The following is a 487,587-nucleotide window of genomic DNA, read 5'->3' as shown; positions in this document are numbered from 1 at the left end:
GTAGAGATGGGTTTCATCACATTGGCCAGGCTGGTCTCAAACTCCTGACCTCAGGTGATCCACCTACCTCAGCCTCCCAAAGTGCTGGGATTATAGGCATGAGCCACCATGCCCAGCCAATTTTTGCATTTTTAGTAGAGACGGGACTTCACCATGTTGGCCAGGCTGGTCTTGAACTCCTGACCTCAGGGGATCCACCCGCCTCGGCCTCCCAAAGTGCTGGGATTACAGGTGTGAGCCACTGCGCCTGGCCTATAGCTTTTATTTATCCTAATAGAGACACAAGCTTGCTAGTTTCTCTATTTTTTTAAAGAAAAATAAAACTTTTTTGTTTTTGTTTTTTTAGACAGAGTCTCCGTCTGTCGCCCAGGCTGGAGTGCAGTGGTGCAATCTCGGTTCACTGCAACCTCTGCCTCCCAGGTTCAAGGGATTCTCCTGCCTCAGCCTCCTGAGTAGTTGGGATTACAGGCGTGTGCCACCATGCCCAGCTAATTTTTGTATTTTTAGTAGAGATGGGGTTTCACCATGTTGGTCAGGCTGGTCTCAAATTCCTGACCTCATGATCTGCCTGCCTCAGCCTCCCAAAGTGCTGGGATTACAGGCATGAGCCACCATGCCTGGCCTTTTGTTTTGTTTTGTTTTTGTTTTTTAAGATAGGGTCTTGCTCTGTCACTCAGGCTGAGTGCGGTGGCACAATCATAGCTCACTGCAGTCTCAAACTCCTGAGCTCGAGTGATCCTACTACCTCTGCGTCTGGAGTAGCTGGGACTACAGGCAGGTGCCTGTATGTACCACACCTAGCTAATCAAAAAAAAAAAAAAATTGAGGGCCGGGCGCTGTGGCTCATGCCTGTAATCTCAGGACTTCGGGAGGCTGAGGCAGGCAGATCGCTTGAGGTCAGGAGTTCGAGACCAGCCTGGCCAACATGGTGAAACCTGTCTCTACTAAAAATACAAAAATTAGCTGGGTGTGGTGGCACATGCTTGTAATCCCAGCTACTAGGGAGGCTGAGGCATGAGAATCGCTTGAACCCGGGAGGCGGAGGTTGCAGCGAGTGGAGATCACGTCACTGTAGTCCAGCCTCGGTGACAGAGTGAAACTCTGTCTCAAAAAAAAAAATTTTTTTTTTGTAGAGACAGAGTCTTGCTATGTTGCCCAGGCTAAGACATAAACTTAATGCATTCCTTTTCTGCACCCATCTTGAGTCACTCCTTGCCGAAGAGGGGTCTGAGGATCAGTGCTCACTGAGGGTATGCCATCCACATGCATCAGTGGTTTAGAGCAAGAAGTGACCCAGCCTTTCCTTCATTTTACTAGGAGGAAACTGAGGCCCAGAGGAGTTGAGAGACTCCCCTTAGGTCCAGGGGCTCAGGAGAGAGTGGGGACAGAATCCCAGCTGCAGACCCCCAGCCAGTGCTCCCTTCCTCTGTGCCCCCCCAACCCATCTGGACTTTCCATGGTAACTAAGCCTCCTCCAGTGTGGGAAGCAGTTACCTAGCAACTTCCCATAACCAGGTTAGAGCCGAGGGAGTGAGATACCACATGCTGCCTGCCCTGGGGAATTTAGATGTGTAGAAATGGGATCGCCCACGTCATAGTGTGGCCACAAATGACCCTGCATAGAGCTATGCCTGGAAGCCCCTGTCGGGGAGAGTCTCACATCAGGATCAGTGAGTCTCAGGGATGACGGCACAGCCCTGGGCTGGCTGAGGCATCCACCCCTGCAGTGGATGCAGGGCCCCACTGTGTACAGTACTGGTTTCTCTGAACAGCATGGAACATGTCCCCATTGACCTGCTGGCTCAGTGTGGATGGGGGATCCACAGAGGAAGGCTGATGGAAAGGCTGTGTCTGTGTCCTTGCAGGTGTCTCACTGTGGCGGGGGGAATGGCAGGGAAGCCGTGCTCCTTCATGCTGCCTCTTGTTCCCTAATTATGTCAAGAAATGTTTATGAAATGACATGATTGTAAAGTAAGTGACTCTTCCTGTAATGTTCCCTGTATATTGGGTTTTGACAGCCATCCGCCACCCCCACACGTTCACCTGCTTCTTCCTGTGGGCAGAGCCCTGCCTAGGTTCCCAGGTTCTGCCTCCTGAAGGGTCCTACCAATTGGCCTAAGCCAGTTATGGTGGCCTCATTCTCTTGGAAATGGCTGGTGTAAGAACAGCATGGGATCCAGTCTTGCCAGTGGGATCTGTGTGAATGGCCGCTGAAGGACCTCCAGGAAGGAAAGGGTTTCTCATTGAGTAGAATTGGGAGAGAATGTGCCCCTTCTCCATTAGACATTGTCACGTCTGCATGTGATGTCTGGAGCTGTAAGCCACTGAGAAGAGACACCACTGATGCTCAGAGACATCACTGATGCATTGTTGGGCCATTGTGTTAAGCCAGCCAATAGCTGTCTTGTCTCTGGACTTCTTGTGATGGGAAATCATGAGCCTCTTGTTGCTCTAGAGCCTTTTGGTCAGGCCTCTGTTTTTTTCGTCTCCAGCTCACTCACTTTGCACTTGTCTGAGTGGGCCACTTAATAGAGATGCCTTGACAAGTCTTGGTATTAAAGGTAAAGCACCCAAAGAAAACAAATGTCCCATATCTTTGATTTACTGACTAAATCAAAGATGGGACTCCCTGATCCTTTATCTCCTCAGTTGGAATTGAAATCCGACTAGCAGCTGCATGCCCAGCTCTTGCAGGTCTGAATAGACTTCTCCCTAAAGAGCCTGATGGCGTCCCTGGTATTCCCAGCATCTGGCACATTTCATTCATTCATTCATTCACTCATTCACTCACTCACTCATGCGGTGGTGTGCTGGGGCTGGCTCCTATCTGCCCATGAAAAACAATTGTGTACATCTCTTCCCAACTCTGGATTCAGTGATGTCATGTTGGTAGCCTGAAATCTGCCATGGTGGGAGTTGTTCTTTTTTAAGTAGACTTTTTTTTTTTTTCAGCAGTTTTAGGATCACAGCAAAATGGAACAGAAGACACAGGGAGTTCCCAAATACCCCCTGTCCCCACACACGCACAGCCTCCCTCACTGTCAACATCCTCCAGCAGAGTGATATATTTGTTACAATTGTTGAGCCTACATTGACACACCATAATCACCCGAAATGCGTAGTTTACATTAGGGTTCACTCTTCCTGTTGTGCATCCTATGGGTTTTGAAAAATGTGTCATGCCATGTGTCTATTGTTGTGGCATCACACAGAGGAGTTTCACTGCCCTAAAAATCCTCTGGGCTCTGCGTATTCATGCCTCCCACCCTCAACCCTTCCAACCACTGATCTTTTTACTGCCTCTCTAGTTTTTCCTTTTCCAGCATGCCATGTAGTTGAAATGGTACAGTGTGTAGCCTTTTCATATTGGCTTATTTCACATAGTAATATGCATTTAAGGGTTGGGTGCAGCGTCGCATGCCTGTAATACCATCACTTTGGGAGGCTGAGGTGGGCAGATCACCTTAGGTCAGGAGTTCAAAACCAGTCTGGCCAACATGGTGAAACCCCGTCTCTACTAAAAAAAAAAAAAAAATTCAGCCAAGCGTGGTGATGGGCGCCTGTAATCCCAGCTACTTGGGAGGCAGAGGCAGGAGAATTGCTTGAACCAGGGAGGTGGAGGTTGCAGTGAGCTGAGATTACACCACTGCACTCCAGCCTGGGTGACAGAGTGAAACTCCATCTTAATAATAATAATAATAATAATAATAATATGCATTTAAGGGTTTTCGTCTTTTCATAGCTTGGTAGCTTATTTCTTTCTGAATACTATTCTATTGTCTGGAGGTACCACAGTTTATTTATTCATTGACCTATTGTAGGACATTTTGGCTTCTTCTAAGTTTTGGCAATTATGAATAAAGCCACTATAAATATCCATGTCCAGGTCTTTGTGTGGATGTTTTCAGCACCTTTCAGTAAATACCAAGGAGTGTGAATGCTGGATCCTATGACCAGCCTAAGTTTAGTTTTGCAAGAAACCATCGAACTCTCTTCCAAAGTGGCTGTACCATTTTGCCTTCCCACCATCAATGAATGAGAGTTCCTGTTGTTTCACATCATCACCAGCATATGGTGTTGTCAGTATTATAGATATGGGGCATTCTTATAGGTGTGTGGTGATATTTCATTGTTTTAATTTGTATTTTCCTAATGACATATGTTATTGAGCATCTTTTTATCTCCTCACTTGCCATCTATATCTTCTTCCATGAGCTGTCCATGTCTTTTGCCCATTTTTAAATTGGGTTGTTCATTTTCTAATTGTGGAGTTTTTTTGTTGTTGTTGGTTTTTTTTGTTTCTTTTCTTTTCTTTTTTTTTTGAGATGGAGTCTTGCTCTGTTGCCCAGGCTAGAGCGAAGTGGCAGGAACTTGGCTCACTGCAACCTCCACCTCCCGGGTTCAAACAATTTTCCTGCGTCAGCCTCCCAAGTAGCTGGGATTACAGGTGCCCGCCATCAAACCCGGCTAATTTTTGTATTTTTAGTAGAGACGGGATTTCACCATCTTGGCCAGGCTGGTCTCAAACTCCTGACCTCATGATCCACCTGCCTCGGCCTCCCAAAGTGCTGGGATTACAGGCGTGAGCCACTGTGCCCTGCCTATTGTTGAGTTTTAAGAGTTCTTTGTGTATCATAGTCCTTTATCAGATATGTCTTCTGTACATATTTTCTCCTGGTCTGTGACTTGTCTTCTCATTCTCTTGGCATATGGTGGGAGTGTTTACACCATAGAATTGGCAAATACTACAAGTTAGGGCTTCTTCTTAGAGAGAGCCAATTATTAAATCTTTACCAGCACGTCACTGCATCTAGGCATCAACCATTTATTGACTGCACTGCTTATCTTTGACCTAAAAAAGATTTGGTCTAGCAGAGGAGGCAGATCAGTGAATCACTGACAATGGTGTTCTGAGTATTGGGATAGAGGGAGAACAAGGTTACTACAGGAACATAAGTGGGGGTTGGGGGACAGGGGCACTTACATCAACCATAATATTGGGATGGTTTCCCAGTGGAGACCTTGAGCCCTGAGCTAATGATTTCAAAGTAAGTAACAGTTGTCTGGACCCACGCTGCCCAATAAGGCAGCTCTTTGCCACATGTGGCAATTTCAGTCATTTATACCAGGTATATTTCAAGTATTCAATAGCCACATGTGGCTAGTGGCTACCACATTGGATGGAGCAGATACAGAGCTTTTCCCTCATCACAGAAAGTCCTAATAGACAGCCCTTGTCTAGACAAAACAGTGGGAGAAAGCATTCCAGGCAAAAAGAACAGAATGTAGGAGACCAGAGGTCTTAGAAAACATGCCTCATTCTGGGAACCACAGATAGTTCTAAGGGACTGAAGTAAAGGGTGTTTGGGACTGGAGAGGTAGAAGATATGGCTGAACGAACAAGGCAGCAGGCAGATCACAAAAGGCCTTTAGTGCGAAGCTAAGGAGGTTAAACTCCAGCCTGAAGACTATGGAGAACCCAAAGATTTGAGCAGGAGCTTGGTATCATCAGCCTGTCTGCGAATAAGATCTCCCTGACTGCGTTGGAGGCTGTATTACAGGGTGCCAGCCAGGAAGGCAGGGAGACGAGTGCTGAGACTATTGCAGTCATCAGGGAAAGAAGTGAGAGAGGTTTGAAGTAAGGCAGTGGCTGTGGAATGGGTGCAGAGAAGGGACAGAGTTGAGAGAATGTGAAGGACCCGATGGCTGATTGTGTCTGACCCTGAAGAGGTGCTTTGTAAATATTTGTTGACTTAATGAATGAATTACAGCAAAACTTAAAACAATAGAAGTGAGTGCACAGCTACTAGGCTTCTAGGTAGTATCTACTGCACAAACGGTGTGGTGCAGAGGACACCCTTGCCTTGGTATGGACAGGCTGAAGTGTTGACTTTAGACTAAGAAAACAGCAAATATTTTGACCATGCTAATCAGTCCCCAGTGTGGGCTGTTGTGTTTCAGGTTAGCTGGGAGCTAACGATGGCATGTAGGTACATTCCCCTTCTTTTGAGCTCAAGGAGAAAGAGGCAACAGGGAAGAGTGAGAAGAGAGAGACGGAGGGAAGGGTTGGTATCCCTTGTTCTGTCTGATGGAGGGAGGGCTCGGCTGAGAAGAGAGCCAGCTGTGCTCATGGAAGATGCTGAGGGAGCCAGAGTCCAAGCAGTGCCTCAGAATTGGGCACAGGCTGGCCATTCTCCCCTCTACCTCTTCCCCAATCTCCTTGTCATGTGGACTGCAGGGCAGATTTGGTGTCCTGAAGGATTGGGTCAATTCACCAGCAGATAAATGTGGTGCATAGTGGATCCGCAGCATCTGGGAAGGCATTGTCAGCAGAGGATGCGTGGGGCAACAGAACACTGGAAGCAGAGTAGGAAGCATGAGTATACTGGTGCCTAAACACGTGAGAGATAACAGCCTCCCTCTCTTGGCCTCTCAGAAGTTAACTGGAGGAGAATCCGAAGACAGTGGCTAAAGCTACTGGAACCTGGACATCACTGTAAATATGACCTTGTTTGCATCTACATGTCTGTTAGGCCCAAGACAGTTGAGTTACAAAATGAGTAAACAAATGAGATGAAGCAGGTCCAATAATTCCTTCATTAGAAAAATATTTACTGAGCCTCTGTGTGCCTTGCATAGTGCTAGATGCTGGGTGTACAATGGTTTACAAAACAGAGGTGACCCCTGCTCCGTGGAGCTTACAGCTCCAAGTTCACTTGAACTTGGGAGGCAGAGGCTGCAGTGAGCTGTAATAGCCATGCAGCTCAGTCTGGCACCATCACCTGTGTACGTGCTATTCAGGAAAAGCACAGGACTCATAAGACCATCTTAGGGGAAGGATTATTTTAGATTAGAGGGCAGAGGAGGACTGTTTGGAAGTGACATTTAAACCCAGACCTGGGCCAGGCATGGTGGCTCACACCTGTATTCCCATCACTTTGGGAAGCCAGGGTGAGTGGATCACCTGAGGTCAGGAGTTCAAGACCACCCTGGCCAACATGGTGAAACCCTGTCTCTACCAAAAATGCAAAAATTAGCCAGGCGTGGTGACATGACCCTGTAATCCCAGCTACTCGGGAGGCTGAGGTGGGAGAATCACTTGAACTTGGGAGGCAGAGGCTGCAGTGAGCTGAGACTGTGCCACTGCACTCCAGCCTGGGCAATAGAGCCAGACCCCATCTCAAAACAAAAACAAAAACAAAAACAAAAAACAAAAAACAGAAAACAAAAAACCAACCCAGAACTGGAGATGAACAACAGTTAGCAGGGTTAGCAGGGGATGTGCCTCCAGGTAGCAAGAATGGCAAGTGTGAAAGGTTTGGGGACAAATCCTTGGCCATTTGGAGGCTGAAAGGCCAGTGGGGCAGGAGCATAAAAGCAAGGGGCAGGGGAGGCAGAAGAGGAGGCTGAGGAGGGAGGCAGGGGCCAGACTTCACAGGGCCACATTAGGACTTTGGACTTAAGCCTAAATCCAGTGGGAAGGGGAGTGATGTGATCAGATTTATTTTTACAAAGATCACTTTGGCATCTGTGTGGAGGACCAGATTACGGGAGAGAATGCAGGGAGAAAGGTATGAAAGCTGACAGTTGCCAAAGGAAGAGATGATGGTGGCATGGCCAAGGTGATGGAGTAAAGTGGAGGAACTGAGGAGGCATTTTTTAAAAAGAATTGAGACAATCAAGGTTTTTCTCACACCCTTGCCTTGGTATAGACGGGCTGGAATGTTGGCTTAGACAAGGCAAACAGTAAATATTTTGGCCATGCTAATCTGTCCCGAGTGTGGGCTGTTGTGTTTTAGGTTAGCTGGGAGCACAGTCCCCTGCCTCAACCAGGGCCACATCTGACCAGAGTCAATTTTATGACTAAAGATTTCCTGACAAAGCTTTTACAACTTCTGCAATCTCTGCTGATGTTTAAAATAATTACTATTAGGAAATAGTAATTATTATAGGAAATTCCTGTTTGCATTTCATCTGCATTCCTCTCACATTACATTTTTTTAATTCTAGAGATAAGGATGCTAAAATAATAAGTCACCTGGGTAGCCAAATATGAATGACGTCATAATGACCGTTCTGAATTGCATCTGTCCCAAAGCCAAAGTGACCTATTCGTTAGCAGCGAAGAAAAAATGGCCAAATATCCTCAGAAGAAGAGCCCAATTAGAGTTGTGCTCACTGCTAAGTTCTTTGCCTTTGCTCCTTAACATGTGGACCTAGCAACAGCACCCAGTAGCTTGTTAGAAATTCAGGACCAAGTTGGAAGCTGCATTTCAACACGGTCCCCAGGCAATTCGTAGGCACTTTAAATTTTGAGAAGCACCATGGTTAGATCACCCTAGGGCCATCTAAAAGTGGGTGGGCAGTGGCAGGTGCCAGATATTTGAAATGCGGTGAGGCACAGCAAGTGGTTAGGAAAACCCAACAACTGGTCCAACAGGAACTGGCTTTTCTCTGGAAGCTTCAAGTTCCCAAGTCACATAGAGTGTTGCAGCCAAACTCGGGGACAATGTGTTTGTTGGCTGCTGGTTCTGTGGCTGGTGAGAGGAGCTGGCTCGACCCTCCTCTGGTGCTGAAATGCTGTCAGGTAGAAACTAGGGCCCGTGGGGACACATGCAGAGGGGCTCCCCCTGGCAGCACCAGAGGCTGAGGGGGGTTGAGCTCTCTTTCCCCCTCCCCTCGATAATGTGGACAGTTTGGTTCTTGTCCTCTTTACCTGGCCGCTAAGAGCCCTCATTCCTTGTAGGTGGTTTGGGTGACTTTCCCGCTTCCTTCTGAATGGAGGCTGATGAGCAAGGGAAAGATGCTTTGGCATCTCAGTACAAAATACTCTTCAGTAGCTTTTGCTACAACAGAACACCGAGCTCCAGGGGTTCTGAAAGCTCTGCTCATACCGCCTGCCTACGGGGTCAGCTCCTGCAGGCCGATGACCCCTGTCACCCCTTGGTCTCGTTCTCACTCTCTACCTGAGGGGTATGCAACGCAGACACCAGACACGGCCTGGCCAAACAAAGACACTTTGTTTTATTACTGCTTTCTTGAGAAGTCTTTCAAGGCACAAAATCTCCACCAGAATCGAATCACATACCTCCGTCTAACTAGAGCTGGTCCTCCCACATCATCAGACAACTGGATGAAGTTTGTGGGCTGTTTAAAGCATATGGTTTGTAAATACTGTAAAATCAAACATTACTTATGGCTTTTATTTACTGCAGCATTTCACATTACCTAGCACCAAAATAGCTGAGGAGGTCTTCTCTGCCTTTGTTCTTTCTCCTGTTCTTTTTCTTATGCTTCTTTGCTCCCTGCCTTCCGCAGCAGCAGTTTCTCTGCTCTGATTCTTCCTCTCCCCACTGCCCGGCCCTCCTCCTGCACCATCTGCCCACCAACTCCACACCGCTCTCTTCCCTGGCCCCACTCACCCTCTCCCTTTCCTCCCCCTGTGCCTCTCACGCTGCCCCTTGATCCTCCTGGATGTCTTAGCTACCTTTCCCTCTCCCTGCTTTCACTTCCAAAAGCTGCAGGTGCTCCTTACTCACACTCGACTCCCTCCTGCCTCCACCAGGCTATTTTCTTTTCCCTCCCAATACCCACCACAGAGTTCCTTTTTTCCTCTTTCCTCTAAAGGAAACATGGGGATCAGAGAACTGTAGAATCACAGTCACAAGGGACACTGCTTGTGCTACACTGGCAGTTACTTCTGAGTCAGAAAATCTTTCTTCTCCGATCACCTTCAATAATGGCTGCCCCCAACCCCATCCCTCCTTAGAGCAAGAGAGGTTGGGGAAGAGAAAACTTCCAGGCTCCCTCACCAACACTTTCACCCCCTTTCCTGTCTCAGCACACACACAGACACACAGATGCATGCACGCACATGTCCACACATGCAGGAATGCACACATATGCATACACAAGCACACATGTATACACACAGGAGTGCACAAATATGTGCGTGCAAGCACACATGTGCACACCTGCAGGGTTACACACCCACACCCACAAACTCCGAGTGCACTTGGTGCAGAACGGGTTTGCACCCGGCCTCCCCTAAGGCCCTGAGCTTCCTCTCTACTGTCTCCTTCGCCCCTGGCCAGGCTGACCTGTGCTGTGCACCTCCAGGGTGAGCACTTGGACACATGATTCTAGCGTGAGGGGATGGAGAGCGACAGCCATGGTGGGGTTCCTTGCTCCAGGTGCAACTCTTGGGCAGCAGGAGGACAGCAGTGGTCAGACTGAACAGGAAGCTGGTGTCAAAGCCAGCTTCCACCTGGGGTCATGTTTAGTCAATCAATTCATAGTCAGGCTCCTATCATCAAGTGGGCTTCTTTCCATGCCACTGGGCAAGGCATCTTCAAAAGAGAAAATCAAGAGGGAAAATGAACAGAGCCCTGAAGACACACCCTTGTAACCATAAAACAATGACTGTAAAATTCAGCATTCTCAGCTAGAGCTTTTCAAGCACTTTACAGAATGTAGGATGCTATTTCCTTCATAGCTGGGGAAACAGAGGTTCCACTGAGTAAGCTGCTTGGGGATTGTGGAAAATCCCTCGATTTCCCAGTACTTGGCTCCTCACATTGGAACATTCATTTGAAAGACCCAAGGAATATTAATTTGAACAGAGATGAATGTCTCAGCTAGGTGTTGACTAGGAGGCCAGCCTTGCACAGGCAGGGTCTCTCCAACCCTGTCCTGCCTTCACATCCCCGCTCAGACTCGCTTGGCTGCCCGCAGCACTGGGCTGCACCTTAATTCCTAATGCAACAGTGCCCACCCCTTGGAGAACAGGAGGAGAGCTGCTCTGCAAGCCCTCCAGGTGAGCGGGGCTTGCAGGTCAGCTAGAACGTGCCCCACCAAGTTCAACCCCACCCTGTTGTTCTGTGTCCAGTGCCGAGGTGTGGTCTCTGCTTAGTTGTTCTCCGTGAAAATTCCCAAGACAAGGAGGAAGCAGTGACAGCTGAAGGCCAGGACAAAACTCCATTTCATTTCCCTGCCCCCCTCCCAACTCCCCCACTGCCTTCCACACACCCCTGAGGGGGGCAGAAAAGCAAGTGTCAATATTATTCTCCACCTGAGTTCCCTTTTGCATCAACTAATTACCAGCCCAATTGCCAATAAATTACTAGTATAAAAAGTTGTGTGTGTACACAGGCAGATGTAGATAGATGTATGTATGTATAGTCATGGAGTCCAGCCTTTTTTCCTTGCCCTCTTTCTTGTGGGCAGCTCCAGACAAAAAGCTTCTGTCCCCTGAAGAGTTCATCGGGTCATGGGTGCCACGTAGTTGGCAGGGAAGAGGCCCAACTTGTTGTGCAGGCGGCCGGTCCACCAGGATGGGTTGGAGCTATCCAGGACCTCCACCACCTCCCCGCTGTGGAACCCCAGCTCGTCATCCTCCAGGGCCTCAAAGTCATACAGCGCCCGGGCCCACCGCACTCGCTGTTGGGGGAAGCACAGAAGAGGCTCTGCTGAGCTGTGGGCTGGGCAGGCAGGGGAGGGTCTGCTGGCTCCTCCTACCACATCCAAGTCTTTGAGAGCAACATTCCCTGAAGGCTGACCCCTCTGCAGCTTAAAAAAAATTTTTTTTTGTAGAGATGGGGTCTTGCTATGTTGCTCAGGCTGGTTTTGAACCCTTGGCCTCAAGCAGTCCTCCTGCCTTGGCCTCCCAAGTAGCTGGAACTACAGGTGTGAGCCACCATGCCCGGCTACCCTGCTGCAGTTTAAATCAGATACCTATGCACAGGCCTGAGCAAGAAGTTCCCAGAACGCACCAGCGTCACTCTGGAGACCCAGGACTTTTATCAACAGATGTTATTGTCCAAAGCCCCAATAGACTCCCTGAGAACCACTCTCTCCACATCAATAGGTGGTATTTTTATCTTGAGTGACAAACAGAAGGGCAACATGCCCCAAACAACAGCCCTTGGTGTTAGGGCAATCAAGTCACAAGTCAGGATGGATCACAGGCCAGGCACGGTGGCTCATGCCTGTAATCCCAGCACTGTGGGAGGCTGAGGTAGGAGGATTGCTTGAGCCCAGGAGTTCCAGACCAGCCTGGGCAATATAGCAAGAGCTTATCGCTACAAATAATATACCTAGCTACTTGGGAAGCAGAGGCAGGAGGATCGCTTGAGCCTAGGAGTTTGAATCTGCAGTGAGCCATGATTGTGCCACTGCACTTGAGCCTGGGAGACAGAGTGAGACCCTGTCTCAAAAAACAACAAAAAAAGATGCAATGATAAAGGCAATGGTAAAGGGCTATGATAAAGATGATAAAGAACTAGAACTGAGAACTATGAGAACAGGGAAGGCCTGGCACCAGACTGAGATCAACAGACTGGACGGTGCTGGCTCAGCCCCAGGCCTCCCCAAACATTCCATCACCTCTCGTTGATCTGTGTGTGCATTTTTGTTTTGTTTTGTTTTGTTTTTTGAGACGGAGTTTCGCTCTTGTTGCCCAGGATGGAGTAAAATGGCGCAATCTCGGCTCACTGCAACCTCTGCCTCCTGCGTTCAAGCAATTCTCCTGCCTCAGCCTCCCAAGTAGCTGGGATTACTGGCATCTGCCACCATGCCTGGCTAATTTTTGTATTTTTAGTAGACGTGAGGTTTCACCATGTTGGCCAGGCTGGTCTCGAACTCCTGACCTCAGGTGATCCACCTGCCTTGGCCTCCCAAAGTGTTGGGATTACAGGTGTGAGCCACCGTGCCCAGCCAGATCTGTGTGGTTTGAGTCTCTCCTGCCTCATCTCCTCCATTGACCTCTGTCCCAAGGCCTTTCCCCAGGGATCCCAGAGAAGGACAGTTCCCATACCCCTGCCGCCTGGAGCTGCACTGGGTCTGTGTGTCTCCGATGCATGAGGGCCGCATTCATTTCACTGCCCAAGCCGGTGCCACAATGCCCATCATTTATGTCAAGGCTGCCTCCTCGGCGTTCCTAGAAACATACAACAGAAGACCGGTCACCCCACTGCCAGGACATCTCCCACCGGTTCCCCCAGTGCCTTGCTCAGATGCCATCCACAGAGCCGGTATATTCCAGGAATACTTACTGATAATGACAATAAACCCTCCACGCTGAGGAGGACCTAAGCTCTAAAGGCACCTTAGATTCTGAAGGCCAAGAAGGCAAAGGCGGGTTTTATTTTTTCAGTCAAGAAATATTTATCAGGCACCTACCATGTTTCCAGTAGCAGACACAAGGGAAATATAGCTGGAAAGAGAAGGTCTCTGGCTTCATGGAGCTTCCATTTCGAGGGGGAACCATGCACATTTAAGTGGTAAGTGAGCAGAGAGAAGAAATGTCTGTATCTGCCCGGGAAATCAAGGAAGGCTTCACAGAGGAGGTCATGCTTGAACTCCAGCTTAGAGGGGTAGGACTGCCCAGGGAGGGGCTCATCAGGCAGAGAGATCAGCATATAAAACGCCACAAAGGCATGAGAGGAAACGCAATGGACCATTCGGGTAACTAAGGCAGCGTGGGGGGTTGCTGGAATGTGTGTTTGCATGGGGAGTTGGCAGGGAGGCAGCAGGGACGAGGCTGGGGAAATAGATTCTGGCAGCTCACAAAGGACTTTGTGTGCCCTGCTAAGGAATTCAGGAATGATGTTATCTGGTCGTATTGTCCATCTCAGTAAGCCGCCTGAAATCCCATCGGGAACAAGGGTGGAGGGAGATAAATAAGTAATAAACAAGGCTCTGTTGTGGGTATTAAGCCTTTTTCTCTTGTGGATCTGACAGCCAGATGGGCTAAGGGGCATGAATAGATTTGGAATTGTGCTGATAGGAAAATGAAGCAATTGTTTACTGAGTCCTCAGGGGAAGTGTGTGTGTGTGTGAGTGTAAGTGTGTGTGTGAGAGTGTGTGAGTGTAAGTGTGTGTGTGTGAGTGAGAGTGTGTGAGAGTGTGTGTGTGTGTGTGTGTGTGTTCAGGTGGGAGCCATTTAATTCACAGAGATGTCTTTGCCAAGAACAGTTTCCCTATTTCTGCCATTTGGGGGGGTCCAGGGTCTTCATCATGAACTCTCTGAGAACTCAAGAGGCTGGGCCAGGCCTGCAGGGGAGGCAGGTTCTCCTTTCCACCGTACTGTGCCCACTGCCTTCTTTCCAGATACCTGGTGGAAATGGTGGTGCTGCAGATATCGCTGCTGTGGGGGCTGCTGCAGCTGCTGGGGCGCTGGGGCATATTGCGGAGGCTGTGGCTGGTGCTGGTGCTGCTGCAGGGGAAGGGTGGGGGGGTGATCCGACAGCTTCCGGTTCATCGAAGGCCGGATTTCTTCTCCCACAGCCCCACTGAGGTGTGGGCCTCCCTGGGACCTCCGGTCCAGGCTGTTGCCCCGGTGACCCTGGGAGAGAGAACAGAGATGCTGCAGATGCATCCTCCTCTCTGATCGTCTGGCCCTGCCCTACCCTTGGGCAGTTGTTCCCAGACCCTGCTCATCTGGCTCCAAGAAATAGCTGGTGGGGTGGGGGCAGCTAAAAGATAATTGATGCTTTAGACCTTCACATTTTCCAAAGTGGCCTCTGCATTCTCAGATCCTCCCAGTTTTAGGAGTGCAGGTCTCTGGTTCACAGACTAACACTTTTTGCCTGGTAGCCATTTAGTCCATTTCTAGGGCGCTCGTTTTTTCTCTGTGTAATCAAGCTGAAATATTCCATTTTACTGATACAATGCCACCCCTTCTTATCACATGTTGCCACACCACTGGACAATCTACCCTCCAGATAAGCTCCACTGTTGACTTTGCATGATTTTGAACTGTCATTTACAGCCTGGTGATAGAGACCCAAACAGCAACATTCTTGCAACACCATGGGAACCAGGCCTGCCGCCGGGCTGGGCGTGGGGGAAGAAGTAAGGCCTTTTTCCCTAATGTTACAACAACCTTACAAATCAGAAATACCGTATTGTTAGTTTCATTTAACAAACAATTATGTAGGACCCTGAGGGCAGCATATACCAGGCACTGTTCTAAGCGCTTTACAAATATCAACTCATTTAATCCCATTTAATGCAATTTTATATTGCTTCTCTGAATGCCCATCCTAGTGAGTTAATACCTCTGTCCGTTTCCTGGTTAGAGTGATTCACAAGGTCTTGGCTAGCCTTTGTTTTCCTTTCTGAACTTCTGTGTGCATTTGGTGGTAACTTCTTTTCTCCTTTGGCAGTAACTTCTCAGGCTTAAAAGCAACTAGGGACTCGAAAAAGGAGGATTTTCTTGACTTCCCCAAAGCACACATTGCTTTCACAGTCTCAGTATCTTTTCAAATAACCTGTCCCTAGGATTTCAGCTATTCTAGTGAATGCCTCTTCCTATGATACCTGTCTCTTATAACCATGTTATTTCCTTTGAAAAATAGTTCATAAATTGGTGTGTGTGTGTGTGTGAGTGTGTGCATGTGTGAATTTACTTATGGGAGGCAAGTTAACATGTTCTTAGTGCTTAATATGGACCAGACTCTGGTAGTGCTTAGCTGTATTAAGTCATTTAATCCTCACAACAGCCCAGTGAGGGAGGTTTTATTGTTCTCTCCATTCTACAGATGAGAAAACTGATACTCAGATGGTTTCTTAACTTGGCTAGGTAATACAGGTAGCTAAGCGATTAAAGCAGGATTTCATACCAGGTCTGTCTGACGCATTTCCTTTTAAAGCAATAGTCTGTATTCCAAACAGTTGCAACAGCAATAATTCCAAGTGCAGTTTTCTCCTCCCATGTCCTCCCTACCCCCAATCCCATCATAAAACTCCACATGCTGATTTAACTCCTGAACTCTAGGCTGTTCCCTAATGTCCCTGTCTGTAGCACCCCCAACTCCTTCATCCTTGGGCAACTCTTGAGCTAGGTTGAAAACTTTGGTGTAGCAATGTCTATGAATAACAAGAAAACAGCACCTGTGGTAAGAGCTGATGCTTGCTGAGCGCAGTGTGATGAGGAATGACATGAGGCGTGGGATACATTATCTTCTCCAACCTTCACAGCCATTCTGGGAGGTAGATATTACCATTGTCCCTACTTTATGGATGAGGAAACTGAGGCGCAGAGAACTTTCCAAAGTCACACGACTAGGAAGTGTTAAGTTGAGATCTGACCTCAGAGCTCTGAGCTCTGTCTTTCAGTATACTCAGAGGATCTACCCATCCTATGCATTTTTCCTGGTGGTTCATGTGAGAACTCGGGCTGCCTAAAATCTCTAGATTGGGGTCGATCAGATCTGGAGCATACCTGGTCTTCTCGGGTTTTGTCTCTAAGGAAGATCTGCTTCTGTCTGGAGATGGAATTTGTCCTGTAGTAGTCCACCAGCTTATTTAGGGATGGAAACTTCTCAGTCCACAGAAAGTAATTACCCTTGTTGTCTCGCATGACCTTGAAGTGTTGAACGTCATCCTCATGCCTGGAGATCAAGGCAAAACAAAATTGTATGTTACACGGTGATAATGTCACCACCTCCAGGCTGCTCACATCTGGGATGGTGGAGTTCTCTTTGAGCAGGAGATGTAGATATGGATGACTCACTCATCACTGGGCAGGTGGGCCAGCCCAGTCAGGCTTCGGCAGGAACTTTGTAGGATGGACCACTTAGGATACAGGCTATGCTAGACGGGATTTACATCAGCAGAAGGTAATCGGATGAGCTAAAATTTGTTTTGGACACTGGAACTAACCTTTTACAAGAAAAGCATGTTCCAAGTGACTTAACGACAAAGAGATCAAAGACCTTTTCACAATGTTTATTCGCAAGATGTCAACAGGGGTATTTCAAGCTCCTATTATCTTTCTGTTACCAGAAATTCTTTGAACCATCTCCTTTAAGCCCATAAGCTAGCACTGGCAGGTAAGAAGCTACTCTCTTTCCTAAGAAATATGTCACATTTTTTCTCTATGTAATAAGGATCTCTTGATCTTGGTTTATGTTTTGCATAAATAAGGTTACAAAATGTTTTCAGCTTTTGGTGAAATAGCTTTGTATGAAATACAGAGTTTTTGTTTGTTTGTTTGTTTTGTTTTTTTGAGATGGAGTCTCACTCTGTCGCCCAGGCTGGAGTGCAGTGGTGTGATCTCTGCTCACTGCAACCTCCGCCTCCCAGGTTCAAGCGATTCTCCTGTCTCAGCCTCCTGAGGAGCTGGGATTACAGGCACCCACGACCAAGTCTTTAGTAAAGACAGGGTTTCACCATGTTGGTCAGGCTGGTCTTGAAGTCCAGACCTCCGGTGATCCACCTGCCTTGGCCTCCCAAAGTGCTGGGATTACAGGTGTGAGGCACTGCACCCTGTGAAATGATAGAGTTTTAATTGGCAAGGATGTTGGAGATTGTTTAGCCTTACTTCTCCATTTTACAGATGAGGACACTGAGGCTCACAGAGGTGCAGGGGCTTGGTCAAGGTCACTGCTGAGTAAGGGCTGAGGCCAGAACCCTGAGTCTCTGACTCCAGTCTAGTGAGCTTGGCCTGTCACGCCACCTAAACATGATAACTTCTTTTTTCTTTTTTTTTTTCTTTCAAATGAGTTGGTTTAATTTCAGGTGATACAAAGTTTAGGGTAGAACAATGACCAAAGAGCAGATTCTGGCAAGATTCTGAGCTGGTTTTACTTTAAATTCACAGTTATGGTAGGAATGACTTAGTGAAAACAACTAAAGAGATGATGAGCCACTGGAAGATTTTTTTTTTTTTTTTTTTACAAAAGTTTATTCTTAAATGTACAACAGCTCCAAGACAACACTTAATTCCAGCTATAGGTGGCAAACGATGTTATAGGAGGGAATAGAGAGGTTTAAATACGGATGAAATAAAGGGTCACCATCTCCTTAGGCACAAGGAACAGCTTACTTTTTGCCAGATTTCTTAATTCCACCTGTGGCCAGGGGCCCCTTCCCCACGACCTTCGCTTTTAGCACCTCGAGTTTCTTCTGCTCCTCTTTTTGTTTCTGCTTGAAAGCCTTCTCTTCCTCGTCCATCTCCTTGGCCTGCTTCTTGGGCTGTTTCAGTGCCTTCTTCTTGCCACCTTCGTGGCCGGACATGGCGCCTGCCACCCCTTCCCCAGACCCTGCCACCGGACGATAACTTCTTTTAGATCAGCACCTTTTGTTGCCAGTCTGGACTCACAAGTGATGGGACACATTCGAACCAGGGCTAGAGAAAATGGATTTTATCCATCTAGGAAGTGTGGGCTGAGCCTTTACCATTAGATCCAGTTTTACTTCATTGCCAAGTCATTCTCTTTTGGATGTAAAGTTTATTTTTCAAACAGACATACATTTATATCTAAAAATAAACTGGCACTAGTGATGCCAATTGCCTGATGTAAAAGGTCAAGAATTTTAAAGGGTCTCGGAGAGTAAAGATACCTCTGAGAGTAAGTGGAGGTTTCTTTTTGAGTCAGAGTCTCGCTCTGTCGCCCAGGCTGGAGTGCAGTGGCGCGATCTCTGCTCACGGCAAGCTCCACCTCCCAGGTTCACGCCATTCTCCTGCCTCAGTCTCCCAAGTAGCTGGGACTACAGGCGCCCGCCACCACGCCCAGCTAATTTTTGTATTTTTAGTAGAGACGGGGTTTCATCGTGTTAGACAGGATGGTCTCGATCTCCTGACCTCATGATCCGCCCACCTCAGCCTCCCAAAGTGCTGGGATTACAGGCGTGAGCCACTGCGCCTGACCATGGAGGTTTCTTAGGGATGGATTTAGGGACCTGTGTTAAGAAGGAGATGGAAATTCTGACCCTCAATCTCATCTTATGTGCTGGGATTTGCTCATAGCTGGGTGAAGCCACAGGTTGTACAAGTGGCCTCTTGCTTGACTGATTTCGGGTGGTAATCAACATATTGCAATCACTTTGTGGTCTTCCCCTTGGTTTTGGCCACCAACAGATACTTTCTTCATTCTAAGACAACATGGATCAACTCAAATTCATTATCCTTCACATCCGGGTGAGGAGGAGAAAATATTCTTGTGATATTATAATTTTTCATCCACCACCTCAAAGAACTCAGTGTGAAACATTGACCCTTTTACTCTCATAAGCTGTAAGGATGGGTGTGAGGGTTGCAGCTAGTTATCTGGGTCTACAAGGAGAAGATGGCCTGACCATTGTCTCAAGCCTGAAGAGGAACAAAGGAAAGGATGTGACTCAGGGCGCTGGACTCCAAAATCTGGTGTTTTAGGCCCTTAACAAATGCTGAGTGATAGAACTACAATTAGCTCTTAATTATCTGTGCCCATGACAGATGTAAAAATAATTAATAATTATTTTGCTTTGGAAAATATTATACTACATTTCTGCAAAGACGTGATAATGATTACGGTAATTGTCACCATAACTAGAAGCTTCATCGCCTGAATATCAGGGGAAGACTTCGGTAGAAGTCAAGGCCTACTGTTTTGTAGAACTCACTTTAATTAAGGAAATATAAACCATAGTTCTGGGTCCGGGCACAGTGGGTAACGCCTGTAATCCTAGCACTTTGGGAGGCTGAGGCGGGTGGATCACATGAGGCCAGGAGTTCAAGACCAGCCTGGCCAACATGACGAAACCCCGTCTCTACTGAAAAAAACCACACACACACAAATTAGCCAGGCGTGGTGGTGCGAACCTATGGTCCCAGCTACTCAGGAGGCCAAGGCACAAGAATTTCTTTGAACCTGGGAGGCGGAGGTTGCAGGGAGCCGAGATTGCGCCACTGCACTCCAGCCTGGGCGACAGAGCGACAGTCTGTCTCAAAAAACCAACAAAACCACAAAAACCATAGTTTCTAGCTGAAAAAGCCAGAGTCATCTTCATGCAAACCAAAGGCCCAAGAGATACCCCTCAGTCTAACAAATTACTTGGTCAAGTTTATGATGGGGTAAAGAGGGGAGGCTTAAGAAATAGATTTGACTTGTAATATATATACATGCATGTTAAATATATGTATAATTGTTTTTTCTAATAATATATGTATATAATATATGTAAATAATTTTTTTCTCTTGAGACAGGGTCTTGCTCTGTCACCCAGGCTAGAGTGCAGTGGCGCGATCGATCTTGGCTCACTGCAACCTCAACCGCCCAGGCTCCAACAATCCTTTCACTTCAGCCTCCCAAGTAGTTGGGACCACAGGCATGCGCCACTGCACTGGGTTAATTTTTTATTTTTAGTAGAGATGAGGTCTCGCTAGTTGCCCCGGCTGGTCTCCAACTCCTTGGCTTAAAGCATTCCTCCCCACTCAGCCTCCCAAAGTGCTGGGATTAGAGGCATGAGCCACCGCGCCCGAACCTGACTTGTAATATATGTTAATGGAGCGAAATTTCATTAATTAAGACCTAACAAGATTAGAATTTGTGATACATCAATATTGGCCTGAACTAAAGTTAACCATTCTCCAAGCTATGAAAATAAAGTTTTTATTGAAGAAAATTAAGAGTTTAAGCAAGATTGCAAGGGCAATGCTAAAGAGACCACTTTAAAGGTATGTATGCATACAAATTGTTGACCTGTTATTTTTAAGTCCTTCCTACCTATCCTTTCAAATATCCATTCTTTCTAAACAGCAAAGTGGCCACAGTTTATTACTTGAGATTGGATTTCTGTCCTTAAAACAAAGCTTTATGCCTTTCAAAATATATTGAATAAACCAGATCGGTATTTCCTGCCAATAACTTGACAGTAAGGTTTTGCTGTACTTCTCCTGATCTGCTAACAGCATTATATTCTTGCAGTTTCACATGTGGTGAAGTCTGATACGTGACTTGCGATCCCCAACATGCTGACCACACACAGTGTGTTCCGAACTGGGCTTCTGAGTTTGGGGCTGTGTAATGTCTACGCGTGGACTGAGTCACTTCCTATGGGGTGCTGCACCTTAGTGAGATTTCGCTGTTACAGTCCTCCCCCACTCCTGGCCCTCTGTTCTGTGGTTTTCGGTCTTGCTGTACTGTACTGTGTTGAAGTAGCCTTTCTTTTTGTTCAGCTGCCAACAACTATACATGTATTTGTTGGGGCTCAGAAAACGACACCCCTTGGCATGCTGAGTGCTTTGAACCAAAGGAGATGGGAAGGTTTCAGAAGCAGCCTTGGAATCAAAGTCTTCCTTTGGCCTTCTCCTGCCCTCCTGTCTCCCGCTCCTCTTTCTCCCCCTGAGTGAGTCATAGAAATTAGAATTCCTCTTCCCCACAGTGGGTCAGAGAGACTAGAAGGGTCACTATGGGGGAGGCCAAGGCAGGAGGATTACTCGAGGCCAGGAGTTTGAGATCAGCCCAGGCAACACAGTAAGACCTAGTCTCTACAAAGAAATAAGTTAAAAAAATATTAGCCAGGTGTGGTGGTGTGCACCTGTATCCCCAGTTACTTGAGAGGCTGAGGTGGGAAGATGGCTTGAGCCTGGGACACAGAGGCTGTCGTGAGCGATGATTGCGTCACTGCACTCCAGCCTGGGCAACAGCTGTCTCCAAAAAAAAAAAAAAGAAGAAGACTTGGGACAGGCCTTGTTCAGTTTCCCACCTCAGTCTGTTACCTTAGATCAAACCCCCTTTGTCCAATCCCATTTCTACAGGGCTGTCTGTCCTTTGACAAACCTAAGCATAAAAATAGACAGCTTTCCCTGGGTCTTGGGTCTTCATTTCTGAAGGCTTCTGTGTCACACAAGTCTTTGATTAAATAAATGTGTCCACTCTCCTCTTGTTAACCTGTCTTGTAGGAGTGTCAGCTGTGACTCCTCTGATGGGCGAAGAAAGGTGCCACAACTTTTCCGCCCCTGTATATCCTACAGCAGTGACTTGAGATTTCTATTTTTCTCTGACTCTTCTTCAGATATGCATCAATCATAAAAGAAAAGGTTAAGATTTAAACCCCCAGATGGATCTGGACAAGTGGGAGTTCTCCTCCTCCTACCCCTCCTTCCTTCCACAAATACTCACTGAGTGTCTCTCTTTTATGCAAGACACTGTTAAAGGCATAAAGATGAAGTAGAGGAAAATCCTGCCCTTCCAGAAGCACCTGGGCTAGAAGGGGAGGCAGATGGGCGTAGAAATAATTTCAAACACACACCAGTGTTCTAAAGAGTGGTGTGTGCGTGTTTTGGGAAGGCACTGGGAGCAGCAGGTTGTGAAGCTGCTGCCATGCTTGGCCCCTAGGCCACCATGTTTCTGACCATTGGGTCATATTCCAGAGGTCCCTTCATGGCTTCAGCATTCTGTGAGGTTAACAGGCCGAGAAGGGCCAAGGCAGTGTCAGGAATAGTCAGTACCTGACAGAGATGGAGAAGTCCCCTGGGGAGCTCTGGCTGGCCCGGATGATGAAGAAGCCAACCTCCTTGCCCATGAGTAAGTTCTCTGCCTGGTGTCGAGAGAGGCCTTCGTGAAACCATCTGTGGGGGCGAGATCAAACAAGAGGATCAGGATGAGACAGAGGAGTGACAAGAGGGAGACGTGGAGAAGAGGTGACCCAGAGGGAAAGAGGCTGGGGACTCTGTACAGTAGGGAGCAGAGAGAGACCAGATGCTGTTTGAAATCAAACCAGTGCTCCAGGCAGCTTTCAGGAAAGGCGAGGGAGCATTCCCCTTGATTCACCCTCTTTGTTCCTTCTCTCCAGGAGAAGTCTCTCTCCAGCCTGGGAAACGAATCATGGAAATGTGTTGCTGCACCAAAATGGGGCAGTGTGGGAGTGACTCACTGCAGGAAGCAGCCGCCTGCCGGCAGCTGCGGAAGAGATAGACCAGAGCTGCGGGGACAGAGGATGCACTGGGGAGGGAAGGGAAGGCTTCAGGCACTGGAGCCAACCAGGTGCAGCCGGCTGAGCAGGGCCTGGGGTGCTCATGCCTGCACTGAGGTCTCAGTGGCCTAGAGGTTCCTCCCTGGGCATTAAAGGAGAGTTACAGCCCAGGGCGTCACGTTACCTAGGCTGGCATGGAGCACAAGGGGGCTTTGCTCAGTGTGCCTAGCAGAGGCTGCAGTGTTCCTAGGGAGTCCACTGTACATGCTTGGAAATCAGCGAGGCTGGCAGCCGCCAGAGAGCGGCGTCTATACAACCAGATCCTGGGCCTGCCCCAAAAATCCAGGCTGGGAAATAATCTTTACTGTGGAAAAGAAGAAACAGGAGAAATTACTCTTTCAGCAGAATGGTCAGGGTGGCAGCCCCTGGAGGTACAGCTGCACACAGCGTGGCATGTATGAAATAGGTCAAACACTTACACAGGGCCAGGGAAGCTGTGGCTGCAGCCTCAAGGCAGGAGGCCAGAGACCTCTCTCCACCACAGACAAGCAAAATGAGTGTCTGCAATCACTCAGCGGCCAAAGGTGGGACTGTGTCACATTGCTTCAAGGTGGCTGCTCTAATTGCTGTCACCAGAAGGCTCATACGCATGTTCCTTTAAGATAAAAGCCCGTCAGGCCTTGGCTTTGGATTCCTTTGTGAGCAATTCTCTGTGCTTTCTAGAATTTGGGAACCTGAGACATAGGTAGCAGGAAGGATGTACTTATTGGAGACTGAGTCCCCCACTGGGACTGAGGGGGAAGTTTGGCTGTGCTCTGAGAGGGCTGAAAGCAGCAGTTTCTGGTGGCCTGGAGATTCTGCCTGAGTATTTGCCACACAATTCTACAGGGCTAAACAAGAGGCCACCACACACACCACTGCCACGTGTGGGAAATGTAATGGGGATGGGAAGAGGAATGGAGTATGCACCACAGCAGCCATATCGCAAAGGAAACATTTCAGAAGTGAAGGGGATTTAGGAAATACACATTTGTCCTCTGACTGCAATCTGATAGGGGGCTTCTTTCAAGATTTGTAAAAATCACCACACATTGCATATTAGACATGAGTGGTCATGGTTTCAATAATACATATTCGTTCGTTCATTCATTCATTCATTCATTCAACAGCTTTACTGAACATCTAGTACTGTGCTGGGCCCCTCCTGGGCACTGGGGACACAGTAGTGGGCAGAACAGACACACACCCCTGCCCTCAGGGAACTTACATTCTAGTCGAGGGGGACACACACAAAAGAACAAAATAATTAAGATCTGCAGCGTGCCAGATGATGGTAAGTGCTGTGGAGAACATGAAAACTGAGAGGAGAGATGGGGCGCTGTGGGTGGGAGATTAATGTAAGGTATGGTGATGAGAAAGACCTCACTGAAAAGGAGACATTCTAAACCTATAGGGGACTGGGGAGTGGGAGGAACCAACACAAGAGACTGAGGAGGAGAAGCCAGGGCAGTGTGAGGACAACCGGAGGAAGGACGTCCTGGAGCCAAAATGAAAGAGGTGTTCCAGTGGGAGGGGGGATCCCCAGGGCAGGTCATGCTGAGATGACCCCTGGGAGCTACAGCCCATGGGGAGCCTGGTGGGAAGGGTCGGGAGATGAGGAGTTGGAAGTAGCAAATACACACACTCCTTTTGAAGAGATGGAGTGGCAAGTGGAAGGGGATTTGGGATTAAGAATTTTCTTGATTTATTTATTTATTTAAAATTTTTTTTTCTTTGAAACAGAGTCTCTCTCTGCTGCCCAGGCTGGAGTGCAGTGATATAATCACGGTCCACCACAGCCTTGAACTCCCAGGCTCAAGCGATCCTCCTGCCTCAGCCTCCCAAGCAGCTGGGACTATAGGCGCATGCCACCACGACCAGCTAATTTTTAAAAATTTTTTGTAGAGATGGGGCTCGCTATGTTGCCCAGGCTGGTCTCAAACTCCTAGCCACAAGTGATCCTCCTACCTCAGCCTCTCAAAGGACTGGGATTACAGGCATCAGCCACCACAAAACCCACCTGGCCTCTGGGTTTGGTTTTGTTTGTTTGTGTTTTGGTAAGTTGGGAGAAATTGCAGCGTGTGTGTTTGCTGACAGGAATGATCCAGCAGAGAGGGAAAGGAGGTTGACGTGGGAGAGAGAGAGGAGAATTTCTGCTAGAAGCAGTGACAGTTCCTTCCAGCCAGCTGCAGGAAAGGCCGACTGTTTGAGCACACTTGCAGGAGGCAGGTGGATGCGGTGGGGGAGGGGGGTCTGGGAGCTTCACTTCTGGTGGCTTTCATTGTTAAAGAGAACCTGGAATCAAGGTCACGGGCTAAGAGTGATGCACGGAGGGGCTGAAGGTTTGAGGAGCAGGTGGGGTATGCAGAGGTCACCTAGCAGATTCCTGGGCAGCATCAAGGGTTCCGTCAAGGTCAGTGGTCATTCTCTTGGTTTGGTGGTCAGTTCAGGTTTACCAAGACTGGTGCTCTTGCACCTTGCTGGAGTCACCAATACTACTGTGGTTTTCTAACAAACTTTTGCTCTTTGAGCTAGACCCTGGTTCTGAGGCAAGATTAGATTTCTATCTAACCCTTGTGGTCAATTCTTGAGACAAACGAAGCCCAATCTCAATTTTTCATTTCCTCTTTAGGAAGAGAATTTCCCCTTCCCCCCGCTGACTTCTCTCACTGGGGTGAGCATGCTTTACTGAAGGCAGGGAGTGTCTGTCCGCCCACCGAGTGAAGGGTGAGAGCCTGGTGAGGATGGTTAGGATTAGGAGGTCACAGAGAAGCGCTTAGGAGAGCAGCTCCCGAAGTGGGGTGGCCAATAGCATCCCCTTTGGAATTCTGGGGAACGCCATGATTGAAATCACTATAGATAATTTGAGTTTACAAACTCATTTTATAAAAACTTAAAATAGGCCAGGTGCAGTGGCTCACACCTGTAATCCCAGCACTTTGGGAGGCCGAGGCGGGTGGATCACCTGAGGTCAAGAGTTTGAGACCAGCCTGTCCATCATGGTGAAACCCCATCTCTACTAAAAATACAAAAGTTAGCTGGGTGTGGTGGCATGCACCTGTAATCCCAGCTACTAGGGAGGCTGAGGCAGGAGAATTGCAATGAGCCGAGATCATGCCACTGCACTCCAGCCTGGGCAACAGAGCAAGACTCTGTCTCAAAACAAATAAACAAATGAATAAAAAAACCCAAAAAAACCCAAAACTTAAAATAGGCCAGGCATGGTGGCTCACGCCTGTAATCCCAGCACTTTGGGAGGCTGAGGCGGCAGATCACTTGAGGTCAGGAGTTTGGGACCAGCCTGGCCAACATGGTAAAACCCTGTCTCTACTAAAAATACAAAAACTAGCCTGGCGTGGTGGCATGTGCCTGTAATCCCAGCTACTTGGGAGGCTGAGGTGAGAGGATGGCTTGAGCCAGGAGTTTTAGGCTGCAGTGAGTGGTGATGGAGTCACCGCACTCCAGCCTGGGTGACAGAGGGAGACCCCAACTCCCAAAAAAAAAAAAAAAAAGTTAAGAACAACGTAAAATAGCAATACATGCACATGGTGTAAACATCAAAAGGGAATGAAATGAAATGCAAAGTCTCCCTCCTGCCCTGGCCTTCAGCTGCATGCTCTGGAGGCTCTCCGGAGAGAGCTCCAGAGGCAGCCATTTTTGACAATGTCTTGGGTTCCCATGGGTAACTGTAGTGACTGCTGGAAACGTAAGAGGAGGGTGTGTGGGTAGGCCCATCTCAGCAGGCTGCAGATACTTACTCGGGAAACTGGATGTCTATGAAATTCTTGGGCACATATCCTTCCTGGCTCCCAAGCTCCGCCTTAAACCACTCCTCTTGGTTACTTAAAATCTACATGGAAGAAAAGGAAAGACAAAGACATTGGAGGGAGGACACCAAAAAAACAAGAGAAAGGGGCTGCCAGGCAAAGAAGGCCCTTTTGGACTTAGAGGAAAATATGTTAATAAGTTGAAAGAACTCAACAGCTGTTCTAGGATTTACCCCAGGCCTGTGGAGGAGCCGTGGGTTTACCTTTGGAGTCAGCTTCTCCTGACCCCAAGTTATTTCTGTCCACTTGTGCCGTCCACTCATGTCACCCCACTGTGGCTTGGCCTCCCAAATTCAGCACTCAAGGACTTCCCTGAATCCCTTTTTCTATTTTGGAAATTCATTTGTCCCAGGTAGCACCTTAAGTTCCTCATCTCAGCAGATGGTGGGAAGGAAGAATGGTTACTCCATGGTGTATTTTTTTTTTTTCTCTTCCAGGTAACCAGGAAACTTTTCTCTTTTTTTGGTTGTTGTTTTTCGTTTTTTTGAGACAGAGTCTTGCTCTGTCGCCAGGCTGGAGTGCAGTGGCGGGATCTCAGCTCACTGCAACCTCCACCTCCTGGGTTCAAGCGATCCCCCTGCCTCAGCCTCCTGAGTAGCTGGGATTACAGGCATGCGCCACTACACCTGGCTAATTTTTCATATTTTTAGGAGAGACGGGGTTTTACCATATTGGCCGGGACTGTCTTGATCCTTTGACCTAGTGATCCACCTGCCTTGGCCTCCCAAAGTGCTGGGATTACAGGCGTGAGCCATCAGGCCCAGGAAACTTTTCAAAAATTCAATTTGTTATTGTTTTTTAAACAGGCAGATTAAAACTTAAACATCCCAGTGGGGCCAGCTTTGGAAACAGTAACTCTTTGTGTTCACATGCTGTGTATTTCACAGATATTTGGCTGGAACCCAAGATACTTGGGATGCCTTTTCTAAACTTGCTTTTAAAGCCAGATCCCAAGCAAAACCAAAAGTTCTGTCTTGTTACTCTGTGGCCTGACTTTGACTGTGACCCCAAATGTTATTGTCTACCTCAGTTACTCATATTACTCACCAGACTTGACTGTATGTGGCTTCTGGTTTCTCAAAAAATGAGATTCACCATTAAAAGACAAAATATTTGACACCGCCACTGAGAATGTTTTGAAAGTCTGAGGCCAGGTGTGGTGGCTCGCGCCTGTAATCCCAGCACTTTGAGAGGCCGAGGCACATAGATCACTTGAGGCCAGGAGTTCGAGACCAGCCTGTCCATCATGGTGAAATGCCATCTCTACTAAAAATACAAAAAGTAGCCAGGCCTGGTGGCACATGCCTGTAATCCCAGCTACTCGGGAGGCTGAGGCAGGAGAATTGCTTGAACCCAGGAGGCGAGGTTGCAGTGAACCGTGATCTTGCCACTGCACTCCAGCCTGGGCAACAGAGCAAGCCTCTCTCAAAAAAAAATTTTTTTTAAGTCTTTGATATAGACTAGAACAATAATTCTAAATAAGGATAGCAGAGCAAAAGATGGAAAGAACTCTGATAATGTCACTGAACCGCTGAATTAGATGATACCCAGGAGCCTTCCTACTTCTGGACTTTGAGAAATTACAAGTCTTTGTTATTGTTTAAGCCATTTTTAGTTTATGTTTCTTGCTCCTGAAAATATCTTAACTGATAGAAGTGTGATGATAAAGAAGAAAGCAGAAATAGATAGAAAAGGCATCCATATGTAGAGGAGAGACCACTTGCCTTGGAAACGAAAGGAGTTACTGAGGCCAAGTCAGATGGCAATGGACTTCCTCCTTCAGCTCTGAGGAGGTGTGGTGTGTTCTGGGAATGAAATGCCTCCAGGTGGCTGGAACGTAGACTGTGAATATCTTGAAATGTAGGGGGAGCCCTTAAAGGATTTTGAGCAGGGAAGTAACAGTAAGAATTAGAGTTCAGACAGATCTCTGGCTGGGTGCGATGGCTCATGCCTGTAATCCCAGCACTTTGGGAGGCCCAAGTGGACGATCGCTTGAGCCCAGGAGTTTGAGACCAGCCTGGGCAACAAAGCGAGACCTTGTCTCTACGAAAATAAAAATAAAACTTAGCAAGGCATGGTGGAAGTGCACCTGTAGTCCCAGCTACTCAGGAGGCTGAAGCGGGAGGAGGGTGTGAGCCCAGGAGTTAAAGGCTGTAGTGAGCTCTGATTGTACCACTGTACTACAGCCTGGACAACAGAGAGAGACTCTGTCTCTAATTAAGAGAGAGCGAGAGAGCGACAGAGCTCTGTATCAGAGATCAGAATGTGAAGATAGATTGCAAGGCTAAAGTCGGCAGAAAAACTGCAGGAAGATGAGCGCAGGCCTCCAGTCAAGAGATGATAGGGCCTAGGCTAAGAAGAGGTGAGGATATATTTTAGAGAAATTCAGGAAGCAATCAGGCAGGATTTCTTGACCAATCTTGGAAGCTAAGGGAGAGGAGGACTCTGGGATGCCACTGGATTTCTGGCTTGGGAGACTGAGTAGGTGGTGACGGCTTTACAGAAATAGAAGATACATGAGAGGAGGCAGGGCTGAGAAAGGGCTCATGGGCTTCAGATTGCATGCGGGTGACTGTGAGTTGAATTCTTCAACTAAGAAGAAAAGCTCAGGGAGCAGCTGGATATGTCAGTCTGGACCCAGGAGAGAGGCTAAGGTTGGGGCTTGGGGTTTCAGAGTCATCAGAAAGTGGGTGGAGTTGAAGTCACAGGGCCCTTGGGCTTCTTTCTCCCAGAAAAGAAGATGGGAAGATAATGGAAAGAACTAAGTGCTTGAGTGGAGATGATGACCTATTTCTAACATCACTCCAAGGTGGAAGGAAGGGGACAGTGTTGTGAGTTGGGAACGAGAAGACCTGGTTTCTATCTTGGCTCCATCACTAGATATGTGATCTTGGCCAAGTCAATCAGCCATTTGAAAAATGGAGATAATAATAGCCACCTAGCACCTCACAGAGCTGATGTGAGGATCAAATGAGCCCTGGTACCTGAAAGTCCTTCAGAAAGTGTAGACTCTTTTCAAAAAATACAATTCCATCAAATGTGGTATTCTTATGAGGGAGGCCTCCAGCTCTGAATAGGACATGGAAGGGTTTATACGTTCTTTAAAGCATTATGTGTGTATGTTTTGAATTTAGTCATTTATTCTGAAGAAATAAAAGTGTGTCCCATATTTGAGTTTGAGATTGCTGAGAACAGAAAACTTTATAGTTTCTAACATCAAATGTGACTGCTGGTGTCACTAAGGACATGTGGGTATGTGTGTGCTGAGGGGGCAAGGGAGGAAGCAGAAAATCTAGGTCAAAAGAACTAGGAAACCCAGCAGCAGTGCCTCGTAGCCACGTAAAAACACAAGAGCACAGTGCACTCCATCCATCGCTTCTGAATTCATGGCATTGGAATTCCTTTCTCCCGTCACATGGGAATGTGGTGTTTGGCCAGGGTAGCAAATGTCACACAGAAAGGGGTAAAAGAGGCCATTTGGAAACTACCTTGTCACCGTAAGAACCACACGTTGAGGCCGGGTGCCATGGCTCACGCCTATAGTCCCAGCACTTTGGGAGGCTGAGGCGGGTGGATCACCTGAGGTCAGGAGTTTGAGACCAGCCTGGCCAACATGGCGAAACCTGATCTCTACCATAAAGACAAAAATTAGCCAGGCATGGTGGTGCATGCCTGTAATCTCAGCTACTTGGGAGGCTGAGCCACGAGAATTGCTTGAACCCAGGAGGCGGAGGTTGCAGTGAGCCGAGATTGTGCCATTGCACTCCAGCCTGGGCAACAGAGCAAGACTCTGTCTCAAAAAAAAAAAAAAAAAAAAAAAAGAACCACACACTTTGTACTTCGTCTTCTGACCTGAAAGCAGCTCTGTAATTTTAGTTATCATGCCTCAGACCTCCTCTAGAAACTGAAAGATTATCTCACAATGCCAGCCATTTCTCTCCGCCACCTGGTGCTTGGTCTGCCTAACACTGTGTTTCTAGAGAGGTGAATTTGCAGGCTCTTTACCATGTATAGAAGGTGAGGTTTTTTTAAAAAAAAAAATTCTCATTTTCTGCAAAGAAAAGTATTTGAGGGGAGGGGAGATGGTTTCCTCCTGCCGTTGTGGGCCCAGGGCCCCGCACATCCTGTTCTTCTCATCTCTCCATCTGTTCGGTTCCCCCTATCTCGTGTACCCATCGTGTAAACCTGAGCAAGGCGTTCAGCCTGAACACTTGAAGTTTTACTCTTGACTGTTTCTTAATTCTTATAATGTTCCCTAAGAGATGATTTTTTGGGTTACATGGCCTGAGAATAAGTTAGACGTGGGAAGAGAAGGGCCAAATTACGGCTGGAAGAATTTTTAAATTGGATGAAATTGTAGCTTTTAGAAACATAGCAGAAATCTGAAGTATTGAAGAAATGAATTATGTAGAATTAACTCTTAGTGCTTTTAGGTTGCTATTTTAGCAGGAAGAAATGAGGTCGCATTAGCTGCATTACAGAAGGAGACAGAAATGGACTGGGTCAAGAGATATTTTTCAAAACTACTGGCAAATTTAATGGCAAATTCAAATGTGAGGCTGGTGCTGTGTGTAGCTGCAGGTATGGTAGTTTGTGGCATGAATAGGAAAAAAATCTGATTCCTGAGTTTTCAAATGTTTCCGTCATGGGAGAAGCAGGATCACGTCATTTGGCAGCGTTTTCCTGTCCACCATCTTGATCTACATGCCGTGTAGATCACCATCTAGTGAGCACCTGCTGATTGCACTTAGGTGCATGAAATATGGAGATAAATAAGCTGGGGCCTCTGGCCCAGGAAACTGATGGTCTGTTGAGGGGGGGTGGCTGCTTAGACTTTTTTGTACCTTTCTAATGAAAACCTCTGTTTAGTCTTTAGCACAAAAGGCCAAACAAGTCAGAGAATCCCAGAAGCGAATTGCTGGGGTAGTCAGGAGCTGGCTTTGAAAGTATTTGTGAGGATCCTGGGTGTGTTACCCATTGAGGAAGGTGGGGGGCAGACATTGCAATCACATGTGGGGAGTCCCAGCCATGGGAACCAATCACCATCCTGTAGACATTCTGTGGGGCTCAGTCAACAAGCCCTCCCCATTTTGCTCTTTACCTGCAATGGACAGAATTTGAAAAGAGGGAGGGGGTTGGCTTTCTGATGGAATTCTAAATGAACAGGAAGAAATGCAATTTAGCAATTCAAGAAATATGTACTGGGCATCTATTTTGGGCCATGACTTGTGTTAGATGCTGTGAAGACACAAAGACGAACCTGGCATTGTGTGCACACGTGCATGACATTGCTCTCAGGGAATGGAGAGGAATTGAAAGTTCATTCATTCGTCAAGTATCAGGGAGTTCTAGGCACAGCTCTTCTAGACATTGAGGCAGACACAGTCCCTGCCCTTGCACAGCTTTGGCTAGTGGAGTAGACAACACATAAACGAACAATTAGGATCCCATGGGGCAAAGGCAGCAATGAGAGGTAGAAATAGAGGGTGCGTGAGACCACAGGGTCATGGCCTGCCTATAAATAGCTGCCATGTGAGGCAAAGTCATAAGTGCCTGGAAATGAGTGAAGTTTATGTGAAATGTTGGGGAGGAGCTGAAGAGGAAGTGATTTGTTTCCCTGGGATGGTAGGGAGTGGAGAGGACCAGCGAGGTTTCCATTGTAGAGGAGGTCAAGTATGTGTGTGTAGGAGAGGGGAAATCAGAGTATATAGGAGAGAGGCTGAGAAAGGGCGGTGTATACATTGCAGTGCAACCTGGGGGCGCTACATCCACAAAGATGTCTCTGTATGGGTGTGTGCACACATGTGTACATGTGCATAATGACACTGGACAGTGGTTTGGGGCCAGATGTTTTCGGTCTCAATCAATTGGTAACTGGAAACCCCTGAATGCTTTTGAGCAAGGAAATGATATGATCTGATTTGTCTGGAAAGATCACTCTGGGACTAGTAAGAAGAATGAGTGAAGGAGGAAAAAGACAAGAGGTAATGAGGTCAGTCAAGGAGCTGTGGCAATGATCTGAGCAGTCAGAAGCAGCGGGGATGGATGATCCCGATAATGCGGGCCACCATTTATTGGGCGTCTACGTTGGGCCAGGGTCATCACCTCGAATCCTCTCCACAACCCGGCAAGATGGATACTACCTCCACTTGCTGAGGAAGACACTAAAGCTCAAAGGGGGCAGATGACTGGGCCCCAGTCTCCATGGTTAGTAAGCTGAGATTCAAACTCAGATCCATCTGACTCAAAGTCTATGCTCCTTTTTACTGCCTCACACTCCTTTCTGGTGAAGAAGAGACTTGCTTGAGAGATATGAGGAAAAAAATACATTCAGAGCAGAGTTTAGTGCTTAGGAGTCAGACAGAGTTCTGTCCAGGTCCTGGATTGGTCACATGCTAGCTGTGTGACTGTGGACATGTGATTTAATCCCTAGCCTCAGTTTCTCATCTGTGAAATGGAGGGGAAATGAATGCCTACCTCATAGGTTTGCTGAGATGATGAAATCATGCCTGCAAACCACTTAGCTAGATCCTGGCCCTGAACAGGAGCTCAGGGGATGTTGGTTACTGGTCATCAGGATTTGGTAAAGGAGGCATTGATGATAACTGGGGCTTCTAGCTTGTGACTGACCTAGGATAATAATTAGAACATGGAAAGAAGAGTGGCTTGGGTGGAAATGGGGGTGAGATGGGCATGGGGGTTTGAGTGATTCTGGGCATCCTGAGTTAGGGGCTGGAGTTCATGTGGGGACATCCAGCAGACAATTGGAAGTCTGGGTCTGGAGTTCAAGAGCAAGGCCAGAGCTAGAACACGAGCCACAGACTTGAGGGTTTTTGGCACAGAGGTGATAGTTGCAGCTGAAGAAGTGGATGAGGTGGCTCAGAGTGAGAAGAAAAATCAGAAAGCCAAAGGCAGCACCTTCAGGGAAGTGTATATTTCAGGATCAAGAGAGGAAAAAGAATGCTTGGAAATGAGACCTGTAGGAGTGGTCAGGAAGGGAGGAGAAGAACCCGGAGAGGGTGGTGCTGCCAAAGCCAGGGAGAAAGGGGCTTCCAGGAGAGGACCAGTTAGCAGCGTCAATCCCACAGACATTTCCATAGGGTCATTATACTACACATTAAGGAGATCACTGGTGAACTTCAAGAGAATGTTGCAGGGAGGGTAAAAGGCAGATTCCAGAGAGTTGTGGAATGAGTGGGAAGTGAGGAAGTGAAGCACGCCCAGCGTAGAGAATTCTTCCCAGTATTAGCAACAAAGGGGAGGAAAGAAATCAGGAGCTGGATTGGGAAGCAGAGTTGAGCAAAGTTTTTTTTTTTTTTTCTTTCCTTTTTCCTTTTCTGAGGAATAGAGAAAACTTAAGATACCAGGTTCTCTTTGTAATGGAAGATGAGGGTGGAAGTTGGTACAAGGATGGTCTCCAGTGGATGACAGTCACATGATCACAGTGCCCCACAGAGAAGGCAGGAACTTCTCACTGCATGGCAAGTCCCTCCAGGAGCTTCGTAAGACCCCAAAGCAGTGACAGACAGGTTTTCCTGGGTCAGGAGGCCCAACTCATATTTTAAGTTTGTGAAGGCCTACGCTTTGCCACTATGTTACTAGATCTTGAAAGTTGAGAGCAGTTAGAAGGCTACCTAATGGGCATGTTCATATTCCAAAAGAAGCCATTCTGTGGTGTTTTGTGCTCCTCAGACACTTTCAATGTCACCCTCTCACATGCTGACAAGGTTCTTTGTATAACAAACATAATTCTCGGTGGTGAGACACTAATGGCCTCAGTGTTGTTGGGCGTCCGAGAAGGCTCATCGGGACTGCTGAGGACCAGGGATCAGGCTATCTGAGGACCAGGGATCAGGCTATCTGAGGACCAGGGATCAGGCTATCTGAGGGTGCTCTGAGGTCAGGCAGAGGGGGTCTGGCTCCACACACTCCCAAATGCCCTTTTGAAGGGCTTATGCTCTTTTGCAAACAAACAAAACAAAACAAAAACCCAAGGGCTAAGATGCAGAGTCTGAAAGTATGGTGCATGAATGTGGGAGAAGTCCAAGGCCACTTCAGCTCAGCAAGTGGCCACTACAACTCAAGTGCAGGATGAGGACAAGCTTTAAAAAGCCCCTGAGTGGCCAGGTGTGCATGGCCTTTGTTGAGCCATGTCCTCTGTGGCTGACTTTCCCAAGCTGTCTCCACCCACAACCTCTCCTCCTGAGTTGCAGCTCTGCTGAGCCTGGCGCTGCTCCCTGCATTCAGCATGGGCTTGCACATCTCTGAGCTTTAGCTAAAAGCCCAAGTCACCTTCAGTGCATTCCTGACGTTCACATTGCACACACTCCTACAACCCCCATCTTTCAAGATGGAATCACTTGTTCCCTCACCTGTGCTCCCTGAGAACTTAGCCAAGAACATCTGTAACAGCCCTTTGGGTGGATGTGTTCCCCTCTCCAGACTACGAACCTCCCAGGACAAGGATGGTGGCTTATGCCGACTGTATTTCCATCACCCGGCCTGGTTGGTGTCTGGTATAAGGGTGCACAAAGGGAATCAAGGTGAACTTCTCTTTTTAAAAGGAACCACATGCAGTTCTTAAGAGACAAAGGCAGGGACTGTCAGATTACTGAGTAACTGAAACTCCCTACTGCTCCCCTGGGGCCCCACGTCACCTACCTTCAAAACATCTCCAGTGTGAAAGCTCAGTTCATCCTCACCTGAAGCAGTGAAATCAAACTTGGCGACAGCTTCCATGCTGTAACGTGAAGCTGGAAGAGAAATAATGTGGTCATTGTGCCTCTCTGCCAGGGGGAGGGCAGCAGAGCCGATGGTGCTTCCTGGTAATCAGCAGTTCCTAGGAGAGTGGGCAGATGGATGTCTCCAGGCCGGAGAGCAAGGCTCAGGCACACAACAAGGGCTTGTGTTTGCAGGAAGAGCTGCCGGAATCTATAGGATCTGGGTCCTGGGATCATTCTCGGAATCCCCAGATGCCAGGAGCAGGAAATGAAGGCCATCCGCAGCCTTTCCCTTCTCCTTTCATCATCCTGGCCTGACACCACTTTTGGGGGCATCTCTGTTTGCAGCTGATAAGGAGGGAAGGCTTGCTATCATCTGTAACTTGAGGCCTGAGGGGCTGGAAAGACTATTCTGTAAACACTGTCCCAAGGCTGTCCCTTGGCAGCTATATTTAACCAGACAGTGTTAATTAGACAGATGCCATTTCCTCTTTTACATCTGAATCATTTAAGAGAATTAGACAGCATTGGCCAGTGGGGAACTCAGCTTCCTTCTGCATGGTTTGGGAGTAGAAAGAAGTTTTTGGTCTTTGAGTTGGGAGGCTCAATTGGTCAGATTACTTATTTTATGATATATTATAAACCAAGTACATTTTGGAAATTTTGATTTCAACATTTTTGAATTGAGTTAAAATAGTGGCCCCCTTCTTGTAATGCACGAGACCCATGTAAAGATAAATGAGTCGGCCTATGTAATACATATAGTATGAACTAGAGCTGTGCTTTAGGAGGCAGCGGGGATGTAATGGTAAGACAGCTGGCTCCAATCCCAGTTTTGTTGGTAGATAGCTGTAGACTCTTGGGCAAGTAATTAAACCCTTGGGAGTCTCCATTTCCTCATCTATAAAATGGTGATCATAATATTCAATTAATAAAGTTGTAAGGTTAAATCAAATTATAGATGCAGGCCGGGCGCTGTGGCTCATGCCTGTAATCCCAGCCCTTTGGGAGGTCGAGGCAGGCAGATCACCTGAGGTCAGGAGTTCAAGACCATCCTGGCCAACATGGCAAAACCCTGTCTCTACTAAAAATACAAAAATTAGCTGGGTGCTGTGGCACGTGCCTGTAATCCCGCTACTTGGGAGGCTGAGGCAGGATAATTGCTTGAACCTGGCAGGCAGAGGTTGCAGTGAGCCAAAATCATGCCACTGTACTCCAGCCTGGGTGACAGAGCAAGACTCTGTCTCAAAAACAAAACAAAACAAAACAAAAAAATTATAGATGCAAAGTATTACACCAGATAAAGCTAAATAGTATTTACGTTTTAAAATAATTTTATGGAATGAATTTTTCCCCAGCAAAGGTAGCCTGACCAAAATCAGCACAAGTTTTCTTTCCTCACTCCATCTCCTATGAACTTTTCTCATTGAAATTTGAGAACTAATCTCCATGACTATCAAATCCTGTGATTCTCTGCTAAGACAGCTTAACTGTCAGGACAATCTTGAAAGCTGTTATTTTCTTGTTGATCAAAATTTCCCTAAGTTTCAAACCCTTTAGGGTAGAAAATAAATACTCTCCAACCTAATAGACTTTCAGCGACCAGTCAACTGGGACCACATTTGTCCTCTCAGTGGGAATTCCTACCCAAGTTAACAAGATTTGGGTAAATAAGGAAGGTGGCTGCCAGTGAGAGGGTGAAACGCCAGGAGATCAGAGGATTAAAGCCGACTGCAACAGGGTGATAGCAAGGGGCTCATTTCTCTGATTCTCCACAATTGTTCAATCTTTCGAAGGTAATTTATAGAGATGACTATTACCCATTCAAAGGTAGATGTTAAGCAAAAAATAGACCAGGAGCCAAAGTAAAATGTCACAGTTAACTCTCTGAGTCAAAACGTACTTCCAAACAACACCATCACAAATATACTTTTTGTACACTTTCTTCAAGATCCATCTATCGAAGGCAAATTAAAATTGTTGTGACCTAGGACGACCCACTCAACAGGAAGGAGTATTCTGCCCTCCTAAGTTAATGCTAAATGCCTTTGCTGATTTGATTCACCCCATCATTTTAACACACAAGGCTTCTTCTAATTAAGGCCTTGCCTCTAGTTTGCAGAGAGACATGACTTCTGTGGGTCATCCTCATGGTATCAACAGTAGACAGTGGTCGCCTCGTGGGATCAAGTGTCAGGTGAATGGTCCTGAAGACCAAGGTCCCATTTCTATGCAAATTCACCTTAATAAGCAGGATGGAGACAAGGGAAGGGCAAATGCTAAACATATTAGAAAGTTACATAAATTAGAAATGAAAAAATATCCCAGGCAAGCTCTAGATACGACCTTGATTTGGGGAAGATCTTTCCAACATGACATGTAACTCAGCTCAGGCTTGGGCACTGGGTCCAGGCTGGCTGTAAATCACTTCAGTGAGAAGTGAGAAGGCCGAGGCAGAAGTAAAATTGCTTCTGAATAGCAGCACTTTCCTCTGCCTTCCCCCAGGAGGTAGGCGGTATGGCAAAGCCAACGACACAGCCATGTCACAGAGCTCCCCAGCTACATTGTAATATTAATCCTGGCTCAAAAAACCCAACTAAACAGGCCCACTCTTTATAAAATCGCTTTGAAAAAATTTGTTTGCTCCCATTTCCATTTGTGAGATGAAATCTGCCCAGCTGCTGTTTGTTCAGGGTGGGGTGGGGTATGTTCTCTTTTTGTTTAAACCACAGGGCTTCAAAAACTCTTCCCTTGAAGCACCCCTAGTAGTAGAGAATAGTAAATATGTCACGCTCAGGGGTCGGTTTTCTGTTTGGTCATAAAAATGCATGGAAATGTATATCCCATTCCTCTATATCCATTAGCATTAATTTTGAAAAGTTTAAAAATTACCACCAGGGAAAAAGAAATCTGATTATCCATTTGTTTTATGATCTGTACCTGCCACCACTACATACTGCATTGGAGAAACAACAACAAAAAATATGATGGAGATATAAACTGGGTAGCAACAATTTAGACAGAGTTGTGGGGGGCGGAGTGCAACAGCCTGAATTCAAGAATGCAATGAAGGCTTCTCGCTGCTGTTTTCAATTTCAGCACTTCTGACTTCTGAAAAGAGAGACCCCTCGGCCAGGCACAGTGGCTCACGCCTGTAATCCCAGGAGGCGGGCGGATCATGAGGTCAAGAGATGGAGACCATCCTGGCCAACATGGTGAAAACCCCATCTCTACTAAAAATACAGAAATTAGCTGGGCATGGTGGTGTGTGCCTGTAGTCCCAGCTACTCGGGAGGCTGAGGCAGGAGAATCACTTGAACCCAGGAGGTGGAGGTTGCAGTGAGCCGAGATTGCACCACTGCACTCCAGTCTAGCGACAGAGTGAGACTCCATCTAAAAAAAAAAAAAAAAGAAAGAAAGAAAAGAGAGACCCCTTTTTAGAGAACCTCACAGACGGATTAAATGTGCTTTCCCTGCCAGTGATGGGCTTTAGAAATGGCTGAAATGCTACCTGCCCATACAGTGTGAGAAGCTGCAGCCTCTAGGGGCAGCCAAACCACCTCCAGCAACAGCCCCCAACCCCCACCCCGCCAACCTGATTGATGATGATGCCATTTGTAGGGCCTCAGTGCTAGCTCTGCTTCTCACCAGCCCTCTGCACCTCTCTCGCTTACCCCTTTAAGAGCTGTCACGCAATAGCCATTAGCAGCATGCAGCGTGGATCTGCTTCACCAGAGGGTAATGCCACACAGGACTGCCCTGAACATGATTTTTTCTGCCCTTGCCTTTCCATGTGAGCTTCTTTTACTACCAAAAAAATCTTAAAAAATATTCAGGCTATATACCAGGAATGCTTGTCTACTTCTAAAATATAGCCACCACAGAGGATGAAAACAAAAGCCATGCTACAGCTCTTTAAAATAACCTCCATTGGAAACCCAGATTATAAGTGGATTTGTTCAGAAACACGTAGTTACCATCAAAATGGCACCCGGCAAGAAACTTCTTGATCAAATTCAGCTCCTCCTAAGTTGGCTATGAATAGCTAAGGTTTCCATTTTATGTATCTCTTACAAAGGGCAATTGCATAACACCACAAAGCTATGTGAAGATTCAGGCTCAGGACCCAGTGAGAGAAGGAGACAGGTCCTAAATTGCTATCACTTCCTATTTTGCTGGGGAGAGCTCTAATCTGAATACTTGCCCCAGTTTATGTTGTAATTCAGATAAGATAATGTCTTGAAATTTTTTAAAAAGAGAGGGAAACATTGCTTTTTACAAGTATTGCTTGTCACATATTTGTCAGGACATCAGCAACAAAATTAATTAATTAGTTCATTAATTTAGAGACAAAGTTTTCCTCTGTTGACCAGGCTGATGTGCAGTGGTGTGATCATAGCTCACTGCCGCTTTGAACTCTTTAGCTCACAGGATTCTCCCACTTCAGCCTCCTGAGTAGCTGGGACCACAGATGTGTGTCATCACATCCGGCTAATTTTTTTTTTTTTTTGGTAGAGATCGGGGTCTCACTATGTTGCCCAGGCTGGTCTCGAACTCCCGGGCTCAAGTGATCCACCTGCCTCAGCTTCCTGGAGTTGTGGGATTACAGGCATGAGCCACCGTGGTCCAGCCAACAAATAATTTTTATTAGCATATCTTGTATACGAAATGAAGAGAATAGTGAGAGTAGTTTACACTTTAGGACTTTGGCTGCAGCTACTGAGAGGAGCTTAGTGAAAATGTAAAATTATACCAGCTACTCAACATCACACAATGCAGAGACAGAATCCACAGCCTTGTTGTTCGACAAATAAAGCCCCTCTCGGAGACAGTAGAGGAGAGTGCCTCCTCCCCCATTCGAATTGACAAGGTCAGCTTAATCACTTTTCAGAAGTAGGAAACCTTATACTGCCAGGAAAAATGATTATAGTTAAGCTTCACTGTACACAATAGGTATATTCTTGAAAAGTTATAATGAATAGAGTATTTGTAAATGGAATCATATTAGCATGTATTATGGAGGCTCACTCTATAAAGGAACCCTGTGGTGAATCGCTTTATAAAATGAAAGGAAAATTTGTTATGCAAATAACTACCTTTTAATTTATCTGTTTTAAAGTCAGGGTTTTCATGCATTGAGTCTTAGAACAGAGCACACCTGCCTATCCCCTCCAGCTCTGCACACTGTGGGCCAAATAAACATTTGTTTCCCCTCCTCTGAACTCCTCAAGCACTTAACAAAACAAACAGACAAAAAAAAAAAAAAAAAAAAAAACACCTCTCCTGTTGATATAGAACATTTCACCTTGGAGTATAGATGTGGAATTGTCAGACCTTTTCTGTGCAGAGCCAGAGAGTAAATATTTTGGCTTTGTGGGCCATCTAGTCTCTGTCACAATGACTTGCCGTGTTTTTGTAGCCAGGAAGGTGGCCTTAGATGATGGTAAATGAATGGGCATAGCAGGGTTCCCATAAAACTTTATTTGTGGACCCTGAGATTTGAATTTCATAGCATTTTTACATGACAGGAAGTATTATTATTCTTTTGATATTTTTTTCAACCATGTAAAAATGTAAATTAGCTCAAGGTCAAAAACACATGATGGGCTGAATTTGGCCCACTGGCTGTAGTTTGTCAAACCCTGATATATACATTTATATCTATATCCTATCTCCCCCTAATAGTTTATAAACTTCTTAAGGGGAAGGGTTGTAGTTTAGTGGACAGAATATAGGCCTAGTAGTAGACGAACCTGGATTTCAATCCAAAATGTGCCACTTCCTGAGTGTCCTATTTCCACATCCGTGGGATGGGAGTCACCAGAGTTACTCCGTGGGGTTGTTCTGTATTAATGCGTAGACTCTGACACACAGTAGGTGTCCAACGAATGGCAGTTGTTATTTTTTCTTAGATTCTCTACAATGCCTAGCCCGGGCTTAGCAGGCAGCCAGGAAATGTTTGTTGGATGAATGAAGACATGCAAATGACCTGCCCTCAGCATTACTCTGGTTGATTTCCTCAGGGAAGGAGCAGGAGACAGAAGGAGCCATTTAAAAGGATCAATTAACTTCCCACTCAGAGGTGCCCTGACTTCTCAGCAAACTCAGCCAGAGATAGTGCAACATACCTACACTAAGAGGTCTGATTTATTTAAAATCCAATAGAGGGCAATGGTGCACCCCAAACCATCATTTCCATCTCGTAACTTTTCTTTGCATCTTGAGTCCCGGTAACCTTTAACTAGACAGGTTCGGTGATTGTCTTCATTGTCTCTCATGAGTTTCAAGGCGCATAAATTTTAACATTTCAAAGACTCAAACCTTTAAAATACAGAATTGCTTAGATGCCAAAGAATTCGTGGTCATCTTCTCCTACACACTGTCTGATGCTTAAATTCCTCCTGAGCAGCCTGGAGAGGTGGTTCCCATTCCTCCCAAGTGGACTTCCCTCACTCCTGCTTGGATTCTGGGTTAATGATCCTGTATTGAAACCCCTACTGTGTGTTATTCTTTGCTCTGCATCTTACATCTGTGTTTGGGGCCTTTCTGCCTTAGTTTATTACCTCTTATTGGGCATTGGACATAGGAACAGGAAACTGAGAAAGGTTACAAATGGCCCTTCTTGAAAATTTGTAAGCATAGAACGGACAACTACCTTATGGCTCGCCTGTAAGCCACTGCTTAAATATTCTTCTAGAGACCCAAATCAATCTATTCTGAAAATAAAGTGGGAAAGTGAAAAAAAAAAAGGCTGGGCCTCACCAAGAGACCAAGGAGTAGCCTTTCCCCATTTTGGGCTCTCAGATGACAATATTTTTGCTTTATTCTAAACCAGCAGACACCCTGCTTAGAGAATACCTCTTAATCAGCTGGTCATGTTGGAAATGTTACCCTTCTTACTGAATGTCTACCAAGGCTTACATATTCCTTTACTGTGCCTGCTCTTGAATCACTTCTAACTCATCTTCCGGAGCCTTTAAAATAGACTCTCACATTCTTTTTTGGTAGGGTCTTGCTTCTGGTTTTCTCTGGAGATGCGGCTCTGTGGCTAGATGCAGAGGGTGGCGTGGGAGTTGGAATCATGGCAGCTACAACCAACTCATGCAGGGCTTCCTGGGCCCCCCACCAGTGCTTCACCACATAAAGTGTGCAGGTAGCTATGAACTTGGGGGTGGCCATCAGGGTCTTCTGCTTTACTTATTTACTTTGAGATGGAGTCACCCTGTCACCCAGGCTGGAGGGCAGTGGCGCAATCTCAGCTCACTGCAACCTCCACCTCCCAGGCTCAAGCAATTCTCATGCCTCAGCTTCCCGAGTAGCTGAGATTACAGGTACAGCCCACCACAGTCCGCTAATTTTTATATTTTTAGTAGAGATGGGGTTTCGCCATGCTGGCCAGGCTGGTCTTGAACTCCTGACCTCAGATGATCACCTGCCTCGGCCTCCCAAAGGATCCTCTGCTTTAGAAGATTTACAGCCAACAGTTCCTCTGCTTAATTGGACCTCCCAAGTCAGAGATGCAGGACCATTTCTTTTTTTTTTTTTTTTTTTTTTTTGAGACGGAGTCTCACTCTGTCCCCCAGGCTGGAGTGCAGTGGCAAGATCTCCACTCACTGCAAGCTCCAGCTCCCGGGTTCACGCTATTCTCCTGCCTCAGCCTCCTGAGTAGCTGGGACTACAGGCGCCTGCCACCACGCCCAGCTAATTTTTTGTATTTTTAGTAGAGATGGGGTTTCACCGTGTTGGCCAGGATGGTCTCGATCTCCTGACCTTGTGATCTGCCTGCCTCGGCCTCCCAAAGTGCTGGGATTATAGGCGCGAGCCACCGCGCCAGGCCAGGACCATTTCTTCTCAGGTTCCAGATCCCAGGAGAACAAACAGCCTTCTCAAGAGGACCTGTCCTGTTTGCACAGGTGATCCCTCCAAGAGATATAAACATTTCTGGCTTTACTGCATCCAAAGATAGCAAAGACACATAAAATATACCCCCAGCAAAACCCTTTCTGGCTAGTTGGCTGGGATTTGAGTGTCCTCTAAAAGCCTCCATTTTAGGTGATTTTGCACATACAGGGCATTTTTGTTTTTCTCTTGTCCCCAGTGACTCATTATTTTCTCCTCCCAGCCCCAGGAAGCATAAATCCCCCAGTATGAGCGGCAGGGGTGAACACATGGAACTAGAGGGGCCTCTGCAGCTTGTCTGAGAATTATAATTCATCAGCGGCTGAGCTGCTGATGCAAGTCTTGGAGACCATGAGGATGGCGTTTGAACAGCAGCCCCAGGGCGCTCCCCACTCCCATCCATTCCTGTCCTGTGTGCAGGTGTGTTCCCCGAATAACGATTCATCCTCTGGCTGCTTCACTTTTTCTGAAAGCCGCCAACAGAGCTGTCTCCGATGACAGGTGACTAACGGGCAGCTGGTTCTTGAGTGAGATACCGAGGCGTGGGCAGGAGAGGTGTGCTGTTCTCTCTTCCCCGTCTGGGAAGGGCCTCAGGCTCAGCCCACAGTCACCTTCTGTGAGGGTGGCTTTACCTGCCCTTGCATTCTCATGCTTCTCTCTGCCAGGGCCCCTCCTGCAGACCCTTGGCCGGCTTCTTGGGGTTTCCACCCAACATGGGATCCCCAGCCCTGCCAGAACCCCATGGCCTTGCCTTGTGATTTCTTCCTAGTTTCCAAATGGGAACAATCTCCCCCGTCAGAAGGTTTTCAGGTTTGGGAGCCAAATAAATACGGTATTTTTCAGACGTATGGACACACTTTACACAACTGGAGAGTCCTTCTAAATCCCTTATATCCTTATTTAATCAAATTGCTGTTCTGCAGGTCCCTGTCTGTCACTGTGGATTATGGAGATTTCATTGGTCTCAAGGATGTTTTTCTCTTTTTAAATTAGCTCCCTTTTTTCCTGCTTAAGGTTTTTTGGGTTTTGGAGGGAAGGGTAGTGAAGGGAGGGAAGTAGAGAAGGAAGAAGGCAAGTCAGGAGACTGTCCCCATGTAGGGCCTATCCCCTCCCCTGCCTGTAACTTGGATGATGCCCAAGGCAGAGCCAGCCACTTCTTTCTTCTTATGCGTATTTATTACCTTGCTCTTCTTTAATCAACGCCAGTCTGGCTTATATAATCTAACTTTTTTTTTAGTGCAAGACGCATCACATGAAGTCTCATTTGTCCTCAAACTTTCCGTAAGAAAAGTATCTTTCTCTTTAAGTATAATGTATATGTTCTGTTAAACTCAAGCACATTTGATTCTTTTTTCCCTAATTTGCCACTGTCTGCAAGGCGAGGCTTGCCTACCTCAGTGGGAGGTTTACTACGGGACTTAGGTGTCAAACCTGGCTTCAAACTCTAGGCTCTGCTGCTTACTTCGTAGCCGGAGAACCATAGTTTATCTTCTCTGTGCCTCAGTTTCTTCACCGGAAATGCAGATAATAATCCTTAGTCCCCAGTGTTGCAGGGAAGAGGACGTAGAATACTTGGTTCCACTGCTCAATGTTTCTTTCTTCAAAGCATTTTTGCATTCTGGTTATCTACAATCCTTTCTTGTAGAGACAAATTCAAAACTGTTTCTACAGTGTAAGGCCACCAAGCGTATACTACTTTTCAGCCTCTCAAGCACCTATTTTTCCTCACTTTCCCTGGGCAGGCGCTAGCTTCTCCCTACTGCCTGTGGAGTCCTAGCTGCAGTGTTATCAGAAAGTATGACACTAATCAAGACAATTCAGTGAGGAAAGAGAGAAGACAGCACTAACCAAGGGGAAGTGGGGAGAAACGGTGGATGGAGAAACAGAAAACTGACCAGGCTTCTACACTTTGCCATCTACGCAGAGCTCAGTCACTGTGATGCTACCTTTGAGGGGACACACACCACCCAGACTGTGCCAATGCCTAGAAACGTGAACCAGCTAAGAATAAGTTACCATGGATTGATATGGTCCATCAGGTGCCAAGAACTTTATAAACGGTCACCCGTTGCAACATTTATTATTGTTATTATCATCCTTTGCATTTTATAGGTGGGAAATGGAGGCAAGAGATTTCAGGACATGTCTGTTGGCACCTAAGGCTGTGTGTTCTCTTCACTTTGCTGCTCTGCCTCTCCTGCTACGAGCAACATAACCAAATCCCTCCTACTTGGTCAGGATGACTGCTCACTAGCTTAGGCCCTCTCAACCTTCCTGGGTGGCTGTCCTTTAGCCAAAAAATTCAAGAGCAATTTTCACATACCCAGGAAATTCAAGCCCATTACTTATTGGTCAAAGAGGTAAAGACTGCAATCGACCTGGCAGACCTCAGACCAAGCAATCATGCGCTTTAGGGCAATTGCAGAAATGGAAACAATCTCAGCTAATAGACTTACAAACTGTCGCTCTTTTCCTTTTCTTCTGCCGGTCCCCTCCACCACCCCGTCTCTCTCTCTTCCTCTTTCTTTCTCTCTCCTTCTGTCTGTGTCTCATTTGTCACAGTTCTCTTACCGTTCCCTTCATCAACTTTCCCCACAATATATTCTGCTTTTTCCAAGTTCTTTTCTTTCTCCTTGAAACATTAATAACTTACCATGAATCCAGTTAGAGAAAGTGTATCTCGCATACTTCCACTTTTAATTCTCTGACACTTTTCTTATTAAAATGACACCATGAAAACATCAATCCAAAACAACAAAAATAAGGCAAAAAGAGACCACCAACCTCGCTGGAAATGCTACTTCAAGCCTCACTCTGCTGCTAGACTGATGTATCACTTGATGTTTCCTCATTTTATTCTTATTGTTTCCTAAAGCAATAACAATTGTCTACAGAAACACCTCGGATCCTGCTGGCAAAACCCAAACATAAGTGAAGCATTAAAAATACCACCCCCCACCCCCGAATCAGAAATCATTTAATGAACCCCATCAGAAGGGTGGAGGGTGGGGTGGGGGTGGCAGGGGTAGATGGGAATGACAGTCGAGAGAGACAGACAGACAGACAGACATTTTACAAATCTCCAGGCTTCATTTTCTTTTACTTCTCATTTTCTATTCACATCATGATTTCCCCTGGAATATATCACCAGGATTTTATGGTGGCCTCATGTTCTCTTTTTTTCCCTCTTCCCTTCTGTTCACTTAATGTTTGTTTTTATTGATTTGGGCTCTGAAAGCATGGCTTATTTATCATGGATTTGAAAGCCTCCATCTTCTTGCTCTGTTTTCGCCAGGGCTGTGACATTGTTCACAAATGCTGCAAATATGCTCAGCGCCCCCTCTCCTTTTCCTCACTGCCTGTGCCCTGGGCTACCTTAATTCTCATCTGGGCAAAGCACAAAAGTGTCAGCAGAGGACGGCATGACCACAATTACTTTAATCTTGCTGTCACTTTTACTTACCCTCCCAAGCCCTCATTTGTTGTTGGAATGCTGGTCATTTTTTTAGCTCACTGATCTCAAAGCTTGCAAAAGTGATCATCTATCCATAGAGAAGCTCCCCTTGCTTCATTCGATAAGTCTATCCCAGAAAAGTGGGAGGGCCTGACATTTTTACAAGTAAAGGTACTAAAAAAATGCCAGTAAAAGGGATAATATGGCAAATTCCTTTCATCAAATGAATTATAATATTCTTATTTTTGGGAAATTTTGTTCTTTCTAATTTGAGTTTGGTTCAACACCTCTTGTATTTGTCTTGTTTAAATTAGTTCTCTTTCTTTTTACTTGCCAGTTTTGATTAAATAGTGCCCCTATCCTAGATTCTCAAAGTTAGAAGTGGCCCGGAAAGTCAGTCTTTCCCTAATTCATTGAGATGATAGACAATGGGCATCGGGGACGGCTGGGACTGGAAAGAGTGAGCTGACAGCTTGGTGAATTGTTTACGTTGAACCAAAAGCTCTTTCATCTGAATTCTGTGCTAAGAACCACAACAAGAAAGAAAAAGAAAGAATGAAAGAAAGAATGAACGAACAAAAGAAACAGAAAATGAGAATCCCAAATCCCAAATTCCCATTTCTAAGCTGAAATAACCCCAGAGTCCTTGACCACCCTTCATGTGACAAGGTTCCAACTCCTTGATCTCCTGGTCATTTTCCTCAGGTCTCCTCTCAGTTATTCAATGTTTTTCTCAAAATACAAAATACATTATCTAGACTTGAACCCAGTATTCAAGATATGGTCTGAGCTGGGCTGAGTGGAATAGGATGATTTAATCACTTCATTGGTACATGAAGATTTTGTAATTGTGTTACACTGTTGGCTGGTTTTTTGTTTTCTTTTGTTTTTTTTTTTAGATAGGGTCTTGTTCTGTTGCCCAGGCTGGAGTGCAGTGGCGTGATCACGAGTCACTGTAGCCTTGACCTCCGGGGCTTTAGGCATCCTCCTGCCTCAGCTTCCCGAGTAGCTGGGGCTACAATCGTGTGCCCCCACACCCCGCTGCTGTTTGGGAATTAAGCAACAACAACTACAACAAAAGTCCGGGTGCCTCCCAACATGAAGACGGTCAAGCTGGACCTCTCCACCTCTGCAACGGGTTTCTTGAAGCCAAAAGGCACGGCGTCACATTTAACCTTTCTGACTGTCACCGTGTTTTTGTTCTCCCCCTTTGGCCAATTTCTCAGCCTATCACAATTCATTCGGGCATGGATTTGTACTCCTAACCCTCTGGTTATATCTTTCAACTCTTCTTTCATAAGTGAACTTCGTGCCTTTTTGGTTTTTGTTTTATAATAAATGGAAAATGGACTTTTGAATCAGGTAGGGCTGGGTTCAAATCCTGGCTCCTTCATTCATGCAAGTTGGTTATCTTTGAACTCAGTTTCTTTACCTAAAGACCTCCTCCAGGTTGTCATTGACCACCCTTTAATCAACACTCTGAGTATCAACTTGAAACCTACCCAATTAAGTAGTTATCCTTCAGCCTATCTGTCCTCATTCTGTTCTGTAGGGTGTCACGCAAAGCCTGGCTGAAATCAAGCTGTGCCGTGCCTGTGGCCCTTTCCTTATATGTCACTCTAATAACCCCACAGGAAAAAGAAAGAAACCGTAACAGGGTCAACTCTTCCTTCAGGGCCATATTTGGGGAGATGCCAAGTGGAAGAAACTCATCTTTTCACTTACTGTCCCTCTTCGGCATTTGCTTTTCCGCTTTCCTCGACCTCTTTTGCAAGCCATAGACTTTCCTTTTGTGAGGCAGCTGTCACCTTAGCTACTGTGTTCCTGTTCCTCCTCCACCCTATTCTCCTTGCTTAACAGAGCAAAGGCCCCTGTGTGCTGAAGCTTTTGACACACAACTTTCTTTCTTTTCTTTTTTTTTTTTTTGAGACAGGGTCTCGCTCTGTTGCTCAGGTTGGAGTGCAGTGGCGCAATCTCGGCTCACTGAAACCTTCGCCTCCCAGGCTCAAGAGATTCTCCTGCCTCAGCCTCCTGAGGAGCTGGGATTACAGGCGCCCGCCACCACGCCTGGCTAATTTTTGTATTTTTACTAGAGATGGAGTTTCACCATGTTCGCCAGGCTCGTCTTGAATTCCGGACCTCTAATGATCCACCTGCCTTGGCCTCCCAAAGTGCTGGAATTACAGACGTGAGCCACCATACCCGGCCTTGACACACAACTTTCTGAGGGTCATTTTTTCCATTTAGAATTTGTTAATGTCATGTTTGTCACATGACCTCCCAGATCCACTCAAGTCTCTCTTGTCATTTCAGGCCTTCAACAATCTTTCCCCATCCTGTCTGTCAAAATTAACTTTAGAAAATCACCTGCACCATGCAAACATGCTTTAGTAAATAGCTTCCCTTTGTTCTCTAAGCACCCCATTGACATCCTTGTCTCTGCACTGGTCTTCCTTCTCCCATCAAACTCACACTGCTATGTATGGTTGTGCAGGTTGCTCACTGCATAAAGGCCTCAGGCTGAGGTTGCAGTAAGGGCTGAAATGCATCCAGTGTGCTTCTCTTCAAGCTGTGAGTCCCAGTATGGGGCTGCATCTGTTTAGAACTAGCACATTTTTCTTACTTAAACAAAGGCACCGGGTCTAATTTCAACTGCTCCTTTAAAGCTTTACTCAGGGCCTGCCCCCCTCATACCCCATGGTCTCACTTTCTCTTATTCTTCCAGGGTACTTGAAGTTATCTACCCCTTGCTCAGTGCTGCCGCCATCTGGGTAAGGTAGGCAAGCACATGAGCCTTGGAGTCAGGATGCCAGCATTCAAACCCTTCTCTACTACTAGTTTTCTGGGTGACCCTTAGCAAGTTATTTAACATCTCTGAGCCTCAGTTTCCTCATTTTAAAAACAGGGATGATAATAGTGCCTGCCTCATAATGTTCTTGGGAAGAATATGTGGAATATCCATCTAATCCACTTAGCATGGTGCCTGGCACATAGTAGGCACTCAATAATTCAATAGTTGTTAGCTATTGCTACTTTTTTTTTTTGAGACAGGTATCATTCTGTGGCCCAGGCTGGAGTGCAGTGAGGCAATCATGGCTCACTGCAGCCTCCAACTCCCAGGTTCAAGTGATTCTCCTGTCTCAGCCTCCCAAATAGCTGGGACCACAGGTGCATGCCACCACATCCAGCTTTTTTTTTTTTTGTAGAGACAGGGGTCTCCCTATGTTGCTCAGGCTGATCTTGAACTCCTGGCCTCAAGTGATCCTCCTGCCTCAGCCTCCCAAAGTGCTGGGATTAAAGGCATGAGCCACTGTGCCCAGCCAGCTATTGTCACTTTTATGCATAGTCCTTAATAGCTAACAACTATTAAGACATGTTGAGGCTCGCAGGAAGTATGAATAAGAAAATGTACACCTCACCAAGTAGGGTTGTCAGATAAAATACAGAACGCCCAGCTAAAGTTAATTTTCAGATAAGCAACCAATAGTTGTTTTAGTATATGTATATCCCAAATCTTTACTTTCTCCACAGAAATCTCAAAGTGGTGGACTGAAGCATCGTTAAGAAGAATAGCAAGGACTCGTTTGATCTTTTCACCCTTTCATCTCGAATTTCCCTGCTGCCCCTCACCTCATGCAATGCCTGTCCCACAAGATTTCTTACATGAAAACCGGGGAGTGGGCTAGCCTTTGGGATAAGCAGTATGAAGGTTCTAGAATGAAGCCTTTAGATGTTCTAGTGAAAGTTGTGGTTTGGAATAGAAGTATATAATCTCACTCATATATCCTGTGGCCACAACATGTTGTACCTTCTGTTTTCTCTACCTTTCTTGTGTTATTTGCTGCTTTTAATATTGTGTGGGTCAAAAGGCATGCTTTTACCATTATATATTATGGAATACTGTGTGTTTTGATAAATAAGTTTTATATATTGGAATTTCTGTTCTTATAAGGGAATTTTTCTTGAAGTCCGTATTTGTGGTAAAGCAGAAATCTTCTAAACTCTCTTACATATTCAGACATTTCTCTTGTGATTACTCTGGCATTTTACATTGTTACTCTCAAATTCGCCATCTACTTTCTCATGCCTATAACTCATCAAATTTTTCCATGCTTGGCATCTGCACCACAGCAAAAAAATTCCTGGGCACCAGCCGCAGTGAATTATTACTAGTCCCATCGTGTAGCACCAGCCGCAGTGAATTATTACTAGTCCCATCGTGTAGCACCAGCCGCAGTGAATTATTACTAGTCCCATCGTGTAGGCATCAGGTTGACATTTACTTGTACCACCCATGTATCTAGTCCTGATGACAAATAATCCTTGAATTGGCTTATAATACCCCATCCTTTCTTTATACGATTTGCACCATCCTAGAACCTTGTCTCTTCCTGGAACCATTTCAGAGGAAGTTACAAAACCACCAACAGTACCAAATGTGGTTCTGTTGTTTGAATGATCTTCTCTCTTTAATAGCCTTTCATTTCAAGTCCTCCATTACTGACTCCTTGCACAGATTCTTCTCTCTCCTTCCTCTCTCTGTACTTCCAGGAATTGGTGATTTCTATCCAGGTTCGTTTTCAGATTTTCTGCTGCTTAACTTCACAAGGCTGTCCTGCCCACCTTCTCTCTCTCAGGAGTATCCATATGCTTTGTGTATTCGTTCAACAAACATTTCCTGTGCCCCACTCTGTGTCAAGCCCTGTGTAGAGCATGAAGATCCAGTGTGGACTAGACAGCCCATCTTAAGACCTCAGACAGTTCAGTCTTGTAGGAAAAACAAGTCAGCCAAACCAGTGAGATCAGCATGATAAAGGAACCACACCTCAAGTGGTTCAGGAACCCAAAGGGCAGGCTCCTAATCTAGCCTAGGACGGAGACAGGTGCAGGAGGGATTAGTGGAAGCTTCCCAAATGAGGTGACAATTGAACTGAGTCTGGCAGACAAGTAGCTAGGCAGAGTAGAGAGCTCATATATGACACACAGAGAGAATGGTGTGTGCAAATAGGAGTTGGGGACCCAACTGGTTCAATCATGGACTGGCAGGAGATGGGATCAGTGATTGGACTGGGGGCAGATCATGGAGGACATTGAAAGCATGCCAGGGACTTTGGATTTCATACCAAGGATGATGGGAAGTCATTGGACATTTGATAACATTTGCATTCAGGAATGTTTAATCAGATGGCAGTATGAAGGAATGGAGGGCAGGGTGAACTGAAGATGGAGAAAGCATCGCAGTAGTCTTGGCTAGTAATGATGAGGGCCTGAACTACAACAGTGACAGATCATGCTCTTTCTTTTGACACTGGGTCTTTCCACATGTTTTTATCTCCATAGTAAGTACTTTACACATTATCTCATTTAAAGCATGCAAGAATCTCAAAATAAGAACTGCTATTGTAACCAGCTGACAGATGAGGAAAGTGAAGCTCAAAGGGGTTAAATAATCACCCAAGTTCATATGTATCAAAAAATGGTGGAGCCAGGATTCAAACTCAGCCTGTGCACTTAACCAGTATTCTCCCTTGTCTTAACTCAAGGGAATCACTGTGAATTATGACCAGTTGGAAGGGGGCTAAAAGACAGAAAAGAGTCTAGAATGGTGTTATCCAATAGAAATAGAATGCAAGTCACAAATGCCAGCCACTATGCCATTTTAAATATTTTGGTGGCACTTTAAAAAGTAAAAGAAAATTATTTTTAATAACTTATTTAACCCAATATGTCCAAAATATTATCATTTCAATTTGAAATCAATATAAAATATTATTGAGATACTTTGCATTATTTTTTCCAAACTAAGTCTTTGAAATCTGGTGTGTATTTTACACTTACAGCACATTTCAATTTAGACAAGCCACATTGAAGTACTTGGGACAGCATAGGTCTAGAACGACTCTTGGGTTCCTGCTGGGGGCATTAGGGTAGATGTTGGTAGCATTTTCTGAGATAAGGGAATACAGAAAGAGGAGATAATTAAAGGGGTGTTTGAAATGCTTGTGAATGATCTATGTAGAGACTCCCAGTCAAGGGTTGGCTATGCAGGTATAGAACTCAATAAAAAAGTCTGGGTAGAGCTATTAATTTGGGTGCTATTCCAATATAGATGATTGTGAAAACCCTGAATAAGAAGGAATTCACCTAGAGACATTATGTAGCAGGACTGAACCTTTGGAGACAGCAGGGAGGGATGGGACATCTTGGTCATGTGGAGGAGTTCATTTGTTCAGCAGGAGACGCATCTCCCCTTTGAATGGGAAAGAAGGAGGACAAGGATGCAGAAGGTAAGTTTGTATAGGTAAGGAGGGTGAGGAGAGGCAGGAAGTAGGTGGCTTTCTAATATAATGTTGGCAGGGGTTCTCAGCTCATTCTATTGTCTTTCTTCTCTTCCATAGAAAAGGGAATGCTAGCTTTTAACCATGACTATTCACAAAATCTATACAAAGAGGCAAACAAAATGTAAATATTTGTCCAGCCAGGGACATAAGCCAAGATGAACACTCCTTTTTCATGTCACTCCACTCATTCCCTCCTCTCTCTCTCTCTTTCTCTCTTTCCCTCTGTCTCTCAGGAAATTGCAAAAATAGTACAGAGGTCCCCTGTACTCTTCACCCCACTTCCCCTAATGGGGACATCTTACATCACCATAGTACAGTATCAAAGCTGGGAAACTGATATTGCTACAATACCATTAAAAAGACTTCCATCTTCTCTTTTACAACTTCCTAGCAGGAAGTATCCTTAGTAAAAAACATAAACATCTGTGAGATGTAATGTTCAACCAGGCCAAGAGCTTTATGTGTGTTCAGGAGGTTTTATCTCTGTAACTAAATGACATGCATCAAATACCACACCAAATGCCACCTAAATGCTCAGGTAAAAATTATCTTCTTATGACCATATATAATTTGCACCAACGTTATGTGGTTAGACCAGGCTCTTCACTGTCTGTTTGGCTTTATCTCATTATGGAGAAGAGCAAAGATGAACAGACAGCTCTGTTGTTCCCATCAGCATCTATAATGAGGAATGTGTGACTCAAAAGAGAGCAGCAACGTGCCCAAGCCTGCACTACTGTACAAACCAGGTCTTGCTAACTTTAGAACTCAAGTTCGGTTTATGACATCGCACTATCTCTTGGTAAATGGCTACTTCATACCCCTGTCTACATAGCAGGAAAACCAATGGATTAGGAGGGAGTTAGTATTCAGATGGGTGACTCCAATTCAACTTTCAAGTGGGGAGGAACCCATAGCACCCAACACAGTAGGCTCCTCCATAAATGCCAGGGATTTAATCAATTCAGCTTACTAAACAAACAGACTCAAATAAGTTGGGCACATTCCTTAAAAGCAGAATCAAGCAAAGAAAGCTCTGAGAAATCTCTGTGCTTCAAGGAAACAAAAGCCAACGAGAGAATATTAAGCCAACTTGAAGGGAACAGTGGCTATCCATCTGCCTCTGCCATGGTTCAACCAAGGTGAATAACCCATTTATTAGCAAAGAATGAGAGAAGTCCCAGTATTTTCATGTAAGTAGTAATTTGTTAATGGGTAAACATGGAATGAATTTCTTTCTCCCTTGGAGATAAATGAGCTCTGGTTCTCAAAAAACAATATTTCTGGCAAGAGACAGAAGACAAAAAAAAAAAAGAGGTGTTTCATCCATTAAGATTTGGAAAGCAAAGGAAATAAGTGTATTTCTGGAATCTGGGTGAAAGGAGTTTGGCCTCGACAATTTCTGAGCAGCCGAAGGAGGAAAATGGTAGCAGGAAGAGGCAGGAACATGGGTGGTCAGATGCCTTTAGGGACAGTGATCTCTCTAATGACACTTCTCCCATCTGGGCTCCCTATTTATTTGTGGACCTGCACCTTCCTACTTACATCTCCACTTGTGGTATCCATAGCACCAGTAAGAAAATAGTTTTTGTCAAATCCAGGAAGGCAGGCCTGAGAGCAATTTGCAGCTGTGAAGGCAAACTATAGGATGAAGGAGACAGAAGGACAGGGTCCCCTTACCCTGTTGTAGCCACTGGGAAGGGGCCTCAGCCCTCAAGTGGTGAGACAGGGCAGCACACGGGGGATGGTGGAAAAGAGCCGAAATGAACTTGGCCCCGGAAATGGCCATTATCAAGTAGTCATGGGTGAGAGGAAAAAAAAAAGTCATGCCTTAGATCGATTGGGCCTGGATGGACCAAGGTTGAAATCCAGCCATGAGATCAGTTTTGTTTACCTCTCCCGATGCGATTAGGCCATTCATATCCGATCCTGACCATTTGTTTGAGGAAGAAAAGATGCAGCCTGCATTTTGAAATCTGGGCAGATGCTTAAAAAGACCTTGCTCTCCATTCAGACAACAGGAATGCCACCAGATGTGACTTAAACATGTCTGCTTTTCAGCTGTTTAAATGTGAGCAATTCCTCCCGTCACTAGCCCACTGCAAGGGACTGTTTTTTCAGGGTCTTTCAATCCCAGGGCTGATTCACATCACAGGTATTCCCAAAAAGCTCCACAAATCAACAATGAAATAAACCCAATGCCGGACCGACTTGCACATGCCGGCGGGCCGAGAGGATGGGAGGTCCAGTCAGGGCACTGTGCCTCACCATCACTTTCCACTACAGAGAAGGTAAGTGGGGATAGCATGGCCGGGGGGGGGGGGGCAGAATTAAAACGTGATCAACGTGGCATCTGCTTTTTCTTCTCTTTTCAGCTCTCACAGAAGTGAGCATGAAAAAAAGAGAAGAAGAGGGGAGGAAAAATGAGAAGAGACAAGTTTCTCTCTGGGAGAAGCAATTCTAGTCCTGAATTCTCAACTGTGCATTCCACCTCAGAAAGCCAGTGACCGCCTCTGCTGAGCACAGGGTGACAAACTGGGCTGGATCCAGGCTGGAGCCAGGCAGTGGGTGGCAGCTTCTGCCTCAATCTTTCTGCAGCCTCCCTTCCCCATTCCAATCATGATAAATATATTTATACTTACTTGATTATGTCAGCCAGACAATACTCCCCTAATTGGCAGTGATCAGGGTTCCAGAATTGTTTGGGCGAACCTGCTGTCTCTCTATCAGGCAAAGCGATAAGGGGCCGCTAATGCAGTCCCCATTAACAATTTCCAGTGGAAAAAAAACCAATCCCCCGACTCATGCATGGCAATGAATTTTCCAAACAGCTCCTGAGAGCCAGCGATTGAGGAACTCAGACTTAACACGAACCGGTCCAGCATAGAATGCTTTTATGACTTTTCCCCACCCCCACAGCTAGAGCACGTAGAAAAAACCATAGCCACTTCCTTATGCTCAAGGTTCTTTTGTTCTTTTGCTTTTTTGCTCTTTTCCTTTTTTTTTTTTTTTCTTTTGTTGGGCTTACGGAGCTAACTGTCATTTTTGGTTCTTGGTTCCTTGTAAATTTCAGGGACATCTGGCACACAGTTTATTTCATTTGCTAGCTCTGGTATTTGTAGATACGCACACTCTCTGCTGCGTGTGCATGTTAACACTTCACATGTATAATTTATGCATGCATAATTTGGAGCTTGAGAGGATAGGCTCATTTTGATGTTTAAGTGTAACTACACAGCGCCAATTCAATTATAAGTAATTACTCAATAAATATTTACCAAATGAATGAATATACCAAAAAGACAAATATGCAACTGTCATTCATTTATCAGACATTTCAATACCTAGTGTGTACCAGGCACTGTGCTAGATGCTGAGTATTCAATGATGCATACCCACAGTTCCTTTCCTCAGGGAGCTCACAGTTGAAGGATAGGAGGCAGACATATAAATAGACAATTGCAAGACATCATGGAGGCAAAGTGACTGAGCCCTATGCAGGGTAGCATGGAGCTCCAAGGAGGAAGCTTGGTCCACCTAAGGGAGGGGCTGAGGCCATGGAGAGTCTCCTGGAGGTGATGAGGCCTAAGAGGGGAGGTAAAGGCTTCAGATAATGAGGACAGCACAACCAATGGCAGGATGCAAGAACTGATAGGGTGTTGTGGAAAAGAAGCAAGGCAGAGATGAAGTCGGGGACTCAGGGAGGTACAGGATCTGGGGGGCTTGGTGTAGAGTAAGGGAGAGGAGCTTCAACTATCTCAATTAGGGCAAGAAAACACAAACAACTCCTTCATTCGTCCAAAATGCTTCTGGATTGCACCACAATTGGCACACGCACACCTCAAAGCAGAATTTGGACTGGCCTCAGAAGCACTGCTGGAGCACAGGAAGATCTGAGGCCACATGCTGAATCCGTCATTAGGGAGATGAGCAAGAGTTAGCTTATTTCTTGGTAAGTTGAGGAGGTGGACTTGGAGGGCTCCAAGCTTTTACATCTATGCTGCCTGGATTCTTTGAGGTTTGTGTATAGGCTGCACTTGGGCCCACTCCAAGTCCAAACTGGGGTGCTAAAGGAATGAGGCTGGTTCCAAGCAGCACACAGGATCACAATATCACTGTCTTACAGTGCAGAGACAGTAGGCACATTGAGGCAGAATTTCATATGAATCCATAAGAAGTATTCACAGGAATGTAATGTATGATGGAGACATCCCATTGTCCCCAGCCTGGGTCAGGGTCTCATGATCTCAAGTCTGAAACATGTCCAATTAATTTGGAACACTGATCCCTGCTAGATTTAGTTTCTCAAAAGCACTGTTCAGCTCACATCATTTCTACTCAAAATCTCTTAATAATTCCACCTTGCTTGTAGAGTCAAGTCCAAAGTCCTTAGAGTGGCATGGCATTCAAAGTCATCCTCAGTCTATCCCCACCCTGCCTGCCATAACCCCCACCTGAGCTTTGATTCACAAAGTGTTGGGATTACAGGCATAAGCCACCGCGCCCGACCATGCATTGTCCCTTCTGTGAGCCTACTGCGTAAAACTCATGGAAAGTACGACCGTGGTGATTATTGTCACAGTGCTACTGCCTGAAGTTCTTTTTCCCTCTTCTAGGAAAAAAAGCGAATCTTGGAGAGAGAGGCTTGGTATGATTACTTGGGAGTAATGAGAATGTGAAACATTTCTCCCGCGATTTATAAACAGTATTTTACATGCATTTCTTGGGAGCTTAAAGTTCATCCAGAATGAGTATTTCATAGATCAAAGGAGCATATGTGCAATCCACCAGGAGGAATAATCACTCTGCTAAATTTAAAGGGAGAATGATTGAACACTCCAGCCTGAAAGTAGAGATGGTTTAACGTCACATGGCTGGAGAAGAACATGAGTGACTTACTTAATTTCTGGCCCCCTACGTTCAGTTTTTATGGTACATATGCCAGTGCGCAGCACGTGGGATTTTTCATAAAAGAGGAACTGGCATTAAATCAATAAGGAAAATCACCATTTCCCTACTGATCCAATGGCATTTAAGGAAGCTGAGCCCTGCCAATATGTACAACTGTGCAGAATTTATAACCGGGCAGTGAAAACCACCATCTAAGCTGGCAGCTGTGACTTTCCCAGAAGTAGAGCTGCAGGGAGAAAAATAGCTTTTAAACTTCAGTTCCATTTTTGCAAATTGGATCTTTTTGTAAAAACTGTTTTAAGTCCAGGTTTGTTTGTTGTTTTCCTTTTCTTTCCTCATTAGTAAAGGAAATGACTGTTTCTTTTTACTCAGATGGAAATTCAATCATTTACTCGATAATTGGGAGTCAAACTTAGTTTTAAGGGCTAGGAATGGAGATGAGGACAAAAGAGACAAAATCCCTGGCTTCAGAAAGCTTACCTTCTAGTGGGGAGGCGGGGGAGACAATTAATAATCTTGAACCGTAGATATATACTATGCTAGGCATAGATAACTGAAATAATGCTAGCATCTCATATTTGAAAACACAATTGCCAGAAAATGAAAAATGAAACCTCCTGCATGAATACTATCTTAGCTCATGTATGTCCCATATATTAAGAAGTATTTTAAAAAGAATGGCTAGTAAGAAATACACACATATTGCTCTTTGCACATGAAGTTGGCCTTCCCTACTGACCTTCAGCAGAACAGATGTCTCAGAGGTGCATTTCTGAGAGATGGATTTGTGCCAATCTATATATTTCATTCTGGCACTATCTGGCACCATTGCCCTCACAGTTATCCAGGCCAGAAATCTGGAAATTTCTTCTGGACTCCTCCGTGTCTTTTCCTCCCCTTTCTCAAATCTGGTATCTTCCACTAATGGGTCTCTAAACACTATATTTTAAATATACCTGAATTTTTTTTTTTTTTTTTTTTTTTTTTTTTTTTTTTTTTTTTTTTTTTACTGAATCTCACTCTGTCGCCCAGGCTGGAGTACAGTGGAGCAATCTCGGCTCACTGCAACCTCCGCCTCCTAGGTTCAAGCAATTCTCCTGCCTCAGCCTCCCGAATAGCTGGGACTACAGGCGCATGCCGCCATGCCCAGCTAATTTTTTGTATTTTAGTAGAACGGGGTTTCACCATGTTGCCCAGGCTGGTTGTGAACTCCTGAGCTCAGGCAATCCACCTGCCTCGGCGTCCCAAAATGTGGGGATTACAGGCGCGAGCCACCGCACCTGGCCTAAATATACCTGAAATTGATTTCCATCTTTCCATCAGCCCTCCTTTGTGTGGGCTTTATCGTCTTTCCCCACAACTCTGGCATCCTACTTCTCCTTCCTGACTCTAGGCTCAAATACCTCCATTCTCCCCTCCTCATTGCTTCCAGAGTGATTTGTGCAAAACAGATCAGACTGTGCCATGTCTCTTCTTGCACTCTCCTCTGGCTCTGCACACCTGCAGGATAAAGCTCAGGCCTCCTAGCCTGGCCTTGGCTGACCTGGGTAGCTTTATGACTCTGCTCCCTTCCTTGACCCTGTGCCTCAGTCACAGCAGCCCCATGTAAGGCATGTAAGGTTACCTAAATTTACAATGTGCAAATCATCCCTGGGTGTTTCTTCTTGGACTATTCTCCTTTTTGTACTCCTCAATTCTTGCCATCCTTTAATATGGTGCAAATGTTACCTTCTCTGTAAAGCTGTTCCCTGAGCTTAATCCTCCCTCCCTTCTGCCCCAAGGGTACCCTGGCCTCATCTTCTCATTTCAAGTATGGCACCCAATGGAAAGACATTTGTAATGATTTGTTTGCTTGTGTGTCTTCTCTCTCAAGCTGTAAGCTCTCCCAACTGAGAAGTATCTTCTTTGTGACCTTACAGCATAGCCCAGCCTCTGGCATACAGCAGTCACTTAGTAAATGTTGAATGAATAATGAATGAATGACCTATGGTCTCTTCTGGTTTGGCTTGTGCTAAACTATGCATCTGAGAATTAGGTGGTTTTGGCAATATGATGGAGTGAAACCAACTGACAATATGATGGAACTCAGCTTTGCTCTTAAGAATAAGAAGTTTTGGGGAGGCTTAGGCTGGAGGATTGCTTGAGCCCAGGAGTTCGAGCCTGCAATGAACTATAATTGTGCCACTGCACTCTAGCCTGGGCAAAAGAGTGAGACCCTGTCTTGCAAAAATAACTAACTAAATAAATAATAAAAATAAAAACAATGGGTTTTAAACATTTGAGCTAATGGACCACAGATGATAAGGAATTTCAGTAACACATTTTCCTAGACAATGTCTCTGTGTGTACTACATCTGGAGATGGTTCAAATAAATGATTAAAACATGTAAAACAGAACCATTAAGTAATCTAGATCATTTACTGCAGAAGAGAAACTTGAAGAGACTTAATAATGGTTTTTAATAAAAGATTGTACTCCAAGGATGGCTAAACATCCTCCTTCTCCACAAACACAAAATAAGAAGAAATGAGATGAAAGCGCTTCAAAGATTAAAGTCAAAAACAAAAAGGAATTTAATGGTTTCCTGCCAGGCAGTGTAAACCCATTTCAAGTCACTATTACAGATAACTCACATTCGGAATCAGGCACAGCTCTAAATGCTTGCTATGTATTATGTCATCAATCAATCTAATTTTCATAATGAACCCATGCAAGTTTGTTTTAATTTTATTATTCCCATTGTACAGGTGAGGAAATAGAGGTTCAAGGTGGTTAAGCAGCTAACCCAGGTCACACAGCTGAGAAACCATAGAGCTGAAATTCAAATCCAGGCTGGCTGGCTTGTGAGGTTTTGGTCCGACTTCTAAGCTTCCTGCCTTGCTAGAGGCTGACATAGATGTCAGACCTCTGTCTGGGGATGGAGGCCTGAAGCTAAGCTCAAGAAAGCTCGAGAAGTTCAAGTGGCTAGCTTAAATTTAAACAAGAAAATCCTTGAATATACAAACGATTCTTCATTGCCAGGGCAACCAGCTCTCTTGAGGTCGTTACATCAGATTGTGTGTGCGTGTGCGTGCGTGCGTGTGTGTGTGTGTGTGTGTGTGTGTGTGTGTGTGTAGAGAAGTTAAATACCCATTTTTTGTATTCTTTATTCTGGTGAGCTGGCCTATCAGGTCTTGTCCTGCTAATGAGACAGTAAGTCGTTTTGACTTTTTTTTTTGGCTATCAGGGCATGCACGGTTTCAGCATCCAAGTGTGTGTGTGTGTATTTATAAGACCTGACATGAATCGAGCCATATTTAGATATTATGACTTTACCTCCAGAGTGACGGAACTTACTCTGGGGGTTGGAGAGTCAGCATCTTCTTCCCTGTTATTTTTTCCAAGGCAAGCTTGTTTAGCCTGCCTCTGGGGCACATGAAGTGGGGTCACAGTCAGCACAGAATGGGGGTAGCATGTTCTGCAATTCAAATGCAACTCAAATGCCTGTGCCAAAGAAAGTCAACACTCATCTGATGGGCAGCAGAGAGAGGGCTCGAACACTGAGCTGCACCCCGGCTGCAGGAGGCCTGGAGGCTGGTTCAGGAGAACCAGGCAGCCCAGCAGGAGCCCCGTGAGAAGGGTGGGAATGAGTCACCAGACTTTTCAGGTTGATTGAGGTGATGTCTGTTGATTTTCTTTGAATTTAGATGTGTTATCAGTTCACACATTGGGCATAACGGGAAGAAGATGAGTGAACATTTTCTTGATAGTGCCTGACCTTCAGCAGGGTTGTGATAAGATGTGGGGTAAGATATGACTCAGCAAGAATATGCTGGACAGTGTGTGTCCCCTAGCGTGTACCAAAGGAGCGGAGGCAGATGGACCCTCTTGGGAGAAAACAGTGTGACAGGCCCACTCTTTGTTCTCTGACAGACACAGGTTGGCCTCGGTGGATATTTACTATCTTAGGGCAAGGGGAAGAACTGCTAATTTGTCACACATTGTGTTCATGGTCTGGGAAAAGCACTTGCTTTTTTGACATTGGGTCCTCCACTATAACCAGATAGATTCTGAATGCTGTGGTTAAGAGTTAGGGTTTTAGGAGTTCATATAATCTCTCTGGCCTCAGTTTCCTCGTCTTTAAGATGGAAATAACAATGGCACTTATCCCCTTAGATAAGAATAAATAGACTAATACATATCAGGTACTTAAAACAATATATATCCAGCATTAAACTTGTATTTACATGAATGCATGCATCCTTATTTACACAACTTCATATTTATGGGAGGAGTTACTCCAATGCTTGCTCAAGATAGATGCTTGGTAAATATTTGTCAAGTATTGAAGGAGATAGAAGAATGGATTTAGTGGGGTACTTCTATGGCTATCTGTTCTGACTTCTCAGTAACCTGTAATTCAAGGATAGACAGGTAAAACTGGGTGTTAGATTTAATCTCTATTGAGCAATATTTCAAAAAAGGAGAGTTTTCTGCAATCATACATCTCTGAAGAATAGATGGAAATGGAGATGATGAGTTTGCATGAAGATTGTGAAGGAAATGGCATGAAGCATTGACTTGTCACATGTGAAGGACAGGCAGCAAGGACAATGACTCTAAATAAAATAAAAAACAGGGTCTAATATAATTAGAAACCTTAAAACTGCAAAACATATGTTATTTGTGAATCTACAAAAATAAAAACATACAAAAAACAGGAGTCAAATCTCTGACCTGTATTTACCTTCTCTTGGTTGTTGTAATAATGATAGCTTAGAAATAGAAGTAAAATGAAAAGTATTAATGTTTAGGAGCTGGTACAGTATGACAAGAATACCTTAATATTAGATTAAATTATATAAAATTACCACTTTTGGGGTAAAAAATAGGGCCAGCTATTGTCGATATCTTCTATTTATTTTTATTTTTATTTCTTTAGAGACAGGGTCACACCGTGGCCCAGGCTGGAGTGCAGTGGTAAACCCTGGCTCACTGTAGCCTTGAACTCCTGGCCTCAAGTGATTATCCTGGGCCCCTAAAGTGCTGGGATTACAGGCATGAGTCACGGCAGCCAGCCCCCAGATATTGTCAATTTCATATGATTTGATGTAGTATATTTCAGCTAATTGTAGCTAAATCAAAATACTTACAGTGTCTTGCCTTTATTGCCTTTTAACTATGGCCATAAAAATAAATTGGACAATTTTATTTGTCTTAACCTCTTTTACGTCTCAGACTTTGTGCATAGTAGGTACTAAACAAACCTTTTGTTAATTGAGTGGTGTTTTTGGTTATCTTCTCTCAAAAGGCAGGACAAAAATTTGCCACACTATCTAATGCTGAGACTGCCCTTAAAATATAATTACCAAAGTGTTCGCTTCACTTCAGTTTTCATGATTTAGATAAATCCTTTTTGTTCCTTGTTTGGGCAGCACTGGGAAGCTAATTAATACATTATTAATATATTGTAGAGGCAAACAAGACTCTGCTTGCTCACACAGCTATAACAATAATAAATTCAGGTCAGAAATATTTTTTCAATTAAGGGAAAATGTTATTATAATGAGAAGTTATTTTTAAACAACAAGACACAACTCAGTGTCGAAACATGGCAGAGACTTACAAATGAGGTGAATGGCAGAGTCAGGCAAGCCCTCTCCTGATGGTTCCAATCATTTAGGGCCCAATATGGACATCTAAAGTGCCCTGCAATGAACTCGAAATGATAACCTTTTGGGATCCCAGCAATGAAGAACTTCGTTATTATTCGTCTGCGATTTCATAACAGTTGGGATTGGTGCCAAACTTAGGAGCCAGTACTGAAATAGCTGAGCAGGAGGCATGAAATGGTTTTCAATTCAGAAAATAAAGAGCTCCCTCCCCAGTAGAAGAGATGCGGGAATGTTCAGGGAGGAGCGTGAAAAACCCGTGAGTTATAGTACCTCTTTGGGCCTCAGTTTTTCCATACTTTGTTAACTACCTCTTACAGAATATTCATTCTCTGTAACATCTGTTGTTGCAAGGATAAATCAGATAATGCCTAAAAATGCTATGCATTTCTTGAGGCGGGAAAAAGCTAGAGCCAGAAAATGTATTATTTTGGTTTTGGTTGACCCAGAGATGTGACAGCAGCCACATTACATAACAAGAGTTCTAAGAAAGCAGAGTTGCCTTCATTTTTTAAACAGAAGAACCACAATCTCCTCTCTGTTTGGATCCTCATACAAATCAAATATGTGAGCAAGAAAGGGCCTAAGAAATCACCAATTTTAACTTTCCCCCTAATGCCATTAATTTTTCTTAGAGATATTTTGAGCATGGAGCATGCACAATTCTGCTCAATTTTTGCCATCTAATGAGATCCCAGCCCCAGGTGCTGTGCTTCTACAATAATGTCTCAATGCTAATTACATTTTAGAACAGTTAGGGCAAGAATAGTTCCAAACATACTTGAAGTAATAACTAGTCATATATCCAGAAGGTCAACAGTTCAATCAAAGAGAGAAAAAAATTAGCATATCTTAAGAAAGAATACAAGTGGTTTTGTACAAGAGCTCTCATTTAAGTCTACAAGTGCACTTAAAATACTGATACAGCTAGGTAATTCTATATTTGCCTTTTTAACTCAGTGAAAGCTCCCAATTTCAGGGTGCAGTGTCTGAGAACGAGAAGCATCTGGCAGGTGAAGGGGAGAGGCGTGTTGTTAGGGAAATTGGCTGGAGTTTCAGGTTAGGGGTTTGTGCCAGGACTGTGCTGCATGGAGTTGTAGAGAGCGGGGCTTTGGGATGCTGATGAAGGAAAAGAAACGATGTTAGAGAGCTTTGCACTGGGCCAGGGCTCTGCGCCAATCCTCTGTTACAGTAACAACACAGCGCTAATCCATGAGCACAGTAAATCCCTCAAATAATTGTGTATCAAATCACTACCAACAAAATTACACTGCTGTCATCAATGCAGTTTCCATAAAAATGTCTGATCTTTCCCCCAACTTCTCAGTTTCAAAAATGATTTCTAATGAATACCAAAGAGAAGCAATTGGAAGCTCCACCCATTGCTTTCTATTCTACATGACTGAAATTACCTTTAGTTTAGAAGTGCATCACATTTTAATTAAAAGATAATAATAATTATTGAGTACTTATTATGTACTTGGCAATAGTTACATGGCTAATAGTGTTAAAGATGATTCCTAAAAAAAAGTCACCTGCCAAAACCATCAAATAAATCATTTCTGCTCCACCAAAGGTAAAGTATTAAAATAATAAAACAGCTCAAGGATTTGTTTTTAATGTGCTAAAAAAGTGGTACTTTTCTTTCTCCAAGAGCCCCGCACTCTGCACAAGAAGTTCCTTTCAGTAAGGGTGCAATGTGACCTGGCATTGTGTGAAACACAGTCTAAGAACTCGTGATTTCATGGGGGAACTAAGCTGGGAATCTAAGAATGATTTTTATAATTTGAACTATAGGAAAACCTTTAGGAAGAAAATCAAGTTATAATGAAACTTATTCAACTCACTAACTTTTAAATAGGATGGGATCTTTTTACATTCAATTTAAAATATAAAACACTTTAAATGTACAGAAAAGTAAAGAGAATAATAATAACCAACTCATCACTGAGGGTTTTTACGAGTCTAATAGACCCTGTTCCATTTCAGAGGGGTCCTACAGTTGCTCAGGTAGGAATTTTTCCAAATTGAAGACCAACCTCTGGGGACAAAGCCTTTTTACAGGATGCTTTGGGTCCGTGGAATTCTCTCCTTGATCCTCTGCCATCCTAATTGAGCTGTTCCTTCCATTCACTTCCGTTCACGGAGGTGATGAAGTGCTGTTGGGGGAGGGGGCTGTGGCAGATGCCAGGACCACTGCTGCCTTCAGCAGGTCACAGTCAATCCGGGAAGATCAATGCCCACATAAATAATTCTAACATAAGACTGAGTGCTGGAGAGAAAGAGATTCACTTAATCTGGGGCAGAGCTGGGAAGGGAGGGTGGATTGGGGGTTAGCCCTTGGGGTCAGCTAGGATTTGGGAAGGTGGCGATGAGAGGGATGGGGGAGCTTAAGCAAGAGGGAAGGCCTTAGGTCCAGAATGGTGAGCAGGCAGTCCTCAGAAGAGAGTGTATGCTCTCAGCTAAATGGGTGTGCTTTGGCTGGAAAAAATGTTGAGAGGCCCCTAGCTTGTTGATGGAAGCGTCCGTGCCCCTCCCCATTTTCTAATTTTCTTTTCCAATGATGCTACTGAGCCTTGAATTTTTACATATCATCCAGCTGCTTTTTAAACCCTAAAGTCATATAATACAGTAATAATTTACTTTTGAAGAGCATGTTACAGTTTACAAATTGCTTTTTGATACACATTATTACATGTGACCCATGTAACAGCCCTGTGACACCCCAGGCTCATCTCCACAAGTTCTTTCCTTTGAAAGTAACTTCTGCTTATAGAAACTGCCAGCTATAGAAGTCAGAAAAACATTTCCAATAGCAGTCTTATTGTGTTAGAAGCAGAAGCTGGAATAAAGTCAGCAATTTGGGAGAGACAAAGGAGAGGGCACCAGCATAGACAGAGACTGAGAGTCCCGAGAGGATGACACGATTGTGGCTTTGGAAATGCAGAGTGATGCAGAAGAAAAAGAAGAAAGAGTGTGCTGCAGAAAGCAGAAGGTGGAGCAAGGAACAGGGTGGTGGCTGGCTCCAGGGCGGTGTGCTGGCAGGGAGCCAGTGTGGGGTCAATGCCTGCTCAACCACAAGTGGGGCTGGGTGTTTACCTTGAGCAGTGCCCCGTGAAACACAACTCAAAAATAAAAAAGGGTGGCTTTCAGAACATGGGGATAGAATAAAATGATTTTATTTCTTTCTTTCTTTCTTTTTTTTTTTTTTGAGATGGAGTCTCACTCTGTCGCCCAGGCTGGAGTGTAGTGGCGTGATCTTGGCTCACTGCAGCCTCTGCCTCCCGGGTTCAAGTGATTCTCCCACCTTGGCCTCCTGAGTAGCTGGGATTACAGGCACCCACCACCACATCCAGCTAATTTTTGTATTTTTAGTAGAGATGGGGTTTCACCATGTTGGCCAGGCTGGTCTTCAACTCCAGACTTCGAGTGATCCACCTGCCTCAGCCTCCCAGAGTGCTGGGATTACAGGTGTGAGCCACCGTGCCTGGCCTAAAATGAATATTTTTTTATAAGGTTGGGGGGCAAAAGACCGTTTCAAGATCTGGGAAGGCAGAAATGCTCATTTCATTTGACGTACGTACGTTCTGTCGCATCCCACAATACCTCATCTGTTGTAACTTTGATAAACTGTTTTTCAGATCGAGTACGAAAGTGGTGCACTTTTGCGACTACTTTATAGAAGCAAAAACAACCAGGACACCATTTTCTGGTTGCAATCTAGTTGGAATAAATCTCACTGATGCTGGATGCATCAACATATCCACTTAGCCTGCTGTAAATCAGTTTACTTTTCTACTTAGAGACATGATGTGAAATGAGATTAATCCAGCTACAGCAAAGTGAGTGAATTCAGTTGAGTAAACCCTTTCCATGGAAAAGAACTTTGTTTTGCAGCTCATTCGAAATGAAATCCACAGGACAGTACGATGCCTTCTCTAGAACTGAACAAATGCATTTATCCTAGTTTTATTTAGAGCTAAATTCACATTAGAGCTATCCCATTTGATGGTGTACTCTATTGTCCTTAGGTGAGGGTCACAGTGAAAGCGTTTGCTGAACAACCAAAATGTTTTGGTGGAATTTAGCCTAAGGACTAGTGCTCCAACTAGACTATAAGTGCAGAGAAGATTGACAACTCCTTGGAGAGAGAGGAGAGAGACTAATAAAAACCAACAAAACTGTGTATATTCTTTTATATTCCTCCTTCTTTGTGTTCCATGGCAAAAGGGTAGTCTGCACACAGCTTTTATTTAACAAATACATATTTGGTGGTAACTATTTCAAGCAGGCAAGGCTTGGAGCAGGTCCAGAGGATAATGAGGGGATTAAAAGGTCGGGGAGAGACTCTCAGGGCAACACACTAATGGAATTGAGATGCTTTAGCCTGGAAAAGGGGTGGCTGTGCTTGACAGTTGCAGAGGGCAGTTTGTGTTCTTTATCATTACTGAATGTCAGAAATCACATTGTGTGCAGGGTGGGATGAAAGACACTTGCTTTACATCCCAGGAAGAGGTGTTTAGGGTTAGAAATGGGGAAGAAGTTTTGACTTCGATGGATTATAAGGCACCCACTGGTCTTTAAGAAATCTTTCTCTGAAAATGTTAAAGTTGAAGCGTAGATAATCTTTCTGAAATGATTTAGGTGCACCTTGCAGTAGGGGAATGACCCAGAGGACCTCTCGAGTTCTATTCCATTTCTTATCCCGTGATTTTTCAGTGGCCACTGTCACTGGCCTACTTCTGGCTTACTTCTGGTCTACCTTTCTCCATAGCTGGGAGCCCTTGACCCCTTCTTGCAAGTCAACCGTGCTGTAGACTCAGTACTAAGCCCCTTCTCAGTTGGGAGGGATTTAAGAAGCTCACTCTAGCTGAACACTTGGCTGACTCGGCATCGGTCATGCCTGCTGCTGGCCTGGCTCTGAGGCACCCTAGTTCTAGCAAGCAGGATTCTGCCTTGTTCCTGAGTCTTCATCTTACTGGATTTACCTGAAATCTGCCTGTGTACTCCTATGCTAATACTTGAAATCCTTTCTTGTTTTCCATGTCTAACACTATTTTGAGATCATACCTGGTATCCACTCTAGAACTGAAGCCTTCTCTCTCTCTATTTCTCCCACACCTCCTTCCACCCCTCCTGGAGCTCATACCTGGTGTCCAGTCCCTGAACATCAGCCCTGTCCTCTTTTTTTTTTTTGAGATGGAGTCTTGCTCTGTCACCCAGGCTGTAGTGCAGTGGTGCAATCTCTGCTCACTGCAACCTCCAGCTCCTAGGTATAAGCGATTTTCCCACCTCAGCCACCTGAGTAGCTGGGATTACAGGCGCCCGCCACCATGCCTAGCTAATTTTTGTATTTTTAGTAGAGACGGGGTTTCACCATGTTGGCCAGGCTGTTTTCAAACTCCTGACCTCAGATGATCTACCCGCCTCAGACACCCAAAGTGCTGGGATTACAGGTGTGAGCCACCATGCCCAGCCTTTTAGCCCTGTCCTCTAAAGCTGACTGCCTTTGTGCACGGAGTACCAGTTAGCATTGGTCCTAGATGTCTCCTTTCATCTGTGGCTGGATTTTCCATTCCCTGCCACTCACAACCCCACCACCATCACTCCGGCCACTGCTGGTCTATTTGTTCTTTGCCTGGTCATATAGTGACATGCCACATGACTCTATTTTCCTATGGCATTCTATGGTTTATGGTCGCACATCTGAGTCTTTATAAATCATATACTGGTGTTTTCCAACCTTGTCACTATTGACATTTGGGGCCAGTTAAGTCCTTGTTGTGGGGGCCCATCCTGTGCATTGTAGGATTCTTAGCAGCATCCCTGGCTTCTACCCACCAGTAGGACCTCTCCCTGCAAACTGTGACAAAAAATGTTTCCTGGCATTGCCAAATGTCCTTGGTGGGAGTGGGGGAGAACCCCTGCTCCACAAGAACCCAGAAAAGCAAGAGCACTTTTTTTTTAGAGACAAGGTCTCACTATGTCACCCAGGCTGGATGGAGTACAGTATCTCAGTCATATCTCATTACAACTTCAAACTCCTGGGCTCAAGGGATCCTCCTGCCTCAGCCTCCTGTAGCTAGGACTACAGGCATGCATCACAATACCTGGCTAATTTTTAATTTTTTTGTAGAGATGTGATCTCGCTATGTTGCCCAGGCTGGCCTCAAACTCCTGAGCTCAAGCAATCCTCCCACCCTGGCCTCCCAAAGGGTTGGGATTACAGGTGTGAGCCACCATGCCTGGTCGACAAGAGTACTTTAAAGCCAGTTACATACACTGAGAAATAGCTGAATATATAAACAGAACATTTGAATCTGGTAACATTTTAACTAAGGACTCTAACCTTTTAATAAACACCAAATGGAAGTTTGCAAGTTTTGTATTACAACATAAGGTCTACAGCGGGTAAAATGGGAGTGAAAATCCCTTCACTCTAGATCTGTTCTTCTCAGATTTTACTGTGCATAAGAATCACCAGGGGAATTTTTTCACAGTTTAGATTCTGATTCAATAGGTTTGAGGCAGGGCCTGAGATCCTCACTTCTAACAGGCTCCCCGGCGGTGCCGTTGCTGCTGGTCCTAGGATCACACTCTGCTACGAGTGCCCAGGCCCTGGATTAAAAATCACGTGAAAGGTTGGGGAGGGGCTACTGGAAAATTAATAATTATAGGGTCACAAGAGCAACATCACAATGTGCATTAGAATGGCAGACTAGAAAAATATGGATGTTCCCTGCACCTGTCTATAAGGAACAAAAAAACTGCTCTCAGGGATGTGTTTTGAAATATGACATTTCTATTAGCTTGAAATGATAAATATTACACAAGTTACCTGTGAGCTCTCTGCGCTGGCCAGGGATGAAAATCTATGAACTTCTAAGCTAGCTTGGTAAGTCTTTTAAAGGTTTCCAAAAGTCTGACGGAAACCTAAACTATAAGATCTTTGTAGTCCCGTATTACAAACAGAAGAGGGTAGAGTTGAGGATGGGGCTGGGGGAGGGGATGGAGGGAAGAGAGTCATTTTAAATGAGTCTTGCAGATATACTTTATGGCACTTGCTCACATTACAAATAATGTGTAAAATGATACTGACCATCACGTGATGTTACTACAACCAAAAATCAGATAACCCAGTTATATTTTTAAAATAACTGCAAAAATGAAGTCATTAACTTTCACACGTAGCGATCAGGATAATCAAGTCTTCTGAAAGCTGCTGAGAGCCTGAAATAAACTTTTTCTCCCCTCATCTAATGCTGCCTCTGAGTGACATTTCCTTAGGGTTTTGCAGACATCGAACTCATTGTTGCATATCCTCACCGCAAGGAGGAAATGGCCATTCACACTTATTCCTATCTTACTTAGGAAGACTGAGGCCCACTAGTTTGTCTAAGGATGCAGATTCATCCAGGGTTGCAGAGAATTTATGGATAGGAAAGAGACAATGAAGTTGTGGCCCTTTAGAGGCCAGAGATCCATCATGAGATTAGCTGCACCAGCAGGTAAGTACTCACCTGCAGGGAGGGGAAGCTAATACCCTAGCTCTGAAAGATTTGGACAAGTTGTTATCAAAATGATCGAGTGGAATAGAAATAAATGTCTTTACATTTAAACCTCTGTCCTAGGGTTTTTTTTTTTTTTTCTTTAAATCAACAGTGTAAGTACAGAATAAGAAAGATCTGGCTGGGCACGGTGGCTCATGCCTGTAATCCCAGCACTTTGCGAGGCCGAGGCAGGCGGATCACAATGTCAGGAGTTCGAGACCAGCCTGACCAACATGGTGAAATCCTGTCTCTACTAAAAATACAAAAATTAGCCGGGCGTGGTGGCGGGCACCTGTAATCCCAGCTACTTGGGAGGCTGAGGCAGGAGAATCACTTGAACCCACGAGGCAGAGGTTGCAGTGAGCCGAGATTGCGCCACTGCACTCCAGCCTGGGTGACAGAGCGAGACTCGGTCTCAAAGAAAAAGAAAAAAAGAAAAGAAAAAGAAAGAAAGATCTGGCTTAGTAGTAGTGCATGGGAACTCATGGGTTTTAGTTGACCACAATTTCGGTATGAGTCAGCAGTATGACATGGGTGCCAAAAGGGCTCATGCAATCATGGGCCATATTAATAGAAGTATAGGCTACAGATCAAGGGAGGCAACTACCCCATGGTGTTCTGCATCCTCAGATCACTCCTGGAGAGCATTGCTCCATTCTGAGTCCCGTGACTTAGGAGAGGCCCTAAGCTAGAGTCCAATCAGAGGCGGGTGCTTAAAATAATGGCAGCACGCAAAACTGCCTCATAGGAGGAGTGGTTACAAGAACTAAGGATATTTATGCTTGAAAAAGAAGACTTTGAGGGACATGATTGGAAGCAGGGGAAGAGCAGGCTATCTGGGAAAAGATCTTGAGGTAATTTCCAGTGGCAGAAGTTTAGTTTCTGGATTCCCCATGGAAACTTCACATGGCTCTTCTGACTCTTTGTTGTTTGCAAAATAAACAGATCTTCAGCAAAGAAGACCCTGTTTCTCCTATGATTTCCTTGAAGTGTAAAGCTTTGTGGATGCATTGATGCCTGCTTGCTAAACCATCTCTCTCAGCCTACAGATGCACCTCCTTCAAGAAGTTCTTTCTAAAAATCTCCATCTTGAGCTGTTTTTTAATCTCCTCATCAGTTTTGCATTGTGGTAGCATTTTTTTGTTTGTTTGTTTTTCCTAGTTTCCCAAATACACTGTTCATTCCTTAGGGGAAAGGACCCAATTTTTTTTTGCTTTTATTTCCCTAAGTGTTCTCAGTACGTCTGCATACCTGTGAGCTAGGGACTGAGTGAATTTCTGCAGACAGTAGCCAAAAGATGAATTAAAGTAATCAGACAGGTAATTTTTACAGCATCTACAAGATGAAGCACTACAGCATGCTTTCTTGATGATAATAACACCTAATTGACGCTTCACTTTGTGAAATAATATGAGCTGACAAAGTAGGCTGTATCATAAATCTCCCTTACATCTTACATTTAAAAATGGAAGTTGTGGATCTTCACTGGAGGAAAACAAAGTCTGCTCTCTAAAAGCTCCATCTTTTTTGTTCCAGGTATTGGGAATTTCTTTTCAGCTAGGGGATTCCTTGACTTCACACTTTCTCCTTCTTTGATTATTTGGATACTTACAGGGTACCAAGTGTCAACGCATAAAATCTTACAGTATCCGGTTTATAAAATGAATTAGTAGTCTATTTAAAAATATTGATCTAGGAAATAAAAATTCCACAAAATGAGTTTGTTTACATAAGAAAGCACCATGTTCTGCATTGTACAAATGAGATATTGTTGGGGGTAGCAACATATAAATCTTCAAAAGTCTCTTGTATAGTGGGTTAAAGAATGGCATAATTTCACTCGAGGACAGAGGAGTCGATGAGGCACAGTGAGTCATCTGTGAGGCTGAGCATAGAACACAGAATACGGGAGCCAAGCTCCTGCTCTGTCACTCTCATCGCTGGTCAGTATAACCTCCCACAGTCCAGTGACCTGACACGGTACTGAGCAGATGATACTCTCTGTAACAAGTTGATCTAACTCCACTTGCCAGCCTGAAGTTCCCTTAGAAAATTTGAAGCACAAAAAGACTGAGACACAGGGGCCCAATTTCCTATCAACACCTGTTAATCACAAATATTAGCACTTAGCTTGGATGACTCCAAAGGCCAAGGGAGAGTGGTGATGTCCTCCCCTAGTCTCAGGACTTCTGCATTCACAGCTGCAGGCCCTTTTGTGAGTCTCCAACTTCCAAGAACAATTCTGGGACATTAAAGGATATAACTGTTCGTAATAAAAAATCAAGGAGAAGGTTTTGTGCCCTTTGAAAGGCATAACCTCTTTAGAAGGATAAGAATCTATCAGCCCAAAATAAGCCCATCAGCATTATTTACTTCCATATGACTCCCTGAACTACCCAAGAGGGGTAATAAAATCTCATGGGATGTCTGCCCATTGCAGAGCACAGGGTTGGAGTATAATTGATATGGACAGTCAGCCCTGCAGCAAGTGAGGCAGCCAGCGGCATGACACCCAAGCAGCCCACAAAGGCACTATTGAGATGTTTGTAGTTTCTAATGGGATTTGGACATTGCAAGGGAATCCGTTAAGAATTGGATGCCAGCTCTTATGCCCTACAGGGAAGGGTGAAGGGTCTTGCCATTTATGGCAGAAAAGGTCATTTCCCTCTGTTCCCAGATCCAGTAGGATTAGGTAGTTTTCTGCAGAAAATCAAAGGGCTTCAGAGAACACACAGTCTAACCTCTCACTTGACTAAGGAAGAAACTGAAGCTCAGGGAAGTTAGGTGACTTGTTTAAGATCACGTGGGTAGCTCTGGTAGAGCCAGAATTCAGCTTTCCGGAAGCCCATCGAGGGCTCCTGCATCTCCAGAATCCTGTGTTTGGACCAGTGTTGTGGAAGGGGTACAGCCTACAGTGTGACAGGCTTGGTGCTACGTCCCGGCAGACATTAGCAAATTACCTTGAGCAAGTCCCGGAAACTCTCCAAGCCTTGCTTTTCCCACTCTGCAGAATGAGAGGTAAAATCTGTGGTCTGTCTACCTCAAAGATCATAGCCAGATCAAACAAGATAATGACAACTCTTTTTATTTACTTATTTATTTTTTGAGACAGGATCTCACTCTGTTGCCCAGGCTGGAGTGTAGCGGTGTGAACACGGCTTACTGCAGCCTTGATCTCTTGGGCTCAAGGGATCCTCCTGCCTCAGCCTCTGGAGTAGCTTGGACTACAGGTGCGGGCCACTGGGCCTGGCTAATTTTTTAAAAGAATATCTTGTAGAGATGGGGCCTCACCATGTTGCCCAGGCTGGTCTCAATCTCCTGCGCTCAAGCAATCCTCCCACCTTGTCCTCCCAAAGTCAATGAGCCTGCACGACAACTCTTTTTAAAGCTCCATCAGGATCAGTGTACAATAACTCTAGAGAAAGACAATTTTTCCTATTCAGGATATATGGGTGGACACCAGGTGATTTATGATGGATGGACACCAGAATTTCCCACGGAAATTCTGTACAAAGTTGTGTAGGATAAGTGCTAGGCAACGCTGGTTTTTTTTCCCCATTGGGGAGAGTTTTCATAGCTTTCGTTGACATCTTGAATGTGTCTGTGACACTCCCCTTCCCCCACCCACCCTACCACTGCCAGTAAGAACCTATGTGCTATGGATATCAGTGTATTTATGGTCAACTTAAAGTACTGATATAAGGTATTAGATTTAGACAATTTTCTTAGTTGTCTCAATGTTTGGTTGAGATTCTCCTATTATTCTTACCGATTTAATGATCTATATTTTCAAACAAATCTATTTAGTGGAGGAGAGCCTTTTCAGCTATCAGACTTTACATTTTGTTTTATAAAGGGTTAAACTCTGTGACCTATAAAATGATGAAGAGAAATTTCAAATTACAAGTCAGCCAGGCTTTCCACCCCACTTTGTACTTCCCTTGTAATATTTCCTAGTTATTTAGAAAGAGTTTCTTTAAAATCATATTTAACAAGAGAACTATCTACTTATTATTTACTGAGTTCCTACTGAGTTCTCAGCAGTTTGTTTCTAATATTTTCCCATAAAGCACTAGACAAAAAACACAAATCATGAACCATTTGTAGGCCGACACATTAAGCCCGTGGTTCTAGAAGGCTGGGGGGTGTGGAGAAAAACAAACGAAAAAGTATTATTCATGACCAATTGATCAATTAGGCTGCTTTTCATTAAAAAACATAAAAAGGCAGAACCAATTTGGCAATGACTGTGTTAGAAATGCAAAAAGAACCATTATTAATGCTGGATTTTTTTTTTCTTATTTATTTTTAGTTCTCTTTAGAAAATTACACTTGAGAGCTTTCTGTAATGGCCACTGAAGGAGTGGATAAGATTCAACTCAGCAGTCGAACCCTTTTGTAATGCTAATGAAGGAGCATGGACCAATACCTAGTTTATACAGCTTTTTCTCAATACAGTTTCAGAAGCCACAGGCTGACTTATGGAATATCTGAGTGTATGAGATAACCAACCAGGGAAGTTACCTACTAACAACAGTCATCCATCGTCTCTTAAGGAAATCCACCATGGCCTTTTATAAATCTGACAATGGCTTATACTCTTGTGTTTTATGGTAAAATCTTATATAGTACAGAAATGTGAAAAATGAGAGGAAATTTCTCCCTCCTGATTATATCAAAATATCATCTTCCACCCCGAGGCTCTGAGGTCCCAGGTCTCATAACTCTCTGCTTGTATCGTTCCTTTCAGGGATTTTTTTTCCCCCCATTACTTCATAGTTCTCCTACTCTTTTCTGTTCCAAGTATTTTATGTTCAAGGTTTCTTGTACAGAGCCTTAAGCTATGTAAATGTAATAAGAGTACTTATCTGTGCTTAGTGGAATGCTGTTCTTATTCAGATGAATGAAACCTTAAATGTGTTTGGGTGGCAACCTCCCGGATTTTCAATAACTTCAAGTCTGAGTGTGTGCGAGGGCTACTTCCACTCAGTTCCACTTGTATCACTCCTCGTTGCATGTGCCCATCATCAGAGAGAGTGCTCAGGAACCAGATAGCCTGGGTTCAAATCCTGGCTCCACCAGGTACTAGTTAAGTGACCTTGTGCAACGTACTAGACCTCTCTGTACCTCAGTTTCCTCATTGTGAAAAAAGGGTAATATTAGCACTTTCTTCATTGCACCATTAGGAGAAGTAGACGAGTTAGTACCTACAAAGTATTAGAACAATGCTTGGCAAATAACAATAATAACAGGCACTGTTTTAGGAAACTTAAATGTATAAATCATTTACTCTTCAGAACAATCCCACGAGATAGGCACCATTATTTATCCCATTTTATAGCTTAAGAAACTGAAGCACAAAAAGAATAACTTGTCCCAGTTCATTCGCTTAGTAAGTGAAAGACTGGGCTCACACCGAGGCTGTCTTGGCTCCACAGCAAGCACTCAATAAACATTACCTACCATTATTATTATTACCTGAACTTAGGCACCCAATAAATATTTCCAGCCACTATTGCTGCTGATAATGATGAATTTGCATGTCGAGTCCATCTTCAAAGCATATTAAAAATATATATGAACTCCAATGAAATAATCAATTTAGGCAAAGATTATTACCTAAAGTCACCGGGTGAGAGTTTGTTGGGAAATAGGATATTGCCACCGTGCCAAAGTGTTTATGAGATACACTTTGAGATACCCCCTGAGAGTACTTGCTAATTGCAAAGGGTGAAAAAGTGCCTGTACAACAAGAGATCCTCTGAGCAAGATCACTACCTCAAGCCCTGATCAAACTTGGCATCATGCACAGTGGAACAACCTGGCATTCTGTACCTCCTGATAAGACGCAATATGGAGCACCCAGTGGCACCTTGCAAAAAACGTTCAATCAAAATCAAATCATGCTTTTAGTCCTAACTTGGAGCTTATGAGAAATAAAGTGGTTAGAGGAACAAATTAACCATGAGGCAACAACGAATTCAGAAAGTGGGACCTGGTACAAGAGAACTGGCTTAATCTTTAAAAACATCCAGTGTTGAAGAAAGAAGCATGAGACCCAACAGCAAAATATGTTCTTATTTTTAAAAATTAGATTCCTTTTTTAAAAAACGGTATAGAAGACATTTGGGGGACAAATGGGGAAGGTTAAATCTGCACTAGCTATCAGATGATATTAAGGACTTACTGTTTATCCTCTTAGGCCTAATGATGGAATTGTGGTTAGATAGAGGAATGCCTTTATTCTTAGATGAGTACTGAATTATTTAGGAGTGAAGTATTATTTTATCTGCAACTTACAAGTAATTCAGAAAGAAATAGGTATAGATGGAGCAAATACGGCAAAGAGTTAGCAATTGTTGAACCTAGGTAGTGAGTACTAATATTTCAACTTTTCTATATGTTTTATGTTCAGTTATTTTCTCACTATCTTTTCTTTTCTTTTTTCCTTTTTTTGAGACAGGATCTTGCTCTGTCGACCAGGCTGGAGTGCAGTGGCATGATCTCAGCTCGCTGAAACATCTGCCTCCCGGGTTAAAGCAATTCTCGTGCCTCAGTCTCCCAAGTAGCTGGGATTACAGGCGCCTGCCATCATGCCCGGCTAATTTTTGTATTTTGGTAGAGACAGGGTTTCAACATGTTGGCCAGGCTTGTCTCCAACTCCTGACCTCAGATGATCTGCCTGCTTTGGCCTCCCAAGTGCTGGGATTACAGGTGTGAGCCACTGTGCCCGGCTGTTCTTCACTATCTTCTTAAGGTATGTCTTAACATTTTCTTTGGAGAGTATATAAGACTTTTATCATCATACACTTCGTGATAGTTTCTTTTAATTCTCTAAAATTTTTGTTTATAAATACATATTTAAAAAGAAAACAATCTTTAAAAATTATTTACTGAATTCCTATTGACTCAAGTTTATTGAAACTTAATGTTAACACTGTTGAAGAGAACTTGGTGCCTAGTGCCAGGCCTGGCATATAGTAATTGATCGATAAATGTTTGTAAAATTCTTATTTGTTAAACAGGACCATGCTTTCTTAAGAATTTTTAAGAGGAAAAGAAAGGGCAGGCCAGGTGTAGTGGTTCACACCTGTAATCCCAACACTTTGGGAGGCTGAGGCAGGTGAATCGCTTGAGTTCAGGAGTTCAAGACCAGCCTGGGAAACATGGCAAAACCCTGTCTCTACTAAAAATACAATATTAGCCAGGTGTGGTGGTGTGTACCTGTAGTCTCAGCTACTTGAGAGGCTGAGGTGGGAGGATCACTAAACCCAGGGTAGTTGAGGCTGCAGTGAGCTGTGATTGTGCCACTGTACTCCAGCCTGAGTGACAGAGTGAGACCCTGTCTCAAAAAAAAAAACAAAAAAAAGACTCATGAGGCTGTGTTATTATCATTATTATTATTTATTTTTGGAGATCTGCCCACCTCGGCCTCCCAAAGTGCTAGGATTATAAGCATGAGCCACCGCGCCCAGCCAAGGCTGTACTATTTCTTTACAGACCAAGGTATGCTGGGCAAATACCTCAAATGGACAAAATGGGGACCTAGCGACCCTATTGTTTGATTCAAACAACTTATAAAGATTCTTTAACAAGTTTTGAGTTTGTTTGATAGGGGCACAAAAATGAATCATCTGCCCCCAGGATTATCCAGCAGCAACTGTTACTTATTTAAGAAATCCTGATGGAATCACACTTACTGACACATTTTCGAACAATTGCAGACTTTTCTTGACCCAGGAAAAAAGGGCAAGTTCTACTCAAGTTTAGGCATGAACCCTGTCAGTCATCAACACCAGTGGGTGTTATTATCCGGGAATCAATAAATATGTTGGAACTAGGATCATTTTCAGCTCTTCTAGGAAGCAATAGTTCTAAAAGAGATGGCTTCAGGAAATAAGTGAGAGACATTTTGTATAAGAAGTGGGAAGAAAATGATCAAGAGTCAAAGAAACAACTAATCATGATATCACCTTGCATTTTTATAGCGCCTTTTTCCTAAGGCACTTCATATCTATGTTAACTCATTTATTCTTACAACATCCCTATGAGGTAGACAGAACAATTGAAAGGGATTTTCACCAGGGCCTAAGACGTGGGAAATATTCAAAAGGATATTGTATTAGCAACAGAAATATTTCTTCATATTGAATAGATTGATCATCTCCTCCTCTGCTTCAGTAAAGTCATTTTTAAAAAGATAAAATCTATTACAATTTGGGGAGAATAAGATTTCAGTTTACCACATGGGAGACACTCCAAGTTCAATCTAAAAAAGCAGTTTTATTCAATAATATAGGGCCACCTCTCTTTTACAAAAAAACAAAAAAGGGCATGAGTCAGATTTTTTTCGTATTTGAAAATTAAATATACTTAGGTGGTCCTCTATTTACACAGTGTTCCTTATGTAATAGCAGATGGTTTTGTAAAGAGAATCACTATAAAATTATTTTATAAAGTTTTACATAAAATACTGGATTGTTAAAGGAGAGTAACTTCTGCTAAATACTCTTTCCGAAACCAAAAATAAGAAACAAAAAGGAGCCACTAAAGAACTAAACCGTTTATGACAAACATTGCTGCATAGAACAAAAGATTCTTCGACCTGAAGTTTCCCATCCTCAGATAACATAATGAGAACACACGAAATTTTTCCCATTGGATGTTTAGATCTAAAACATTTCCCACTCCTAGTTTATCTAGGGATGTATATGTTCAATAGTGTGCAAATTATGCTGCATACACTTTATTAAGAAGGCCTAATTCCAGGTAGATAAATACGGTAAATTTTTTTTGACAGTATACCTGTCAGGGCAATACAGTACATTTTAAATTAGTGAAACCTTTGGTTGGTATGTTCAATCCTCACGTTCAGGAAGAGTTGGGACAAAGAACACAAAGCAGCTATCTTCAGACTGGACGCCTAAACCAGAGACAGTCATAGGGATGGAGCCTAACGGCTAGTACGAAGAGAGACAATACCCTTCCAAAATACACTTCAACATAAAGTTTTCTTTTTGTAAAGAATGAAAACTGGTGTCCTTTGTACAGGTAACAAAAATGCGAACAGAACTAGAAATTCAAGCAAAGAGAGAAATCCTGACCTCAGAGTGCTAGTGTTCATTCATCACTGCTCAGCCCTCTACCACCCCCTCCAACCCCTTCCAATTTGGATTAAATTCTGACCATGGTGAAGTGGAATTTTACCTCCATGATCCCAAGGTTGAAAATCTTTCCCTGAGATGCTTCTGAAGCCAGTTTGTGGAGATTTTTGTGTTATGCACTGGGTAAGGAACAAGTGTTCTCCCAGTTCATTTGATAGAAGTCAAATCCCATCACCACAAACATTGTCACAGCAAAAGGTTTAGAGACCTTAGCTGATGGGACTTAATAGCAATATTTAGAGAACCAGTGAGATTCATTTTAATTAACTCATACAGAACATTCTGCAAATTATAAAACTGTTCAAAGTTTCTAGAGTATATGTACAGATGTTGTATAATGACATACCTTTTGGAAGAGAAGGGGTTGAGTTTATGTCTTGGCTTTGACACCGAGTTATTAGAATCCTTTCTGGCAAGAAGGGAGACAAATTCAAGCATCAGAGTTACTGCATTTCAGAGTATGGATCCACTTTGTGCTGTCTTCCATGTACCACTCTGAAAGAGGGTGCAAGTTTACAGATCCATTAACTGTGCCTCCTCCTCCCCACCTCTTACTCCCTCCTCCAAACTAACCCTAGTCAGCCCTGCAGTCTGTAGGCAAACCACACAGGAACTAGCACATATGGGGCTTCGGAGAGTTGGGCGTGAGCCTTAGATTATGTGGTTTTGTTTTCTTGCTGCCAGAGTTGAACTAAAATGCAGGAGGTTCACTGAAACACTTTTGCTTCTTTATGCTTGGTTTCAGTTTTAACAATATCCCCCCTGAACACTTGTGTTCACATAAGAAAATTTATAGTTCTTGATATGGTCCATCAGCAAGCTGATCTTAAGGAAAATTCTTATTCTTTTAGTATAGTCATGCATCCAGAGGAACATTAGGGCTTCTTGGGGGAACTTATTTAAGAGCACCCTCGATCACTCACAATGTTAAAATCCCAGGAAAGATGCTTTGTTCATACACTCAGCCTCTAATATTACTCTTGACAAAAAAAGAAGAAACATTCTGAGCTGGGATGCATTCTCACCCCAGGTTTGCCACAGTCCAGCATGAGTTGGAACCAGTTCCTTCAATTTCTGGGACTTCAATTTCTGTTGAGTCTTAGGCTGAAGGCTTTCTGGGATTTAAGACTTTCCATTGACCTTGAGTTTTGTTACCTTCAACTTCCTTAGTTCTTACCTTTAAATGTACCACTCACCCTTCCCCCTATATCAACTGCAACTTGTGAAGGCCTCTTCCTTTCTCTTTGCTCTTGCTAGAAAATGGATTGCCAACGTTGCATCTTTTACAGAAAATTAGAGACATTGCTACTTGCTAAGTGGCACCATTCAGAGTTTGGGGACTGGATCCAAGATGAGGAGGGAAATGTTGGCTCACTGGGATGTTCCTAGCATTAATCCCTGGAATACCAAGAGGAGAGTGTCAAGGAGAGATTCAATTTGGGGTTCTAAAATTTAAACTTTTTCTGCAATGTGAAATGGCATCCTTTTCCATCTCTTTGCTTCTTTATATCTAAACCTTGCTTAAAATTTACTTTCTTAAAACCTTTTCCTTGGTTATAATTGCCCAACATTTTTATTGAAATAGAAAAGAAGAATCAGCAAAGTGTCAAGGTGACAGAAAATGCTCAGTAAATATTTGTCAAATGAGTTAAAGGAAGTAATTTGCTATCCATAACTCCTTTTTTTTTTTTTTTTTTGAGACGGAGTTTCGCTCTTCTTGCCCAGGCTGGAGTGCAATGGCATGATCTTGGCTCACTGCAACCTCCGTCTCCCAAGTACAAGTGATTCTCTTGCTTCAGCCTCCCAAGTAGCTGGGATTACAGGTACCTGCCACCATGCCTGGCTAATTTTTTTGTATTTTTAGTAGAGATGGGGTTTCACCATGTCGGCCAGGCTGGTCTTGAACTCCTGAACTCAGATGATCCACCCGCCTCAACCTCCCAAAGTGCTGGGATTACAGGCATGAGCCACCGCACCCGGCCCTGTAGCTCCTTAATAACAGGCTTTCTTTTTATTAATGCAAGTTTGTCAAATTTTCTTAAATCCTGGTTATATCTGAAAAGGATCTCTGCTATTTCCACATGTTATAAAGATAAAATTTAAAAATAACAACATCTTGCTACTTTAAAAATAATAACGTCTCAATCTTGACCTCAGAATTATTCAGCCTCCTAAGGACCTTCTTGGATCATTATATTGAACAGCTCTATTGCCAAGTTTTTAAATGCTGAAATCCTCTGGCTACAGTCCTTATTCTTTGATAGCTCCCAAGTCGATGGTTTTGAAATGGTTAAAGGAGTCCCTAAAATTCTATGGTTGGGGAGTGGGAGCGAAGGGAAAATGTTGAATGGTGTTACATGGAAAGTATCATGGTGTTTTCAGCTTGTACCCTAATGAGGAAGCTAATTTTGCACCAGGCACTACTCCCCAGGGAGCAGAATATAATCCTTCCCCTTACAAGCATGGGACAGATTGCAGAACAGAAAAATCTCAAAGGCAAGTTATTTTGGTAGTAAGTACTGATTGACAGACATGTTATGTAGAGCATAGTGGGAGGGAAGCAAGGCCACTTGAGTGGTTTATTTCATAACAGCTCTGTAACTGAACGAGTGCAAAGGCAGATCCTAAGAATAAAGACCCTAATGTGAGAATGCCAGCATTTCAGTACTCACTATCATGAGATACTCAGAAAAATAGCAGCAAGATGAGGAGGATACAGTAACATGTGAAATCTGGACTTAGCCAAAGTGGAGAAGTTTCTTTTTTAAACCATACTTTAAAATTTTTTTAATCAATTCCTTTTGAGGGGTCATTTGTTTATATCTGAACTTCTGTTTTGTTTTGTTTTTTGTTTTATTTTGTTTTTTGGAGACTGAGTCTCGCTCGGTTGCCCAGGCTAGAGTACAGTGACGCAATCTTGGCTCACTGCAACCTCCACCTCCTAAGTTCAAATGATTCTCCTGCCTCAGCCTCCCGAGTAGCTGGGATTGCAGGCACCTGCCACCACACCCAGCTAATTTGTATATTTTTAGTACAGCTGAGGTTTCGCCATGTTGGTCAGGCTGGTCTCGAACTCCTGACCTCAAGTGATCTGCCCACCTTGGCCCCCCAAAGTGCTGGGATTACAGGCATGAGCCACTGCGCCTGGCCAATATCTGAACTTCTTGCTATAATTATGCTCAATTTAACTTTATGGTAAAATATGTACTTCTTATTTAATAGTGTGAATTCAGACATTCTCGTTTCATTTATTCAATAAATAAAGTTTGAACACCTACTCTGTGTTAGGCCTGTTCTAGGTGCTGGAAAACTATCAGTGAACAAAACATAATCTCTGCCCTCCTGGATCTTACATTCTGGTAAAGGGAGAAACAGGAGGTACATCAGATGGTCCTACTGTTAGGGAGAAAAATAAAATGATGCAAGAGCCACAGGGAGTGTGGCTGAGATGGGGGTTGTGATTTTACGTTGGGAAATCCAAGGACATTTGAGCAAAGTCTAGAACAAAGTGAAGAAGCCAGTACTTCCTGGATGGACATCTGGGGAAATAGCTTTTGCAGGTATAGGGACTAGCAAGTGCAAAGACTTCAGGTGGAGACATGTTTAACATTGTGAGTGAGGTGGAGAGGAGTTGGGATGGAGATCAGAGAGAGAGCAGAACATGTAGGGCCTTGTTGCCATGGCGAGGCCTTTGGATTTTACTCTGAGTGAGATGGAAGCCAATGGAAGATTTTGAACTGGGGAGTAGTATGATCTGACTTGGGTTTTAAGTTTTAAAAGGGTAGCTCTGGCTGTTGTGCTGAAATTAGATAGCAAGGGAGCAAGAACAGAAGAAGAGAGACCAGTTAGGAGCCTACTGTTGGCCAGGCATGGTTGGCTCATGCCTGTAATCCCAGCACTTTGGGAGGCTGAGGCAGATGGATCACCTGAGGTCGGGAGTTTGAGAACATCCTGACCAACATGGAGAAACCCAATTTCTACTAAAAATACAAAATTAGCCAGGCATGGTGGTGCATGCCTGTAATCCCAGCTACTCGGGAGGCTGAGGCAGAAGAATCACTTGAACCCAGGAGGCGGAGGTTGCAGTGAGCCGAGATTGCGCCATTGCACTCCAGCCTGGGCAATAAGAGCAAAACTCCATCTCAAAAAAAAAAACAAAAAAACAAGAGGCTACTTTCATAGTCCAGACCAGAGATGGTTGTGGCTTAAAACAGGATGATGTAAGTGGTGGGAAGTGGTTGGATTTTGAATATACAGGGTGATCGTAAAGTCTAGAAACATAGATAATGTTATTGTATCTTGTATTAGAATGTAGCATCAATAAATCATTTATTATCTAGACTGGGTAGCCACCTTGTATTTCAAAGCTAAGCTCATGGATATCATGAGAGCTATAAGAGACAAACACAGGAGTTAAGGTGACTCCCAGGTTCATGGCCTGAGAACCTAGAAGCAAGGATGTGTCATTTACTGAGACAGGAGAGACCGTGGGAGAGCAGGTTTGGAAGGCAAGACCAGGAGTAGAGGTCAAGGTAGTTAGATACACGAGTTTGGAGGTCAGGAGAAGCTGAAGAGAAAACCTTGAGAGTTGTCAGAATCGAAGAGTATTTACCGCTTTGCAAGTGGATAACACTACCTGTGGAGTGAATATAGATAGAGAAGACAAGAGGTTAGAGAATGGGCTCCTTCAAAGTTGAGAGGTCATAGAATTGAGAACGGATGAGTCAAGGAGATGAGAAGGAGAAATGGTGTCCTGGAAGTCAGGCGAAGCAAACTGTGTTCACTTTTATAGAACCTCAAGTTCAAAAAATTAAAGGAGAAAACCAACCAAGCTACCATAGAGCAATATTTGTATTTAGTGGATGTTACGGTATTGCAACTAAATTGTGCCCCCAAATGGAGGAAAGCAGATAAGAAGGACCCCTTACATATTGTCACTTGAACAGGGTTAATTCCACTAAGCGGGTAACACTTGACACTTTTGCCAAGCCTAACCAACTCCCTCACTGTTTATTGGGACTTCAGTCTTTAATCTTACCCTGTCTCCTACTTCCCATCTGCCTCCTCAATCACCTTCTATATGCTGACTACTCTGAAGTCTATGAACCTAGCCCCAAACCCTCTTCTTTCAGTTATCTCTATTCAACTGTCCCCTGAACATCTCCCACCTGTTGCTCAGATTCAAAATGTCCGAAGCAGAATTCCCCATCTTTCCTGCCAAACTGACCCCTCGGATCATGTTCATCTTGGTGAACACCAACAGTCATTTACTTGGTCACCCCAAAAAGAAACTTAGTCCCTGTAGACTCCTCCTTCTCTCTCATTGCCACATATATTCAGAGCCCGATCCCATAACCTCTACACTTTAACATTACATGTAAAAGTATATGTGTAAGAGGAGAGTGAACAGAGTGGAGATTCACACTATGCCCATGACCTCTGCCTTAGTTATGGCCTTCATCACTTATTGCCTGAACTATCAGAACATTCTGTTCTTCTTCCAGTTCCTCTGCTTCCAATCTACTCTTTGAACACACACAGAGATTTTAAAAGGAGAAAATGAATGAATTTAAAAATAAAAAATTGGAATCTCTGACCTTCTCCAAACATAACAAGTCCACTTGTGACTGAGTTGCTGATAGAGCTTAAAATCAAGGACCAAAGATTGGTCCTTGGAGTAGGGGAAAGAGCTAGACACAGGAGATTTGGGTTCAAGTTTCAGGTAAACTGCTTCCTAGTTAAATATCTCTGGGCAATTACTGTAATCTATTTGTTTCTCCAAACTCAGTTTAAGCTCACCTCCTCCAGGAAGCCTTCCCTGACTATGCAAATATAGACAAGTCCCCCTTTCACTCCCGTAACATTGTTTGCCTTTATTATGGCAACTACTTACAATTGCTGATTTATTCCTGTTTCCTCTATTAGAGTATTAAACTACAACTTCCTTCTAGTCTCATAGCTCAGCATAGTGCTTGGCAAATAGCAGGTGCTCAATAATGTAGAATGTATGCATATTCCACAAACTCAGCTTTCTCACCTGTACAATGGGATAATAACGCCTACTTCTCAGCATTCCTTTGAGATTTACATAAGCTATACATATAAAAAAACTTCATAAACTATACCTCAATGTATAAAATACTTGTAGTTTGTCCCCCACTATTTTATAAAGTCAAAATACCTCAACATAGCATTCAAGGCCCTGAACAATGTTTTCCAGGTCACCTTTTCGATCTCCCTCTGGCTCCCACCCCATTACTCTATATTATAGCCAGTCAAATAATATTCCAAACTCACCAACTTCTTTCATACCTCCTATCATTTTATATTGGATTCACCTATCTACATGTCAGTATCAATAATGTGGGCTATTATTATTATAATTATGACTGAAGTAGTAGGAGATAGAAACAAATGTTGCTTTTGTCTACTAAGTGTTTTGTTATCCTCTGTCTTTTCCCCTCATCCTAGTCAATATTCCATTAAAACACAGGTTCAATTACATTTTTCAATGCCTACTGGATAAAATCACCTTGTAGTATGGATAAGGTTCTTCATGATCCAACTTCCCTCTGTTATTTAACCTTCCTCTCCTGCTCCACTAATAGCCTTTGTGACAGTTGTAGTAACTACAGTACATGTAGTTTTTCCAAGATAATAGGCTGGCTCAGCTTTCATGCCTTTACACATGATGTGTCCTTTGCCTCTTACGTCCTCCTCTACTTTGTCTATCCAGTGAACTCCCTGTCATCCTTTAAGATTCAATTCAGATGTAAACTCTTCTGTGAAACCTGCCCTTAAATACTCAGTGGCAGAATTAGATGATCTCTTCTCTCTTACTATGCCATACATATCTTGTTACAATCTTCTCTGACGGTGCCTGTCACCTCCACTAGCCTGTAAACGTATCCAGCAGAGGGCTGCTTTTTATCTCCGAGTCCTTACTGTCTGGCACAAAGCGGGTGCTCACGGAAAATCAGTTGAATACATCAACAATTACCCGTCAGTGGCACCTGAAGCCATCAGTCACTGGAGCTACCCCATCATTGTCCATCACACACACTGCTCTTCATAGACTACTATTACATTCTCAGTCCTTTGAGGTGGCAATCACGTGCTGGTGGTATTTCTAGTCAGTTGAAATGACAGTAGTAACACACTTTTAAAAATGTATTCATGTGCCATGCTGGTGCGCTGCACCCACTAACTCGTCATCTAGCATTAGGTATATCTCCCAATGCTATCCCTCCCCCCTCCCCCCACCCCACAACAGTCCCCAGAGTGTGATGTTCCCCTTCCTGTGTCCATGTGTTCTCATTGTTCAATTCCCACCTATGAGTGAGAATATGCGGTGTTTGGTTTTTTGTTCTTGCGACAGTTTACTGAGAATGATGATTTCCAATTTCATCCATGTCCTTAAAACTTAAATAATAATAAATAAAAAAAGAGATATTATGCTAGAAATCTGAGTATTTTACTGATTTTCCATTTTAAGAATAAATTATCATGGCAAATTTTAAGTTACATACATTATTTTATTGTCTACTTTTTAAAAACATTATCAGCTTACCTTGGCATTTTTTTTTTCTTTTTTTAATGTCCGTTTTTACGTTGTGAACTTTTAGTAAATTAATTTATACTCATTTTTATTTAATTAAGAAAGCAGCTAAGAATAAATGCTAGTGTCTGATTAAACTATTTCCCAGATCTCAAAAAAAAAAAAAATTTATTCTTTGAAAGGAGGATTAGGGCAGTGTCACAGCCCGGCAGCCTGTGAAACGAAGACACTTACCTTCATTCCCCTTGGTACCCTCCAGCTCAGGTATCGGCAACCATCTTGCTTGACGCCCTGACAGGAACTGCACCAGGCCAGGAAGTGAGGAAGCGGAAGTGGGGACCGGCCTGGGCCCTTGAGCCTGGCTGGAGTAGGTGGAATATCCTAGGGAGAGGAGGTTTGGTCGTTGGGCAGCGGCCGACTTTCCTCTCAGGTAACAGCCTCTGCTTGGGAGTGGTGGTGGGGCTCAGGGCGGGTCTGGAAACATCGGTTGCCTTCCCTCCTCCCGTTTCTTGCCGGCACCGTCGGAGTCCAGGTGGGGGCGGGAGGGCGGCGAGGCCATTACCATCCGCAGGAGGTGAAATCCCTGTGGCGTGACGTGACGCCATCACGTCCCTCTCTCCTTCTAGAGGCTTTCCTGAGGTCCAGCCTTCCCCTCCACTGCCGGTTCTCCTAGGGTAATCGCTGGTCTGATTCTCTGTGTGGCCGAACGCCCAGCACCTGGCTCATCTGGTACACAGTCGTCATCTGAAATGGGGGTTGTATGAATGAAGACGAGGATGCCGAGGAAAGGCCCTGCCCACAGAAAGTTGATTCTTGCTCAGCCTCCACCCGCCATTTTCAAAATTCTTTCCAAAGCATCTCGTTTCTTCCTCCCCCACGGCCCTGTCTGGCGATTATTCTTTGTGTTGCGGATGAGGGAACTGAGACTTAGAGAAGTTGTTAAGTCTTAGTTAGGAAATGGCAAAGCAGGACCTCAAATCATGACTTTGAATCCTAATTAAAGGAGAGAGATGAGGCATGTGAAGGCCCAGGTGTGAGCACATTGTGAGCGTTCAATGAAGAGTAGCTGTTTACTCCAGGGTGTGAGGACTGTGTCTTGTGCACCTGTTTCTCCATTTCCTAGAATGGAGCCTGCCACATGGTAAGCTCTGGAAGATTATTAGTTGAATAAATTAATGAACACACACTTAGGGCTGGAAAAGATTAGATTCTCTGCCTCTGACAGTATTCTTTTCATCAAAACAGTAACACCTCCTAATGGCATGGTAGTCTCTATAACCATTTTTCCGTAGCATTCTTGGCCAGAGCTCATTTCCTTACGAGTCAAACTCATGTCTATAGGCAGAACCTGTACAAACACAAGAGCTGTTCTTTTCTCATAGTTCCACCTTAAATGCATCTTTTCAGAGATAGCTCTGGACACTCAGCCTCTTAGATGCTATTGTCATTATTGTCCCAAGTCTTTGGATAAAGTCAGTTCAGCTCCTCTGTTCCTTATTCTCAATCCTGAAATCCAAAAACTTTTGGAAATCAACTTTTCCTCCAACTCATTTGGTGGTAAAACTTGGCCTGAGGCCATTTGTAGTCTTTATTCCAAATATTTACATGTTTTTATTGCAGACATGTTAATGTGTTTAATTGTTCAGAGCAGCCCCACACCTTACTGTGGGTATCATGTAATATATGGTATAGACATGGCACTACTCTTGAAAATTCCACCCCTACCACCGCACCCAAAAGAGAATTTCCACAAATCATCTGGCCTCAAAGGATTGGGATAAAAGATCGTGGACCAATAGTTTAATGCCAGCTGATAAATCATTTCCTGTTAGAATTCAGATGAAATGGGGGGAAGGAAACAGCATTGTGAAAGTGGGCAGATCTAAAAATAACACTAAAAGACCTTTTCTACGTAATCATTTGTTTTGCTGGGAATTATTTAGGAGAGAAAGCTCCTTAACTGAATGGTACGTTTTAATGTGAGGTTCATGTTTTATATTTCTCCACAAAGCTATACAAATGGTAGGTACTCAAGAAATATCTGTTGATGATTTGAAAATATTTGCTCAAAACTATAGAATTTTACTTGACAATTATGAGAGCTAGATTTTATTTATTTATTTTTTTAATGTCATGCTTTATAGGAGTTTGTGACCATCTGGGCAACCAATAAGAACTCGTGTCTAAAAAAAAATTTTTTTTGAGGCCAAGCACGGTGGCTCACACCTGTAATCCCAGCACTCTGGGAGGCCGAGGCAGGCGGATCACTTGAGGTCAGGAGTTCAAGACCACCCTGGTCAATATGGTGAAACCCCGTCTCTACTAAAAATACAAAAAATTAGCTGGGCTTGGTGGCTCATGGCTGCAGTCCCAGCTACTTGGGAGGCTGAGGCTGGAGAATTGCTTGAACCTGGGAGGTGGAGGTTGCAATGAGCCGAGATCGTGCCACTTCACTCCAGCCTGGGTGACAGAGCAAGACCCTATCTAAGAAAAAAAAAAAAAAAATTTTTTTTTAATTAGTTAGGCTTGGTGGTATGCACCTGTAGTCCCAGCTACTTGGGAGGCTGAGGCAGGAGGATTGCTTGAGCCCAGGAGTTTGCAAGCAGCCTGGGCTACATAGTGAGGCTTTATCTCAAAAAAAAAAAAGTGATTATAATTATAAAGCTATAGAATCAGTGCAGGTTTATCCCAAGGCAGAATCATTCAATCATTGTGTTATTTGCACAACACATGTTTCTTGAGTATCTACTGTTGCTAATTAGCTGTTAGGGATAGGATTACAGTGGTAAATAAGACAGTCAAGGTCCCTGCCCCCAAGGAGCTTCCAGTTTGGTGGTGAAGAAAGGCACTGAGCAAATGACAAATAGGTAAGTACAGATTGTTACAAGTGCAATGAAGGAAATTAACCAGGTTCTGGGGAGACCTAAGTAGTTAGTGAGGTCGGTGAAGACCTCTCAGATTTGTGACATGAAATACCTAACTTCTTCCCTCTATTTCTAAATATTATAGTGAGTTGGGTAGCCAGACAACCAAGATTCAGATGTGGAAATTTACCCTCTTGGGCACTAATTTTGTCTCATGTCAATTTTTGTCACATCACTGTAGTTACAATCTCACAGTTATTTGATGCTGTGTGTAAACAGCATTTTCATGTAGTCAGGTGTCTAAAACACATAATAAACCAACATATAATTTACAACTAACACCAATTAATTGAGCTCCTTGTCAATTTGAAAAGACAGCAGTAGTAGAATGGTGTTTTACATATTCTACGTTCATATCACAAGGTAAAGTTCAAGTCATTGTACATTAGTAAGTGATAAGAATTCACTTCTCTAGACTTTTTTCCTTGTGATTTTTCTAATGGTTGGGGTTGTATTTAATTCTGATATGGTGTCATGTAAATTCATTTTAAACTACTCTATTGGATTAGAAGGCTATTATTTTGATATTTTTCTGGGTTAGAAAATTCATTTAAGAAAACAGTTTTTAAAAGTTTAAAATATAGGTTAGAGAATGTAGAAAAACCTAAAAATTACGATTGTTCTTCCAAAATATAGATAGCTATCCAAAAAAGAAAAAAAAATTAACATTTGTTGTTCAATTCCAGCAAGTTATGATTCTAACAGGGCTTTAAAAGAAAATAGACTCGTGAAGAAACAGATCAATATTTGTTGCTCTAAGCCAATGTCATAGTGCATCTCTGCATTGAGTGAGTTTGGTAGAAGGAAAAAAAGGACAATAGAAAAAAAAACCCTCCTGCTTGACAATTTTAATAGCTTTGCTGAAATATTATAAATCAGTTTTTCACTGCAGGAAGGTGCCAAATAAAAATGACTGTGTTTGAAGTACGAAAAAGAGAAAATCAGAAAGTTGTAGAAACACAACTTCTCTTTTTCTTCCTAGGGTTAATGATAGTGTCTTTCTGAGAAATCTTAATTAAACAGATATTTAATACGTTTTCTTATTTATTTATTTATTTATTTATTTATTTTTGAGACAGAGTCTCACTCTATCTCCCAGGCTATAGTGCAGTGGCCTAATCTCGGCTCAGTGCAACCTCTGCCTCCCAGGTTCTAGTGATTCTTATGCCTCAGTCTCCCAAGTAGCTGGGATTACAGGTGTGTGCCACCAAGCCTGGCTAATTTTTTGTGTTTTTAGTAGAGATAGGGTTTCACCATGTTGTCCAGGCTGGTGTTGAACTCCTGAGCTCAGGTGATCTGCCCACGGCAGCCTCCCAAAGTGCTAGGATTACAGGTGTGAGCCACCACGCCCAACCACTTATACAGGTACATTTTCTGTCTTGCTTAGTTAAGAGTGTGTTGTATTTTTACCAAAAAGAGGTTATCTCATTTTTTTTTAAAAAAAGAAGTGATAGTTTATTTAGGATGCTTCTAAAAATTTATGTCTTCCTTTAATACACATACAGAAATTAATCAAGACTGAGCTAGTTATCTGAGAAGGTCAAGAAAGGGAAGCAAAACTAAAAGCAGTGAACACATTTGTTATGGATTTTAACATTTTTTCTTTTGTATGTATGCAGTTTCTCTAGTAAAATCTGATTATAGATCTTCTAGGTTTCGTTGGGTCTGGATGTTCGTCAGGGCTTGAAATCAATTTGGTACACTGTCTTGGCAGCCAGCAGTGGTGAATCACTAGAGAAATTGCAAACTGACTGACCCTCCTTAATACAAAATAATGAAAAAGAGAAAGGGAATGGTTTCCTATACACTGAATTGATCATTCACAAGCATTATGTAAAGTTTGGGGGCTGCATTTCCCTTTTAAGTTTTAGTATATGGGCCTCTCTGTGTGTCCTTGTTTTGAGATCTGATAGACACAGGCTGATCACTGCAGGATTTAGAGAAATCCTTGCATTATTTGAGTCTTACTGTTGACACTGTTTAATCCTAAACTCATTCTTCTTTTTCCAAAGGTGAACAAATAAAGTAATTTAACCTTTTCCTCTAATTTACCAGGCTTATCTGGACTAAAATAGAGGTTTTAGGGTACCATGAATTAGCTGTGGAGTCCACTGATATACAGCTGTTTGTCTTCATAGTTGATCCTCCTTTCTTTTAGGTTTAGCAAGAAAGCAGACTATATTTAGATCTGATTCTCGGGACTTGTAGTTCTAAAAAGAATACAGTCATAGGGTCAGTGGGTGATTCTAAGACTCAATTTTACCCCCATTTTAATTACTCTCAGAATATAATATTTTTATATGTGACAATATAAAGAGATGCCTGAAATCCTAGCACTTCAGGAGGCTGAAGTGGGAGGATCACTTGAGGCCAGGAATTTTTGAACAGCCTGTGCAACATATTGAGACCCCCATCTCTACAAAATATTTAAAAATCAGCCAGGCAGGCCGGAAGCGGTGGCTCACGGCTATAATCCCAGCACTTTGGGAGGCTGAGGTGGAAGGATCACAAGGTCAGGAGTTTGAGACCAGCCTCGCCAACATGGTGAAACCCCGTCTCTACTAAAAATACAAAAATTAGCCAGGTGTGGTGGCGTGCATCTGTAATCCCAGCTACTCAGGAGGCTGAGGCAGGAGAATCGCTTGAACCCGGGTGGCAGAGGTTGCAGTGAGCCAAGATCGCACCACTGCACTCCAGCCTGGGCAACAGAGGGAGACTCCATCTCCAAAAAAAAAAAAATAGCCAGGCATGGTGGCGCACACCTGTAGTTCCAGCTGCTTGGGAGGCGGAGGCAGGAGAATTGCATGAACCTAGGAGTTCAAGGCTGCAGTGAGCTATGATTGCACCACTGTACTTCAGCCTGGGAAGCAGGGCAATACCCTGTCTTTGGAAAAAAAAAAAAAAGAAAGAAAGAAAGAAAGAAAGAGATGTCAGAGTGCAAGTTCTGTTTTTTAAAATGTTGCTTGTCTGCTGTCCATGTAATGCTTTATAGCCATTATATTTCTGGCCAAAGAGGTTGAATGATATTTTCTCCAGGAACTTTTATGACTAGAAAGACAACCTATATTTCTTTAAATAATATAGGCCAATTTCTCATGAGGGATTTTCCCATGCCTATCCTAGGAACAGTTATATGGTACCCTCAATTCTGGCTGCTGTAAGTGAGGGGCTGATTTAGAAACAAAACCTAGACTTTCAGATTGATTTGGTCTTCTATAGACTTAAAAAAATGTTTAACGTAAATTTTTTTGTGCTTTCCTTGCAGGAAATTGATACTTTATCAACATAGAGATTAATTATTTGTATTTGGGAGCAGCAGAACTGGGGACCAATTACCTGTCAAGAGTTTTATAAACCAGTGACATAAACAGTTATTCCATTGCTTTCATCCTCCATCTCACCTTGGAACTTGTATTACTTATGGCATTCAGGAGACAAGTGAAAAACTTTGTGAAAAATTACTCAGATGCTGAAATAAAAGTCAGGGAAGCAACTTCTAACGACCCTTGGGGTCCCTCTAGTTCTCTGATGTTAGATATCAGTGACTTGACTTTCAACACAATTTCTCTCTCAGAGATTATGAATATGCTATGGCACAGACTCAATGACCATGGGAAGAACTGGCGCCACGTGTATAAATCCCTTACCCTAATGGATTATCTCATCAAGAATGGATCAAAGAAAGTTATTCAGCATTGCAGAGAAGGGTTCTGTAACCTTCAAACACTAAAAGATTTTCAGCACATAGATGAAGCTGGAAAAGACCAAGGTAATGGTTAAAGAAGTTTATATAAGCTGGGTGTGGTGGTGTGCACCTGTAATCCTGGTGCGTGGGAGGCTGAGGTGGGAGGATTGCATGAGCCCAGGCATTTGATGCTGTAGTGAGGAAAGATTGCACCTGTGAATAGCCACTGTACTCCGGCCTGGGCAACATAGCGAGACCCCGATCTCTAAAGTTTTTTTAAAAAGTTTATAGCATGTGCCAATAAAGATTAAGAGTTTTGGGGGATCATTTTATACCAGGAGGTGGGGAAGAGTTGTATTTAAATGTACTAGCTGTCTTTCCTCTGGGACAGTTATAGTTTCCAATTTAATCCTCTGTATTGAGTCTTCAGTGCCTTAGAGAACAATACTTTTTTTCAAAAGGAAAAAAAAGGCGAACACACTTAGGTTTCTGATAAAATGATACCTCATAGAAAATGAATAAAGTGAATAAAATAGGAGGCATGGCAATTTGGTGTAATAATGTCACTGTAATTTATAATTATAATTAAACAGGAATTTAGTCATAAATTAAGGAAATATTTCCACAGGCTGGAATCTTCAAAGACTATCTAGATGGAAGCAGTTATATGAATACAAAAATTTAGATCATAAAATAATTCTTTTGGAGGCGGAAGAGGAGGTGCAGTAGGGAAAGGATAGGATCCTGAGATGATTCAGTAGTGCCTGATATTCTACAGTGGCAAAAGGCTCAGTGCTTCCTCTCCAGCTACTGTAAAATTATAATTTGTGTTTAAAATGAATAGTCTTATGAATCATGAAAAGAGGATAAAATTCAGAGCATTCTCTCTGGGAAGCATGCATTTTAAAAATAGACCTTTTTTAAGGGCAGTTTTAGGTTTACAGAAAAATTATGCAGAAAGTTACGCAGAGTTCCCATATACCCTTCCCCACTCAGACACAATTTCTCTTAATAACATCTTGCATTAGTGTGGTCCATTTGTTACAGTTTATAAACAAATACTGATACATTATTGTTAATGAAAGTTCATATCTTACATTAGGATTCACTCTTTGTGTTCAACAGTTCTGTGGGTTTTGAAAAACGCATGGTGTCATGTGTCCACCATTCCACTATCATACAGAGTAGATATGTCCTGTGTTCCACCTATTCATCCTTTTCCTCTCCTCTTGAATCCCTGGCAACCACTGGTCTTTTTATCATCTCCATAGTTTTGTCTTTTCAGATGTCATATAGTTGGAATCTTAAAGTATGTAGCTTTTTCAGACTGGTTTCTTTCACTTGGCAATATGTACTTAAGACTCCTCCATGTTCTTTCATAGCTTGAGAGTTTATTTTTTTCAAAAAAAAACTTTATTGAGATATAATTCACATACCACACAATTCACCCACTTAAGGTGTACAGTTATATGGATTTTGGTGTATTACAGTATAATTTTTTAAAATTGTAACTATAACATAAAATTTGCCTTTGTAAGTGTACAATTCAGTTGCATTAATTACATTCACAGTGTTGTGCGGCCATCACCAATATTTGTAAAACTCTTTCATCACCCCAAACAGAAACCCCATAAGCATTAAGCAATAGCTCCCCATTCCCATTCCACCAAGGCCCTATCTGTCTCTAAATTTTCCTGTTCTAGGTATCTCATATAAGTGGAATCATACAGTATTTGTTCTTTTGTGTCGCTTATTTCACTTACCATAATGTCCTCAGCGTTGTCATGTTGTAGGATGTATCAGAACTTTATTCCTTTTATGTCTGAATAATATTCTATTGTATGTACATTACACATTTTAAAAAATTTACTCATCTGTTGATGGACTCTTGGGTTGTTTCTTTTAGCTATTGCATTGAACATGGGAGTATAAGTATCAAGTTCTGGCTTTCGGTTTATTTGGATGTATACTTAGGAGTGGAATTGTTGGATCATATGATAAGTCAGTGTTTAGCTTTTTGAGGAGCTGCTAAATTTTTCCATAGTGGCTGTACCATTTTACATCTCCACTGGCAGTTTAAAAATGTCCCAGTTTTTCTGTATTCCTGCCAACACTTGTTATTATCCTTTTTTGTTGTTGTTGATTATAGCTATCCTACTGGTTGTGAATTGGTATCTCATTGTGGTTTTGATTTACATTTCCCTAAAGACTAATGATGTTGAACATCTTTTCATGTAGTTGTTGGCAATTTGTATGTCTTCTTTGGTGTAACATCTATTCAAATCCTTTGCCCATTATTAACTTTTTAAAACAACTGTTTGAGTATTAAAAGTTCTTTACATATTCTGGATACAAGACCCTTATCAGAAAGGTGATATGCAAGTATCTTCTCCGATTCTGTAGATTCCTTTTTGTTGGAGGTGTCTTTTGATGCACAAAATTTTGAAGTGCAATGTATCTATTTTTTCCCTTGGTTACTTGTGCTTTAGGTGTCATATATAAGAAACTATGGGCTCCATTGTCCAATCCAAGAACATGAAGATTTATACCTATCTTTTCTAAGACATTTATAGTTTTAGCTTGTAGATTCAGATCCTGGGTCCTTTTTGAATTAATTTGTGTATGTGCTGTGAAGTTTAACTTCATTCTTTTTCATGAAGATGCCCTGCTATCATTTATCGAAAAGACCATTTTTTCTCTGTTGAGTTATATTGGCATCCTTGCAAAAATCAATCAACCAAATAAGATGTATGGGCTTATTTCTGTACTCCTAGTTGTTTCATTGATCTGTATGTCAGGCCTTATGCCAGTACTGTACTGTTTTGATTACAGTAGCTTTGTAGTAAGTTTTAAAATTAAGGAGTGTGAGTCTCCAACATTGTTCTTTTATAAGCTTTTTTTTTTTCTATTCTGAGTCTCTTGCATTTTCATTTGAAGTTTAGTACCAGCTTATGAATTTTGTTAAAAAGATGGCTAGGGCCAGGCGCAGTGACTCACACCTATAATCCCAGCACTTTGGGAGGTGGAGGCAGGCAGATCACTTGAGGCCAGGAGGTCAAGACCAGCCTGGCCAACATGGTGAAACCCCATCTTTACTAAAAATGCCAAAAATTAGCCAGGTATGGTGGCGTGCACTTGTAATCCCAGCTACCCGGGAGGCGGAGGCAGGAGAATTGCTTGAACCTAGGAGGTGAAGGTTGCAGTGAGCCAAGATCACACCACTGTACTCCAGCCTGGGCAACAGAGTGAGACTCTGTCTCAGAAAAACAAAAAAGAAGATGGCTAGAATTTGGCTAGAATTTTGATGGGCTTACATTGAATCTGTAGATCAATTTGGGGTATATTGTCATTTTAACAATACTAATTTCTCCAATCTTTGTACACAGGATGTCTTTCTTTTTATTTAGATCTTTTTTTCATTTCTTTCAACAGTGCTGTGTAGTTTTCAGGGTACAAGTCTTTCATGTCTTAAGTTTTTTTCATTTTAAAGATTATTTTCCAGTCTATCATTGTTGGACATTTGGGTTGGTTCCAAGTCTTTGCTATTGTGAATAATGCCGCAATAAACATACGTGTGCATGTGTCTTTATAGCAGCATGATTTGTATACATATGTAACTAACCTGCACAATGTGCACATGTACCCTAAAACTTAAAGTATAATTAAAAAAAAAAAAAAAAAAAAAAAAAAAAAGATTATTTTCCAATTAATTTCAGAAGTTCTTGCATTTCTGAAAGTTATTTCTAAGCATTTTATTCTTTTTGAAGCTCTAGTAAATGGAATTGTCTTATTTTTTATTTTTTTTTTGTGGGACAGAGCCTTGCTCTGTCATCCAGGCTGGAGTGCAGTGGCACGATCTCAGCCACTGCAAGCTCCGCCTCCCAGGTTCACGCCATTCTCCTGCCTCAGCCTCCCGAGTAGCTGGGACTACAGGCTGGAATTGTCTTCTTAATTTCATTTTCAGATTGTTCATGGCTGGTGTATAGAAATACACCTGATTAACTGATTTTTGTATATTGATCTATATACTAGATCCTGTCATATACAAATAGTTTCACTTCTTCCTCTCCAATCTAGATTCCTTGGCTAGAAAGAAGCGTTGAGAGCAGACATCCTGTCTTGTTCCTGCTCTTTGGAGGAAAGCTTCCTGTCATCAAGTATGATGTTAGCTATGGGTTTTTTCATAGATGTCCTTTATCAGGGTGGGGAAGTTCTCTTCTATTCCTAGTTGTGGAGTGTTTTTATCATGAAAGAAGTTGTCTTTTTATGCATTTGTACCTTTTATATGTATAAGATAAGGTATACATGAATATGTTTAAATTGACTATCATAAAGATCTTTCAGATTCCCTAACAGTTGATCTTAGCACCAAAAAAGTAAGTACAAGTACACTATGCTAGACTTTATGAATACTCTTGATGATTTATTACCACCAAGAGAGCAAGAAAAATACAAGTTGGAACTGAAATGTCAACAGAAGCATAGTGCATTCATTTGTTGATTATGGAAGGTACATTAGCAATTGATTGATAACATTGTACACATTATTCACTAATAAAAATTAATGAAAAAGATTCCATTGGGGAAAATATTATATTTTACATATTTCTCTTTGTGTATTTTCTTTTCTTTTTTTTTTTTTTTTTTTTTTTTTGAGATGAAGTCTTACTCTGTCACCCAGGCTGGAGTGCAGTGGCGCTATCTAGGCTCACTGCAACCTCTGCCCCACCAGGTTCAAGTGATTCTCCTGCCTCAGCCTCCCAAGCAGCTGGGACTACAGGCACCTGCCACCGCGCCCTGCTAATTTTCGTATTTTTAGTACAGACAGGGTTTCACCATCTTGGGCAGGCTGATCTTGAACTCCTGACCTAGTGATTCACCCACCTCAGCCTCCCAAAGTGCTGGGATTACAGGTGTGAGCCACCGTGCCCAGCCCTCTTTGTGTATTTTCTAATGAATGTGATATACTAGAAGAGTAGCTCTTGGCATAATTTCACTCATACTTAAATAAATGTGCATTTATTGAGGATATATGCATGCACAACAATTTGTTACTGCTGAGGTGTACAGTCAAAATAGTTTGCAAACCACTGGCTCTCAGGATAAAGTCAGGCCCCTTAACATGTTTCCAATCTACTTTTCTGCTCTTATTTCCCTAGTCTTCAATGTAGCACATTGCATTAACAATCATTCCTAATATATTGTATGCTTACACATTTCTGTGCTTATACTTAAGATTTGTCTTTCCCCTTGGAATATTCTTTTATCACTGTCCATGCTTTGAACTCCTACTTAGTCTCCAAATCCTAGCTCAGAATCCTTTTTCCCTCTATCCCCAACTACTCTTTCCCTCAATGGGCAGAATTAATTGCTGTAGTACTTTATTCATAATATCAAAGCAGTGCTTTTTATGGTATATTTTATTGATTTTATATGTCTCATTTTAACTAGATTGTGAGGGCATGTACCATATGTTAATCATCCTTTCACCATCAGGCCTGCACAGAGTAGACAGTAAATTTTTATCAAATGGAAGTCATAGAAAAAAACAAGAAAGAAAAACTGCTAGATAAAAATGATTTTGTTGTCTCAGAGAAGAAAGAAGGCAGTGTCAAGTCTGTACTGAGAAATGAATGAAAGAGAAATTATTTGGTCCAAGTAATCTATATCTGGAGTCTGCCCTAGTTACAGGTTATCAAGAGAGATGAAGACAAAAGAAGATACTATAGAAAAAAAGGCTTTCTTGGCTCTCTTATTTGGTCTTTACACTTGCGTTGCCTTTGCCTGGAATGCTGTTTTCCAGAAACCTGCATGGCTCTTCCACCTCCTTTGGATCTCTTCTCAGAAAGTCTTATTAGAGGCCTTCTAGGTCTACCCTAGTTATAAAAAAGCAGCCTGGCCTCCTTGTTGTACTGATATGCCCTGGCCACCTTCTGTTTCGTTTTTCCCCATAGCGCTTCTCATCTGACATAGTGTATATTCTATTTTAGGATGTGTTTATTGTCTATCCCTACTAAAGTGTAAATTTCACGACAGCAGCGACATTTTGCCTTTTATATCCGCTTTGTCTATGCCCCATCTCCAGTATCTTCAGCAGTGCCTGTCACATGGCACATGCTCAGTAATTAATAATAGTTATACTAGTAGGAAAAACATTGGGAAAACAAATCAGAAAAATTGGGAAACATCGGAGAATAATAAGTTACTTTTTCAAATAATTTCTCAACATATTTTTCCTTAATCTCTAGACAGCTTTTCAGGTGATATATCTCTGAGTTTAAGCAGTGAGTCTAATTGTTAATCTGAAAAAATAAATTCATGATTTTCCCTGTGTTTCCAGACTTCGGTGATATTCTATATTGTACTTATTGTAGTTTTAAAAGAGTCACCAGTTGGATACATTGCTTTAAAGTTAGAGGTACTTCACAGGAAACAGTGTCTAGGCTATAGAAGGACATATTGAGCATATTGTTTGAAAATGTAACTAACGTAGCGTTTAAAAATAAATTTGTTCTATATTTGCTAACTTTTGGGCTCTTTTATTAGCAAGCATGTTTACTGCACTTTGTAACAAGTGGTATTCTCAACACTTGGCATGTATGAATTCATTTAATCTTCACAATAACCCTTTGAGATGGGAAATGTTGTTGGCTCCTTTTTGCTGATGGGGAAACCAAGGTGCAAAGAGGTTGAATAACTTTCCACACAGCTAGTTAGCAGAGTCAAGATTGCAGTCTAAGCATTTTGGCTCCAGAATACATGTTCTCAACAACTACAGTATATTGTTGAATGAAGGAATTAAGGATGTGATCCTCATCCTGATCATTCTGTTCACTCCTTTACTCCATCCTGTCAGCATGTGTCATGTTTCCAGCTTTGACCAAACATTTAACCAGTTACATATAGCAGGATGGAAAGGACTGAGACTGAACTAATTCTGATCACTATCCTGGGACAAGAATTCAGAAATGTATCCTTTTTATTAAAAAGTTTTTTAAAAATAAACTTCGTTTTTTAGAGCAGTTTCAGATTCACAGCAAAACTGAGAGGAAAATACTGAGTGTTCCCAAATACCCTCTTCCCCTGTACATGCGTAGCCTCCCCCATTATAAACATCCCCAACCAAAGTGGTACATTTGTTACAATCGATGAACGTATAGTTACATATCATTTTTACCCAAAGTCCATAGCTTACTTTAAGGTGCACTCTTGGTGTTGTACATTTTATAGGTTTGGACAAATGTACAATGACATGTATTCATCATTATAATATCACACAGAGTAGTTTCACTGCCCTAAAATTTTTCTGTGCTGTGCCTATTTTTTCCTCCCTCCTTCAGCCCCTGCAAACATTGATGTTTTCACTGTCTCCATAAGTTTTCCTTTTCCAAAATGTCATTTAGTTGGAATCATTTAACATGTACCCTTTTTAAGTAGGCTTCTGTCACTGGGCTGGAGTGCAGTGGCATTATCAGAGGTCACTGAAGCCCTGAACTCCTCGACTTAAGCGACCCTCTCAGAGGAGAATCAGCTTCCAGAGTAGCTGGGACTGTAGGTGCACACCACCATGCCCAGCTCATTTTAAATTTTTTTGTGGAGACAGAGTCTCACTACATTGCCCAGGCTGGTCTTGAATTTGTGGCCTCAAGCAATCCTCCTGCCTTGGCTTCCCAAAGTGTTGGAATTATAGGCATGAGCCATTGCGCCCAGCCTCATTTCCTTTTAGCACTTAATAGTAGCCCATTGTTGGGATGAATCACAGTAAATTTATCCATTCACCTACTGAACGTTACCTTGATTGCTTCCAAGTTTTGGCAATTACAAATAAACAACTGTATGAAGTTTTTTATGTGGACAATAATTTTCAACTCCTTGGAGTAAATACCAAGGAGCATGATGTACTCAATTGTATGGCAAGAGTGTTTAGTTTTATAAGAAACTGCCAAACTGTCTTTTAAAGTGGCAGCCCCATTTTGCATTCCCACCAGCAATAATGAGAGTTCCTGATGCTCTGCATCTTTACCAGCATTTGGTGTTGTCAGTGTTCTGGATTTTGGTCATCCTAATAGGTATGTATGTAGCATCTCTTATTGTTATTTTAGTGTGCATGTCTCTGATGACGTATGATGTGGAGGATCTTTCATATGCTTACTTGCCATCTGTATATCTTTTTTTTTTTTTTTTTTTTTGAGACACAGTCTCACTCTGTCACCCAGGCTGGAGTGCAGTGGTGCAATCTTGGCTCACTGCAAACTCCGCCTCCTGGGTTCCCACCATTCTCCTGCCTCAGCCTCTCAAGTAGCTGGGACTACAGGGAGCTAATTTTTTTTATTTTTTAGTAGAGATGGGGTTTCACCATGTTAGCCAGGATGGTCTCAATCTCCTGACCTCGTGATCCGCCCGCCTCAGCCTCCCAAAGTGCTGGGATTACAGAAGTGAGCCACCGTGCCCGGCCTGTATATCTTCTTTAATGAGGTGTCTGTTAAGGTTTTAGGCCCTTTCTTAAGTCAGGTTGTTTGTTTTTACTGTTGAGTTTTAAGAATTCTGTGTATATTTCAGATAACACTCCTTCGTCTCATTTTTTTTTGCAAATATTTGCTCCCAGTCTGTGGCTCATATTTTCATTTTCTTGACCGTGTCTTTTGCAGATCAGAAATTTTAATTTTAATGAATAACACTATATTGCCTCATGGGTAGTGCTAGTACCTTATAATAATAAAATAATTCTGATTTCTTCTTCCTGTCCCTTGTATCATTGCTGTTACTTATTTTGCTTATACATAAGCATATGTGTAAGCATGTATAATCAAATACATTGTTGCTATTATTTTATTAATAAATAATAAGAAAGTTTTTATTTTCACTTATTCCTTTTCTGATGCAGTTCATTTCTTTATGCAGATCTGAGTTTCTGAACTTTATCATTTTCCGTTTCTCTAAAGAATTTCTTTGAATATTTTTTGCAAGGTAGGTTACTGGCCACAGATTCCCTCAATTTTTGTTTGGCTAAAAAGTCTTTATTTCTCCTTCACTTTCTTAGTTTTGGTTTCTGAGAAGTTGAATGTAATTCTTATCTTTGTTCCTCTATACGTAAGGTGTTTTTTGCCTCTGGTTTCTTTCAGGAGTATTTTTTTTTTTGAAAAAAAATATTTCCATTTATCCTGCTTAATATTCTCTGAGCTTCCTTGATGTGTGGTTAGTGTATAACACTAATTTGGGGAAATTATCAGTGACTGTTTCACATATTTCTCCTGTTCCTGTGTCTCTCTTCTTTGTTAATTTCCATTACACATATGTTACACCTTTTATAGTTGTCCCATAGTTCTTGGATATTCTGTTCTTGTTATTGTTGTTGTCATTCAGTTTTTCTCTTTGCTTTTCAGTTTTAGTGGTTTCTATTGAGATGTCCTCCAGCTCAAAGATTCTTTCCTCAGCTGTGGCCAGTCTCCCAGAAAGCCTGCCAAAGGCATTCTTCATTTCTGTTACAATATTTTTGATCGCTAGCATTTCTTTTTGATTCCTTCTTAGAATTTCTGTCTCATGCTTACATTGCCCATCTATGCTGCATGCTGTCCACATTATCTGTTAGAGCCCTTACATATTAATCATAGTTATTTTAAATTCCTAGTCTAATAATTCTAATATCTCGGCCCTATCTGCACCGGTTTTTGTTATTTGTTCTGTCTCCTCAAACTGCAATTTTTTCCTTTTAGTATGTCTTGTGATTTTTTCTTGATAGCTGGGCATGAGATACAGTAAGAGGATCTCAGGTAAATAAGACTTTAGTGATGTGGCAGTAAGTTAGGCTTACTGATCTTCCAGATCAGTTAGGCTCTGTTAATACCCCATCAGGTTAGGCTTTGGTTAACTAGCTTCTCCTAAGGGCAGAACTTGTTAAGAACAGAGTGCTCTGGAAAATTCTGAATGGTTCCTTTTTTTCCTTCCCCTGCTAGAAGCACCAGGGGATTTTTCTCCAGTATTTACTGCGAGAACTTGGTCGAGCTCCTTGAGGTAAAACAAAAGTGGGGGAGGCCCTGAAGACTTCCCCTGGAGTTTTTATCTCTCAGTTATAGTTCAGGCTTCCCGACCTCAGCACTTGTTTCCTTGGAGGTTTCTGCTCCAGCAAGCCATGATTCTCTGTACTGTATTTGCCTGTCAGTCTCAATGTGGGGCTCAGTGGTTTGCCCTGTGACTACACCTCTCTGATGGATCCAAGAAGAGTTGATTTTTCTGTATGTTCAGCTTTTTACTTGTTAGGATGAAGTGGCGACTCCAACTTTTTACATTTTGCATCAGAAGTCAGGTTTATCCTTTTTTTTTTTATCCGTTTCTAAGTTGTTTAGGTCAAGGATGGCAAGAAGCATGCACCATGTGCTCTTTATTGTGGCCCTTGAGGCTTTAAAAATCCTTCACTAATTTGAAGGTCTTGGGTGGACAGCTAGAAACAGTTGGCAAGGCTGGGTCAGTCTCTTTTATCTTAGGTTAAGACCCATTACAATTTAGGCTCAACCTCACAAGAGTGGGCACCATAGTTACCACAGGTGATTCAAGGTTCCCAAGTGATCGTCCTGAATCTCGTTAACATCCGCAGGTAGTCTGACATTCTCTCTTTTATGCCTACAATGTCTGTATTCCTCTGTCACAGTCCATTTATGTACACATCTTTATCCCTTGCAAAACTCTGAATTTTTCAAGGGCAAGAACAGTGTTCCTAGCACTTAGTACCTTGCCTTGGGGTAGGATCACTCAATACATATTTGATGAATGAATGATTAATACCTTGATATTTTTATACCTTTAGCAAATTTAAAGCAATTGACTTTTTTTAGAAAGATAAAAAATAGAAATGTCAGAGTTGACTAATACAAAAATTTCCCTTTCACTACAAATTACTTTTTAAAATAGTTTTATGCTAACTACTTTATTGAAATATAATTTACATATTATGACATACTTAAATCTTAAGTGTACAGTTGGATGAATTTGGATGAGTGGAACTATCACCCATAGCACAATAAAGAACATTTTAATCACCTCATCCAGTTCCTTCATCCCTGCTTTCCCTCCTCTCCAGAGGCAACTACTTTTTGAATTTCTTTCTTTTTTTTTTTTTTAGATGACCCGTTAATTTTACTTCATCCCAACAATGACCTTGCAGAATCTGTGTCCCTGATGCAAAGCAGGAAGCAAATATTTGGGCAAGAAAATAAAGTCAGTTACAGATTTCACAAGTATCTTGTACACCAGTCTGTAATTTTTAATTAGAATTAGCTAAAAGACATTGTACCCTTCGCGTGTATGACTGAGCATAACAATGCTTAACAGTGGCTTTATTAAGTGAATGCCTGAAAGTATTCAACATTAAATTCAATTTATTTCACATTAATGTTTGCAAATACATCATCAATTCTTACATATTTCAAATCAACTTCAAGTACAGAAGGCTTCCTCTCAAATAAGTCTCCTGAGGTGACCTAAAGACTGAAAGAAGCCTATGACTTGAGTCCAAGTCTCTAACCAACAATCACCATATCGTCACTGGTGAACTCATACGTGGGGACTTCAAGGTTGAGAGGAGCAGGACCCAGTCTGATCCTGCCAGATGCATCATAGTGTGACCCATGGCAAGGGCAGTAATAACCACCAAAATCTCCTGCATTTGCAATGGGTACACAACCAAGATGAGTGCAAACACCTATCAGGATAACCCATTCAGGTTTCTTTACTCGATCTAGATCATGCTGTGGGTCCCTCAACTGTGATAATTCAACTGCAGCTTCCTGCTCAATTTCCTTCTGGGTTTTATGACGCACAAACAGGGGTTTGCCTCTCCATTTGAAAGCCATGTTCTTGCCTTCTGGAATATCGGATAACTTGATTTCGATTTTCGCCAGGGCCAACACATCAGCAGAAGCACTCATGCTGGAAACGAACTGGGTGACGGCATTCTTGGCAGCATATGCGACACCCACAGTAGTTACTCCAGTTACCAAATAGGAGAAACCTTTCCTAGCCTCGCTGCTTTCATCTTGAAGACTTCGTACTATCTAAAACTTCAAGGCGGCGGTATTCAGAGAAGTCAGGCACCTTGACGTCTGTGTGGGAATAACAAACAGAAGCAGGGACATTGAGGCCCACGGAGGCGACCAAAGGCCGGCGCACGGCCTGGCCGCTCAGTGACTCCCGGCTGAGGAAGGGCCGCTTCAGGTCCAACACAGGCTGCTCCGGGGTGGCGGGCACCGTGGCCTGCACCAAGGGCCGCAGCGCGCCCGCCACCCCGCGGGACGTGGCCGACAGGACGGGCGCGAACGGGCCCGAGCGGGCTGCGACCGACCGAATTTCTTTAACTGTATAGATTTGTTGCATTTGTTCTTAAAATTTATATAAATGGAAGCATACCGTATGTGTTCTTCAGTTTCTGGCTTCTCTCAACATAATGTTTCTGAGAGTCATCCATATTGTTATGTATATCAGAATATCATTTGTTTTTATTGCTGAGTTGTATTCAATTGTATGTGCATACCACAGTTTATCCATCTTTTGCTGATGGATAATATTTGGGATGCTTATAGCTTTGAGTTATTGTGAATAAAACTCTTATGAACATTCCTGTGCGATATGCATTCGGTTCTCTTTGGTATATCCTGAAGAGTGAAATTTCTGGGTTGTAGAAACCATTAAATATGACTAGAAACTAAAGTTTTCTTAAGTGATTTCACTACTAATATATGAGAATTTGTTGTTCACATCCTTATCAACACTTAGGAATGTTATTATTTTCAATTTAGCCATTTTGATGGGAGTATAATGTTGTTTCAATTTGGTTTTAATTTGCATTTCCCTGAAAAGTTGTTAAGTGCCTTTTCATATGATTTTTGCCCACAAGGACATCTTTTGCCTGTTCAAGTATTGCCTGCTCAAATATTTTGCCTATTTTTAACATTTTATCTTTTATTGTTGATTTCTAGGAATTTTTACATATTTTGGATATGAGTTCTTTGTCAGATAGACATATTATAGATATTTTCTGCCATCCTACAAGCTACAAAAATTCTGTAGCTTGTCTTTTCCATTTCTAATGTTGTCTTATGATGAGTAGAAGTTTGTCATTTTGGATGTGAGGGCAATCTGGCTGGCTAGGCAGGAGTCCTTTTCCTTCCTCACCGCTGTATGTGTCTCTCCTAAAGTTGGATTCTTGGTCAAAGAGGATGACCTTTGCTGATAGAAGAGGATTTTTCTTTGGTCAAGGGTATAGGAGTAGCTGCACTCCCTTTTTAGGACCTCCAAACAAGCTCTCAAGATCTATTTGTAGGAGAACATGGGGTAAAAATAGTTTTAAGTTGGTAATTTTCATGAAGTTCAATCTGTTTTTCTTTTATGGTGATATAGTTTAGCTGTGTCCCCACCCATATCTCATCGTGAATTCCATGTCTTGTGGGAGGGACTCTGTGGGAGGAATTGAATCATGGGGGCAGGTCTTTTGTGTGCTGTTCTCATGATAGTGAATAAGTCTCATAAGATATGGTGGTTTTATAAGGGGGAGTTTCCCTGCACAAGCTCTCTTTCTTTGCCTGCCACCATCCACATAAGATGTGACTTGCTCTTCCTTGCCTTCTGCCATGATTGTGAGGCCTCCCTAGCCATGTGGAACTGTAAGTCCATTAAACCTCTTTCTTTTGTAAATTGCCGAGTCTTTGGTATGTCTTTATCAGCAGTGTGAAAGTGGACTAATACATATGGTTAATGCCTTTTTTACCTTGTCAGAGAAACTTGCCTATCCCAAGGAATATGTTCTATGTTTTCTTCCAGATATTTATAGTTTTAACTAGGTCTGTGATCCATGTAGAATTAGCTTTTGTGTATATTGTGAGATAGAGATAGAGTTCATTCTTATCTGTATGGTATCCAATTGCTTGAGAATTATTAGATTTTAATAATAGAGTATTTCCATATGCATGATCTTGTTTGATCTCCTTAAAGCATCTTATGAAAAATGAAGAGCAGGTATTTTCTCTCTTACAGAGACTTGGAGGCAAAGCTCAGAGATATTAAGTTATTTAGGTAAGGTTACATATCCAATTTATGGCTGAACACAATTAGAACTCATCTAAATAATATATCCTGATATTTAGTCATATGCTATTAGTATACTAAACAGCCTCTCCTAGTTGAGTCTTAAAAATATCCAAATGGGGTTTCACTGAAATACTAGTGTGAACTTAATTAAAATTATCTGAAAAATATCTAATCAAATATGAAAGTTTTAAAATATCATCAAATTATTTACACAAATTACAGTATTCTTTTAAAACCAATTCAGATTCTAGGAATTGTATGGATTATAGATTTGTGTGTTTTTTTAATTCTCAATTAGCTAAGTCATGAAACTGCAATTAATTTTATTTAAATAAACTATTTCATATACACATACACACATACATTTCAATTAAAGGTATAGTTTTAAAAAGAGGGCCACATTTTAAAGAGACAGATTTCAATGTTGTTATTAAAAGTTATGTTAGGCTGAGTGTGGTGGCTCACTCCTGTAATCCCAGCACTGTGGGAGGATTTCCTGAGGTCAGGAGTTCAAGACCAGCCTGGGCAACATAGTGAGACCCTGTCTCTACATTAAAAAAAAAAAGAAAAAGAAAGAAAAGAAAATTAGCTAGGCATGGCTAATAGGGGGGCTGAGGTGGAAAGACAGCTTGAGCCCAAGAGTTTGAGGTTGCAGTGAGCTATGATTGTGCCACTGCACTCTACGCTGTCTCTAAAAAAAAAAAAAAAAGTGATTTTACTAGAAGTAGCATTCATTGGTGATATTCCTGCCATTGTAGCTTTTCATTTTCATTTTCAGTCACCTAATTTAGGAATGAGGTGCTTCACATTTATACTAATGACTGATTTCTGTATTAGTATAATACTCCCCATTGTATCCTCTCCCATTGTATCCTCCAACACTCAGGGATGTGCTCATACCAGTTGCCTACCTATTTGCTCACCAGATTTTGAATATCTTAGACTAAGAACTAAGCCTTTAAGCTATAGATGAGATATAAATTAAAATATGAAAGGCAAATACTCTGGAAGACATAATACATTTATTTATATTTACACTAGGTTTTGTTGGGCAGTGGGGGGAGGTTGTTTTTTGAGTTTAGATTCTCATAGAAAGAGAGAAAACATCAAGTATTTGGCCCTTGAAAAAGGTTTAGACAAAGCGGGAACCCTAGGAATAGAAGGAAAAAGCAATGTCTGAGGTCTTCCTTTTCAAGGCAATTATAATGAATTGAATAAAGCCAAGATATCTGGAAAAAATACATTCAAGAAAAATAAAATAGAAAATATTTTTTAAATTGCTCTAGATGTTGATTAGCCATGTCAAGGCTATAAAGCCAAATAACTAAAATTTGGGGGCATTAATACACTTACAGAAGGGATGGATTTGGGGTATATGAGGCAGTTCCTAGTAGTATGATACAGGGGCCAAGCATTATAGGAAACAATCTAGCTTAAAAGTGGATCAGATTTAATTTTCAGACTAGTGTCAGACATCGAGAGTCAGAATTCTCTAATCGGTGAACCCACCTAATATATGATGGTGGATTAGATTAATAAATTAGTGCAATTTCAATGCACTCATTGTTGGTGGGTTAATTAACACAGGCTTCTGAGTTCATTTATAGCTTAAGTGAGCAAATGTAATTTCGTGTAACAAATATTTTTGATGAACAAATAGTTTCCTTTAACAAACATATGTTACAGGCTTTAGGTCATCATAAGCCTTGTTGTTAGAAGTTGTATCATTGTGAATTTAAACCAAAAACTTTTATTTAAAATAGTTGAATATTTAGCCTTGTGTTCCTTTTCAACAAATGTAATCCTGTTGGTAATCATGATAGCAAGAAGCAAAGCATGAATTCTTTTAAGCTTAAATGTGACTTTTACCCAGCTGGCTAGTCTTCCCACGGAGCTCTTTATTTATTGTACTCAGATGGACGACAAAGCACAGTAAACAAAAAAGGGAAAGCAACCAGTTTAGTCCTTTCAGTGCTGTGTCAACAGAACTATTCTCTCTCAAGGTTCTCATCAAATGAAATCACTGGTAAGTATATGCTAAGGTCAGTCAAAGAAATTAAAGCCAACCTCCACTTTCTAGTTTATTAGCTTTATGACTTCAGGAAAGTTACTTCATCACCCTAAACCTTACTTTTCTCTTTGGTAAAATGGACTTAACTCTGAGGATGGTTGTGAGGATTAGAGATATGTCTGAGAGTTAGTCACATAGTAAGTTACCCGTCGATATTAGTTACTACTATCAGCTCTTGATAGATTTTAACTTTTATTATTTTCATTTCCTAGAACAGATATTCATGTTCAAATAAAGCTCCATTCAGATACTCACTAGGAAGGTCCGTATTTATTTATTTATTTATTTATTTATTTATTTATTTATTTTAGAAGATGGGCTCTCACTCCATTGCCCCGGTTGGAGTGTAATGGTGTGATCACAGCTCACTGCAGCTTCCAACTCCGGGTCTCAAGTTGTCTCCTGAGTAGTGGGGACTACAAGTGTTTGCCACCATGACTAGCTAATTTTCTTTCTTTCTTTCTTTTTAATGTAGAGAAGGGATCTCTGTATGTTGCCCAGGCTGGTCTCAAACTCCTGGCCTCAAGTGATCCTCCCACCTCGGCCTCCCAAAATGTTAGAATTACAGATATGAGCCAGTAGAAAAGGAGGTCTTTTCTACTGTCCTGTAGAGTTAAGTGGTCACCCTCTACTTGTCCCTAGCACCTTGTCCACGTATACATTGTAGCCCTGTCACACTGCCATAATTATTGATTCACACCTTGACCTCCCTTACCAGGTTTGGAGGGCTGAGGATACTTTATTTGTATCTCAGTTTCTTCTCTTTCTGTGGTGGAAGTGGGAAATCAGCATTTGCTGACAATGGCTGATGGGCCGACTGAATGGCAAGTATGCTATTATAAACCCAAAGAAGGAATTTGTAGGTTTAATATTTTCTCTTTATCCTAAATATTCTTCTATTTTTCTAAAGTGTTTCTGGTATAGATTTATTTTTATTTATCTTACTTCGTCTTTGGAGATCATTTTTGACGTGAAAATTTATGTCTTTTCTGTAAAATTCTCAACTCTTGTCTCTGAATATTGCTTTTTGTCTATTACCTTAATTTTCTTTTGAAACTTCCTCTAGACAAATATTAGGGCCTATAATCTGTTCTTTATGACTTTTAATTAATCTTTTTAATCTTGTTGCCTCTCTGTGCTGTATTTTGGGAGAATTCCTTAGTACTGTTCTCCTGTTGGCTGGACACGGTGGCTCATACCTGTAATCCCATCACTTTGGGAGGTCAAGGCAGGTGGATCAGTTGAGGCCAGGAGTTGGAGACCAGCCTGGCCGACATGGCAAAGATATTAAACATACAAAAATTAGCCAGTCCTGGTGGTGTCTGCCTGTAATCCCAGCCACTCGGGAGGCTGAGGCATGAGAATTGCTTGAACCCAGGAGGCGGAGTTTGCAGTGAGCTGAGATTGTGCCACTACACTCCAGCCTAGGTGGCAGGTTGAGACATTGAGACTGTCTCAAAAATAAATAAATAAATAAATAAATAAATAAATAAATAAATAAATAAAGTACTGTTCTCCAATTACCAAATCTATCTTCAGCTGTTCTAGTCTGGTTTTTATCTTGGATGTTGAGTTTTTTAAAAAAAATCTCAATGACTGTAGTTTTCATTTCTAGGATTTTTAATTGATTTTTTTCATATCCATCTGTTCCTGTTTCATATCTGCCTTTGTTTTGTTTTATACTTTTATATTCCTTGTTGTCAATATGCGTCATGTATTAATCTCTTTATTTAAAAATCTTTGTTAGAGGGTTTTCAAATCATAGAATATAGATTCCATAGAAGATCCTATAGAAACATTGATTTCATTTGGTGTGGATTTATATTGTGATTGCTGATTTTTTTTTTTTTTTTACAATTTTAACTTTTATTTTAGATTCAAGGGGTACATGTGCAGGTTTGTTACCTGGATACACTGTGTGATGCTGAGGTTTGGGGTATGATTGATCCCATCACCCGTGTACTAATCATAGTACTCAATAGTGCATTTTTCAGCCCTTGCCTCCCTTCTCTCCTCCCACTTCCAGTAGTCCTGTTTCTGGTGTTGCCATCTTTATGTCTATGGGTACCCAATGTTTAGCTCCCATTCTCCCATTTATAAGTGAGAACATCCAGTATTTGGTTTTCTGTTCCTGCATGAATTTGCTTAGGATAATGGCCTCCAGCTGCATCCATGTTGCTGCAAAGGACATGATTTCATTCTTTTTTATGGCTGCATAGTATTTCGTGGTATATGTACCACACTTTCTTTATTCAATCCACCATTGATGGGCACCTAGATTGATTCCACGTCTTTGCTATTGTGAACGGTGCTGCAGTGAACATACAAGTGCATGTGTATTTTTGGCAGAATTATGTATTTCCTTTTGGATATATACCTAGTAATGGGATTGCTGGGTTGAATCCAGTTCTCAGTTGTTTGAGAAATCTCCAGACTGTTTTCTACCATGGTTGAACGAATTTCCATTCCCACCAGTAGTATACAAGTGTCCCCTTTTCTCCACAGCCTTACCAGCATCTGTTGTTTTTTGGCTTTTTGATAATAGCCATTCTGACTGGTGTGAGATGGTATCTCATTGTGGTTTTGCTTTGCATTTCTCTGATGGTTAGTGATGTGGAGCATTTTTTCTGTGTGTTTTTTGGCCAATTGTATGTCTTTTGAGAAGTATCTGTGCATGTTTTGCCCATTTTTTTAGTTGGGTTATTTGTTTTTTGCTTGTTTAATTGTTTAAGTTCCTTATAGATTCTGAATATCAGACCTTTGTCAGATGCATAGTTTATGAATATTTTCTCCCATTCTATAGGCTGTCTCTTTACACTGATAGTTTCTTTTGCTGTGCAGAAGCTCGTTAGTTGAATTAGGTGCCACTGGTCAATTTTTGGTTTTTATTGCAGTTGCTTTTGAGGACTTAGTCATAAATTATTTCCCAAGTTCAATGTCCAGCATGGTGTTTTCTAGCTTTTCTTCTGGGATTCTTATAGTTTGAGGTCTTACATAGATTGCTGATTTCATTGGCTGACTTTCTTATCGTTAGATTTTAAAAGTGTGTATTTTAGAATTTTAGTGTTTAGGCTATTTTGAGTGGGAGATTTTTTCCCACAGCCACTCATGTTCATTTTCTTCCTTTTTTTTTTTTTTTAAATAAAATAAAGGTTTCTCCAGTTCCCTCTACCCAGGTCTTCTAGACTCCCTCCTGTACAGGCCTTATAAAGGTGGCTTGGGGCACATGCCCTGTGATAATACTAGAATGTCCTAGACCCAGGGGCTGAGCAAGCAGGTGGCTTCATTTAGTTCCAAGTATTAAGACTGCATGTGTATCCTCCTGCTTTTAGATCCACAGCCACAAATAAGTTGTATCCCGGGAAGCAGTTGATGGCTATTTTTTTTTTTTCTTCTCCTTTTCTTCCCAGGCTTCTCTCACAAACACTGCCCCCATAACATTAAAGAGTGAGACCAGCTGTGGTTTCCTAACACCTGAGGAGCTGAACTCTGGGCTGGCAGATCAAGAGCCCAGCAGCCCTTGGCTTCAGCCTCGCTCACTGCTTTTTCATTTCTGTTATATTTCTGCTTCGTGGGGGTTTTTATCTTGTTTTTGAGACTGGCAGTGTCTATTATTGCTGTGTATTTGGAATAGAACAGGGGGATACTTTGAAGCATGAACTTACTGTGTCAACTTGACTGGAGGGATTTTTTTTTTTGAGACGGAGTTGTGCTCTCATCGCCCAGTCTGGAGTGCAATGGCGCGATCTCGGCTCACTGCAACCAACTGAAGGTTTTCTATCCTGGAAACTTGATCAGATATTTTAGATACTTCTCCCCTCCCTTTCTACCCCCACCGCGTTACCTGAAGGCATTGTGGAGGGTAGATTGGAAGGGAGACTAAAGCTAAGTAAGTAATTTAGGACACCACAGGCAACAAATGATCAAGGTCTGAATCAAGATGAAGAGGAGAGAATGGATTTGGAAGATAATTAGTGGGTATAGTCAATAGACATGGATAACTGAATTTGGGAGGTATATGTTCATATTTCTAACTTAGAGTAGAGATAAAAGTCACCGAGAAAGGAATATGGGAAGAAGAGTAGATTTTGGTAGGGCAGTAGGTCAGGAATAGAGACAGGAGTATTAAGATTTTTACGATTGTTTGAAGCCTAGCACGTGTTTTAGTAGAAAGATCTTCTGATACATATTTTTCCTAGTGGTGCATCTCAGTGCCAAAGATCTTTGAATTTACCATATTTGCAATCTCTTTACACGATGGTCAGCTGTAAATGTATGTAGATTTCTCGGGCCGGGCGCGGTGGCTCACGCCTGTAATCCCAGCACTTTGGGAGGCCGAGGTGGGTGGATCATGAGGTCAGGAGATCAAGACCATCCTGGCTAACATGGTGAAACCCCGTCTCTACTAAAAATACAAAAAAATTAGCCGGGCCTGGTGGCGGGCGCCTGTAGTCCCAGCTACTCGGGAGGCTGAGGCAGGAGAATCGCTTGAACCCAGGAGGCAGAGCTTGCGGTGAGCCGAGATCGTGCCACTGCATTCCAGCCTGGGCAACAGAGCGAGACTCCGTCTCAAAAAAAAAAAAATGTAGATTTCTCCTCAGCATTTGGAAAACTTTTCCTCAGCATATTCATTCATTTCATAAACTTTTCTTAAGTGTCTCTTAAACAAGCATAGTCTGGACTTCGTGGATGTCACAGTTAATTGGAGGGAAAAGACAGTTACCAAATGGGCGATGACTAACTGTGGAAGTGCTGTGAAGGACAAGGGTAAGGTACTGTGATAGTGTTTGAAAGCAGGGCCTGGCCAAGTCAGAGGCCCATGTCTGCATAGGGCACAGCGGGAGAGGGTGTTCACTGTCCGTGGAAGGCTTTCCTGAAGAAATTGGAGCTGTTCCCTGTCTGGCGCACTCTGCCCTAATGTCTGTGCAGAGCTGGCTGCTTCTTACTATTCAAGACTCAGCCATGTTACCTCTTCTGCAAGACTTTCCGCGACCACACCCAAAATTAAAGTCCGGCACATCACCCTTCTTTATTTCCTTTAGAGCATTTATCTGAAATTATCTTGTTTATGATTATTGGCTGTTTCAACCAACTACAATGTAAGTGTCACAAGTGCAGGGACCTTGTCTCTTTTTTTCTGACTTGCACCCCCATTGCTTAGAATACTTCCTGAAACATAAGTATTCCAGAAATTGTTAATGGACTGCATAAATGAATGTCCTTGGACCTTGATCTCTTGCATAGTTGCTCTACTAATTTGATTTCCTTGTCCTTTGTTTGTTTGGGAGGACTCCTCAAGTTGGCTGTCTACTTGTTCATTTTTCTATCACCTGGATCCTACCCTCACTCCCCTGTCGTGCTCTAATTGAGGTTGCCAATTGTAGCATCACACCCTATGGCCATGGTGATGGGCATGTGACTGTTTCAAGCCGGGTCAGTTGGAGTCCTTCTCCTGATACTCCAAATTTGAAGAGGGAGACTTCTCAGGTGGCAGTGTGAATCTAGAGCTGTTGGTGGCCATAACCATCCAGATAAGAGAAGCCAACTTGCAAGAAGAGAAAATGCAAGCATTTCCTAGAGAAGCAGAGATGGCAGGGGAGAGATGTCCTGGTAGTTTTCCAGTCTTGGCTTCCTTTGTACCTGAGGCTCAGTTGCAACCCCTGGTTTTCCCTAGCTTTTGCATTACCCAGTTCAAATGGAGTTTCTGTCACTTAGAGCCAAAAGATTCCCAATTAAAACTGTATATAGCTTTATTTTCACTTTAACCTGCACCTCATCTAACAACCTTTTTATCTTGACGTGTTTTATGTAATATCCTTGGGTATTGATCTGTTGGACTAGTTTAATTTCTGATTTCAGAGAATCCATGTTTTCTACTTCCAACTCCATTTCTTAATTTTGCTGCCTAAGTTTTCTACTTCCAGTACTATTCTTTGTTAGTATGCTGTCCTCCCTTTCTTTTCAGAAACATATTGTTTAGTAGTAAGAAGGTGCTAATTATTACTGTTGTTGTTATTTAACTCATCCTTGAAGCAGGTTTATTACGTTCTTCTTAGATTTTCTCACTTTCAACTTTGATGCTTTTGAACAGCCAGGCTAGTATCTAGTATTTCTAGTACCTTCTCTAGGATGATAGGAAGCTAGGGTAGTGGGCAGAAGCTCACTTCTGGGTGATTTATTCCCTATGTTTGGTGAACTGCTGTGGCCTGATCTTCCTGGTGCTGCTGACTCCTACCTCAGGGAGGGGCTCTGATGATCTGGGGAGAAGTCCTCCACTATTGCAACTGGCTCTTTGCTTGGTGTAACTGCTTGTCTCTTAGAACTATTGCAGCTGTCCTCAAATCCCACCAATCCACACAGACTCCAAGGAGAATATTTCATATCTATTCTATAATTTCTAGTTCTAACTTAATGAGAGCAGTGTTACAAGAAATTATTTCAGGCCAAGCAACTGCCTTAGGCAGCTAAGTTGTAAATTGACTTAGTATTTTTCATCAATCTGGTTCCAGTTACACTATGTCAAGAAGAAAATTAGCAGCTTTTTGGTAATTTATTCCTTTGTGATTAATTCACTCGGTAAATTTTTTGTTTTGTTTTTGAAACTGAGTCTCACGCTGTCACCCAGGCTGGAGTGCTGTGGCCCAATCTCAGCTCACTGCAACCTCTGCCTCCTGGGTTCAAGCGATTATCATCCCTCAGCCACCTGAGTAGTTGGGATTACAGGTGTGCACCACCGTGCCCAGCTAACTTTTGTGTTTGTAGTAGAGACAGGGTTTCACCATGTTGCCCAGGCTGGTCTCAAACTCCTGGCCTCAAGTGATCCATCCACCTTGGTCACTCAGTAAATATTTACTGAGCATCTACTGTGTGCCAGTCACTCTTGCAGACACTGAAGATATCAGTGTCTAAAATGAGACTTCTCTGCCCCTCATGGAGCTTATATTTTTGGTGAGGAAACAATAAATAAGTAAACCAATAAATATATAATATTAGGTAATGATAAATGCGAAGGTGAAAAATAAAGCAGGATAAAGGAATAGAGAGTGATGAGGGTGGGGCTATTTTAGAAAGGGTAGGCAGAAGGGAGATTCTCTGAGGAGGTGACACTTGAGACCTGAATGAATCAGGGATAGAGCCACACAAAGAGTTCCTGGCAGAAGCAACAGCCAAAACATGGCTCTAAGTAGATGAAGAGCTTGGTGGGATTGCAGAATAAAGCACCAGGGTAGCTAGAATAGAAGGAATGAGGGGGAAGGTGGAAGGAGATGAGTTCCTGATGTTAAAAATGGGAAAACATGTTCTTTGTGCCTCCAAAACCAAGCTTTGTCCATTTTTCAGGGGAAAGATAAGTGTCTGACATATTGTTCCCAAAGGCTAAAATTCACAGCTGACTTCTGTTTATCACACGACACTGAATGGTTACCCAAAACATTGTGGAAATTCGTGTTATGGAATGCAAACTGATCATAGGAAGCTAAGAGTGTTTAGAATGATATGATTTGAAGCAGTTATAAAGTAGATTTGGAAGGAAGAAATAACTAAGAAGTGAGATTAGATAAAATAATCTTGGAAAAGATGGCAACTTGAGCAAAAGTTTCTGACACTGTCCACACCAGTCCTTAATGAAGTGACCCGCAGTGAGAGAACATTGTTGGCCACTGTCATCTAAATATACCCCAAATCTGACCATTTCTCATCTCTTCCACTGCTAGTAAATTATAGTTAGAAAACATTAATACTTTAATTCATCACACCTAGAGCCCAAAATGAACATACAAGTGGATCATTAGGGACTTTTCAGTTTATTTTTGAAAGGTGGCTTGGGAAGCCATGTTTGTGAGTTCATCCCAAGATGGAGAAAGGTAAGTGATTTCCTTTATCGTTTTTCTAGGAAGAAGGTTGAAAAAATAGTAATACCTTATATTCAAGTGAGTTATACGTTACAGTGTACCTTTGTATCTGGGAATTCAACCATACAGATACTGCTTGTGCTGCTTTTCAGATAGAAGACTCAGGCCCAGATAGAGACCACCTGACTGACCGAAAGTCACACAGATGGTTAAGGACAGAGCTATCAGTCTCACTAGAATTCTTGTCTTTGACTGTGCTCTGTCACTCTGTTAAAAAGCAGCAAATTGTTTTGATAGGATGTTACGTCAGAGAAAAGCCAATTGCTCTCCCTTTTCTTGTCCCACCCCAACTGTACCCCTGGAAGGTAACAGATGTTAACAATATTCTGAGTATGCCATCTGTTTGCCTGCCTGCCTGCCTTCCTATATTCTTGCCTGTCTGTCTATCTGTCTTAGTCTGCTTGTGCTGCTATAACAGAGTATCACAGACTGGGTAATTTAGAAAGAAGAGAAATTTATTTTCTCATGGTTCTGGAGGCTGGAGAGTCCAGGTTCAGGGCACTGGCAGGTTCAGTTGTCTAGTGAGGGCTGCTGTCTGCTTCCAAGATGGCACCTTGATGCTGCATCCTCTGGAAGGGAGGAATGCTGTGTCCTCATGTGACAGAAGGTCCGAAAGGCGATGGTGGAAGGCAAGCAAGAGACAAATGCTGTGGGAAGCCTCTTTTATAAGGACCTTTAGTCTGTTCACAAAGGAGGTGACCTCATGGCATAATCACCTCTTAAAGGCTCCACCTCTTAATGCTATCACATTGGCAGTACTTGAATTTTGGAGGGGATACATTCAAACCACAGTTGTATGTATTTCTTTATCTGCTTCTCTCTTCCGTGTACATATATAGTGATTTCTTTTCCTCTATATGTTACAGCTTCAAATCATATTGTGTAGGTTACTCTAAATCTTTAACCATGTGTCCTGGTCATACATCTAGGTCAGTATATCTAGATCTAATTCATACCCCTTCTTTGTATGCCTATATTGTTTGATTATTGCAAAGTATTATTGCTTTTTCTTTTTTTTTTTTTTTTTGAGACAGAGTCTCGCTCTCTTGCCAAGCTGGAGTGCAGTGGTGCAATCTCAGCTCACTGCAACCTCTACCTCTTGAGTTCAAGTGATTCCCCTGTCTCAGCTTCCTGAGTAGCTGGGACTACAGGCACATGCCACCATGCCCAGCTAGTTTTTTGTATTTTAGTAGAGACAAGGTTTCACCATATTGGCCAGGATGGTCTTGATTTCCTGACCTCGTGATCTGCCCACTTCAGCCTCCCAAAGTGCTGAGATTACAGCCATGAGCCACCGCACCCAGCCATATATTGCTTTTAAAAGGAAAATCCAATAATGTATTTAAAGTGAAAAATGTAATGCCAGTATATAATTTTATCATATATTAATGACTTATTTACCTTTTAAAGTATAAGAAAAGGAATATACTTATCAGTAGTTCTTTATTTGCTGCAGGTTTTTTCACTGCTGAGATTTTTATTTTTAAAAAAATTTCTGTAGAAAAAAAATTAATTATAGCCTTAACTAGTATTTCCGTTTCTAAGCAGAGTCAATGTATTTTTCAGGTTATTATATCCGGGAAAAATCTAAGCAAGTCATCACATTGCTGATGGATGAACCGTTGCTGTGTAAAGAGAGGGAAGTGGCATGTCGGACTAGACAGCGTACCTCCCACTCTATATTGTTTTCTAAAAGACAACTTGGTTCAAGTAACTCACTGACAGCGTGCACTTCTGCCCCCACACCGGATATTTCTGCTTCAGAGAAGAAGTATAAGCTTCCTAAGTTTGGAAGGTTACATAATAAAAGTACGTATAATGAACATTGGCCTAAAATGCAACAGGTATCATTAAAAATGATTTAAAAATATAAAATATTATGTTTTAGTACTAAATTATTAATATTATTTAGTATTACTATTACCATATTAGGCTTCATACTATAGAAAACAACAACGAAGAATATTCAATAGAAGATTTTATGACCTTTTTAAAGTTTATTTGTTTGTTTGCTTTATTTATTTATTTATTTATTTTTGAGACGGAATCTTGCTCTGTCTCCTAGGCTGGAGTGTAGTGGCACTATCTCAGCTCACTGCAACCTCTGTCTCCTGGGTTCAAGCAATTCTCCTGACTCAGCCTCCTGAGTAGCTGGGATTACAGGCACCCATCACCATGCCCAGCTAATTTTTGTATTTTTAGTAGAGACAGGGTTTCAGCATGTTGCCCAGGCTGGTCTCGAACTCATGACCTCAAGTGATCCTCCTGCCTTGGCCTCCGAAAGTGCTGGGATTATAGGCGTGAGCCACTGTGCCCGGCCCAATTTTATGACTGTTTTCTGAATGCAGTTATCTTTGATTCAAATAAAATGTTTTTGAGCTTTTAAGGTATTAAACTAGTGACTACCCTATTTGGCATCGTGATTCAATTTTAAGTTTTTTATCCTTAACTGGAAAGTGAAGGAGTACAGTTTTCTAAGACTAGGTGTCTAGATATGTGCGTATGAGGTCTCTTTGATCCTGTAACATAAATCAAATAATTGAAATTTTCTAAAGTATGCTTCAGAATCCTAAAAGTGCTCTAAAATTATTCTAGGACAATACCTTTTACCCTTTCCTTTGCTTAAAACTTTAAATATGGACTACCGAACTTTTATAAAAGAGGGATTTATTTATAATGTTATAATAGACATGAGTAGAAAAATGCTATCATCTTTTCTACCAAATTTGCTAAAACTTTAAAAAATATCATTTTGCTCTAACTTCTCCAGTAGAAACCCTGTTGATAAGTTGTGTATGAGAAATGGACAGCTTGAGGAAGCAAAAACATTAATGAAATGTGACTTAGAGAACTGTCCCTTTGTATTCAGTACAAATAGATAATTCCAACTGTCAGTTAAGTGCAAAAATGTAACAGTGTTACTAGTAATACCAACACAAGTTAAGCTTGCTAAAAATCATTCAGGTACTTTTCTGTCTTAATCAAGAGTTTCAAATGTTCACCCAGTGAGACACAGAGTGAACATCCACACTTGGGATTGGAGAGAGACATTATAAGAGGGTAGCCATTGTAATTATAGTAGCAAATACTACCTACCTGCTTCTAAAAGTGGTGGGATCTTTAGGGGATCTGATTCTTTTGAAATAAATCTCCGAAAGAGACAGCCACTCATTCTGAAATTTTCTCATGGGAGCCTTTAAATCAAACTGATGCTAAAAACAGAGTAACAGAGAAGAATAACCAATTATGACTCATCCAGAGTTTCTTCCCCACTTTTGCTTCTTCGATGTTACCTTTCTTACTCTTCCTTCTTCCTTCCTTTTGTCAGTTCTTTCTTCTTTCATTGTAAACACATAATTATTGAATTTATTTAAAATTTGGATATTCAGCAGAAATTTGGAACTATAGGAGTGAGTAAAATAAATTTTCTTTTATCATGGAACTAACGTTCTAGTGGTAGAGACTGGGATGTCTCTGTCACAAGCATAAAATATGTCAGATCATAACAAGTCCTGTAAAGAAAAGGAAAGCAGGGTCAGGGAACAGAGTGACAGGGGTGGGTTTATTTTAGGTCACGTAATGAGAGAAGGCCTTTTGGAGGAAGTGAATCTTTAAACAGACCTGAATGAAGTGAGGGAGCAACCCACATACAGGCATACCTCGATCGATTGCACTTTGCTTAATTACACTTCACAGATAACGTATATTTTACAAATTGAAGGTTTGTGGCAATCCTGTACCCAAGAAGTTTATTGGCACCATTTTTCTGATAGCATGTGCATACTTTGTGTCTGTGTCACATTTTGGTAGTTCTTGCAATATTTTTAACTTTTTCCTTATTATTATATGTGTCATGGTGATCTATGATCAGTGATCTTAGATGTTACTGTTGTAATTGTTTTGGGGTACCACAAACCATGGCTGTAGAAGACCAGTGAACTTACTGATAGATGTCATGTGTGTTCTGACTGCTTCACTGATCCCGATCTCTCTCTCTCTCCTTGGGTCTCCCTAGTCCCTGAGGGTCAACAATATTGAAATTAAGCCAATTAATAACCCTACAATGGCCTCTAAGTGTTCAAGTGTAAGGAAGAGTCGCAGGTTTCTCACTTTAATTCAAAAGCTAGAAATGGTTAAACTTAGTGAGAAAGGCATGTTGAAAGCCGAAACAGGCTGAAAGGTAGGCCTCTTGTGCCAAACAGTTAGCTAAGTTATGAATGTAAAGGAAAAGTTCTGGAAGGAAATTAGAAGTGCTGCTCCAATGAATACGGGAATGATAAGAATGGGAAACAGCTTTATTGCTGTTATAGAGAAAGGTTGCATGGTCTGGATAGAAGATCCAACTAGCCCCATTATCACTTAAGCCAAAGCCTAATCCAGAGCAAGGTTCTAACTGTCTTTAATTCTGCAAAGACTGAGAGAGAAGAGGAAACTGCAGAAGAAAATCTTGAAGCTAGCAGAGGTGGGTTCATGAGGTTTAAGGAAAGCAACTGTCACCATAACACACAAGTACAAAGTGAAGCAGCAAGTACTGATGGGAGAAGCTGTAGCAAGTTATCCAGAAGATCTAGCTAAGGTAATTGATGAAGGGGGCTACACTAAATAGATTTTCAATGTGGGTGAAATAGCCTTTTGTTGGAAAAAGATGCCATCTAGGACTCTCATAGCTAGAGAGGAGAAGTCAATGCCTGGCTTCAAAGCTTCAAAGGACAGGCTGACTCTCTTGTTAGGGACTAATGCAACTGGTGACTTTAAGTTGAAGCCAACTGCTCCTTTACCATTCCCAAAATCCTAGTGCCCTTAAGATTTCTTTAAAAATATTACTGCTCATTGACAATGCACCTGGTCACCCAAGAGCTCTGATGGAGATGTACAAGGAGATTAATATTGTTTTCGTGCCTGCTAAAACACAGTGTTTATTCTTCAGCCCATGTATCAAGGAGTGATTTCAACTTTCAAGTCTTATTACTGAAGAAATACATTTCATAAAGCTATATCTTCCATAGATAGTGATTCCTCTGATGGATCTGAGCAAAGTAAATTAAAAACCTTCTGGAAAAGATTCACCACTCTAGATGCCATGAAGAACATTTGTGATTCATGGGAGGAAGCCAAAATTTCAGCATTAACAGGAGTTTGAAAGAAGTGGATTCCAACCCTTACGGATGACTTTGAGGGGTTCAAGACTTCAGTGGAGGAAGGAACTGCAGATGTGGCGGAAATAGCAAGAGAACTAGAATTAGAAGTGGAGCCTGAAGATGTGACTGGATTGCTGCAATCTCATGATCAAACTTGAACAGATGAGGAGTTACTTCTTATGGATGAGCAAAGAAAATGGTTTCTTGAGTTGAAATCTACTCCTGTGAAGAAGCTGTGAACATTGTTGCAATGCCAACAAAGAATTCAGAATATTACATAAACTTAGTAGATAAACCAGTGGCAGGATTAGAGAGGATTGACTCCAATTTTGAAAGAAGTTCTACTGTGGGTAAAATGCTATCAAACAGCATCACATGCTACAGATAAATCTTTTGTGAAAGGAAGAGTCAGTTGATGTTGCAGGCTTTATTGTTGTCTTACTTTAAAAAATTGCCACAGCTTTCCCAACCTTCAGCAGCAACCACCCTGATCTATCAGCAGCCCTCAACATGGAGACAGGACCCTCCACCAGCAAAAAGATGAAGACTCGCTGAAGGCTCAGATGATTGTTAGCCTTTTTAAATTAGCAATAAAGTATTATTTAATTATGTATATATATTTTTTAGGCAACATGGTATTGCATACTTAGTCTACTAAGTAGACTGCAGTCTAATGTAAACATAACTTTTATATGCACTGGGAAACAAAAATGTTTGTGTGAGTGGCTTTATTGGAATATTTGCTTTATTGCAGTAATCTGGAACCCAACCCACCGCAGTATCTTCAAGGTGTGCCTGTATATCAGGCAGAGGGAACAGCAGGGTAGATGCTCTGAAACTGGAGCAAACTTGGCCTGGTGAATCGTAAGCTTAAGAAATGAATCCCTAAATTGATACAGAAGTAACCCAACTCTGATTTTACGATTCATGCAAGAAATTCTAGTTTATTGTTTTGTAGTCACAGATTACTTTTTTTTTTTTTTTTTTTTTTTTTTGAGACGGAGTTTCACTCTTGTTGTCCAGGCTGGAGAGCAATGGCACCATCTCGGCTCACTGCAACCTCTGCCTCCAGGGTTCAGGCGATTCTCCTGCCTCAGCCTTCCAGAGTAGCTGGGATTACAGGCATACGCCATCACGCCTGGCTAATTTTGTATTTTAAGTAGAGACGGAGTTCCTTCATGTTGGTCAGGGTGGTCTCGAACTCCTGACCTCAGATGATCTGCCTGCCTCAGCCTCCCAAAGTGCTGGGATTACAGTCATGAGCCACTGCGCCCAGCCCCACAGATTGCGTTTTTAAACCTAAAATGATATTCTCCATCTTTATGACATGTCTCATTCACTACACTGAGCTATGAATGACTTGACTATTTTAAAAAAGTGAATCCACTTTCAAATGAAGTTTTGCTACAATTTATTATTTTTTAATACAACAAACACATATTGAGTGTCTGCTCACTATAATGCCAGACATTGTTCTAAGCCTGTTAAGTAAATTGACTGTATTTCTGCTCTATTGGAGGCTATAGCTTGTGATGTACTGTGTGCTTTTTCTTTTCCTTTCTTTTTTTTTTTTTTTTTTTTTTTGAGACAGGGTCTTGCTCTGTCACCCCGGCAGGAGCGCAGTGGTGTGATAATGACTCACTGCAGCCTTGAACTACTGGACTCAAGTAATCCTCCTGGCTTAGCCTACCAACTAGCTGGGACTACAGGCACACACCGCCACACCCAGCTGACTTGAAAAAATATTTTTTCGAGACAAGATCTTGCTACCATGTGCTTTTAAGTATGTTTCACAAAAAAGATGTTCTAAAAAAGCTTTAGTCAATGATGGCATCATTATTGTAAATCTATAGTAAGAGTACCATTTAAAGCGAACAGTGAATGTTTGGATGTAAAATCTGTAGTAAATTTGTTTTAAAATCTGTTATTTTTATTTCATTTATCTGCTTTCTATATGAATACATCCTAGATATACAGATGTGTGTGTTTGTGTTCAAAAAAGAGTAATTGGATTAAGTAAACTTGGCAATACTAACCAATTCCATGTAGGCATTTGAATCTGAAGCTGTATTTTAAAGGAAGAAAGAAAACTGACAGTTTGGAGTTGGGGTGGGAAAAAATAAGAAATTGAGGGGACATTCTTTTTTTTTTTTTTTTTTTGAGATGAAGTTTCACTCTTGTTGCCCAGGCTGGAGTGCAGTGGCGCAATCTTGGCTCACCGCAACCTCTGCCTCCCAGGTTCAAGTGGTTCTCCTGCCTCAGCCTCCCCAGTAGTTGGGATTACAGGCACATGCCACCATACCCGGCTAATTTTGTATTTTTAGTAGAGACGGGGTTTCTCCATGTTGGTCAGACTAGTCTTGAACTCCCAACCTCAGGTGATCTGCCCGCCTCAGCCTCCCAAAGTGCTGGGATTACAGGCGTTGAGCCACCGCGCCCGGCCACGAGGGGGACATTCTTAATGGGACAGGAGAAGTAGCAAATTAAAACTCAAAGATAGGTAGATTAGTTAGAAGGAGGTGCATCCACAAGTTATGATAGTAGAGGCCACAAAAGTGCTAGCAGCTTAAACATACAAATTTATTTCTCTCTTCTGAAATACTCTCTTGTAGGTGTTCTATGACTGATATGGCTCTCTACACTGTTGGCTTCAGGGCTATTTTTGAGTCTCATTGCTCCACCAAACTCAGCGTTTAAGTTCCACTTCATGGTCCACTTCCACTTTTTGATTCATTGCTGCTTGAGCTCCAGCCATCACATCTGCCTTCTAGCCAGTAGAAAGGAAGGGATATTGAAAATATGAATGTCTCTTCCCTTTTTTTTCTTTCTTTCTTTTTTTTTAACAAGGACACTTGTTAAAAGTTGCTTATAACATTTTAGCTCACATATTATTGTTTAGTACTTAGTCCCACTGACACTCCTAGCTACAAAGGAGGTTGAGAAATACCATGTGCCCAGATGAAAGTTAAGAGATTCTGTTATTAAGGAAGATGGAGAGAATAAATGCTCAGGACCACAAATCATTTCTACAATAATGGTAAAGAATACAAGCAAGACACAGATTAAGCATGGTAATATAGAGTTGTCTGACTAAATGGAATAAAAATATAAATTTGAATATGTAAAACAGTAGGGGTAGATAGCTGAGAGTACTCAGAGCAATTCATAAATGACCTAATAAACTCAGTTTGATATGAGTAGCAACTAGGAACCATTGTAGGCCTTGGAGAACAGAAGGAATGTTTAGCTTAGTCACAGAACTGAGCTTCCTTATTACTGAAAACAGCTATTTGTGGAAGATAATTCTTATTGCTTTGTGTAGAAATGAAGGAGATACAAATTGAACGAAGCTTGTAAGAGACAGTTGTTTCAATCCAGGCATCCAGGACCTGCTCCTAGGGTTATAGAAATGAGGAAACAGTAGTGTTTAAAGATAGACTGTAGAGAGGCAATGGGGGTAAGTGGATGATGTATTGGAGAAGAGAGAAATTGAAATTGACTAACATTTGCATTAGAGAAAATGGAGGCAAGTGATGATATCATACAGGTAAATTTTCATTAGAAGGAGTCTAAAGATGTCTGTAAGTTATTTAGTTACAGCGAAATGTAAAATTGAATGCAGGAAATGTGATTTCCAGCCTTTAGGACCTAGAGCTGAAACAGCTGTGCCTCCCTTCTTTATGGTGAATCAGCAAGTGAAAAGAGGCACTTTAAAGAAGGTGTTATATACACATCACCACTTCTACTTCTTTTTTTTTTTTCTTTTCTTGGATGTTTTCCCAAGTTTTAATTCTAGTAGATAGCCTGGGTGGTTTTTGTTTCGATGCTTTTGAAGTTTGAAGGAAGAGATGGACTGAAGGATCATTGCTGCTTGATGGCAAGACAGAACAATACAAAAAGGACAATTATAACTCAGCTGTAAGCGTCAGGCCATTTTTGTAGAGGCAACAGTTATTACAAAAATGATCTCCAGAGGCACTACTTACAGCCAGACCAGCAAAACTTTACCTGTGTTGGTCATCTGATCTTCCATAAAGAGCTCTTCGCTAGCATCATTCTTTGCAACAGAACTTTACCTGTATTAAGGATTACTCTGGTCTGTGTCAAATGTAATAGCATTCCATATCATGGAAAAATTTCCCTGAAATCTATCATTGCTGTTGAACCAAAATTATACAGTAGGTCCTTGAATAACATCCTTTTGTTCAATGTTGTTATAACTGATGAGAAAAACATCAATTCCCGGCTGAGGTCCCTGTCTGTGTGGAGTTTGCACTCTCCCTCTGTCTGCCTGGGCTTTCTCCATGTTCTCTGCTTTTCTCCCACTTCCCAAGGATGTGCACGGTGAGTGAATCAGCATGTCTCAATGGTCCCAATCCAAGTGAGTGTGGAGTGGGTGTGAGTGCACCTCACAATGAAGCAGCATCCCTGTCCAGGGATGGTTCCCACCTTGTGCCCTGAGCTTCCAGGATGGCTCCAGCCACCTGTGACCCTGAAGGGAGCACATGAATCATCTTACTTATTTTTACTAATCTTCCTTAAATGTATGTATAGCTCACATTTATTTCAACATTTAATAATAAAAGTGGGCCAGGCACAGTGGCTCATGCCTGCAATCCCAGCACTTTGGGAGGCCAAGGCAGGCAGATAACCTGAGGCCAGGAGTTCAAGACCAGCCCGGCCAACATGGTGAAACCCCTATCTCTAGTAAAAATACAAAAATTAGCCAGGCATGATGGCAGTTGCCTATAGTCCTAGCTACTCAGGAGGCTAAGGCAGGAGAATTGCTTGAACCTGGGAGGCAGACGTTGCAGTGAGCTGAGATCACGCCACTGTACTCCAGACTGGGTGACACAGCAAGACTCTATCTCAAAAAATAATAATAAGAAGAATAAAAGTGTTTTGGTTTTTTTTGTTGTTGTTTGTTTTGAGACAGAGTCTCACTCTGTCGCCCAGGCTAGAGTGCAGTGGCACGATTGCAGCTCACTGCAATGCTCCTCAGGTTCAAGTGATTCTCCTGCCTCAGCCTCCTAAGTAGCTGGGACCACAGGTGCCTGCCACTACACCCGACTCATTTTTGTATTTTTTTTTAGTAGAGACAGGGTTTCGCCATATTGGCCAGGCTGGTCTCGAACTCCTGACCTTGTGATCTGCCTGCCTCGGCCTCCCAAATGTTTTGGTCTTTATTTTTAAGTTTGGTGAAATTTTTGTGACTAGAAATACGCTGTAGGAACTTAGTTCTTGTTTATATTAATTAGCCTATGGTAAAATTGGTTTCATTATACATTGTTTCCCTTAAAGTAGCAATTTCCAAGAGACTATGGACATCATTAAATGAGGACTTGGTGTACTGCAAAGTAGTTGTCATGCTTTTATAATAAAAAACAGCAACGTTGATGTTGTTACTTCCTACAAAGAGCTCTGTACTAACAGAGTTGATGTGGAGTCATGCTTGGTTGCCTTGCCACATGTAGATGAGATGGCAGGGCTAATGGTACAAACTGTGGTTGTAACTAAAACATTTGCATTGATAAATGTCAAACAGCTGATCTTTTAAATTTAAAAATAAATATATAAAAATAATTTGTATCTGTACCACCCTAAACCGACCACTGTTAACATCTCAGAATAGTCATGTGTCATATAATGATGTTTCAGTCAATGGTGGACTGCGTGTATGATACTGGTCCCATAAGATTATATTTTTACTGTACCTTTTCTATGTTTAGATATGTTTAGACACACAAATTCTTACCATTGTGTTACAATTGTCCTTGTGTTACAATTGCCTACCACATTCAGTACAGTAATATGCTATACAAGTTCATTGCTTAGGAGCAATAGGCTATATCATACAGCCCAGGTGTATAGTAAGCTCTACCATCTCAATGTGTGTAAGTACACTCTATGATGTTTGTACAACAATGAAATTGCCTAGCAATGCATTTCTCAGAAAGCAACCCTGTTGTTAGGCTGTGCATAACTGTTTCTTTTTTATTTTTGTTTCAGAAAACCATTATACTCTTGTAAAAACAATATAGGCTTGTTATATAATTACTCAGAAATAACCATCATTAATATCAGATGATTGCAATTCTAGGCATCTTTTTTGTGAGACAGGCTCTCACTCTGTTGTCCAGGCTGAAGTACAGTGGCACCATCACAGTTCACTGCCACCTTGACCTCCCTGGGCTCAGGTGATTCTCCTACCTCAGCCTCCCAAGTAGCTGGGACTGCAGGCATGTGCCACCACACCGGCTAAATTTGGGTTTTTGGGTTTTTTTTTTTTTTTTGGTAGAAACAAAGTTTCACCATGTTGCCCAGGAAGGTCTCAAGCTCCTTGGCTTAAGCAATCTGCTCGCCTCAGCCTCCCACAGTGCTAGGATTACAGGGGTGAGCCATCATGCCTGGCCAGCATTTTAAAAAAATCTATACATGCATATAGAGAGATGGATAGCTAGAGAGAAATTATTTTTATAAAAATGGAATTATATGCTGTTTTTTAGTAAAAAATATTAAAGGTCTCCTTCAGGCAATGAGACTAGGAACTCCATTTACTACACAATAACCAAAGACTGGAAGTGACACACTATTTGCGACACTACTGGCCTCACAAGAAGTGTGGGAAGTCTCTAAGTTTCTCTTTTTGAAAAATGTAAAATAAAATAAGAACAGTACATGTGAGCTGAAGTCAGAGTGACTTGGCATTCTGCCTGTGGGAAGCTGCAGGTAACTGTAGGGGTTGAGTTGCTCAAGATCAGAGAATGAGTTTGGGGCCTGTCTTGAGCATTGGGAAGGAAAGCCTTGGTTACTATGCTGAACCCAGACCCTCAAGGGGACTGAGTTGAGAAAGTGTACTCAGTTCATAAGTTAGGCCCAATAGGATTTTCACCAGTTTAAGACAAGCAATGAGCTCAAAATCCAGTATCACCAAAACAGGAGGAGGTAAGCAGCAAAGAACATACTTAATCCCCCAAAGAGTGTAGATATTGGAAAGGTCAGATACAGAACAGCTGTGTATTTACATAAATAAAGGATATAATCGCATGCATCACCAGTTATCAAGAGATTATTAGGACTGAATGGATGAATTTGAAAAAAGGGAACTTGCAGAAATGAGAAATACTACTGAACTAAAAAAATGTATTTAGTGAGCTAGAAGATATGCCTAAAGAACATGGGAAACATGAAAGTAATGTTAATTAAGCCATATGGAGGATACTGCTACAAAGGAATGACAATTAATTACTGTACCAGAAAGCTTCTCATCTTCTACAGTAGAAGCCTGACAACAGTGACATAGTATCTTAGAAATGCTGAAGGAAAATAACAGCCTATAATTGTGTACCAGCAAGACTATGATTTAAGGGTGAGGGTGAAATAGTTATTTATAGATGAATAAAAAAACGAAGAGAGTTTACAACCATGAGACCTGCATTAAAGGGTATACTTCAAAAAGAGGAAAATTGTTCCAGAAAGATAGTTGAAAATTCAAGAGAGAATAATGAATAAATGGTAAACACACACATAAATATAGATATGTATGTATAATAAACATTTGATATATAAATCTAATTTTTGAGTTAAGAAAAAGACAACTAGAATAGTGGGTAGCCACGGTATGTAAGTGGGGGTGGGCAGGTCCAGAGTTGTGTTCTAAAGGTCCTTGTGTTTTTAAGAGAAGGTAATGAATATTCTTTGACTGTAAACTTTTAAAGGTAAACGTGCATGATAAACTTTCAAGAATAAACTTTAAAAGAAGAGAAATAGAGTGCATAAATTCCAGACAAGTAGCAAGAAGAAGCAGAATGAGAAAAAAATAAAATTTTACAAAGGGCAAAAAGCATAAAGTGGAACAAATGGAAATTAAAAAGTAAAATAAATAATAGAAATAAGCCCAGATAGATTAATAACCACAGTAAATAGTAATAGATTAAACTCACCTATTAAAAGGCAGAGACTATCAGATTGGGGAAAGAGAAATCCAGATATATGCTGCAAGCATAAATTCACATAAAGATTGAAAGCAATGTATGGAAAAAGGTAAGTCAGGCATATACAAACTAAAAGAAGGCTAGTGTAGGTACTTAATAACAGACAAAGGAGACTTTAAAGCCAAGAGCATTAAGGATAATAATAAGATGCTCAATTTCCCAGGAAGATGTAGTATTTCCAAATGTGAATATACCCAGTAAAATAACTTCAAAGTATATAAAGCAAAAGTTGGTAGAACTACAGGAATAAATTGAAATATCTACCATCATAGTAGATAATTTTAAAACATCTTTATTGATAGGTGAAGGACATAAAACTTTTTTAAGTATGGATTTTATAACTGATTATATGTGTTATAAAGGAAGTCTTTACATTTCCAAAAATCTGTTTCATAGAGGACACGTTTTCTTACCAAAATACCATTAAATTTGAAGTTAACAAAAAATATAAATAAAAAATTTCCATATATTTGAATGTGGGACTATTTCTTTTAGAATAAGGTGGAAGAAAAGGACATCAGTTCTCCTTGCTACGTCAGCTTTGTAGTGGAGGTCCTAGCCATCACAGTAAAACAAGCAAGAGAAATTAAAAATGTAGGTATCAAAATGGAAGAAACGAGCATCATTTGTAAATGATAGGATTTTCATATAGAAAACTTCAAAAGATCTACAGACATATTAAAAATAGTGAGTTTTAGAAAGATGGCTGGCTATAACATCAAAACATAAAATCAAGTTATATTCTATATATCAGTAACAAATATTAAACATAATTTTTAAGATACCATTTATAATAGCTAAAAATCTTGATTTAGGAATAAGTCTTACAAAAGAAGTACAAAATCTGTACACTGTAGGTTATAATGTTTAATTGAAATACATTAAAGACCTATATAAATGGAAAGATATTCCATGTTTATCAAAATAATAATGTAAACATGTCAGTTCTCTCCAAATTGTCTAGATTTAGTGGAGGGTTTCTCAGCCTTGGTACTATTGATATTTTGAAACAGATCATTCTTTGTTGTGGGAGCTGTGCATTGTAGGGTAGTTAGCATCATCCCTGGCCTGTACCCACTGGACGCTATTAGCAAACATCCCTTTCTGTTGTATTGAATCAAAAAAGTCTGCAGACATTGCCAAATGTCCCCTGGGGGCCAAATTGTTCCCAGTAGAGAACCGCTGATTCAGTGCAGTTACAATCAAAATCCAAAAAGGATTTTAAGAGTTGAATTTGATGTACTGATTCCAGAGTTTACCTGGAAGAATCAAAAGTTCAAGAGTATCCAAAATGTTCCTAAAATAGAGTAAGGTGGAGGGTTTGCCTTTCTAAATAACAAGACTAAAATTTTACTAATCATGACACTGTGGTATGGATGCAGGATAGGTGCATGGACCAATGGAACAAACCATAACCCTAGAAAACAGACCTGGGCCACTATGGAATCAGTAAATGACAGAAGTGGCATTTTTGAATAGTGGAGAAAAACTGAACTGCTCAATAAATAATACTCAGATAATTTTTTATCCATATTGTAAAAATGAAATGAGGTCTCTACCTGGATGAATTAAGGATTTAAAGGTAAAAAGGCAAAACTTTGAAATGTTTAGAAGAAAATTTAGAATATATTTTTTACATTGAAATAGGGAAGTATTTCATAAACAGAAAAAGTGCACATTATTTTTTAAAAGTGTTTATGAATTTGACATTTGTGGTAGGCAGAGTTTTGAGGATAAGCCCCATGACCCTTGCCTATATACAGTCCTCTCCCCTTATGAGTGTGGACAGAACCTGTGAATATGATGAATTACCACCCCCATGATTGTTATATTCTAAGGCAAAAAAGGTATTATGCTGGTAGGCCCTATCTAATCAGATGAGTCCTTTAAAAGCAGAGAGTTGGCTGGGCACTGTGGCTCATGCCTGTAATCCCAGCACTTTGGGAGGCCAAGGTGGGTGGATCATGAGGTCAGGAGATCAAGACCATCCTGGCCAACATGGTGAAACCCTGTCTCTACTAAAAATACAAAAATTAGCTGGGCGTGGTGGTGCATGCCTGTAATCCCAGCTACTCGGGAGGCTGAGGCAGGAGAATCACTTGAACCCAGGAGGCGGAGGTTGCAGTGAGCCAAGACTGTGCCACTGCACTCCAGCCTGGTGACAGAGACTCCGTCTCAAAAAAAAAAATTAATTAATTAATTAATTTAAAAAAAATGAAAGCAGAGAGTTTTCTCTAGCTGGTGGCCGAAGAGGGAGTCAGAAAGATTCCAAGTGTGAGAAGGATTTGAAGCGCTATTGTTGGCTTGAAGATGGAGTAATAAGGAATGCAAGTGGCCTCGAAGGTGAGAGTGGCCCCTGGTTGCCAGCCAGCAAGGAAATGGGGACTTTAGTCCCACAATTGCAAGGAGCAGAATTCTGCCAACAGCTGGATTGAACTTGGAAGTGGATTCTTCCCCAGGGTTTCCAGATGACAGTTCAGCTTGGCCAACGCCTTGACTTTGGCTTTGTGAAACCAGAAACAGAGAACGTATTTAACCTGCCTGCACTTCTCACTACAGAACTGCGAGATAATAAATGGTTGTTGTTTTGGGCCACTAAGTTTGTGGTAATTTGTTATAGCATCATTAGAACAAATGATCTTATAGCACCATTAGAAAACTAATAAAACTGTATTACCTTTTATTTTCTGTGCTTTTGGGGTCATATACAAAAGTTCTTTGCCCAGATCAATATCAAGAAGTTTTTCCCCGTTGGGTGTGGTAGCTCATGCCTTTACAGGTGACTCATGCCTCTCAGCACTTTGGGAGATCAAGGCGGAAGGATTTCTTGAGCCCTGGAGTTTGAGACCATCCTGAGCAACACAGCAAGACCCTGTCTTTTTTTTTTTTTTAAGTTTGCTAATCAGCTGACTTTTTTTATTTTTATTTATTATTATTATTAAAGTTTTAGGGTACATGTGCACAATGTGCAGGTTACATATGTATACATGTGCCATGCTGGTGTGCTACACCCATTAACTCGTCATTTAGCATTAGGTGTATCTCCTAATGCTATCCCTCCCCACTCCCCCCACCCCACAACAGTCCCCAGAGTGTGATGTTCCCCTTCCTGTGTCCATGTGTTCTCATTGTTCAACTCCCATCTATGAGTGAGAACATGCGTTGTTTGGTTTTTTGTCCTTGCGATAGTTTACTGAGAATGATGATTTCCAATTTCATCCATGTCCCTACAAAGGACATGAACTCATCATTTTTTATGGCTGCATAGTATTCCATGGTGTATATGTGCCACATTTTCTTAATCCAGTCTATCATTGTTGGACATTTGGGTTGGTTCCAAGTCTTTGCTATTGTGAATAGTGCCTCAATAAACATACGTGTGCATGTGTCTTTATAGCAGCATGATTTATAGTCCTTTGGTATATACCCAGTAATGGGATGGCTGGGTCAAATGGTATTTCTAGTTCTAGATCCCTGAGGAATCACCACACTGACTTCCACAATGGTTGAACTAGTTTACAGTCCCACCAACAGTGTAAAAGTGTTCCTGTTTCTCCACATCCTCTCCAGCACCTGTTGTTTCCTGACTTTTTAATGACTGCCATTCTAAATGGTGTGAGATGGTATCTCACTGTGGTTTTGATTTGCATTTCTCTGATGGCCAGTGATGATGAGCATTTTTTCATGTGTCTTTTGGCTGCATAAATGTCTTCTTTTGAGAAGTGTCTGTTCATATCCTTTGCCCATTTTTTGATGGGGTTGTTTTTTTTTTCTTGTAAATTTGTTTGAGTTCATTGTAGGTTCTGGATATTAGCCCTTTGTCAGATGAGTAGGACTTAAATGTTAGACCTAAAACCATAAAAACTCTAGAAGAAAACCTAGGCATTACCATTCAGGACATAGGCATGGGCAAGGACTTCATGTCTAAAACACCAAAAGCAATGGCAACAAAAGTCAAAATCGACAAATGGGATCTAATTAAACTAAAGAGCTTCTGCACAGCAAAAGAAACTACCATCAGAGTGAACAGGCAACCTACAAAATGGGAGAAAATTTTCGCAACCTACTCATCTGACCCTGTCTCTTAAGAAAAAAAACAAATTAGCTGGACATGGTGGCATGTGCCTGCAGTCCCAGCTATTGAGGAGGCAGAAATGGGAAGATCGCTTGAGCCTGAGCGGTAGAGGCTGCAGTGAGCTGTGATCACACCACTGCACTCCAATCTGGGTGACAGACCAAGACCCTGTCTCAAAAAGAAAATTTTCCCTATGTTTTCTTCTAGTAGTTTTACAGATTCAGGTCTGGCATTTTAAATCTTTTATCCATTTTTAGTTGATTTTTATATGTGTGGTGGATTATCCAGTGTTCCCAGCACCGCTTATCAAAGAAACTGTCCTTTCCCATTGTGTATTCTTGGTACCTTTGTTGATCAGTTGGCCATAATTGCATGGATTTATTTCTGGGCTCTCTGTTCTGTTCCATTGGAACAGATTATACGTCTGGTTTTGTGTCAGAACCACCCTATTTTGATTACTATAGTTTTGTAGTAGATTTTGAGGGGAAAAAAAAACACCATGTAAAAGTGAAAAAAAAAGCCACAAAATGGGAAAATTTTCCAATGCATATAACTGACAAAGGATTAGTATCCAGAATATATAAAAAATTCTTGCAAATCAATGAGAAAAGAGTAGCTCAACAGAAAAAGAGGAAGCAAATATGAAAATCATTTCTAGAAAAACAGGAAACATGTAAGGCCAAGAAACATTTTTTAAATGCTTAGTTTTGTATTATGTAGTGACAAGAAACAATTATGAATTTTATGAAAGATATAATTTACAATAACTTCAAAAATGAATGCCATATTGTGAGGAATTTTCCTTCTGTTTCTTGAGCTACATTTTCTTCTGCATTTGGGATCTTTCTTTTATGCATGCCATCTCCCTTTCTTTTCCTTTCATGCTTCTCCTTCCCTCCTTCTCTGCTCGTTTTTCTACCGGAATGTGTTTGTTTAGTTGCCAGGCCATTTCTTCACATCTTGCTGATGCTTAGGCAGCTCTCACTAGGCACTGTCTCTTGAAGGTGGTAGAGTATAATGGTTAAGGGCTCAGGTCCTGGAGCCATACTGTCTGCATTTGAATCCTGACTGGTTGTATGACCTTGGACTGGCTACTTAAGCCCTTGTGCTGTAATTTCACCTTCTGTAAAATGGGGTTAACATGGGCCCTGTGAGGGAGTTGTTATAAGAAGTAAATGGGCTAATACAGAGTCAGCACAATAAACTTTGGCTGTTGTTTGTTCAGAAACACTTAGTGATTTCTTGACTCTTCCCACCATATCTGAGATCAGTTTGTTTTCTCCACCAGGCTGCAGTCTGTGGGCTTTTTTTTTTTTTTAATCAATTTTTCTGTAGCAGATCTCAGCTGAGGCCATGTATGGTCTTCTTTAGAATACCTGAACTCCGTTCTGTTTTTGAGTCTCTTATACGAGGTCCTGCTCATTCTACCTAGTTGAGGTATGTATCCTATTCCTGTGGGGGAGAGATACCTTCAAGCTTTAGATCCTTCGCCCAGTTCAGTGTCAAACTGTAGCTTTCATGCCTGTTGAAGTGTAAGCACCTTTATTTACGCTGTTACACCCATTTTTTTTCTCTAGCTATTTTCACCTCTCCTCCGTCATAAGTGGGAAGAAAGCATTCTCCATTCAGTTCTCTTTTTTTCCAGACATGTGGATATTGATGAGAACTCTAAGATTGTTGTCATCTTACCAGTATTGCTTTTGGGGGAGAAGGGATGTCCTAGATCTTGTTTCTTTGCTTGGCCACCAGTTATTTTGATTCTTTTTCTTTTAGAAATTTTAGTTATATCTGTTTCTATGTTAGATTGCTATTGACTTTTTTAAAAAACCTTATTGCATACTGGGTGATGGGAATTCTGTGTTGCAGTTTCACTTTGCTATCTTAACCCAGGAGTCAGCCACTGAATATTAAAACTTGCTTTTGTAGTGACTGTTTATTTTTCCTTGTCCCTGGAGCTGAGCATCTAACTTGGTTTGTGAATTTCCCTGTTTCTCATTATTCTTAAGTGAGAACTACTGGCAGTGTCTCAAATTTTATATGCTATTGTTAGCAAAATACTGAAATAAAATTGTCTCAACTCCATTTTTAAGATCTCCAGCAGTAAAGTTGGTTCTTTTTCACTTTTCTTATCTACCTATTTCAAATTTAATTTTAAAAATCTACTTAAACATCTCTGCTTTCTTATTCTTCTCTTTTCACCTTAAAAAATGCCTTTCCCCTAGTAATCTCAAAATTCATCTACCAAGAAAGATGTACAGTAATTGTACATCTTTAATCTCAAAATTCATCTACCAAGAAAGATGTACAGTAATTGTACACTCCATCTCCTGTGTTTTGAAGCATTTCTCAGGTAAATGGAAGCAGAGCAATAAAGCAGAAACATAGAGGTTGTGTCTGTAGTGGATACTGTGGTGTGTCTCCCAGATCCTTGCTTCGAGATCAAGGCACTCTTGAGTTGTGGGAGGGTGTTGGCTGTGGGCTCTCAACTGAATCCTCCTCTGGGAATTCCCAACAGCTGAAGACAGCCTCTTCGTTCAAGGTCATGCCCCCTAGCTAAGGGATCCTACATCAAGGCAGGACAACTGTGAAGAGCCATTCCAGCCTCAAAGCTCCTATAAGGATCAGCTGAGTCCTTTATTGCAAGTGTGCTACAGTTATTGCAACTGCGCTTGCTTGACCCGATCCTTCCTGCCTGCCTCCCTCCTCACTGGTAGTTTCTTTTTTTTTTTCTTTTATTATTATACTTTAAGTTTTAGGGTACATGTGCACATTGTGCAGGTTAGTTACATATGTATACATGTGCCACGCTGGTGCGCTGCACCCACTAACTCGTCATCTAGCATTAGGTATATCTCCCAATGCTATCCCTCCCCCCTCCCCCCACCCCACAACAGTCCCCAGAGTGTGATGTTCCCCTTCCTGTGTCCATGTGATCTCATTGTTCAATTCCCACCTATGAGTGAGAATATGCGGTGTTTGGTTTTTTGTTCTTGCGATAGTTTACTGAGAATGATGATTTCCAATTTCATCCATGTCCCTACAAAGGACATGAACTCATCATTTTTTATGGCTGCATAGTATTCCATGGTGTATATGTGCCACATTTTCTTAATCCAGTCTATCATTGTTGGACATTTGGGTTGGTTCCAAGTCTTTGCTATTGTGAATAGTGCCTCAATAAACATACATGTACATGTGTCTTTATAGCAGCATGATTTATAGTCCTTTGGGTATATACCCAGTAATGGGATGGCTGGGTCAAATGGTATTTCTAGTTCTAGATCCCTGAGGAATCGCCACACTGACTTCCACAATGGTTGAACTAGTTTACAGTCCCACCAACAGGGTAAAAGTGTTCCTATTTCTCCACATCCTCTCCAGCACCTGTTGTTTCCTGACTTTTTAATGATTGCCATTCTAACTGGTGTGAGATGGTATCTCATTGTGGTTTTAATTTGCATTTCTCTGATGGCCAGTGATGATGAGCATTTTTTCATGTGTTTTTTGGCTACATAAATGTCTTCTTTTGAGAAGTGTCTGTTCATGTCCTTTGCCCACTTTTTGATGGGGTTGTTTGTTTTTTTCTTGTAAATTTGTTTGAGTTCATTGTAGATTCTGGATATTAGCCCTTTGTCAGATGAGTAGGTTGCAAAAATTTTCTCCCATTTTGTAGGTTGCCTGTTCACTCTGATGGTAGTTTCTTTTGCTGTACAGAAGCTCTTTAGTTTAATTAGATCCCATTTGTCAATTTTGTCTTTTGTTGCCATTGCTTTTGGTGTTTTAGACATGAAGTCCTTGCCCATGCCTATGTCCTGAATGGTGCGATCAACTGGAAGAAAGTGTATCAGCAATGGAAGATGAAATGAATGAAATGAAGCAAGAAGGGAAGTCTAGAGAAAAAAGAATAAAAAGAAATGAGCAAAGCCTCCAAGAAATATGGGACTATGTGAAAAGACCAAATCTCCGTCTGATTGGTGTACCTGAAAGTGACGGGGAGAATGGAATCAAGTTGGAAAACACTCTGCAGGATATTATCCAGGAGAACTTTCCCAATCTAGCAAGGCAGGCCAACGTTCAGATTCAGGAAATACAGAGAACACCACAAAGATACTCCTCAAGAAGAGCAACTCCAAGACACATAATTGTCAGATTCACCAAAGTTGAAATGAAGGAAAAAATGTTAAGGGCAGCCAGAGAGAAAGGTCGGGTTGCCCTCAAAGGGAAGCCCATCAGACTAACAGCGGATCTCTCGGCAGAAACCCTACAAGCCAGAAGAGAGTGGGGGCCAATATTCAACATTCTTAAAGAAAAGAATTTTCAACCCAGAATTTCATATCCAGCCAAACTAAGCTTCATAAGTGAAGGATAAATAAAATACTTTACAGACAAGCAAATGCTGAGAGATTTTGTCACCACCAGGCCTGCCCTAAAAGAGCTCCTGAATGAAGCGCTAAACATGGAAAGGAACAACCAGTACCAGCTGCTGCAAAATCATGCCAAAATGTAAAGATCATCGAGACTAGGAGGAAACTGCATCAACTAACGAGCAAAATAACCAGCTAACAGCATCATGACAGGATCAAATTCACACATAACAATATTAACTTTAAATGTAAATGGACTAAATGCTTCAATTAAAAGACACAGACTGGCAAATTGGATAAAGAGTCAAGACCCATCAGTGTGCTGTATTCAGGAAACCCATCTCACATGCAGAGACACACATAGGCTCAAAATAAGAGGATGGAGGAAGAGCTACCAAGCAAATGGAAAACAAAAAAAGGGAGGGGTTGCAATCCTAGGCTCTGATAAAACAGACTTTAAACCAACAAAGATCAAAAGAGACAAAGAAGGCCATTACATAATGGTAAAGGGATCAATTCAACAAGAAGAGCTAACTATCCTAAATATATATGCACCCAATACAGGAGCACCCAGATTCATAAAGCAAGTCCTGAGTGACCTACAAAGAGACTTAGACTCACTGGTAGTTTCTAAGAGCGCTCCCTAATGGCTCTCCCACATGCAAATCTGAGTCTGAGAGTCTGTTTCCTAGGGAACCCAACCTACAATGGCTTTTCCTCTAGATTTAAAATATAGGACAGTAATAATATGTGTACATAAATAGATAATGAGAATAGAGAATAAAGCAAATGGGGCAAAATGTTAACAATTGGTGAATCTGGGATGAAGACCATATGGGCATTCTTTGTACTATTCTTGTTACTTTTCTGTAAGCTTAAAATTATTACAAAATGAAAGTTAAAAAAATACGACAAATACCAACTACTTTAAGATGCTTAAGTTAGCCAGGCGCAGTGGCTCATGCCTGTAATCCCAGCACTTTGGGAGGCCGAGGCGGGTGGATCATGAGGTCAGGAGATCGAGACCACGGTGAAACCCTGTCTCTACTAAAAATACAAAAAATTAGCCAGGGGCAGTCGTGGGTGCCTGTAGTCCCAGCTACTCGGGAGGCTGAGGCAGGAGAATGGTGAACCTGGGAGGCGGAGCTTGCAGTGAGCTGAGATCACGCCACTGCACTCCAGCCTGGGCGACAGAGCGAGACTCCGTCTCAAAAAAAAAAAGATGCTTAACTGTGTGCCAAAACAACGAAATTGGAGTCAAGGTTCCAAATTCACAATTCTGTAAAAGTTAGATATGAACTTAAGCACCATCAGACTTGACTTTTAGATCTTACTAGCTCTTCCTTAGCCCACTGAATATTTTGTATAATGCAATGTATCTGTCTGTTACTAAAAATTAATTTTGTTAAGCAAATTATTTAATTCACTTACATTACACCTAAAAGGACATGGTTATTATATGCTAAATAATAAATGGAACAATTTGGAAATCTGTTCAACTTATGGAGCGTTGCATTTCCAAAATGTATGGTGCATTGCTAATGCCTGATAATTTGAACGTCAGTTTGATATCTCATCTAAGAAATATCGGAGGGTTCACAAGTTCTGCTTTGTGATATTATCTGAGTGGTGCAGGCTCAGTGGGATGTACAGCTTCTTTCTAGATAGTTTCCACAAAGTACTTACAACCTTGGTATCGAAGCACTCATCTTTGAATGACTCAATGGCTTCATTTCCTGCAGCATCATTACTTTTTCCTCTGAGGTTTCTCATTCACATACTAGTCTTCACTGGCTTGTGACTTCACAGTGTCAATTGATAAGTAGCTTACAAGACCAAAGGGATCTCATTTCCACTAAGGAACTATAAGGAACTAAATGTATGTTCTCTCCTACTTGCTTGTGAAAATCCAGAAATAAATGTTATGTAATTACCAAATCTAATTAAGCACACCTCACTTCCAGTGTTATGCTATCTGATACTGAAAGAAAAATTTAATGAGTTTCCATAGACCCACTATATTCTAATTGCTTTCTTTCTTGCCTTATAAGATAGGTTTACTACATTTAGGCTGTTCTAGGCCAAAGTGCATCTCCAACATGCAAGGTATTTTTTCTTTCACAATTCTTGCTATTCTTCAGTTTCTCTCACAATTTACTTCAAAATTGACCATCTGACATTTTTACTAATCTACTTCTGTAATGTCTAAAACCTAAGACCATATGATTTCCAAGATAATTTAGTTGCTGAATGCCGAGCGAGTGATAATGTAGTTGATTAAATCCAGTGAAAGTAGATAGATGATCTAAGCCCCAAGTCACCACTCTTTGCCAATATTAGCTACAAAATCTCCAAGCCCCAAATAAGCTCATTTTAATTATTCACTTTTATGTGAAGTTAAAACAAAATGAAAAGTTACAACCATAAATGAAAGATTCTTATTTCTTCAGTATCTCTGGTATCTACCATACTTTCTCCCTTTGCCCACGTAGTTCCTTCTGCTCAGAGTAATTTCTCTTTGCCTCTACCCTTATTGGAATCCTAGCCATCCTTCAAAGCCTTGTTCAAATTTTACTTCCTCTTTGTGGCTGTTTTTGATTACCCTGGTGCACATTGTTGTTTTCCTCCTTAGAGTATCTGTTCCTAAAATTAATTAATTCAAGAATGTTTAGCATATAATTGTTCTCTGTTTCCTGTAAGTCTGTATGTTAGACTTATATACCTAGTCAGGCTATAAACTTCTAGAAGGTAAAGACTGTGCCTTATATTACCGCTTTTCAGTATTTTTTTTGTTTTGCATAACCCCTAAAATGATTTTGAAACACTATGTACCTCCTCACACATTTTTGAGTTGATATATGAAGTTTTATAAGTATAAATAACTGCAAAGGATATAATTCTGGCACATTGTAAATACTGACATTAAGGACAAAAGAAAAGAAAAAACAAGCAAACTGTTAAGTTATATGCATCTTTTAAATGTATCTAAAGGAATCTAAATACCATTGTGATTGATAACTGTAGTCATTCATTTAAAAAAAATACATGAAGTCCTTAACTGTTAGAAATTTTACATTATTCCCTTTTCTCTCTGAAGTCATATGTTTATTCTACATTTCTTGCAGAATTTTATTCTAATATAAAATATTTTTATGCTTGGAAATCTTCTCTACATCAAATAGATATAAAATTGAAATTATTTTTCTAAATTTTCTCTGACCAAAGGTTTTAATATTTCTTCTAGATTGACTTATTACAATTATTGTTAGTATGCAGTCAATCAAAACCACATAAATGCATTATAAATTTGTATGAATATTTGTTAAATATAATTTTATTAGAAATATATGGTTTTATGAGATAATTGGAACTGCTCGTTTGCCCACATAGGAATGTGACTGATTGCTAGCTACAAGCAGGGCTCAGCAGAAATCCTGCCTCTATTTTATTTATATTTGTATAAAGATAAATGCTGAGAAAACTTGTTCACCTAAATCATAGATGGGACAAGAAGGTGCTTTATTATAATAGTGTCAGTCAATTCTATGAATTTCTTCCAAGTAATATGCTGGAAATTATATAGTGATTTATTATAAAATATATTTTTATCTCTTGTTGACTGTTAACTCGATGAAGTCATTTTTCAGTGTTGCTAAAAGCAAAGAATTAGAAACACCCTACTTAGAAAAAGACTTGTTAAACAGTCATAAGGAGTAATTTACTTTCTCAATTTCTGGGAACAATACCAAAAAAATTCATACTAAAATTTACTAAATAACTATTAATTAAACCTGTTATACTTTAATTTAACCGAATATACTCAGAAAGTGTGAGAAAAATTAAAATATTAATTGCAGTATATCTGTCAATACAATTTTTTGAGAAAATGATTTTATTGTATCATATGCTGTGAATATACTTTCATCAACTCTACAGAACCTCAGATTTGGTTCATTCAATTTTTGGAAAATATTTACCATATAATCTAGGTTGGCAAAGCCAACTCTCATTGTTAAGACAACTAGCCAAATCAGATTTAAAGTTTCCTTCAGAAAATGTCTTACTTTATTCAAATAAATGTATAAACAGATGTTGTCCTGATTGTCTTCACACTCCTGAATCCTTTCCTAAGATGGATGGCAAAGGCATGCAGCCTCATCAGGAGTTTGTTGCATTGGTGACATATGGCACCCCTGCCTCTCATGCTTGCCTGGCTTTACTCCCAGGGGACTCTTCCTTAGGAATAATGCATTCTTTGATAATAGGTGAGGAATGAAAAACACAAGGACATTAAACAAAACTTGTCATCTGTCCTGCTGCCTCGTACTGTAATATATCAGAATACCAAACATGCTGGTGTGGACCAAAATACCTTGTTATTTATGCCATGCTTTCCCATTACAAGAAATGTCTGGACAGACAGACCATTAGTTTTTTTCTGCTTTGATTAAAGGAGGCTTCCTCTATGTTCGTATTTTTAACTATTATTTGGTGCCTTAGAGGTTCTTATGCTTGGGAAGATATCATAATAAGATGGGTGAGGATATGCCTTTCTTTTGTAAAATGGGAGAAAATTGATTATTGGAGGGAAAGGGGAAAGAACTAGCCTGATACCTCTGCATAGTTGCATTCTCAGGCAGATCAGTTTTTGGTAAGAACATAGGTGGAAGTTGCGAATCTGGAAATTGCTTCCTTTAAAACTATCTATGCCCACCTAGCCCTTGGGAAATCTTTACATATCTCCAGTAGTGTGTATATACCAATTTGAAGGTAGTTTTTCTTATACTTCTTATTGTGCCCAATGATATGCTGAGATAGAGTTGGTACTGATACTTTCAGATTAGACTTTTTAGAGTTGGTACTAATATATAGTAATTAACATAGCAAGGGAAAGATTAGGACTATGAAAATATTGTTTAGCAAAAAGATATAAACAGAAATATCAGTTTATTTTCACTGGTTGTATTAGTACATTCTCAAATTGCTATAAAGGACTACCTGAGACTGGGTAATTGATAAAGAAAAGAGGTTTAATTGGTTTATGGTTCTGCAGGCTGTACAGGAAGCATGGCTGAGGAAGCCTCAGGAAACTTACAATCATAGCGGAAGGCAAAGGGGAAGCAAGAATGTCCTACATGGCTGGAGAAGGAGGAAGAGAGCGAAGCGGGAGGTGCTACACACTTTTAAACAACCAGCTCTCATGAGAATCCACTATCACAAGAACAAGGGGGAAATCTGCCCCATGAACCAATCACCTCCCACCAAGCCCCTCCTCTTAACATTGGTGATTACAATATGACATGAGACTTGGGTGGGGACACAAATCCAAACCATATCACAGGTGTATTCTTTTATGTTCAAATCAAAATTTAAAAATTGTGTTGAGTTCTTTTATCTAATAATCTATACATTTCTGATTAGTTTCTCTTAGAACACATCAAATTCACACTGCAGTAATAAAGTTCTTTAAAATATGAATTAAAATAATTAGTTCTCATTCCTGCTTTGCTAAAATTTTATTTGAATACTTTTCACTTTTTCAAACTCTATTTTCTATACTACATTAAACCTTATTTTTTAGAAAAGATGACTAAGTAATGTTATAACAGAGTTGTTGATGTAGGAAAGGGCTAGAATTTAAATTATTTTTCTAAATTTTCTCTGACCAAAGATTTTAATATTTATTCTAGATTGACTTATCATAATTATTGTTAGTATGCAGTCAATCAAAACCACATAAGTGCATTATAAATTTGTATGAATATTTGTCAAATATAAAGAAAATAATTTTATTTTCTTAAGAATTTAAGTTGTATTTTTAAAATCAGTCTGAACTTCTCACTTATTACAAAGAGACATATTAAAGTGATTAACACTCATAGGTTACCACTGGCAGATGGTTTATATTTAGCAGGAAAAAAAGGTATCTTCAGAAGTGATTAACTTACAAATTGGGAACTAATATAAAAACATAACTGTGTTTTGCCAAAGTAAAATCTTAGCTTTATATTGTTGACAGAAAATGTGTGCAAGGCAGGATTGAAACAAGAGCATTGCCAAGATGTTCATTTGCCTACAGAAACTATGTTGTCCCAGGAAACACTTCCACTCAAGATTCATGGTTGGAAATCAACAGAGGTAAGTCTATAGTTTCCTATAGCTGCTGTAATAAATCACTGCAAGTTTTGTGCCTTAAAACAAACAAATTTATTATCTTCTGTAGGTTAGAAGCCTGACCCAGGGCTCACTGGGCTAAAATCAAGGTGTCCGTAGGGCTGTGTTCTTTCTGGAGGCCCTAGCGGATGATGTGTTTTTATGTTTTGGGTTTTTTTTAAATTTGTCTTTTGCAGCTTCATGTGTTCCAAGAGAAATTGTGCTTGTCTTTTAACTTTGCTTTTGGTGTCTTTTGTTATTCAGGGCTTTAAATATTAATAAGGTCAAATTATCAAAGTTTTATGGTCTGTGCTATTAAAAAAATCTTGAGAAATTATTTCTTACCCTAATATAATAAAATCTCTTATTTTTTCTTCTAAGTGTTGAGGTCCTTATGTCCTCTAGAATTTTTCTGTATAGTAGAAGATAGAGTCCTTCTTTGTACCCTTGTGGATAGGCAATATTTAATTTGTTGAATAGTCTTTTTCTACCCATTAAAAAGAATTCTTACTATGAAATAATTGTATACTCACAGGAAGTTGCAAAAATAGTACAGAGTCCCGTATGCCCTTCTCTCAGCTTGTGCCACTGTTGGCATGTTGTATGGTTGCAGCGCAACATCAAAACCAGAAAACGGATATTGGTATATTAATTACTACCAACTGGATTGCAGCCCTTATTCATTGTTCAACTTTTCAATTCACTGTTCAGATTTTTAAACTTGCATTTGTGTTTTTGTGTGTGTGGTTCTATGTAATTATATCCCATGTATAGATACGTGTAAACAGAACCACAATGAAGATATAGAACTGTTCCATCACCACAAAAGAAGTGCCTCGTGCTACCCACCCCACTCCCAACTCATCCTCTGGCAATAATAATTTCTCCATCTCTGCAGTGTTTGTCATGTCTAGAATGTTATATAAATGGAATGAGACAGTATGCAGCCTTTTGAGATGGAATTTTTTCACTCAGTGTAATGCTCCTGGGGGGCCGACAGGTTGTCACATGAATCAGTAACGCATCCCTTTTTGTTGCTGAGTATGTTCCACTGTCAGGATATACCAGATTTTGTTCAACCATTCATTCATTGAAGAATATTCGGATGTTTCCTTCTTTAGCTATGATGAATAAAGTTGCTGTGAATATTTGTGTACATATTTTTGTGTGAAGTTTTCATATCTCAGGGATAAATGTCAGAGAGTTGTAGGGTTGTACGGTAAGTGCGTGCCAAGTTTTGCAAAAATAGTCAAACTATTTTCCAGAGTGGCTATACCATTTTATATTCCCATGAGCAATACATAAAAGATCCAGTAGCTCTGCATCCTAACCAACTTTTGGTATTACTGCTATTTTAATTTTAGCTCTTCTAATAGGTCTGTAATGATATCTCATTGTGATTTTAATTTGCATTTTCCAAATGGCTAATGATGTTGAATATCTTTTCATGTGCTTATTTGTGGCATTATAACTTATCTTTGACCTTATTCATATGTTCACATCTTTCATCCATTTTCTAATTGAATTGGTTTTCTTTTTACCATTGAGTTTTGAGTTCTTCACATATTCTGGATGTAAGTTCTTTGTCAGATACGTGATCTGTGTATATTTTCTCTCCATTTGTGGCTTGTGTTTTCTTTTTAACAATATCTTTCACAGAGCAAAATTTTAAGATTTCAATGAAGTCAAATTTTTCAGTTTTTGAAAATCATGCATTTGGTGTCATATCTAAGAACTCTTTGCCTAAACAACGTCACACAGGTTTTCTCCTAAAAGTGTCATGTTTTACGTTTAGGTCTGTGATCTAATTTTGAATTAATTTTTGTGTAAGGTGTGAAGTATATAGATAAAGGGCTTTTAATTTTTTTTTTTTTTTTTTTTTGCCCAAGTATATCCAGTTGTTTCAACACTATTTGTTGAAAAGACTTAATTTTACTACAGTATGCGTAAGTGTGGTTTTCTTTTCTTTCCTCTTTCTCACCCATGGGACTTTTCAGTTGGAGGATTTTTCATCTCTATTTAGTCCTGTGAAAGTTATCTCGATTTTTCTTCAAACATTTTCTACTGTTGATTTTCACTTTTTTATCTTTCTTGGACTCTTATTATCTGGATATTAGTAATTCTCTTTCTATCTTTATATCTCTTCACTTTTCTTTATAGTTTCTATTTGTTTTCTCATTTTTCTGTGAGTTCCTCAATTTGATCTTCCAGCTTAGTAATTTATTCTCAGCTATATCCATTCAATTTTAAATATCATCTATATTCTCTATTTCAACTATTCTATTTTTATATGTAATATTCAGTATTTATGTTTCTTCTTTATATCATGTCTTCCTGTTTCATATTACTTATATCCCTTTTTATTTATCTTGGTATGTTTAGTAAATTTATTTTAAATTCTTGGTCTATGTTTTCTAATATCTGGGCTTCTGATGAAATCAGTGATTCAGTTTTTAATTTTTCTTTTGAAACAGTTATGCTCCTCCAATGGCTGGTTATCTTTAGAGGTAATGGCTGCTTTTTTTTAGGATTGCTAAAGGCTAGAGCTTAATCTGTCTGCTCCCTATCAGCTTAAGTGGGAGGTGAAGGAAATGGACTCTAGAGTGAAGAGTATTTCTTCCCCTTCACCCCCATAAGACCTAAGCTGATCATTCCTCATCCTAAGGATCAATGCCTCAAGTTAGGAAGTAATTCTTAATACCCCAAGAAGAAGTAGCCTTAGGGGGAGACACTTCTTAAATTGCAAACCGCATGCCCACCTGGGGGACAGGAAGAGGAAGGGTGAAGAAGCATCTTCCCAAGCCTACCCCAGTCGCCCCCAAATTTTCTCAGCTCCTTGCCCACTCGGCTTCTGCACAGACTGGAAGGTACTCCTGCGTACAGCTGCCTGAGTCCCAGTAGCTGTGGAGGCCAGTTGCAGGGCAGCAAATGGAGTGTCATTATGATACTTTCTTCCTATGTTATCTTGTCACTGCAGACTCCCTTCCTTCCGTCCCAGGATAAAGCCAGCACCGACACCCCTACTCACTCTCACACAAATTTACCAGTTCAGAAGAGCTCTGTGTCTCCCCAGGGGCCTTTCAGTTTCCTTCTCATTTTGATGTCGTTCCTTTATAGTACCTCCTGGGTTGATCTTGTGAGAGGGAGCCACCAGAACCAGGAGCAGGACTTGCTGTTCTTTCTGCAGTGTTCTGCGACCTTCTCAGACATAGTATCTACTTAACTCCTGTTTGCACTTTCACATGACAACTCACATCTTTAATTTTAGCATATAGCTCTTCAAACATTACTTTTCCTCCATCTCCTTGAACACTTTTTCTGCTTAATTTCCGTTAAATATACATTGGATTACTCTGTCATTTTTAATGGCTTTCAGCAGCTTTTTAAAACTTTTTTTTGTTTCATATCTCCATGCTGCATTGTGATTAGATCATCTTTCAATTCATTTATTCTCCTTTCATAGGTGCCCACTTAGAATTTTTCTGTCTAGTGAGGTATTTATTTATTTATTTATTTTAGAAACAGAGTTTCCCTCTGTTGCCCATGCTGGAATGCAGTGGAATGATCATAGCTCACTGTAACCTCAAACTCATGGGTGCAAGCGATCTTCCCACCTCAGCCTCCCAAGCAGCTGGGAGTCCATCACTATGCCTGGCTAATTTTAAAAATATTTTGTAGAGACGCGGTCTTACTATATTGCCGAGGCTAGTCTCAAACTCCTGGCCTCAAGTGATCCTCCTGCCTTGGCCTCCCAAAGCACTGGGATTACAGGCATGAGCCACCACACTCTGCCAGGTTTTTATTTCAATAACTCTATTTTTCATTTAGAGAACCTCTCATTGCTTCTTAAGTATATCCATTTGTACTTATTTCATATCTGCCTGTTTTTATTTCTTGATTTATTCCGGTAAATTAAATGTTATCCTTTTCATTATATTTTAAGACTACGTGTACTCAGTTTTAAATACTTTCTATATATTTTGTTTGTTTGTTTTGTTTTTTGAGACAGAATTTTGCTCTTGTCAGCCAGGCTGGAGTGTAGTGGCGTGATCTCGGCTCACTGCAACCTCCGCCTCTGGGGTTCAAGTGATTCTCCTGCCTCAGCCTCCCAAGTAGCTGGGTATACAGACGCCCGCCACTACACCTGGCTATTTTTTTACATTTTTAGTAGAGATGGGGTTTCACCATGTTGGCCAGGCTGGTCTTGAACTCCTGACCTCAGGTGATCCGCCCGCCTTGGCTTCCCAAAGTGTTGGGATTACAGTCATGAGCCACCGTACCTGGCCCCTATATTTCTTTATTATATTGACTTTTTCAGGAGTGAATTTGGTTTTCTTTCTGTGTTTTAGAGTATTGGATTATAAGCTCATCTTGAGTAGCTCAAGTTTTTGTTTCTGTTTCTTAATCTTTCTGTGTCCTTTCTCCTTCCTGCTTAACAGTCTTTCATTTTGCCTCCTCCTGACACCCAGAACTATTCATCCACATTCAGGACTTACTGGCAGCTTGGGATTGCTTTCTTTTGCTGGTATCAGAGATATTGCAGATCTGGTCCCTAGACCAAAGGATGCTGTATTTTAATTGCTAGAGAGGTTTGTGTTCTCTCACCTATCCGAGTCTAATACTTTTAGAAGCCACAACCCCAGGCTGTGACTGATGACAGGTTATTTCAGCTTCCTTTGTAAGTGGGGATCCTAATACCTGAGCATAATCTCAAGCAGGGATCCATATTCAGCACTCCTATCTTGAATTGACACTGTAGCCTTCAGCAGTTGAGCTCCTGATTTTCTCTGACATTTTCTGTACCCAGAGCCCCAAAGGTCCACAGCTTCAGCCTCTCCTTACCATTATTTGTTTCTGTTCCATGAAGATGTTAATCTTGGTTTTGAGCATGACTATATCTTTTTAATTTTCACATTTGCATTTTCTCTCTCATTGCTCTATATTTGGAGAAGGGAGACATCCCCAAAGTATGAACATACAGAACCATCTTGGCTAGAAATCCGTTTCACTCATGACTGTGAAATTATCTCATTAATTCGTTTTTCTGTTTGTTGTCTGTTTCTCCCACTAGAAGGAAATCTTCTTGAGTAGAGACCTTTTTAGTCTTTATTCATTGCTGAATCTTCAGTTGACAAATTTTTGTCAACTGTAGAAATGAATGAATAATAGACAGTAAATGAACGTTAGCTTCTCTTTTTTTCCTGTGAAAGATCCTTGTTTAGTCTTGTGCTCAGAGTGCTTTCCTTAGTGTTCCCTGCTGCAATTCCTATAAGGAAGGTTGGAATTATTATTATTATTTTTTACTTTCTGTTCCTGATGCCTTTCCCCAACCCAATTAGGTATCGGATTCAATTGTTTTTCTAACAGCTTAGAAAGGTACATAAAATTAAAATTTCGCTGTTCTTTAATTTCGTAATAGCTCACTGACTGAAAAGACATAGATTATTTTAGGGGCCGGGCACAGTGGCTCGCACCTGTAATTCCAGCATTTTGGGAGGCCGAGGTGGACGGATCACTTGAGGTCAGGAGTTCAAGACCAGCCTGGCCAACATGGTGAAACCCCATCTCTACTAAAAATACGAAAATTACCGGGCGTGGTGGTGTGTACCTGTAATCCCAGCTACTCGGGAGGCTGAGGCAGGAGAATTGTTTGAACCTGGGAGGCGGAGGTTGCAGTGAGCTAAGATTACACCACTGCACTCCAGCCTGGGTGACAGAGTGAGACTCCATCTCAGGTGTGTGTGTGTGTGTACACACATAGATTATTTTAAAAGATAAAACAACAGGGCATAGTGATGTGTGTCTGTAGTTCCAGCTACTTGGGAGCCTAAGGCAGGAGGATCACTTGAGCCCAAGGAGTTTGCAACTGTAGATAGTATGCTATGATTACACCTGTGAATAGCCACTGCATTCCAACCTAGGCAACATAGTGAGACCCCCATCTGTAAAATAAATAAATAAATAAAATTTAAAGATAAGACATTAAGTCAAAAATTATGTTATTTATTTATTTATTTATTTATTTATTTATTTATTTATTGAGACAGAGTCTCTCTATGTCACCCAGGCTGAAGTGCACTGGCACGATCTCGGCTCACTTCAGCCTCTGCCTCCCAGGTTCAAGTGATTGTCCTGCCTCAGCCCTCCAAGTAGCTGGTACTATAGGCGCCTGCCACCATGCCTGGCTAATTTTTATATTTTTAGTAGAGACAGGGTTTCACCAGGCTGATCTTGGCCAGGCTGATCTTGAACCCCTGACCTCAGGCAATCCACCCGCCTTGGCCTACCAAAGTGCTGAGATAACAGGCGTGAGCTACCGTGCCCAGCCAAAATGATTTTAAAATTTGAGATCAGCCTATTTTCTGCTGATGGCTTTTGAGGTAGAAAATAGACTTGAATAATCCTATGTGCTTTGGAACGAAAGAAATAAATTGTCACCTAATTTTTTTTTGTATCTGTCTTTAAATCCTGATTACTATTGTTTTTTCCTTACTTCAGAGAAACTCAGTGTTATTGATCTACATTACATCTTATTTCAGTGAGAAAAAATGTTGCATTTCTCTCAAAAGAAGTTTAGAAGTTGGATTTTCCTTTTTCAAAGCATCACTGTATTATAACAATATCCCATTATCCTCTTGACAAGCATCTTTTCTTATTACTATTAGGAGCATTTGTTACATTCCAATATGTCCTCTTCAGTAGTCTGCTCTTGTAGCAGAAGACAAAACCTAGTAAGTTGAACAGTAAATCTAATTGTTGTTGTCAAATGTACTACATCTACAGAATGAGAAATAAATGATTGCTTAGGCAGAATGAGGGGTGCTTAAAATATCTCTTAAAAATGTAAATAGAAACCTCTTTAACTATTCTCATTTTATAAATGAAAGAAAAATTATCTTAAATGCAGTAAACAAAATTCATAACAGAATAGAGCTTTTAAAAGCAGAACAGGGCTTGCCTAAATGTTACTTTCGAAACTAAGGAAAGACTTTAAATTTATGACAGACATGATCTGTTTTCTCTATATATATACTGCCCAGGATTTTTATTAGTAGATTTGCTAGTGAATAAGGCTATTTGCAGCTTTTCATCACCTCAAAAGACCTTACTCTTTTCCTGTTTGAGGAGATTCAACAATGAGGTTGTGATGTTTTTGGTCGCAGTTGTTTCCATAGAAACAGATAGAGATACTATGAATTGGTTCACACAAAATTAAAGCTGACCAAAACCTTCAGTCTAGTTGTGATTTACTAAATTGATAGTGATACACAATAAATATTTGTTTCCTACTGCCTTCATTTGTTATTTTGCTAAATGAAGAGTATACATTTTTATCTTTTGGTTTATTGGGATGCCATTTATTATATTTCCTAAAATTTGATCTCACCAAAGTTGTTAGAGAAATGGAAATTCTACTTATTCTAATTATGTTAATTCATTTTTCTTGTATCTTTTTGCTACATCATTGTTTTATGCTTAAAAGGTTTTTTTTATTTTCATGCTTGTACTCTTGTTACTTCTTTTTAAATTAGAAAGCACTTATTGAAAAGTGTTCAGACAACATCAAAGGGTAAAGAGTACAGAGCAGGGTGGCTCCTTACTCCTCCATGCTTCTCAAGTTCCTTTCCCCAGAGGCAACTCCAGCAGTTTCCAGTGATTTTGGGGGGAAATTTTGTGTCTACACATTTCTTTTACCTAACTGGTCTCATTCAATATGTATTGCTCTGCAACACGCTTTGAACTGAACAATATATCATGGACATCTTTCTGTATAATAAATGTAATCATTCAATGTATATTTCAAGATATGCTTTTTTAGTAAACTACATCTTATAGACATTTTTCTATATCAGTACATATTGCTGTGCTGTATTCTTTATCTATATACGTATACACATACATATATATATATATATAATCTTAGCCATTTCCTATTGGTAATCACTTGGCTCTTTCATGTTTTTGCCTGTTAAAGCAAAGTTGCAATAATAATCCTTGTACATATATTTTTATGATGCTGTCTCAGAAGGGGAATTGCCAAAAGGTTATGCTTATTTTTAATTTTGAAAAATGCTGCCAAATTATTCTCCTAAAAGTTGTACCAGTTTATTGGTACACAGTACTGGCATACAGTTTATACAGTCTATCATCTTGATTCCCCTCATCTTTGCAAATACTGTTATCAAAAGTTTTCATTTTTGTCAATCTGAGAGGAAGAAAATTTTTATTTTAATTTTTTACTGTAACTTTTTATGTGTTTATTGGGCATGTTTGTTTCTTTTTACTGTTAACTCTATTCATGTCCTTTGCTTATTTTCCTGTTTGGTTTCTCATCTTTGTCTTAGCAATTCCTAAGAGCAATTTATGTATTAGAGAATTAGCCCACTTCCTGGTTCTTTATCTATTTTCCATTTGATTTAAAATTTTTATTTATGACTTTTTTTGCTTTATAGAAATCTTTATAAAATGTTTATAAAATCTTTATTAAATGTTTAAAAAATCTTTACAAAATGTTACCCTGGGCTGACCATACTGGTTCATGCCTGTAATCCCAGCTCTTTGAGAGGCAGGAGGTGGATCACGAGGGCAGGAGATCGAGACCATCCTGGCTAATACGGTGAAACCCCATCTCTATTAAAAATACAAAAAATTAGCCAGGCGTGGTGGCGGGCGCCTGTAGTCCCAGCTACTTGGGAGGCTGAGGCAGGAGAATGGCGTGAACCTGGGAGCCAGAGCTTGCAGTGAGCCGAGATCGAGCCACTGCACTCCAGCCTGGGTGGCAGAGAGAGACTCTTTCTCAAAAAAAAAAAAAAAAAAAATTCGTTGGGCATGGTGGCATGTGCTTATAGTCCCAGCCGCCAGGGAGGCTGAAGTGGCAGGACAGCTTGAGCCAAGATTATACCACTGCATTCCAGTCTGGGCAACAGAGCAAGACTCTCCCTCAAAATTTAAAAAAAGTCACTCTGATCTTTTTTTTTTTTTTAACATACTATTTTTTAGAGCCATCTTAGGTTCACAGCAAAATTGAGTGGAAGGTACAGAGATTTCTCCTTATGTCCTCTACCCCTCCTACAAGTACACCCTTCCCACCCCTACCAACATCCTACATAAGAGTGTCAAATTTTTACAATCAATGAATCTACATTAACATATCATAATCACCCAAAGTCCAGTTTACATTAAGGTTCACTCAATATTAGCAATATGTGAAATACAGCTAAAGCGGTGGTGAGTGGGAACTTTTCAGCACTTACATTTATAATGTAAACTTTTTTTAAATTTTAATTTTTTAAACGCTTACAGTAGAAAAGAGGAAAGGTTTGAAATCAATAATCTAAGTTCTTTCCTCAGGAAACTCAGAAAAGTGAAATAAATGCACAAGGAATAGAAGAAAGGAAATCATAAAGAACAAATTAATGAAATTGAAAACAGGAAAACAACAGAGAAAAAGGAATGATACGAAAAGCCAGTTCTTTGGGAAAAAAAAAGATAAATAAGTAAAAATAATTAAAAAATTTAAAAAACAATAAAAGTTGATAAACCTCTAACAAGACTGGCAAAGATAAAGAGAGAAGACACAAATCACCAGTATCAGGATGAGACAAGAGATAACCACTACAATTGCTTCAGCTCTAAAAGGATAGTAAGGGATTACTATCAACAACTTTATACTTACGGGCCAGGCATGCTCATAATCCCAGCACTTTGGGAGGCCGAGGCAGGCGGATCACTTGAGGCCAGGAGTTCGAGACCAGCCTGGCCAACATGGTGAAACCATGTGTCTACAAAAAATGCAAAATACAAAAATTAGCCAGGCGTGGTGGTGTGCGCCTATAGTCCCAGCTACTCAAGAGGCTGAGGCATGAGAATCACTCGAACCTGGGAGGCAGAGCTTGCAGTGGGCCCAAGTCATGCCACTGCACTCCAGCCTGGGCTACAGAGTGAGTAAGACTCTGTCTCAAAAACAAAACCAAAAACATCTATTTGGTTTGTTTGGTTAGTGGGAGGGAGGGATGAATAGAGCACAGAGGATTTTTAGGGTAGTGAAACTACTATGTCTGATATAAACCAAACAAACCAAATAGATAATCAAAATAGGCAGGCAGAGTGAGACTCTCTCAAAAAAAAAAAACAAAAAAACAAAAAAAACACAAAAACTTTATAACTTTGACAAATCAAAAGAAATAGAATACTTTCTCAGAAAATGTAAACTACCCAAACTCAATAGTTCTACAATCATTTTAAAAATGAGAGTCTTGATTGCACCACTGTACTCCAGCCTGGGTGACAGAGTGAGACCCTGTCTCAAAAAATAAAAAAATAAAGAAGAATTAACAGCAGTTTTACACAATGTCTTCCAGAAAATGGAACAGGAGGGAAGACTTCCCAATTCATTTTATGAGGCAAGTATTACCCTGATCCCAAGTTTAAACAAAGAAGGTACAGAAAAAGAAAACTACAGACTAATATCTCTCATGAAACTAGATGCAAAAATTCTCAACAAAATATTAGCCAGTTGAATCCAGCAATATATAAAAGCATACAGAAATCAACTGAATGTCTACATACTAACAATGAACATGTGGAAACTTAAATTAAGACAATACCATTTGAAATACTTAGGTATAAATTAAAATACTTAGGCATTAAAATACTGAAGTATAAATTAAAATACTTAGGTATAAATCCAAATTGAAATACTTAGCTATAAATCTAACAAAACATGTACAGAGTCCATATGTTGAGAATTATAAAATACTGATGAAGGAGATTAAAGAGGACCCAAATAGAGACCTATCATGTTACATGGATTGGAAGACTCAACATAGTAAAGGTCATAGTACAGATGACCCTAATTATTCTATAGGTTTAATGTGATTCCTATTAAAATCCCAGAAAGGTTTTCTATAGGGGTAGATAATAACCTTGTTCTAAAATTGATATGGAAAGGCACAGGCCCTAGAATAGCTAAAACAATTTTGAAAAGGAAGAACAAAATGGGAGTAATCCTTCTGCCTGATATTAATGCCTGTGTATAGCTACAGTAATCAAGAGAGTGCGGTATTGGTGGAGAGACAAACACGTGGATCGGTGGAACAGAATAGAGAACCCAGAAATAGACACACACAAACATGGCCAACTGATTTTTGACAAAGGTGCAAAAGAAATTCAATGTAGGAGGATTAGCCTTTTCAAAAAATAGTGCTACAGCACTGGACATTCAGACAACCATGAATCTCAACCTAAACCTTGTATAGAAATTCACTCCAAGTTAATCACAGACTTAAATGTAAACTATAAAACTATAAAACTTTTAGAAAATATAGGAGAAAAATCTTTGAGATTTAGAACTGGGGCCGGGTGCGGTGGCTCACCCCTGTAATCCCCGCACTTTGGGAGGCTGAGAAGGGCGGATCACTAGGTCAGGAGTTTGAGACCAGCCTGGCCAACACGGTAAAACCCCGTCTCTACTAAAGATACAAAAAATTACCTGGTCGTGGTGGCATGCGCCTGTAATCCCAGCTACTTGGGAGGCTGAGGCAGGAAAATCGCTTGAACCCTGGAGGCGGAGGTTGCAGTGAGCTGAGATCGTGCCATTGCACTCCAGCCTGGGTGACAGGCGAGACTCTGTCTCAAAAAAAAAAAAAAAAAAAAAAAAAAGAACTGGACAAAAGCATGATCCCTAAAAGGAAAAATATGATACATTAAACCTCATCAAAACTGAAAATGTTTGCTCTGCAAAAGACCCTGTTAAGAGGATGGAAAGATAATTTACAGACTGGGAAAAAATATTTGTAAACCCCGTATCTGGCAAAGGACTAATATTTGGAGCATTTAAAGAACTGTTAAAACTCACCAGTTTAAAACCAAACAGTCCAATTAGAAAATGGGCACATGTTATGAACAGTCATTTTAACAAATACAGATGGTAAGTAAGCACACGAAAAGTTGTTCAACATTATTAGCCTTCAGGAAAATGTAATTTAAACATGCAATGAATATTAAAATGGCTAAAATTTAAAAATAGTGACAACACTAAATGCTAGTGAGAATATGGAGAAATTAAAACACTAATATATTACTGGTAGGAATGCAAAATGGTACAGCTACTCTGGAAAACAGTTTGGTAGTTTTTAATAAATCTAAACGTGGCTACTATATGAACAGCAATTGCTCTCCTAGGAATTTATACCAGAGATATGAACATCTAGGCTGGTACAGTGGCACATGCCTGTAATCCTAGCACTTTGGAATGCCAAGTTTGGGTGGATCGTTTGAGCTCAGCAGTTCGAGACCAGCCTGGGCAACATGGCTAAACATCATTTCTAAAAAAAAAAAAATTTAAAAAAATTTAGTCAGGCATGGTGATGCGTACCTGTAGTCCCAGCTACTTGGGAGGCTGAAGTGGGAGGATCACTTGAGCCTGGGAAGTTGAGGCTGCAGTGAGCCAAGATGGCGCCACTGCACTCCAGCCTGGGCGACAGACTGAGACTCTGTCTCAAAAAGAAAAAGAAAATGTATATCATACAAAAACCTGTACACAAATGTTCACAGCAGCTTTATTTGTAATAGCCAAAATCTAGGAACAATCCAGAGGTCCTTTAACAGGTTAAACTATGTTACATCTATATCAAGGGTACTACTCGCAATGAAAAGGAAGAAACTTGAAATGAAATAATTTGGATGAATCTCTAGGAATTATGCGAGGCTAAAAAAGCCAGTCCCAAAAGGTTACATACTGTATGATTCCATTTATATAGCATTCTTCAAATGTCACAACTATAGAAATGAAGGAGAGATTAGGAACAGATTAGTTCTGTTGAGGGAGTGTATGTCTATGAAAGGTCATCAGAAAGGATTCTTGTGATTGTGATAGAAATGTTCTGTATCTTGACTATTTCAATGTCAATATCCTGAGTATGATATTGTACTATAATTTTGCAAGATGTTACCTTTGGAGGAAACACAATAAAGGTTACATGGGCTCTATTATTTCTTACATGTGGATCTAAAATGAGCTCAAAGTTGAGTTTTTAAAAGGGGTAAATCACTTTGGAAACTGGTTTGGTAGTTTCTAATGAAGTTAAAAATAGACCTGTCCTATAAGCTAGAAATGCTATACTACTACTATGTAGTATCCAGGAATAATGAATGCATTTGTCCACAAAAAGATTTATACAAGAATGTTCATAGTAGCTTTATTCATAATAGATGAACTTTGGAAATAATCCATATGCAGGAGAATGGATAAACAATTGCGATACATTCACATCTGTTTTTTGTGCAATCTCTCCCTCGTTTCTTATAGGTAGGAAAGGAGGGAGGAACTACACAGTAAAACATGGATGAATCTCATGTACATTATGTTGAGCAATAGGAACCAGACACAAAAGTATACATAGTATATGATTACATTAATATGAAACTCAAGAACAGACAAAATTCAATAATGGTGATATGATAGAATAGTGGTCATGATGCAGGCTGGTGGGATGGTATCAGCTGGAAAGGAGCTTGAGGAAACTTTCTGGGTGAAGGAAATGTGGTTACTATATAATTGTATACTCATATGATAAAAGTTATCGAGCTCTACATGTAAAGTCTGTGTATTTTACTGTATGTTAATTACAATGGAGAAAAATTATCCCTAGTTCACAGAAAAAAAAAAAGACATACCAGCTAAACCCACTCTATAGACTTGATTTGGATCCTTTTCAAACAAGCTGTAGAAAAACCTGTTTATGACATTTAGGAGAAGTTGGAAATATGAACAGTTTATGGTAATTGATGACATTAGGAGCTATGAAGTTTATCAGTTTGATGCAGTTATTATCAGTTAGAGATTGCTATCGTCTGAATACTTGTTTTCCTCCCAAATTCTTAGTTGAAATCCTAACACCCAAAGTGATGGTATTAGGAGGCGGGATCTTCGGGAGGTGACTAGGTCATAAGGGCATAGCCCTCATGAATATGATTAGTGCCCTTATAAAAGAAGCCAAGAGAACTCCTTGGTCACCTTCTGCCATGAGGTTATAGTGAAGAAATGACTGTCTAGGAGGTGGGGCCTTGCCAGACATCAGATCTGCCAGCAGCTTGACTTGCTAACCTCCCAAACTGTAAGGAATAAATTTCTGTTGTTTATAAGCCACTCAGTTGATGGTATTTTGTTATAGCGACCGGAATGGACTAAGGCAGAGATACATAATGAAATAAGGGATTATTCTAGGATTTGCTTCAAAGTGAAACAGGTTGTCACAGATCACAAATGAGGCATGGTAGGGATATAAATGAAACAAGATTAGCCATCAGTTGATTATTGTTTAACCTGCATGATTGGATTGATTATCTTTTGTGTCTACTTTTTACTTGATGATAAAAAGTTAAAAGTTTTAAATATGAATAAAAGATATATACGAGTGACTTTATGATTGCCAATGAGACAAGATAATTGGCCTCTGAGATAGTATGCTGTAAGGATGCTGAAGGGTGGTAGGTAAAGGTAGTGCCCTAAGCAAAATCCTTGCTATCTACCGACGGTGTCTTCAGCAAGGTCTGGGGATTCCCGAGGGCACAAAACCTCCCTACACCCAGTAGACAGCCAAGTGATAGATGTATGTTTGAGTTAATTAAATCAGAATGTGTTTATGATGATGTTAGCACATTTAGATAGTTTGTAGCTCAATAAATTGTCCATCCAGGGATATTAATTTTTTTCTTCAATTCTCATGTTCTTGTGTTTTCTGTCAGGACCTGATGACATTTTTGGATGATGATCCAGAGCTGCCTTTACTAGCAACACCTCCTTCCATTGTCTCTCCAATCACTTGCTTGTCAGAAGCAGAAGAAGTTTGTAATCTTTCGGGTGCAGGTAAATTGGTTAAGGAATAGGAAGTTTACTTATCAGATTTAATTTTGTGAAGTACAGCAACTGTTGGCTTCTATTTAACTTTGTTAATCAGGGACAGAACTAGCATGGATAAATTCAACCCACAACATGGTCCTATAATCTTGTTTTACCATTTGTTTCAGTGTTTTCTCTCTTCCTGTTTTACTTTTTCCTTTTTCATTGTTTGTTTCAAAAATTGACTACAAGCTTTAACTCTTTTACAAGTAGTTTTAATAGCAGAAAATTAATTTTAGTTCCTGTTTTTTTTATAAAGAATTTAAATTATGAACTCTTTCAAAAGCAGGCATCAAGTGAAAATGTGAAGAGCTAAGATGCACAGTAGCCACAAATTGGTTAATCATCTCTTGAATAATTAACATTAGAGAAAGGCACAGTATAAAATTATACAAAACTAGCCTCCAATAAATTACACGATTGAGTTCCAACTGGGCTCTGCGACTACTCTGGATCCTTGAGGATCTGACTGACTCACTGTTGAGTCACTGCATCCTGTCTCTATTCTCCATGAACTCTCAATTTTCAATGCATTCTTCCTCTTGATTTTCTCAGAAAGTAGAATGGAAGATCTTCTGCCACCATGAGAACGAAACGTTCTCATTAGTATCTTTCATCACCTTATAAATCTTTGCTTTTATATTCATACAGGCATCTTTTCCCTTACCACAGAGGTGGCTTTTTATGTTTTGAGTTATATCTTCCCACTCTTCTTGGACCATGCATCTCACATTTTCTCCTTATATAGATCTATAATATCCAGTGTATAAGTGCTATAGTTTATTAGTATGGGTTTATTTTCTTGTTCAAGTTCATATTTATAGAGTTTTCTTACAAAGCCAGTTGTGAGAATGATGAGGATATTTTAATAAACACAAAAACAAGAAATTGGGGGTTATAGTGATGTTTGTATAAGGATGGCATTAGTCACATGGATAATTAGTTATAAGTGGTTATAATTTTTAGACAGCTTGCTTTGTATTCTTAAACAGATTTAGATCCAGAAGCTTGAAAGAAGAGCATTAAGGAAAATGTTTTGTATTCTGCACCCCCTGACAGTTTTTTCTCCTAAAATTTTAAAAATAGACTTTGTTTTAGAGCAGTTTTAGGTTCACAGCAAATTTGAGCAGAAAGTAAAGAGTTCCCACGTACCCCTGTTCCACACCAGAGTGGTACATTTGTTACAATCAATGAACTTCCATTGCCATATAATCATCCGAAGTCCATGGTTTATATTGGGGTTCCCTTTTGGTGTTATATATTCTGTGGGTTTGGACAAATGTATAATGATGTGTATCCACCATTATAGTATCAGACATAGTAGTTTCACTACCCTAAAAATCCTCTGTGCTCTATTCATCCCTCCCTCCCACTAACCCCTAACAACCAGTGATCTTTTTACTGTCTCCATAGTTTTTCCTTTTCCAGAACGTCATATAGTTGGAATCAGATGGTATGTATGATTTTTAGATTTTTTTTTTTTACTTGGTAATTAACACTCTGGGTTCCTCCATATCTTTTCACGGCTTGATAGCTCTTTTCTTTTTTTTTTTTCTTTGTTTCTTTTCTTTTTTTTGTTTTTGTTTTGAGACAGAGTCTCGCTGTGTCACCCAGGTTGGAGTACAGTGGCGCAATCTTGGCTCACCGCACCTTCCACCTCCTGGGTTCAAGCGATTCTCCTGCCTCAGTCTCCCGAGTAGCTGGGACTACAGGCACCCGCCACCATGCCTGGCTAATTTTTGTATTTTTAGTAGAGTCGGGGTTTCATCGTGTTAGCCAGGATGGTCTTGATCTCCTGACCTTGTGATCCACCCGCCTCAGCCTCCCAAAGTGCGGGGATCACAGGCATGAGCCACCATGCCTAGCCGATAGCTCTTTTCTTTTTAGTGCTAAATAGAATGTACCACAGTTTATTTATCCATTCGCCTACTGTAATGCTGAATAGAATGTACCACAGTTTATTTATCCATTCACCTACTGAAGGATATCTTGGTTGCAGTTTTGGCAGTTATGAATAAGCTGCTTTAAACATCTGTGGCAGGTTTTTGTGTGGAGAAAAGTTTTCCCTCCTAACATTTTAATACAAGTGAAATTGAGTATAAATGAGCATAAGAAGCAATCCTAAGGAGGGAAAAAGTAAAAAATGTAGCCGGAGGGGGGATCCCACCATTTTACTTGGCTGGGACCCATCTTAATCAGAGGGGCTTTTTCTATTTTTAAGTCATTCATTTCTGCAATCTTTCCTTTACAGTAGTCTCAGAGATATCTTGCTAAAATGCAGATCTTAGCATTTCACTTCCCAGCTTAAAAGCTTTCAACAGTTCTCCACTGGCAATAGGATAAGTCTAATTTTTAAAATAGTACCAGACAAGTACTTTTCATAGTCTGGTCCCAGCCAGACTATGGGCTTCATCACCTAAAACTGCCAGTACTCACAATGCCCTGTGACATTCCACTGCTTGTGTACTTTCTTCTCTTTAGAATGTCTTTGTTCCAGTTACTTTGACTGTGTAACACATTGCCCTGAAACTTCGTGGCATAATCATTTTTTCTGCTCAAGGATTCTCTGGGTCAGGAATTAGGATAGAGCACAGTGGGGATGGCTTGTCTCTGTTCCATGATGCATATCTAGCCTTAGCCAGGGAACACAAAGGCTGGGGCAGGAATCATCCGAAGGCTTGCTGACTCACGTGTCTAGCAGTTGATGCTGGCTATCGGCTGGAGGCCTCAGTTCCTCTCCATATGAGCCTCTTCATGTGGTCTTTCCATGTAGGCTAGTTTGGGTTTCCTGACAGCATCGTGGCTGTGTTTCAAGGATGAGTATTTTGTGAAAGAAAGGACCAGACAGAAATTGAATCATCTCAGAAGTCATGCTGTAATACTTCCACCTCATTCTGTTCAACAAGGCAATCACAAAGTCCTGCCCAAGTTTAAGGGCGTGGGGACATAGACCCCCCCACAACCTCTCCATGGAGGAAGGAGTGTCAGTGTCATATTGAAAGAAAGGCATATTGGATGAGACATATGTTGGCATAGTCATCTTTGGAAAATATAATCTGCAACAATCTTCCATCAAATTATAAATCCTTGACAAAATCCTGTTTGAATAGCCAGGTCCAGTGAAAATGTCACAACTGCTATAAAATCTTTCTGCATGCTAAACTAGTTTCTCCTTTCACTATGTTCCCAGAAGACTTTGCCCATTTCCCCATTATACAGTTTATAATTTTGTATCATAATTATTTTATAAATATTTATTTTAAAATTATATAAGTGAATATACTCTTAATTTAAAAAAATTCAAATACAGAGAAAATCAAAAGCTCCCTTGACTGTCCCTTACCCCAACACAGTCCCCTCCCCAGAGTGAACTATTACCAGTTTAGTGATTACCTCCCATACCTTTCTCTGTGTATTACATACATACGTGTACCTTTAGAAATATATAGAATTCACTTTGTTTTAAAACATTATTCTGCATTTTCCTGAAGCTTTTTTTAACTTAAGAATATCAGTTGACTATCCTTCAGTGTATGTCAATATGTAGAGATTTGCCATATTTTTAAAAACTCCTGCAATTCTTGCTATCATAGTTTATTCCCTTGCTGATGACATTTTGATATTTTTCACTGTTACAAAGAATGCTTCAGTGAATAACCTTGTGCACGTATGTGAGTGTTTCTTTAGGGTGTGCTCCTAGAAATGGATTCTCTGGGTCATGATTTGTGCCCATTTTCATCGTAATTCATACAGCCAAACAGCCCTTCAGAATATCAGTATCAATTCACACCCTGGTTTGCAGCCTATTCACTCACATTCTCACCAACACTTGATGTTTTCAAGCCTTATGTTTTTATCACTTGGGTAAAAAGTTGCATTACATAGTAGGTATAATTTGCATATAGCTACATATTGAGTAGATATTTCTATTTCCTCTTCTATGGATTACCTGTTTTTTAACCTATTTTTTATTTTTTTCATTTAAATTGATTTTATAGCTATATATATAGATATAGATATATATCAGATATATTTCTATATATCTATAGATATATACATAGATATCTGATTCTTTCTCTGCTATTTATGTTGCAAATATCTTTCAGCTTGTGAATTGTCTTTCAACTTTCTTAATGGTGTCTTTGCAGAAGTTTTATGTTTTATTTAGTCATATTTATTCCTCTTTTTCTTCATGGCTTTTAGTTTTTGTGTTTTTAAGGTGGCTTTTCTTATACCAAGTTAATAGAACATATTTGCCCATATTTTATTTTAATTATTCTGTAATCCATGTGCATTTAAAGTATTTGCGAATGGTTTTAGATAAGGGCAATGGGCAGCCAGTTGTCTCAACATTTATTGACTAGTCCATTTTTCTCTACTGCTTTGAAATGACTCTTTAACCTGCACTAAATAGTATCTGTTTAACAACTCTATTCTATTCCATTGGTTCACTTTTCTTGTTCTGGTCTGTTTAATTTTTTGCAACAACTATAACAGCGTACCATAGTGTTAATGTATACTATTTTATTTAACCAGTATTGTCATAATGGTCATTTAGGTTATTTCCGTATTTTTGCTTTTATAAACAATGATGAAATGGCATTATTTTCCCCTCCCAAATAAAATAGACTTTATATTTTTCCCTGATTTGACACAGATTCTAAAATACATCATTCTGAATTTCTCTTGGTAAATTCTGTCCAGTTCACTAACTTATCCTGTCAACAGATGGTTCTAATTTCCATGTTATGATTTTGGCAACTTCAGCTCAAGACAAAAATAAAGTAGGAAAGTTATTGTGGTACAGAATCCTCAGTTCTCCTTTTCTCCCTTGCCTTTGCCCTCCATAGGCACGTGATGATCTGCTGTTCACACTCTGGCCTGCAGTAGAGAGGTCTTACTCCCTCACACCCCCACAAGCACTAGGGACTTGTCTCACTGACTTGCCCCTATCCTCACCTCCAGAGAAACCTCTCTTTACTCATTATTCCTTGCTTTTCTTTATAGTTTTACTACATGTTTATACTCTACACAATATATATTTCGTTTCACAGGCTTTTGAACTTTATATAAGTAGAGTCATTATGAATTTATTTTTCTGTGACTTTTATCATTCAATATCATTTCTTAAGATTCACCTATTTATTTTCACCGCTGTACAGTATTTCATTGTATATACATACAATGAAATGTATTTATAATGCATTTGTTTATTCTGCTGTGGAATACTATCCTCATTATGTATCAAGTTATTGTATTGTAAACAATGCTGTTTCTGCATTTGTATATTTGTACAAGATTCCTGGTTCTCATGGACAGGAGTTTCTCTAGGGCATATATTTGGAAGCGAAATTGCCGTACGGTTAGATATGAACATCTTCAAATTTGCTAGGTAATGCCAGATTGTTTTCCAAAGTTCTAGTTGCAGTTGCTGCGTGTCCTCACCGATTTTCCCCCTAGAAAAATCCAGTCTATTGGGTGGGTATCATTTGTTCTAAAATGTTTACCATTTTTTTTTTTTTTTTTTTTTGAGACGGAGTTTCACTCTTGTTGCCCAGGCTGGAGTGCAATGGCACGATCTTGGCTCACTGCAACCTCCACCTCCCAGATTCAAGCGATTCTCCTGCCTCAGCCTCCCAAGTAGCTGGGATTATAGGCACGCACCACCACGCCCTGCTAATTTTTGTGTTTTTAATAGAAACGAGGTTTCACCATGCTGGCCATGTGTTTTTAATAGAAACGAGGTTTCACCATGCTGGCCAGGCTGGTCTCAAACTCCTGACCTCAGGTGATCCACCCACCTCAGCTGGGATTACAGGCATGAACCCCTGCACCAGGCCTTAAAATGTATTTCTTATAATGAAATTCAGCATATTTTCATATGTCGACACATTTCATAGGTGTGACTCACTCATGTTTCCTCATCTGACGTGTCCATGTCTGTTGGTCATTTTTCAGTTTGGTTGTTTGTTTTTTTCTTAATTGATTTATAGGAGTTCTTTATTCTGGAGCCTAAGTATCACATCTCATAAACATTTTTCCAGTTTGTGACTTGTCTTTACACTTTGTATGGAGTTTTTGAATAACAGAAGTTCTGAATTTTAATGAGGTAGATTTTTTTTTCTCTATGGTTTGTACTTTTCATATGTATCTTGTGTTATTTTAAGAAATTCTTATTCAAGACTATAAAGATAATTCTATATAGACTAACATTTTCTTATAGTTTGCTTCCCACAATTAAATATTTAATGCAGCTGGAATTAATTTTGGTGTATGATTGAGGTAGAAGTCCAATTTTACTTCTAAATGGATAGCCAGCTGTCCCAGAATCATTTATTGAAAAGTCTGTCCTTTCCCAAGTGAACTGCAATGCCATCTGTAACCTAAAGTAGATTTATACATATGCATGGAACTGTTTATAGCCTCCCTATTCTGCTCTGTCAGTGATATGACCAACCCTGCATTGATAAATAGTTTTAATCACGCCACCTTTGTAATAATTCTTGATGACTTTTCTTTCATCAGGAATGTTTTGGCTTTTTTTTTTTTCCTCTGAGACAAGGTCTCACTCTGTCGCCCATGCTGGAATGCAGTGGCACAACTGCGGTTCACTGCAGCCTCAACTTCCTGGGCTCAGGTGATTCTCCCACCTCAGCCTCCCAAGTAGCTGGGACTACAGGCTCACACCACCACACCTGGTTAATTTTTTTTTTTTTTTGTAGAGATGGGGTTTTGCCATGTTGCCTAGGCTGGTCTTGAACTCCTGGACTCAAAGGATCTGCCTGTCTCAGCCTCCCAAAGTGGTGGGATTAGTTTGGGCTATTTTTGACCCTTTGCTTTCACACATGAAAGTTGGTCAAGTTTCTTGAATAAAACCTGTTGGAGTTTTGATTGGCTCTACATTGAATCTTTAAGTCAATTCGGAGAAGTGACATTTTTATGATATCCAATCATTCTATTCATCTAATTCTTCCTTAATGTGTTTTTTTTATAGTTTTTCATATAGGTTCTGTATATCTTTTGTTAGGTTTAGTCCTAGGTACTTATGTATTTTCATTGCTACTCTAAAATATGTCATTTTATAAATTGCATTTTCTGTTTGTTGATGAAAATGAATAGAATTAAGTTTTGTATATTGATTTTGTATCCAGCAGACCTGCTTAATTCTTACCAGTTTTCCCAGTTTATCTGTAGATTCTTCTGGGTTTCTTAGGTTGAAAATCATTTAATCTATAAATAATAATGAACTTATTTCTTAATTTTCAAGCCATACACTGTGTATTTTGTTTTCTTACCATACCATGCTAGGTGGAATGACTTACACAGTGCTGAATGAAAGTGTGATCGTGGACTTTCTAGACTTAATGAGAATGATCTAAACATTTTGTCATTAAGATACAGGCTTAATGTGTGTTTTTGCAGATCTCCGTTCCTTAACAGTTTTATCTTGACTATATGTTGAGTTTCTCCACTTTTAGCATTTATATGGATAGTTACAGGTTTTTCTCCTTTAGGCTGTTAATTTAATAAATTAGTTGATTTCCAGATATTAAAATAACCTTGAATTCCTGGAATAAGCTGAATGTGGCTGTGATATATTATCTTTGATATATATTACTGGATTTGATTTGCTAATATTTTGTTTAGGAGTTTCGCATCTATGTCTATGAGTAAATTAGCTAGGGTTGTTTTTTCTAAAATTCTCTTTGTCATATTCTAATTCTAAGGTCATGCTACACTCATAAAAAGAGTTGGAATATATTTGCTCTTTTTTATACTCTGGACTAGTTTGTGTAGGGTTGTTTGTAAGGTGCTGTGAAAATAAATAAGGTGTTCTGTAAGTGCACAAACGGTGGTGCTGGCAGAGGGCTGCAGCAAGGGAAGGCGAAGCTGCACCCACAATGTGTCTCTCCCTGTGAAGACAAAGCACTGGGCCGGGCACGGTGTCTCACACCTATAATCCCAGCACTTTGGGAGGCTGAGATTGGCGGCTCACTTGAGGTCAGGAGTTCAAGACCAGCCTGGCCAACACAGTGAAACCCCACCTTTACTAAAAATACAAAAATTAGCCAGGCATAGTGGTGCACACCTGTAATCCCAGGTACTCGGGAGACTGAGGTGGGAGGATTGCTTGAGCCTGGGAGGCAGAGGTTGCAGTGAGCCGAGATTGTGCCACTGCACTGCAGCCTGGGCGACAGAGCAAGACTCCCATCTCAAAAAAAAAAAAAAAAAAAAAGACAAAGGGGTCCAGTGTAATCAACCTGCCACCTGGTAACTGGCTGTTTTCCCTGCTAGTGATGTAGCATTAGCTACCACTCCGGGCATTTTGGATGCTCCGCATCTGTGGCAGCCAGGTCACCTTGGTGAGGAGCAGTCATGTTGTTGAGCCCCTGCCTGTTGAGGTCATCCTTGCTACATGGCCTACTGAAGAACCACTGGAATGACTAGGAAAGAAGATTATTGACAGCCACTAAGTCGAGCATTTTTCCCACCTGATTTTTGAGAACCTCTTCCACAGTGAACGTCCCCTAGCAAGCATTTATAGTGACATAAATATCTTCACATTGTGCGCACATCCTGAAAAGTCCATCCACATGCCTCCTTGTTACTCTTTCTAAGTCCCTGGCCAATACCCATTAGGTATCTTGTCTTCCAGGATGTCCTGTGTGAAGATATACTGTTTCCAATGCTGTCGACTAGGAGGATTCTCCTGCAGTCTTTCAGGAGCACTTCTGAGTGGGCTGTAGTGTTGCAGTTACCTACTTCTGGGTAGCGCTGGCATACTTGACGTATTAGCAATCCTGGCTAATTTCATGTTGAAACCAATCCTATACATACTCCTTTTGACTGACAATAGAGAATTATCCATGAAGCTCTAGCTCTAGGTGTAGGTTGAGGGAGAGGCAGTGAAGGAGTGGGATCATGCTCCATGGAGTATGAGCCACCTGCTTGCATTGTTTACATGGGCTTCAGGACTGGTTTCATCTATGTCTTTTTTTGTTTGTTTTTGTTTGTTTGTTTTTGTTTGTTTTTTTTTTTGAGATGTGGTCTCACTGTGTCGCCCAGGCTGGAGTGCAGTGGCTTGATCTCGGCTCACTGCAAGCTGCGCCTCCCGGGTTCACAGCATCCTTCTGCCTCAGCCTCCCGAGTAGCTGGGACTACAGGCGCCCACCACCACACCCGGCTAATTTTTTGTATTTTTAGTAGAGACGGGGTTGCACTGTGTTAGCCAGGATGGTCTGGATCTCCTGACCTTGTGATCTACCCGCCTCAACCTCCCAAAGTGCTGGGATTACAGGTGTGAGCCATCGCACCCCGCCATCATCTATGTCATTTTGATTTGACAGTGGAATGCTACTGCGTACATCCAGTTTCATCTTCTATGGATCAGGTAACACCCATAATGTGAGCTGACAGAGTCACTTGGTGTACTGTGGTCAAGCATTCAGTCTTTATCAGGGTGTAGTAGCAAGCCAAGTGTTGTTTTTTAGGTGGATAATAGTTGTAGGCAGAAGAACGCATGACCTTACTCCAAAGCCCTAGTGGCCCACTCCTAGGGTTCTGCTCTGTGATTTTCTTACTGCTGCCTGTCAGAGGCTCCATTGATCACCTGTCTGCCTCAGGCACTTCCCTTACCCTTGGTTCTGCTAAGTTATATGATCCAGGTGTCGGGGCAGCTTATCCAGTGGCCTGGACCTGCTGCAGGGCCTTTTGTTTGCTTTGGTCCTCACTCAAAACTGGCAGTAAATAGAGAGAGCAGCATACCCATGGCCTCCAAAGTTTAGAGAGGCCCATGATTATCATGTTTCTTTCCTTATGTTGGGCATTTCAAGATGCAATAACATGTCTCTGACTTTAGAGGGGATATCCTGACATGCTCCAGACCAGCGGATACTCTAAAAACGTCACAGATGTGGCATTCCCTTGAACTTTCCCAGGACTTATTGGCCACCTTCTACATACATGTAGCATCAAGAGTGCTTGCCACTTCTTGCATAAGTCCACTTAGCACTGTATCATCAATGTGATAGCCAGTGTGTTGCTCTGTGGGACAGACATCAAGAGATTTAAGGTCCCTCTTGCCTCTATTGAAGGACATAGCAGAGTTGACACAGCCATAAGGCAAGACAGTAAAGACAGTATACTGTTGTCCCTGTCACATGAAAGTTAACTGATTCTCATTATCTTTATTAATAGGGATTTTAGGAAAGTTTCTAGGTCGACACCTATATACTATAGATGCCTGGGGCTGTGTTGATTTGCCCTAGTAAAGAGCCCACAACTGGAACTACAGCTATGCATGGTACCATCACCTGATTATATTTGCAATAATCTACAGTCATCCTTGACAGTCCACGTGGCTTTTCAGAAAAACAGGCAAGTTATACTGGAATGTGGTAAGAATCACTACCCCTACAACTTTGAAATCTTTGATGGTGGCACTAATTTCTGTAATTTCCCCAGAAAGATTTTTAGAGGGGAGGTGGTATAATTATAGCGGTTCTGCCTGGTCTCTCTAATACCCTAATAACTTGAACTCCATGGGTGGTGGAAGCAGAGGGGAGAATTTCACAGGTTACTAAGCAGGTCTGTTCTCACCATACATTCTGAGACCATGGAAATAACTAGAGGTAGGTCTGTGGTTTAGCTGGATTTGGTGTGAGGTAGCTCTTAGGCCAAGACTTCATGTGTCACCTGGTTTCTTAAGTTCCTCCTCTGGCCAGTAGACTACGGTGGCATTGTTGGATCTCCAGAAATTAGTGTCAGTTCAGAGCCAATATCGGATAAGTACTTATCTAAGTACGGTCATTGTTGTGAATAGCTTCAGGTACCTCTAGGGGAGGCTTGGGGAAGATTTACTGTACACGCCTGTGGCTACATTGCAGGATTCATTCTCAAAGGGCTCAGACCTTCCCCTCAAGAAGTTCTTGCTCTGTGAACTGGCCTAGGCTTAGGAGCTGGATAAGAGGCTATGAATCCCCTATAATGACAGTAGTTAGGTTTTCTATCTATTTATATTAAGCTCACTTAGTAGGCTGCCTATATATTTTCCATAGGTCCTGTGATTCATTAACCACCACCACACATCCTGAAAGTAAGAAAACAAAAAACAAAAAACAGAAAACGGATACCACGGCATCCCTGTGGCTTACTATGATTATCATGCCTAGCTTGTCTCCAAGAGTTAAGCACTGCTATTTGCTTTTACTGCTCCAGGACCCCAGTATTCCCAGTGAGATCAGGAAACCCAATTCCATTGCACCATCCCTGTTATCCCTGGTCATCTCAGCCTACAGATGACAACCACTACAGAGCTCTTCAGAGATGCTGGTGCCCCATCAAAGTATGCTTTTTAAATGCCTTAGTGAACAGAGTGTCCTCCAAGGCAATTAAAAGGTGGCTGAGCAAATTGTATGTAATAGATCCATCCCGACAGTCCCATCTCATGGAGCTTTTAAGCTCCCTCTCCAGTGTGCCAGAGCAGTGCCCTTTTTCTGAGTCCTACACACATGGCACATTCTCACGCTCTCATTCTTTTCACATCCTGTTGAGATGTTACAGTCTCAGGGAGGCTTTCCTGGACATTTTATTCAAAATCAACACCTTCCCACTGCCAGTGGCACTCCTCCCTCTTCCCTGCTCATTCACTCTATAGCACTTATCAGCATCTGACTTACTGTGTAACTATGTGTTTGTCTGATTTAGGCAGGAGTAGTGTGACCCAGGAGTCCCCGGACCACTCTCTGATATCCTAGTGAATCTGCCACTAGCACAGCACTGACTTTGGCCTGTGTTCTTTGGCCACTCCTAGGTATATAGGCTGCTTTTCAAGCCATTGCATACAGTTTTTGTGTGTTGTTTATAAATTGGATGCATTTACAATGTCCTCCATTTTGGGGGAAGTTGCTGCCTGCCTTCACATTTCCTTAAAAGTGTCTTTATATCAGTCATCAGAGCATTGCAAAGTGTGCCTCAAATTATAGAACTGACTGTAGAAATTCGAGAGGGTATCAACATAGTAACTGTGTATTATGTGGCTGACATTAAGACATCCAATTAAAACCTTTTTAAACTTAATTCCCCCCTCTTTTTTACTTTAAAAATATGGGAAAGCATGATTCATGCATGAAAAACAGATAAATGAGACTACTAAAGGCTTTCATTGATAAGAATGAATAAATAAAACAAAGCCACAGTTGCAGTAGAAGTCAATTAAAAGACCAGAAGGGTGGTAAGTACATTTAAACATGCCATTCTTTATCTGCAGTGGCCAACTTTTTTCATTATTGTGATAATTAAAAGAATATTAAGAGACACTGACTTTTGAACTATTTATGAATTTTAGGTCAAGAAGCCATCCAACCTAAACTCTTTTTCCCATTACTAATGAGTGTATGTATTATAACAATGTCATACAACCCCTTTGACAGTTCAAATTAGGAGAACGAAGACTAATCTAAACTGACAGATTCTTGATTAAAATGACCATGACCTCTCAAGTGTGGAAGTTCCAAGTTGACTTTTTATTAGAATGAAACAGCTGTATGTTTCTTTCAAAGGGTAAGTTATTCATCCCACAGAAATTTACTAAACGCCTACTGTGTACTAAGCACTGTGCTAACTGCTAGGTAGTCAATGGTGAACAAGTTCCTGCCTTTATGCAGCTTCCAGTCTAGTGGCTTAACAGACCTAATCAAACAAATGAGGTATCAGGATAGGGAGAGGACACGAACATGTACAGGAGGGCACCTAACCCTGCCTTAGGACGGCAGGGGGCGCTTTCTGGAGAAAGTGATGTCCAAGCTGGAACGAGAGGGATGGGTGATGATAGTAGCAGTAGCCAGCACTCATGTTGTGTGTGCTGGGTGTACTTTTAAATGTTCGAGCTCATTTAATCTTCATAACAATCTTATGAGACAGATGAAGAAAGTCCACAAAGAGATTTTTAAAAATTTGCCATCAGTCACCAAACTAGGAAGTGGCAAAGTCAGCATTTAGACCAAGCTGCTGGTGTAACCCTAGAGCCTATGCTGATGTGTTTCAAACCTTTTGACTGTGACCCACAGTCAGAAATGCCTTTTATGTCATGACCCAGTATATATATATATATATATATATATATATATACACACACGTGTGTATATATATATACACTATATATATACACTATATATACGTATGTGTGTATATATATATACGTATGTAATATGTATATACACACACACACCCCTAAAACAAGAGTTTCACAGTTTCACAAAACAATGTTTATTGACAGTGTACTCTGATCTATCTTAGTCATTTTACTTTTTAAAAAAATTTAGATGTGACCCACAAAATTTATTTCACTACCCACTAATTGGTCACAACCCACATTTTGAAAAACAGTTCACTGCACTATTTTGCCTACTACGCAGAATGAGCCAAACCAAGTGAGGAGAGAAGAGAATCTCAGGCAGCATGAACAATGTGAGAGGCTGGGGTGGGAGGAACAGGAGGAGCGGGCAAGAGAGACTTGGCCAGTTGGGAGAATTGAAGGAAGTTTAGCAGAGCCTCAGGATGAGGTGGATGGCAGGAGAGGCCTTGAAGAGGTGAGCAAGGTCTTATATGTAAAAGTGACCATATTGCTTCCTGGCCTTTGGGCTAAGATCAGGTGTAGAAGAGGTGGCCATATGTTTATTGTTCAGTCAGGCCACTTTAGAGAGTGAAAGTGAAAAATTATGCCAGGGTAACAGATGTAAACCTGGAGCTTCCCTGGCAAAGTGGCACGTAGGATAAGCCATGTTGAGGAGTTTTTATTGCGTCTGAAAAACAATGGGGAGCCTTTGATGTGTTTTAAGCAAGGACATGATACAACCAGATCCTTGCTGTAGGAAGATGACTGTGAATGCATTGTAAAGAAAGGACTGGATGTGAGCAAGTTAGGGAAGCAATCAGGGGTCAAAACAGAATTAGAGACTTAGGACATTCCTAAAATGAAGCCCTGATCAGTCACAATTCTGAGAAGCTCCCTTAGGATAAAGTTCTAACAACTTAGTGTGGCAGGTAAGCTCCTTCCCACATTGGCCTGTGCTCACCCCTGCAGCCTCACCTTTAACCTCCTTTCTTCCCCCAGCCTCTGATGTTCCAGCTTCGTACACTGAACTGCTTCCCCCAAACACCATATTCTCTCATGCTTTGCACACTTCTCAGCAGGGAAAACCCTCCCCTTGCCTCCGTCCTCCATTCCTATTCATTTGTCTGAATCTTGCTCATTCTTGGGATTTAGCTAAGATGTCACTTTTCCCAGAAAGCCTTCCCTGGCATTCAGAAGGCAGGGGCTATTGTTCTCCTCCTCTGGGCTCTGAAGACACCCTGTGCCTGCCTCAGATCTGGTGCCGATTCTGCTGGGTTGTCCTTGCCTGTTATTTCCCTCACCATCAAACCAAAGCCACTGTAGTTTTTTGAGAGCAAGGGCTGTGTCTTGTTCATCATTCTAGTTTCTGCCTCTAATCCAGAGCTTAGTACATAGTAAATGCCCCAGTAAATGTCTGTTAGCTGAATAAGTATCATTGGAAATGCCCCTCAATTGAATACAGCCATCCTCTCAGTGCTTTTTGTATTTTTTGCATGTACTTTAGAAGTGTCTTCAAAGAAGATTCATCATGGCTTTTTAAAAGAAGAGCAGCATGGCCAGCACACTGGGAGTCCTCTGAGCTCACCAGCGAGGTTCCCCACCAGCAGGGCTGTCTTTTGAAATTTTATAGAACTTTCCTCATCCCTAGTTGACACTTGATTGTTAACATTAGCTAAAGAGAGTCTATTGAAAAGGAGGAAGTGCTCAAAACACATAGAATTTTAAATAATGTTTAAGGAAATAGTGAGGGAATGCATGTGGGCATTGGCACTGGCCCCGATATTATTTATTTAGGTTTTCCTTTCATACCACTTCAAGTCTGATCTGAAGCCAGGATCTGTCTGTAGTGTGGCAGGAACCCAGAGATGTAGCATTGATTTCCCCCGAGTTTCTAGATGTTGGGGTATTCACTGAAGTTAGTAGGTTGTAGAGGGCTACAAGTGAATGAGGAAAGGCTAGAGGGCAGAGAGCAGACTGAGGAGCTGTCTTAGTAGTAACTTAGAAGAGGTGGTTGGAGAAAGGACAGAGGGCCGTCTGGCAGCTGGAAGAGCCCCCCAAAGGCAAGATGGCATCTTATTCATGCTTAGTTGTGGACACAATATTTTCAAGCCATGACCTCAAGTGTGCCCAAAGGAGTAGCTATATTTCTGTAATTCAAAAACAAACAAACAAACCAAAATCTTAAATTTCCTGTGGCAGAAAATACAACCTTGGTTATTCTGTTTTCTTAGTCACTTCCATCTTAAACTCAGTCAATTCAGGATTTCCTGTTTTCTCCCTCTTGCTCTTGAGAACAACCTCAAAGTTCTGGGGACCTGCTTGGCATCATAACTTTGGGGATGGGGGAAATATCTGGTCTGTGGGTTGTTGGGCATCTCTTCACACTGACTTCTGCTAAGGGGAAATTGATCCCATTGTTTTTAATTGTCCAGCTGTGTTTCTGCCCACATTAATTGATATGTTAGCAGCACTGCCCTGCTTAGCACAGTTAAGCCATGCACTCTGCATCTTCCATGTCCCCAACCTGAGGCCCTTTCACTTCTGCCACCCTCGCTCAGCTAATTCTCTAATGCACAAAAACTGCTAGTCTCTCACACATCTCACATAGTAAGGGACTTTGAGTGACTGATGCAGATATTCCCTTCCCACACCCTCCCAACTCCTACTTCCGTTCTACTTCTTCCGTCCTTCAGCTGTGAGGTGAAGAGGGTTGAGGGAATTCTGCAGTGTTGCTCACTTTTTCAGGCTCCACCTGGGAAACAAATAGAAATCTTCTTCGCCCTCAGAATGAAAGAAGAATGGGGGAATTTTTCTCTATTTCATTCACAGAACACTCAGTACCTAGAACAGTGGCTAGCTAATAGTAGGTGCTCAAGAAATACTTGTTGGATAGATGGATGACCAGCCCCTCCCTGGTCTCCCCAGCTCCCAAGACTTAGCCATTGACAGACTCGAGATGCAAGGCCTCCCTCGCCAGGGACATCCTTGGTGCCCTTGCCAGGATCTGACTCTTGCTGCAGATCTCTATCCTCAGGATTCTCAGTCTGGGCTAGAAGCTTAGATGGAGGGGTGGGCATGAGGGGAGGGGGAAGCTCAGCCAGTATACTTCCCAAATCTTTATCTGTTACATACGAATCTAGTTTTTGTTTGTTTAAGTCTTTTATCTCCTAGACACATCATGTGCCTTCCCCTTGGGCAATAGTGGCTTCATCTTTAGGAGCCTGTGCTTGGGGAAGGGCCTTGGGGATTCAGTGACATGTGGAGTTGTGGGGAGGGAGACCATGTCTGTTAATCCTCCACTTGTTATCCTTTCACCTTTGTACACCCAGTTCCTAACACGGTACCCAGCACATAGTAGACTTTGAATTAATTTTTGTTGAACTGAATATTGGATGAATCAGAAATTGGTAATGTATTGAAGAGAAAAGAGCAAAAGCTTGGGGATGTCCTGAGGTTAAAGAGGGAAATGGGATATTGAGAAGTGCTCAGGATTATCAATTTTTTTTTTTTTTTTGAGACAGAGTCTTTGTCACCCAGGCTGAGTGCAGTAACTACTAGGGTCAAGTGATCCTCCCACCTTAGCCTCTCAAGTAACTGGGACTAGAGGCATGTGCCACCTCGCCTAGCTAATTTTTTACTTTTTTGTAGAGACAGGGTCTCGCTATGTTGCCCAGGCTGGTCTTGAACTCCTGGACTCAGACAGTCCTCCCACTTCAACCTCCCAAAGTGCTGGGATGACAGGCATGAGCCACTGCACTCAGCCTTTTCTTTTGTTTTGTTTTTCTTTTTCTTTTCTTTTTTTTGAGACAGAGTTTTGCTTTGTCACTCAGGCTAGAGTGCAGTGGTGTGATCATGGGTCACTGCTGCCTCAACCTCTCAGGCTCAAGGGATCTTCTTGCCTCCATCTTCTGAGTAGCTGGGACAACAGATACATCCTACTATGCCCAGCTGATTTTTTTCTATTTTTTGTAGAGATAGGGTCTCACTATGTTGTTTACACTGGTCTCAAACTCTTGGGCTCAAGTGACCTTCCTGCTTCAGCCTCCCAAAGTGCTAGGATTACAAGCATGAGCCACCGCACCTGACCAGATCATTGATTCTTTGTTGAAACACTTCCATTCAATAAAGCCATATAATTTGTTAATAAAGCCTTTTGTTAATTTTGATACTGATGAGAAGTATTGCTATTATATTTATTGATTGGCAATATAGTAGGTGATCTCTAGACCCCACTTAGTAAATTAGCACCCTAAATTAGAGTCAAAACCCAGACATTGTTCAACTTGCTATAAGCATCAAGTGAAGCATGGTTATCAGCATCTAGGTGTTAATTGTAACATAGTAAAATTCTGGAAGGAAATATTGAGAAATTAGATTTTAATTCAGTAAATACTTAATGAGTTTCTGTCAGGCACTGTAATCAGCATGGATTTATGGCAGTAAACATGGCAGACTCTGCCTTCAAGGAGCTTCTGTTCTGGTGAAGATAGATAATAAACAAAACAATTATAGATTGTAACATGTGCTATGAAGGAAATAAACAAGGAGCTTCATGAAGCAATGATGGGAGCAACAACTTTAGTTAGGGTAGTCAGAGAAAGCCTTTATGCAGAGATGTTATGAGGTGAGACGAGAAGGATGAAGAAACCTGGAAAGGAACTTTCCAAGCAGAGGGAAGCGCAAATTGAGAGACTCAGTTATGGAGAAAAGGTTAGTTTGCTTCTAGAATTGCAAGGAGGCCGTTGTGGCTAGAACGTAGCAAACGAGGGGATGGTGGTGTGAGAGATCAGAGAAAGACAGGCAGGAGCAATGGCATGTGGGCAGTGGAAGTCTTGTGGGGAGATTTAGACTGAGTTCCGAAGACAGCAGGAACATAAGAAGCAGAGGAGGGATAGAATCTGATTTATATTTATTTAAACACAAATTGGGGAGGATAAATTGGAGATAGGGGAGGAAGTGCGAGCAGAAGCAGAAAGATAAGGAAGAAGCTATATTGACTATCCAGGTGACCGTGACCGAGGACAAAGGCACTGAAAATGGAAGAAAGTGGGCAGATTTGAGATAGACTTTGGAGTTTGGCCCTGAGGATTTCCTCATGACTGACTGTCAGAGTGATGGAAAGAAAGATGGCTCTTAGTGTTCTGCCTCTGAGAAGTGAGTGTGTGATGGCACTCTGTTGGGGATCAGAGAACAATACCCCAAAGCATGGCACTTGGGTGTGCCAAGTACTTTGAACTGAGGGACATCGGAAGAGCTTCAGAAGCAAAGGCTCTCCTTGCTCTTCTCTTGCCCTTCTTTCTCCTGTTTCCCTTTCTCTCTCAAGGCAGGCCATAGAAACTAGAATTCCTCTTCCCCAAGGTGGGTCATAGAAACTAGAAATACTACTTGAACCTTCCCCTGCCTTTCTGTGTAGGAGCCGGCTATAAAGAAATTCTCTGACCTACCTTGTGTGATAATAGGTTATAAGACCCTCATTCCAGAGGGGTCCTGCCCTGTACTGGGGAGGAAAGAATGTCACACAAAGAGACCAAAAAGAATCTGAACACACAGGCCTTGCTGGGTTTCCCCACTCAGACTATTAGCATCTGACCATTCCCTTTTGTCCAATCACATTTCTACATGGCTGTTAATTCTTCATCCAACCTAAGCTTAAAAACAGACGGTTTTCTCTGAGTCTTGAGTCTTTATCTCTGGAGACTCCCGTGTCATATAAAATTGTGATTAAATAAATCTGTTATACTTTCCTCTTGTTAACATGTTTTTGTTACAGGAGTGCTGGCCATGACCCTCATGATGGGGAAGAAGGGTATCACACCTTTTTCACCCTATAGTTCTATTTACTGAGAAAGGGAGGGTGGAGGAGAGAATAGGTTTGGGGATATTTGAAGAGCTACATTTTAGATGTATTGTTACATTTGAGGTGGCTATGAGACACCCATTTAAAATCCTATATTTACTCTTCTGGGAATATTAAACATCAATGCACTAAAATAATTAAATCAGAACTTAGACGATTGTTTTTCCTATTTCTTTAATATGGCTCTCCTTCCTTGAAAAAACAAATTAAAAAAAAATGTTAACTGTGCTTTCTGGGTGATGGTTGTATGTCTGCTGTGCAATTTAGATATCTGAACCTTTCATTACTATTAAAAAAGAAAACCACAACAAACCTTGAATGTAGGTCATTAACAAACATGCCCAGTCCCTTACTAAAATTCTGGGAGAAATCTAGTAGTCTTTGCTCTTGTTTCTGATTATAGCTCAACATGTTTAAGTTACAGCTTCATTCTTCCTGAAGTTAGCAGTTTTAACAAAATGTAGTCATCTTCCTCTTTATATTACTACCTCCCATACAACAGAATATGATGCTTTAGAGGACTAGGCATAGTAGACAGTGAATAAGCTTGTTTCTGATGGGTTGATTACACTCATGCAAATGTTCTTTTTTCCTTTCTAAATATTTTGTAGTATCTCTTTGTATGAGTGTATGTGTCTGTAAGTGTGTAATATGATAGCACTATTGTACAACACAGCCACTCTAGAAGTGCCTTAGAGAGTTTTGCAGCAGATGTTTCTTTTGTATTGTTGGATCCACATGCAATGTGGCCTTAAGATAAGCAAAGGACTACAGCAATTACAAATCTTGATAAGCAAAGAGTTACAGCAATTACTACAGCAATTACAGAGCTCAGCCGTGGCTCTTGCCAAGGTCAAATGTTTAGAATAAATACAGATTTAAAAGGTGTTTTGCTTCCTTGTAAGAATTTGACTCATTTAACTTAGGAGTGCTTAGTGCTTAGTAATGATAATTACCATTGCTTTGCTACCTATAAACTTGGAACAGCTTAATTATTCAGAAATAATCACTCAATTGTGATAAGTCTATGATAATCATATCTTAACTGTCATCTCTCTCCCTACTTTGGACCCTTATCATCCCCTGCCTGGGCTGTTAGAATACCTTTGTTAGTGACCTCCTCATTTGAGCCTCACTCCTATCTATCTGATCATGTCACTTCCTCTTCAAACAGCCTTTAATGGCATTTCATTGTCGCCAGGGTAAAAACTATACTACTGACTCCTTACATTTTCAGCAGTGTGGTGGACTAGACAACCTCAAGGTTCTCATGCCATTAAAAAGCAAACCTAGATTCTGGATGAAAGATATCTTTTAATGCATTGCTGCATCCATGGGAGCTAAAGGAAATCTCTAAGGGCGAAACAGAACAAAAATTGCACAAACCAAATAAACCCAAAGCTGAAACCTGATTGGAGCAGGGAGCTATGAATGTAAATGAATCCAAAGGCAGGTTTCCCTGAAGGCAAATGCTATATCAGTAACAAATCAGAAAACTAAGCCTCAAGCCAGTAGCAAGAGAGGAAGGTGGGCCTCAGACTTTTGCATGAAGTTAGAGCATTCAAGGAGGCTAAACTGACTCTAGATCCCAGGCTCCTGAGAAAAACACAGATCCTTTCTGGAAGAAAGCATGCGTAGGTTAGACACGCAGGATTCTTGCAGATTAATCTCATCCTGACATGATTGGAAGTTGCCAAAAGAATAAGAGAATAGAGAGGGGCTTCAAAATGGCTGCCTAAAGGCATCTTGGCAATCATCTCTTCCACAAAGAAGAACCAAAATAGTAAGTAGATAATCACACTTCACATAGAACATCAAAATGAAAACACTGGAATTTAACAGAGAAATGACAGGAAACACCTAAGGCATAGGAGCAGAGGGAAGCAAGGCAGCCAGCTTGGCCAGGATTGGCTGGGAGCTTGGAGAGGCTCCCCAGTGTGGAAGTAAGTGAGAAATCCTCATGGCCAACATTCCTAGTATGGACTCCTGTAACCTTAGCTACAGGAGAAATCCTCAACCTTGTGGTCCCCAAGACTAGCATAGGGAGCTGCCTAGAGACTGCAATAGATTGCTCCAGAGAGGGAGCTTATGCTGGCTCCCACATATTCCCTAAGTCCTAAGCAGCTGTAGCACAGTGCCATTTTCAGAGCCCAGCCCCCACCAGACTACATCCTGACCTGGGACCTAACAACCCCTGCATCTCCACATCCTGGGAGTCCTCCAACCCCCAACTACCCAGAAGGTTGCAGCAGTGTGCCACTGTTGGACCCAGCAGAAGTGACAGGGTCCCCAGTGATAGAGACAGGAGACAACCGAATGCTGCCCAGGTCATTGTGCACAGGAGGCTTGCCTAAACATGCCCACAGTGAAAAATTCTGTCTCTTAACACATGCGCCGTAAGGGAAGTAAATCAGTGTGGAGTGGCTCAGACTAAGAGCTTGCATGCGCACTGGACGAATGGGCTGGAGCCACCAGGAATTCACACCTTACGCTGCAGGGGAGTCTAGCCTCTTCAGCTCGTGTGTGGTGGCCTGGTATTCAATTTTTTTGAGGTGGAAAACCTGCATGCAGGACCCGTCTTTTTTTGTTGAGACCTTTCTTTTCACTTAATAAATTCCGCCCTCCTCACCTTTCAATGTGTCTGTGTACCTACTTTTTCCTGGTCATGAGACAAGAACCTGGATTTTAGCTGAACTAAGGAGCAAAAAATCCTGCATCACCACCGCTGTAACACACAGTGTCCTGCAGCCCGGGGGAATGGAGGTGCACTAGGGAGGCTGCCCATGGCACAAAAGAAGCCATAGTGCATGCTCCTTAGAGCCTGAGAACTACCTGCCTATGGCTGAAACCACTGTGAGCACACCCTCCCCTCCCCCCAATTGCGGTAGGGCCGAGGTATACTTGTGCACATACTAGGGACAGGCTCCCACCATCCACTGCCACCACTGCTGTAGCCACCTGAGCACTCCACTGCAGGGAGCCTGGAGATCACCCCACTACAGCCAGTGCCTGAGTATAAAACCAGAGGGCCTGAGAACAAGCCTGCGTGGCCTAGCACCAGTGACCTCCAGGGCCCAGACACACCACCTAGGGGCCTGGGGATTATCTTGCCCTGTCCATCATAGCTGGCATCTGTGCATTCCCTCTGGGGGCCTGAGGATGAGCCCACCCAGCCTGCCACTATCACCACAGCCAGCACATGCCACCTAGAGTCCTTGGGAGTGGACTGCACACTCCATCACAACTACTGCTAACATCAATACATACCGCTTTGGAGACCAACGATTGTCCCACCACTGCTACTGCCATCACACACTGCCCAGGGGACGGAGGACTCACCCACCCATCTAGCTCACCACTGCCACTGCTGGCTCCAGAACAAGCCATGTGGAAGCCCAAGAATAGGCCTGTTTGGACCTGCTTCCATTAGTGCCTGTTTCTACTGCCCAGGGGCCCAAGGACAGGCACCCTCAGCTTGTTGTTGCCACCACTGGGGCCCAAGGACTGGCTGACTTGACACTCCTGTCCCAAGAAAAACCTTGCCACAGCCCCCTACTAACAACCACAGCCTAAGCCACTGAGGAAATCACAGACACCACTGATGCTATTTATAGCCAAAGAAATAATATGAAGACTACACTACTGCATGCACCCAGAATCAAAGCTAACATGTCCTACCCAACCAACACCATAGATACATCCTCAGAAAGAAGTCTTCGCCTACAAAAGCCAATCCAATACTTAACAATACAAAGAAATCAGAAAAACAATTCAGGATATAAATGAGAAATTTACCAGAGATAGATATTATAAAGAACAAAACCAAAATCCTAGAACTGAAAAATCCAATGAATAAAATAAAAAATTTATTAAAGAGCTTCAACAATAGACTAGAACAAGCAGAAGAAAGAATTTGGAAGCATGAAGATGTCTTTTGAAATAACCCCATCAGACACACTCAAAAAAAACCTACAATAAAGAATTTTTAAAAAGAACAAACAAAACCTATGTGTCATATGGAACACTATAAAGCAAACAAATATACACATCTAGGATGTTCAAGAAGGTGAAGAGACCTTTAAAGGCATAGAAAACCTATTTAACAAAATAATAGCTGAAAACTTTCTAAGTCTATTAAGAGATTTAGACTTCCAGATACAGGATGCTTAGAAATTCACAAATAGATACAACCCCAAAAGGTCTTCTTCATGACACACTATAACCAAACTGTCAAACATCAAAAATAGAGAATTCTAAAAACAAGAGCAAAGCATCTAGTCACATATGAGGGTACTCCTGTCAGACCAACAGCTGATTTATCAGCAGAAACTTTACAGACAAGCAGAGATTGAGTTGATATATTCAAAGTCCTGAAATAAAAGAAAAAAACTTTCCAGCCAAGAATACTATACCCAGCAAAGTTATCCTTCATAAATGAAGAAGTAGTCTTTCCCAAACAAGCAGAAACTGAGGGAATTCATCACCACTAGACCAACTCTACAAGAAATACTTAAGGGAGTTCTACACCTGGAAGCAAAAGGTTGATTTCTACCAAAATGAAAACCATGAAAGTATAAAACCCACTGGTAGAAAAGTCACCCAAATGAGGAAGAGAAAAGACTCAAATGCTACCACTACAGAAAACCACCCAACTACAGTGATAAACAATGAGAGAAAGGAACAAAGAATATACAAAGCAACCAGAAAACAATTAACAAAAAGACAAATAAGTCCTCACATTATCAATAATAACCTTGAAGGTAAAAGAATTAAAATTTCTGCTTAAATGATATAGACTGAATGAATGGATGTTTAAAAACCCCAGAACCAACTATATGCTACCTACGATAAACTCACTTTACCTGTAAAGACATACAGATTTAAGGGGTTGAAAAAAGATATTTCATGCTGATGGAAACCAAAATTGAGCAGGAATACCTATACTAATATCAGATGAAACAGACTTTAAGTCAAAAACAGTAAAAAGAGACAAGGTCATTATGTAACAATAAAGGGATTAATTGAGCAAGAGGATATAACAATTCTAAATATGTATGTACCAACACTAGAGTACCCAGATATATGAAGCAAATATTATTAAATCTAAAAGGTGAGATAGGCTCCAATAATAGTTGGAGACTTTAACACCTCCTGCTCTCAGGATTAGACAGATCATCTAGACAGAAAATCAAAAAGAAACGTTGTATTTTAACTACACTTTAGACTAAATGGACCTAACAGCCATCTATAGAACATTTTATCCAACAGCTGCAGAACACAGTCTTCTCATCAGCATGTGGAACATTCTTTAGAATAGATAATAGGCCACAGACATATCTCAACATATTTTTAAAAATCAAAATTGTACGAAATGTCTTTTCAGACCACAATGGAATAAAACTAAAAATCAGTAACAAACTTTGGAAACTAGACAAATACATGGAACTTTAGTAACATGCTCCTGAATGATCACTAAATGAATGAAGATATTAAGAAGGAAGTTTAAAACTTTCCTGACACAAATGAAAATAGAAATACAATATACCAGCCAGGCATGGTGGCTCACCTGTAATTCAGCACTTTGGGAAGCCAAAGTAGGAGGATTGCTTGAGCCCAGGAGTTTGAGATCAGTCTGGGCAACAAAGTGAGACCCCACCTCCACCATCTCTACAAAAAAATTTAAAAATTAGCTGGGGTCCCAACTACACGGGAGGCTGAGGCAGGAGGGTTGTTTAAGCCCAGGAGGTTGAGGCTGCAGTGAGCCATGTTCACACCATTGCACTCCAGCCTGGGCCACAGAGCAAGACCCTGTCTCAAAAAAGGAAAAAGAAAAGAAAAGAAAAAGAAAGAAACAGAGCATACCAAAATTAGTGGGACACAGCAAAAGCAGTAGTAAGAGGGGGAAGATTATAGCAGTAAACACCTATATCAATAAAGTAAAAAGACTTCAAACAATCTAACAACATACCTCAAGGAACTAGAAAAGGAAGAACAAACCCAAAAATAGAAGGAAAGAAATAATAAAGATCAGGGCAGAACTAAATGAAATAGAGACTAAAGAATACAAAACGTCAACAAAATGAGAAGTTGGTTGTTTGAAATGATAAACAAAACCAATAAACTGCTAGCTAGACTAAATAAGAAAATAAAAAAGAAGATCCAAATAACATCAGAAATGAAAAAGGAGACATAACAACTGAGACCACAGAACCATAAAAGATCACCAGAGACTATTAGGAACAACTATATGCTGATAAATTGGAAAACCTAGAGGAAATGGATAAATTCCTGGACATTTACAACCTACTAAGACTGAATCAGGAAGAAGCCGAAAATATGAACAGACTGATAGTGAGTAACAATATTGAATCAGTAATAAAAAGTCTTCCAGCCAGGCACAGTGTCTCATGCCTGTAATCCCAGCACTCTGGGAGGCTGAGTTGGAGGATCACTTGAGCCCAGGAGTTTGAGACCAGCCTGGGCAAGATAACAAGATCTTGTCTCTTAAAAAAAAAAAAAAAAATTAGCCAGGCATGGTGGCATGTACCTGTGGTCCCAACTACTTGGGAGGCTGAAATGGGAGGATTGCTTGAGCCCAGAAGGTCAAGGCTATAGTGAGCCATGATCACACCACTGTACTCCAGCCTGGGTGACAAAGTGAGACCTTGTCTCAAAAAGAACAAAAAAAGAAAAAAGAAAAAAAAAGCCTTCTAATAAAGAAAAGCCCAGGACCAGATGGCTTCACTGCCAAATTCTACCAAACTTATGAAGAACTAACACCAGTTCTCCTCTCACTATTCCAAAAAACTCAAGAGGAGGAAATTCTCCCTAACTCATTCTAGGAGGCAAGCATTACCATGATACTAAAGCCAGAGAATGACACAACAAAAAGAAAACTACAGGCTAATATACCTGATGAACATAGTTGTAAAAATCCTCAACAAAATACTAGCAAACTGAATCCAACAGCACATCAAAAAGATAATATACCATGATCAAGTAGAATTTATCCCAGGGATGCAAGTGTGATTCAATATACGCAAATCAATAAATATACACCACATCAGTGGAATGAAGGACAAATGCCATATTATTATCTCAATAGATGTCAAAAAAGCATTTGATAAAATCCAACGACGCTTCATGATAAAAAAAACTCTAAACAAACTAGGCACAGAAGGAATATACCCCAACATAAGAAAGGCCATATATGACAAACCCACAACCAACATCATACTGAATGGGGAAAAGATAAAAGCCTTTCCTCTAAGAACTGAAACAAGAAAAGGATGCCACTTTTTTTTTTTTTTTTGAGATGGAGTCTTGCTCTGTTGCCCAGGCTGGAGTGCAGTGGCACGATCTTGGCTCACTGCAAGCTCTGCCTCCCAGGTTCACGCCATTCTCCTGCCTCAGCCTCCCGAGTAGCTGGGACTACAGGCATGTGCCACCACACCTGGCTAATTTTTTTTGTATTTTTAGTAGAGACGGGGTTTCACCATGTTAGCCAGGATGGTCTCGATTTCCTGACCTCGTGATCCATCTGCCTCAGCCTCCCAAAGTGCTGGGATTACAGGCGTGAGCCACTGCGCCCAGCCAAGGATGCCACTTTTACCACTCCTATTCAACATAGTACTGGAAGTCCAAGCCAAAGCAGTCAACCAAAAGAAAGAAAGAAAAGGCATCCAAATTGGAAAAGAAGTAAAATTGTTTGTCTTTGCAGATGACATGATCTTATATTTAGAAAAACCTAAAGACTCTACCAAAAAAACTCTTAGATCTGATAAACAAATTCTATAAAGCTGCAGGATACAAAAATCAACATACAAAAATCAGTAGCATTTCTATACACCAATAATGAAATAGCTTAAAAAGAAATCATGAAGACAATCCCGTTTACCATAGCTACAAATAAAATAAAATACCTAGGAGTATTTTAACCAAGGCGGTGAAAAACCTCTACAAGGAAAACTACAAAACACTGATGAAAGAAGTTGAAGAGGACACAAACAAATGGAAAGACATCCAACGCTTATAGATTGGAAAAATAAAAATTGTTAAAATGATCATACCACCCATAGCAATTTACAGATTCAATGCAATCTCTCTCAAAATATCAGTGTCATTTTTTACAGAAATGGAAAAAACAATCCTAAAATCACATGAAACCAAACAAGAGTCCAAATAGCCAAAGTGATCCTAAGCAAAGAGAACAAACCAGGAGAGACATTTCACTACCTGACTTCAAAATATATTACAAGGCTGTAGTAACCAAACAGCACGGTATTGGTATAAAAACAGACACATAGACCAATGGAACAGGAGAGAGAACACAGAAATAAATCCATGTATTTACAGCCAACTGATTTTCAACAAAGATGCCAAGAATATACACTGGAGAATGAACACCTTCTTCAATAAATGGTGCTGGGAAAACTGGATATCCATATGTGGAAGGATGAAACTAGACCCCAGATTAAAGAGCTAAATGTAAGACCCAAAATTATAAAACTACTTGAAGAAAACATAGGGGAAACACTTCAAGACATTTGTCTAGGCAAAATTTTTATGGCTAAGACCTCAAAAGCACAGGTAACAAAAACAAAAATAGACAAATGGGATTATATTAAACTGAAAAGCTTCTACACAGCAAAGGAAACAATCAACAAGGTGAAGAGACAACCTGTTGAACAGGAGAAAATATTTGCAAATTATTAATCTAACAAGGGACTAGGATCTGGAATATTCAAGGAACTCAAACAACAGCAAAAAAAAAAAAAAAACCAACTAATAATCCCATTAAAAAGTGAGCAAGGGACATGATTAGACATTTCTCAAAAGAAGACATACATATAGAGTAATTGGCACCCTTGTAAAAACATTAAAAAGTATAAAAGACATATAAATGGCCAAAAGGTATATGAAAAAAATAGTCAATATCATTGTCATCAGGGAAATGCAAATAAAAACTACAATGAGAAATCATCTCACCCTAGTTTAAATAGCTTTTATCAAAAAGATAGGGAATAATGAATGCTGGCGAGGATGCAGAGAAAGGGGAATCCTCATATACTATTGGTGGAAATGTAAATTAGTACAGCCATTATGGAAAATTATAGGGAGATTTCTCAGAAAACTAAAAATAGGCCTACTATATGATCCAGCGAACCCGCTTCTGGGTATTTATCCAAAAGCAAGAAAATCATTATATCAAAATGATACCTGCACCCCCGTGTTTACTGAAGCATTATTCACAATAGCAAAGCTTTGGAATCAACCTAATTGTCCATCACAGATGACTAGATAAAGAAAACATGGTATATATACACAATGGGATACTCGGACATTCAAAGAAAAATGGGTTCTTCTTGCCTGCTGCCCAGATAGAGCCAGTTTGTCAAGACAGGGAAATTGCAATAGAGAAAGAGTTTAGTGCACCTCCTGGGCTCAAGCAGTCCTCTCAGCTCAGCCTCCCAAAGTGCTGGGATTACAGGCATGAGCCACCGCACCCAGCTGGTAATGGTGCTTTTTTTTTGCCAACTCATTAGCAGGTAAAGGAGATATACCATCAGCACAGATTTGCAATTTTTTTGATCATAAGGCTTAAGATAATTAAAAACAAAAATCACAGATTAAAAAATAACATTATAACATCTAATTTGTGGTATTAGAAAAAGAACTAAAATGCTAGGTAACAATAGCATGTAACTGAGGAGGGAGGAGTAAATTTGTCACAGGAGTCTAAAGTCTCAGAGGTGGGGTGGGAGTGTAAATTAGTCCAATCATTGTGGAAGACAGTGTGGTGATTCCTCAAAGAACTAAAACAGAACTACCATTGGCCCAGCAATCCCACTACTGGATATATACCCAAAGGAATATAAATCATCCTGCCATAAAGACACATGCACATGTATGTTCATTGCAGTACTATTCACAATAGAAAAGACATGGAATCAACCTAAATCCCCATCAGCAGTGTACTGGATAAAGAAAATGTGGTACATATACACCATGGAATACTGTGCAGCCATAAAAAAGAATGAGATCATGTCCTTTGCAGGAACATGGTTGGAGCTGGGGACCATTATCCTTAGCAAACTAATGCAGGAACAGAAAACCAAATACCACATATTCTCACTTATAAGTGGGAGGTAAATAATGAGAACACATGGACAGAAAGAGAGGAAGAATAGACACTAGGGCCTACTTGAGGGAGGAGGGTGGGAGAAGGGAGAAGTTCAGGAAAAACAAAACAAACAAACAAAAAAACTGAGCATAGTACCCAGGCGACAAAATGATCTGTACACCAAACCCAAGTCACAAGCTTATCTATATAACAAACCTGTGTTCTGAACCAAAAATAAAAGTTAAAATAAAATTACATATATAATTGTGATTTAATTATAATTTTAGGCCAGACACGGTGGCTCATGCCTGTAATCCCAGCACTTTGGGAGGCTGAGGCAGGCAGATTACCTGAGCTCAGGGGTTCAAGAACAGTCTAGGCAACATGGCAAAACCCCGTCTCTAATAAAAATACAAAAAAATCAGCCAGGCCTGGTGGCACACACCTGTAGTCCCAGCTACTCAGGAGGCTGAGGCATGAGAATTGCTTGAACCCAGGAGGTGGAGGTTGCAGTGAGCTGAGGTCATGCCACTGCACTCCAGTCTAGGTGACAGAGCGAGACTGTTCCCCCCACAAAAAAATTATGATGTTAAAGATATAAAGTCTAATCTTTAATATATCTTCATATATTTTTAATATATCTTTATATATATTTAATATATCCTTATATATAAAATTATGTAGTCTAACTATATAGTCTAAAACTATATATAGTCTAGACTATAGTCTAAATATACTCTAAAACTATATAGTCTAAATATATAGTCTAAAGATATTAGACTTTATATCTTTAAAATTATATATATATAATATATATAACTATAGACTCTACCAGGCTATCTATATGTATTAGGATATTAAAATGGGATTCTTTTTCTCTTTTGCTGTGGATACTACTAATAAAATATATATCAGATATCAAATCCAAATGTGGAGATTTTTAAAGGAAATGGATGAAAACCTGCCCCATGATTATTGAGCCCTGCCCTCGCCACGTACACACATTCTCACCCACCCACTCACACAGTTTGAAAATATTATAAAGGGACAGTGTGGTGGAAGAGGGAGAATCTAGTGTGAGGAGGTAGGTGATGAGATTTCTTAGGAAGGAGCTATTACCATGTTGTGAGTCTTCACCCAACTCCCTTGTGGGGAAGCAGTGGGAAGACTGCTACTTGCTAATCCCAACCCTAGTGAGAGAGGCTTTGAAATAGGTTCCCTGGAATTGGAGACACCAAGAACTAGTGCCTGACTCATGCCTGGGAGTGTAGTCAGGGTCTGATTCTAACCTGGGAAACAGACGATCTGACCAGTAGCTCTTTGGTGGTGAAGCCACAGAAGCCTGGTGAGTTGGGACTGGCCTGTGCCCCAAGATGGTCAAAGCAAGGGCTGCACAGATGTGAGTTATGTAGGAGAGAACTGTCATGGTTGTCATAGAGGCTTGTCCAGTAGGGCTGCCTGGAGGGCAGAAAGACCTCAGCAGAAAGATATGAGAGGTCTGAGAAGAACGTGTCAAAAATAGCCACCTGGAATAGAGGTGCATCCAGCCCAAACCTCAGAGTCATCCCTGACTCAATTCTTTCTCTCCTATCAGCTCTACCTTTGAAACATGTCCAGAATCAGATCACCTCCACTGCAGTTGCCTTGATCCTGTCCACCATTGTTGCCTCCATGAATTATTGCAGCAGCCTCCTAACCTGTGACCCTGCTTCTCCCTGTGCTCCATGGAGCCCTCTTCACATAAAAGCCAAAGTGATTTTATGAAAAAGAAGACATACCATGCCATTCCTTTGCTTAAGCACCTCCCAGGGACTTCTCATCTCACACAAGGACATCTTTGATCTGACTCTCAACTGTCTTTCTGACTTCCTCTCCCACCCCTTCTCCTTCTGTACATTCAGCCACAGCCATCTTAGACCTGTTGGTGTTCCTGGAACGTGTCCAGCCCCCTCCTGCCTGTGGGTCTCTGCAGTGACTCTTCCCTCCAACTAGAACACTCTGCCCTCCACTGATCCACATGATTTTCTCTCTCACCTCCTTTGGTTTACTGCTCAAATGACACCTTAACAGTGAGGCCTCCGATCACCCTATATAAAACAGTCACACTGCCCCACCCCTTCCTGCTCATTCCCCACCAGCCTGCTCATTCCCCAGCTTTCCCTATACCCCTTGGCTGCTTTGTTTTCCTCCATAAAACTTGTCACCGCCTAACTGCTTTTATAATAAATACTTGTTCAGTTGTTCACATTTGTTCTTCCCCCACTGTAATGTAAGCTTTAAGAGGGCAAAGACTTTGTCTTTTTGTCCACTGTTGTATTTTTAGTACCTAGAGTAATAGTACCTAGAATTAGTACCCAGAATAATTTAGTACCTGAATATGACAAACTGCCTAAGAAATATATTTTGAATGAATGAATGTAAAAAATGAAGGGTGAAGAGGGAAGAGAGGAATCAGTCAATGTTAAATGCCACAGAGATGTCCTGAGGCCTAAGGACTGAACATTTCCCATTGGAGTTACCAATTAAAACATCAGTGATGGCCTAACAGAGGGCAGCTTCAGTTGAAAGGTAGGAATGTAAGCCAGATTATGGTGTTTTGAGGAGTTAAGGAAGAAAAAAAATTCAATTGAGAAATTTTTTTCAGTGTACTTGGTGAGGGGAGCAAGAGAAAGATGAAACACAATAATGAAAAGGGCCTATGTATTTAAAATGGAAGAGATAAAAATAGAACTACTGTGTGATCCAGCAATCCCACTTCTGTGTATATATCCAAAGGTATTGAAATCAGTATGTTGAAGAGATACCTGCACTCTTGTGTTCATTGCAACATTATTCACAGTAGTGAAGATATGGAACCAGTCTAGCTGTCCATCAGTAGATGGATAGATAAGAAAATGTGATGCATACATGCACAAGCATACCTTAGATGTATTGTGGGTTCCATTCCAGACCACCGCAATAAAGCCAACATTGCAATAAAGAGTCACACATATTTTCTGGTCTCCCACTGCATGTAGAAGTTATGTTTACACCATACTGCAGTCTACTAATGTGCAGTAGCATTATATGTAAAATACAATGTACACACCTTAATTAAAAAACACTTTGTTGCTAAAAAAGGCTAACAATCATCTGAGCCCTCAGTGAGTTGTAATCTCTTTGCTGGTGGAGGGTCTTTCCTCCATGTTGATGCTGCTGATGGATCAGGGTGGTGGCTACTGAAGGTTGGGGGTGGGGGCTGCAGCAATTAAAAAAAATAAGATGATGAAGTTTGCCAGGTCATTTGACTCTTCCTTTCACAAAAGATTTCTCTGTAGCATGCAATGCTGTTTGGTAGCATTTTACATACAGTAGAACTTCTTTCAAAATTGGGGTCAGTCCTCTCAAACCCTGACAGTGCTGTATCAACTACATTTATGTAATATTCTGAGTTCCTTGATGACATTGCAACAATGTTCACAGCGTCTTCACTAATAGATTCCATCTCCTAAACCACTTTCTTTGCTCATCCATAAGAAGCAATTCCTCATTCGTTCAAGTTTGATCATGAGATTACAGCAATCCAGTCACATCTTCAGGCTCCACTTTTAATTCTAGTTCTCTTGCTATTTCCACCACATCTGCACTTTCTTCCTCCACTGAAGTCTTGAGCCCCTCAAAGTCATCCATGAGGGTTGGAATCCACTTCTTCCAAACTCCTGTTAATATTGATAATCTGATCTCCCATGAATCACAAATGTTCTTAATGACATCTAGAATGGTGAATCCTTTTCAGAAGGTTTTTAATTTACTTTGCCCAGATCCATAAGAGGAATCACTGTCTAAGGCAGCTATAACCTTACAAAATATATTTCTTAAATAATAAGACTTGAAAGTCAAAATGACTTTTTGATCCATGGGCTGCAGAATGGACATTGTGTTAGCAAGCATGAAAACAACATTAATCTCCTTGTACATCTCCATCAGAGCTCTTGGGTGACCAGGTGCATTGTCAATGAGCAGTAATATTTTGAAAGGAATCTTAAGGGCCTTAGAATTTTTGGAATGGGAAAGGAGCAATTGGCTTCCACTTAAAGTTACCAGTTGCATCTTTTGCCAACAAAAGCCTGTTTCATCTACATTGAAAATCTGTTGTTTAGTGTAGCCACCATCATCAATTATCTAATCTTCTGGATACCTTGCTATAGTTTCTGTATCAGCACTTGCTGCTTTACCTTGTATTTTTATGTTAGGGAGTTGGTTTCTTTCCTTAAACCTCATGGACCAACTTCTGCTAGCTTCAGACTTTTCTTCTGCAGCTTGCTCATCTCTCTCAACCTTCATAGAATTGAAGAAAGCTAGGGCCTTGCTCTGGATTAGGCTTTGGCTTAAGGGAATGTTGGGGCTGGTTTGATCTATTTGGACCACTCAGACTTTTTCCATATCAACAATAAGGCTGTTTCACTTTCTTATTATTCTTGTGTTTTCTAGAGTAGCACTTTTAATTCCTTCGGGAACTTTTCCGTTGCATTCACAGCTTGGCTAAGTGTTGGTACAAGAGGCCCAGCTTTTGGTCTCTCAGCCTTCAATATGCCTTCCTCACTAAGCTTAATTGTTTTTCTCTTTTAATTTAACCTAAGAAACACATGACTCTTCCTTTCACTTGAATACTTAGAAACCACTGTAGGATTATTAATGGCTGAATTTCAATACTGTTGTGTCTCAGGGAATAGGGAAGCTGGAGAAGAGGGAGAGAGAGAGATGAGGGATGGCTGGTCGGTGGAAACATCAGAACACACACAGCATTTATCGATTAAGTTCACTGTCTTATGTGGGAGAGATTCATGGCACCCCAAAATGATTACTGTAGAAAAATCTAAGGAATCTAAGGTCACTGATCACACATCACCACAACAGATATTATAATAGTGGAAAAGTTTGAAATGTGAGAATTACCAAAATATGACACAGAGACATGAAGTGACAAGCTGGTGGAAAAATGGCACTGACAGACTTGCTAGATTCAGGGTTGCCACAGACCAATTTTGTTTTTTGAAAAACCGTAATATCTGAGAAACACAATAAAATGAGGTATGCGTGTGTGTGCACATGCACGTGTGTAATGGAATACTATTCAGTCTTTTAAAAAAAATCCTGTCATTTGTGACAACATGAATAAACCTGGAAGACATTATGCTAAGTGAAATAAGCCAGGCACAGAAAGACAAATAGTGCATGATCTAACTTGTGTGTGGAATCTAAAACAGTCAAGCTCACAGAAGCAGAGAGTAGTGTGGTGGTTGCCAGGGGCTGGGTGGTGAGGGGATTGGAGAGATGTTGGTTAAAGTGTATAAAGTTTCACTTCAGATGAATATGTCCTGGAGATCTATTGTACAGCTGAACTGAAAGATAGGTGCCAAGAAATTATTCAAAAATTTAGCACAGAGATCAAAGAGAGAGAAAATATGGAAGTCAGATTAAGAGAAATGCTGATGGAGTGAGGTCTAACATCATATCTAATCAGAGTTGCAGCCCTCCTTCAAGTCTGAATACCTGCCCCATTCCACGTCAGCCACTCTGCACTTGAAAGTAAAAATGTATTGTAATACTTGAAAATTGCTAAGAGGGTAGATCTTAAATGTTCACCAAAAATGATAAGTATATGAGGTGGTAGATATTCGTTAGCTTGATTTAATCACTCCACGATGTATATACGATCAAAACATCACACTGTACACCGTAAATATATATAATTTGTGTCACGTACCTTAAAGATGGGAAGAAATAAAATGGAAGACACTGAGCATCTCTGTGAGCTAGGGGGAGAAAGCTAATGAGAAAAAGTTGAAGACAGGGAGTAGAACGGACTTGAGTGGGTTTTTTCTGTGACAGATGGTAGGACAGGCCTGGATAGAAAGGAGGTTTCTGAACCTCAGGTCTGAAGGGAAGGAATACTATGGGCGTGGTTCATTTTATAAGCAGTAGGATGAGAAGGTGAAGTGGATCAGTTTAAAAGCCTCTCTTTTCTTGATGAATAGGAAAGAAGGTCATCTACCAAAAGTGAAGAGGGAAAGGTCAAGTTGACAAAAGTACTTGAGACGAGCAGAGAGGGTTTGAAATTGTCTTTGAGAGAAATCAAAGAGCCAAGGCTGAGCCAAAGGATTTACGGGCACTCCTGAGACCCCAGATGACCTAGGCACTATGAAATGACATTGTGAATTTCCTCCAGCACTGGTCAGTCACCCAGTCCCAAGGTGCTAGATGCGAAGATTAAAAATTGGGGAGGGGGTCGGAATAAGTTGAACAAGTTGAACCAGGCTTGGATGTCTCATGTTTGGGGACTGGGAAGTTAGGGGCCTTTCCAAGGTACCCTAAAGAACTCTCATGTTTAACCTATGAGAAAGCCAGCATTTGGACCCGCCATACAGACGGCATGGATGGCCACATTAGCCAAAGAGGCAGCAACAACCAACACAAAGGTGACTACAACCATGGCCAGATGAGAAAGAGAGATAGTTGTCTCTTTTACTCTCCACCCTCTGTTCCAACACCCTAGAGGAGCTGAGCTCAGAGGGTGTGGGGGAAGATCAAAGCAGATCAAAGCCGACTTCCAGATAAGAAAAGGGAAAGAAATAAAAGAGCTGCCCAAGATGAGAGAGCAGCCAGGGTGAAATCACAGAGGTGAGATGGCACCGGATATATCGGGGAACCTTTCAAATACAGAGTGGCTGATGTGGAATGGGGCAGGTACTCAGACTTGAGGAGGGCTGGAACTCTGATTAGATGTGATGTTAGACCTCACTCCATCAGCATTTCTCTTAATTCAGCTTCCATATTTTCTATCTCTTTGAGCTCTGTGCTGTATTTTTTAATTATTTCTTTGGATCTATCTTTCAGTTCACAATTTCCTCTTCAACTGGGGTTAATCTGTTGTCTTAATCCACCATTTTATTTTTTAATTGGTATATAATAAATATACATAGTTTCAAGGCACATGTGATAAGTTGATACATTTATATAATTTGTAAAAATCAAATCAGTGTACTTGGGATATCCATCACCTCAAATACTTGTCTTGTCTTTATGCTAGAACCATTTGAATTCTTCTCTTCTAGCCGTTTTGAAATATACAATAAATTATTGTAAACTATAGTCACTCTACTGATCTATCTAACATGAGGTCTTATTTATTCTATCAAACTGTACATATTTGTGCCCATTAATCAACTTCCCTGCATCCCCACTCCACCCTTCCCAGCCCCTGGTAACTTCCACTCTACTCTCCATCTTCATGAGATCCACTTTTTTAGTTCCCACATATGAGTGAGAACATGAGATATTTGTGTTTCTGTGCCTGGCTTATTTGATGTAAAATGATGACCTACGGTTCCATCCATGTTGCTGCAAATGACAAGATTTCATTCTCTTTTATGGCTGAATATTCTAGTGTGTGTGTGTGTGTGTGTGTGTGTGTGTGTATACAGAGAGAGAGAGAGCGCATTTTCTTCATTCATCATTGGTGGGCACTTAGGTTGATTCTATATGTTGGCTGTTGTGAATAGTGCTGCAATAAACATGGGCATGCAAATATCTTTTTGTTGTATTGATTTCCTTTCTTTTGGCTATATACTCAGTAGTAGAATTGCTGGATCATATGGTAGATCTATTTTTAATTTGTTGAGGAACCTCCATACTGTTCTCCATAGTGGCAGTACTGTTTTTACATTCCCACCAACAGTATACGCCAGTTACCCTTTCTCCACATTCTCACCAGCGCTCATTACTGCCCATCTTTGGATAACAGCCATTTTAACTGGAGTGAGATGATATCTCATTGTAGTTTTGATTTACATTTCTCGAGTGTTTAGTGATGTTGAGCATTTTTTTTCATATACCTGTTGGCCATGTGTCTGTCTTCTTTTGAGAAATGTTTATTCAGATCTTTTGCCCATTTTTAATCATATCTTTTTTTGCTAATGAGTTGTTTGAGCTCCTAATATATTCTGATTATTAATCCCTTGTCAGATGGGTAGTTTGCAAATATTTTGTCCCATTCTGTGGGTTGCCTCTTCACTTTGTTTACTGTTTCCTTTGCTGTGCAGAAGCTTTTTAGCTTGATGTAATTCCATTTGTCTAAATTTGCTTTGGTTGCCTGAGATTTTGTGGTCTTAACACAAAAAATCTTTGCCCAGGCCCATGTCCTAGAGTGTTTCCCCAATGTTTTCTTCAGTAGTTTCATAGTGTCAAGTCTTAGGCTTAAGTCTTTAATCCATTTTCATTTGGTTTTTGTGTATAGCGAGAGATAGGGATCTAATTTCATTCTTTTCCTATAGTTATCCAGTTTTCCCAGCACCACTTATTGGAGAGACTGTCTTTTTTTCATTGTGTGTTCTTGGCACCTTTTACAGCCAAAGATGAGTTGGCTGTAAATATGTGGATTTATATCTGGGTTCTCTATTCTGTTCCATTGGTCTGTGCATCTGTTTTTTTATTCACGCTGATTTGGTTACTCTAGTTTTGTAGTAAATTTTAAAGTGAGGTAGTGTGATGCCTTTAGCTTTATTCTTTTTTTCTCAGGACTTCTTTGGCTATTCAGTGTCTCTTGTGATTCCATATAAATTTTAGGATTGTTTTTTCTACTTCTCTGAAGAATGTCATTGATATTTTGATAGGGATTGCATTGAATCCTAAATTGCTTTTGGTACTATTGTCATTGAGCATTGAAAATCTTTCCAATTTTTTAGGTCCTCTTCAATTTCTTTAATCAGTGTTTTGTGGTTTTTCTTGTATAAATCTTTCACTTTTTTGGTTAAATTTATTCCTAGGTATGCTATATTTCTTGTAGCTATTGTAAATGGGATTGCTTTTATGATTTCTTTTTCAGATTGTGCATTGTTAGCATATATAAGTGCTACTGAATTTTGTATGTTGATTTTACATCCTCCAGCTTTACTAAATTTGTTAATAAGTTCTAACAATTTTTTGTGGAATATTTGGGTTTTTCTAAGTATAAGAGCATGTCATCTGCAAACAAGGCTAATTTTACTTCTTTCTTTCCAATTTGGATGCCCTTTATTTCTTCTGTTACCTAACTGCTCTGGCCAGGACTTCCAATACTATATTGAATATAAGTGGTGAAAGCAGGCATTCTTATCTTGTTCCAGATCTTAAAGGTAAGGCCTTCAATTTTTCCCTGTTCAGTACAATGTTAGCTGTGGGTTTCTTATATATGGCCTTTATTATGTTGAGGTATGTTCCAGGGATGTTAAATGTTATTGAATACTTTTTCTGCATTTATTGATTGAAATAATCATATGGTTTTTGTTCTTCATTCTGTTGATGTGATGCATCATGTTTATTGATTTGTTTATATTGAATCATCCTTACATCATTGAGATGAACCTCACTTATCATGGCGAATGATCTATTTAACGTGTTGCTGAATTGGGTTTATTAGTATTTTGTTAAGAATTTTTGTATCTATATTCATTAGTGATATTTGCCTGTAGTTTTCTTTTTTGTTGTGTCCTTGTCTGGTTTTGGTATCAGGGTACTGCTGGCTTCATAGAATGAATTTGGAAGTATTCTCTCCTCTTCAGTTTTTTTTGAAGAGTTTGAGTAGAGTTGCTATTAGTTCTTTTTTATGGTGGAACTCAGCAGTGAAGCCATCAGGTCTTGGGCTTTTCTTTGATGGGAGAATTTTTATTGCGGCTTTGATCTTGTTACTGGTTCTTTTTTTGAGACAGAGTCTCTCTCTGTTGCCCAGGCTGGAGTGCTGTGGCACAATCTCAGCCCATTGCAACTTTTACCTCCCAGGTTTAAGCGATTCTTGTGCCTCAGCCTCCCGGGTAGCTGGGGTTACAGGCATGCACCACCATGCCCAGATAATTTTTGTATTTTTAGTTGAGATGGGGTTTCGCCATGTTGGCCAGACTAGTCTTGAACTCCTGGCCTCAAGTGATCCTCCCACTTCAGCCTCTCAAAGTGCTGGGATTACAGGCATCATCCACCATGCCCGGCCAATCTTGTTACTTGTTATTGGCTTATTGAGATTTTCTGTTTCTTCATGGTTCAATTTTGGTAGGTTGTATATGTCCAGGAATTTATCCATTTCTTCTGGGTTTTGCAATTTGTTGGCATATTGTTGTTCATAATAGTCTCTAATGATTCTTTGTATTTCTGTAGTCTCTGTTGTTATGTCTATTTTTTGTTTGTTTCTGATGTTATTTGGGTCATCTCTCATTTTCTTTTCTTAGTTTAACCAAAAGTTTGTCAATTTTTTTTTATCTTTTCAAAAAACCAACTTTTTGTTTTATCGATCCTTTGTATTGCTTTTTTAGTCTCTCATTTGTTTAGTTCTCTCTGATCTTTATTATTTTTTCCTCCTACTAATTTTGGGTTTGGGTTTATTCCTGCTTCTCTAGTTCCTTGAGGTGCCTTGTTAGGTTATTTGAAGTCTTCCTACTTTTTTGATGTAGGCATTTATTGCTATAGACTTCCTTCTTAGCACTGTTTTTGCTATATCCCATAGATTTTCATATGTTGTATTTCCATTTTCATTTGTTTCAAGAAATTTTTAAATTTCCTTCTTAATTTCTTTCATTGACCCATTGGTTGTTCCGGAGCATGTCGTTTAATTTCCATGTGTTTGTGAACTTTCCAAGGTTCCTTTTGTTATTGATTTCTAGTTGCAGTCCATTGTGGTCCAAAAAGATACTTTATATTAGTTCTACTTTTTTGAATTGGTTAAGACTCATTTTGTGGACTAAGATATGGTTTGTTCTGGACAACGGCCCATGTGCTGAAGAAAAGAGCTTATGTTCTGGAGCAGTTGGGTAAAATGTTTCATAAATGTCAGTTAGGCCTGTTAGGTCTAGGGTGTAGTTTAACTCTGATGTTTCTTTGTTGATTTTCTGTCTGGATGATCTGTCCATTACTGAGAATAGGGTATTAAAGTCCTCTAATATTATTTGTGTTGCAATCTGTTGATCCTTTTAGATCTACTAATGTTTGCTTTTTTTTTTTTTTTTTTTTTTTGAGATGGAGTCTCGCTCTGTCGCCCAGGCTGGAGTGCAGTGGCGCAATCTCGGCTCACTGCAAGCTCCGCCTCCTGGGTTCACACCATTCTCCTGCCTCAGCCTCCCGAGTAGCTGGGACTACGGGGGCCCACCACCATGCCTGGCTAATTTTTTTGTATTTTTAGTAGAGACGGGGTTTCACTGTGTTAGCCAGCATGGTCTCAATCTCCTGACCTCATGATGTGCCTGCCCTGGCCTCCCAAAGTGCTGGGATTACAGGCGCAAGCCACCGTGCCCGGCCTAATATTTGTTTTTATACTTGGGAGCTTCAGTGTTATAATTGTTATATCCTCTTGCTGAATTGACCCCTTTGATCATTATATAGTGACTGTCTTTGTCTCTTTTTCAGACTTTGGTTTGTAGTCTGTTTTATCTGATATAAGTATAACTACTCCCACTCTTTTTTGGTTTCCAGTTACATGGAGTATCTTTTTCTACCCCTTCACTTTTGGTCTATATGTGTCTTTATAGGTGAAGTAGGTTTCTTATAGGCAACATATAGTTGGGTTTATTTCTTTATCCATTCAGCTATTCTATGCCTTTTAATTGGAGAATTGAGTCCACAGTATTTTTTTTTTTTTTTTGAGACTAGTCTTACTCTGTCACCCAGGCTGGAGTGCAGTGGTGTGATCTTGGCTGACTGCAGCCTCTGCCTCCTAGGTTCAAGTGATTCTCCTGGCTCAGCCTCCTGGGTAGCTGGGACTACAGGCGCATGCCATGACACCCAGCTAATTTTTTTTGTATTTTTAGTAGAGACAAGGTTTCACTATGTTGGCCAGGCTGGTCTCGAACTCCTGACCTCAAGTGATCCACCTGCCTTGGCCTCCCAAAGTCCTGGAGTTACAGGCATGAGCCACCACACACAGCCCCCACAGTATTATTATTGTTAAGTAAGGAGTTAGTACTTCTATTTTGTTGCTTGCTTTCTGGTTCTTTTGTAACTTCTATCTTCTTTTGTAACTTCTATCTTCTTTTGCGGTTAAGTGATTTTCTCTGGTAGTATGTATTAATTCATTGCTTTTCATTTTAAGTGAATCTATTATAGGTTTTTGCCTTGCAGTTACCACAAGGCTTACCAAAATAAACCCATCTTATAGATATAACAAGTTATTTTAAAGAGATGACAACTTATTTTAGATCACAAAGAAAATAATAGAAACAAAGAAAAAATGAAAAAAAACTTTCTACACTTTATCCCCTCCACATTTTGACTTTTGTATGTGTCAATTTACATATTTTATATTACCCATCTCTTAGCAGATGGCAATAGCTATTATTGTCTTTGATAGATTTGTCTTTGGGGATTCATACTAGAGTTAGAAGTGGATTTCACAACACAGTTACAGTATTAGAGTATTCTGGCTTGTCCATGTACTTAATTTTGCCAGTGAGTTTTATACCTTCAAATTTCTTTTTTTTTTCTTTCATGTTACTGTCTTTTTTCTTTCAGACTAAATAACTCCCTTTAGCATTTCTTGTAAGACAGGTCTGGTGGTAGTGAATTCTCCCAGCTCTTGTTCACCAATTTATTTTAAAATTTCAGTTGTTATTTTTCATTTTTAGAAGTTCTATTTGGATCTTTGTTAAATCTGCTTGGTTTTGTTTTTTGGTTTTGGTTTTGGTTTTGGTTTATTTTTGAGACAGAGTCTTGCTCTGTCACCCAGGCTAGAGTGCAGTGGCGTGATCTTGGCTCACTGCAACCTCCACCTCCTGGTTCACTGCAACCTTCGCCTCCCGGGTTCAAGCAGTTCTCCTGCCTCAGCCTCCCAAGTAGCTGGGATTACAGGCACTCACCACCATGCCCGGCCAATTTTTGTGTTTTTAGTAGAGATGGGGTTTCACCATGTTGGCCAGGCTGGTCTCGAACTCCTGACCTCATGATCCACCTGCCTCAGCCTCCCAAAGTGTTAGGATTACAGGCATAAGCCACCACACCTGGCCTGTTTTTATAATCTCTTATACCTTGCACATCTTTCAGAAATACTTTATTTCTCTAACCACATTAAGTATATCTGTAGTTATTTTATCTTCTGTGCTTAATAATTTTAAAGTTTAAAGGCTTCACTGGCCTAATGATTCTGGCTTTTGTATTCTTGGGCACGTTTGTAGTACATGGTCTGTCCTCAAAAATATTTGTTGCATGAATGAAAATATGTGTAAGGCATGGGAATAAAAAAAGCAAGAGAAACATTAGTAGATAAATTATAGTATAGTCCTGTAAGTCATATTATAAAAATATAAGGAAAGAGCTGTAAGAACAAGGACCATACAACTGCCTCTGTCTGGAAGAAGAGAAATGGTATTTGCCATCTTAGGTATTCAGTAAGGTGTTTCCAAAGGGGCATGTTCTCTGGTATACTGTAATATTTAAAGTTTTAATAGGTGTCTTTTTTGCTTATTTTGAATAATAGAACATTTATGTTTCACAAGAAATAATACTTTATCTGAATTTATGATCGAAATGATATTTAAAGGCTTGTTTCAGTGTTGCAGACTTAGACGTGATTTTTACTCTGTGTCGAAGTTTAAAAGTGTATTAGTGGTCTGTATATCTAATAGGGCATATGTCTGAGAGTTATAGTTCTTCATATCACTGTCATATTTACATAGTATACCAGTTCTCTTGATCTCAAATACCCCCCTTCCTAGAATTGGCAGGTTCAAGAGAATGCATCATGCTTGCAGATCATAAATACAGGAGTATCTACGGGGAAGGGAGAGCACCTGGTTTGTTGACATTCCCATCCACTTCCAGTCAGGGCCATGGCAGGAACTCCCTGTAATCCCACTTCTTCAGACTGTTTCATGATACCAATAACCATGACTAAATAGAGTTTGCTGTGTGCCAGGCACCTTTCAAGCATTCCATATATTTAATTCACGTCAGAATTAAACCTCTGACCCAATTTAGCTTACATTTTCAGTCTTCTATAATCACCTGTAGGGTTTTATTGTCATTGCCTGATGGCCACATACTCTTGTGCCCTCAGGCACCTGCTCATCTTGTTCAGCCTGGCATGCTTTATAAAGCAGGGAGACCATCCACATACCAGAGACCAGGCTCCGTTGAAACTCTCACTAGCGGAAAGACAGGAAACGTTGCAATAGATAAAGATCGCCAGCTTCACAAAGACATTTTCAGCTTTCATTTTTATAACTATAATCTATTGAGGGAAATTATGGTTTTTATAATTGGTGGAACCTTAACTATGGTATAAAATTTAACAATGAGCACCCTCTACCTGTTTTATAATCCATTCATTATAATCCATTTTAATGGCAGGAAAGTCTTTAGCTGACCCACTTATTTTTTTAAAAAGCACCTTTATAGAAGAAGCAAGTTACATGAAAAAAAGCACCTTTACATGTGTCCAGATCTGTATTTGTCCATGAGAAATTAAGCCATTATTTCAAGTTTATATTGAAGTGGTAGTAAATGGTGCTTGCCATATTTCATCACTGTGTTTTAAAACTATGTTTTCTTATTTTAATACTTGAGTATAATATACACTACAATTATATGTCATGATATATGATAAAACTCTCAGGACCTACAACTGTGTACACACACACACACACACACACACACAATCATAGGGAGATTATAGCTATTCTAACTTGTTATGATTATTTAGGTTTTATGCATGTACTGTAAGAAAAAATATATTAAAATTTTCATGTCAAGCATGTTATTTAAGTTGCACATTCAATATTCATTTTAACTTGGTTGCTTGTCTTTTAAACCAATACATTTAATAAGCAATTTAAGTCACCCCTCTATATTAATTTATAACTGTGGCCTCTTAGCAAAATGGTCTTATTATTACCTTCAGATCCTATTTCCTCTGATTGACTTAATTACTAAAGTAGAAGCTCCTTCAGTTACACATTTTTAAACTACAGAAAGACATATTTTGGCATCCATCTTTTGTCCTGCTTGCCAGCTCTCTGCTTTGTAGCTGTAATTGGATACTATGTATCAGAACAAGGGCAAGATCATAGTAATAACTCTGTTGGAATATAACCCCACTACTAAGATTCACAATAATGAATACAAAATAATATACAATGATTGTAACACCTGAAACAATGCAATGGTATTATTGCAAAATGAAAAAGAGGTAGCAGGGTGGAATGTTCCTATCTGCAGGCAAAATCTCTTAACTCAGTAGCAAATCTGAAGTTCTCTTTCAACAGATTTCATCGTCATCTGCAAACTGGCAAAAGTATTCTTAGTTACTTTAGCAGCTTAGCTATTCTCTTTTGTCCTTAGGCTCAAAGCATGGAGGTGTTTTTGTTGTTTTTCCTACTTCAGTCATTTTCATGATAGTCTGTATTTAAATTTGCAGCCTGATGTCTTACATAGGGAACAAACTAAAGGATACCTAAAAGATAACTGTCAAGAATAATCAAGCCAGCTTTAATGAGACTCATGTGTCAAAGTCCCATTTTGCATCAGTCAATTATATTGGCAGGTATAAAAGCACTGTATGATAAAGAATACTGGGTATAGTCTCATAATTCAATACTGGGCTTCCTGTCTAGGAGTCAGCTGGATAGATCCTCGAGAACAAAGCTCTTTGACATTCAGGTTCAAATGGAAAGAAAATGAGAAGGCAGATAAAGCAAGCCAACTACATTAATTCACCTGTACCCCTCTCTGCCTTTTCAGTGGAATTCAGAGAAATTCTCTCCCAGCAAAGGTTGGAAAGTCCTCATGAAACAATCAGTTTAGTGTTTACAGAGTATACATTTACATGTTTGTGTTCAAACATACAAAGACAGTATTCAGCTGGGTGTGGTGGCTCATGCCAGTAATCCCAACGCTTTTGAAGGCTGAGGCAGGTAGATCACTTGAACCCAGGAGTTCGAGACTACCTGGGCAACATAGCAAGAGCTCGTCTCTACAACTAATTAAAAAAAAAAATTAACCAGATGTGGTGGCATGTGCCTATGGTCCTCAGCTACTTGGGAGGCTGAGGTGGGAGCCTGGGCAGGCCAGGCTGCAGTAAGCCATGATCACACCACTGCAGTCCAGCCTGGGTGACAGAATGAGAACCTGCCCCCAACCCCTTAAAAAGAAAAAAAGACAGTATTCATTGCAGTTCTCCATCAAATCTCCTCAAGTTCTTGTGGACTTCAGAAAAGTTTCCACAAATGCTGCATTATATCTATTCAAGAAAGCATCTACCCAAAGCCGTCTTCCTGGGAGAAGGCAAGCAGCACAGATACAGAGGCCAGCTGTGTGCTGACTCAACTCCATTCCCATTCCCACGGTCCTGCACCTCCGGGAGTAGCACCAGGGACAAATGGAGTGAGCCCGAGGGGAAATCGAGTCTCTTTACGGTTATGAACATGTACACATCAAGCTGTTAGAAGTGCTAGTAAAGAAAAACCTGGTGCAGCTGATTCTCCCATACTTTTTTGTTCCTTCTTTTATTCCCCTAGTAAATAACACTGATTTGGGATTTGGGAATCTGGGATTCTAGTTCTAGTTCTGCTCTTTAATCATTGCGTGATCCCGAGCAAGTCACTTGATCTCTGGGAACAAAGGGACTAAATAAAGACCTCTCCTTTCTCTACAGTTGAGTCTTTTAATGACCAAATCATCCAGCTTATGATTCATTGAACACACACTTATCAAGTGAATACAGGTATACTCTGCTAGTTGCCTATGGGTTGAACAGGATCTGTGACCTGAGGGGTTTGCAGTACCCTATAGGTGACAGTTCTATAAACGTATAAGAAGTTATAAATAATAAATTTGTTTACTCCTGTATTTCCAGAGCTTATAATAGTGTCTAAGACATCCTTGTACTTAGTATTTGTCAAATGAATGAATAATATTTGAAATAATGAAATCAATGAAAAACGTGAGTATTCACATTGTACTATGTAATAGCAGAGAAAATGGATTCATTTTAACGTGAAGGATAAAATATTTCACTAAGGAGGTTGTGTTTGAATGAGACCTTGAAGAATGAAACCATTTTTGATGGAGAAGAAGGGTGAGGAAGAGGATATTCTAGGCTGAGGGAACAGCATGAGCAAAAACACAGAGGCATGGAAATGTATGTTTTTTTAAGGGACGTGAATCTGGAAGCTGAAAATCAGTTCGATATAAAGAGACGAGGAACATTTCAGACAAAAATATCAGCACGGGTGAAGGCTTAGTGCTGAGAGGGAGCATAGAATTTGAAGACTGAAAGAAGTATAGCTGGATCATACAGCTTTAGAATAGTAGCACAAGATGAGGCAAGAGAGGTAAATGGGGACTAATTTATGCAGAGCCTTGTAAACCATGTTAAATAATTTGAAGAAGTATTGGGGAGAAATAACATCTGACTTTCATTTTAGAAAGGTCACTCTGGCTGGGCCGTGTAGAGTGGACTGAGGGGGTAAGCTGGAGAGACCTCTTAGAAGTTGTGGTAACAACCATAGTTCCAAAATAACCCGAGTGACTGGGAAGCTGATGGTCATATTAACAGAGGTAAAGCAAACACCCAAGGATGAGGAGGCTGGAGGATGATAAGACCTCCCTGAACACAGAAATAGGTAGATATTTAGGGCTAAAAATCAGCAGAGGTCAGGGTTCAGGATTAATATGTGTGAATTACTTGCCCACAGGTGACCATCTAGATCTAGTGTAAGTATAATAATAGATGACATCACCCTGGGAGATTGTAAAGGCAGAAGAGGAAAGTCAAGGACAGACTGTTTACATTTCACAGGAAACGGGGCCAGGAAGAATGTTGACAAGATTGCCTAGACAGATAGGAGGAGAGCCAGCAAAGTTCGTTGGAGGCATCTGAAGAGGAATGAGTTTCAAAGAAATGGTCTTAAGATTTCAGTTTCATTCTTTCTCATCAAACCTGTCTGTCAAGACGTCTGCCAGCCCTGGTTCTGTCTATGTCTCTAGATTGAGCTCCTCTGCTCTCTGTGTGCACTGTGCACTCGTAACGCTGAATGCTTTGTACCTGCCCTGCCACTACCACACAGCACATTGTGTACAGCCTTCATTTCTTTGCTGAAATTGTTCCCTTTACTTGGACATTTTTGTGTCCTTCTTGACTTTTTTCTCATGCTTTTAGCTTGGTTCAGACATCATTTGTTTGAATCTCTTACACATCTTTATACATCTAAACCTAAAGCAATGCCTAAATTTGTAGTTGCTTAGTACTTGTTTTGGTATTAAATTAACCTTACAATCTGAATTATTTCATTGGTCTCCTGGTTTTCTTATTTCTATTATCTCCCAACCCCAGAGAATTGCAACTAAAGATACAGCAATAATTTTCCTAAAGCATTATATCTGTCAGAATCTGGTCAGGAGACCAAAAAATACACCAGCTATGAGGTTAGCAGCTTTATTGAGGTATAATTACCATTCAATAAACTGTACATGCTTAAAATGTATAAATTTCTTTTTTGACCCATGGGTATTTGAAGTATGTTTTCTAAATTTCCAAATATTTAGGAGTTTCTTCTAAGTACATTGTTATTTCTACATTCAATTCCATTGTGTCCAGAGAACCTAATAGAAGGCTTTGGGCTTTTAAAGCTTATTGAGACTTGGTTTATGGTCCAGCACATGGACCATCTCAGTGAATAGACCATGTGTACCTGCACGCTTGCAAAGAAAATGTGTTTTCTGCCATAGGAGCTTTATAAATGTCTGTTAGGTCAAGGTGGTTGATGTTAAGTCTTCTAGATCCCCGCTGATATTTTGTCTACTTGTTTTATCAATCACTGAGCAAAGGATGTTAAACTCTCTAAATATGACTTAGTTGGATTTGGCCAGTTCTTTAATTCTCGAAGTTCTTTTTTTTTTTTTGAGATGAGGTCTCACTATGTTGCCCAGGCTGTTCTCAAATTCCTGGGCTCAAGAGATCCACCTGCTTTGGCCTCCCAAAATGCTGGGATTACAGGCATAAGCCACTGCGCCTAGCTAGTTCTTTAATTCCGTCAGATTTTGCTTCATGTATTTGAAAGCACTGTTCTTAGGCATATATACATTTATGTTTGTGTCTTCCAGATGATTGGCCCTTTTGTCATTATGAAATATCCCTTTTTATCTCTACTAATACCATGGTCTCAAAGTGTATTTTATCTGATATTATTATAGCCACTCAGCTTTCTTATACTTATCGTTCCATGGTATATCTTTATAAAGCATTTACTTTCAACCCATTTGCAATTTTGTTTTTATAGGGTGTCTCTTGTATACAGCATATAATTAGATCTTTTTTATCCAGTCTGAAAATTTGTGCCTGTTAATTGCATTTACTGTGGTTATTGAAATGGTTGGCTTTACAACTACTATTTTTCTATTACTTTCTCCTTGTTTTGTCGGTGTTTGGTTCCTCTGTTCCTACCTACCTTTCTTCTTTTGAGTTAAGTCAATAATTTTTAGAATTCCACTTTACCTATTAGACTTGGTAGTTATACCAAGGGATTAAATTATACACCTTTAGGTATTCACGGTCTATTTAGAGTTAATATTGTGTCACCATTGCAACCATATAGGCCTATTTACCATCTCATCATTTATGCTATAGTCCAGGGGTCCCCAACCCCTGGGCCACGGACTGGTACCAGTCTGTGACCTGTTAGGAACTGGGCCGCACAGCAGGAGGTGAGAAGCAAGTGGGCTAGCATTGCCACCTGAGCTCCGCCTCCTGTCAGATCAGCAGCGGCATTAGATTCTCATAGGAGCACCCTATTATGAACTGCAATGCGAGGGATCTAGGTTGCACACTCCTTATGAGAATCTAATGCCACATGATCTGAGGTAAAACAGTTTCATCCCCAAACCATCCCCACCACACCCTGTTCTGTGGAAAAATTGTCTTCCACAAAACCAGTCCCTGGTGCCAAAAAGCTTGGGGACTGCTGCTGTAGTCGTTTAAACTATATTTACATTTGTTATAACACTCCACACATATTGTTACATTTTCTAAACAGTTACATATATTTTATTTTTAAAAAATTAAGAGTAAAAACAATCTTTTACATTCTCCTATATATTTTCCATTTCTAGAACTCTTTATTTCTTCCCAAAGATCCAACTTTCCATCTGGTATACTTTGTCTTCAACCCGAAGTACTTCCATTAACAATTCTTGTTATAAAGTTTTACGGGCAATTCATTCTCTTAGTTTTTGTTTATCTTACAATGTTTTGATTTTGCCTTCAATTTTGAAGAATATTGTTGCTGGATATAGAATTCTGCATTGACAGTTTTTTTTCAGCATTAAAAAAAATGGTGTCATTCTGCTATCCTCTAGCCTCTGTTGTTTCTGATGAGAAGTCAGTCATCATTCATCTCATTCTTCCCTTATATAGAATGGGTCATCTTTCTCTGGGTACTTTCAAGATTTTCATTTTTATGTTTGATTATCAGCAATTTGACTATGATGATAACAGGTATGGTTTTCTCTGAGTTTTTGTTTGTTTGTTTTGTTTTGTTTTGTTTTTTAACCAGATTTCTCCCCTTTCCAGTGCTGTGGTAGCTCTGAATCTTGTTTTCTGGTTCTTCAGGCCAGTTAAGACTGTGGTTTCAGCCCACTTTTAGCCAATTACTGTAGAGCTGGCTGGATTCAGGGTAGCAAGTTGGAAAAACAGCAAACTTCCCCAGCGTTCTCCGCCTTCTAACTCTTCTCCCTCTCCAGTTTCTGCCTATTTTTGGTCCCCCTCCTATGCCTTCAGGTTATTGGTTTCTTTACATTTTTTAATTTTCTGGCTGTTATCTACAGAAGAGTTGGTCCACTTGAAACTACTCTGCCATTATCACAAAAATATGATACAATACAGAGAATTTAATACAAAAGCATTAAGTATTAAAAACTGAAAGGGCAAAAAAAAAAAGAGTACAGGTTAAGCACACCTAATCTGAAAATTCAAAATGCTCCAAAATCCAAAAATTGTTTAGCACTACGTGATGCTCAAACATCATGCTCAAAGAAGTGCTAGTTGGAGCATTTCAGATTTGGGATTTTCAGATTAGGGATGATCAGCTGGCAGTATAATGCAAATATTCCAAAGTCTGAAAAAGTCCAAAATCTAAAACAATTCTGGTCCCAAGCAATTCAGATATGGGACACTCAGCCTGTACCAGGATATCATGGGTACAGGCTGATTTACTTGCATCCAAGGATATCATGGGTACAGGCAAATTACTTGCATCCAAGTCTGCCTTTTGGGGTATCCAAACTAAAACATGTTCAAATTGTTGCTGAGCAAATATATTCATGTTCATTCACTTATTGGGAAGCTACAATTTTCTAGACACTGTGAAATCGAACTGGTAACTTATATTATTAGTTATTTTTATGTGTTTATCATACATATACCCATGGTATGATCAAGGTAGCAACAGCAGGGATAAGTCACCAGCCCTAACGCTGGAGGAGTTATTCAAATTTAGAAGCTTGAAGAAGGGGCTCTGTGGGGTGGTGACCCAGGCCTCTTAGGATGGGGTGCTGGTTGGTGGGTGCTAATGTTAAGAGAGTATGATAAGGTTGCTTCTACAAGTGTTGGAAAAATGGAAACTGGCAAGAACGCATTCTTTCTATCTTCTCCACCGATGGAGTGGAGAAGTGTTGCAAGGGTGTTGCAGTCAGGAGCAGAGGACAAACAGGAAGGAGCAAGTCCTCTCTTCCTACTCTAACCTTCCCATCTCCCTCTAGCACCTCTTGTTGGCAGCACCTAACAAAAAGCTAACTGGCAAAGTATGAACATGGTATGTGGTGTCACAGCTCCAGTATCACAAAGCAAGAGTATAGAAGGGTGTGAGTATGAAGCTGACACAGCAGCTCAGTAGCTGCCACAGCCCATCCATTGCCTACTCAGCATCATACACGTTCTACACATATTTAAATTTCCGAGCAACAACAACAACCCTCTTTGTCTACCTAACAAGATACAACTATCTTTGAATGAAGATGCTGTCCCCAAAACAAAGCCACAAAGTTCTCAGACCTCTAAGATACCCAGTCCCCAATTCCTAAAACTTTCTGGAGTTATGTTGTGAGAATCAGTTTCCATCACATTGGCTTTCCCCTCTACAGGCATTTAGGTTTTGCTGCTTCTACTCCTCCACAAACTTTTCCTTTTCACAAAATTTGTTGACATTTCTTATCTTTTGTTGTCTCTTCTGTTCTATTTCCCCTCTGGTTGGTGCCTTTTTATTCCACTTCTGTCATTTCAATCGGTTTTGAGAAAGGAGGGGGAGTGATTATATCTTGTAGATGGTACTGTTGATGCCCCACCCCATACTCTCTTGGCCTTCCTCTGAGTACTACTGCAGCCTTGGTGACCAGTTCCATTTACACTGAAAGTACCTGTATCTCTCTTCTTCTTCACCCCGGAGCTTTCTCCAGAGCCCTTAGACTTGTTCATCCTAAGTGCAGGGTAGCCTGGAAGTTGCAGGGATTTAATGCCCAGAGTCAACCCTCAACCAGTGATAGTTAAGAGTTGTTGAAAAAATATTCCACCTTCTCATCCCTGGGAGGACAGTTCTGAGGCAACCCAACAGGAGTGGCTCTCATTTTCCCACAACAGTAAATTGCTTGTTAATATACTCTTTATTGACTTTTGTCCCTTCTTTGTTTTAACTTTCCCGGTCCCTCATTTGTGCTTCTTTAAATCACTGGCCAAATTACTTGCATCCAAGTCTGCCTTTTGGGTATTCCAAACTAAAACATGTTCAAATTGTTGCTGAGCAAATATATTCATGTTCATTCATTTATTGGGAAGCTACAATTTTCTAGACACTGTGAAATCGAACTGGTAACTTATATTATTAATTTTTATGTGTTTATTGTACATACACCTGTGTGTATATGTGTACATATACACAAGTTTGTGTGTGTATATATGTACATATACACAAGTTAGTGTGTGTATATATGTACATATACACAAGTTAGTGTGTGTATATATGTACATATACACAAGTTAGTGTGTGTATATGTATCTATCTATATATACATAATCCATACTTTGTTCATTGACAATAGGAATTCATCGTTCATTGGCATTAGTTCATCGACAGTAGGAATTGTGACTTCCGCTTGTGCATATCTCCTGCATTTAATACAGTTCAGTACAAACAGTGGGTACTAACAATGATTTCTTGATGGACCATTCCTATTTTTAGGCGTCAAATACAATATACATTGTTATACAGAAAATCAACATATAAAGTTGATATTAAATAATTTATAAATTAAGATATAGTTAAATTTAACAAACATTTGACACCTCCTATATGCAAAAGCATGATGCAGTTATAAAGTCAAAATGCAGGAACTTAATATGATATGTGATAGGCACTAAATAGCATATAATTAAGTGAAAAATGAGTTTATAGAAATATTACCTCAGAGAAGGGAGAGATTAAGATAGAGTGGTAGACATGATTGGAAATAGCTTCTAGAAGTAGTAGTTATTTGAGGAATAGTAGGGTTTAATAGGATTTAAATAGATGGAGAAGAAGAGGGTATTCCAGGATGGGGAATCAGTGGTGATGGTCAAGAGCCCTGTGTTAACATGGAGAATGAAGCTAAATGGACGTAAATGCTCATGGCGTGTGAAGTGACAGGGAGAATGGCCTGACTGAGGGTTTGTTTCCTGTTGAATAGCAACAGAAAGTAAGCAATGAAGGGCCTTTGAAACCCAAGGAATTTGGACTTTCTCACTGACACAAGAGGCAATTTTTGAAGGATTTTCAAATATAAACTATAAAGTAGTAATTGAATTGGAGAGGAATAATTTGACGCATTGCATAGACAGCAGGGGTGGATGAAGGCTGATGGAAGAGAAACCTGGTACAACTTGCTTTCTAGAATCTTCAAGACTCTTTAGCTTTCTGTATAAGTAAACATTTTTCTCTTTGAAATAATGTACTATCCATTTCAAATCATTATTTTTCATTTGGCTTCTTCTAGGTCATAGTATTTGATTCATTTAAAAAGTTAGCAACTTTAGCAAAAGTCCAAGCAACCAAAAGATTGCAGCCTATTCTTCCTGGGCTATTGGGAAAGGGGGTGGGTAGAAATGGAATGACTTCTGTCTGGTTTGCTTCATTGAATTTTAAGGATTTGTTCATTTGTTTCATTTTAAACTTTTTTACTAAACCTTAAAATGGCAGCCATACAGACAACTTTATGCATCTCAATTTTGAGATTTAGATTAAGTATTGTGAATATTTTCATCAGAAAGTTCTGGTCATTCTGAAATGTCCTAGTTTAATATTGCTAAATTTTAAGATGATCTTATTACATATAGAGCAAAACATTTTTGTCTTGTTTTTCTCACATGTAAAATGAAAGTCAATGGAAAAATATTTAACTAAAATTCACTTTTAATGAATGATTTGATGTAAATGTGATATGCAAAGTCACTTTGAAATACCATAAATCTAGTAATCTAGTACTCAACTAGGAATATATTCATTTGGGTGTTTTGTTTTGTTTTGTTTTGTTTTTCATAGAAATGGGGTCTCACAATGTTGCCCAGGCTGGTCTCAAACTCCTGGGCTCAAGTGATTTTCCCACCTCAGCCTCCCAGTAGCTGGGACTACAGGCACTGCGCCCGGCTTATATTTGGTATTTTTAACAGACTTTCAATCATCTAAATATAATTCAGTCATATGCAAATTAGGAATATTTTAGGAGAGGTTCTTTTCATCTACCTATTTCCTTTAATCATTATTAAGCAGTTAAACTATATTCAGTTTAGAAAAATGAAGGCGTTACTTTTTCTTTCATCTTTGTGCTTCAGTTTCCCTTGCACCCAATGAGCATTCATTGAACCTGTCCTCTGGGAATGGCACTGTTAGGTGCTGACACACGAAGATGACTCCTTGCAAGGTCTCCTCAAGGAGACTTTTGTCAGGTAGGGGACAAGATAAATGAGATATGAAGTGTTATAATTACTCACAGAGCTTCAAACAGGACATGTGAAGATAGACAATAATAGGATAGGGTGAGGAAAGAAAAGGGTCAGGGCAAGCTTTAAAGAGAAAGTGATACTTGAATTGAGTTTTAAAAGATGAGAGGATGGAAGAAAAATGGAATTTCTGGTGAAGATAGTAATGTAAGTTTCTTGAACTGTCTTAATTCTGTGGTACATACCAGCAGTATTTTTGCTAAGGCTAACCTCCAACTGCAGATGAAAATGAAAAGGAAGCTTTATAGAGACAAAGAAAAGTTTCTTTTCTTTAATAACTCAGAGCCCAAAAGTGATGAGGATAGCATGTAAATGTGCATTCTGAAGTATTTTATGACATACATTGTGATGTATAATCACTCGATAGTGAATCACGCAATTTCTGTGTCCTCTTTTGGGAGCTTCGAAAGATAGCCTCTTCCTTTGGCCCTCTTCTACCTCATTACGCTTCTCGTTTCATGAACACAACCTCGTAAAAATAACGGTCTTTCTTTTCATATCCCGGTTCAGATGGAGCTGTTACAGAGCAAGCCCTGGCGCTGAGGGTGTTCCTAAGAATTTGCATCTAGAAACTCGGACCAGGTCTATAATGCGTAGATTCAATAGACATTCCTGGATCAGGCCCACCTTCCGTTTCAGTTTCTTACAATTCCTTCAGTGTTTTCTATTTGTAATAAACATTGTTTGTTATATTCTAGGGACTATTTTATGTACTTTGGTGATATTAACCACTAGAATGGACAAAGATCTCCAGCCCAGTGGAACTTACATTTTACTAATTGTCAGAACAGCTCTGAAAGATTGTTTCCTTTCTTCCGTATAGACAAAGCATTTATTAAAATTAAGCTTCTACCTAAAGTACTGAGTTTCTTTAATGTGCCTTGTATATAGAGACTGTGTGGAAGAAGACATTCTTTACTTTTGGGAAGAAAGCTTTTCTTTTTCTTTCTTTCTTTCTTTTTTTTTTTTTTTTTTTTTGTAGCTGAGGGTTCTGTAAGGATAGACCAGTATGATGTGGCATATTTTCCCTAGTTTATCTTGTAAAAAAGATGAAAGTTGGAAAGTACTAAAAATATGGTGGTTTCAGCGACAGATAAGTGGGTGAAGGGAGAAATATTTAAAGACAAGTTATTTGAAGCTTTCCTTGCTTTGTGCTTCAGTGAGGAGAGAGGGAGAAGGCAGCTACCAAAATGACTAAGGCGTCAATTATAGCTTGGGTGTACTTTAAATAGGCAGAATATAGAAGCATAGTAAGAAAGCAGAAGGGCTAAATAGGAAAGAATTCTGTTATGACATTAAAAAATCCTATTTATTAAAATTGTAACAGATTTGAAATAGAGTATTTTCAGTTTTATTTTTTGATTATAGTTCTTATTTGTTCTTTTATAGATGCTGTGCCTACTCTCTCAGAAAATAGTCCTTCTGGGCAGACAGATGTGAGTTTGGACAAGAGATCAGATGGTATCCTTACAAATACTGTCACAGAAAACCTCTTGGAAACACCTTTAGAAAAGCAATCAGCTGCAGAAGGTCTTAAAACATTGACAATTTTACCAGCATGTTGGTCAAGTAAAGAGGAGTTTATCAGCCCTGACTTAAGGGTATCAAAGTCAGATTCTACTTTCCATAACCAGGCCTCTGTAGAAACACTCTGTCTCTCTCCCTCATTCAAAATATTTGACCGAGTGAAGGAGATTGTAATCAACAAGGCCTACCAGAAACCAGCACAATCCAGCATTCAGATGGATGATAAAATCCTCAAGACAACCACACGGGGTGAGTCTGCCAAACACACACACACACACACACACACACACACACACACACACGCACACACACACCAAAACAAAAAACCTCTTTTGAAGCATTATTTTACTTTTCTCTGCTTTCTGTCTCCTTTTTTGGTTCCCTCCTTTCACTCTTCATCAGTGATATTAAAATGTACATGCCATACACATACTTCTTAGTTGGGAAAGTCCCTCTTTTATTAAAGGGCTAATAGATAATTCATCACCGTGGGTTCTGAGTCCTTGGTTGAATATAAGTTCTGAGCAATTTTGGTGCAGACCAAATTAGAAGGAACTAGCGTGAAGTAAGTGCTTTCTGTTAGACATGTAGGTTACTTATTAAGAGATTATATGAAAAAGAATTGGTTATTATGTGTATTGGTGTATACACACACCCCCACATACACACGGGTGTATGTGTGCCCCTTTAAAAAGGGCTGTGTACTGATTGCACAAAAGGGGCAGGGGATCTTGTCTTTTTTATATTATATATATATTATAAAGATATAAAAAACATTAAGAAGATTGCAATATTGTTTAGACTGGGTAATAAAGGATAAAGCCAGTTGAGATTTCAGGTTATTGGTTCTCAGTTACTAAATCCTCTATTATATAATTATGCTTTCTACTTTAAAGTTTACTAGTAAAATAATAATTTTTTATGAATTTTTCAAAGACTAAGTAGTAGTTTTATTGGTTCTTACATATAATAGTGCTAACCAACTCATATAAATATAAAGCTTTTTAAATTTATTTATTTTTATTAGAGACAGGGTCTTGTTCTGTTGCAATCAATGCAATCATAGCTCACTGCAGCTTCAGACTCCTGGGCTCAAGCAATCCTTCCACCCCTCAGCCTTCCAAGTAGCTACGACTACAGGTGCATGCCACCACTCCTGGCTAATTTTATTTTTGTGTATGTGGAGGTGGGGTCTTGCTATGTTGCCCAGGTTGGTCTTGAACTCCTGGTCTCAAGTGATCCTCCTGCCTCAGCCTCCCAAAGCTCTGGGATCACAGGCATGATCCACTGTGTCTGGCCAATACAAAGATTTTAACGTGAATCTTTCAAACAGACTCAAACCCAGATCAAAAGTACATATAAATATAAACAATGGAAGCCACCATGTTGAAGGTAAAGAAATTTATATTGGTATTAGTAAGGTCAATGAGTAACAAAAGATTTTCCTTGGTGCTCTTTCAAGACTTTTTTGATACAGAATAGCCTAAAGGTAGTAAAACTGATTCTCAGTTTTGTCAACCAATTAACTTTTCTTCTGAGACTGCTGATGTGGAAACCTGTTAGTACTGGTTATGATGGCTCTGATGGCTTATGTGCCTGGCTGTCCCTGGGAAGTTGATACGTTTGGTTTTTTTATTTCATGAATACCACAAAAAGATCATTGAAAATACTTTTTGGTCGCTGTGAGTGTACCAAGTACACTTAAAATTTAGCGAGAAGTTCCTCTAAAACTGGTTAACAAGGAGAACTTTTTTGTCTGCTTATAATAGATAGTATTGATCTAATTCTACTACCAAAAATAATTATTAAATCTAGGAAATTATTAAAAGCTGGTTTGAAGTCATCATCAAACAACCAAGTAGAAAATACATAATAGGTTAAGATCCCAGGGGGAAGGAAATTGAGATGAGTCCCTCAGTCACCTTAGTTTCCCCACCTTGAGTCATTTGCCATTTCTCAGAGCAAGATAATAGAAGCTGAAGAAAAATCAGAGGCGTAGGCTTTCCACAGTCTCACTGAGCTTGGGAGACACGGTAGGAGTTTGAGCTTTCAAGGTGTCAGGGACTTGAAGGGCCTGTATTCCAGAGGGAGGGAATCACAGAGAAGAAATCCTAAAACCTTTTTGTCATTTCGAAACATTTGCCTACTGCTAAGCTACATGCGTTCAGGATGAGATGCCAAGAAACTAAATGGGAAGCAGCTTCTAAGAGGCCAGTGAGCTATGCAGAGATTCTGATGATTCTGATGATACAAGGAAACAAATGTTGGAGTTCAGGATATAGCAAATGGGAGGAGCCATGGGAAACACTCCAGGCTTTCCACTGGGACCCCTGGATAGGCTACACCCTAGGCCTCAGGACTATACTCTAGGAGTAAGGACAAATGAGAAGTTGAGCAGCCCTCACAAATACTATTAATAAAACCTATTTCACCTAGAGCAAAGTGATTGACTTGTATTCCATCTGCCTTCCAGAAGACAATTCAATCCTTTCCAGAGAGCTCTTAAAATTTTTCATTAAAAATTTTGACTTTCAACAAAAAGTTACCAAGCATACTAGGATATGAAAAAATGGCCAGAAATATAGGAGAAAAGTAGACAACAGAAACAGATCCACAGTAATCTAGATTCTGAATGTATAAGATAGGTAATTTAAAACTATGATTAATATTAATATGATCAAGAAGACAGGAAAGATGAAGAATTTCATCAGAATACTAGTATCTATTTTAAAAATCAAATGGACCTGGTACAGTGACTTGTGCCTGTAATCCCAGCACTTTGGGAGGCTAAGGCAGGGAGATTGCTTTGAGGCTAGGAGTTCAAGATAAGCCTGGGCAACATAGGGAGACCCCATCTCTACAAAAAAATATATATATATATTAGCCAGATGTGGTAGCATGTGCCTGTAGTCCTAGCTACCCTGGAAGCTGAGGCAGGAGGATCACCTGAGCCCAAGAGATTGAGGCTACAGGGAGCCATTATCATGCCACTGCGCTTTAGCCTGGGTGACACAGTGAGAGCCTGGGTGACACAGTGAGATCCTGTGTCAAAAAAAAAAAAAAATCAAATGAAAATTGTAGAGCTGAAAAATACAGTAGCTGAAATTAAGATTCTGAGGGTACTCTTCAGTCCTCATAGCCTGGAGTGTCAAAAGAGAGAGTTCGGTTCTGGCAGGGAAGCTGGAAAGTTATCAATGAAAACCTAAAAGAGGAGACTCAGAAGGGGCAAACCTCATTATTTGTGTATAAACTCTTCCCAAATTCTTGACCGACCACTAAACTATACGTATAGGGGGACCCCAGTGAGTCTGACCAGAAAAGAAAATCCTACTGGAAGCCAAAAGAACTGAGACGAGACCAGCTTTTGCTTACTGGAGTTTGAAAAGGCCAGGCAAGTTATCTTCCAACCAGAACAAAAATCAGTGTTCTTTAGAGGAGTATCACAGAATCCAGACACTTTACAATGTATCATCCAAATGTCCAGTATAAAGTTTTAAAAATCACTAGGCATTTGAAGAAATAGGAAAATATGGGTCATAATGAAGATATTAAGAGTCAGTAGAAACTGACCCTTAGATGACCCAGGTGTTGCAGTTAGCAGACAAATTCTAAAAGCAGCTATTACAAATCCATTTAAGAACTTAAAGTACTCACAACTAATGAACAGAAAGGAGCATCTTGGCAGGCAAATAACTGTAAAAAGGAATTAAATGGCAGTTCTGGAGCTGAAAGATAAATAATTGAAATGAAAATTTTACTGGAAGGGCTTAGCAGAAGATTAAAAATGAAAGAAAGAGCAAGTGAATTTGAAAATAGATCAATAGAAATCATCTAATCTGAAAAATGGAAAGAAAAAGATTAAAGAAAAAGAAACAGAGAGACTCAGTCTTGTGAAACAGTGTCAAGCAGTCTGACATTGATGTAATTGGAGTTCCAAAAGGTGAGGAAAAGGTTAGGGGTCAGAAAAAATCATTTGAAGAGATAATGCTCAAACCTCTCCAAATGTGTGAAAGAAATAAAGTTTCAGATCCAAAATGCCCAATGAATTTCAAACAGAATTAAAGAAAAAAACACTATGTCTAGACACATCATAGTTGGACAGCTGAATTCCAGAGGCAAAATCTTGAAAGCAGCAAGAAAAATTATCATATTACATGCAGAGAACCAAGAATATGAATGACACCTGATTTTTCATCATAAGCAGTGTTATACCAGGAGACAACGAAAAGTCATCTTGTAAGTGTTAAATGACAAAACCTATTAACCCAGAATTCTATATCTAGCAGAACCAAAAAATGAAGATGAAAACAGGACTTAATTCAAATGAATAAAAACTGATCATCGGGGAATCCATACTACAAGAAACACTGAAGGATTATTTTCAGCCTAATGAGAAATTATGCTAGTTACCTGAATCTACAGAAACGAATGATGAGCACTGGAAATGATAAATATGTGGATAAATATAAAATACTATGCATATTTTTTCTTCTAATTAAAAAGTACATGTAACTAAAGCAAAACTTATAATACTGTATTTTGCGGTTTAAAACATATGTAGATACATATTGCAACATAGCACCAAGAATGGAAAGTTCATGGAATTATACCATTGAAAGATTTCTATATTTTACATGAAGTAGTACAGTATTAACTATGATTAACTCATAAGTTAAGCATGCATATTTAATTACGCTTGTAGAAAGAATAGTGGTATAGCCAAAGTTCTACTGAGGAATTAATATGGAATAGTAAAAATATATTCGATCAACACAAAAGAAGAAAGGAGGGACAAAAACAGACAAATAGAAGGCAGATAGCAAAATAGAAGACCTAAATCCAAGCATTTCAATAATTACATTAAGTGGAAGTGGAATAAACTTTCCAATTAAGAGGAAGAGACTTTAGATTGGATAGAAAAGCAAGAGTCAACTATATGCTATCTATGAGGGAAGTGCTTTAAATACAAAGACATAAATTGATTGAAAGTAAAACAATTAAAAATATGTACTGTGCAAACAGCATAATAAAGTGGGAGTAGCTATATTAATACCAGACAAAACTGACTTCAAGACAAGGATTATTACTAAAAAAGAACATTTCATATTGATACATAGGTCAAAACATGAGGGATATACAGCAACTAAACGTGTGTATGTAACTAATAAAAGAACTTCAAAAATACATGAAGCAAAAACTGACAGAATTATAGGGAGAAATTACACAAATCTGCAGTTTTAATTTGAGACTTTATTATTCTCAGCAATTGATAGAACTAGGCATAAAAATCCATGAGTATTAGAAAGTATGAATAACTATTCAAAAACATTAACCTACTTCAAATCTCTAAATCACAACATCCAATCACTGCAGAATACATTATTTTTCTTTTTTTAACATTCTTTTTCAAGTGCAAAATGAACATTCACCAAGAAAGAACACATACTGCATCATTAAAAACAAAAAGTATTTTGAAATAAAGTGCGGTATGAAAACAAACAAAAAGTAACAATAAATTTCAAAAGATTGAAATCTTAAAAAAGTATGGTCTCTGGCCACAGCAGAATTAAATTAGAAATTGGTAACAATGAAATACATAGAAGAACTCCAAATATTTGGAAATTTAGCAATATGCTTCTAAATAATCTATGAGTCAAAGAAGAAATCTGAAGAGAAATGAGAAAATATTTCAAACAATGATAATGAAAATCAAAAAATGTGAGATGCATTAAAACTAGTAGGAAATTGCTAGAGGGAAAATTACAGCTTTAAATGCTTATATAAGAAAGGAAGAATGCCTTAAAAATCAGTAATAGAAGGTTCTAACTTAAGATGCTTGGAAAAAAGGAACAAATTAAACCTAAAGTCAGTAAAAGGAAGTAAACAACAAAAATAAGAATAAATGAAATAAAAAGATTAAAGGTGGCTCTTTAAAAAGGTTAAAATTTATAAACCCCTATTAAGACTGATCAAAAAAATAATTACAAATTACCAATTCTAAGAATTAAAGATAGTATATAACTAAAAAACCTATAGATTACCAAAAGATTATGAGAGAGTATTATGAACAACATTATGGCAATAGATTTCATACCTTAGTTGAAATGGATAAGACAACTGGCTAAAACTGACCTGAGAAGACCTTTGTGTTCGTCAGATAAGCTGGGGAAAAACGACATATAGATACACACATATACACAAACACACATATACATATATTATCAAAAACACATCACAGAGAAAACCTCAGTCCCCTATAGTCTTACTAGTGAATTCTAAGAAAGAAGTAATGATAATCATGTGCCAATTTTTTCAGAAAGTAGAAAAGGAAGGACCACCCAACTCATTTTATGAAGCTAGCATAATCTAATGCCAAAATCTGACAAAGACATTTCAAGAAAAGTAAATTATAGACCAATATTCCTCAAAAATTTACACAAATGTAGAAATCCTTAATAAAATATTAGCAAATCAAATCCAGCAACATAGAAAAATAATAATACATCATGACCAAGTGGGATTTTTCCCCGAATTATAAGGTTGGTTTGACATTTGAAAATCCGTAACTGTAATCTACCATATTAACAGAATCAGATGGAAATGATAAAATTATCTTGATTCATGCAGAAAAGCATTTGGCAAAATTCTACACTCATTTACAATCTTTAAAAAATTTAAGCAAACTATGAATAAGAGGGAACTTCGCTCAAGCTGATAAAGGGTATATATTTTTAAAGGGTATACTTTTTAGGCCAGATATGGTGGCTCACACCTGGAATCCCAGCACTTTGGGAAGCCAAGGCAGGACGATCAGTTGAGGCCAGGAGTTCAAGATCAGAGTGGTCAACATAGTGAGACCCTGTCTCTACAAAAAATTTAAAACATTAGCCAGGCATGGTGGCATGCGCCTGTAATCCCAGCTGTTCAGGAGGCTGAGGCGGGAAGGTCACTTGAGCCCAAGAGTTTGAGGCTGCAGCGAGCTATGATTGCCCCACTGCACCCCAGCCTGGGCAACAGAGCAAGACCCCCGTCTCCAAAATAAATAAATAAATAAAATGTTTTTTAAAAAGCCCTAATATGTACTGCTGACATAATTAATGATAAAAGACTGAATGCATTACCACTCAGATCAGCAACAAAGAAAGGATGGCTGCTGTCACCGCTTTTATTCAACATTGTATTAGAGGTCTTAGGCAGTGCAGTTAGGCCAGAAAAATAAATAAAAGACATATGTATTAGAAAGGAAGAAATAAAATGTTTTTATTCGAAGATGATAGGATTATCTGTGTGGAAGATCTCAAAGAGTCTGTCAAACAGGCTACTAGACCTAGTAGGTGAGTTTAGCAAGATTTCAGGATACATAGTTAGCATTAAAAAAGTATTGTCCCAACCTGGACAACTGTATTAGTCTGTTTTCACACTGCTATCAATAACTAAGACTAGGTAATTTATAAAGGAAAGAAGTTTAGTTGACTCACAGTTCCTCAGGGCTGGGGAGGCCTCAGGAAACTTAGAATCATGGTGGAAGGAGAAGCAGGCACCTTTTTCACAAGGTGGTAGGAGAGAGAGTGCATGAAGGAGGAACTGTCAAACACTTATAAAACCATCAGATCTCGTGAGAATTCACTCACTATCATGAGAACAGCATGGGGGAAACCACCCCATGATCCAGTCACTTCCCTCCCTTGACACGCGGGGAATACAATTTGAGATGAGATTTGAGTGGGAACACAGAGTCAAACCATATCAACAACATAGGGAGACCCTGTCCCTATTTTAAAATTTTAAAATTTTTTTTTTTTGAGATGGAGTTTCGCTTTGTCACCCAAGCTGGAGTGCAGTGGGGTGATCTCGGCTCACTGCAACCTCTACCTCCTGGATTCAAGTGATTCTCCTGCCTCAGCCTCCTGAGTAGCTGGGATTACAGGCACGTGCCACCATGCCCAGCTAATTTTTGCATTTTTAGTAGAGATGGGGTTTCGCCATGTTGACCAGGCTGGTCGAACTGCACCTGGCCGAAAATTTTTAATTTTTTTTTTAATTTAGCCTGGCATGGTGGTGCACACCTTGTGGTCCCAGCTCCTTGGGAGGCTGAGGTGGGAGGATCGCTTGAGCCCAGGAGTTCAAAGCTGCAGTGAGCTATTATTGCACCACTGGACTCCAGCTTGGGCAACAGAGTGAGACCCTATCTCAAAAAACAAACAACAATAATAAATAATTAGAAATTGAAATTAAAACAGTACCATTTACATTACAGTAGCATTTTTAAAAAACAAAATACTTAACAAAAGACATGTAAGACCTCTGCAGTGAAAACTATGAAACATTTCTGAGAGCAATTAAAGACCTAAATAAGTTGAGAAGATACACAGTGTTCATGGATTGGAAGACTCAGTATTGTTAAGATGTAATTTTTCTCCAAATAGCTCTGCAGATTCAATGCAGTCCCAGAAGGCTTTTTTTTTTTTTTTTTGGTAGAAATTGACAAGCTGAGTCTTACATTTAAATGGAAATACAAAGTATCTAGAATAGCCAAAACAATCCTGAAAGCAAAAGAACAAAGTTGGAGGACTCCTACTACCTAATTTCAAGTCTTACCGTAAAGCTATAGTAATCAAAATAGTGTGATATTGTCTCTATTGTACATATATTTTTGTATCATTTTTATAAATACTTTGAAGCTTTTATAAATGTTGAAATATCGACCCTCTGATTGAAATTTCTTGAACATCAGGTAAGGTGATTGGCTGAATAATAGAATAATATTTTCCTCCAGTCATTGCTGTGGTACTTAACTTGCTATGTAATTGCTTAACTATAATATTTTAACATTGATTTTTTAAAATATATGTGTGTGTGACCAGGTACCATGGCTCACGCCTGTAATCTCAGCACTTTGGGAGGCCAAGGCAGGAGGATCACTTGAGGTCAGGAGTTCAAGACCAGCCTGGTCAACATAGTGAAAGCTTGTGTCTACTAAAAATACAAAAATAAGCCAGGTGTGGTGACATGCCTGTAATCCCAGCTACTCAGGAGGCTGAGGCAGGAGAATCACTTGAACCTGGGAGGCAGAGGTTGCAGTGAGCCCAGATCACGCCACTACACTCCATCCTGGGTGACAGAGCGAGACGCTCTCTGAAAAAGTGTGTGTGTGTGTGTGTGTGTGTGTGTGTGTGTGTGTGTGTGTGAGAGAGAGAGAGAGACAGAGACATTGATAGGTTTAACAACATTTAACAAATTCTTAATAGGGTGAAATACAGTATTTCTCTGTTGATAAATTAAGGCTTGGCTCCATGACGGAGGGCCACAATTTGAAAGTTGCCTAGTTCCGCAGAAGAGGCAGCATGAGCCTGATAGGAGAGGATGGCAAAGCTCCCAGTCCTAGAGGGAGATCGGAGAATAAATCGAATGTCCCTTTAAACCTCACCATAAATTCAAGCTAGGCTCCTACTTGGATGAATAGCATAGTTGCTGATAGCACAGGCTCTGGAGTGAGATTGCCTGGGATCATAATCCCAGCCCACCCACTAAATGTGCAACCTTAGGCAAGACACCTGACCTCTTGCAGGTCAGTATCTTCATCTATAGAACAAAGATAATGATGGAACTACCACATTGAGATATTGTGGGAATTTAATAAATTTACAAATGCAAAGTGTGTAGAGTAGAACCTGGTGATAGGATAAGTGTAATGTAAAATTTGCTATTATTATTCAAGTGTACATATTTTTAATTCCACCTTTAGAACTGCAGAACCTCAGTCCCATCCTAACCCTCAAAATCCTCTCTAGTTGTTTCCAAAAGTACCCAGGAGTTTCTCATTTTATGCTCAGGAACAAGTAAATGCCTATCCTTCCAGAAAGGGCATTCCAAGCAAAGGAATGATGCAGAATTGTAACCAAGCAAAGAGATTCTGGGGAGCTCCAGTTCTCCATCAAGCAGCTGGAGTAGTTTGATCACTAGTACTCCCCAACTTAAACAGTGGACTGATCACCATGTTCTTAAAGCCCTGGGAAGCCTAGCTTCTGCCTCTCTAACCAGCCCGATATTTTCTCAATTTGTCAGATAAACCATCTTGCTTCACCACGGTTGTTCCCTCTGACCAGAACACTCCCGGCCCACCCATTCTCCTGGTTCACTCCTACTCATCCTTCAGAGGTCAGCTCGAATATCACTTCTTTAAGATTTCCTGACCTCCTAGGGTATTTCAAATCCCCCTAACCATATGCTATCTTAGTACCCTATAATTATCCTCATCACACTGTCATTCTAGTTGACTGCATATGTACTGTTATTTAATATATTAATATTTCTTCCCAACTGAAATGTCATCTTCATGAGAGAAGAGACCGTGTCTGCCGTTTCTTATTGCATCCCCAGCAGCAAACACAGTAGCTTGCACATAGTCAGTATTCAACATTTAATAAGTGAACCAAAGGCAGCTTAGTAAAGCAGAAGTGGAAAGTGTGCATGAAGAAGCGGTAGAAGAAAACACTGGAAAATTAAGCCAGACAGATGATAGGAGCTATGTGTGCCAGGTTAAGAAATTTGAACTTTAATTTGAAGACAGTGCTGGTCAGTAAAGGTCTTAAGCTAGGCTAATGACCTTGTTTTAGGAATGTGAAATGCTGATCTGGCCGGTGAAATTGGAGGTGAGGAACACTTCAAAGGCTGTTATAGAAAACCAGGTGAGAGGTGTTAGACAACAGAGGGTGAGGTAGAGGGAGATAGCCAGGAGCCTTAGGTGGATCACGATCTGAGAGAGGTGAACTAGAGTCAAGAATCCAGAAAGAAAGAGACTCACCCCATCTGGAGGGCCTGTAAGGAAGGAGGAAAAAGGATGTGTCAGATGTGAGGGAAGGGTTTGTTGTTACTGCTTGTTATTTGTAATAAATAAGATGTATTGAGCCTTTGTGTGCCATACACTGTGAGTAATGGCCTCAGTTTCTTCTCATCAGAGGTCACCTGCCAAGCCTGAGGGATGTGAAGTGGTATAGGGACCATGAAGAGAACGCTTAGGTTTAGAACAGACACTGTAGAGAATGGAAGAAGGAGCTGGCAAGATGCTGGGAGAGCGTGATTGGTGCCACCCTAGTGTGCAGAGGCCTGTGGTTTTCTCCAGTGGGACAAAGCAGCCTGGGCACAGGAATGAAAAGGGTGGATATTTAAATCAAAATAGAATTAGGGCAGTGGGTGGCAAACTACAGCCTCTGGGCCAAATCTGGCTCACTGCCTGTTTGGTAAATAAAGTTTTATTAGAATACAACCATGCTAATTTGCTGTTTTTGTGCTGCAACAGGCAGAGTTGAATAATTGCCACAGAGACTATATGTCCCACAAAGCCCAAAATATTTGCTATCTGGTCCTTTACAGAAATGGTTTGCTGACCCTTGGATTACAAGTTAGCAGGTAAGGCAGAATACATGGCAGCAAGGAAGTGGTAAGAAAGTGGTTGAAGGGGTGGAGAATGGGGATCTAGACTGGTTAAGAAAGGAAGCAAAGCCAGGCAGGCATTGATAGAGTGGGAGAAAATAAGAGGATTTTCGTTGCATCTGTTCTCTCAGTGAGGCCAAAGTATCAATACGTTAAAAAGAATGGGAGAGCTGGAAGTAAGCGAGAAGAAAAGTAATTTTGGAAAACAGGTTTCAGAGGAGGGCAGTCCTGAGTGATGACATGTTCTAGGGACTACTCAGAGGAATGGCTGAAGGTCATTGCGGTGAGGAATTCAGGAAACAGTGAGGCCAGGATGGATGGCTAGTCTCCATGGACATTGGCGTCACTCAGGGTGATGGAGAATAGAGAAGATAGTGTCTGTGTTCCAGTTTTGTTTTAAGAAGTATTTGTTTATATGAAAGGTCCAGGTCTGGCATTATAACCTTTTCGGAGATAACGAGTTAGGAAAATTAAAAAATTCTTGCACGCTCATATTTTAGTGGATCTCAACTATCAGGAAAGTGAAGGCAGCCACCTACCTTAATATTTGTACCAAACAAGAGGGATGTATTTGCTGCTGCAACCTCATTTGATCTTGATACTAAATAACTCTGTTCTTGGAACAGCTCATTTCTTCCCCTCAGTTTAAATTTTAAGTTATTTATCTGTAGCTCAAACTATTCTTTCAAGTTATTAGATACTTGATCATGTACACAAGAAAAGGAGGAGGAAGCTAGTAGATTCTTGGAAGCTAGAAATGGTGGCAGACAGCCTTCAGTATATTTTCATAAGCCACAGTTATAGTAAGTATGTTCAGCTACACTGGTCTTGGCTTTCTAATTTTTTTGGAGGAAAAAATTCAGTATTCTACACTTTCTCATATTGGATAGTGGTAGGCATTGTCACTGCCTTCATCCTTTTTTCCTATCCAATTGGCTTTGTTTTTTACCATGGTCTTCACTAGTAGTTCTTCTAGATACCTGTTTTTCAGTCCACCTTTGAAAGTGAAAGAAATCAAACTTGACACACACACACAAGACCCATTAACCATGCACTTTTCCTTTTTGTCTGTAAAAGGCTTCAGAGCCAGAAACTAAGGAAAATGGTAGAAAACAGTTCTGCAAAGTGTCTTGGCAAAGCCTGAGTTACTGGTCAGGCTGGCTCAGAAGCATAGTGCAGAGTAGAGTTGAAGGCAGCCTTCATCATCCCTCCAGGGAGGCAGCCCCAGCAACTCTTGTAGTATACATCTCCTGCCTGCTGTTTCACAGGCAAAAAACCACACCTATTTAATTTCCAAAGCTTATACTTTATAGGTAAGTGAGAAAACTCATCTTTAATCCAATTTTCCCAATTAAAATTTAGCATAAGTGATTAAGAGGTTTCCTAAATCTATTATTTTATGTAGCATATTTATAATGACATTAAATTTCCAAATGTTACACTTTTTAAAAATTGAAATATAATTAATGTACCATAAAATGCATCCTTTTAAAATGTATGATTTAGTAGCTTTTAGTGTATTCTCAGTTGTTAAATCATCACCACTAATTCAGAAACACTTTCATCACTGGCTAGAAGTCCTACACTCATTAGCAGTCACTCTCCATTCTTCTTTCCCTCTAATTCGCATCAACCGCAGATCTTGTTGTCTCTATGTATTTGCCTATTCTAAACATTTCATATAAATGGAATCATGCAATATGTGGCCTTTTGTGTCTGGCTTATTTCACTTAGCCTAGTATTTTCAAGATTCATCCATGTTGTAACATATATCAGTACTTCATTGCTTTTTATGGCTAATTCCATTGTAACAAGATATATATAGATACAGATAGATAGAAAAATAGAATATAGTATATAGTATACCAAAAAGTATATAGTGTATAGTATACCAAAAAGTATATAGTATATAGTATACCAAAAAGTATATCTATTTCTCTCTCTCTTCTATAGAGATCTGTCTCTCTTCTATAGAGAGAGAGAGAGAAACAAAGCTTTCTCTCTTCTATAGAGAAATAGATATGCTTTTGGCTATTACAAATAATTCTGCCACAAACATTTGTGTAAAATGTTACATTTTTATTTTTTAAGGCTCATGTATTATACACTCTACAAAAGAACAGAGTATAAATGTAGTAAAGGACAAAGGAAACAAAAATGACAGGCATACACATTTACATAGCAAGTATGGACAAAACTTGTCAAGATTCTTTAAATACTTCTACTTTTAACATTTAACAGTCAAAATCAGTTTCTACAAATAATTTATTGTCTCAGCAAGAAGTTTTAGAAGACTCAACCTATGTGATTCAAACTATGACTGTCTTAATGAAAAAAGTTTAATTTTATCCTCTTTGAAAATCTCCAAATTGCTGGAAGCCAAGTAAACCAGATCAGTACCAATTTTTAAAAGATTCAAAGGCTTTTAAGCCTGTGACTTCTCAGGAAGTCATAATTGCTTAGAAAAATTATTCAAAGTATGTGTTCAGCTTTTAATTATATTAACATGCAAGAAAAAAACATCTGTACATCTAATTATCATCAGTAGCCAGTTGATTGCTGGATCTTCCAAAACCAGAGACAAGTCTTCTTAAGAATCAAGGCTTTTCAGACCTCTCCACTAATACATTGCAGTATGCAGACTTTGTTTAACTTCGTTTAACAGAAGAGAAGATCCTTTGAAGTGTAGTGGAAGACAGGCTGACATATTTCTGTGGTCTCTCCTTCTAAGTGTAGACACAGCTTTTGTTGCTGATACCTTGGTCAACAGCCTTTGTACTTATCAGTTCTTCCTTAGTTCACTGTCCTTCTGACTGAGAAATGTGATGTCCAAATGTTGAAGTTTCTGGACAAGAAAATGGAGAAGGCTCCTAAGATCTATTTTCTTTCTCAAATGAATCATCTTTTTGAAATGCAAATTTCTGCTTAAGTGCATGAGACGTTAAAGACATCGGATCCCAATATGAATTTTTTATTTTCCTCTTATGAATGGGTCTGCCACCAGGTGACTGTTCAACTGCACAGAGCTTCACTTTATTTATGTCCTCTAGAACATCCAACATGTTTAGAACATCTTTATTTCTGTGGCTTTTTGGATGATGACTATACTAGCACCTGGGTGCTGTTTGTTCATTTCAGTAGCTGGATTATCTGAGTCACAAATATTATTAGATCCTAGTTGTATGGGAAGAAAACATGGAAGCTAGAGAGAAGAAAACTGAGGAGGAAGTGGTAGTGGAGGAGAAGAAAGCATTGAACTTGGAAACTGATTTTTATTATGTTAAGGCTCATTATACACTCTACAAAGGAACAAAGTATAAATGTAGTAAAGAACAAATATATATGTGTGACTCCCCACTCAGCTGAACAGCCCCTGATGATGGCATTTGTCCCAAACTAATGGGCCCATCATTCAAGCCAAAGGAACTAGAATTTGTACTGTTTTTCAATTCCTGCATTTCCAAAATTGCAGGAATCTGAGAGTGAAGAAAAGTTAGCTCATCTTCAAGGGCACCTATTTTTTTTTTAATTGTAGCTTCATTTACAAGCAGATCATTTTTCACTGGTTTGTTGTGTTTTAGAGCAGATGACACTGGATCCCAAACTAGTTGCAAAGGATGGACACATTCCATTTTCTCTTCATTTTTCCATATACTATTTTGAAATCTGAGAAAACTGGCTTCCTCAACATTTGCCACACACAAAATATCAGCAAAAGATGAAACAATAGATCCAGAATTGTCAGAGTCTACAGAGTTCAAGAACTGGATCAACTCAAAATTGTGCCTTCAACAAGGTTCTAACAGAAGCATTTCCTCATTAATATGAACAGTATTCCTAGTTGATCCATAGCCTTTATTTTCCCAAGTCAGCAAAACCTGATCTATAGGAACACCAGAATATTCACTATGAGAGACACTGATGAAGCAAATACAGAAGCCAATTCAAGGAAGCATTGTCAGTTTCCTGGTACCTTTCTCTAAAACTGGCCTTCCGGCAACTACCAGAATGGCAAATGGAGGGCATTATGAATCCTGTCTCGGAATCCTCCATTGAAGAGGCACTGATCCTGGTCCAGGAGTACGCAGACATCAACCTGGTGTCTGCTCGCACACCTTGGCTTGCAGGCCACAGGCAGTAACGATGACCTCACTGAGGGGTGTGAGATCAACCCAGTGCCCAGCCCTGGAACCCCTCGCTCAGCCAGGGTAACTCCCTAGGCGGCATGGTTGCCTCCTCCTGTTCCCAGCCAACCTATCACCGGTCCCGAGGACAGGACCCCTCAGTGTTACATTTTAAACCATGGAACAAAATCAGAATATTTTAATTTGTATATAGTTAACTTGACAGACATTGTATATCAGCTAGGAAAACTGAAAGAGGTGAATTGGAGAATGACAAAAACTTCTCTGTTTTACAGTGAACTATTTAAAGTGTTTAGTTGACCAAAGACCTTCTGCTTACAGAAAGATTTATATCTCTAGCTCATAAGAGTTTTTAATTATTTCTAGAAATTTCTCAGTTTATTTTTGCAGCACAGTTCTAAATGCTTCTAAAATGGAAAGTTTTAATATCACGATTAACTGGTCCAATATTATTTATGAGTATAATAAGTTAAAGTTAACACATCAGCATTTGGAATAATTTCATCAGGGCTATCTTCAAGCAAGCCCAACATTAACTGGTGTGCGTATATCACACAATGAGATTTTTAAATACAGCGATTTATTGTAGCTTATTTCGGTTCTGCTGAGTAGACTGTGTGAATGTTAACAAGAGACCCAAATAACTTCTGTAGTGAGCCTGGGCAGGAGAACTAAATGGGCAGTGAGGATGCACCCTGGAGAGCAGCTTGAAGTATGTGTACAGCTGTGGAGTGTTTGGAAACAAAAGTAAATTGGTATGCGGCAATTATAGATGAAGTGGCTTTTTATAAGCAAAAGCATCATGTAGCCTATGACTCAAAGCTGCAAAACTGTAAACAATGATAAGCGATTTCATCAGCAGTTGTAGTCATAAGGCAAAAGAAAGGTGGCTAAATAGTAGAAAGCAGTGGGTCCCAGACTTTAGCATACCTCAGAAACACCTGGCAGCTTGTTACAACTTAGTTTTCTGGGCCCAACCCCCCAGTTTCTGATTTAGTAGATCTGGGACCCAAGAAATTCATTACTGACAAATTCCCAGGTGATGCTACTGCAGTCACATTTTGAGAACCACTGGCATCAATTTAAATACCAGGTTTTTTAGTCACAGCATATATATGTGACTAACCTAACTGTGTATCTTTAAAAATATACGATAACATGGGGGCCAGGCTCAGTGGCTCACGCCTGTAATCCCAGCACTTTGGGAGGCCGAGGCGGGCAGATCACGAGGTCAGGAGATTGAGACCATCCTGGCTAACACAGTGAAACCCTGTCTCTACTAAAAATACAAAAAAAAAATTAGCTGGGCGTGGTGACAGGCACCTGCAGTCCCAGCTACTCGGCAGGTGGAGGCAGAAGAATGGTGTGAACCTGGAGGTGGAGCTTGCAGTGAGCCAAGATCGCGCCACTGCACTCCAGCCTGGGCAACAGAGCGAGACTCCATCTCAAAAAAAAAAAAAAAAAGAAAGAAAATGATATTAATATTTTACTCAAATATTATTTCCGTCTTGGCCTACTTAAAATGTTTCTTATTAAGTTATTCTTTCTGACTAGAAGGAACCCAAATTCTATTTCTAGAGTCTTTTCTTAGTACTTTAACAGATATGTTTTGAGTCCTAGAATCTTTTTTTTTTTTTTTTTTTTTTTTTTGGAGACAGGGTCTCACCCTTCTGCCCAGGTTGGAGTGCCCTGGCATGACCACGGCTCACTGCAGCCTCAAACTCCCAGGCTCAGGTGGTCCTCCCACTTTAGTCTCCCAAGTAGGTGGGACCACAGGTACACGCCACCAGGCCCAACTAATTTTTGTACTTTTTGTAGAGGAGGGGTTTCACCATGTTGCTCAGGCTGTTCTCAAATTCCTGGGCCCAAGCTATCCTCCCACCTCGACCTCCCAAAGGGCTGGGATTACAGGTGTGAGCCACCATGGCCAGCCGGGTCCTAGAATCTCATCAAGAATAGATAAGTTCTGTAAAGTGATGCACCGATCTTGCCTCAAATATCCCTACCAAATGGTTATTCAGGCTGTGCATGAGCTCTGAGCATCTCTCACCATTATTATTTTCGTGTGTGAAGAACCATGACAATGAGAAAGTTTTTTCTTAATTAAGTGGGCTAAAATCTGTTTTCTGTAAGTTCTACCTGTTGATCCCAGTTCTAGCTCCTGCAAACTATGAGTAATGGAAGGTATTATTATTAAGGTTTTCTGATTGTCTTCAAATAATTAGATATAGCCTCTCATCCTTTTACCATCTCTTTTCGGGTAAAGATTAGCATATCCATCAACCATTTCTTATAGATAAGATGTCAAGTCCCCTCACTGTCCTGGTTACCTGCCTTCTAAATTTTATACTCAAAATTTAACATAATTCTATAATACAGTAAAAATAATTCTAATGTAATAGAATTGTGTGGAAGTATAGAATTGTGATTAAGATCATATTCTATGACATCAGAGAAACTTGAATTTGAATCCCATCTTTCCCCTTTTCTAGCCTTGTGGTCTTGGGAAAGATTTTTAGCCTCCTTCAGATTCCCTTACCTCATATTTGAAACGGGGTTATAAAACCTACTCCATCTGGTGCTAAACAAAGAGAATTTAAAAACAACTATTTGAGGGGGCCAGGCACAGTGGCTCACAGAGGTAATCCCAGCTTCGGGAGGCTGAGGAGTGAGAATCACTTGAGGCCAGGAGTTTGAGACCAGCCTTGCCAATGTAGCAAGAGCCCTTCTCTACAAAAAATTCAAGAAAAGAGCCAGGCATTGGTGGCCCACACCTGTAGTCTCAGCTACTAGGAAGGCTGAGGCGGGAGGATCGCTTGAGCCCAGGTTGAGGCTGCAGTGAGTCATGACTGCACCACTGCACTCCAGTCTGGGTGACAGAGCAAGGTCCTGTTTCTAAAAAAAAGAAAAAAAGAAAAACAGGCATTTGAAAAGTGGTTAAGTCCTTAGACAGGTGAACAATTAACCATGAATACCCACCTACCTCTGCAACCCCTGGCAGAGTCTGAAGATTTGTTTTCTGGAGAGGGCCGATGGAAGGTCTCTGAAATGAGGGATGCTAGGTAGAGTTACAAGTGTGGGCACTGTCACCAAAACCACAGGATTATGTGATGATATGTAAACCACATGCTGAATGCTGCAGCCCCCTCCCGCTGCTGGCCTCCCAGCACCCTGGTAGCTAGACCTTTACCCTCTAGGTAGGAGATAGGATAACTTTTCTCCTAGAACCTAACTGGCCTAGAGGAAAGAACTAAAGATACTGACATTAGTGGTTCCCCAACAAATGACTATTCACTGAAGCTCAAAGTTGACAAGTGCCATACACACGCTCAACGTTCCTTTCAACTTTTAATCCTCCACACTTAAACATAAGCGGGCAGCAAGGGGTACCAACATCTGAAAAAAAAAAAAACTTCTAGTATAAAACATTGAAACAAAAACAAAGAAAAATAATTTTGAGGAAACATACACTATGAAGGGAAAGGAAAACTTTTTCAAAGAAGCTTATTATCCTCAAAGAAATAAGAGAATACAGTATATGAAACAAGAACAAGACATTACAAAAAGAAATTCTGAAAACCAAAAAAAAAGAGATCTTGGAAATTTAAAAATATAATAGCAGAAATATAAGCAATCAATGAGAGGACTGGAAGCTAAAGTTGATAAAATCTACATTGAAGTAAAGCAGAAAGACGGAGGTGGGGAAAATGGGAAAGAAAAGTAAGAAAATTAGAAGACTAGTCCAAGAGATCTAACATCTGACAAGAGGAGGTTTTGAAAGAGACAACAGAGAAAACACAGAGGAGAAAATAAGTGATTAAATCATTTAGAATAATTTTCTGGGGCTGAAGGAAATAGGTCGCCTGATTGAGTTGACCTCAGTGAGTGAAAATAGTCTCACTTCAGGGTACATCACTGAGAAGTTTCCAAACCCTCTGAAACAAAGAGGAAATTCTGTAATGCTTCAGAGATAAAACAGGTTACATGCAATGAATAAGAATTCGAATGGCTCCAACCCCTGCACAGCAATACTAGAAACAAGAAGACAGTGAAATGTGGCCTTCAAAATTCTGAAAGAAAGATTTCTGACCTAGAATTCTTTAACCAAACGATCATTAAGCCTAAAAGTAGAGTACAGACATTTTCAGACATGCAGGTTCTCAAAACGTTTACTTCTCATGGCTATCGTCATTAACATGCCCACTACCATCTTTCCACCTTTTTAATCCAAAGATAGTCTGTCTCGATTAGCCTGACCTAGATTCCTAACTGTTCTTGGCTTTTCTTGACCATGTGCTGATGAAGTTCCTGCTTTCCTTTTCATGTCCCTGCTGCTGCATCGGCTGAGAATATATTTCATCCCCCAAAAAGTTTTGTGATTGGAATTTTTCCTGAGAACTGGAGATAGGCCATGGAAAGCTTTGAAGCAAAAAATAGAAGCTGCCTGCCCTGGCCATAGTTTTTACAGGAGGTCCAATTTAGTTTAGAAGGGACATGAATATGTAAAGCAAAATAAAATAATGTAGAAAAATAAGCCATGTGTTCTCATTAGTAAGCATCAATTTCCCTTTTCTGTGACTTACAATGGAATTTTTTTTTAAGTAGTAAGTTCAGAGTTCATTGCAAAGAGTTTAGAACTGGATTCCACCAATTTGTATCACATATCATAAGTGAATGTAAATAGATATTCCAGGAAGAAGAGAAAAAATTTCCATGTTTAAGAAAGCTTGGAAGACACTTGAATAAATTACCGAAGATTTCTCAGAACTTTAAATGCACTGATGGACACTGTTAATCTCCTTTTGGGAGGCACAGTATGCAACTGCCCAGGTGTATTGACTATGAAGCCTGTTTTTACAAAACATCTTCTAACATCTGAAGGAACACAGTGTTTCTCAGAAAAGTTTGGGAAATAATGATTTAGAATGAAGTGTGGGAGATTTAATATGATTTTGCCAGAAAGGAAGTAAAAACTTTCCCAAATATGTAATTTTATGGAAAAAAAAGGCTTAGAATGCTTTTTACTTCACTTAGTTTCTTGGTGAGAAAAAAAATGATTATATACGTGTGCTAAAGTGTTCTAGATTTCAGATGTGTTGGATTTCAGTCTTGATTATATTTCACTATAGACAGAAAAATATTTATTTCACTAACTTTTGGGTACTTGTAGTTGGTAGTTCATTTTGCCATAATAATCTCTACAGGAAAAAAAATTAAAAAGTTGAAGGAATCTGTTACAGGTTTCTCACTTTCTACTTTAAATACCAACTTAAAATGCTGGCAGTCAGTAGAATGGGGTTTAATACTTTTCTACTCTCTCTGATTAAGTTTAGTGTAAAAATATGTTGGGCAGGGTTTGAGTCAAGATGAGTCAAGATGAATATTGATAATTCTATTTTAGCTTCATTTCCATGGTATTATTGATATATAATACATCTGTAGATTTTCTTAGTTTCCTGCTTTGGGTTTTTTTAAGCTTATTATGAATAGTTAACATTTAAAATTCTAAGCAGTTTATTTATGTTGAGCCCTTCCAGATAGGCTTTTACATTATAAAATTATTTTAGCTATTACTCTCATTTGTATGTTGCATAAATCTTTTTTCTCTCATTTACACATTTTAGTTTCAACTGCTTCTGAGGGAGCATCTTCCTTTTCTCCTTTATCCATGTCATCTCCTGATTTAGCCTCTCCAGAGAAGTCAGCTCATCTCTTATCCCCGATTCTGGCCGGACCTTCCTTCTGGACTTTGTCCCATCAACAGTTGTCTTCTACCTCCTTTAAAGATGAAGATAAGACAGCCAAGCTGCATCACTCCTTTGCTTCTAGGGGCCCAGTGTCTTCTGATGTAGAGGAAAATGATAGCCTCAATCTACTGGGAATTCTTCCAAATAACTCTGATTCTGCTAAAAAGAATATAAGTCACATTTCTAGTAGTCACTGGGGGGAGTTTTCCACCCAAAATGTAGACCAGTTCATCCCTCTGTCCTGTTCTGGTTTTCAGTCAACCAAAGACTTCCCCCAGGAACCTGAAGCAAAGAATTCCATTAGTGTTCTTTTAAGGGAGGTAAAACGTGCGATCGCTAGATTACATGAAGATCTGAGCACAGTGATCCTAGAACTTAATGTCATCAATAACATCTTGATGAGCATGAGTCTGAATAGTTCACAAATAAGCCAGTCTTCCCAGGTCCCCCAGTCTTCTGAGAGGAGCTCAGATCAGATCTAATCATCACAATATCTATTTTTGATAGAACTCGTGTGGTTCCACTTCCCCAAGACTTACGTTAGCATTGTATAAATTCATATTACTATGGCAAAAAAGGGGATGGTTTAATTTTTCCTTGTCAGGTTTATTAGCAAGTATCTTTCAAACTAATACTTTCATTTGGGTGGTTTATTTTTTAAAAGGGAAAGATGTCACCTTTGATAATTTCAGATTTAGATATTAGTTCATTTGAAACAGAAGAGAATTTCATTCTTTCATGCTCTGTACCTCAAATGGGTTAAGCATTAGTGAAAATTGTGGTAAGACCTCAAACTGCAAATGACTATTCAAGAGCTTTTGGATAAGGAGGCAGGAAGAAGCTCTTTATCTTTCAACTGTATGGAGCTTGTTAACAAGCCTCTGAGATGACCTAGGAGGATTGAGTTTGGGGGTATACATTTCACACGTTCTTTTGCAAGTTTTAGGTTCTGCAACCAAGGGCCAGAAATCTTTTCTTTCTTCCAGATGCTAGTGTTAGGAGTTAAATGGAAACAAGAAGGACATGGGGCAAATATTTTTACTGTCAATGTATATTGCAAGGTGAATTCAAATGCATCCTTTTATTCTACTTCAGAAAATAAATTTGATATTTTTCATCTTCTGTGTATCTTTTTAATTCATTAAGACAGCCTTTCAAATAGAAATGTCTCAGTTATTTATGGGCAAAACAGTCCGGTTTGGGGATTACAGGCCAGTGATTCCCAACCCTGCTGCACACTGGAATCACCACAGAAGCTTTTCTTTTGTTTTATATTTGTCTGAGAGAATCATGTAATGGGCTCCATGTGCCCATCACTCAGTTTCAACAATTACCAACTCGAGGCTAAAATAATCCTGATTATTTTGAAGACATACGAAACATTTTAAAAATATACTAATGCCAGGGTCCTGCTCCCAGACAAATTGAAACTGGTTTTCATCATGCAGACTGGATTAGGTGATAAAGGAATTGTCAGTGAAAAGACCTTAAAGCTGGAGGAATTTGGCGTGGTTGAAGAATGGCAAGAAACCTGGTGTGGCTGGAGCGAAGTGAGCAAAGGGGAGAGTAGACGGAGTTCAAGGTCATGGAGCAAAGATGACAGATGACATAGGTTCTTAAAAACCACTGTTAGAGACCTGGTGTGGCAGCTTACATCTGTAATCCCAGCACTTTGGGAGGCCGAGGCAGGTGGATCACGAGGTCAGGAGTTCAAGACCAGCCTGGGCAAGATGGTGAAATCCCGTCTCTACTAAAAATACAAAAAAAATTAGCCGGGCATGGTGGCGGGCACCTGTAATCCCAGCTACTCGGGAGGCTGAGGCAGAGAATCACTTGAACTCTGGAGGTGGAGCTTGCAGTGAGCCAAGATTGTGCCACTGCACTCCAGCCACTGGGCAACAGAGTGAGAATCCATCTCAAAAAAAAAAAAAAATTGTTAGAGATTTTGGCTTCTACTCTGTGAAAATAAAAATTGGGATAGGGGTTTAGGATATAAAATGATATGTGACCTTTGATTCTTTTTTTTTTTTTTTTTTTTTTTTTGAGATGGAGTCTTGCTTTGTCGCCCAGGCTGGAGTGCAATGGTGCGATCTTGGCTTGCTGCAACCTCCGCCTCCCGGGTTCAAGCGATTCTCCTGCCTCAGCCTCCCAAGTAGCTGCATTACAGGTGCCCGCCACCACGCCCGGCTAATTTTTGTATTTTTAGTAGTTTCACCATGTTGGGCAGGATGGTCTTGATCCCTTGGCCTCATGATCCACCTGCCTCTGCCTCCCAAAGTGGTAGGATTACAGGTGTGAGCCACTGCGCCCGGCAACTTTGATTCTAAATGATTGCTCTTGCTTTGGCAGGGGAACTGGTACAAGAACAGGGGGTGAGGCAGGTAAGCCAATTAGCAGGCTGTTGCAGATATCCAGATGAGAGCTGATGATGGCTCAAAGCAGGGTGGGCATAGTGAGGGTGAGTGAGAAGTTATTAGTTCAGGGATTCACTAATGGATTGGACAAAATATTTATAAGAGAAAGAAGAGTCAATGACAAACTCAAAGTATTGGACCAAGCAACAGAAATTCAAGATGACCTTGCCATCAACTGAGATGAGGAAGGCTATAGGTAAAGAAAATTTAGAGACATTCAATTTTTGATATGTTAATTTCAATTATCTGTTAGATAGCCAAGTAGGCACCTGGATGTGAAAGCCAAGTCTGTGAGGGAGTCTAGGTTGGAATGGAGGCAGGCAGTTAGGACTTGGTGGTTATTTAAAACTATGAGATGAAATGAAATGACCAACAGGCTAAGCATGATCATGGAGAGAAGTTGAAGGCCTGAGTCCTAGGCGATTATAACAAAGAGATTAAGGAAAAGTTGAAGAGCCAATGAAGGAAACTGAGAACAAGCCATCACCCAGGTAGAATTAAACAATAGCGTGTTGTGTTTGGAAACCAAGAGTATACAGTTGTACATTGAATATATGCCCTTTACATAGATTCACCAGTTGTTAACATTTTGCCATGTTCACCTTATCTCCCTCTGTTGCTAAACATGTTTATATATGCATTATATCAATAGAGAGATATGTTTTACTGAACTTTGTGAAGGTAAGTTGCAGACATTTTGACACTTCACAACACTTATGGTGAACATACTAATTACATGATCAAGGGTAATTATTATCCAACTTACCTTCCAGTTAATCATTTCTCTGTTCAGCTATGTCTAGTCCATTGTCAAATCATCCCTCAGGTTTTAATTAGGTTATTATATTTTTTATTTCTAGAATTCTACTTGGTTCTTTTAAAATTTGCTATAGTTTTATAAGTCAATGTTTATTGCAGATATTTTCAAGTATATCTTTACTGTTTAGTAACCAAACTAGTATAGAATTCTTACTGGTAAGAATATTAGGCCGGGCACGGTGGTTCATGCCTGTAATCCCAGCACTTTGAAAGGCCGAGGTGGGAGGGTCACTTGAGCCTAGGAGTTCGAGACCAGCCTGGGCAACATAGCTAGACTGTGTCTCTACAAAAAATGAAAATTTAGCCGGGCATGGTGGCATGTGCCTGTGGTCCCAGCTACTCAGGAGGCTGAGATGGGAGGATTGTTTGGGCCTGAGAGATTGAGGTGGCAGTGAGCTGTGATCGCACCACTGCACTCCAGCCTGGGAGACAGAGTAAAACCCTGTCCAAAAAAAGAAAAATAAAGAATATTAAGTAAACTAGAGAGTATTCTTACCAGCAAACTAGTAATAATCATTTAATATATGTATTTAAGATTAAATAGCTTAAATGTATAGCTGCATCCCACAAAGCCTTTAAAGTTGAAATATAATTCACATACCATAAAATTTACCTTTTTAAGGTATATAATTCAGTGATTTCTATTGTATTCACAAGGTTGCACAGCCATCACCATTATCTAATTCCAGAACATTTAGGTCATCACAAAAAGGTACCTCATCCCCATTAGCAGCTGCTCCCCACACCCCCCTCCTCCAAGCCCCAGCAACCACTCATTTACTGTCTGTTTCCATGAATCTGCTTATTTTGGCTATTTCATACAAATGGAATTATATAATATAGCTTTTTGTGTTTGACTTCGTAGCATAATTTTTTGAGGTTCATTCATGTTTTAGCATGTAACTTACATTCTTTTTGTGGCTGAGTAATATCCATTGTATGGATATACCACGTTTTGTTTATCCATTCATCAGTTGGTGGACATTTGGGTTGTTTACACTATTTGGCTATTGTGAATAATGGTGCTGTGAACATCTGTGTGAATGTGTTTCACTTCTGTTGGGCATATACCTAGAAGTAGAATTGCTGAGTCATATGGTAATTATGTTTACCTTGCTGAAGAACTGCCAAACTATTTTCCAGAGTGGCTGTACCATTTTACCATGAGTTTTGGTATGCAGTATTTTCACTGTCTTTTGGCTCCAAATATATTCTAATTCCTATTATGAAGAAGTAGAGAGGTACATTTCCTAATTTTCATGCATATTGATAAACTAATAACAGCAAAAGTTAGTTTAGATCTTAGTTTTTGTTAATTTGATATCTCCGCTGGTTTGTGCTCATGGTGTTGCATTTCCTTGTGTGCCTGATTATCTTTGACTATGAGCTGGTCATGATACTTGGAAAATTATTTGTATGAATAATACAAGAACCTGCTTTTTATTTCTGCCAAGTGCCTAGTGTACTCCCACATAGGTTAAGTCAATTAAGGTCACGGCTTAAAGTTCTCTAGAATACCTAGGTTAATCCCAGACTTAAATTCCTCATAAGAGTTGGTTTATCTCCAATTCATTCTCACTGCATAGCTATTAGATTTCCCTTTATTGTAAGGAGCATCTCGTGTTAGACTTCCCACCTTTTATGAAGGTGATTTCTGTTCTTTCACCATCAAAATGGAAGTTGGAATTTGTTGGACTCAGCAAATGCCTTTAGGGAAAGGTGGCTTCTGCGATCATTTACCTATCAGGTGCCTGTCTGAGTACCTACTATTGTAAGGCTCTGTACCAGGCCCTGAGAATACAAAAGGGAATACAAATAAACTTCTTTATAAAATAAAATAAGAATTAAATATGAAGACATCTTCCATGGGCTTTCTTCATACATCTGGGAAATCTGCCAGTGGATTCCTAGGGAGTTACTACTGGGATACAGCATCCCCTTTTTGTACTGGCTGTAAAATTTCTTAGCTGTACATTGCTAAGAATGGAGAAGGGAAAAAGCCTCCAGAGATAAGCATTCCTCCCTCCCCATCCCCCTAACCAAAAGGTGCAGCATTGGGTGTCTTGAATACTCAGAGAAACCCCACAAATAACTGAGGCAGCAACAACTATCCCTTTAAGAAACTACCTTACTTACTCTGAGCTCACTACATGCACATGGTAACCTCAGATTTTAACTAGGTTTTAGAGAGCTCATATATTTTAATGCAACCATGCAAACATTTGTTAATTAGTATAATTAACAAGCACTTATTTGAGCCTCTATTTAGCCAATTCCATTAAATGAAGAGAACAAAGTTGGCTTAAATTAAGAGTGGCTGTATTCTGACTGACTTGGTAATTATCTTAGGTTAAAAATACTTCATTAGATGTTATTCTCTTAAGTACTTTGGAACTTGAGGATCCTACTTTATAAGGCGGTTATAAAAATATTTTACAGTTTGCTTACTGTCAAATTACTGATGTGTTCATTCTTTAAATATGTATTAAGCACCTATGATGAGTAGGCAGTTTGCTAGACACTGAGGACACCATAGTGAGCAGGATGGGTGTGCTTACTGCCTTCGTAGCTAGTTCAGTGGAGACACAGACAGCTAAGTGGGTAGTTACTGTCAATATGTAGGTCCTATAAATTTGAGCACAGCGTGGTGTGGCAGAGCCTGATAAAGCGGGACAACCAGCTCCGATTAGGGCCTCAGGGGATGCTGCGTGGAGGAAATGAAGTCCAAATAGAATCCTGAAGGATAACTAGGAGTCAGTCCAAGTCCAACAAAATGAGTTAGGGGAGAGAGAGCTTTCTAGGCAGAGAGGACAGAATGTTCAAAAGCTGGGGGTAAGAGAGAACTTGATGAGCTTGAATACAGGATGTACAAAACTAGTGGTGGGTCAGAAATTTGAATCACTGCGGTTTCAGATTTTATGCAGTGACACAGTAGGTGATGGTTAGGTGACCAGTGCAGACTGAATAAAAGAAAAAGACTGAGTGACAAGTAAATGGATCGTATTGAAAAATAGAGTGTCATAGAAATCTGGAGACTGAAGAGCTTCCAAAATCCATTCCAAATGAGTTCATTGTGACAATGGTTTGCCCTGAATATACAAGGAGTCCCTCCTTTTGTGTGCTTTCATTTTAAAGAGAAAGGGAATACTGAGAACAACTGGGTGAATCAGTTACATATTCAATATACTGGGGACTGGTTTTCTAGGTTTTACTTTATTTTTAATAGAGTAGATTCTGAGATGTGATAAAAGGGTTTAGTGTGTAGATTTGAGAGATTTTTATTTCTTGCAGAACACCAAGTAATTTAAGGAGGCCAAGCATATTATTGTTAAGCCAGAAGATATGTGCCACCTTTTATCAGCAGGCAGGCTTAGAAAAGAGAAAATTGGCTCAGAAGAAACTAGGTTTTCAAGATGATTTTGTTTGGTAATTTTGAATTCTGTTTTCTCACTGATGGTGCAGAAAGTTCTCAAAGATATGGTAATTATTGCAGAATTATGGCTTCAGGCATTTGCAGCTATTCAAACAGTAAAATTCCATTATAACATACCACCGTCTACATGTTCACTAGGGCTGCAGTTGAGAACTTGTCCCCTATACCGTATACTACATCTTTCTTGTAACACAGAACTCCTATAGCATGGAGGAGGGGAGACATCCTAGAACTTGAATCACAGAGGGCAAAGATAAAGGAGTATTATTGCATTATGTATGGCAGATGCCACATGGTCAAGCCAAATCATTAAAATACTGCCTGTACATTTTTTGGTCCAATATCCTGTTGGGTCTGCATAGAGTTCTTAAAACAGTTGCACAGTCAGAAATCGGATAAATTATATTTCCTTCACATTTCTGTTCTTATATCATGGTTCATTTATTTAACTGAAAAGCTTTCAGCACATCATAAAGGTGGTAAAAGCAATGTTGAGCAGTATATATCAGCTTGTCTGTTGATAAGGTGAGCATTTTTTATTATTCACTATCACTAATTAAATCAACCGTCAATTAAAATTAGCAAATCATCAGTCTATATTGCTGCTGAGGTGACAATATATGAAAAGTCTACTTTGTTTTTACATTTTGGGTCATCTCACAGGTTATTATTCATAAAGATTGTTCTAGTTCTGAATCTAGTAAGATGAGTCCCCCTATAGAATATTTGGGATTTAGAAAGCATTCTAATTGATTTAGCAAAAGCCTCTTGGACAGACTTAGAAGTCTAAGCTATTGGTAGCCTGGAAAATCTACCCCTTCAAAATAAAAGACATGGACTTACAAAGATGAACAGAAAGGCCATTCCAGGAGGAGGGACCGGCAGGTCTACCAAAGGTGAGACCTGAGCACATCCATCCACGCCTGCCGCAGGCCACAGGTGGCCAGACTGCCATCCAGGGATGGTGTCTGTGGGAGATGCTTTCTGAGTTCCCAAGGATGGATGAACAGCTTGGAGATATTCTTACTATTAGAAACAAACATCTCTTCAATTTCACTAATATTACTGAATGCAGCCTCTGCTCTAGGTGCTTAAGAGGCATTCGTTAATAAGATACTTTTTTAAAGCCCTGTCCTTGCGGAGCTTGCATTCTCACGGACCGGAGAGAGAAAATCCACAGTAAACACAATAAATAAGTGAGTTATGTAGCATATTATTAGCAACAAACATGTGCCATGAAGATACCAGAGCTGGGAAGGGATGGAAGGGGCTGGGCGACTGGAAGAGGCTTACGGTTTGGTAACACTTGGGCGAAGACCGAAGAAGGTAAAGAGTTTGCCATAAGGATCTCTGGGATCCTTCCAGGTCGGGGGTACAGCTAGCTGGCTTATGGCTGAGAGATTCACAGACTGGCAGGCGGCCAGCATGTGTGGAATGGGATGTGGCAGGAGAGGATGGCAAAGAGGTAAGGGGATAGGGCTTCTAGGCCACCATAAGGCCTATGGTCCCACCCTGCAGGAAAGGGCATATCGGAGCTTTTGAGCAGAAGCGTGATGTGCTCTGTGGAGTGTTTCAAAGGCTCCTACTGGCTCTTGTGTTGAGAACGGACTGCAGAGGCCAAGGCAGGACAGGGAGGGTGATTAGGAGACTCCTGGGTGCATGCTATGTGCCATGAGTTATTTTAAAAGTACTTTACATGTATTAACTCACTCAGTCCCCACCACAATCCTTTGAGGTAGGGACTATTATTATACCTATTTTATTTTATTATACCTACTTTATAGGTATAATGCGCCTTTAAAGGAAATTGAGGCACAGAGAGTCTAAGCAACTTGCCTAAGGTCACCCAGCTACTAAGTGGCAAAGCTGGGATTCAGATTCAGATAGCCCACCCTCTTAGCCAAAACAGGGCATGAGAGAGCACACACTGGAAGAATTTTTCACATATAGGTTCAAAGGGATTGAACAAATGGATGGCAGGGTTGGATGAGAATCTTGGATTCTATTTCTGGATTATACGTGTACTACTTTGGACAGATGAATTATTTTGTTCAATTCCTAACAGAATGTGCCTAATAGCTATATCAGTCCCTAAAGCATGTATCATTGCCAGGATTATTAATAAGATTATCATGTTATCTAAATGTCATGAAATAATCACTTGCATTTGTGTAGCAATTTGTAGATATCAAAGCACTTTTGCACACATTTTCTGTTTTGAACCCCACAACAAATCATGAGCTCATCATCTTCCCAGCCTCTCCTCTGCTTTTCTCTTTCTGGTAATGGCACCAGTAGCTCCAGACGCCACTTGGGTCTTTCCTCTTCCTCTCTCCCCAACATCCAGTTCCTGGGCCCTGTTGGTCTGTTCTGTCTTCTCTGGGTCTCATTCCTGCCCACTCTGTACCACTCACCCGGCCGTCACCCTAGTTTAGGCAAATAATGACCTCACTCCCTTCTACTTCTAGTCCTTTCCCACCATGCTGCATATTACTGCTGGCAATGCTCTTGACCTCTCACCACCAAACAGACCTCCCTCGAGCAACCAGCAAGCCAAGGCCGTGGCTTGACATAAGCTAGAGGCAGAAGGGTGAGAAAGGAGAGATGGGAAAAAGTTGACAGACATAAGAGAAGTGGAAAAAGTTCCAGGACTCAGAGATTAGTTAAAAATGGGGGTTGGCCCATCAAAAAGTAGGCGAAGGATATGAACAGACACGTCTCAAAAGAAGACATTTATGCAGCCAACAAACATATGAAAAAAGCCTATCATCACTGGTCATTAGAGAAATGCAAATCAAAACCACGATGAGATACCATCTCATGCCAGCCAGAATGGCGATTATTAAAAAGTCAGGATACAACAGATGCTGGCGAGGCTGTGGAGAAATAGAAATGCTTTTACACTGTTGCTGGGAGTGTAAATTACTTCAACCATTGGGGAAGACAGTGTGGCGATTCCTCAAGGATCTAGAACCAGAAATACCATTTGACCCAGCAATCCCATTACTGGGTATATACCCAAAGGATTATAAATTATTCTACTATAAAGACACATGCACACGTATGTTTATTGCAGCACTATTTACAGTAGCAAAGACTTGGAACCAACCCAAATGCCCGTCAATTATACACTGGATAAAGGAACTGTGGCACATGTACACCATGGAATATTATGCAGCCATAAAAAAGAATGAGATCATGTCCTTTGCAAGGACATGGATGAAGCTGGAAGCCATCATTCTCAGCAAACTAACACAGGAACAGAAAACCAAACACCACATGCTCTCACTCATAAGTGGGAGTTGAACAATGAGAACACATGGACACAGGGAGGGGAACATCACACACTGGGGCCTGTTGGGGGGTGGGGAGGGGACAAGGGGAGGGAGAGCATTAGAACAAACACCTAATGCATGCGGGGCTTAAAACCTAAAAGACGGGTTGATAGGTGCAGCAAAGCATCATGGCACATGTATACCTACGTAACAAGCCTGCACATTCTGCACATGTATCTCAGAACTTAAGGTAAAAGAAAAAAAAAAGAAAACCTTAAAAATAAAATAAATGTTAAAAATGGGGTTGAAGCCAGGTGCAGTGGGGCCTGTAGTTTTAGCTACTCATGAGACTGAAGCAGGAGGATTGCTTGAGCCCAGGAGTTCAAGGCCACCCTGGACAACATAGTGAGACTCTATCTCTAAATAGGGATGAGCTCCAGAATTCCGGTTTAATAATAATAATAGTAGTTGACACTTAATGAACACTAACAATGTCACGAGCATGTTTTAATCCTCTTAACAACCCTACCGGGAAGGTATTAGATCGTCACGTTGTATATGAGAAAACAGAGACTAAAATGAGCTAAGGAACTTGTCCAGGGCCACACAGGCAGTAGTCAGGGTCAAAGCCAGACCTTGAACCATGGTCTTGCTTAGAGCTACACACTGCCTCACAGTTGGTGCCATTGGCTGGGCCAGGCAGACGGGAAGAAGGGGAACAGGTCCAGCCGGGCCATCCCTTGCTTCTGCCTTTCCACCCCTGCCCCTCAGTCTCATCCTGCTCTCAGGCTGCCCCAGTCCCACTGCCAGGAGCTGCTGGGCTGCAGCCGCACCCCAGACCCTCTGGATCTTCTTTTGGTGGCTCCCATTTCTGAAGAGTTGTCTGCCTCCACCCACACTTCCCAATCCCTTCCCTGCCCCTTTCATGTCAAGACCCAAATTGGCAGAGGCTGGGACAGGAGTAGAACATTTTTAGAGCTGGTTTGGAGATGAAGAGCCTGTCCCAATTTCTCTTTCTCACCTAATCAAACCTTGAGAATGTCATGGAGCCCCCACACACTTTGATTTTAATTGGGGACTGTTGTCACTGTTTCACCCTGGGGGAGAATTTTCATTTACTACAATGGGGTCTCTGTCTCTGGAGTATGTAATATGCTCCTGAAAATCACACAGAGCAACCCAGAAATAGCCAACAGAGACTAAAGAAAAAAATATGAATTCAGGGACATAAAGCAATAATATGTCCATACTTTTGAAAAATAAAGTGGGGGCACTTAGTAGTGTCTCTTTAGCGGTTAGTTTCATCATCCCTGTGCTGCCGATGGGTGTCTGCTTTCCCTCCACACGCATTGTGTAGGGGAGTGGCCGGGAGGGCCACCAACCCCAAAGGAGCAGCCTCTGTTCACATAAAACCTGTTCTGTTCCACCTGTGCACGCCCTCGCCACCTCCCCAAAGCCAAAAGTCGGGGGGAAAAATGAGAAACAGCACCTCACTGGATTAAGCCAAATGTGAGGGTAAACACAGTGTGAAAAGCACCAATTCCAAGGATAAAGAGAACCAGCAAAAGAGGAAAACAAGCCCGTCACCCCGCGCCAGTAAGAAGGCCAGGTTTAGCCAATCTCAGAGGAGAACAGATCTAACTCCTGGGGACCAGCAGCGCTGAGAGCTTCTCTCCATTTCACAAGGTCAGAATGGTAAGTCAGTAGCAGACCCACTGCAGACAGCATCGGCTGGCAGCCGGAAAGCCTTTGGAGAAGGGACTGATGGGACCTCACTGAGAAGCTGATTGGAGGATGACAGAAGCAGGCAGGGGCGGGAGGTTGGTCTTCCTGGCAGGCAGGGAGGCATGGTCTCCAGGGGGCAGGCCCAGCAGGCTCACTGCTTCACTGTCCCCCCTGGGGCTGTCAAGGATCCATTTAGCCACAACTCTGGTGTGTTCATATGTACATGAGGGAGGGACCCTTACAGAGGCACAGGAGCTGCACCTCCAGCCCTGTCCATCAGATCCTCGTGTGTGCCCCAAAGTAAATAGGAGCCACCAGAAGCTGTGAGACCTGCAGGGGGATGGGCTTTCCGAACCCTCTCCACAAAGGCTGCCCAGCAGAGGGGATGGCCTTTCCACTGAGCTCTGCTCCTGACCACGTCTTGTCCTTCCCAGGGGAATTTGTCTGCAGCTCAACAGATGGGTGCTGGTGTACTCACTTGTCTGTGGGGACCACTATTGAGTGTGTTTCTGCCACCTCTGCCTCTAAATTGTCATTGCTGTATTGATAAGGATGGCTGCAATTATCGCCTTAACTAGCCGTGGTCCCCGTCAAGGACAGGAATAGTGTGTGGCTTAGGAACAAGGGGTCCCACAGCTCTTACCTGCTGCTTGGCGGGGGTGGGGGTGGCTGCCAAGTGTCATCCAGGGGCCTGTGGCTCTCTGCTTTATTTATTTTACTGTAGGAAGCTCTGGGAGGAAAAAGTGAACCCACAAGTTAGCGGGATACACTGGTTGTTTGCCTCAGAAGGTGTCCACTGCTCAGTCTGGCCAAGTCCCCTGGGCCTTGTGCTTCCTGACACTTGTGGAGCACTCTACAGTCGGCAAAGCACTTACCACATCTCTGTTTGGCCTCATTGCCCCCTGGAGAGCTAGGCAGAGGAGGAATGGAGGACTCAGAGAGGCTGGGTCACTAGCTTGAGGTCACACAGCTCTGAGCAGTGGGCTGGTGCCTCCCTCAAGATTTCTGATGCGAGCCATGTCTTAGTCATTTGCGCTGCTGTAACAAAAGGCCATTGGCTGGGTGACTTGCAGACAAGAGAAACGTAGCCCTCACAGTTCTAGAAAACTTCTCATTATAGCCTCATGAGGCAGGAAAGAGGGTGAGAGAGCTTTCTGGGGTCTCCTTCATAAGGGCACTAATCCCACATGAGGGCCCCACCCTGGTGACCTAATTACCCCCCAAAGGCCCCACCTCCTAATATCATCACATTATAGGTTAGAGTTTTGACATCTGAATTTGGGAGGGACACATTCAGTCCATAACAGGAGGCATCCTCTCCCGCTGGTTATACGGCCCCCAGCCCCCTCCCCTAGCACAGGGAAGCATCAGGATTCAGTCAGCTGCCAACAACTCAACATGGAGTCCCTGCCCTTAAAATTGTCACACACACACACACACACATATATATATATATATTTTTTTTTTTTTTTTGAGACGGAGTCTCGCTCTGTCACCCAGCATGGAGTGCAGTGGCGCGATCTCGGCTCACTGCAAGCTCCGCCTTCTGGGTTCAGGCCATTCTCCTGCCTCAGCCTCCCGAGTAGCTGGGACTACAGGTGCCTGCCACCACGCCTGGCTAATTGTTTTTTTTGTATTTTTTGGTAGAGAAGGGGTTTCACCATGTTAGCCAGTATGGTCTCAATCTCCTGACCTTGTGGTCTGCCCACCTCAGCCTCCCAAAGTGCTAAGATTACAGGCATGAGCCACCGTGCCCGGCCTCTATATTCTTAATCTCGTAGATTAGCTTTGTTTAAGCCATCGACATATTTCATCATCTCTAATATATGGAAATTAGTGTTTTCATGTGGCTCATTCATCTTGGCTTCTTCCTCTAAGAAGGTCAAAGTTATTGGAAATGATGTTACACAAAACCAGGACCCCTCAGAGTCTGCAGATGAGCTGAAGCAGGAGGGCGGTTATCACTGATTTCGTCTAGATGCCTAAATGACAGTCGGTAAGAGGGTGAATTTCAGCGACTAATCTGCTGCGGTTTGTGGTGATGCTGTTCCGCTGTTTACCGTTAGAGCATAGCGGTGTTTGCCACTAGCATGTGACCATTACCACATGGAAAAATAAATACAGATGCTTCAATATTAATAGACAATCAATTAATTCATTAAAATTGCAAATGTTAAAGAGTTTGTAAATAACCCTGGGAGTGGGACAGGGTTGGGAGTGAGCACGTGTCTTTCCCGTGATTTCTCTGCTGGAGGAATGCCCAGGTCTCCAGGCCTTGCGGAGTGTTCATCTATCCCCTGGGCAACACAGCGGCACTTACAATGTGATACCATAAGAACACGATCTTTACCACAGCTCTTTGGGGACAGAGGCAGGGGACGGGGGGCGACTTCCAGTGCGAATACTGGTGTTACCAGAAACATCACCAAAGCCCTCGGCCAGAAGCTGAGCTGTTCTGTTTGCTACAGGGCCCTGATTTTGCAGAGGAAGAGGGCTGTCATCACCGGGAACCAAGATGAGGGGTTCCAACAGCAGAGGGGAACCAAGTGCACCACGATGTCCCCTGTACTAGTTCCCTGGGGCTGCCCTAACAGGGAGCCACAGACTGGGTGACTTAAAATACCAGAAGCTGATGGTCTCCCAGTTCTGGGAGCCTGAGATACAGGCATCAGCAGGCTCAGTTCCCTCTGAGGGTGTGAGGGAGAATGCAGCACAGGCCCCCTTTCTGTTGCCACTCTCCGGGTGGCGGCAGTCCGTGGCGTGCCTTGGCCTGTCCTCTGCCTGGCCGCAGCCTTCTCCCGGTGCCTCTCCACATCATTCCCTAAGCACGTGGCAGTCTCTGCCTCCAAATTTCCCTTTGATAACAGCACGAGGAGATTGACTTAGGGCTCACCCCATGGCCACATCTTCATTTTATTACCCTTATAAAGACCCTGTTTCCAAATAAGGTCACATGCAGAGGCACCTGGGCTTGGGACTCCAGCATATCTTTTCTGAGGAACACAGTCTGACCTGTAACCCTTTTCCCACAGGCAGCCTCTCCTCTACTCAGATGTGAACACACACTTCAACAAAAGCAGGCACCTCCCCCGGGAACTCACGGGGCTTGGCCCAGTTCTGATCCCAGCAGAACTCGGTGTAACCCAAGGCCAGCCCTTCTGTGTGGCCTTGTCACCATGAGGAAACTACACACAGGTGTGGGAGGCACCTGCTTCTGGAAGGCACAGTTCTTGGGATCAGATCGTCCTGGTTTGAGCCCAGGCCCTGACCCTTCCTGGCTCTGCGGCCCCAGACCGTACTCAGCCTTTCCAGGCCTCTGTTCCTTCGACTGCCTCGGAAAGTCATCATACCCACCTTGCCTGGTTATTGTGAGAATTAAAGGAAATCATGCTTACAAGATGCCCTGGACATAGAAGATGCTCAAAAATTATTAGTCGCCTTCTCCCATCTCCATGATTCCCACGTCTCGCATAGTCCTGGGATTTTAGGTTGACCTGACACTGTTCGATGATTCCGCAGCACGTGTATGCTCCTCCAGCTGAATTCGCGGTTCCGTTAATTGATAAGGAGGAGCATTTTTCGGTGCCTGGCTTTTTGGCATACACCAAGGGTACCAAGTCGCTGATGTGCTGCCTTCTTTGAAAAGGATATAGGCCAAACCCCAGCCCGGAACTGACTGACTGTCGCAGCATCTCTCCAGGTCCCACCTTGCGTGGGCCTTTGTGTCTGCCATACAGAAATCAATTGCCCTGCTCCAGGAGCCTGCCTCCCAAGGAGTAGCACTCAGAAGAGAACAGCTGTGCCAGGGCGGCGTCCCTCTGGTCGGGGGCTCTAACAGGCTCTCACCTCCCAACCCCCACCTCAGGGCAGATGAGGCTGTCACCTGCTTCAAAATGATGCTTGTTGGGAGGGCTGCCCTTTGCTGGGGTCACCGCCACCTCACTTTTGTAGGTTCAGAAACGCTCACTTTATCAGCCTTTCTGGAGGGGCTCAAGCCCAAAGAGTGTGGATTGGAATAGCCCAGACCCAAAGACCGCTTCACGGGCCAGGGAAGCTTCTAGCTCCAGACTCTCCAGGATCTATTCATTTGTTTATTTAGTCACTCATTCAGTGTACACCGTGGAGGGCTAAGCACTTCCCCATGTTAACTCACTTAATCCTAAATATAATCCAGACAGGTATTGTCAGCCTCCCTCTTACAGATGGGGAAACTGAGGTTTGAAGGTGAAGTGATTTTCCCACATGCCTGCTCTAGTGGTGAGCACAGAATAAAGTCAGGAAGAGCACGGGAGACCAGGGAGAAAAGCCAAAAGCCATGGGAAGAGGAGACTGGGGCGGCGGGGGGTGGCGGCGGGGGCCGGGCGGACTGAAAACCTGGGGGGCACCTGTTCAGCAGGACAATACGTGAGCGTTTTAGGGACTATAAACTGCTGCCTGGCATCTTCCCACCTCTTTAAGGCATCTCTAGCTAACCACAGATGTGTCCCCCAGAAAGCATGCCCTTCTTAAAATCCTTAAGCCAATGCATTCCATCAGCTTTTGCGAAGTTATGGTGTGGGAGCAAGCCCGGTCCCCAGCGGCTTAGAGCACTCACGGTTTGTTTCTCACTCGGGGTAAACATCAGCTGCTGTCGGATGAGGCTCTGATTCATACATCTCCATCTTTCTGGGATCCGGGCTGAAGGAGTGGCCACGTTCTCATGGCAGAGGAGAAAAAACACCGGCGGGACCGCACGACAACTTTTACAACTTCTTGCAAGTGTTGCTTCTCTCCTATTTTCTTGGCCAAAGTGAGCCATGTGGCCGAGCCTGCTGTCACTGGGGCAGAAAATAATTGGCAATATAAACTACAGTTACAGGTTATTGATACTGCTGGTTTCCATTTTCTAGTTCACAAAATGGAAAGAATATCAGTTCCCTCTTAATGAGGCACTTACAAAGATTAAATGAAATATGGCTGGCAGCACAGTACATTGTAAGTTGACTTACAATTTCCTAGTGCCCAGCACAGGGGCTGGCATAGAGTGGGTGCTCAATAGACATTTGTGGAACTTTATTCATCAACAAATATTTACTGCACACCTGCTCTGTGCCAGGAACTATTCTAGGCTATTCTAGGCTAGCTTTTAGGATCTAATAGAGAACAAGACAAGCAAGATCTCTATTCTTATGGACCTCACTTTCCAGTTAGTGGGAAACAGACAACAGACAGCTAAGAACTTCAGAGAGTGGTAAGAGCTGTCAAGAAAATGAAACAGAATTAATAAGAAACAGGGTAGAGAGTAAAGCTAATCTAGCCAGACACAGTGGCTCATGCCTGTAATCCCAGCACTTTGGGAGCCGAGGCAGACGGATTGCTTGAGCTCAGGGGTTTGAGCCCAGCCTGGGCAACATGGAGAAACCCTATCTTTACAAAAAAAAAATACAAAAATTATCCAGGCCTGGTGGTACATGCCTATAGTCCCAGATACTCAGGAGGCTGAGGCAGGAGGATCACCTGAGGACGGGAGGTCAAGGCTGCAGTGAATCGTGATCATGCCACTGCACTGCAGCCTGGGCAACAGAGTGAGACCCTGTCTCAAAAAAATAAGACTAATCAAGAAAGACTCCCCCAGATAGGTAACTTTGAGCTGAGATCTGCATGATGAGGAGCCAGTCTTGAAAAGATAAAAGGTAACAACATCCTGGGCAGAAAGGGGATCCTGCGTGCAAAGGCCCTGAGGCCAGGACGAGTTTAGGAAGGCCACTCAGGCAGGGGTGTCCCGAGCACATGGCAGAGCCACAAAGAAGGACGTCGGAGACCAGGAGGAGTTTAAGAAGGTCACTCAGGCAGGGGAGTCCCGAGCACATGGCAGAGCCACACAGAAGGACGTCAGAGAAGCAGGCAGGGACCCTCATCCCTTTTCTAGTCTCTTGCTGTCCTTTCCAGCACGTAAGTCCTTTAAGGACAGGGTCACCAGAACCTGGCGCAGTGCCTGGAGCTTCCCAAAGATCTGGGAAACACCTGCTGGGGAAAGAATTCCATCAGGGTGGGACAATGGCCACACCAGAGACAGAGCTGCCCATCCCCTAGAGGGGGCTTCTGAAGCTCTGACCCATTCTCTCCTTCTCATTCTCCTTCTGAATTCCCTGTCTCCTAGAAACTTCTCTCACTCCATGACATCAGCATCACTTGGTGACATGTTACAATTTCCAAAATTACAGCTGTTTTTATATTACATTGCACAGTGGCTGCTTTCTAACAACCTAGAGAAAAAGCCTCTTTTACAAATAAGCTCTCTCCAAATCACAGTGTGGGATGGGCTACAACTAATTCCATCCATTATACACTGATTGCCTTCAGCTCTGCCTCCAAACCATGGCAGGTGCTGACCTTGGCTGGGTTTCAGGGTGACCTTCACTTTGAGGACATGGATCTTGCTACCCACACACAGTGGAGTCACGTCGTAAGCACACCTAACTCCATATGCATACTTCAGTGATACCTGCCTGCAGAAGAGAAGGAGAGAGTGATTTAAATACACCAGTGAACGCATGCCACAGAAAGCCAAACCTGGAGGTGTGACTCAGGGTCCTGCAGGGCCCTGCTGCCTCTCCTGGTGTGAGCATCCCTCCTTCCTCAGTCTGCAAGATCCTTGTGTTTAAAGCTCTGGGAGGTTTGAAGACACCTGTTCTGCAAGGAGACGCATTCAGTGCCCACGTGAAGGACAAGTGGATCTGGCTGGACTGTTGAGAGCCAGGATGGCAGTCTCAGCGTAAGGCTTAAGGGGGCTGGGGGGAAGGGCAGGGAGCCGTCACTATAGCTTACAGCTGAGTCATGTCTGCTATTCGGGCTCACTTCAGAGCAAGTCCCTGAGCCACTTGTGCAGAGACAGGTGGTGGGGAGACAGGAGGAAGCCTGTGTCTTTAGCTGGGAGTCCAAAGACCTAGACGCTGGCCCTGGCTTGGCATGAGCGAAGGGACCCTGCTGTACATGAGGGCCTGTGAGGGGTGGGCTCAGACCCTCTGTGGGCCCTTCCAACTCTGCCATTTCTGTGATTCTGCAGGGAGGTGTTGGGAAATAGGCAGGAAGGTGTAGGCCTACTGTAGGAAGGTGGAGACCTACAGGTGATCTTTCCCCTGACTGGCTAGTGGGTGGAGACCAGCTCTGGGTCAAAGGAGGCATGGAAGTTTGCCCGCCAGGCCCTCCCCAGCAAAACTGGGAGGAATTAGCATCCACCTCAAAAGGAATCGGCCTATTCCAAACATGCCTTCAAGAGGGTCCGCTTCTGAGGTCTGTTCCGCAGAGGACCAGGCCGGTGACGGTGAAGCCAGCCACCTTCCTGGCTCAGGAGCTCCTCCTCACCCACGGCCTCTGTTAGCATCCCAGGTCCTGGAGACGGTGAAAGCAGAGCTGAGGGGACAAGGAGTTGGGGCCAAGCAGGGCCAGGGCCCAGCAGGAACATTAGAAAGTGTCTCAAGCCTCAGGTGGGGTGGGGCACAGTCCTTCCTGCCTGAGTTCTCTTGTTACCATATGGAAGGTCTTGGCTGTGAGTTGTCCAGGTTCTTGGCATGTTGAACAAAGAATTGAACAAAACACACAAACAATGCAACAAAAGAACAGAGTAAGGAAGGCACGGATGTATCGAAGCCCAGAAGTACAACCCACAGAGCAGGAGCAGGCTGGAGCAAGCGGCTCAAGAGCCACTATTAGGGTTTTATTAAGTCGCAAATGTTTGGTAACACCCCTAGGTGCCCTTTAGAGTCCTCCAATTGGTTACACCCTATGAAGGATTGGCCTGCAACCAATCAGAGGCTGAAGTGGAGACTTCGCTTGCAGCCAATCAGAGGCTGAGGTGGAAACTTCTGCCTTGTTATGACAGGAGGGAGGGTGTGGCCTGTGTGCTGCCCAATCTTGCCTAGAACTGGCTGCACCTGTTGTTCTTTTGCTTCTGCCTTAACCCTTGGTTACCCTAATTCCCTTGTTCTCCTGCCTCTTCTGGGAAAGGGAGTGATGGGAGCAGGCTGGGTGAGGTGAGGGAGAGGCAGGCCTACAGTGGCCAGAAATGGCTCCCTGCAGAGGCTGCAAGGCTGGCCCAAGCACCAGGTCACGAATGCCAAATGATTCCACCAGGGCTGGAAGGGGGCCAGAGACTGCAGAGCCGCATGGCTGGAGGGTGAGCCTGGAGTGAGGGTACACCTGGAGTGAGGGTGCACCCAGCCCAGAGCCCTGAGGGGCTGCTCTTACGGCCATGTGGAGGTGGGCCCAAGCCATGAAAGCAACAGAGAATCCAAGCAGGCAGGGGACTTGGGACAGAACTAGGGTTTCCCAAGCACCTACACTGTGGGAGGCACCATACAGAGGAGATTCAGTTCCATGAGTCATGGACCCATGTGGTCCAGCCTCTGAATAGAGTCACAGATAAGAAGTCCAATCCAAATTGTCAGAAGTGATAATAAAGGAATTCTCATTCTTACCCTGACTTCTCTTTAGGCGGATGCAGCTGTTCTTTCTGGGCTTTGGAGATCCCTTTGTCCCACCCACACTGCTCCTGGGCTGCCCATTTGCCAAAGCCCCACCCCCTCCCAAGTCTCCACCTCAACCTTTAGGCTTCAGCCGCACCCATCTTCCTCCTGCTCAGCTGGATTCGGAAGGGCAGGCTTGGAGCCCTGAAGACTGGAGACTGGAGTGAGGCCTCCCAACGCCGGGCCCAGGTGGGCTCCATCATCACATGGGGGCTGGGAGAGTCCAGGGCAGGCAGGTGCAGGCCCTGAGCCAGGGTTACCAGCAGGAGAGGAGAGGGAGGGCAGGAGGCAGAAGGCGGGCACGGTCACCCCCGGCCCATTTGTGAGCCTGTAAGGTGCTGCCTTCCCCAGCTATGGTGAGGAAACTAGGTGCAGGGAGGTTAGGAGTGGCCCAAGATCACCCAGCCAGCGAGAGTGAGCATCAGGAATTGAACTCGGGTCTGTCTGAAGCCAAGGGTGTCTTCCTGAAACTTCATTATCTACACGTCCTATCAGAGAAGAGATGCAGAGAGAAGGAAGCTAGAGCTTAAGGGGTGTGTGTGTGTGTGTGTGTGTGTGTGTGTGTGTGTGTCAGGTGGGTGGGGCGGAGGGGAGCATGGGGAAGATGAGACAAGGTCATCAGAAAGGAGAAGGATGCCAGGCACGGTGGCTCACACCTGTAATCCCAGCACTTTGGGAGGCCGAAGCAGGTGGGTCACTTGAGGTCAGGCGTTTGAGACCAGCCTGGCCAACATGATGAAACCCTGTCTCTACTGAAAATACAAAAATTAGCTGGGCATGGTGATGCGTGCCTGTGGTCCCAGCTACTCAGGAGGCTAAGGCAAGAGAATCACTTGAACCTGGGAGGCAGAGGTTGCAGAGAGCCGAGATCGTGCCACTGCACTCCAGCCTGGGCCACAGAGTGAGACTCCGTCTCAAAAGAAAGATGGAGTTGCTGAGGGAAGGGGAATGAGGTTGAGGGAAAGAGAAAAGAAAGACTTTTGGAAGCATAAACCTCAATGCCAGACATTTAGACACTGTTAGAGGTTGTCAGGATCTTTCTCAGAGATTTTTTTTTAAGCCATGGTAGCCAACCTATGGTATAGCTTTGGGACAGGGCCAGGGACAGCAAAACAGAAACAATCAAATGGGCACCCCACCCTTGAATGTGTTCCCAGAAACCTCCCAACCACCCTGCAGGGCGCTGAGGCCCGTGGAATGGTATAAAAACCACAGTGTTCATGTCACAGTTTAAAGACCCAGCACGTTCCATCTGTAGCTGTGCACCATGATGGCTTGGTATCAGGCTCTAGGGCCCAAGTCTACTAAAATTCTGGTGCTTCTGTGGCTTTGGGATTGGATAATGATAGAAACCTTGGCAGAGGAAGGAAAAATGGAAAGACAATCAGCGCACCAGGAACCCAGTGCAGCCCGCACAGCCACAGCGCGGGTCTGCTCCGGGTCTTTTATCCTGACGGGAAGGGGATGCGTCCGACGGCCACGGCTGATTCTTGGAATGGTGTTGAAGATGGGAGTGACAACAACAATGATGAGACATTCATGGTTTATGTTTGTAATTTACATTTGTGTTTTGTGTGTGTAATTTACATCTGCAGAGGGCTTGATATCTCACAAGGCACATCATACACAATTCCCTCTCCATCCTAACAACCCAGTGAAGCAAGCTGGGAAACTCCCATCATAGGCACGAGTGTCTGGTTCTCTTTCTCCCAGGGACAAGGCGAAATGGCGCTCCCCACCCCCTGGAAGTTAGGCATGGCCATGTCACTTAAAGGATACGGCTGAAGCCTTTCCGCTACAAGTCACTTTGTTGCCTGCCCTGGTGTGGCCCAGGTCCCAGAAGGAGGACCCCCAGAGCAGGGTCCCCAGTTAGCCAGCAGTGGGTATAGCATGAATGTGTGTTACTGCAGCAAAACCCAGCCATACTCATGGGTACAGAAATTATCACCACTTTCAAAATGAGTCAGTGCTTAACCCAAGGCCTCCTAGATACAAGCTTGGAACAGAATCTAGGTCTTTTGCTCCTTAGACTAAAGGCTGGCACTATAATAAGTTGGAAAGGACTTTACCATAGGCAGAGCAAGGATTGAAGCCACATAGGCTCTACCTGTTAAGGCTGATGACCTTGACCTAGGGCAAGCTATCTTAGCCTTTGGGAGTATTGCATTGCTCATCTGAAAAACAGAGGGGCTGGTAACCACGCACAGGGCGGTGGGGGAACTTCAGTCAGAGGACAAGTGCAAAGCCTTCTCTATGCCAGGCACTCCCTAAGTGCTCCGCCCCCGGGGTCCGGGGCTGGCTACTCTCCTGTGCCACGGAGTCTCAGAGGTTTGCATACAGCTCGGGAAGTTTGAAGATGATTTAGGGTTCCCTGAGCATCCTGGCTGAATTGTTCTTCCTTCTGCCCTCTAAGTAGAGTCTTTATTCCCGTCTGGGCTTGGAATCTGGAAAGTGTCTCCTTTGTATCCAATTAGAACATTTTTCATTTCAAAACGTATTGTTGTCCAGGGACAATGGCATAAAGCAGAGCTTAGCTGGCTCCTGAGAATAGAAGCAGACAGTGAAAGGGCTTCCTGAGAACAGTGGCATCTTTGAGAGTGACTGTCCCTCTTGGCTCCGCACCAACAGAGCTGGCACCCAGGTGTCAGCAGGAGAGCCCTTGTAATTAATTTTTAAATTTGCTATTTTCATGCATTTAGGCATGGGGCTGAAGTTCCAGTTGGTTTTGACCTTTAAAAATCTTACAGGCAATATCAGCCTTTCTCCAATGTGAAGGACACTGACTCGGAGGCTATAAAAACCCCAGCCTTGCAGGCTGGCACCTTCCCTTCTGTTTCCTCTCTTTTCCCTGCATTTCACTTGTCATCTATATAAAGGAAATCCACATACACACAGACTTATTTTTTTTTTTTTTTTTGGAATGAGGTGTATGTTTCCATCCCTGCATTTTCCATTCCCAAAGTGGCTGTCACACATTTTTTTATTGTGGTAAAATATACCTCACATAGAATTTACCGTCGTGACCAGTTGTGAGCATGCAGTTCTTTGGTAGTAAGTCCATTCCCATTGATATGCAGCCATCATCACCACCCCTCTGCAGAACCTTCTCATCCTCCCCCACTGAAACTCTGCACCCGTGAAACACTAACTCTCTGTTCCCCCTGGCCCAGCCCCTGGTAACCCCATCTACTTCTTGTCTGTATGACTTTGACACTGTAGACCCCCTCATCTAAGTGAGTATTTGTATTCCGTGTATTTGTCTTTATTTGTCTGTATTTCCCAGTATTTGTCTTTCCGTGACAGGCATTACATCCTCAAGGTCCATCCAAGGTCGTGGGATGTGTCAGAATGTCCCTCCTTTTTAATGTTGAATGCTATTCTGTCATATGGATATCTCACATATATTTTAAATGGGGAAAGATCCTCAATGGCTATTAGTGAAACACTGGTTTTCCCCTTTAGAAGGTGTTTTCTCCACACATTATTTCATTTGATCCCCAACAAGGTTTGGAGGTAAACGCAATTACCCCAGTTCATACGGGAGGGACCAAGTCTCTGAGAAGCTAAGGGGCTGTCCTGGGCCACATGCCGGGTAGAACAGCAGGGCTCAGACCCACGGCCTCTCACCAGAGCCCTGGTCCTTCCAGCCCCCGTCCCATGACACCCCCGTCTCAAATGTTAAAAACAGAACTTAGCCTTTGTTCAGGCTAATGTTTGCTTGTCCATTTTCTTTCACTCCCCACTTACATCCATTAGTCAGAGGCTTCCAGCAGGGGCTCAGATAAGGTCAGGGTGGAGAGAGAATCTGGTTTCAAAAGAACCCATAGAAAGAGACAGGAAAAAACTCCACCCCAATCCCAGTCCCCTCCAACCACAGTGAACCACTAAGGCTATGCCTTTCGGTCTTTTTATAAGATAAAATCAAAATGATTGAAAAGGTACAGAAGGAAATCTCGTATTTGCATTTAAGGCCACTGGTGATGCAAACCGACCCAGATTAGACTATGTCTACGCTGGAACGGAACCAAACCTGCCGGGGGCAGAGCAAACCAGGGAAGTGACAGAGCCATTGGTGGCTGGGCACCGACTGGGGGATGGGGCCACCTGCCAGTCAGTAGGTGGAGCGCCCTGCCAGGAGCCCCATCCAGCATCTCCACTCTTCACAGCAACCCACAAGGGAGGGGAGCTGCCCCCACCCTCCCCATCACACCCTCCCCATCACACCCTCCCCATCACACACTTCACTGCCACATGGCTAGAGGATGTGGCACGAGGAGGTGGGATGGAAGAAGAAAAGTGAAACCAATCTAGAAGTCCAGCTTCAGGGCAGGGGGCTCACAAGGCCCAGACTTGGGCTCCTTCTACTGCTGCCACCACAGTGGTCTTGAGGACCCCTCCTCAGGGACCAAGACCCCAGAATGTGGCCCGCCCTGTGCTCTGTCCTTGGCCACTTTCGGGTAGGAAGTTAGTGACTGCAGGGGCTGTTCTGGGAAGCAGGCAGGTGCCACCTTCTACAAGGCCCAGGAGGACCACCAACAAGCCTGGGCATTTGAACTTTCTCCTATAGGTAAGGGGGCTCCAGGAAATGTCTGTACTGAGGAGAGGCAAGGGGTGTGTCAGTGCCTGCTGGGCAGACCCAGGGGAATAGGGAAGAGAGATGGAGTTGGGGCAGCGGCCCAGGAAGCCCTAGGAATGCTGAATCCATCACGCCCTGGGCAGGGAGTGTGAGCAGAGATGAAGATCAACACGGAGCGCTTCTTGGGAACAGCCATGCCCTTGGTGGCTGCAGGCCCTCAGAGTGGCAGATTCGTTACAGCCGCAGTGTGCCTGGACTGGAGAGGCTCCACACACTCCAGTGATAGAAGGCTGACTTCTCACTGCCTGTAAAATACCACAGTGAGGAACTGAGGGGCCCTTTTTTTGAGACAGGGTCTCTGTCACCCAGGCTGGAGAGCAGTGGCACAATCACAGTCCACTACAACCTAGACCTCCCGGGCTCGGGTGATCCTCCCACCCCAGCGTCTCAAGTAGCTGGGACCACAGGCATGCACCATCAGGCCCAGCTAATTTTTGTATTTTTAGTAGAGACAGGGTTTCACCATGCTGCTGCCCAGGCTGGTCTCAAACTCCTGGTCTCAACTATCCTCCCACCTCGGCCTCCCAAAGTGCTGGGATTACAGGCTGAGCCATGGTGCCCGGCTGGAACTGGGGGCTCTTGAATGAAGCAGAAAGACCTGTCTGGCCTGGTCTGGGTCTTCCAAATGAGCTTCAAGGTATCATTTACACCATCAATAAAGGCTTACACTTCTGATGCTAGAGATTTCCTTTCCAAGCACCAATCTTCAGAGGTAGCATCCAGCTTGGCTCCCTCTTGCTGGCTGTGTGACCTTAAGCTCTCTGAGCCTTGGTTTTGATACAGAAATTACAACTTTCCTTAATAAGACCATCCAAGTTGGCAGCAAAGAGACACTACTGACAGGGGTGGGGCACCTCTCCTTCACAGTTCACCTTGGGAGTGGCTGGCTGATCCCAGCCACCACGGGCACGCTGCCCTCAAAGATACACGGTCCCCCATTTTTGTTTTTGTTTTTGTTTTTTGAGACGGAGTTTTGCTCTTGTCGCCCAGCTGGAGTACAATGGTGCAATCTCGGCTCACTGCAACCTCCTTAGCCTCCCAAATAGCTGGGATTACAGGCACCCGCCACTGCGCCCAGCTAATTTTTGTTTTTTTAGTAGAGATGGGGTTTCACCATGTTGGCTAGGCTAGTCTCAAACTGCTGACCTCAGGTGATCCACCCGCCTCAGCCTCCCAAAGTGCTGGGATTACAGGCGTAAGCCACTGTGCCCAGCCCACGGTCCCCTTTTACTGCTGGTGAGAGGTGGACACTTGCCCTTTAGCCCAGAGAATATGCTAGGATGACACCGTTGTCAAGTAAATATAAGCATCAAGGGTGCCCTCAGTGAATGCACCCATGTTACGCCACACAGCCCGATCTCTGGGGTTGAACAAGGCTGTCCCTCCAAGATGCCGCCCCTGCCTGATTCTGAATCCTAAAGTCATTCCAGAGGCCCCCAAAAGGTCCGCAGCATGGCTGATAGCCAGGCCGGCCCCTGTGATCACATTCATTCACTCACATTCATTTATTGGAGGAATAATCCTGTTCCCAGGCCCTGTTCTATTTGAACACACTCCTAAGGAAAAGCTGCCCAGAGGTGTTCTTGAGCCAGCTCATGTGGACTCCAGGGTCCGATGGAGTTTACCTGTGTGCAGTGACTTCGCCTCGGCAGCTCAAGACTGGCCATGGTAGGATTCTTTACTCCAGGGAAGCTGGTCAACACCACATTCTCCTCAAAGAGCCAGTGGTTAAACCAGTGCACCATGGTTAATCTGACCGGCCTATCCTATAACTTAGCAATTGCACCACTGGTTGTCTACCTAAGAGAAAAGAGTCCAGATATCCAACCAAAGACAAGTGCAAGAATGCTCAGAGCAGCTGTATTCAAAGTCGACAAAGAATGGAAACAAACCAGATGCCCACTGACAGGAGGAAGGGTGAGCAGTGTTACACCCGCACAATGAAGAGCTCCTCAGAGATAGAGAAATGAGCTATTGATCCACATGACGGCATGGCTGACTCTCGCAGACACTGCGCGGAGTGAAAGAAGCCAGGTACAAAAGCCTGCATTGTGTGATCTGCCGCATACAAAGTTCAAGAATAGGCAAAACTAGTATACGGTGAGAGAGACCAAAACGTGGCTACCTCTGGGGAAGGGGCTGGGATTGACTGGGAGGGGCAAGAGGAGGCCTTCTTTCTGGGAGGCTATTCCGTATCTTGAACAAGGGTGTGCGCATATGGAAAAGTTAATCAGGCTGTGCATTTGAGATTTGTTCGCTTTGCACTTCACACTGCTTGCTGCACATATTATATACCTCTATTAAACAGAAAAGACAAAGTGTGTGCATGTGTGTGCGTGTATCTGTCTGTCTGTCTTCCAGGAAGTCCCTTCCTTCTTCCTAGCTCACTGCCCAGCTCAGTCCCCAGCTCCTAGCAGCTCACATCTTCCTTAAAGTGAAGACCCAGGAAATACCAGCTCCTGAGTTCCAATTCCTGAGTTCCGGCTGTCCGAGGCCTCCCCCGCCCTCCAGCCCTAGACAACGGCCTTTAGAAAGACCCTGCGCGAAAACTGAGTTGACTGTTGAACAAGGCTGTCCCACCAAGACGCCGCCCCTGCCTGATTCTGAATCCTGAAGTCAGTCCAGAGACCCACGAAGAGTCCCCAACATGGCTGATAGCCAGGCCAGCCTCTATGATCACATTCATTCACTCACATCCATTTATTCAAAAGCGCAGGTGAGGCCCCGGGCCAGGGGTGGCATGATGGACGGGCCCAGAGTGAGGTGGGATGTGGCAGCAGCGGTGCGGATGTGGTACCTTCAGGGCTTGGCATCTGGTAGGATCAGGCAGGGGAAGGACTTGGTGACAACTGGGGACCGGAAGGGTGGTCATGCATCTGCCAGAAGTCAGGTGAGGCACAGGCCGTTGTCGGCCTTGGCTGCCTCCGGGGCTGCCCAGCTCTAATTTCCAGCCAAGAGGGGGGAACTGCAGGAGTCAGAACAGTAACAAGGAGAGTTACCCACGTTCGACAAGTGAGGAAACTGAGGCTCGGAGTGGGGAAGAAACTTTCCCAGGTTCACCCAGCTAGAAGTTTCAGGCCTGGAATCTGAACCTGCTTATTTTGTCTAGGAGCTGGGAGGCTCTCGGGAGGGCAGGCTGGGGTCTGCAGTAGAGGTCTGCACGGGCCCTGGCGGGGGGGCAGGAAGCGCCAGGACATGGGTCGGGAGCATGGAGAGGCTGGTGTGCCAGGGTATGACGTGAAAGACTCCACCAGGTCCGTCACTGTCTGTATCAGCCCCGGGGACTCCCAAGACTTGGGACAAGCTCAAGACAAGGCAGAGCGAGGAGAGAGCCAGCTGTGTCCCCAGCATCCGGGCCCCTCGCGAGCTGCCGCTGAGACTGCTCCAGGGCCAGGAAGTGGCAGGTCTGGGGCAGCGTCCCAGCTGGGCCCCTGCCTGCTGTGAGACCATGGGCAAGCCACCTCTTCTTCCTCGTCTGTAAAATGGAGACAGTGACCCCCGTTTGGGTTTGGATTAAGAGATTGGGTTTATAACACACCAGGCAGTTTTAGGGTGTGCGAAAACACAGTAGCAACTCCAGAACCCTTCACTGAATACATTCAATCCAACCAAGCGCCCCCAGCAAAGGAGTATGAAGGTTGACCGCTCCTGCTCAAGCACGTGGCAGCGTCACTGGGGCAGGGATGGGGGGTGGGGGGACAGCCGAAGGAAGGGGACAGCCCCGCAGCGCTTGGACAGAAACTCGCGAAGGCCCTGAAGAATAAGCTGTACTCAGGTTTATACTGCTTTGCAGCTACTTTTATTTTATTTTATTTTGAGACGGAGTCTCGCTCTGTCACCCAGGCTAGAGTGCAGTGGCGCGATCTCGGCTCACGCTTCGCAGCTACTTTTATTAAAAATCATGAATTCTGGTCAGGGACATGGTCGGCCTCAAATCCTAAAAAGCTGCCAGGCACAGTGGCTCACTCCTATTATCCTAGCACTTTGGGAGGCCGAGGCAAGAATATCACATGAGACCAGGAGTGTGAGACAAGCCTGGGCAACAGAGTGAGAACCCCATCTCTATAGAAAATTTTAAAAATAAAATAAAAGATTTAGCCAGTCGTGGCAGTGCTCACCTGTAGTCCCAGCTATTTGGGAGGCTGAGGTGGTAGAATTGCTGGAGTCCAGGAGTTCAAAGCTGCAGTGAGCCATGATCGCACCACTGCAGTCCAGCCTGGGCAGCACAGCAAGACCCTGCCTCAAACTTAAATAAACGTCATGAATTTACGAAGTTCTTTGAAATGAATCCAGTCCTGCCAGTGTACGCACTGCTCCTCTTCCACAGCAGGGAAGGGGTGGTCTCTGAACAGCTGAGCCCACCCCTAAATGCCCAGCTGAGGAGTGCAGCCCCCAGCCTCTTGGCTACACCCTTTCTAAGCCCACTTCTGCGACCTCATCTACCGGACAGGCGGGGAAATGTCCATGCTTCCCGCGGGCCCAGCTCAGGGGGGGGGTCAGTATTTCACAGAAATACAGAGAGAACAGCCAGGCCCAGTGCCACCCCTCCATCCTTGTTTCCTCTGGACACCTCCCTTCTCAAGGGCGTGCAGTAATCGAATGCACAATGCCCCATGCGTCTGCCTGGCAAAGACACCTTTAGAGGAAACAACACATCTTTCTACAGCGCCACCACCTCCCAGGTGTACAGGGCATTCCCTTAGGCTCAGGCTGAGCAGGACACAGACCCCACTAAGCAGGCCTGAGTGGGCATCAGGGACGGCCTGCTCTGCGCTGCTCAGTCACAGAGGTGCCGGTGAGGGCTTGTGGCCCCAGAAGCCTCACTGGTATCCACAGTGAGTCTGGGGCTCTCAGCCACCCTGAAGAATAGCGCAGACAGGGACTGTCTACTACTGTACCCTCTGCTACTACCGGCTGGATCACCTGGACTTGCTTGAACCTGAGCTTCCTTGTCTGTAAGATGGGATCATCACCGTGCTCATGGCGCATGATCTTTAGAGGTGTCGGTGAGAGTCGGTGGAAAGGGTCTCGCACCAAGCCAGGTAAGCCAGGGCTATGCCACACACTGCAGCACTCACAGCCTTTATGCTGCTATATTCTGGCTGCCGCATGAACCTGCAATGATTTCTGTGGCAGTGCCCTGGACTGGGGAACCCAGGCCTCAGCTGAACCCCTGTGGCCATGACCCTGTCTGGCTCTCCCAGGCCCAGACTCAGCCTGGTCCGTCTGCTGCCTCCCCTCAGCCCCTACCCCAAGTCTCTTCCGGTGGCATCAGCCAGGACCGCCCTCCCACCTGTGGATCCAGCCCCTCACCTCCCCCAGAGCCAGCCTCGGCCCTGCTCTAAACCAGGGTCCTCCTTCTTCTATGTTTGGGGAACACTTTTGAAAGATTGATCACATTTTTAGCAAGCAACTTGCTCCTTCCGCTGGAAAGGTGCTAAATAAGTTTCGTGTTATTATTTTCTATTTTTAGTCATACTTTTAAAACTGAGACAGAAATAAAAAGGGCAAAAGCAGGAGGCTTGATGATAAGTTGGTCTCCATCTCCAGCCCCACCTCTTCCCCTCAGACAGCCATGGCGGTCCCTTCTGCACGCGGGGAAGGACCCAGCCCACCCGCCCCGCCCCATCCCATCCCATCCCATCCCATCCCATTCCCGATTTGTGTTTCACACAGCTGATCCTGTACCTGCTGTTTAGCCAAGCAGCTTGCAGACCTTCTTTTATCAGATGGACTTGATTCTCTCTAAAGGCTTCCTGGAATTCCACTGTGTGAATGCTCCCGGATGCAGTGTCTGGATCCCTTTTTGATGGAACGTCAGTCTGCTTCCGCGCGGTAGTAAATAGTCATTCCGCGGAATACGCTCCTAAGGCTGGAATTGCTGGGTCGAAGGTCACAAGGCCTCCCTGGGGGCCGCATACTAGCTCAGCCCGACAGTCTGCGGGGTGTCCTGCACTGGTCCTGCCTGGCCCTGTCCACCTCCAATGCCGGCCTCACAGCCAAGCCCATTCATGTTTTGACTGTCATTCATTCATTCACTCATTCATTCATTCATCATCTCCCCTGGGCCAGGCCCCAGGTGCTGGGGATTCACACAAGACCTAGCCCAGCCTTCAGAAGCCTCCAGCCTGGGGCTGAATCTTCCTTTTCTGTGAAATCTCCTGGGATCACCCCAAGCAGGGCCTCGCCCCCCTCCTCTGGGCTCCCGCTGCAGTGGGTGAATACCTTATACAGCTTTTCATCTGTGATAGAGACGCACATGGGCACCTTCCAAAGAGACTTTGTTCTACAGCCAGTGACAAGGGTGTGCTCCCTCCCTCCAGGAGACCGCCCCCTGTCCACCACTGATCAGACCAGGACTAACTGGACTCCTGTCCTGGGAAATCGGAGCAGCTGAGTGTCAGGCAGGCAGTGCTGGGCTTGGGAGTTGCAGAGGCGGAGGTAAGAGAAGCTGTAGGGCCCCACACACGACAAAGCTATGGGACAGCCAAAAGGGCCTTGTCAGGGAAGCCTGCCTGTAGTGTGGAGGATGGAGCTAGCAGACAGAAAGGGACCAGGAGAGACCCTCCCTAACTGCAATTAAGTGTTGGGAGATCCCCCTAGAGCCTGATTCAAACTCACCTTATTTAAACGGGCTCGAGAGGGATTTGCTCCTTCCCATCCAACAAACCCTGAGAGCTTCCATCCTCAGCTGGGGAGAGTCTTCAGGGAAGGAAGCCAGGTTCATCCCCTTCTGCATCCTCTGCACCCAGCATGTGGCTGGAAAAAGGGAGGCTCAGAGCAGCAGCCAGTGGGCACTGACCGGGCACTTTCCCGTGCCAGGTGCTAGGCTGGGCATGTCATCCCTGTGAATCCCATCTCAGACCCATGAGGAGGCACCACCATGTGCCCTCTTTGCACTGCAGCTGCTTCTAACATGATGTGCTTGACTTCAACACCTCCACTTCCATCACCTCCACTTTCTTCACAACCACTACTCTCACCTCCACTTCCATCACCTCCACCACTGTCACCTCCACTTCCATCACCTCCACCACTGTCACCTCCACTTCCATCATCCCCACTGCTGTCACCTCCACTTCCATCACCCCCACCACTGTCACCTCCACTTCCATCACCCCCACCACTGTCACCTCTACTGCTATCACCCCCACCCTGTCACCTCCACTTTCAACCCCTCCACTGCTGTGACCTCCGCCACTGTCACCTCCACCTCCGTCACCTCCACTGCTGTCACCACCACTGTCCCCTCCATTTCCATCACCTCCACTGCTGTCACCTCCACTTCCATCATCCCCACTGCTGTCATCTCCACCTGCATCACCTCCACTTCCATCCCCTCCACTGCTATCAAAGCTATGCTCAGCCTGCCTGACCTAGGCTTGAATCCTAAATCCCTCTGTTTCTTGCTTCACAGAAAGGTTTGATTTGCACCAGTAGCATTTCTGAGGAATGGAAGGAATGTAAAAACATATAAGCAAGGCCAATACCAGGGTCTGGAAAGAAGCAGGCTGGGCAGCCCGGTGCCACCCATAACGCCTGAGCCTGGATGCCCCCTGAGCCTGTAAGGCGGGGGCTGTAAGCACCTTTTCTGCTGCACACAGAGCCTTGCTGGGCCCTTGAGGCTACGGGGTAATGAGGAAGACACGATGGAAACCAGCCTGTTCCAGAATGAGCAGGAAGTTTATTGTCCTTCTGAGGCTCCTGCAGTATGGGCACAGGGAACACTGCGTCTCGAAGGAGCGCACTGTGGCTACAGCTTATATGAGTTAAAGAATAAAAAAGCTCTCTCCCAGCAAGACATTTCCCACCCTCGCCCCGCTCCCCCCACCCCCTGACGAGCAGGGACACTTCTTGCGAGGCAGCTTTCAAGGCACAGGCGGCCCCGTCCTCATCTTGACGAGGACCATCTGGGTCCTTGCCAGGTCCTCTTCTTGGGCTCCTAGAATCGGGGACCCACTTGTCCAAGCACCTGAGGGATTTCCAGATGGATCCGATCCTGGCGCCACTGGGGTCCACCCCAGGTCCTCCCAGTGAGAACATGCGATGAAAAGTAAAATGTTGCGAGTCTGCAGTGAGTGAGCTGAGAGCACGGGGACCCTAAGAGCTGCATGGCCCCCTGCCGTGGATGTGACGTGTCAACCTAACAAACTGGAAGAGGCTTTCTACAAAAAATGAGGTTCATTTGGGAACGGGCGCTACGTGGGAATATGTGTGCCGTGGTAAACTGCATGTGCGTCCAGGGAGGTCAAGGAAGACAAAGGTTTTTAAAGGAAAATGAAGATTAGGTCATCATTTTGAGATAAGTATCCTTGGCTGCTAGAATCAGGAAGAACGGTGGCACCAATCCAAGGCTGGACAGGCAGCTGCTGGGCCGATGTCCTCCAGGAGCGGTTTTCTGTGTAAGGTCGCAATGGCCTTTGTGCAAAGTGGTGGTTTTTAAAGAGACTTTTATGACAGTTCTTGGTATCCGGCATTCATGCATGAGAACCCTCCCTTTGTAGCCTTCTCTGGCTCTGTTTGTCAGGGTTTTCAACACAAGTGACTCCATTTTCACCCTGACAACTTTCACCAAAGACACGGTGAGGGCAGCTGTGCCTGAGCAGAATCTGGGAGAAAAGGCAGCTGGCCGAGCAGCTTTGGCCTCAGAGCTCTTTGCCCCGGAGCAGAAATCCCAGGTGGCACCTCCATGCCCTCAGGGCAGGGCACCTGGTCTCCAAGGAGAGAGAGAGCAGAGCGGGTGCTGGCAGCTGAGGGGCATGTAACCTGGGCGCCCGGAGGCTGGCCGCCTTCCTTCAGGATCCAGCTTCAGGACCCTGCTGGTTCTGGGCAAGCTTCTCCCCTGTTTTGGGGGCTCCATCTGAGTGGAAGTTTCTGATCTACAGCAGGGTTCCCGGGAGCGGCAGAGTCGGGCAATCTCATGGGCTGCAATTTGGGACAGAGCTAGTGTTCTGGAGGAGATGGGACACTGGGGACAGACAAGTCCCAGACAGGCGGTGGCATTACCTAGTGCAGTGAGAGTGGAGAGGGTTTTGCAGCTCGGGGAGGGCTTCCTGCAGAAGGCAATGCCACTGGAGCATCTTAAAAATTAGAAGTTCTTCTAAGACTCATAGGAATTATTTGGCAAAACACAGGAGGTTGGGAGGGGAAGGACATTCGGGCCGCCGGGGTGTGGGGTGGAGGACAGCATGAGACCCAGAGCTGTAGCCAGCATGGCATTTAGAGGGGAGCGAGTTATCATCCCAAAAGACTTAATTCTGGACACCTTCATCCTGAATGTTGAAATCCCAAAGCTATCACTTCTGGAAAAAATAAATTAAAAGTCTTTAAAAGATGTTTATTTACAATTTTAAAAGATTTATTTAAGAAACATATAAAAGCACGACAGAACACTTCACAGGCCAGTTTACACCATAAAACAGGCAATAACACCATACATATTTTTGCAAGCAGAAACACCCAGGTATGCTAATGACGGTCACACGGGTACAAAAATTATGAGCAGGCAAAGCTTATTCATAAAGAAATAGGTCAAAAGGGAAAGTATACATGCACATCACCGAGTATAACAATTATAAGCAGACAAACCGTATTCATAAAGTGAGTCAAAAACGGACAAGGTACATGCACATCACCGAGGGAGTGTGTGCACTCAGCTTCATAACTGTGGTCATCTGAAATATTACATGACGGACAACCTAAGCCTTTTGATGAAATTGACCAAAAGCCACAATGGGTCGTCACGGCGTGTGCAGGCACCCAAATAGCTGAGATCTCGAAAGATTTTATTTCACAAATGCAGATGTACATAAAGGACATTTCTTCATCTGTTGAGGAGGATTCAATGTTTCTGTGTTGAAAACCAGGAAAGCCGATGATCTATATCTCAGGCCGAGGCCAAAAGCCTCAAGACCCCGGAGCGGGGGGGTGCTGGTTAAGTCCTGGAGTCTAAAGGTTAAGAGCCTGGCATTCTGATGTCGAAGGCAGCAGAAGGAAAGGCTGTCCCGGCTCTCGGAGATTCGCCTTCGGCATTTGTTCTCTCCCACCCCCTGGCTGCTTGGATGGTGCCCGCCAACACTGAGGACAGCTTTCCACCCAGCCTACTCAGACCCACACACTGGTCTCCCCTGGAGACCCCTCACAAACACACCCAACACAGTCCTTCACCCGGTCCTTCCTCCGGGCAAGAGGACGCCTAAAATTCATCCACAAATCTACCCTTGTCAACCTGGCACCCGTACGCATGTCCTGAAGCCACACTTAATTTCCAAATAAAGACAATAGCAAGGTCATAGTTCTGCCTAACACGATGCAATAGCCTGTGACTGTGATTTTCGGGATTTTAGAATTTAAGGATTTTAGACAATCGGGATTTAGACTTTAGGGATTTTGATCTTCAGGGATTTTGACCTTTTGGGATTTTGACATTCAGGATTATGGCATTTGAAATTGTGTCTTTCAGGATTAGGATCCAAATCCCCTTTTGAGAGAAGCTGGAAAGAGCGGGCGGGGGCGGCCGGTGTGAAGGAGCAGGAGCCTCCTTCAGAAAGCTCTGGGGCCACCAAAGGTGAGGGGCTGGGGGCTGGACTCATTCACACTTAACATGGATCCGGGGTGTGGGGCGGAGGGTAGGGTGAGGGGGGACCCGTGGGGGCGAGGGCCGACTCAGGACAGTGATCTTGTCAGCAGAGACATTTAGGAGGCAAAGTTCTCTGGATTTGAACTTTGAGCCTCAGCCTACAAGTGGCAATGAGTGGTAATAAAACAGTCAAGGGCAGTCGGGCACAGTGGCTCATGCCTGTAATCCCAGCACTTTGGGAGGCCTAGGCCGGCGGATTACTTGAGTTTAGGAGTTCAAGACCAGCCTGGCCATCATGATGAAACCCCATCTCTACTAAAAGTACAAAAATTAGCCAGGCGTGGTGGTGCTCGCCTCTAATCCTAGCTACTAGGGAGGGTGAGGGAGGAGAATTGCTTGAATCTGGGAGGTGGAGGTTATAGTGAACCGAGATCTCGCCACTGCACTCCAGCCTGGGCCACAGAGTGAGACTCCATCTCAAAAAAAAGAAAAGAAAAGAAAAGAAAAGAAAAAACAGTCAAGGCAAGAGGCCTCAGGAGGCGACCAGGGCCACCATCACACCATCACACTCAGAGCCCAGGGGAGGAAGAGGCCCCACAGCTGTTAAAGCTGGCCATTAATCTAAGAGCATGTGGAATCTTCTTTAATGAGAGCTACACGCTGTCCCCGGAGGCCTTGCTTCTGGAAGGCAGGGTGCTGTTGCCAGCTCCCGTAACAGAAATTCCATTAACATATTATAGCTGCAGTCCTAAGAAACTGCTTTTATGTTCCAAAGACAGAGGATAAGTGGCCTTTATCATTTTTATGTGGCTGGTGTCACCGCAGAAGCTGTGCGTGGAAGGATCTGAGCTGTATTTCCTGTGTTTGGACCTTGTTTATTAGGTGTTTCAAGGTCTTTCTTCAGGAAGAAGTTGCAACTGGGCTGAGAAATGGCTCGGCCCATCCCAGAGCTGGATTACACAGGCCTCATTCAACATGGTCCAACTCCATGGGGCACATGTAGAGACACTCATCACCTCCAGTTAAAACTGCAGGCGAAGTCTGAGCAGGGGGTGCCTGGGCCCGTCTGCAGTGACTGCGTTCACCCCTGGCCCAAAGCCTCACTGAGTGTGGAAAGCCAGGCCCCTGGGCTCAGTCAGTGACTCCGCTGGGCAGACAGCCCCTCTCATCAGATGACCAGGTGAGGTGTCGCCAGGGCAGGAAGGCAAGATGCTGCAGGGGGAGCTTGCCCGGCTCTCACTGAGCATCCTGGAGCTGCTCTGTGGTGGGAAGGCAATCACCAGCCAACAGTGACACTGAGGCCTGGAGAAACAGAGTCACAGCCCAACGCTGCAGCCCTAGAGCAGACACGGCCCCTCCAACCAGCATCCTCTCCTCCTCTCAGGCTTTGGTGAGCCTGGGAGGGCCAGGGGTTTGGCCTGATGAGAATTTTTCTTTTTCGTTTTTCTTTATTTTTGAGACAAGGTCTCGCTCTGTTGCCCAGGCTGGAGTGCAGTAGCGCAATCATGGCTCACTACAGCCTCAACCTCCTGGGCTCAAGTGATCCTCCAGCCTCAGCTCCCTGAGTAGCTGGGATTACAGGCACATGCCACGACACTGGGCTGACTTTTGTATTTTTTTGTAGAAACAGAGTTTCGCCATGTTGCCTGGGCTGGTCTCGAACCATTAGGCTCAAGAGACCCGCCCCCCTCGGCCTCCCAAAGTGCTGGCATTACAGGCATGAACCACCGCGCCCCGCCAGATGAGAATCTTAAAGTCACCCCAAACTGGGCAGGGCCTCGCTGGGTTTGAAGCTGGGTGTATTCTGAGACGTCTGTGAAGGTCAGAACCAGAGCCGCAGCGCCGTCTCCAAGTTCCAGACTACTTAGTCAGGGCACAATCCATTTTCTTCATTAAAGAGCAGGTTCCTTGTCCATCTTTCAAACTAATGAGAAATCTTACTTGGGCGTGTTGAGCTGCTCCCTCCCCCGATTTTTTATTACTTTTCCCCAAAGCCTTCCCTGAATACAAATCTACACGGGGTGTGACTGCTCATGAGCTGTGAAGCCGAATTTAAGCCCCGGTCGGCTGAGCGTCACCCCAGGAATCCAGGGCGGGGTCTGCTGGGTGGGGGCGGGGAGGACGCTCTCACTTTTGTCTATGGCTGCACAGAGATGCCACTCCTGTCTGTCAAGCACCGAGTTTCATGGGGAAATAAGAACCCTACAGATGAATCCTTTGTGTGCCCGAAACACTGCTGTCTGCCAGCGGGAAGGGAGAGACACCACAGCAAGGCTGCTGCAAAGCAGAGTGCCCCAAGGGGGGTGGGGAGGGACAGGCTCCGGCTGCAGGACCTGGTGGACCACCAGGTCCAAGATGGCCACACTGAGCTGTCCCAGAAGACGCAGATCAGAGCAGGATGTGGCCAGTGTGCGTGGCCCATCAGGGCCTACCCTGGGAGAGCTGTTTTGCATGAGGAGGGGACATCATCCCCGTTGACAGTGCAGGGGCCTCCGCAGGGCCCAGGGAAGCAGCACGCACTGGCCCTCAGAAGGCAGGGGACGGACACCGGCACCTGCACAGGGCTGAGCTGACTCAGTTTTATAGGCTTGGCTCCCTACTCACCTGCCTCCCACCACCACCAAAGTGGGTAACAGCTCCTGCCCCTTTTTCTGGGAGAGGCTGGGGGTGGTGACACCGTTCATTCAAGGTCACGTAACTAAGGACAGAGCCTGTCTGAGCCAGGCAGGGTCTGCACACACAGCACGGCCATCTCAACCCTCTTCCTAGAGAGGTTCACCCGCCCTGCAGACGCCTGGGGAGCGGCAGGATGGACTGGGTCAGAGCAAGGGCCCTGGAGTCAGATAAACCTCGTTCAAACCCACCTGGCAACCATGTGGCCTTGAGCAAGGCATGGACTTTTCCAGCATCCACCTTCTCACCTGCAAAACAGGGAGAAATGCTTCCTGCCTCCCAGGCCACAAGAGTCCAAGTAGGTGCCCAGGAAAGCCATGCTGCCCAGAGCTGCCCCCTGGGGCCATGCCCACACTCCCGGGGCACCCACACCTCCAGGAAGAGTACCCTGGCCAGCATGGCCTATGCCCACCTAGCTGGCGCTGAGTCAGAACCTGAGTCACGGGGCCGCTTCATCCAGCACAGGAGCTCGCGTGGGCACAGATGGATGGGCTCTGCCTGGGGGTGGCCTCTGCAGGCTGTGGCGGACTCGAGCGGCGTGAAGCCTGGTTATCAGTTTAGGAAATTTCAAACGTCCCACTCACGCTCCTGTGGACAAGGCCCAAGACGCAGCACACTTCCCCAGGGGGGCTTTGGATCCCGGAACGTGTCTCAGGGAGCTCACAAAATGCTTTCATGAGCATGGGGAAGTGGTGAGGCCAGCCTTCCTGGTCTTCCAGAACTTTCCCCATAGGTCCTTTGCCAGGCAGGAAGCAGAGCTCCTCTCGAAATTTACTTTGCGGCTCCTGAACAGAAATGGGATTCGCTTCAAGAATCCTAAACAGGCCAAGCGCAGTGGCTCATGCCTGTAATCCCAGCACTTTGGGAGGCCGAGGCAGGCAGATCGTGAGGTCAGGAGATCGAGACCATCCTGGCCAACATGCTGAAACCCTGTCTCTACTAAAAATTCAAAAATTAGCCGGGTGTGGTGGCACATGCCTGTAGTCCCAGCTACTCAGGAGGCTGAGGCAGGAGAATTGCTTGAACCTGGGAGGTGGAGGTTGCAGTGCACCGAGATCGCACCTCTGCACTCCAGCCTGGGCTACAGAGCGAGACTTTGTCTCAAAAAAAAAAAAAAAAAAAAAAAGAAGATCCTAAACAGAAAGCTGGGCTCTGGAACTGGCCCTTGTGGCGTTGGCATCCCTGCCCTGCACACTGTGGCCTCAGGTGCCCCACTGTGCAATGGGGTCTCAGCCTGCCTGGAGCCCAGGGCCCAGGCCACACCTGCAGCTTTCCTCCTCCAGCCAGTCACTCTTTGGGGCCCCAACCCCTCCTGGCCACTCCGGACCCACAGGCAGCCTGCAGGTGCCCCACTAGAGTGGGAACATAGGCCAACTTCTGACCCGCCTGAGTTGGGCAGTCCAGGGACAGCAGGGTGACCGCATAGCCCAAGGTGGCTGCAGACGAATAGTCTTGGGCCAAATCCCATTCTGCCTCCCACGCCTGGTCCAGTCAGGTTCCCCATGATTCAAGATCACGGCCCTATCCCTCGCTGCCAGCGCTGGCTTCCAGCTCATGCAGACTTCACAGCCAAGCCAGCTTTCCTGCTATCCGGCTCTGTTTCAGCCCATTATTCCTCATTACTCCCAAACCACTGTCTACAAAGCCTCTCCCTCCTCCACCTTTGTGCCCTTCAACGGTTTGCAACAGGACTCATTTCTGGGCTAAGGGACAGGCCATCAGTCTTCTTAATCTGGCCTCATAAGTCAGCCACCTGAGTACCCCCGGGCGCCTCCACTGCCCGCCCCCACCGAATTCCTGAATCCTCTGGCACCTCTTGGGGCAGCCCCAGGACCCCCAGCTCCCTCCTGGCGGGGGCAGCCATGACCCCAATACACCCAGCACTGTCCTTCTCCCCTCCCCTCCCAGGGCCTGTCCCCCAGGACAGGCTGAGGGCTCACAGCTGCTCTTGCAGGATCCCTGCCAGCAGCCTCAGCAGCTGCCTCCCCTGTCAGCAGGGCCTTCTCCTGGAACGGGACATCTTAAGCTTGTTGGGATCAATTGCCCGTGGCGTTCCAGTTAATCCCCCTGGCAGGCGACTGTCAGCTTTAGCAAGAGGAGGCGCGAGGACTTGTCAGGACGTAGCCTTCCCTTAGGGTATGGAGAGCAGAAAGGGGCCAGTGGGGTCTGAAGGGCTTGGGGGCTAGTGGAAGCACCCCAGGGCCCGTGATCCCATCTTTACAAAATGCCCCTGGGCTTTAGCCCCCACTTATCCAGAGCAATGGGCAGGAGGATGAACCAGAGTCCAGCACCTGGCCCGGTGCAGCGGGCACTCAGGAAGGCTGGTAAAAGGCTGTGTGGACCTAGGTGGAAGCTCCAGTGAAGAGAAAAGGGTGTGCGTGTCGGGGGTGGGGCTGTGGGTGGGGGTGTGGGGGGTGTGGGTGTGGGGGGTGTGTGTGTGGGTGTGTGTGGGGGGGTGTGTGTTTCCTGGTGGGGGAGAGGGCCTAGAGGTATCCTTAGCCTCTAACGCCACCCGAAGATCCCCAGCCAGACGTGCCCTTTAAGAATCGTTTGAATCCAGGAGGCGGAGGTTGCAGTGAACTGAGATCGCACCATTGCACTCCAGCCTGGGCAACAAGAGTGAAACTCCATCTCAAAAAAAAAAAAAAAAGATTCACACAGCCAGTCATTCAGCTGCAACTGATTCTGCATCTGCTCCGTTCTTAGCAGACCATGATAGAGACGCAGAGCTTGCCTGCTGAGGTGTTTCTGCCGGAAGGCTTCCTGGAGGAGGGGTGTTAACCCTGCAACAGGCTGAGGAGACGAGGGGGTCATCAGCTACAGCAGCGCTTCTCAGACTGGTCGGGGACCAGCACCTGGGAGCTTGTAGAAACGCTGATTCTCAGCAGGGATCAGCCACTCCTGGGCAGGGCCCAGCACCCAAGTCTTAAGTGACCAGGTGTTTCTGGGGAGACCCACTGGGCTGGGGCATGGGAGACTGGGTCCCAAGGGAACCAGCATCCAGGGAATTCTCTCCTTCGGCCAAGAGTTTGCGGCCTGACAGTGTTTTCTGCACTGTGGTCAAGGGGCTCATAGGTGGACAAAGTGTATACTCGGAGCACTGGCAAAGCAGAAAACAGTTCTAGAAGAATCTGGTATTTAGTATTTTTCCGGAAAGCATCAACATCAGCATCATGGGAAACGCTAGTATCCTGATGGACGCTCAGTCTCTTTTATCCCCCAAATTAGGCATTAGGACAATTGTTCTAGGAAGTGAATGTGTGTTCAGGTTCTCCCGCACAGTTGGCCATTTCTTTGCCCTCTCACTCTTGCCTCTTGGGACCTTCCTTCTGGAAATATTTTCCTTTAGAAATGGCTCAAGGGAGGCTCCAAGCTCACTTGGGATTTGTCCAAAGATGCCGACATCTTGTTCTTGAAAGATATTTTTACTCAGTACAAATGCAAGGTGGGCAGTTATTTAACCTGTTCATACTAGTGTTTGGTGACATTGTTTTCCAGGCCTGTGGTCTCTATTAGTGCGGTCAGGAAGTTGGTCTGCCACCTAGTTGCCATGTATTTGTAGGTAATTAGTCTCCTCAGCAGCTTCTTTTGAAACCTCTCTTTGCTATTGTATATCACTGTGTTGGGTCCAAGCATGGATTTTTTGTTTAATCTCTTGCTCAGGCTTTGTCATGTTCTCTGAACTGAAATTCGTGTCTTTTAACAATTCTGGAAAACCCTCAGCCATTATCTCTTTGAACAGCAAGTCTTGCCCCTCTCCCTCTTAGCGCTTTCTGGAGCTGCGAGCGGATGAGCATTCTCACTTCTCGCTCTGACCTTCCCTCTGAGCTTCCACCTCGCAAGTTCTGTCCTGCGTTGTACCTTCTGGCAGTTGCCTCAGCTCCATCTTCTAGTCCGCTGATTCCCTCCTGCACTGGGTCTATTTGCTGTTCAGCCAATGCACTGAGTTTCTCATTTCACTTATTACATTTTGCATTTCAAGAAGTTCTGTTTGACTCTTTTTTTCATATCTCCCTGAACACTTTTGTAGTCTGTTTTTCCTTGTCTATGCTCTCCATTTTTTAAATGTCTTTAGAGATGGAGTCTCACTCTGTTGCCCAGGTTGGAGTGCAATGGCACGATCTTAGCTCACCACAACCTCTGCTTCCTGGATTCAAGTGACTCTCCTGCCTCAGCCTCCCAAGTAGCTGGTATTATAGGCAGGCGCCACCATGTCCAGCTAATTTTTTGTATTATTAGTGGAGATGGGGTTTTGCCATGTTGGCCAGGCTGGTCTTGAACTCCTGACCTCAGGTGATCCGCCCGCCTCAGCCTCCCAAAGTGCTGGGATTACAGGCATGAGCCACTGTGCCCGGCCTAGGATTTTTAAACTTATTTTTATTCTATTTCTGATCATTCAAACGTCAAATCTTTTGATCTAGTTTTACATGTATGGCTTCTTTCAACTGTGACTCACTGTGGAATGTTCTCTCCTAGGTTTTGCAGTTTGAGGCTGTGGGCCTGGCAGTGTTCTGCAGGGACCCAGTAGGACCCTGATGAGGGCTTGCTCTGGCCATGTGCCCAGGTCCACCAACCCAACACCTCTTTAGGTTAATTTCTTGGCTTGGGGTTTCTGGACCACTCCAAAAATTTGAACCCGATCCCAAGCGATCCGCAGCCTAAACTGACACATTCTTAGGAAGGAATCCTTTTATCCACATTGATTGCAGAGGCCAGGACAAATGAATATCATTGTCATTTTTATTTGCTAGAAGGTTGTTGTTTTAGAGCCCTTACACTGAAGGTACAGCCTTTGAGGACTCCAGCTTGAGATAAGAGTCTTATGTGCCACTCCCAACCTTTTCTCAGCTCAAGATGTAGTGTCTTCTGTTCCCTGCACAAGGTCCCAGGCCCCAGATGTGGGCAAAACACCTCAGGGCATCCAGAAGTCAGCGTTTGCTTCCTGTCTGGCATCAGTTTCCTCTTCATTTCTGGCTCTCAGAAATTTTCCTTACTCCCTTGCAAACTTAGCTGTGCGTTGAATAAAGAAGTTTGTGGCAACTTGTCCTGGATTTTTAGGGGTTTTGTAGCAGAAGCCCTCCTACCCCACCCCCGCCCCAGAAAGTCTGACTGTAGCAGAACAGGTCTCACTGCTTTACCAAACCATTTCTTCTTCCTTTGGGCTCACACCTGGACCGCAGAGCCAGACTCCCCTGCACTGAGCACGGCCACGTGTCTGTGTTCTGTCCAGTGGGATGCGGGTGGGAGTGGTGGGCACCATTCCTGAGCCTGGCCCATAAAACCCTCCCACACAATGCTCCATGCCCTTCCCCTTCTTCAGTGGCCTTAGAAGCCTTAGGGTGACGATGGCAGAGCCATGAGATGGGTGTGCTTTTGTCCCTCATCACTGTTCACAGGAGAGCTGCCTGCCATGTCAGGGGTTAACAAGCAGGACGAAAACCCCTGGGACCAAGGGTGTGTCAGCTGGTGGGACAGCACAGTCCACGGGCCCACCGTTTGCCAGAATCAAAGCCTCTCTTTGTGATCCCATAGCTTAGTGTCACACACAGAATCGCTGTCTGGCGTAGGGACGTCAGGATGTTTATCTGGCCTGGCTCTCAGAAGGTGGGACGGCGGGTTACAAAGCCCAAGCGGCCCCTGGCACTGCAAATGGGACACTGGTGCTGAGAAAGATTCCGCCGCTTCTTCCCACCAAGGCAAAGCTCTGGGCCAGGCCCCGCACTGGCCACCGAGCTCCAGACAACACAGCTGTGGTCCTGCTCTCCAGGAATTCCTAGGTAGTCGCGGACACAGGCACACACAAAGGCGGCCCAGGGACAAGAGGACAATGGCCACAGCGCATCTGAGGACAGGGGCCGTGTTACTCAGGCAACAGCACATTCAGGCCAAGGCTCCAGGGCCTGGAGGAGGACTATGCCTGTGCAGGGACCACATGGTCAACAGCACTGGAGTCAGAGCAGCAGGCGGCCTCTCCTGGGCTGGAACAGGTGGGACTCTAGGAGCAGCCCAGCCTTACCTGGCAGGAGACAGTGCACACTCCAGAGATGGGATGGCAGGACTAGAAATTTCATCTCCAAAGCCATCGATGACACCTTGCCTGCAGTCACTGGAGTCCTCAGGCCGCCCACTGTGCAAACATGTCATCAAGAAGCCATCAGAGCTCTAATGACTACAAAGAAGCTCTTCTCCCAGGGATGAGGACTGGCTTCCTGCGGCTGGCAACACTCCCACAACAGGCTCTGCAGTGACACAGCAGGCCAGAGGAGGGGTGTCAGGACCCCCAGCTGGGAACCCAATGCACGCAGCCTTCTCTGCTCCTCTCAGCAGCCCGCCAGGAGAAGTGCCACCAGCCTGCCGGCTGCCAAGGCTCAGGTGCGGCAGATGGGCCACCACTCACACGGGCTGGAGCCAGGGTTTGAACCCAGCCGAACCCTCTGATTTATGTGTCAGGCTGGCTGGGCTACGGTGCCCAGTTGCTCAGTCAAACGCAAATCTAGATGTTTCTGTGGAGGTATTTTGTGGCTATGACTAACACCTACAATCAGTTAACTGTGAGTAAAAGCAATTCCCCTGGTCACCTGGGTGGGCCTCGTCCAATCTGCTGAAGGCCTTCAGAGGAAAAACAGAGGCTTTCCAAAGAACATAGAATCCCACCCGGAGACTGTGACATAGAAATCCTGCCTTAGAGGCTGGGCGCGGTGGCTCACACCTGTAATCCCAGCACTTTGGGAGGCCAAGGCGGGCGGATGTGATGGGGGAGGTGATGGGGAGTGATGGGGAGGTCGTGACGGTGAGTGAAGAAGGAGGAGGTGATGGGGAGGTGAAGGAGGAGGTGATGGGGAATGATGGGGAGGTGAAGGAGGAGGTGATGAGGAGTGATGGGCAGGTGATCGGGGAGGTGATAGGGAGTGATGGGGAGGTGATGGGGAAGGTGATGGGGAGTGATGGGGAGGTGACAGCAAGTGAAGGAGGAGGAGGTGATGGGGAGGTGAAGGAGGAGGTGATGGGGAGGTGAAGGAGGAGGGGATGGGGAGGTGAAGGGGAGGTGAAGGAGGAGGTGATGGGGAGGTGAAGGAGGAGGTGATGGGGAGGTGAAGGGAAGGTGATGGGGAGGTGAAGGGAAGGTGAAGGGAAGGTGATGGGGAGGTGAAGGAGGAGGTGTAGGAGGAAGTGATTGGGAGGTGAAGGAGGAGGTGATGGGGAGGTGATGAGGAGTGATGGGAGAGGTGATGAAGGGGAGGCAAAGGAGGCGGTGATGGGGAGGTGAAGGAGGAGGTGATGGGGAGGTGAAGGGGAGGTGAAAGGGAAATGATGGGGAGTGATGGGAGAGGTGATGAAGGGGAGGTGAAGGGCAGGTGATGGGGAGTGATGGGGGAGGTGACGAAGGGGAGGTGAAGGAGGAGGTGATGGGGAGTGATGGAGGAGGTGATGGGGGAGGTTTCCCCTACCTTCCATGCCGCCTCGGGAAACGGAGAGCTCCTGGACTGCACCTGTTCAGTGTTTATCCACAGTGACCGGGAGGTTCTTGAGAAAGTGCCACTCAGAAGCCCATCTGCTCCTCCTCCCCTCCACCCCATGCGCCACAGGACATAAATCCCAGATGAAAAAGGAGGCCGGAGCTGGATCACACCCGGAGCCACCCATTGCCCCCATCACTGCAGGAGGAGGCCCCAGGGCCTGGGTGCAACCCACAGCCTCCTTGTCCACCTCCCGCGCTTCCTGCAGCCTGGGCCAGCCCTGTGACCTGATGAGGATCTATTTTAGTCACTGCACTGCAGGACAGAGAAAAATTGCTCCTCCTCTGCACTGTCCCCTTCGGTCACCCCATTTCAGAGCAGAGCCCCTGGGTTTTAGAATCAAAGAGCAGTGGGAAGCTGAGAGCACGGCCCGTCCATTAATCAGCTGTTAAGGACTCCCAGAAGCCCACAGAGGTCTGCAAAGAGTGGTTTATTTTCCCTTACATCCTTAAAACCTGTGGCTCTAGCCAGAAAGAGCGTGGGCGTCAGAGTCCACCGGTCAGGGCTAGTCCTGGTGATGCCCTGTGGGTGGGGTCCCTGGAGAGGTTGCTTCACCTCCCCCAGCCTCCATTCCTCATTTGCAGAAGCAGGAAGGAGAACACCGCTTCAGCAGGCTGGCATGCTGGTGAAGGGCGGTGAAGCCCAGGCACCCACCCCTGCACCCCTGTGTCTCTCCCCAGGCCCTGCTTCGGGCTCCTTCCTCCATCTTCACTGTGCCAGGTCCCCAGCCAGAGAGGGGATTTAAAGGAGAATCTGGCTTTGTCCCTGCCTGGAGAAGCTCATGGGGATATAGAACCTGTGACACCTAACACCATTCGGGGGTGCAAGGAGAGCGGGAGTGGTGGTCACAGAGGTGACCCCAGTACCAGGAGCAGCATGGGCCAAGGCCCAGGGGCAAGACAGCCCTGTGCTATTCTCTGAGTCCTTTCCTCCATCTCTCCACTGTGCAAAGCGTGGGATTACAATGCACATTACAAGGGCTGGGAGTCTTAGGGAGGCAGTTTCCTGAGCCCCGTGGATACTCTCAGAGATGGGCTCTGAGGCTTTCCTCGCAGGCCAGGGCTGTGGGGGCCTGAACCACCTCCTTCTTTGCAAAGGGACAGCCTGGAGCCACAGCCCAGGGCTGCTGTGAAGTGGTGCATCTTTTCACCAAGTCACTTCTGGATGTGACACAGACTGGACCTCATGAGTGAGGCCCCCAGAGAAACCTCCCAGCCAGGTGGCTGAGCCCCACACCCAGAGGAGGCCAGCCTCAAAGGGAAGACACAGCCAGGAGGGGACAGTGCCTGCCCTTCCTCCGGCCACTGCACCTGCTGTGCACCGGCGCTATAGCACAGCTGGGCAGAGTGAACCGCTGTCACCTGACTTCACCCACACAGCAATTTGTATCTCTGAGACACTGGGAAATTGAGGCACAGGTGGAAATGGCAATCCGTAGGTTAACACCGCTCAATCATTCAGAGCACCTGGACCTGGAGACATCTCAGCTCTGCCACGTCCTTCTTGCATGACCTCTATGCAGTGAGTGCCCCGTGCCTCAGTTTCCCCATCTGTAAATTAAGAACCATCACTTCTTCCTTGTGGGTAGCGATCAGGATGGAAGAACACATTAAGAAGCCTCCTCAGATGCCTAGCATGTAAGAAACCTTGATTAGAATTACTACTCAGACCACAGAGCCATTTCATTATTCTTATTTTTGCCATTAAGCATGCTGTGAACATTTGTGAAATAAATGATTTTTCCTGGTGTTTTATGAAATGTTTAGACACACAACAAAATTGAGAAAAAGTGTTTAGTGGGCCGGGCATGCTGGCTTATGTCTGTAATCCCAACACTTTGGGAGGCCAAGGCGGGCAGATCACAAGGTCAGGAGATCGAGACCATCCTGACTAACATGGTGAAACCCCATTTCTACTAAAAATACAAAAGATAAAAATAAAAATTAGCCAGGTGTGATGGCAGGCGCCTGTAGTCCCAGCTACTCAGGAGGCTGAGGAAGGAGAATGATGTGAACCCGGGGTCGGAGCTTGCAGTGAGCCGAGATAGCGCCACTGCACTCCATCCTGGGCGACAGAGTAAGACTCCATCTCAAAAAAAAAAAAATGTTTAGTGATCATTCTTATGCCCATCACTTAGAATTCTACCATTTATGTAGAATAATACTTGCTTTATCATATATCCATCCAGCCATCCCGCTCTCCACTCAGCAATACATCTTATTTTTCAATGCATTTCAAAGAAAACTGAAGACATCAGCACACTTCCTCCAAATGCTGCAGTGTTTATTATTTCTCATGTAACATTTACATACAAGGAAATCTGCAAATCTTGAAAGACATTTTCTGGATGTTGACAAATGCATACACCTGTGTAACCCAAACCCCATCAAGATGGACATCACTCACCATCATCCCAGCATGAAGCTTCTTCGTGCCTCTCCTCAGTCAACCCTGCCCCTACTCCCAGGAGGCAACCACCGTTCTGAGGGCTTTTTCCCACCATAGATTGATTTTTTCTGTTCTAGAATTCCATATAATATAGGGCATGATTTCCTAGCACAGTACGGCGTGTACTTGTATTAGTTCATGCCTGTGAAACAAATTACCCCAAATTTAGCAGCTTAAAACAACGACATTTATTATTTCACAGTTTCTGTGGCTGGGAACCAGGACGCAGCTTGACGGGGCCTCTCTGGCGTGGAGTCTCTCCAATGCTGCCATCTACACATGGGCCGGATGGAGGCTCTGTCCCTTGAGGGCTGTAGGCTGAGGGTCTCCGCTCCTTGCTGGGTGTTGGCCAGAGGGTGGCATCTTCGGTTCCTCTGCTCGTGGGCTTCCACAGGGCAGCTCCCACATGGAGCAAGACAGGAGCCAGCATCTTTCTGTCATCCACTCTGGGAGGCAGCATCCCACCACTTATGCCATATTCTACTCATTAGCAGGAAGTGGGTGACCAGGTCCTGCTCACACGCCCAGGAGGGGTCATACCCAGAGCGGGGACAGAGCAGCCACCATTGAGACCCGTCTGAGCAGCTGCCCCTTGCAGTGCTCTGGCTTGGGTGGAGCGCCTCTCACTTGGCGTGTTCCTGAGACGCCCATGGCCTGCCCGTCACAGCTGCAAACAGCACTCCTGGGGCTCCCTCCAAATGCCCACCTGGCTGCAGGAGGGGGCCGCAGTGACAGACCTGTGCCCATGTCCCTCTGCGTGGCTGCCTGGAAAGACGCCCCCTCCCTGTGGTTGCAGGCGGCCTGCACCCTGACCTGCAGCCAACCGAAGCCCAGAGGTCCTGACTTTTGCCTCTCCAAGCCTCCCAGGAACATGTGCTTTGTGGGGACACCCCATGTGGATGGGGACACCCCATGTTGAGAACATGTAGAGGGGGTGCCCTGGGGAGCGGAGAGAAGCCCCCGAGCCCTGAGTTCAGCATCAGACCCGGTGCCGCACATGGTCCCTATCTGCCCAGTGAGGGTGACCCTGGGCCACAATCACTCAGGGGCTGACAGTGGGACTGCAGCCCTGTCCTGAGTGCCCCCACCTTCACAGGGGATGCAGGAGGTGAGGATAGGACCAGGAATCTGGCTCTCCTCCTGAGATGGGCAAGCCCCTCCCTCTCAGAGAGGAAATGGACAGGAGGTGTGCAAAGTCTGCGCAGAGAGGCAGAGAGGGAGAGACAGAGAGAGGGAGGGAGACACAGAGACAGATGAAGGGATGAACATAGAGAGATAGATGAGAGACAGACAGAAAAAAGGAGGAAGAGACAGAGAGAGAAGATGGGAGCGGGAGGAAGAGACAGAAAGATTGAGGAAGGGAAAGAGAGAGAGGGAGGAATAAAGGGAGGGAGAGAGTGAGACAGACAAAGAGACAAAGCGAGAGGCAGAGACAGAAAGACAGGAAGAGGCAGAGAATGAGACAGGGAGAGAGAGGTAGGGATGGGTGCGGACAGAGGCAGGGAAGGCTAAGGGCTGGGGACAGTGAAGGAAGAAGTCAGTGCCTGCAGGAGCCCGTCCCTCCCCACTGCCTCCAGGCATGTCCGAGGAGGCACAGAAGCCTCTTCCTGGAGTTCAGGGCCAGCCCTGGAGATGAGGAAGGCCGGGCCCCAGCCCGTGAGCTGCAGGCAGGGTGGTGGGAGCTGCGTATGGCCTGGCAGGTCCCTGCTCAGGAGGGGCCTGGGCCCCGTCCAGCTGGGGAGTGGGTGCAGCAGACCCTTCAGCGGGGCAGGGCGCCTCCCAGCCCAGGAGCTCAGAGAGGCCCGGCCACCTCTCTGCCCCCATCCATCAGCCCGGCTCTTCCTCAGTCCGCCCCTCCAGGCTGTGCCTCCTTGCACTGTGCCAGGGCACCGTACAGGGCCCTGTAGCCGAGCCCTGTGGCCTAAGATGTGCACCCCTCTCGCCAGTGGCCCTGGCTTCTTCCAGACCACAAGTGGCCCAGGGGACCGCTCTGCCCAGGCAGAGCCCCCACAGCCACTCCTCTTGGGCCCCAGACCCTCTCTCCTCCTCCTCGCTGCAAACTCCCTCCTCTCTTTTCCGCACTCTCCAAGTTCTCCTTTGGGCTTCTGGAAACAAAGATCAGGGTGGCTCGAGGACCACACAGCAAGAGTGTGCCAGAAAGAGAGGAGGGGAGATGGAAAGAGGAAGAAACAGGAGGCAAAAACCCCACTGCACATCACCCATCCAAGGGTGAATCCAGCCTCACAAAGAAATGAATCACCGAGGTGGGAATGGGGAGCCTGCCGCCCTGGAGACAGCACGGCAGCTCCTCAGACACTTTAACCCAGAATCACCGCCTGACCCAGCAACACCACCGCTGGGGACGCACCCAACAGAGGTGAACGCAGGGACTCGGGGGCCATTGGCACACCCAGGGTCACAGCAGCACTCCTCACAGTAGCCAAAATGTGGAAGCAACCAAGGGCCTCTCAATGGGTGGATCCAAACCCAATGCGGTGTAGACACGTGACGGGAATCCCACTGCACCTGAAGAAGGGAGAAAAGTCCGACACGCGCCACAGCATGCGTGAACCTCGAGAACCTCAAGAACCTCGTGCTAAGTGAAATAAGCAGTCATAAAAGGACAAATACCGTGTGACTCCACTCACACTCGCGGTTCCTGGCATGGTCACACTCATGGAGACAGTGGCACGGTGGCTGCCGGGGACTGGAGAATGGGAGTTCGTGTTTAATGCGTACCAAGGGTTTTGGTTTTGCAAGATGGAGAGTTTTGGGGATGGGCGGTGGTGATGATCACAGAACATTAGGAACATTCTCTTTTTTTAACTTCTGGGATACATGTGCAGAATGTGCAGGCTTGTTACATAGGTATACACGTGCCATGATGGTTTGCTGCACCCATCAACCCGTTATCTAAGTTTTAAGCCCCGCATACATTAGGTATCTGTCCTAATGCTCTCCCTCCCCTCGGCCCCCACCCCCTTGACAGGCCCCAGTATGTGATGTCCCACTCCCTGTGGACATGTGTTCTCACTGCTCAACTCCCACTTATGAGTGAGAACATGCAGTGTTTGGTTTTCTGTTCCTGCGTTTGTTTGCTGAGAATGATGGTTTCCAGCTTCATCCATGTCCCTGCAAAGGACATGAACTTATTCTTTTTTATGGCTTCATAGTATTCCATGGTGTATATGTGCCACATTTTCTTTATCCAGTCTATCACTGATGGGCATTTGGGTTGGTTCCAAGTCTTTGCTATTGTAAATAGTGCTGCAGTAAACATATGAGTGCATGTGTCTTTACAGTAGAATGATTTATAATCCTATGGTTATATACCCAGTAATGGGATTGCCGGGTCAAATGGTATTTCTGGTTCTAGATCCTGGAGGCATCGCCACACTGGATTCCACAATGGTTGAACTAATTTGTACTCCCACCATCAGTGTAAAAGTGTTCCTATTTCTCCACAGCCTCACCAGCATCTGTTGTTTCCTGACTTGTTAATGATCGCCATTCTGACTGGCATGAGATGGTATCTCATTGCGGTTTTGATTTGCATTTCTTTAATGACCAGTGATGATGAGGTTTTTTCATAAGTTTTCTTTTGAGAAATGTCTAGGAACATTCCTAATGCCACTGAACTCTACACTTAATAAGAATTAAAATGGTAAATTTTACGTCATTTGTGTATACTTCACCACAGTTTCTTAAAAGGCTAATTTTTTTCAGGGAGGAGCTGAGAGTCAGAGGGTGGGAACAGCCTGGAGTGACAGGGAAGTTTCTCGAGACAGTGACGCCTAAGTGGGGGCTTGAAGGGTGAAGAGCCCAGCAGAGGTGGGAGAAGGGCAGAGCAGGGCAGGTCAGCATGGCTGGTCCATGAAGCCACGCTGGGCAGTGGGTGAGGACTGGAACGCCCAGAGCCCTGCAGGCATCAGGCAGGTCCCGGGAGCCATGGAACCACTGAACTGAGCTGCAGAGGTGGGGTCAGCTGGTGTTTCTCCTTCACCAGGCTCCCAGTGAGAAGGGATTGAAGGGGCAAGGTGGGCGGCCAACCCAAAAGCAGCATCCCAGGAGGACAGGGCAGGGGTGCCAGGCAGGCCATCGTGCAGGGGTGCCGGGCAGGCGATCAGGCAGGGAACGGCCCCTCATGGCCCAGGGAAGTCACCCCCCACTCTCTGACAGGCTTGCCGACTTCACAAAGAAGAATAAGGACAGTCAGTTAAATCTGAATTTCAGATAAGCAACAAATAACTTTTTAGTGTGACTATGTCCCAAATCCTGCATGGGACCTGCTCACACTGTAAACGTGTTCCTGGCGTGTTCAATGTTCTCATGTAGCCGGGTGCCCTGGGTCTCATCTGGACGCTGCCCTCTGAGGCTCCTGCCTCTCATCTGGAAAGGGGTGGTCGCTGCCTCGGCAAGGCTCTCCCCTCTGGTTCTTCAGGAATCCCCAGCCAGTCCTTCCGGACCACCCAGCCAGGAAGACCCCCACCCCCAGCCCCGGTCACGGTCACTCCACCGGCTCTGCTGCCTTCGTGGCACTTGCAGGCTCTGAAATGGCCCAGCTGTGTGCCTGTCTGTCTGGGATCTTTCTCCCACTCTGAGGTGCGGGCTCCGTGAGCACAGGGACCCATCACCACTGTGTCCCCAGCACCTAGCAGAGGCTGGGCGCGCGTGGGTGTGCAGCCATGATTTACTGAAGATGACACAGACGCCTCCCCGGAGGGGCAGCCTGAGGGGAACAGGAAGATGAGGGTGAGTGGGGCGGGGCCCCGTGCAACTGCTGTTTCTGCCCCACCATTCCCCTCCTGCTGATGACCGGCCCCCAGGCTGGCCTCCGCCCAGGGGACGAAACGCCCCTAGCTCTGTGCAGATGTGGGCCGGCAGATCCGCACCAGCCCGGCCTGGCCCTACCCCCACCCCTCCCGAAAGGACCAGCCTCTCGTCCACAGATTCCCACGGCAGCCTGTTACCATGGTGACAGCAATCAGAGGTCACTGCGCTAGAAACCAGAGGATGCCTCCCTCCTGGAGCACAACAAGTCAGAATCTAATTTTCATTACAGCCATAATAGTGGTTTTGAATAATGTTACATATATTAATACCTAACATGCCTGTGTTTATTTGGTTAAAATTCATGAATTCAGGTCTAAATAAAAAGTGCTGATGGCTGAAGTTTTTCATTCTCTTAAAATGTTCTTGGGTTATTTTTTTTTTTTAAAGCCAGTCTCTCTCCTTGGCAGCAACTTGCTTTTAATCCCATTATTAACGGGGAAGAGAGAGGATGACAAATCAGGGCTCTCCTCCCCAGGGGCCGAGCCTCTGGCTGTGGAGGTGGCATACGGGTGCCCGTCACCCCTAGCCTCTGCCTCGCTGTGTGGCCCAGACCACACCCTGCCGCCTTTCCAGGCCTGTTTCCTCAAGTGGAAAAATAAGATAAGGCATTAGTTGGTCTTTGAAATCCCTTCTGCTTCCAAAACACAGCCATGGAGCTGACATTTGCTGAATCTCAACCTGCACCAGGCTCCAGGCGGGAGGAGTAAACACAGTCCCTGTCCTTGGGTCAGCGCAATCTGATGGGGACTCACTCAAGAAACAGACAGTGCAGGCTGGGCGTGGTGGCTCATGCCTGTAATCCCAGCACCCGAGGCGGGTGGATCACCTGAGGTCAAGAGTTCGAGACCAGCCTGGCCAATGTGGCAAAACCCTGTCTCTACTAAAAATACAAAACTTAGCCAGGCATGATAGCAGGCGCCTGTAATCCCAGCTACTCAGGAGGCTGAAGCGGGAGAATCGCTTGATCCTTGCAGTGAGCTGAGATCTTGCCACTGCACTCGAGCCTGGGCAACAGAGCGAGACTCCATCTCAAAAAAAAAAAAAAAAGAAAGAAAAAGAAATAGACAGTGCCAAACGGTGAATAGATTATTCTTCCCACGTGACCCTCTCGCCCGGGTCCAGCAACTCAGCCACAGCAGCAGAGCGTGGGAACCAGGCCTGCTTCCTCCCCAGCTCCACAGGCCCCCAGCCACCCAGCGGCCATGAGAGCACCCTGCCATGAGCATTGTTCTAGGTCCCCGACGCCCCAGGCCCCACGCCTGAAAATGGGGGAGGAGACACTGCCACCCCTCCCTTGAGAGAAGCCTCAGCTTGACACCCACCCCGCTGGGGAAAGAACAGCAGAGACACACGGAGAAATTCTTAAATAGGCTTCTGGGCTTTTATTCAAAACAACACTGGTGGTGGCTGCCGCTTGGTTTCTCTACACCCGGGCCATCTGGGCCAGCAGGTACCAGCGCCATCAGCAACTAGGAGGGAAGTTCATTCACACCATAGAAACTGTACAGCGACTGAGAGTGCTAGAGTCACGGCGGCGGCCCAGGCCGAGGGCTTTCTGGAGGAGGTGGCCTCTGCCTCCTCAGTAGGCTGCAGCTTGGCCCAGGCTCTGCCAGGAACACTGATTATTGCACAAAGACAAAAAAGAGTATGTGTATCTGGGCTAAAGAGCAGCTTCTAAGACCCCAAGCCCTTACACAAGGCAGCAAACGGGGCTGGGGTTGGCCCTGGAAGCGGAAGGCTCTGAGCTGAGGATTTGGGGGAAGCCAGCAGACGGGCTTTACACACTTTGTCCTCCTTTAAGGGGCTGCCTGGTGCCGGAGAAGGTAGAGCAGAGGAGAGGAAGAGGATTTGGCCAGACTGGGCCGTCTGCACAGATGCCAAGGTGCCTGCCCACCACCGCTCTACGGAGCCCAGCAGAGACAGCTCAGGGACCTGGGTCCCCACTTTCCCCTCAGCCAGGCCCATGTGGGTTAGGGCAAGTTTGTGCTTTTGTGATAGACACAAGCCTGAGGCCATGGCCCCAGACCACAGGGTTGGGGAGGAAGGAAGGGCCCTTTGCCCAACCCCACCCATGTTGACTTGTCCTGGCCAGTGGATCACAGCTTCCCTGGTTCTCATCTCTGTCACCCACAGGAACAAGGTCAAGTGCCTGGGATCGGCAGGTGGGGCCTCCAGGAGCCTGGGACGGGCCAGGCCATCTCCCAGTGCTCCCTGCAAGGAGCTTCTCTGCCTCTGAGCTCAGCTCTTCCACCTTCTCCACACTCCCTGCTCTGTGGGCCCTGGAGCCTTCGCTCATGCCCATCCCTTTGCCTAGAACACCTGCCTCGAGGTGTCTGCTTGCAGAGTCACACGGTTCAGGGTAAGGGGAGGTTTCACGTCAGACCTGCCTAGGATGTGTTCCCTGCTCAGCTGCTCTGAACCCATGTGACAGCAGGAAAGGCTGCTCAGTGGAGTCGCAAGATGACCTGAGGCTGCTTGACTGGTGTCTGATCCCGTTAACTTGAAGCCCAACCTTCCACATGGTATTCCCAGGCCACACAGCCCCTCTTCTGGGCTCCAATACACATGTCCCTTCAGCAACACGCGGACTTGCAAAAAGTCAAGTCTGTCTGCTTCCCTCCAACTGCGAGCGCTCAGGGTCAGCCAGGAGCAGTCAAGCCTGCCCAGCCCCACTTCTTCCCCAGACAAGGTACCTCGTTCCATATAAAACCACCTCTGTGGAAAGGGAGACAGGGCTGAGGCTCTCTGGAGCGGGCAGCGTTGGGCTTGGACCGAGCCATCCCCACAGGTCTACCTGCCCCCAGGGAGGACCGGGCAGTTCCTCCCGCCACAGGCACCTTGCTCAGCATCACAGCTCTAGGGTGTGGAGTAGGGCCCTCCACGCCACCCCAGCTTCTTTGCTGCCAGGGCCCTGAAGCATCCTGGGCTGGCTGCTTCCCCTCTCCAGGGCTCAGTTTCCCGGGTGGGCTTGACAACCCCTCCCGGCCCCCTCTCCCTCAGCCCAAAAGGGAAGGGTGCACCCCACACCCTCACCAGCCTGGCCACAAGCTGAGTTCTTCCAAGTCAGAGTTTGGGAACAAGGACAAGGCCCCCCCTCGGCAGGCCCCCCTGAAGCCCTCGGATGGGGTCTTAGCAAAGGCAAGGTTATTGCTGAAGTACAGCATCTCCAAACTCGTGGCCTCTGCAGCCTCTCCAGATCACTGCCACCAACATGCTCCCAACCTCCTTCTTCAAACTGACTTCATGAAAGTCACTCCCTTTTTAAAAAGTAGGCTTGACCTAAGCAAAACGTCTGTGAAATCACAGGTTCAATGCATTTTTTCCCCAATAAATAGTGAAATAAATGCGTAACTCTTCAAATCAAACACCCAAGTCTAGAACCCGTTTGGGAAGCACTGCTATAGTGAAAGCTGACCTGCAGTTAGGGGCAGCGGGGAGGAGAGACAGGGGCTGGCAGGTGGGGTGGGAAGATGTGGCCTCCAGGTGACGGGAAAGGCTGGGCATGGGGATGCGGCTGGACCCAGGGCCCAGGCAGGTGCCCCCACCCCTGCCTAGAATTCAGTCAGAGCTGCTTTACCTTGAACCTACTGGGGCGGGGGCATAGTTGCTCAGGACGGGGACAGCACAGTGTCCAGGAACAGCCACAGCTCAGCGCCCATATGGGGGATAAAAGGCATTAGTGGCTGAACAACTAACTACCTGAGCCCAGGGGCACCTGCAGCGCAGCTGGAGCCAGCCGAGACCAGGCGGGTACCCTAGCCCCTCCAAGCAAGCCACGGCCGGCTCAGTCTCCCGCACCCTTCCTCTGCAGGCTGCCTCCACTCCTGCCCCACCCACCCCCGCCCTCCTGGGGGTGGAACCCACCCCCTCAGAAGTGCTCAGGAGCTGGGGACCTCCCCTGGGGCCAGAGCCCCAGCTCAGCCTTGGAGCTGCCCTCCATCCCCCACCCCAGTCCTAAGGAAACACAGCTACTCACCCCTGATTTTTCTAAAGAGAGACATCTAACCGGTGGACTAAGGGGATGTGTGTGCTCTGGGGTGTCTACGAAAGACTTCACAACAACGAGACAGTCAGGATGACAGGACAGACACCCCAACACGTGGGAGCCACGTGGGATCTTAGCAGCGTTTCTTCTTTAAAGGAAAAAAAACACACACACACACCCTGAATTGCACCTCTTCTCCAGGGCCTGGTGCCCTCAGAGGCCTGAGGGTCCTCTCCAAGCTACTCTTAACCAGGGAGGAGACATCAAAAAACACAGCTGGGACGCCCCCGCAGGACATGTGCCCTGGGGTGGGTCTGGCCAGAATCCCAGAGCATCAGACAAAAGCCCCGTCCAGGCCCTGGCCCACCTCCCACCTTTAGCACTTTCTGGAAGTCATAAGCTCTCAGTAAAAAAAATAAATATATATATATATGTCTGTCTATGTGTGTGTGTATACACATATATATATATATATCTGCATATATATATATATATGTATATGCACTGGAAGGGCCACCATGGGCCACGCAGGCCTGGCTAACCCAGACTCCGCTCAGCCCGGCTGTCGGGCGCCTGTGCCCTGCGGGCCCTGCGCGATCCCAGGTGTGGACGAAGTATTGCTGTCTGCTCCTGGCTCCTGAGGTAAAGAAGGTGAGACGGGGCGGGCGGTGGGCGGCCGGGGGCCCCTGCGACCCTCATCTCTTCCTCTTGCTGGCGGCGTCTCCCGGCTCCAGCTCTCCGGGGAGCGGTTGCGGCGGGGGCGCCAAGGGGCCCAGGCCCATGGGCAGCGGCGCCCGGCCCGGGGGGTCCTTGCTGCGGTCCGCGGCCCACGAGGGGCTCCGGGCCAGGCCGTGGGCCAGGGCGGCGGCGTGGGGGCGGCCGGGGGCGGCCAGGCTGCTGGTGCTGCTGAACTTCCTGGCGGGCGTGAGGCCGGGGGCCGGCGGCGGGGGCGGCGGGCAGAAGAGGGAGGTGAGCGAGAGGCTGCTGAGGGTCTCGGAGTGCTCGCTGCCCCCGCCCCCGCCGCCCGCGCCACCGCGGCCCTCCTCGTCCGAGGGGTCCATGGAGTCGTGGTGGGTGCAGCCCGGGCTGGTGGAGCCCCCGCTGCTGTGGCTGCGCTGATGCGCCCGCAGCCCCCGCAGGCTGAACAGGCCCCGGCCGCGCAGGCTCAGGCGGCGGCGAGCGGCGGGGGACAGGCCGGCCCGGGGTCCTGGAGCAGGCGCGGGCGGCCCCAGGGCGCGCCGGGGGCTGTCGCTCAGGGTCAGGCTGTCCTCGAGCGTGGTCTGCAGGCTGCCCGCGGAGCTGCTGGGGCTGGCGTCCAGCGACGTGTCGCTCCCGGTGGCCTGGGGGGAGGTGGGAGCCGTGGAGGCCGCCTGTGTCGGCCCCCACCCCAGCAACGTGGACGCCCCCCTCCCCCGCACAGCAGGCAGCAGGCAGCCCCCATCCAAGGAGCTCCCTTCGGAGCAGGGCTTCTCCCCTCCGCACGTCCAGCTTAGGCGGCAGTCACCGCAGGGCCTTCACCTGCCCCGAGAGGTCCCCCGAGAGGAGCTAGCATCCGCCTCAAACCCAGGTCAGACCCGGCCCTGCCCTTCACAGAAGGCTCCAGGCTCACTCCAAGGGGAAGCCCTGGGCCCACAGCCCTCCCCCAGGGCACGTGGCACCCCCACCGCACCCCCCATGGTCTGACGCGGCCCCAGCCTTGGCTGCTCCCACTGGTTCCGGTCCCTCCCACTTGCTCCGGCCCCTGGCCCCCATCTCCCAGCCCCAGAGCCCCCCACCCGCAGCCCCTCCCCAGGAGCTGTTCTCCCTGCCTGTCCACCATGGAGTAGACTTTACTCTGCAGACATTTATTTTGGTTATCATCCCTCCTGCACCCAGGCAGCTCACTCTTAGCACTAAACAGTGAGCCCGGCAGGCAAGGAGTTTGTGTCCTGCCCGCCAGAGCACACAGCCTGGTGTGACGGGTCAGACAGTCACCCAGTGAATCAACTGCACTCACTGCACTGTGGGAGCCGGCCCGGCCCCATTTCCCCACCCCCACAACGGAGCCCTCAGTGCTTCAGACCTCTGTGTGCCCGTGGGTAGCAGGGCTGTGGCCCTGGCCAATCCAGTACGGGGGACCCTGCAGCCCGAGGCTTCTCATCCACCAGACCCGCCCTCCCACCTCCATTCCTAGTAATCAAGCCCCCACTCACACCCACCCAGAGCACCCAGGGTGTCCTCCCCACTGCCAGCACCCCGCCACCCTGCAAAACCTCCAGTACTCCTCCTCCTCCCCTCCCCTCAAGCTAGGGATCACAGGCCTCTTCCAGACCCGCCTTGGGATCCTCCCCACACTCTGCTGTCCCCAGGACCCAGCCCCGCCCACTCCATCCGCCCCAGTGCCACCTCCCCCTCCAGTCTCAGCGTCACCCCAGCGTTCCCAAACCCCCTTGCACGGTGGTGCCCTGGGCCTTTGGTTGGGTCCTTCCCCTCCCAGTCCCTTGGACTCCCAGGCCTGGCTTAGATCCTGCCCCTTGCCCACAGACCAGTGCTCTGGGGCCTGGGAGGTGTCGGTACCTGCCGGAGGAGGGTACAGTTGACCCTTGGTGACCGCAGAGATGCCCAGGAGCCCTGCAGCGCAATCTTGGGGAGGGTTCCTGTGCCAGTGCCCTTTTCTGGGCCTTTCTGGCTGGCAGACACTGCAGGGTGGAAGAACTCGGCTGGCATGGGCAGGAGAGGGCTGGAGGCGTCCGGGGAGAAGGGACTTGGGGGTGCTGCTGGGAAAGGAGAAGACAGAGCTGAGGGAGCACGCTCAGGCCAGGGGGCAGCCCCTGGAAGGTGGCATTGAGCACCAATCTCACTGGGCCAGCAGTGAGGGGCCACCTAGTAAACTGACTGTGAGACTGTGGACAAGTCCCCCCTCTCTAAGCCTTCGTTTCCCCATTGTGAGAGCAAGAGAGAAATCCTGAACCAGCCCTTTTGATTCCAGGGGGCGGGGGCCCTGGGCAAAGACACAGCTTTTGGAGGCAAGCAGACGCGGGCTCAAGCCTAGCTCTCTTCCTCTGTAAAAGGGAACAAGATGCCATCTTGAGGGGCATTAGGAGAAGAAACAGCTGGAAGCTCCCAGCTCAGTACCAAGTACATAGCAGGTGCTCACTAGGATCAGTCACCTCCAGGTCCTGACCCCACCATGGGGCCTGGCCAGGCCTGGGGGCTACTGTGGGACAGCAGGTGGGTTGGGGCGTCCCAGCCCCGGGTCAGGCGCTGCACTGGATGGCAGGTCAGTCTGGCCTGGTTGGCTGCACATGGTGAGGGGCAAGGATGGGGGTGGGGGGTCTGAAGGCTGGGGCAGGTCTGGGTGTGGGGGGCGTGGGGGGTAGCAGCAGCCTCTGCCCACAATCCCCTCCACACCTTGCAGGTTGAGGGTGAGATAATGGAAAAATGTACCCAAGACGGCTGGACAGTCTGAATGTCCTGGCTGGGGTTCCTACGCCATACCATCTTACCATTTAAGGAAAACGTAAATAAATGGTTGGCTAAAGGGAATGAGATTGCATTCCACCAGAATGGCTCTCGGGTCAGCCCTGTGCCCTGAATTCTGGTTTGGGAAGTCTGGGATCTTGGCACCTCAGCCACCCTGGCCAGCTGAGAGCCCATCAGCTTTCAGGAGGGTGCCCAGGAAAGTCACCCCACCCCTGGCTCCTGGGAGGCGTCCCTGAAGGGTACTTGGGGTGGGCTCAGAGTCTTGGGCATCCCTCTTCTGCTGGGCTCCTCATCTCTCTGCCTCCCTCCACAGCCAGTGATGTGAAACCAGGTTCCTGCCACCCTCCATGAGGACCACAACAAAGATGAGCCCATGATGGCAGGCCAGCTTAGTCCCCTGGCCCTGTGCCCAGAGCCCAGCCACGGGCCCAAAGCATAAACAGAACACTGCAGGTAGGGCTGAAGGATAAGTATCAGGAATTCACAAAAGGGCTATTGAAGACACCAGGCTTTCCTATGTTTAACATCCCCGTGTATATGAAGATCTGTGGGCTACACACCTCTCAAATTCAGCTCTAGAAAAACACCACAATAATTTGGCAGCTTTCCTTCTGCTTGATGAGAGCTGTGTGTACCCACCTCTTTCCCTTTTCACCATGGCTCCTAGGAAGCTCAGCATGAAGCTTCCTTTAGATGCTTAGGTTTTTGTTATAATTACCTCATCTTTTTGTACTATTTGGCTCTTGATCTTTTATCATTGTTATATCAGGCCTGAGAGACTATCTCTCATTGTCAGATATCCATCTGGTTCCTTCTGGACTAAATATAATAATCTGGGTAAAAATACTAAGGAAAAAACTCAGCCATCTCCCTCTGAAGCAGATGCCCAAGATGAGGGCTGTGGGGAGCTGGCAGGGCTCCCACCCCTCACCTTGACTGCTGTCATGTTTCAGCCAGGACCGGACAGGGTTGAATGGGATCTCCTCCATCTCACACAGGAAGTTCTCTGGATCCGGTGAGACGGCCGTAGAGGACAAGGGGAAGAAGCATTCGCCCAGGTCTCCCACACGCATGGGCTCAGGTGGGTCCAGCTCACCCTGCAAGGAAAGGGAGGTAGGATGGGGCAGGACTGGGAAGGGGGACAGCTCATGAAGGGTACCTCATGACCCGCTCCACGGCCCCTTGCTTAACTAGGCTACCCTCATGTCTAGTCTGACCTTCCTCTCACCTCCTCTACCTGACCATCTTCCAAAATCCCGTGAAAGGAATCCACCTCCGAATGCCCACTGGATGCCCCAGGCAGTTAGTGACTTCCCCTGGTACAGACCCTGGCCCAGCGAAGAAGCCAGGTCAAGGCTGGCGAAGGCATCAGAAGACAGGCCGAGTGGCCACACGAGTGTCCCATGAGCATGACCTTGGGTGGGTCCCTTCCCTTTGCTGAGCCTGTTTCTGTATCCAAGGAGAGTAATGCCTTCCTTCCTAGGCATTCCCTGGCCCCCACATTCCTCAGCCCTGCAGCCCAGAGTGACCCCTTCCCAGAAGAGCCGCCTTAATGCCCCCTCCAAGGCAGATGACCTCGTGCCACCCCGACCTCCGATGACTTGCTGAGTCTGGCACAAAAGACTGCACCCTGCCCAAGTCCAGCTGAGTCCCAGAAACTGTGCATCCTGATATCCTTTGTAGGAGAGCAGTGTAGGGGTGCGGGGAGCTGCAGCAACTGTTACCAATCAGGGAGGGGACCAAAATGACATGGAAGGGACAGGAAGAACTGGCCCCACAGCCTACTCTGAGCTGATGGAGGGCCAGCCTAGGGGGCAGAGGTACCAAGCCCAGGGTATCCCCCAGCTGTCCCTTACACCCCCCACCCCCAGCAGGGCAGGACCACCTTGACCTTGAGATCAGGAGCCCAGGTCTTGAGATCTCACCCCCTAAGACTGCAGGATCAGCAAGAGCCCCCTCCTGGCCTGCAGGCCTCCTCAGACTGACCCCCTGGGGTGGCTTCCTGCTCTGTCATTCCTGGCTGTGTGATGTGAGCATCGCCCCACTTCTTGGAACCCCCATTTCCTCACATGTGAAGTGGGGACAAATCATCCCTGCTGCACAGAGCCGTGGGGCAGACAAACAGCTGGCACGGGCAGAGCGCCTGCACATAGTAGGTGCTTGTGCCTGACGCGACTGCCCCCGCACATAGCAGGTGCTTGTGCCTGACATGACTCCCCCGTTCGCTTCAGCCTCACAGCCCCGCCGGCCAGGGATGACCCCCCGTGGAATGGACCAAAAACTACTCAAAGCAACAAGAAGCAGCCAGTACTGCTGGGTGCCAGGTTGGAGTGCTGGCTGGGCTTGTGGCTGTGTGACCTCAGGCAAATCACTCCACCTCTCTGAGCCCTACTGCCCTCATCTGTCCAACAGGAGATGAAGGCCTAGTACAGTGGGTGCCGTTTACATGGTAGACTGGAAAGACAGGGGGGTCCTGCCTGGGTGGGCAGGGGCCAGGTTTCAAGGACAGACTGGCCTGCTCAGGAGTCCCCAGGGGAGCTGACCTTGCTGTCTTTGCGGCCAGGTGGGCAGGCTGTGGGGTCCTCGAGACTCAGGTCGTCACCCAGCAGGATGGACGAGGACCTGTCTGAGTTCAGGGAGAAGGCCTCCGTCTCAGCCAGCTGCACCTGCAGGAAGAGGGGGTGGCCTCGGGTCACCCAGGTTTGGGATGGGCAGACCTGGGTCCTGGGGTGTGCAGCCACAGGCCTGAGGCTCTGAAGAGAGGCCGAGCAGTGGTCAGAAAGGTCCAGACACCTGCTGGACACGGATGATGTGTCCATCCTGTGCAGGGGCCCAGCCTGGGTGACATGCGATGGTGACAGAGTGGCCACCTCCAGTGGAAGCCAGCTCTGAGTGGCCCATCTTGCTACCTGGACCTGCGGGCAGGTGAGTTGCCGTGGGCTGTGAACTCCACAGCTGTCTGCTTGCCCCCAGACCAAGTGCCCATCAAGACTGGGCTGGACTTGACTCATCTATGGCCCCATGTGGATGACCTGCACAGCGTGTCACAGGCAGGGGACACTGCGGGGCCCAGAGACACCGGAGAATCTGCAGCCACCACAGGGCAGGGATGTGGGGCAGCCCAGACCTCCAGCTCCTGCTGATGGTTCCTGGGGACCTGCCCTGCAGCCACCTGAGGCTGGGGCCACTCTGGGGGCTGGAACACCCCAGGGAGAGCTCAGGGGCCCACACTGCTGGGGAGAGGGGAGGGGGCTAACTGCGCCTGCTCTGGAGGCAGGCCCATGGGAACCCCTGAGCTGGGTGGGCCTAAGCCCTGAGGTGGAGGCCAGGACAGGGCACCTGGAGGAGGTTGAGTGCCAGGATGATGCCTTGGGGGAAGAGCGGGCAGATGACCCCTCATGTCACAGAAAGGGCAAGCTGTCCTGCAAGTGACACACAGGCTCCCTGCCTGGCACCTGCAGCACACAAGGTGGGGCAGCTGCCCTACCCAAGCACCTACTGTGTGTGGCACGGTGCTGGGGTCGGCAGCTGTGGCCACCACACCACAGGCCCACACCACAGGCCCACACCACAGGCCCACACCTGGCCCTGGCTCAGGGAGCCAATCTGCCCCAGCCATGGAAGCTACGTGTACCCACGTTGACCCAGCCTGGTCTCTACGGCCCAGAGCCAAGCTCTGCCCTCGGGCAGGCCCCCCACCAGGTTTCGTGCTGCCCCTGCCACAAGGGGCCAGGCCTCCAGGGCTGCCATTACCTCTTGCTTGTCGTGGTGACACTTCTTGCAGCCGGCAGGCGAGGAGTAGTGGTGGAAGATGGAGCCCGACAGGTTGTCGATGATGGTCAGCTCCCCCTCCAAGGAGTCCTTGATGATTAAAGAGACGCTGTCCAGCCACAGGTTCTCCTAGGCGGACGGGGACGGGGTGGGGACAGGCGGGATTATCAGCCGGGTCCCGGGGCTGCGGGGTGGGCAGGACACAGCTGCCCTCCCGGTTGGTTCTCTGCGCCCATGGCCTGGGACCGACCCCCTCATCACAGGGTCACCCCTTCTATGGAGCTGAGCAGGGTGGGGCCCAGAAAGACAGAGGTCTCTGTGCAAGGCCTCCCTGGCCCTGCTGCCCATCTGGCCCTGCGGTGCCCCCCCTCTGGCGACCCTCGCACCTCTCCAGCCCCTGCCCACCTGGGCAGGCGAGTAGCAGCGCCGGCACAAGCCGCCCTCGGTGTCGCCCCCGCCGCCCGCCCCTCCCGGCCCTCGGCCAGGGGCGCCCGGGGAGCCGGTAGGCAGCCTCGGGCCAGGGCCCAGGCCGTGGGCCATCTCCAGCTCGAGCTCGGCATCCATCTCGGCGTCCTCCTGCGCCTCCTTGTTGCTGTCGTCCAGGTGCTTCATGAGCACAGCCACCACCACGTTGATGAGCACGAACTGCGCGGTGAGCACGAAGCTCACGAAGTACAGCGGCGACACAAACTGCAGGCTGCTCAGGCAGCTGCGCTCGTCGTGGGTGCAGTCCCGCAGCGTGTCCTGCGTGGCGGGGAGGGCGGTGAGGATGAGGATGAGGACATCCCAGAGGCTGCTGGAGGCAGAGGCCAGCCCAGGGCCACGCTCGGAGGCAGCAAGACCGAGATTCAACCCCCGAGATGGCCCCGGGCTGCCCTGCCCCACTCTGCCTTGTGGCGGCATCTGCCTGCCTCAGCTTCAGCTAAGTCCCCGCATGGACAGACGGATGGCCCAGCGCCCTCTCCTCCTCTCTTGCTCCTGCCCATGTCACCCTCCCCACAGCTGGCCTGCTTCCCCGGGACAGTCAGGCCTGAGAAGGGGCATCTGGGGCTTCCTTCAGGGGCCCCTGGGGAGTAGGGTGCATTCGGGACCAGGGCCTCCCTGTCCTTCCTTTCTGGTTTTTCAGCTCAACCCCCAACCACAAAGCCCAAGAAGACTCCACCACCTTCCCGCCCTGGGCCAAGGAGATTGGCCGCCTCTCCTAGCACCCCGGCTTCCTGCCCCCTTGCTGGGGGCACTGGGGGCTCTGCAGGGTGGGGGTGGGAGGCAGAACAGGCCTACCTCTGCCCTCTCCACCCTAGGGCCCCGGAACCGAGGCCTTATCCCTGTCCTCTGGGAGCCCCTCCCTGCCCTTCCCAGCCCAGCCCGGGTTGCAGCCCAGGCCAGGGAGCCTCTGCTGGGTGACCTGGTCAGTGTGGCAATCACTAGGGGGCTTGGCCCTGGCCTTCAGGCCTGCCTGGGCCCCAGGTCCCCTCCGGAACTGGGTGGAGTTGTCTACCCTAGAATCTGAGCCCTGATCCCAGGCAACACTGGGGGATGAGGCAGTGTAGACAGGGGGCCTGTTCTGGCTCAGCTCTCCCCACTGTGCTGGTCCCGGGCAGGCCCCTCCACTCCTCCATGCCCTGCATGCCCCTCCCATGTGTGGTGGGGCCCTGGGTGGGCAGAGCCCTGAGCAGCAGGACCAGCATCCTCACTGTCCCAGCACCTGGCTGATTTCTCCACCCCAGCCCGCCCAGGAGTACCTTCATGATCCCGTTCCAGTTGTCACCCGTGGAGACCTGGAAGAGTGTGAGGAAGGCCATGCCGAAGTTCTCGAAGGTGGCATGCCGGCTCATGCCCTCGCACGGGTTCTCGTCGTTGCAGACTGGAAGCGGGGAGGAGGTCAGCCCTGCCCGGTGGCGGAGTGCCTGCGGGGCTCACCCTGACCTGGTGCCTCCTGCCTCGCCTCAGAACCCTCATCACACCCTAGGAGGGGCCTGCAGACTGTGCCCAGCCCACAGATAAACTGAGGCTCGGGGAGATGGCACATGAGCTGGGGCTCAGGTTTGGGTGAGTCTGGCTCTGCTCCCCGCCGAAGAATGGGTTTCTGAGAAAGAGGGTGAAATGGGGTGAGGGCCAGCCCCTCGGGGAACCCTGCTTTCTGGAGCCATCCCGGTGCAGGGCGGAGCTCAGCGAGCGCTCTGTTGCTCTTTCCCCTGCCCTGGCCTCTCCACTTGCTGGGGTGGCGCTGGCTCAGGACAGGCACCAACACCGGGGTAGGGAGGGCAGTTTTCCTGGGAGACCAGACAGCTGAGGGCCCTGCTGTAGGCATCTCCCAATACAAAGACCCTGATGTGACGGGCTCAGGGGTCTCAGGCCTCCCCCGCCCCCCCAGTTCATCCTGCAGCCCTGCTGCACCCCCACCACGGGCCTGCTCTGGGAGTCACTCACCCAGCTTCCCAAAGAGCTCCACCCCGAGAGCAGCATAGATGAAGAAGAGCAGCATGAAGAGGAGGCCCAGGTTGCCCACCTGCGGGAGGACAGGTGAGGCCGGGTGGGGCTGGGGAGCGGGTGGGGGTGCACCAGGCCTGGGAAGGGTGGAGGCTGGGGCAGTGGGGTTGGGCAGCCTGTGGGTCAGAGCAGCTGTAACATTCCCCCAGGCTGTGTGTCCACGTCTGCCACCCCTACAGGACCTGGAGGGCAGGCTGGGTCCAGCACAGGGCTCAGAATAACAAGAAAACACTTGTGCCACCTTTACCACAAGCTGCCCCATTTCCAGCACTTAAGGTTCATGAGCTCACTTCCTCCTCACAATAATCCACGGACTATCTTTTATCCCCACTCTTCAGAAGAAGAAGGAGACAGACTGAGAGGTGACATCACTTGTCCAGAGTCGCACAGCTAGTAACTGGTAGGACAGGGGTCCAAACCCAGCAGGCTGGCCCCAGGGTCCATGCACACAATCTATGCTACACACCTTGAGTGGCTACCAAGGTTGAATGGATGGATGAACGAAGGGAAGGGAGAAGGCAGGAGGTCTCAGCTCTAACACTAGCTCCTCTACGAAACCACCGAAATGCACTTATCCCTGTCACTGTCATCTGCTGGTCTGGGAAATCTTCAAGAGCAGGAACACAGCTGCATGAGGTCAGATTTGCCTCCTTGGGCCAGCATGAGGCCTGGCCATAGAGAGGAGGGAAGGCAGGAATCACGCAGGCCCGTGGGCCCCAGAAGCCTCTGCAAACCCAGCCACCCCCGTCCCACAGCTCCTGTGGGAGAAAGCGTCCCAGATTCCAAACCTAGTTCAAATCTATCCATGCATTGGAGACCACCTTTAACTCATGCTATGGATAAGATAAGGCTAAAACACATTCTTGCCCTAGAAATGAAATATCTCTTAGAACCCTCAGAAGGCCTTAGAACCCTCAGAAGATGTTCACGTTAACTGCTGAAAAGTAAACCCCATTAATCACCACTCTTCGAGTTTCTCCGCTCCACTCCAGAGCAGGGTTTCCTGGCCAGCCGTTCTACACTGCTAGTGTCTGACTAATTAAATGATGTTCCCTTCATTAATAAAACAAGCACTTACTGAGCACCCGTGAGGCCAACTGTAAGGCCCTGACCGCTGAGAAGGATCTGGCGTGGTCGCGGCTCTAGGAATTCAGCTTTGTGCCCTGCACAGACCGGCGGGGGCAGCATCTCTTAACCAGGATTGCCGTCAGCTTTTCTATCTGTCCCCTCCCTGCTGTCAGCATCTCAGAGCCGGCAGGGTTGCAGCAGCCTCCTCACCAGCTTCCCTGCCTCCAGCCTCTCCCTCCAATCCATTCTCCTCCCAGCCGGCAGAGCCACCTTCTCAAAGGCAGCTCGGCTGCAGCCTTCCTTGTCTAGAACCCTCCTGTGGCACCTGCTGCCTGCAAGATAAAGCCCAATTCTGCTGCCCTAGCACTGAAGGTGTGCTGTGACCTGGCCCCCAGGGACCCCCCTCCCAGCCTGACCTTCCAACCCCACACACTCCAGCCACACAGAAAACAGCCCCACAGTGCCTTGGCATATTATTTTCCCTCTGCAGGGAGGACCCTCTATCTTTGCCTGTAAAATGCCTCCTCCCCACCCCTCAAAGCCCAGTCCATAGGTCACCTCCCCTGAGAAGCCTTCTCTGATGCCTCCTCCCTCTTCTTGGGGCAGAGACTGGTGGGAAGAGGCTGAAGTTTCATTTTCCTAGCACTTTACGTAGAATCGAGGAAATGGCCAATGTCCATACAACAACATGAGCAACAGCAAATGGATTTTGAGGGGTAAGCACCATTTCACGGCCAGTGGCACTTGGCACGTGCTTCTTCTCAAGTGCTAATGCCCCATGCCAGCTCCGCACTGGATTTGGGAGTCATGATAGGACCACCCAGGGGTCAGAGCATGGGGAAGGGGAGTGGGAGCAAGGAGGCCAGGGAGGCCGAGCCACACACTCACCATCCCCATCCCTAGCAGCCTCTTAAATGGCACTTCTCATGAACCAGGCCTCTTAAGTGCTTCATAAGCTTTAACCATCTGACACCTCACCGCCGCCCTTTGAAATAAGCGCTTGAGGGAGCGATGCTTCACCATCATCCTCATTTCACAGGCAAGGAAACTGAGGCACAAAAAGCTAAGTCGCATGCCCAGGGACCAGGCTTTGCTCTCAAGCATTATGGCCCAAGCCGGGGCTCCAATCTACTTCCTGTCGGCACAGCCTGCAGCCCAGCATCACCCCCATCTCCCATGGGACACAGTCCCCTGAAGGGATTTAGTGTTAGGAAAAACCACGTCTCTGAATGAATGCCCTTGCTTTCCATCCAGACCATGCCACTTTCCCTTTATACCAAGGCTGCTGGGAAGCTCACACCAAATTCAGGAACAGAACTCACCCGTGTCCTTAGCCCGAGTCCCCAAAAGAATTAGCTCTGCTTCCACTTTCCCTGGGCCATTAATCTTGTATCCTCATTTTTAATGTGCAGTATCTGTGCCTTGTATTTTAAGGCACCTAAAGTTCCTGATGACTCGATGAGTCATAATGAATAAATAAATGTGCCTGAGGCTCAGCTGAGAGCAGAGGCCACCCTGAGGGGAGGGGGAAGGGGAGCCTCAAGCAGTCAAGACAGCAGGGGAGGGAAGGACTGGGATTGCAGAATTCCCGGGAGGATGAAAAAGATGCCCTCTGTGGCCCTGATCACATCTCCCCTTTCACTAACCGCAGGGTGCGGGTAGAGCAACTTCCCTAACTTCTCAGATCCCCACCTGGGTCAGGGTCTCATGCTGCCCCTCCTGGAATGCCATCTCGGAACTTCTCCATCCACACTGCCACCTCCTTCTGCCAAGCCACCCTTGGAAGTCAAGCTCAAAGGTCCCCTTTCCTAGGCTGCCTTCCCTGATCTCCCCAGGGAGTGTCTGGCACTCTTCTCTCTCTCTAGAGCATGCTGGAGGTCCCTCCCCACATCTCCCTGAAGTATCCATCTCCCTCCACCAGCCTGGGGGCAACCAAGGGCACAATGTGGACCCTCAGTGCATGCACAGGGCTGGACACAGAGTGGCACTGGCAACCACGTGGTGAAACCGGAAGAAAGAGGCATAAAGGGACCCTTCCTGCCTCTCAGCCCCTGGCTCAAAATGCATCCCCAGAGACAGCATCTGCCCTGGCTCTGGCAGATGTGAGGAGAAGGGAAATCAGGGCCTTCATGCCCCAGGGCCCAGCCTGACACCGATGACCCCTAGGGGGGCTGCCAGAAAGAGTGGCTCTTACCTGGGGCAAAGCTTGCACCACCGTGTCCAGCAGGGCCCGCATTCCCGTGGCCATCTTCAACAGCTTCAGCACTGTGGGCGAGACCCAGCCCTGCCCACTCAGACCCAGGCCGGTGGGGACGTGTGTGCACACATGTGTGCACGTGTGTAAACTTGGGAGAAGAGAACATGAAGGCACGTGCAAGCAGAGTCTGGCTCTCAGATACCGCATTACAAGAATGTGGGTGCAGCCACAGGGTGAGTGGGGAATGCACAAAAACATGTGGACACAAGGCGTGGGTGTCACTGTAGAAAAGCCCCCAAGGACGGGGCATACTCATGGAAACTGAGGTCTATGAAGTGTGTGAATGGGTGGGCCATGAACTGTCACGGGCACAAAGGACCAGCGTGAGTGGCCACATCTCTTCTCTTCCCCTCTCGATAAAGAGGACTCTGGCATCACTCGCTGAGTTTCTGGCAGGCAGAAGAGCAAGAGGCACCTGGGCTCGCCCTGAGGCAGGAGGCTTTTAAAAGAAGTGTACGAACTACCTTGAGGGGAGGGAGAAGGGTCTCTGAAGACCGTGCGTCCCAGTCACTGTGTTTGAGAAATGCCAGCGAGGAACTGGAGGTGTTTCACATCTTCCCAGTTGGACTGGGTTCCTTGCATCACACTCTGAGACTGGACCCCATGGGTCATGGCGTTATAAGGAAGTGGGAGTGTGTGTCCATGTGTGCTATGCAAAGTTGCCTGTGTGTTGGGGGAGGTGTGTGCATACAGAGGGTGCATGCGTGTGTGTTGGCTGTGTGCCTCCCGGCTCCTTCTCACCCCTGCTCAGCAAGGAGCCCACCATGCCTGCAAACTCCTGCCCCCACCCTTCCCCACCCCACTCCTGTGTGTTCTCATCAGGCAATGAGGAGTCTCATCCCGCCCCTGCTTGTCCCTGTTCCCTGTCCCACCCCTTGCCCCTCACCTCGGGCAATGCGCAGAACCCTCATGATGCGGATGATGGTGGGATTGATGGGCAGGGCCGCATTGATCTCAATCTCCTCCAGGGTGATGCCCATGACTGACAGTAGCACAATGGCCAGGTCCAGCTGGTTCCATCTGCTCAGCCGTGCATGGGAGGGCAGGAGTGGGCATGAGGAGGATCCCTCTGGTTCAGACACACCTTAGTGGGGGGAGCCTCCCAGGTCCTCACCCTTCTATTGTGGCCCATTAGGCTGTGTGGCTGCCCTCCCTTACTAGCCCCTCCTAATGCCACTGGGTCCAGGCCCCTCTCTGCTCCCCATAGCCATCACTCCCTCAAGCAAGGGGCTGATCAGGCTAAATAAATATCTCTGGCCTCCTGCAGGAGAGGAGGCATGGACTGTGACTTCCAAGTCTAATCTTGAGCTGGCTGCTCTCTCTGTCTGGCCTTAGGCTAGTCCATCAACTTCTTTGAGCCTCACTATTCCCTTCAAAAAGGAGTATTAGCATGAGGCAGACCCTGCTCTGCCCATAGGGTAGAGACAACATACCAAAGATGAGCCAAGAAGGGCCAGGTAGAATGCCCTACGCCCATCAGATGATACCATAATTATTTCCTGTTCAGAGCTATAAGCAGCAGCTGGGGCGCCTGTCCATCAGTGCCTAGATGCTTACTGGTTCCCCTCTTCAGGCTGCTCCAGACTTCCCTAAGGTCAGGACTGCTTCTTCATCCTGCAGTCTACCCTATTACTGCCCTAATCCAGCCTGGCCACTCACCGGTCCTTGAAGAAGCGCCTCAGACCAAATGCCACCAGCTTCAGCACAGCCTCCAGCACAAAGACAGTGGTGAACATATAGTTGCAGTACTTGAGGGCTGTCTCCAGGGACTATGGAGGAACAAAGAGAAGCATGATCCAGGGCACATGACCTGCTCCACAACCTTCCTCCACTTAGAAAGTCTCTGCCTTTTAAGGAGAGAATTTAGTCCATTTACTTTTAGTGTAATTATTTATATGCTGCTTTTATTCTTTCCATCTTAATGTGTACTATTTATTTTATGCTGCTATTCCTTCTGTTCCCTTTTTCTTATTTATGTGTATCTGGTCGAGTTGGTACCTTTGGAGGCAATATAGGGTATTAATGAAGAGCTACTGAGCCAGACTGCCTACATTTGAATCCTGGCTTAGTGCTCACTCCATATTCACCTTATGATCTTGAGTAAGTCATTTCATCTTAGAAAGCTGGTATGCAAATTAAATGAGCTGATAGTTCAGTGCTGGAAACAGAACAATACTTGGTAAATGTAAGCTATTAATATTCCATTTTTCCTGTTAATTTGGAAGTTCTATAATTATTGTTTCATTCTGCCAATGGTTATCTTTCTTTTTTCTGCATTCATAATATTCCTCTCCCATCATTTGAAATAAGGTATTAATTTCACACCTGGCAGCTCTGCTTCCCTCTTCTTCCCCTCCAACTCCATCACGGTTTTTAGAATGCACTTGCTCCTCACATGCCCCTCACATACCTGGTCTGCAACAAGCTGGGAAATGGTCATCCTCACCCACCCGCAGTGTTTGCCTGAAATGGTCCTTCCACCCTTTTGCCTAGTCTCCATATACCCAGGTAGTAAAGGAGGCTACATGGTAGGCTTTGAATGCAAATCTAAGTTCCAGACCTGGTTCCACTACCTATGGCTGAGTAATTTGGGCAGCATATTTAACCTCTCTAAGCCTCAGGCTCTTCACCTATAAAATCGAGACAAAGGATTCCCCCTGCCAGCCTTAGGATTGCTGCGAGGATTAAAGAGTTCATATATGTAGCGTGCCTTGCAAAGAGCCAATATTTAACACATCACAGTCATTGCCACCCATGTGCAAGCCAGGGTCCAAATCCTGCCTCCCTGACCCACCTTCCCTCTGACCGTTCCCTTCCAGACTCTGAGCTTCCTGAGGGCAAGCTTGTCCGGCACCTCCTCCCACTGCAGTGCCCAGCATAGAGCCCAGCATGGAGGGGCTGCTCACATCCTGCTATCAGCTAACCCCTTCCCCACCCTATCCCTGGGGTGGGGTCCTGCTGAGACCCCACCCTCACCTTGTAACCTTGGGCTGGGAGGCAGACCAGGGCTCACCGTGGGCTGATTGTAGTGCTCCAGGGACATGGTGACCACGTTGAGGCAGATGATGAAGGTGATGAAGATGTCCAGGTAGTGGCTGGTGCACATGGAGTGGATGAGCAGCCGGGTGTGACAATAGGTGGCATAGTAGGGCAGCCGCTGGGCCTCTGCAGGTGGTGCAGGGGGAGTGGCAAAGACCACAGAGGATTGGGGTCAAGGGAAAGGGCACAGAGCACAAAGGACAGAAAGGTAGAGGAAAGGGAGGGGGCAAAGAGGAAGATGTTGATCCACCCCAGGCCCTGGGATCAGTGTTAGATCTCCTCCACCCAGCCAAAGCACCATGAGAGAAACTGTGGGGAAGGGTGACAAAGAAGGCAGGATATTCATTCTCTCCATCTACCCCAAATGAGCTTGTGGCAGGAGCTCTGGGCCTGCCTGCTGGGAGGGCACGTTTCCCATGGCCCAGGGCACCCAGGGTCTGCCTTTGCCCTATGCCTGGGCTGAACCCCCAACAGCCTCACTCAGGTTGGCAGTGGTGTCAGCCATTGGACTCTGGGTGGACACTGATGGGGCTCAGATCCCCTGGACAGGAAGATGCTGGGAGAAGCGGCTGAGCCCTGGGCACAGGGGCTGTATCTTTTGTTCCCTTCCAGCTCCAAAGGCTCAGGAGGCTGGGGTCAGGCCCAGGCAGAAGGGCTTAGAGCTGGGTGGCCACGCCCTCCACAGGCACCCACTCACTCCGGCGCTTCTTCTCGAGGCGCCGCAGCCGCTTCTCCTCACGCCGCCGCGCCTCTTCAGCCTCCTGGTGCTGCCGGCACTTGTGGAAGTTCTCCACCACGACACCCACAAACATGTTGAGCACAAAGAAGCTGACGATGAGCAGGAAGGAGATGAAGTACAACAGCATCCAGGGGTTGTGGTTGGTCACAGGCTGCAGGGGAGTCAGAAAGGGCTGAGGAGGCTGATTGGGCCCTACAGGGCCATGGGGAGGTGCCCATCCTGGCTGAGCCTCCATGGAGTGGGCATGTGTTGAGCCTGCCTCCAGGAAGGTGGCTGTGAGGTCTAAATGAGGCAGCAGGTAAGAAGTAAATACCCTGGGCATGGCACAATATCGTCCTCAGCCAAGAAAGCCACCTCTCCTTCCCTGCTCAGTGGCTGCCTCCTGGAAACATCTGTCTTCTTCCTCTCATTAACCTATCCATTCATTCACCTATGCATGCATCCATCCATCCATCCACCTATCCTCTCACTCACTCACCCATCCATCCACCCACCCATCCATCCACTCATCCACCCATCCATCCATTCACCCATCTATGCATCCACCCATCCATCTACCCACCAGCCAGCCAGCCCGCCACCCATTCATTTATCTACCCATCCATCCACCCACCCACCCATCCACCCACCCATCCATCCATTCACCCATCCATGCATCCACCCATCCATCCACCCACCAGCCACTTATTCGCCCATCCAGAAATAAGGCAGAAAACCAGGCGGCCAGCAGAGGGGAGAACTTGGATGCACAGATTCCTTGGTGGAATCCACGTATGCATGTGCATGCGTGCACTGGTGGGGGTGAGGAGACAGAGCAGACAAGGAAATAGAGAAAGATGCATCCAAGTGTTCTCATTCCTCCCACACAATACTGCCACCCCCACGTCCAGCTCCAGAGCCTTACTGGGTGGGACCCATGAAGCCAAGAGCCAGAGGTCCATTACCGGCCTGGGAGTTGCACACAGCCCTGCTTCCACCGCTGAGTGGGCCCTGTCTTGAGCTAGAGAATCTTTCTGTTTCTTCTCCCAGTGACCCCCTCAGTCTGGACACAGCCAACCTTGGTCAGCCACACGTCTTGCCTAAAGTCCCCGCCTAGCCCCAGAGGGACCCCTGCTACTCAGGGGTCTCAGAAGCCAAGGCTGAGTCTCTTCCCTGACCTCCTCCACCCAATCCCCCTCCCCAAATCCATCTTCACCCAGCAGCCCTCAGGAAGCTGCACTGACAAGCAGACCTGACAAGCAGGGACACCACTCTTGCTGTAAGTCCCTCACTGGCTCTCTCTGCTCTCAGAATAAACTTTTGCCCCTTGTCATGGCACACCCGGGGGCTTGTAGACCACCTAACACTACCTGCCTCCTCTCCCCACCTCATGCCTCTCTCACTTTCTACTCCTGGCTCCCAACTCCCAATTCCCTAAACACATCACTCTCTCACACTCTGTTCCTCTACCAGCTGGCTCAGCCCCTCTTCTCTGCCTGCACTTGGTTCTCCTCCCACCAGGCTCTGCACCCCTCCAGGCAGGAGCAGCTCAGATGCCTCTTCACACAAAGTGGGGGGATTTGCCAAAGCAAATGGAACGATGATTTACGCTACCCAAGGAGGGGCTGTAATGGTGAAGATTCAGGCCAGGATGTGAGGAGTGGGCTGTGCTGACAGTGGGGAGACACTGGGGCTGTGGATCTCATTGGCACCAGTTTCAAATTCAAACCACTGGGCCCCAAGGACACCATGTTCCTCCCTGCATCAAGGCTTGGCCTGGTCCCAGTTACACCCACCTGCTGGTCCACAGCAACAGCATCCAGTCCATTGTACATGATGTTCACCCAACCATCCTTGGATGCCAGGACAAAGAGGGACATCAGAGCCTGGGAGACATGGGGAGGGGGAATGCAGGGGTGAGGACTGAGTGACTCCAGCTGCAGCCACCCCTCCTCAGCTCTCTATTCTTCTGCCCCTGGGAGGCAGAGGGACAAAGAGGTCTTCTCTGTGTGGCAGAGCTGTGCCCTTGTCCAACAAACTTTCCTAAGGACCTACTATGTGCCTGCCACATACTCTTGTAGTTACTGTTATAGAAGAAAAAGTGCTGGACCCACGGTCCTGGGTTTTGGTCTCAGCTCTGAAATTATCCAGCTGTGTGATCTTGGGCAAAAAAAAATTCATGAACTCCTGTCCCCTCACCCACAGAATGGAGCTAACAAATACCTTTCTGGCAGGTGTGCTGGGAGGGCCAGCTGAGGCTCAACCAGACGGTCCCTGCCATCCTTACTCCAGTGGGTAAGACACGCTTGCCCCAGCATCTGAAAACAGGAGCTCGTGAGAGGAGTCAGGAGCCCTGGGTCAGAGCCCAGGCTGTGCCACTCACTGGCTATGTGATTTGGGGCAAGTTCCTTGATGTCTATGGGCCCATTTCCTCATCTGTAAAATGGTAATAAATCCTCTCCCTGGTTTTGAAAAGGAGGTGGTTCCCAGAACACAGCCACCCAAGGCTCCCACAGAGATGGCAGATCAGCATCCTCATGTCCCTTAAGTGAGTTCACATCTGGTTCTGCAGCACCCAGCACAGAACCTTGCACACAGCAGGTGCTCAGTAAAGGTTTTCTGAACTGAACTTGAGCACAGCCTCCTGTGCCATCTTTGCACCAGTAGTTAGTAGGTTCACAAAGGGTCCCATTTCATTTGAAACTGCCCGGAGGTTACATGTCCTACTCCGGAAGCCTTCACCCCAGGGCAGAGGTGGTCACACCCCCCTCTGCGCTCCTGCCACTGTGGGCCAGGGCATGGGGTTCTGGAATGAGTCTCTGGCCCTGCACTTGCCCCTCCTTCCCACCATCCAGAGCACAGACCCCTTCCTCTTCCCTTCCCAGGTAGGAATGGTGCCAAAGGTATCCAGAAAGTGTTCAGACCCAGGAGCAGGGAAGGCAGAGGAAGACCCCCTGCCAAGGGCACAGGAGGCTCCTACATTCCAAGGACCTGCCATCACTGTCCCTGTTGACAAATGAGGACACTGGAACAGAGGGTCTGGCACTTGTCTGAGGGCACACAGCTGGTAAGGGCCACTGAGGAGTCAGAGGCTGCAGGCCAGGCTGGAACCCTCCGGGTGGCTCCGAGTACAGAGAACACCCCACGCAGGGTTCCAAGAGAGCCAGGTAGACCCAGAAATGCTCCAAAGGGGCGGAGCTGGCACTGGGGTGGGGCCCATAGGTGAAGGGGGTCAGGAGCATGGGCACAAAAGGCCCCTGGCTGGTTCCCCCTCAACTTCCTAAGACACCTTTTCCCCAGGAGGGCAGGGGTAGTGACTGTCCTGGTTCCTGACACTCTTTCCCTGGGCACTCACTACCCCTCCAAGGCCCTGTGGCTCCCCTCCCAGGTGCCATTGTGGGGCAAGCCCTCCAGTGGGATCTAGCTGGAGGCTGCCCATCAGCCAGTGGGGGACGAGGGCCTGGAGCCTGCTCCTCCCTGTGTGCCCTGGGGCAAGGCAAGCCTACGTCTGGACATACCTGGCCTCCTGGGCAGGCCCTCAAGAAATGAGAGCAGGGAAGGGGAGGCAGCCAGCCAAGGGCCCTCACCTGGGGCACTACCCAGATGGGTCACACCTGGCAGGCCCTCAGGAGAGGAGACCAAGGGAAAAGCAGACACCAGGCAGGGGTCTGCCTGCCGACAGAGCAGAGAGCAGCGGTGGGTGAGGGGAGAGAATACCACCCCGGGCCAAGGGCTTGATATCCTTTCATCTCGACCGCAGCCTGCCTGGCAGGCTATAACATTCCCATTTCATAGATGAGGAAACTGAGGCTCAGGGAGGCCACACCTACAGAAAGTGGCAGAGCTGGATTCACCTCCAGGACTGCTTGATTCTAAAACTCCTGTCAGGGGTCCCTGGGTCGGGGGTGGGAGCCAAGAACCAATGTTCACAAAGCACCTACTAAGTGCAGGCATTTGCTGGGCACTCTGCCCACAGACTCTCTAAGCCTCATCCCACCTGAGAGGTGAGTGCTACCCTTACCCATTTTGCAGAAGAGGAAACTGAGGCTTGGAGAGGAGAAGTCAGTGTCAGTCCTGGCAGTGCAAGACAAGCCAGGTCTGTGATTCCCACAGCCACTGGCATCCAAGAGAGGGGAGGGTCTGATCAGGGCTAGGACGGTGGTGCTCACCTGGCCCAAGTTGTCGAAGTTGTATTTGTGATGGACCCAGCGGTAGTTGGCGGCCATGCAGTCCGAGCGGTTGGTGATGTTGCGGGTGTCCACGCCCAGACAGTGGTAGAACTTGCCCTTGAAGAGCTGGGGAAAGGGGGTGAGGTTGGTGCTCTCACAGGTGAGGGTTGCAAGTCAGAGAGGAACTCGCCTCTCGATCGCGTTTACTCAGACTGTCTTGTGCTCAGTCATCTGGGCCCATGTCTGTCTCCCTCCCTGGAGGAGCCCACAGCTGGCAAGGCGCATGAGGTCGGAATGTGGAGTCTCTCCCCTGGCTGGCTGAGACTTCCTTTTCCCCAGTCACAGAGCCCAGTCCCTGCCCAGACTGGGCACCCCTCACCTGCACTCCCAGGATGCCAAAGATGATGAAGAAGGCACAGCAGATGAGCACGATGTTGCCGATGGGCTTGAGGGAGGAGATGAGTGTCTCCACCACCAGCTTCAGGCCCGGCGCCCGGCTGATGACACTGAGGGCAGGGAGAGGCCAGGCACACATAATCCATTGGCCAGGCCAGGAGGCAGTCCCTACTCAGCCCAGAGTCACCAGGGCTGAGTATCCCAGGGCATGAGTCCCCAGGGCTCACCAGGGCTGAACACCCTGGGGCATGAGGACAGTCGCCAGGAATGCAGAGAAAGTGGCCAGGCAACCCAGACACGGGCAGAGCAGGAGGCAAGCTGCACCCAGGCCTCAGATCTACAGCAGCAGCAGGGTACCTGCCCTCACCCCTCACTGTGCCCAGCTCCTCGGGGTCCACACCACACCCTGGTCTAGGGACTGATGCCCAGAGATGGCAACGAGCCACTCAGGGACACGCAGAGTGGGCAGCAATACTGGGGTCCAGCTTCAGCCCTGCTCTTCCAGCATACCCCACCCCCAGGGTCTGCAGACCCCTCCCCCGGGAACAGCTCAGGGTGTTTGGCCCTCACTATTGGAGGACCCAATTCGACCTGTGGCTTCTCGGTACAGTGCATGACACTTTCCCCCATCCGCCCAGGAGGGGTCCTCACCGCAGGGGGCGTAGGGTGCGCAGGAGCCGCAAGACTCGGAGGACCCCCAAGATCTTGGCTCCCCCGGCTGAGGCCAGGGACACCACGATGTCGATGATGGACACGAAGACAAGAAAGCCATCCAGCACGTTCCAGCTGCTGCGTAGGTACGCCTGCTCGCCGAAGTACAGGCCCAACGAGACTACCTGGGGCGGGGGGTGGGGCCGGGGTCAGGCCGCCGCGGGAGGGGCGGGCAGGTGGGCGGGGCCAGCCGGGGTCTACGCGAGGGGGCGGGGCGAGGCCTGATCGGCTTCGGGGAGGGGGCGGGGTCCTGCAAGTGGCGGGGCCGGAGGGAAGGGGAGGGTTCAGGCCGCCCTCTGAGGGCGGTTGATGGGCGGGGACAGGGCAGGGTCAGGGCCCAGCAGGCCGCCCTGTTAGGTTCCCGGTGCCTCTGGCAAATCCAATTGAAAACTGCCCGCCCTGGGAAGCGCCCCAGACGGGATGCTTCCCCTGCGCCCCACACCTCTAGCAGGTGCCTCCATCACACTCAGTGTTCCCTGCACCCATCTGTCTGGTGGGGTTGTGACTCCTGTGAATGGGGACGCGGCTGACCCCCTCTGGGTCGCAGGAGCCCAGCCCAGGGGCTGGCACCCAGAGGGGTGGGCCATGGGGCTACGAGTGGAATGAAGCCGATGGCAGGCGAGTGACAAGCTGAGGCAGGGGCTGACCCAGGGCCAGGGGCCCGAGCTGGGGCTAGCAGGGGTCCCGGGTGAAGCCGGGAGCTACCTTCAATGTCATCTCGCCCACGAAGATGGCCGTGAAGATGTAGTTGGACACGGTGAGAAAGATGCGTTCCTGAAAGCATCGGGAGATACCATAGGCTCAGGAGCTCCCAGAGCTGCCCGGCCACTGGCCAGCCGCTGCTTTGGCCAAGGTTCGTAGAGGAGAGGCTGCCACCTCTCACTTCACGGAGGCTTTCCCCGCCCCAAAGGCAAACTCCCTGTCCTGCCTCCCCACCTCGGTGAGGTCTCCCTGCCCCCCTCAGCCCTGGCGAGCTGTCCCTTGGCCTGGCCCCTGCCCTGCCCAAAGGCTACAGCCACTCACGGTGCTGCCGGCCTCGATCTGAGGCCGCTCCAGGGCGATGGTGATGCAGTTGAGAAAGATGAAGGCCAGGACGACGTAGTCGAAGAGCTTGTGGGCAATAATGGTCTGACACAGGACCCGGAACCTGGGCAGGGTGGGCGGGGGCTGCCTGAGCGTCAGCTGCCTCCCACGCTGGCCAGAAGGAAGGCAGAGGGCCCAGGCAGCAGTGCAGACCACGCTGGCCTCGAGGAAGCAACCCCTATCCTCTCCTCTGGCCAGGTGCCGACTCTACACCTGCTCAGGGTGCCCACCTGGCGCTGCCTCCTCTGACCATACACCCACACCACGAGGTCACCCACCTTTCCCTGGCACTCGAGGCTTACCCAGCCCAGATCCCTGAGCCTGTCAGGAGGATACCACGCTGCCTAGTACCCTCTGCTTCTGCCCCAGGCCTTCCCTCAGGCTGCTCCCTGCCCCTGCACCAGACTCCTCCTCTTCACAGCCCCTGATGTGCCTACTGGAATGCCACCTGCCTCCAGAGCCCAGCACAAAGGCCTCCTCCTCCAGGAAGCCTTCTGATGTCCCCTCAGATGCAAGCCATACAGGCTACTTGAGAATGGTTCAACCTGGTGCCCAGCACAGGGATGGCCTAGACTAGAGGAGAGCCCAGGAGAGCCTGGCCACCAACATCCGTCTTGCCTAAAGTTCTCGCCTAGCCCCAGAGGGACGCCTGCTCCCCAGGGATCTTGGAAGCCAAGGCTGAGACTCTTCCCTGACCTCCTCCAGCCAATCCCACTCCCCAAATCCATCTTCACCCAGCAGCCCTCAGGAGGCTGCACTCTCCCCTGGAGACCCCCACCTCTGGGCCGGGAGGGTCCGCTGTGGTCTGGGAGAGCGCCACCAATGGCCTTGCCTGGCTTGGCAGAGATCCGTCCCTCCCACGTCACCCCTACTCTAACCCTCACCCCAGGCCTGGCCCCGCCCACCTGTTCTCGGGAGAGAAGAGGTAGACAGACCAGTCTTCGCGGACCTCGCACCAGTCGGGCTTATAGACGTCGATCATCTTGCGGACGCGGAAGCACAGGGTCTAGCAAGAGGAGGACGGAGCGCCGGCGGTCAGCGATGCGCAGGGTTGCCGGTCTCCGCCCATGCGGCCATCGCGCCAACTGGGGTCGCAGGGTCATCTCCGAACTCTCTGCCCCCCGGGGGCAGCCAGGGAGGGCTTCTCTCCCAGGAGCCGGCCCAGCTCAGGTGTGGGCAGTTCTGGCCCCGCCCCTCCTGCCTCACACCTGAAGCCCTAGCCGCTCCGGCCACGCCCCGGCCACGCCCCCCGTGGGCCCGCCCGCTCGGGCCCCGCCTCCTGGGGCCGCACCCGCTTCTGTCCTATCCCACCGCACCAGGTCCCCTTCGGCCCCGCCCCCACTCACGTAGTCGATTTCCTCCTCATCCTCCCCGCGATCCCCGCGGTCGCCCATCTTGGTGAAGACGTCCTTGGCGATGCTGGGCATCCTGCCATTGCAGTCCTCATGCCCGGGGGCCGGGCCTGCCGCCCTCCAGGCAGCCCGGGGGTGGGCGCCCACCGCGGGCACCAGCTCGGCCAGGTCCACCGAGTCCCTGTTGTCGAGGGACAGCGTCCGGCGGTGGTGGCGGTGGCGGTGCGCCAGATGGGGCCCGTGATGAACGTGGTGGGCGTGCGGGGCGTGCAGGGGTGCGGCCCGCGGCGGCCCCTCGTCCGTGGCAACCTCGCAGACCCGGGCGCCGCCGCCGCGCTCCGCAGAGAGCAGGGACTCATGCTCCGCCGACGGCGGCTTGTGCTTGAGGCTGTTCCAGCTGGAGCGACGGCTAGCCCAGGCCGCGCTGCGGCCCCATGGCCCATAGTAGGAGCTCCGGGAGCTGGACTGGAAGGAGTTCCCGTTCGGGTCAGCGCCCCACAGGCACACCCACGGCTGGGGCACCAGGTGCCCAAAGGCAGCCTGCACCCCCGCTGTGGCTCTAAGACCACCCACCTGGCCAGCGGGTGATGGAATGGGCTTGACCCTAGAGCTCCTCTCCCTGTCCCACCTCACTCCATCCACATCCACAGGGACATGGGGGCACATCCACCCAGAGGTTACATCCCCTCCTGCCACCTCACTTCCCTTGAGGAAGGTACAGCAAGTTAGGGCCATCTTCCCATTTTGCAGGTAAGGAAACTGAGGCTCAGAGAAGGGCAGTAATTTGCTCCTGGTCACAGTTTGGAAGTGGCAGAAGGTGGATTCAAGCTGCAGTCTGCCTGACTCCAAAGCCCAGCTCTTTTTACCCTACACATTGCTGCTGAGATGAAAATCCAATTCTCTGCACCAGACCCCACTGGCACTAGGCCTTCATTCGTTCCTTATTGCCCGGTCCCACTCTGGCACTGGGCACCCAGGAATGCAACAGACATGGCCCCTGCCTGACTTTGGCTGGGCACCAGAGTCTGAGGCTAGACTGGCAGGTACCTCTCTTCAGGGCCCCTCCACACACACCCCAGCAGCAAGCACCCGTCCAGAGCTCCCCACAAGGACTCACCAGGGAGCGCTGGTCATAGCTCATCCTCCCTAGAGACATGACGCTGCTCTTTCGGGAGCCCAGGGCCACCAGCATGGGGTCCGGCTGCAGTGAGAGTCGGGGGGCAGGTCCCGCAGCCCCAGCAGGACCTAGGTGCCCAACCAGTGGGAGACTGGGGTCCAGGTGCCCATTGGGGGTCATGGGGATTGGGCAGAGCTTGGGATCTGGAGGAGTGAGATGGAGACAGAGGGAGGGACAGATGGCAGACAGGACAGAACAACAGCAAGGGAGCCACGAGACAGACAAACAAGGAAGGAGCAGAAATGGAGAGCTTTTCTGAGGAGGCTTCCTCTACCAGGAAGTCTTCCTGGTTGCACCCCATCACAGTGCCTCCCCTTCGCCCCACCTGCAGGGCTCTTAGCTTTATTTAGATATGTGTGGACCCCTTGCCTTCTGTGCTCAGAACCAGCCTGACACCTCACTCCCATGCCCACTATGGGAAACAAGGCAGGGACTGTCCGCCCTGGTTACCGAGAAAGACACTGGGCTAGGGTTGGGGGATGCTTGTTCCAAGATGCCCAGTAGTGCCAGGCAGGACCAGAACCTACACCTTGACCTAAGGCCCCAAGGCTCTAACCAAGGGGCCCTGGTATGTGGAGGGATGCAGTGGGCTGCGGCTAACCCTGTGCCTAGAATCCCAGGGGTCCATGGATGTCACTGACCTCTTTTTGAGATTTCACATTTTTTCCAATTATGAACGTAAACAACAAACCATAGATAAGTAGCAGTCCCTGAGCCTGGGCTTGAGGGGAAGTCAGACGCTGTACCCTCTGCCCACCTGGATCTGTGGAGAAGGCTCTGGGCTCTCTAGGTGACAAGCGAGGGCCTGTTTACCTCCGCTGCTGTCCAGGCCTTCCTGGAGCTTATCAAACTCCTCTATGTTGGATGAGCTCTGGTCCTCGTCCGAGTAGGAGCGATTGGCGTCACCCTGGGAGAGCATCCGTCACGTTAGAATGCAGGTCAGTCCAGCTCCTCCCTTCCCAGCTCCCTCTAGAATTTTTGTATGGGTGTTTCCACCGCCATTTTACAAATGGGAAAACTGAGGTTTGGAAAAGGGAAATGAGATGCTAACAAGAACCTAGGTCACAACCCTACATCTGCCTGACTGCAAGTATCCCCAGAGCCTCAGAGAACGGAGGGAGCAGGGCCCAGAGTCCCTAATCTTGGGGGATTTTGAATCTCAGAGATGGAGAAGCCTAGTCCTACATCCCTGGGGGGGAGCAGGGATGGCAGACGCAGTCTCCATTTGCATGCTTCCTATGATGAAGAGCTCACCACCTCATCAGCAACCCCCTCCTTTAGGGATAGGTTGCCTGCTAGAAGTTTGAATTGCAGCCCTCCCCCATCCAGGCCACCTCTCCCTCGCCCAGTCTTTCGCAGGCCCTGTGGGGGTGCTTCCTCTGCCAAGACCTCAGTCACCTCCGCCTGGAAGCCCTCCACCAGGATGGCCACCAGCAGGTTGAAGAGCACATAGTTGCCGAAGGTCATGAGGGCGACAAAGTAGAGGGAGGCCCAGGGAGAAGTGGAGGCCATGCCATTGTAGAGAACGACGTTCCAGTCCTCCTGGGTGAGGATCTGTTGGGGAGACACAGTTAGCCCTGGGGTACCCCTAGTCCAGGGCTAGGCTCTACAAGGAGGCATGGGAGTTGTCAGCCCCGCCCCTCCCAGGCCTACTGTCCCATCGCTTCCCCAGCAAACATGAACACACAGCGGCCACTCACCTGGAACACAGTGACGATGGCCCACAGCAAGGAGTCGAAGTTCTTCCTGTCAGGCACCGTGTCTCCAGTGTCCGTGCGGAGGCTGAACTTGCAGCCAAAAATATGCATCCCAAGGATGCTGGGGAAAGGATGGAAGAGGCTCATCGGACTCACATGCACCAAACTGCCCACTCACCTTGTTTCATTCTCAGTCAACTCAGTAAAATGCAGGGCAGAGGGAGGCGGGGCAGCGTTGGTCCCATTTTACAGAGGTGAACACTGAGGCTTAGGGGGTCATGCTTGCTGAAAGCCACAGGGGACTGAGGGACAGTGTCAGGCTTCACACCCAGGTCCAGGTGGCTTTGTCCAGAGAAGCACAGTGGACCACATCCCCCAGGCTCCTGCCCACAGCCCCAGCAGGTGCTGAGGTATGGCCCCCAGCGGGGCAGGCTCACCTGAAGATGAAGATGAAGAGCATGAGCAGCATGCAGAAGGTGGCCACGTTGTCCATGGTCTTCATGAGCACCACGAGCTGGCGCCGCAGGGCAGGCATGAAGCGCACCAGTTTCAGCACGCGCAGCAGCCGGAAGGTCCGCAGCACCGACAGCCCACCGTCCGCCTGCCCCACGATCTCCCAGATGCTGCGGTCCCGCAGGGCAGGCCCAGGGTACAGGTAGGAGGCAGCAGTAGGAGGCCAGGGGGAGAGGAAGACAGAGGGAGAAGGGAAAACAGAGAGACAGAGCTTCCATTCACCCATCCATCCGACAAATATGTTGGATGCTGCTCCACGCCACGAGCTAATCAGGGGCTCTTCACCTGGAGTCCATGGACCACCACCACCCCCACAAGAAGTCTCTGGCTAGAATCCGGAGGTCCATGGATGTCGCTGTCCTCTTTTTGAGATTTAACGTGTCTTTTGGTTATGAATGTAAACAGGAAGCCACAGAGAATTAGCAGTACCTATGGCTTTGTGGCAATCAAAGTAACTGGTGTCTTCACGTCACGTGACAGCCGATGCAGTTGTTTCCCAATATTATTTATGCCCATCCCTTCCTCGGAATGATAGCAGTCACAGACGCGCTGCTAGATCATGCTGTTTAACTTTACAGAAATATGTTGCTAAATCACAAATGTTTGACTATTTCGATAATTGTTTCAGTGCAACGGGTTTCCACAGCCATCTTATGTCCTTTATATACTGGCTGGGGCCTTTGCAGTAAATCTCCCCCCGAGGCACTCTGCTGCCGGGTGGGTTGGGGGAGGGGTACCTGATGATGACAATGATGCTGTCGAAGATGTTGTAGGGGTTACGCAGGTAGTCGAAGAGCCCAAACGCAGCCAGCTTCAGGATCATCTCCAAGGCAAACATGCTGGTGAAGACCACATTGCAGATCTCCAGGATGTTGGTCAGCTCCTCAGGCTGTGGGGCATTGGGGTGGGGAATGGAGACCCGGTCAGGCCAGAGGGCAGCTGTGGATCCCCTCTGGACACCCACCCTGGCTGTGTGACCCTGGCAGGTCGGTGTCCTCACCACACCTCCGTCTCCCCACTGCCCCATGCACAAGGCCCCGAGGGCCCCTCTCAACTCTGCTACCTCGGGGTCCTGAGAGGTCTGCTGAGATGGTGAGGGTTGGGGGACCCCACAGCGCTGACCTTCCACAAATTTGGAAATAAGCCTTGTAGCGCACTACCAGGGAAGTGTTCTGATACCCATTTTACGGATGAGGAAAAAGAGGCTTGGAGGCCAGCCTGAGGTCACACGGCTAAAGATGCAGAGCAAGACAGGAAAGCAGGACAGGCGTCGCTAGACGTCACTAACCCATTTAGTGAGCACTTACCACGTGCCAGGAACCGTTCTCTGCATTTTACAGCCATCACTTCACTTAGCCCCTCACAAGAACCCATCTGCAGGCAGGCAAGGACACGGGTTCACAGGACGCCAGTCCCTTGCCTGAGGCCACAGAGCTAACAAGTGGTGTGGCCAGGATTTGAACCCAGGCAGCCTGGCTCCAAGACTCCTGCCCTTAACCCCCGCCCATGCAGAACTTTTCTCTCCCCTTCCCAGCAATGGCCGTCTCAGGACCAAGGGTGGCTGGGGACATCGTGCCCCATGAAAGGAGGGTGGACACAATGTACCTGCTGCATGCCAGGCACAGTCCTGCACACAGAGCACCCGTGGTGGCTCTTAGCACACCCAGCAGCTCTCGGAGGAGGACATTCAGACCCAGGGAGGTTAGAGGACCTGCCCAAAGCCACTAGTTGGTCAGAGGGAGACTAGCTCCCTCCCCCAACAGCTGTGGAGCCTCCCTCTGCTCCCAGAGCTGTTTACCCCTGGTTTTTAACTGATATCCTGCAAATGGCATTGTTCAAAGAACCCCAGTGTTCAAAGCAGGCCACACTAGAGGCCACGACTGGGGGCAGTGGGGGAAGTTGGAGGGGTCCGGGTTTGGTCTGGACATTAAGTGGCTGTGTGGTCCTGGGAAAGTTGCTTCCCCCCTCCTCTGGAGTTTAGTTTCCTTATCCATAAAACCACGGGGTCGAGTGAGGAACCAATTCATCCAAGCCTCTCCTCTAAGGCTCCTACGAGGCCCAGCCCCTTCTCTCCCTGCCACGGCTCCCCTGGGACTGCTGAAGTGTCTGGTGTGTGCTCACTGTGGTGCCAGGTCATCCCTGCCTGAATCACAGAGAAAGGAAGCACTGTCGTTGAGACCTGATTTGACGCCCAACACAAGTTAGCCTCTCCGTTTTACAGATGAGGAGACTGAGGCTAGGTAAACTGGGAGGGAGAATGACTTGTTCAGAGCCACCCAGCAAGGATGTGGCAGGGCAAAGGCAGGGCACTAAACCAAGCTGGACTCCAAACTGCTCTCCCGTTACACCACATGGGGACTGCAGCCAAATTCATTCATTCATTCATTCATTCATTCATTCCTGCATGGCTACCACAAATTTGAATGACATGATGTGCTGGGCTCGAGCTACCAGGGTGGGCGGTGGTGAGGGAGTCAGGGCACCGTCCCTGCCTTTGAGAAGCTCGTGCTCTGGGGCCAAAGCCCAGTAAACCAAGTTAACAAACCAAGCCAGTGTGTGCTGACACCAGGAAAGTGGGGGGTGGCTAGGGGAGCGGTGCTAGTGGGGTCAGGAGGCAGCGACATCTCAGCAGAGACCTAAAAGCTAAGAGAGAGCTGGCGCCAGGGAGCAGAGAAGGGTGTGCAGGTGGAGGACCCAGCTGGCTGGGAGGTGGGAGAGCAGAGGACCGAGAGCAGGAGCCCCTCCATCAGCAACGGGGAGCCGCAAGGACCTGACTCCGACTCCATGTGGGTTAAAAGGAGGATGGAAAAAAAAAATAACAACCCAAGCGCCAGCTTCCAGCCTGATGCCTGGGAAAGCTAATAAAACTGCCAGCTCCTCTCAAGCCCAGATGAAAGGAGAAGGCCCATTTCCATCTGTAATTACATCTGACTCAAGAAGTCGTCCCAAAAGAGGAGTAGGACCCTGAGAGGGACCCTCGGTGGGGAGGACTGAGCCAGGGTCCAGATGCTGCTCAGAGCCAGCAATTTGCCAGCCCAGTAAGCGATGTCCGCGGAGATGAAAGCTGTAGGCGCTGACACTCCGTGATGATGATCAGCTGGCTCCAGCCGCGCGCGCCACGCACACACTCCTACCAGGGATGCGGGGAGCCACTGCCATCCAAAAGGTCACCCCGCGCCTCCTCCTCCCTCACAACAGATGTTCCTCCATTCAGCACACCTGTTAATCTTTTTCTAATGGACCATCCATCACTCATGAAAGCATTTCTCCGGGACAGAGACACACAGACGAATATAGACACAGCAAGTGGGAGCCCAAGGAGGAGGGGACATGGAGAGGGAGGGGTGGAGATGGGCAGAGACAGACAGACAGACAGATAGAGACAAGGGAGTGAGGGGCAAAGGTGGGGCATGGAGAGATGGAGACACGGAGAGAGGAAAGCAGGGACACGGATGTGAAGAAGGACCAGGACAACGAAGCAGTGACACCATGGGAACCATAGATACGGCCAGAAAGAGACACAAAAAGAGCAGGCAGACAGACAGCAGGACAGACAGACAGATGGCAGAAAGCTCGCTGGAGGTGGCAAAGACCACCCAGTGAAGGCAGACATGCTGAAGGGCTGAAAACACCAAGTTCAGCCAGAGGCAGGAGGTAGGGGGCAGCAGTGGGAGCCTGCAAGTCCCTGCCTGATGCGGGTTTGGGTGACACCAGGCTGCCCAGCCTCTGCCATTTCTGTAGGGGTAGATAAGGGTGTGCAGAGGTCAGCTGGCCCCCCGGGAAGCCCTCCAGCCCAGCACCATCCCCATCATAATAATGGCAGCTAGTGTTGATTAGGCCCCTCCCATGGGCTGGGTGTGCTGAGCACGCCCCATGCATTATCTCCTCTCAATCTCAAGCCCTGTATTATCACCATTTTACAGACAGGGAGCCTGAGACTCAAAGAGAACTGACTGCCCAGGGTCATGGCCAGGCTGTGTTGAAGTCAGATCTCAAACCTAGGTCTTCTCCCTCTGGCCACATCCCCACCTCCATGGCCCAGGTGCCTTCACCTGCCCCACTTTTCTGATGAGGCCCCAGTTCAGCACAAATGTGTCATTTGCTTGCAAGCCTTTCCGGGCTCCCCATTGCCCTAAGGATAAAACCAGCTCCAAGGTCCTCCTGAATGAACAGCCCTCCTGGCCTCCTGCACTGTCTGCCCTGCCCCTTGTACACATCCTTCTTGAGGACTCAGGGTCCTTTTGGGGGATACCTATGCTCCTGGTCCCTGTCCCTCTGTCTCGCTGATGAACTCCTAGTCATCCTTCGGGATCCGTCCCCAGTGCCATCACCTCCAGGAAGCCTTCCATTACTGCTGTCCATGTTGGTGTTTCTCTCCCTTGGGCCCCTATAGAGCTGGAATGTCAGCCACTAAGCCACCCCATTCTTCACTTCCCAGAGTCACCCCAGACCTGGATTGGCAGTGACTTGACACGTCAGGGGCTGCTGAAGGAAGAATAAAGCCAGCTTTGATCCAGCCACTGATTCAGAGGCCTTGAATGCAGTCCTCTGGGAGCTGGGGCCAGTAACTATGCCCTGGCCTGGGGTCACCCCTACCCAGGAGGCTCCCCGCACCCTGCCTTGCTGCCCATGCACCCCAACCCTCTGTTTTTTGTTCTCCAACTTGGTGGTTAGCCTCCAGCTCCAGGACATGATGAGGCTGCAGGGCAGCCCTGCCCAGCTCAGGAGGAGTCAGGGCCTGCATGGGTGTGTGCAGGAGAGAGAAGCTGAACAGACACTGCTCCTAGGAGCAATGCCTTCCTCCAGTTCAACTGTCCACAGCTGACCTCAATCTCCGGGAGCCCGGCTCTGTCGCTGCTCACCCTGGCACCTTGGGCAAGCCATCTACTTCACTGAGCCTCAGTTTCCCCATCTGCCTGGTGGTGATTAGATGCTCCCCCAGCCTGCCCCACAAGACTGCCAGAGGATCACACCAGGAAGAGCTGTGATGCAATGATGGCGGTGATGATGAAGGAATCAGGCCTCCCTGGAGAAGCCTGGCCACCCCAGCTGACCTGTCCCACCTGCCTGTCACACAGCCTGGGCTACCCAGGGGGTGGGAATTTCAGCCCCATTTCACCACTTCGTGAGTCACACACAGGCCCCTGCCTGGCCTACACCCTACCTCACCCATCCCCTCCTTCTAGGCCAGGCCCTGCAAGAAACAGCATCTGCTGCCATGAGGAACCTGGATGAGCAAGCTGTTCTCTGGGTAATGCCCCCAAGATTTCAGCAGCAGTGGTCACCCTAAAGGCTTGAGCAACTGCAATCTAACCTGTCATTCGAGCACCCTGTGACCAGGCCTGAGGTCACTCTGCCCCACTTCACAGATGTCACACCCTCGCCTCCTGCCCCTCAGTGTCACAGAGCTCCCTGCCAGCCAGGATGGGGTATGGGGCAAGGCCCCCCATGCTGCCTCCCCTGCAGGAGAAGGGCTGAGGGAGTTCACCCACCCTCACCCTCCTCTCCTTCTCTCCCTGCACCCCCCTTGGAAGCCCTGGGCCACCTCTCTCTGCGAGCGCCACCTCAGACAGGGCTGCTCAAAATAAACATGGGGGCGGATCATTTCCCGCAGAGCAGTGTCTGGGAGCCGAGCGAGCGGAGCAAAAATACCAGCGGGCCCATAGTCAGGCCCTGCGCAGAGCCCAGGAGACCATGGCTGCCACTGGAGCTGCTTTATAAAGGACATTTCAGAGACTCATCCTCCCCCTCTTACTTTAATTTTTTGAGGCTCCAGACAGAGGATGGTAAATGCACCCAGGGGTGGTGGTATGAGGCTCAGACAAGACTCTGAAGCAGTGACTCATCAGTGAGCACCTACTAAGCGCCAGGTTCTCAATTCAGTCAGCCCTCTTAGCCACCGTGTGGGGGGATCTGTGTACCCATTTACAGATGGGGGGTGCCAGGTGAGGAAGCCAAGTGATGCACTCCGGGCCACCCTGCCAGTCAATAGCAGAACCAGGATTGGTTTGTTTGGCTGATTTGGAATTTTTTGTTTGTTTTGACACAGGGTCTTGCTCTGTTTGTCCAGGCTGGAATACAGTGGCACAATCACCAATCACTGCAGCCTCAAATTCCTGGGTTCAAGCAAACCTCCCACCTCAGCCTCCTGAGAAGCTGGGACTACAGACATGTACCACCACACTTGGCTAATTTGTTTATTTTTTGCAGAGACGGGGTCCCACTCTGTTGCCCAGGCTGGTCTTGAACTGCTGGGCTCAAGTGATCCTCTCGCCACAACCTCCCAAAGTGCTGGGATTACAGGCATGAGCCACCAAGCCAGGCCAGAACCAGGATTGAAACCCAAACGTTATGTGATCTATTTGCTTTCTGAGCAGTGGCCTTCCAAGGGTACGAGAGGGGCGAGGTAGTAATACCTGCCTTGAGGGTGGCTGGACTCACTGGCACCATGCTGGCACAGGGCCTGGCCTGCAGTAGGTGCTTAGTAAATGGTGGCCTGTCCCTGTGAGGGAAAGACATCTGCTTAGTAGATGAGGAAATCAGGTGGGCCCTGTGACCAGGCAGGAGACGCACAGTGGGAACAGCCTCTCTCATCTCTTAGCCTGGTCAGGAAGCCACGTGAAGCCTGCTGCTCCCAGAAGAGGCTCCACCTGGCTGGGCGCGGTGGCTCATGCCTGTAATCCCAGCACTTTGGGAGGCTGAGACAGGCAGATCACCTGAGGTCAGGAGTTCAAGACCAGCCTGGCCAACATGGCGAAACCCCGTCTCTACTAAAAATTAGCTGGGAGTGGTGGCACACGCCTGGAGAATTGCTTGAACCTGGGAGGGGGAGGTTGCAGTGAGCCCAGATCACACCAATGCACTCCAGCCTGGACGACAGAGTGAGACTCCATCTCAAAAAAACAAAGGCTCCACCAGATGCGAGGTTGGAAAGCTTGATCAGACAGATGTGACAGAAGGAGGGAGAGGCAGATCCTGAGGAGGCTTGGGCAGGGACCATGGCCTGGCCTGAGGCTGGACCTGCCCTGGCCGTGGTGTTGACATGGATGGGGTGGGTGAAAAGGCAGGGACCAGCTGGACCCTGGCAAAGAGCCCTCTGCAAACAGCCCTGATGTGTAACATCTGCCAATTTCCATGGTGTAAATACTCCCTCCATGGCCAATTTCAAGCTCCCAACTCTTTCATCACTGGCTTGCAAAATTCCTGAGTGTTTGGAAATTGGCCCTCACCAGCTGGCTCCAGCAAGCCCCTGGCAAGGACAGTGCCGGGGCTCGAGGGTAGCAGGGCTGTGCAGGCCCCCTCGATGCTGCCCCACTTGGAGACTGGAGCGAGCCCCACAGCACTCATTCCCTGTGGGGCTTTCTGCAGGAATGCTGCTCCCCTGCAGGCCTGGGTCAGGCACTGACCAGAGGCTGAACTCTAAGCAAGGGGGTCCTGGGGGCCCTGTCTCACCAGCTTTCCCCCTGCAGAGAGCCCTCTCGCTAGCCCTCCCCAGAGACCTTTTTAATTAAGCTGGAATGGCTGGCAAATGAGCAGCTCTGAACAGAGTGTCACGGCAGCCCCGGGAGCCCCATTTAAGTAAATTGAATGGAGCCTGTGCTTGGTGAGCTAACGAAGAGGGAGGTGCGTGTGCGGCCCCATGGGGTGCGGCATGCAGGGCCTCCGCAGAAGGAGGGCCGCAGGGAAGCAAACAGAATGTCAAAATCCCAAGCCCTCCCGGGGCGTCAGTCGTGCCACAGAAAGAAGTTGGTTTGAACCTGGCCCCCAGCTGGCGGCGGGACCTCGGGCCAGTGACTTCCCCGCCGTTGGGCCTCAGGGTCACCAGCTGCTAGGTGGGAACCTTCGCAGAGCTGGGGAGTGGGTTCAGGGAGTCACCCCATCCAGGGGCTGGTGGATGGCAGGAGCCAGAAAATGGTGTTTTTCCAAATGGGGCAGGACCAGACCTGCCACCCAGGCTGTCAACCCCAGGTGGGGCCTGTGGACTGAGGCATCCTTGCTAACCCCACTGCCCCTCCCTCCCGTGTCCCCACAGAGGCCCTGCTCTCCTCACACACACATCCTCCCCCAGCTCCCACCACCTCCCAGAAGCTGTCCCCTCCCCTATGTACTGTCCCCCTGGGGCCCACCAGCCCTGTGATGGCCCAGGGGCCTGGAGCACACTGTTCAGCTCAGCGCCCACTCCTCCTGTCCTCCCTGCTCCCAGCCCACAGGAGGGACATGCAGAGAGGACACATAGGACAACCACAGGGCCACTCGCCCTCAGCGCCATGGGGCTGTATGGGGTGGAGTCACTGGATGGGACAGGACACCCTGGCCTGGTGAAGGGACGTTGTGACAGAGACAAGGGGCCTTGAGGGTCATGCAAAGGTCTGGATTTTGTCCTGAGGGCAATGAGGAGCAACAGAAGTTTTGAGGCAGGGAAGAGCCCAACAAGACTGGCCCTCTGGAAGAATCACCCCAGCTGTTTGGGGGCAAATGGACAGAAGGGCCCAGGTGGCCAGGCTTGGTGGCACCTCCCTGTAGTCCCAGCTACTTGGGAGGCTGAAGAGGGAGGATCGCTTGATCGTGCCACTGCACTCCAGCCTGGGCAGCAGAGCAAAACTCTGACTCTATCTGTTTTTTAAATTTTTTTTTTTTTTTAAAGAAGAAAACAGAAGGGCTCAGGTGGAGAGGTGAATAGAAGTCAGATTTGCAGGGGCTGGCAGGGGATGCGCTGTGGTTGTCTTGGTATCCAGGCTAAGCAGCTTAGGAGGAAAAGAGCCCCGGAGAGGCCCAGTCCTAGCCAGCTTCACTCGTTCACTCATCATTCATTCAGCAGACACCCAAGCCCTTCCTTCCTCTGAGCTCGGCCCTGGCTGGGCAGTAAGGCCACATGGATGAACTGGACCCAGCTCAGCCCGGCACTTCTAGGTGGACAGACACACAAACCCAGGCAGATGGATGGGGCTGCCCAGGCCTGGGCAGGGTCCTGGGGCCCTCACACCTCCCCCGCAGGCCCGGCCCGGCTGCGCTGCACTGGCCTGCTCATGGTGCTCGATGCCCATGCTGACAGTGTTGACCAGGATGGCCATCATGATGCCCCGGTTGAAGTACTTGCTGTCCACGATGCCGCGCAGCTTGGCTCGCGTCTCCCGCCACACATCCCCGCACAGCCAGACCGCCCCATCCGCCTGCTCCTCCTCCTCCTCCTCCTTCCCCAGTTCTGAGGAGGCTCCGTCCTCGCTGCTCCGGGCCCCGTCCCCATCCGCCTCGTCCTCACCACCAGCGGAGCTCCCGGAGCCCGAGCCTTCCTGGCCCGAGTCGGTGCTGCCCAGGCCCGAGGGCCGCCGGCCGGCCTCATGCTGGCAGCAAGGGCAGCTGGCGGGATCGGAGGCCAGCGTGGCGGGGATGGGCTGCACCAGGGTGTGGGGCGTCGCATCCAGGGGGCTATGTTGCGGGCACAACTCTGAAAAGCAAATGAGAGGGGCATAGAGTCGTTGCCCACACCAGGCCCAATCCACCCTGGGACACATCCCTGAGTGCGCTTGGCTCCCAGGCCCACAGGTCTGCCTGGAACCAGCCGACCCAGCCTGGAAAGGCGGTCGGGGGTGCCTGGGGAAGCGGCTGCAGCTCTTTGAGCTTTGTCTGTCCCTGTTGTAGAAGTTGGGGCAGGAACGCCCACCATGCAGGCTGTAGGAGGATTCTCTCCCTTAAGGCACATGATGGGCCCAGCACGGTGCAGGGCGCGCATCCGTGCTGACCGGCCATCCCTCCTGGCCTAGGCCCTGGGTCAGCATGGAACAGACCCAGAGCCCCAGTCGTGCAGCTTGGGAACTAGATGTGATTCTGAAAGAGTCAGGCCAATGTGGGGGCAGCCCCCGTCAGAGAAGGCCATGGTGGCCTTGGTGTTCTCAAGTCTCCTGCCTATACAGCAGGTGGGGAGTGGGGAAGGGGTGAGGTTTGCTTCCCAGGGAGGGGAGGAGGCATGGAGCCCTGGGGCAGGGGCAGACCCTCACTCCAGAAGCCCCTGGGACTTCCCTCCACGCAAGGGGTGGAGGTGGGGGCAGCGGGCAGGAAGGGCCCCTGGGAAGAGGGAACTTCATCCCTTTGCTGCCCCGGAATCACAGGAGATGCCTGGGCTGGCCCTGGACTGAGTTCTGTGATCTGTGAACCATCTCAAAGAGGTGTCAGAGAGGCCTCTCTCTGCTTGGTTTAATGCCTTCTTTGTGTTTTCCTATATATTCCTAGAATAAACACATTTTGCTTGTGTAAGCCAAAAAAGTAACATGAAAGGGAAAGAAAAGCATGTCACGCCTACCCTTCATTTCCACACTTGCCTCCAGATGCCTCCCAAGCCCTGAATAAGCACCCCTGGCTCATTCACACCTCTGGAGCCAGGGCGGGCAGCCAGGAACCCAGGGGTCAGTCCCATCTCACCCCGGAGGACAGGCCCAAAGCCCTTCCCAGCGCCCGCTCACTGCTCCCACCTGGACATGGGGCGACAGCCAACTCTCGTTTTCCAGGGCAGAGGGGAGGCCCAGGGGCAAGGGGGAAAGAGTGCCAGGAGAGGGGGCTGGGCGGCCGCAGGAAGCCCGTTGGAGTGAACACTTCTCCCCCACGTCCTCCAGCAACACCAGTGCCAGCCTTGCCCGGCCCCAGCTCCTGTGTCCGCGTGCCGGGCCTGCCCACGGGCCACCTGGGGCCTCCTCCGAGCCTACGCCTGGATGGCTGGCACCCGAGGACGGGTGGGCGGCAGCTCTGAGCGTGCATTCTTCTGCTTGCCTCCCAAGAATCGATTCCCAGACTGTGAGAGCTGGAAGGACAGGGCTTTCCAGAGCAGGGCCTGGGGTGGCTGACTCCCGCCGCTGACGGCCACGTGCTGGGGGCCCCTGTCCTCACTTTATAGAGGGAGACAGGCCTGCAGAGGGTCGCGGCTGCTCAAGCGCCGTCCCCATGCCTGCTGACTTCCTTCTCAGTACCAACTGGGAGAAGTGGTATTGGGGCTGGGGGCAGGGCCCACCTCCTGTGGCCCTGGCTTGCCTCTTCCCGAGTGATCATTTCCAGGGGAGGCAGGCCCATGCAAAGTCTGGCAATGCCAGCTTCCGAGATGTCTCCCTTCATCTCCCTGACCCTTAGTCTTCCCATCTGAAAAGTGGAGATAATATTACTATCTTCTCCCTTCTCAGGACCGTTTCCTGGAACAGATGAGGCAACCAACAGGGCAGCCCCTTCCAAGCCTAAAAGCATAACCTTGGCCAGGGGCGGTGGCTCATGCCTATAATCCCAGCACTTTGGGAGGCCAAGGCGGGAGGATCACGTGAGCCCAGGAGTCTGAGACCAGCCTGGGCAACATAGGGAGACCCGTCTTTACAAAAAAAAAAAAAAATTAAAAAATTAGCCGGGCATGGTGGTGCATGCCTGTAGTCCCAGCTACTCCGAAGGCTGAGGCAGGAGGATGGCTTAAACCTAGGAGTTTGAGGTTGCAGTAAGCTGTGTTTGTGTCACTGTACTCCCTGGGTGACCCTGTCTTAACAACAAAAAACAAAAGTGTAACTCTCACAGCCCCATGGCAAGCACAGAGCACAGGGTGGCATGAGTCCCCAACATGCCACAGCTTTGAGGGGCAGGCCCACAGCCCCTTTGTGCCAGGCACCCAGGGTCATTGCTCGGGTGTGCTGGAAAGCAGGGGACAGCAGCAGGAACCCAGAGAAGTGAGTGATGTGGCTGCAGTGGGGGGGGGGAAGAATTTTAGCTTTCCGAGACTGAGGAGAGACACTTATTCATTCCTCTCAAGTGTGGCTACCGAGGCAGATCTGCTATCTCCACATACACACAGGGATCGAATTCCTTCAGGGCAAAGGCTGAGTTCCCTCAGTCCCAGGCCCAGCCCAGAACAGGCTCTGACAGGTGCCAGGAGAGGGCAGGCAGAGGTGGGGACAGAGCTCCCTGGGGGCTGTGAAGGAAACACTTGAGCATGAAGTGAAGACCTGGAATTTGGAGGCTGCTGGGCCTGCTGGACGTGCTGGAAAGGAGCGACACTTGGCACGCAGTGCCTGAGTGCCACGTCGGACGCAGGGCCACTTACGGTAGTGCCGGGGCTCCTTGGCGTGGGGCCCAGGTTTGGCGGGGGCCGGGGCCTCCGGGCCCAGGGCCTGGCGCCGGCTCTGCAGGGCCTGGTAGAGGCCCAGGGCGCGGCGCTTGGCCTTGCGCAGGATGTGGCAGACATACTGGAAGATCTCCTCATAGCAGTCGCCAGGCTCGGCGTAGCTGGCCACCGTGCTGGAGGACAGGTAGCGCTGCCGCTGCTCCAGCATCAGCCGGTGCTCCCGTTGCTTGGTCTCCGAGAACTGGGTCGCTATGACAACGAGGCACAGGTTGATCATGAAGAAGGAGCCCACCTGTGACCAACGGGAGGAGAGGACAGGGACAGGGACAGGGATGGAGGGGACAGAAGGGTGAGAGAGGCAGAGTCATGGAGTGGGGACAGCAGGGAGACATGGGGAGAGGGAGGCAGAGGGAGATGGGGAGATGGAGATGGAGATGGCGGTACAGAGGCAGAAATGAAGCAAGGAGGAGGGGCAGGGACCAACCGGAGACACAGAGGCCAGAGCAAGGGCAGGTAGAAAGAGACAGTGAGGTACAGAGACGCGATGACAAAGAGAGTAAGACGGGCTCAGAAAAGACAGACGCAAGGGAGGGGAGATGCAGGGGACGAGTGGAGACAGGGAAAGAGAAGGGCAGGGGAGGTGGAGGGGCCCAGAGAGACACAGGCACAGACACAGATGGGGACAGGAAAAGATCGCTGAGGCCTCGCTCCAGGAGAAGGCGACGGCCCAGGCAGCTCCCTGGGCCCGACTGGAATCTGCTTCAAAGCCCAGCTCCCCTCAGACCCCTAGGCCCTGGCCTAGCCCCCATCCGCCTGGGACATCTGCACTGAGCCCAGAGAGGGAGGCCACAGCCCGTCGTGGGCTTCCCAGGCCCTGAGTCTTGCCCAGCCCTGCCTTCTCTCTGACCAGAATCTGGCCTCAGTTGGGACCCCAGATAAGAAAAGAGAAGCTGCCTTGGGGTTTTCATGTGGCTTTATCTGTGCTTGCATGAAATGAAGGGGGAGAGGCTTCCCTGGTTGGCACTGGGGATCCCATCTCCTTGTGGCCCGAGGGCTCCACGAGTGGGGCTCCTCTCCAGTTTCCAGGCTTTCAGGGCGCAGCCCCCTCCCCAGCATTTGCTGAGCCTGAGAGTGAACTTGGCTGCCGGCCAGCCTGAGCAGATAGCTTTCATCCCCCTTGGAGGTGCCCACCAGGAGGTCTTCCACGGCTGCAGCCTCATCAATGATGATTGAGGAGCTAGAGTCTGGGAGGGTTGCTGGCCCAGAGGACTCTGGGAAAATCCCCTGCCTCTCGGGTAAGAAGATGGCATCCCATCCTTGTCTCAGTCACCTTGTCCACAAGCACTTCCTGGGGAGCCGCCCTGCACCAGGCCTGTGTGAGAGTCACAGGAAGAGAGAGCTGGGCCCTGCCCTCTGGGACCACACGCTTGTCAGGCTCCTACCCGCCCCTGCCTCTGCAGCTGCTGCCCTGGGCGACCCGGGTGGGCCTCCATCCCCTCCTGGCCTCTACTTCCCCATCTGTAAAATAGGAGGCTCAAACCTGATGAGCCAAGAACTTTTTTAGTCAGAAGGAAGCCAGGTGCGGTGGCTCATGCCTATAATCCCAGCACTTTGGGAGGCTGAAGTGGGTGGATCACTTGAAGTCAGGAGTTCGAGACCAGCCTGGCCAACATCGTGAAATCCTGTCTCTACTAAAAATACAAAAATTAGCCGGGCATGGTGGTGCATGCCTGTAATCCCAGCTACTCAGGAAGCTGAGGTAGGAGAATCACTTGAACCCGGAAGGCAGAGGTTGCAGTGAGCCAAGATCAGGCCATTGCACTCCAGGCTGGGCAACAAGAGCAAGACTCCGTCTTAAAAAAAAGCACTGGGGACCGGGGGCTGCGGCTCATGCCTGTAATCCCAGTGCTTTGGGAAGCCAAGGCAGGAGGATCACTTGAGTCCAGGAGTTTGAGACCAGCCTGGCAAACACAGCAAGACCCTGTCTCAAAAAAAAATTTATACATTAGCCAGGCATGGTGGTGCATGCCTATAGTCCCAGCTACTCAGGAAGCTGAGGGGGGACGATCGCTTGAGCCCAGGAGATCAAGGCTGCAGCGAACTATGATTGCACCACAGCACTCCAGCCTGGGCAACAGAGCCAGACCTTGTCTCTAAAATTAAAAAAAAAAAAGAAAGAAAGAAAATTTAAAGAAGGAGCACTAGGGCCTGGGCTTGAAGGCCAAGGACCCCTCACCTTTCTGGGGTTCAGGGTCCTCACAGGAGGTGACCCTGCAGGTGACATAGCAGTGCATTTGTCCTGACTTTGCTCTCTGGACCCTTCCCAGTGTCTGAAAAAACTCAGCCCTTTCAGCCTCTCGCCAGCACTCATCGTCCTGTGACAGGGCCACCTGAGACCCAATAATAGCAGCAATAATAGTAGCAGGGCACATGTACTGAGCACTCACTGTGTGCCAAGGACATGCAGGCTTCAGGCTCTGTCTCACCTAACCCTCCTGAGAGCCCAGGAGCAAGGTGCTGTCACTGTCCCTCATTTCACAATGAGCTCGGGGAGCATCGTGCTTTACCCCATCTGTACCCTTAGCCACCCTTAACCCCACAGCGAGAGCAGATGGAGCATCCTCCAGCCCCTCCCGGGAACTGGAGACTCCTCTTGCAACCCCAGGGGCTTGTGGCTCCCACACTGCAGGATCCTGGCCAGCTTCAGGGGCTCTGTGAGCCACCCCTGCCCAAGAGGCTCTTTCCCTGCTCACCTCCCTGAGTCTTTAAGGCTCAATTCTGGCATCACCTCCTCCAGGAAGCCTCCCACCTCCCCATCCCTCCTCCAGGCTGGATCGGGAGCCTTCTCTGGGCTCCCTTCTATCATGGCACCTAAGGTGCTGTATGGTCAGACTGCTGTCAGCCCATCTTCCCCACGAGACTGTGAGCTCCTCAAGGACAGGGGGTGGGCCTTACTCACTGCTCTGTTCCTAGCACTCGGCTCAGGGCCTGGTGCAGTGTGGGTTTCCTGAATGTTCTGGTGAGTGAATATGCAAGGCCATGGATGGCAATGCTGAATAAAATCTGGCCCCTCTCCTTTTACCTGGGGCATCTTCTATAGGTTCAAGGCCCCAGCCTCCCCAAGAAAGCACTGGAGCTTAGACAACAGCAGGTGTCTCAGGTCACCTGCTGGTCTGTTCTGGGGCCCCAGGTCAAGGTCCTGCCAGCCCAGGATGGGGCACTGCCCTGGAGGGCCAAGCGTGCCCTCTCCCACCACCAGGAAGCCAGAGAACCCAACCTCGCAGCAGCAGGGATTCAGCAGCGACTCCTGGGAGTGAATCACCTTGACATTTTGGGGACTGTGCTGTGCTGAAGCTGCAGTCAGGCATGACGAGGTGGATGAGCTCACTCTGGGAAGACCATATAGGGGTGCAGGCAAGAGGGGCTGGCCAGGAAGAGGAGGGTGAGCCCACCTCCATCTCCAGGTTACCCCAACAAGGCAGGGCTGCCCAAGAGATGGGAGTCCCTCTGAGAATTCCAGGGAGCTCCACCAGGTCACTATCAGGCGACCTCCCTCCAAACCCTGCTCAGTCTCCGGGCATCTTGTCTTCTCCGTCCAGGAAAACAGGAATGAGCTGGAGCCCTTCTGAAGCTTCCAGTCTGAGGCTGCTCCTTGGACTCAGGTCATGCAAAGAATGTAGCCCAGAGATACGAGGCAGAGAAACAGGAGCAGAGCATCGGTGGGGAAGTAAGTGCCCACACATGAGAAATGACAGCAAACGAAGGTGTTGGATGCTCCCGACAGCCGCCCCTGATGAGACCCTTCAATCACCTGCTGCCCGGTGGTGCTGAGAAACAGCCCTTCCTGCTCCCTCATCCTGGCTGTCCTGGCTCTGAGGGGCTCCCTAGGGACTCCCAAAGACCCTCCCTCCTCGGGTCCCCTGGTCCATGGGTTCTGAGCACACCTAGGAGCCCAGGCTCCCTGACACTTACTATGATAAGCAGGATGAAGTAGATGAAGTTGTAGAAGGAGTGAGCATCCATCACGTAGTACATGATCTCCACCCAGCCTTCCAGAGTGATCACCTGCAGTGCGCAGAGGAGAGAGAGCCGAGAGGACTGGCCCATCAGAAAGCCTGTAGCCCAGGCAGTGCCCCAGACAGAGGCCCCACTGTGTGCCAGAACGCATCACACATGCTGCCTCGAGTCTGTCTCACAGGGGCTGGACAAGGCACATCACATTATACAGGTGAGGAAACTGAGGCTCAGTGAGGGGAAGGCACTTGCCCACTGTCACACAGCCAGGAAGGGGAGGTGCCAGGACTTGAACTTTGGTCCCTCCAGTCTACCACACCAGCGGGAGGGCTGGAAAAGCAGGGAGCCTGCCCCTGCTCCAGCTTATCAGCTGGGCCACCCACCCTCTTTGAGTCTCAGCCGCTTCTTCTGTATGTGGGGAGCCCACCTGGCAGAGCTGGGGTGCAGCTCGGTGGAGCCTGGGAGTGCACACCGCAATGAGGCTGGTGTGACTTTGTCACCCCCCACCCCACCCCAACTCCTTCCCAGACTGGGGGATGGAGCAGCCTTGAGAAAGACAAACCCTGGGTCCTTGTTGGCTTCTGGCAAATGCACAGAGTGGGACCCCCTGAGCGGCCACCCACCCTCCTGGGCAGAGGGTTCCAAAACACAGCTGTTGCCGTCACCTCACACCCTGCATCTCTGAACAAATGATCCTGATGCTCCCCAGGGCAAAGTGCCCAGGGCAGCAGAGGGCAGCACAGGGCAGCAGAGGCAGCGCAGGGCAGCGGAGGCAGCGGAGTTCAGCCCTCCCGCTGCCCCCTCAGGGACTTCTCAGCTCCCCCTCTGTCTGCTCCTGCCCCTTCTTTCTGAGGACAGCAGAAAGGTAACCTCTACCCAGCACTCTGTACACAGGGCTGGCTGCCCTGAGCGTGCCATCTGCTTTATTCTTAACAATGACCCAAGGTGAGGGGGGCTATTACCCCATTTTAAAGATGGGAAAACTGAGGCACAGAGAGGCCAAGCAATACTGGCCAAGGTCCACTGCCCTAGTTCTTTCCCTACACATATCCCAGCCCATCCTCTGCAGAGTATAGGCTGACAGTCAGTGCAGTGGGGCCACGCAACAAGCCCTTTGCACGCCATGAGGCTAGTGCTGCTTTGTGAATGTGTGTGCATTATGTGCACTAGGTGACAAGGCGAGACACATTTTTTACTGACTCCAGATGAGCTACTTGGCACTCCCTGTACCAGAATTTTGCTCAGGCTGTCCCCACCAGGAATGTCCTCCTACCCCATGATCCTGGCCTTGGTCAGCCAATCCCTCCAACAGAGCTTGAATCCTGCCTCTCCTCTCTGAACAGCCCTCCCTGCTGGGATCCATAGGGCCCAAGGCAGCCTGGGGCTCTGCAAAGAGCTCAGGCTTTGGGGTCACCCAGAGCTGGGGTAAAAGCCTATTTTTGCCATTTAATAGTCACATCATCTGTGGTCAATTCGCTTGCTTCCTTTCTTTGAACCTTGGGTTCTCTGTCTATAAAATGGGCATGATAATGCCTATTCTGCCAGCAAGCTGGGCAGGTTTCAGTGAGATGGGGGCTGGCAAATGCCTAGCACAGAGCCCTGCCCACCAGGCAGAGCTGCCCACTCTAGGACCAGGCTGGCGCCAGGCCTGAATGGCCTCACCTGGAAGATGACAATCCAAGCATAACCGATGTTGTCAAAGTTGATGGCACCCTTGTGGGGGTTGGCGCTGCCCGTGCGGCACACATTGTAGTAACGGTTCCAGTTGACACAGAGGCCGCTGGCATTGAGGTCCTGGCGCCCCGCCCCAAAGTCGTAGACGTCGTCCTTGGACAGGCAGCACTCACGGCCCTGCTCCTTGAGCGGGGGGATCTCATGGCAGCCCATTATCCCATTGTCGCCCGACAGGGAGCAGATGAAGGGCATCTCATCATCCTCCTCCGGCTGGTAGTATGGGGGCAAGGCCACATCCCCTTGTCTGTCCACAGGCGAGGGTGGGTAAAAGAGGGAAAGGGGAGGGGTCACTGTCAGGAGGATCAGGAAGGGAGAGGCCATGCAGCATAGCAGGATGGCCTTGTCACTGCCTCCAGGCCTTGGCACATGCTGTTCCCCTGCCTTGGTCACCCTTCCCCACCTCTGTTATGGCCATGAAAACCCCCACTGGCCCACTGTGGTCCCCTTCTCTGGGGAGCCTCACTGTGCCTTGCACACACCTTCATTATGGCTCCTGGGGGAGATGCCCCCAACTCCCCCGGGAGTCTGGACATCTCAGCATCCCCAGGCCACACACACTGTTGGGTTTGCACAGACAGAGCAGGTGGTCAGTAAACAAGCACTGGCTTTTACCGATCTAGCAGATGACAGGTAGATCCTCCATCTGCTCCACCCACTTCCATGTAAGTGATCCTGGGCTGATCACTTCCTCTCTCTAGACTTCGTTTCTTTTTTTTCTTTTTTAGACCGAGTCTCACTCTGTCACCCAGGCTGGAGTGCAGTGGTGAGATCTTGGCTCACTGCAACCTCCACCTCCTGGGTTCAAGCAATTCTCCTGTCTCAGCCTCCTGAGTAGATAGGACTATAGGTGCACACCACCATACCTAGCTAATTTTTGTTTTTTTAGTAGAGATGGGGTTTCACCATATTGGTCAGCCTGTTCTCAAACTCCTGACCTCAGGTGATCCACCCACCTCAGCCTCCCAAAGTGCTGGGATTACAGGTGTGAGCCACCGAGCCGGGCTGCCCTTCTCTGGACTTTGATTTCCTCATCTATAAAACAGACAACAATCCCTACTCTGACCATCCAGAAAGGTTAATCTATGCTTCATTGCAATCCTAATCAAAAATCCCAACATTTTGGCCTGTGGAGCCTGCCCAGATGGTTCTAGGATTTATTTGGATGGGAAAATAGTCAAGACAAGCTTTAAAAAGGAGAGAGATAAACAGAAACCAGATCTATAAGAGAGCAAAATACTGTACAACTATGATTGTTAATACAGTGTAGCACTGTGACAGGAACAGAAAGGTTAATGGAATGCCATAGAGCACAAAGACAAACCCATGTACAAAGGAGAACTTAGTATATCACAGAGATGGCTTTTCAGACCTGCAGAGAAAGGAGGGACCCATCAGTAAGTGGTGTTAGGATAGTTGCTATCTATTTGGGAAATAATAGTTGGATCCCAACCTCACACCATACACAAAAATAAACTTTTTGAAGACCTGGTATCCAAAAATAGACATATAAATTATCTCATTTTTAATTGTTATACTGATTGCACACTAAAAATAATATTTGGATATATTAGATTAAGTAAGATGTATTATAAAACTAAAAACAGTAAACTTCCAGTGGATTAAAAAGCATAAATGCAATGAACATCACCACAAAAACGTTATAAGAAAATATGGAATATTTTTTGTTAACTCAGGATAGGTATAACCATCCTGGGTAAGACAAAAAATCCAAGTTTTGTAAAGGAAAAGTTCGACCAGATTGACTACATACTAATGTAAAATTTCACTGAGACAAAATATACAAAGTAAAAAGACAAGCAACAAATTGGGATAAAGCAGAGGTAGGCAAACTTTTTGTGTAATGGCCTGTATTAGCAAATATTTTTCTGCAGAGCACATGGCCTCTGTCCCAATGACTCAACTTTGCCATTGTAATCTGCAAACAGTTATAGGAAATAGATAAACAAGTGGGGATAGCTGTTTCAATAAAACTTTATTTACCAAAACAGTCCATAGTTTGCTGTTGAATGGGATGAAGTATTCGCAACATACAAAGGAGATAAGAGGTAACTATCTAAAGTAGGGGTCCCCAAACCCCGGGGCCACACAGCAGGAGGTGAGTGTCCAGCAAGGGAGCATTACTGCCTGAGCTCCACCTTCTGTCAGATCAGTGGTAGCATTAGATTCTCATAGGAGGACGAACCCTATTGTGAACTTCACAGTCAAGGGATCTAGGTTGTACACTCCTTATGAGAATCTATTGCCTGATGATCTGAGGTGGAACAGTTTCATCCCAAAACCATCCCCTTGCTCTGGTCCATGGAAAAATTATCTTCCACGAAACTGGTCCCTGGTGCCAAAAAGGTTGGGGACCGCTGATCTAAAGCATATGAAAATCTCCCATAACTTAATAAGGAAAAGGAAAAATAACCCACTAGGGGGAAAAAAAAGACAAAAGATAAGAACAGAAAAATTCACAGAAGAAATAAAAAATGGCCAATATATAGGAAGAAACACTCACCAATGGAACAAAATAACCAAATGCAAACAAAAAATAATGAGATCATTTTACACCTACCCAAATGGCAAACATTTCATGGCTGGTAATATTCAGCATGGGAAAGAATAAGTGTAAACAGACACTCACATACACTGTTGTGGGAGTATACATTGGTACAACCTTCTTAGAGGGCAGTTTGGCACATCCATCAATAATCAAAATGTACACATCCAACCCAAATACATATGGTCACCTGAGTCTCATACAGGCACCCCTGCAATTCAGTGGAGAAAGGACAGACTTTTCCACCGCTGGTCCTGGGACAGTTGACTATCCACTAAAAATAATTCAATAAATCTTGACCCCAACTGGGGCCAGGCGCAGTGGCTCACGCCTGTAATCCCAGCACTTTGGGAGGCCGAGGTGGGTGGATCGCTTGAGGTCAGGAGTTCGAGACCAGCTTGGCCAACATGGTGAAACCCCATCTCTACTAACAATACAAAAATTAGCCATTTAATAGCGTGGTGGCATGCCAGCTACTCAGGAGGCTGAGGCAGGAGAATCGCTTGAACCTGGGAGGCGGAGGTGGCAGTGAGCTGAGATCATGCCACTGCACTCCAGCCTAGGCGATAGAGTGAGATTTCACCTAAAAAAAAAAATCTTGACTCCATCTACAAACCATACACAAAGCTAGAGATGGACTTCAGACCTACATGTAAAGGATTTTTCTTTTTAAAAAAGTAAGTTCCTAAAAGAACGCACTGGAAGATATTTTCACAACCTTTAGAAAAGATTTCTTAAACAGGACACAAAAAACAATGCTAAAAAAATGATTGATAAACTGGACTTCATTACAACTAAGAGATTCATTCATCAAAAGACACCGTTAAGAGAGTGAAATGTAATTCCTTCTTTTTCATGTCTGTGAGTATTCCGCTGAGTGAGTACACTGCCACTTATTTATTCATTCTGCCGATGGTTTGGGGTTGTTTCTGGTTTTTTGGCTCTTATGACTCATAAATATTCTTGTACACATCTTTGGGTGTATATAAGCCATCCCTTTTTTGGGTAAATACACGGGAGTGCTGCCAAGTGACAGAGGCAGGATTTGACCCTGAACGCCAGGCTGGGGCTCCGATTTCTAACCCACACACCACACCGCAGCAGTGGGGCTGCCTCGATCAAGAGTACCCTCCCCACCTACTCCCTGTCCCCCCATCTGCCTGGAGACATTTTTCTTGAATCTTTTAGGTTCAGCTCAAGTTCACAGCCTCTGAGAAGCAAGAAGTCCCACTGGTCCTCTGTGAAGCGAGAAGCCCCGTTGGTCCCCACCCTGGCTGGTCTTGTACCCACTCTGGGCTTCCAGGCCCCACTCTGCCAAGCCCAGAGCATCCTGAGGCCTAATTTTCAACACATGCAGTTCCCCAGTGAGACAGCACAGAGGGCAGTGGCCAAGATAAAGGGTCTCTGCATCCCCAGGGCCCAGCATAGGCCCTGGCCCCTGGAAGGGGTCGGTGAGTGTTTGTGGAATGACAGTGTCCTGACACCCACACAGCCAGGGAGAGGCTGGATGCTTGCTGGAAGCCTTGCTGTTGGCCCTGGGTGAGTCCCTTCCCATCTAGGCCTCAGTCCCCATCTGCATAGTGACAGGTTGGGCTGAGGCTTTCAGTGGCCCCATCTCCCACCTGTGCGTGTTACGCCCCAGGAAGGGCCCTTCTCCGCCCTGACGACGGAGCTCTGTCCGTCTCACAGGGCCCACTGTGCCAGGAGCTAGAGGCTTCCAGGCAACAGCCCGGCTGGGGAGAGCCCGAAAAGAGGACTTTGAGGAATTCCCCTGCCCAACTGCCTGGTTCCTCAAGATCCTAGCTAGGATCTTCTCAAATTCCAGCTTTCTGATCACCCAGAAGAGATCTTGCTGCCTCTTTGTGAACCCTGGTTACCAACTTCTCTGCTCCCTGCCCTAAACAAGCCTTGTGAGTTAAGGTCTAAGCCTCCCTTATTTCTACAGGAGTCACAGGCCTGGGATGACCCTGGCCTTGCTCTCCACCAGACGTGCGTGAACTTTACTCATCTCCTTTTTCACGCAACACCGACCATCCCCCAGCCCAATAGGGCATGTGAGTTAATAACAACCACCCTAAGAGAATGAAGCCAGGAGCTCAGAGGGAGGCGTGGCAATCACCCAGCATCTTCCCTTAGGGCGTTCTTTCTCCAGTGACATTTCCTTGTATTTATTATTCCCTTCCTGGGGCGGGGATGGGGGTGGACCAGATAAGGTTCCTCTTTAACACAGCCCAAGCACATCCTCAGCATCCTCCCTCCAACTCTCCTTTTGCAGCCAAGACAGGGCTGGGGCCATCTCATGGGGCCTGGGGACGACCACAGAGGAGGAGACATCAGGGAACGGGACGCAGAGTCTCCAACACGCCAGGCCTAGGAAGAACTGGCTCTCGCTCCCAGCCTGCCTCTGGGTGGTAAATGCACTCACACATCCACTTACTCACTTATTCCTTCAACAATTAGTTGGGAGCACCTGTGCCAAGCCCTGCTCTAGGCCTGGGAGGAGTTAAGCCCCAGGTGCCCCTGCTGTGGTAGAGAACGCACATTTCAGGGGCCTCCAGAGACCTCGGATGAACTGACAGGAGATGATTTCAGAGAGATGAGTCAAGAAGAAAACCCAGCAGGGCTGTGTGATGGCGAGCTTGGGGCTGGGGTGGTGAGGGAGGGCGAGGGAAGGCCTCTAGGAGGAGGTGTCGGGTGGGCTGAGCCCACATAATAAGAAGGGGCTGGCCACAGAAGGATCCAGGGAAAGAGCCCTGTGGGACAGAGGGGCGGAGCTCACACTACCCTGACTTCGAAGCAGCTGCCTCTCCCCAGCCCCACTGCCCCGGGCCCTGACTCAGGACCTGCCTCTTCTGGGGGCGGGCACAAGTGTAGACCCCCTTCCTGAATCCCCACTTGGGGCCTTTACCCACCAAGGTGCCCCTGCTGTGGTCTACCCAGGTACCCTACTGTTCCCCCACAGCGATGGGTGGATGGGCCAGTTCCTACCCAACTTTCACCGTCCAGCTCTGCTACCCTCTCCCCAACCAGGCCGGGAGGGAGAAACTAGCCCTCACCTGTACAGTGTCCCCACGTCCCCACGCTTCCTACAGTCACCTCAGTCCATGATTAACAGACTGAGAGGCACTCACTAGAGGTGTTTGGGATCGGCTCCCAGCCCTGCGCTTCTCAAGGGCAGGGGGCAGGGACCCCCCCCCCCCGCCTTCTGCCGCATCCTGAGCCCCGAGCACAGGCTCAACAAAGGGAAGTGAGAACATGGATGAAGATGCTCTCCTATTTCTGACTCCCTGGGGCCTGGCACTTAGTCGGTGCACGCCATGCATATCTGAAATGAATGCATATTCACATCCAAACACATACACGCAGGTACATGTGTGTGCACACTTATCCCCCACCACTACGGAAGCACGGGTTCTATAGGTGTCCAATTTTTCAGACAACTAAGCCCAGCTCCTCCAAGATCCAGAGCTTGATTTGTGTGTCAATAATCCTCTCTCGGAGGAATGTCTCGCCCCCTGCTTTCATACACAAGCGGCCAAATGGGAGCTCACCCTTCCTGGATGACTCAGCCACCAAGGGGAATGAATGTGCTGTGGGCGGAGAGCCAAGTTCTGTGCCTGCTCTTCAGGTTTTCTGTCTTCTTTTTCCTCCTGGGCATCACTTCTGCTTGTGTCTTAACTTCCCTTTCCCCTCCTACCTGACCTCTCTTTTTTTGCTGCTTCTACCCCATTGGTCCTGATTCCCAATGACCCAGAAGGTTAAAACTGTGTCTTAGTAAGAGTCCCTGGAGCTGCATGGGTGGCAGGGGATGAACTCACATGGTGAAGTTCTCCTCCAGGAAGCAGCGGTTACGCAGCAGGCCCGCCCAGAGCTGCACGCCTATGATGCCAAAGATGAAGAAGACAAAGAAGCAGAGCAGCAGGACATTCCCCAGCATGGGCAGTGTGTCCAGGAGCAGGTTCACCAGGATCCGCATACCTGGGAGGGGAAAAGGTGGAGGGATGGTCAGACAGGGAGCAGAGGTCCCAGAGACGAAAGAGTGAGAGCAAGGTTAGAGAAACAGGGAGGGGGAGGGGGATGCATTATCAGGGGCTCCTTGCTGTTTCCATCCTCTTCAGTGGCTGCCAGATACACCCTCTCCTTTTTATCTGCCCCTCCACCGAAAAAGCCATGGAAATGGCTCTGGGCCCCGCTCCACTTACACTAGATTGTGAATGAACAAGCAAGCATTTATGCAGCACCTTTTATGTACCAAGTGTTCTTCTGCGTACTTGCACAAATGTGATCTTCAGTCTTCACGACAACTCTGTGAGGTTGGTACTCTTATTTCTATTTTATAGAGAAGGCAACTGGAGACTCAAAGAACTGAAACTGCTTGCTGTAGGTCACACAGCTCAGAAGCAGCAGGGCCTAGATTTAAACCAGGTGTCTTGACACAAAGTCTAGCTGTCTTTTCACAACCCCCTTGTCCCAGAGGCCTTGGGACTGAGGCTGGTTCACCTTAGTATGCCCCGCACCTGCAAAGTGGTTGTAGTACGTGCCCAATGAATGTGTCCTGAATACCCTTTGTCTCTGAGACAGTCACTGTTCCCCTTGACCATGTCAGGACACAGCAGTACCAGCCAGAACTACCACTCCCACTGCATGATGGAACCAGGCAGAGCCCCCAGAGCCAACTTCAGAAGAGCCAAGTGCCTGCTAACGGGCTCTACAGAGAAGGCCCACACAGGAGTCCATGGCCCCAAAGAAGGTGAAGAGCTGGTGGGGCACCTTTGAGTACACACCCTCCCCCTAAGATCCTGTAGAGTCCATACTGCCCACCTTTCTAGTTTCATACCTCTCTCAATTTGCAGTCTACTGCCTTGCAGTGCCAAATTATTTGAAGTTCCCTAAACATACCGTGAGATTTCACACCTCCATGCTTTTATCCCTGCTGTTCCCTCTTCCTAGAACACCCTTGCTCCTCTCTTCTGCCTGGCAAATCCCTATTCAGCCACGGCAGCCCTGTGAAAGCTCTTTCTGTGAAGGCTTCCAGACTCTTACATCATCCCAGGTAGAGTTCATCCTTCTCTCTTCTGCTCTGGGCAATCTCAGCACCTCTGACCTAGCCTAGGCTGCCACGTACAGTTGTGCAGGTTGTATACTGCACAACCTAGGAGGTTCCATCCATATCAATATCTCGTCTTATTCTAGCCCTAATGTATAGTTGTCTGTTTACTTTCCTATCTCTTCCACTAGGCTATAAGGTTCTGGGGGCAGGGCCCTTGTCTAAGTCACCTCAGTATTCCCAGAACCCAGCAGGTCCTGGCCCAGAAGACAGGCTCACCTAACATTTGTTCAATGACTACTCATGAATGAATGATGTGATAAGTCATGGGGAGGGAGTGGAAGATTGGAGAGAGGAAGATGGAAGGATGGTGACAAGTAGAACAGTGGCCCTGTCCAGATGGTTGTGTATGCTAGGGGTGAGCCTGAGGTGGTTATTAATGAGGATAATTATTTGGAATTTGCGTCACAAACTGTGTGTGCAGTGATTTCCAATCAATAATTAAGGCCCACCCCATCTTCCCTCTCCACAAAACGAGGTCAGCCTCCTCTCAGGAAAGACAGTGGAGCTTGCCTGCCGGCTGCTTCACCCCACCGAGAGCAGGCCAGGGTGAGGGCTCAGCTCCCCACCACCCTACACCCCCAAGCAGGGAAGCGAGGCGTGTACAGCAGAGGGAAGGGAGAAATAGAATGGGTGCCCTCATAATCCATCCAAATGGATTCCCTGACTCAAGTAGGCCAACTGCAGGCCTTTCTGGTGCCCTATCGTTCATTCATTCATTCATTCATTCATTCATTCATGAAACACATAGTAAATGCCAGCTGCATGCCAGGCATGGCGTTGGGCACATGGGGAATCCAAAGACAAACAAGACCCATTTTTTAGCCCCCCAACCCTCCCCCCCCACACACACACAGAGCTCACAGCCTGGCAGCAAGGGGACAGGGGACCAAGTGTTGAGCCAAAGGACTGTGTCTGGGGAGTGGGGCCGCTCCGGGCACATTTGCTGAGCTGGACTCCAGGATGCGAAGCCATGGCCAGCAGAGGGACTGGCATGGGCAAAGGCACTATTCCTGAAGGCGGTTGCAGGGGGCTCTGAGGAGTGTGGGGCTCTGTGCTGGGTGGCTGGGCAAGGAGGTCTGCTGGCATATTTCTAAGCAGGCAGAGCCCTTGATCAGCTCTGAGCTTCAAAAAAGAATGGGCGAGCCCCGAGGCCAGGACAGGGGCAGGAGGCAAGCACAGAGGGCCGGTAGCAGCTGGAGAAGAGGCTGGATGAGAAGGGCCTGGAGAAGGCAGCTCCGCACGGTCCCAGCCTGGCTGCTTCACTCCCCCTCCTGCTTCTCCCTCGGGCCGGCCTTTGTCGCTCAATTAATTACATCTCCCTTGTTCTCTGGGATATTGAAATTCCAAAAGGCTCCTGCAAACCTATCCGGCTGGCTTCCCTGAATGGCAGCCCCGTCCCTCCTCCCCGACCCGCCTCACTCTGCCCAGCTGGGCCCCAGCGCACTTCACAGCCCTCCCTGGGGCCCAGAGAGTCCCAGGGCCACAGAGCCCTGGCATAATTAGCTAATTAAGGACTTAGAACTACTTTATCCCTTCCTTGCCAGGGAAGAGGGGCCACAGGATTAGGGAGTCAGGGAGGACCCCAAGAGACTATGGCTAATCTTCCTTTTATGCCCACAGTCAAGTAATTAGCCAAGACAGGTTGGCCAGTTAAACTCTGCCCTCAGTGCCTCTGGAGACTGGCACGGGAGGTGGAGGCAAGGAGAGAAGAGAGAAAAGCTGACAGAGGAGAAAGTGAAACCAAGAGTGACAGAAAGAGAGACAGAAGACAGAGAGGAAGAGCGGAGAGGCTGCCTGCAAGTCACCATCTGCCTCAAACCATCCTTTCTACTTCATCTCCCGCCACACCTTCCCCCGGCCAAACCCTCCTCCTCCAGGCAGTCCTCCCTGATTCTCACCCCCAGTTAGTCATGAAGCCCTCCTGCCTCTCATTGCCCCAAGGCGCTCAGTCACTGTCAGGATGGGCTTACCTGGTTCTGTGTTCTTAGTGCACCTTTTCAGGCCTTCTGCCTGGAGCAAGAGCCAGATGGGCCATGATGGGGACAGGCTACAGGCAGCCCCATGAGTGTGATTGAGGGCCCTGGCTCCCCAGCTAAAAAGGGGAAGAGGACCCTGGAGTCCTCAGGACACCTGATGCAGCCCCCAGCCCGGTGAGCGCCCAGAGCACAGACCCAGGACATGAGATCTGGTCCCAGTCCCAGTAGGGTGGCCTTGAGGCAAAGCTTGCCTTCTCTGGGCCCCAGTGGCCTCATCTACAGAGGGGACAGTGGCTCCTGTCCAGCCAGCCCTTCAGGAATACCACGGGGCCAGGACACCTCTGACGAAGATTCCCTGAAGTCAGAAGCCTCCAACAGCCCATACGCCCCATGGGAAAGTGCAAATCCTTATCCCCCACCTTCCTGGCCCCTGCTCACAGACTCCTCCCGAGTCTGGCCCCACCTCCCTCCATCCTCCCTGCCACACCTGAACCTGCAGCACCAGCCAGACCGGCAGCTCCCAGCATCCCCACTCCCCAGCCCTGCACACACTCTGCCCCCACCCACGACACCTCCTCCACCCTGCCATAGGATCCCGGAACCACTGTGCTGCACCCAGCCAGAAAGATCCACTTCCAGTGCGGGAAAGCCCACTTTCGGGGCTGCCTCCGTGCCCTTGCACATGCTTGGAGGGCCATCCCTCGCCTCCTTTTTGGGGATCTCAGCTGAGCGGTCGCCTTGTCTGGGGTCTCTGCCATGAGTTACTGCTGCCCACCCGCCCTCCATCATAGCCTGTGCCAGTTCCCAGCTCTGCCTCCTCCTCCCCGCTGGAAACCAGGCATGCTCTGCGCCCAAGGCCAAGGCGGCTGCTCTGTGTTCTCCCGTCCAGACCAGGACCGGGCACAAAGCAGCCCCTTGACGGCCGACAGCTTGAATGAGTAACGGAGCGGTGGGCGAGTGAATGGAGCCACTCAGCAAGTACTGAACGAGGGCTGGCTCCGTGCCGGGCACCGTGCTAGGCTCTAGGGATACATGAGTTGTGAAAAACCAAAACAGAGTTCCCTGTCCTCGTGAGGCTCACATCCCAGGTACGGTAGGGAAAAGCAGGCAATAAATAAATAATAAATAAACCACATGGGTGATACACAAGGTCACGTCCTCGTTCGTTGGGTGAAAAGTGCTGTGAAAACAAAACAGAGAAGGGAGAAAGGGTTGGGGGTTTGGCCTGGGGTCAGGTGAACATTAAATAGGGGGCCAGGAAAGGCAGGATGATGCTGAGCAGAGACAGGGAAGGGGTGGCAGAGTCAGCTGAGGGGCTGTCGCTGTCTGGGGGACAGCCCTCAAGTCGGAGGCAGCCTGGACAAAGGCCTGGAGGCGGGAGGGAGTCAAGCACAGCCACAGCCACAGCCACAGCAAGGAGACCATGCGGCTGGGGGGAAGCTGAGCAGGGATGAGGCTGGGGAGGAGACAGGCCCAAGGGGCTGGAAGACTTGAGCTTCTCCAAAGGGTCATGGAGCAGAAGGGAGACGTGATCTGGGGAAGGGGTGAGAGGATTGCTGGGCTGCTGGGTGGAGAATGGATCGGGGGGGGGGCCAGGGCAGAGGAGAGAGAGCGTCAGCCGCACAGTCTGCAGGATCCTGTGCAGACGCCCCTGTGGACAGCGCCCCGAATGGCACACACATCTCTGAAAGGGGGCCGGGCCTGTGGGCTCCACAGCTGTGTGGTCGCTGCCTCCCGGGGGTCTCACGTGGGACAGAAACCGGAGCGCTGAGGGTGGGGCCCAGGAGAGCTGTGGTTCCCTGCTCTGTGCCCTCACTGTTGAGATGGCCCAGGCCAGACACTGGGCCCTCTCCACCACCCTCACGGCCTGATGATTGGGCCTTCCGTCCCCCTGCTCCTCTCCGTCCTGCCTGGCCCTGCCTGGCCGTCATATATTCATCATTGTGATAAACCGGAAGATGGTGGGGCTGGGCCCAGATAATGATGGCAGTGGAGTGGGGAGCATGGTGGATTCTGGAGGTATTTTGGAGGCCAAGCAGAGGGATGGGATGTGGATGTAGGAGGAAGAGGGCAGTTGGGGACGACTCCAAGGTTTGGGGCCTGGAGCCACAGAGCGGCCTTCAGCGGGGGTGGGGCTCCATCTGGAGATGTGGAGCTTGGGGTGGCTGGGGTACATCCCCATGGAGTCGCTTTGCCAGATCTTGGGGTCTGGAGTTCAGGGGAGAAGAGTCTGGCCCGGGAGCGTCATGTGGAGCACCAGGGTGAGGACGGTCTCTAGACAGCACTGAAAGCTAGGGGCTTGGTGGCGGCAGATGGCAGCGGGCAAGTGGATGGAGCTGCTCACCCTTTTTGGGGACCCCTAGGCTAGAGCCTCTGCTTGAGAGAACCTGGGCAGCAGCCAGGCAGAGGCAGCCCCTCGGTGGCAGTGGGGACACCTGAGAGGAGGTGGCAGGAAGAACAGGAAGCACTTCCTGACAGGCATCACCCCTGGAGGTTTGGGGTGTTCTTGGCAGAGGGGAGCTGTCAGCCCAGATCAGTCCAGCCAGGCCAGCTCAAGTAGAAATCGCCAGACACGTGCCAGCCTCTGCCAGGGCAGAACCCGTGGCCCAAAAGAGTGGAGTCGGGGCGAGGGGAGCCGAGGCTGTGGCCTGGCCACTGGGGGCCACTCTCCCTGGACTGGCCAGGTCAGTAAAGGGGCTGGGCGGCTGGGAGAGGCCGTCTGCTGCTCCTGCCATTGCCAGCGCCAACTAATCAGGAGCACAGTGGGCACCAGGAGGCCTGGCCAGGCAGCAGACAGCCAGCTTGCCGGGGCCACAGCTGCCGGCCCAAGGCCCAGCCAGGGAGGGGCCTGTGGGCTGGTGGAGGGCCTTGGTGCCCACTGCTGAGAAAGGAAGCCAACCTCAGCCAGCCAGCAGCTCACTTCCCCCATCCCAGGAGAGGCCTCAGGTCCCTCCCAGAGCTGGCTACGCTCACACCCTCGGGGGCTGGCCCGGCTGTCTCACTGAAGGTCCCCCCACCTGCTGTGCCCCAAACCACTCCTAGGCATCCTTCAAATGTCCTGCCACCCCCTCCTCTGGGAAGCCTCCTCCTAGACCAGGTAGGCACCCTTTCCCATCGGCCCCTGCCCCGATCAGATCAGGCATCCCACTGGCCTGCAGCTGTCAGCCTTTGGGGAAGGGGCTATGCCTGATCTTGGCCCCACATCTGGCCAGGGTCTCGCCCAGAGAACCCCAGGTGGATTTTACTTTGGATGAATGATGGAATCAATCCATGAGTCAGTTAATCCACAGTGGCCCAGTCCTTTGATCTGGTGTCCTGTCCAGGACACTCCCTCCGGATTTGTAGAACAGAATGCAGAACTCGACCTGAGGGAGGGGGAGAGGGAGGCACTGCCTTTGCCCTGCCCCACCCCCAAGCACTTCTCCCTGCAGGGTCCAGGCTGCTCTTTCCTGTTCCCAAATCCAGTGCTCGCCAGGTGCTCTGGCCAGATGTTCTCCCACCCACCCAGCCCCACCTCTTCCAGGAAGGGAGCAGCCCTGGGGAAACTGGTCCCCCTCATTTCATCTCCCCGTTTCTCTCCCTCCTTCCCTCTCTTCCTTCCCCATGGGGACTGTCAGGCCTTTCTCCCTCAGGACAAAGTGGGAGCCCCTTGTGGGTGCCTAAAACAGACAGCCCTGAAATCCAAGGTGTGGCCTGGTGGGGGCTGACAGCCCAGTAGCCTTCCTTCTGCTCTCCCCAAGCCGCGAGTAAACACACGCTCCAGGCGAAAATGCCGACACTTCCACGCCAACTATTTCAAGGTGCATCTCTCAGACCTGTCCAACAAATGCCCCCCAAGGCCCTTCCAAGAAGGAATCCTGAGGCCTTCCTCGCCCCTCTTCAGCAGGGCTGGCCTGACCAAGACCCTGGTTGGGCAGGCACCTGGGCAGGAAAGGGCTTGGCCTGGGGCGCGAGGGTTGGCACCCACTGTGCACTAACCACAGTGCCATCCTGCCCGGCCCCCTTTCAGAGATGTGTGTGCCGTTCGGGGCGCTGTCCACAGGGGCGTCTGCACAGGATCCTGCAGACTGTGCGGCTGATGCTCTCCCTCCTCTGCCCTGGCCTCCCGCCTGCCTCGTGGCTTCAGCCCGAAAGGGGATCAGCACCACGAGACCTGTGCACCCCAACAGTGAAAGGCACTCAGAGGTCTGGAGCAGACCAGGCTGAGGGGGGAGATGGAAGGAGAGAGGGCCTCGAGGTGTTACTGCAGCCCACGGGACCTCTCTCTTTTGACCCTGGAAGTGGGCAGGGGTGTTTCCTGATGTCCTGCAGACAGTGGGGACGGGGGTGGGTGTCTGGCGCCTACACGCTAAAAGAACGGAAAGGAGGTACTGACACAGAGTGAAAAGCTGTAGGGTCAGGTGAACACGGGTTCAAACCCTAGCTCTGTCCCCAGCCAGCTGTGTGGTCTTGGGCAGACTAGTCAACCCCTCTGCCTGCTTCCCCATCTAGAAAGTAGGTGTCACAATGCCACTAACTTCCTAAAGCTGCAGTGAAGATGAAATGACACTGCCCATGTAAAGCACTGTGATGAGCTTGTCACAAGCACTTGATAAACTTTAGCCACTTATCGGGCGGATCTCAAGGTCCAGAGATCAAGACCATCCTGGCCAACATGGTGAAACCCCGTCTCTACTAAAAATACAAAAATTAGCTGGGTGTGGTGGCACACGCCTGTAGTCCCAGCTACACAGGAGGCTGAGGCAGGAGAATCGCTTGAACCCAGGAGGCAGAGGTTGCAGTAAGCCAAGATCACGCCACTGCACTCCAACCTGGCAACAGAGCAAGACTCCGTCTCAAAGAAAAAAAAAAACTTTAGCCACTTATGATTATAATTAACTCCCTAGAAGATGTGAACAACCCTCTCCTTTTCCCGCCACGCAGTCCCCTGCCCACCCACACGATGCCCAGCCCAGGATGACACCTCCACTCCACCTTTGCACATGCCAATCTATCTGCCAGGCACACCCTCTCCAACCCTCAGCTGATGAGTGTCTTCCAAAACCAGCCCCTGAGAAGACGCCCCTGACACTCTACGTCCACCCTCACTACTCCCAGCACCTTATCTAGCAGCAGCACCTGCGGATCGCATAGGCACACGAGGCTGTGCACGCAGCTCTCTACACCCACGGTGGCATTTCAGCCTTCCTAACCAGATGGACATCGGTATTATTAACTTCTCTTGAGAGCTGGGGAAATGGAGGCACAGAGAGGCACGTGGCTTACTCAGGGTCCCACAGCCAGTGGGTGGAGGCCCTGGGACCAGAACCTGGCCTGACAGCACAGAGCAAACCTCCAGCTGGTTGTGCAGCCGAGGGGATGGCAGCCTTCCCCACAGCATTGTCAGGGACTGTGAGCTCGGGCTCAGGGCTGCCCCTGAGCTCCCCAGGGTCTGCCTCACCCCTGCGCCACAGCCTGGGTCGGGGGAACTATCACCTCTCTGGCCAGGCCTTGGCAGTGACTGCCCTCATTTCTTACTGGAGAAAACAGCACTTTTCATATGTAAATGACTCAGGCAGTATGCTTAAGGAAGCAAGGCAGTGCCTTGAGAGATGTATAGGCTGGGGGTGGGGTGGGGCGGGGGCACATTTAGAGATAATTCAGCCCCATCTTGCCAAGGCCCAGAGAGAGGCGGTGACTTAGGAAAGGTCACACAGAGAGGAACCAGAACCCAGACTCCTAACTCCTAATTCGGCGCTTCCTTCCTCCCTCCCCAACCACCTCTCTGCTGTCTTCCTCTCTTTATCCATCAGAGGCTGAGTGGCCTGAACAAGGACCTGCAGGGGTGGGGTGGAGAGACATGTATTTTATATGATTCTGTAAGCAGCACCATGATGTCCATGTCCCCCGCTCATCCTGGACAAAGTTGAGAGCCACATATGTAATCCAGTTTATCCTCCTGCTTTGTTTGTACGAGTAGGGAAACTGAGGCCCAGAGATGCCAAGGGACTTCTCAGGTCACACAGCAGGCATATGGCAGAGCTAAGACCAGAACTTTTATTCTCTGACCCACACTTGCATCTTCCTGGTTGTTCATGCTGGAGCTTTGCAGCCTTCGCTGTATTTTTAAACCACAGGCAACCAGCCCACTCCTCATGGCTTTGCAATTAATAACCCGTCATTTGACTGTGCCCATCACCAGCTCTCTAGCTTGCCCTCTAGTAATGAGACTAAAAGCTACGGGCTACTGTTGAAAAGACTGTGTCCCGGCTGGGCACGGTGGCTCACACTTGTAATCCCAGCACTTTGGGAGACCAAGACGGGTGGATCACAAGGTCAGGAGTTGGAGACCAGCCTGGCCAACACAGTGAAACCCCGTCTCTACTAAAAATACAAAAATTAGCTGGACGTGGTGGTGGGCACCTGTAATCCCAACTACTCAGGAGACTGAGGCAGGAGAATCTCTTGAACCGGGAGGCGGAGGTTGCAGTGAGCCAAGATCATGCCACTGCACTCCAGCCTGGGTGACAGGGCTAGATGCTGTCTCAAAAAAAAAAAAAAAAAAAAAAAAAAAAGACTGTGTCCCAGGGCAGAAGCAGCTCAAACCATAAGTAGGAGAAATGTCTGCAGGAAAATCGTATTTAAAAAAAAAGAAAATTAAAAAACCAGGCAACTATGAAATCTCTCTAGGAAGCACTTCTGAGAGCCTGAGCCACCCCTTCCCCACCTCAAGTCACTCATCCCCTGGTGGCTCTGGGCAGGGGACCTGGCACCTGAGGACACAACTGTCTGTCCTGTGAAATGAGGGTTAGACCAATGGACTTTCAGCCCCACGTGCTCCAACAGCCTGCGGCTCCCGCAGAATCGCCTGTGAGTATCTGCAGGGCCCTTCCAGGGGAACATCAGCTGCTGGAGGGCCAGTGCTCCCAGTAACTCCCCAGTGCTGGTTCTGAGAGAACCAGGCTGTCCTCTGAGAAGCGGAATCAGGCTCAGCGGCGGGAAGCCGACACTCCCCCAGCTCGGCGCTCCTTGCTGCCCAGCGGTGGCCACTAGCAGGAGGAGACCCTGAGGAAAGGCTCGGAGCCCACTCGGGGCTCCCTCTGTAATTGGAGCGCACGGGGATGTTGGGCACAGGGTCAATCCCTGCCTTCCCCAGAGGCCAGGGCAGGCTGGTGCTGGGGACCGGGAGTGTCCTCCACCTCCGGGGAGCAGCTTAATGAACTCCCCACACAGCGGGAGAGGAACCAGGAGGAGCAAAGAGGACCTGGAGGGAGAGGCACAGGCGCCCCCACACACGTGCAAGGCGCACGCACGCTCTTCACACACACACACCCTCACAGGCACACACACACACACACTTCGCACACACACCCTCACAGGCACACACATGCTCTCTACACACACACTCTTCATACACACACCCTCACAGAGACACACACACTCTTCACACGCGCACTCTCACAAACACACCCTCACAGGCACACACATGCACTTCACACACACACCCTCACAGGCACACCCCTTCACGGACACACACACGCTCAGAGGCGCACATACACTCTTGACACATACACACCCTTTCACACACACACCCTCATAGGCACACACACACACTTCACACACACACACCCTCACAGGCACACCCCTTTATGGACGCACAGACGCTCAGAGGCACACACACACTCTTGACACATACACACCCTTTCACAGACACACACACCCTCACAGGCACACACATTCACGGACACACACACCCCCACAGGCACACACAGGCTCATAGACACACGTATGTTCACAGGCACACATACTTTCATAACACGCCCATCCTTACAGCACACACACCCTCACAGCCACACACCCCTCACAGGCATACCCCCTCGCAGCACACACACACACACAGGCACACACACCCTCACAGGCACACACACACAAGCACACATATGCTCAGGCATGAACATATTCATAAGCATACACAGACACCCTCACAGGCAGACACAGCACACACCCTCACAACACACACACTTTCATAGGCACACACTCTCACATGCACACACCCTTACATGTGCCCATTCACGTGTGCAGGCTTTCACATTTGCTCACGTGTGCACACACATCCTCAGATGCACATATTGTCACATGCAAACACACTCTCCCATGTACTTACATGTGCACACACACCTCACAGGCACATACCTGTGCACACCCTTCATTGCACACACACTCACTTGTGCACACACATGTCCTCACACGTGTTCTCTGGTGGACACACACCCTCACACCCACACACACCCTCACACAGATGTAGAGAAGCCCGCCTGGCAAGAGCAAGGCCTCCGCCCGTGTCCCGTCCCATGCCCCTAAGCCCGCCTCCAGCCTCAGCGGTCCCATCACAGTGCTGTCCCCTGCTGGGCAGACCCTAGACCTGACAGGAGGTTCAGATCAAGATCACGCACAAACATCCCTTGTGTGCGACCCCCTGCAACGTGCACACACCTCCGGAAGGTGACGGTGCCTGTGGGCTCCGTGGCCTGGAGTGTGACCGTGGTCCCATGGCAGCTGCCTGCTGAGGGCAGCCCCCACCCTCCCCCAGGACAGAAACAAGCAGCACTGTGGGTGGGAGCCAGGAGCGACGTGGCCCTCTGTGCTGGCCCCTGACAGCTGAGGTCCCTCCCGCCCACCCAGGTGCCCACACCAGACACTCAAGGAGGACCTGGACTGGGCCCAGCAGTCCCTCTCCCATCCACTTGCTGCTCTGCATCCCACCCCCACCCCTGCCCAGTACCGGCCATTCGCTCACACCTGTTCCAGGAGCAGTCCCATGTCCAGCTCACCCCCACTGCCCCCCCCTCCACCGCACTCTGGCCAGGGGTGTTTCTAAAGCAACCACTTACTAACCTCTTCCTATGCTCCCACTGCCCTCAGGCACATGGTCCATGCCCAGGCCCTGTCCTCTCCAGCCTCATGCCCCACCCCTTGGTCCACCCAGCCTGTAACCCCCAGCTCCTGCAGCTCCCTCCCCAAGCCCTTTACACTCCCTGACCCCCCGCTACTGCCGCCCAGCCCTCCCCCTCCACCTACTCAATCCCCATCCTCCCCTGGGTCTCACCTCAGACATCCCCTTCTCCCGGAGGCCTCCCGACCCCCAGCCCCATTCTCCCTGCCTCCTCATGCCCGGCACAGGAGCACGTATAGCTCTGTGGTCCTGGCACAGTACACAACTCAGTACACCTGCTGTGTCCATTTCACACGTGTCTTTGGGGCGCCTTCTGTCCGCCAGGCAGGGTTCTGGGTGCTGAGTGTATGGAGGCCACCTTTTGGCTCATTTCCCAGTAAAGGCAGGCGGGGCACATGGGAGAAAATCACACACTGTTGGGGAAGGTGTGCTGGTTTGGTTTGGTCCTTCCTGAACTGCTGTTCAGTCACACTGAATTGCTGTGTGACCCTGGACTAGCCACGACCCTCTCTGGACCTTAGTTTCCTCATTTGTTAAATGTGGGAAAGATGGTTTTGAACTAGGTGATCTTCAAGGAGCCCTCTGGGATTGGAGGGGATGAGGACAGAGAGAAGCTGGCCCTAAAATGGCCTCTCCACATGTCCCCTCCCTGTGCCCAAGGGGGTCTCCCTAGGGCAGTGGGAAGGGGCCAGGCTGGTAGAGCTGAACTCCCCCTCCCCCTCCCGCACAGCTTTGGTTCCCACTACTCACTTGCCCTACCTCGCCTCCCAAACCCTTCCCCAAGACCCTCACAGTAGCACTGAGGACCCCCAGCGTTTTCTATCGTATTGTGACCTTGAGACCCCAGCCCTCAGGCCCCCTCTGTGCCCTACCCGAGCCAAGCCAGTCCCTCTCAGAACAAAGCAGGATTGGGCCACCCTCCAGGCTCAGAAAGCTCTGCCACCCTCCTGGTCACCTTGCTCCACAGATATTCTGAAGCATGGCCTCTCCTGCCCCGCCAGGCCTGCCCAGACTGACCGATGCATTCTGCAAGCCCGGGGTCAGGCCAGCCCCACAGGGCGCTCAGGATGGATGGACCACAGAGGTTGGCTGGGTGGGGTGGGTGACAGAGCCCCAAGGCCCCAGGGCTAGGAATTAAGGGAATGGGGACAGCACTGCCTGTGGAGGGGGAGCAGGTGCCAGGAGACCTGTACTCTTTGGCAGATGGGGAAACAGAAGCTCAGGCAGGGAAGAGAAGCAAGGGGTCAGACACAGCCAGGAAATAAGCTGGGCTGAGGACAGACAGAACTCTATTCAGATTCCAGCTCTGCCGCTGAATTGCTGTGTGACTTTGTGTGAGTCACTTAACTTCTCTGAGCCTCCCACAGGTTGTTGAGCCATCAGATGTCAAGTTCCTGGACCATAGGAAGTGGGTAGATGCGTATAAAAGCCCCACGCAGCCAGGTGCAGTGGCTCATGCCTGTAATCCTAGCACTTTGGGAAGCCAAGGTGGGTGGATCACCTGAGGTCAGGAGTTCGAGACCAGCCTGACCAATATGGTGAAACCTCATCCCTACTAAAAATACAAAAATTAGCCAGGCATGGTGGCACATGCCTGTAGTCCCAGCTACTCATGAGGGTGAGACAGGAGGAGAATTGCTTGAACCTGGGAGGCAGAAGTTGCAGTGAGCCAAGATCACACCACTGGACTCCAGTCTGGGCGACAGAGCTACGGGCTGTGTCTCAAAACAAAAACAAAAACAAAAACAAAAAAAAAACCCAGGAAGGCAGGCAGGGCCCTCATCCTCTCTTTCCCCAGTCTTCACCCCATTCCTAGAAGAGAGCAGTGAGGAGTCAGAAGACCTAACTGACTCCAGCCTTTGCTACTCACTGGCAGTGCGTCCCTGGGCAGGTAACCTCGTGTCTCCAAGTCTTAGTTTTTTCATCTGTAAAATGGCAATAGCTCACCTCCCTCAGAATGACTGTGAGGCTCAAAACAGGTCATGGACATGAAAACTCTACAGGGCTTATGGTTGCAAGATAACCTCTCTTAATACTAGGTGGGTGGGCAGGTGGATGGATGTGTGGGTGGACAGATGGATGGATGGACAGGTGGATGGGTGGATGAGTGGATGGACAGGTGGATGTCTGGCTGACTATACAGATGGATGAATGGACAAATGGAAAGATGGCTAGAAAGATGAGCAGATGTATGTATGTATGTATGTATGGATGGATGGATGGATGGATGGATGGACAGGTGGATGGGTGGACAGGTAGATGGATGGACGGGTGGGTGAATGGATGGATGAGTGGATGGATGGATGGATGGATGGATGGATGGATGGAAGGGTGGGTGGATGGATGGGTGGGTGGATGGATGGACGGGTGGATGGGTGGACAGGTAGATGGATGGACAGGTGGGTGGGTGGACGGGTGGGTGGGTGGACGGGTGGGTGGGTGGATGGGTGGGTGGGTGGATGGATGGATGGATGGATAGACAGGTGGATGGGTGGACAGGTAGATGGATGGACAGATGGGTGGGTGGACGGATGGATGGATGGATGGATGGATGGATGGATGGATGGATGGATGGATGGACGGACGGATGGATGGACAGGTGGATAGGTGGACGGGTGGATGGATGAACCGGTGGCTAGGCATATGGGTGAGTAGGTACATGGATCTGTGGTGGGTGAATGACAGAGCTCGACTTCTAAGTCAGTCAGCACAAGTGAGGGAGTCAGGTTTCATTGCCCCAGTGAAATGCTCTACGACGTCCTCCTTCAAACTAAGCAGCTTCTTTTCCTATGGGTGCTTGCCTTGACATCCTATGAAGACCACCCTCCCATAAACTCTTCGTCCCTGAAAAGCCAGACTCCCCAGCATGCTCTCCAGGCTCTCCTGGGACTCAGAGGCATTGGGGCCACCTGCCACTGTCTTCAGGCCCATGAGCTCTATGGGAGCAGGGCACATCTGTCTAGACACCGCAGGATCCCTGAGCACACCCGGGCCCTAATCAGTCTTCTCCAAGTGAACGAAGCAGGGTGGGGGGGTGGGCATTGGCTAGGTAGGCCAGGGATGGGTTGGCCAGGGATGGATCAGCCAGGAATGTGTGGACAGGGCGGGGCTGACTCACTGGGCACGCGGTTGATGGCTTTGAGGGGCCTCAGGACGCGCACGGTGCGGATGGCTGACAGGTTGATGTTCTGAAGGTCCAGGGAGTACTCGACCATCCTGCAGAGAAAGGAGAGAGAGTGAGGGATGGTGCTGGAGGGCAGCTGGGGCCAGGGCCCGGGCCACAGCATTCTCCAGCCACCTGCGCACTACTGCCCGGACAGGGCAAGTAAAGACAGCAGTCGGATCTCCAGCTACACCCGGCCAACATGTGGCCTGGGGTTGGTGGCCCTTGTCTCCTCCTCTGTAAATGGCACCGGTGACAGATGTGGGCAAGGGCTTAGAGCATGAAGGGAGCACAGATGTTGGGCTCCCACTGTGTGCCCAGCCCTGTGCCAGGTGGCTTCTGCCCCGGCGCATCCTCCTGGCCCATGGCCCATGTCAGCCCCAGCTTCCACAGCAGCCTCTGAAAATGGGAGGAACATCTCCTGCACCAAACGGCTCCACACCCCACATCCCTTCCATGCTCAACTAGCCCTGCAGCTCTTTGGAGGCAGCTTGCCTCCTTCAGGAAGTCTTCCCAGATCTCCCTCAAGAGGCAGACCTATGAGGTCCCTTCACGGTGGAAGCACAGCAAACCTCAGTTGGGGGGGACTGGGAGATGGGCCCGGCCTGCATTTCCAGGATGACCCCCCTGCCCCCCATCACCAGACCCTTCCCCTGGCACCTCCCACCCCAGGACTTCAGCACTGCTGCCAGCTCCACCTGTCACCACCTATGTCACCACTGTCAGTAGGAAATGAAGGCTTTTCCTACATGCTGCACAAACCTGTCCGACTGTTGTGAAGCCGCCACCCCCTCCCGCTGCTTGAAGAGTCATTGAGTGAAAGCTCCATTCGTTCCCTGAAATGCCACCACCATCCATCCCCCACCCGCTGGAGCGCATGCACACACACTTCCACACCTGTGTGCACACACGCACAGTCACACACCTGCATACACAGAGTCACATACACGCACACAACCACACACCCACAGTCACACCCATGCACACACAGTCACACACGCACACCACACACCCACAAACACACACCTGCACAATCACACACACGCACATAATCACACACCTACACACACAGTCACACACTTACACACAGTCACACACTTGCACACACAGTCACACAGGCACACAACCACACACCCGCACACAGTCACACACCTTCACAGTCACACACACGTACACAACCACATACCCACACACACAGTCACACACCTCCAAAAAAAGTCACACATACACACAACCACATACCCACACACCCAGTCACACACCTGCACACAGAGTCACACACATGCACACAACTACACACCCGCATACACAAGCACAAATACACACACAACTGCACACCTGCACACACACACTCCCTTCTTGGACATCCTCATACATGCACACTCCTACTCAAGCATAAATTCAGATGAGGGGGAGTGACCCAAAAAAGTGACAGAGACCTAGAGCTAGAGACAGAGACCTTGGGGACCTGAGGGGGAGGGAGGAAAGAGGGAGGGGGGAGCTGGCAGAGAGCAGGGAGGGAGGAGGGGGCCAAGGGAAGGAGCAGGAGGAGGGAAGAGGGGGTTGGGGGAGGGGCCGGGAAAGGAGGGGTGCGGTGGGCGGGGGGCAGCAGCTAGGCAGAGAGGGTGAAGGCCGGCGGTGACCTGGAAGGGGCAGCGAGGGAGCAGGACTGCATGAGGATTCTGCGCGTGGGTGAGCCCAACTGTCATTTTCACATTTTGTAGAAAGAGCTCTCCAGGCAGCCGGGAGACACGTGTGATGGAGGGGCTGCGGGGGTGGCACACACAGGCACACAAACAGGCGCTGGCACCCGCGGGGCCCAGGACTGCCGAGTCCCATCGCAGGCAGCCAGGCCCAGCTCCAGCCAGCCCTCCCCACCATGCCCCACCCCCACAGACGCAGCCTCTCTTTCTCCTGCCTTGGTTCTCCAGATCCTGTGGGGGGCGGGGTGGGGGGAGTCAGTCCCTAGGGAGAGCTGGGAACCCCCTCAGGCTCAGTTCATGCTTTGCTGGGTGAGTTGGAGATGGGAGCTCCCAGCCCACACCAGACTGAACCCACCCACGTGCTGCCTTCCCAGAGCCCAGAGGGCACACCTGCCCAGCTCTGGCAGGCTCTCATCGAGGACTTGTTCCCGTCCCCATGAAGCCTCACCATGAAAATAAACAGATGCCTGAAAGATGGATGGGTAGACAGAAAAGCAAGGCTGTTTGAGACCCTACTGGGTGCCGGGCACTGTTCTCTTTACCTGTGGGAACCCATTTCAATCTCCACTCATTTGAGCGCGGGCCCATTATTCTCTCCTGCCACAGCCTCCCTCCATTCCACCCCGGACCAGAGCAAGCCACATCCATGACTGGCTCATTGAGAGAGCCCTTGGGACAACCCCCTGCTGGTCCCTAACTCCCCTCCCCTACACGGCCACCAGGCTCCACCTTCCCCACCCAGTCTAGGACTATTGGCTCTCAGTTAAGTGAGGACACCAACCATGGCCCCTGCCCCAGGATAGGCTGGGGGACAAGACTGCCCTCGTGCACAATTCAGCCCCTTGATGACAAAGAGTGTTTTCTTTTTCTTTTCTTTTTCTTTTTTTTTTTTTTTTTTTTGAGACAGAGTTTCACTCTTGTTGCCCAGGCTGGAGTGCAATGGCACTATCTTGGCTCACCACAACCTACGCCTCCCGGGTTCAAGCGATTCTCCTGCCTCAGCCTCCTGAGTAGCTGGGATTACAGGCATGCACCACCATGCCCAGCTAATTTTGTATTTTTAGTAGAGATGGAGTTTCTCCATGTTGGTCAGGCTGGTCTCGAACTCCCAACCTCAGATGATCCACCCACTTTGGCCTCCCAAAGTGCTGGGATTACAGGCATGAGCCACCGTGCCCAGCCGACAAAGAGTGTTTTCTTACACTTTGTGTTTCTCTACAACAAGGGGTGGCAGGAAGAGACTGATCCCAGGGTCCTCAATGAGATACAAGTTGTGACTGGATGTCAAAGGGGGGGCCCACGATGACCCAGTTAGTAACTTTAGGATCTGAACACCTCCCAGACCCCAGCCTTGCCACAGGAGGCTGATCAGACACGTGTGCTCTCGGCTACAGACTTGGGCAACCTCCCTGCCATCCGCCCCCATCTTGGAGGGGAACAGAAACAGCCGCTGCCTGGCAGTGCATTTGAAGCTCCCAAACACTCTGAGCTGGTCCAAATAGGGCAGGCCTGGAGCAACACACCGGCCCAGCCCCTTTCCTTCACGCCATACATGACCCTCTGGGTCTTCAGCACGGGAACACACCTGCAGTCTATGTCTGCGGCAAACATTCCCCACATTCCCCTGAGAATCCACCAGGTGCACCCCTCAGACCCTGGTGAAAAGCTCCCCCAAGAAAACGTTCCTGTAGAATCTGGTGTCAAGATCTTAGCTCTGAGCTTCCTGGCAACCAAGTCAAAAAAGGAAATGTGATATTACTGAGTTCTTAGCAGCATGAAAGATCTTGACACTTTAGATCCTTCCAGGGAATCCATTTGCTTAAATGTTTCTCCTGGGTCCTAACTCTCACTTCTCCACTTCGTGAACCATTTGCGGGTATTCTGCAGTGGCCGCATCTCCTGCCTGGGGGAATAAGAGCATATAAATGCATTCAGCGAAGAAGAAACATAGTAGCTGCACAGTGAAGAATCGGGTAGTTCTCATTCTTCTCTGAGCAGAAGAGGATAGAAAGGAGGACGCAGGACAAGGATGGGGAGAGAGGAGGGAAGAGGGAAGAGCACTTAGTTGGGAGGGAGGAATTGTGGGTTTAAGTCTGTGTCCTGGGAACCTCACTGTCTTGACAATGACTCAATGCACCAATTGGCCCAACCTGGGATAGCTTGCTGACAGTTCCACTCTCCCTGTCCTAGCCCGGATCACCCTCCCTCTGTCCCGACAGTGGCACAAGCCTCCCAATTGCCCTCCTGCCCCTTGCTTCCTCCCCTACAGCCCTTCCTCAGTCAGCAGAAATCTCCTAAACTCAGACCTAGCTGTGTCACTCCCACTTAAAACCCTCAGTGACTCCCCATTGCCTTCAGAACAAAGAGACCTTCAAGGGTCTCCATAATGTGGCCTCAGTCCATCTCCCCCGAGTCTCTGCTCACCCTAGGTGCCATGTCAGGCATAAGCACCACGTCTCAATTTTTGCTGAGGGCCACCTGGGATGGAGGAAGCTATCTCCCTCCCCTTCTCCTTTTTCCACCCCAGTGACAGCCAAGACAGCTGGGACTTCCTGCCCACATTCCAAAAAGAGAAGGTAAGGAAGGGCCGGCTTGTGGGCTGACTCCCCTCAGGCCCCAAATAAGACATCACTTACAGGAGTGAGAAATTAATTCCTAATTACACAGTTACTTTCTCACGCAACTTCAGTGCTAAAAGTCTAAAAAAGAAATCAACAAAACCTCCCCACTACCTCCTGCCAGCTCCTAAGCGCTTAATTAGGTAAGTAATGTTGCTTTAAAGAGAGCACTTCCATCCTGAAGTCGCCCCAGGAGGAGGTGGCTGTCTTCTGGGGAGAGGGGCTCCCGTGTCGTCAGACTGGTAGAGTGGCCATGCAAAGGAGGGCAGGGAGGGTGGACACCATTTCTTCCCAGCACCCTCTACCCTGACCTTATTCCTTGAAGAGCCTCCCTCCCTGGCTCCTGGCTCCTAGCAGAGGTCCAGAGACCCAGGCCTGGTCCACCAGAGGATCCCATGCCCCCAGCTGGGCCACCATGGTTGGTTCAGGATAGGCACGTGATCCCAGGTGAGCCACAAAGGCAGCCCAGCCCTTAAGCCAGGACTGCAGGGAAGAGCCCTTCTCCCTGGCTAAGCAGCAGCCTGCAAACCCGGAGGCCACCTTGGCTCCGTGGTGGCCTGAGAATTTTGCCAACACAAAGGAAGGCTGAAGCAAGAGCTGGAGAGAGGCGGGCTCCTGACCACATGCTTGGAGGACCTCCCTCCAGCTCAGCCCAGATCCCTGACCTACCCTCTGCTCTCCCCGGTTACTTGAGCCAGTGCCTTCCTTTTGGGTTCTAGGTCCTGCTTATACTGTGTTTCTGTCAACTGGAACTCAGGGTCCCGGTTGGTTTAGAAAGGTTATCTGAGCACTCACTACCTGCCGCAAGCTTCATACCCCTTCCCTCAAGTACTCCTCTCTCAGTTGGATTACAGCAGCCACTGCAGATGAGGAAACTGAGACAGAAGGGGCCCATGTCAGGCCCAGCATGGTGGCTCATGCCTGTAAGCCCAGTACTTTGGGAGGCCAAGGCAGGTGGATCACCTGAAGTCAGGAGTTCAAGACCAGCCTGGCTAACATGGCAAAACCCCGTCTCTACTAAAAATACAAAAAAAAAAAAAAAATTAGCTGGGCATGGTGGCGCACGCCTGTAATCCCAGCTACTCAAGAGGCTGAGGGAAGAGAATCGCTTGAACCCAGGAGGCGGAGGTTGCAGTGAGCTGAGATTGCGCCACTGCACTCCAGCCTGGGTGACAAGAACAAAACTCTGTCTCAAAAAAAAAAAGAAGGGATCCATGTCCCACAGACAGGTACCAAGGGACCCAGGAGCTCTGTGTGACCTGCCCCCTCTCCCACTGCATCAGTCACCGGCAAGGCCGGAGCAGGCCAGCGCCTCCGGCTCGGGAGCGTTACCCTCTGCTGACCAGGTAGGTGGAAGGCACAGCACCCACCACAGCACTAGGACCAGGGCCAGCATCCTCCAAGGCAGTGCTACCCGATGGTCAGAGTACAGAGCTGGGTTCCAATCCCAGCTCGCTGCTTGTGTCCCATGTGACTTTGGGCAAGTCACTGACCTGAAACATGTTCATATACAGATCCAGTACTCAGAACAGGGCCTCACACAAGGAACAGCCAAGAAATGTGAGCTATTATTGTATCGCAGCCTCAACTGTTACCTCAGCTCACACGCACCCACGAATCACATGAGGCCCTCTCCAGACCCCACCCCCAGGCAGAGATGAGCTCTTCTGCCTGGTGTCCCACTGATCCTCTATGAGGGCACCTCTGGGCGCCTGTCCCTGTTCCTCAGAGCAGGGGCCGGCTCAGAGCCCCTGCTGGGTCCCCAGTGCCCAGCCCAGGTTCTGACTTAGAGGTGGATTCCCTGTGTGAGTTTGTCAAACAAATAATTTGAGGGACAAGATCAGAAAAAAAGAAAAAAAAAAAAAGCTTGGAGCTGACAAGAAGCCACAAGAAATGACTGAGATTTAACATCTTTCCAGGAAATACCCCGCCCAGGAGATGATTTCTGTGTGTGGCTGATAAAAATAGGGTGTTTCCTCAATCTTCACAAGGGGCCCACGGGGGCTTTCTTAAAATGTGATTTAAGATGTAGCTAATGGAAGGGAAGCTGAGATGCTGGAAATCACAGATCATCTGTCAGGAGGCAGCTCTGTGATGACTCAGGCTTGTGTTGGTTGGTAACTAGACCACCAGCCATTGCCAATATCCGGGGACCTAGCACACAGTAGGTGTTCTGTGGAGGGATGGAGGGAAGGAGGGAGAGAAGGAGGAAGGAAATAATGGAGAGGATTTGGGAGTAATGACATTAACCCTTGACTGTGGCCAGCACCTCATGATTTATGGGTCATTTCACCCATTGCTATGGTCTGAATATTTATATCCACTTAAAATTCATATATTGAAATTCTATCCCCCAAGGTGATGGTATTAGGGCCTTTGGGGAGGTGATTAGATCATGAAGGCAGGGCCCTCAAGAATGAGATTAGCACCTTTTTAAAACAGGCAAAGGGAAACTCATCTGCCCCCTCACGTGAGGACTCAAGTGAGGACTCAGTGAGAAGACTCATCTATGAGGAAGTGGCCCCCACCAGACATTGAATCTGCCAGCACCTTGATCTTGGACTTCCCAACCTCCAGAACTGTGAGAACTAGATTTCTGTTGTTTATGAGCCACCCGGTTTATGGTATTTTGTTAGAGCACCCCAAACAGACTAAGATACCTGTCTTAGTCCATTTTCTGCTGCTATAACAGAAGCAGAAAGACTGGATGATTTATTTTTAAAAAAGAAATTAATTTGGTTTACGATTCTGGAGGCTGGGAAGTCCAACATCAAGGAGCTGCATCTGGCGAGGACTTTCTTGCTGTGTCATAGCATGGCAGAAGGGCAAGAAAGTGTGTGTGAGACGGGAAGGGGCCAAACTCATCCCTCTCATCAGGAACCCACTCCCACGATAACCATCCCACTCCCACAATAATGGCATTAATCCATCCACGAGGGCTGAGTCCTCATGACCTGGTCACTTCTTAAAGGTCCCACCTCTCAACTCTGTTGCACTTGGGATTAGGTTGCCAACACATGAACTATGGGAGACACATTCAAACAACTGCAACACTCACAGTTCCTCACACAAACCTATGAGGCCAAAGAACAGAGGTTATTAAGCCCAGTTGACTGACGCTCTGAAACCAACTCAGGCCAAGCTCAGAGTACAGGGGGGATTTGGGGGAAGAATGCTGGGTTGGCCACAAAGCTGAAGGATGGGCTGCAAAGACAGAACCCAGGCAGGTGGGAACCAGGGCAGCTCCGGGAACCTCAGTGGCAGAAGACCTGGACCTTCTCTCTCCAAGCCTCCATTTGGGTTACTTTACTCCAGTGGTTTATTTCTGGGTAGAGTTGCCAGATAAATAGAAGCTTCCCAGTTAAATCTGAGCTTCAGATAAACAATGAATAATTTTAGTGTATGCCTCATGATGTCTGCCTCCCGTGAAACTTAGCTCCATTACTCCAGAGTAGTCTTGGCAGCACGGCAGGTGAGAATGGCTGCTGGGAACCAGAGAGTGGGCTCTGTGTGGTGCAGAGATGCTTTTGGCTCTACCAGAGCCTGGGGGAAATGTTCCTCTCAGGGGACTCACCTCACTGCTTTCTGAGGGCTAGTGAGGCAAATCAACGGCTTATATTTCAGACTCTGGAAATGTACAACCCCTTCATGTCATGGGTGAGCACGAGCCCTGGGGGCAGCCAGACCTGAGCAATCCCAGATCTGATCCATAAAGGCTGAGTGTGTCCTGAGGCAGGCTACCAATCTCTCTGACACTCCATTTTCTCATCTGCAAAATGGGGTTAACAATACTAATTTCTGGGGATTGTCAGGATGTAACACCATCATGGGTGTAAAAAAGCCCAACTCAGTCAGTTAATGATAGTTCATGGTAGGCCACCTAAACGGCTTGGTTTCCACCAGCCAGGGCGCCCTTGTGAACTCCAGGAGTAACAAGGCCTGGCCTGGGATCCTCCCTGTCCAGCATCCCTTTCCAGCCTCCCTGACCAGCCTCCCCACCCTCAGCCACGTGATAGGGGCACAGCTAACACATCCTGCCAGGGGTGGGCCTTCACCTCCGTCTGGCCTATAGGAGCTCTGCCCACCCCACCCTCAGTGATTGGCTTAGGGATGAGCACATGCCCCACACCAGCCAATCCAAGCCAAAGAGGCTCAGTTCCAGGACTGATTGGAACTGCTAGGAAAGGAAAGGTGTGTCTGAACTGGAGGGAGTCAGCACTGAGCCCCGAGCTGCCTGCCACCACCCTGCCACCGTGAAAGCTCCAGGGAGGGAAGTCAGCACAGACTAGCAGAGCTGTGGGATAGGAACACACACCATCTAGAGACATCTTTCAGGATTCTAGAGCAAGCGGGCCCTGAAGCTGGAGACCTCTTGGCTTTTCAGTAGAGGAAACAGTTGACTCCCTTAAACCAGGTTCAGGGTTTCTGTCCCACGTAACAGAGATAGTCCTTCCCGATTCATGATTGACCCGTGTCAGGCACCTCAGCCTGTGGCCAGAGAATCTCTGGTGACTTCCCCCAACATCACACATGGCAGCTACCATCCTGTTTCCATGGAAACGAGCCTCCACAGTGACCATCACCCTCTCTCCCACCCCATCCCATATGCAAATGAGAAAAACACACTAAGGTTCCTATTGGAACCTTCCCCAGTCCACGCCCACCCAACGGCAGCTCAGCTTAAAGAAAATGGCTCCAGATATCCTCTCCCTAGCTCTTTCGTGCCTGGGTGCAACAGACAGGAAACAAACATGTAATGATGCCTCCACGGCTCTGGGGACTTCAGGATGATGACTAGCCTTGGTCCTGCCCTCAGAGCACCCATTGCATCTGAGCATCCACAGCCACAGGGCAGACAGACCTGTAAGTCCAGGATAGATCAGAGTGTAAAGTCAATGACAAAACCAGAAGGGTCCCCTGGGCTTCAAGACATTCAGAGGGCTTCCCTTACCCACCAATAGTGCACACAGAGTTGTGCAGGAAGGCCAGCTCCAAAGGCTTCTGGGCATCCAAGTGATTGCCTTCTGATCCCCATGACCACAGCAGGATCTGCTGACAGGCGCTGGGCTCTGTGGAGCTTGCATAGGTTGGTATTGACGTTAGAGATCTCAGCAGAGCCCTGCCCCTGCCCAGTCAGCACAGGCAGAGCTCCAGAAGCTCTAACCAGGGCTTGGAGACATGGTAGAGCCACGGCTTTGGCAGAGGGTGGGTGAAGAAACTGAGGCTCAAGGAGAGGAATGTGGCTGACTCGGAGTGCCCCCATGATGTGCGTTCTCTCTCTTGTGATCTTGCCTGAACCCAAGGAACAACTCTTGTTTGATTTAGCCAAGTTCAATGATGCTTTCTGCTTTCCTAGCCTTGCTGCCACTCAGGTGTCCATCAGACCCAGTTCTGGCCAAATGCACTAGGGAAGGGAAGGATCCCAGAAAGAAAATCTCATTTTCCTGATCCAAGTGGACATGCCCTGTCACTCTTCACCCTTCTTTCCTGTCTTTAATTCAGACATGACACCCACGGCTTCACCGGCTGCCTTGTGACCATGAAAGAAAGGCCTGGAAAATCACAAGGATGTCAGCCCCCACACTGCAGAACTATCACCAGTAACCAGAACTTTGTGTTATGTCAGAAAAACATGGATTCAGGATTTGCCTGAGCCACAGTTGGTTGGGTTTTCTATTACTTGCAGCCAAATGCATCCCTGACAAATACACCCAGCAGTCACACTGAACCAGGACCCAATCCTGGTGGAGCTGGTGGAGCTAAGTTCCCTGGGTTCAACTCCTGACTCTGCCCCTTACCAGCCTGTGACCTCAGGCAAGTTACTCCTGTCACTGCCTCATCTGTGAGGTGGAACTGAGCACAGCCCTCACAGGGCTTGTCTGACCATTCAACAGGATGATGCACGGTGTGAGCACTCAGCAGTCAGCATCCTTATTCTTATCACACTCCTGGAGGAGGCAGCAGAGAATTAAATTACCTTTGCCTTTTAAAGTCCCACTGATGGGGCACTTTGGAAAAAAGGAACTCTCAGCCAGCAACCTCAGCAGGGACATACCTGCCTGATCTTTCTAGAAAGCCCTAGCCCAGAGCTGAGGAACAATTCTTAGTGGCTTTTTGTTTCCCAAGAGTCTGTAAGAGTCAGGGTGGAGAAGCTCTTCCCAGCATTCCAGAGACCATGTTTCCAGGGTACAATAAATTTTTTTTTCTCTTTTCTTTTTTTTGAGACAGGATCTCACTCTGTCACCCAGGCTGCAGTGTAGTGGCGCAATCTTGGCTCACTGCAACCTCCGCTTCCCAGGCTCAAGCAATCCTCCCACCTCAGCCTCCTGAGTAGCTGGGACTACAGACACACACATTTTTTTTTTTTTTTTTTTTTTTTTAGCTGTGGTTTCACCATGTTGCCCAGGCTGGTCTCAACCTTCTGAGCTCAAGCGATCCATCCACCTCGGCCTCCCAGAGTGCTGGGATTACAGGCAAGAGCCACTGCACTCAGTCCAGGATACAAGTCCTAACCCAGCCTCTCCTTCTCACCCTCTAGCCAAGGTGCTAAGTTACTAATATTACTTTATTAATACTATTAATGATCATAGAAATTCTCTTTTAAAAAATGTTTTAAAGAGATGGGCTCTCGCTATGTTGCCCAGACCGATCTCTAACTCCTGGGCTCAAGATATCCTCCCACCTCAGCCTCCCGAGTAGCTGGAACAATTGACACACACCACTGGATTGGGTGATCACAGAAGTTCTTTTTTAGAGACTGAGGCTCACTCTGTCTCCCAGGCTGGAGTATAGGAGTGCAATCTTGGCTCACTGCAACCTCTCTACCGCCCGGTTCAAGCTATTCTCCTGCCGCCCAAACAGCTGGGACTACAGGTGTGCGCCACTGCGCCTGGCTAATTTTTGAATTTGTATTTGTATTTTTTTTTTTTTTTTGGAGATGGAGTTTCACTCTCATTGCCCAGGCTGGAGTGCAGTGGCACGATCTGGGCTCACGGCAACCTCCGCCTCCTGGGTTCAAGCAGTTCTCCTGCCTCAGCCTCCCGAGTAGCTGGGATTACAGGTGTCTGCCACCACGCCCAGCTAATTTTTTTGTATTTTTAGTAGAGACAGGGTTTCACCATGTTGGTCTTGAACTCCTGACCTCAGATGACCCACCCGCCTTGGCCTCCCAAAGTGCTGGGATTACAGGTGTGAGCCACCGCACCCGGACTAATTTTTGTATTTTTAGTAGAGATGGGGTTTCATCATGTTCGCCAGGCTGGTCTCAAACTCCTGACCTCAGGTGATCTGCCTGCCTCAGCCTCGCAAAGTGCTGGGATTATAGGCATGAGCCACAGTGCCCGGCCAATCACAGAACTTCTTACATAGAGTTCCCACTGTTCTGTTCACAAAGTACTTCTACCTGTCATGAGAATTATTCAAATCCTGGACACAGATGCAGAGATGGAGCCCTCCCTATCTCTCTTCCCCTTCCTGCGGTTCCCAGACTGGGAATCATGACCTCTACCTTTCAGTGCTCCTGATTAGAGGCTGCTGTGACAGTCGAATGAGCTGTAGTTTCTCCACAGGTGGCCCACAGACCACATCAGGGCCACCTGGGCATTTGGTTACAATGCAGATTTCTAAGCTCTGCCTGCCTGCTGGCAGTGGATCCCTGAGCTAAGGCCAGAAATCTGCTTTTAAACACATGCCCCAGTGATCCTGCTGCTCCCTGACGTTGGAGGAACATTGAGAAGGGGTGAAAGGCTGTGCATGAGTTTGGGGAGTGGGGCAGTTCCCATTCCTGATCTGTGCACACCCTGCCCTCAGCTGTTCCATTCTCCACACAGTCAGAAGCTTTCGAAGTCTTTCAGATGTAAGGTGCCTCCTGTGTTCTGTACTCATCCAAGACAGGGCCCACATCAGCCATGTCCTTGGCAAACCTCATTCTGGAGAGATCCCAGTAGCCTCACCCTCCACCCCTGGCTCACCCCCAGAGACCAGACATCAGAATTCTTGGGGAACTTTTAACAGAAGTGCCCAGGCCCCTCCCCACAGGTGGCAATGGCCATTTTGTTTCTGGTCGAGGGAGGAGATAGAATTACCAGCATGATGCACCAAGGGAGATACATAGATAAAGAACGTCTCAAGTTCAGCAAGTATGTGATTGAATAGTTCATGACCTCCTAATGGACAGAGGCAGAAAAGTGTAGCTTAAATGATAAGACAAAGAGTTGGGATTGGCCAGACATAGTGACTCACGCCTGTAATCCCAGCACTTTGGGAGGCCGAGGAGGGTGGATCACTTGAGGTCAGGAGTTCAGGACCAGTCTGGCCAACACGGTGAAACCCCATCTCTACTAAAAATACAAAACTTAGCCGGCATGGCGGCGCATGCCTGTAATCCCAGCTACTCGGGAGGCTGAGGCATGAGAATTGCTTGAACCTGGGAAGCTAAGGTTGTAGTGAGCCGAGATGGCGCCACTGCACTCCAGCCTGGGCAACAGAGAGAGACCCTGTCTCAAAAAAGAATAATAAATAAAAGAGTTGGGTTCCACCAAACACAAATAGAGATGACGACGGGGTCTTTGTCACACACTGGAAGAGTCTAGTGCGGTGCCACAGGACTCACTATCCTGAGCGGCGTGAGTACAGGAAGTGCATGGAATGAGCGGCTGCCTCAGGACTCCAAGAGGCCACGGTGAGATGAAATCAACAGCAGTAACTGCAAAGTTTTTCACGTGGGTTTTAAAAATCACCAACTTTTAGTTCCAGGGTGGGAGAGACCTGGTTTGGAGAGTGAACATGACCTGATGGCAAAAGGGAGCATGGCCACTCCCCAGGTCACCGCAATCCCACACTTCACTGGGGCGAGGGCAGCCCATTCTCTCTACCCCATAAGCCATCATTGGGAGGGTGGGATCCCGTTCTCCTGCCAGGGACAGAGACAGCCTGAAGCGAGTCCAGCAGATAAGGGATGAACGCTGTCCTTTGACAAATGGTGGGAAGGCTGGGGACATTTCATCTGGAAGGGGAGACTTGAGGAGGACAGGAACCACCCCCCAACTTCTGAAGGACGGCTATGAGTTTGTCAGTGACACCATCCCTGCAGCCTCTGGACCTTGTCTGTGCAATCAAGCCCTTGCCCTTCTCTGGCCTCATCTCTTAGCACCCACCCCACAGAAACCCTGGGCTCCAGCATCCCCTGTCACTCACCTTTCCCTTCCTCATGCACCCCCTCAGGACTCCTGCATGCTTCCCCGCTGCCTGAAACTCCCTTTCCCCCAGCTCTCTGCCCGGCCAGCTCTTACCTACCCCAGGTCTGTCCCTCAGTATGACATACAGTGACACCCCCCCAATCAAAAGCAGGACGCCATTCCATGACCTGATGGCCCTCTATGCTTCCTGACAACAGCATGGATCCCAATTTAGACTTTAGTTGTGGTGATGTGTTTTATTTCTGTTTTCCAAACTGAAAGTTCCATGAAATCACAAAGGGCCTGTCTTGTTCATCTTCATGCCCCCACTGCTCTGCACAAGGCCTGGCATGTAGTAGATGCTCAATAAAGGTCGATTTAGTGAATGAATGAATGAATGAATGAATGGTACCATCCGGTGGGAGCCACAGGAAGATCAGTTTCAGCTCCGTGGAAGAAAGAGCTTTCTAGTGCATCTGGATGTCCTAGTTTGAGACCAGCCGCCTGGTGAGGCACTGTGCTCCCTGCAGGGGCAGCCTGGGAACAGAGGCAGGCCCCAGTCTCAGACACACCTGCCATGAGGGTTACACCAGATGTGGAGATGAAGGCCGTGACCTCTAAGGAACCTTCTAACTCGGAGGTGCTATGTCTGCCTCCACAGCTTGAAGAAAGAGCTAGTAATTAATTTGGGGAAGGGGAGGTAGAGGAAGGGAGCAAATAGGCCGGTTACTCGGGGAACAGAACATTTATAGCACCAGGCCTGGGTGGGATTTGGGGGGTGGGTGGGCCACTCTGGGGACGGGTCTTGGGTGGGAGGGGGACTGGAGGGCTGGGCTCTGGAGCCAGGGTTGTGACTCCCCATCCTGTCCTCTCCACCCACGCCGTCCCTGGGCACAAAGGATGGGAACGACCTTGAGCACGGGGTGGTCCTGTTCACCTGAGTTCCCAAATCCAGCACATAGCTGGGCAGTGAGAGTGCTCATGACTCCAGCAAAAAAGTCAGCTGAGCATGGTGGCTCACACCTGTAATCCCAGCGCTTCGAGAGGCCAAGGTGGGAGGATCACTTGAACCCAAGAGGTCACATAGTGAGACCTTGTCTCTACAAAAAAATTAAAAAGTAAAAAAAAAAAAAAATTAGCCAGGCATGGGGCATGTGCCTGTAGTCCCAGCTACTTGGGAGGCTGAAGTGGGAGGATCACCTGAGTCCAGGGAGGGCGAGGCTGCAGTAAGCTGTGATCGCACCACTGCACTCCAGCCTGGGTGACAGAATGAAACTGCCTCAAAAAAAAGTCTCCTTTGCATCTATCCCTCAGCCAGGACCACCTACATCATTGTGGGGCTTGGTGCAAAGTGAAGATGCAGGGCCCCTTGTTCATAAATGATTAAGAATTTCAAAATAGCGACAGCAGAGTATGGACCCAAGCGTGGGGTCCTGTGTGACCGCACACATTGCATGTCAGCCCCATGCCCAGCCCTCCCTGATCTCCCAAGGATGCTGGCCTGCAGACCTCGCCTCATCCAGCCCCCATCTCGAGGACCAAGAGAAGATGTCAAACTGAGAGCTCACCACGATGCTGAAGCTAGGCAGCTCTTCACCCTGCTCAGCTTAGAGCCTCATCGTCTTTATTTCTAAATATAAGCAGACAGGAAAGAATCGCTAAGCAATACAGAATGCTTCAAGTCAAAAGGGCAGCGTGGGGGTGCCCATGGGAGTCAGTCAGTGGAGCCAGCAGAACAAATGACTTCCCTGAAACAAGAGTTAGGAAAAATTACCCTAGAACTTGGAAATACGGCAAAAGGAGGGCACTATTTCTCGCAATGTCATTTTGAAGCATAATTTAACAGGCCATTTAAAGATTATTTCATTATCCAGGGAGAAAATACCTTTGTTTGCTTCACAATTTCCTGTTCACTAAAGGTCTGGATGCTATGAAATTACATTTTAACTTGTAGATTTTTATCTGGCAGAGATGTATGTGATTTCTGCCCAAAAGATAACTCCAAAGGTTATGGTTTATTACCCTGTAGGTTATTAACCAGTTTTGACTCTAATCTCACTTTCTTCCTACATTCTTTCTCCGATGTCTGTTTTCCTAATTCTGCTGATTACCATCTGCTGAGTCCCTACTCCTTAACGAGCTGGATAAATCTGCCGTATACATTCATTCTAAGATTTGTGTAAGGGTCACTTTTTTTACCTTTTCAGAAATTATACTTTGATACAGGGTTACTTCCAGAATCGTGAAAAGACTTTTAAGAAGCCTAATTAGTATATAAGGAGATTCAGGTGAATATTGTATTTATAAAACAAGAGCAGGCATCCATAAAACAAGAACAGGCACAAGGTACTCTGAAAAACAAGAAATCCAAAAACAAGAAGTGTTCTTGTGAATTAAAAAGACACTGAGGAAATGAATTATTCCATAGGGGCAGTAAATAGGGGAAAGGACATTGCTGAAAAGCCCACTTGTGATTCAGAAGCCCAAGTCAAAGATTTCTCTCATATTACAAGCAAAATCTGTGAAAGAAAAGGGGAAAGGCATGGACAAAAGATAGAGGACAGAAACATCTATATAACATGAATTCCAGAAGGAGACAGCAGAGAATAATGGGCCATAGCCAAAGAAGAGATGGAAGAACTTTCTTCTGAGATGATGGAAAGCATGAATCTTTTTTTTTTTTTTTGACAGGGTCTTGCTTTGTTGAAGACTAGAGTGCAATGGCACGATCACTGCTCACTGCAGCCTCAACCTCCTGGGCTCAAGGAGCCCAGCCTCCAGCCTCAGCCTCCTGAGTAGCTGGGACTACAGGAGTGCACCACCACACCCGGCTAATTTTTTTTTTTTGTAGAGATGGGGTCTCACTATGTTGCCCAGGCTGGTCTCAAACTCCTAGGCTCAAGGAATCCTCTTGCCTCGGCCTCCCATGATGCTGGGATTACAGGGGTGAGCCGCTGCACCTGGCCAAAAGCACCAGTCTTGAGTTCTCTAAGGTCCCCTTTAGACCTGCCCTAGAGAAAGGTCTGATTCTGAAGGTAAAGAGAAAAGCCCACAAGCTTCTAGTCAGGAAAAAGAAGGTCATCTTCCAAGAAAGAGGAACCAGATCTGTACTGGACTCACCTGCAATACTATAGTGCAGGTTTGAATGGCAGGATGTGTGCAGTGTTCTGACTCTACAACAGCACAAATAACTGTCCACACTCAAAGATCAAAGGAATATATGTTTGGACAGGCAAGATTGAAAAATGACACTATCCAAACACCTTTTCTTTTAAAAAAAAAAATCTACTTAAAGATGTTCTCCAGCCAAACCAGAATAAGAATGAAAATGAAGAATGTGACTAAGAGGAGGATATAGTGCTCAGGAAACCACAGGAAACCAGAGTAGCTTCCATACAGGTCTCAGTGACTGTTGACAATGTGTTTGTAAAACTGAAGACAGTGATTGAGAGAAGATGCTTAGAGGCCAGGTGCAGTGGCTCACACCTGTAATCCCAGCACTTTGGGAGGCTGAGGTGGGAGGATGGCTTGAACCCAGGAGTTCAAGACCAGCCTGGGCAACATAGTGAGACCCTGTCTCTATAGAAAAGAAAAATTAGCCAGGGTTGGTAGCACATGCCTGCAGTCCCAGCTACTCAGGAGGCTGAGGTGGGAGGATCCTTTGAGCCTAGGAAGTCAAGGCTGCAGTGTGTGGTGATTGCATCACCACACTCCAACCTAGGTGACAGAGTGAGACCCCATCTCAAAAAAAGAAGGAAGGAAGGGAGGGAGGGAGGGCGAAAGAAAGAGAGAGAGAAGGAAGGAGGGAGGGAGGGAGGGAGGGAGGGAGGGAGGGAGGGAGGGAAGGAAGGAAGGAAGGAAGGAAGGAAGGAAGGAAGGAAGGAAGGAAGGAAGGAAGGAGAGAAAGCGAGAGAGCAAGCAAGCTTAGAAGAGGTGTAACTTTTTTAAAACCCTAGTGAAACGAATCACCTCACTTCAGAACACATCTGTGGAATTTAGCAGATAGCTGATGGGATTCTCACACCCTGACTGTCCGTCTCAGCCATGAGTCTACTGAATCAAAAAGGTCACATCTCCTCGATAGCATTCTACACACAAGGTCACACACATACACACATACACTGACACACACACTCACACATCCTCTCTCACACACACACTTACAGCCTCCAGCCTTTTTCTCTCTCCTCTGCCCTAATAATGACCCACTCCTGGGCATGGTTAATGTCTCCTCATCCTTCAGCTCTCCTGTGTCACCTCCTCAGGAAGCCCTCAAGCCCCCAAGTCCCCAGCTTGGCTCAGTCGGGCTGCTGTGTTAAACGCTCTCAGCAAACCACATGCTTTGCCCAGTGCCCTGGTCCCCGTGTGTGAAGGCACGCCCACTGGCGTAGCAGGTGGGTGCCTCCCCGAGACAGGAGTAGGAAGGACAAGGCCTGTGTCTGGCTTGCTCTCCTCCTTGCCCCTAGCAGCTAGGACGGCGCCAACACTAGGGAGCAAGTTGTTCAGTCCCTGGTTGACGGATGAATGCATGGATGGGTTTGACCCAGGAAAGCAGGCACAAGGCCCAGAGCAGGGTCCCAGACACTCCAGATGGGCTCAGCTGTAACCAGGCCTGTCCCTGACGGCAGCCTGTGTCTCGGTAGAAATAACCACAGTCTGGAGTCAGACAGTGCTTGAGTCTGTGCTCGGTCTCTGGCGTGATGAGAGATCCAGGATAGCAATCCTAACAGCTAGCATTTATTGGGTGCTCATTTTGACGCAGCTACTATTATTATTCCCCTTTTCAGATGAGGAAATGAAAGCTTAGAGAGCGTCAGTGGCTCTCTCAAGGTCGTATCATTAATTAGCATAAACTCACCCAGTATCCGCTGGCAGTGCTGGAGGATGCACAACTTAGGAAGGGAGGAAAGAATGTCTGTCTGTCCATCATTCCTCCCAGCCCAGGGGTCCAGGAGGGTCCCACGCATCACCGTGATTCCCCTTCATCGCCATCAGCAAGAAGCCCTGGATTCTCTCAATTATGCCTGGTGTGCACCAGAGGCTAGGACCTGCCTGGCGGGCGCTACCTACCCTGCCATGACGATGAAGAAATCCAGGCGGTTCCATGTGTCCCCGAGGTAGCACTTCTTGCCAAAAATCCCCAGGGCCACCATCTTGAGCACCATCTCCATGGCAAAGAAGATAAAGATGAAGTCATCAAAGACCTGCAGGGGCAGGAGGAGGGAAGTAAGGGACAGGGTGAGGTTGCAGAGCAGGGCCCAGGGGTTGCAGCCACCGTGTGAGGTGGGGACACCACATGGATGCAAGGGGCCTGGGAAATACCCGGAAACTCCTCCCGGACAGGAGGAGAACCTCAGTGATCCCAGTCCAATGCAGTCATTTCATAGATGAGGAGACTGTGGCCCAGAGAGGGGAATGAGTTTGCCCAAGGTCATACAGCCCGTTCTATCTGTTCCCTAAGCCTGGGAACAGATAGAAGAGCCCCAGGTGGGGGTGGGGTGAGGGGCCGTCCCATATTCTCCCTAACAATTACCAAGCACTGGCTACACACTTGACCCCCATTCTCTCTCCTAATTCTCCCAAGGACCCCATGGGTAGTCCCATTTTACAGATGAGGAAACAGAGACTCAGAGAGGTTAAGCAACTTGCCCCACAGGTCACACAGCAGACAAGTGGCAGAACCAGGATTGAAACTCCGGTGGGTCTGACCCCAAAGCCCCCATGGAAGCAGCTGTCTCAAAGTAGCCCCCAGGCACAGGCCTCAGTGTTGCCTTTCTCTGCCCACAAAGGAGGCTATGAGATTATGCTTCCTGAGGGCGGGGACTGGGCGGAATTCCTGTTTCCAGGATTAGTGAGGGCTGCAGCCAACTCAATTCAACAAACAGGTGCCACATACCTACTGTGTGCCAGGGCTAGGCCAGTGGTGAGGACACAGAGGTGCTTGTTCGGTGAACTCACCATGAGGCTAACCAGGCCTGGGGCCGGGGGCTGCTGAGGAGCTTGTTACCCACTAGGACCCCAGACCCACCCAGAAATTCTGCTTCAGCAGGTCTGAGATGGGGTCAGGGGTCTGGATTTTTACCAAGTGCCCGGGGAGACTCTGGCCCAGTGCTGCCTGGGAGCTACTGAGTCCTATAGAAACCTAAGAGGCAGAGGCCGGGCACAGTGGCTCACGCCTGTAATCCCAGCACTTTGGGAGGCCGAGGCAGGTGGATCACGAGGTCAGGAGATCGAGACCATCCTGGCTAACATGGTGAAACCCCGTCTCTACTAAAAATACAAAAAATTAGCCAGGCGTGGTGGCGGGCGCCTGTAGTCCCAGCTGCTCAGGAGGCTGAGGTGGGAGAATGGCATGAACCCGGGAGGTGGAGCTTGCAGTGAACCGAGATCGCGCCACTGCACTCCAGCCTGGGGCGACACAGTGAGACTCTGTCTCAAAAAAAAAAAAAAAAAAAAAAAAAAAAACCCCAAGAGGCAGAAAGCAATGCCTCCCGGGAGGAATCTGGCTTTCCCAGGGAGAGGCACCGAGTGTTTCCACATCTGTAAAATGGGTACAACCCTAACATCTGTGCTACCCGTATACATGCTCTGCACAGGGTTATGTCAGGTACCAAAAGTCAAGCCCCACCCCAGGACCTCAGGAGATAACAGAATGTGAAACCAGAGGCCCGCTCCTAAAGGGCATCTAGGGCGGGGTGTGAACTCGGCCCCTAGTCCAAGAGCACGGGGGACGAAGTGCAGGTTGTAGGCAGAGGAGAGTTGGGGTCACTGTGCTTTGCAGGTGTGCATGTGGGGGGTGCAGGAGAAGGCTGGTGGGGGCACCCGGGTAGGAGAAGATTGAGGCCTGGACTAAGGTAGAGGCTTCAAGGTGGAGAGGACAGATAAAGGGAAGAGAGGATCCGAAGGCTAGTAGGTAAGACCAGGTGGGAGTGAGGAAGGGTCAGCCAAGTTAGTGCGGCTGGTGGTGGCTGAGTGCGGCAGCGCTTGGTAGTGCAGCGCAGGATGGGGAAGGGCACGGAGCGGGGCGGGGCATGGAGTGGGCGGGGCATAGGCCGGGTCCTGGAGGATGAGGGCGGGGCGGGGCGGGGCGGGGCGGGGCGGGGCGGGGCGGCCGGCTCACCTGCAGGATCTTGCAGCGGTCGGACAGGCAGTCCATGTCGTCGCACGGCTGGTACATGCCAAGTGTCACGCAGTTCAGCAGGATCACCAGCATGCTGACACATTCAAACCACGTGCACACCAAGTCAAGGACAAAGCAGCAGGTGGGACCGCCTGTGGGGGCTGGGGTGCACCCTAGAGTGTAATACCCGCAACCCACCACACACACAGGCATACACCCCATTCCTCATTCTTCTCCCTCTGGGTGCCATCCCTGAAACAGCTCAAAGCCCGTGGTGCCAGTCTGCCCCCATCACAACAGACATGGCCATATGCGCCAAACCCACCAGGCCCCCAGTTGCAGGACCCCACTCCTTGCCCCAGCCTGAGAGCTCCCCTCAGGCCCAGGGAAGGGAGAGGTTCCCGGAAGCCTGGCTGTCAGGGAACTCGGCTATCCCAGCCTCTCCACCCCAACTACCACCCTCTGACTGTCACTGCCTCCCTTCTCTGACCACCTTTCCCTCCCCTGACCCATGTTCCCTCCGTCTCTGCCAAGGTCTGGGTCTGGAGCCCGCAGAGGGCCCTCCAGTGGGGCTGAGATTGGCTGGATGGCCCCGTCCTTCTCTCCTTGCCCACTGCCAGGGTTAGGGCTCAGGTAGGGCTCATCACCTAACTCCAAAACACCCGCACCAAGCCCAGCCCTGGCCTGCACCACATGGGGTGGGGCTGGGCCCCCTCAGTCCTGGCCAGGCAGAAGGTCTCCTGCTGCGGAGGGGATCCAGAGCCGGCCATGAACCTGGCCTTGGGCAGGGCCTCTGGGCACAGCTTGCAGCTGGGGTGAATGGGCTCCCCTCCTGCACCTGGCCAGACTGCTCTCCTCACCACTGCTGAGAGCCCCTCCATGAATGCCCTCCTCCCTCCCTCCCAGGCCAACTCCTACCCATCCTTAGAACGCAGCCCGCAGTGTCCAGTCCCGCCACTCTCTATCCTCCCAGTCACAGGACCAGGGAGGTCAGGCCTCAAGGAGCTCAGGGCTGTGTCACTTCCAGCCCCCGCCTGTCATACCAGTAAGAAATCCGAAGTCTGCTCAGATCTCCCCAACGGGATCTCCAGTTGACTGAGTCCTGGGGCCTTAGAAAATCTGTGCCTACTTGAAAAGAGGCAATCCAGGATGAAATGGACTTGAGCCGCACATAGTATGAATGACTGAAGTCAGACACCAGGTGAACTTCCAGACTATGCAGCCTGACTGACCTTAACAGGCAATGACTGGAGTCGGGAGTAGGTTCTCCTTCTGTAAGAGGAGAGATGCTGATGGAACTCACCACACCCCACCTATGCAACCCCCTTTCCTCCCCCAGAAACTGAGTGTCAGGAAACAGAAAGGGGCTCTCATGCAGTAAAAGCAGCAAACAAGACCACGAAGCCAGGAGACCTGCATTTGAACTCGTCCCAGCACTGAGTGGCTCTGCGGTCTTCGGCAAGCCCCTCCTTGTCTCTGAACCTGGAGGTCCTCCACCGGATGACCAGGAGCCTCCCCATCGGCCCCCTGGGTCTGCCCTGGCCCCTCCAAACCACCCTTCCTGCAGCAGCAGTGGGCAGTTTAAAACATCAGTAAGACCACCTCCCTCCCCAGCACAAAACCCTGCCCCTGCTCCCGGGCTCTCTCAGCACAAACTTTGAAGCCCTTGCCTGGCCTGCAGGGCCCCACTCTGACACCCCATCTCCCTGGGCCCTAATACCCCATCTCCCTCCGCCCTGCCCATCTCCCTCCGCCCTGCCCCCCATCTCCCTCCGCCCTGCCCCCCCATCTCCCTCCGCCCTGCCCCCCATCTCCCTCCGCCCTGCCCCCCCATCTCCCTCCGCCCTGCCCCCCATCTCCCTCCGCCCTGCCCCCCATCTCCCTCCGCCCTGCCCCCCCATCTCTCTCCGCCCTGCCCCCCCCATCTCTCTCCGCCCTGCCCCCCCATCTCTCTCCGCCCTGCCCTCCCATCTCCCTCCGCCCTGCCCTGGCTCACTCTGCTCTGACCTCACTGGCTCCTGCCGCTCCTCGGACACACAATGAGTGACATCAGGACACTCCGCCTCAGGGCCTTTGCATGTGCTGTTCCCACTTCAAGGGCTGAGCTTCTAGCATCATGGTCACCTCCTCTGAGAAGTCTCCACCCAACCTCATCACCCCCAGCTGCCGCACGCCCTCTTCACGCCCTGCCACTGTCTTGCTGACATGCTCATTGTCTCTGCCACTACTCTAATCTACATTCCAAAGGGGACAGGGACTTTACACTCACGGCCTAACATCTAGTAGGTGTTCAATGAACATCTGTCGGATGAATAAATACAGTTGTCCCTCATTATCTGCCGTGTCAGTTACCCATGGTCCACTGTGGCCCAAAATTAGGTATGAGTGCGGTACAATAAGAGATTCTGAGAGAGAGAAAGAGGGAGACCGCATGACCACATTCATATAACTTTGATTATCATACGTGATTCTAATTGTTTTTTTTTTTGTTTGTTTGTTTTTTTGAGACGGAGTTTCACTTTTATTGCCCAGGCTGGAGTGCAATGACAAGATCCCAGCTCACTGCAACCTCTGCCTCCTGGGTTCAAGTGATTCTCCTGCCTCAGCCTCCCAAGTAGCTGGGATTACAGGCGCCTGCCACTACGCCCGGCTAATTTTTTGTATTTTTAGTAGAGACGGGGTTTCACCATGTTGGCCAGGCTGGTCTTGAACTCCTGACCTCAGGTGATCCACCCGCCTCAGATCTCCCAAAGTGCTGGGATTACAGGCATGAGCCATTGTGCCTGTCCTAACTGTTTTATTTTATTTTTTATTTTTGTTTGTTTGTTTATTTATTTATTTATTTTGAGACGGAGTCTTGCTCTGTGGCCAGGCTGAAGTGCAGTGGCGTGATCTCGGCTCACTGCAACCTCTGTCTCCCAGGTTCAGGCGATTCCCTTGCCTCAACCTCCTGAGCAGCTGGGACTACATGCGCCTGCCACCACGCCTGGCTAATTTTTTTGTATTTTAGTAGAGATAGGGTTTCACCATGTTGGCCAAGATGGTCTCGATCTCCTGACTTTGTGATCCGCCCGCTTCGGCCTCCCAAAGTGCTGGGATTATAGGCATGAGCCACCGCGCCTGGTGTGATTGTTCTATTTTATTATTGGTTGCTACTCATCTCTTACAATGCCTGATTTATAAATTAAACTTTATCCAGGTATGCAGGTATAGGGAAAAAACATAGTAAATATAGGGTTCAGTGCTATTTGTGGCTTCGGGCATCCACTGGGGGTCTTGGAATGTGTTCCCTGTGGGTAAAGGGGGGGTGCTACTGTAAATCTCTAGGGGCCCTGCCCACTCCAACATCCGGGGACTCGGGAGTGTCTCCAAGCAAACCCCTCACCCCTCCATTTCAAAGCCCTTGCCCTTAGCTGGGATGTAGCCACACCAGCCAAACCCTCAGCAGGACCCCACCCAGAGAGGAGTGGGAGAGGTGACCTGGTTTCCATGGCAACAGCCTCCCTCCCATCCCCAGCCCTGCCCACTTTGGGATGCTGCCTCCTCGTGGCCTCTCCTCAGCTCCTCCTGGCCCCAGCCCTGCTCCTTCCTGTCCCCTCACCCCACTGCCACTCTCCCGCCATAGCCTGTAATTAATTTCAGTCGCTGCCAGGGCCCCCTTCGAGCCTGAGCCTGGCTCCAACAGCAGCTTCATCATTAATTAACTTTTTTGAAGTTCGAACATTCTAATTACCAGAGAACATCCCCCATCCCCCTCGCCTTTCCCCTCTTCCTGTCGTGCGCTCTCTCCTTCCAGCCCCATCCTCTGCTCCTTCTGCCCCTCCTGCCAGTTTCAGGCTCAAAGTGCACTTAGCGGCGTCTCCCCGGAGCCCCTGCTGCCTCCTCAACAAGGCCCTGAGCAGTGGAGGTCAGCAGGCCCATTTTACAGATAAGGAAGGCTGAGACATGGGGAAATCAGGGGCCTCTCCTGGGTTTCACAGCTAGGAAGTACTGGCACAGAGATTCACACCAGGCCTGCTGGACTCCAAGGCCAGCGCTCTCCTCTGTGAAGTACGGCCTGTCTCTGCCCATGGCTCTCCTCCCTCCCCTGAGGCCTCTCAGCCCATCTTCAGTGTGTCTCCCCAGGACCCTGACCCAGGACCCTGACTCTGTATCCCCCAGCTCTGGTCTCTGCCCCTCCAATCTGCCCCACACGATAACCAGGCACTTGCTGTGTGCCCAACACAACTTGAACATTTTCCAAATGTTATCTCATTTAATCCTCACAGCTCTATTATAAGCCCCATTTACAAATAAGGAAACCAAGACACAAAAGGGAAACAGATTGGCCCAAGGTCACCAGCTGGAAAAGAGCAGAGCTGAGACACAAAACCTCAGGCTGGAGGCTTTTCCTGCCTCCAAGCTGTTTTGCCACTGCCAGGCTAATCTGCCTGAAACACACTCTCCAGATGCCTCTCTCCTGCTCAAGAACCTCCCATGGCTCCCCATCACCCTCCCAAGCCTGGTACGCAAGGCCTAGACTCTCGCCTCAGTGAATCCTTGCAGTCTTACCACTCACTGGCCTCAGCACACACTGAACTCCTCGCTTTCTCCAAACACGCCTTCTGCCTACACTTTCCCTTTCCTCCACCTCTCCAGCAGGCAGACTCTTTCAGAGCCCAGTTCGCAGGTCACCTCTTCTTGAAGCTTCCTCGGATGTGCCTCTTGCCCCTCACAAGGTGGTGGCTCAGCCTCCTCTCCAGAAGCACTCCCACTCCCACCTGCCCCGGCTAGCACGTACCACGGTGATGAATTTGGCAGTACCTCTGACGACTGTGTACCAGACACCCTAGGGACATGACCTCAGCTCTCACAATCCCCTGGGGATGGATAAGGAACAAGCCTGGAGAGCTGACACCACTCACACAAGGTCACCCAGTCCCCGAGCAGCCCAGATTGTCTGATTCGCAGCAGTGCTGGTGGCTGCTGCACAGCACTGCCTCTGTGGCCCATCTAACTCGCCCACTGCACTGGGTCCCCCCAGGGGGCAGATGGAGTGGCTTTCATCCCTGGGCTGCTCAGCTTCAGAAATTCAGCAATGGATGGTCTCAGCCCTTGCCCAGAGGTGCCCGGGGAAATCCCAGATGGCACAGCTTGGGCCCCTTCCAAGAGCCCAGGAGGCTTAGAAGTCAGGCCAGAACTGGCATCACTGCCCGCGGTTCCTGACACACTCCCCACTGGCTCAGGGATCAAAAGCACCAGCCCTCCTTGAAGTTAAACCAGACAGTGCAGCGTGGGGTAGGAGGGTGGCGGGGGGAGTCAAGGTCTCCGGCTTGAGCCACTCTGCAGCCTGGCCCGACGCCTCATGCTTCCACCATGAGTCACAAGTGTTGAGGAACTCTCTGAGAACACAGGCAAGCGAAGCCGCGAGGTTCGGGGACAACCTCAGGGAAGCTGGAGACCCAAGGGGGAGCACAGGATTTCTGGGTGACAGAGGGGGCAGGGCTGGAGTGCTAGTGCCACGACGGCAGGACGTCTTCAATGGCTCCCAACTGCCTCTCACAGCGAGGCTTGAAGCCCTGCGACGGGCATCCAAGGCCCAGCTGCCTCGCCTACTTCACCCCTCAGGCCCTCACTGCAGTCGGGGTGACCTTTGCCACAGAGCAGCCCTGCCAGCGTCGTTAGAGAGCAACGGCTCCAATCCCTCATTGCACTGATGGAAAACAGGGGCAGAAATCTGTCCCAGCTCCACAGCAAGCCCAGAGCAGAAGTGACACTTAGACAACAGACTCACCACCCACGGGGGTCCCCAAGCCACAGTCGATTTTTCAAACTCACACAGAAACCCTCCGCGTTTCCCCACACACTCGGCACAGCCGCAGCACCATCACTTTAAGCTGATTAGATCCCTGACGGGCAGCCCTGAGCGCCTTTGAGGAATACAGATGGAGAAACAGATCAATGGTGATGCAATCAATCGAGTTTCCTTGGCAGGCAAAGCCGTCCCAAGCACGCAGGCCTCGGGAAGAAAATCACTCAGGGTCTTTGGGTGCTGCTGCAGAGCCCCCCAGCGCCTCAGCACAGCCTGGGCCCTCAGCCCCACTTCCTACCCACGTCCCCGCACCACACCTCTCAAAGTCTTCAGAACTGGGGTCTCAGAGCTGAGCAGGGGGAATAAATGTGCTTATATTGTGTGCCTGTTGTGTGCCAGGCGCCAGCCTGCCGGTGGTAATAATGGTGACAATCGCGAACACTTCTTCAGTGCCCCTGAGTGTCTGTTTGCCAAGGAGCCTCCAAATCAAACAGCATGCATGGCCAAGCGCGGTGGCTTATGCCTGTGATCCCAGCACTTTGGGGGGCCAAGGCGGGCAGATCACCTGAGGTCAGGAGTTCAAGACCAGCCTGGCCAACACAGTGAAACCCTGTCTCTACTAAAAATACAAAAAATTAGCTGGGCATGGTGGCAGGCGCCTGTAATCCCAGCTACTTGGGAGGTTGAGGCAGAAGAATCGCTTGAACCCGGGAGGTGGAGGTTTCAGTGAGCTGAGATTGCACCACTGCACTCCAGCCTGGGTGACAGAGTGAAACTCCATCTTAAAAAACAAAAACAAACTGGCGTGCGTTATCTCATTTAAACCTTGCAGCCAGCACGGGAGGCAAGAGCCCCAGTAGCTGTGGACTCCTGGGACCAGGCCTTGCCACATGGTGTGCACCAGAGAGCCGCTTTTATTGTCATCCTCTCTTATAACAGGACCAAGGGGTCTCTCATTGTGGGCTTTAAAAAAAAAAAAAAAGGAAAAGCCACCTCCCCAGGAGAGGACTAAGAATCTCATGCTGGTATTACCCACTGGTTACTTAATATTACCTTGAGTAGAAAATAAGAGATGTGGCCAGGCATAGGGGCTTACACTTGTAATCCCAGCAATTTGAGAGGCCGAGGCGAGTAGATCATCTAAGTTCAGAAGTTCAAGACCAACCTGGCCAACATGGCAAAATCCCATCTCTACTAACAATAACAATACAAAAATTAGCCGGGCGTGGTGGCGCGCACCTGTAATCCCAGCTACTCAGGAGGCTGAGGCAGGAGAATCACTTGAACCCGGGAGACAGAGGTTGCAGTGAGCTGAGATCGCACCACTGCACTCCAGCCTGGGTGACAGAGCGAGACTCCATCTCAAAAACCAAAAAAAAAGCAAAGAAAAGAAGAGATGCTAGTACAGCCCCTGTGATAGATATCTGTCCTGCGGCATACTGAATCTTCGCCCACAGCCTTTTGTAAAGAATCCAGGCCGGGCTGGGTGCCATGGCTCACATCTGTAATCCCAGCACTTTGGGAGGCCGGGGTGGGCAGATCACTTGAGGTCAGGAGTTCAAGACCAGCCTGGCCAACATGGTGAAACCCCGTCTCTACTAAAAATACAAAAATTAACTGGGCGTGGTGGCGGGCATCTGTAATCCCAGCTACTCAGGAGGCTGAGGCAGGAGGATCGCTTGAACCTGGGAGGTGAGGAGGTTGCAGTGAGCTGAGATCGCGCCATTGCACTCCAGCCTGGGCAACGAGAGTGAAACTCCATCTCAGAAAAAAAAAAAAAAGAATCCAGGCCAGATGCAGTGGCTCACATCTGTAATCCCAGCACTTTGGGAGGGCAAGGCAGGAGGATCACTTGAGCCCAGGAGTTTGAGACCAGCCTGGGCAACATAGTGAGACCTCATATCTGCAAAAAAAAAAAAAAATTTTTAATTAGCCAGCTGTGGTGGTGCGCGCCTGTAGTCTGTTACTTAGAAGGTTGAGATGGGAGGATCACTTAAGCCCAGGATATGAAGGTCGCTGTGAGCCAAGATCAAGCCACTTCACTCCAGCCTGAGGGACAGAGCGAGATCCTATCTCAAAAAATAAAAATCAAAAAGAATCTGTCAACCAATTCAGGCCTAGCAATGAGCAGGGTCACCCTGCAACATCAGCGGAGTTCTCCCAAACTGGCTGATACTACCGTTATCCCCACTTCACAGGAAAGGAAACTAAGGCCACAGGAGGTGGTTCCAGGGTCACTCCCGTGGTATGTGGCAGGGGCAGGATCTGCACTGACTCTCACTGGCTGCAAATCCCATGTTCTCATCCACACATCCTGCCATCACCTGGCTCAGTGTCTGCGATGTGAGGGACCCCCAATTGAGATGGGTTTCATGGAATATTTGCTCTTTCCTCCCCACCCACATCGTCTCTCTCTGAGGCTCCCAGCCAGGCAGAGGGAAGCAGAGGCTGGGTCAGTGGTGAGCCCAGCCGGCAGCCCGTCTGGCTGTGTCCCTGCTGGGGACCCAGGCCTGTGTTGTATGCAGTGGGGTCAGGAAGAGGGATGTTTCAGCCCCTGCTGTGGTTCAGAAGGAAAGCTCTACCTGCAGGAAGAAGGGGAGGGGAAGCCAGCAAGGGCATGTTTGCCTCAAGGTCCGCCAGCCAGGAGGATCAAAACCCAGCTAAGCCAGATCATAACCACACCACATCCTAGCCACCAAGGCCTGAGAAGGTCAGGATGTGGACTAAGGGGACAGGGTCACCACGGAAGCCACTATGCTGGGGCTCCCTCAAACCTGCCAGTTCCCAGCTAGAAGAGCAACCGTGTGGAGGGGCAGTGCCCGGCGCCCGGGCAGGCCCTGCAGGGCAGCCTCCTCTCCAGGAGCCGAGCCAGAGGCCTGCACGGTTACCATGGCGACCACCACCCTCCTTCTGCAGGCCCAGGCAATAGTCAGTTTCTGTGATTCGGGGGGCTCTGGGAGGCTGGTGGGGGCGGGAGTGCTGGGTTTGGTGGGGGTGGCCAAGTTTGTTTTTATTTTTGTCAAATCTAAAATCTGATCCACTTCCCAGGGTGCGTTTCAGTTGTCTAAATAAATCAGGTGGAGAAAAGGGGCTGGGGGCTCCATCCTCCTGGATCGGGGAGGTAGGGAAGGTGGACCAGCACCTACACCGAGTGTCCCTCCCCTGCTGGTCCGCAGTGAACCCAAAGGAGGGGGAGCTCAGGCCTCAGGCCCTCCAGGCCTGAGGTTCCAGATCCCAGTTCTTGGGCCAGCTCCATGCTCCTCTGAGGCCAGGCCTACAAGCATCCAAGGACCACCTTCTGTATACGTGGCCTGTGCCTCAGGGTGCTGAGATGAACCAGGCTCAGCTCCTTCCCGGAAGGTGCCCGTGTGCATCCCTGTTCCAGGACCACCCGTGATGTGTGACGGTGTAGCATGTGTTCGAGCAACAGTGGCCACCAATTTGAACATCAGCTGTTTCAGAGCCTGGGGTTTTGGGAGGACACTCATTCACACATTCATTCATTCATTCGTTTATTCATTCATTGAATAAACGAATGAACTTCATCATTCATCGAAAGATCATTGACTGATCTTTACAGGCAGCAACCACTCTGGAAGGCTGCTCAGCAGCTTCTACTAAAACCAAACATAGGCCCACGCTAGGACCCAGCGGGGCCACTCCTGGGTGCATACCCAGGAGAAATGCTCACACACCCCGCAAAAAGCCACGTCCCAGAACAGGCACGTCTGTGTTATTGGTAACAGCCCCAACCTGGGACAACCTAGGTGTTCATCAACAGAAGAATGGGGTAGGGTGGTGGTTTTCAACCAGGGATGATTTTGTCCCCCAAGGGGCATTTGGCCGTGTCTGGAGACATTTTTGGTTGTCACACTTGAGGGGATAGGACACCGGCATCTAGTGGGTAGAGACCAGGGATGCAGCTAAAACACCCTACAACGTACAGGACAGCCCCACAACAGAGAATCATCCAGCTCAAAATGTCACCAGTGCCATGCATGAGAAGCCCACATGGAGTACTACTTAGCCATGAAAAGGACAGGCGACTGAAACACACAACAGCATGGAGGGATCTTTGCTGGGAAACAGAAACCAGCCGCAGCAGAGCAAACAACGCACAACTCCAATTACATGAAGTTAAGAGCCAGGAGAAGCCAATCTACAGTGAAGAAGGTCAGAAGAGCAGTAACGTTGGGGAGTACCCAAGGCAGGTGGGGGACAGGGAAGCTTCGGGGACTGGAGATGTTCTTCTTGACCTGAGTGGTGGCCCCAGGAGAGGACTTATATGAAAATGCCTTGAAGGCCGGGCGCAGTGGCTCACGCCTGTAATCCCAGCACTTTGGGAGGCTGAGGCAGGCGGATCACGAGGTCAGGAGATCAAGACCATCTTGGCTAATGCGGTGAAACCCCGTCTCTACTAAAAATACAAAAAATAAGCCAGGCGTGGTGGTGGGCGCCTGTAGTCCCAGCTACTCAGGAGGCTGAGGCAGTAGAATGGTGTGAACTCAGAAGGTGGAGCTTGCAGTGAGCCGAGATCACGCCACTGCACTCCAGCCTGGGCGACAGAGTGAGACTCTAACTCAAAAAAAAAAAAAAAAAAAAAAAAAAAAAAGAAAATGCCTTGAACTGCACATTAGGATTTGTGAGCTCAACTTGTACATTTAACCTCAATAAAAAATGGAACAGCTGAGTTTGCCGGCATGTACCTGTGGTCCCAGTTACTTAGAAGGCTGAGGCAGGAGGATCACTTAAGCCCAGAAGTTCAAGGCTGCAGTGAGTTATGACGGTGCCACTGCACTCCAGCCTGGGTGACAGAGCAAGACTTTGTCTCAAAAAAAAAAAAAAAAAAAAAATGAAGAGCAACTGCTTTAAGGAAAAACAAAAATGCAACTATTAAAAAACCACAATCAGCCAGCACAGTGTCTTACCTGTAATCCCAGCATTTTGGGAGGCCAAGGCAGGCAGATCACATGAGGCCAGGAATTTAAGACCAGCCTGGCCAATATGGTGAAACCCTGTCTCTACTAAAAATAGAAAAATTAGCCAGGTATGGTGGCACATGCCTGTAGTCCCAGCTACTCCAGAAGCTGAGGCAGGAGAACTGCTTGAACCCAGGAGGCAGAGGTTGCAGTGAGCCGAGATCACACCATTGCACTCCAGCCTGGGTGACAGAGCAAGACTCTGTCTCAAAAAATAATAATAATTATAAATCAAATAAAATAAAATAAACCACAGGCACCTGCTAGGGCACCTGCTATTGCCAAACCCCACAGGAACCTTTACAACAATCTGCAGGAATGGGCATCATCTCTGTTCCTTAGCCTTGCCCAAGGACACAGTCAGTGAGGGACAGAGCCAGGATTTGAACCTCATACCCTCCTGTCTTCTAATTCTCCTTTAAACCTCATTCCACCTGTGGCCACAGCTGCCTCGGGAGACAGGCATGGCAGACATTATTACACCCCACTTTATGGCCATGAAAATGAAGGCCCAGAGAAGACAGCACTTGCCCGAGATGACACAGTGATTGAGCTGAGACAGAAAGCTGCTCCATAAAATGAAGAGACCTGCCAGGCAGATGGTCCCAGACCTCCCTCCGCTTACATGCCTCCAGCGACAAGGAACTCCCCACATGACAAATGGCATGATTGGTTCTGCTTATAAGCTATGCCATCTCAGTGCATTGAGATCCTTTGCAGGAGGGGACAAGGGAGTGAGCCCTTCCTTGTTCCTACGCCAGCCCCACTTCTTGGAATCCCCGTTGTATAAGAACTCATTGGATTTGGCCAAAGCCTCTGATTCCCAAATACCTAGCAAGCTTCAGTACCCAGTGCAGACAGCAGAGTAGGGGAGGCAATGGCAGGAAACAGAGGCTGCCAGCTGGGATGAGAAGCCAAGGTGGAAGGTCCACAGGAAGGATGCTCCAGCCGAAGAGATTTGCCAGACACAGCTGCTTCCATCACTGCTGAAGAGAAGGGCCAGGCAGGTCCCCGGGGGCCAGGGTCCCACTGTCTGTGGGCTGATCCAGCCTCAGGAGCCCAACCACACAGAAAGTATGCAGGTAGGAAGGCTTCCTTGACTCCTGGGCAGGGGCTGCAGATGCCTCCTCTGGGACCTCACCGTGCCTCTGATGCCCCCCTTCTCCCAAGCAGCCATTGAACTGAGAGGGTGAGGGCTCGACCAGTGTGGATTACATTCTTCTCTAGCCTCCCTGGGGACCTGTCCTCTGCCGCGTGTCTCCCCTGCCTGCCCCTGAACACACGTCCGTGTTCATGTGTGCATTCCCAAGGAGAGCTGCTGCCCCTCATGCACCTGTACCCCTTATACACGTGTGCACACAGATGCAGCAGGCATTCTCACTCGCATGTGCCAGCAGCACTGGGCATGACTGACTCCTCTTCTAGAACAGGGGTTCTTAACCTTTTCTGTGCCACAAGCCCCTTTTCAGAATAAAGTTTTTATTTATTTATTTATTTATTTATTTATTTATTTATTTATTTTAGAGACGGAGTCTAATTCTGTCACCCAGGCTGGATTGCAGTAGCACTATCTTGGCTCACTGCAACCTCCACCTCCCAGGTTCAAGTGATTCTCCTGCCTCCGCTTCCCAAGTGTCTGGGACTACAGGCATGTGCCACCATGTCCAGCTAATTTTTGTATTTTTAGTAGAGACGGGGTTTCATTATATGTTGGCCAGGCTGGTCTGGAACTCCTGACCTCAAGTGATTCACCCACCTTGGCCTCCCCAGGTGCTGGAATTACAAGCATAAGCCACAACACCCAGCCAGAATAAAGTTTTTAAATGCTATTTTTTTTTTTTTTGAGATGGAGTCTTGCTCTGTCGCCAGACTAGAGTACAATGGCACGATCTCGGCTCACTGCAACTTCTGACTCCCTGGTTCAAGCGATTCTCCTGCCTTAGCCCCCCGAGTAGCTGGGATTACAGGCACATGCCACCATGCCTGGCTAATTTTTGTATTTTTAGTAGAGACGGGGTTTCACCATGTTGGCCAGGAGAGTCTCAATCTCCTGACCTTGTGATCCACACACCTCGGCCTCCAAAGTGCTGGGATTACAGGCGTGAGCCACCGCGCCAGGTCAAATGCATTTTTTTAAATATTGAAGTGTAGGATTAGTAAACCAGGTGCAGTGGTGCACTATAGCCCCAGCTACTGGGGAGGCTGAGGCTGGTGGATCACTTGAGCCCAGAAGTTCAAAGCCAGCCTGGGCAGCACAGTGAGACCCCATTGCAAAAAAAAAAAAAAACTTTAAAAGTTTTTTTTTTTTTTTTTAAGTTTACAGCTGGGCATGGTAGCTCATGCCTATAATCTCACCCAGCACTTTGGGAGGCCGAGGTGGGCAGATCACTCGAGGCTAGCAGTTCAAGACCAGCCTGGTCAACGTGGTGAAACTCCGTCTCTACTAAATACAAAATTTATCTGGGCGTGGTGGCTCAGACCTGTAATCCCAGCTACTTGGAAGGCTGAGGCAGGAGAATCGCTTAAAATCAGGAGGAAGAGGCTGCAGTGAGCCAAGATCGCGCCACTGCACTCCAGCCTGGGTGACAGAGGGAGACTCAGTCTCAAAAAAAAAAAAAAAGAAAGAAAGAAAGAAAAAAAGCCCGGGCCCAGTGGCTCACACTTGTAATCCCAGCACTTTGGGAGGCCAAGGCGGGTGGATCACCTGAGGTCAGGAGTTCAAGACCAGCCTGACCAACATGGTGAAACCCTGTCTCTACTAAAATGCAAAAAAAATTATCCGGGCACAGTGGCACATGCCTGTAATCCCAGCTACTTGTGAGGCTGAGGCAGGAGAATCGCTTGAACCCAGGAGGCAGAGGTTGCGGTGAGCCGAGATTGCACCACTGCGCTCCAGCCTGAGCAACAAAAGCGAAACTCTATCTCAAAAAAAAAAAAAAAAAAAAAAAAAAAGCATAGAACTAGAAAGGAAGGTAGTTATGTTAAAGTAGTTATCAAAATATTTTTAAAACAAATTTTTGATAAAGAAACATATATTCTTTGTTATCAACACAGTAAGTAGCAAGCTCCAGTGCTGGGCTGGATGCTAAGTGACACTGCCTCAAAGTGATGGCTGTGATGATATTCTGAGAGCTCTATAAGGACCATGATGTGACATGGAAATATTGGTGATTGCTATGGGTGACAGCCACAGGAGTTGCTAATAATACCAGTGTGGCTTGTTTCCTCCATCCATAACAGAAAGAAATGCTAAATTTCAGTCAGGGGTCAGTAAAAACAAATATGCAACTTGTGCCCATGCAAGCTCATGAACCCCAGGTTCAGACCCCTGCTCTAGAAACTCTCTTCCCCTTGGGCTCCAGGAGATGCCACAAGCCCCTAGACTTGTCTTCCTCCCACTTTGTGGTTCTGTCACTTAAATGCTGGGCTCCTCCAGCCCCCAGCCCTCTGGTCTCCCATCTCCTCTCCTGGACTCCATATCCACTTCCACAGCCTAAATGACTATGGCTGAGCAGGTCCCAAGTCTGTCCCAGCCCCAGGAACCCTGACTGCTGAGCACCAGGCCTCCCAGATATAGTGCTGGGAAGTCTCTGGGAACCTCAGATTCATCGCGTCCAGAAGAGATGTATCATATTATTCCCAGACCACTAAATTCTCCCCCAGCATGTCCCACCTCCATGAAGGATGCACCCCCATCACCAGTCCTGGAAGTTTTCCAGACTAGAACTCTCTGGAACCTCCCTTCCCCTTGCCCCACACCTATCTTGGAGATCTGTCCATTTCACCACCTAAACCCTTCCTTTCTGCCCACTCCTCAATGCCCCATTGCCCCAGGCAGGCTGCATTCTCTCCTTCCTGAACAGCCTTCTCCTGTAGCCTCGTATCCTCTGATAGATCCCCCACCTCCATGGCAGCCAGAGAGCCCTTTCAAAACCAAAAGCCTTCTGTGGCTCCCCACTGCCTTCTTTCCGAAGTCCTTGGCTTGGCATACAAGGCCCTCTGTGACAGCACTCTTGGTCTCCCCCTCCAGCCTCATCTCAGGCCATACAACCTCTACCTCCAACATTGCCTGCCAGGATGCACCTCATCAAAAGCTGTGCTGCACACCTACTATGTGCAGGGCCAGTGGCCAAGGTCTAGGGAAGAAACAGGCACTCTTGGAACATGGAACCCATCTTCAAGGAGCTCATAGTCCAGCAGAAGGTGAGGAGAATAAGCCAAATACAAAAGGCCTTGTGAGTGGTTCAAAGGATGAGTGATCGTGCCCAATATGGGTTTTTTCTGGGCATTCAGCAGACAGTAGAATGGATGAGAAATGTGGGAGGATAATCAACAAGCATCTGCCAAACAAATGAATGGATAGATGAGTGGACGGATTGATGGTTGTGTAAATAGGTTTTTGGGTAGTGGGGTCAATGTTGATTAAATAAGTAATTGTTAGGAAGATGTGTGGATAAATGCATGAATGTAAAGGTTGAGTGGAGGGATGGGTGGATAAGCAGATGAATGCATGAAGAGATGGAAAGATAGGTAAATGGATGAATGGCTGGATGGATGGGTGGGCGGGTGGATGGATGGATAGATGGATGGATGGCTAAATGGGTGGATGAATGGATGGATGGATGGATGGATGGATGGATGGATAGATGGTTGGATGGTTGGCTGGATGGATGGATGGTTGGATAGATGAATGTATGGTTGGTTGAATGGATGAGTGGTTGGAGGGTTGGATGGGTGAATGGATGGACAGTTGGATTGATGAATGAATGGATGGATGGATGGATGGATGGATGGATGGATGGATGGATTGTTGGATGGATGGATGGATGGATTGTTGGATAGATGGATGGATGGAGAGATGGATGCATGCATGGATGGATGGATGGATGGATGGACAGTTGGATGGATGAATGGATGGATTGTTGGATGGATGGATGGATGGATGGATGGATGGATGGATGGATGGATGGATAGTTGGGTGCTTGGATGGAAAGACAGATGGATGGATGGGTGGGTGGATGGATGGATGGATGGATGGATTGTTGGATGGATGGATAGTTGGATGCTTGGATGGATGGATGGTTAGATGGATGAATGGATGGTTAGATAGATTAATGGATGGATGGATGGATAGATGGATGGTTGGATGAATGGATGGAGTGATGAAGCAAAGAAGGGTGGGTGGAGAGTAAAGATGGGTGAGTGAGTGTATGGGGGAAAGATGGGTGGGTGTATGGGGGAAAGATGGGTGGGGGGGTGTATGGGGGAAGATGGGTGAGTGGGAGTATGGGAAGGTAGTTGGGAATGTGACTTTTCAGTAAATGGTAGCTCCAGGGTTCTAATCCAAGTCTACGTGACTGTACCATCTCCTCCTCCTCCTTCAGGGATCCCCACTCTCAGTCTTGGTGCCCTCCCTCCAAGGCCCTCGACTCCATACTGTTCCACACTTTCAGAGCTTCAAGAGATCTCAGAGACTGCCTGGGCTGGGTTTTTCAGACTGAGTGCCACTGAATAATTCTTTGTCACTGGGGCTGGATAATTCTTTGCGGTGGGCCCCTGTCCTCTATCCTGTGCACTGTAGTGTACTTGGCCTTTACCCACTAGAAACCAGTAGCACATCCTCCCCACGTTGGAACAACCAAAACCATCTCCAGACATTATGAAGTGTCCCCTGGCAGGCAAAGTCACCCCAATTGAAAACCACTGATATAGCCCACCCCACCCCAATTTTATGGATAAGGAAACTGAGACCCAGAGAGGAGGGGTTACTTGCCTGAGGTCAAGCTTGCACTTGGTGAAGCCCAAACTGTACCTTGGAGAGAGTCAATCCATAATCACCCTTTCACTGTGACATGTGTGTGGGGCTGGGAGCCTCCCCCACTGCTCCACTGGGAAAAGCCAGGTATAGTCCTCAGCACCCCCTGCTCTGTCCACCTCCACCTCGGCCCTCTTCCCACGGCTCTGCACCACAAGCCTTCACATTCGCACAGCACATCTCAGCCAACCAAGCCTTCTCCTCCTGCTTGGAAGTGCACTCAGAGAGGCCAGATAGCTTGCTCAGCATCACACAGGATAAGCACCGGTGTCAGGATTTGAACTTGGGGAAGAAGAGGAAGACTAGAGAGCAAAGCATGGCCCCACTCGGCAGATGAGGATGGAAATGTGAAAGGTGGTCCTACAGGAGAGCTGGAGACAGATTAGCAGAAGACATCCTGGCTGATTAAAAAGACTTATTGATTTCTCTCCAAGGAAAATAAATGAGGCTATTTGTCTCTCAATGGGACCATGAGGCAGTTTGAGGGAGGCAGCAGGGCAGAAGCCCAGGCAGGATGGACCAGTAAAAATCCAATCATGTCTTAAATTCCCTGGCAGGGGCTGGCCCTTCAACAGCCAGCCAGCTTGCTTTCTAGTTCTCCTTCAATTATGAGACTTCCCATCCCATCAGGTCTCCCATCCAAGCCCCCACCAGGCTGGGTGGCCCAGGACAGGCACTTCGCCTCCCTGTCAAACGGGTGACTCAGGGCCGGCTCAGCTGCTGGGAGCAGGAACGGCACCCAGCATACAAAAGGCCCCTCATCCACACCAGTGCCTCCCCTCGCAGTCTTCCCTTCTGCCCTCCAGAATCTGGACCCCAAATGTCCTTCCATCCTCATGCACATCCTCTCCCAGCCCACACACCAGGCTATTAGCAACCTGGTGACCCTAAACTCAGCTCTGAGCCCTTGATCAGGCTGCTTCCTCAGCCAGGAGGCCATGCCCCATCCCACTTCTCTGCCTCCCCACTTCTCCCCTCCCGCTCTCTCCTGCCCTAGCTCCGAGGCTTCCTTCTTCATGGGAGGAGGCTCCTGTGGCATCCCCACTCAGAACAAGCTGGCTGCCCTGTTCTCCTGTCACTCATGCCCCCCAGAGGTTCCCTCTACCCAGCCTAGACTCCACTTTCCTTCACAAGAGTGTGATTCAGGTGTGGCTCTGCCTCCTCCATCAGGCTGGGGACTCCTTAGGGTCACCACCGGGTGCCCAGGCCTGGTGTACTGCGGTCCCACATGACATGGCTGAACAGGCCTGGGGGCGCCTCAACTCAAGCCCAGACCAGTGTCCAACACATAGCTGGGCTCCAACACTTGTCGAATGAATGGGTGATCAATCCATCCATCGGTATCCATTGTAGGGGCCTCTTACCTGGTTTCTATGCCTCAGTCTTTCCCTCAAGCCTCCTCCAGTCTGCTTTGGGAGTCACCATTCTAATAAGTGAATTTGCCCAAGTCCCACCCCTGCTAGACACCCACCCGTGGCCCACAAAACCAAGTGTAAGCTCTAACCTGGCATTTGACACCCTGCCATCCAGCCCCTGCCCCACATGGTTCCAGCCTCACTAAACCTCTCCCTGTGCCCTACCGTGTTCCCTCTGCCTGGAAAACCCTCCCTGAACTGTTCTGGAAAATTCCTATTTATACAGCAAGACCCAGGCTGAATAGCCCCTCCCCTAGGCAGGCTTCACCAGTGCCCCCAGGTTGGATCAGGGACAGCCTTGCAGTTCTCTTTACACGAAAACCTCCATGCCAGGGTACCTGAGGTTGCCCTGGGGGTCAGGCTCCTCCAATGCCTGCTGGGCCCACCCTGCTGGTCAGTGAAAGTGCAGCCTCCGCTCTGGCCCGGCTGAGCATCCCTGGGAATGGTGCCTGATGCTGACTTTTATTTCTGAGAAAAACAACTTTCTCCACAGCAGATGGAGGGAAACGGACAATTTCCCAGACATGTGTTGCTGCTTCCAGTAATGCTGGCCTCCCGTCTGGACAGCCCATTAGGCCAGGACTGAAGGCGGAAGGGACACCTCCCCCTCTAAAGAGCCCCTTCCCCAGAGATATGGCTTTGATGTGTGTCTCCTCCAAATCTCCTGTGAAACATGATCCCCAATGCTGGAGGTGGAGCCTAGAGGGAGGTGTTTGGGTCATGGGGTGGATCCCTCCTGAGGGGCTCAGTGTCCTCCCCTGGGTAACAAGTGAGTTCTCTATTAGTTCATGTAAGAGCTGGTTGTTTAAAAGAGCTTAAAAGAGGCTGGGCATGGTGGCTCAGGCCTGTAATCCCAGCACTTTGGGAGGCCGAGGCTGGTGAATCGCTTGAGGTCAGAAGTTCCAGACCAGCTTGCCCAACATGGCAAAACCCCATCTCTACTAAAAATACAAAAACATTAGCCAGGCATGGTGGTGGGCGCCTGTAATCCCAGCTACTCAGGAGGCTGAGGCAGGAGAATCGCTTGAATCTGGAAGGCAGAGGTTGCAGTGAGCAGAGATCGCACCATGGCACTCCAGCCTGGGCGACAAGAGCGAAACTCTGTCTCAAAAAAAAAAAAGAGCTTGAAAGAGCCTAGCACCACTCCCTCTCTCTCCATGCAACACACCTTCTCCCCTTCGCCCTTCCACCATGAGTAAAAGCTTCCTGAGGTCCTGACCAGAAACAGATGCTGGCATCACGCTTCTTGTACAGCCTGCAGAACCATGAGCCAAATAAACCTCTCTTCTTTATAAACTACCCACCCTCGGGTATTCTTACACAGCAATGCAAACAGACAGATACACCCAGCCATAAGCGGGCTAGGGTAGGCATGGCTCTTGCCTGACAGTCTGGGTCCTGAGCTTGCCTTCTCTGGCTTTGCTGATGACTCAGTGTGTGGCCCTAGGCATGGCATGCTCCCTTCCCGGGCCTCAGTCTCCCCAGCTGTGGGTGGAGAGTTGGCACTCGCTGCCCTGTACCCTCTTAGGAGTGCTCAGAGAGTCTGATGGGTCATGGTAGGTGGGGAAGAGCTCTGTGAACTGGAGAGTGCCTGAAGCTTGGGAGCGCCAGGCCTGTGCTGGGCATTGGAGACATGGTAAAGTCAGAGGCGTAAGCCCTGTCTTCCAGGGTGTCATAGCCCAGTGCAGGGGACAAAGCTAGCAGCAAACAACTACTGGGAGGACAGAAGGGCAGGACCCACATAGGGCTGAGGAGGCTAGTGAGGAAAAGGGAAGACTTCCTGCCGATGGTGCCTGGAAGTTGGGCTTGTGGGGCTGGTGGGGTTGAGAACCACGGTGATGGGGAAGGGCATCACAGGTGGTGCCCAGCAGGAGCAAAGGCAGAGGAGGGGAAAGGTTGGGAAGCCTCAGCAGCTGGCTGGGGCTTCAAAACAGAGCACTGGACCCCAAGGGAAAGAACGGGAAGAATAGGGCTGGAGGATAATAGGCAGATGGTGGAGATCTCGAGTCCAGGCTCAGTTAGCCGATTCCCGGGAGCTACGGGGAGTGAGGAAAGAATCAGCACACAAATGAAGGGAGGCAGGGAGCAGTGGAGCAGGGCTGGGACAGCAGCCCCTCTGGGTACACAGCACTTGACAGCAGACAAACCCCCAAGGAGGAAGGTGAACTGGGGAGGAGAGGGGGGGCCCAGGGGAGAGGTGACTGCCAAGGTCACACAGTTTTGGGCACCCGGCCCAGTGCTCTCTCTGCAGAGCAGGGGAGGAGGAGGGAGGGTGGTACCAGTCGTCACGTGGGGCAAGGTCCCAGGAGCTGCCTGTGTAGACAAGAAGAGATGGAAGAACCCAACCCCAGACACTCCCAGTAGCCCCAGCAGAAAGGACTGGGGGCAGGGAGGATGGAGATTAGATTAAGGGAGGACTTTCTAATAGTCCAGAGCTCCCAGAGAGTCCCAGAGGCCTTTATCCAGAGGCCTGAGGCCCTGTCTGGAGCAGAACTGAGAGGTGGCCTGCTCAGAGGCAGGGGCAGGGGCTAAGTGACCAGGGCAGGGACAGCAGGCAATGGCAGGAGGTCTTCTGCAGAGATGGCGCCATTCCTCTCCCAACACGCTTACAGCTCTCCAGGCCCCACTCCCCACCTTCCCGCCCTCCCACCTCCACGAGCCAACAATCTCCCACCCTGGCCAAGCCCTAGGCGTCTCCGCCCATTGCAGGCCCCTGTCAGCGCCTCCGTCAGCTCCAGTGTACACACAGCTGCCACTCAGCACTTAGTTTGTCCATGCTTGCCCCAGAATTCTCATTGGACCCCCCTTAATATCCCCAACTGGGGGTCACTGTAGCCCCCATTTCACAGATGAGCAAACAGAGGCTCAGCAAGGGCAAAGGACTTGGCCAAGGCCACTGGTCTAAGAAGCCAGGAGCAGATCTTCCTTCACCTGGCAACCAAGCCACGGACCCTGGGGTCACCTCTGAGTCTCCATCTCCTAACACCAACCCTAAAGGAGCCAGGGCTGCACCAAGCCCCCTCTCCAGGCCCTCAGCCGGCACCCTGGTCCACCGTCGTTTCTCGCCATCGTCCCACAGGCGCCTCTCGACGGGTCTCCTGGCTGCACAGCCAGAGCAGTTTTCCTCCTGTACAAAAAGGCCAGAGCTGTGCTCTGCACAGTCCAGGTTCACAGCTCACACTCAGGAAACGCTTGGTGGATGTACTAATGACTGGGAGAACAATGGATGAACACGAGCCATTCCCTCCTTCGACAGCCTCAACCCTCGTCACGCGCAGCACAAGACTGGGCTTCGAGGGGCCATGAGGAGACCGGGCGCCCTGGCCTCTTCTTGCCCAGTGCCAGATGAAATCAGTGGATGCGAGAGGCAGGGGTCTCCACCAGGTGCATGGGCAGAACCAGATGGCCGCTTAGAAGCACAGACATTGGCTGGACGCAGTGGCTCCCGCCTGTAATCCCAGCACTTTGGGAGGCCGAGCTGCGCAGATTACCTGAAGTCAGGAGTTCAAGACCAGCCTGGCTAAAATGGTGAAACCCTGTCTCTTATTAAAAATTCAAAAATTAGCCCGGCATGGTGGTGCGCTTCTGTAATTCCAGCTACTCAGGAGGCTGGTGAAACCACGTCTCTACTAAAAACACAAAAATTAGCCGGGTGTGGTGGTGAGTGCCTGTAATCCCAGCTACTCAGGAGGCTGAGGCAGGAGAATAACTTGAAACCGGGAGGCGAAGGTTGCAGGGAGCCGAGATCGCACCATTGCACTCCAGCCTGGGCAACAGTGCAAGACTTGGTCTCAAAAAAAAAGAAGAAGAAGAAGAAGAAGAAGAAGAAGAAGAAGCACAGACATCCAGACCCCAGCACTGGCAGGCAGAGAGCTGGAGCCAGACAGGGGAGCAGAAGCAGACAGAAGTCGGCAGAGGGGCAAGGCGGGGTCAGGAGAGAACCAGGAACACAAAGGCACAGAGGCGGGGGCCCACCCACGAGGAGGGCGGCCGGGAAATGGGTGCCCTGGACAGCCGCTTCCAGACCTGGTGCCCAACTTTCCCCATCCCACAGACAGGGAGACGAGGGCGCAAAGGGTTATTGGGCAGCTGGCCTCTCCTGCCTCCCCCCAGGCTGGCGCCCTCCCCTTTCCCGAGCAGAGAGGCGGCCTTCACAGCTGACTGGCTTCCGCACTATGCATCACTGCTTCCCACCACAGCAGAAGCGCTGGCTCAGCACTGGCTGGCATGCAGGAGGCCCAGCCCAGGAGCATGCCAGGAGGGCAGGGGGCTGCAGACTTCTCAAGGGGTTCGCTTCAGGCAGGCCACAGAGAGGCAGCGGGACCCTCGCCCCACTGCCTGGAAACGGGAAGCTCCTCTCTGCCCTGGTGGAGTGTGGAGAACCTGGTGTTTCTCCAGACTCTGCAGGTGGCAATGTTGTCCTGAATAAAAGCCAGGACTGGGGAGGCACAGAAATCGGGGTTTTGATGCCAGCTCCGCCACAGCCTGGCTGTGCAACCCTGGATAAAAGTGACTCAACCTCTTTGAGCTTCACTTTCCTCATCTGTAAAATGGGGCTATGAGAGCCCCTATCCCCACGGGTGGTTATGAGGGTTAAAGCTGACAAAATGCTTTCAGCAATCAGCATCAGCTCTCATCCTGCACATTTTTGTGCTGGACACACCGCTGGGTGCTTTACAGGAACCATTGCTAATCATCTTTAATCAACCCATTAAAGAGATAAGAAAACTGAGGCTCAGGGAGGGGGAAAAGGAAGTGAGTGCAACCCACTCTGGCCCTTCACTCATATGCAGCCAGCTATGCTCCTAAGAAAGGCTCTGAAGGCCGGGCACATTGGCTCACGCCTGTAATCCCAGCACTTTCGGAGGCCGAGGCGGGCAGATCACTTGAGGTCAGGAGTTCAAGACCAGCCTGGCTGAAATGGTGAAACCCCATCTCTTATTAAAAATTCAAAATTAGCCCGGCATGGTGGTGCGCTTCTGTAATTCCAGCTACACAGGAGGCTGAGGTGGGAGAATCACTTGAACCCAGGAGGCAGAGGTTGCAGTGAGCCAAGATCATGCCACTGCACTCCAGCCTGGGTGACAGAGAGAGACTCTGTCTCAAAAAAAAAAAAAAAAAAAAAAAGGAAAGAAAAGAAAGAAAGGCTCTGAAAGTCTAATCTAGGGTGGAAAATAATAATAGGTTTCAGGCTGATGGCTCCCCATAGCTGCCAGAGGTGCCCTGCTGGAGAATGCCGGGAGGCTCGATTAGCAATGTCTGCACTGATGGGGGCATGGCCACTAGCAGCAGAACAAGCTCAAATCCACCTAAGTTAACAGAGATTGGATCTGATGTTCCTTGGAAACAATGTCCTCTGAAGGTGTTATGTTCTATCTAAAGACCTGTCCCCAGTGTCTAATTGAATCTACAGCAAGCAGAGTGTTGACTCAGCAGTACATGAGGGCCCTGTTCAGGGTTCAGGCACAGGTAATCAGAGTGATAACCACACATATGGCGGCTTTTCCAGTTCCCAAACTCCACTGTCACATTGTCCTGCTCTGTCCTCAGTGCAATCAACCCTGTGGAGTGGGTATTACCACCCGTGTTTGACAGGTGGGGAAACTGGGGCTCGGAAATGTTAAGAAACTGACCCATGGTCACACAGCAAGAGACAGAACCAGCCTCTGGGTCTGTGCGATTCAGGTGCCCAGCGCTTTCCACGGTGCCACACGCCACCTCCCCGTGATTCAAGTAGCACAATCTATCCCCTGACATTTCGAAACCAGAGGCCTTGCAGCTGCATCTGCAGCTGACAGCCCATGCCCACGGCCCAGGCCAGGCAGGGAGCGGTGCTGACATATGGGCGAGTGGCCCTTTCCCACCCCACCTTGCAGGCTCCACAAGGGTCCCAGCAGCCTGCTGGCTCTCCAGTGAGTCAGGCGGTGACTCAGGGCCTAGCTCCGGGCTGGAAGAGGAGCTGAGTCAGGGAGCACCAGGCTTCAAAGAGCAGCTGGCTCTGGGCCAGGGCCCCTCAGCACCAGGACATGAGCTCAGGACAGGCTGTCTGGGGGACCCTCCCATGCTGCCCTCCCCTTCCCGGGCCTGGCCATCATGACAGCAGCTCCCACCAGCCTGACTCTGATGTTACGCACCCACCACCCCTTTGGGTTCTCAGTGGGGGAAAGAGTCGCCCTTTGCAGGGTCTAGACATGTGAAAGGTCATTTATGGTAGTCACAGTGATTGAAGGACACTACTGCTATTGAATATGCAAGACAGACAAGACTACAAAGCACCGTCAACCCCCAAATGCCAATGGTGTCCCATTGAGGAGAACAAGCTTAAGCACTGCCCCAGGCCCCCTCCCACAGAGCACAGGAGGGAGTGAAGTTTCCAGCCAGGAAAGAATCCTAGAGGCTTCAGCCCCTGCCCCACCCACACACACACCCCATCCCAAGCCCCTAAAGCCCACCCTGAGCTCCCCACGACTGAGTCTCTGCTCCAGGGGCCCCCTATGGACAGCCAAGTCTCCTGGGTCTCTGTTTGTGGAACCCTCCTTGGCCCCTCTCCCACCTGACCCAATTCAGCTATGAACTCTCAGGCCAGCAGCGGCTGCAGCCACCGGGTCCAGAATCCTCCAACTCGTAGGCACACAGCATCACAGCCACCAAGTCTTAGGCTCACACACTCTTTGAAACACAGAATTTTGCAGGCTTTGAATGACAGAAGCTTAGAATTTCAGTGTCGCTGAGCCTTAAATCTTAACTTTGAACCCTTAGACTGTCGCAGAAGTTTTGAGTCTGAGTGTCCCAGAGCTGACACCTTTGAAGTTGCTGTGCTTTTGAGTCGCCACATCTCTGGCCTGAAGAGAGTCCATATCCCACCAGTTAAGGCCGAGACCTGAATCACCTCTATCCCAGTCCAACCTCAGCAGCCCTGGCCATGGGGATGCCAGGGGAACCCTCGCTCTGTGCAGCTCCCGGGACTGAAAAGTCCCTCCTGATGGAGGGGGGCTGCTTTCTGCCCCACCCCTTGGACCCAGGGCTCTCTCCAAGACAGACAAGAGGCAGGCCCAGCTCCTCCCGAAACCAGTACTCCTCTCCCTCCTGGGCCAGCCCCACTGTTGTCTCCAACCCCAGGCCACAACCCACATGACCTGAGGGTGGAGGTGAGAGGGGTGGTGAAAACCAAGGAGACAGTGGCCCCAAGGACTCTGTTTGCCCAACAGGCCAGAAATATGGAAAACTGGGTGGGTTCCCAGGGGCTGGCTCACTCAGTGGTCAGGTGTCAGGGTGCCTGAGGTCAAGGCAGCCCCCATGGCGTGTGTGGCTAACACCCTGGGCTCCCAGGGCTGGAAGGGGTGATTCGTCTGCTGTCTCCTTTTTAGGTGGAGGTGCTGAGGCTCAGAGAGAGGAGACTGCCCAGGGTCACACACATGGCAGACAGGACTCGACCACCCCCATCTAGGGGCCTCTCCGTGACACTTGGGCAGCAGCCCAGCCAGCCCAGCCAGAGCCCATCAGAGATGCAGCTGGGTCAGACTCCCAGGCCAAGTCCTCTGAGCCATGCCCCTGCCTCCAGCCCAGAGCAGTATTGCCCATCCAGACCCCCTAAGGCTCAAAGAAGCAAAGTGACTTACTCATGGTCACACAGCACCCAAGTGACAGAGCCAGAATCAACTCTTGTCGTCTCACCCAGGAAAGGCCCCTGAGACATTGTGAAATTGTCCCCCTGGTCCTCCTGCCAGCCTTTCTCTTCCTAAAGGCCCAAAACTCCTGCGGCCGCCCCCTTCTCAGGCCTGGCACTCCTCTGTTCATATGCCACAAGCCCCTGAGGTTTCCCCAGTGCTTTGTATTAAAACTAGCCATGTAGGCTGGGCACAGTGGCTCACACCTGTAATCCCAGCACTTTGGGAGGCCGAGGCAGGCGGATCACGAGTGAGGAGTTCGAGACCAGCCTGACCAACATGGTGAAACCCCATCTCTACTAAAAATACAAAAATTAGTAGGGCATGGTGGTGGGTGCCTGTAGTCCCAGCTACTCGGGAGGCTGAGGCAGGAGAATTGCTTGAACCTGGGAGGCGGAGGTTGCAGTGAGCTGAGATCGCGCCACTGCACTCCAGCCTGGGTGATGGAGCGAGACTCCGTCTAAAAAAAAAAAACTAGCCACATGGGTGGTCCCTGCTTCCCTCTTCCCCGGGCACTCCCTGGGACAGACACCAGCTCTGCCTCTTTGTCCTCAGTGTCCCAGGGCAGATGTCAGTGAGTGCTGGGTGAACTAATTACCGAGCAGACCCTCTCACCAAGCCTGAGACCCTGTGAGCCGTCCCCCAGAAGGAGCAGGGAGGCTCTTAGCCCCCACCCAGCAAGGAACACCCAGTTCTGCATCCCAATCCAGCAGAGACCCACTGGTTTCCAAAAGTTAGGGGGATCCAGGGCCCACGATCACCTCAGCCCCCTACAGAAGGGAAGCCTGGCAGTCCTGCAGCCAGTCTCAACATCCCAGCCTGCATCTGGCATCCCTGGATTCCAGGGTAGGACTCAGGCCTGCACCTGACCCACCAGCTCCCCGCACCCTGCCCTGTGTGGCCACAAGGACCAGAACCTCGAGTCACATATGGGCATTTTTTGGTGGGACCCTCAAACCACAAGGCCACCATGGCTTGGGTCCCCAAGCCTCCTCCTCAGTGGTCCCCAGCCCCCACTTAACCCTGCAAGCCAGTGCCACACAGTCCTTCCAGAGCACAGATCTCTCCAGCCCCTGCTTCAAATCCTGCCCTTGGAGCACAGTCACATCCCTCATGCAGCCTCCAAGGCCCTGCAGGGCTCCTGCCACACCTGCAGCCTCACCTCACTCCTCTCTGCCCCTCAGGGCTCCAACACTGCCTGCAACTCCTCCCTTCTCCAGGCTTCGCTCCTGCCATGCCCTCCTCCTGCCTCCCACTGCCCTCTCTACCCAACCAACGCCCTTCCTTACTGAGGAGTCAGCTCTGGCATTGCCCATGTACACCCAGCAAACACTGCCAGAGCACCCACGATGTGCCAAGCACTGTGCCGGGTGCTAGGGTCCCCATCCCAGTCATCTGACAGTACCCCAGGGGAGGCAAATGTTAGATTCAGAATTCCACAGTTAGATGTGACAGTTAGATATGAAGCAGAGGAGGAATCCCAGAGGGCTTCCCTGAGGAGGTGATGCTTAAGCTGGGATTTTAAGGATGTAGCAAAGGATTTGGCCAGGTCCAGGGGGAAGGGAAAAGCTTTTCAGACAGGGGGAAGAGCCAGTGAGAAGACCCTGAGGCTCAGAAGAGCACACGGGGGAAGCCAAGTGGTGGGAAGTGAGGCTGGGTGGAACACACAGGCCCTGATGGGCTGGATTAGGACTTTGCTCTGCACCTCCAGGACCATAGCAATTCATGACAGTCTCAAGCAGGGGGGACATGAGCCCACTGGAGGCAGCAAGTGGAGGCAGGAGGCCTGGGAAGAGGCTGCTTGGAGGCATGGCAAGGAGAATGAGTCCTGCCCTGTGTGTTGGGATCAGCTGCCCCGCTGCCCACGCCCACAGTTCCTGATCACGGCTTCCATCCTCTGTATGGTCACAGCCCATCAGGTGGCTCCAGAGTCTGACTGATCTGCATTCCCAGCCCAGCACAGGTCTGGGGCCCACACTCAAGGACTTTCTGAGCCAGCCAGTCACTGGACTGACCCCACAGCCACCAGCAACTTCCAGAACCTTCACATCAGCAGAACACCAGGTCCTCATCCGTTTGAGGTCTCCCCAGACCCACCCTCTGAGCTCGCTCACCACCACCAAGGCCCAGTGGCCTCACCGCAGACCTCAGGTCTTCCAGCCGGAGCAAGGTGTGAGCAGCAGGACTCAATCCAGCCCCCTACCCTTCAGCCCCTGCAGGGCCCCGATCAGCCAAGGCTGCGGAGGATATGGGTTGCACACCATCTTGATGCACCAGTTCCGGGGGCTGGTGGTCTGTCGCAGGCAGAAGAAAGCAACGGGCGCCAGGTCTGGGTGTGGGACATGAGGATCAGCTCCATCCAGAGGCTCCTCCAGGCCTGGCGGGGAGGATAGGGGGCTCCGGGGTCCGGGCTGCTCCGTGGTGACTCCTGGCTCAGCGGCTGGGGCTGCTGCAGATGAGGAGGGCGGGGAGGCGCTCTCAGCCATGTCCACGCTGAGCTGGGAGCCCTGGGGAAGACAGAGAGGGTGGCACGTGGTGGGGACAGGCCTGGTACATGCTCCCCAACCTGCCTCTCCACCAATAAGTGGACGGATGCAGCTCTGACAGCCCCACCTGAGCCCCACAGGCCCCTCACCCTCACTCTTGCATGAGGATTACGAAACAGCTGAGGGCCCAGCTGCACCCAACTTGGAATCCGCTTCCAAGCTGGGTGATCATGGGGCAAGTCTGCTCACCCTGGCTGAGCCTCAGTTTTGGCAAACGAAGATAGTGGGGAGAATAAAGCCTTCTTAGAATATAATTGTGATATTAACTCTTTTTTTTTTGTCTATTGGCAATTTTCTGTATTTGAAATCTTTCATTATTTAAGAGAAAAAATGATTGATTAATTATAGACAAGAAAGAAGGAAGGGAGGGAGAGAGGGAGGGAGGGAGGGAGGGAGGGAAGGAAGGAAGGAAGGAAGGAAGGAAGGAAGGAAGGAAGGAAGGAAGGAAGGAAGGAAGGAAGGGATCTTAACTTTTTTACAAGACTAGAGCTATGTATTTATTGCACCATCAAAGGTAAAGAAAACTTGCAAGAAAAAAGAGGTGATTGTAAAGACAGACATTATTGCCAGGACAATGCAGGTTACAAAGGCAATGTTGGGGTGCTGCAGAATCAGAGACTGGGGGAACGCTGGCAAGCCAGGAGGGAATCACAGTTGGCTTCCCTGAGGAAGTAACCCCCGAGCTGAGACCTACAGCCGAGCCCTTGACCCAGGGACCTCCCAGCCACTGCCTCACAAGGCTGAGAACCCAGGAATCTTAGAGTCTAACCTCCTTGCCTTACAGATGAAGAAACCGAGGCCCAGAGAAGGGACAGGACAGACATGTAGCAGAGTAACAGCAGAAATAGAATTCCAGTCAAAGGCCAGGCGCGTGACTCACACCTGTAATCCCAGCACTTTGGGAGGCCAAGGTGGGTGGATCACCTGAGGTCAGGAGTTTGAGACCAACCTGGCCAACATAGTGAGACCTCATCTGTACTAAAAATACAAAAATTAGCTGGGTGTGGTGGCGCACACTGTAATCCCAGCTACTCGGGAAGCTGAGGCATGAGAATCACTTGAACCCGGGAGGTGGAGGTTGCAGTGAGCCGAGATCACACCACTGCATTCCAGCCTGGGCAACAGAGCAAGACTCTGTCACCAAAAAAAAAAAAAAAAGAATTCCGGTCAGAGCCCGCTTCCTGGGTCTGTGGCTCAGGCAGCTGCACAGGGCCCCGTGCTCAGAAGGGCCCTGAACTTGCTTTAGAATTCTTCTGTCACCAACATGAAATTCTTAATTGCTTATCAAGAGGTCCCACATTTTCATTTTGTTCTAGGTGCTGCAAATCATCTTGCTGGCTCCGACTCCAACTCAAAGCACTTCTACTCCCTGGCCTTGTCTGATGCTCACAACAACCTCAGGAGGACTATTATGCCCATTTGGCAGGTGAAGAAACTGAGGCCGAGAGAACAAAGCGGGTTGTCAAGGCTATGCACCCAGCCAAGTGAAGCACTAGGTGGTGTTGAGAGGCCAGAATCCCAGCACCAGACCCCCAGGCGGGCTTCATGACAACTGATGGTGCCCTCGCTGGCCGAGAGCCTCCGCAACCAGTCAATGGCAAGATGGGACGGACAGCCACTCCCAGGGCCTGCCCCTCACCACCTCACCCCAAAGGGTACTAGTCCCTAAAACTTTGTCCACTGGGGTCCCTGGGATCCTAGAACCCCTACAGGGCCAGTCTGAGCCGTGGGATTGAGAGATGGGGTCCACATCCCTGGTGCCCACCCAGCTGCTGCTGGGCTGTCGACCAAGCCACCCGGAGCTGATGCATTTGGACATTTCTCTGGCTCCCGGGAGCAACGGGCAGGGTATGGCACCTCCTGCCACTTCCCCTGGATGGTCAGGGAGGCAGAGTTTTCTACTGAGCTCAGGGCTTTGCTCTTGATTCCAGAAAAACAGCCACGGGCCTTACATAAGCTCCCAGGCACCTTGGCCTGCCACGTGTCAACCTCCTGGGCTGAAACGCACCCTCCCTAGGGTGGTTCCAGCTCTGCCCACCACCGTGCCAGCCTCGGAGCCCACCACTCCCTCCCCTGGCCATTTGCTCTGGCCAGATTGGACCTCCTCAGGTCCTAGGCCCTGCTCCCGCTCTTCCCTCTCACTGGGGCACCTTCTCCTTCCGCCCAGGCCCTGTTCTCCCAGGCCCTACTGATTCATTCATTTGCCCAATGAGCACCTACTATGTGTGGGCACTGTGTGGGCTTCGGGCTATGCTGGGGCACGAGCCAGACTCAGCACCAGCCCCCATTCAGCCCACACTTCCACAGAGGAGAGAGACACACCGATCAATTAATTTCTCTCTTTCTGCTTTTCCACAACTCTTATCACCATCAAACACGGTGCATAATTTATGTCTTTATATCTCCATGATTTGGTGTCTGTCTCCCCAGCCTAAGAGAAGCCTGTAAGGGAGGTGTATCCTTTCACTGCTGTATCCCCAGCGCCTGGAATGGTGCCTGGAGCATACTAGGTGCTCAATCGATATTTGTTGACTAAGTGAATAAAAAGTGCTGGGAAGTAAATAAACAAGGGGAAAGGTGGGAGTGGAGACAATCATCTTGCCCTCTCTAAAGGAAGAGATGTTTAAGTGAAAACCAAGACGCAGGAGGCCGCAGCCCTGACTGATCTGCTGGAAGAGCACAGGAGGAAGAGCACGTGCGAAGGCCAGGAGAATGGGGCCCGCTCGGTGCATTTAAGGAACACAAGCGAGGCCGAGCCTCAGGCAGGGAGGCGGATGAAACCAAAGAGTTCAGCAGGGCCCTGGGGGAGAACACAGAGGAGCGTGGGTTTTATCCCAAGTTCAGTAGAAGCCACAGGTGGGTTTTAGGCAGGGGAGTGGTGTGCTCTCATCTGTTTCTAAGCCATCTCTCCAGGGGCTGAAGGGAGAGTGGATGAAGGGGCAGGGGTGGAGCAGGAAGGGCTGGGAGGAGCTGGGCTGGCCTGCCCTTGGCTGCTGGTGAAGACAGGGAGAAGGCGGTGGATTGAGATTTATTCTCGAGGTAAAGCACCTGGTCTCGCAGCAACTGCAGTGGCCCACCTGCAACCCTCGCCCCAGCATTACCGAAGTCCTTCCTGAAACCACACAGGTGGAAAGAGCTCCCCCGGCCTCCGGGACTGCACAAAACTACCCTCTTCCTGCCTCTGGGCTACGTCGCTTGCACTGACTTGCTTGTTGCCTCTCTTGGCTTGTTTAATGCCGCCACACTGTGCTGCCCTCTGTGCTCACACCTCTCCCCTCACTGTGGGGCTCCCAGAAACCACACCCCTAAGGCCACCACCCTCAACTCTCTCCCCAGTGTCCACCCAGCCTCCACCCTCTGACCTGCTCCCAGCAGCCACCCAGCCTCCACCCTCTGACCTGTTCCAGTGACCACCCAGCCTCCACCCTCTGACCTGTTCCCAGTGACCACCCAGACCATCTCCCTCTGACCTGTTCCTTAGCAGCTTCCCAGGCCACTACTCTGTGACCCACTCCCCACTCCCAAAGCCCCCAAGTCCAGTCCAGATATCTCTCTTTCCTGTGTCTGTGGCCTAGCTCCTATCCCAGGTGCCTGTGTGCCCATGGCTTGAAGCCCTGAGGGGACTGGCAGCTGGGCCTCCCTGGGCTCCAATCTGTCCGCAGTCACAGAGACTAAAGGACTTGCTTTAGGTGACAGCATTGGTGGATTCAAACTCAGGTCCATCAGGTGCCAGAGTCTGAGCTGCCTCCACATCCCTGAGTCCCCTTCTTCTAGGTGCTCCCAGGACCTAACCCTGATGCTCCTTCCCCTGAGTGGCCCACCAAGCAGCAGTGTGGCAATTGGGCTGGCCTCCAAGAGCAGGGATAGGAGCAGAAGCCTGCTGTGTCTGGAACACAGACCCCCATTCCTGACTCCGTCAGCTTCTTAGAGCCTCAGTTTTTCTCTGTAAAGCTCAGCCCTCCTCCAGCCTGCTTCAGCAGGCTCTTGTTAAGAAGCAACATGATGGGCTGCCAGGTGTGGTATCTCACGCCTGTAATCCCAGCATTTTGGGAGGCCGAGGCGAGTAGATCATCTGAGGTCAGGAGTTGGAGACCAGCCTGGCCAACATGGTGAAACCCCATCTCTACTAAAAACACAAAAATAAGCCAGGCATGATGGCGCACACCTGTAGTCACAGCTACTCAGGAGGCTGAGACAGAAGAATCCCTTGAACCCAGGAGGCAGAGGTTGCCGTGAGCCACGATTGCACCACTGCACTCCAGCCTGGGTGACAGAGCAAGACTCCATCTCAAAAAAAATAGAAGCAAAATGATGTAAATGGGGAGGCACTCTGGTGGATGGCTGAGCATGCACTGGTCCAGCTGTGTCATCCCCAGGGGCTGCTACCCCAGCCCATTCTCTGCCATCACCATCACCACCATCACCACCACCATCACCAACACCAGCACCATCATTATCATTATCACCACCCCCACCATCACCACCACCATCACCAATACCAACACCATCATCACCACCACCACCATCACCACCACCATCACCATCATCACCACCACCACCATCACCACCACCATCACCACCACCATCATCACCATCACCACCATCATCACCATCACCACCACCATCACCATCGCCATCACCATCATCACCACCACCACCATCACCACCACCATCACCAACACCATCATCACCACCATTATCATTATCACCACCTCCACCATCACCACCAGCATCATCATCACTACCACCATCACCATCACCACCTCCACCATCACTACCACCATCACCAACACCAACACTAGCATCATCATCACCACCACCATCATCACCATCACCATCATCAATATCACCATCATTGTCCTCACCACCATGATCATCATCACCACCACCACCATCACCATCACCATCTCCACCATTACCACCACCGCCACCATCACCATAACCAAAACCATCATCACCGTCATCACCATCACCACCATCATCACTATCACCATTACCCTCACCACCACAATGACCACCAACACCATCACCACCACCAACAACAACAGCAGCATCATCACCATCACCAACAACAGCATCATCATCACCATCACCATCACCAACACCAACATCATCACCACCAACACCAACACCATCATCATCACCACCATCGCCATCACTAACACCATCACTTTCATCATCACCAGCACCATCACCATCATCACCACTATCACCACCATGACCCCATCAAGCAATGGCCAACAGGTTCCCTATGCATCATCTGTGTCCATTTTTACCACAACTCCATGGCATACAGACCATTCTCATTCTTACTTCATGGAGAGGGAGACGGGAACAGCCATGACCATAGTCAGCCAGCTGGTACCGGGCAGTTAGTGTCCCAGTTCTGGTCTGCTTACTCCCGAGCCCAAGCACTGAACCATTCCAGGCACCAACCTGGGATGGGAATGGTGCCCTGGAACCAGGCCTCCCCAAGCTGAGTCATCAGACAGTGGCAATACAGCTGCTGGGCCAGCCAAGATGCCCAAGCAAGTTGCCCAAGTCTTCCCAAGGCAGTGGGGAAATCTGCCTCCCAGAATCTTCCAGCCAGCACTCTAGAGCCCTGGGAGTGCAGTGTCAGGATGTCCTGTATCTTCAGAGCTCAGAGCCCTGGTGGAGGAAGACCTGAGGCCTGCCCTGGTCGCCTCATGTGTGTGTGTGCATGTGTATGTGTGTGTGTGCACATGTGTGTTTTCATACAGGGAGGCAACTTTGTTTATCCTTTTGTCAATAACCACACACTGCTAGAAGAACAAGCAACAAATTCGTTCAGGAAATACTAGAATCCAGGAATTTCAGACTATCTTAGAATCACCCAGAACTTCAGAGGCCCAAAATATTAACTACAGTCACCCTGAATCCATAGTGTGGGTTTCAAATCACGGGCAGTGGAAGCTGAGACCTGTATTCAGGTCCCGACACCAATCCACCTTGGCACACAACTCAGCCTGGCAGGTGCCCACAGCTACCCTGTCTATAAAATGAGGAGACGACCGCACCATGGCAGGGCTGCTGTGCCGACAAGCTAGGGTAGCACCACTGAGCACTAGGCAGGTGCACAGTGAGACCCTCGACAGTTTCCCATCCTTGTTAGTATCCTCAGCCATGGAGTTCCAGACTCCTGAACCCCAGGGGTCCCAGAAACAGTGTCTGGTTTTAAACTCTCATTGTTTCCAGGTCTTCAAACAGGGGATCTCTGAAAAGAATGAGACCCGAAAGGTGACCTAATCCATCACCATACACACTCACAAGCACAAAAATCACACAGTCACACTCACACACCCACACTCACATGCTACATACCACACTCACACACAATTACACACAGACATACACAGATAACACACACTTGCAGACACAACCTCACACACACACAGACATATGCACACACATAACACACACATAGACACACACTCACAGACACACAATCACACACATGGCACATGGGTACACCAGCATGCACTCATACAGACACACAGACACATAATCACATACACAGACACACGATTACACACACATACATAACACACAGAAACACAATCACACACATGCAGACATATGCACATAACACAAACTCACACAGACACACACAATCACACACGTGGCACATGGGTACGCCAGCATGCACTCACACAGACACACACACAGACACACAATTACACACACAGACATACACAGAAACACAATTACACAGTTACACACATACACATCAACACACACACAGACACACAATCACACATGGCACATGGGTACACCAGCGTGCACTCACACAGACACACAGACACACAATCACACACAGGCATACACAGACACACAATTACACACACAGACATACACACATAACACACAGACACACACAGACACACAATCACACACACATTCACACACAACACACATTCACACAGACACACAACCACACATGGCACATAGATACACCAGTACCCATTCACACAGAAACACAGACACACAATCACACACAGACATACACACATAACACGCACACAGACACACAACCACACACGGTACATAGATACACCAGCACCCACTCATGCAGATGCACACACTCCCATACATACACTCACACAGACATACACACATACACACACACTCACAGACACATACATACACAATCACAGACACATACATATGCAATCACACAAATACACTCACATAACATACACTCACACTGACACACACAGACATGCATGCACACAAAGAATACACAGACACACACAATCACACACACATAACATACAATCACAAAGACATATACTCACAGGCATACATACACACAATTACACACACTCACACAAACACACAAAACACCCATTTACAGGCACACACATAACTCACACAGACACACTCACATACACACAATCACACACTTACCCAGACACATAGATATGCACACAATCACACAGATCACATACACTCACACTGACACATATGCACACACAGAATACACAGACGCATACACACAATCGCACACACATAGACACAACAGCCATTTACACATACAAACCAATGCAGAGCCTGCATCTGGTGATCTACAGAAAAGCCTTTGTGAGACTGCAGGAAGCCTGCCTTCCAGAATCTTCCAGCCGGCCTCCCAGAGCCCCTGGAACCCTCTATCTGCTCCCTCTTCCGCATGACAGCCCTGCAGACGCATGACGACAGCCCGCCCACCCCTGAGCCTCATCTGCCCCAGGCCTCTTGTCACCAGCTCCCTCAACCATTCCTTGGGTGACAATTTCCACATCATATGCCTCCCTGGGACCCCCTCCGCAGTCACACTCAAGTCTGTGCCCTTTCCTCTGCATGGGCAGGACTGGATTTGCACCAAGCCACCCAGAGCACAACAGACAGGTTACCTGCCTGATTCTGGCCTTTCTTGATGCGGACTGGGAGCATCAGGGCCCAGCTGGCAACCCAGTCCTACTGCAGCACCTGTGGGGCATGTGGTCCACTGATCCCCTCAGATCTTCTTCAGAGAAGCTGAGCCAAGCCAGAGATCCTCAGCCTAAAGAGAAAAGGCTGAAGTGCGGCCCCCCCCAATTGCATGACCCGTCACAAAACTTGCTCTGGTCTGGTCAGCTGGGCCTGCCCACATCTTGTAGTCATTCACCTCAGACCTGTCACAAAAATGAACAGCCAGCCCTCCCAGCTCTGCAGCCTATTGAGTGGGTTCTCGGTCAGCAACCCCTCCCGTGATGGCCAACAAGAATCAAAGCCAACATTATCTGTGAATACTTACTATATGCCAGGCACAGAGTAAGCTTTTGAGAAGTGCTTTTGCTCTGTCCACCTTATAGGTGAGGAAACTGAGGCACTGGAAGGTTAAAGGATCTTCCCAAGGTCAAAAGCTACTTAGTAAAAGAGCTGGGGTTTGGATCTGAGCAGTCCAGCTCCAGGTCACCAGTTAAAGGGTTGTCCAGGCCAGACTGTGGACAAGAGGTTGCAGCCTACCAGCCCCCCGACCCCTGCACCTGCCCACGTGTCTGTCACCAGGCATTGCCATTTGTTTGTTTTCAGCCGGCTCTCGGCCTTATGACAAGTGCGGCAAGCAAGGCTGTGTTGGAACCACCATCAGTGTGTTTGAACATCTCCCAGCAGGCACTTCTGCTGATCAGTTTTTACTCACTCTGCAGTAATTAGGGCCTTGGGTCTTACTTCAGCGAGCAAATCAGGGTGAACATGGCCCCTGATGGGAGGGAGGGGTGGCCAGCAGGAAGAGCACTGGATCAGGAGTCCCAGGACTCAAGGACCAGCTCTGCCCTCCCCACATCACATGGTCTCCCCAAGCTTCATTTCCTTTTGTATAAAATGCAGAAGACGATGCCTTTTCTGCCTTGAAAACCAGATAGAAAATGGGGAAAAACATTTGGAAAGCAACTTCATGAAAGAAAAGACAGCTTCACTGTACGAGGCCCCATGCTAGGTGCTACAGAAACACGTCTGAGCCGCACAAAAATCCTTTCAGGTGGAAGGTATTATCCCAGTTTTATAAGAAGCGGATGCTTCTGTTGATGCTAGGTCACCTGATCCTCTTGCCATGGTTGTGGACTTGCTCACCTCTACCCCAGCTGGGACAGAGCTTAGGCCCCTCCCAAAAGGGGCCTAAGACCCTAGAACAACAGAGGGCTGGATGCAGCCCCCGCTGCTCAACAGGGTAGGGCAGGCAGCAAGACCCTAATGCTCCTCTCTACATGCACCGTTAGCCAGACCTCTCTGGCCAGAGTCCAGGAGAAGGGGGCAGTGGGCAGAGGCAGACCTCAGAGATGAAGGGAAAAGTTCTGGGAGGCAGGGCCAGGTCTGCACTGAACCTGGCCCTGAAGAGCCCACAGCCTCCACAGAACCTCCACCCTCAAGATACCACGTCCTTCTCATCCTCTCCTGCTCAAGGAGCCCCAAAAGCACCCAGCTGTTTTGCAAAGGTGTCCAAATATGCCATGCTAAATCCTCTGTGATCTGCACCCCTCATCTATCAATACGGTCTGGGTTCTCCAACCTGAGAGCACGAGTGGAAACCAGGACTCGTGGCCATGTCCCCACAAAGCACCTGGCAGGGGAGGCCAGATCCTCTCACAGGCACAGCAGCTCCAAAAGGGCAGGTTTTGTCTGTTCCCTTCCGTTCACTGCTGTGTCCCCCAGTGACCAGAACAGGCCTTAGAACACAGTACGTGAAGAATAAATATTAGAGAGAAAGAGAGAAAAGGAAATCGGAAAATCCAATTTGTTTTCTTCCCTCTGTAGACTGGCAGCCATGGTGGGGGACAGACTCAACCCACATCTTCCTGGATATCAGGATCCACAGATCCACGGACCCATGGATCCACCATCCACAGATTCACAGACACACCCACAGATCCACAGATCCCTGGACCCACAGACCCACAGACCTGCACACTCACACTCCCAGAGATCCACAGACCATACACCCACAGTGTGCAGGGCACACACAGCACCCTGGGCTCTTTGAGCCCCCAGGCCAGACCCGGGATGCCAGGGGCACAAGAGTAGACTGAGGGCATTAAGGCTGGGGCATGTCCTAGGAACATACGGGAAGAAAACATTCTGCGGCAAAGAACAGGAGGTAGGGAAGGGGTTGGAAAGGAGAAGTGGGGACAGGAGGACAGGCGAGGAAGAGGAGCAGCAGCAGGGGAAGAGCTGGCTGCAGAGGAGAAGGGATGGAGGGGAGAGCGCCCTGCTCTCCCTGCAGCCCAGAGGGGTCTCTCTAGACCCCCATGCCCAGCCCAGCATCCCCTCTTTCCAGACAGTTTTTGACACCAGGAGCTGGGGGGCTGAGGAATCAAGAGAAGAAGGCAGCTGCCAAAGTGGAGACAGCCACGGATCAAGGAGCCACATAGGAGCCTGTTTGGCTACCTTGGAAAGCGCTAGGAACTGCGGGGTGGCGGGAGCCCTGCCAGCGTGGGGGAGGGACAGAGTGGTGCCCAGAAACAGACTGGCCTGAGAGCCCCTTCCTTGGGGCTGAGGCCCAGGGCAGCCACACTTGGGGTGTGGGGTGAAGGTGGCAGAGAGGGCCACGAAGGGGGCCATGATGAAGGAGACTGGGAGAGGGGAGTTGGAGGTGGTGACCCCTGTGGGCTCAGGGCGGGGAACTGGGTCCAGAACCACAGAGAGGCTGCAGTCCCTAAAACTGCTCCCAGCTTGGCTATAGACTCAGGAAGATGTCTGGAGCAGAGAGAGGGTGAGAGAGGATGGGGTTCTCACGGCACCCTCCACCCCTACCTGACCACTCAAGGTCAAGGGGAGGCCGCAGGGACCTGAGGACAGCCTGGCGCCCCCTGGTGGGCCTGGAAGATGCCCTCTCAGCCCCAGCTTTCTCAGGAGGGCTTGGAATGGGGGCGAGGGGAGGGGCATGCAGGGTGAGGAGGAAGGAATGCAGAAGAAGCGGGCAGAGAACTTTGGTCAAAGGAAGGGGAAGGGGCCTCCAGCCAGGCCAGCAGCCCCTTCCCCAAGCCTCCCATTGTGAGCCCTGGGGCAGGCACAGCAGCTCTGCACAGCTAGGAAGAGAGGGTGGAGGGCACGGTGTGGTGACCAGGCCCTCTGGGGTTGTGGGCAGATTCATGGGTTTGGTGCCAGGCCAGCTCAACAGCCTCCAGGCACATTCTTTCCTTTTCCTCTTCCTCCCCCTGCTGAGGCCCCAGACCTGGTCTCTGCTCAGTGTCACCCTGTCCTGTCCTGACCTATCACCCACTGGTGTCCCCTCCCTCTGTCTCTGCGTCGACGGCGGAGGTGGGAAGGTAACAGGGAGGTCTCTAGACCCCAGCTCAGTCCCCAGCCCAGCCCTGGATCCTGAAGCCTGAACAGAAAGTTTGTCCTGAAGAGTGGACAAGAGTTCCGGAAGCGAGTCCTTAGGGCTAAGAGGAGCCACAGATTCAAGAGGTGACCAGGTGCCAGCAGGGTCTGAGGACGGGGTGCAGGGAGGTAGGCCCACACTATGGGCCAAACCCTTCCCCTGGGGCTGGGCCACAGATCCACACCCCTGTTCACACAGCGTCCTAGCCCCGAGGTGGTGCCAGCGTCTGTGGGGCAAATCCTCCAGGCAGTGAGAGACAGAGGACGAACTGACCACTGCCTGGGCCAATCTGAGTGCTCCAGCGAGGACTCTCCTCGCATGGTGATCAGACCCCGGCACACCACACACGCCAGACACGCAGGCCCACTCCAGCGCTCGCTCATTCTCTCTCTCTGTCTCTCTCTCACACACACACACACACACACACACACACACACACACACACACACACCTGGACCCAGGATACAGACCCTCAGGACAAGAATATAGCTCAGAGGTCTTCTCAGACCCCAATCTCATCCTCAGGTCAGGAGCCCCCAGGGCCCTGACAAGGCAGAAAGACACTAGCCGAGGGGCTGACTGAGGCCTCAGCCTGGGCCCCACCACAGCCCCCTCCCCCAGGCACCATGACTTCCCCCAAAAGAGGCCTCCCCACCACTGCCAAGCTCCGTAGTCCCCCACAGCTCCCCCACAACACCACCCAGTAGGCAATTAGCACCCAATCATCATAAGCACTCATTACATAACACCTCCAGCCGGCCGAGGGTCCCTTTCACCCCTACAGCCCCGGCTCTGACCCTGGCCTGGCTTCATGCAGCGAGGCCTCCGCCCCGCTGGGGTGCCAGCCAAAGAGGGGGTCTCCGCCACCCCCGCCTCCGGGAAAGTTAAACCCTGCCCGGGATTCCCCCATCCAGTGCCCCCCGCTGCCGCGCTCCCAGGCCAGCGCTCCCAGCTCAGCCCGCCGGACACGGGCACCAGCTCTGGCCCAGCTGCCCGCAGAGCCGCAGCCGCGGAGGGGCGGCCGGACGCGCGGACAACCCGGGCCCCGGCCGGCAGCCTGACTTGTTGAATAAATTTCTGCAGCGCTGGCTCAGCTGGCTTCAGTATTGGCACCGAGAGAACTTTCATGGCCTTGGAGAGAGGACCGGTCAAAGTTTCCTGTCCTTCCTCCCAAGGCATGGCCCCGAAGGCGCGGGATGGGGGGCTCACCTGACGGGTACGCGCGGGTGGGGAGGATCGATCCCCAGAAATAAATAAATAAATGCCCCAGTGAAGAGAGAAGCCAACGCGCCAATAAACTGGCATCGAAGCGAAGCCCTCCCTTCCTTCCCCCCACCCACCCAGCCCCCACCTACCTTGGCATGGACGTGGCCCGGCCGCGGGGGGTCGTCCAGGTTAGAGACGCGGGGACAACGCGTCCCCACCCGAAGCCGGCGATCGAGAGGGACCCCCAGCCCCGCCAGCCGACCCCCCGCCAATTCAGGATCAGCTGAGCCCCCGGGGCGCGGGGGGCGGCGGGCGGGGGGCGGCGGGCCCGGGCGCCCGGGCCATGGCGGGAGGAGGAGGCGGCGGCGGGCTGGAGGGACGGCGAGGCTCTGGGCGGGCGGCGGGCGGGAGCGCGGCGCTCCGGGCCGGGGCGGGGGCGCGGGTGCTGCGGGGACCGAGCAGCGGGGCAAGTGCCGGGGAGAGACCAGCGCGGCGGGGAGCGCGGGGCTGAGGCCGGTCTCTCGCCTGCCTCGGCTCTGCTCGCGCCTCCGGCTCAGGGCTCGAAGCGCGGGGTCTGCGCGCGGCGGGGGCTGCGGAGGAGCCCGAGCGCCTGGCGGTGCGGGGACGTGCGGCGGCGGCGAGACCGAGCCGCGCTGCGTGCGAGGAAAAGCCGTCCTTATACTGACACCAAATGTCTTCGGGGAAAGCTGCAGGCGCGGGACGCTGGAGGGGGGAGGCGTGGAGGCGACAGACAGACTGACGGCGGCGGCTGGTGAGCTCCCACCCCTTCCCAGAGGGTAGGAAGCCCCCAGCCCGCGGCCAGCTCCTTAAAATCCAGGTTCTTGCCTGGGGTAGGGTCCTGACCCCTCAGCATGGGGGCTGCGTCATGAGTAAAAAGAGGTGGGGGGGGCGCATTACTGACCACCCCCGGGTCCCAGGTGCCTGCTCTGCCACGTTCCACCCTGTCTCCTCTCTGAGATCCAGGTCGGGGGTGTTCACCCCACTGCCCCGGTGAGGGGTCACCCACCTAAGCCCCCAGCTCTTAAACGGTAGAGCTGAGCTAGAACCCAGCTCTAAAGGTCGCTCAACCGCCCAGGCTGTCTCCACACTTCTCATTCACACCCCTGCTTCTTCCCACCCTCTAGGCTTGGCTGAAAGGCCACCTCCTCCAGGAAGGCTTCTCAGAGGGCCCCCAGGTGAAACAGATGCCTCTATCCAGCTGCAGAGGCTTCATTCTCACCACTTTCCAGGACCCTGTCACACCAGTTCCCCCAATCCCCCGCTCCTCAGGCCTGTCTCCCTTCCTCTCTCACCCAAGGGCTGTGGATTGGGGAGAGGGAGTGTTCAAGGTTATAACCCCCTTTTATTTGTTCATTTGCATCCAGCCAAACAAATTAAAAGCACCAAGACTCTCCCCAATGCAGGCCAAATGGTCTACTCACTGCCTCACAACTCAGGAAGCATTTAGTGAACACCTGCTGTGTGCTAGGCACTTCTTTAAACTGCCTGGAGTTCCACCCTTTTGCCCCCATTTTACCGATGAAGAAACTGAGGCCAGAGATGAGCTGCCTGGTCAAGGTTACTCCGCTGGGAAGCAGCAGCCCCCAGTACGAGTCCAGTGCTCCCAACCCCTGCCCAGATGTTGTCACACTGGGCTGCCCAGCGCAACCCTCTCCACCTCTTTGGAGAATGTGTGTGAGGGGCACCAGGGGGTTGCTGAGGGCTGCCCTGAGCCCCCCCACCCCTCCGATGCTGGCAGATAGTCACAGCTTTAGAGAAAGCTACACTCAGGTTTGATCCCAGCTCTGCTGCTTCCTGACTGAGGATGGGAAGCAAAGCCCCTTAACATCTCTGAGTCTCAGGTGCCTCATCTGTGAAATGGGGATAAGGCTTCACACTTTGCAGGATGCAAACCATCTTTAAAGGGCTTAGCACAGTGTCTGACACATAATAGGTGTCCAACAAATATTCATCCTTTTCTAGCTTTTAGTCTAAGGAGACAAAACAAGCCTTTGTCTCCAGACTCCAAGGCAAGGTCGTCTAAGCACACACGGGCTGAGAGGTGTCTTACAGGTGTGAATTCAGCAAGCCAGACAGCCCTGCAGGTGGGACGGATTTATATCAGATCAGAGTGGGCTTCAGATCAGGAGTCTTCAGGGAAGCCTCATCAAAGGCGAGAGACTTGAACTGAGCCTTGAAAGCTTGTACAGGATTGAGATAAGAAGAGAGAAGGTGGGTAGAGAAATGGCATCAAGGAGGGAGAAGGCATGGAGGCAGGAACAAGGTAGCATGGCAGGCACTCCATGCCCCGAGCAGCTGAATGCACAACTAGAAAGCCGCAGGCCTGGAGGGTGAAAGAAATCAGGCGGCACGATGGGGAGAAGATACCAACCACCACCAACTTCTTCCCATTCTCCTCCAGGGACATTTTCATAAAGCAAAGTTCAGAAGACTGGACAGGACCTTGAGAAGCCACCAGATGGTGAATTCTCAGGTCTGGGTCCCTTCAGCTATAGTCTTCCAAAGTGGCCACCCTGTCCCTGCTTGTACACCTGAGGTGATGTAGATCTCACCACCTCCTGGGGCAGCTCCTCTGCTCTCTGGGTATTTCTGATCATTCAAAGCTCTTTTACAGATTTGAGCAGAAATCTGCTACCCTTTGTGATCTGGGTCCCTTCCTTGTCTTGACAGGACTAACACTCCCACCTCAGCCTCCTTCAAGCATCTATACTAGCAGAAAGTCCTGTTTTATATCTAACCTTATGTTTCTTTTCTTTTCTTTTCTTTTCTTTTTCGAGACAAGATCTCACTCTGTTGCCCAGGTTGGAGTGTAGTGGCTCAATATCGGCTCATTGCAGCCTCAACTTCCCAGGCTCCAGTGATCCTCCCACCCCAGCCTCTGAGTAGCTGGGAACACAGGCACACACCACCACACCTAGCTAATTTTTTGTACTTTTTGTAGAGACGGGGTTTCACCATGTTGCCCAGGCTGGTCTCGAACTCCTGGGCTCGAGCGATCTGCCCACCTCAGCCTCCCGAAATGTTGGGATTACAGGTGTGAGCCACCACGCCTGGCCCATGCTTTATGTTTCAACTAAAACCCTAGGCCAGGCGTGGTGGCTCACACTTGTAATCCCAGCACTTTGGGAGGCTGAGGTGGGTGGATCATCTGAGGTCAGGAGTTCAAGACCAGCCTGGCCAACATGGTGAAGCCCTGTCTCTACTAAAAATACAAAAATTAGACGGGTGTGGTGGCAAATGCCTGTAGTGCCAGCTACTCGGGAGGCCGAGGCAGGAGAATCGCTTGAACCCAGGAGGCGGAGGTTGCAGTGAGCTGAGATCATGCCACTGCACTCCAGCCTGGGTGACAGAGCGAGACTCCATCTCAAAAAAAAAAAACAAACAATAACAAAAAACGTAGTTGTCCACTCTGTCTCTGTCACTATTCTGCCCACCCCACTATCCACCCAGTATAGGGAGTGAGTTATGTGGATATGAGGGATGACCCTGAAACCTACTGGGGCTGAAAGTACCACTCCATGTCTTAGCAAGAAGCAAGACTGGGGAGGTCCCTCCTGAGGGCCCTGGCTGACTGCAGGAGCTTCATCCATTCATTACTGCTATTTATGTTGTGCCTGGTAATTGCAGAAGGCTGCATCAGCCACACATATTTGTTGGTCCTACCATGTCCTGGGAGTAGGGCTGCCAGGCCACTACCAGAGGGTGGACGAGGTAGACCCCAGCCTGGAGCCCCCTGATGCACCCACCTGACAAATGAACCAGGCTCCCTACCACCTCCCTAGACCCAGAATCCCCTGCCCTCTTCCAGGGACAAAGCCCAACCAGGCTCTTCCTTGCTGCTGCAGCAGCTGCTGGGCCTAGGCTCACCTCCGCCCCCCAGAACTTTCTTGCAATTGTAGTGGCTGCATAGAAAGGGATCATCTGTCCATGGGGACAAATAAACAAGCTGGGCTGAAGGAAACTGGGGCAGAATTCCTGCCCTATGACATGAAATGAGGTCCCTTCCAGGCCTAAAGATCTTAATAGCACAGGGACAAAGATTCCAGTATGCTCAGAATTCACACTGATTTATTTCTCAGATGCTCATAGATCCTTTATCTGTGCCAGGCCCTGGTCTAAGCGCTTGACAAAAATTAACCCCCTTAATTCTTACCATAATCTTGTAAAATCAGGCCAGGCGCAGTGGCTGACGCCTGTAACCCCAGCACTTTGGGAGGCCCAGGTGGGTGGATCACTTGATGTCAGGAGTTCAAAACCAGCCTGGCCAACATAGCAAAACCCCATCTCTACCAAAAAATACAAAAACTAGCCAGGCATTGTGGCATGCACCTGTAGTCCCAGCTACTCAGGAGGCTGAGGCAGGAGAATCACTTGAACCCAGGAGGCAGAGGTTGCGGTGAGCCGAGATCGTGCCACTGCACTCCAGCACTCTGGGTGACAGAGTGAGGCTCTATCTCAAAAAAAAAAAAAAAAAAAAAAAGAAAGAGAAAAAAAAAGAAAAATGTCTTGTAAAATCATTGCTACCATTTTACAGGTGAGAAAACATTGGCACAGAGAGGTTAGGTAACTTGCTCAAAGTCACACAGCTAATAAATGGCAGAGCTGGGATTCCAATTCAGGGGGTCTGTGCTCTTAACTAGGATCCTATGTTCTAAGACTCAAAAGCTCTAAGATTCCAGGTTTCCAGGATTCCAAACTGACAGAGTGGCTCCACCTATAAAGGAGGAAGGGAACTGGCCTGAGTTACCCTCCCTCCATGGGCCACCCCCTGGTGGAGCACATTCCTCTGGGACATGGAGAGGGGCCTCTCTCACCAGCCCTGCTCAGGCCCCAGAATCCCAATCACGCTGCAAGCAGTGACCCTAAGAACCAGGCCGAAACAGGAGCACTGGGCCCCAAATGTCCCTGGCCTGGGAGCAGTCCACCATGATAGGAGAAAACCAATGGCAGAATGCAAGCTTCAACAGTCCAAAAGCATCTGTTAATCACCTCTGCGTACCAGGCCTGTGCCATGGCTGGAGGACATTACGAGATGGAAAATTCTGGAAGTGCTGACTGTGGGTAAAACAGGGAGGAGATTTGGAATGAGACCCTAGGGAGGATGGGCCAGACGCTGGGCTTCCCATATGTGATGGGGCAGGCTGAACCCCAGCACCTGTGGGCACCTTGATGGGTTTGAAGAGGCCAAGATGGACCCAGAGCCCAGTCTGGAAGGTAGTGGCTGGATTGTTCTGCAACATAAAGAGAGAAGAATCAGAAGGTCCAGAGAGAAAAGAGTGGAGAGGGAAGGGAGAGGAGAGAAGAGATTGCAAGATGGAGGAGACCAGGGACACGCAGAGGGGGACGCACCTGGGGGGATCCCCCAGAAGTGGGGGGACTTCGATTTGAAGTGGTTTGCATGGCTGCAGTGTCAGTGTCCCTCCCCTGCCAAGTCCCCAGGAACATCTGCTGGACCCACAGGGGTACTCAGTGTGTGGATATCAAGAAAGGAGCCGAGCTCCCCCTCAGTGCTGACATGAACAAGAACAGCCCTGGGCATGTCACCCAGTCCATCCCCAACTGCACTAAGCCAGCAGAAGCAAAAGGTCAAAGCCAGAGGGGTCCAGGAGAACACTGGCAGCCCCCCAAGATTGCTGCATCCCTAGGAATCTGGGCAGGAAGTGTGGGGGTGGAGCTGGCTTATCTAGCTGAGGAGCAGGGAGCCCCTGGGCCCGGCTGCAGGTGTCCACTTCTTCCATCAGCCCACTTAACCCCCAGCAGTCCTAGGTGACAGGGATCATGCAGCTCCACTTACACTCAGGAGAACCAGAATCCGGAGAAATTAAGTAAATTGCCCAGAGTCACACAGCTAATAAGTAGCATAAACAGGATTCTATGCCAGAGTGCATGTGTGTGCGCATGTGTGTGTGTGTGAGAGAGAGAGAGAGACTATCTCTGCCCAGGACAAAAGCCTATCTATCTGCCCAGGACAAAAGCCTGGAGTGGGGGCAGAGCATAGCTGGGGACAGACCCCAGGAACCTCAAGTTCCTGCCAGGTCGGAGGTCCCTGACTCTCAACCAAAACAGGTAGCTGATGCCTGAGGAGCTTACTGGACGGGGCTCAGAGAATCCAGTCTCTACTAACAATACAGAAATTAGCCGGGTGTGGCAGCATGCGCCTGTAATCCTAGCTACTCGGGAGGCTGAGGCAGGAGAATTGCTTGAGCCCAGGAGGCAGAGTTTGCAGTGAGCCAAGATCGCGCCACTATACTGCAGCCTGGGAAATAGAGCAAGACTCCATGTCAAAAAAGGAAAAAAGAAAGAAATTGAGTTCAAGAGAGCTGCTGTGACAACAGTTACACGCCAGGCCATCACTCAGTGATGTTTATTGACCACCTGCTAAGTGCCACGTGTCAGGTATACAGAAACAGATGAACCCCAGCCCTGTGGGGAGAAGCCACATCTGGACAACCTGGATTTAAGCTCGGAAGAAAGGAGTTGGGAGCCCCCAGGAGGAAACGATATTTTCTGGGGTCAGACCAGGAGGGCCAAAGAAGGCTCCACAAAGGGAGAGACAGTGAAGGCCTAGAAGGGACAACAGGCAGTGGGAAGATCTGAGTTTTCCTAGCTGAGTATAGGAGGAAGGGCATCTCAAGCCAAGGGACAGCAGGAGCAAAGGCCCGGAGAGCATCAGGTTAAAAAAGACATGGGGGTCTGGGCGCAGTGGCTCACCCCTGTAATCCCAGCACTTTGGGAGGCTGAGGTAGGTGGATCACCTGAGGTCAGGAGTTCGAGACCAGCCTGGCCAACTTGGTGAAACCCCGTCTCTACTAAAAATACAAAAATTAGTCAGGCAGGGTGGCAGGCGCCTGTAATCCCAGCTACTCGGGAGGCTGAGGCAGGAGAATCTCTTGAACCCGGGAGGTGGCAACCTAGGTTGCAGTAAGCTGAGATCATGCCATTGCACTCTAGCCTGGGCAACAGAGCAAGACTATCTCAAAAAAAAAAAAAAAGAAAGAAAGAAAAAAGAAAGAAAGAAAAGAAAATGACACTGGGGAAGAGGTGGAGGAGAGACTGGAAAGCCCAGCTTAGGAGCGACGGAGCCAGAGAGGAGAGTGGACGACGAAAAGAGGAGAAATCACCTTGGGGTGCAGGGGGTGGGGACCCTCTGCCCCTGCTGGCTTCTGTCCACCTCTGTCTCTGTCTCTTTGGGCATCTCTCTCCTGCTTCCTGTTTCCCTTGCCTGGCTCTCTTCCTCCTTGGCTGTTTCTCTTACCCTTTCTCTGGCTCTCTCCATGCCCCTCTGTCTCTCTGTCTCCCTAACTCTTCCTGTCTGTCTCTTGCTCTCCCGTCTCCCCGCTGTGTGTATGTACATCTCTCACGCACATGTGCCCTCACACTCTTCCTTTCTGCCACTCCTGCGGCTTGGAGATAGAATAATAGAGCAGGCAACTATCCCTTTTATCCTCAGCTGGACAAAGTCCCGGCACCCGGGCAGTCAGGCTTCCAGGCAAACACCCTCAATGTCGCCATCAAGGAGAGACGATGAGGCCTGTGCAGTGGGAGTGGATCTCAGGCTGGAGGCGCTGTAGTTGGCCAGGTCATTACTGTAAGCCTGGGCCCTGCCCTGTGGTCTTTCAAGCCCTGATGGCTTAGGATGGGCATTTGAGGGAGCAGGCAAGCTTTGCCCAGAGGCAGAAGAGGCAGCCTCAGCCTCCCGTGGCACTTGAATTCCACCGTCAGGGCTACAGTGCTTTCTTGCAAGGTTTTGATCATTGTTAAAACCAGAACCTCCTGGAAAGGATTATTCAGTCCAGTTCGCCAGCTGAGGCCAGTTCTGTGCCTTCGCCATATATGGGTTTTGGAGAATATTCACCAGCCCGGCCCTCAGTTCGGCTGTGGTCTTATGGGGTTAGAAAAGGCTATCATCAGATGTTGCCACATAGAGAGTGCCTTTGCCTCCCTCAGGCCTGACTCCTCCAGGGCAACTCCAGGCAGAATCAGTGGTCCTTCCCTCCAAACTCCTGCCCTGTCTCCATGGCCCCCCTCTGTGCCACCCCAGCCAGACTGGGAGCCCTACAAAGCAGGACCCGTTTGTAGAGACCAGAGCTGGGCATAGAGGGAGTGCCAGCAGGTTTGCTGAAGGAATGAATGGGCAGTGATCCTCACACACAGGAGGCTGTGATGGGGCAGCTTTGCCTCTTCAGCAGCTACCCCCAAGCTCCCACCATGTGCCAGGCCCAGTTTGGGCCCTGGAGGTACAGCAGTGAGCAAAACAAAGTCCTGGTCCTCTTGGAGCTTATATTTTAGTGGGGAAGTCAGAAGATAAATAAGTAAAATATATAGTACATCAGATTCTGATCTGCCTATAGAGCAAATTAAAGCAGATGTGGTGGGTGGGGAGTAAGGATGGGGTGGGGGGAGTCTTGTCATTTTAAATGAGGTGGTCAGGGACATGATCTGACTCAAATCCTAAAAAGCAGCCAGGCACAGTGGCTCATGCCTGCAGTCCCAGAACTTTGGGAGGCCAAAACAGGAGCATCACTTGTGCCCAGATGTTCAAGATCAGCCTGGGCAAGATGGTGAGACCCTATCTCTACAAAATCATTTTTAAAATTAGCCAGGCATGGCCGGGCAAGGTGGCTCATGCCTGTAATCCCAACACTTTGGGAGGCTGAGGCAGGCAGATCACAAGATCAGGAAATCAAGACCATCCTGGCCAACATGGTGAAACCCTGTTTCTACTAAAAATACAAAAATCAGCTGGGCATGGTGGTGTGTGCCTGTAATCCCAGCTACTCGGGAGGCTGAGACAGGAGAATCTCTTGAACCAGGGAGTCAGAGGTTGCAGTAAGCCAAGATTGCACCACTGCACTCCAGCCTGGCAACAGAGCGAGGTTCTGTCTAAAAAAAAAAAAAAAAAAAAAAAAATTAGCCAGGCGGTCGGAAGCGGTGGCTCACGCCTGTAATCCCAGCACTTTGGGAGGCTAACGCGGGTGGATAACCTCAGGTCAGGAGTTCAAGACCAGCCTGGCCAACATGGCAAAACCCCATCTCACTAAAAAGTACAAAAATTAGCCAGGTATGGCGGCGGGCGCCTGTAATCCCAGCTACTCAGGAGGCTGAGGTAGGAGAATTGCTTGAACCCAGGAGGCAGAGGTTGCAGTGAGCCAAGATCATGCCACTGCACTCCAGCCTGGACAACAAGACCGAGACTCTATCTCAAAATTAGCTGGGCATGGTGGCATGTGCCTGTACTAAGTGCCATGTGTCAGATATATACTCAGGAGGCTGAAACAAGAGGATAGCTTGATCCAGGAGTTCGAGGCTGCAGTGAGCTATGATCACGACACTGTACTCCATCCTGGCAACAGAGTGAGACCCCATCTCTAAAAAAAGAAAAAAAATCCTAAAAAGCTTGCCCTCATTGCTATATAGAATAGACTGGGAGAAAGGTGTCACTCTGGAGCAAAAAGGCTGTGCAGGTTCCTTGGTTCCTGAAACAAAGGGCCCTGACACCTGCACCCACCTACCCAGCTGAGGACCCAGATATTTCTCCAGGCTGGCTGAGCAGAGCCTGGGGCTCCAGCTGTCCTGCCAGCCACCAGGCGCCTCTCTCAGCTCCTCCCGTCCATCTCTCATCTCTCACACACTCTCACACACTCTCTCCCTTTCATAAAACCTTTCCAGGAATCCCTTCGTGGAGGGCAGACGCAGGCCATGGTGGGGGATGTTAGGGAGGGATGGAGGAGGCAGATGCACACTCTCCGAGAGGGAGCTCCCTGCAGGGAGTGTCTTTGAAGATGTACCCTGAATGTGGGCGTGGCCATCCACGGATTCAGATGAGGGGGGCCCTTCCAGTGGGGGGCCCAGCCTCCAATTCCATTTGAAAGTCGGCATAAATTATAAATAGACGTTTGGGAAGCAGATGAGCCAACCCCTATGAGGCACAGACTTGAACAAGAGTCCTCAGGATATCCGGTGACTAGCGTGTCCTCACTACTCCCCCATGCCTGTGAATTCCCTGACTGCCCCCACCAGGCCCCAGCCTGCAGAGGGGAGCAGGTTCATCACACACCTCTGGCACATGCCCAGCAGGAATCAGAGAAACCAAGAAACTGGACCAAGGTCACACAGCAGAAAGTTACAGGGCAGGGCCTGAAAGCCAAGCCCATGCCCACCCCACTCCCCTTGGCCAGCTAGGTCCAGATAAGCCCAGAGCCTGCAACCACCTCAATCTCAGCCTGCAGAGGTCTGGGGGTCCCCTTGCACCCTGACCCCCCAGAGCAAACTTGGGGGTGGTCTCTGATGTTTAACTCAGAGTATTCACTTCCCAGGCATGCAGCTGCCCTCCCCCCAAGGGAGAATAAACACATGGAGACACTGACACACAATCTCACACTCCCACGTGTGCACACACAGATACACACACTGACACATTCACACAGACCCACAAACACCCTCACGTGTACACCCAAACAGATACCACTTTTGTTAAATACACTCTCACACCAAGATACAAAATCACACAAATACATTCACACTCCCTCTCAAGTACACACAGACACATCATGTTATTATTATTAAGTTCACCCTCACACAAACACAAGCACAAATAGATCCTTTCCCAAATGCACTCGAGAAGAGGGAAAGACATTGGTACTAGAGACAGAGGGAAAAGAGAGAGAGAGGAGGAAGACAAAAAAAATCAAAGGAGAGGGAAGAGGAGGGAACTGACTGATGGGGAGGGGATGAGTTTAGAGCATCAAAGAGGTGAAAAATTGGGGGAGAAAGACAGGAGAGGAGAGGGGAGAGATGAGGAGAAAGAGATAAAGAGATAAGGAGGCAATAAGGGAACCAAGAAGGATGAAGAGGAGTGAGAGGAGAAGGGAGCCTGTGATTGGAGCCTAACTTTAGCTGCAGCAGCAGTGATGACTCACACTTCGGGGGGAGCATTGAGCCAGCTCCAGGTTTCTGTTTATATTCCTCGATGAGCTAAATATACAGGCAAGGGGTTCTTCTGTTCTGGTCCAGCAGCTCCTGTGTTCTTCCTCCCACCCTCGCCTCCCCTCCCCTCCACACACACTCAGAGCCCCTGCCTCCTCTCCCTCTCCATGCCCACAGGGTGCTGCCTGTGCTCTCCTGCAGCCATTGGCACACATCCTAACCTGGCCCACAGTTCTCCCCACCAGGGAGTCAGTGCTAGGAGCTGACCATGGGGTTGGGCTCTGAGCTTAGAAATAACATGGTCCAAAGAGCCCCTTTCTGAAGCCAGGAAATCAAGTGGAAGGGGGCGATGATTGCCCAAGGTCACACAGCAGGCAAGTATAAGATGAACCACGCCAGTCTCCTGTGGCTGCCAGGCCAGACACTCCCCCAGAAGAAGGGAATGAAGGCCTGGGGTACTGGGGCTGAGGACCCATGACAAGGGGCTGGAGAGGGGAGAGTGGGGTGTGAAGGGAGAAAAAACAAGGGCCAAGGCTTGCAGACCACAGAAAAAGTGGAAGTGTGTATGTGTGTGTATGTGTGCACATGCATGCACTCGAACTTGTTGGGGTAGGTGGAGGGGTGGTCAAGGGTCTTGGAAACAAAGGAGGGAGTGAATACCATTGGCAAATAATCTCTCGATCCCTGAGTCTAGGGATCCCCCTGCATCCTGACCCTCCAGAGAAAACTGGTGGGGAGGGTGGTCTTCGAAGCTTAACCCACAGCGTTCACTTCCCAGGCACAGAGCTGCCCTCCCCTAAAGGAGAAGAAATCCACGGAGACACTCGCAGCCCCACATGTGCACACACACACAGCCACAGAGACTGACACGTTCACACAGACCCACAAATCCCACAAACATCCTCACACGTACACCCAGATACGACTTGTATTAAATACACTATTACACCAAGGTACAGATTCACGCAAATACGTTTGCATTCCCTGTCGAGTACACACAGACACATGTATGTTATTATTAACTGTGGAGGGGGAGGTGGTAGGGGAAGGTGCAACTGTGGTCAAGGGTCTTGGAAACAAAGGAGAGAGGGAATTTTATAGGAAAATTATCTCCAGATCCACAAGGAGCTCCTCCGACATCATCAGCACCCCCGATCCAGCTCCCTGCACCCCGACCTCCTGAGTCGGCGTTCAAGGCCTTTTGCTACCCAACAGCGGGTCATAAACCTACAAAACCTACAGAATAACTTCCTGAGCCAACCGCACGCCAACTGCGCGCCGCGCTGCTGTCCGTGGTGCTGAATTCCGCTTCGCCTCTCCGTGCCCTGGAAGGTGGCGATTCCCGCCCTAACCTCTCCCAGGAAGGAGTTCAGTAGGATTGAGGGAAGAGGCTGCGGCAGGAAGGAAGGGACAGGAGGAGACGAAGGACAGGGACGGTGAGAAAGGCAGCTCCTGCCAGGGATTTTCAGGGAGAAGAGAGCAGCGTTTGCTTTGACATCGCTTTCAAATAACCACAGTGACCAAGGAAAACACCACCAGCGAAGATGGCCGACAAGTCGGGGAACCACTGCAGAGGGAGACGCCCGTGTGCCCGGCTGTGCAAGGCTGGGCGAGTGTTGACACAGAAACGAATCCAGGCCGGAGGGGAGAGCCTGGGCGAGCTTGGAGTAATGTCCTCAGCTGAGCCAAACCAAAGCACTTCCAGTTTTCTCATGTTTTCGTTACCCATCTCGATGAAAAGGTTGTGAGTTTTCACACTGTCACAGAACAAACAGAGCTGTGACTTCCGTTTCCCAGGGTACGTGGCTGTTTCATCTTCTCCTGACAGCTCCATCACATTTCTGACAGTCTCTAAAATTTTATTTTCCTCTGGGGAGGGAGAGGAGCACTAACCTTCCCTTCCCCTGGTCAGACAAAGGGGCCTCGTTGGCTGGCACACACCTGCTCCTCAGAGGTCAGTTACACTTTCCCTATCCCTCACTGACTCATGCCTCCAGGCCTCTGCACATGCTGCTCCCCCCAACCTGGAGTGCCCTGCTTTCTCCTTCGAGGCCCAGCTCCCCAGTCTCCCCCACTGGAGAGGGAGCTTCTGGAAGGCAGGAAATACCATAACTCATTGCAGCACCCCCAGCAGCTAGCACAGAGCCTGCCATACCGATTCACTTAGTTATCTGTCCTTCTATACGAGAAAAATACTTGGCTGAATATCCTAGGGTTAGGGTGGGGGTACAAATTGGTTCCTCGAGCAAAAACAGTATCGCAGGTATTACAGAAGAAGAGATGTCCAAGTTTATGGATATAAACTTATTGCCTATAGCTGAGCATAGTGGCAAACGCCTGTGGTCCCAGCTACTCAGGAGGCTGAGGTGGGAAGATCACTTGAGCCTGGAAGGACGTGGGCACAATAGCTCACGCCTGTAATCTCGACACTTTGAGAGGCTATGGTGGGGAGATCATCTGAGGTCAGGAGTTCAAGACCAGCCTGGCCAACATGGCAAAACCTTATCTGTACTAAAAATATAAAAATTAGCTGGGCAGGCCGGACGCGGTGGCTCACGCCTGTAATCCCAAAACTTTGGGAGGCAGAGGCGGGTGGATCACGAGGTCGGGAGTTTGAGATCAGCCTGACCAACATGGTGAAACCCCATCTCTACTAACAATACAAAAATTAGCTGGGCGTGGTGGTGCGCACCTGTAATCCCAGCTACTCAGAAGGCTGAGGCAGGAGAATTGCTTGAACCTGGGAGGCGGAGGTTGCAGTGAGCTGAGATCGCGCCACTGCACTCCAGCCTGGGCGAGTGAGACTCCATCTCAAAAAAAAAAAAAAAAAAAAAAGCTGGGCATGGTGGTGTGCGTCTGTAGTCCCAGCTACTTGGGTGGCTGAGGCTGGAGAATCGCTTGAACCCAGGAGGCAGAGGTTGCAGTGAGCCGAGATCACATCATTGCACTCCAGCCTGGACAACAGAGCAAGACTCTGTCTCAAGAAAAAAAAAGAAAAGAAAAAAAGGAAAGAAAAGAAAAGAAGGTCGATCACGGTGGCTCATGCCTATAATCCCAGCACTTTGGGAGGCCAAGGCGGGTGGATCACCGGAGGTCGGGAGTTCAAGACCAGTCTGACCAACCCCATCTCTACTAAACATACAAAATTAGCTGAGGTGATGGCTCATTCCTGTAATCTCAGCTACTCAGGAGGCTGAGGCAGGAGAATCACTTAAACCTGGGAGGCGGAGGCTGCAATGAGCCGAGATTGTGCCATTGCACTCTAGCCTGGGCAACAAGAGCGAAACTCCATCTCAAAAAAAAAAAAGGAAAGAAAAGAAAAAGAAACTTACTGCCTAAATCAACCTTAAAGACAATTGAATAGAATCTTCCCCCCCACCCTTGGTACCATTTTGCAGATGAGAAAACTAAGGCTGAGAGAGAAAAGGCCTCTTGCAAGATTGTCCAGGAAGACAGTGGTATCTGAGACTGTGGGAAGGATCTTTCTGAGCAGGAGGAGTGGGGGCCGGCTCTCTCTCTTAGGCCCCTGGGCTGGCCTGGGCCAAACACACCTCTCCGGAGAGAATCTTTGAGCCCAGCAGGAAGATGGCCCCACCTCCCCTCCTCCACCACTCCACCTGCCAAAGGATCCCAGCCATCAAATAATGAACGATTCCTAATTTACTTACAACTTTAATTCATCTGGGTCTCTGAGGAACTAGGGACTGGAGACTCAGCTGGAGTCTGAGATACACTCAGTAATTCCCAAGAGGGAGGGAGGATTTCCTCTCCTGTTTCACAGAAGGGAGAAGGAGAGACTAGAAGCTCTCATTTTCCTGCAGAACTCTGTATACCACTGCTTCCCTGCAAGAAATCCCCCTTCAGACTTGAGCTTTGGGTCGGGGAGGCAGGGGGTAGAGAAAGTAAGGGACAGAGGAGAACGCCCCCACGTGGTACTGGAAAGCACACAGGGCTCGCGCACGCAGCCGGGGAATTGGTTGCAGATGGCCGTATGATCATAATCCTGGTGAGCGTTTCTTGAGGTCTTCTCTTGGCAGGCACTTTATCTGACTTAACTTTTGTTTTGGGGTTTTTTGTTTTTTTGTGTTTTTTGCTTTTTGTTTTTAGATGGAGTCTCACCCTATCACCCAAGTTGGAGTTCAAAGGCACGATCTCGGCTCACTGCAGCCTCTGCCTCCTGGGTTCAAGCGATTCTCGTGCCTCAGCCCCCTGAGTAGCTGGGATTACAGACGCATGCCACCATGCCTGGCTAATTTTTGTGTTTTTAATAGAGATGCGGTTTCACCATGTTGGCCGGGCTGGTCTTGAACTCCTGACCTCGTGATCTGCCCACCTCAGCTTCCCAAAGTGCCGGGATTACAGGCGTGAGCCACTGCCTGTGTGAGCCTGGCGGGATTGTTTTTCTTTTTAAGATAGAGTCTTTCTCTGTTGCCCAGGCTGGAGTGCAGTGGCGTGATCATGGCTCACTGCAACCTCGAACTCCCAAGTTCAAGCAACCCTCCCACCTCGGCCTCTCAAAGTGAGGTATTGGGTGGCTCACACCTACAGTCTCAGCAGTTTAGGACGCCAAGGTGGGAGGATTGCTTGAAGCCAGGAGTTTGAGACCAGCCTAGAGAACATGATGAGACCCTGTTTCTACAAAAAAAAAAAAGTTTTAATTAGCCGGGCATGGTGGCATGCACCTGTGGCCCCAGCTACTAGGGATGCTGAGGTGAGAGGATCATTTGAGCCCAGGAAATCAAGGCTGCAGTGAGTTGTGTTTGCATCACTGCACTCCAGTCTGGGCAACAGAATGACACCCCACCTCCTCCACATTCCAAACAGCCCCTGGCACATAGTAGCACTCAACAGATTTTTTTTAACCTAAACAAATGGTTTGACACTTATTCATTCATTCAACAATGGCGTCTGGCACATAGTAGGTGTCATGCATCTACCAGGCACCACTGGGGGCTCCGGCCACAGCAGAGGAACAAGACAGACTGAAGCCCCAGGTGCTTACGTTCTGTGGGGAAAGACAGACAAGAAGCAAGATGAAGAAGTAAGCTGTGAGTTTGGGTGGGGGCTGGGGGGCGTCAAGGGCTGTGTCAATGGCTGCCACCTGTGGAGTAATTACTGCCCTGCCTGGCTGGAGGTTTCTCACCCCACCCTCCTGGCCACATTTTGAGGTGGGTGTGATTATTCTTTTCATTTCATAGATGAGGAAACTGAGGCAGAGGCAGGGTAAGTCTCTGGCCTCTGGTCACAGACAGAATCTGAACCAGGCCATCTGCCTCCAGAGTCCCTGCTAGAAGCCACCATGCTAACTGAGGGCGGAGGGTGGGATGTCTTAGACAATGCCCAAGCTGCCAAGCGCAGTGGCTCACTTGCATAATCCCAACATTTTGGGAGGCCAAGGCAAGAGGATCACTTGAAGGCAGGAGTTCGAGACCAGCCTGAGCAACACAGTAAGAGCTCATCTCTACAAAAAAATCAAGGCCAGGCACAGTGTCTCACGCCTATAATCCCAGCACTTTGGGAAGCCTAGGCGGGTGGACCACCCGAGGTCAGGAGTTGCAGACCAGCCTGGCCAAGATGGCGAAACCCCGTCTCTACTGAAAAAAAATACAAAAATTAGCCAGGCGTGGAGACAGGCGCCTGTAATTCCAGCTATTCGGAAGGCTGAGGCAGGAGAATCGCTTGAGCCTGGGGCATAGAGGTTGCAGTGAGCCGAGATCTGCAGTCTGGGCGAAAGAGCAAGACTCCGTCTCAAAAAAAAAAAAAATCAAAAGATTAGCCAGGCGTGGTGGTGTGCACCTATAGTCCCAGCTACTAGTGAGACTCTGTCTCAAAAAAAAAAAAAAAAAAAAAAAAAACAGAAAAAGAAAATGCCGAAGCCAAAACTCTTCCAAAGCTCTGTGTGCCTGTGAGCAGGGTTCCTTCACAGAGAGAGCCACACACAGTGTCACACAAGGCCCCACCCTCAGAAGGGCCTCATGCTTGGCTAATGCTCTGCTGTGGCCACCTCGAAATGTTTAACAATTTTCGAACAAGGGGCCCCGCCTTTCTTTTTTAGATGGAGTCTCACTCTGTCACCCAGGCTGGAGTGCAGTGGCGTGATCTCAGTTCGCTGCAAGGTCTGCCTCCCAGGTTCAAGCAATTCTCCTGCCTCAGCCTCCCGAGTAGCTGGAATCACAGGTGCCTGCCACCACACCTGGCTAATTTTTGTATATTTTAGTACAGACAGGGTTTCACCATGTTCACCAGGCTGGTCTCAAACTCCTGACTTCAAGTGATCTGCCTGCCTCGGCCTCCCAAAGGGCTGGGATTACAGGCATGAGCCACTCTCCCGGCCAAGCCCTGCCTTTTTATTTTGCTGTGGGCTCCACATATTACATAGCCAGTCCTGCCCTCAGGGTAACAATGCTTTGCCTGGTGTTCAGGCCCCCAGCTGGTTTCCTTCCCTGCCTCCCCTCCTTTCCAACTCTGGCACCACCAGCCCTTATCACACCAAGGCAGGGTCTCTCTGCAGGGACAGCACCACTCTTCTCTGTGTCTCCAAAGCCCAGCCCTGAGGGACAGAAAGTGGAGACTCAGGGGGCATCTCCTGGGTTGGATACCACGGGCTGGAATGGACTGAACTGGCCCCCTGTTGGGGGTCTTCGTGGAGTTTGTTGGTCCAGTGTTCAACTCTTTTCTCTTTTCTCCTCTGAGCTCCTACAGTTCCCTTCTGGCCACATCCTGCCTCCTGGTCCAGGGCGCCTCACACAGATGCAGCCCTCCGAACACACCTACCCAAGAGCTCTGGGGTTCAGGGAAGTCCCCCTGACCTCCTCAGGCCCTGTTCCCTGGACGCTCAGCTCTACCATGCAGGGTGAACAGGAGCACACTTTTGCACCTTCTCTCTGCTGGCCAAGGGGGCCCAGAGGGGCGGACTGTCCTAGGCTGGCACCTAGTACACGGTAGGGAGCCCAAGCCCCAACACTCATTCTTCTCTAAGTCCACCTCCCAGCGACCTCCTGGTCCCCAGGTGTGGATTCCTCTGTGGCTGAGGAAACCCCAGGGCCCGGAAGAAGGCTCAGCTCCTGGCCAGGGAAGTGGAGAGGCTGAGGCGCAGGCTTCTTAGTCCTTTGTGTTCTCGAAGGCTGAGCCCACAGGGGGAATGGTTTGGAAGACTGAGTGAGCATGTGACTTTGAAACTGTGGTGTGCACCTGTAGTCCCAGCTACTCTGGAGGCTGAGGCAGAAGAATCACTTGAACCCAGGAGGCAGAGGTTGCAGTGAGCCAAGATCACGCCACTGCACTCCAGCCTGGGCAACAGAGCAAGACTCCAACTAAAAAAAAAAAAAAATTATTCAGGTGTGGTGGTGCATACCTGTAGTCCCAGCTGCTCCAGAGGCTGAGGCAGGAGGATTGCTTGAGCCCAGGAGGCAGAAGGTGCAGTGAGCCTAGATCACACCACTGTACTCCAGCCTGGGCAACAGAACAAGACCGCGTATATCCTTCCCCTCCTGGCACTTAGTATAAGGCCACAATCATGGAAGCCTAGGGGCTGAAAGGTCTGCACAGAACAGCTGTGCATGCTCTCTCTTTCTCTCTCTCTCTGTCATAATTGCTAATTTATAATTTATACTCTCAGCTATTTCTAAAGAGGATTTTTTAAGTGAAATAAAAGATCAGAAACCACTAGGGAATAGGCATGAGCTAGATGTACTAGAAAGTTGACATGAACGTTTATTAGAGCTGAATAATATAGGGATATAATACAGTCATGTAATAAATTACACTTAGGACAATTGAATAATAATTTCCAACCTGAGCTTCCTACCAGCAGAGGCAAAAAGGCCTCACATATTCATCTCTTGCTGCTTCTTTTGCCAGCTGTCTTTTCCCTTCTTAAAATTTCTTCTCTTTATCCTCCCTTGTTCTCAGATCCACTGGGAGAAGAAAGACCCCCTCCCCATTTTCTAGGTATCCATATCCAACTTTCAAGGAAAGAACAGCATAAAGTTAAATGGTTACATGATTAGCAGGATGGAAGCTTCAGCCTGAAGAAATGAGTCTACATAGGCCTTAAAGGTACGTCCTACACCATCTTTTTGGCTCCTTGTCCACAGATGGAGCAGGGAGTAGGACTTGAAGGCAGGAGACAGCCTTGACCCCACACAGGGAGCGGTCCAGGCCTTGGCTTCAGGGAGTTCCCTGGAACCTCATTGGAAGGCAGACTCCCTTCCCTGATGGCTCATACATTAATTCACTGAATCCCCAGGACCGGCGTGCAAGAGAGGACTTGTTATCTCCAATTCACAGATAGGGATACTGAGGCCAAGAAGGAGAAATGATTTGTGCATGGTTACCCAGCTCCCTTTCCCTGAAGACATGGCCTCAGGGCAGGAGCCCCCCAAGCTGTGGATGAGATTCTCAGAGTTCTGAGCTGGGGAGGAAAGGGGCTTCTGGGCAGGCCCCAGCTTGGTCTGGAAGGATCAGAAGATGGAGACTTGCTCCTCTCCCCAACCACCCCACAGACGCCAGTTGCCATGACAACAGGGCCTCCCTTCCAAGGGTATTGGTTGGAAATTTGCATTTTAATGGAGACATAATTAGAATTAAAGGACGGAGATTAGAAGGGACAGAACTCTCCCCAACCCCATTCTAGCCCCTTGGGAGCCAGAACCCCCACCACAGAGATCTTGAGGCCCCAGAACCACCCACTCCCCACGCCCTCCCCTCCCAAAGCCCTATAGGGATATTTTCTCTGCCACAAAGTGCTATGTCTGTCCCTACTGCCCAGATGGGGATAGCAAAGCCCAGAATAGAGGAGGGACTTATTCTAGATCTTACAGCGAGGTCAAGTTCCCAGAGCCAGGTGACATCCGCTCTGCCTAAGGACCTCCCATCTGACCCCAACCTACTGGTAAGGTCTTTGGGTACAAGTTGGCTTGAGGAAGGGGTGCTTGCTTGCTAAGGGGCCCCCAAGTTCTCCCCTGAGTCTTCCAAGCTCACCCTTTCCTCTTCCTGTAACCTCTTAACATCTCAGTGGCCCTGGGGACCTGGCAGGACTGGGGACTCCGCCCCATCTTTCTCCAGGGACTGGGAGGAATGTACCCAAGATCACACAGCAGGCCAGGCACTGGTGGCTCATGCCTGCAATCCCAACACTTTGGGAGGCCAAGGCAGGCAGATCACCTAAGGTCAGGAGTTCGAGACCAGCCTGGCCAACATGGTGAAACCCTGTCTCGACTGAAAATACAAAAATTAGCCAGGCACACCGGCGGGCCCCTGTAATCCTAGCTACTCAGGAGGCTGAGACAGAAGAATCGCTTGAACCCAGGAGAAGGAGGTTGTAGTGAGCCAAGATCGCGCCACTGCCCTGCAGCCTGGGGGACAGAGCAAGACTTGCTCTCCAAAACAAAAACAAAAACAAAAAAAAACAAAAAAAAAACATCACACAGTAGTTTAATGGCAGAGCTGCATCTTTGGCTGGTCAGGGTGGAGACATTAAAAAGACCCCACCTTTGACCCCCACCCGGGGGTTACTGTCTGACCCCATATCTCCATGGATAATTTCCAGTAGCTTCTTCTGTGTCTTCATTATACCCTTAAAATCAGGCATGCCACTATTTCGCCATTCACATGATTGGAAAGAAGCCACTTGGCCTCTGCCTGGATGCCCTGAGGGGGCTGCTGTCCCTGGGACTGGTGGGTGCCACCCTGAACCCTGCAGACCCTGGACGACAGAGACTCACACTTGCTGAGAGTGTAACACGAGCATGTGGGCACCGCCAGGCCCAACGGAGCCCTTCATTCACCCCAATGCCCGCCTCCTGCACGTGGAGCAGCTCCTGGTTCACGCTCAGCAAATGCTGGCTGGTTTTTCTCCTATTGGCTGCTCCGTCAGTGGTATCAGCAGGTATTTATTGACTGCACAGATGAATAAATGCCAGGCCTGGTGCTGAGCACATTTCATGCCACCTCACTGCACTTCCAACAGACCCCAAGCGCCCCCTCGAAGCTCAGAAAGGTGAGGTAGGCGCCCAGGTCACACATCTGCTAAGCAGCAAAGGCGGCGTCTGAACGGGGATCAGCGACTCCAGGCTGTCAGGTGTTACTCCCTGTGGCCTCCAACCTAACCGTGTGTGAGCACAAGAGTGTGGAAATCCAGAGGCGACATACAAGTGCAGGTCACACCCACAGATGGGGGCCCAGGTCCCACCGGCACACTGCTGTCCACAGAGCAATCACCGATTCACAAACTAGAGTGCTTATTTTGCGTCCAACGGAATTCCAAATGCTCGACCCTCGATCCTCACAGCAGCCCTATGAGGTAGGGATTATTATCATAGTCAACTCATAAACGAAGAAACTGAGGCACAGAGAGGTTGTGGGACTTGCCCAAAGTCACACAGCTAGTGAGTGGAAAAGCCAGGATGTACAGCCTGGCTCTGGAGCAAGTGCTCCCTTCATACCACAGGAGCCAGGAGCTCCGGGCGCCTCCCGCCTCGGCCCTGTATGGAGGACTGGACAATACTCTCTAAAGCCCCCAAAACCTCAGAAGAGGAAATGGGCTAGGGGAGGGAGGGCGGCTTGCCTGTGGACACACAGCTGTGTGAGCCGAGGCCTTGTGGAAACCGGGGCATCTGTGCCAGCCCCAGACCACCAGGACACCCTCTCCAGAACCGCTCACCTCCCAGAGACCCTACGGTCCCCTCTCCAGGGGGCCACTGGTCCCTGGGGGCCACACACATACTCTTGCTTAGGACCCGGAGACCTGGGCTTGAGTCCTGACTCTGCTCTTGAAGGGCTGCACAGCCCTGCAGAAAGCCACCTGCCTCTCAGCCTCCCAGGCCCAGGGTAGTTAAGCTGTTTCACGGAGCCTGGGAGGAGACATAGGGCATGGGGGCCGAAGGGCCCTTTATGGCGATGGTTCCTCTGTGTGGCCAAAAGCCTCAGTGCGGGGATCAGGGGCAGGCAGGGACCCAGTGTGGAAACAGGCTCAGAGCAGTGAAGCCGCTCATCCAGGGTCATGCCAGGTGGGGAACTAGCCTGGGAGACCTCATGACCCGCCCTCCCACAGGGAGACAGGAAGCAGCTGCCCAACCCCCCTCCCCCTCCCCCAGCTTGACCCATCAGGGCCAACGTCAAGACTGGCAGGTCGCAGGTGCCCAAATGCGGGCTGTGGCGTGATCTGCTTGGGCCCAACAGTGGCTGCCCCTGCCCATCCCGTCTTGCCCAGAGGGAGCAGGTAGCATGGCAGCGCTGTAGCACCCTCTACACGCAGTCCCTGGGCGCAGACCCACCCAGGCCCGGCCCACACGGCACGGTATTGATCCACCGGTTCTCACACCTCTCCTAGAAGGGAGCTGCTGCCCTGCCAAGCCCCATCCAACCAATGAGGAAACTGAGGCACTCTTTGTTAAGGGATTGCTGGGGTCACACAGCTCCCAGCTGTCATTTGCACACTTTTCAGGAAGGGACCTCGCCCCCTGCCCTGGGCAGCCCAGCCTGGTGGCTCTGCCTCAGCTTCCCCAGCCACTCCTCCAGGCCAGGGTGAGAGTGGGAGGGGGTGCGGGACAGCAGGAAGCGGGGGCCACACGGTGCTGGCTGCGAGGAGCCAGCCGAGGCAGAAGGACGTCCGGACCCCCACCCCCACCCCCACCTAGCCTGGGTGGGCGCAGCTGAGGCCTTGGAGTCTCGCCGCGTGAGAAAGCTGTCCTGCGGCGCCACCTATTGGCAGAAATGCGCCCGGCCCCGCGGATGTGCTGATAACTCCGCGGGAGGCTGGGGCAGCGCCTGGCCTGCCGTCCCGCCCGTGCCCGGCTGGGCTGCGGACGCTGCAGGGGTCCACCTGGCACGTTGGCAGAAAACTCCTCCACCCGGGGGACCGTGGGCTGATTCAGCCTAGATCGGGAGGAGGACAGAGCTTGGTCCTTTGCCCTCCTGAGAGGCTGACTCGCTGCACATCCCACGACCTCCTGGGCCTCAACCCAGCGGCTCACTGGCGTCCCAAACTCAGCTCTCATCCACTCATTTCGTGCGTTTCTGGAACTCTTACCGTATGCCAAGCACTGTTCCAGGCGCTAGGGATATAACAATGAACAAAACAAAGATCCTTGCCTTGAGGAGCTTACAGTGGGGTATGGGCGGGGAAATAGACAATACGCAATACACATAATAAGTAAGACAACAATCCGGCTATGTTAGAAGCAGGAAGGAGGCATATGTCTGAACAGTCACTGGGTTCCAGGCCCCACACTCCCCTTAGGACAAAATCATGGAGTCTGAGGCCTTTGCGACCCTCCAGCCCAGCATGGCATCCTGAAGGGCCACTCGTGTGTCACAGGGGATAGGTCCTCGCTACAGCGGTCTCCGCCTAGAACAATCCCCGCTGCCCATACATGGTCAGCTCCTCCTCACCCTCCAGGGGCCTACCTGACCCCATGGCTTGACAGGCCCCACCCAGCACCACAACACTGCTCTCCCTGGTGGCTGGGGCAGGAGCGCCCCCACAAATCCTGCGGCCAGGCTGCCAGTCTTAACTCCCACCCCTGACTCCACCCGTGTGACCTTCGCCTCTCTGTGTTTGTTTCCTCGTCTGTAAAATGCAAAAGACAATTCCTACCTGGAAGGGTAGGGGGGATAAACAAGTTAACAAATGTAAAGCACGTAGAACAGCACAAATGCTTGAGTTTGTGTTGGTTGTTATTATTACTATCTAGCCGATGGAGCTTAAACGGTGTGGTCTATCCCGGAGGACGAACTCCAGGTCCCACACTCTGTGGTGTCAAGTACACAGAAGGCCCTCAGAACCCGGCTGAGTGAACCCAGTGGTCCCTTCTGATTCACCGTTCACTTATTGCGTGTCTTCTCCATGCCAGGTGCTGGGCTGCCAGCTGCAGATGGAGCAGCGAACAAGCCCAGGGCTCCTCCCCCAGGTAAGCAGTGTCACTTCTAGGCCAGAGGGGCTCAAATGTTTTGGTCTAAGAAGCTTCTTACATTTAAAACTTCAGAATCCCCTCACTCCTGTAATCCCAGCACTTTGGGAGGCTGAGGTGGGCGGATCACTTGAGGTCCGGAGTTCAAGACCAGCCTGGCCAACATGGCAAAACCCCGTCTCTACTAAAAATTTTTTAAAAAGAAAATTAGCCGGCCGTGGTGGCGGGCGTCTGTAATCTCAGTTACTCGGGAGGCTAAGGCAAAAGAATCGCTTGAACCCGGGAGGCGGAAGTTGCAGTGAGCCGAGATCGCTGCACTCCAGCCTGGGCGACAGAGCGAGATTCCGTCTCAAAAAAAAATTTAATTTAATTAAATAAAATAAATTTTAAAAAATTCAGGATCCCAAAGAACTTTTGTATGTAGGCAACTGATATTTGCCATACTAGAAACTAAAACAAAAATTTTACATATTCATTAATTCACTTAAAATGACAATAAACCCATTGCTTGGTAACATAACGTATTTTATGAGAAATAATTGTAGTTTTCAAAACAAAGATATGTCTTTAATGTCTGGCTTAAGGGAAGACAACTGGATTCTCATGCCGCACTCAACCTGTGCGATACCTAGTGCTGGTTGAAGTATATGAAAAACACTCCGCCCTGTCCCCATCCTAGCCCGCCACGGAGCCACGAGACCCGAGAGGATTGGCCAACCCGGCGGAGCAGGTTGCGGACGACTTCCGGGGAAGGAGGGGACTGAGCGCCAGGAGCCAGGTAGATTGGGATTGAATAACACATGTGTCTTTCTGCGCCTTGGACCCGCCTCCAGTTTCCGCCCCTTCTTCCGCTCAAGTGTAAACCCCTAACGCATGCGTCCTAAGAAAGATGGGCACTTCCGCCCATCCCCCTCCGGAACCCTCTGTTCGGGCTCGGGTTTCCACCGAGACGACAGGGACTGCCAGGTCGGAAGTAGTGTGAGGCTCGTGGGCGGAGCCAAGCGCCGCCATGTCCGCCGCCCTGCTGCGGCGGGGCCTGGAGCTGCTGGCGGCGTCCGAGGGTGAGGAGGGCTGGCCAGGGGACGTCCGGCGCGGGCAGGAGGATGGCAGTGGCTGTGGGCGGGAGCCCTGGATGGAAAACAATCCAGGCCGGGCTTAGCCCCAGTGGCATGGGAACGCTGCGCGCCCTCTGACCTGGGTCTCTTCCTCTCTCTTCCCCTACAGCCCCCCGGGACCCTCCAGGTCAGGCCAAGCCGAGAGGGGCTCCGGTGAAACGGCCCCGGAAGACGAAGGCAATTCAGGCCCAGAAACTGCGGAACTCGGCCAAGGGAAAGGTGCCCAAGTCGGCACTGGGTAAGTTCGGGAAGGGGCTGAAAGTGCTGCCTCCGGTGCTGGGACCTGCGCCCCAGAGGAGGTGGCGCTTGAGGCAGGGCTTGAAGCGTTCGCCCAGTATTGCTAGACCTACTGTGTGCCAGGCGCGGAGCGGGGCCCTGGACATACGAAGGTGACAGAACACGCCACCGTCCTGGTCCTCGTGGACTACGGCCCTAGTGGGGAGAGAAGCATCAAAGAATATCAAACCCAGTGTGTCATTGCTAAGTGCATTGAAGCCTATGAATTAAAAGACTACGGTACTCTGATGGGGACTTAGGCCAAGTCAGCCTTCTCTGAGGAAGCGACATTTCAGCCGAGAGCTGAAGGATGTATAAGAGTGAGCTAGGTGAAAAGTAGGAGAATATTCTAGGAAGAATAGTATGTGCAAAGGTCCTGAGTCAGAAAGGAGGTTGTTGCCTTTGAGAATTTGAAAAAATAAAGGCTGGTAAAGGTGACCTAGTGAATGAGGATCAAAGATGGAGCATTTAAACACATTCACTAACACTCTGTACCAGGTGCTGATTCTAAGTGCTGTACAAATGTAAGCTCGTTTGATCCTTACAGCAGCCCTTTGAGGTCGATACTACTATCACCCCCGTTTTACAGATTCAGAAAAAGGCACCTGCCCAGGTGGTACAGGCATTGTGGCTGCCCAGGCATTGTGTCTCCAGAGTGCTGCTATTACCTACTCCATTGAAATAGGACATGCTGTGGCCTGGACAGTGGCTATAGCAGCAGAGATAACAAGAGAATTGTGCAGGTGGAAAATATGTTGAAGAGGGGGCAGCAGAGAATTTCAGCCTTTAGAGGGGTTTTAGTGGTGAATTGGCTGTGAAGGTGGAGCCTAGTTTCTTGGGGGACGTAGTGTCACTTAATAGACATAAAGACTTTCGGAGGGGCTGGTGTAGGCAAGATGGTGATATTTTGACATGTGTCAGGACGTGGCAAGCTCTTACTGTGTCTGAATCCCTAGAGTCTAATGCATAAAAGATGTTAAAGTATTTGTTAAAAGAATTATGAATTCCAAGGAGGAAATACAACTTAAGCCAAAGTCTGGAGGCAGGAAAGTGAGACAGGTTTGAGCCCCAGCGATACTTGCCATGAAGCAGGAGTGTGGAGTGCCAGAGGTCATTCCCATCTGTCCCAGCCCTTGTCTCACTGTCGTGTCCTGGGTGCTCACCCACCTCCCCTGTTGGATGGAAGCTCCTAAAGGCACACACCTCCTTGGGCTTGTCCGCAGCCTTGGTGTCCACCACAGGTTTTGGCACATAGATGCTGAGTGAGAGGAATGGCAAGCCTCGCAGCCAATGGAAAGAACACCTCTGCGGCTGCCACTTTGCTCCAAGCTGCATCGTCTCTTGCCTGAATTATTGCAGAAGCCTAGCCGGTCTCCTGCCTTCCACATGCCCCCTCCCCCCGTAATCTTGTTCTCAACAGCAACCAAAATGATCGTGTAAAATCAGAAGTCATTCCTTGTTTTTCCTCTGGGTGGCTTCCATTGTAGTCACTAAAAGGTGGTGGTCTTAGGGTGCCTGACAAGGGCTATATGACCTACCCCCACCCCCAGCCAAACTTGGTCTCTTCCTGCACCCACTCCCCCCACTCCAGCTGTTTTTGTTGTTGTTTTTGTTTTTTTTTTTTTTTTTTTTTGAGATGGAGTCTTGCTTTGTCACCCAGGCTGGAGTACAGTGGTGCAGTCTCATCTCACTCCAACCTCTAGCCTCCCGAGTTCAAACGATGCTCCTGCCTCAGCCTCCCGAGTAGCTGGGATTACAGGTGCCCACCACCACACCCAGCTAATTTTCGTTATTTTTAATACAGACGGGGTTTCACCATGTTGGCCACACTGATCTCGAACTCCTGACCTCAGGTGACCTGCCTGCCTCGGCCTCCCAAAGTGCTGAGATTACAGGTGTGAGCCACCGCACCCAGCCATTCCAGCTGTTTTGTGTTTTTCAAACACATTTGACACATTTCTGCTTCAGGGCCTTTGCACTGGGTGTTCCCTCTACCTAGACAAATGCTCTTTCCCGGATATCCACAGCTCTCTTCGAGTCATTTCAGTGAGACCTTCTCATTCCCTCCTATTTGAAATTGCACCCTCCACCCCTGGAATTCCCCTTTTCTGTTTCCTCTTTTGTTTTTCTCCATGAAATGTTTGCGCTTCTAAAATACTGGGTCCTTTGTCCTTCATCTCTCACTGAAGCCAAAGCTCCAGAGTAGCTCCCTTGGTGAGTAGTATTCAGGACATAATTGTTGGAAAATGGGGGTGGGGGCCAAAAGCCTGGGGCTTTCAGCAGGACCTGTGTGGAGAATGCATTTGATGGAGAAGAGCCCAGCCGCTGTAATAACCTGGGAAGGGAACGATGAGGTCTTTGGCAGGGCCATGGGCCAGGGACTGAGAATGCTTCCAGGGGGAGTGAATCTGAAATGGTGCTCCCTGCCTGCTACCCACAGACGAGTACCGGAAGCGAGAGTGTCGAGACCACCTCAGAGTAAACCTGAAGTTTCTGACCAGGACGAGAAGCACCGTGGCTGAGTCTGTGAGCCAGCAGGTTGGTCGAGGGGACTATAGGAAGGGACCTGGGAGGTGAGAGCCGAGGCTGTTCCCCTAGGACCCATGGCGGTCTCAGCCCTGAGCATAGGGTGGGAGGCTGGGCCAGCCCTGCCCTGCGCCAAACTCCCCTGTGACCTTTGCGGGCCTCCTCTGCTCTTGAAATGATGGGCCCTCGGTCCCGCACCCTCGCCAGATTTTGCGCCAGAACCGGGGCCGCAAGGCCTGTGACCGGCCTGTGGCCAAGACCAAGAAGAAGAAGGCTGAGGGCACCGTGTTCACCGAGGAAGACTTCCAGAAGTTCCAGCAGGAATACTTCGGCAGCTAGGCTCCCTGGAGGGCACGGTGAAGAGGCCTTCAAGCCCTGCAGCCTCCGACTCCTGCTGGCTCCAGGAACCGGCCGTGCCGCGCGGCCAGCAGATGGCGATGCAGGACCAGCCTGGCTCGAGGAAGCCGCGGAGCTGAGCCGAGTGGAGGCTGGAATGGAGCTGGTGGGCCGGAAGTCCTGGGGAGGATTTACACACAGACCGGAGCTGGCTTCCGCAGGCCTGGGCAGAGCATCTGCACCTGCCGGAAAGGAACGTATCTGTTTTGTTTGCTTTTGCCCAGGTGGGGCCTCTGGGCTGTTTGCTGTGGAGCAAGGCTAATTCCTGAGCCCTTGGGGACGACAGCTCCAGGAGTAGGAAGAAGGGTGGGCTTCCAAGTTACAATAAATGTGAACCCAAGAGCTGTGTGTGCTGCTGGTCTGCCCCACAGGGTGTCTCCCATCTCCTGTGGCACCAAAGCGCCACGCTGCCTTCCCCATCTCCCAGCGTGCTTCTGAGCTCCGGGTCACAAGTCCTCCAGTCCAGCCCCGGCAGGCAGCCATCAGAACACCCACCTCTGCTGCCAGGGGCGCCTCCCTCCTCTGGGGATGGCCACCACAGCTGAAAAGGTGACTCTTGAGGCAAAAATAGCTGCTGGGAGCAGTTCCAGTGCAGGTGGCTGGGTCCGGCAGTGGGAGTGTTGCTGCTTCCGCCCGCGCCCGGGGAGCGTGGAGTCCGCCATGAGCGGAGCATTTCACCCGGTGTGTTCCCTTTCCGGCTCATGCTCTGGTGAGCAGCCAGGTGGGGTCAAATGCCTGTCATAGTGGGGAGGGGACAGTAGAGAGGACTCAGGAGGTAACCTGAAGAAACGGTTTCACACTCAGGTGTGCCTGAGCTGAAAGATGGAGGTGAGGGGAGGCAGGCGGGACCCTTCCAGCAGGCATGGGGTGGGATCAGGAGGTGAAGGACAGGCAGGCACTGAATGTGTGAGTGAAGACAGGAGGCGGAAGCGGAGGCAGGGCCAGCGGAGGAGAGGTGAGAAGTGAGAGCCCAGGAGTCTTTCATCAGGGGGCCTGAGGGGAAGGGACCTGGGAAGCCTTCAGGCAGCTGCTTTTGTCTCCTAAACTCTCTCCTCCCCACCATAGCCTAAGGGCTCCTTTGCTGTGGTGACTCCCATTGCTGCTGGTCGAGAGCCTGGCAGTCCCCTGAGGCTGGGTTTGATGGGAGTGACATCTGGCTCCCTGGGGTCCCTGATGACATTGCCTTCGGGCCTGTTATTTGTAACAGCATTTGCTCCCCCACTGCCCTGGGTGGTCTGTTCCTGGTCTTTAACCGTGTTCCATCCTAAATGAGGACATGAGGGGGCCACACATCTTCCGGGGGCAGAGCTGGAGTCAGGTCCTGTCTCCAGGCGACCTCCATCAGCAGGGGGAGGGGGAGGGAGTGTGCTGTGACCCCAAACCTTAGAGACCAGGGCCTCTTCCTGCCTGCTGGGCTGTAATGACCCCACTGGGCAGAGAAACTTGGATATCCGTGGAGACTAGTGGCCTTAATCTTTTAAGCGGCTTAACAAAAAGCCAACTCAGCCTCTAGCGCCTGGAAGAACAGGCTGACCATAGGCCCAGGGCCCCTTTCTAACAGGAACACGCCCACTGTTACATAATCGCCCAGGTGTTCTTCCTGCTCCCTCCCTGTGTAGAGTGCAGAGTGACAGGCACTGTCGCACGAGGAGGATGGGAGCCAGGGTCCTGCTGCTTCCCCACTTGTGAGCTTCCCCATAAATCTTACACTTAACGCCAAATAACACTATTGGGTGCCTGTCCATGCCCCTCTGGGTGACAGTCATTTGTGTTTACTGCTGGCACTCTGGTCCGGTGGGTCAAGGACAGGACTGAGGAGTCTGCCTTTTAACTGTCACCCTGAGCAGTTCTGGTGCAGCTGTCTGGAAGGCAGCAGGGAGCTGGGGCGACTGGGGTAGCACTGGAGGAGAGAGGGTTTGTCCCCATGGGGGGCCGAGGAGGTGCTGTGATGGCCAGGACCTGGTGACCAACGGGGCCCAAATAAGAGGACACTGAGGCCAGACATAGTGGTTCACACATGTAATCCCAGCACTGTGGGAGGCTGAGGCAGGTGGATCACCTGAGGTCAGGAATTCAAGACCAGCCTGGCCAACATGGCAAAATTCCATCTCTACAAAAAAAATACAATAATTAGCCGGGCATGGTGGTGTGCACTCATGGTCCCAGCTGCTTGCGGGGAAAAGGGCTGGGGTGGGAAGATCACTGGGACCCGAGAGGCAGAGGCTGCAGTGAGCCAAGATGGCGTTACTGCACCTCAGCCTGGGTGACAGCAAGACCCTGTCTCAAAAAAAGAGGACACTGAGTTGTCACTTCAACCCAGGGCCGACAGGACAAAGCAGGAGGCTTCTCTCAGTCTAGACATCATGGATGGGTGTGAAAGCACCGGAAGCATTTGCGTCACAGGTGGTTTGGGGAAGCAGGGTTTGAGGAAGCCACCCCATGACCCAGAGGAGGGCCCCAGCCATGGCTTCCTGTGTCTTCCACAGTGGGATGGGCTGCTCAAGCCCCCACACTCTCTGGCCCTCTTTGCTACTAGAGGAGTTGGCCAAGGGGGCCAGGCAGGAGTGGGCCAGGACTGCAACATGGGACTCTGCTGAGGCCCAGCTGCAGGCTCAGAGCTTAGCCTGGGCAAAGGCCTCCGCCACAGGCAGTGGGACTGTGGCACTTGGTGTGTGCCCCATTCTTTCCTGCCAGGCTTTTTTTTTTTTTTTTTTTTTGAGACGGAGTTTCGCTCTGTCCCCCAGGCTGGAGTGCAGTGGCGCCATCTCAGCTCACTGCAAGCTCCGCCTCCTGGGTTCAAGCCATTCTCCTGCCTCAGCCTCCTGAGTAGCTGGGACCACAGGCGCCCGCCACCACGCCTGACTAATTTTTTTTGTATTTTTAGTAGAGACGGGGTTTCACCATGTTAGCCAGGATGGTCTCGATCTCCTGACCTCGTGATCCGCCCACCTCGGCCTCCAAAAGTGCTGGGATTACAGGCGTGAGCCACCGCGCCCGGCCTGCCCGGCTGACTTTCATGGGGTGTTCTCATTCTCTGTCCACAACTCTCCCCACCCTTCAAAGCCCAGCTGGGAGGCCCTGCTCTGTCTTGCTGCCACTTTCTACTTGGTCTAAGCATCCACCTTCCGTTTCCCAACTAGGCTGAGAGCCCCCACCCCACCTCATGGGGCACCTGGGCAAGGGTGGTTGGCACTTGAGTGTCACTGCAGGGGCTTTTTCTTTTTTCTTTTTTTTTTTTTTTGAGATGGGAGTCTTACTGTCACTCAGGTTGGAGTGCAGTGGCGTGATCTTGGCTCACTGCAACCTCTGCCTCCCGGGTTCAAACGATTCTCCTGCCTCAGCCTCCCGAGTAGCTGGGATTACAGGCACGTCGCCATGCCCAGCTAATTTTTTAGTAGAGATGGGGGTTTCACCATATTGGGCAGGCTGTTATTGAACTCCTGACCTTGTGATCCACCTGCCTTGGCCTCCCAAAGCCAGGGACTTTTTATTTCTCCCTGGCCTCTTTGAAATAAAATCATGCTCTTCCCCTGGTTTTCCCCATCTCAGGAAATGGGCCCTCCATCCATCCTTTCTCTTGTTTGGCAGCGGGGGGGTTCCCTCTCTTCACACCCACATCCTGGCCGCCTCTCCTTGCCAATCCCAGCCCAGTCCCCTGCCGGGCTGACCCCTGCAACTCCCTAAGCACCCGTCTTAAGGAGCATGCCCAGCATGTCCAAGCCCTACCCAGCTGCTGTGTCACATCTGACTGTGACACGTCACCTCTTTCTTCTTTTTAGGGTACACCTGTCTCCTTTACCAGAAGCAAAGCTCCATGAGGGCAGGGATGTTTATCTATTTGGCTCACTGCTGTAGCCAGCACCCAGACAGTGTAGTGCAGAGCAGGCACCCACTCAGGACTAGTTGTAGAAAAGATGAAGGTCGTTCTCTGCTCTCCACAACCTACAGCCTTGTCCCAGACACAAAGCAAGAGAAAATGCTGAGTGCTGTCTGCTCCCGCCTGTGAGGTCCCTTCCTATCCCCCAGCCCCGGGCCCCTGGTCACTGGGTAAAGCCCAGCTCCACCTCTGACCTGGTCAGCCTAGGCTGGGCTGGCCAAGGCCTGGCAGGGGCCACAAGTTGCCACATGCAGGGTGGTGGCCAGACATCAACTTCATCTCTGCCCCCTCTTCCCGTACCCCTTATTGTGCTGGGCTCTCCGGAACAGATATCTGCCTAGCCGAATCCAGCCGGTCTGTCCAGGCCACTATCACTGCCTATACCACCTGCCCATGGGCCAGTGTCCACCCACAGGCCAGGCTTCCCAAGGGGGTGCCTAAGTCTGGGTCTTAGCTGCATCAGTAAGAGGGTTACAGTCATAAGACCCTCCTCACAGCCTCTCAGGAGGACTCTGAGCTCATCACTGGAAGGCGCCTAGAACCTCAGAGCTCTTTGAACATTTTCGCTGCAGTCATTTTCGCTATTTCCCAGGCACTGCTGTAGTCCTGGAAATACGGGAATGAACAAGACAGCAAAATACCTGCTGCCATAGAGTGAGCTTATATTGTAGTTAGGGAATGGAGAACAGAAAGTTCATCTGTATACAGATAAACTCAATGGAGAAAAAAGTTACAAAAAAACAGCAAGTGCAAGGCTCTGAGGCAGGACCAAGCTTGGCAGACAGATGGAGAGAGGCCGGGAGCACAGTGAGGGGAGGAGGTGAGGTCAGGGAGAAGGGCAAATCCACTGTGACCTGAGCTGGTGCCTTCTGGGCGTGGGAGGACTTAGCTGCAGGGGCCTGGGAAGGGCACAGCCCCAGCATCCTGGCTCCACACCACTGGCCTGCACTGCCCTTCTTGGTGCCTCAGTTTCTCGTCTGCCAAATGAGGGCCGACCCCCACTGGCATTGGATGACTCTGATGCTCCTGGCCACACCCTAACACCTATTTAGTACCTGGATGTGGATGGAGGCCCATGGCCTTTGGAGAATTCTAGAATCTCAACAGGAAAGACCTCAAAGAGCACCAGGTCCAAGACCCATGTGTGATGCCCACTCCCAGTGGTGCCTCGGGCCACTTCTCCACAACCAGCTGCATGCATTCCATCAACAGTCGGCTCTCAGGTGACAGTCTATGCTGGGCACCAGAAAGGTCACGTGGGCCCCACCATGCAGGTCGTTACGGGCCATTTGTTTCCAGCTCAAGAGGCAAAATGAAGAGCCCAGACTGGAGCCCGAGTCCTGGGTTCAAATCCCAGCTCTACCTCCTTGCTCAAAATCCTCCTAGTTGAGCTGCGCGTGGTGGCGGGCGTCTGTAATCCCAGCTACTCAGGAGGCGGAGGCAGGAGAATCGTTTGAATCCGGGAGGTGGAGGTTGTGGTGAACCGAGAATGCACCATTGCACTCTAGCCTGGGCAACGGAGAGAACCTGTCTCAAAAAAAAAAAAAAAAAAAAAAAAAAAAAAAAAAAAAAAGGCCGGGCGCGGTGGCGGTGGCTCATGCCTGTAATCCCAGCACTTTGGGAGGCCGAGGCGGGTGGATCACGAAGTCAAGAGATCAAGACCATCCTGGCTAACACGGTGAAACCCCCTCTCTACTAAAAATACAAAAATAATTAGCTGGGCGTGGTGGCAGGCGCCTGTAGTCCCAGCTACCCGGCAGGCCGAGGCAGGAGAATGGCGTGAACCCGGGAAGCGGAGCTTGCAGTGAGCCGCGATCGTGCCACTGCACTCCAGCCTGGGCGACAGAGCCAGACTCCATCTCAAAAAAAAAAAAAATCCTCCTGGGTGTGGCATCTGCCTCACGGGTGTGCTGCGGGGACTGGGTGAAAGAACACATGTGCTGTGCTCAGTTACAGCAGTGCCTGGGCTGCACTCACCCTCACTCTCCTCCCAGCCATTCCCCAGGCACACCCGGTCTACACCACCTTCCACAGACGGAAAACGCGGCTAATCCCGAAGGACACAAGAGGAAGGGCAGACCTACCCGGGCTGCGCTGATCTTTGCATTCAAGCATTCATCCGCAACACAGGACAAAAGACATCGCCTGCCTGGAAAGGCGAAGTCGCCCCGCCAGAAGTCCGAAGCTGCAGTGAGGTGTGGCTTCTAAGCACTGATCCATCCTAACATGTCCCGAGGCCGTCAGGCCTCCTAGTTTAGATAGCAGCAGGCACAACAGCCTTCACAGGAACTGTCGCCTGCCTTTGTGCCCAGCTCTAGCCAGAACCTGCGCAGGCTGTCATCCTTCCACCCCTTAAGGAGAAACGGAGGCCAACCCTCAGCTCCTGTCCTGTTTCAGCATCAATTCCCAAAAGGAGCCATTTCTTTCTTCAGGATGAGGCTTCTGCAGAACTGTTCAGGTAACAAGTGAAACCTAATCTTGTGTGCTATCTCAAAGATTGTGCAACCTTATTCAGGGTTTTATGCGACAGCTGTTGGCATGAAGCCCTCTTGAATAAACAGGTGGAGGCCCAGGCTGTCCCTCCCTCTGAACCTCTCAGAGATCTCCAGCCTCCTCCCTACACAACGAGCACTCAGCTCTGGGCAAAGGACCCAGCCTCCTATAAATGGCCAACTATACGGTTCCAGGGCCCCACGAATCAGCCATCGTGGCCTACACCGAGCAGGGCTGAGCAAATCCCACTCTGGGAACCAATCTTCAGCCTTGGACTGCCTCCTCCCCCAGATCTCACACGAAATGTTAAGACCAGCTTGGGGTGGGTGGGTGGCGCTTCACTAGGTTACTTTGCCAGGAAAGGAATTCACACGCGCAAGTACTTTCCCTACAAAATAATTTATTGGAACACACAGCTACAGCACTCTATGTACAAGCACATTGACGCTCCTGACTATCCTCAACTAGGGGACCCTTTTCTTCCCCCTTGCCTTGCGGACCTCTTCTATCAAATCTTTCAGGTACTGGATCTCCTTGGCCAGGGAATCCGCCCTCTCTTTTAGAGCCTCGTTCTTCTTTTCCAGCTCTTTGCACTCACCAGTAAGAGCCTCCTGCTCCGCCCTCTTCTTCTGGCGGTACCTAGTGGCTGCTGTTTTGTTTTGCTCCATTTTTTTCAGCTTCTTATCCAGTTTCTCACCCTTTACTTTTGCTGCTACCATCTTCTCTCCAGGAGGATCGTAAGGTTTGGGGCGGGCAGACCCACAGAGAACACCTGGAGATGGGAGGCTCCTATTTGGAGAGCCCCTGGTAGAGGGGCTGTGCTGAGGAGACCCCAGATAGGACTCTGGGCTCATACAGATGCCACTATCATTATCTGAAGGGGTGTCTTCCTCCTTTATGCACTGAGGGATCATGGCAACGTAACCAGTGTAGTCTGGCTTCCTATCTCCTTCAGTGATATCCACTTCACTGCCCAGCTCTAAACTAAAGGAATGATCTGGAGTGGAGGACAGGACCCCTGAGGAAAGGGGAAGAGGTTGCAAGAAGGTGAAGGGGGCAACCTGGTCGGGTTTTGTTAAACTTTCTGGGAGATGGCCAATTGGGTTCACCGTCTGGGGGGGCTCCTTATTAGTCTCCTGGACTAGGGGGGCAAAGAGATCACAAGTGTCATCCAACGTGGTCAGAAGGTCATCTGGCATGGTTTCCAGGTCATCTATACCCAACAGGGCATCCAAGTCGAACTCCTTCAAATCCATTTTCTCCAACATCCAATCTGTCCCGGAGAAGGCATCCTCTGCAAAACATTTGAGTGATGGGGCCAAGTGAGTCAGATACAAAGGTAGGAGGCCCCTAACCCTAGATCCCACCCGGACGATGTGGTGGTGGCCCACTCACCCTTGCTGTTGTTGGAGGGACTGACCAACCCATCCACAGCCAGCCATTCGGAGGAGCCCGCCTTAGCCTTGTCGCTGGAGAACCCATGAGGTTTGAAGTGCTTGGCCACCTCCAGGTAATCATCTAAGAGACCTAGGCTTTCTTCAGCCCCCAAACCCGACTGGTCGAAGGGGGACATCAAGTCCCCCACCAACACCTCGCTGCTCAGGAAGCTCATTTCGGTCATGTTGCGGTGCTTTGCTGGAATCGAGGAATGTGCTTAATTCGAAGGTGTCTTTGTCGGTTACAGCAACGCTGCTGCTGAATGCCGTGAGAAGCCTGAATGAGAATCAGAAGCCAACTCCCATTAGAGGTTAGCTGTTCTGAGAATTTCATCCTTCCACTTATGAGGCGGGACTTCTCTAGATCGGCCATCTAGAGAATCGGGAACAGGGCAGTTGTATCTGCCCCTCCCTGCTTGCAACTCAGGTTCCACAAAATGGACGCTCACGGAGACCAGGCAATTCTTCCACCGGCCGCCAAGAGGAAGGCGCTCCGTCCCCACGTCCAAATGCGGCCAGGGCGGCCGCGCCCCGCCCACCGCCCGCCCTTGACTCACGCCCGCGCCGCCGCCCTGCCGCCGCCATCTTGGTTCCTGCCACGTTTCGCGGGGCAACAGCCAAGACCCCTGGGACCCTTGCGGGGCTCGGGGTCCGAGGGCTGTAGGGCCCCTGGGGAAGCAGTCCGGGCACCCGACTGCGCTTTCCCGATCCCAGGCAAGCGAGCGTCTCGGGGACACCCAAGCAAAGACCACGCGTCCCGGGCGCTCGTTAAATCGCTTCCCCCTTGGCGGCACCGCCCTGGCCCCAGGCCGCACCCCACCAATCCAAAACCCGCGCCGGCCCCAGGAGCACAGCTGGACGACCCGCCCCGGTACTCACGCCATGGCTTAAGCCGCTGGGGGTTGCCGCTGCAGAGCCTGGTGCTGCTGCCGCCGCTGCAAAGGCCAATGCTGCCGCAGGCACTGCTGCCCCTAATACGCCATGGTGGCCGTGGACCCTGAGGGCGGGGAGGAGGGAAAACGCACACGTGCAGGGAAAACTACATCTGTGGGCGGGCAAAGTAGAAATGGCTGCAGTGGCCGCCCGCCGGCCCTTTATAGATTTCGTCTCTATGGGGACGCAGCACAGACGCATCCTTCCGCCGCGACCACGTGACCGTCTCCTCCCGCCCGCTCCCTTCCCTCCCTCCCTTTGACGCCCCAACCGTTTATGCCCAGGGCGTAGCTGTGACGAGAAAAGGAGTTTGTTTTTATGGCCTCACGAAAGGAGAGAGGCGTACTACTTTACTAGGCTTCTATGATCAGAGTCCGTTCTTTCCTTCGCCGCCGGAGCGCGGAGTGATCTCCCAGACACGCCTCGCTTCCGGTGTCAGCGCAGTGGGCGGGGAAAGGTCGTTTTCCGGCGAAGAGTTTTTATTGTGAAGGGCGAGGACGCCAGGTTATCGCGCGAGGTGCTGGCGAAGAGCGCGCGTCAAGGTGATTGGCCCAGGCCCGGTGAATCATATATACCTCGAGCTCTTATTGGCTCAGGGCCCTAGATGGGCGGCTGCTGGGAGAGGGATCCCGGGGTCCGCGTGGGAAGGGTTGGGGTCTCGGGTCTCTGCTAGGTCTCTGCTAGTCCTCAGCCAGCCTCGCCTGCTGGCCCGCCACGATCGCGCTGGCTCCTGCCCCCAGGCGGCCTTAGCCCAGCGCACCCCTTAGTGGCCTCAGGGACCAGCCCCTGCGGTCGGATCCCGCCGCCCTCAGTGGAGGTCCGCACTGGTGGCCCCGCCGCCGCTCCCAGCCTGCGCGTCCTTCGGTTGCGGGTGGTGATTTGTGGCCTGCGGAAACCGGGGGGTTACCTGTTCCAAGCCTGAGTTTTCCAGAGGCCCCATTCATAGCCGACACGGCGCTGCTGCCCCCGGGAGGTTGAAGGGGCCTCGAGAGGGCGCGCCGGGCCTGTCCACCTACCCCCAAAGGCCGGCTGAGTCTGCATGGCTCCTCCTAAACTCTGGAAAGGAGCCGGGAAGACGCGCCGTCCTGTCGCCCAACCTGGGTTTTTACAATTTTCATCCGGCTCAAGTGCAAGGCTGCCACAGAATAGCATCATAGAGGAACTTCTGGTGTCCGAAGATTGCGTTCTCCTAAGAACAAGATTTTCTTCGCTGCCGTCTCCCTGGGGTAGTTCGGATTCACTCCGGATTCTGAACTCCCCGGCCTAACCCGCTTTTCAGCAGTCACGCCCATGGCCCAGGGAGGAGAGGCGCTTGGGAACCCACGGCCACTTACTGGGGGTTGTGCGTTGGGAAGGGGTAGTCTGTTTTAAGAATACAAGAAACCTCCCCATCATCTTTCAGCCCCTTCCAGTCAGGCCCTGTGAAGGTGGAAACTTTGAGTTTCCGCCTCTATTTCACTGGGCCACACAAGTATGAGCGCTGTGATATCAAACAACCAGGGAAGCACTGCTCTAAATAACCACAGGCCATCTGCTGCGCTCATTCAACCTCGCCCACAAATCCTTTCCAATGGTAAACCGTGGCCCAATGGGATGAAGCTTCTTGCTCAAAGTCACAAGGCTCCCAGTGGAGGGAGTATGGGGTAGGAGTTAGAAGACAGATTTTGGGGAGCGCATCCAAAAGAATCCTGGCTGGGACATTTTGGCTAAATGACTTATACTCTCTGAGCCTCAGTTTCCTCATTTGTAAAATGAGACTACTGATGAGTATCCTTGCCTCATGAAGTGAGATCATACATGTAAAGCACTTAGCACAGTGCCTGCCTGGTACATGTAAGCGCCCAATAATGGTTGCTGTTGCTGCCACTGTTCATAGAACTCAGGTCTCCTGACCCTGACTTCTGCCACTCTCCATCACATCCTCCTGCTGCCTCAGAGGACTCTTCATTATTATTTAATGAGATGAAACCAACAACTTTAAAACTGGTATACACAAGGCATACTGGATGCTGGAATAAAAGTATGTTTTTTCTTTCTCCTTGGGGAATCGTGAGTGTTGAGATATACAGAAGTTGGCGCCAGGAGCAGTGGCTCCAGCCTGTAGCCCCACCTACTCAAGCCGAGGTGGGAGGATTGCTTGAGCCCAGGAATTCCAAGCTGCAGTGAGCTGTGATCACAACACTGCAACTCAGCCTGGGCAACAGAGCAAGACCCTGTCTTTAAAAAAAAAAAAAATACAGGAGTTTTCTAGCCTTTCCATGCAAAGGCAGTAAGAATACCTGAGCCATTAGCCATGTCTTCCAAAGGCAGAACTAGGGACCCACAGGACGTGTTCTCCTTTTGCTATAGACAGTACCTCCTGACAGATGACTGTGCAAATGGTTGAGTATTAAAGTAACACTGCCCCAATTTTGACACTGAAAAGGTCATAAAAGAATGACTCCCATGGCAGCCTGTCCCATCCATTCTTTTATAGAGACCTAGCTCAAACACTTCAAAGGTTCCCCTAGCTGAAAATGGAGACCCAGTACCACTCCCACAGTAAAATGTTCCATACGACACACACAAGTCACAGCTGTTGGAAAGGAAATGTTTATTTTCTTCTTCCCATGCTATGGAAGGACATTGTGTTCCGCAGTTTTATTTCCTCCCTCAAGGAGAAAAAGGACAGCAGGTCTCTGGGCCTCGGGGCTAAGCTGCCCCTACTTATATAGACCTAACCAAGACAGTACAGAAAGACTGGTGACTGATTCCAAATCTACCAGCTAACACATCCACCACCACTGCGGGCAGGCAAGTGACTAGAAGGCAAGTTGTGGACTTGGCCTCAGGGACCAAGAATTTAAAGACTACAAGGTGATCCAAATGTAAAGGTAAACACCTAGTGTGCATTTGACCATGGAACCCACCTCTCTGGTATTCTGGCCACTTACAGTAAGTGGCATCTAAAAGGGCTGCAGCCTCCCAGCCTGGTGCAAGGGTCAGCTCTGTCCTAAGTCTCCTATCATTCTCCTTGGCCTTGAGTTTCAGACAAAAGGGCAGAGTTCTAACAAATCCTCTGACAGAACACGTTCTCAGCCAAGTCAGTCCCAAGGAACTATCATGGCAGAGAGCTCTGGACACTCGCAGTAGTCTGTATTTACAGAACCCCCCCACCTCGGGGCCTCTCCTGGGTCCTTCCATCCTGAAGCTGATTCCCCTTCAAGACTATTTGAACTCTCAACTTGAGTGGAGTGCAGGGAGCACAGTCAGCAAATGTGGAATATGGACAGGTGGCTGGGACCCAGGAGACCGTGGGCCTCTGCAACGCTTCTTTAAACTTGAGCTTCAACATTTCTTTATTTAAATAAAACTTTAAAAGTCATAACCAAGCATGTAAAGAAAAATACTGTCATCTTGAGCTCATTTTTTAGGAAGGGCAACAGAGGAGAACCAAAATAAACTCTGGAATTTATTAGCTTTAAGATAATGAGTGCATTTTTTAAGTGTTAGGCTAAGTATAAAGTTTGCTAACCTTGATGGCACACACACAAAAATCTCTAGATGGAGAAGTAGAAGATGCTGTTACTTCAGGCAAAAGTAAGAGTTACTGAACAGGAAGGCAGAGTAGCGGGGAAAGTTACTCATCTTTCCCCAAAGACTTAAAAAAGGGGACAGGTGCAGAATGTTGTCCTCTTCTATCCAAGAATCTCAAAGCAATTGCCTATGTTCCACACTTTATGATGAGGAAGATGGCAGCAAAAAGAACGGCTTGCCCAGTCATGGTCAGCAAACCCACCAGGACCAGCGCTGAGAGTTCACACTGCTTCTGGTTCTGAGGACTTCTTAAGAGGTTCTTCCTTGTAAAATGACAAAGTTATGGTTTTGTCCAACAGTTAAAAGAGATGCTCTTTAAGAAGGATGATAAACTCATTTGCCTTCCTTAAATGACAATTACACTCAACTTAAATAACTTGGGACTCTTTAAAATCTTATCTTTTCTAAGCTCTCCTTCCAATTTTTATTTTTTTGAAATAGGGTCTCACTCTGTCACCCAGGCTGGAGTGCAGTGGCACGATCTCAGCTCACTGTAACCTCCGCCTCCCGGGTTTAAGTTATTCTCCTGCCTCAGCCTCCCGAGTAGCTGGGATTATAGGCGCCTGCCACCACGCCCAGCTTATTTTTATCTTTTTCATGGGGACGGGGTTTCACCACGTTGGCCAGGCTGGTCTCGAACTCCTGACCTCAAGTGATCCACCCGCCTTAGCTTCCCAGTGCTGGGATTACAAGCATGAGCCACCGCAACCAGCCTCCTTCCAATGTTTTATGTGAAATTTGGTCAGAGATGCAAGCTTGGGAAAGCTTAAATTTTTTTAATACTCATGGCAGGGAAACCAAATCCTTTATCTCAATGAATAATCTATACTTTTGCAACAGTCTATCAATCCTCTCCTCTCCCTTCCCTCTAACGGATACCCAGTGGGTACACAGGAACCCTGTCAAGCTCTACCCCATACCTTCTAGATTCATCCAGGATGGTACTCAGGCATACAGATTTTTTTTTTTTAACTCTCATTTGAGTCTGACCAACAGACAGGGTAGATGAGCTCTCTCAAGATTCTCAGCTTTATGTTTTTTGTTCCCTCTCAATACCTTTATGCAAACGAAACTGAAACCACCATAAGAAATCCTTGTTAAGGGGAAAAGAGGCAAAAAGACCTCTAAATATAGTCAAGGTTAACCCTAGTTCTCAATTTCCTAATCTGTGACAAAAGAGGGGCAGGAAATCTCTACCCTAAATTGATGTTGAGGTATCGATGCTAAAGAGTCATTTCCTGTTACTATCGTTGGGAAGGAATGAGACAGCTGCAGAGAGCTTCACCAGAACCTCAATGATGGAGAGGTAGTCATTGAAAAAATAAGACAACTTGACGGAAGGAAAACAAAATACTGAATGGGCAGATGAGAAACAGAATTATCATCAGAGTCTTGCTACAAACAGGGAAAAACACAAACCAAGATGACACACAGACATGGTAGATTAAACATTCCTCCCCACCTTCAGGATACATTTACATTGCAATAAATACTGCAATCTCAGCAGCGGCAAACAAGGAGGAATGTAGGAAATGCCCACCTCCTCCCCTCTGTCTTATCTGTGTGCTCTCTTCCTTGGTAGCACCGATCTCCCCAGGTGCTGGGTGAGAAACAGGACAGGGGGAAGAGGTCCGTGCATGCTCACTTGCCCTCTGGCCGTGCCCGGAGCGCTCAGCAAACACCCCTCTCACATTCCTATGGCAGACGCTGGAGGATGAAGGGCTGGCTGTTGGGTCTGTTCTTGCTCTAAGGCCACATCCTAGAAAAGCAGGGCCTGTCTGGGGAGAAAACATGGCCACCAAACCCCAACTAGTGACTGCATTTTCCAGCTGACATTCAGTCGACTGTCTACCTCCGTCATCCTCACCTGATGTCTAAGGCTGCGTTCCTTCAAGGCCTTGTCCTGATTGGCAATAAAATAAGGAAAAGGTGTGAAAACCAGCATTCATGATGAAGTGGTGCCCTGGCAGCCCCCATCCTTGTCTGTCTGACCCCTGCAGCCACAGATGACGAGCAGACACTGGGCACACAAACCCTTCACTAGGCCCTTAACCAGCTCTGGTTCCCTACTCTGCACTTCTGCTAATAGCCACCAAGAAATTCAACCTGCAAATAACTTTGCATTCAGCTTATCCTGTGTGGGTCATTAACAGTGTTCCCATGAGAGACATTCTCAGCATTTATGAATGGGTCAGGAGGTTGGGGGGAGGATGGACTTCTGCTCCAGGAACCGTGGTCAAAGGCCAACTCTTCTACCAGCCTCACTCCCAGAAACCCTAAATACTGTCTCAGCACTCGCTCTGTAGAGTTCAGCTTTGAAACATGCTATCACACCTCTTCAGTGGCATTCAACTAAAAGGCAACATCTTAATTAGGCAGATATGCTCCAGGGACAAGAGCAAAACAGAAGGCATGAACGAGAGAGGAAAAGACAGAAAAGACACTGAAAAGGAACAGGCAAACGGGCAAGGCAGACCAGAGAGAGGCAGCAAACATGGGCCGAAACGCAAAACACCAAGTGGTCCATCAGCTCAGGCCAGCACGCCACCTTCTCAATTCATTCCAGAAAAATTAGCCTGGAGCCAGGGGGCGGCAGAGAGCACAGTGATTGGTAACAAAAATAGGAAGAGTTGGGTAACAAAATAGGCGACGGAAGAGATGTCATTCTAATCAGCATGAAGTGACCAGGGTGATGATCAGCAAGACACGAGGCACCAGGAACCCTGTGAGGCACCAGTTAGGTAGCCAAGTGTATCTAACGGAGAATCCAGGGACTGACCACCAACACCCGCTTTGGCCTTTACCTGCCCTACGTCTGCAGCAGCACCTCTGGCTCAGACAATGAGCAATACAGAGTGTATCCTAATTCGTCTATTTCTTCAGGGGTGAGCTCTGCAAATAAGTTCACCTTGGGGTTTAGGGCACTGGGCAGGACTCCAGCCTCTAAGTAGCTGATAAGTCCCCTCAAGGCCTGCAGGAAACGGTCGGCCAGCATATCCGGAGACCAGTCAGCCTCCTCCTGGGCCAAGTGGAGGATGACATTGGTTAGCTGGCTGGCAGTGAGGTGGCCCAGAGCCGGGGTGGACTTGCATATGGCCTTGAGGATCTTGAGGCACAGAGATCGGCAGCCCGAGTCAGCCTGGTCCAGAGCCCGCAGGCGTGCCGTCTCCGCGGGACGCAGGCTCAGCCGCCACAGGTTGTCATACTGGGCTAGCCGGTGTGGTTTGGCCACCAAGACTGTGTCACCTAGGGCCACTGATGGCAGGAAGTCAATGAAGAGATGTTTGTCACGCTCATACTGCACCTCCAGTGTGAGGGCTTCTGGGGGTGGGGCCGGGCGGATCACATAGTCCAAGAGGGACCCTATGGCTGGCCAATTGATGGAGCCAGCCACTACCTTCTCAAATGTATCTGCGACTGTCTTTGGAGAGAGGTAGCCCCCTACTACACAGCGGTCCCAGTAACTGCTCCCACGAGGAAAGTACTCTGGATTCTCACGACGCACCAGGAAGAAGCCAGGGACATTCATGATGGTGTCTTCACCAGGAATACATGACCACAGGTTCTGCTCCAGCACAAGGGGCACAATGAGTTGGATGTGGTCAGCTGTCACCACCTGTCAGGGCAGAATTTAAAGGGTTTTGAGGGTTTACTCTGTTCAAAAGACATGCTTCCTCTAAGACGGTTCCCACCATCTTACATTCCCCCCCGGCAAGAATGGGAACTCTAGGCCGGGCGCAGTGGCCCATGCCTGTAATCTCAGCACTGTGGGAAGCTGAGGCGGCTGGCTCACTTGAGGTCAGGAGTTCAAGACCAGCCTGGCCAACATGGTGAAACCCCATCCCCTACTAAAAATACAAAAAAATTAGCCAGGCATTGTGGCGTGTGCCTGTAATCCCAGCTACTCAGGAGGCTGAGACAGGAGAATTGCTTGAACCCAGGAGGCGGAGGTTGCAGTGAGCCAAGATCGTGCCACTGCACTCCAGCCTGGGCAACAGAACAAGACTCCATCTCAAAAAAAAAAAAAAAAATTCTTTCATGTCACCATGTCAATCTACACAGAGTGAGAAAACTAGAAAGGAGAGATGGGCACAAGAATATAGGAAGGAGGAGGCCTCTTATAGCTTCCTAGAAGTTGTAAGTAGGACTAAAACATGAGAAACGATTAAAGACACAAGAATAAAGAATAACAGGCCAGGCTCACGCCTGTAATCCCAGCATTTTGGGAGGCCGAGGTGGGTGGATCACCTGAGGTCAGGAATTCGAGACCAGCCTGACCAGCATGGCAAAACCCCGTCTCTACTAAAAATACAAAAAAATTAGCCAGGAGTGGTGGCACACACCTGTAATCCCAGCTACTCGGAAGGCTGAGGCAGGAGAATCGCTTGAACCCGGGAGGCAGAGCTTGCAGTGAGTCGAGATCGCACCACTGCACTCCAGCCTGGGCGACAGAGTGAGACTCCGTCTCAAAAAAAAAAAAAGAATAACGAGCATGGATCTCCAAATGCTGCTGAGGTACACAGGATTCGGAAGCTGTAAGACCTCAGTCTTTCTGGCAAGCCTGGGACACTGATCTGTGCCAACAACACTACGGTGCTCAGCACTCAAACCCCACCCACCATGAGAACCACCTTGTTACCTGCAGGTCATCATAGAGGCTGCCACTCAAGTACATGTCCCGAAGCGGCATGTCAGGCAACTTGGCCCGCAGGAAGCTCCGGAGCTCGGCACATATGTCCACAGCAGCTTGCTTGGCCCGAGCCTGCTCTCCAGCAGGGATGGCTGCCCGGTTCCGGTAGTAAGTAAGAAGTTTCTCCTGCAGGGACATGCGGAGTCGTGACTTCTTCAAGTCTACCTGGCCCTTCCTGGCCACTGGCTTGGGCCGGGGCAGGCAGAATGTATCTGCCAAGGCAAGAGAGAGAGGCACGTGAGCTCTGCCCATGCCTGCTCAGTCCACAGCTGCCTCAGCCCCAGAAAGAAGGGCCTGGCATGGAGGGCAAGTGCTGACACAGTGCCGGGCACAGATGTGCTCAGGAAACATCTGCTGAGTGCAGGAGTGGTACTGAAAGTCCAGAGAGGTCCCAGGAGGGGCAGCAGCCCTTCTCACCTGTGTCGAAGGCAGAGGAGTCTGTGGGAAGGGTCTGCAAGGACCGGCTCAGGCCCGTCTTCATGTCCCTGTTCAGCAGTCGGGGGGAGCCCATCCAGTTGGGTTCTTCCCAGCTCCTTTTCCCCGAATGGCTCAGGCGGGTGGGGCTGGTAGGGGCACTGATCGCCCGATCGTACATCTGAAATAGCAGAGAGGACACAGGACATAAACCTGCCCTCTTTCCCTATTTCCTTCCAATTTACTTCCTCCCAGAAGCTCTGTCCTAGTAAGTTCTTTTAGTAATTTTGTTTTTGTTTTAGATTATAGAATACTTTGCTCCATGCAGAAAATCTCAGGGAAGACTAAATGATATAAGACGTAGATAATCCATGTCATGACCCAGAGAAAACTGTTTGTAATATCTGGTATGTTTCTTTCTAGATGCATGTAATGACGATCACTCTATACATACTTTTGAAACCTGTTTTTTTCACTTATCATTGCGATCATTTCCTCCTAGAACGCTTCGACATTTTCTTTCTATAAAACATTACATCTTATGACCATACCACTACATTCCACCCCCAGCCCTGGCTGCATGCACTTACCCGCTTAACTGCCAGCGTGGCGATGCCCAGCATGGCCGCTCCACCCACCCCCAGCACCAGCCGGGCATTGGAGAGCACAAAGTCAATGGCCGTGCCAATGCCATTGTCATCCTTCTTGCCTTTGCGCTCACCAGCGCCTGCCATTGCTCATCTGAGAATGAAGACAGAACACGGCTATAAGTACTGGGACCCCAAGAACCTCCCTCCCCTAACAAGCCAAACCCCAACAAGTACAGGGTACTCTGTGAGTTCCAGCAACCCAAATCTTCTTGCCTCCAGCACTGCATGCTTTAGGGTCTGGAGGGAGCTACAATGTCCCATGATAGATCAGGATGCAAGGAGGAGGGGCTGATCTTGGGTACTGTAGGAAAACTTTCCCCAAGCTAGTGAGATTAAGAAAGCATTAAGCTCAGTGTCAGTCCTTTTTCGTATTACAATGAAGTACCCCACCATGCAAAACAGCCCTCTCTCTGCCCCTTTACAATGTTAAAATGCAGGTCTCTACCCCTTCACAGGGGTTATAAAGCAGGTCTCTACCCCTTCACAGGGGTTATAAAGCAGGTCTCTACCCCTTCACAGGGGTTATAATGCAGGTCTCTACCCCTTCACAGGGGTTATAATGCAGGTCTCTCTACCCCTTCACAGAGGTTATAAAGCAGGTCTCTCTACCCCATCACAGGGGTTATAATGCAGGTCATTTCTTCGTCCTTTGGCCACTACTTTGTGGAAGGTTAGATCTGAGCGGGACCTTGGAGCTCATCTAATGCCATCACATCACCTCACACAGAGGTTCTCAACATAGGGAGGTGATGTGTCAGGTCTCAGAGAAAAGAAATGGTACAGGCGCAGTGGCTCATGCCTATAATCCCAGCTACCCGGGAGGCTGAGGTGAGAAGATCGCTTGTGGCCAGAAGTTCAAGACCAACCTGAGCAACATGGCAAGACCCCCATCTCCAAAAGTAAAAGATAAAAATAAATTGAGCGTGGTGGCACATGCCTGTAGTCCTATCTACTTAGGAGGCTGAGGCAAGAGGAATGCTTGAGCCCAGGAGTTTGAGGCTACAGTGAGCTATGATCGCGCCACTGCACTCTAGCCTCAGTGACAGAGTGAGACCCCATCTCTTAAAAATAAAAACAAAAAAACAAAATGGGCCGGGCATGGTGACTCACGCCTGTAATCCCAGCACTCTGGGAGGCCGAGGCAGGCGGATCACCTGAGATCAGGAGTTCAAGACAAGCCTGGCCAACATGGAGAAATCCCGTCACTACTAAAAATACAAAATTAGCCAGATGTGACGGCGCATGCCTGTAATCCCAGCTTCTCAGGAGGCTGAGACAGGAGAATCCCTTGAACCCGGAAGGCGGAGGCTGCAGTGAGCCGAGATCACACGATTGCACTGTAGCCTGGGTAACAAGAGCTAAACTCCGTCTCAAAAACGAAAACAAAACGACACAGTCATCTCCAGAACTCAGGACTCCCCACTCCTTGTATGACGCTTTTTCTACTGTACCATGCTCACCCTTACCCAAATCAAATCGGCCCTTATTCTATCTACTTTCTGCAAACAAAACACAAAACAACATGTACCAAACATCCTGCACACGGAACTGAAACTACACGTCCATATGTGAGAAAGGTCCCTCCATGGACCCTCCTACTTGACAAATGCTTTGTTTCTTGAGAGAAGTGCGCAGCGGGGACTATAAAAGCTTAGGTGAGACTGGTATACCGGGAGATAAAAAACAAAGGACACTGCAGACTCGACTGCTAACTGGAAAACAAAACACCCATCTGCTCGATTACACCTGGAAGAGGAACTAAAAATGCGTTCACCTGAAAGAAGTACTTGGGCACCACAGCGAAGAGGCTGGCCTCCAGCACAGTGCTCAGGCCAGTGCTGCTCCCGGCTACAGTGGAGTCTTCCTGACTGCAGCAGCAGCAGTCCCCAGATAAGCCCATTCCTGTGGAGTTAGAACCCTGGGCCTGAGCCGGGTAAAGGATGACAGTGTGATTCAGATCGGAATACCACTCAGCATGCTGCCACTCTCCTCTATAATATCCCGTGTCCTTCACGCCAGGAATGACATAAGGGAAAACAAAGTCGGATACCATTTAGCGTCCCAGAATGGGAGGACATCAAGAGACAGGATCAGCCGGGCGCGGTGGCTCACACCTGTAATCCCAGCACTTTGGGAGGCCAAGGTGGGTGGATCACGAGGTCGGAAGTTCAAGACCAGCCTGGCCAACATAGTGAAACCCCATCTCTACTAAAAATACAAAAAATTAGCGAGGCATGATGGTGCGTGCCTGTAATCCCAGCTACTCGGGAGGCCAAGGCAGGAGAATCACCATTGCACTCCAGCCTGGGCGACAGAGCAAGACTCCGTCTTGAAGAAAAAAAAAAAAAGGATCACTGAGGATTATCTTCCATGTAAAATAACATTCCTTCTAATACCGTGTTACAAGTGGATATTTCTAGCTTCCACATCTTACGCTCCTGCCTCTACCTCCCTGAAAAACAAAGAAATATTTCTGACTCTATTATTCCAGTAATTGAGTTAACTAAGAGTCACTGTCAAGCCCAAAAATATTTTTTTCCCTAACTAGAGTTCACACCTTGGGGGTACTTTCTTTTTCTCTACCATTTACAGTCAATAGAGGCTTCAGGTTTAGGGACATGAAAGACTATTTCGCCAAACCGAGTACATTCCCACCTCAAATGCACAGAGCAAAGCCAGGGAGAAGAGTTAACGTTTGTATTTACAGGTGGAATCAGGGAAGAACACCAGACACCCTCCCTCCAGTGGCCACTGAGATAGAGACGGGACAAACCAAACTTAGCAGAGGCAGGATAACCCAATCAGGAGAAAAGCAGAACATTATACATTTCCCCACACATAACAATCTCTCTTGTTTTAACTCTTTACTGAAATATTTACAATAGGGAGAGCCACTGGACACATGTGCCCTCTAAATGATCCTTGAGTGTGATGCAGCAGGGCCAGAAGGGCACCTCCTCACTCCGGGCAGAAGCAGCCTCCCTGGACCATTTTAGTCCTTGGTGCCCTTCTGATGACTGGTGAGAGCAAGGTGGTGCTACAGATGACAGAACAGAGCGTGGGTTTTAGAGTCAGAAATCCTGAGATACAGAACTTGCCTTGAGCCCTGACTTATTAGCTGGGTGACCTCAAATGAGTTACTTAACACCTCAGCTACGAAAAGGGGATAATGGTCCCCGCGTGGGACCAAATCACAGGGTTGTAGTGAGGAAAAACCATTCACTGCAATCCTGTATGTGAACGGTATAAACTGTATTGCAGTGGACGGTCTATAAACTGTAGAAGTGCTCCACAGATGAGTTAGCATCTAGTCTTTTAAGATTTCCATCCACAGGACAAAGGTCAGCTTCCAGAAGTCAGTCAGCAACCCAGACTGTCCTCTGAGTGACAATGCACCTTTTGAGACTGCTCTAAAACGGCCTTGAAAATTCGCAGTGATGCCATCTTGGACTTGAGATCAAAACTATTTTTTCTTTTTTTTTGAGACTGAGTATCACTCTGTCACCCAGGCTGGAGTATAGTGGGGCAATCCCGGCTCACTGCAACCTCCACCTCCCGGGTTCAAGTGATTCTCCTGCTTCAGCCTCCCTAGTAGCTGGGATTACAGGCATGAGCCACCACACCCTGCTAATTTTTTGTATTTTCAGTAGAGACAGGGTTTCACCATGTTGGCCAGGCTGGTCTCGAACTCTTGACTTCAGGTGATCTGCCCACCCTGGCCTCTCAAAGTGCTGGGATTACAGGCGTGAGCCAACAGCTGAGATCAAAACTATTAAGTTGGGCCAGCTTGTTAAAGGCTTTTCGGCCGGGTACGGTGGCTCACGCCTGTAATCCCAACACTTTGGGAGGCCAAGGTGGGCAGATCACGAGGTCAGGAGATCGAGACCATCCTGGCTAACACGGTGAAACTCTGTCTCTACTAAAAACACAAAAAATTAGCCGGGTGTGGTGGCAGGCGCCTGTAGTCCCAGCTACTCGGGAGGCTGAGGCAGGAGAATCGCTTGAAGTCGGGAGGCAGAGGTTGCAGTGAGCCAAGATTGCACCCACTGCACTCCAGCCTGGGCGACAGAGCAAGATTCCATCTCAAAAATAAAAGGCTTTTCCTACTGTAGTGCAATAGGCACCCCCCGCCCACCATCCAAGGACGGACTGCCATCACAGACCTGGTGACCTGGAACAGAAGACGGCATCCACAAGCTCAACAGACAGACACGGACCTTACTTGAAAAGTTAATTCAACTTGTTCCAGTTTAAACTGCTTCTCCATGACACGCTCTCCACTCAGGTTCTGCTGCATAAGCTTAGAGCCTACTAGCAGGTAAGAACTCCACCTCCAATCGGGACTGTCATTAAGGAACCCCATTGCTTAATGGGTACAGAGTTTCAGATGTGCCAGATGAAAAAGGTTCTGGGGCTCTGTTACCCAACAATGTGAATATACTTACTACTACTGAACTGTACACTTTAAAATGGTTAAGATGGTTAAAATAAAAAACAAAGAAGGAACACAGACCTGGTGGGCAGAACTAGGGATGGAGAATTTCAGCTCTGCCAATATTTCAGGCAAGTTATTTAACCTGTCTCGCTAGATACAAAAATGGGAACAGAAATGCTCATCACCCTAATATAGTTAAGGATGATGAATGATGGAGGCCTTGCGGCTTCCTAGGATGACAGCACAGAAATGTGAAAGTTCCAACTTATTTTAATTGAAAAAGCCATAGGCCTTTTTATAAACCTATCTTGCTTGAGTATGTACGAGACTAGGTAGCAGATATTGAGTGTGTATTATGTGCTGGGAATTTTACACTTATTATTAATTCCCTCAATCCTCACAACAACAATCCCATGAGATCAGTAATATTATCCCAAATTTACAGGATGAAGAAACTGAGTAGTTTCTGTAACTGACCCAAGGTCACTGTGTCAGTAAATTATGTGACCAAGATTTGAACCCTGAGATCACGCGGTGGGGAGAACTAATCTACAGGGGTCCTAGGTACTTGCTCCACACCTTGTTCCCATCTCCACTCCATTAACCCCCAGACCATATGCTTCTGGGGGACATTTGGGCTCATTCACTGCTGCATCCCCAGGGTGTGCAGTGTTTGATGCATAGCGAGTATCTGTTGTGGGAATGAAGTATTAACTCTACGGCGTTTTGTTTCTTGGTTTTTTTGAGGGGGTAGTGATAGCAGCGTGTAGCCCAACTCACAGCCAAAATATATTAGCAACACAAAGATTTCAAGGAACGCCCTAATTCCCTCCTAGATCCGCTAGCCAACCCTCCCTGTGCAGACAGGCTCCCATGGGCATCACCCCATCCCTGGCCCTGTACTGCCAAAGGCAGATGTGCCAATCCTAAGTGGCTGAGAAGAACCAAAAGTCATTACATAAGGCTCTCTTCCTACTTTCCCTCCCCCAGTTAAAAGCAGCACCCTCCACCCAGCTGGCAGGCCTTACACCCAGTTACTCTTCATCTTTCTCTCTCCTCCTCCTGCCTCAGCCAACTGATCACCAAGTCCCACTGCTGTACACACTGTGTTTATATGTGGCCACCCCCACCCCTCGGTCCCTCAATCTGATCTGGCTACATCCACTGCCTCTAGCATGTCTCATCAATTTATTCTTCACACTGCCACTGGTATGCTCCCTCTACGATACAAATGTGGCTATGTCATTCCTCTGTTTACAGAGCTGTGATGGTCCCCACATAAGAAGATATACATTACAATCTCAACTTGGAGTCAACGTCCTTCCAGACCAGGCCCAGCCTCAACTCTGGCTATTTGCCTTACAGGGGTACCATGCTGGCCACATCAGACTTAAGTTTCCAGACTACAAAGTGCAGTTTCTGGACAGGCAGAGCTGTTTGAACCTATAATCCCAAAGCTTTGGGAGGCAAGGGTGGGAGGATCGCTTGAGGCTAAGAGTTTGAAAGCAGCCTGGGCAACATAGCAAGACCGTCTCTACAAAATAAATAAATAAATAAAAAATTAGCTGAGCACATTGGTACATGCCTGGCGTCCCAGCTACTCAGGAGGCTGAGAAGGGAGCACTGCTTGAGGCCAGGCATTCAAGGTTCCAGAGAGCTATGATCATGCCACTGTACTCCAGGTTGGGCGAGAGCGAGACCCCGTCTCTTTTTTTTTTGGAGACGGAGTGTCACTCTGTCACCCAGGCTGGAGTGCAGTGGCGCGATCTTGGTTCACTGCAACCTCCACCTGCCGGGTTCAAGCAATTCTCCTGCCTCAGCCTCCTGAGTAGCTGGGACTTAAGGCATGCGCCACCATGCCCGCCTAATTTTTTGTATTTTTGGTAGAGACACGGTTTCACCATGCTGACCAGGCTGGTCTCGAACTCCTGACCTTGTGATCCTCCTGCCTTGGCCTCCTAAAGTGGTGGGATTACAGGCGTGAGCCACCGCACCGGGCCAACCCTGTCTCTTAAAAAAGAAAATTGCAGTTCCCACTCCAGGCATTTGCTTATTCCTGCCCTGCTGCTGGTAAACCTCTATTCTCATTTGAGGCAGACCTCAAATGTCCTCTTTTTTCCCCCCCACCCCAGAGACAGGGTCTCATTCTGTCACCCAGCCTGGAGTGCAGTGGTGCAATCATACCTCACCGCAGCCTCAACCTCCTGGGCTGAAGCCATCCTCCTGCCTCAGCCTCCTGCAGAGTTGGGACTATAGGTGCACACCAGTGCACCTGGCTCTCCACTGATTTCTAATGACTAAAAGGATGACTTTGATCCTTTTCTCGGTCCCTTGCAACAAAAAATAAGGAAACCTATAGGAACGAGGGCCTACGTACCTGAGGCTTCTTAATACATCTGTAAGACGGGGATGGAAGAGAGCAGGAGTGTCTACAGAAGGCACCTTTGTCCTCTTTCCCTTGGAGGATCCTAAATGATCCTCCCCAATTTGCCGTTGAGAAAGACCAGGCCCTTCTCCAGCTGCCTCTCCCGGGCCTCAGGGTCCTCTAGCTTCTGATTTTTTCGGAATTCACGGCGGATGGAGGCAAAGTAGAAGTCTCGATCAGTGTAGCGAAGCTGTCGGCCCTGGCGCAACAGAGCCCGATAGAGACTCAGCACCGCCTCTCGGCTCCACGGGGCCATGGGGGACTGGCAGGGGCTGGGTGTCACACTATAAACAGAAGGAAAGACATACAAGCCTAGTATCAGAATTAATAACAAAAGGACCTGTAGAGACTATGTGAGGGCTTTTTAATCCAAGTTCCAGAGACCCCCCCGCCTCCAGGTCACCGTATGACTTAATGGCAAGACTAGGACTAGAGACCCCAGCCTCTGGATGCCCATTCTGGAAACATACAGGTTGTGGTTCACCAGGGCTCAAATCCTGGCCCTGCCACTTACTTGCCATATGACTTTGGGCAAAGGACTGAACCCCCGCTGAGCACCAGCTTCCTCACTTATAAAATGGAGATTAGGATATTATGGCAATAGTACCTACCACATAGGATTATTTTGAGAACTGTGCACGTAATGAACGGTAATAGAACTTCACCACAGGGGGTGATCTAGGAGGGTTGAAGACAAGCACTCAGCCATACTTGAATCCTGGCACCAACACTTACGAGCCACATGACCGTGGGCAAGTCTCCTAACCTCTCTGTGACTGTCTCAGTTCCTCATCTGTCAAGTGAGGATAAAAATCATATTTTGCCCATACGGTTGGCATAAGCACTAAATGAGTTTAATGTATGTGAATATGTTTAGAACAGCACTTGGCACACACGAAGCACTCTATCAACAGCAGCTATTATTAATAGCACCTAGCCAGGTTTGTAAATGCTCAATAAATAATTACATTTAAGTATAAACTGCCACTGCCTTCCTTCAGTAACAATAAACCCTTACACAAGCATATCTGTAAAGTGCTTTGTTGCCCATGACCACATTTAAAATAAGAATCTAGAAGGTGGTCAGGGTTCTTAGTAACAGTAAATGCTTACTGCATTATATTGCACTATATACAACGTGCAATGTTCGAAGCATGTCTCACATAACAACTCATTCTGTCAGCTACCCTAGGGGTCAACATTACCCCATTTTAAGTGGAGGAAACAATCTCCCAGAGGGAAGTAACTTGCCCGCGGGCCCACAACTGTCAAGGGGAGGGCTGCACTGCTGACCCCAACTCTGCCTGCCTCTGGAATGAGTTACCCTTTGCTGGAGCCGGACCGTGTGTACAGCACTTCTGGGTGCTCCACGAACTTTCCCAGCACAGCGCTTGGCACATAGAAGGGGCTCAAAATTATGCGTAACGGAGAGAATTTCACAACGTCCCCATGTGGAAGAAATGACCACCTCCGTTTCAGAAATAAAGAAATGACACCAAGTGGGGGAAGTATTTGGCTGGAAAAAAAGATTGGACTTTGGGCCCAAAGTCCGCTAGCCCTTAGCCTCCGGCCTTGCTAACTTCCTGCGCAAGCTTGAGCAAGCCACCATCCCTGCCCATTTTTCCTCAACTGTTTAAGAGATCCCTCGGCCCTAAGGACCTCCCGATGCAGAAAATCAACAGAAGTGTTTGATGCTGTAAAAGGCGACTGTCACGGCGAGGGCTGTAACTACAAGGTCGCTGGGCGACTGGGCGGCTGAGCCCCAGCCAGTCTGCACTTCACCAACCGTGGGGGCCGGGCCGGGGTGCGGAGGCCCAGAGGCCAGGGCAGGCCTGCTTCGGGGCACTGGAGGTCTCCGAGGTTGGGGCGGGGCAGCCGAGGGGTCTCCCAGGGGAAAGTCCCGGGCGGGATGGGGCGAGACCCCCGGCTGCATGCTGGTATAATGACTCCGGGCCGCATGCGAGGCGCCGGCAGCAGCCTGAGAGGAGGCGCTGCAACCTCCCGGCCGCCCAGCCGCCGGCGGCCCTCATTCCTTCTCTCACTCACCCGCAGGCCGCGCGCGCTACCACTCCGCAGGACTCGCCTCTGGCCGGGTACCTCTCCCCGGGTCACCCATCAACATGGCCCCTTCACTTCCGGGACACGACCTTGCGCACGGAGATGCGAAGGGGCTGAAGGGAGCACGAGGGCGAGCGGAGGCGGAGGGACTTCCGGTCTTCTCCAAGCTCTCTCTCGGGCCCCGCCCCCTGCGCATGATTCCGCCCCCCAATCCTGAGCCCCGCCTCCGTGTGTGACCTCACCAAGGGACGGGCCTGCAGAGGCCACTCGCGCCCCGCCCACAGAGGACTCCGGTGTCCAGGTCCGGCTGTGGGTACCGGGGTGGTCCCGATGCTGGCAGAACTTCAGAGGGCGGGAGGTAGCCTCGCTGTCCAACAAGGCTGCCGCACCGGGTAGGCCCCTCACCTGCTGGCAGCCCCTTAGCCTGTCGGGGTACCTGGCCAGCCTCCTGTACTGTATATGCTGATCTCTGGCTGGGGCCCTGGGGTACCTGAGGGAATTCTAACACTAATATTCAGAGCTCCTCCAACCCATTTTCTCAGATCGCCTTCTTTTCATCCCTCCATGCTGTTCCTACTCCCCAGGCCCCATGGCTTCTGGCAAACTCCTACCCTTCCTTCAAAGTCTACCTCAAATGTCCCCCTTCACTGGGAAATCTCTCCCAGCCCCTTCCTCGCCTCCCTCTAACACACTCACGTGCCTTCTTTGGGCCCCACGGAAATGTCTGCACATCTTAAGCCTCATAATCTGTTCAACAACAAAACGTATTTCTTGGCGCCTACCATTTGCCAGGCACTGTAATTTACCCATTTGCTTCTCTGTCTCTCACTAGATTTGAGGACGGAGGCCGTGTCTCTATGGAAGCTCCCTCCCCCAACTGCCTCCCTCCATGCCTGGCTCTGCCAAGCCCAGGGCCTGGGGCTTTGGAGTCCGGGGCCACCGGGGCCACCGCTGGCTCCTAGTTCCAGTTCCACCACTTAGGGACAGCTGCCCTCTGCCAAGTTTCCTAACCTCACCCAGCCTTGGGGCTGTGGTGAGGATTAAAAGGTAATATCTACCAGTAGAGGGGTGGGCAATTACAGAATAGTCAGGCTATCTGATAAAAGGACGAGAACCAGGAGAAGAACATTGCAGGGAAGAGCATTTCAGGCCTCCCCCCAGGTAAGCCTTTAAGCTCAGCGTGGTCTAGGAGCCACAGGGAGAAAGCCAGTGCTTTCGCAGCTGGGTGAGCAGGAGCTGGGAAAGAGGCCAGAGGGGAGGCCCTTATCAGAACTGGGAGGGAGATGGCGGGTGCAAAGGAACCACAGCAGGGTTCAGAGCCAAGAAGTGCTGGGATCTGACTTCCCTTTCAACGGGATCTGTCTGGCTTGAGAATAACGGAATGGAACCAGGGCTGAGGCAGGGAGACCAATCAAGAGTCTGTTGCAGGGCTGGGCACGGTGGCTCACGCCTGTAATCCCAGCACTTTGGGAGGCTGAGGTGGGCGGATCTACTTGAGGTCAGGAGTTCGAGACCAGCCTGACCAACATGGTGAAACCCCATCTCTACTAAAAATACAAAAATTAGCCGGGAGTGGTGGCATTGTACCTGTAATCCCAGTTACTTGGGAGGCTGAGGCAGGAGAATTGCTTGAGCCTGGGAGGCAGAGGTTGCAGTGAGCCAAGATCGCGCTACTGTACTCCAGCCTGGGCGACAGAACAAGACTCGGTCTCAAAAAAAAGAAAAAGAAAAGAAAAGAAAACCAAGATGGAGAGAGGCATAGTAGTTTCTAAGACACTGAGCTAAGAAGGAAAGAAGCTTTCAGTGGAAGCCAAGTCTGTCTTACTCTGAAATGTGTGTTCTTTCCACTCTTTCAGGCTGCCCTAATTTGCTTTTTAAAGAATTTTGTGACCCAAATAAATATAATTGGTGACACTTCCATCGGCATACCAGATGGCCTCTTCATATCTCTCCTGACTTTCTTGTTCTATGGAATGTTATTTTTCGGAGGGAGGGACAGAGGGAGGTCATTTGGAGGGGTCTCCCCTTCGGATCAGCCCCTCTAGATCCACTTGCGCTTCAGGGTCTTATCTTTACTTAGACTGACAAGGCCTCTCCCTGCCCCCGATGCTTCCGTGGCAATGGAGTGTGGGCAGTGAGGTGGTATCTAGCACTTACATGTACGTACCCATGGTGCCTTTGTAGGCCAGAGACCCACGGCAGGGGGCACTGACCCAAACCTCAGGGCTCTGCCAGGTTTCACAGGGCAAGAGGCATTCCAGGATCTCTTGGATTGATATTGCAGGGTGTTTGTTTGTTTGTTTGTTTTGAGATGGAGTCTCGCTCTGTCTTTAGGCTGGAGTGCAGTGGCGCGATCTTGGCTCACTGCAGCCTCTGCCTCCAGGGTTCAAGTGATTCTCCTACCTCAGCCTCCCGAGTAGCTGGGACTACAGGTGCACACCACCATGCCCGGCTAATTTTTGTATTTTTAGTAGAGATGGGGTTTCACCATATTGATCAGGGTGGTCTCGGTCTCTTGACCTCGTGATCCACCCGCCTTGGCCTCCCAAAGTGCTGGGATTACAGGTGTGAGCCACCACGCCCGGCCAGATATTGCAGGTTTAACAGTAACCCCCCTGATTTCACATCCAGATGATGGCATCGGCCTCTTAATGGTGATCATGGCTGGAGGGAGAGAGGGGAGCACTCGCTTACCCAGAACAGTGACTCACATATAGTAGTGAATGGGTTTAATTGTTGAATGAGTGAACGTTTTGTGGAAAGACAGGAGAGATGGACCATTTCACCTGGGTCAGGGTGATCAAGCCTGTCTCATTTGAAAGGGGCCTGTGGGTTGGTGGTGAGTGCAGGGCAAGTGCGTTGGGCTTCGTGAGCCTTAGTCCCTCCACCTGTGTATTGGAGATGGTGAGAAAGGACTAGCTTATCAGGCTGTTGAAGATTAATCAGAGAGGGCATGTGAGGCCTGATGCATGAGGTGAGGGGTGGCTAATTATAAAATGTCATTGGAGGCTGGGTGTGGTGGCTCACGCCTGTAATCCCAGCACTTTGGGAGGCTGAGGTAGGCGGATCACCTGGGGTCAGGAGTTTGAGACCAGCCTGGCCAACATGATGAAACCCCATCTCTACTAAAAATAGAAAAATTAGCCAGGCATGATGGCAGGCGCCTGTAGTCCCAGCTACTTGGGAGGCTGAGGCAGGAGAATCACTTGAACTCAGGAGGCGGAGGTTGCAGTGAGCCGAGATCATGCCACTGCACTCCAGCCTGGGCAACAGAGTGAGACTCTGTCTCAAAAAAAAAAAGAAAGAAAGAAAAGAAAAGAAAAAATGGAGACAGTGATTTTGCTGGAAAGGGAAAGAGAAGATGAAAGGACAGCTACAGGGGACAAAAGCCAATTGTATGTGTTGCATCTGGGTTTGTTTAGGGGTTGGCTGGTATTTATTCTAGCCTTGATGCAGGGAGGGGGCAGCCAGAAGAGGGAGAGAAGTTGAAAAACGCAGAGAGAGGGAGCCCTCAATGGCGTGATGTCACAGAGGAGACGGGGGACAGTGAGAGAGGCCAGGTGCCCCTTAGCTGCAGGGGGAGCAGGGAGGGACAGCCCAGGCTTCCCAGCAAAAGGGCAGAGGAGCCTGTGTCTTACCAGTCTCGTTCCCTTTACTTTGCCCAGTAGGATGCCTTATAAAATTGAGACCCTGTGTAAATGCTTAGAGGGAATTAGAGGGAAATTGCTACTGGGTGATAAGGCAGAAAGCTCAGTCCAGCCCACCCCCTCCTCCCCACCCCCTCCCAGGGGTTACTCCAGGCTGATGGAGGAACAGAGGAATCAGGAGTTCCTGGTTCCTGTAACCAGATCAGGGAAGCTCTGGGAAGTCAGCCAGCCAGCGACCTGGAAATTACTGTCAAAGAGAGAGCCTCCTCCCTCTTAATGGGGTTTGCTGTCATCAGATGTCATTATTCCTGTATTCACCAGACAAGAACCTGATATCCCCAGGCAGAAGGGCCGGTCCCCCATTCACCTGTAAAATCTCCACTGCCCACATTGTGCCAGGTGGTGTCGAAAGGGACAAAGGGAATGTAAGCTTGCTCACCGAACGCCCTCCCTTTGCAGGTGGATTGGCTGCCTTTGAATTAGATGTCTACTGCAGTCCAAGGGGATGGGACAAAGTAGTAGGATAGGATAACAGGGCCTCCCTGAAACTATAGCAGAATTTTGACTTGGCACTGCTGTGATGGGGAGCCATAGACTATTTTAAAGTTGGGGTGTAGTGGCTGGGCACAGTGGCTCATGCCTGTAATCTCAGCACTTTGGGAGGCTGAGGCAGGAAGATCACTTGAGGACAGGAGTTCGAGACCGGCGTGGCCAACATGGTGAAACCCCGTCTCTACTAAAAATACAAAAATTAGCTGGGCGTGGGGGTGCATGCCTGTAATCCCAGCTACTCAGGAGGCTGAGGCATGAGAACTGCTTGAACCCAGGAGGCAGAGGTTGCAGTGAGCCGAGATCACGCCACTGCACTCCAGCCTGGGCAGCAGAGCAAGACCCTGACTCAAAAAAAAAAAAAAAAAGTTGGGGGTAGTGATAGAATCAGAGCTAGGATGTGAGGCAAGGCAGGGCTGCTGGGTGTAGTTGTTCATGTCACACACTGCGCAAAGGTACCACATCTAAGGGGCACCTTTCACATCAAGACCTTGTAGAACTGTATGTTTCTTACGACATTTCTTTGGCAGAAGGCAGTTTATCATTCTAATGAAATCAGTGCACGATGGCAGTTTTCCAGTAAATGGAAGTAAAATGTCTGGAGGAAGGGATGCCCTTGCCAATGAGTACAAAGGCCCATATGGGCTGGTGTCAGCCCTCATGGAGAATTCATTGGTCAAGACTGGAAGAGTCTCTCGGTCTTGGCACCATCTTCTTGGAAACCTCTGTGCCACGAGAGCTAAGTGGAGGAAGAAGCAAATACACAAGCTGAAGCGCAAAAGAAGAAAGATGAAGCCGGGCAAGGCGCCTCACGCCTGTAATCCCAACACTTTGGGAGGCTGAGGTGGGCAGATCCACTTGAGGTCATGAGTTAGAGACCAGCCTGGCCAACATGGCGAAACCCCATCTCTACTAAAAATACAAAATTAGCCAGGCGTGGTGGCACATGCCTGTAATCCCAGCTACTTGGAAGACTGAGGCAAGAGTATCATTTGAACCCAGGAGGTGAGGTTGCGGTGAGCCGAGATCGTGCCATTGCACTCCAGTCTTGGCAACAAGAGCAAAACTCTGTCTCAAAAAAAACAAAAAAGAAAAAAAGAAAGAAAAGGAAAAAAGAGGCCGGGCACGGTGGCTCACACCTGTAATCCCAGCACTTTGGGAGGCCGAGGTGGGCGGATCACGAGGTCAGGAGTTCAAGACCAGCATGACCAACATGGAGAAACCCCATCTCTACTAAAAAATATAAAAATTAGCCGGGCGTGGTGGGGTGCACCTGTAATCCCAGCTACTCAGGAGGCTGAGGCAGGAGAATCGCTTGAACCCAGGAGGCAGAGGTTGCAGTGAGCCGAGATCGTGCCACTGCACTCCAGCCTGGGTGATAGCGTGAGATTCAAAAAAAAAAGGAAAGAAAGAAAAGCAAGTGAGATGCCAGTCACAGCTGTGCCTGGTCCTCCAACTAGGAGACAATGCAGCACAATGAGAAGGGTATTGGAGCCCCTGGTCCTAAATCCTGGTTAGGAGCTGCATGCCTTTGAGCAATTCATGCCCTTAATCTCCCTAAATCCTGGGATCCCCCCTTTAGTCTTCGCAGGCTGGAAAATGGAAGGGCCCAGCTCTGAATATCACTCAGTTCCGTGGGAGAAAAGCTGACACTCCAGTGAGTGCCGGCAGCGCCCCCACGGGATTCCATGAGGCAATGTATGCAAAGTGCTGGCCTTGTACATGCTCGGGGCTCCACAACCGTCTGCTTCTTCCTCCAGTGAGTTTGCACTCCAGGCAATATTTAGTAACGTCTGGAAACATTTTTTGGTTGTCACATTTGCAGAGGTGGGTTCCACTGGTATCGAGTGGCTGGAGGCCAGGGACGCTGCTTCAGCGCCCTACATTGTACAGGACAGCCTCATAGCAAGGAATGAACTGGCCTGCGGTGTCAGCGGTGCCCAGCCTGGGAAACACCGCCTACTCTCAAACACTTTTGAGCTCCTAGAAAGCAGAAAAATGTGTCTCGTCTTGCTGTTGTTGTTGTTGTTGTTGTTCTTGTTTTTTGAGACAGGATCTCAGTCTGTTGCCCAGGCTGGAGTACAATGGCATGATCTCAGCTCACTACAACCTCCGCCTCCCGGGTTCAAGCAATTCTCCTGCCTCAGCCTCCCGACTAGCTGGGATTACAGGCGCCCACCACCACGCCCAGCTAATTTTTGTATTTTTAGTAGAGACAGGGTTTCACCATGTTGTGCAGGCTGGTCTCGAACTCCTGGCCTCAGGTGATCCGCCAACCTCGACCTCCCAAAGTGCTGGGATTACAGGCGTGATCCACCGAGCCCGGTTTAGGTTGTTACCTTTGAATACTTTGTGGACACTCATGTGGATGAGGGCCTGGCCTTGTCCCGTGTGGCCTTCTAGAAGGCCCAGTGCTCTAACCAGGGCCTGCTGTGAGGCATGCTGGGTCTTCAGAAGGCAGCCTGGCAGGACAGTTGGCAGGTTCTAATTACACCATAGGGGGTCCCATGTGACAGTTAATAGCAGTGCCAAGTCTGAGCCAGGTTGGGCCAATAACTGGGGGGCAACCTACCCTGTAGGCAAGGCCTTGCAGAGGAGGAAGTTTGGGCCAGAGAATACCTGCTGCCCTCTGGTGGTGTCTTTTTAAAAAAGGAATTTGGCTGGGCAGGGTGGCTCACAACTGTAATCCCAGCACTTTGGGAGGCCATGGTGGGTGGATCACCTGAGGTCAGGAGTTCAAGACCAGCCTGGCCAACATGGTAAAACCCCGTCTCTACTAAAAATACAAAAATTAGCCGGGCTTGGTAGCGGGCACCTGTAATCCCAACTACTTAGGAGGCTGAGGCAGGAGAATCACTTGAACCCGGGAGGCAGAGGTTGCAATGAACCAAGATCATGCCGCTGCACTCCAGCCTGGGTGACAGAGTGAGACTCTATCTCAAACAAACAAACAAACAAAGGAATTTATGGGCTCAGATTTTTATAGGAAGCCGAGTTCCATTTAGGCCACATGGTATTTGAGGTGACATTGACACCTGGGGGCTTCGTCCAGCAGGCAGCGGGCTTCATGGGCTGGGTCCTTAGGAAAGAGGACTCCCTGGAGAGATGGATCCAGCTCCACGTTGGTAAGCACTGAGAACTGCAGGTAGAGAGTGGATCCAGGGCCAAGCCCTGGGGAGCCCCCTTATTGAAGGGGTGCATGGGGAAAAAGGAACGAGGAAGACAACCAGGAAGACATGTCATAGAGGGAGGAGGAAGAGGAGAGCCACGAGACAGATGAGTCACAGAGGCTAAGGGAAGCAGACCCAGGAAAGGAGGCATGACCCACGCATCACATGCAAGGAGATGGAAGGTGCAAATGGGGCCACGATGCTGAGTGCTCACGCTCATGGAGCTCTCACCATGCTCCAGGCTCTGCTCCAAGCTCTGAGCATCCTCACAATCACCCCTGGAGGTCTGTCCTATGACGGTCCCGTGTTACAGATGAGGACCCAGGAGAGGGAGGTGACCAAGGGCTGGTGGCTGGTGAAAGGCCTGTTGGAGGCAGCTGAGGCTGTGCCAAAGGTACCATCTGGGCCCCAGATTTCTTTTGGAGAACCACCTTCCCTTTTCCTCAGCCAGTGGACACAGGGCTCTGATTGATCTACGTGAATTGGCAGATTCCATCCCAAGCCCCCCCAGTCTCACTGATGCATTCAGGGATATTCACGTGACCTAAATCAAGTCAGTGAGATCCACACCCAGGACTCTGAGAGAGAGGAGCTCTATTTCTGTTGTGCTGAGCGTAAAGCTGAGATGGTGAAGCCTGGAGCTGCTGCAGCCGTCTTGCAGGCATGAGGGGTAAACCTGTCTGAGACTTGGGACAATGCAAGTTAGGAAGTGGAGCTGTGCTCAGCCACAAGAGAGCTGGATGACAATGTGACTGTACCCGAAGCCGACATTACCCCTGAACTTTACCATTAGTAAACCAGTAAATTCCTTGCCTGCCTCACTGGTTTGGGTTGGTTTTTCTAGTTTGCCTCACTAGTTTAGGTTGTCATTAAATGAAAGCAAACTGTACCAGTTATCTATGGCCACAATTAAGCTGTGTAAGAAACCAAGAAACTTAGCAGCAATTGGGCTCATGAGACTGGATCAGTGTTTAGGCTGGACTTGACTAGGCAGTTTTTCTGGTCTCAGCTGGGCTCACACACGTTGGTCAGCTGGGATGAGTGGGAAAACCAGGCTACATGTGGAGGCCACCATGACAAACATTTGAGTCACTGTTGATGTTTTGCCTCTAGAAGCTCTTGGCCATCCAAATTCCAGGATAGGAATTTGGAAAGTGGTTGGTGAAACTGATGCGGGGTTGGGCTTTTCTGCAAACACTTCAGATAAACAGAATTGCAAGAAATGCATTCATATGAGAGAAGCTAGTCTGTTGCAGATTGTCTCTCACTTCCGGTTTGTGTACTGTTTCCTTGGGATTCGAT

General features: G+C 47.5%; 9 protein-coding genes and 1 pseudogene across 39 annotated transcripts; 2 read left to right on the top strand and 8 right to left on the bottom strand.

Annotated features, from left to right (window-relative positions):
• Positions 1 to 2,381: 2,381 nt before the first annotated feature.
• On the bottom strand, positions 2,382 to 88,374 carry GRAP2 (GRB2 related adaptor protein 2). 13 transcript variants are annotated; one of them, XM_055106080.2, is made up of 10 exons: positions 88,033 to 88,374; positions 81,437 to 81,638; positions 80,587 to 80,645; positions 35,211 to 35,302; positions 26,481 to 26,572; positions 22,220 to 22,339; positions 16,226 to 16,394; positions 14,114 to 14,344; positions 12,815 to 12,937; positions 2,382 to 11,439 (listed from the first exon to the last, which is right to left on the bottom strand). In XM_055106080.2, exons 4-10 carry the CDS (start codon positions 35,286 to 35,288, stop codon positions 11,260 to 11,262), a joined length of 993 nt encoding a protein of 330 aa, XP_054962055.2. In that variant the 5' UTR covers positions 35,289 to 35,302; positions 80,587 to 80,645; positions 81,437 to 81,638; positions 88,033 to 88,374; the 3' UTR covers positions 2,382 to 11,259. The 13 variants fall into 13 exon arrangements, with proteins under 13 accessions (XP_054962055.2, XP_054962061.2, XP_054962059.2 ...); XM_055106086.2 differs by having other exon boundaries at positions 80,587 to 80,649; positions 80,814 to 81,638; positions 88,033 to 88,250; XM_055106084.2 differs by having other exon boundaries at positions 81,164 to 81,638; positions 88,033 to 88,106.
• TMA7B (translation machinery associated 7 homolog B) lies at positions 16,765 to 18,473 on the bottom strand. The gene has a single exon (XM_055106089.3). It carries the CDS (start codon positions 18,019 to 18,021, stop codon positions 17,827 to 17,829), a length of 195 nt encoding a protein of 64 aa, XP_054962064.1. The 5' UTR covers positions 18,022 to 18,473; the 3' UTR covers positions 16,765 to 17,826.
• On the top strand, positions 88,102 to 239,201 carry ENTHD1 (ENTH domain containing 1). 17 transcript variants are annotated; one of them, XM_055106068.2, is made up of 10 exons: positions 88,127 to 88,228; positions 88,425 to 88,939; positions 93,988 to 94,491; positions 110,399 to 110,509; positions 120,031 to 120,273; positions 146,055 to 146,173; positions 160,937 to 161,057; positions 216,583 to 216,654; positions 216,838 to 216,969; positions 237,923 to 239,161. In XM_055106068.2, the coding sequence occupies exons 3-10, from the start codon at positions 94,143 to 94,145 to the stop codon at positions 238,525 to 238,527; spliced, it is 1,752 nt and encodes a 583-aa protein (XP_054962043.2). In that variant the 5' UTR covers positions 88,127 to 88,228; positions 88,425 to 88,939; positions 93,988 to 94,142; the 3' UTR covers positions 238,528 to 239,161. The 17 variants fall into 17 exon arrangements, with proteins under 17 accessions (XP_054962042.2, XP_054962049.2, XP_054962040.2 ...); XM_055106067.2 differs by lacking the exon at positions 88,425 to 88,939 and having other exon boundaries at positions 88,102 to 88,228; positions 237,923 to 239,168; XM_055106071.2 differs by lacking the exon at positions 110,399 to 110,509 and having other exon boundaries at positions 88,119 to 88,228; positions 237,923 to 239,163.
• LOC117977402 (cytochrome b-c1 complex subunit Rieske, mitochondrial-like) lies at positions 105,721 to 106,773 on the bottom strand. The gene is given in 2 exon segments (XM_034948553.1): positions 105,721 to 106,433; positions 106,435 to 106,773. Coding segments are annotated over 2 exon segments (852 nt in total). The 3' UTR covers positions 105,721 to 105,920.
• Positions 230,880 to 232,052, bottom strand: LOC103786617 (mitochondrial fission regulator 2-like; annotated as a pseudogene).
• Positions 239,202 to 292,256: 53,055 nt separating the features above from the next.
• On the bottom strand, positions 292,257 to 424,065 carry CACNA1I (calcium voltage-gated channel subunit alpha1 I). 3 transcript variants are annotated; one of them, XM_055105365.2, is made up of 37 exons: positions 423,911 to 424,065; positions 410,902 to 411,157; positions 382,984 to 383,096; positions 380,934 to 381,067; positions 362,322 to 362,419; positions 347,004 to 347,163; positions 340,551 to 340,866; positions 338,847 to 338,939; positions 334,854 to 335,166; positions 331,810 to 332,234; positions 323,527 to 323,678; positions 322,714 to 322,899; positions 322,280 to 322,397; positions 321,978 to 322,133; positions 321,393 to 321,486; positions 320,520 to 320,722; positions 319,397 to 319,867; positions 318,956 to 319,056; positions 317,991 to 318,114; positions 317,673 to 317,741; positions 316,908 to 317,092; positions 316,240 to 316,366; positions 315,861 to 315,986; positions 313,488 to 313,577; positions 311,671 to 311,863; positions 310,948 to 311,099; positions 309,594 to 309,703; positions 308,821 to 308,954; positions 307,872 to 307,942; positions 304,550 to 304,628; positions 303,862 to 303,983; positions 302,525 to 302,863; positions 302,102 to 302,209; positions 300,892 to 301,014; positions 299,280 to 299,445; positions 297,443 to 297,642; positions 292,257 to 296,226 (listed from the first exon to the last, which is right to left on the bottom strand). In XM_055105365.2, exons 2-37 carry the CDS (start codon positions 411,134 to 411,136, stop codon positions 295,582 to 295,584), a joined length of 6,531 nt encoding a protein of 2,176 aa, XP_054961340.1. In that variant the 5' UTR covers positions 411,137 to 411,157; positions 423,911 to 424,065; the 3' UTR covers positions 292,257 to 295,581. The 3 variants fall into 3 exon arrangements, with proteins under 3 accessions (XP_054961340.1, XP_054961338.1, XP_054961339.1); XM_055105363.2 differs by having other exon boundaries at positions 302,102 to 302,248; positions 423,911 to 424,064; XM_055105364.2 differs by having other exon boundaries at positions 297,443 to 297,639; positions 302,102 to 302,248; positions 423,911 to 424,064.
• A 24,436-nt stretch (positions 424,066 to 448,501) lies between these two features.
• Positions 448,502 to 452,274, top strand: RPS19BP1 (ribosomal protein S19 binding protein 1). The gene is made up of 4 exons (XM_003821619.5): positions 448,502 to 448,680; positions 448,844 to 448,972; positions 451,451 to 451,548; positions 451,744 to 452,274. The coding sequence occupies exons 1-4, from the start codon at positions 448,629 to 448,631 to the stop codon at positions 451,873 to 451,875; spliced, it is 411 nt and encodes a 136-aa protein (XP_003821667.1). The 5' UTR covers positions 448,502 to 448,628; the 3' UTR covers positions 451,876 to 452,274.
• A 6,408-nt stretch (positions 452,275 to 458,682) lies between these two features.
• On the bottom strand, positions 458,683 to 459,923 carry ATF4 (activating transcription factor 4). Its single transcript, XM_034949064.3, has 2 exons — positions 459,698 to 459,923; positions 458,683 to 459,596 (listed from the first exon to the last, which is right to left on the bottom strand). The coding sequence occupies exons 1-2, from the start codon at positions 459,921 to 459,923 to the stop codon at positions 458,767 to 458,769; spliced, it is 1,056 nt and encodes a 351-aa protein (XP_034804955.1). The 3' UTR covers positions 458,683 to 458,766.
• MIEF1 (mitochondrial elongation factor 1) lies at positions 458,683 to 479,139 on the bottom strand. Its single transcript, XM_008975116.4, has 7 exons — positions 478,908 to 479,139; positions 476,814 to 477,145; positions 469,942 to 470,092; positions 469,355 to 469,532; positions 468,887 to 469,149; positions 460,618 to 467,863; positions 458,683 to 460,015 (listed from the first exon to the last, which is right to left on the bottom strand). The coding sequence occupies exons 3-6, from the start codon at positions 470,083 to 470,085 to the stop codon at positions 467,057 to 467,059; spliced, it is 1,392 nt and encodes a 463-aa protein (XP_008973364.3). The 5' UTR covers positions 470,086 to 470,092; positions 476,814 to 477,145; positions 478,908 to 479,139; the 3' UTR covers positions 458,683 to 460,015; positions 460,618 to 467,056.
• LOC129395161 (mitochondrial ribosome and complex I assembly factor AltMIEF1) lies at positions 476,905 to 477,117 on the bottom strand. The gene has a single exon (XM_055106010.1). The coding sequence runs from the start codon at positions 477,115 to 477,117 to the stop codon at positions 476,905 to 476,907; it is 213 nt and encodes a 70-aa protein (XP_054961985.1).
• Positions 479,140 to 487,587: the final 8,448 nt, after the last annotated feature.

Source organism: Pan paniscus, chromosome 23 (genome assembly GCF_029289425.2).
Source record: "Pan paniscus chromosome 23, NHGRI_mPanPan1-v2.0_pri, whole genome shotgun sequence".
Classification (NCBI taxonomy): domain Eukaryota; kingdom Metazoa; phylum Chordata; class Mammalia; order Primates; family Hominidae; genus Pan; species Pan paniscus.
This window is presented reverse-complemented; position numbering and strand designations above follow the sequence as displayed.

Coding starts and splice junctions, on each gene's coding strand:
- TMA7B (XM_055106089.3), bottom strand. CDS start 18,021: ATGTCCGGCCACGAAGGTGGCAAGAAGAAGGCACTGAAACAGCCCAAG.
- GRAP2 (XM_055106080.2), bottom strand. CDS start 35,288: ATGGAAGCTGTCGCCAAGTTTGATTTCACTGCTTCAGGTGAGGATGAA. Junction 26,573..35,210: donor ACACTGGAGATGTTTTGAAG/GTAGGTGACGTG, acceptor TCTTCCATGTAG/ATTTTAAGTAACCAAGAGGA. Junction 11,440..12,814: donor TGCAGCTCCAGGCGGCAGGG/GTATGGGAACTG, acceptor TTCCCCCAACAG/CGAGTGCGGTGGGCCCGGGC.
- ENTHD1 (XM_055106061.2), top strand. CDS start 94,143: ATGGCATTCAGGAGACAAGTGAAAAACTTTGTGAAAAATTACTCAGAT. Junction 161,058..216,582: donor TTGTAATCTTTCGGGTGCAG/GTAAATTGGTTA, acceptor GTTCTTTTATAG/ATGCTGTGCCTACTCTCTCA. Junction 216,970..237,922: donor CCTCAAGACAACCACACGGG/GTGAGTCTGCCA, acceptor TACACATTTTAG/TTTCAACTGCTTCTGAGGGA.
- CACNA1I (XM_055105363.2), bottom strand. CDS start 411,136: ATGGCTGAGAGCGCCTCCCCGCCCTCCTCATCTGCAGCAGCCCCAGCC. Junction 381,068..382,983: donor ACCGCTGCAAGATCCTGCAG/GTGAGCCGGCCG, acceptor CTGCCCCTGCAG/GTCTTTGATGACTTCATCTT. Junction 323,679..331,809: donor GCATCGAGCACCATGAGCAG/GCCAGTGCAGCG, acceptor AATGCCCCACAG/CCTGAGGAGCTGACCAACAT.
- RPS19BP1 (XM_003821619.5), top strand. CDS start 448,629: ATGTCCGCCGCCCTGCTGCGGCGGGGCCTGGAGCTGCTGGCGGCGTCC. Junction 448,681..448,843: donor GCTGCTGGCGGCGTCCGAGG/GTGAGGAGGGCT, acceptor CTTCCCCTACAG/CCCCCCGGGACCCTCCAGGT. Junction 448,973..451,450: donor GGTGCCCAAGTCGGCACTGG/GTAAGTTCGGGA, acceptor TGCTACCCACAG/ACGAGTACCGGAAGCGAGAG.
- ATF4 (XM_034949064.3), bottom strand. CDS start 459,923: ATGACCGAAATGAGCTTCCTGAGCAGCGAGGTGTTGGTGGGGGACTTG. Junction 459,597..459,697: donor TCCCTCCAACAACAGCAAGG/GTGAGTGGGCCA, acceptor AATGTTTTGCAG/AGGATGCCTTCTCCGGGACA.
- MIEF1 (XM_008975116.4), bottom strand. CDS start 470,085: ATGGCAGGCGCTGGTGAGCGCAAAGGCAAGAAGGATGACAATGGCATT. Junction 469,150..469,354: donor CTCCTCTGCCTTCGACACAG/GTGAGAAGGGCT, acceptor TTGCCTTGGCAG/ATACATTCTGCCTGCCCCGG. Junction 467,864..468,886: donor GCCTCTATGATGACCTGCAG/GTAACAAGGTGG, acceptor CTGCCCTGACAG/GTGGTGACAGCTGACCACAT.
- LOC129395161 (XM_055106010.1), bottom strand. CDS start 477,117: ATGGCCCCGTGGAGCCGAGAGGCGGTGCTGAGTCTCTATCGGGCTCTG.